Below are 576,716 nucleotides of genomic sequence, written 5' to 3'. Positions count from 1 at the left end.
GAGGCCGTGGTGAAGTTTTGCTGGGGACTGGAATGCCATGCAGGCCAGTCTTTTGGTCCCACTGGTGTCAATGGCAGGCTGAGCATCTCTGTCTTGGGGCCCTAGAGTGGTGTACACTGGTACTGGTATTAGCAGGTCCAGGCAGAAAATATCATAAATGGGAGCTAAACTATAAGGACGCAAAGGCGTAAGAATGATATAATCGACTTTGGGGATTCAGGGGGAAGAACAGTGAGGGGGATAAGGGATAAAAGACTATATATTGGGTACAGTGTACATGGCTCAGGTGACAGATGCACTAAAATCTCAGAAATCATGACTAAAGAACTTATCCATGTAACCAAAAACCACCTGTTCCCCCAAAACTGTTGAATTAAAAAAAAACATACAAACAAGGCCAGCTTCACAGACATGCAACCTATGCACATGGCTTCGCGCTCAGAACTTAGTCTCTGCTGTTGCCATTTTGAAATTCTAAATAATTTTTGAACACGGAGACTTGTACTTTCATTTTGCACTGGGCCCTGCAAATTATATTGCTGATCCCACACATGTGTATGCATGCACACACGTGCACACACACACACGCGTTTACAACTGTGAAATATTAAACCATATTCTTAAGCCTTACAATATTCCTAACATCCAACAATTCAGTGTTTCCAGGAATTAAAAGAAATCAAGGAGAAAAAAAAGAGAAAAGCACAGACTGATGCCTCCAGGGTTCCATGAGCGACCACAGGCCACTGCAGCTGCGGCTAAGGCATGACTGAGGCAGGGTTACTAAAGCAGGGACTGAAGCATGAACACTACCAGAGCTGAGTCACAAGTGGTGTGTATGTTCCCCACCCATCAGCCTGCCCTCCCTAATAAGAGGGCAGGATTGCAGCCACTGCCACCCTCGAGTTGAGCATTATTCAGATGGGCTGGGGATTACCCCACTTTTCCCTATTATGGCTGGCACCCACACACTTCATCAGAAGGCCTGAAGATAAGACCACCTGGCCTAGCTGTGCAAGTCCCCAACCCTCCACTGCCACCCCAAGCCAAAGCACACAGTTTGGATGCCAGGGATTTTCCCAACCTAGTCCACCATTATTGGTACCTTAACACTCCCCCACAGGGCCCTGAAGTTAGGACTATCCACTGGGTCACCACATCCTCAGCTGGCACCTACTTGCATGTGCCACCTGCTGGCTTGGAGACTGAACCATCTAGCCCACTGTAGCCACTGCCTACACAAGCACACACAACTTTCAGGACATAGAGGGTCATCTTGCCCCTGCCAGTGCCCATGTCACACCAGCTGCCCAGGGACCTGAGAACCCACCCACCTGCCCAGTCCACTGCCGCCACTGCTGGCATCTGAGTATGCCACCTGAAGGCCCAAGAATTAGCCTGCCTGGACCTGCTAATACCAGTACCAGTGTACACCACCCTAGGGCCCCAAAACAGGCATGCTCATCCTGCCACTACCACCACTGGAACCAAAAGACTGGCCTACATGGCATTCCAGTCCCCAGCAAAACTTCACCACAGCCTCCACTAATAACTGCACCCTGAGACACTGAAAAAAATCAGATACCACTGGTGCTGTTTACAGCCGAAGAAATGATGCAGAGATTACACTACTGCACACAGCAAGAATTACAGCCAAAGTGCCCTACCCCACCAGCACTATAGATGAATCATCTTCAGGAAAACATCTTCCCATATATAAACAAATTCACAAAGTAGAAAAGTAGAAGAAATGACTATTACACTAGATGCACAAATATCAATATAAGGACACAGGAAACATGAAAAAGCAAGGAAATATGATGCCTCCAAAGGAACACAATAATTCTCCAGCAACAGATCACAGTAAAAAAGAAAGTCATAAGATCCTGAAAAAAGAATTCAGATTATTGATTCAAAAGAAGCTCAGTGAGATACAGGAAAATTCTGAAAAAGAAATTAAAAAAAACAATTCAGAATATGAATGAGAAATTTACCAAAGAGACAGATATCATTAAAAAGACCCCAGAAATCCTGGAACTGAATAATTTATTGAATGAAATACAAGCTTCAACAATAGACTAAATCAAGAAGAAGAAAGAATCTGAGAACTTGAATCACATCATTTTAAATAACCCAGTAAGAAAAAAAGGAAAAAAAAATTAAAAGAATGAGTGAAGCCTTCCTGACATACAGAACACCATAAAGTGACCAAATATTCAAATTATCAGGGTACTAGAGGGTGAAGAGAGAATAAATGGTTTAGAAAACTTATTTGACAAAATAGTACATGAAAGCTTCCAAGTCCAGCAAGAGATTAGGACAGCCATATACAAGGAGCCTAGCAATCCCCAAATAGATACAATAAAAAAGCTCTTCTTCACAGCACATTTTAGTCAAGATATCTAAAGTCAACGGCAAAGAAAGAATTCTAAAAACAGCAAGAGAAAAGTGTGTAGTCACCTATAAAGGAATCTTCATTAAATGAACAACAGATTTCTCAGCAGAAACCTTACAGGCTAGGAGAGAATGGGATGATACATTTAAAGTGATGAAAGAAGAAAACTGCCAGTCAAAGATACTATATCCAGCATCATTATCCTTCATAAATGAAGGAGAAATAAAGTATTTCCCATACAAACAGAAGCTGAGAAAATTTATTACCACTGAACCAGCCCTACAAGAAATTCTCAAAGGAGTACTAAACCAGGAAGCAAAAGGATGATATTTACCATCATGAAAACACACAAAATTACAAAATACGCTAGTAAGGCAAGTACACAAATGAGGAAGAGAAAGGATTCAAATCATCACTACAGAAAACCACCAAACCATGATGACAAATGTAAGAGAAAAAGAAAGGATCAAAGAAGATAGGAAACAATCAGAAAATAATTAACAATTTGACGACAGGAACAAAACCTCACATATCAATAATAACTTTGAATGTAAATGAATTAAATTCTCCACTCAAAATATACAGACTGGCCGAATAGAGTTTTTTTAAAAAATGGCTGGTTGCAGTGGCTCATGCCTGTAGTCTCAACGTTTTGCGAGGCCAAGGTGAGAGGATTTCTTGAGCCCAGGAGTTTAAGACCAACATGGGCAACACAGTGAGTCCCTATCTCTACAAAAAAATTGAATATTAAATATTAGCCAGGCATGGTGGCATGTGCCTGTAGTCCCAACTGCTTGGGAGGCTGAGGTGGGAGGATTGTTTGAGCATAGAAAGTCAAGGCTGCAGTGAGCCATAATTTTGCCACGGCACTCCAGCCTGAGTGACAAAGTGAGGCCCTGTCAAAAATAAAAAATAAGAAAGATCCAACTGTATGTGACCTATAAGAAACACATTTTACCTATAGAAACACATATAGACTGAAACTGAAGAGATGGAAACAGATATTTCATGCAAATTAAAACCAAAAGCAAGCAGGAATAGCTATGCTGATATCATATAAAAGAGATTTTAAGTCAAAAACAGTTTTTAAAAAAGACAAAGAAGTTCATTACATAACAATAAAGGGATTGATCCAGGGAGAAGGATATACCAATTCTAAATATATATGCATCCAACATAGAGCAACCAGATTCATAAGGCAAATATTACTAGATATAAACAGAGAGATAGACTTTAATACAATAATAGCAGGGGATTTTTAACACCCACTGGACTTTAGACAAAATGGACCTAACACACATTTACAGAATATTTTATGCAACAACTGCAGAATACACATTCTTCTTATCAGCACATGAAACACTCTCCAGAAAAAAACATATGTTAGACAACAAAAAAACTCAACAAATTTTTAAAAATCAAAATCATATCAAGTATCTTCTCAGACCACAATGGAATAAAACTTGAAATAAATATGAAAGGAACTTTGGAAAGCATACAAATACCTAAAAATTAAATGACATGCTCCAGAACAACCATTAAGTCAATAAAGAAATCAAGATATAAATCAAACAATATCTTGAAACACATGAAAATGGATACACAACATACCAAAACCTGTGGGATACAGCAAAAGCAGTATTAAGAGGGAAGTTTATAGCAATAAACACCTAGATCAAAAAATAGGAAAGTCTCAAATAAGCAATCTAACAATGTGCCTCAAAGAACTAGAAAAGCAAGAATAAATCAAACCCAAAAGTAGCAGAAGAGAAATAATAAAGATTAAGGCAGAAGAAAATGAAATAGAGCTTAAAAATGAAAAGAATCAACAAAACAAAAAGTTGGTTCTTCAAAAATATAAACAAAATCAATAAACCACCAGCTAGACTAACCATGAAAAGAAGGAAACCCAAATAAACAAAATCAGAAATGAAGAAGGAGACATTACAACTGATACCACAGAAATACAAAAGATTATCAGAGACTATTATGAACAAATATATGATAACAAACTGGAAAACCTAGAGGAAATGAATAAATTCCAGAAAACATAAAACCTACCAACACTGAATCAGGAAGAAATTAAAAACTTGAATAGACTAATAATGAGTAGCAATATTAAATCAATAATAAAAAGTCTCCCAAAAAGGAAAAGCCCAAGACTGAATAGATTCACTGCCAAATTTTACCAAACATAAAAAGAACTAATATCTATGCTCCTCTATCTATTCCAAACAATTGAAGGGAGAGAATTCTCCCTAACTCATTGTATGGCACCAGCATTAATCTGATACCAAAACCAGACAAGAACACACACACACACACACACACACACACACACACACAAACTACAGGCCAATATCCCTGCTGAACATAAACACAAGAATCCTCAGCAAAATACTAGCAAACCGAGTTCAACAGCACATCAAAAAGATAATACACCATGATCAAGTGGAATTTATATCAGGGATGCAAGAATGTTTTAACATACAGAAATCAGTAAACATTATATATCACATCAACAGGATGAAGGACAAAAACCATATAATCATCCCAATAGATACAGAAAAAATATTTGATATAATTGGACATCCTTTCATGAGAAAAACTCTCAACAAACTAGGTATAGAGGGATTACATCTCAAAATAATAAAGGACATATATGACAAATTCACAGCTAAGATTATACTGAATGGGTTAAAATTGAGAGCCTTTCCTCTAAGAATTGAGACAAGACAAGGATACCCACTTTCACTACTCCTATTCAACATAGTACTGCATATTATTGCCAATGCAATCAAGCAAGAGAAAAAAATAAAAGGGATCCAAATTGGAAAAGAGGAATTCAAATTGTCCCTCTTTGTAGATGACATAATTTCTTTTTTCCAACTTTTATTTTAAGTTCTGGGGTACACATGCAGGATGTGCAAGTTTGTTACATTGGTAAATGTGTGCCATGGTGGTTTGGTCAACAGATCATCCCATCACCCAGGTATTAAACCCAGCATTTATTAGCTATGATGCTTTTTCTCCTCCCACCCCCAGCCCTCCGACAGGCCCTGGTGTGTGTTGTTTCCCATCGCCCATGTGTCCATGTGTTCTCATTATTCAGCTCCCACTTATGAGTGAGAACATGTGGTATTTGCTTTTCTGTTCCTGCGTTAGTTTACTAAGGATAATGGACTCCAGCTCAATCTATGTCCCTGCAAAGGACATGATCTTGTTCATTTAATGGCTGCATAGTATTCTGTGGTGTTTATGTAGCATGTTTTCTTTATCTAGTCTATCATTGATGTATTTGGAAAAACCAAAAGACTCCCTCCACCAAAAATCTCTTAGATCTGATAAGCAAATTCAGTAAAGTTGGAAGATGCAAAATCAATATACAAAAATCAGTAGTGTTTTGATATACCAATAATCAAATAGCCAGAAGAAATCAAGAAGGCAATCCATTTACAGCAGCTACAAAAAAAAAAAAAAATACCTAGGAATAAATTTAAGGAGGTGAAATATCTCTACAAGGAAGACTACAAAACACTGATGAAAGAAGTTAAAGAGGACAAAAACAAACGGAAAGTCATCCCATACTCCTGGATCAAAAGAATTAATATCATTTAAATGGCCATATAACCCAAAGCAATATATAGACTCAATGTGCTCACTATCAAACACCACTGCCATTTTTCACAGAAATAGAAAAAAAAATCCTAAAATTCATATGGAAACAAACAAACAAAAAAGCCAGAATAGCCAAAGCAATCCTGAGCAGAAAAAACAAAGCTGGAGGCTTCACACTTCCTAACTTCAAAATATATTATAAGAGTAAAGTAACCAAACCAGCATGCTATTGGTATAAAAGTAGACACATAGACCAATGGAACAGAATAGAGAATCCAGAAATGAATCTACATATTTACAGCCAACTAATTTTTGACAAGGTGGCAAGAACATACACTGGGGAAAGGACACCATCTTCAATAAATGGTGCTGGGAAAACTGGGTATCCATAGGCAGAAGAATGAAACTGGACCTCTACCTCTCACTGTATACAAAAATCAACTCAAGATGGACTAAAGACTTACATGTAAGACCTGAAACTATAAAATTATTAGTAGAAAACATAGTGAAAACATTTCCAGACATTTGTTTAAACAAATATTTTATGGCTAAGACCTCAAAAGCACAGACAACTAAAACAAAAATAGATAAATTGAACTATATGCAACTAAGAGCCTTCTGAACATCAAACGAAACAGTTGACAGAGTGAAGAGACAACATGTTAAATGGGAAAAAATATCTGCAAACTATTCATCTGAGAAGGGACTAACATCTAGAATATACAATAATATACAAACAACTCAATAATAACAAGGCAAAACAAATATTTCATTAAAATGTGGAAAAATGACATGAATAGACAATTCTCAAAAGAAGACCTAAAAATGAACAGCAGATATATGAAAAAATGCTCACTATCACTAATCATCAGGGAAATGCAAATCAAAACCACGATAAGGTATCATTTTACCCCAATTAGAATGTCTATTATTAAAAAGACAAAAAATAAAACAGCTTTCTCTGCCATGCCTGCACCTCTCTCAACCATGCTGCTCCTCTTCCTCCTTCTCCATACTCAAGCCCCACTCATGGAAGTGCTCAAAAGTTATCTGGAGTTGCCTCAGGCACATCTCCCTGCAGATAACCTCATGCAGCCTTTTCTCTCCTCTTTGGCCAGGCTGGGCTACAAGTTGAGTGGAGGGTAAGCCTACATGCACACAGCTGGGCCTGGCTGGGAGCTGAGAATGGTCGCATAGCCATGGGAATGTCTTAACATATTCTTACAGGACAGGAAAGACATTTCAAAAATATGTCATTGAGAGAAAGTTCTGAGGTTGATATGAGATAACCCAATATAAAGGATACTGAACAAAGTAAGGGATTAAGGTGAAACTTTGAAGAAGCTGAAGGAGATGGGCTCAGCCAAAGGATTTACACAGAAGAGCTAATGTTCTTGACCATGACATCTAATGAAAGATGCTGCCAGGAGGTCTTATTTAGAGTGGAGGAAACATGGTATATGCGACTATTTCCAGAAATGTTGAAACATAAGTAGACTTAAATGTTATCAGATCACCTACTGGTCTCAACAGCAGAAAGTGTCCTAGAATCCCAGATGTTTGGCTCATTTGCTATACATAATATAGAATTCTCATCTGCTCCTTGGTTTAGAGGTGTGACACCATTTTACCTGCCCAGTTTTTAGGTCTGAGTTTAGATAAGTGTTTTAGAATAATAGAAGGCAAACACCATGTATTAGTCCATTCTCACACTACCATGAAGAAATACCCAAGACTGGGTAAGTTATAAAGAAATGAGATTTAATTGACTCACATTCCTGCAGGGATGGGGAGGCCTCAGGAATCTTACAACCATTGCAGAAAGAGAATCAAACGTCCTTCTTCACATGGTGGCAGCAAAGAGAATGAGAACCAAGCAAAGGGGGAAGCCCCTTATAAAAACATCAAATCTTGTGAGAACTTACTATCATGAGAATAGCATGGGGGAACCACCCCCATGATTCAATTACTTCCCACTGGATCTTTTCCATGACACATGGAGATTACGGGAACTACAATTCAAGATGAGATTTGGACGGGGACACAGCCAAACCATATCACACCACTTCTTAAGTGATATGTTTTTGCCCATTTTCTAAAATAATTTTTCTGGCTCTAAAAGTAAATACTTTCATTGTAGAATATTTGAAGAATATACAAAACTCATAAAGAATAAAATGAACTCACCAATAATTCCATCAATCAGAGATAAGCATAATTAACATTTTGATTCTGTAGTTGCAGTCCTTTTCTCTACACAAACATGTAAATTTCTTATTACAAAAGTGTGGTGATACCTCACATACTATTTTCTAACACAGTCTTCCACCTCAATTTATTGTGAACATTTTCCAAAGTGTTAACAACTCCTCTAAAATAATCCTTAGTGGTTACTTCAGATTCAATTATGTTTATACACCATAATCCATTAATCCAGTTCCCTATGGTCTAACATTTAAGTTGTTTTCTATTTTTCGCTATTACCAAAAGCACAACTTTCTTTAAAAATAGTAAGGAATAAATTGCTATTGCCATTACCACTGAATTTTTTTTAGAACACTACACAAATACATTTAAGGGAGCGAAAAAGCCAGAAAGAAAAGATCACTTTGGTAGCAGTGTTGAGAATTTTTAGAGGCTGGTTTAAATAAAGGTTAAGATGACTTCAAGAAATAAGTTCTAATCACGAATGGGAGAGATAACTAGCATTTGAGCAAAGAGTATAAGAGAAAGCAGAACTACATACAGAAATGTTGAAAAGGAAGGTGAGGAAAATTCAAAGAACAAGGCAATGTAGAGTGCAAAGCTGAGATCTTAAAATTATTGTTTAAGAAGCAATTTTGTTGACTTTAATGGCAAACCAGTCAGGTGCTAAAAGTGTCGAAGGTTCATAAAACAGTCTGATGCAGAAAGCTTGTAGACAAGGACTATGTGGCCTCCTTGCTCACAGCTGTGTGCTGGGTTTTAGCATCAAGCCAGTCCAGTTAACATACTGACTGGTGGTAGTTACAGACATGAAATTGTACCTGCATATATAAAGACACGAAATTATACCTGCATATAATCTAAGTAAGATAAAAACAGTGCAAGTCTGCAAAATTCTATCCACATCCAAAGTGTCTCTGAGAAGTTGAGGCCCTGGTGATTTATTTGTCCTACACCACAAGTAACATCATTTTGAAATGATTTTTAAACCAAATTATTTTCTTCAACTTGAAATAGAAACATGTGAGGACATAAAGTAGAAAAAAAATTGAGTCAGAAAGTGTTTTTCTCCATATTCCCCAACATTCAGAATTACTTAGAGAGACCATGGATACTTTCAAAGAAAAAGTATGGTTATGATTCCCCAAGACTCTTCCCTTGTTCTAAGTACAACCCAAGCAATAGCCCATTAGGGAAAGCTCTGACTCTAACCTTCCATTTGTGTCATGAAAGATGGTGCCAAAATTTTTTCACCCTTTAGATCTTCTCAGAGAGGTATTCACAGTTGGGCAAATGAAAGGGTTTGTGACATTAAAAGGCAGCAGTGTGTCCTGGCCTACAGTTTGTATCACAAGTGACAGGTCTGAATTGCCTTCTACTCAGGCAAGCAAAAGAGAAAGTTAAAAAAGAAGTTCAAGGAGTAAGTTTCCATGTGTGTCTCCATTCCCAACAGATGGCCTCCACACGGACAAGCTTTACGCATTTGGTGATCTCCAGATGGGCAAATAAAATGCCATTTTGATCTTATTGTAAATATGGGAGGGAGGTTGTTACCATCTTTCAATCAAACAGAAAGGAAAATGAATTTTCTCCAGGCAGGGACCTTAAGATAAAAGAATAAACATTAAGGCAGTATAAGGATTCTACATGTAAATATATTAGTCTTTGCTGAAGCTTAAAGTTTAGTTTGTTGCAAGTTCAATCTGTTGTTTAATTTGTTGCAAGACTTAGAGAAATTGTTGAACCATTTTGATAGGTTATACATATGATAAATTCAAGAAAAAACTTGTATTCAATTTTTGGTAAGTCCTATGAAATTCAACAGGCATTGGGAAAAAAACCCTATTGTAATAGTTTCATTGAATACTTAATTTTATAATTATCTTCCTATTTAAAGCACACATCCTTAAAATTATGTTTTTTTAAATCTCTACTAAGCAGTCAATTTTCTTCTAAATATATCCTTTCTTTTTCATTTTCACAACTGAAACCACATCCATATCATCTGGCGCCCCTTTGATTTATGCAACACTGCACACAGTTGATGTCTTGCCTTTGATTTGGTGTTTCATTCTACTTCTCCATCTGAGCCAGTCTATTCAATATTCTCAATTATGTGACACCCCCTCCATCATATGTGCGTGCACACACACACACACATGCCCACACACACACAAACACACATCTAAAAATATATAATTTCAGTAGCTACCCCATGACTGAAGTTAGGACCCTGACTACAGCAAGGACATTTAATTATCAATTTGGAAAAATCCTTGTCTGTGTAAACTTAATTCTGAAAAGCAATTGCTCTGCTTTGAAAATAGGACAATGATAATACACACATGGGTACAATGTAGTTACTCTAGTGATGGATACACTAAAAGCCCTGACTTCACCACTATAGACATCAATGTAACAAAATTACACTTGTATCCAATGTATTAATACCAATGGAAAAATTTCATCTGAATACACACAATTTTGATTCTGTAATTATGTTTAAATATCACAGACTTTGCATTTCACACTAGAATACCAAACTTAGCCAACACACTCATATGGAAATGTTTGATTAATGCCTGCATCTTTAATTAAAGCAAACAACCTACCCCAGTACTAAGCATATGGTCAACTCTTAGTTAATAATGATGGAAAGATTTTTTTAAATCTATGAATGTCTGAATTTTTAAAAAATCCAATAGCCTTTGATAGCTACAGTTTAGTGTATAGAAGTGAGGCACAGATACAATACTCACAGAATAGTGTAGTGAGGAGCAGCACCGCCTATTGGTCATCACCATAGGCCCTGAAGTCCAAAAGACCTGGGCCCTAATTCTGGGTTAGCTTTTACCCTGGGAAGTTACCTGCCCTTTCCAAGCTTTAGTTTCCACATAAATCAAGTAGGGAAAATAATAGTAGATACAACACAACAGGTTGTATGGGGATTAAATCTGATGGTACATGTAAAGCTCTCTGTGCATTTTAGCTATGTCTCCTCCACACAGCTATGACTATGTTCTGTATCAGTACACATTTTCTTGATAGACTCCTAGAAGAGAGGGCTCTGGCTGTGCCATTTTGGACAATTTTGAGCAAAACATCTCTTAGGTACTTTATTATGCCTTTGGTTTATTGTGATGACAAAAATTCTGTTGCCACATTCCCCCCACCACCTTAATCCTCTATTTCAACTGCATTGAAAATCTTATCCTTCCAATAAATCCTGTTATTTTACACCTCCCTGATTTCACCCCATTCTCTCACCTATAACACCATTCTCTTTCCCAGAAGTTCGAGGAACTAGCGAGTCACCAAATGGTTTTCTAGTTAGCCGTGATGTATGTAAAGGTCAGCTGGCTTTGACACGTGTTCCCTTGCCCATCACCAGACTGATGTGGCTGCTTTTGATTGTCTGCATCTTTGTCTTCTTACTTTATCACCTGGCAGTACTCCTTTCCAGTAATCACACCTTCATCCAAAAAGGCCAACTGTTCCTGGAAGACAAGAATGGCCCTTCACTTAAGAGTGTAGAAGAGACTATGGCCATAAGACCCTTGAATACAACTAAGAAAATAGCCTGGGATTTCACCCAGATGGGTGCCTACCACCTCAGCCATATTGTGATCCATGTCCTTGACACATGATTGGATCTGTAAACCCTGAAAAACTTCTAATGATTGGAATTTCTGCTCCAACCCACTGAGAATCCACTGTTCTAACTGCACGTGAGATTTATATTACTCCCTGCCTTACTTCCCCCACAGGCCTTTGCTTATCTGAATCTTTTCCTTTGATCCTGCTTTATGATACACTGGCAGCTCCTTGTGTAGTATTTCAATAGAAGAGGTGTCTGCCTGATCACCTGCTAGAAAAGGAGCTTTTTATTTTTTACTTTTAAAATACCTAGGCCAGTCATGGTGGCTCATACCTGTAATCCCAGCATTTTGGGAGGCCAAGGCAGGAAGATCACTTGAGCCTGGAAGTTGAAGACCAGCCTGGGCAAAATAGTGAGAACTTGTCTCTACAAAAAGGAAACAAAAATTAGCCAGGCATGGTGGTGCATGCCTGTAGTCCCAGCTATTTGGGAGGTTAAGGTGGGAGGATCGCTTCAGCCTGGGAGGTTGAGGCTGCAGCAAGCTGAGATTGAGTCTTTGCACTCCAGCCTGGGTGACAGAACAAGACCTTGTCTCAAATAAAATAACATAAAATAAGGGGGAGGAGCCAAGATGGCCGAATAGGAACAGCTCCGGTCTACAGCTCCCAGCGTGAGCGACGCAGAAGACGGGTGATTTCTGCATTTCCATCTGAGGATCGCAGTTCCTCACCAGCAATGGAACAAAGCTGGACGGATAATGACTTTGACGAGTTGAGAGAAGAAGGCTTCAGAAGATCAAACTATGAGCTACAGGAAGAAATTCAAACCAAAGGCAAAGAAGTTAAAAACTTTGAAAAAAATTTAGATGAATGTATAACTAGAATAACCAATACAGAGAAGCGCTTAAAGGAGCTGATGGAGCTGAAAGCCAAAGCTCGAGAACTACGTGAAGAATGCAGAAGCCTCAGGAGCCAATGCAATCAACTGGAAGAAAGGGTATCAGCGATGGAAGATGAAATGAATGAAATAAAGTGAGAAGGGAAGTTTAGAGAAAAAAGAATAAAAAGAAATGAACAAAGCCCCCAAGAAATATGGGACTATGTGAAAAGTCCAACATTATGTCTGACTGGGGTACCTGAAAGTGATGGGGAGAATGGAACCAAGTTGGAAAACACTCTGCAGGATATTATCCAGGAGAACTTCCCCAATCTAGCGAGGCAGGCCAACATTCAGATTCAGGAAACACAGAGAATGCCACAAAGATACTTCTCGAGAAGAGCAACTCCAAGACACATAATTGTCAGATTCACCAAAGTTGAAATGAAGGAAAAAATGTTAAGGGCAGCCAGAGAGAAAGGTCGGGTTACCCTCAAAGAGAAGCCCATCAGACTAACAGCGGATCTCTCGGCAGAAACCCTACAAGCCAGAAGAGAGTGGGGGCCAATATTCAACATTCTTAAAGAAAAGAATTTTCAACCCAGAATTTCATATCCAGCCAAACTAAGCTTCATAAGTGAAGAAGAAATAAAATACTTTACAGACAAGCAAATGCTGAGAGATTTTGTCACCACCAGGCCTGCCCTAAAAGAGCTCCTGAAGGAAGCACTAAACATGGAAAGGAACAACCGGTACCAGCCGCAGCAAAATCATGCCAAAATGTAAAGACCATCGAGACTAGGAAGAAACTGCATCAACTAACGAGCAAAATAACCGGCTAACATCATAATGACAGGTTCGAATTCACACATTACAATATTAACTTTAAATGTAAATGGACTAAATGCTCCAATTAAAAGACACAGACTGGCAAATTGGATAAAGAATCAAGACCCATCAGTGTGTTGTATTCAGGAAACCCATCTCACATGCAGAGACACACATAGGCTCAAAATAAAAGGAGGGAGGAAGATCTACCAAGCAAATGGAAACAAAAAAAGGCAGGGGTTGCAATCCTAGTCTCTGATAAAACAGACTTTAAACCAACAAAGATCAAAAGAGACAAAGAAGGCCATTACATAATGGTAAAGGGATCAATTCAACAAGAAGAGCTAACTATCCTAAATATATATGCACCCAATACAGGAGCACCCAGATTCATAAAACAAGTCCTGAGTGACCTATAAAGAGACTTAGACTCCCACACATTAATAATGGGAGACTTTAACACCCCACTGTCAACATTAGACAGGTCAACAAGACAGAAAGTCAACAAGGATACCCAGGAATTGAGCTCAGCTCTGCACCAAGTGGACCTAATAGACATCTACAGAACTCTCCACCCCAAATCAACAGAATATACATTTTTTTCAGCACCACACCACACCTATTCCAAAATTGACCACATACTTGGAAGTAAAGCACTCCTCAGCAAATGTACAAGAACAGAAATTATAACAAACTATCTCTCAGACCACAGTGCAATCAAACTAGAACTCAGGATTAAGAAACTCACTCAAAACCACTCAACTACGTGGAAACTGAACAGCCTGCTCTTGAATGACTACTGGGTACGTAACGAAATGAAGGCAGAAATAAAGATATTCTTTGAAATCAACGAGAACAAAGACACAACATACCAGAATCTCTGGGACACATTCAAAGCAGTGTGTAGAGGGAAATTTATAGCACTAAATGCCCACAAGAGAAAGCAGGAAAGATCCAAAATTGACACCCTAACATCACAATTAAAAGAACTAGAAAAGCAAGAGCAAACACATTCAAAAGCTAGCAGAAGGCAAGAAATAACTAAAATCAGAGCAGAACTGAAGGAAATAGAGACACAAAAAACCCTTCAAAAAATTAATGAATCCAGGAGCTGGTTTTTTGAAAGGATCAACAAAATTGATAGACCGCTAGCAAGACTAATAAAGAAAAAAAGAGAGAAGAATCAAATAGACGCAATAAAAAATGATAAAGGAGATATCACCACCGATCCCACAGAAATACAAACTACCATCAGAGAATACTACAAACACCTCTACGCAAATAAACTAGAAAATCTAGAAGAAATGGATAAATTCCTCGACACATACACCCTCCCAAGACTAAACCAGGAAGAAGTTGAATCTCTGAATAGACCAATAACAGGAGCTGAAATTGTGGCAATAATCAATAGCTTACCAACCAAAAAGAGTCCAGGACCAGATGGATTCACAGCCGAATTCCACCAGAGGTACAAGGAGGAACTGGTACCATTCCTTCTGAAACTATTCCAATCAATAGAAAAAGAGGGAATCCTCCCTAACTCATTTTATGAGGCCAGCATCATCCTGACACCAAAGCCGGGCAGAGACACAATCAAAAAAGAGAATTTTAGACCAATATCCTTGATGAGCATTGATGCAAAAATCCTCAATAAAATACTGGCAAATCGAATCCAGCAGCACATCAAAAAGCTTATCCACCATGATCAAGTGGGCTTCATCCCTGGGATGCAAGGCTGGTTCAATATACACAAATCAATAAATGTAATCCAGCATATAAACAGAACCAAAGACAAAAACCACATGATTATCTCAATAGATGCAGAAAAGGCCTTTGACAGAATTCAACAACACTTCATGCTAAAAACTCTCAATAAATTAGGTATTGATGGGACATATCTCAAAATAATAAGAGCTATCTATGACAGACCTACAGCCAATATCATACTGAATGGGCAAAAACTGGAAGCATTCCCTTTGAAAACTGGCACAAGACAGGGATGCCCTCTCTCACCACTCCTATTCAACGTAGTGTTGGAAGTTCTGGCCAGGGCAATTAGGCAGGAGAAGGAAATAAAGGGTATTCAATTAGGAAAAGAGGAAGTCAAATTGTCCCTGTTTGCAGACGACATGATTGTATATCTAGAAAACCCCATTGTCTCAGCCCAAAATCTCCTTAAGCTGATAAGCAACTTCAGCAAAGTCTCAGGATACAAAACCAATGTGCAAAAATCACAAGCATTCTTATACACCAATAACAGACAAACAGAGAGCCAAATCATGAGTGAACTCCCATTCACAATTGCTTCAAAGAGAATAAAATACCTAGGAATCCACCTTACAAGGGATGTGAAGGACCTCTTCAAGGAGAACTACAAACCACTGCTCAGTGAAATAAAAGAGGATACAAACAAATGGAAGAACATTTCATGCTCATGGGTAGGAAAAATCAATATCGTGAAAATGGCCATACTGCCCAAGGTAATTTATAGATTCAATGCCATCCCCATCAAGCTACCAATGACTTTCTTCACAGAATTGGAAAGAACTACTTTAAAGTTCATATGGAACCAAAAAAGAGCCCGCATCACCAAGTCAATCCTAAGCCAAAAGAACAAAGCTGGAGACATCACGCTACCTGACTTCAAACTATACTACAGGGCTACAGTAACCAAAACAGAGATATAGATCAATGGAACAGAACAGAGCCCTCAGAAATAACGCTGCATATCTACAACTATCTGATATTTGACAAACCTGAGAAAAACAAGCAATGGGGAAAGGATTCCCTATTTAATAAATGGTGCTGGGAAAACTGGCTAGCCATATGTAGAAAGCTGAAACTGGATCCCTTCCTTACACCTTATACAAAAATCAATTCAAGATGGATTAAAGACTTTAACGTTAGACCTAAAGCCATAAAAAACCCTAGAAGAAAAGCTAGGCAGTACCATTCAGGACATAGGCACGGGCAAGGACTTCATGTCTAAAACACCAAAAGCAATGGCAACAAAAGCCAAAATTGACAAATGGGATCTAATTAAACTAAAGAGCTTCTGCACAGCAAAAGAAACTACCATCAGAGTGAACAGGCAACCCACAAAATGGGAGAAAATTTTCACAACCTACTCATCTGACAAAGGGCTAATATCCAGAATCTACAATGAACTCAAACAAATTTACAAGAAAAAAACAACCCCATCAAAGTGGATGAAGGACATGAACAGACACTTCTCAGAAGAAGACATTTATGCAGCCAAAAAACACATGAAAAAATGCTCACCATCACTGGCCATCAGAGAAATGCAAATCAAAACCACAATGAGATACCATCTCACACCAGTTAGAATGGCAATCATTAAAAAGTCAGGAAACAACAGGTGCTGGAGAGGATGTGGAGAAATAGGAACACTTTTACACTGTTGGTGGGACTGTAAACTAGTTCAACCATTGTGGAAGTCAGTGTGGCAATTCCTCAGGGATCTAGAACTAGAAATACCATTTGACCCAGCCATCCCATTACTGGGTATATACCCAAAGGACTATAAATCATGCTGCTATAAAGACACATTCACACGTATGTTTATTGCGGCATTATTCACAATAGCAAAGACTTGGAACCAACCCAAATGTCCAACAATGATAGACTGGATAAAGAAAATGTGGCACATATACACCATGGAATACTATGCAGCCATAAAAAATGATGAGTTCATGTCCTTTGTAGGGACATGGATGAAATTGGAAATCATCATTCTCAGTAAACTATCGCAAGAACAAAAAACCAAACACCGCATATTCTCACTCATAGGTGGGAATTGAACAATGAGAACACATGGACACAGGAAGGGGAACATCACACTCTGGGGACTGTTGTGGGGTGGGGGGAGGGGGGAGGGATAGCATTAGGAGATATACCTAATGCTAGATGACGAGTTAGTGGGTGCAGTGCACCAGCATGTCACATGTATACATATGTAACTAACCTGCACATTGTGCACATGTACCCTAAAACTTAAAGTATAATTTAAAAAAATAAGATAAAATAAAATAAAATAAAATAAGTCTACTTGGGCATAAAAAATTAAAATTCACAAAACACTTAAAAACATACCTTCATTCATTGTCCATTCAGCATTTCAAAGACAATGTCTTTAAAATATTTGAAAAGAAATATAGTAAAGGAGTTTATGGCAGAAAGTAGTGAAAGAAGCACAAACTTGGAGTCAAACTGAGCTCTTATAAGCTATGTGAGCTCTTCAATCTGTTTCTTTGTCTGTTAAAAAAAGGTAAGCATATCTGCCTACCTACAGTGTAGAATTGTGATGTGGATGGAGTGAGATAATTCAAGAATGTAATACCTGTTGCAATATGTGAGTCATTAGTAAGGACCCAATTCTTTATCCATACCCTCCTTTCTGCCTGCTCTACCTCTCTTCTCTGAGGTAGAGGATAGCAGGTGAGAAGGCAGTTATGTATGCCTAGCATCTCCCTGGAATAGGCATTCTTGACTCACAGTTCAAATTTACTTGCAGAATGCAGAGATGATGACATTGTCAGCACTCAGAGGAAGCGTAATAATGGGTTCATTCTAGCAAATTCTAGCTAAGCCAAAACAATATGCCATGACTGTCTGATAGAGAAAGTTGCGTTTTTCTCCTTTGCGGGTCCGACCAATGAAAAAAAATTGAGAATTTTTTAAAGGTGAATTGAAAAAGACCTGTGAGGAATTGCAAGGAATTTCAAGCAGAGCATTGCAGTGTCAGAAGACAGAATAACTAAAGAACACTGCATGCCAAGAATGGTAGATGCAGCTGCTTCCAGAAGGGTCTAGGCTTCTTTCTTCTTTTCTCTTTGTGTTTTATTCTTCTCCCTCCAAGTTGCCTCCACATGGCCCTCACTTACTGAAAGCGTATGACAGGTTTGAGTTCTAATTTTATGCACAGAGCCTGCCCCACACCTCGCTGGGTTTTTTTTTCTCCAGTCATCACCTAAAATGGTTTCTTCTTATTATTATTATTATTACTGTTCTTATACCCCTCAAATCAGTTGATTATCTTACAGTGAGCACTTTTTCCACAAAAGCTGAAGTCTCTAAATGCTGGATCTTAACAGTGTCAAAGCATCTTTCAACTCTGTACATGGTTTAGTTTAGTGGTCAGAAGAGGTGAGTTTATGAAAGGCAAAGAGGCTTTTTGTATGAAAACTTGCAATGTGTTTCTCTCTGTTGTTGTCTCATTTTTCCCCAGTTATAGGTGCCCGCGATGGCTGACAATGATGCAAAATAGTACTTTGAGCAAAATTTGCTCCTGATTCTGTAGAAATCTCAGATGGACAAATAATCAACTTCTCATATATTTATCTGAACATTTTACCCTGTCACCTAGAATTTCTGTGAATTCTAGAATATTTAAATAAAAGTGGTTTCTTGTCAATGAAAGAAGTTTGCATTTAAAGCTCAAAATATTGCTGTCTAGATGTGTCCTCTACTTCTCCCTGATAATAACAGGTAAGACTCAAATGAATTTCCCTGTAAGTTTACTTTATTATGTTTAACATACTAAAATTTATAATGCAGATGTTTAGTTTTTGGAAGGAGAAAAATGACGATTCTTGGCAATTGTTATTTGTCTTTTTCTACAAATACAAATGACTGTGGAATCTTCTCTGGGTTCTCTGGTCTTAAAGACATAACATGTTAAGTTTATAATTTCATGATTTCTCCATAGAATGTATGCACTATTCTAGAACCTAGATCTGAATGGATGCCTCTGTGAATTAAAATGCCAAACTCTTCATCAGTTTTCACAATCAAGAGAAAACAAATCAATTATTTTGACATTTTAGCAATATATTAAAAGTGAAAGATTGATCTCATAAACTCTGTGGCCCGGTCCTGGCTGATGCAATTATGCCAGGAGTCCCCTGTAAAAGTAATTAGGGAAGCTGAAAAAGTGAGCACTCCCCAGATGTGATCTTACCAGTGGCCTTAATATATGACATCAATGAGTTAAATGAGGAAACTACCAGAGGCCAAACATCTAGGTTTTAAGTTTCAGACAAGGTTTTTGCTTGTGTTCACCTCAGGAAATGAATATTGCATTCATAAATTGTTGTTCTTATCCAGGAGATGAACCATAGCAGTTTCATTTAGCCCTAGAGTATTAAATTTCTTTAACACTTTGCCACATTAGAATATGTTTTCCATCTGAATCTGATGATGCAATATTTGAAGGGAAAAATAGTTAGCCAAGTGACATTCCATAACAAGCCATAAAAGTTTATGATGCACATAGTAGGATAATTGGCACAACAGGAACTGAATACTTCCTTATGGATAATATTTGATAAGATATGGCATGTATAACAATCATAACATTTCAATCAACCAATGATGGCTACTTTAGAATGCATTTATTTTATTGTTTCCATAATGAATTTTACAGTGCCAATTGGTTCTACTCTACTAGAAAGATGAAAAAAAGAACTATATTCTTTTTCCTCCTACATGTATTTTCCATTGGAATATTTTGCTTGTGCATTTTATTCTTCCTCCCACCCCCTACTAGATTGTTTCACCACAAACTGTTGACAAATGATTTGCTGAAACCCAAAGCTAGTGGACAGAAATGTATTTTTCTGGTTGAGTCAGCATTCTTTTGGTAAAGTCCTTTTACAATATTAATTAAATCATTCATAGACAGTGTCCTTTCTCCCAGTTTCCAGATTTTCTAAACCTTACACCTGTTTTTCTTTGGGTTTTGTGCTATATCAGCTTATAAATCATCCTATATTTCCCAGTATAGTTTCTTATGAAATAACACTTTTTCCCCCCAACCAAACTTTCACCCAACTGTTTTCAATAGTGGCAGTCAGGCCTGAAGTTGTCAATCAAAGAACAGCTTATCAGTCTGAGCTTTTTCTTTTTAAGCTTTTACTCAGTGACTTTTGAGACCTGTCAACACCCAGTTGATTTTAACCCTAACAATAAAGTCACACTCTATCTCCCACATAGAAGCTTTAAGATTAAATTCTGATGTCATATACGTCATATTTACATAGTTAAAACTCATAACAAGCAACCCACAGGCAATAGGATGTAATAACCATGCAACAGAGCCATTTCCTGTCCCCCGTTTTCTCTCACACTATGTTTGGTGCAGCTTATTGGATGTGAATGTTATGAAAATGAAAATCGTCTGGGAGAAACCTGCTGGCCAGGTCTGAGGTTTAGAAGAATTCGACTGGAGGAGTATATAGAGTTGTAAATGCTTGGCCACCTCCTACATTATAAAACAGGAACACTTTCAGCATTCCTTTCATTTCCAGAAAAAGGAAAAATGAGAGGCCACAATTATATGCACTAACAGCTGATTTTTAATATCTTTAATTCTTCCAGTATTAAAGGAAAATGACTAACTTGGAGTCAGAAAACTTGAAACCCCAAAAGTTTTACAGGTTTTGTTTTTCAACACAAAGCACCTATTTCAAATGCATTGCAAGGTGAACTTTAACCACGGATGCGATTTGAGAGTCAAATCTACTGTGGCGCTTTAAACAGCCAATTTAGGGAGTTAAGTATTTTCTTTGCAATCACTTTAGAGCTGGAAATAATGTCATGTTAAAGGAAGAAAATGAAAACCACTGTCTGTGATTTAATTTGAAGTCTCCATCACATCAAAAGATTAGGCTTGAAGTAAAAATATTGACAAGAAAATAAGGCTCTAATGGAAGGATATTATACACCATGATGTGGACACTATTTTGTAGTTCCATTATTTAAAGGGAAGCAGAATGGAATCATTCTCTTCCATTTTTGGAAAACCTTCTGTATATTTAAAGGCTAAAATACCATTGCAAAATAAGTTTTTATTTCTTCTGGAACTGATCTTTCTTACTATTCAGGCTAAAAGATGTACACTTTATTTAACAACCAGATTTTATCCCAGTGTTAGAAAACATTTGCATTGCCTTTCTACAATATCTGAAAGGTACAGTCATATTCCTCATGTAAAATGACATTAAGAAAAAATCTATAGAATTAATATTTTTCATAGTTTTAGTTGTCTGAAAACAAAATAAAACAAATAGAAAGCCTATACTAGTTCTCTTCATGGAGTCTCAAATTCTGTAGCTTCCACACAAAAATAATGTTATTTCAATATTTTTTTATTATCCAAACTACGTAGGAAGCCAATTTTTGGACTCACTGATTTGTTCGAGCAAACAAAATCTGGCTCTCAGAAGTACATAAGCTTTCTTAAAATCCAAGCAATGAAAATCATTTTATTTGTTAGCAAAGGATGCGATTATACATCCTCTTTCTCTCTCTCTCTCTCGCTCTCACTCTGTCTCTCTCTCTCCGTGTGTGTGTGCATGTGTGTGTGTGCATGTGTGTGTTTGTGTGTGTGTGTTTGTGTGTGTGTGTGTGTGTGTGTTACATCACATACTTATGGAATTCAGAAAAGGACTTCTCCATCTGGACCTCCATGGTTTCTCCTCACTAGTCCACCACTAGGTCTTAGGGTCTACTAACAGAATTCATTCCTCCTTATTAGATATTTTATCTCTAATAGTTCACAGTTCAAAAGAAAACAATCCTAACAACAGTTTGTGAACTATCCCCACTTTCCCACTATCATCCTTACAAGCTAATGCCCTTAACTTATATTGGCTATGAACAATATATTGAGAAATAATTTAAGAAATAATTATTTGCACATCCATGAGTTTTGGGGGTCACTGTTTTAGGTGCTGGGGGGAACATCAGGAGCACTAAATCTCCTACCTACTAGGAAATGAAAGAGACCAGTAGATCTCATTAAAGGCAAGAAGAGAGAGAAAGGAGGGTTATAATAAAAGGAACTAAAGAGGAGTTGCCAAGATATAGAGAAGGGAATCAAAACAGAAAACCAGAAGATGGCAAAAGCGAAGTTCTTTGCAGTTTTTAGTAGTATAACCAATGACCCAAAACTTAGCAGCAATTTGTCATATCAACATTTCTCTAGCTTTCCTTTTTCAGAGGAAAGAGCTTTGTGGAATAAGCAAAATCAGTCATGCCAGTGAATAACTTTTAACTGCAAAAATATCTGGCATTATAACCCAACCATTTGTCTATATGAGGAAAGAACTATTATTAAATATTCTATAGAGTTGCAAACTTTTCCATAACATTTTATGAAACTTTAGTTATTAATAAAATTGCTATGAAAACATAAAACTGAGACATACCTCCATATTAAAAAAAAGTTACCATCTTGTCTCTGCCTAATTATTTTACTTCTTTGCTAAAGTAAACTAAGGTTGAAGAAAGTTAAAATAGTTTCTCAGAACTTTAAATCCTGTTGAGTCTAAGCCACTTAGAAAAGGGTAATTGGTCAAAAATTATTGATCTCCGCCAGCTGGTATCAAGTGTAAGACTAGATTCAACTCCTTGATTCTTTGATAGCAATTACAGATGAGATGCTTTGGAGTTTGTGTTTAATTCGAGCACTGTACGGTATATTAGACAGATCTCAATATGTTCATGAAATCACAAATGGAGTTGGAAATCTTAGGAAATAAGCCAAAGAGATCATCCTCTATGAGGTATAACTATAAAGTAATAGAATTAATTTTTAATCAACATTGAAGAATTTATACATGCAAATTGAATGTTGTCCCTTTAAAAACAATGATGTTGAAGACACTACACTCATCTAATTGTTGCTGTCAGAAACTGAAGCAAGGTCTTTCTTTGGAGATGGAAACACCTTTTCTTGGCCGGATGCAATGACTCACAGCTAGCTACTTGGGAGGTTGAGTTGGGAGGATCCCTTGAGACCTGGAATTCAGGCAGTGAGCTATCATTATGCCACTGCATTCCAGCCTGGGTGACAGAACTGTCTTTATAAGTGGGAGCCAAACATTGGGCACACATGGACATAAACGTAGGAACAATAGACACTGCAGACTAGTCAAACGGGGAAGGAGGGAGGGGAGCATGGTTTGAAAAACTACCTATTGGGTACTATGTTCACTACATAGGTGATGGGATCCATACCCCAAACCATGGTATTGTACAATATTCCCATGTTAACAAACCTGCACATGTACCCCTTATATCTAAAATAAAAGTTGAAATTTTTAAGTAAATAAATGTAAAAGAAAACCTCTTCTTTTGAGGATAAATCTGAAATTTTTAAATGAATGAAGTTGTACAGCCCCAATTCTGGTGACCAGATTAAGTAAATTGAAGGGTAGAATGTTGGGCAAAATTCAATGGAACCATAAACAAATGAACTTTGTTAATAAAATTTGCATTGTTATACATAATAAAAATAGCTAACACAAAATCCTACTAAGTGCCACTGTTCTGAGCATTTGACAACCACAATTTCATGCAATGCTAATACAACACGATGATGCAGGTTGCATCATCACTATTTTGAAGTTAAAAAAACTGAGGCAAAGAGGAGGGAAAATACAGCTAGTAAGTGGCAAAACCAAGGATTTAAGTCTGGGAAGTCAGTCTCCAAAGTCCTTGCTTTTAACCGTAATCCTATATTAACTCTAAGACTGATTTTAAAGAGAAGTCCTAGTCAAGTTTTGATGTAGTGCCATAGACTGTTAGATTTAACATTTTATTCACTATCAACTCTCAATCTTCACAATGTAATAATTTGCAATTATTCTAAGGCTTGGATTTTAATCTTTTTGGCTAGCTTGCAGAAGCCTATCACATAACCAGTGACTGAGCCTTACTCACCACCTAGCCAGCCCATTGCAGTACAGCTTTGAGGCAATTGTGGAGAAGTTTATACCACAATGCCCTCTGAATTTGAGGATTCGAACATTCTCAACATACAGTGTCTGCAAATGTCAGAGTCTCTTGCAGGTACACAAAATTCCATCATGGCAACTTTCCATGGCAGCATTTGTTGAGATATTACAAATTTAGGGTGTTTTGAAATACTCAAAAGAATGGGGGATCAGGGCAAGGGCAAGAGTACCTGTTATGTCCCTCAGGATTTGTGCCAGGCAAGTGCAGAACAGCACGATATGCCAGCAAAAGTACAGACTTCCTAATCAATCCAACCTAAAATCTTCCACTTATTAGACATGTGACTTTGGGTAACTTAGTTGATTTATCTGAGCCTTAGTTTCTTCATCTGTAAGACAAGGGTATCATCGTCACAGTGTGTATGAGAATTCAGTAAAATATAATCTAATTTTGCGTGGCAAAATCTGTAACAATACACCTTTCATTAATATGAGTTCTTTTCCTTTTTCAGCAATATCCTTGTATTCCCCAACTGAAAAATTATCCTCCAAATCATTGACTCAGCTTTCTAAGAGCAGTCAGGAGTGTAATTTTAATAGTGTAATTTAGAGGCACAGAGGAAGGTTATTTTTACTGGTCTTGTTCATGATTCACCCCTGCTATTTTATTTGCCTGAAGTTTAGTGCCTGCAGCGGGCACCAATTCGGCTCCAACTGATAGAGACAGCACGTGGGAGGAGGTGTGGGGTCCGACAAAGGGCTTGCAGCTGTTGAGAGAGCAACTGGATGAGGCAGCCAAGACCAGAAGCATCTGGTAAAACTGACATTTTTTCAACAAACTGACATTTCTGTCATAAATGATAATTTCCAGGTTTCTTTTAACTACATTTTGGGGGAAAAACTATTTTTAGTGGGAAAATGAGAAGATAGGGGTAGCTCCCAATCTGATTATCCCTTTCCATAGAGGAAGGGAGGGAGACCCTTTCTCTGGACACAATAAAGGCTAAGGAAGCTGAGCCTTTTTCAGCAGCACAGAGAAGGCATGAGAGGAGACATGAGAATTTTTTCTCTTCACGGGTCCAAGGAAGCTTGAAAAGTTCACCAGGGTGAATCTCAGGAAAAACGACAGAAATTTTATTGGTGAGAAGTGTGAATCAAGATTATTAATCAAATATCATTCATTGATCATCAGGTGTCATCAAACAGATGTCCTAAGATATCTCTGAGCTGGCAGTTTCAAACTTTGCCCAGTTGTCCTTTCCCTAAATGCAGACCAAGTATCATCTTGGCCTTGAGAGGTGATTCCAAATGGAGAGACATGGAAGGAAGTGGGATCTAGAACAACTCGGAGTCATTACCCTTCTAAATATATTTTAGGTGGCTGAGATGTTCACAGGAACAATGTGGTGATTTTGTTCACCCCAAATAATACTAAGATTTGACATCCAGGACAATCTGAAACCAAAACTTCCTGGCCCAGAATTTCTCTGACCTAATGATGATGCTCCCCTATCCAGACTGACCTACCACCACTCACAATCATTCTTTTAGTAAACATTTACTAAACAAACAGCTACTGTCTGCCAGGCATTGTTATTGCTGTTAGAAAGTTAAGAAGTAATTACAAAAACAAACAAATAACTCCGCCCAGCTGGAGCTTATATTCTGGTGATAGAATAAACAAGGTAAATTAATAAAATATATAGTATAGTATATGGTAATAAGTGCAGGAAAGGGGAATAGAGAGTGAAAGCAGAAGCTTCAACTTAAACCAGGAAGGTGAGAGAGAGAGCCTCACTGAGAAGAGTGGATTTGTTTCAGGCCAGGAAGGGAGTGAGGAAACCTGCAGGTAGCTGAGAGAAGCATATTCCAGGTAGAAGCATGTGCAGGTGCAGGGGCTGGGCCAAGGTGTCCAGGGAGGGTTTCAGGAACAGAAGTGAGGCCAAGGTGAAGCAAGCAACAGGGAAACTAATAGAAGAGGTCAGGGGTAATGAAAGTGGGGACACAGGTTATGAGGGCCTTTTGACTTTTACTCTGAGTGAGATGGAAACAGAACATCTACCATATTCCAGACATCAAATGAAGTGCTTTTTTACAAATATTCTAATGCTACCAAACAGATAAAATTAGCTCCTTTATTAGACAAGGCAACTGCAACCAGAGCTCAGAATTAAAAACTTGCCAAAGACCATAGAGCTATGAAATGAAACATCCAAGGATGCACACTAGTCCATGCTGGCCAGAGCTTTAACCCAAACATCCTGTGAGGCAGGTGAGAATCAGAAGCACTAGATAAAGTGTAACCTGCCCAGTTGTAGGTCTATTAGGCTGTTTTTGCACTGCTACAAAGAAATACCTGAGACTGGGTAATTTACAAAGAAAAGAGGTCTAATTGGCTCATGGCTCTGTAGGCTTTACAGGAAGCATGGTGTTGGCATTTGCTTGGCTTCTAGGGAGTCCTCAGGAAGCTTACAATCATAACAGAAGGTGAAGGGGGAGCAGGCACGTCAAATGGAGAAAGCAGGAGCAAGCAAGAAAGAGGGGGGCGGTGGTAAGGGAAGGTGTCACACACTTTTAGATGACTAGATCTTGTGTAAACTCAGATGGAGAGCTCAATTATCGCCAAGGTGATGACCCAAGCCATTCATGAGGGATCACTCCAATAATGTAAACACTTCCCACCAGGCCCCACTTTCAACACTGGGAATTATAATTCAACATGAGATTTGGGCAGAGACAAATAGTCAAACTATATCAGTGGGGCTGCTTAAAAGTAGTCTTTGTGTAAAACAGTTGCCATAAAGTGTTGCCAGAATTATGTCTCTCTTGGATCCCAAATCCCACCACTGTGGAGCACTCTAAATTCAAGTTTTGGAAACAGGTACGTATGTGAATCACTTGAATAACTTTTTAAAATATAAATTTCAGAGCCCTACCCCAAGCAACTGAATCAGGAAATTATGGCTCCCAAATTTTGTGATGATAAAACTGTTTTTTTACTGGACCCTCTCATAGAGATAAGTGTTAGGAAGAAGGCATTTTGGCAATGAAACCACCGCAGGTGTAAATCTCCAAAGAGTGGCCAGACTTTGATGCCAACGAAGGAAAGAACAAGATAAAAGCTTCCAGTGTGGTTTGCTTGGTTCAGTTAATTGATTTGTTTTATTATATTTATTTACTTTTACATTTTTGGATCATAGCTATTGAGTGCTCAATAAATGTGCTTGGCTGACAGTTTTTGAAATAACCTTTTTTTGTGGTCCACTTTACTGCTTTTAATAAATGCAACACTTTACCTGTTAAAAATAAAAATTCAAAGCCAAGGAAAACAATTGATTTAAGCCACTAGAAAGTTTGTCCTACCCTCTACCGTCCCTGTATTTTCACCATGTTCATAAACAAGAAGTAAATTCTGCTTTCTCAAGAAGTAACGGAATAATCTCCGAAGGAACACCATGGATAGCAATTATTTTAAAAATCCTCACCAATGTGCATCTATATTTTTATCTTTTCTCATGATCATGAGATGGTTTTGCTTTCTGAATTACTGAAATGCTGTTTACTTTGGCTGGAATTATTTGCTTATGCTACCACATAAGCCACAGGTAAATTGTCATTATTGTTCAAATAGGGGAAAGGTAGAAACCAGAGCTTCGACCACTTGCTCTTTCCAGTCTCACTATGGAAGAACCCTCAGAACATGCCTGCCCTGAAGCTATCATAACCCTCACCCTGCCTCACCACTCATTCTGCTGCTCAATGGCCTAAGAATAAATGAACAGTCTCTAATATAAACCAAGTCCCACCACAAACTATGGCAGAATGAAAGAGCAGTTCTTTTGTTTTTGTTGTTTTTTTTTTCTTTGTTATACAGATTTGTAACTGTAAGATCACATTCTACTGCTTGAAACAGGGCAGAGCAAACATTACATAATCCCCGCTGATTGAAGAGCAATGACTATTTAGTTTTCAAAATCACTTCCAGATAACAACTCCCACTTAAATCATCTTAAGTATTTTAATATGTCTTAATCAGAAATGGCTGAGATAAAAGTGACACTTTTCTATTAGGGGGGAGTTTTAGTTTGTAGAAATTATCTCAGTTAAATAGTCATAAAAGCTACAGTCTGAAAATAAACAGCCTACCAACAGTCTTAAGTATACATGGTGCAGATTTGTGACACAATACACAGTCCTCTTCCCCTTGCAGTTAGGCAGAGTATGTACTTAGGTCTGGTTGATGGGTTAGGAGTAAAAAAATTTACTTTTCCAGGAAAGTTCTTCAGCATTCTCTCCCCCTATGGCAGCAATCATAGCACAGATTTCGTGTTGAAGCCATAGAGCCCTGAGATGGAAATAGCTAGATTCCTGGGTGACCTCATGGAGGTCAGTTGTCCTGGAAGGCAATCAGACTTACAGTAGACTTTGCACAGATGAAAAATAAAATCTTGCTGTATCAAGCCACTGAAGTTTAGGCACTGTTTGTTATTGCACCACACCATAACCTAGCCTGACAAATACAGTATGTACTAGAGAAAAATGCTTAATAATGCCAACATGCCAACATCACAATAACCTCCTTATACAGGATTCACCAACAGACATTCTGTCCATTTGGGTCCTATCCGCTCTGTTTTTTGCATGACTTTTTCTGTTTTGTATCCATGTATTATGGCCAAGCATTTAAAATATGGTTTTTTATTCTCATTGTCATATCTAAACAAAGTTCAAGTTCATTTTACAGATATTAGAGTTACAAAAATGTTCAATCCTTTTGGTCTCTTACTCCTTGATCCCTATATCACTACTAATCTTTTTTTTTCTCTGTGCTCATATGACCATCTCTTTCCACAGCATATTCAACAGTTAAGGATACAGGTTTTAGAATCAAGCAGACCCAGGTTTAAGGCACTCACTATTAGCTGTTTCTATGCTTCAGTTTCCTCAGTGCAGAACAACAATGACTGGAGAACCAACCTCATGACTTGTTGTTTTGTTTTGAAGATTAACCAGACTATTACACGTAAGGCATTTAGCCTAACACAGCGTCTGAATAAATGTTTCTTCAAGTGAACTAAAGAGGAAGGGAACTAATATTTGCTGAGCAGAGCTTGACCCACTTAAAACTCACAGCAACCCTGCAAGGTAGGTTTCATCCCCATTTTATGAAATAACTCAGAGGGGTTAACAAATTTACTCAAGCTCACAAAAGCAGTTGGATGTAGAGCTGTGGGTGGAGCCATATCTGTTTGTTGCCAAGTCCGCTGCTCCTTTCTCTACACCAGGCTGTCTTCTCAGTGGCACATCAATTAAAAGGGAAATTTTCTGGGCACATGTGTTTAAAAAGTGCTAAAAAGCAAAAACTAAAAATTGTTATATCACTGACAGTGACTACACAGTAGTTTAAAACATGTATTTTGTATTAATATTTAAAATATATATTTTAATTATATTCAAAAATAAGTCAAGTTTACATAATCAAGTTGGGTTTATTGACATTTTTTTCTTTCTTTAATTTCTTAGCTCCCCAATCAAGTCTCCAATGACTTTTTGTTCATAAAAGTGGTTGGTTAGGTTAAAGTTGTGCAGAGAAATTTATTAAGTCAGTGGAACTGATATTTTTCTCTTTATGAATATCATTTTTAATACAATTAAATACAATTTAAAATTTTTCCAATGTCTTTTGCTGAAAACATGAAGAGAAATAAATATCTACATATCTATTAGTATTCTTTCTTTATTTCTCTCTCCCTCCCTCCCTCCCTCCCTCTCTCCCTTGCTCCCTCTCTCCCTTCCTCCCTTCCTTTCCACAGGTGTTATATTTTGCTTTTATAGATTTCTTTCGAGACCCTTCCCATCACCTAAAGAATTTCTTTAATAATGAATTATAAACTTCAAAGTCCTCACTCAGAAGATCACCAGAAACCAAAGTATGAGAAAAATTAGCCACGTATGGCAAGTACACTATTTATCTTCAAATTTTGAATGTGTTTGATTTTAAATGACCTCAACCTCTACTTGTGCACTTATTTTTCAGTGTAGTTGGTCATAGTGAATTATTTCTGAAATGGCAACACAAACAGCACCTCCATGTATGTATGAAAACTGCAAATAAAGAGCTGCTAATTGTGATTTGAGGTAATTTTTTTAAATGGCCAGTCCTGGTGATTTTTTATGACTCCCAAATGGATTTCAGTCTGACAGGGCTTGGAAATCAAGGTGATAAACAATACATCTAATTGCTGTGTTAATATTTTACACACTCTTAAATTTGGGGTTTCATATAATTAAAATTATATCTTTAAATAAATAAATACTTGACCCCAAGGCAACTGCCAATGCAATGCCATCCCCTATGGGAAGAAAGGCATGGTACCCAGGCAGCTAGAGGAGCACCTTTCTCCACTTCCTCCAGCAGCCTGCTCCATTCCTTGAACCAGAGAAATAAAGAATGTACCTTTTGCAACAAAGATTTACTTTGTTTCTTTCCATAAGTGGTACATATATTTTAGCTTTCAAAATAATCTCTCTTCTGGAACAAAAACAATCTTCCTTTTAAATTTATGACCTCTTTTAAAGGGCTTGATTGTCAAACTAAAAGTTAGTTAATGTCTTGGCTTCAGTAGAACTTGATTAAAGGTGAAAGATATAAGAGTTACAAAATCAGAAGAAATACAAAAATGATATTGGATTTTTAACCTAAATCGCAGCAAGTATCTGGAAAGTAGGGTTTTCCAGAAAGAATCAAATGGCAGTTATTCTTTATGCAATATATTTAAAGTGTTTTATAATCACCGTGCACCAGCAGAAAAATTATTTTGAAGTTAAAAAAGGGCAAGAGGATATAGTATATGTACATTGTTGGTAAAAAACCTCATGGGATCATGTTTTGTAAAAAATATTCATTAAATGGACCACTTTAAACTGACCCTTAAAAACATTATAAATGTCTATACTTTACAAGTAAATACCATATTATCTTAAAAGGTAAAAGCTAAAATTTAATTGAGAACTAATTGAAGAGCTGAGACATTTGGGATGGGAGGAGATTTAATGAAGCTCTTTAAAGTTTAGAAAAATGCATCAAATTAAAAACAACCCTCAATTTAGACTGCAACACAAAACACCCACAGACCTCAGGAAATCACCAGGCTCATTCACCTTGACCTTTGGCCTCTCACACATTCTAACATTCAGCTTTCTTCCTTCTGTCCATCTGCTTGAACCATTAGTAAAGTTCTTTTGCAACAGCTCACACAAGTAAGCCAGCTGTCATCAGAGCATATTTAAACTCTGCCTCTTAGTTTCCACTGAATCATGTGTTTGCCCATAGGTCTCATTAAATACAGGGAAGGGCAGCAGTGCAGTTTCAAAATGCTCTGGGGGAACAAACCATCTATATAAAAGGGTGGTCCAAAGGCCTTGGACTAATTTGTTTACTTACTTTTTTTATTTTCAATCTACAGAGGAGTTTTCTATAGAGAAACAAGACAAATGGAAAATGTATGCAAGCTAAATCTATACCAAAAAAGATAATAGGTACCTTAACAAAAGAAGAAAGGAAATATTTTCTTTAACAATCAGTTCCTTTAAAAATTAGTTTAAAGACAAAAACAAACACTTTTGTTCATGCTGTCATTGCTTGATTTGATTTAGGAAACAAATAAATTGTTCATGATAATTTCCTGATCTTACCACCAAGAGCCCAGTAGAAGCAGAAATTCAAGAAAATGTTAGATGCAAAGTCAGAATTGTCAAACCTACTGTTTAGAGGTTAATTGAACTGTCTTTAGTGAAGCCAAAAAAAGAAAATGAAAATGCATCCACTTCCATACTGTGGAAAGAATTAAAACAATAGACTTCTAAGTGAACAGGATATGAAATGTAAAGGTCCATTCTGAGAAGTAAGGCCAGGAAGCAATTAACACCAGGTAAACCAGGCAAATTAGAGTGGATATCAGGGCATTTAGGGTTCCATTTTTCATAGCCTCAATGTAGATATTTTGGCTGGTCTCCTAAATACCTTTCATTTTCACTGCCATGTGTCTGCTGAGACCAAGGTCAGACTGTAAAATCAATCACGATAAATATCAACCAGGGCACACTCTGCTAAAGCCAGCCCATCAACAGAATGATCAGAAACACAAATCAACTAGCAAGGCTAAGGAGTTTCACTTCTGTATCACTGGAACAGCCCTTATATTTGCATCTCAACCAAAGTAGTCTATTTCAAAGGCAAAATTAACAGGAGCACTTCCCAAATCTTTCTGAAGCATGCACAGCTCTGATGGAGCAAGTCAGATCTCTCAGGCTCTCTCTGGATTTTGGTCTCTCCTTCCCACTCTTTGTCAAGCACACCTGTGTACGTACTGCACCTTCCATCCAATCACCAGGTTGATACATGGGGATACAGGTTGATACATGGTGATACTGATTGATACAAAATAACATGTCATTAGTATGTTTATAGGGAAAGTTATTTTGCATAGAAATCTCTGTGCTATGGGCACACTTTAATTTGAATTCAGTTTATGGTTCTTCATTTTTGTATGCTATTTTTCGTGATTACTTAGGGGACAAGTCCTCAATGAGAATTTTTAATAATTTTCAAGTGATGGGCAAAGGAGGGCTACCTACGACCGTTTCCTGACATTTATGCTTCTGCCTTTAAAACCTGCACCTTCTCTGGGAGTATGAGATAGCAGTAGAGTAAGGGCATTTACCCCCTTCTTCCTGGCCTTCCCCTACTTCTGGGAGTCTGAATATACAAACCAGCAATGCCCAGTCTATATGTAAAAATAGAACTCTGATTCACAACTTGCAGCAACCTGTCCAGGAAACCAACCCCTTTCTCTATAATGACAAACCAAGAAACCAGTCAGACTTGAAGGAGTCAGACTGCTATCTCTAGGAACACTTCAGGAAGCCAAATAATAACCTCTGTAATAATTGGCCCAAAATGGCCATGATTTGATTAATAATTGACATATTCCCTCATTTTGTGCCTGATTCCAATTTTAAAACTTTAATGAAAGCTAAATATGCACCCCCACCCATCACAGAGGATGCCTTATTTCTAGCTGTCCATGCCTACAGCTTCCCCATACCAACAGCCTCCAAACAAGGCATACCTAAATATTCCCCTTTTCCCACTATAAGGCTTTCCCAGTCCTCTGCATGCCTTTGAATCTCTGCAAAAGTTGAAGTGGTGGTGGCTGACTCCCTTGCAATGGCAAACTCTTCTTATTTGGTTGGTGTTTGTTTATTTCCTCACTTCCAAGGAGAAGGGGCAGCTAATGTGAGTATCTAATTGATGTCTTGGCTAAAACAGTTTTCTAGTCTTTTTGGTAGTAACTGGAGTCACACAAAAACTGATAAGATCTGCACTCATTTCCTTTTTTCCTGTAATTTCTGTGTATATCCTCCATCTGTCAAAATCCTAGAAAGGATGAGAAGGTTAGTTGCACCCTCTATCTCAACCCATTGACTTGCCAGGGAGTTCGTTGGGTATAGGTGCAGGCACTAGCATTTTGGGGCCAGAATATCCAATAGAGAGATCAAAGCTCTTTCATTTAATATAAACACCTGTAGCAACACAGACAGTACCAAGCTTTATATAGTGGCTTCAACTGCTGGCTTTGACTCCTGTAGGCTGAAGGGGTTCGTATTGTCATCACAACTGATATTACAAGCTGCCACTAGATTAGGAAAATTTGAATGCTTGAAGGGGCTAGGGGATGCTTAATTCCACAAGAAGTTCAGGCCACCCATGTTTGAGATTTGGGAACTTTGAGTGGTCACTATCAAGTGTTTCATATAAAGGTGGAATTTGGTGACTCTTATCCCACAGCCTGTTATCCACAGGCTCCTGGGGTACTCAATGCCCCACTCCATTGTGTATTCTCGAACTGGGGTAAGGTTATTCATGACATAAAGACTAGTTTATATTTTAAAAGAAGCATTTGAGACAACCTTTTTAACTTCCTATTGCTCACCACAGATCTCATCAGAGCAAAGCTGGAGAAGCATATGAGAAAACCAGTGGCTGGAACCTAAAGAAAAGGAAGGTATCCTGATTCATAAACACCTTTTGCACTATATGTGGTAGTGAAGAAACAGAACTGTCTTAAGAAATGGTTTAAATTTTTTAAGCCTCTGCAGGGCCCACCTGAATGGAGGGAAATAGAACCCTGCAAAGCAAAGAAAGCAAGATGTTTCTGCTGACAATGAAAGAGAACAAGTTTCCCAACAACTTAAAAGAGGATGAAAAGCAAAATTTTGGAAAAAAACAACATGGCAAAGGGCATATTACCCCGCAATGGATACCTAAGGACACAGTGTTCAGAATTACTAATAGTGCTATCTCTAGGAACAATTCAGGAAGCCAAATTCAGGAAGTATGAGAATCTGATAGGCAAAAATTGTGAGAAGCCAATTCAGGAAGTGTGAGAATCTGATGTGCAAAAACTGAGGCACCCTATGGAACATTTCTTAGAGACTAGGATTCTTAGGGCAAAGGTATTCCAGAGCATAAGGCTGTGGAAGCAGCCAACTAAAGCACAGAGAAAAGAAGCGTAAGACCCTGCAGAGGATGAAGAACACAGCGGAAATATCAGTGTATGTGGAGAAGCCAGACCTTTCTTTGACAATGCCCAGAGACCTGGTACCTGGTATGCCATGGTCACAGGAATTGGTACTTGTGGTCACTAAACAGAAACTCTACTTGAGTCAACATTGATTTTTTTGGAACACTAAAGGAAAATAAAAATTGAGCGGCTTTAAATATGTAAATTAGTACTCAGAGGAAATAGAGTGCCTTGGGACTTGAATGTGGAGGATATCACCATTTTGTAGGAAGAGAGGTTGTCTCAAAGTCCTCTTTTTGATCAAAGATGCCAAAAGCACAAGGAAGCTTGTCTTCATGCATATGAAATGAATAGGGTCACACTTAACTTATTGGCGGGCACTTCTCCCAAATGAAGTTGAATTTTCAGGTCATCAACTCCCAGAAGACTAAAACCAACTGACTTATTGATCCCAATACGGCTGAAAGATTTTTTTTCTATTACTTTTTTCTTTTTGCTCTTGATTTTGTTTGGAAAATGCTCTTGCTGCAAGAATCACATTGGCTTTAAATTGTGTAGCTATGGATTTGCTGCTATATGTGTTCCATTACTACTTTGGAACTGTGAAAAATCAAAAGTGGACAATGACAGAGTAGAATTAGTTCACCTCTAGAGATGCTGAAGGAGTGGCATCTATTATTCTACTGCCACCTATTCTAATTCATACTGTAAATGCCAGAGGAACCAGGCATCTGAATGGGACTCCTCTTCATTCATTCACACATTCAGCAAGCATTTATTGAACACATTCAAGGTGCCAGGAATTGTTCTAAATTCTGGAGCATAATGATGAGCAGAAACACAGTGCTTGGGGAGACTGACAATAGCTGAATAATCACCCAATGAATGTATGCTTTTCAATAGAAACAGGAGTTCTAAAGGGAAGAAACATTTGTAATGTGAGAGCTTTTACCAAAAGAACCTGCATCGGGGAAGGCTCTCCTGTGAAAATGCTATGAACTGCAATCTACAGGAAGAGTAGAATTTTAGTAGGGTTAAAGAGAGGAAGAACTTTTGAGACAAAAACTGCCACAGAAAGGGCCTGATATGCTAAGAATATGAATTAAACCAGTGCAGGTGGAATGCAAAACGTAAGGTCGAGATGGTAAGAGATGAAGCTGGAGAGAGAGGCATGGATAAAGTCACGTAGGACCTCAGGGGCCATGTTATAGACTTTAGTTTTTATCTTAAGAGCATTATAAAGCCACTGGAAAATTTTAAGCAATGAGGTGATGGGAACAGATTTGCTTCTGAAAAGTTTGCTCCAAAAACACAACAGGCTGAAGGTGCAAGAAGTTAAGAAGCTGAAGCATAAATTTAAAGTAACTATTGGAATAGTACAGATGAGAGATGAAAGAATCTTGAATTAGGGCATTAAATGAAGATAAATTGATGAATTTTAGACATTTTATTATAAAGAAGTAATAGTGGACAGGACTTGATTATACACTAGATATTAGACTATGGAAAGTGTCCAAGATTGCTACTTGGTTTCTGACTTAAGTAATTAAATGGATGAGCGCCGGTGTAATTCACTGAGACAGGGAACACTGTAGGAAGCTTGGAGGGAGGATCATAAATTCAACCTGAGTTTGAGGAACTTTTGAGATGTCTAAGTAGATATGCCAAGCAATCACAATATATGAGCCAGCAGCTCAGATGAGAGGTTTCTGCTTGAGAAATAAATTTGCAACATTTGGTTGTATTATTCATAAGTCAGAAATCAAGCCATGGCTATGAATGATACTGAATAAGGAAAAATTATATAGTGAAAGAAGGGAGCATAGAACAGAGGCTCATGGAACTTGAACATTTAATGTCTAGATGGGTAAGGATGAATGTTCTTTCAAGGTGGCTGAGAAGGAGAAGCCAGAGAGGGAAGAGAAAAACCAAAGGAATATGGGTCCCAAACCTCTTAATGCTTGGTTTTGATGGTATGAGAGTGTTTCAAGTAAAGAGGATGTTTCTGATAAAAAGTTGACTCCAATTTCAAATGTTTCTGATGGATTGTGTGAGATGAGGATTGAAAACTGCCCTTTGGATTTAGTGATATGGAAGTCGATGGTGATTAGATAGAGAGGTTTTAATTTTAGAAGCCAGAAAGGAGTCAGTTGAGAGGTGAGAGGTGACATAATTAGACAATGAATTTAGACTACTTTTTCAAGAAATTTTAATACCAAGGGAAAGGGACAGATAATTTGGGAGCTGGAGAGGGTTTTGTGTGTGTATGCATGCATGTGTGCTAGTAGGAAGCTTCTCATAATTTCACCTGTCCCCATGAAAAGAAACTGTTGACTATACATAAGAGAGATAGGGTAATTAGCAGTTCAAGGCAAAAAGTGATTAACTCTAAGGCATGATCGGGGAAATAAAATGAATGGGTGAATGGATTAAGAGATGATGATAGATAGATAGATAGATAGATAGATAGATAGATAGATAGATAATACAAGAAATAAGAAAATGCTACAGATGTAGCCAAAGGTTTGGTATGTAAAGTTGGGAGAATCTCCCCACATGATGGCTTCCATTTTTCTGTAGATAAGGTAAACTTATCTGCAGAGAGGGAAGCATGGTCTGCTACTGGGCAAAATATAAAATTTTATATAAAATATACAATCAAAATATAAAATACAAAACTGAGAAGATGGGAATTTTTTTGGATGATGACTTACAGAAAAAGTGATTTCATTTTAAAAGATTTTGTTATTTGAGCTCATTGTGGGTATCTGAAGAGCTTTGATGGGTACCGTGACAGAACATAATTAGAAAGGGAGGTGCCACAGAGGATGAATTTGGGGCCCTGAGTACCGGAGGTTAACTAAGAATTCTTTCTCTGATCCATTTCGGAGGCTTTGAGACAACAGCTGAATTGCCCATCTCATTGTCTTAGAACATAGAAAGAGCAGAGCTTGTAGAAGTGAACAGTCTCATGTATATGGGCCAGGAGTTACCTCATAAACTGCTAAACTTCTTTTTAACAGGACATAGTTTATTTTGAGCTTGACTAGGGGAAAAAGGGATTTAGGCAGTGTATCAAACTGTTCTTGCATTGCTATAAAGAAATACCTGAAAGTGGGCAATTTATAAAAAGAGAGGTTTAGTTGGCTTACAGTACTGAAGGCTGTACAAGAAGCATAGCAGCATCTGCTTCTGGGGAGGCCTTAGGGGGCTTTTACTCACGGCAGAAGGCAAAGCAGGAGCAGACATTTCACATGGCAAAAGCAGGGGCAAGAAAAAGAGAGACAGTTGTGGGGAGGGGAGGTGCCACACACTTTTAAAAGACCAGATCTCACAAGAACTCACTATGGCAAAAAAGCAAAAAGGGGATGGTGCTAAACCATTTGATATGGTTTGGTTCTGTGTCCCCACCCAAATCTTGGGTCAAATTTTAATTCCTAATGCTGGGGGAGGGACCGAGTAGGAGGCGACTGGATCATGGGGGCAGATTTTCCACTTGCTGTTCTCATGATAGTGAGTGAGTTCTCATGATATCTGGCTGTTTAAAAGTGTGTAGCACTTCCCCTTTCACTCTCTCTCTCCTGCCACCATGAGAAAATGAGCTTGCTTCCCTTTTGCCTTCCCCCATGATTGTAACTTTCCTGAGACATCCCAGCCATGCTTCCTATACAGCCTGTGGAGTCAATTAAACCTCTTTTTTTTCATAAATCACCCAGTCTCAGGGAGTTCATTATAGCAGTGTGGGAACAGACTAATACACCATCATTCATGAGAGATCCACCCCCATGATCCAATCACCTTCCACCAGGCCCTATCTCTAATATTGGAAATTACAATTCAACGTGAGATTTGGGCAAGAACAAATATCCAAACTATATTAGGCAGAGTCAACAAACTGGGAAAATATTTATGATCGCCTTGTATTTCTGCCTCTGCTGATAGAGGAGAGGATTTCTATCTTCTCTTTCAAGGCAGGGAAGAGTTTGGGATGGGTTCTTTTTATTCTCTGCACACTCACCTATACTCACTGCTGCCCAAGAAGAATGCCTTATCTTAGAGCTCCATGTCCACTGGGCCCCCTTTCAGTAGGCAGACTCCCTGCATATAACAGAAAAATGCACATTGTTCTCTCTGTTTCTCTTTATCAGCTTCCCTACCTACAGCTGGGGAGTAAGTCAGGAGGAGCTTGAACCAAAGATTCTTTAGTTTTTGGTCCAGCAGCAAGGTTATAGAATCCTCATTAGGCTTCCTGGGGTCTATCATAATTTTGTGTTGGAGTATTAAGCAATTGCTCATATTTATATAATTAATCATTTTCTCCCCCATTTGATTAATTATCTTAGTGAATTCCACTAGTCAGTGCTCCAAAGTGGTGAACCTTTACAGTCTATACTAAGAAATTCAATGTTAATTTCTCAGAATAAAGATAAAAATACTGGAACTGGAAGGGATATTAGAAATCATCTAGTCCAAATTCCTCATTTCATGAGGAAATTGAGCCCGGGGAGATTACATGCTTTCCCAAGGCACAAAGTTAGTAAATGGCAAATATGAAATTAGTAGTGATTATATGAGGGATTTTACTTTTGGACATATCTGAGTTTGGAACATGTCTTCATGCCTTAGTAGCTGCAGAATCTTGGCAAGTTGCTTAGCCTCTCTGACACTACTTTTCCTTTTTCTATAAAACAGGAATTAAAAACTTACCTGCTATGGTCTGCATGTTTGTGTCCCCCAGAATTTCACATGTTGAAATCCCAACCCTCAAGGTGGTGGTATTAGGAGGTGGGGCCTTTGAGAGGTGATTAGATTGTAAGCATGAAACCTGCATGAGTGGGATTAGTGCCCTTATAAAAGAAACCAGATAGAGCTTCTTCACCCCTTCTGTCATGTGACCACACAGTGAGAAGGCATCCTCTGTGAACTTGAAAGTAGGCCCTCATCCCACAGTGAATCTGTTGGCATCTTGATCTTGAACTTTCCAGCTTTTAGGACAATGAAAAATTCCTGTTGTTTATAAGCTATCCAGTTTATGGTATTCTTTTATAGAACCCAAACAGACTAAAATACTACCTCACAATGTCACCACCATCTCCCAATTCTTACTGCTAATCCCATTCTACTGTACCATGTTGATTCACATGAGATTCACATGTCACTATAGTTTCAGAGGAAGGGGTCAGATGACACTGTCACCAAAGACGGCAAAATTATTTTCTTTTCAAATTAATTTCTTTGAATTTTGACTTTTTGTTCCCACCTCTAAGAAATAAAAGGGAACTTAGATATAATATTGCACTATTTTTCTTTGGAATAGATAAGGAGAATTAATTTGAGTGACTTGTTCAAAGCCATTAAGGATGATTAACTACAAAGCCAAAACTAAACTTCAAGTTCCCAAGCTAATACTTTTGCATTTTTTAACAATACATATTTTGTTTTAGAATAGTTTTAAATGTATAAAAATATTGTAATGACTGTGCAGAGAATTTCCATGTGTCACTTTCCCAGTTTCTCCTATTATTTCCATCTTATACTAGCATAGTAAATTTGTCATAATTAATGAGCCAATATTACTACATTATTATTAATTAAAGTGCATACTTTATTCATATTTCCTTACTCTTTATCTAATATCCTTTTTCTGTCCCAGGGTCCCATCTAAGATACCATGTTACATAGTCATCGTGTCTCCTTAGGCTCCTTTTCGCTGTGACAGTTTCTTAGACTTTCCTTGTTTTTGATAACCTTGATGGTTTTCAGGAGTCTGGTCAGGCATTTTGAGAAAATTCCTCAACTTAGATTTATTTGATATTTTTCTTACAATTTGACTAGGACTAGGTGTTTGAGAGAAAGGCCACAGCATTATTTTCATCACAGCATATCCAGGACACATACACACACACACACACACACTATTGATATTAGCATTGATCATTTGGCTGGGGTGGTGTTTACTTTGTTTTCCACTGACAAGTTACTCTTCCCTCTCACCTTTAATATTGTACTCTTTAGAAAGAAGTCACTGTGTGATTTAGAGGAAAATGACAGATTTTCCTGTAAAAGGAGCCAGGACTAACCTGCAGCTCCCACTCAGATGGACAGAGCAGTGTATGGAGATTCACATCATGGACTTTTGTTCCAAGAACTACCACAGGAACATACCAGGAAAGCAGAGAGAATCCATAGACCCTTTGAAGGAAGCAGATTGCTGCTCCAGTTTCCTGGAGACAGCCGAAAAACTGTGAGTGTCCAAAGTGTGAAAAGACGATCGTTGGCCCCTGAACACACATCCTCCCTGGGGAATCTGAGGGTCCAGATCAAGGGAAAAGGATTTGACCTTACCTGGAGCTGAGACTAACATAGCGAGCCAAGCAAAATACAGGAGTAGAGGAAGCAGCAGGAAGAAACCTGTGGGCTCTCTCCGTCCCTGGGGAGGCCATTTCTGACTTTGTCTCACAGGGGTCCTTGGGGAGGGCTGCCAGTGGAATTAGGGAAAGACTACAAGGAAAAGGAAACTTCCAGCTGAACTTTGTAACAATTTCGACAAAACGTGGTTTCTTGGACAGAGCCCAAGGAAGGAGGCAAACCTGGAGTGCAGACACGGTACAGAAGCTGCGGCAGGCAAGGAGGTGAGAAACCTGAAAGCCCTGCTTGCTTTCTCAGCTGGGAGGCTTGTATTGTAGCTTGGGGCAAGTTCTCAGCCCTGCCCATCGCTGCCTGGAAATAAACTTGGTACTGCTGGGTGTGCACAGTGGGAGTGAGACTGGCCTTTTGGGGTGCATGGGAGTTGGGTGAGGCCTGTAACTGCCGGCTCTCCCCAACTTCCCTGGTGACCTGCATGATGAAGCAGAGGCAGCCATAATTCCCTTGGGAACCTAAGTCCATTGGCCTGAGAATCCCACCCCCATCATCCACAGCAGCCACAGCAAGCCCTACCCAAAGACAGTGTCAGATCAGACACACCTAACCCCACCTGATGGGTTTTCTTTACCTACCCTCGTAGCTGAAGACAAAGGACAAAGTCTCTTGGGAGCGCTATGGCCCTGCCCACAGTCTGAAAAACTTATCCAGGCAACTCTACGGCAAGCTTGTATCCTCTCTACACTACCTCAGTGTATGCTCTCTTGAAAGCGCCACCTCCTGACTGGAGGCCAACCAACACAAAATTGGTGTAATAAAAATACAACCAAAGGCCCTCACGTCACTCCCCTGGTATCTCCACTGCAGCAGGTACTGATATCCATGGCTGGGAGACCTTAAGATGGATCACATCACAGGACTCTTTGCAGACACTCTCCAATATCAGCATGGAGCCCAGTAGCTCTGCTGGGCAGCAAGATCCAACAGAGAAATAACAATCACTGCAGTTTGGCTCTCAGGAAGCCACATCCTTGAGCACCCACATCCAGGGAGCACCCCGTGGGGCAGAAAACTCTGAACAGCAATCCTTGAGCCCCAGATCTTCCCTCTGACATAGTCTATCCAAATGAGAAGGAACTAGAAAAACAATTCTGGTAATATGACAAAACAAGGATCTTTAACACCCCCCAAAATCACACTAGGTCACCAGCAAGAGATACAAACCAAGAAGAAATCTCTGAATTTCCAGAAAAAGAATTCAAAAGGTTAATTATTAGGCTACTCAAGGAGGTACCAGAGAAAGGTGAATATCGACTTAAACAAATCAAATAAATGTTACAAGATATTGATGGAAAAATCTCCTGAGAAATAGATACCATAAATAAAAAACAATCACAATTTCTGGAAATGAAGGACACACTTAGAGAAATGCACAATGCACTGGAAAGTCTCAGCAATAGAAATGAATAAGTGGAAAATAGGACTTCAGAATGTGAAGACAAGGCTTTTGCATTAACCCAATCCAAAAAAGACAAAAAGAAAAGAATTTTTAAAAATGAACAAAGCTGCCAAGAAGTTTGGGATTATGTTAAATGACCAAACCTAGGAATAATTGATATCCCAAGGAAGAATAAAAATCTAAAAGTTTGGAAAGAATATTTGAGGGAAAAATCAAGGAAAACTTCCTCAGCCTTGTTAGAGATCTAGATATCCAAATACAAGGAGCTCAAAGAACACCTGGGAAATTCACCACAAAAGGATCATCACGTAGGCATATAGTCATCAGATCATCTAAAGTAAAGACTAAGGAAAGAATCTTAAGAGCTGTGAGGCAAAAGCATCAGGTAAACTATAAAGGAAAGCTTATCAAATTAACAGCAGATTTCTCAACAGAAACCCTACAAGCTAGAAGGTATTGGGGTCCTATCTTTAGCCTCCTTAAACAAAATGATTATCAGCCAAGAATTTTGTATCCAGAAAAACCAAGCATCATAAATGAAGAAAAGATAGTCTTTTTCAGATGAACAGATGCTGAGAGTATTTGCCACTACTAAACAAGCACTACAAGAACTAGAGCTCTAAATCTTGAAATAAATCCTCAAAATACACCAAAACAGAACCTCCTTAAGGCATAAATCTCACAGGACTGATAAAATAATAACACAATGAAAAAAAAGCACAAGGTATTCAGGCAACAAACAGTATGATGAATAGAACAGTACCTCACATCTCAGTACTAACCTTTAATGTAAATGGCCAAAATGCTCCGCTTAAAAGATACAGAATGGCAGAATGGGTAAGAATTCACCAACCAAGTATCTCTTCTTCAAGAGACTCGCCTAATACATAACGACTCACATAAACTTAAGGTAAAGATGTAGAAAAAGAAGCTTCACACAAACAGACACCAAACACAAGCAGGAGTAGCTGTTCTTACATCAGACAAAACAAAGTTAAAAGCAAGAGCAGTTAAAAAAGACAAGGAGGAACATTCTATAATAATAGAAGACCTTGTCCAACAGGAAAATATCACAATTCTAAATATAGATGCACCTAACACCAATGCTCTCAAATGTATAAAACAGTTACTACAAGACCTAAGGGATGAGATAGACAGCAACACAATAATAGTGGGGGACTTCAATATTCCACTGAAAACACTAGACAGGCCATCAAGACAGAAAGTTTACAAAGAAACAATGGACTTAAACTTTCCCCTAGAAGAAATAGATGTAACAAATAATTACAGAACATTCTACCTAACAACTGCAGAATATACATTCTACTTAGCACATGGAACATTCTCCAAGATAGTCCATATCATAGACTACAAAACAAGTCTGAATAAATTTAAGAAAATTGAAATTATATCAAGTACTCCTTCAGGCCACAGTGGAATAAAATTGGAAATCAACTCCAAAAGGAACCCTCAAAACCATACAAATACATGGAAATTCAATAACCTGCTTCTGAATGATCACTGGGTTAACAATGAAATCAAAGGGGAAATTTAAAAATTCTTTGAACTGAACAATAATAATGACATAACATATGAAAACCTCTGGGACACAGCAAAAGTGGTGTAAGAGGAAAGTTTGTAGCATTAAATGCCTACATCAAAAAGTCTAAAAGAGCACAAACAGACAATCTAAGGTCACACCTTAAGGAATTAGACAGACAAGAACAAAGCAAACCCAAACCCAAGGGAAGAAAAGAAACAACCAAGATCACAGCAGCACTAAATTAAATTGAAACAAACAAAAACAATACAAAAGATAAATGAAACAAAAGGCTGGTTCTTTGAAAAGATAAATAAAATAGATAGACCATTAGTGAGATTAACCAAAAAAAGAAGAGATAAGATCAATAAGCTCAATTAGAAATGAAACAGAAGATATTACAATTGATACCACAGAAACACAAAAGATCATTCAAGGCTACTATGAAAACCTTTACACACATAAAGTAGAAAACCTAAAGGAGATGGATAAATTCCTGAAAATATACAACCCTCCTAGATTAGACCAGGAATAAATAGAAACTCTGAACAGACCAATAACAAGCAGCAAGACTGAAACTGTAATTTAAAAATTGCCAACCAATAAAAAAAATCCAGGACCAGAAGGATTTACAGCTGAATTCTGTCAAACATTCCAAGAATTGGTACCAATCCTTCTGACAAATATTCCAGAAGATACAGAAAGAAGGAATCCCCACTAAATCATTCTATGAAGCTAGTATCACCCTACTACCAAAGACAGGAAAGGACATAACAAAAAAAGAAAACTACAGACCAATATCCCTGATGAACATAGATGCCAAAATCCTCAACAAAATACTAGCTAACCAAATCCAACAGCATATGAAAAAGGTAAACCACCATGATCAAGTGGGTTTCATATCAGGGATGCAGGACTGGTTTAATATACACAAGTCAATAAATGTGATACACCACATAACTAGAATTAAAAACAAAAACCATACAATAATCTTTAAAAATGTGGAGAAAACATCTGACAAAATTCAGCATCCCTTAATGATTAAAACCCTCAGCAAAATTGGCATAGAAGGGAAATACCTTAATGTAATAAAAGTCATCTATGACAAACCAACAACCAACATTATACTGAACGGGGAAAAGTTGAAAGCATTCCCCCTGAGAACTGGAATAAGACAAGGATGCCTACTTCTATTCAACCACTTCTATTTCTATTCACCACTTCTATTCCACATAGTACTAGAAGTCCTAGCCAGAGCAATCAGACAAGAGAAAGAAATCAAGGGCATCTAAATCAGTAAAGAGGAAGTCAAACTGTCACTGTTTGCTGATGATATGATCATGTACCTAGAAAACTCTTAAGACTTATCCAAAAAGCTCCTAGAACTGATCAATGAATTCAGAAAAGTTTCAGAAAACAAAATTAATGTACACAAATAAGTAGTACTGCTATACACCAACAATGATCAAGCTGAGAATCAAATAAAGAACTCAACCCCATTTACAATAACTGCAAAAAAAATAAAAAAATTTAAAAAATCAAAATAATTAGGAATATTCCTAACCAAGGAGGTGAAAGACCTCTACAAGGAAAACCACAAAACACTGCTAAAAGAAATCATAGACCAACAAACTAATGGAAATACATCCCATGCTCATGGAGGAGTAGAATCAATGTTGTGAAAATAACCATACTTCCAAAAGTGATCTATAAATTTAATGCAATTCCCATCAAAATAGCACTATCATTCTCCACAGAACTAGAAAAAAAATCCTAAAATTCATATTGAACCAAAAAAAGCCCACAGAGCCAAAGGAATACTAAGCAAAAAGAACAAATCTGGAGGCATCACATTACCCAACTTCAAACTATACTATAAAGCTATAGTCACCAAAACAGCATGGTACTCGTATAAAAATAGGCACATCGACCAATGGAACAGAATAGAGAACCCCAAAATAAAGCCAAATACTTACAGCCAACTTATCTTTGACAAAGCAAACAAAAACATAAAGTGGGGAAAGGACACCCTTTTTAACAAACAGTGCTGGGATAATTGGCAAGCCACAAGTAGAATTAGATACTGGATCCTCATCTCTCACCTTAAACAAAAATCAACTAAATATGGATCAAAGACTTAAATCTAAGACCTGAAAAACATAAAAATTCTAGAAGATAACATAGGAAAACCCCTCCTAGACATTGTCTTAGACAAAGATTTTATGACCAAGAACCCAAAAGCAAATGCAAGAAAAACAAAGATAAATAGATGGTACTTAATTAAGCTAAAAGCTTCTGCACAGCAAGAGAAACAATCAGCAGAGTAAACAGACCACCTACAGAGTAGGAAAAAAATCTTCACAATCTGTACATCTGACAAAGAACTAATATCCAGAATTTACAAGGAGCTCAAACAAATCAGCAAGAAAAAAAACAATCCCATCAAAAAGTGGGCTAAGGACATTAATAGACAATTCTCAAAAGAAGATACACAAATGGCCAACAAACGTGAAAAAAAATGTTCAACTTCACTAATGATCACTGAAATGCAAATCAAAACCATGATGCAATACCACCTTACACCTGCAAGAGTGGCCATAATAAAAAAATAATAGATGTCAGTGTGGATATGGTGAAAAGGGAATACTTTTACACTACTGGTGGGAATGTAAACTAGTACAACCACTATGGAAAACAGTGTGGAGATTCCTTAAAGAACTAAAAGTAGATCTACCATTTGATCCAGCAACCCCACTGATGGCTATCTACCCAGAGGAATAGAATTCATTATACAAAAAACGTACTTGCACATGCATGTTTACAGCAGCACAATTCACAATTGCAAAAATATGGAACCAGCCCAAATGCCCATCAATCAGTGAGTGGATAAAGAAAATGTTATATATATATAACATTTTATATATGTATATATACATATACACACACATATATATACACACGCACATGTATATGTATATGTGTGTGTATATGTATATACACACACACATACATACATACACACACACCATGGAATACTACTCAGCCATAAAAAGGAATGAAATAATGGCCTGCGCAGCAACCAGGATGGAATTGGAGACCATTATTTTAAGTGTATTAACTCAGGAATGGAAAACCAAACATCATATGTTCTCACTCATAAGTGGTAATGAAAATATGGAGATGCAAATGCATAAGAATGATACAATGAACTTTGGGGACTCAGGGGAAAGGGTGGTAGGGGGATGAGGAATAAAAGACTATTATATATTGGGTACAGTGTACACTGCTTGGGTGATGGGTGAACCAAAGTCTCAGAAATCACCACTAAAGAACTTATTTATGTAACCAAACACCACCTGTTCCCCAAAAACCTATTGAAATAAAAAATTTTAAAAAAGAAAAAAGTCACTATGTACAGGCCACACGTAAAGATTGGGGAGTTATGTTTTATTTCCTTGAGAGAGGAATAGCTACATAAATTATTTAGAATTGTTTATTCTCCCCTATTTATTTACTTATTCAATCATTTCTGTATGTCAGTATGGATGCATAGATATTTATTTTATACTTTGGGTATGATACTACTTTGTTTATTCTATTGCTCAAATTGCTTCAGCTTTAACCATTGGGAACTTTTTCAGTTGGTTCTTGTGTCCCTTTGACATAGCCCCATCGTTGCAGATTTTTTTTTTTAACACATCCTTACTTTCTGGCATTACAAGATGCTCAAGTTCATCTTGTATATTCCCATGCTAATTTTTTTCTCACGTTTCCACAACACTAACACTGTATTTTGATATAATGCTATATCCCAGCAGACTTCAAACAAGTTACCAAAATAATGCATTTGATCAAATTCCCAAGAACCGTTTAAGTTCACATCTGGTAACTAATAGAATAAATCAGAAACAACAAAATAACAGCAACAACAAAAACCATGATCATAGTCCAAAGACATGCCAAGAATTGCACAAATATCCAAAAAATATAAGACACTAGGGAGCATTCTTTCTGAAAAACAGATCTCGGAACTTCTGTTTCCAAATAGTCGATTAAAGATCCTGACAGACTTTTCTGCTAACAGTCATTTCTGCTAAAATGGAGGGTAATATTTAGAGTATCATTTTAAACATATCTATAACCTGTCAAAGAAGTAAGAAATTTTAAGATTCTAGTAACTAAGGGAAAGAGGGAATACAGAGCAATTAGCCAAACTAAGAGCAACTTACATTCTGAAGGCTGATTCTAGGTTAACTGGAACTTCAGTTTTCAAGGCCTAACAAGCTATAGAAGACAGGAGACAAAGACCAGGGCCCACCCACCATGTATATAGCTGGTGCCCTAAAGAGCTATATCATCTGTGTTATGGTGAGCTACAAATAAACACATCCTTCTCCTGTTCCCAAAGGGACAGCAAGGGAAATTATCTTCAATGTTGGTGCTGGGAAAAGGAGAAAAAAAAATCTTCCTTGAAAACTGGTAACAACAAGTTGGTCCTGCATAGGTTATAGTCCAAATTCACTCTACTTTGTAGATATAAAGAACCACAAATTTAAAATTTTCTTTAAAGTGATCCCAAGTTGGTAATGTCTCCAGTTGATCAACAGAAAAAATGTAAATCATCTCTGGAGAAATACACCTTTAAACCAATCCTCAAAAACTTTACTCAGATAAAATTCTAAGGAATTGGAAATCATGATTTAATAAAATTCCCAACAGAAACAAGGAAATAAGGCAACATGAACAACCGCCCCTGCCCCCAGAAAACCATCAGCTATTGGTATTATGAGAAAAATTATAAATCAATGTATGTTTTACATGTTTAACAAAATAAAGTGGGCAATTTTAAACATATGATTGAAAAAAAGAGACGTTTTAAATGACCAGATATTTATAAAACAGTAGAACTTCAAGAAAATAAAAATATAATTATTAGAATTTAAAACTCAATAGAAGAGTTTAATAGAACTTAAGTGGAGATGAAGAATATTAATGAACAAAGAAATCTAAAGAAATGTCTATAACACAGCAAAGAATGACAGAGTCAGAACTATAAGAGAGAAGTGAAAGCCATGAAAGACAGTATGAGAAGCTCAAAGTTCTAAAATGGAAAATGAGTCAGAAGTACCTTTGAAGAGAATGGCTGAGAATTTTCCATAAACAAACTTATTCAACCTTCTTATCCAGGAGGCCTAACAGTACAAAACAGAATGAATATAAATAATTCCACACCTAGACACATTATGATGAAAGTACACAACACCAGAGGCAAAAACAAGTAGCCAAATAGAAAAGACAGCCACCTAAAATGAAAAAACAATTAGACTATGAGATGACTTCCTCAAAGCAACAAGGCAAAAGACTGCGAAATTGTATGTTCAATGTGCAAAAAATTTAAAAAAAAAACACTCGCAGCTAGAGTTGTACACTCAGCAAAATACATATCAGGAGCAATATCTAAAGATCTTTGCAAACAAATATAAATTGAGACTTTGCTTCCAACTGACACTTAACAGGAAATTTCTGAGTGTTGTACCTCAGGTAGAAGGAAAGCAATCACAAATGGAAGATCTGAGATGCAAGGAAAAGGAGTAATGGGCAAAGAAAATGATAATGAGATGAGTAAATCATTGATTGTGTAATCATAGCTCTTGCAGAGACAGGGTGAAAAATAGACCTAAAAGACTAACCACTGACTGCTAATAGTCAGCAGGCAGGTGATTGGTGTTAGAGTGATTTAAGAACCTGATATTGTTTACAATGTTGATAAAGATATTAATTAAATGTAAACTTTGATAAGTTAGGTATACATGCTAAAATGATTAAGGTAACCAATCAGAATACCAATATAACAGACAACCTTCCAACAAGTAGAAAATATGGAATAAGAAAAATATTTCACCTATCTAAAGAAAGGAAGAAAAAATTACAAAAGAAACATAGAAAAGGTGGGAGAAAAGAAAGGACAAAATCAGGTGATAGTAATAATCCAGATTTATCAGTAATAACAAGTGCAAAAAGGCTAAAAGAATGCAAAACTAATGTCTCTACCATTTCAGCTACATTTTTAAAAAAGATAATGCATAATATCATCAAAATATGTTACCTAGTAATAAATCTAGCGAAATTTAGGTAAGAGCTTTACAAAGATATTTATAAATTTATCAAAATACATAAAGACTGTAAATGAAGATATACGCCTTGCCATGGAAATTAATTGAGTGTATGTATATATGTATACAGACTCATATGTAATATATATACACACACTCAGTATAGCTGTTGTTGCTTTAAACTGCTATATAATGTTCCATGCTTATTTTTCCCTATATAATTTTTTCTTGCTATTTAGAATGTCATATTTTTAATATTTTATAGTGGGTTGTTTTTACAATATAATAAATATTATTCATTTGTATTTATTTTATGTCTGATCATTTTACTTAATATCATTATTATTTCTAAGAGTTTTTCATTCATTTTTTGTTATTACAAAGCATATAATCTTATGGTCTGAAATAATCACCTTTCTGGTTATCACATCTCATTTTATTTTTTATATCTTATTTTATTGTGATGTTATGATATATGTATACAATGTGGAATGACAAGCTAATCTCATATCCATCACCTCAAATACTTATGATTTTTTGTGGGGAGAACATTTGAAATTTGCTCTAAGCAACTTAGAAATATACAACACATTATTACTAATTATAGTCACCTGATTGTGACTCAAAAGATAATAGATCTCAAAAACTGTATTCCTGTGTTTAGCTGAAACTGTATCATTTGATCATCGTCTCTCCATTTCCACTACTCTCAGCCTCTGGTAACCATCATTCTACTCTTTGCTTCTATGAGTATGACTATTTTATTTACACATGTAAGTGAGATCAATCATACAGTATTTGTCTTTCTATGTCTGGCTTATTAATACTTAACATAATGTCCTCCAGGTCCATCATCCATGTTATCAAGAATGACAGATGCCCTCCTCTTTAAGGCTATATAGCCTCAAAATTCTAATGTGTGTATATATATAGTGGCAAATCAGTTCCCCTAAATTTCCCTACCCTAAATATTTTTAGTGTCTGAATATTTAACAGCTCAGAGTGGTAAATTTATTGCTAAACTTTTATAACTTGTTGTTAACCTAAGTTTACAAACAGGTATTAGTAAACCAATCTGAACGAGCCTATGGTCTCTCAGACAATTAATACTGCTGTTTACACACGACATTCATTAACTTTATACAACCTAGAGATCAACCAAACCATCAGATCTCATAAATCAACATTTTGGATTGTTGAAAAGCAATAACTAGAAATGTTGATAGTGAAACATGCAGAGGGAATTTAGGTATAATTTTTAAAATAGTCAAAATTCTTCACCAAGCAAGCCAAGTATATAATGTATCATACTTGAAATTATCGTCCTGTCACAAATTTCTCTGCCAGAAGCCACAGGTGGGCCAGAGCTAACAACCAAAAACAGCTAACATTTAATAACTCCTTGCTGGGTGCCAGGCATCTCACTAAGCTCTATTTAACTGCAACACAATCTCTATGAGTAAGGTACTATTATTATAGGTGAAGAGATTAAGGCTTAAGTTAATTAACTTATCTAAGGTTCTAAGTGATAGAATTCAGATTTGAGCCCAAATTTATTTTTCGATAATAATCATTGAGACCTACTATATGCCAAGCCTTGTGCTAGATATGGGGGATCCAGAGGTGACTAAGACAAAGAAGGCTATTTTCATGTGGTTTTTGTTATAACACAGGGAAATTGATATTAAGCAAGTAACAGATAACTGTTTATACATATATGTGCAAACACACATATATAATTATTTCATAAGATGAGAAAGCTATTAATATTATCTTATTTCAGGATACTGAAATAGAACCAGACATACTCATCTAAAACACAGGGAATGAACAGGGATATATATCCTCAATTAAAATTAATTGATTTAAAAGAGTTCAAAGGAAAAGAGCCACTGAGAACAGAGATTTCATTGTTCAAAAAGAGAGATAACTAGAAATTCTTTAAAGTAGCAATATTGGTTTAAATCATCTCCTAGAAACTGTTAACACAGCTATTAAAGAAAACAAGAATAGTCTGTAGTCTGTTCTGCTCATCTGGGGCTACTTCCCCCTCCCCATCCCTGCTCCCTGTCTCTACACCCAATTCATCACTTCACAGTAGTCCATCCAAGAGACGATGAACACAAAGATGGTTCTGGCAGCCTTTCCTGGCAAGGTGAAGGTGGAAAAATAATATAGCCATTGATGTCAAAGGAATACAGGAGTTCAGAATGATTCTGGTAAGAAGTAAAGGAACTTAAAATTTCCATCTCAGCCTCATAATTTGGAAGTAAACTTCCTCACTCCACGGTGCAGTCCTATTTCTTTCCAGTTACTATTAAAGTTCTTTCCTCTGTCAATCAACCTCACTTCAGTTGAATGTAAGCCATGTGGATTTCATCAGGACCTCTATTATAAACAGAATATCAAGGAAACTATTCTGTTAGGTTTTAAAATATAAACATTGTATGCTCTGGGGAAGAGTGACCCTGCTATAGTGTGTAAGAAGGGAAATTTGTTTTATGCTCTCTAGCGCCTTTGTTGTTAAAAGCAAAATGGTACAATGGCAGTAATAAAGATTAGACTTGATGGTGAGATGATTCTGATGCGCCGTTTACATCACAATGCCAGAGGCCACTGTTGCCACTTCCCAGCAGGAAGAAGAGTGTGTTTGGTTTCCCTCCAGGTAGCTTAGTTTCTAGTAAGAAGTTACTGAGTTTTACCACATTTGGTTTTGAGATTCTGTTCTTGATGTATGGAATGCCAAAATGCCTTCAGTCATTTTTTTCAGCAGCACAAAATCCCACTGAATATCTCCTAACAGAGAGCACCAGTTAGGTCTTCTATGATTCTTTGCATAACCCTAAGGAGACTCCCCATTCCTAATTTAAAGGAATTAGTGTTCACCCTAGATAAATCAATACTGATCAACAAATGTTAGCATAAACATACACTTATTTATTTATCTGCCCCCTATTTTCAAAAGTAATTTAAGGCAGCTTAAAATAAAAAGAACATAAAACATTGGTATCCTTTCAGTGCACTTTTATTCAATCCTCAATAATAAATTTCACAGTATAAACAGTTATTATTGTTGTTGGTTTTTCTGGGTGATGTCTTTTTTTCTTCTTAAAATCAATTTACTTACCTAATTTATTAAATGTGTATTACCTTAGCATCTTTCAAAAATAAATTAAACAATAAGAGGTCATACAACTAAAAGTCTCTCTCCTGCTCCTGTTTCATATTCACCTAGTTTCCTCTTCCTATTCTCAATTCATCCTAACAGGAAATTTCTTATTTATCCTCTGTGAGTTTCCTTATGCATAATAAATATATATGTAAACTAAATACATGTATGAGTATATACGTGTGTACATATACACATGCATACATATACACACATTAATATATAAAAACATTTTTACACCATGCACTTCATTTGACACATGCTTTTTTTCACATATGTATTTTGGAGGTTTTCCTTCCAGATAAGGGAGTGATATTATTCCATTTTACAATTGAATAGTATTACATTACATAGATGTACCTTAATTTAGTTAACTAGTCCCTTTTAAAGAGACATTAGGTCACCAAGCAAATGTCCATAACTTTATATTTTCATGTATTTTATATAATTTATGCATGTAATTTTGGTAACTATTGCTGAATTGCTTTCCATAAATGTTTGCCAATTAACACACCAACAGGAGTAAACACACCTGTCTCCCCACATCCTCTCCCATAATGTAATATCAACCTTCTATTGGATTGTTGGTCTTTTTTTTTATTATTTCTAGGAACTCTTGATATATTAGGGACATTGGCTTTTTTTTTCAGTGATAGGAATTGTGAGTGGTTTTTTTTTCCTATTGTGTTGTTCATCTTTTTACTTTACCTAAAGAATTTTATTTTGTTTTCACTATGCAGAATATCTTTTTTCTCTTGTATATAATCTAATTAATTTATCAATCTTTGTTTATGGCTTCTAGATCTTAAGTCACACAAAGGTCTTCCCTACTCTAACATTAAAAATGAATTCTGCTACATTTTCTTTTATTACACTTATGGTTTCAGTTTCACATTTAAATTGCTGATCCATTTTGAAGTTTATATGGTGTATGGCATGAAGTATGAATTCAATTTTACTTTTTTCTAGATGGTTACACAGATGCTCCAACAATGTTTAATGAAAAATTATTTTTGTCATTAATTTGAGATGTAACTTAGACTTTTTCATCTATTTTATTGATCCACCTATGTCTTCTTATGCCCTAATCACAGTTTAATTATTGAAGTTCTATTAATATACTATATTAGCTGGGATGTATAATCTACCCTTATTGTGTTGTTCTTTTAAAATTTTCCTAGCTCTTTTGTGTGTTTGTTTTGTTTTCATTTGAACATTAGAATTACTTTTAAAGTTTAAAAATTTGTGGGCTGGGTGCAGTGGCTCCCGCCTGTAGTCCAGCACTTTGGGAGGCTGAGGCGGGTGGATCACCTGAGGTCAGAAGTTCAAGACCAGCCTGGCCAACATGGTGAAACCCCATCTCTACTAAAAATACAAAATTAGCCAGGCATATGGTGGATGCCTGTAATCCTAGCTACACGAGAGGCTGAGGCAGGAGAATCGCATGAACCCGGGAGGCGGAGGTTGCAGTGAGCTAAGATCACGCCATTGCACTCCAGCCTGGGCAAAAAGGACAAAACTCTGTCTCAAAAAAAAAAAAAAATTGTTGCTATAATTTCAAGAACATGTTAAATCTATACACTAATTCAGTGTGCATTGACATCTTGGTAACTATCAAGACTTCCTATCTAAAAACATAGTATACTTTTGTATACTATTTTTGTATTCATGTCTCTTTTGTGCCCTTCAGAAGTATGTTTAGGTTTTATTTATAAGCTGGGCTTGGTGGCTCACAACTGTAATCCCAGCACTTTGGGAGGCCAAGACAAGCTGACAGCTTGACCTCAGGAATTCAAGACCAACCTGGGCAACATGGAGAAACCACGCTACTACAGAAAAATTTTAAAAAACTAGCCAGGTGTGGTGACATGCACCTGTAGTCCCAGCAACTCTGGAGGCTGAGGTGGGAGGATTACTTGAGCCCATGAGGTGGAGGTTGCAGTGAGCTGAAATTGCACCACTGCACTCCAGCCTGAATGACAGAGTGAAACTGTGTCTTGAAAAAAAAAAGTGTTATTTATATATGTTTCCCATACTTGTTGGCATATTTACTCCCAGTTTTTTTTCTATTTGTTACTATAGAAAATGGAATCTTCTATTGTAGTGTCTGAATTTATTAATCACCTATTATATGTCAGGTACACTGGTGAACATTGAGTACATCACAGAACAAAATGGGAAAGATCTCTGCCCTCATGAAGCCTATAGTAGTGGTAGAACCATACAGTAAATAAATCATTATTTGATTATTGGATCAAATAATTACCAATAATCAAATAATTACAATTATTTAATTATTGGATCAAATAATTACCAATAATCAAATAATTACAAATAAAGCTTGTGAGAAGAAGTAGTGTGACTGCTATAAATGAAAACATAATCTAGACTGAAAGGTCAGATAAAATCTGAGGACATTATCCTTTAAAGTCAAAAGACATGGTCCAACCTGTATAATTAGGAAAGCTGAATAACTTATTGGGATCCATTTGTGCTCAGCATGACACAATTTACTATGTGCCTTTATATATTTGAACATAAGTTCTTGAAATATCAACATGTTCAGAGAAGAAAAATCCTGGTTGCATTGTCAGTACTCTTCAATATGCCTAGTTCCAGAAATGAGAGTCTTAAAGTGAAGTACCTCAATCCTTATTAGGGTTGCTAGATAAAGTACATACTTACACAAATAATTATATTTCATTTATATGAAGTTCAAATTTAACTAGGTATCCTGTATTTTTTATTTCCTAAATCTGAGACTCTTAAGCCTTATCAATAAGACAGTAAAAATAAGCAAAAGCATATTTTGTATAAAATAAAACTAAATATATGTCATGCAAAACAGTGAAAATGCATGAATTTTAAGATAAAAATAGGAAAACTTAAGTACGGAGTTGTGACTTTTTGCAAAATATCTCCTGACCCCTGAGTAGTAGTACCTGTTAATTGTTCTCTTAGGTTGCTAGAGATATTTATGAAGAAAATTTCAAGAATAGCTAACAACTTTGAAAAGGCATCCTTATGGTTTTATATTGTTGTGTGTGTGTGTGTGTGTGTGTGTGTGTGTGTGTGTTTAAGCAACAAGATTGGGGAGAAATATACCATAAGAAAAGTGAAGAGAAATTTTAAAATAAATAAATATAGGCCAAATTTATAAATTTGCTTAAAACCGGTTATTCTGCATAGACACCTCAGTAATTGTATCCAGGCATCCAGGCTCATTAACAAGACTGGGACACACCTGTTTGAGATCAACATTCAGGGAAAGGCATGAGGGTGAGATGTTTTAAACTATTTCTATTAAGGGTATGGTTACTCCTTGATGCATACAGGGAAGCACTGAGATAGGTGTTCTGGAAAATAGAGCCGAGGGTTCAGAGCTTAAAGGAAGATAATGTTGCATTTGTAAGGGAGGCCCATATAGAAGAGGTGAGACAGATAAACTGATCACAGTAGAGAATGAAGAGGTCAACAGAAGGGAACTAGATGCCAGCTGGTTGAGAAAGGAGGTCAGAAATCACGCCAGTCAACACAGAGATCCTGTGGGGTAGAGGATACTACACAAGTCTGCAGTATTTTCTACTGAGCTTTGAGTGGGTCCTTAGGGGAAGGGCTAGGAAAGACAAATTCAGACAACCTGGGCTAAACCGACCTCAACTGAACTAGGTAACATTTTAACTGAAATGCAATGTTTATGGTCTCAAGTACAATCAATAACATGAATTTCTCTAAATGCATAAAATAATCTGCTCTCTTACACAGCATAATCTTGTTTATATGACAAATTTACTTAAATTCTTCAAAAACTAGGCAGAAATTCACCACATTCCAGCCTTGTCTAAATGATTATAGTTTGTGAGTGTAATGCAGTTAACACTTTTTTTTACTCCACTGTCTGGCTCTCTTGCTCTCCCCCTTTCATTCTAAGAGGCAGCAATAGTCTATTTTGCTACTTCTAAGTCTACCATCCTCTTTTATAAATTCAAGTAGTTGTGTTTGGGCTGCCCCAGGATACAGTTATACTGTATCATTTTCATTTTCATACTGTTTCATTTTCACAAATGAAGGAAAGTGATGTTTTATTGAACAAGAAGCCATGTCAGTCTGTGATGGTCAGGATTTATTAGACTCTCATGCTGGTTATCTCTTCCTACATACTTGGAATTGAACTTGCATTTGGTTGTAAATGACTTCCCTTTATGTTATTCCTGCAGAATCCCTAAAGCCAGGTGCTCCTTTGATTCAGAAAGTTCAAGAAGTCAGTATTCTTGAACCACCTTTCAGGAGGGGTAATCCCTGTTTGCCTCCTTCCATCCAGAATATGTGAAGCCAGGCAATGCTACTCAGGCAGATTAGAGACATGGGAGCCAAGGGCTAGCAAGTAAGAGGACTTTGGTATCCAGTCTCTGATAGGTAGTAGCTGTCTGAAGCATGCCACTGAGAAAGATTCCAAAGCACACCCAAATTGCATGGGAAGGTGCACCACAATGGATGAATTATGTCTGCCATGGACACTAAGGGGAGGTGGCAGGATGTGGGTCATTATGCACATTACAGGCCACAATTGCCCCACAAATTACCTTCTGGAAAATTCTTAATGAGCACCCCAGACTCTGTTGGCTGGAAAAAAATATTGGGACTCCTGCATTCACACAGAAACAGAAAATAGTAAGGCGCTACATCCTATTGAGAGGCTATCCGCCCACCTTGGAAGAGGGCCCTGACTTTGAGGGGAGAAACATATGCCTTGGCACATATCTAGAAAGGAATGCTTAATTAAAGCAGAAAATTATTTGTGTATAGATTCCTGGTAAGCCGGGGAATAAAACTAAGAGAAGGAGGATATTTTTATTGCTAAAATTACGGAAGCTTGCAACAAGCCAAACCTTTTAAATCCTGTGGCAGTTTATGATAATTATGTGGAAAACTCCACAAGGAAGAAATAAAAGAATTCCCTAGTGTCATGTGGCACCTCCTTCTCTCCCTTGCCATCATTTGAAGAACATACATATGTTTGCTTATTGGATTTTCACCTTTGTGGTGTTTCAATTCCCTTTTAGTGCTGTTGTGTTTTAATGGAACTTATATTATTTAATTAAATAATGAATTAAAATATTGGGATTTTTAGAAACTGGCAAATTTTAACAAAGAATGGTACTTATCCATGAGGCACCAGGCTTTTAATTTAGTAATTGGGCCTCTACTTCTGAATGATTCTATTTATGTACTGCACCATTACCTCAACACAAAGTTGATGTATGGGTCCAGTTGGTACGGATTGAACTCCAACAACAACACCAAAGTCCCAGACACTTGGCCCAATGTTCCTACCATGTGGCATCAGTGGCAACAGGCAGTTCTCTTGGCCAATCAGGGTGACTAACACATCACCAAATCTTTCCATACATTTTGCCAAACAGCGCACTCAGAAATTGCATCCACTTCAACATACCGTGTTGCAAAAGGAACAAAAAAGTATATAGAGTGTATTTTTTCATTTTGAGTTCTCATTTGTTATTTTGCATTCTTTTAGAATTTCAACATATTTTGGAGTGTGCAGCAGGAGAGGGAAGGGAGAAAAAGACGCAGATACTTCCCGTAGATACTGGAGTCCATTATTCCTGAGTCAGCTGAATGATGCTGGAAGTCAGTCAAACTCATCCCCTTATGGTATGATCGAGCCAGGACTGAGTTTGAAGAACCTAGAAAGTGGTAACAGAAGACCCACTGCAGACCAGAAGGGCTTTTCTGAGATCCACAGAGTAGGCTTAAGAGAGAAAGATGGGAAACATTACAAGGTAAAAGAAAGGATAAACGCAAGATTGCGCACCAAATCCTGAAACACGTGCTTGTTTTACAGGAATGCTTCAAGTGTGTTGAGAGATTCCAGGAATTTAGGTTTGCTAATTATTTCTGAGGTTTTGCCTTTATCTTGCAATTTGAAAGCACAATAGAAAAAACCCGGGGTAAAATTTTTTAATATTTTTCTGAACCCTAGTGTCTTTAAGCTTCTAAATTAAATGTGGGCCCTGGAGTCTAATAGTATCAAATGCTGCTTCAAACCAAAAAAGTTGCAGGAGCTCTCCTAACATCTATCACACTTTCCGCAACCAAACCTCCCTGACATATGTTTGAGTCACCAACCACACCCCAGATCTACATGCGTAACCCCAAACCAGGTATATAATCCTGAGCTTGACCTCACAAAACATAAAACATTTTGACAGCTTTGAAGATTTACCAGGGATCTTATTCAGCCCCTACTTTCAGGTTTCGCTTGCAAATTTAGAGAGTGCAAGGCATAACTCCCTTCCAAATCAAACCAAGTAGCGTAAGATGCCTATCATAGTGTCTGGCCCATAAAGAGATGCTAAATATGCTGGTTAAGTAGTAATTACCACAATGCTGACTATTTTATGAAAATGCCCATGTAGCTTGGTAAGTTACCAGTACATTCAGCTTTTTAATTTTAGACTGGAGGGGTTTTTTGCTGATTTGTTTTGTTTTGTTTTGTTTCTTAGCAGTCTGTCTTCTCATAGACATGACTAAACAATGAATATCAGCCTGCATGGTAGGCTGACCAATCCATTGCTATTCAAATTCAGCAATCTAAATTCATGCCAGGTTATATGTGATTGCCTGATTCTAGTGAACCAGAGTCAGGATTTGAAAGTGACCATAGATAATATCAGAGATAAGTGACCATATCCACTCCACCTACTGTGCCTCCCTTTTCTAACTAATTGTAAACTCAGGAAGACCAAATGAGAGCGAATAGCAATGGCGGGGGTGAAGGGGTCAGTGTATCTGAGGATAGTCCCCTTACAGGGAAGGAAACTTCCACATGAGCTGCCCTACAGTGAAGCCAAAAGGAAAAGGACAGAGGTGTCCTGGGTGAACAGCCTGGATTAGGCTTTCTGAAGATGGGTGAATGTGTCCACTAAAAGAGTCGTTTCCATTCTAACTTAGTAACAACTTGTGGCTCAAGGAGACTTGCTTTGGAACTTCCAAATAAACACATAGACAGGAGCCTCTCCTATCTTAACATTCAGCAACCTTACAGAGGAGTAAGCAGAGTTTCTCACCCTGCAGTGGGGGATCCATTCAGCAAGGCCAAAGGCACCTCTGCCGGTAGATTTCAGGCTTAGCTCACATTGAGAGCAGCAGAGCCTCCTCTGGGCCATGGTCAATAATGTGGCAACAGACAGGGACAACCCAGACCAATTCTGGAGGCATTTAAGATACCTCTTGGGACTCTAGAAATGGTGTGGGGAAAGTTTGGAGAAGGCAAGTGTTCTCATTTAACAGGATCTTTTGGGTTGCAAGCAATAGAAACCCAAAAGGTTTAGGCAAAACAAATGTATCAGCCCATGAGAAATCAAATGGGATGGTGCTGGTGCTGACATGGAACATGGCTGGAGGCAGGGTTTCAATCAATATTATTGGGCTTGCTCTCTCTCTCTCTCTCTCTCTCTTTTTCCTCTCTGCTCTGCTGTTTATCAAGAAGTCTTTCTATGTCAGCAAAATATCCACAGGGCTCTCATATCATCTTTGTATCCAGTATTCCCAAGGAAAAGAGTGCAACCTCCTACTGTCCACATCAATTTTTAGACAGACTCAGATATGACTGGACTCTGCAATTTGCCCATCCCCAAATTGACCAATTTTTGTGGCCAAGAGTTTGAATTACTCTGATTTTCCAGCCTAATTCTTGGTGCCTACCCCACGGTTAGAGTAGGTTATGCCTATAGGTCGAGAGCGTCCAGGATGGGAAGGGCCATTTCCCAAAAGGAAGGAAAGTAAAAAAGAAAACCAAAAAGTTATAAATGGTCTCTACACCATATGGGTAGATCGGGGCTTGGGGCTAAACAATTCCAAGATTAATTACTAAAATAACATCAACAACAAATCTGAGTACAAATGAGATATATTGTACTGCTATTTTTGAGCCGTTTTTACTATTTCATTGCTGATTGTCATCCTAGATCAGTCTCCCAAGCAGTATCTGCTTGTGTTTCTTGCTGTTATCTCTAGATCCAAATATGTTTTTTCTAAAATTTATGGTTTTATCCAAGCACTCCTGGATTGAATATACACATCTACTTTCTTTTCCTTATTAGGAGTAGTAAGACATTAATCTGGTCTCCTTGCTGGTTCTTATCATGAAAAGCAGCTTCTGCCTGAGGGCCTTTGCATGGGCTGCTCCCTAAGCTGGAACTGCTCTTCCCCCCTGCTATCCTTGTTGCTAACTCCCTCATCTTCTTTAAGTCTTTGCTCATCTTGACCAACCAATTTAAAAGTCTAACTTGCCTCCTTCACCCTAGCCTAACCCTACACTTCTGCTCTACTTCCCCTATTTTTCTAAGGTATGAATCACTTTCTAAAACATTATGAAATGTACCTATTAATTATTTTTCTTGTGCATTGTTGATCCCTATTCAAATGCAAGCTCTAAAGGAGAGGGATCTCTGTTCGTTGTATCCCAGGTACCCAGAATGGTGCCTGGTACCCAGTAGATATCCAATAAATACCTGGTAAATTAATTCTTCCAAAGCACAAAAAGCACTAGCAGATGATATTTAATGTTTTTGAGATTTTAGCACAGTACAAATAACAATTTAAATTTAATATTAGATGTATGTTCTTACAAGTAATTGAGGAAAGAATGACTAAGCAATTCCTGGCCACAGGGAATTTCTCTTCTTAGACTCCCGTTTACTGATCTCTCTCTCTATATATATATACTTATAGTTCTGGGGTACATGGCAGAAAGTGCAGGTTTGTTACATAGGTATACACGTGCCATGGTGGTTTGCCGCACCCATCAACCCATCGTCTACATTAGGTATTTCTCCTAATGCTATCCCTCCCCCAGCTTCCCACCCCATGACAGGCCCCAGTGTGTAAGGACCCTGCCCCTGTGTCCATGTGTTCTCATTGTTCAACTCCCACTGACCTCTTAATCGGCTTCTTTTCACAAGTCTTCTCTTCTATCTGTCCCTTCTCTTTACCATTTCAAGTTAAGTTCTGGAAAACCATAGATTCTTCTCCTTATTAGGAAGAACAATAAAGTCATCTCTTTTCTCACGTACCTGACTATCATACACCCAGGAAACCTCATCTTTATCAACCAAAATGTCCATCAAGTATATTGCAGTGTTTCCCAATAAAAGAATCCCCTAGCTGTGAGATGACACCAAAATAGTAACTGCAATGTAGTAGACTTAATGGTGACTTGTGTTTTCTTCTTTTTGCTTATCTTATTTTCTATTTTTTTCTAAAATAAACATGTAGTACTTGTGAAATAAAGGGAAAATGTTTAAATTATTCTATTCTGTAATTGAGTTTTTATATCTAGCAGGTAAGCAACTAGACCTTGAAACATGTGAGTCATACTTAAAGTAAAGCACAAGTGTGCTAAACATAGATAGGAAATAATGGAAGGAGCAAATGAGGCAACTGCCACTCCTAGTCAAGACAAGGTAACATGAAGTAACATGGATCTCCCTCTTTAAAAAAACCAGACATAATTATGAATTAATTGTTTTTAGGTAGGCAGCACAGGACAGTTATCCTTTGGAATAGGAAAGCAAATGTGAAAATAGCAAAAGACTTGAAAATAGCTTATGAAAAGAGTTGCTAAGTCACACAGCAGAGAGGGAGTCTCAGACAGAGACCATAGGTTTCCCTGAGTTGAAGATATAGATTTGAAAATTCAGAGACCAAAGCAGCTAGAATTCAGTGGGTAGAGTACTAGAAAGGAGACCATTTCATAAAGGAGAGAACTTCATGGAGAGGAGAGGGCTTCATGGAAAGGTGAGAACTACAAAGAGAAAGAGCTAGAGATCTGCACAGAGTTCCCCTGAGTTTTTAGCTGAATAGTGGTCAGTGCATGTATGAGGAAACTGCCTGTTGCTGGGAAAAGGACCACAGGAAAGAAACAGGCAGAACAATACTCAGAGTTCACACAAAGCTTGGCAGAGCTTGTGTTCCCACCAGCCACAGAAAAAAGATTCATAACACACAAAGAATGAGGTAAAGTACTCAGAAAGGGGTTGCCTCAGTAGTAGGTAAAAATTAGCCCTAGACTAAAAAATACACTAAATACTATTCTTTTCCCACCTAGCAAAGCTTAAAAGCATGCCTTGAGAGAATCAAACTATTTCAAAGTAATGTAACTGCATCCTAGACCAAAGCTGAAGAATATTTTTTAAAATAGAAAAACATCCAGCACCCAACAAGGTAACATTCACGATATCTGGTATTCAATAAGGAATTGCCAGGCAGGCGATGAAGTAAAAAGAATGTAACTCATAACACCCCCCACCCCAAAAGTCAATCAATAGAAATAGATTCAGAAATTACATAGATGACAAAACCAGTAGGCAAGGACATTAAAATAATTAATATAAATATATTCCATATGTCAAAGAAGATAAAGGAAAATATAAGCATAATAAAAAGAGACATGGAATATTTAAAAAGTTTTAAAGACCAAAATTGAACTTCCAGAGTTGAAAACAATGATGACTAGATAAAATTAACAGTAGATTAGACACAGTAGAAGAAAAACTGTTAAACTTGAAGATAGAGAAATAAAAATTATCCAAAACAAAACACACAGAGAAGAGAGACCTAAAAAAAGATGAATAGCACATCAGTGAACTGTGGGACAGTGACTTTGATTAGCCAAACATACATGTAATTGGAGTTCTTAAAGAAGAGGAGAGATAGGAGGAAACTGAAACATTTGCAAAAATAATTACTAAATATTTTCAAATTTTGTGAAATCTATAACTACACAGATCAAAAAAGTACAGTGAACCCGAAGTATAAGAACAGAGAAGAAAACTATACAAAGGCAAATAATCTAATTGCTTAACAAGTAATAAAAAAACAACGTAAAAGCATCCAGAGAAAAAGACATGTTATATACAGAAGAACAAGAATAACAGACAACTTATCAGAATCAATGCAAGCCAGAAGACAGTGGAGCAACATAAGAAAAAGTTGTCAACATAGAATTCTATATACAGCAAATATATCTTTCAGAAATCAAGGTAAAACATAGACTTTTTCAGATATACAAAAGCTGATAGAATTCACCAGCAGACCTTAAACACTCTCCCCCTGCTCCACCCACACACACACATATTAAAGGAAGTCCTTTATACACCAGGAAATTGACAACAAATGGAAATATGAGTCCACACAAAGAAATGAAGAACATTGGCAGTGGTAAGCACTGGGGTGCTTTTCTTTTCCAATTTTTCTTAAAAGATAACTGACTCATGAAAAAAAAATAATGACAATGGATTGTGAGGCTTACAACATGTAGAAGTAAAATATATGATAATAGCACAAAAGCTGGTGGGGAAAATAAAAGTAAGTTGTTACAAGGTTTTCTTACTGTATATGAATGATGTAGCTTTATTTGAAGATAAGACACTGTTAACAAAAATAAAAATTCAAGTTGCACACTAGAAGAAAAATAACTGACAAAGGACTTATATTGAGAGTATTAAGAACTCTTATCACATAACATTAAGACAAGCAACTTCGTAAAAATGGGCTAAATATTTAAATGCACATTTCATCAAAGAAGAAACACCAAAAATAAAAAAGCATATGACTAGATGCTCAGCAGAGATTAGGGAAATGAAAATTAAAACCACATTGAGATATCACACACACACACGAAACATACAATTAAGAAAACTGGTTATAACAAGTGTTGGCAAGATATTTAGTAATGGTATTCTAACATGTGGCTGCTGGAGTACAGAATGGTACAGCACTTGAGAAAACATTTACCAGTTTCTTAAAACATTAAAATTGCCTACGATATGATCTGACCATTTCATTTCTAAATATTTTCCCAAAAGAAATAAAGGACTTGTTCTAAAAAGGCAGGAAGAAGTCATACACAAATGTTCATAGCAGCTTTATTTGTAAAAGTCAAAAACTAGAAATGACCCAAATGTCCATTAACAAGTGAACTAATAAGCAAATTTTGGTACATCAATACGGTGGAATACTACTCCGCAATAAACAGGAGTGACCAATTAACACTCACAACAACAAGGATGAATCTTAAAATAATTATTTTTATTTTCAGAGACAGGGTCTCACTATGCCACCCAGACAAGTCTCAAAGATCGGCCTCAGGAAATCCTCCTGCCTTGGCTTCCTAAAGTGATGGGATTACTGGTATTAGCCACCATGCCAGGCCAAAATAATTATGTTGATTTAAATAAGCCAGGCAAAAGAAGGAGTACTTTCTGTATATTTCCTTTTTTAACATTTATTTTAAGTTCAGGGGTACATGCGCAGGATGTACAGGTTTGTTCCATGGGTAAATTTGTGTCATAAGGATTTCTGGTACAGGTTATTTCATCACCCAGTATTAAGCCTAGTACCCATTAGTTATTTTTCCTGATCTTCTCCCTCCTCCCACCCTCCCTCCTTTGACAGGCCCCAGTGTCTATTGTTCTCCTCTGTGTATCATGTGTTCTTGTCTTTAGTTCCCACTTACAAGTGAGAACATGCAATATTTGGTTTTTTGTTTCTACGTTAGTTTCCTAAGGATAATGGCCTGCAGCTCCATCCATGTCCCTGCAAAGAACATAATCTCATTCTTCTTTATGGCTGCATAGTATTTTGTGGTATATATGTATCATTTATTTAAAAATTATGTAAAATACAAACTAGTCTGTAATTAGAGAAAGCAGATTCCTGGCTGTCTGAGAATAGTGGTTGGGGAGGAGAGAAAGATAGATTACAAAAGGATACAAGAATACTTTGGGGGATAATGGATATGTTCATTATCTTGACTGGGATTATGGTTACATATTTATATCCAAACTAATTAAATTGTACATGTTAAATATGTGCAGTTTGTGTCAATTATATCTCAATAAAATTGTTTTTAAAAACAAATTTTTAAGAATAAAAACACTTATGAGATATCAAATATTTTTGGCAGTTTAGCATTCTTCAGTCAGCCATTATTGACCTCATTCTGCCGGAAACAAGGAGATTAAAGCTTTAGCTACTCAGCATCACTTTCTGGCCTGTGTACTGTTTCTTGCATCTTTCCAACGGAGCAAGTGTATGTTGACCGCAGGCACCTTCTGTGTACTGAGCCCCTTGCACACCTGCAATTCTGGTCCTCATAACCACACAGTCAGCAGGGAAGGCTGATGCCTTCCAGTAGGAAGACAAGATGTATGAACATTGAAGACTCCAGCATTCAGGCAACAAACTCCTTCCACCCAACTGGATGCTATTCTAGGTGTGTCAAGTCCCACCAACCCCCCCACCCCCACCCCCACCCCCCCCACCACCACCCATCCCTTTCTCCTTGTTTCTCAATATGTTTTAAACTGATTCAATATATATTGTGCCATTTATGCATCTTAATTTGATTGTGAGTCATTCTGTGTCTGTTCTGTGAAGCTACTGTTAACATCAAGGAATTTCCCACTGCAACATGCTCAAAGGTTCATTTAGGGGGTGAGCATCATTGAAAGAGTAGGAGGTTTTCCCCTGTATCAATTCATTTTGCCCTCTGACCCACTGAGTATTAAAATCTAGCCAGGGTAGTCAACTTCTTTCCAAAGATAGTCTATCTCTTTTGTCAAATAAACTCCTCAATGGGAAGAATTTTTCTGTGTTTTACTGTTTCTTCATGACTATACCTGAATCATTGGCTTTGAAAACAGAGAATGCTAGGTTCAAATACTATCTATTCTCTTGCTCTGATTACTAAAGTTTTCTGAAACTCATTATTAGGAATCTATTAGAAATCTAGATTTCTCAGATGTAGCAATCTATGGAATGGAAATTAAAAACCCTCCTCTGTGGAGCTGTAATGATCAAATGCCTTAGCATTTTTTTTGTTACCTGGTATGGAGCATTACACATGGTAAGGAACCAACAAATGTTCACTCTATTTGTCTTTTTTCTTTTCCCCTTACCTTTGCAGCATTTTTGCTGAGTAGCTATTTCCTCCCTTTAATTTCAACTCCAGAAGTAGGCACAGCATCTCGGGCCTGCACACCATCTGCATCATCTTGTGTCCAGTTAGCTCATTCCTTCTCTCTGGGGCTCTGCCCTCCCACAGCCTCTGCCCAGGCAGGAAGCTGTCTTCACAGCCCACACACTTGTTCACTAAGAGCACTGAGAAAACACCAAGGCCCATGCTCTCTGCTTTTCCAGGCTTCATTCTCATCCTCTTCTCCCTCTTCTCCTGAAAAAGTTACATTTACACTTTGCCTAAGACAGGAATCAAAAGTCAGCATCACTTTCTGGCCAAACCAAAGGAACAACTGTATGATAAAAAGTGAAAGTTGAGGACTCTACAGTCAGTTATTTCAACATCACTGTGAGATGATTTTCTTATAGACTTTCTAAATTTCAGTGCTTTAGCCACTGCCATCCAACTTCTACGCAAAGAAATGTCTTGGCTGGCTTCTACTTAAGTGAAAGACTTATAGGATCTACTATAATCCTATCCAGAGAGGAGATGGCTTACAGGAGGTAAGAGCCACCTGGTGATTCAGTGAACTCAAATTCAAGAAGGTTTTCGCCATTTCCCTAATTGGGCTTCTTGCTTCTAGGATCTCTTTTGTCTTCTCTGTGTAACTAGCCCCATTCTTGCTCCCCCAGATAACTGCCTCCCATTTTTTAATTTTTTCTCCTACTTAGATGAGGGGAAAAGCTCATTTAAAACAATTTATTTTGGATCCTTTCATTTCTGTCATTGTATATACACACTTGCTATTTGTGTTTCATCTTTTCTAGGCAACTAGATTCATGATGTGTGACTGTCAAAAGTGGGAGATAAATTGAAGAAGGAGAAGGAAGAGGAAGAGAAGGGGATGGGGGATAAGAAGGAAGAGGAAGAAAGAGGAAGAGAAGGAGGGAAGGAGGAGAAGAGGAAGGAACAGCAGCAGCAACAAAACAGGAAATATATATGAGGTAAACAACTTCCTTTGGAATAAGAAATGTATACTGTTTATTTTTTGCCTAAATTAAAAAAAATTCCCCAGCTTTCTTTGGAATACTTATACCCTAAGGCACTACTTGCCATTTCTTTATTGTTTATTTTCACCCTTTGGCCCCGACCAGTCATCCGAGCTTCTGGAGTCAAAGCAAAAGGTACCAGATATCCCAAATTTTACCAATCCAGTTCAGATTGTATATTAGAATATCTCTCGAACACACACACACACACACACACACACACGTACACTTTTCTAAATGGGAAATAACAGCTTAGGTTTCCTCAAACTGTCCAGTTTAGGATTAAAATCTTGAGTAAAATTTGAAGTATAAAAATTGATATAACCTCACCTATCTAAATGCCTCCCTGCTTAATATTAATTTAAATAAAAGCCAGAAAATAAAACAAAAATTATAAAAGAAGTCTAGAAAACCTGAGCTTGATATTTTAACTTGTAGGGAGTAAAGTGGTCTTGTTTAACTCACCTCTTCTTCCAAATTAACTATGCAATATATTTGGCAATCAGTTCTCAGATTAGGAAACTTGTAAGCTGAATTTTTTACCTTTTTCTTCCTTCTTTCTTTTCAAATAAAACTGCATTCATGAGTCACACTTCAGGATGAACTAAGTTGCTTTTAAAGTGGGAGTTAGATGAGCTAGGAAACTCTTTAGACCTCATGAGATCTGCAGTAGATCTTCAATTTAGTATATTAATGAATACTCAGGTAAACAATGATCCTGGGCCCACTTAGAAAAAAAGTCACAGAGATTTTGCCCTTCTCTGTAATTCTTATATATCTATCCGTCTCTCTCCTTCCATCTTTTCAGGAACAGAGAAGAGGTAGGATTAAAGTATGAAAACAAAAAGGGGACAATGTGGGAGACTTCCCCCAATTGTCTTCACCCACACTAACAAAGACCCCAGAGTTTGAAAGCAAGACTACATATATTAGCTATAGAATGAATTGTTGTTTTGGCAAACTAAATGGTTTGAACTCCCACCACTGATTTCAGAGAGCCAAAGAATTCCAGGCCATTATGGTAATGATGACATTGTTATTAGTTTTGGCTTATTAGAACTGGTAGCTATATGTATTTTTTCAATAGGCAGAACCTGAAATTTTGCAAATTATTAACAATTAGTACTCATGACTTTTTTAAGTGAGGATACAGCATAATGAAAAGGTTAGGATATGAATGACAAATTAGTTTTGTGAGTGAATCCTTTGTTTGATAGTCATGCTAGAAGTCAATTGCTTTTCATTGTTTTTGATTTCTTTTTCCAAGGGAAAGTTTAGAGAAAGAACTGATTCATAAAGGTATTCTTGAGAATCACAAGAATTTTTTGCTTTTGTCTGTGTCATTAAAAGGAAAAAAAATTCCAGATTGAGAGAATAATAATTGTAACACAAAAACAAGATAGAGATTCTGTGTTACTTTCTACGTGGACTACATTTTCCCATTTTATATACTCAGAGCAGCTTTCTCTCAGCTTCCAACAATCAGAGGACAAATTGAGGGAGACAAGAATAGGTCTGGCAAATATGACAAAGGACATGGAAGTACTTAAAGGGAAAATTGTGAAATGACAAAAAACTATAACAAGCCTGCAAAAAAAAAAGGTAATCCTTCAAATAAGATAATTCAAAGATTGAAACTTGCATGGCTCAGAGATCTCATTTTTTTCTTTTAAAGGACCTTTATTTTTCTTCATTCCCTTGATATTTGAATAAAATTTTCAAAGCTAAGAAAGACTTATTGGCCAAACCAGGAAAACCACTTGAAGCAAAAGCATTTTGGTTACTCAGAGGTATTTAACGGAAAGATTAAAAACATAAGTCTTTTTTCAACCCATTGATTTTTTTTATTTAGTATGTTTTTACATTACTTCTCAGCACAAATAAAAGTACTATTCTTCTTTTTCTTTTATTTGAGAAAATTTACAGTGTTTAATACTTTAGGCTTGTATTTCAATGTATTTTAGAGTTTTAGAGGTTTTTACATTTTAAACCTTTTAAAGGTGTTCTTACAAACAATCTTTATGAGAAGAGTAATTTTCACAAAATGTAGTTAATTTCAGCCTTTCTTTCAGGCCTTGGAAGAAAAGCATATATTTGTCATAGGCCTGACAAAGTTTCACTATTTCCAGCCACTTTAGGGTTTTATATGGCTGGGAGGACTGGTAGCATCCATTCTTTCTAAATTATTCCATTTCATACTAAATGAATTTTGATTTGGAATCCAAGACACATTTCCTAAGTAAAGGTATAGTTTTGGCTGACTTTTCCTCACCACACTACAACTCTCATCCCATAGCTTTCATCTCGCACTTTCCTGAATGAATTTTTTTGTATTGGAAGCCATGTCATCAAAGTTCTGATTAGCCTAAGGATGTCTTAAATCTCCTTCTTTTAAAGAAAACCTAAGCTTCCTCAAATGTAAAGCAAAGCCAAATTCAAGGGTCCAAATTCTACTGTATTATTTCATTTTAAGAGATAAAACATGGTCTTCCTTTTCTTTTAATAAGTTATTGAAAAAGTAAGCATGTAAGTGAAATGCAAGACAATTATTGATATTTTTTTAAAACTACACAATTATACTCACCAGAAATGTCAGCTAAACTTATGTTTGTGGGTAGAACTTCATTTTTTAACTTTGTTTTCCAAATTGTTTTTAATATGTTTGTATTGCTTTTATAAGAAAAACACCCATAAACTATTCAAATAAATGTTGACATACTAACTGTTAAACTTCCTCCCGTTTTTACTGTAATCTCTTGTTCATAATTGAGATGCAGTAAAACATACCAATGTGTAGTAAGGAGAGTAAAATTCCCTGAAGACCTTTAAGGTGTTTTATTATCTAACTTTATTAATACTTTTTTTTTTTTTTTTTTTTTTTTTGAGATGGAGTCTCGCTCTGTCGCCCAGGCTGGAGTGCAGTGGCGCGATCTCGGCTCACTGCAAGCTCCGCCTCCCGGGTTCACCCCATTCTCCTGCCTCAGTCTCCCGAGTAACTGGCACTACAGGCACCTGCCACCACCCCCAGCTAATTAGTTTTTTGTATTTTTTAGTAGAGACGGGGTTTCACCGTGTTAGCCATGATGGTCTCTATCTCCTGACCTCGTGATCCCCGCCTCGGCCTCCCAAAACTTCGTGAAGACTTTTAAGGATAAAAAGCTTATTTTCCATAAACAGGAATACTAGCTTCTTGAAGTCCTTGAGGAAAGGAATAACTTTGCTAGGAAGAAAATATTCACCGGCATCTGGAGAGCGAGACTGGATGCCCCAAACACCCACAGCTTCTGCAGGACACACGTTCTCCCAAGAGCATAGGCTGGATGGGGGTTGCTACAGGTCATCCCAGCTGCCTCTCGACCTGCTTATCATTGCTGGAAACATCTGAAGCCATCTAGGCATTTTTCCAAGTTCCAAGTCTGCTCTTAGAGGAGGAACACAGTATCCATCAAGATACCAGCTCCATGACCTCAGTATCCTCAATGACCAGAACACAGCCTGCCATTAGTAGATATTCTATACGTATGTGTTAGATGAATGATATCGAAAAAATGTGCAGGATTTCATTCAGGGTTGTTTGTTTCTTATTTTGTTTTGTTTTCCTTTAGTCCATGTGTGCCCATTACAAAGTAAACTCTCTTAGGGGTAAAAATACAATCTTCTCAGTATCTAGTACTCTACTGGTTCATAAGTAATTTTAAGTAATATCCAAAATTCTTAAATTTCAGGACAGTACTATAGAAATAGGTAATATGTTTAATTGCTGAAAGTTGGGACATAAACTGCCTAGTTTCCAATCCCAGCTCCACCTCATAAGTTGTATGACCTTTGGACAGGTAACTTAACTTAAAACAGTGGTAGTAACTGTACTTCCCTCACATGATAGTTGCAAGAATTAAATAACTTAAAACATGAAAAATGCTTAGAGCAAACCAAGGAAATAGTGTTTGCTTTATTATTATTATTATTAATTTATCCTAGGTTTGAAGTCTTCTAAGAAACTAGCTTCTAAGTTTTTTGTTTGTTTACTCTCAGAAAAGCACAACTTCCTGTTTCTAAGAGGGGGAAGCTTTTTTAAAGTTATAAAAAGACTCAAAGCCTTCTTGGACATCAAATAGCTCTTACAAAACAACATTTTGATGAGTTAAGTGTAAAAGAATCAAAAACATACGGATTAAATTTCCTTTATAATACACATGGGTTTAAAGTGAAGAGAAAACTGCTTAGCAAAACATATTTTGGGTTTGCCAAACCCAAAACATTGAAAAACGGTTCAAGACATTCTGCAGACCCAGAAGAGAACCAGGTTCCCCCACATAGTTATGTAAAATCTCCACTTATCTAGACCTCTGAACTCCAAACTGCTTCACAGCTGGTCATCTTTTGATCAATATTCTCAAAGGATCAGCTTCCTTCAATTTATGAGGAAGTATGCTGCACCTCAGAAGTAGTATATAAGCAGTTTATAATTTAAAAGACAAAGAGGTTATCATCTGCCTATGATTTTTATTTTAATATTTTATTGAAGATCTGTACCTATGCATTTGAATGCAATAATAAATGTTGCAATTAAGATGTAGGCAAATATCTTATAATAAGTTGATATTATATTTTTCTGTTTGCAACACAACTGTGAGTAAGCAGCAACTTATACATTTAAAAGTATGATTCAGGGTAAAATTAATATTGTAAAAGTTGTTTTCTACATAAAAGTATTTTTCTAGTATAATTTTCTTTATGAGGGTATTGATACAGCTCTGTCTGCACATGTTATCAGGATTGGAAAATATTTAATTGCCTCATCCAGATTCTCTTCACTCATGTATTAAGTCAGTGAAATGTTCTGTAGCTCTATTTTAAGAAAACAAAAAAATTTCAAATTTTATATTTCTTCTGAAACAAAAGATTTCCTAAAATGAACACCTTTACAGGCGTTTACAGAGGAGCAGGGGGAAAAGCAGCCAGCAATACTAACTGATAGTCCAGAAAAACAGGCAGAAATCAAAAGTTCATGTTAGTGTTGATGACATGATCACATCGAGATAAGCAGTTTTTTTAATGACAGAGGCAGATATATGGATGGCATGACCTACTTTTTTTCCTGCTAAGCCCTGCTTGAGTATTTCCTATAGCAACCTAGATCCAATATCATGAAACTTACCGTATTGGTTAATAAGTCTGTCTGTAAATAAAATATTAGGATAAAATAGAAAGAATTTAATGTTTTGGAGTATATTTTAAATTGAAATTGGAGGGTGGCAAAACTAGCTCAAAACACATTTCTCTATCTTGAAATGCATTACTTTTGAAAAATTTTTTCTTAGCCACCTAACTAAAAAGATACTAACTTTAAAGATATTGTTCCCTTTGTAACAGCAGCCTAAGGAATGTGGGTGGTCCCTTTCTTCAAAAACTGTCAGATTCTCTTTGAGTAGAAAGTTTACTGCTAAAAGAACCCTTTTAAGAATGAAGTGTTGATTGTCTCATTTTTATGACTACTTAAAAAATTTGAGGCCAGAGTGACAAATTGAAAAAATGGGAGCTAATTAAACTGAAGAGCTTCTGCACAGCAAAAGAAACTGTCAACAGAGTAAACAGATACCTACAGAATGGTAGAAAATTTTTTCAAATTATGCATCTGACAAAGGTCTAATATCCAGCATCTATAAGGAACTTAAATACATTTACAAGAAAAAAACAACCCCATTAAAAAGTGGGCAAAAGACATGAACAGACAATTTTCTAAAGAAGACATACATGCAGCCAACAAGCAAATGAAAAAAGCTCAACATCACTGATGACTAGAGAAATGCAAATCAAAATCACAGTGAGACACCATCTCACACAGGTCAGAATGGCTATTATTAAAAAGTCAAAAAATAACAGATGCTGGCAAGGTTGTGGAGAAAAAGGAACACTTATACACCATTGATGGGAGTGTATAAATTAGTTCAACCATTGTGGAAAGCAGTGTGGCAATTCCTCAAAGAACTAAAAGCAGAACTACCATTTGACCCAGCAATCCCATTGCTGGGTATATATCCAAAAGAATGTAAATTGTCCTTTTATAAGGACACATGCACGTGTTTGTTCGTTGCAGCACTATTCACAATAGCAAAGACATGAAATCAACCTAAATGCCCATCAGTGGAAGACTGGGTAAAGAGAATGTAGTGCCTATAGACCATGGAATACTACGCAGTCATAAAAAAAACAGGATCATATCCTTTGCAGGGATGTAGATGGAGCTGGAGGCTCCTTAGCAAACTAATGCAGTAACAGAAAACCAAATACTGCATGTTTTCACTTATAAGTGGAAGCTAACTGATGAAAACACATGGACAAATAGAGGGGAACAACCGACACTTGGGCCCATTGGAGGGTGGAGGGTGGGAGGAGGGAGAAGATCAAGAAAAATAACTAATGGATACTAGGCTTAATACTTGGGTGATGAAATAATCTGTACAACAAGCCCCTGAGACATGAGTTTACCTATATAACAAATCTGCACGTGTACCCCTGAACTTAAAATAAAAGTTAAAAAGTAAAATAAAATAATTGATGAATATAGACACTGGTTTGCATTTTACTAGTTTTGTAGAAATGTCAATGAAGAACACAGTACAGAATCTATAATCTCCAGCAATCTCCATGGTAACCACTGTTCCTGTTTGCTCAAGAATTTTCTTTCTGATGATTTCAGGATCAGATCTTCTGCAGATATGTTATTTTGGCTCACAAGAGACTGGAGCCCCTTGATTAGTCCTGGAAAGTGTTTCGGTTATAAAAGAAAAATAACTATACTGAAAGTCAAAGTTTATGATGACCCATTCCACTTTATAGAAATTTTGATATTTTTATGACAAAAAAGATAACCTACCCTTGATGCAACTTTTTTTGTTTTTCTAGTATAAGGGAGCTTATTTTTGGTTTTCGTTTGTTTGTTTAACTTTTATTTTAAGTTCAGTAATACAAGTGCAGGTTTGTTACATAGGTAAACTTGTGTCATGGGGGTTTGTTGTGAAGATTATTTTATCACCCAGGTATTAAACCTAGTACCCATTAGTCATTTTTCCTGATCCTCTCCCTTCTCCCATCCTCTACCCTCTGAAAGTCTCCAGTGTATTTTGTTCTCCTCTAGTAAAATATGATAACATTTTCAAAACTTTCAGTTCATAAACAGAAGGACCAGTTGAAATTAGAGAAAAGACTACATGATAGATTATTTTCACGGAAACACATTTGAATTAATTTAAATTGTCTAAAGTGACTCAAACTAATCTAGTAAAGCAGCAGATATCTTTTGGGGACGATACATCGGTGACTGGCTTGTCTGTATCAGTATTCACATATAAGTGAGAATTTCTGGAATAATTATCAAGTTTGCAAAATGTTTTGTAATACTATAAATATTTCCCAGAAATCTTAATTATGACATTAATCACTTAATAAAGAGTTGTTTAGCAAGGCAAAAACTCAATCCAGCCACTGTCTAAACCATCAGAAGTATCAAATAAATGAAAATCAGATTAATGAAGTTTTATCACAATTAACATTCTTTTGTACATTATTCAAAGGAAATGGCCACTAGTGCTCACTACTTGACCTATTTCATATCTCATGAATTAGACTGACTTTTAAAATCAATATCTATTAGAACATCTGTGGTCTCTGACTATTCATTGTCACTCAGATATGCAAGCTTCATAGCTGTTTGATCTCATAGAGATATTTAAAGCATAAGATCCAAATTAACCTCCTTTCCCTAATAAGCTGATAAGAAGGACTCCAGGTTTACTCGTTTATCAGAGATGTACTGAAGATCCAGTAGGAGCTAGCCACTAAAGAATCAGAGAACATATCATAGTTTAGCCAAAGGCTAATAAAAAAATAACTAATGGGTACTAGGCTTAATACCTGGGTGATGAAATGATCTGTACAACAAACCCCCATGACACAAGTTTACCTATGTAACAAACCTGCACTTGTACTCCTAAACTTAAAATAAAAGTAAAACAAACAAACAAACAAAAAACAAAAATAAACCCCCTTATACAACAACTCTTTATTAAGTGATTTAAAATTAAGACTCAAAAACCTGAAAAATTACACAGTGAAAGGAGACCTCAGTGAACATCTAATGCAACTCTCGTTTTATAGGAGAAAAATCTAAGCCAAGAACCGTCAAAAAGATTTGTTAAATTAAGTTTAAGTGTCATTTGGTGTGTATACAAGTTAGAAATGAGTGATGCATGATCTATGCTCTTTTGACATATATGAAGAATCTGTTGCATCGTTAGTGTAGCTACCACCTATACTTTTATTGCTGCATAATTGTCTATGTAGTGCTTTGGCTCAAAATATGTGTGTGTGTCGTTTCCTTTAAGCAAACCTCAGTCTGAACATTCAGTTTGGAATTGTGTTAATTAAATCAAGGGCCTGTGCTGTTTCTTGTTTGGATCACTTAATCTGGTTTTGTGCCATGGTCTTCAATTTGGCAAGGCATCTCACAAATACATTTGAGGTGAACTAGGTAAGAGACCACAGCTAAATAGAAGATAATTATTAAATATAAATTATTCCCTTTGCTAGAAAAACTACTCAGCCTAAATATCCTATGGAAAAATGAAGCTGCAGGCAGAACATGGGCCTTGTTGACAGCTAGGCTAAATTACTCAATGACCATTCAAGGATAATTCAGTTTTATTTTGTCTCCAGCCATCTCCACATCAGCTTGCCTTGCAGTAGCAGCTAAGGTGACATCCATTCTCTGCTCATGTTCAGATGAGTGTAACCATTTTGAAAAAGAGATAAGTCATAGTAGTGACTAGAGGGCACTATTAGTAGGCCTTTACTTTTTTCCATAGAACCCCAATTTTATTCAGACATTTATCACTCAGAGAGGATGACCCTATAAACCGCTAAAAGATAAATATGCATTGGTTTAAACCAATCATGGTTTTCCCATTCTCTGGCCAATAATTAACTCGACCACAGCTGTGTCAGAGGAAGTCCATAGGCATCTATCTGGGAAAGGTTTCTGTAGCTGAAATGGTCAGCTAACCCCCAAAGCTTAATTTTTCCCTTCCATAGTCTATCGTAGCTTCTGGAAAGCAGCTGTCCAGACAGGTACTGTATTTCCCAATCCCCTTTTTCACACATAGGAACAATGAGTTCTGGCCAATGGAATGTGAGCAGAAAGCCACATATGCAGCATGCCTTCTCCATGCTGCTGCAGCCTTGGATATCATGAAGACACCCTCATCAAGAAATTATCCAGTTTGAGGGAAGTTGTCCAGAAATATCTGTATTAGACTTTACACAAGTGATAAATTTTACTGTGTGAAGCTACTTCTCTAAATCCTACTTTTTTTTTCTTTTTTTGTTTTAATTGACAACAATTTTACTGTATATATGGGGTACAATGTGATATTTCAGTGCATGTATACCTTGTGGAATGATCAAATCAGGATAATTAGCATATCCATCACCTCAAATGTTTATCATTTCTTTGTGGTTAGAACATTTAAAATTCATCCTTTTTAGCTATTTTGAAATATACAAGATATTAACTATAGTCACGTTACACCTTACTGTGCAAAAGAACATCAGAACACATTCCTCCTAGCTGACACTTTGTACCCCTGTACCAATGTCCCCCTTTTCCCTGACCACCCCTCCTCCCTCCAACTTCCCACCCTAGCCTCTGGTAGCCACCATTCTACTCTCTACTTGAACGACTTTGATTTTTTTAGATTTCACATATAAGTGAAATCATATTGTAAGTCTCTCTGTGCCTGGCTTATCTCACTTAATATAATGTCTCCTGGGTTCACCTATGTTGCCATAAAGACAGAATTTCCTGTGTTTTCTTAAGGTTGAATGGTATTCCATTGTATGTACATACCACATTTTTAAAATCCACTCATCTGTTGAGGGACAATAGTATATAGGTGTTTCCTCTCCTTCACATTCTTGCCAACACTTGCTTTCTTTCATCTTTTTGGTAATAGCCAATCTAACAGGAGTGAGATGATATCTCATCCTAGTTTTAATCTGCTTTTCTTTATGATTATACATGTTAAACTTTTTTTATATATCCTTTGGCCATTTGTATGTCTTCTTTTGAGAAATGTCTATTCAAGTCCTTTGCCCACTTTTTAATAAGATTATTTGTTTTCTTGTTACTGAGTAGTTTGAGTGCCTTGTATATTTTGATTAGCCCCTTATCCTATACATTATTTGCAAATATTTTCTCCCAATCCATGCATTATCTCTTCATTCTATTTACCTTTCTCATGCAGAAGTTTCTTAATTTGATGCAATTCCATTTGTCTATTTGTGCTTTCATTGCCTGTGCTTTTAAGGTCATGTCCAAGAAATCTCTGCCCACACCAATGTCATGGAGATTTTCCTCTATGTTTTCTTCTAGTAGTTTTATAGTTTCAAGTTTTACACTTATTTTTTTAATTGATTTTTAGCTGATTCTTATATAAAGGATAAGGGTCCATTTTCATTGTTTTGTATATGTATATTCAGTTTTCCCAATACCATTTATTGCAGCGACTTAAATAAATGGTGTTGGGAATGCTGAATATTTCCACATAGTGTCTTGTTGACACTTACATTGAAAACCAATTGACAATACATGTGTGGGTTTATTTCTGTCCTGTCTATCCTATTCCATTGGTCAATGTGTCTGTTTTTATGCCAGTATCATGCTCTTTTATTACTATAGTTTATTTATTACTATAGCTTTATTTATTACTATAGCTCTTTAATATATTTGAAATCTGGTAGTGTGATGCCTCTAGCTTGGTTCTTTTTGGTCAAATTGTTTTGGCCATTCAGGACTTTTTGTGGTTCCACAGAAATTTTATGATTGTTTTTTCTATTTCTGTTGAAAAAATGGCTTTGGAATATTGATAGTAATTGCACTGAATCTTTAGATCACTTGGGCACTATAGATATTTTAATAATATTAATTATTGCAATTCATGAATACAGGATATCTTCAATTTCTTTCATCAATGTTTCATAGTTTTTAGTATACAGTTCTTTCACTTCTTTGGTTAAATTTACTCCTAAGTATTTATTATGCTACTTTAAATGAGATTGTGTTCTTAATTTCCTTTTTGAGTAATTCGTTGTGAGTGGATAGAAACACACCTATTTTTAAATTTGATTTTGTATTCTGCAACTTTACTGAATTTGTTTATCAGATGGAGTCTTTGGGATTTTCTATGCAAAAGATTGGGTCATTCACAGAGACAATTTTGTTTCTTGCTTTCCAACTTGGATGTCTTTTATTTCTTTCTCTTGTCTAATTGCCCTGGCTAGGACTTTCAGTACTATATTGAAAACAAGTGGGGAGAGTAGGCACCATTTTCCTGTTCTTGATCTTAGAGGAGAAGCTGTTTTCAACCTTTCATGGTCAAATATGATGTTTACTGTGGGTTTGTCAAATATGGCCTTTCTTATGTTGAAGTATATTTCTTCTATACTTAATTAGTTGAGAGTCTTTATCATGAAAGATTGTTGTGTTTTGTCAGATGCTTTTTCTACATCTATTGAGATGATCACATGACTCTTATCCTTCATTCTGTCAATGTAGTATATCTGTTTACTTACTTTTGTGATCCTTCTGGTTTAGTCCTCATTTCTAAAATAATTTTTTCTTTTATTGTCAACATTTTCATCAATTCTATCAAGTCATTCCTTAACTTTTCTACTTCTGATTTATGTTCTCTAGTAAACACTTCAATTTCTGGTGAGTTTTTTTTATTGTTGTTGTTGAGACAGGGTCTCACTCTATCAACTCAGGACAGAGTACAATGGTGCAATCACAGCTCATTGCAACCTAGAACTCCTGGGCTCCAGCAATCCTCCCACCTCAAACTCATGAGTAGCTAGGACTGTAGACACACACCATCGTGCCCAGCTAATTATTATTATTATTTTTTTAGGGATTGGGTCTCACTATGTTGCCCAGGCTGGTCTCAAACTCCTAGCCTCAAATGATCCTCCTGCCTCAACCTCCCAAAGTGCTGGGATTACAGGCATGAACCACCATGCCCTAACACACACTTCTTACACCATCATTATCTTAATGTTTCTTAGCTAATTTTGAAATACTACAATTTCAACCTGTTTTTCAGCACGTTTCTGGAATGCTGTAATTATTTATAGAACTGTGATTCTACATCTTATTCTCTTTTTTCATACAATAACTTTGTATGGAATTTGATCTTAATAGTTTTCTGTTGTTTATTTTTAGGTGAATGTAGTTTTCCATAAATTTAGAAGGAGTCTTGGTCCAAATGTATTTTCTAACATTACAGAGCACACTATTCTGTTGTTTTCATGTGGTATTTTAAGATATGGTAATTACTTTGTGTGATTTTCTGGCACTTTTCCCCTCCTGCACTTTAATTGAATCTTTCCTCTCCTTTTTCTTAGTTGTGCCTATCCTGCTCAATTTTTATGCCACTACCAGCAGTTTCTGCTCATTGTGAAGCCCTGCCCTAAAATGAATCTAGGGATAGGTTGCACTCAACACTAATGGAGTGGGCAAAGTCCTGCCCAATTTCAGCTTCTCTTCTCAACTTGGCCTGAGAACGCCTTTTCCCCCTTTCTCAGTATATTTATATTAGCCCATTCTCACACTGCTAGAAAGCACTACCTGAGACTGGGTAATTTATGAAGAAAAGAGGTTTAATTGACTCACAGTTCCATAGGCTGTACAGGAGGCATGGCCGGGGAAGCCTCAGGAAATTGACCATCATGGCAGAAGGCAAAGAGGAAGCCAGCACGTCTTACATGGCAGGAGCAGGAGGGAGAGAGCGTGAAGGGGAAAGTGCTACACACTTTCAAGCAACCAGCTCTTGTGAGAACCCACTATCACGAGAACAGCAATGGAGAAATACATCCCCATGATCCAATCACCTCCCACTAGGTCCCTCCCACAACATGAGGGATTACAATTCAACGTGAGATTTGGATGGGTACACAGAGACACACCATATCACTTGGGTTTGTTGGATGCCTTGTTGCATCTCTCTGGTTTCTCCCACGAAGATACTGATAAGACTCATATTTTGTGAGTGCTGGTGGTTTGTCTCCAGCTGCACAGTTTGGTGTTTGCTAATATACCTTGCCTAGTGTGATGGTTAATACTGAGTATCAACTTGATTGGACTGAAGGATGTAACATATTGATCCTGGGTGTGTCTGTGAGGATGTTGCCAAAGGAGATTAACATTTGAGTCAGTGGGCTGGGGAAGGCAGACCCACCCTTAATCTGGGTGGGTACCATCTAATCAGCTTCCAGCGAATATAAAGCAGGCAGAAAAATGTGAAAGGTGAGGCTGGCCTAGACTCCCAGCCTGCATCTTTCTCCCATGCTGGATGCTTCCTGCCCTCAAGCATCAGACTCCAGTTCTTCAGTTATGAAACTCAGACTGGCTCTCCTTGCTCCTCACTTGCAGGCAGCCTATTGTGGGACCTTGTGATCGTGTAAGTTAATACTTAATAAACTCCCCTTTAATATATATCTATCCTATTAGTTCTGTCCCTCTAGGGAACCCTGACTAATACACCAATTTTTTTTGAAATGTTGTTTATGAGTTTTCTGCTTTTGCTATCTGATCTCTCTCTGGTTTTATCTGGGGGTTTTGGAAGACCCAAAATGATGACTGGAATCAATTTTTCAGCATACTCATATATTTATTTAATTAGTACTAAATTTTCAACTAAAATTAAATTTAAACTAATTTTTTTAATTTAACAGAATTTAATTTGAGAAAGAATGATTCATGAATTGGGCAGTCTCCCGAGCCAGAGTAGGCTCAGAGCCACATGGTGGAAGAAGATTTATGGATAGAAACAAGGAAAGGAAAGGAAAGAAAATGGAAGTGAGGTACAGAAACAAGTGACCAAAACTTAGGGCCTTAGTGCCACTCTCAGTTAATATCATTTGGGGTTTCCGGTCACAGCACATCATTTATAAATTATGGTGTCCTAATGGCCACACATTTCTTCGAGTTTTTATCATTCCAGCTGGAGACCATAGAACAATCTAGAAATGGTTGCATGCAAACGCTTAAAACTTTTGAGATAATACAGCACAACAGGGAGACTACTATTATGACTATCAGGAGGATAATACCAAGAGTTTAGAATATGCTCCTTAGCCAGGGTCCCCATAAACCAAAGCAATTAAAATCAAATAGATGAAAGAATGAGCTTGATAAAGAGTCTACTTGCTTTAACCAAGCAGTCCCTTTGCTAATCCTCTACAACTGAGCCTCTATAATATCCAGTGTATTCCTCCATGAACAGTTAGAAGTATGAGCAACTGCACAGACACTTCTCCATTTAGCCAGTTAGTAATCTAGAGCAATTCCTTCATTTAGCACAATTTTAGGAAGAATGTAACTGTAGCTTTTGCAGTAGAATCTGCTATACAGCCTAGTATGAGTAAACTTCCAATCACTGCCTCATTTACTCCAATCCATGGATAAAGAGACCTAACAAATAGTGCCCATTCAGAAGAGTGAAGGCCTACTGGCAATGTTCTCTTTAACCTATGACATAAGCTAAGAGAGTGGGCCGGGCGCAGTGGCTCACGCCTGTAATCCCAGCACTTTGGGAGGCCAAGGCGGGCAGATCACGAGGTCAGGAGATCGAGACCATCATGCCTAACAAGGTGAAACCCTGTCTCTACTAAAAATACAAAAAAATTTAGCCGGGCGTGGTGGCGGGCACCTGTAGGCCCAGCTACTCGGGAGGCTGAGGCAGGAGAATGGCGTGAACCCGGGAGGCGGAGCTTGCAGTGATCCAAGATAGCGCCACTGCAGTCCCGCCTGGGCAAAAGAGCGAGACTCCGTCTCAAAAAAAAAAAAAGAAAAAAGTTAAGAGGAGTGAACCAATATTTTGTTTCTGACTGCTTATGAAGCAACAAAGGTACCAGCAAAATTTCTTGCCCAGTTTGGCCCTTCGTCTGAAAAGAATGGAAATATATTCCAGTTAATAAGAATGGAGTTTGAAGGATAGAACATTAGACAGTGTCTTGCCCTGCAAGTAGTTGAACTGAAAGTGATTTCAGGAAGCAGGGAGCACAGGAACAGGGATCGTAAAATGAAAAGAAGAAAAACCAATACAAGAATGTGTTATGGAGATGGCTAGATTACAGGCAACTACCTGAGGCTGTGACTTTTCACAGAGCTTTATGAAAAGTCTCCCAGAACTGTCCACCTGAATTATGTAAGAACAACAAAGTATTTCTATAACTATTCCATCCCCCATTGACCAAGGCGACCCCATAATGTAAGTCTCCCACACTTCTGGGCTGTGCGTATGTAAATGCACAGTGGATTCCCCTGGGCATTACAAGCCAGGCATCAGATAAACCTCAAGACAGAAAGAAAGATACCCTCTTGCCAATGCTAGACACTGTTGATTACCCATGAAAAGCTGGACAAAATCTGTGTAGAACCAATTCGTACAGCACTGAATGACGTAAAATAAAATCATGAGGATTTTGATAGTGTCTCAAGGAGTGTTTATGAAGGTTGGGTAACAGTTTAGTAAAATATCTAAAAACAAACTCTTCTGGATTAATAAATAAAATAAGGAAATTTCAGAGGAAATATTTAAAGTACTTAGGAGTAGAATTCAGGTAATGAGACTTACGTAATATTTTATGTAATCAATCCTGCTAATCTAATCATATTTTGAAGTATTAATTGCAAATTATTCCCATATGAACATTAGCTTAAATTCCTAGAGGCTGTTTATGGAGTAATCTCATAGAAATTTAGGTTCAGATACTATCTCTTATGGTGAGCTACCATAGAATATATAGCTATGTATAATCATATGAGATGCATATCATTGACCATTTCTATTATCTGGATAATGTCTGAACAAAATTATATATATAAATAGATATTATATAAGATATATAATAGATATAACAGATATCTATTAGATATAATAGATATTTTACTCTATATACATATCACTAACCAAGTCATTTTATAAAAATGATTTTAAATGATTTAAAAATCAGGCATTTTTGTATTTGACTTCCTGTTCTAGGAAAAAAAATGTCCAGTATTATAAGTTTCTTGAATAATCATAATGACATACTTGGCATGTTCTACCTCATTAGCTTGTCTTATAAAATAAGATCACATTTATTTTTAGTTTCAATTATAATGACTTTTAAGCACCCATCTACCCAGACTACTTCAGCTTCTCCAGCAAACATAGGTCCTAGTACCCCATGATTATTTGCACAGGTCAATAAGAGACTCTTTGTCCCCACTGGCTTCATACAGGGAAAGTGAGCATAGCCTTCAAGGCCAGTACCACAACCTCCTACCTGAAGGAAGCCCTGCAATGAACCTACTTTGTCTTTAGTACTCCTTTTGAGTTTTCTTTAGTTATCCTTTTGAGTTTTGGATGACTGGTGTGGATGGTAAAATCAATATACTAAAAAGCCATTTCTAAGGCCATGTTTGGAGCTGTTCATCCTTCAATAGTTCCTCAGGGTTCATGCAAGAAGAGTGCTCTTTCTGACAGCATAATCTTAGGCATAGGTGTTACAATCCAAAGAGGGTTCAGGCTCCCAGTGTCATGGCTTCCAGTTAATAACATGTAGCCTTTTCTGCAAAACACATATCATCATTGTACCTAGAAGCAATCCTCCCCACAACTCTTAGTTTATGTGTAGATATCAGTTCTGGCTCCTCTTGCCAATATTGCAGCAAAGATAGCTGATATACTGATGTCCTAGCTAACACACTATGATGCCTGTAGAAATTTAGAAATAATTGGTCCTATCCCTGTCATTTTACTGATGAAGAAGTCAAAGCCTGGAGTTTAAAAAGCCAGAGTAAAACATCTAAGTATTTGGGTATCGATTTAAGAGTAGATACCTTTACTCTTCTTTTTGTGCTACATATTACTTCTGGCCCCTGAATAAAAGGAAGGATTTAGAATCAATAACAGGAGGAATCATTAAAAATTATCAAATATATGGAAATTAATAATATGTTCCTGAACAACTATTGGGTCAAAGAAGAAATTAAAGGAGAATTTTTAAAATATGTTGAGACAAGTGAAAAAGGAAACATAGCATACTACAACTTATGGGATGCAGCAAAAGTGGTTCTAAGAGGGAAGTTTATAGCAGTAAATGCCTAAATCAAAAAATAAGATCTCAAATAAACAACCTAATGTTATACCTCAAGTAATTTTTTTAAAAAAGAAGAACAAACTAAACTTAAAGTTAACTGAAAGAATAAAATAACAAAGATCAGGGCAGAAATAAATGAAATAAAGTCTAGAAAAACAATTTAAAAAATCAACAAAACTGAGTTGGTTTTCTGAAAAGATAAACAAAATTGACAAATCATTAGCTAGACCAATTTAGAATAAAAATAAGAAAATAATCAAATAAAATTTAAAAATGACACAGAAATACAAAGGATATTGAGACTATTATAAACAATCATATGCCAAAAAATCGGACAATTTAGAAGAATGAGATCTTAAGAGACTGGTATAAATAATCATGTCCAAAAAAACTGGACAACTTAGAAGAATGAGATAAATTTCTAGAAACATATAACTTAGTGAGACTGAACCAAAAATAAACTGGAAATCTAAACAGACCAATAAGGAACAAAGAGATTAAATTCATAATTAAAAGAAAATCCCATCAAAGAATAGCACAGAATCAGACGGATTTATAATTGCATTCTACCCAACATTTAAATAAGAACTAATACCAAGACTTCTTAAACTCCTAAACTCTCCTGAAAAAATTAAAAGGAGCAAATACTTCCAAATTTATTTTCCAAGTCCAGATACCAGAGCCAGACAAAGACACTCCAAGAAAATAAAACTGCAGGTCAATATCACTGCTGAACATAAATGTAAAAGTCCTCAAAAAATACTAGCAAACCATATTCAACAATACATTAAAAGGATCATTTATTATAATCAAGTGGGATTTATCACTGAGATGCAAAGTTGGCTCAACATATGCAAACCAATAAATGTGATTCACCATATTAATAGACTGAAGTGCAAAAACCATATGATCATCTCATTAGATGCAGAAAAATCATTGGACAAAATTGAACATCCATTGATGATAAAAACGCTCAACAAATTAGGTATAGAAGGATGTTCCTCAACAGAATAAAAGCCATATATGACAAGTTCACAGCTAACATCACACTCAACAGTAAAGAGGTGAGTTGAATCAATGGTGCAAATTTTAACCAAGGAAGTAAAAGATTTGTATACTGAGAACTCTATAATATTGATGAAAGAGATGAAGAAAAAGAAAATAAATGGGAAAATATGCTATGTTCACAGATTGGAAGAATTAATATTGGTAAATTGTTCATACTATGAAAAGCAATCTACAGATTCAATGCAATGCCTATCAAAATTCCAATGACATTTTGCATGGAAATAGAAAACGAATTTTAAATTAATATGGAGCCTCAAAGACTTCAAATAGCCAAAACAATCTTAAGCAAGCAGAACAAAGCTGGAGTCATTTCACTGACTCATTTCAAATATATATTACAAAGCTGTAGTAATTCAAGCAGTATGGTACTGGCATAAAAATAGACATATAGACAAATGGAACAAAATAGTCCAGAAATAAATCTACACATTTATGGCCAACTGATCTTTGACAAAGGTACCAAGAACAGACAATGGGGAAAGAATAGTTAGTTCAATAAATAATGTAAGGAAAACTGGCTATTCACATGCAGAAGAATGATATTGAACAGTTATCTCATATCATATGCAAAAATCAACTCAAAATGGACTGAAGACTTAGTCATAAGACCTAAAACTGTAAATTTATTGGAAGAAAACATAGAGGAAAAACTTCTTGACATTGGTCTGTGCAATAATTATTTTGGATATGACCTCAAAAACACAGGCAACAAAAGCAAAAATAGAAAAACTGGATTAAATCAAATCCAAAAGCTTCTGCACAGAGAAAGAAACAATCAACAGAGTAAGAGATGACCTATGGAAAGAGAGAAAATATTTGCAAACTATATATCTGATAAGGCATTAATATGCAAAATGTATAAGGAACTCAACTCAGTAGCAAGAAAACAAATAACCTGATTTCAAAAATGAGCGATGGACTTGAATAGACATTTCTCGAAGAAAGACATAAAAATGTACAACAGGTATATGAAAGAATGCTCAATGTTACCAATCATCAGGAAAATGCAAATCAAAACCACAATGGGATATGACCTTATACCTGTTAGGATGGCTATTATCAAAAAGATAAAAGTTTTGGTGAGGGTATGGAGAAAAAGGAACTGTTATTTATACACTGTTGGTGGGAATGTAAATTCATACAGCAATTATGAAAAGCAGTATGTAAGTTCCTTAAAAATTAAAAATAGAAATACCGTATGATCCAAAAATCCCACTTCTAGGTATATACCCAAAGGAAATGATATCAGTATCTCAAAGAGATATCTGCATTCCCATTTCATTGCAGCATTATTAACAATAGCCAAGACATGAAAACAACCTAGGCATCCACTGATGGATGCATGGATAAAGAAATATGTGGATGTGTGACAATGGAATATTATTCTTGCAACAACAAGGTCAAGCATGGAGAACATTATGCTAAGAGAAATAAGCCAGTCACAGAATGACAAATACTGTATGATCACACTTCTGTGGAATCTAAAAAAGTCAAATTCATAGAAGGAGAGAAGAGAATCATGGTTCTCAGGGGCTTGGGTGTAGGAAATGGGGAGATGTTGGTCAAAGGGTACACAGTTTCAGTTATGTAAGAAGTAAGTTCTGAAGATCAGCAAGTATAGCAAGGTGACTATAGTTAACAATAATGTATTGTATACCTGACATTTGCTAAAAGACAGTAAGTCTTAAGTATTCTCACCACAAATAAATCACCATCATTAAGTGAGATGATGAATTTTGTTAATTTCATTGATTGTGGTAATCATTTTACAGTGTATATGGATATCAAAACATTACATTGTACACCTTAAATATATATCATTTTTATTTGTCATTTATACATCAATAAATCTGGGAGTGGGAAGCAAATAAACACAACAAAAAATGCCTTAAGAAAAGTAAGCAGAAAACTTTCTAAAATTGAGAGTAAATGAAGGGCGTGAGGATTAAAGAGCTATTGTTTAATAGGTACAGAGTTTCAGTTTGGGATGATGAAAAGGTTCTGGAAAATGATAGTGTTCACAGTTGCACACACGAAATGTATTTAATGTAAATGTACTTAATGTCAATGAGTTGTTCAATTAAAAATGGTTACATGATATGCTATATGATATGTATATCTTACCTCAATAAAAAGTAAATAAAGAGATTAAAAGTGAAAAGGAAAAAAGAAAGTAACAAATGAAAATTTCTGAAAGAAAAAAGCAAAACAAGAAAATGAACAAATACAAACACTATAATTTAAGAAAACTTTCCTAAAATTAAAACAACATCTTAGAAGAACATATGTACCTGACACTGTTTACCCAGACAACTAATAACTACACATAATTTATTAAAGCTAATGAACTTTCTGTAAACAGTAAAAAATCCTTTTTTTAATCTATGCAAAAATAGCACATGATTTGTATGTAAACAAAGAGGCTATTATCAGGTGTTTAAATTTTTTAATTTTTTAATTGACAAAAATGTATATATTATGATTATGACATAATATTTTGATTTATGTATATATTGTCAAATGACTAAATCAAATTAATTAACATGTCCATTACCTGTTATCAACATACTTTTTTGTGATGTGAACATTTAAAATTTATGTTTTAACAATTTTCAAATATATAATACATTGTTACATTGTTACACTAGGATCATCATGTTGTACAATAGGTCTACTGAACTTACTTTTCCTATCTAACTAAAATCTGGTGTCCATTAACCAACATCTTCTCAATCTCTCCTCTAACTCCCACCCCCACCAGTCCCTGGAAACCACCATCCTATCCTCTGCTTCTGTGAATTTTGTTTCTTTAGACTCCACATATAAGTCAGATCATGCAGTATTTGCCTTTCTGTGCCTTACTTATTCCACTTAGCATAATGTCCTCCAGGTTCATTCATGCTGTTGCAAATGGCAGGATATCCTTCTTTTTTGATAGCTGCACATTATGCCAGAAAAAAACATGATTTAACATATTTAAGACACTGAAGCAAAGAAAATAAAAACTGTATAAAAGCCATAGATAAACTGTTATCAACATGCAGGAACTGAGGCAGTATCATTCCCATTGAATCTTCCTTTGGAATTTACTAGAGAAGGAGCTTCAGACAGCTAAAAGACTTGAGAGACATTGATACAGCAACTGGGGTCAACACTGTTATTCACAGAACTAAGATTTAAGGAGAAAAGCATCACAGATTATAATGACTTTATAATATGACGATATATATATTGTTCTTTTTTTAAGGATAAGGGAAGAATAAAGAGAACATATAAAAACAAATTTAATTGCTTTCAGTAACCATAATTGTGATCTTAGTTTTGTTATTCAGAGGCTGTCATATTGGTAACATAGAATAAAGAAAGTCAGACTGGGCATGATGGCTCATGCCTGTAATCCCAGCACTTTGGGAGGCCAAGGTGGGAGGATCACGAGATCAAGAGATTGAGCCCATCCTGGCCAAGATGGTGAAACCCCGTCTCTACTAAAAATACAAAAATTAGCCGGGCATGGTGGTGTGTGCCTGTAGTCCCAGCTACTCGGGAGGCTGAGGCAGGAGAATCACTTGAACCCAGGAGGTGGAGGTTGCAGTAAGCTGAGATTGTGCCACTGCACTCCAGCCTGGCAAGAGAGTGAGACTCCAAAAATACAATACAATACAATACAATACAATACAATACAATACAATACAATACAATACAATAAAAAAGTATTCTGGAACATTTTCATTCTATCTTTCCCTAAATTCTTGAGAAGGAAGAAGACTGATGGTTTGGCTATGTGTGCCCACCCAAATCTCATCTTGTAACTCCCATAATTCCCATGTGTTATGGGAGGGACCTGGTGGGAGATGATTGAATCATGTGAATGGGTCTTTCCCGTGCTGTTCTTATCATAGTAAATGGGTCTCACGAGATCTGATGGTTTTAAAAATAGGAATTTTCCTGCACAAGCTCTCTCTTTGTCTGCCACCATCCATGTAAGATGTGACTTGCTCCTCCTTGCCTTCTGCCATGATAGTGAGGCCTCCCCAGCCATGTGTAACTGTAAGTCTCATAAACTTCCTTTTTTTGTAAATTGCCCAGTCTTGGGTACATCTTTATCAGCAGTGTGAAAATGAACTAACACAGTAAATTGGTACCAGGAGTGGGGTGCTGCAGGAAAGATACCCAAAAATGTGGAAGCAACTTTGGAACTGGGTAACAGGCAGAGGTTAGAACAGTTTGGAAGGTTCAGAAAAAAGCAGTAAAATGTGGGAAAATTTGGAACTCCTAAAGATGTGTTGAATGGCTTTGACCAAAATGCTGATAATGATATGGACAATGAAATCCAGGCTGAGGTGGTCTCAGATGCAGATGAGGAACTTATTGGGAAATGGAGTGAAGGTGACTCTTGTTATGTTTTAGCAAAGAGACTGGCGGCATTTTGCCCCTGCCCTAGACATTTCTGGAACTTTGAACTAGAGAGAGATGATTTTGGGTATCTGGTGGAAGAAATTTCTAAGCAGCAAAGCATTCAAGAGGTGACTTGCTATTAAAGGCATTCAGTTTTGAAAGGAAAACAGAAAATAAAAACTTGGAAAATTTGCAGCCTGACAATGCAATAGAAAAGAAAATCTTGGCCAGGCGTGGTGGCTCATGCCTGTAATCCCAGCACTTTGGGAGACCGAGGTGGGCAGATCATGAGGTCAGGATATCGAGACCATCCTGGCTAACACAGTGAAACCCTGTCTCTACTAAAAATACAAAAAAATTAGCCAGGCACGGTGGCAGGTGCCTGTAGTCCCAGCTATTCAGGAGGCTGAAGCAGGAAAATGGCGTGGACCCAGGAGGCGGAGCTTGCAGTGAGCAGACATTGCACCACTGCATTCCAGCCTGGGCGACAGAGCCAGACTCCGTCTCAAAAAAAAAAAAAAAAAAGAAAAGAAAAGAAAAAGAAAATCCCATTTTCTGAGGAGAAATTCAAGCCAGCTGCATAAATTTGCAAAAGAAATGAGCAGCCAAATGCTAATCACCAAGACAATGGGGAAAATGTCTCCAGGGCATGTCAGAGACTTTTGCAGCGGCCCCTCCCATCACAGGCATGGAGGCCTAGGAAGAAAAAGTTGTTTTGTGGGCCAGGTCCAGGGTCTCTGTGATGTGCACAGCCTAAAGACTTGGTGCCTTGCATCTCAGCTGCTTCAGCCATGGTGAAAGGAGCCAATGTAGAGCTCAGGCCATGGTTTCAGAGGGTGCAAGCCTCAAGCCTTGGCAGCTTCCACGTGGTGTTGAGCCTGTGAGTGCATAGAAGTCATGAATTGAGGTTTGGGAACTTCTGCCTAGATTTCAGAAGATGTACGGAAACTCCTGGATGCCCAGGCAGAAGTTTGCTGTAGGGGCAGGGTCCTCATGGAGAACCTCTGCTAGAGCACTGTAGAAAGGAAATATGGGGAGGGAGCCCCCACACAGAGTCCCTACTGGAGCATCACCTAGTGGAGCTGGGAGAAGTGGGCCACCATCCTCCAGACCACTGAATGGTAGATAAACTGACAGCTTGCACCATGCACCTGGAAAAGCTGCAGACACTCAATGCCAGCCCATGAAAGGAACCAAGAGGACAGCTGTACCCTGAAAAGCCGCAGGGGCAGAGCTGCCCAAGACTATGGGAATGTACCTTTTGTATCAGTGTGACTTAAATGTGAGACATGGAGTCAAAGGAGCTCATTTTGGAGCTTTAAGATTTGACTGCCCTGCTGGATTTTGGACTTACCTGGGGCCTGTACCCCTTTTGTTTTGGCCAATTTCTCCCATTTAGAATGGCTGTATTTACCCAATGCCTGTACTGCCATTGGTATCTAGGAAGTAACTAACTTGCTTTTGATTTTACAGGCTCATAGGCGGAAGGGACTTGCCTTGTCTCAGATGAGACTTTGGTCTGTGGGGTTTTGAGTTAATGCTGAAATGAATTGAGACTTTGCGGGAACTGTTTGTTGCGAAGGCATGATTGGTTTTGAAATGTGAAGATATGAGATTTGGGAGGGGCCAGGGGCAGAATAATATGGTTTGGCTGTGTGTCCCCACCCAAATCTCATCTTGTAGCTCCCATAATTCTCATGTGTTGTGAGAGGGACCTGGTGGGAGATGATCAAATCATGGGGGTGGGTCTTTCCTGTGTTGTTCTCATGATAGTTAATGGATCTCATGAGATCTGATGGTTTCAAAAATGGGAGTTTTTCTGCACAAGCTCTCTCTGTGCCTGCTGCCATCCATGTAAGATGTGACTTGCTTCTCCTTGCCTTCCACCATGATTGTGAGGCCTCCCCAGCCATGTGGAAGTGTAAGTCCAATAAACCTCTTTCTTTCGTAAGTTGCCCAGTCTCAGGTATGTCTTTATCAACAGCTTGAAAATGGACTAATACAAAGATGTAATATAGAAAGGTAAAGTCAAAGTCCCGTAGTCATACATTTGAATTAAGAAAGTTGGAATAAATTTGCTGATAAAAACCTAGAAACAATGACAAACCCAAGTCCACTGAGTAATCCTGGAGCTAGATTATGTCTTCACATACCATTTGTATTAGAAGATGCAGGCTTCTTCAAGAAATGGCTGATTCCAGGTCTGGTGCAAGAAATGTACAAGATGATCTAAAATATCTTGCAATACCACAAAAGAAGGAAAGATCATTTTATAATGTCAAAAGAATTTACAGTCAAACTGAAAGAAGCTCTGATTGGCCAAAGATAACACAATGAAAGTATCAGGAAGGACAGATTTAACAATCAATTGAAACCTGAATATATTTAAAATTTTGTAATGATATTTAAAATAAAGTGAACTGGTCATCTTTTGAGGATGACAGAGAACCACTTTATTATCTTTAAAACTGAATTTAGAAAAATAATTGAGCATTTACACTGCCTCTCCTTTAGGAACTGTGCTACTGGATAATAATAGATGACAGGAAACATCACCTTATAAAGTTATACCAGCTAACAAATGAAAAATAAGCAACACAATTGTGTTACCTTGTTGGAAGCCTCAGTAAATTACGTATCTAAGTTGAGCTTTGAACATCAACTACTTTAAATAAATTACTGTATCTAAGTTTAGCTTTGAACATGAACTGCTCTAAACATTAACAAAGAATGAAAATCAGACATTGTGTGCCTTCTAATGAAAACTTATCATTTTGCCAAAGGGACTGAACTTGAATCCTAAGTACGGATTCAGCTACCAATCTGCAGGAAATACAGAGGACAGTGGAACATGTCAAACTGCACCATGAGTATACAGTCAACAAAATCCAAATTGTTGACTCTGGCAGGTCAAATGTTCTAGGTTCTTCATAGACATATTGTAAGAAAAAGAAACCAATGGTTGAGAAAACTGTAGATTAAAAGAGGCACAAATATATAGCAAGTTTCTTTAAATGGACAAGACTGAACTATATCATATCTAGGGATGCTCATTTGGGTAGTAAAATCACAAGGAAATGTAAGGAAGCATTTCCTATACATGTCCAGATTGTGCTTCAGGAAGTGGAGGGGAAGTGCTGTGATGGAGATGGGTCTATGGGGGTATTTCTGGAGAGGCTGCCAACATTCTACTTCTTAAAATGAATGGTGGTTACAAAGCTGTTCACCTTATAATAATTTGCTAAGCTATACATTTACTTTGTGTGGTTTTCTGGAGTTGCATTTTATTTTAAAATAAAAGGTAATAAAATAAGCAAAATATAAGCATATATCAAATATAATGTATATGTCTACATGAAAGATATATTTTGTAGGTAGAAATATTTTTTAAATGAATCAACCTGCTGCACAGAGTCCAAGGGTCTTAGTACAACAGATAAAATATTATTAATATTGAAAAACATAGTATATTAACATTTTTCATTATCCCATTTGCCTAACATAATGGTAAGAATATAATAATTACCATTTATCGAAAGTTCATCATATGGTGAACACTGTGCCAATTGCTTTACATGAATTATCTGATTTAATCCTCCCAACAATGTTCCAAATAGTGACTGTAATTATCTTAACGGAATATTTGACATAAGGAGACTGAAGCTTAGAAAGAGTAAGTCTCATGCCTGACGTCCCCCAACTCCAAGGGACACAGCTGGAATTTGAATCCTGGCAGTCTAACTCCAGAGAAAGTTCTACCTCCAAAGCAGATGTTCAACAATTGCTATCTAATAGAGATTTTAAAAGAGGAATACAGGCCAGGCACGAAGGCTCACACCTGTAATCCCAGCACTTTGGGAGGCTGAGGTGGGCAGATCACTCAAGGTCAGGAGTTTGAGACCAGCCTGTCCAGCATGGTGAAACCTCGTCTCTACTAAAAATACAACCATCAGTTGGGCATGGTGGCACATGCCTGTATTCCCAGCTACTCGAGAGGCTGAGACAGGAGAATCACTTGAACCCAGGAAACAGAGGTTGCAGTGAGCCAAGATCATGCCACTGCACTGTAGCCTGGATGACAGAGCAAGACTCTGTCTCAAAACAATAAAAAATAAATAAATAAATAATACATTTTGCCTTCCTATTTTCTGTTCATTGCGTTATTCTAGGCATACAATGTCAAACAATTATATTTGTGTTTGAGTTGAATACATTATATCAAAATAATATAAATAATACATATCACATTAGTCAAACACAATATATCGAACCAATATTTGGTAATTTTTTTTTCTTTTGAGATGGAATTTTGCTCTTCTTGCCCAGGCTGGAGTGCAATGGAGCAATCTTGGCTCACTGCAACCTCTGCCTCCTAGGTTCAAGTGATTTTCTTGCCTCAGCCTCCCGAGTAGCTGGGATTACAGGTACCCTCCACCACACCCAGCTAAGTTTTTGCATTTTTAGTAGAGATGGGGTTTCACTATGTTGGCCAGGCTGGTCTCAAACTCCTGACCTCAGGCGATCCACCCGCCTCAGCCTCCCAAAGTGCTGGGATTACAGGCATAAGCCATCACTCCCGGCCTTGGTAATTTTTAAGAGTCATCATAATCCCATGTTCAGTGAGTGTTTAAGAGAAAAGGAGAAAGAAAGAGGGAGAGAGAGAAAAAGGAAGGAAGGAAGGAAGGAAAGAAGGAAGGAAGAAAGGAGGGAGGGAGGGAGGGAGAGGAGGGGAAGGGAGGGAAGGAGAGGGGAGGGGAGGAAAGATAAGCCCATCCCCAGATTTACAAATCTTAGGGAAGTCACTTACTCTCCCAAAGCCTGTTTCCTCTTCAGCTTCCTTCAATTGCCCAGTGATTCTTTTATAAATCAACAAAATGAAATTAACTCAAAGGGCACATGGAAGAATCAATGGTCACGCTGATTATTTTTAAATTTTCTAAACTGCTTAAAACATTAAAAATAAAATATTGTTCTCTTTTGGCCATATTGTATACACTGTTTTAATGTCAATATGAATCTTCAACAGGCAATTTTCATAGTTTTAACTGATTATTGATGTATATACAGAAAGTCAATATTACAAAGAAAAAATAATGTAACTATTTTTATCCAATTAATAAACATGAAACTTTTGAATGGGAGCATCTTAAAAAGTTGTTCTATTCAAATAGCATTTATTTTATCCAATTTAACCTTAGGTGTTAGGTTTACATTGGAATTATGAGTTCACCTTACAATATCTGAATTTCAGTACAATATATGATTTTAATAAAATTGTGCATGGAACACTATATTCCAAAACCTCAATACTTTTAAGGACACAGTTGCATTATGCAATTAAACTTTAGAATTCACATAAATATCAAATAGTCTTTACTTCACAATGAAGTGGTTATGGTTACATTATATATTTGCTATTACAATTACTACTAACCTCATTAGAAACAAATCGGTTTTTGTCGTTATTTTTTGTACTGGGTTATGCCCAGTAATATTCTGTGTGAATTATGCTACAGACATTTCCAGAATTCTGGATAAGTTTAAAAATTAAGTTTCCCAGTTATATCAATGTACCACTCTGTGACACCTTCTTCTTTGTTCCTCCTTTCTTTTTTCCTCCCTTGGTTTTCCTTCTTTCATCCACTGAACAAATAATTATCGGCTGCCAACAACATACCAAAGCCTATGTTAAACAAACACAACACAATCCTGTTCTCATGTTACTTAACCTAGAGGCATATATAAACAGATACACAGGAGAATATTATAAAATGTAATCTTTGCAAAATAGAAATAAGCCCTGTATGGTTTGGGATCATAAGGAAGAAGCCCTGAGCTCAGACTGGTAGGAGAGGTGCAGAATGACACTTTTTTGAACATCAGCACCATCAACAATAAGGGAAATTGTTCCAAAGCTAGTAGATAGAACAAAATCCTTTCCCATAGGATTGTCTGCAACCAGACCCCTCTCCTTCCACAGTCTCTCCTATTTAAAGCACCACTTTTAAAATGTTGCCCTTAAAAGACAAAGATCAGGAAACTGACAGCTTGCAAAGCAGTCTGCTGGCACCAGCGCTCAAAGGAACAGGCCCTAAAATGCAGAGGCTCTACTCGTTAGCCCAAACACAACTTGTTATAATCCCTTCTGCCTTCTGTGCTTATATAATACAGACCTTCTTCGATTACAAGACACTTTGAAGATCTCACCTTCTCCCATTACTTGTCTTCTACATAAAATGACCACAGATGTGAGACTGTTAGAATGTGGGAGAACTGCACTTGATAATTTATAAACCAATACTTCCTATGGTTTGAAATTTGTTAGGATTCAGTGGAGTTGAAAGAGGGCATGTCGCTCCAGGAGCACCCCCTACTGACCACAAGGAGAGGTGTTGTAACACTAGGGGTGAAGCTGACAGGCCTGGAAATAATGATCAACACTTACTATTAAATACCAGTATATATTGAGTGATATTCTGTGGTACAAGAGGACTAACATTATACGTTCAAGTGGCCAAAGCAATTATCTTATATTTTTAAATTTTTAAAACCAATATATTTAATAATTTGACGCCTTCTAGAATAACATCACAAAAGGAACTTGTGGTTTGGCTTCATTTGAGCATCTTGGAGATGTTTTGATTTTGCTTCTGTTTGTTGTTGTTGTTGTTTCTCCCTAAATTGTATTCAAATCCTATTATGTACCAACTGAGCAAGAAGGGAATGATGCAAAGGAAGACCTAAAGATACCATGCTCTTGCATGGAGGGATTCAATTGATGAAATTTCCAGTTGTCCTAGATACCTCCTAAATTTGGTATAATCTTAATCAGAACATAAATGGGATGCCTTAATAAATGTAACATATTGATTCTAAAGCTCATCTCTAAAAGAATAGGCAAAATATTTTTGATTTGCTTTTCCAAATATCAGAACACAATACAAAACTGCAGTAATGAAAACATTGTGGTACTGGCAAAGTCAATGCACCAGAAACAGATTCAGGTGTTTATGGTAATCTCAAACTTGATAAAGGTACCTACTAAATTAATTAGAAGAGGATTACATGTAAAATATTGAGATGGTTAAACATAATGCCTATTTTAAGACATATACAAAAATAAATTATAGCTGATCAACAATCTAAACAAAAGAAATCATAAAAGCAATAGAAGAATAAGTAGGATGACATTTTTATCATACTAGAAGGTAGGTTTTCCCAAAACAGACGTAAAGTGAATGATAGTTTCAAGCTCCATAAAATATATATTATCTTACAATTTTATTTAACATATGCATAGTTTACATTTCTTCCTATCCAGTTCTGATCTCTTTATACTTACTCTTTTTGCTTAATTTTATTTATTTTAGGGAAAGAGTCTCACTATGTTGACCAGCCTGGCCTTGAACTCCTGGGCTCAAACGACCCTTCTGCCTTGGCCTCCCAAGTAGCTGGAACTACATAAGCATGCCACCACAACTTGCTTCTAAACTTACTCTTCACACATGTTTTGCTATTGTTATTTATTTAACACCTTTTTCTCTGTCTTTCTTCCTTCCTTCCTTTCTTTCTTTCCTTCTTTCTTTCTCTTTTTCTATTTCTTTCTTTCAGAGAGAAATGAGCCATAAGGAAATGAAGTTGCTTGGCTAACAAGTTTGGAACCATGAACATTATTTCAGGAGTTCAGAGTCGTTAACTCCTTTCAAATAATTAGACTTCCTCAAACTAATTCAAAACTCACAGATACTAGCTGGAGCATCTAGGTGTCTGGGGCTTGGTTTAAATACTCTTATTTTTCCCCCAAAATGAATGCCCCAGTACAGAAAACTAACAAAGACAACAAAAAATTACGAGAAGGAATGGGGACTAAATCCTTTTCAATTCTAGAGAGAGAACAGGTGAGAGGTAAAGAGCTTCAGCTGCAAGAAAGCTCACTTTAAAGCTAATGTGAATAGGCACATTAATGACCATACTAATCTGTGGAAGAAGACCACTTAAAACACCCCTGTCGGAACCGGGTAAGAAATCTGTTGAAGAAGCCACTACTCGCAATTTAATGTTCCAGTAATCGCTCCATAAATGGACCCTTGAGCCGCTGTGTGAAGGAAATGGTCTAGACAGCCACGCTCCAAGAATGTGCCATTGTGTGTGTGTAGCAGATTGAGTTTACCCTCTGCTCCTGATTCACAAAGAGGAGCGAGTGTGCCAGTGGGCCACCAGCCAGGATGTGGGTGGTTAAATAAGTGCTCTTGGAGGGAGTGGTGTTCTTCTGGCAACTGCATCAGCACGCCAGCTGATCAACAAATGCAGAAGTTTTGAATGAAGTTAGACAGAAGATAAATTGGACATGCGTTTTCCACTATGTGAAGGTTGGGCATCCACCAAATTTCAAACTATTCCCGGACCGTCAAATTTCCAGGCAATTCTAAGTAACTATCAATGTTTTTCTGCAAGATTCATATGAGGAAGACTTGTCTATACCAATTATATATAGGAATTTTGTGACTACACACACACTACTATATTTTCATAACTACCTACCTGATTTGATTGCCCTTGCATAACTGTCACTGCATTCCACTTAGACAGAAGAAGGGAAGAAAATGAGGAACAGAAAAAAGAATCTAGATTTTTCTAGTAGATTTGCAATGCATTAGAGAAAAAGAGGCTCTTGCCAAAACATTTCTTTCTTAATTCATTACAAAAGTACCTTAAATCCCACCTCTTTCATGAGGAATTTTATTGCTTCATGAAAGAACTGGTAATTTCTCTCACACCCCAAGTTGTTCAGATTTATTTCCCATGATTATCTGTTGACTTAAAGGAATGTATTATTTGCCTTGAGTAATATAAATGCTTTCTGTTTAAAGTGTTTAATCTCATAATATCCCTGATATTTTTCATATTGCAACCATATTGCAATTTCATATTGTATATCTAAATTGCATATTTATATTCTTTAAAGAAGAAAATGGTTAAAATGTTTATATGAAAATTTCCCTACAACTGACCTTTTTCCGCCTTCGACAGCAATAATTCTGCCATCACAGGCTTTACTAATGCAAAGTTATTTTCCCCATCAGGACAAACAAAGGATTAAATGAAAGATGGTGACTTTGCAGCTTGCCTGTTGCCGGGACTAAAAGAGGAGAGAACAAAGCAGAGCTCATCTTTTTTGACTATCCTTTTGTCTTCTAGCCATTGCCCCTCATTTTCTTCTTTTTTACATATTTCTCTCTTACCTTTCTTGTGGTAGACATTACTACAATTCATCACTATCAGATGCTCCTTTATATCCACCAACACAAAGGATAATACTTCTCACACTTCCTGCTTTCTCAAAATTAGGCACAACCATGGACTAGTTTCAGCCGATGCTATAAGAACCGAAGTAACAAGAGAGGAAAAGGGAGAGATAGTCACTACAGCTAAAATGATTCCAAACGCAGAACTTGTACGATGCTAGCTCTAACCCCATGATGACATTGGTGTATTTTCCTTACACCTACAGCTACCTAAGGTTGAATTGTATACTGTATAAGTCAGGGTTCAACCAGAAAGGTAAAACATCTAGGGATCGATAGGTAGATTATAGATAGATAGATAGATAGATAGATAGATAGATAGATAGTGACAGATAGATGCATAGGTAGATGGACATAGAGAGGGAATCAGACTTAAGCAACTCTGGGAGCCAACTAAGCAGTCTTTGAAAAGCTGTTGTCTCTGCATCTGATGCTGGATCTTGAGGTCCACAGGATAGGTAGTCAGGAAGGGGAGATGGATAAAAAGTGAAAAAGAACGGGAACAAACTGGAGCCCACAAACACTAGCTAGAACTCCACAAAGATGACTGAAATCCATGTCAGTTCTTGTTGCCTCTGACCTTGATAATAAGGATATTGTGGTAGGCAGAATAAGGGCCCCCTAAAGGTATTCACATCCTAATCCCTAGAACCAGTGAATATATTCTTTATGTAGCAGAGGGGAGTTAGGCTTTCAGATGAAATTGAGGTTGCTCATCAGCTGACTTAAGATAAGGAGCTTATCCTGGGTTATCTGGGTAGCCCCAATGTAATGACAAGGCTCCTTAAAAGAGGAAGAGGGAGGAAAAAAAAGAGTCAGTGTCAGAGCAATGAAATGCGAGAAAGACTTGACCAGCTGTTGCAGGTTTTGAAGATAGAGGAAGAGAACAATGAGCCAAAGAATGTGGGCAGCTTCTACAAGGTGGAAAAGGCAAAGAAATGGATTCATTTCTAGAAAGCCTCTAAAACTGAATGTAGTCCTGCAGACATCTTGATTTTGTCCCAGTGAGGTGTCCGTCAAACATCTAACCTGCAGGACTGTGAGATAATAAGTAGTTTTAAGCCACCATGTTTGTGGTAATTTGTTACAGCAGCAATAGAAAACTAATACAAGTTTCCTACAGAAACCAGAGCCCTTCATCACAAAGCTAAACATACACATCAGACCAATGAGTTGGAGAAGGATGGCTCACTCCTGAAATCCCAGCACTTTGGGAGGCCAAGACAGGAAGATTCCTTGAGACAGAGTTTGAGACTGCAGTGATCTATGATTGCACCACTGCACTCCAAACTGGGTGACAGAGCAAGACACTGACTCACAAAAAAAGAGAGACAGAGAAAAAGGAGTCTGAAAGGCCAAAGGAGGATCAAGGAGAAGACAAAGTCCTTGCAGGCCCAACTGCTGCTTCATGCCAAGAAGATGGGACGGCAGATGAGCAATCCTACATGTGAGTCGCTAAGCAGCTGCTGCTTCCATTCCACCTTCCACAACTCCCAAGAATCTGCCCTATGGCCCACACCATAGAAGAAAGGGGATTCTGGGAAATTTAGCTCAGCCTAGCCAAACTGATATATTACAAAGCCATTATATAGGTTTCCATGCCATCAACTTCACCTTTGATTGATTTTCTTCCCTTTCTTCTTGAGGAAATTAATATCAAATTGATTGACTTTGAAATTTAATTTAATATTAAAATGTTCACATATATTCAGGGTATTGTCTTTAGAACATATGTACAAAGTAAGCAAAAAATGTTTCTCATGACTCTAAAGCACCATGCATAAGTATTAATATATGTTAATATTTATGCATAGTACTTTGCAAATTTACTTGTTCAATTACTTAGAAAGGTAAGCTATGCCTAAACAAACAACAGGTTCCTAATTGGGATTCACGCAGTTTCATAATGAACATTTTATGAAAATACATGGTTTTCTACAAATTATCACTATCATTAAACAAAACTTACCCAAAGGTGCAATACACCTGTATTATAACATGGAAAAATGAATAAAGTTCTAACAGGCAGAAAGTACATTTAGATTCTAGCATCCTCTCCACTCTGTCTGACCTAGGTGGGATCGAAAAAAAAAATCACCTTATTTCTCTGAAATGTTATTGCCTCATCTATAAAACGAGAATGAGCTTTTCAGCTACTTTCAATTTCACGAGCTTATAACTGAATTACCTATGAATTTCAGAAGTCAAAAGGAATATAATAGAACAATTAGTATGAGGTGGTTGTTCTGAACAGGTTTCTTAACTGCTTGAGATAATCAACCTCTATCTATGAATAAAACAGCCACAAGAGTGACTGGACAGATAGTAGCCATTGAGACCTATTTTCTAAGAACTTAACTGAGAAGAAAGTAAAATTCCTGAACATGCTAAGGTCATAGAGCCTCTATTTGAGGCAACTATTAACCTTCGAAATACATGGAAAGGAAACTGACCTTACCTTACCCTGAAGAATGCCTCATACTAAAAATAACATAGTAATATTAAAAGAACCACAGGTATTTAGTACATCAAGAGAATAAATCCTTTGAATCTTCATTGTTTTTACAATAAGCTGTAGTGACCTCAATCAGGTATGTGTTTTGCTGGTCCATGTTCTGAAAAAGCAAATTTTGACTGTAAACTGTATTAAGAATGTAATGTATTTTCCATATGTGTTATCTGAACGAAAGAAAAAAACCTGCTGTGGAAACATTTTTCTAAAAAAGTTTAACCACATTAAAAGAGTAAGGCACAAAAGGACAAAAGGATAATGATTTTTTTTCTCTCTAAACTCCTGGCCTGAACATAAGTACTCCAAAAGTCCCCCTTCCCAGATGGCTAACCCAGCCAAGGGAAAACAGCCAACTTGATTTCAAATGTGAGAATGATTTTTTATTTAAATGAAAGATAGAAACTGTCTCAACTTCATTATATCTAAGAGGGGAGCTCAAGTGTTCAGCACGTGGGTCTGGTTTGAGTAAAAGTTTGTCTTTTTTGAATGGAAATCATATGTAATCCCAGGCAGTGGCCTGAACCATTTGCTAATACTAATTGTTGTCGGTTGAAAGTGGAGTAGGAGATTGTTAAAGTCTTCCCTGGCAGAAACCTGATCTGTGGAAATGTACTTCACAGGGACTGTGATGAGGTTTGCAGCTGGCAGGAGAGTATGAAAATGTGGCTGCATACATCTCCACCTTCCCTTTGGCAAGGAGATGGAGACTCACATGAAACTACTCTGGAAGTGAGTTGAAGGACTGAAATGCAGATTTGGCATTCTTTTCCTCCCCACCCCCATCGTGTCCATGATTTGACAACAAAAACTGAAGCGGGTGTATGTACCATTTCTAAGAATGTATATTTTTCAAAAATGATTATTTAATGATGTGGCTATTTTGAACTATGATTAATATAAGTACATTTAAGTTGTAACATTGGCAAGTTAGAAAACCACCAAGTAAGGCCAGATGTATAAACGGACTTGATGTTTTTTTTTTTTTTTTCATGAGCAGTAATAAATGTTTATTGTTTTAAGACACTGGGTTTTAGGATCTTTTTTTTTTTTTTTAATTTTTAATTTTTAATTTTTAATTTTTATTTTTATTTTTTTTTCTTTCTTTTTTTTTTTTAATTATACTTTAAGTTTTAGGGTACATGTGCACATTGTGCAGGTTAGTTACATATGTATACATGTGCCATGCTGGTGCGCTGCACTCACTAACTCGTCATCTAGCATTAGGTGTATCTCCCAATGCTATCCCTCCCCCCTCCCCCCTCCCCCCTCCCCACCACAGTCCACAGACACTTCTCAAAAGAAGACATTTATGCAACAAAAAAACACATGAAAAAATGCTCATCATCACTGGCCATCAGAGAAATGCAAATCAAAACCACTATGAGATATCATCTCACACCAGTTAGAATGGCAATCATTCAAAAGTCAGGAAACAACAGGTGCTGGAGAGGATGTGGAGAAATAGGAACACTTTTACACTGTTGGTGGGACTGTAAACTAGTTCAACCATTGTGGAAGTCAGTGTGGCGATTCCTCAGGGATCTAGAACTAGAAATACCATTTGACCCAGCCATCCCATTACTGGGTATATACCCAAATGACTATAAATCATGCTGCTATAAAGACATATGCACACGTATGTTTATTGCGGCATTATTCACAATAGCAAAGACTTGGAACCAACCCAAATGTCCAACAATGATAGACTGGATTAAGAAAATGTGGCACATATACACCATGGAATACTATGCAGCCATAAAAAATGATGAGTTCATATCCTTTGTAGGGACATGGATGAAATTGGAAACCATCATTCTCAGTAAACTATCGCAAGAACAAAAAACCAAACACCGCATATTCTCACTCATAGGTGGGAATTGAACAATGAGATCACATGGACACAGGAAGGGGAATATCATACTCTGGGGACTTGATGTTTTAATTTAAAACACCAGCATCACATTGAGAAGTGTGTTATAGTATGAACAAAATCACAGAGAATTTACACACAAATTAAGTTTACCTGGAATCCCCAGTACCTAGAAATATTTGCCTTTTTCAATTATTATGAACTAATCTATGCATGATCAAGATAAGTGGATTTTGTTGGTTAAAACATTAAATTATAAAAGTGAACTCTGGATCTTATGTTAGTCATGACAATATTTGAGAATCCTGTTATGTTCTACAAGTTTTAATATAAATTATTTTGTTTTAGTTGTTGTGGGACATATAAAATTGTTGTGAAATTCTTTTCTAATTTAGCTTTTGTTCACTTATACAAAGAAACCACTCCCAAGCCCCCATCAACACTGTAGAAACTATGTATGAATCTGTCATTTCCATTTTATTGGGCATTACCATGGCTTCTTCCAGATCATGGGAAAAGTACGTGAGAAAAGTTCATTTAGGAGAATCAGCACAAAACATTAAGTAGATAATCTATAGGTATTTTAGAGAATAAAGAATGACACATGTCCTCACTACTTGTACACTTATTAAGCATTTATTTAATAAGTATAAAAGCCCACATATGGTTCTTTCTCATTTGTTAGAAGTAACCCTCCCAGTACCCTAGCCTTTCAATCAAATATTTACTATCACCATTTCACAGACAAGGAAACTCATGCCAAGATACTGAGCAAAGCTGGGATTCAGCACTCATGCTCTTCTCAAGACATTTAACCATCAGATAAAGAGACAACATGGTCGGGCGCGGTGGCTCACACCTGTAATCCCAGGACTCTGGGAAGCTAAGACGGGCAGATCGCCTGAGGTCAGGAGTTCGAGACCAGCCTGTCCAACATGGTGAAACCCTGTCTCTACTAAAAATACCAAAAAAAATTAGCTGGGCATGGTGGCACACGCCTGTGAACTACTTAGGAGGCAGAGGCAGGAGAACTGCTTGAACCTGGGAGGCAGAGATTGCAGTGAACTGAGATCATGCCACTCCACTCCAGCCTGGGCAACAGAGCAAGACTGTCTCAACAACAACAACAAAAAAAAGAAATGAGAGACGTCACAATTACAGATCCTCATCTGGGAAAGGTCTAGAGTAGTCCAGTCCATGAAAGAAATGTAAAATAAAGAAATAATCAGTAATGGTTCATTAGGCATTTATCAGATATCAGTGAAAATATCTTAATATCTTTGTAATATTACAGATTATAACACCATGGAAATGTCACCACTGGCTTATAAAATAAAACTTTGTCCTACTGCCTGGCTAGAGCTCTTTAGCTCTAAACATTTCAAACTAAAGTATTCTGTTTTTCCAAGTTGGTATTCTTTTTTGTAACCACATAAACAAAATATATCATATAAGTTTTATCTAGAAGTATATATTGTTTTTAAGAAATTTTATGAAAAAGGCCCCTTGGTTTGCCTTGAAAAAAAAAAAAAGTCCTTGGTAGAGGCTGGAGTTGACAGACAAAAGTAATGGTCTACTATACATAAGCATGGAAACCAGTTCTCCTGGCTTCTAATCCCGCCAAACATCAGTGAGTCCTTCTAGATTTATGGCTCAATTTCACTAACTACAGAACATGACTTTTACCAAATATTTACCATGTTGTCCCTCCTCCTCCTTTAATTGACATACATTTGTACCAAGTTCCACACTCAGTCTACACGTCTTGTTGCAGGAAACTCGCCCAAACCATTGTTGCCCTCACCATCTCTCCCTTCTCAAACCCCACTAGGCTCACCCCTCTTTTAGAGTGATATACTTGAAGGCAGGACCTGTGTCTTAGCCCCCAGGACCAAGCACAGTGTCTGGCACGTGATTTAAATGAATTTAGCTGATTAATCAGAACTTGCTGTTTCCATGCACCAGGTAATCCTACCTAATAGACTAGTACTTCTCAAACTGGGTTTTGAATTCGAATCACTTGGGAAGCTTTAAAAAATGTTTATGCCTGGGTCCCATCTGTGGAGATTTCTGATTTAATTGGTCTGGCATATGGCCTGGGCATCCGAACACTTTAAAGTTTTCCAGGCAATTCTAATGAGCAGCCATGGTTGAAAACCACTCTAATGGCCAGAGCTTCACAAATTGAGAAATGTTCCAAATAATCCCACATTTAAAGAGTAACTGCAATGTCTTGGGTTATATGGTACAGATAGTTACTTACCCTTCCTCTATAGTCCCATTCCCTGCTTTCTTGGAATAAGTAAAGTGACTGATTTTTAAATGTTGTTCACTAAAAAAAAATATTTAAATCACTACAACATGGAATACCCCCAAACTTTCAATGATGCACTTAGATTTTACTTTAAGTTGATTTTGAGCAACTTTTTATCTAGGAAAATAAATAAATAATTTTACAAGCCTAAAGGACACAGAAAACATAATTTGCAACTCTCTTTTATTGCCTCTGATATATAGAGGACTTCCATGACACTAATCTGAAAAATGTTTGTACTCCCTAGAAAATATCACACATGCACATATGGGAATTCTAAATAAATTGTGCTAATATAATTCAATAGAGTAAGACCACACAGAGATGTTTTGGAAAGCCATTTATACAAATAAATTAGCATGATTCTTGAGTCAGTAGGTAATATCTCTCTGAGCTTCCTGGGCTTGTGCACCAGAATGAAATTAGCTCCTGTAGAAGTCATCTATATGATAACAGCCAAGCCCCTTAACATGGTTTAGAAGATCCTTTGTGTTGTGGCTCCTGCCTACCCCTGGTTCCTAACCAGCCTCCTCACTTGCCCCATCTACTCTCACCCTCCACTCTCAGTTCTCCCTAATCCAAGACACCAATGTGGCCAATGCTGCCCTCATCCCAACGTGCCATTACTTATTTATATTCCTGTCTCCATCACTAGACCTTAAGCTTCTTGGGGTATGATCCCATGTCATATATTTTCTTATCTCTATCGTCTGGAACATAGTAGAGCCTTAGAAGACCTTTGATCTGTTGAAGTGATTAGACTCCAAAATCCAGGCTCTTTCTATAAAATAGGACCTTTTCTGAGGTCAGTCAGGGAAGGTTGGAATGACGATAACTGTCTTAATCATCCTCTGCTAAGGGTGTGACTCAAATATCCAGACCCTGAGTAAATTTGTTAAATAAAGCAAAGAAAGAAAGGAACATCATAAAAAGTGACCAGTTATGTCTTCAGACAGCACTGGTATGTTAAAGTAGCTGAAGTTAATTTATATCATTAAATTTGGCATTTTTAAAACATTTTCTTGGTGGAGGAAATTTAAAGAATCATTATGCTTTAATCTACTTTGAAAACTGTTTAGTATTAGTCCGTTTCATCTCTTTCATTTCTTCCAGAGAAGAAGAACTAGGGTACATGTACAGGTTTACCCCAAAACACTCAGGCCCTATCTTATTTTGAATATTCTAGTATTCATTTAGCTTGATTTGTTTATCTTAAATCGTAGTCAGGATGGTTTTTTAACTTATAATTACTCACTTGCAAACAGCTTGTAACAACAAGCACCTACGTAGCACCTCTACTCCCATCCATGGCAAAGACTGCTAGCTGACCACCAAAACTATTTCTTCTTCCTCCTAGGAAAGCAACAAGACTATACTTTCTAATCCTTTGCAGTTTGATGCGCTCACATGACACTAGCCAATAATCTATGAGTAGAAGTGATATGAGCCCCTTCTAGGTTTGACCCATGAAAATCTCCCACACACAATCCTACAATGGTACTTTTTCTTTTCTCTTCCACCAGCTTGATGCCAAGCAGTGAAGCCAGCCAGAGCCACATGATGAAAAAAGTCTCCATCACCCAAACACCTTTAAAAGAAAACAAGAAAGCTCCTTTCTTCACATGAGTGTGAGCAAGCACTAAACCTCTACAGTGCCAAGCAACTGAGATTTAGGTACAATGCCAGTACCCAATCCCATTCTCGTTCTCTTTCTGATCGAGCTTCCCACAATGTTGATGCAGAAATGGATGGTGAAGTTGCCACTGTTATCCAGGAGAATCAGCACTACTGAGCCCTCACTACTCCGACTCCGGGAACTGGTTGCTCACCACGGAAGCATCCTCCACCTAGGCTCTCCCTGATTCCTGAACCCTTGCCCTGCCCATCAGCAAACTGATCACCGCAGGAACTCTGTCTACGCACTCCTCATTAGGGTTTGGTGGTGGGCAAGTGCAGAAGAGGATAAAGAGAACATTTTTGAGCATCCATTATGTGTGTAGTATGCCATATGCTCCTTATACATCCTCTCATCTTGAACATCACCAAACCCCATCAGGAAAATATCAGTATCCTCACTCTGCGTAAGTGGAAACTTAACACTCACATAGTTTACCAGCTGGTAAGTGGCAGAATCTAGATTCAAACTCACTCTACTGACTATAAACCCAGTGATGGTTCAACTCACCACAAAGTCCTCCTGCACTGACACACACCCATCCTACCTCCCTGCTGTCATCTTAGGATCTCCCTTGGAGTGAGGCTTCTGGAGAGGACAGTGTGGGAGCCTCTCTTTGGAAGCCAAGTCTTTTCACTGAGACCAGAGTGGGTGGAGGATGTGTAACTGGCCTCCACATTTAAAATTTGGAACACGTTTTTTCCATGGGAAAAATATGCAAAGATGTTCCATTTTTCAAAGTGTATGCAAAACCACTTTGTAAACCATCAAGAGGTACATAATATGCCTATAAGGAATTACTATTCTGCGGTACATTAGCACTATAATTCCAACACGTTGTGGATTAAATAACCTTTTGTGAAGTAGTTGGAGAATTTAACCACTGAGTGTTACATTGTCTCAAAGGAAAAATACATTCCAATAGCTAAACAACTGACTTACAACAGATTTTTGGAACCCAATCCGTTCATAAACTGGGAACTGCCTGGATTAGCATGAAGAGGACACATCATCACCATCTTCATCAAGTATTATTTATTAAGGGCAGAGCATGGGGTGAGGGCTTCAGGGTAAAAGAAAAAAAGAAGGGAAGTGTTAATCTAATTTTTTAAATGGCTACAATTCCACATCCCTGGTTGTGAATGAACTCAAGCTGTTCCAAAACAACCCTCTCATCTTTCTCCTTACTTCCTTCCCCATTTCACTTATCTTTTGCTCTCTTTTCTATTTCCCTCTTACCATTGTATATGTTTTTGTCCATATTCCACATTTATTCTCGTGTTAAATAAACTCATTTCACCACATCCTTGCCAGCATTTGTTTTTGCCTGTTTAATCAGTAATAACTGTACATTTTAAAATAACTTGAAGAGTATAATTGGATCGTTTGCAACTCAATGGATAAATGATTGAGGGGATGGATACCCCCATTCTTCTTGATGTGTTTATTTCACATTGCATGCCTGTACATAACATCTCATGTACCTACAAAAATTAAAAATTTTAAAAATTTAAAAATAAAATAAATTTAAAAATAAAAAACAAACTCTTTTCAAGGACTATGTTCTCAGGCTCTGCAATAGAGTCTAGAAATACCAAGATGAACAAAATATAGTCCTCAGTGAACTCTTAGACCAGTAGAAGAGGTGAGCCTGAAAACAAACAAAATTTCCTCAAGTGTGATAAGAACAAGCATCTATGTAGGGAGTTAAGAGAGTGTAGTATGGGCAGATACCAAAGGAGAAATTCCAGTTTCCTTTTTGCTCATCTCACACTTTCATGTCCTCTTCCTCCCTTTCCTCCTGCCACACCAGTTTAAATCTTCATTACTTCTCAACCACCCTAAAATCATTCCCTAGCTTTTGTCACTCCCTACTGTAATCCAGTGAATATACTGTCACCAGATCAATGTTTCTTTGGGACAATGTATCGTGCCCACTACATATCCCACTGACACTTTTTGGTCACAGAATTTTATAATTCCTCACATTGCATTTGGAGGCCCTACAAGGCCTCTATAGCCCATCCCTACACAAAACTCTCTTGCTTGTATCCTGTTAGTTAGTCAAATTGAACTGCATGTTATTCCCCCAAACAAGCTTCTTTCCTTAAGCCTTTGCTGTTCTGTCTTTCTCTACAGTGTCCTTCAAATGATTAGTGTGAAATTCTGTGCATCCTTCAATACTCCACTCAAAGGCCACTTATTTGCAAACATTCCCTTATACCCTCAGCTATGGGTCCTTTATTGCCTTTCTGGGGGAAGGAACCAATGTTTACTGAACACCTTTTATACATTAGTCACAGTGCTGGGCATTTTCTATGTGGTATCCTATTTAGTGTTCAAAACACCCCTGTGAAATGACTGCAAATTTTCCCACTTCTCAGATAATGAAATAAAAAGGTAAAGAATGTGTCTAAGTGAGGAAGTAGCAGAGTCAGAATTTGAGCCCATGTCTACCTGGACTGCAGAGCCCGTGTTTGTTTCTGTCCACCGAGCCCATTTATTATCTCCCTCACTTTTCCCTCAGAGCATCAAATTTGAAATGTGGTATATGTATTCATCAGTATCTCTATAATGTTATGGATACTTTCAGGTCAGAAACTTGGTCTCAAATATCTTTGCATCCCAGAGTACCTGCTGCCATATCTTGAATAGTAGAAACTTACATAATGTGATATTAATATGAAAGTGCTCCATCAGGCATGACTCACAAACTTCTATCTTGTTTCCAGATGCAACTTAACTCATCAGTAAACAGCCATGGAATCATGTATCCACACACACATTAATGTAAAGAACCAGATATAAAATTCTCACCAGTGTAATTCTCTAAAGAAATTCTGAGCAGAGCAGAAACTAAAGAAATTGGCCTTTGGTGTTTGCATCTGGCAACATTTGAGAAGGATAGGATACTGAGTGTCAGCAAATTCTGAAAATGCTTTGTTTATTTGTTTAGATATTCAAAGTGAGCCATTTGCCAAGTTTGCAGACCCAAGTACAAGACTAAGACAAAAACAAGTGTTTCTTCTCAGCCAATAACAGCATCTAATACCATCTGGAAACCTACACCAGTTAAGAAAGAAACAAATAGGCCTTTTTTCTTTCCTTCTAAGCCCTCAAAGCTTGTAAATCTGGGATCTGTTGGGTAGAGAAAAGAGAGTTCCAAAAATGGGGACCCTCCATAAAACTCAAGCCCCCTGGCAAACAAGATTTCAGATCATGGAGACAAACAGAGATCGTGTTTATTCTCATCTCAGTGGCTCAGGAATAAAATAAAGGTTGCTTCTATCTCTGTCCACATTGAAAGAACTCCATTGTGAGCCAATTTAGTGTCCAGTTCAACCCTGTAAATTACTGTGATATTTTTATTGATACCATGAAAAAATACCCTTGCTTCTCTATTGTCACAAAAGCATGTTGTTAAAACACTTAAAATGCCTTGGCACACTTTAAAAGTGCTTTATACAAAAGAGACATGAAATTAATGGCCCATTTCAGTCAACACGTCCCTCACAATGCTTTCTTTCCCCTTCCTCAAAGCCACAGAATAAACCAAAGTGGGTCCAAATAAGACCTCTGAACATTTCTCTGATGGTAATAACATCTGGGTAGTAAGGAATGGGAATCAGTGTTACAATCTGCCTTCATACTCTAATGTACACATGAACAGCATTAAGCTAGGTTTATCATGAGATTTCACTTTTCACTGAAGTTTTAATTGCCAACCCTTACTATGTCATTTCTGTGAGGGAGTTTGGTAGTTTACTCCACATTTTCTTGCTTCCCAAATCTTTCTCTTGGTGTGCTCCTACCTACTTCTTTCCCTGCCTCCTCTTTTCATGCCTCCATTCAGAAAGCTTCAGATCCAGGGTAACTGCTCACCATTCCATCAGCATCATTTTTTTAACCTATATTATCCTAACCACACAGCAGTTTCCAGCCATCAAGCATATAATCTTAGTTGCACATTAGCCTGGAAATGGACTTTCCCCCACTCTGGTTATCTTATCCACAACATGTGCAAATATTACCTCATTCATCCTTATGCTGGTTCCAGAGATTAGCCCCAAAACTGTCATGATAAATGTACAATTTTAAAAATAGTCAGTTTCCTCAAACTTCGTCAGTCATTTTAAATTTTATTCCCTATGATGACGTGGCCACTAGAGCTTGTCATTTTTCTACCGTTTCATTTCCAAACATCGAAGCCAAATATGATGTCATATGTTCTAGTAGCATAGCACTTATCTAAAGGAAAAAGCTTACCCAGGGCTTTTAAGAATGTTTTTATTTGTTATAATAACACACAGACTGCAAGTTGAAAAACATATTTTTAAGGAAACCAATGAGACAGGCTTTAACCTTTAACCATGAAAAAGACTCCTTAAATATTTCAAAAGAAAGATAAATTCTATTCATCAGACAGATTAAGCATTGATTGGCAGAGGTTTTTATCATCAGTATTCAATACTGACAAAATCATTTCATCTATTAGTCAAGCAGCAATTTTGTCACTTTGTTAGAAGCATCATGCTGGTATTATGAAAAGTGTTAAAAAGTAAAAAATTTTGTTCCTATCCAAATAAATTTAACATTTGTTCTTTTTTTAAAAAAGAATATAAATAACATTAAGTGTCTCCTATTTTCTAACACCAGTGATGTCATATTTAAATAGCATAAATGGAAGATGATATAATGGATTTGAAAATAGAAGACCAGAGCATGGACTTAGTGAAGTGACACAGGGCAAATCTCTAATTTTTCCTAATTTGTTAGAAGTAATCTGCTCTCCCTCAAAGTGCCTGGGGACCATCAAACAAAAAATTCATCTGAAAATGCATTGAAACCATAAAGTACTATACAAATGTATGTTATCATCTCTGCCAGTTTTTAGTCCCCACTCTTAATTTTCAAAATCATCAGGGTTAGTGCTCTGTACTCCATTTGCACACATTACATCCTTGTTTTCCAGCATTGACCACATTGCATTATAATTATATCTATATGACTATTCCTTCTATAATATACTTTGGATGTGTGTCCCCACCCAAAACTCATGTTGAAATGTAATCCCCATTGTTGGAAGTGGGGCTTGGTGGGAGCTAATTGGATCATGGGGGCAGAGTTCTCATGAATAATTTAGCACAATCCACAAGTTATTGTTCTCACCATAGTGAGTTCTTCCGAGATCTGGTTGTTTTAAAGTGTGTGGTGTCTTCCCCTTGGCTCTCTTGCTCCCGCTCTGACTATGTGATGTGCCTGTTGCCACTTCACCCTCCACCATGATTGTAAGTTTCCTGAGGCCTCCCCAGAAGCTGAGCAGATGCCAACATCATGCTTTCTGTACAGCCTGCAGAACTGTGAGCCAACTAAACCTATTTTCTTTATAAATTACCCAGTCTCAGGTATTTCTTTATAGTAATGTAAAAATGGCCTAATACATATTACTACCCTGCAAGCTTCTGCAATTCAATTGATCTGTATATCACCAGAGCCTAAGATGTCCTGGTATGCATGTCTCTTGAGTGATTTACTTGCTAAGTGAATATTGATATAAGGTCCCTATTTTTCATTAAATGATTTTCCATTTTCATTTCTGCCATTAAATACGAAAGTTTGTCTTTGTTTCATGACTATACTGTCTACAATGAATGATGTTAATTTTAGTACTGCTTCCCAAAATTTCCACTACTGTTACTTTACTGTGGAATTTCCAAAGAGAGACTAAGTTGGTCAGTAAAAAAGCCAACACAAGCAAGAAATTTCTTTGAAGTCTTAGGAATTAATCTTTAAAATTTATGTAAATTTTGAGTGAAAAATCTATAACATACCTGAATTTGTCTTAATAAAAGCAATATTTTCTTCTACATATTTGAGTAGAATTCATGCCCCAGGAAAATGGACCACATTTGTCCATATAAAGACCCAATAGTTCTCAATATTGGTTGCACAAAAGTCACATTTAAAAATCTATATTAAGAGTTTTAGTTCAAGACTAGCCTAGGCAACATAGTGAGACCCCGTTGTCTACCAAAAAAAGAGAAAAATTAGCCAGACATGGTGGCGCTTGCCGGTAGTTACTAGTTACTCAGAAGGCTGAGGCAAGAGGATTGGATTGCATGAGCCCAGGAGTTCAAGGTAGTAGTGAGCTATGATTGTGCCACTGCATTCCATCCTGGGTGACAGAGCAATACCCCATCTCTAAAAATAATAATAATAAAGAGTTTCATTAAAATTAAGGAGGAAATTTAACTTCACAAGTAAAGGTAACTTAACTGTATATTGTCAGCACACCATTACCACCAACTAAATTAATTAAAAAGTTTAGAGAATGTCCTAATTATGTATAGATATTAAGGGGCATAATATGTAGTAGAGTAAGCTTGTTCTTATTTTTAAATCACCTAAGGAGATTTTTTTTTTTAGTATAGAGTCCATTCCCACTCTTGCATTCTCACTTAATTGGTCTATTGTTAGGCCTCATAACAATATTTTTTTAACCTCCCAAGATGCTTCTACTGTGCAGCCAGGGTTGAGAATTTCTGAAGTACATTCACAATTGAGCAGCACAGCAGGTAGTGTAACTGAAGAACTTGAGAATGAGGAACAAATATTATGTTCTAGAAATTAAACTACAAAGGAGGAATTCAAAGATGGACCTAAGTTTGGTATCAGAATTCAGATACCTGACTTAGAGAGATAGAATTGCTTTCAGACGTTGCTGTAACCCAATTATGGATATTTGATATTGTCAAATACAGGGCATTTCTGTCAGAAGGAGAGTGCACATCACCAGTGGAAGTATGGGAAAGAGAATAAGACAGAAAGATCAATATTGACAGGATGATTATATCACTGTTCAAGAAAGAGGTACTCTGTCCTCCAAATACACCCTCTAGAGGAGGAGGCATCACCCTTGGGTAATAGAGTGTGAAGCACGTGAGTCTTAGATTCAAAATGACCTCTGGCTAAATCCTGGCTCTATCACCTATCAGCTGTGTGATTATACAGTCACTTAAACTCCTCGATCTTTATATCATCATCTGCAAATAGTTTTATCATATATAAATGTAAATCATATAATTTGCAAAATGGCTGGCATGTAGTAAGAGCTCAATACTATTGGCTATTATTATTATTAACTACTATAGGTTTATGACACAGTTATTGAAATCATTTAGCCCTCCTTCCTTTGTTTTCATGCTTACCAAGCAACTTTCTACTTATAATTTTGCTTCTATAAAGTCTTGTCTGTAGGGAAAGAATATAATGATCAGTGACCGGAAGTAGCTGGTCTACTAAATAGCAGTTTCTCATCACAAATTAATTCATTGGAATTATTGTTCTTATACATCAGACTTTTATGAATTTGATTATTTATTTCCTTGGAATAACAATACCTATACTTATTTTAACATAAAATGTTTGGTTCTAATGTTGAAAATCAATCCCTGGGATATAGAAACACTACCAAGGTCAATACCACTTGGCCTGTCCCAGGCAGTGACCCTTCTCCTTCTATTGCCTAAATCTCCAAATAGCAACACAAGGGCTTGAAGAAAAAGAAATGCGATTGTTCTTTCCTTTGTTTAAAGAAAAAAAAAAAAAGAACCTTGGGTTTCTCATTGAGAAGATGAGAATAACAAATAAATGTTTGGCAGAAAGTGAAATATCTCATGTCCTCACTTACAAGTGGGAGCTAAATAATGTGTACAAATGGACACAGATAGTGGAATAATAACACCAAAGACTTGTAAGGGTAAGAGGTTGGGAGCAGGGTGATGAATGAGAAATTACCTAATGGGCACAATGTACACTATTCCAGTGATGGTTACACTAAAAGTACAGATTTCACCACTACGCAGTATATCCATACAACAAAAATGCACTCGTACCCCCTAAATTCCTTTTCAAAAATTTAAAATAAATTTTTTAAAAAATAAGGATTTGGGATGGATTAATTAAAGCAGCAAATATGAAAATACTTTATAAACTACAAAGCATTGTTATGTGTTGTTTATTTATTCAATATATTTAGTAACTATTTTAGGTGCCTACTACATGCTCTGCATTGAGCAGTAAAGAAAAACAGAGTCCTTGCTCTCATTCTGATAGGAAGAGACAAATAATAAACAAATACATAGATTATTGTAATGTGATGATAAAAGTACTGTGAATAAATAGGAAGCAAGTTAAGGGAGATATAGAGTGATGATGTGGGAAGGCCAACTGATGAGATAATTTTATCAGAGGCCTGAAAAAGTGAGGCAGCCAAGCAGATAAACATAGAGGCTAAGAAAACAACACAAGCCATGTCACTGGGAGGGAGGGTTCAGCATGCTTGTTAACTAAGGGTCTTTTGTACACATGTACCCTAGAACTTAAAGTATAATAAATAATAATAATAATAAAAATAAATAAATATTAACAAAAGAAAAGATTGAAGCAAGATTTGCCTATATTCAAGAGAAAAACCATCTCATGTTGAGCATGTTATGACAGTGGGGCCCTTAAGAGAAAAGCAAGTAAAAGACTGAGATGGTAACAGGGGACTCAGAAGCTGGAATGTAACTGATGATACTTGGGAAGCAGCCACGGTTGGAGAAGCAATGGCACACATGGCAAGGCAACAAGGTTGTACTTACATCTTTTTCTCCCCTTCCTCATGTCAATGCCACCTCTGTCCCAGGGAACCACAGGACACTCATCCTGGGGGGGCAAAAAACGTGAAATGTCAAGAGAGTGGTGGTGCAAATGGTGCCAAGCAGCAGGGAAGGAAGACAGGAAGGGCACAAGAGGAAGGAAATGCCAACAGTCACAAGGAGAAAAGAGAATTCTTGGCTCATGGCTACAGCAAACGCCTCCTGAAAGGATGCTCATTTAAAAAACTTTGCATAGAAGTTGCAGCCTGTCTGAATTATTATTTTTGAGAGTTTTTCTGAAGATTTTGGTAGGGGAATGGTTCTTACAAATTAATCTTTAATTCTAATTTGTATTTTTATATCCATCCTAAAGAGCACAAACAGTATTTATTCTTCCAATGTGAAGAACCACTTAGAATGTGATTTAATTTTGCAAACTGCAGTAGCTATTTATGAATGATATGTGAGTCATTTGAATTTTTTCTAGAAATGTTACTGAATATGTCTCATTTCCAGTTAAGAAACAGCTGGAGAATTCTATCCATCCTACACACTTATTTTGTGTATTATTCTCAGAATTTTATTCTCAGAATTTGTGTATTATTCTCAGAATTTAACCTTTGCACAATAAAAGGAAGTGGACATCTCCATTTTAATACACAACACCGTTTGCATGCAAAAAGAATAACATACTCTATGAGGAAAATATTCTTTTTAAAAAGGGAGCTTTCCTTTTTTTTAATTGTTGTGTTTCTGTTTGCATCATCTTTAATTCTGTCTGAGAGAAAGAAGGTAACGCTAAAAGAACTATGCATCTCTCAGTCATCTTTTCTTGGGGAGTCATAGGTCCTTCGCAGACTCTGATGAATGCTGTGGTCTCTGCTACAGTTAACAGACATAAAATTTTGCATTCACTTTCAAGGGTTTATGGATCCAACAAATTCTATCTTTTTGCTGCAGACTTAAAGTTAAAAACTTCTGCTCCAAAAAACTTCAGAATTTGGCCATGGTGGGCTGATGACCCTCTATCACAATGGAGCCAGATTCACATGACTTATTTGTGTTTGCTGGATTCAATTTGTAAATGAAGTTACATTAATCTCTACTTTGTAAATCAAAGAAGGTTAGTCACTCAATAAATGAGATGATTTCTTCTAAGAAGGACAGCAGGGGCACAAATCTTATAGTGCCCATAAACTTGGAAAACAATGCAAACTAGAAGGGGCCATATTGGTAATGTGTACATTTGTATTCACAAATCAATAAGACTAGTGGCTCTAAATGTGTATTTTATTATGTTTGCTTATTATAAACCCCCCAAAGTGGTAGGAAGCCCCACAATACAAAAATATTATGGTTACATAAGTGATTGGTGAAATTTTATTTCTGTAAGACTAGAGCACTGAGAGGTTAGAATATGTTGCCTTTTCTCTTTAACCTACTGCTGTAGAAACAGTGGGATGTTTTCTGCACTGGTCTCTACTTGTTGCCTCTTACAAGTAGTTAGGTCCAAAGAGATATAGTTAGAACTAAAGAGAAGAATATTTCTGGGAGTATGGATTTTTACTCCCTGCCAAAAATTCTATTCTCATACACTCTTGTGACCTTATGGAAATGGGAATCATGAAAATATTTTCTGGGTTGGGGGTCAATCTGTAGTTCACTTTCTCCAATGTGCTCCACCAAAGACCAGATGGGATTCTAAAATGAACTAGGTTCTAACTACAAAGCACCCTTGTAGCCTGAGGCAGGAGAAGGCATTACAAATATGTGTGCTATGTGGAAATCCCAGCGGGATTTCCATAAAGAGCCTGTCTAAAGGCGCATGTCCACTCTGGGAAGCAAGCCGCTCTGAAATTCTCAATCCTCTCTAGGCATTGACCTTGCAGCATGGGTAAGACGGCCAATTTGAACCATGTGTACAGGCTACAGTTCAGGGCAGACTGCACCGCCCTTGCCACACTGCCTTATGCTTCTTGTCCCAGAGCCTTCCCAGCACCATGCTTATAGGACATGTTCTCTAAAGTCATTGACTTGGCCTTCTAGCAAAAGTAGACCTATTGTGATAGGGAAAACATGAGCTTCAGCATCACTCAGTCCTGGATTAAATTCTGGCTCTACCTAGCTGTATGACTTTGGGGAAGTTACTGAATTTCTGAGCTTCCAGTATTCTCATATATAAAAGGGAATAATTATGCTTATCTTGCAGGGTATTACAGATATTCAGTAAGATAATAGAATAGTATAGAGAAGCAATCTAGTCCAATGGTTAGGAGTTCTACATCCTGTCAGCTCCAGTTTCTTCATCTATAAAATGAAAATAACAAAATACCTAATAGGGTCCTGTGAGAATTCAGTGAGGTAATACGTGTGAACGGCTTCAGCCAGCGTTTGACACATAGCAAATGTTAATAAATGTTCATATTATCGGATAGTGCATATAAATTATTTAGCAGAATGCTATGATAATGTAGGACTTCCAAATAGCAATATTATCCTTTTATTTTCTCCCTAAACATAGTATGAACAGAAAATTGTGATGTTTATTTCTATTGTCCTATGGACAAATTAAGAACATGTAGTGCCCTCAAAACCATCTCTTCTTAAATGCCTTAAAACTTCTTACACCATGTCTGGATTATCTCTACCAAACTCAGTCTGTGTCAATTCTCCAAATTTTCTACGAATATGAAACATGGGCTAAATTAAATTGATTCAGTGAAAGCTAAAGAAAACACGCAAGGAGAGAATTTCAGTCTGGGATCAAAGATTTGCAGAAGAAAAATTTGGCAGTCTCTGGCAAAAATATCCTGGTACTTCTTGAAAATCTCAACAAGAAAAAGAAATGTTTTTCTAGTCACCACACCAAATGAAAGATTTGCATAGTATTTTACTCAAAAATAGCAATTTTCATCCTGCAGCCAGGATACTTTAAAAAGGAGAAAGCCCAATTGTACATACTACCAGGAAAATGATTCCAGGTGCAAGGAGCCCTCAAGATTTATATAAATCAGCTTTTAATTTATTTCCTTTAATCCATACGACTTTTCCTACCTTCTCAGTTGCCAGCCACATGTTTCTCGATAAAGATTGTGGTGGCACCAAACTTCCAAATTAGAGGCTGTGAGTGTGTTTCCTGAGTACCCAACATAAAAAGTAGTTGATGTTTCTAATAATTATTTTTCTGATGATATTTCTGTAGAGAAAAAAGTAAGTGTTTGACGCCAAACTTTGGAGTTCTGCATGAAAACTGCTCAATGTGCGCAGAGTTATTAGAAAGCTGGATTTTCAAACTCTGTTGTTAATTTTCCTTAACAGTGTTTCAGACCACAGCAAGGAGCAGACCTGGATTGATAGGCAGCTATCTCATAACTGTAATGCATGGAGCACAGTGAGAAGGCAGCTGATTAAAATAAAAATCTAGTGCAATCTCAACATAAAAGCATTATTTGAAAAAAAATTATAAGCATATTACCCAATGAGCAATATGCTTTTATTATCTGTGTAATGAAGGAAAACAATATGGGTCTGTATAGATAACCACATGAAAAAGTCTATAATTTAACAAGTTTTAGTGAGCAAAACCCAAACTCAGTTGTTAACAATCAATCTTTTGATAGATAGAAATAAGTTTTTTATCTATCAGAGTTCTATTTTTACACCTGCCTGCTTGTACTTCTTTACATGCAAAAATGATTTTGTGCAATCAATGAAGCAAAAAAGATGGCTATACAAACACATAGAAAAATCTCTATTACAATTGTTTTAACTGATACCTACAAAAAAATTAAGTATGTAAAAGTTCAACCAAACGAACACTATTAGCCTTCCCTCCAGGAGGTATGAGTAAGAATTCATTAGATTGGAAAGGTAATATGTGAGGTGTTTTTTTTTTGTAAAAAACAATGACATAAATTTTCCCTTTTAATATTAAGCACTAATTTAAAACATCCCCCCTTAAAATAGCAAATATATTATACACCATCAGTTCCCACTGAAAATTCCAGAAAAAAAAGCCACTTTTTGCCTTTTTCTTGATGTTTTAGAGCCTTTGGAAAATAAGCAGCAGTCATTTCTCATTGTGCAATCTGTGATGATAATTTATTTTTTGGGATAGAACATCCATCTGAGCAACGTTTCACATACAATGTATGTGGTGCTCATGTCAACATCACATGGAACAAACATGGCTCATGGGCGGAGGTTAAATGATAGATAAATCATTTCATGAGCAACATATGTAAAACGCTCTATTCTTCATGTGTATTAGTGCCTTAGTATTATCTTTATCTTTGCTACAGCTTAGAGGAGTTTTTTTCTTTCTTTTTAATATGATTCCCAGAATTTTCATGTCATATGTTTTGCCTTATTCAGCCATTTGGAGTACAGGTGTGCTATTGTGTTTTTGATGGAGTGTTGCTATTCCAGAAAGCTCCATTCAAAAACACAATGCCACACATGTAACCCAAACTCAAAGATGAGTCAACCATTGCATCTTTGCTCTGGTACTTAAGAGTACTGCTTACGTAACTCTACAGAATATAGAATTAGTAATCCACACAATAGTTAAAGAATAGTCTTGAACTTTAAAAGACTTCAAGCTTACCCTAGGAATATTCAAGGAAGAATTTTTTTAATTCTGTGTGCATCCTACTAGAGCTACAATTAATGTTGTCATATTGCAAAAGTCTTTCCTTGTAAATAAACCATCTTACTTGTGCCTTACTTTATATCACCTCTAAAGTGGCACCATTTCATAATACTGATTAAATAATTTTTTAGGTCAGAACAAGAAGCTTGAGAGAATTTCTTGCAATGGAAGTATTTCCTAAGTACTGGTCAAGATTCTATTGATCCTGACAAACATGATGAAATTCTTATTTCTTTGAACATGTTTCAGGTTTTTATCACATGAGGGAAATGACTGCTTTCAAAAAGCCTGCAACTACAAAGGGAATAGCCTGGTTTGTAATCTTAATCTGGGTATTATTTTCAAGACACATTTTAGAGAGTCTTTGAGGGCTCAGTCAGAGACGTGTTTATTTCTTAAATTGACAGAGTTAAGAAGTGATTAGCAAAAACGATGCTGAAAGAAAGGGAATAAATGGAATGACAGGTGTCATATCCTTTGTGCTCTCATTTAGAGCTTGCACAGCCAATTCCATGGTGGCAAATTTGGCACCATGTGGGTGGCTGCCTGACTTCAAATGCTCAGCTGCTCTGGCTCCCAGGGCACTGACAGACTGTCTCCTCCACTTCGGAATCCTCAGATGATGAGTCTCTGGCCCTTTAAACAAAAAGCCTGAGCACCAGATGGCAATTTAAAAAGTGCTATCTAAAGGCTATGAAGACTTTATGAAGAGCATTTGTACTTCTCTCTATTGCATGGGGTCAGTTTCTTTTATTGTTCTTGATGTTAGAAACCACCTTCCAGTCTGTATTCTTTAATAGAAGAATAGCCACAGAGTAATCAAAGTTTAAAGCTAGGAGGAGCTTATAAACCATCCAGCCCAAACTCTTCAGAGGATCAAAATGATAACATGTGTGAATATCCTTTGTAAACTCAAAATCTCCCTAAAAGTAGTGTGTTTTATTTTGAAGATGGGGAAACCAACGATTAGAAAGTTATCATTTTTCTTTTTTTTTCTTTTCCTTGAAAGTTATTATTTTTCTAATGTGCTTTGGGTTCATAGATAACTGCATAATCAATTTTAACACTTTCATGCAGTTTTATCTACAACGTTCATGTAATGTTTAGAGTTAGCTCATGCCCTCCATGATTTCTACTTTGAGTGTATATTTTGAATTAGGCACTCAAGACTTCTCAGTGAAAATAGTCTACTTTACAAGTAATACATGATACTTTAGACAGAGTTGCCAGCCACAGCCAGAACACTTCTGTGTAGAAGATCACAGAATCTGGCCTGATAGAAGTGGAAGTTAGCAGTGAATATTATATATTTCACAAGACAGACACATTTTGTCAATGTATTTTCTTTGGGTAACAGTGAGAGCATGATATAAAACATCATGTAATATTTTAATACTAGAACTTTCCCAATGCCTTTGTCTAAGAGTATCTGTGATCCAAAATTCAGAAAGGTATAGATGCCTAAAGAGGAGCTATCGGATTTCTGTGTCTGACTCCAGGAATCTCTAAACTGACAGAACCACAGTGGCACTGAGAAGCAAATACCGGGTCCCCTTCTCATATGCACCACACAGGGAGGCACAGGAAAGAGACAAAATCACCAAACCCAGTTGGTTTAGACTAGTTGCTCAATGCCATCATGTCAGGGACGCCAGGAAGTGTCTCTACCTCTACACTTTGGGCCCATCATTGGCTCTCTTTTGGGTTTGAAGGAGTGCACATGAAACAATTGTTCATTTACTGCTGGATGTCTCACAGCATTCACAACTGTCACAGAACTTGGAACTGCACATAAAAAACCCACTTACGCCACAGAGAACAGCTGAAAGAGGGCTGGCTGACAAGAGGGATCTGGGAGAGTCACGGGACCTGCTGGGGTGTTGGGTGAGCCCACCACACTGTCTCACTCCTCCTCTTCTTTGCCTGGAATGACTCCTAGCCCTCTGAACAATCTGTAGGATTCCCTGGCCCAAGCCCATTCCAGTTCCTACACTAAAACTCTCTCCAGCATCTGATACAGCACCTCTCAGCTGTTCGTGACATGTTAAAGAAGAATCATGGTGTTTGTAAGTGAAAAGAGAAGGTGAGAAACAGAAAAAAGAGGAAATTTAGCAGGGCTGACTTTACTTGTATCTAAAAAATAAATTAAATGCCTTATCGTAATTTGACTCTTTGTAGCTTTTCTGCAGTTTTAACCATGGACATTGGCACTATTAGGAGGAAATGGATAAGAGTTTGGAGTGATTTTTCAAGTTACCAAATGAATGTGAGATGTAAGGCAATTATCCCATTTTAAAAAGTGAAACTAAACTGCAGGGTATATCAGTGACTTCTAATGCACAGGAGATGTCAGATGTCCACTATCTTGTATTTCAGTGCCCAGCCCCCTGTTTTTTGTTTTCTTTTGCAGTGTGGTGATGCTGGGGATGCATAACGTCACTTATTCAAGCTCTGTGGAAAGCTATTGATGACAACTGTCAGCACATCAGCCACCGCCACTTTTCTGGTCAGACTCTGCCTGGCATTCACCAAGCTAAAATCTGGCAAACTGATTCCAGGAAACCAAGTGGCAGAAGTGGAACAGACTTTATTTCTTAACTCTACTTGGAGGCAGGACTTCTACCCACCCTCTTACTCCCATGATGCACTTCCATTTTAATAACTGAAGAAAAAGGCTGCATTAAATTATAACTTTGGTATCATATTTTGAAGTTTAAAACAAATATCCATTTTTATAACTTAAATGTTGTTCTCATTTACCTTCAAAGTTCATAAGAGGGATGAGAACTGGTTAATATTGAGCATAAACGTTACTAGAGAGTGACTATCTCTCTCAGTGTGGTGCTTAGGATAAACATACATTCACATACTGTTTATTATACTTCAAAAATTTTTTAAAAAGTTTAGTGTGGGGAAAATTTTTCTAGCTGTATTTAGAGAGTGACCTGAGATGTGGGAAAGTTGTCTATTGCTTATGTTATTTTTTTCACCCACTTTTGAATTCTTTGAGGCTCCATTTCCCCTGAGTTAAGCAGAGATTGCCACCCACCTTGGCTCTTCCTGCCTCTGCTCCAACAGAACCTCTTTGTTGTTTTATCTAATCAGATTCAGAGGCCCTGCTATGGTTGGCCCACTTGGATTTTTCAAGGAGGTTATATTTCTTATTTCCCAGGCTTCAGAGAACTAAAAATAACTGGGTGAAAATCTGAAAGGCAAAACTGCTCTATCTGCCAGCATTATAAGGAGATAGGATCAGGTTTAACCAAAAGACAGTCTATTTCTGTTCTTCCGTGACAATTAAAGCAAATCATAATGACACCAGTTCAGTAGCTAGAGCCTCTGGTTGGTTTCATGTCCACATTTAACACATTTATTTTTTTCTTATTTTTTCATTAAAAATATCCATATTAACACCTACGCTTCCATGACTATCCTAAAAATAAAACTGCTCTTGAGCCATGGTGGCTTTCACCTTTGTGTGTCTAATAATTTTTTAATAGTAAATGTTTAAATGGCACCGATAGAACATGGTCTATCTGAATGTCCAATATCACCATTTGTCTACTTATAGCCACTTTCTATATTTTAGTCCTATGCTAATTCTTTTACCACTCAATGTAGAATCTCATCCAGAAACTTGAATAATATGTGACCCTAAAACTCATTATGAAGGATTTGCTAATCAAGACAAACAGCCTTCTTTTCATGAAGCTTTGCTGGCAGAAACATCCACCTCCATGTTTCCTAAAGACAGATTATGCCCATGAAACATGGGTGAGGGAACATCTGTCAGACATGAAAGATAAAATATATCTGGCTTTGCTTTTTCACGTTTTATTTTTTAGAGCCATAAAAAATTAAGAGACTGAGTCAAGGGAAAAAGTTCAAAAAAGGAGTTTGTACATTAACTCTGCTGCTAGAGCATCAGAGGAGATATAGGATTTCAGCTCTGGACTTACAAATATGTGAAACTAGAGATTATGAAAATAAATATTTAGCCATATTCTTTAGTTGTCTTTTTGTAAAGGTTAACAGTTTCATACTGAATTAAAAGCAAACAAACAGTGGTGAATTAAGAACTTTGTTCAAACTGCTTTCTTTGTCGTGTTCACAGTGATAATCCCATTTTACAAAACTAAGCAATTGAAAAACAGGCAACTCTCCAGGATAATACTAAAAACACCACTGTTATTGGAAAGCATTTGCATGCAACACGGAAATTGTAATGATAAGTAAGTCAATTTAAGTATAAAATACAAATATAGATCGCTGAATTCAGTCATCAGGTTCACTAGACAAACTGCTTCATACACAATATCTAAGCTAAGTTGCAATCAATAAATCAGAATAATAAAATTGACTTCTTATGTGGAAGGTGGGAGAGCAATGAGTAACACTGTCAGCACACAGGAACAGGAAGAGTATTGTTTCCACTGTATTTCGAGCTTCCCACACTGGACCACAAACTCACTGGAATAGATTTTGTGTTCTCTATGAGGAAAAATTTGTCCAATTCTGACCATTTTTAACCTCCACCAGAGGAAGGACCATCTCTATCCATAGTTCTCCTCCAGGACCTGTCAGTTGCTGGCACATAATAGGTGCTCACGAAATATTTACTGAATAAATGAATGAAAGAATGAATGTATAAACAGCCTGAGTAGAGATGATCTCATTTCCAGTGATATTTTAAGTGAGAAATATCAGAAAAATGCAAAAAGTTTGTAAGCATTGATAACATTTTACTTTCCCTCTCACTCTGAAATACTTTTCCAATCTAAAACTTTGCAAACAATGAAATAGAAATTTTAAGCCGTTATGTGCAAAACTGAAACCGTCTGTTACTAAATAGTTATTCCAGGCAAAGCTTTGTTTAAGAGAAAGAAAGGATGAATGGATTAGCAAGGAGGAGGAAATCTCTTTGAGGAACATTCTGTGTCTGATATAAAGTGGGATAAAGAGAAGAGCATATGGTACAAATAGGCCACAAGCAACTGACAACATTTTTAAAAATGAAAATGATCAACATCTCCATTATTTTTGCCTTATTCAATAGCTCTAGTGCTTATTTTCATTCCAATAGCTTGTTTTGCTGAAAAATGCTTATAAAGCATAAAAGTTGGTTGCAGCCATGCTAGGTGTTTGGGAACAAAAGGCACAAATGCTTTTGCAAATATTCCCCTAGGTCTGCTCTTGCTGACAGATTGATAGTTGGGAATATTTTGAAAATATTTTATTCAGTTTAAGTCATTTTTAAGTGGGATCTTGCACACACAAAAAAGTTGTTAATGTTTTATCTCCATAATAAACAGAAGAGTTACTCAAACATATTAAATGATTTCACATATTCAAAATCTTTCTCTTCTGTGTATCTACACATACTTGTATTTCTGCTAAAATGCACATGTACACATTTACAGAAGGAGTAGATTTTGAATGTAAAAGACAAAGTCACTTCAGAAAGCATATGCTGAGTAGACCCATTTCAAATATTTAGGAAAATGATCAGATCCATTTTCTTAATTATTTGCCAAGAATACTTAGCAACAATTACTAGTGCCAAGTACATTAGGGACACCATCTTATATCTTATCAATCCTGATAGATAAGTATTATTGTTATTCCCATATTACTGATAAAGAAATTGATGCTTCAAGAGGTGAAGTAACTTAAAATCCAAGCCACTCCACTATAAATAACGTAAGATTTTGACCCTGTTCTGGTTACAAGACGTTGTTCTTTCCGCTACGGCCAGTGGTCTTTAAGCTGTATTCCATGTGTATCAGGGCACTTTTGGCTGGATACTGATAGTTTGGATATCCCCTGCATCCACTCCCTCCCTATATACACATAGACTCATGCATACACATACCCACATAGCACACTTTTACAAACATATAGGTTTGACTCCACTTATTTGCTTTTGTTTTATATCAGTGTGAGGGCCAGTAAAATAAAGTATAGAGGGAAGGGGTAGTATGATATCCTTTCCCATGTGGATCTGTAGACTGGATTTATTTAAAGGGCAATGACCATAGGCAGATGGAAATGTTCAAATGTATTTTGGGCTGTACAGAAAAGTATGTAAGAGCATGGGAGAGAAAGCCCTAATGCCCATCTGTGTTGGGCACTCAGATGTTCTGGTATCCCTTATTAGGGAACTTTTAAAGTACCGTGAGATAGCACCTTTGCTGTGGACAGTGGAGTTTTCATTTTGGACATTGACAGCTGTGTACCTCCTTCATATGGCTTTGCAGTCAGCTACCAGAGATAAACCAAAGCCAGGGCAGGGCAGCAGATGAGGAACAAGGCAGTCCCATTTGTGAGCACAGGTAAGGAACTGGGGGACACTTTGGAGGGAGGCTGTGTATATTCACTAGATAGATAGATAGATAGATAGATAGATAGATAGATAGATAGATAGACATGTATATTACACCTGGACACTTAGGATTCTCAGGAGGGTATTTTGATAACTGAGTGGGAGGCTTAGCAGTTATTCTCTGAACCTTCATGCCTGTTTCACTCAGATCCCCTCTAAATTCAAATGTTTTATAATTTGGGGATCCATGCAACATGTCATTTGAAGAAAATATTCTGTGGCCTGAAAAGTGAAACTTGGAAAACTAAACAATAGTACCTCTTTTTCCCCAATTCAAATTGAGTTTGAATACCCTTTAACAAGTTATACAAAAAAAAAAAAAAAAAAAAAACTAGTAATGGATGAAAGAAGTTTTAGAGTAGCTTTAAGAGTGGTTGCTGTTGATAAATCTGGAGGATTTTTTTTTTAGGAAGCCATTTATCTATCTACAATTCTCAAAGGTATCTCATCCACTCAGACCGCCTAAGAGGCACTCCATACCATTTCATCCCTCACTTCTCTGCTCAAATTCAGCTGTGTGTATGTACCTGCCTAGTGGACATATTCAACAGCACCTTAAATTCAGTAACTCAATGTATCCAAAACCTCTTTAGCTTACTTGGTCAACAGCTCCAACACCCATCCGTTTATTCATCCAAGCTAGAAACTTCAAAGCTATCATCAATTTCTCCCTCTACCCCAGCTCCTAGGTTACCCAGATCAATTCATTTTGCTTCTGGACAATCTCTCAAATCTTTTTCTCTCTCTCTTCCTCGTGGCCCGTTTCTTTTAAAGCCCTTGTTTTCTTTTGCCTGACCACCACAATAGTCTCCTACCTGAACTCCTTGTCATCTTTCTCTCCTCCTTACCAATCTCTACATAGATAACAGAATTTTTAATGCAATATGATTATATCATCTCTCTCTTTGGAATCCTTCAGTCAAAAAAATATTAGGCATGGCATATACAACTTTTCACATTCTACCTTAACCTTTCCAACTCAAACATGAACATTGACCTAGATATGACTGTCAGTAGCAAGAAGTGTGGCTGAAAAGGCAGAAATAAATTTATGATAGGGTATACTGAGTAGTTCACAGAAATCTTTCAAAGGTTGGAAAACTGAACTCAGAAAAGGCAGAAAGAAAGAAAAGCAGCCGGGTGCAGTGACTCACGCCTCTAATCCCAGCACTTTGGGAGGCCAAGGTGGGTGGATCACAAGGTCAGGAGTTCAAGACTTGCCTGGCCAAAATGGTGAAACCCTGTCTCCTCCAAAAATACAAAAATTAGCTGGGTGCGGTGCCAGGTGCCTATAATCCCAGCTACTCGGGAAGCTGAGGCAGAGAATTGCTTGAACCCGGGAGGTGGAGGTTGTGGTGAGCCGAGATCACACCACTGCACTCCAGCTTGGGTGACAGAGCAAGACTTCATCTCAAGAAAAAAAAAAAAAAGAAAGAAAGAAAGAAAAAAAAAAAGAAAAGCTAGGCAGAAGAACCACAGCCAATAGCCGACTACAGAACCAAGCTAGTTAAATCTACCATCACTGTCACTGTACAATAATGGTCCTATGCTTTAATACCACCACTGTTCTGTCTTGACACTGTCTCTGGATGCTAGAGATGACAGTGGTCCTACAGCTGTTACTCTCCCTGGAAATTGCAATCTCAGTGATGCAGTGAACACCGGAAGAATTCGCCACTCAATATTTTTTCTACTTCCCTTTCCCCATCAAACTGACCCAGCTGAAGTTAGAGGTCCACTCCCAGCCCAGAAATGGGGAGGTGATAGGGGTTGAAAAAACAAAAGGTGGACCTTTTAGCTTCATAAAGAGAGGCCGTAATAAAAAGTGAAAGTAGATGCTGGACACCATAAAGCAATAGGAGTGTGGTCTATGCTTCAGCTATTCAGGCTATGCAAGATGCTCCAAAGAGGAGCGTGCTGTGTTTGCCTCTTCAAACACATTGTTTTCTACATTTGAAAAGATCTTCATTATTTTCTAATAAGGGGGCATCTATCTTTCCCTGGTCTAATGCCACCTGGCTGGCACCTCTAGGCAGAACTGGTGCCTCTTTGGTTTGTTTGTTTGTTTTGTGTAGTCATAACAGTTTATTGTAGCATTTCTCACAGTGTGTTGCAGTTATTATTGTGTCATTTCACAATTCTGTTTCCCATCTCAACAGTAAGTTTCTCTTGGCAGGGACTATGTCTTTTATCTCTGTGCCTTCAGAGTCAAGCATTGTGCCAGGGACAAAATGTGTCTCCAATAAAGTTTGTTGAATAATTTTTGTGGCTCCCCTTGGAAGAATGTGTTAAAGTCTATGGGAGACTCCTAGAAGACACTGGCCTCAACTGTCATTAGCAGAAGCACCTTCCTTCTCTTGCCCAGTGACAGGAACAGATACTCCCAGAACTTCACAAGACAATTGCAAACTGGAAGACATTCCTGGCGTGAACATTGGCCATCAGGCTTATAGTCAGCACCTCCCAACTCCATTCTCAGTTCTAACCTGCATTATGATGCGACCTTTAGCATTCTGCTAAGGTTACGTCTATAACAAGGCTTATGTGCAGTTGTTTTACTGCCTGAACTAGTTATGAACTGGGTACTGTAGCAATCTTGTGAAAAGTTTTCCATTATTTCACAGGTGACGGTTAAAGCAATTTCAAGAGTATTTAAATTCTATAGAATAGTACTCATACACACAAAATCAACATTGTCCTCTTTGTGCTATGAAGACAGTAAAGAGCCCATTGTCTCTACATAGCTTTCACAGATTGCAAATGAGACAAAATTCTTGAAACTCTTTAAAATAATGTTGGACAATATGTCAGTATAACAATATAAAGATAGGATTATCTTCAGCATGTATTATAGATATTACAATCTAAAGATAATAAATTACATGTCAAGATTGAATTTTTTATCAATAATAGAAGATAACATACAATATACACTACTAACATTAACTAGAAGTCACAGCATTTGTGAATAATGTTCATTGGTTTTAGAGATTTTTAAAGCAATATGATTCTTCAACAAACACGATTATCATTGTCATCTAGATGCCCTTGGAGACACGTAGAGCTATTATTCCTTAGACATGAGAGATAGTGGGCACGGCAATTATTCTGCCAACATGAGCCAAACTTGCTAAAAGGAAATTAAACTGAAATAGGTAACTTTGGAAAGGTAAACGACACAATAGTTGAAACGGTAAAATTGTGTGAGGAATAATTATACATAAATTCAAGGGAAAATGTCATTGTTCTATTCATGTAAGAGTTGGTGATATATTGTTTTTACACACACTTAAACTCACTGTTTCATTCTCCAAGTTACAGTTTTCATCAGTGTTCCTGGGACTCTTTGGAACTCCAGGAGTTCTCAGAAATTTATTGTGATAAAATTTTTTAATTTGGACTTTTGAAAAACTTTAAATTCCATCTAGTCTTGTTTGGGTTCTGTCATAACATGTTCTGCTAGTTCATATGTGAACAGTATTTTTATGAAACTATTAAAATGTATTATTGGCTTGAGTACATTGATGATTAACTCCTTTCCCCACTTCTTTCTTTAAATTGCATTCTCATTCTCACTGTGGGTCCTTGCATTTGGTTCAGTACACCCAAAAATCTAATAATATATGTTTCCAGCTTTAGGAACAAGATTTGGATTCAGTAAATAAATAACGAAGAAAGGAAGAAATATGTTACAAGTCTCAATCTGCATCTCTGACATTCCTATTTTGATATTTATTTTATTGTTAGAGCATTATTATTTTAGACCTTTTTCACAACATAAAATCTTTATTACAAACATAAAATAACTTCCTTTGTTTTCATTTAAACTATAAATATTCTTGTCAGTTTACTTATTATTCCATATTCTGAATTTTTTAAATAGAAAACTCTCAAATAAGAACTATTCTTAGGGTAGACATAAACATGTAAAATGCAATTATGTTGACAATAACTTCTCAGAAAATTAAAGATTTTATTGCTTATTTCTGATTATAAATGAATTTTAAAACAGAAATAGAATATAAAACTTTTATCTTGAATAATTTATTTCTTCAAAAGTAAATCTCAAGAAAAAATAACAAATTGCAAGCAAGGATGGTGCAGACTTTGGTGTTTCATATATTAGTCTTTTTACTTTTTTTTTCAAACTTCAGAAAAGACTACATGTTCAATAGAAATAACTAGAAAATATAATAAAGTGTAATATAAAGAAAAGAAAATAAATCAAATTTGGTCCCCCCCAATCCATCTTTGATGTATATCCTATGCATTTTTCTATGTGCTTATATATAAATATTTTACAAAATTTGAATTACAATTTTAAATCTGATCTTTGAAATTCTATCATATCCAAAGATTTCATCTGAAAAGACCAGGGAACTTTTCAAAAAAAGAAAAGAAAATAGCCTTTTGTTCTTGAAAAGTTGCCAGAACTAAAAACGTAAAACAAACTCGAATTAGCAGTATATTCTGGTTGTGTTATCCAGACCTTAAAAGGCTGTTGATCTGACCCAAGAGTATACAGTTCTCTTCCAATGTTCAGATGCTACTGTTCTCAGTTGCCTGTTCCTAAATGGTTTCATTTCCTGTTAGTCCCTGCCAACACTGCCTCCCCACCCATGTGATTCGCCAGGCTGTGGCTGCACTGCAGGGAGGCCTGGGAGTTCTCAGACCTTCCAACTTAATACTCCATGATGGTAGACATCTCTGGTTGCCGGTCTACCACATTCCCAGCATCAGAACAAATCCACTAGATGTTTCGGTTCAAACAAGTTATATTCATGATAGTGACATTTCCAAGCTCTATAAAATAAGATTCACCTCCACAGTTAAACCGCAGCTGAGACTACCTCATGAGAGCCCTTCATCTTAAATCAGCCTATGACCTCTTCTTAGATTTACACAAAAAAACATGTTTTTAAAACCCCAAGTTAAAGTTAGTAATGTTAATACATGACTTTATTTCTTCTTTATTGCTTGCAGTATCCCTATTATATATTTTTAAACAAAAGATGCAATTTCAACTAAAATTAGGTGAAATTTATCTCCTTTAGAAGAGTATTAAGATTCAGAAACAACCTTAGGATATGGAGGTCAGATTCTCATGGGTTTTATTCTCCTTTTTAAAAAAAATAATACGTACAGACACAAAGATAGAACAATAGACACCAGGTCCTACTTGAGGGTAAGAGAGTGGAGGGTGGGAGGAAGGTAAGGGTCAAAAAACTACTTATTGAGTACCATGCTTATTACCTGGGTAACAAAATAGTCTGTACACCAAGCACCCACAATATGTGATTTACCTATACAACAAACCTGCACATGTACCCCCAAAACTAAAAGTGTTTAAAAAAAAAGAAAGAAAGAAGGAAAGAAAGAAAGAAAGAAAGAAAGAAAGAAAGAAAGAAAGAAAGAAAGAAAGAAATATCATTAACATCTCTCTTCCTTGGAGGAAGAAGAAGAGAGGAGCATAAACCTACATCTTTACCTATATATTGCAAATAGCTTTCAGAGTAGGCAAAAAGTCTAAATGTGTTTTTTGCATAAGAGGAAGGAAATGAAACTGCTAAAGAAAGTCATTTTCAAGGTTATATTAACTTATGAGAAAAATGTGGTAAAAATAGCACGGCTTCCTCCAGCTTCCCAAAGACAGAAGGACAGGTCCCTAACCCAAAGGTCATCACCAATGCTCATTCTCTCTCTGAGGAACCCTATTCTGCAGCAGTAGGCAATTAGTCAAGATGTTTTATTCATTCCAAGCCCTTCAGAATGGAGAGCCAAAATGAAAGAATGTTCCCATTAAGGCAATATTTATCCAAATTAAAAGAATTAACTTATTCATCAATTTACTAGACCCTGGGAGGCAAGAAAACATGCAGGTGAACTCTGAGTAACTGTTGAGCTGGTGGAGGAGATGCCACAGCTTCCCACATCTCTCACTGTACTACCTTAGACATTTGTCATCATTGCTATTATTGAAATTAGATAGAGCAATAGAAGATCACCTTATATCTATTGGAATTGGACTCCTGCCTGGAAATAATGTGCTTGCTCCTGCTCGGACCAAAGAACAATTTCTCTAACCTAATACATTCAGGTAGGTTAGAAGGTGGCAGTGGGGATTGAGAGGGAGAGAAGCATCACCCCATACACATGACATTCATTCAAGATGTGTTAAACATTCAAGATGTCTTAAGTTTTGACTTAAATCATTAGATAATAAATTGGACCAATAGGCAATAGAGCCAATAGTTTTGACAACCACACATTGGTATAATACAAAAATTAATAACACTACACCCAACCTCAAAGACTTTATGATTGGGTAAGAAAAAGAGAAAGAGCATACATTAAATAAATAAATAAATCAAATTTTAAAAGTAAATAAGATAACATTTTTTACTAGATATATAAACTAAGAAAAACTGTTTTTTCCAACCTAAAATATTAGAAGGTCACTGAAGACTTGGGTGTGAGCATAAAATAAACCTGAATTGGATGGTTCTTTTGCTCCTTCTGAAGTTTTTGTAAAGTTGAATAGGTTTCTTTAATAAGGCAGTAGTGTTACAGAACTAATGCTACTCTCAATATTCGTATTATTACATGTGGAATAATGCAGGTGGTGGATTATTCTGGATTGTCTTTCCTTTGGCTTTCACCCTTAGAAGCAGTCCCTTGCTCATTAAAACCTCCTGCAGAGGGCAAACAAGGGAGGGGATGGGGCTGAAATTCATTTTGGAACTTGTTGGAAGCATTGGTGAAAGGTTTGGTAGAATTGTAGAAACAGTCTCTTTATATTTTCTTTTTCTTTCAAAGAAACTTTGTTTTTCATCAATGAGATTTATATGGTGACTAGAAGATGTATGTGTGTTTTGACTTTCTGGATAAAGGAGTTCTTCAAAGAAAGACTTAATGAAAAAATTAAAATTTTCTCCCATTTCATATCAAATATTAATTTATATTTTTCCTGTTAAGATTGATACATAACTAAAAACAAAAAATTGAGTGAAATCATTTTCAACACACAGAACACATTTTTTTTTGCACAAGTAGCAAGTTTTGCATAGGTAGTGAATCTATTTTCATGTCTAAATGCTATGTTTTATGTTAAAATTGATGAACCCCAAATACACTAATGAATCAAGCAAGACTGAACAACAAAAGTCCAAAACTATTTTTAATACCTAAACAATTAATTTAGAATAGTTACTAGAATCCATAAAGGAGCATTAATTAAAATAACAAAGTCTCTGGTGAAAATTTCTCAAACTCCAGATCCTGATAGGTGCTCATCCAACTTCTTGCCAACCCCGCCTCTTTACCATGGTCCCTGCAGGTAAAGAGAATGCTATCAGATAGCAGCAGGCTGCACCTAGTAGCCTCATGGAGGCTTCTTAAACGTGAGAGCCACAGGAAGATTAGAGAGTAAACCAAGAAAGATAGAACTGATTCAAAAAAGAAGACAGAACTGAGGGGAGGGATAATTGCATGGACTTTTGTGAAGACTAAGGTTTGGCTGTTTAAACAAATAGTCCATAAAAATAGATTCCTCTACTTAGTCACGGAGTTATGTTTTTATTATTTTTAAGACTTTTTGATAGTTTTGATAACCCTTTCCTGGGGCACTACGAGACAAATGAAAAACATCTTTCTATACTTTATGCTGAAAGAAAAGTACACATAATAATGGCCATAATAATAATAGGTATCAAATCATTGTTTGCTACGTATGCCATAGGATGTGCTTCACAAAGAACAATATAAGAACAGCTAACGTGTATTAAGCATTATTATGTACAAGGCACCATTCAATATTTAGCTCTCACAACGCTATGGTATAATGTAAAAGCTATTGTTGTACCTATTGAATGAATGAGGAATTTGGGATGGATGGTGCCACATTTCAGTATAAACTCATTGTATAAATCAAATATAATTTCTCTAAACCAGGCCTCAGCACTGCAGGGGTTCTTTCTGCCCACTGGTGGCTCCTTTGGCTGGCCAGACCCAGTGTTGTCAAGAGGCAGCAGAGGCAGACCACAAATGCTGGTAACGTTGCACTCCAACTTTAGTGGAGAGGATTTTGATTGTTTAATGTCAACTCATGGGTCACAGTATTTTTTTATCCCTGTTTCTTTTAATTATGGCAAAATGCATATAGAATAACATAAAATTTACCATCTTAATCATTTAAGTATACAGTTACTAATGTTAAGTACATTCACATTGCTGTGCAACAAATCTCCAGAAATGTTGCAAAACTGAAACTCTACACTCATTAAATAATAACTCCCCATTCTCTCCTATCCCCAGCCCCTGGCAAACACTATTTTACTTTCTGTCTCTACAAATTTGACTACTCTTGGTACCTCATATAAGTGCAATCAGATAATATTAGTCTTTTTCTAACTCACTTATTTCATGTGCTACAGTATTTTTCAAAACATAGACTATGTTAACACAAAACATTAACTTTTGCTAATGCAAAACATCATTTTATAAGGAGGTTTTAAATATATACAGAAAGGAGCAATGGCAACTGATGACTTTGTGTTTCTAAAACCCAAATGTAAATTATTTTAACTTACTGGTTTTTTGCATGTCTAATAATTTATCTAGAGCAAAAGAAGTTTTAAATCAATACATGCTACCTATGACTTAGCCAAAATACATATTAATAGTAGATATTTTAAATGTAGTCTATTATTATTGATAAGATAACAGATACATTTTGCATCATCAGGCTCTCAGATGTAAATTTATGAAGTCCACGCTATGTCACTAACAAATATATTGCAAGGCACTTCTACATTTTCATTTAACTTAGTTTCTTTCCTTTTTTAAAAAATAGAATACTTTTATCAATTATAGACCCCACAAACCCAACTGAAATTAAATGTTATATTTATATTTGAAAGACAAGTAGTCAACAATACTTTGCACTTTAAAATTGCTCTTAAAATATAAATTGAGAGCACTAAAGTCAATAATTAGCCGGATGTCCTTGGAATCCACCAGATAATTTTATTCTTAAAAATTATTTTTCTTCATTTATAAATGGCATTAAGTAGATTGTGACTTCTTTTTTAAAAAGGCCTTGTAAGAATAAGTTTCAGTTTAAATTTCAAACTTAAATGTATTTTCAACAAAGCTCACATTTTCTGCTCTAAACTGTCCTTTCATGACCTCTGATGGTGAAAGTGTAAACTGACATTACAAATACTATCAGAAATAATGCCACAAATTCCATTTATCTTATTATTGAAGAACTTTCTCCTTTTCATATTTATTTACCTTGAGAGCATAATAGCATCAATTATTCAGCAACATGGAAGTAATGTTGGACAATTTCATACTACTCCAAAGTGTTTTTTTAAAAGCCCTCTTATTCACAGCTTGTAAGTCTCTGATAATGTGTGCAATTTACATAGCAGAATGAACATTTTAGTGATACAGCAGCTTACTATGACTACCTGCTCTCAAATGTAAGTTGAATAAATAATAGAGTTTAGATAAGTTGAAACAAATATTTTAATTTACAAAATCATTACTCTTCCTAAGTCTCGGTAGTTATCAGTAAGAAAGCAGACTTGCATATTAAAACCTCAATTTTTTATATTATTTTATTGTTTCAACTTAGTTAATAAGATTGTTCTCTAGGCCTGAGTTTCTTCCAAAAAGGCTTGCTCACAAGGAATTTATCTGGGAACATGGACCCGGAGAGCAGCTCTATGATTGGGGGAATAAAAACAGGGAAAATGAGAAAGCTGAAACAAGAATTCATTGTCAAATGACTACAGCTATGGCTAACCTGTGCTGGATTCAAAGATCTTTTGAGAAGCCCTAATTAAATGCATGAAGAAAAGAGTATCATTTCTCCATGGGCTTCCACTCTCCATGAGTGAAGGTGGCTCCTGGGACTTTGACTACCACATAACCACCTGCAACTTGTGTATGTGTGGCATTTCAATGAACATTTCACACTTCAATGTCAGAAAAGTTCCAAGGAAGGAAGTGAGAAGCTCACACCTTGGCTAAAAGTGAGGCAGTCTTCAGCTGCACCTGCAGGAAGCTGGTCAAAGTCTACAAGAATTGGTTGTTGAAACAAGGATTGCAGTAAGATATGGCACCAAGAAGATTTGAAGTGATGCTCACAGTGTTATCTGATGCAGTAGATCCTTTGCACTACTCAAATCTATCTTTTCACTTCCTTAAGTTCAATCTGTCTCAGAGTCCCCTTTAAGGAGCTGGCCAGCCACAATCTCTGCAGGAGGGTTTCTGGAACTAGCTACAACCCCTGCTACAGCTGGTCCCCAGACCTTATTGAAAGGTATCATCTCTGTCTTCCATTACCAATGCTAGATTTCTCTTGCCCTTGGCCATCATCTCATCTGATTTAAGGTTTCTTGCCTGGTAGAGTAACCCAGACCTTTTTCTCAAGGCTTGCTTTTCCTTTATCACGTCATAGCTGCCATAACCACCCACTCACCATTATCACCTGGCATGAAAACACCAGGAGATGCATCAGTCAAGTCACTGGATAGTCCTCTCTGCCTCCAGTTACAATGGCTCTTTACATATGTAAGGATAGACTAGACTTTCAACTATATTAATTTTCTTTCGCCTGCTGATCCAGGAATAAGGAGTCCAATCACTGGAATGAAGAGCCCAAAGAGATAGTCAGCAAGAGATAGTCCATTTCTGTGGCACTCTTACCTGGCAGAAGTGCTCTGCCTCCTGGGAACCAGGACCTCTAATCCAGCAAAGCCTAAGATTTCAAACCTTACAAATAAGTCACCTGGGAGTAATGGTGAAAGAGACAAATTGTACTTCCAACCCTTGGTTCTCGAATCCATGTATTCTAGCTTAAAGGACACAGCACCATATATCAGCCACTGATATAATACATACATGTATCTCATCCTATCCCAACCTGGAACTTCAGCTGAGTCTTCCACAGGCTATTTTACCATAGATCATCAGCTTCCAGGTGATGAGGTATTTAGTAATCCCAGTGGATTCTATCATCATGCACCCATTGCTGAACCACCTTTGCCATAAAATGAGCTACTTGGGCAGAAACATGCCATGTCAATAGGTAACACTTTCTGCAAGCCCTTAGTTGGTGGTGATGGTGGAGGCTTTACTGGCAGGGAATGCAAATCCATTACTATAGTAGGTTTTAATTCCAGCAAGGATGAATTGTTGCCATCTCCATGGTGGAAAGGATCTAATAAAATTAATCTGATATGAAATGACTGGCTTTGACTCTGACAATTTCATATTGAGGTTTCACCACCAGCCTCTACTACTGACAAGTTGGGCATTCAGCAGGGGGCAGTAGTTAGATCATCATTAGGGAGCTGTGCCCATTAATAGCCTCTTTTCCAGCTGTGGTGGCAAATTTGTTCACAAACCAAGTATCCAAGCAGTGAGATATGTAAAAGCGAAACAGAGTACAGCTCACACCCACAGAGAAACCTAACCTGTGTTATTTGTTGTCAAGTACCTCTTATTTAGAGTGCTCATTAGTGAGCATTAACATGAGGCACAGCAATGCTGTACTAGTCCATTTTCATGCTGCTGATAAAGACATACCCAAGACTGGGCAATTTTCAAAAGAAAAAGGTTTAATGGACTTACAGTTCCATGTGGCTGGGGAGGCCTCACAATCATGATGGAAAGTGAAAGGCGCATCTCACATGGTGGCAGGCAAGAGAAGAGAGCTTGTGTAAGGAAACTCCTCTTTTTATAACCATCGGATCTCACAAAACTCATCCACCATCACGAAACTAGCACGGGAAAGACCTGCCCCATGATTCAACACCTCCTACCAGGTGCCCCCCACAACATGGCAGTTCAAAATGAGATTTGGGTGGGGACACAGCCAAACTATATCAAATGTGCATGCTATGTACCTACTTCCATAAATCCATCCATATGCCTCTTTCCCCAGATACACTTGTCTTTGATCTTTTGATCTTGTTTTTATCAAGGCCCCTGAGCAAGAAGCAAAGCCATTTGTCACTACCCAGTAGTCTATGTATATGCTATAGATAATACCTCAGGCCATGTCTATCTCCATGTAAGTAACTGAAAATGTGCTCTACTTAGAGCTCTTTGCACTGGTAGAATTTCTCTGTACTACATTTCTTTAGGGATACCTGTGAGTGTAGCAGTAGACTGACAACAGTCTATTTGTGGTTGGCATCAATAAATCACCCTTATCCATGTATGAACCAGGCCAGGGTATTTTCTCCTTCATTCGTTGGTCATAGGATATACCCATGAGGTAACAGGAAGAGGAATTCCTGTGTGAAACAGGAAGCAGCATAGTGTGAAAGGGGTAGTTATGGGAGTCTTGTTCATCCATTCAGGTAAAGTACATTACTTCTATGTTCTGTACCTGCTCAGGCCTTGTACCATTTCCACAACAGAGTGGATTTCTGCTGTGCCTATTTGATGTTAGACTTGATAAAGTTAATAATTCTCAGTTCGATATAGCTCTAGTCACATAATCACTTTGCCATTTGATTTTTTCTTTTTTTTGGCTTTATATTTCTTTATTTCAGGAAAGTTTTCTTCTATTATACCCTTAAATGCTTTAAATATATATTTCTAAATTGTGATAAAAATACATAAAATTGCCATCTTATCCAGTTTTAAGTGTACAGTTTAGTGCCACTAAGTACTTTTCATATTACATCTTTTACCACCATCCATTTCCAGAACCTTTTCATCTTCCCAAACTGAAACTTCATACCCATTTACCAATAATTCTGCATTCCTCCCTCCCCCAAGTCCCTGGCCACCACCATTCTACTTTTTGTCTCTATTAATTTGATGACTCTATGTACCCTATATAAGTGGAATCATATAATATTTATCTTTTTATGACTGATTTATTTAATGTAGCATAATATTTTCAAGGTTCTTTCATGTTGTATGAATTTCCTTCCTTTTTTCCCACGTCTTTAAAATTATACTGTAAGTTCTGGGATACATGTGCAGAATGTGCACATTTGTTACATAGGTATACACGTGCCATGGTGGTTTGCTGCACCCATGAACCTGTCATCTACATTAGGTATTTCTCCTAATGCTATCCCTCCCCTAGCACCTAACCCCCAAAAGGAGCCAGTGTGGGATGTTCCCTTCCCTGTGTCCATGTGTTCTCATTATTCAACTCCCACTTATGAGTGAGAACATGTGGTGTTTGGTTTTCTGTTCCTGTGCTAGTTTGCTGAGAATGATGGTTTCCAGCTTCATCCATGTCCCTGCAAAGGACATGAACTCTTCCTTTTTTATGGCTGCCTAGTATTCCATGGTGTATATGTGCCACATTTTCTTTATCCAGTCTATCATTGATGGGCATTTGGGTTGGTTCCAAGTCTTTGCTATTGTGAATAGTGCCTCAATAAACTTATGTGTGCATGTGTCTTTATAGTAGAATGATTTATAATCCTTCGGGTATATACCCAGTAATGGGAATGCCAGGTCAATGATATTTCTGGTTCTAGATCCTTTAGGAATCACCACACTGTCTTCCACAGTGGTTGAACTAATTTACACTCCCACCAACAGTGTAAAAGCATTCCTATTTCTGAACATCCTCTCCAGCATCTGTTATTTCCTGACTTTTTACTGATCACCATTCTAACTGTTGTGAGATGGTATCTCATTGTGGTTTTGATTTATATGTCTCTAATGACCAGTGATGATGAGCTTTTTTCATATATTTGTTGGCCGCATAAATGTTTTCTTTTGAGAAGTGTCTGTTCATATCTTTTGTCCGCTTTTTGATGGGGTTGTTTTTTCTTGTAAATATAAGTTCTTTGTAGATTCTGGATATTAGCCCTTTGTCAGATAGATAGATTGCAAAAATTTTCTCCCATTCTGTAGGTTGCCTGTTCACTCTGATGATAGTTTCTTTTGCTGTGCAGAAGTTCTTTAATTAGATCCCATTTGTCAATTTTGGCTTTTGTTGCCATTGTTTTTGGTGTTTTAGTCATGAAGTCTTTGCCCATGCCTATGTCCTAAATGGTATTGCCTAGGTTTTCTTCTAGGGTTTTCATGGTTTTAGGTGTTACCTTTGAGTCTTTAAGCCATCTTGAGTTAATTTTTGTATAAGGTGTAAGGAAGGATCCAGTTTCAGTTTTCTGCATATGGCTAGGCAGTTTTCCCAGCACCATTTATTAAATAAGGAATCCTTTCCCCATCGCTTGATTTTGTCAGGTTTGTCAAAGATCAGATGGTTGTAGATGTGTAGCATTATTTCTGAGGCCTCTGTTCTGTTCCATTGGTCTATATATCTGTTTTGCTACCAGTACCGTGCTGTTTTGGTTACTGTAGCCTTGTAGTATAGTTTGAAGTCAGGTAGCGTGATGCCTCCAGCTTTGTTCTTTTTGCTTAGGATTGTCTTGGCTATACGGGCTCTTTTTTGGTTTCATATGGAATTTAAAGTAGTTTTTTTCTGGTTCTGTGAAGAAAGTCAATGGTAGTTTGATGGAGATAGCATTGAATCTATAAGTTACTTTGGGCAGTATGGCCATTTTCATGATATTGATTCTTCCTATCCATGAGCATGGAATGTTTTTCCATTTGTTTGTGTCCTCTCTTATTTCCTTGAGCAGTGGTTTGTAGATCTCCTTGAAGAGGTCCTTCACATCCCTTGTAAATTGGATTCCTAGGTATTTTATTCTCTTTGTAGCAATTGTAAATGGGAGTTCACTCATGATTTGGCTCTCTCTTTGTCTGTTATTGGTGTGTAGGAATGCTTGTGATTTTTGTATATTGATTTTGTATCCTGAGGCTTTGCTGAAGTTGCTTATCAGCTTAAGGAGTTTTTGGGCTGAGATGATGGAGTTTTCTAAATATACAATCATGTCATCTGCAAACAAGACAATTTGACTTCCTCTCTTCCTATTTGAATACCCTGTATTTCTTTCTCTTGCCTGGCAGAACTTCCAATACTATGTTGAATAGGACTGGTGAGAGAGGGCATCCTTGTCTTTTGCTGGTTTTCAAAGGGAATTCTTCCAGCTTTTGCCCATTCAGTATGATATTGGCTGTGGGTTTGTCATAAATAGTTTGTATTATTTTGAGATATATTCCATCAATACCTAGTTTATTGAGAGTTTTTAGCATGAAGTGGTGTTGAATTTTGTTGAAGGCCTTTTCTGCATCTATTGAGATAATCATGCGATTTTTGTCATCGGTTCTGTTTATGTGATGGATTACATTTATTGTTTTGCATATGTTGAACCAGCCTTGCATCCCAGGGATGACGCCAACTTGATCATGGTGGATAAGCTTTTTGATGTGCTGCTGGATTCGGTTTGCCAGTATTTTATTGAGGATTTTTGCACTGATGTTCATCAGGGATATTTGCCTGAAATTTTCTTTTTTTGTTGTGTCTCTGCCAGGTTTTCGTATCAGGGTGGTGCTGGCCTCACAAAATGAGTTAGGGAGGATTCCCTCTTTTTCTATTGTTTGGAATAGTCTCAGAAGGAATGGTACCAGCTCCTCTTTGTACCTTTGGTTGATTTTGGCTGTGAATCCGTCTGGTCCTGGACTTGTTTTGGTTGGTAGGCTATTAATTACTGCCTCAATTTCAGAACTTGTTATTTGTCTATTCAGGGATTTGACTTCTTCCTGGTTTAGTCTTGGGAGGGTGTAAGGGTCCAGGAGTTATCCATTTCTTCTAGATTTTCTAGTTTATTTGTGTAGGGGTGTTTATAGTATTCTCTGATGGTAGTTTGTATTTCTGTGGGATCAGTGGTGATATCCCCTTTATTATTTTTTATTGTGTCTATTTGATTCTTCCCTCTTTTCTTCTTTATTAGTCTGGCTAGTGGTCTATTTTGTAAATCTTTTCAAAAAACCACGTCCTGGTTTCATTGATTTTTTGAAGGGATTTTTGTGTCTCTATCTCCTTCAGTTCTGCTCTGATCTTAGTTATTTCTTGTCTTCTGCTAGCTTTTGAAATTGTTTGCTCTTGCTTCACTAGTTCTTATAAATTTCCCTCTAAACACTGCTTTAGCTGTGTCCCAGAGATTCTGGTACATTGTGTCTTTGTTCTCATGGGTTTCAAAGAACTTCTTTATTTCTGCCTTCATTTCATTATTTACCCAGTAGTCATCTAGGAGCAGGTTGTTCAGTTTCCATGAAGTTGTGAGGTTTTGAGTGAATTTCTTAATACCGAGTTCTAATTTTATTGCACTGTGGTTTTAAAACACTAATGGTCAAGCACTCAGCCTCTACCAGGACCATGTAACACACTAAAAACTTTTCAAATTGGCAAGTAGCTTTCAAGAGCAGAAAACATGATCTTCTTCACTATCTACTGATCTGTCTTCTGACTATGCAATTGAGGCTTAGGGAATGTTTAACACACCCCTATTTACCATGGATATTGCTAGCCACCATCAGATTTTCTGGGTCATGTGGACCAAGCTTCCAGCATGCTTACACTACTACCTGGACCTGTTACAGACCGTTCTATTGCTCTGGGTAACACTAAAGTCCAATAAATGGGTTAGTACAATACTCGCAAATGCAGTACATACTGCTTTTAAAATCTACAAGGGCCCATGAAGCACTATGTCTTTTTCTGGGTGGGAGGTTCCAATGTGTAACAATTTGTTTTTTATCTTTATCTTTTATAATCATCTAAAATTTCAAAAATATGGCAGTAGTCTAAAATTTTGTAGGGTTCATATCCCACCCTCTGGTGTTCATGTGCCTAATTAGGGCATCTAGAATAATTGCCACTTCTTCCTTATCTAGTGCAATTAACATGATGCCATTAATACAGTAGACTATCATGATGTTGTGAAATGACAAGCCAATTAAGTTTCCTACAGGCTACATTGTGATACAGAACAGCAGAGTTAATACAGCTATGGGGGGAAATAGTGAATGTAAACTATTATCCTAGCCAAGTGCATACCAACTGCTTTTGATGTTTTTTCCAAAGGTGATTTAAAAGACAATATTTTCCAGGTACATAGAGGTGCTAGTCTCTGCCATCCCTCCCATGAAGAGGTCTTGATTCTGATTTACTCACTTGGATGTTGGTGGCATGTTTTCAGAGACTTCCACTTAGTACTTCCTACCATAACGGCTCCACAGATCCTGGAATCAACATAAGGCTCCTTTCAGTTACATACTTGGAAATTTTATAAATTATTTATTTATGGACTGGGGAAAGAATCAAAGAGTGATCCACAGACCCATTGTAACCTCTGTGAGACATACTTGGGCTAGGACTCTTTTACCTTTCCTCATATGCCCTCATGCTAACTGGAAGGCCATGATAGCATTTCAGGTTCCCTGGCATCAGTATTAGCTCATACCTTTTATCCAACAATCCTTGAAAAGTCTAACTATTCTTATTTCCAGTTTTCATCTAGCCTCCAAACACTCCCACTCTAACTAGAGACCCATGGAAGCTTTTCTGGCTCTCTAAAGCAGTTAGCATTAGGGTCAGCTCATACTCCCTATTCAACAGTCTTCAAAAAGCTAACTATAATTATTTCCTCAGTGCAGTGTTACCCTAGTAAATGGTCATAGGTCCCTTTGTGGAAAGATAGGGAGAATGTTTATAATTATTCATGTGACAATGCAGGGTCTTTCCTTAAGGGCACTCGCCCTGCCTTTTAACCAATGAGATCTAGGTCTACAAAATTACATAAATCTAGAAGCTGGATGAAGGACCTAGATTTTCCATTGTGATAGCTGATGCTCATATTCTTCTTATATTCTGATGGAGCAGATCACATGAAGATATTTTGGTTCTTGTTGTTGCATACACACACACACACACACACACACACACACACACAAATTGCCCAGTCAGCTATCCATGTACCTCATCCCTCAAACTGCAATTTATTAGCCATTGCCACAGATTCCTGCAGGTCAAGACAGCCAGACTGCTACTATAGACTTCTGTCAATTTCAGTAATTGCAACCATCTTGCCTCTGACAGTTTAGTATCACCACATATACTTTTCACTGAGAAATCCCATACCTTCACTGATACTAGGGAGACTAGTTTCAAGCAGCATCTCCTGTTACTAACCCTGACATGGGGAAGATAGACATCACCAGGTTTTTCAGATTCTGATGTTCCCCTCACCAGCCAATTGTTTTCTGCCTTATTGAAGGGTATGTCCTCTGGATCCTCTCAGGGAACAAAGTCAGGTGATAGATGCTAGAGATCATATAAAGAATCCACATTAACATTCCTATCTTCATGAGCCTTCTCAAATCTTCCTTAATACCAGCCAAAGCAATTTCAGCATTTCTGTCTCATTTTCCTATTTGCCATCATCACATGCAGACTTCAAGGAAACTTCCCAGAAGAATATTAAGACCAGCTCCAGATGTCCTTACTAGGAAATTGAGCCCCAATTCAGGAGTGAGTGCTCTCATGTCAATAAAATCTTCCCTGTTCAGCCTTATTTTATTTCCCCCACCAGTCAACACTCTCAAAATTCACCCCTACATGTATTTCCCTGGTTTCTTTTAGTACATATAATCTAGGACCTGCAATTCCTATAAACCATTTCTTCCTGGAGAAAGAACTATATTTCCCAGCTCAGGTGTTTTGAGACCTGACCCAAGCTACTAGCAGGGGGACAATGAATGGTGACCAGACAGATCTTGAGGAGGACAAGCATCATCTTGTGAGTTTCCTCCCTCATATAAGGGTCTTTAGGTCTTTTCAAGGTCTCTAGGCAGGAAGAGGATGTTCTGCTCTAGTAAGGAGAATGGGAGTGCTTCTGCCATTATTGAGGGTTCAGGGAAATCTGAGAGTTCAAGACTCCCAGACTTATCCACCCAAATGTCCATATTCCAAGTTCAGTGTTCCACTATTTGCTACCAGAACCCTGACTCAGAAGACCCAGAAAGGTTGTGGCTTCAATTCCCTTTGCAACTGTGCCACTCTTACAATTTGATCTTGGGCATGACTTTCACCACATACTCTACTGCAGCTGCAGGAAAGGATGATTTCCTCAAATGCTGATATAAGCCCTTGACTTTTATAATGCACATTGATTGTGGCTGACCTGAGCCATTAATTGTCTTTATTTCAAGGCATCCAAAGCAATTAGTAAAATCCAGTCATTCTACAATATTAATAATTACCTTTGCCATCATACCATATGAATAACCCCTCACATTCCACCTGTACCTCTGCCTAACCAATCTCATGTGAGAATCTTAGCAATTGCATTCCACTGGTTATCACCACTCCATCTCTTTCAGCAATGGGGTCTTCATTGCCATCTTACTGATGAGTTCTTCAGTTCCCAAATCCTATCCTAATGGTCTGCTTTCTAGGGATAACTCTAATACTATGTGTCTTTCCGAGGGTTCCCCTGAAAGGATAACATTAAACAAACTTGAATGAAAGTAATGTATTTGGAAATGAGTTGTCAAGTAGTAGAAGTGATGAATAAGGACAGTGACGGGGGGGGGGAGAGAGAGAGAGAGAGAGAGAGAGAGAGAGAGAGAGAGAGAGAGCCAATACAAGAATGTATCATCAAACCATTGCTGTGAACAACTGGTTCCAAATCACAGCAGACATTCTGAAAAGTCTTATGAAATGTGTATCAATACTGTCTACCCTAGGGTGAAAAGCAGAAGGCATTTATTCATCAGTTCCTCCCCACACTGGTCAAGGGTTAGCCCACAGAAGTTAAGTCCCTTACACTTCGATGTGCAAGCTTTGAGTGCTGAATGGGTTCCCTCAAGTATCAGAGAAACCCCAGGGAGTGGAAAGCAAGAGGTTCACATGCAGGCTTAAGGCAGGCACACTTTTGACTTAATCTGTGAAGCCAGTCAAGCCTGAGTGAAACTGGTCCCAGCAGCAGTGACAAGAGTAAAAGATGAGGCCGTGAACATGTGAATGTGACATATAAGACAGTCCAATGGAGCACACAGAAAAATAGAGTATCAACCATCAAAATTGGAACTAATAAAGGACCATCGGTTAGAAAATGACTCTATATGGCCTATTTATGCTTAAGACTACAGATTGTGACTGGAAAAATACTTGTTTCTGGCTAAAAGATATTATAATCATTTTTCTTCATTAGGTTTCTTAATACAACAAAATAGTGATATTTGTAATCCAAAACATTTAGCTTAAGAAATAATAAGCACAACTTCAAATTTCTACCTTATCGACTTATTTTAATAAAGTAATTCTGTGTTCTAAGAGTTCCATTCAATAAATCAGTAATGTTCCATATAGCCCTATCAGTAAAACTATTTGGAGGCAAACACACTCACTTTATGAATATTTATTTATAAATTAATATATTTATAGCAATTAGTCCGCAATATTAGTCAAACTTTAATTTATTAAGTTTGAGATAAAAATAAATTGAAAATAAATTCTAATATTTTCTTCTTATATCCAATCACCTCCCCATCATCTAAGGTATGTGAATACAAAAAAACTTAATTTTAGACTAACATTATCACATAGACCCAGCCTAATAATTTGTTAATAATCAGATGAGCTTAATCCATATTTTAGATGTGCTAAAAATCACAATTTTGTATATATACGAAAAACACACATTTATACTTATTTCTCTAACTTGCTGGTGAATTCATGTATTATTACATTGATTATATATTAATAGACATGTAGAAATTATGTGATTATCTGGGTTACGGAATTATAATCTAAAATATCAGTTTTAGACAGCACTCTGGAGCTCAAGGGAGGTCCCTTCAAGACCAATAAAAAAGCATAGAAAGAGAGCTCAAAACCATCCTTCACCTGCCTGCCAACCATTGCAACTCTGCTTTATTTGTTTTATACATTGTGCTTCTCACAAGATTTTCCTAGAAGAAAGGATTCTGAAACATATATATATAACCTATGATCTTATTCTATCTAGTAACGGATTGACAGAAAGTTGGGGAAAATGGGACAGGGGTCATTTAGATTTCACCAATTTTATATGCACTCACTTGTATATGTGTGGTGTGTGTGTGCATTTGTATGCAATCTTATCAACATGTAGCTTGTTATAACTGCTACTGTATCAGGATACAGAACAATTCCATCACTACAAAGATTTCCTATGCTACCTCTTCATATCTACACTCACCCAGTTGATAGTTCATTGTGGTTCTAATTTGCATTTCCCTAATGATGTGGAATATCTTTGTGATGCTGAGCATCTTTTCATGTGCTTATTCACCATTTTCATATACCTTTCTCATGTCCCCTTTGGTGAAATGTCCACTCGTGTCTTTTGTCCATTTTCTAATTGTGTATTTTGCTTTTGCTATTTTGCTAGTGTTCTTTATATGTTCTAGATAGCAGCCCTTTGTCAGATATGTGGTTTGCAAATATTTCATCCTAGTCTTTAGTTTGTCTTTTCCTCCTCTTACAGGGTCTTCATAGGTCGAGTTTTTCCTTGATTCGTCAATTTTTGTGTTTTTACATTTCGATAATAATTATAAAACCATGTTGTTAACTGTATTATTTAGAAGCATAGCCAAATTACTGACATCCTCAGTGGCCATTTACTGGATTATTAAAGAATTATTTTAAAAACAATTTCATGACCTAAATCACCATCCATGAGTTCATGATATAATTGTAAATGGGCAGCTCTGCATACCCTAGGGAAAGAGCATCTGCCTGTATTTTAGAAACATTTAAATACTTGTAAATATGACTGTACAATTTCTCAATATTCTACTATGAATTATTATTCTTTTTCTTGGGAACAACTTATAACAATAGCTTAAACTTTGACTACTACATTTCATACACAAAACAATTAAGAAAAATTTTAAGTAGTCAAAAGCAGTCAGATGTGGACAAATGAGCAGAAGTCAACAATGACTTTGACAAACAAAATAACGATGGCAATAACAAAAAAACCATTAATTTTCTTATGACTAGAATGATACGATTCCTTCAGTGTCTTCCTCATTATCCACATAAGTGAAGAGAATACCCACTTCTGAAAATTAGAGGTAAAGAAGCAAGCAACTGGAACTATTATGTAACTGTATCTGATTCAGTTCTTCTCCTTAATCCACTCCCACAATGTGCTAAGTTTACACCCCATTACCGTTGCAGGTCTTGGCTACAACTATACTGTCAATGTTGACTGAGTTCTCACACTGTACTGTTTGCTACGAGAAAAGGCAATATAAGGCTTGAGGTACAGTCTCCCCCTCTAGAACCTCACTAGAGAGCTGGATAAACACCAAATATAAATCAAATTTCATATCATTCTAGGAAACACAAAAAGAAACACATAATGATTGAGAAACCTGTAACAATTATGGAGAATCTAAAAGTAGGAAACTTTGATGCTACCCAGAGTGATTTAACTACTAAAGTAGCCATTTCATTGACATTTTAGATACATATTTATGATGAGAGCTAGTATTAAATGGTGTTTTAAATTATGGGTCATGAGGTCAATTCATTTTATAAAAATGAATACAATAGTATACAGCACAGTGTAAACTCTCAAAAATTATTAATCATTCTTTTAATGACTATTATTTTGAAAAATGTATAACAATTCAATTCAGTACCAAAAATTTAGTGACATCCCTTCCACAATTCAGCATAACAAACTCTTGGATCCTATAAGCATAAGTTTTGTAGGTTTATGCATAGAGACAAAATGATTATTCACTCTTTAGACACAGTAACATTCATCTTCCACTCCTTATACCAAAGCTCCAATTCTAACCTCAATAGGACTGAACTCTGTACCAGAGCTGCAAATAATTCTGCATGCCTTGGTGAGTGGGGGTGAGAGGAGGCTGTAGAAGAGAGTAGTGCCGACCATACCATGCAAGTCCTTGTAGATATTTGGATTTTAGTACAAATACAGAGAGAAATCATTGTAGGATTTTCAGCAATGGAGTAACCTGATTTACATTTTCAAATTATCACATTTTCTATTGTGTAGACAATGGGTTAGACGAGGATAGGAGTAGAAATAGAGAAACTTGTTAGAAGGCTAATGAAGCAGTTCAGACAAGAGGAAAAGATGCCTCTGTCATTAGTAATTAGGATGTAAAATGAACAGAATAGAGACACATTTTGGAGGTAGCACCAACAAGTCTTGACGAATAGAATATGGGAGAGAGGGAACTCCCAGATTTCTGTCTTGAATGAGTAGGTGTATGGAAGTACCATGAAGTGTGACAGAATAAGAGTCCAGAAATAAGCCCTAAGAAATTCTAACATTGGCCAGGCGCGGTGGCTCACACCTGTAATCCCAACACTTTGGGAGGCCAAGGTGGGCAGATCAGGAGTTCAAGACTAGCCTGACTAACATGGTGAAACTCCATCTCTACTAAAAACACAAAATTAGCCAGGTGTGGTGGTGGGCACCTGTAATCCCAGTTACTCGGGAGGCTGAGGCAGGAGAATCAGTTGAACCCCGGAGGTGGAGGTTGCAGTGAGCCGAGATCGCACCATTGTACTCCAGCCTGGGTGACAGAGCAAGACTCCGTCTCAAAAAAATAGAAATAAAAAAAAAAGAAAGAAAGAAAAGAAAAAAAGAAAAAGAAGAAAAGAAAAGAAATTCTAACATTTAGAGGTCAGCTAGGATAGACAGAGACAGTGAAAACCCTTGAGGGGAGGCTATAAATGTGAAAGAAAAACCAAGAAAGAGAGAAGAGACAAGTGTATCAAATAGTATTGGGAGATCAAATAAAGTGCTGTCATATATGTACACTTACACACACAGAGACAGGATTAAAAGGTCTGACAAAAGGGAGGTAAAGTGGAAATAATTCCTCAGAAAAGATTGGCAAGTAAGGTGAGGAGAGAGATCATTTCAACCACTGGGAAATAATAGAATGAAGAGAATGTGTCAGAAGTGATGTTTTAGGTGGGGATCTCAAGGCATGTTCAAATGCTGTTAGGAAAAATCCCACAGCCAGCCAGAAGTCGAAGATACAGGATTAAAGGGAAATGACCAGTGGAACAAGATCAGTGAGAAGAAGAATGGGTAAAGGCTCTAGATCATATGTGGGAAGGTAAGTCTTTGATAGAAGGTGGCAGGAAGTCAACTTCTCAATAAATGGTGGCTTAAGATATTTCTTTTATTATTCATATTTGCATCATAGTCCACAGCTCCTGGTTTGTACATATTTGTATTGCAAAAAAAGACTTGATGAATAAACAGTTCTAGCTAAAGATGAGGTCCTGAACTAAGTCTACCATCAGCAAAACCTGCAGCTGTTGTAGATTTTACTTACACTATGCTAAATGTTGTCCTCTGAAACTCCAGCTAATGTTGCATGCTTTGAAAAAAGAAAAGAAATAGAAAACAAAATCCAAGTCAGTAATTGTGAAATGCCAGTAAAGAATGCAGTTTTGAAAAGTAGGGGTAGCGGGAGGAGCAATAACTTAATAAGAATCTTGCTGTTTGCGTATTTTCGATTTCTTGCCCACTAGGTGGTGGAACAGAGTCCCCATCTAAACGACAGTTTTTTTCCTCACAGGTTTGTGTTTCTCTCACAACGCCTACACAGGTCTTTGCAGGCCAAAGAAATCCAAGAAATTCAATCTTTTCAAAATTGCCCCTTGGAAAAACAGAGCGCTCGAATGACAAGTGTGGGGAAGGCGGGAGGCGAAGATGCAGAGTGCGGAAACACAAGGACCAGGGGAGCTAAACTACATTTCCCAGAAAGCCACGGGCTGGGCTACAACCACCGCGCCCTCCAAGCCCGCTGGAAGCCTCCGTCTCGCTTCTCCAGTAACCGGTTTGCCGCTGTCCCCTTTTCTAAGGAACGTAGGGAAAGCCAGGGAAGGAAAGGCATTTTACTGCAGCAGCGAAGGTTTAGCCACTAGAGTGTCTTTCTCAGCAGTGGTTATTCCGACCTTCGCTTGTAAAGGCATTGGGAAACCCACGGCCCACGTGACCAGCCCGGGTCATGTGACTCCAGAACCCGGCAGCTGAAGTCTGTTACCCTGACTACTGGTGGACCCGCAAAGACCTTCCGGGAAAGCGCGGAATTCAGAGGCAGAGGTAGGTGGTAAGGTGTGAACGCTGGTTTCCCACCCAAATCGCCCTGGTCGAGGTCGTGCTTCATACTCGAGCGAAGGGCTTTAGTTTTCCGGGTCATTCCCCTTCTCCGCCCGGAGCCCACGGCAAATGCGTCTTTGTCTTCCCTCCAATTCCCGAACCCGCGCTTCTGGGGACGGGGTCGCAGCCAGGCTTGAGAAGCTTTTAGTGGAGCTCACCCCTGACCAAGCTATTCAGGCCAAGACCTTAACCGCACTTACCCTGAACTGATCGAAAGCGCTAATGAGGGGAAGAGGTGTTATGCTGCACGATGGGGAGGGTATTGTCTGGTTCTGCAAGCCCTCTTCCCCTCCCCCATCTCTACAGAAGAAAGCTGGGATTTGAGCTGCTCTAGGGAGTTCAGGAGCTGGGGGTCGACCCAAGGTTGGGTTCATTAGGTGTCTAGGGGAACGCTTTCCGTTGCAAATCACTGGATTCTGCTTGTGTTCAGCGCATAATTTTTGTCGGTCTTCCCTCGCTTCAAAAGAAACATAGTACTGATTTATGTACTCCATTAACTTTAAGTATTCTTTAAGTATTTTGACTAAATTACTAATTCTTACTAAATTCTATTTGTGTATATTTTGAAACATCCCCGTATCTGGATACAGTCTGCTTTACGAAACTGCAGTCTGCTTTACGAAACTATTACTATGGATTGGTAAAATAACGAGCCGAGTGATAGGGCAGCACAAACTCTGTCGTGTGCTTTGCAAGAAAGAAACAGTCCTTTGGATTTGCTAACTTATAGTTTTTAAGATTCCCTGTGAGGACCTGGTTTGTGTTTGAGAGGTACTAATTAACACATACACACAAACATAGGTTTGGGAAATATTGTAGAGACCACTCTTTAACAATTGGATGTTAACAGATGAAAACATAATTCTGAACGTTGAGTACAAGACATCCTGTCAAAGCTGCTTTTCCAAATCAGTTTGCTTAATGAATTAGGAATCTCTTGACCAGCTCTTACTGGTTAAAAAAAAATTGTGCATATATACTGAATGATAAAAAATGTCCGAAGTTTAAGTCTGGTCGTGTGCATGATCTGATGGATTTCCTCAAAAGATGTTTATGTCTCTTGTCATTTAGTGTTTCCAATGTTTGAGGTACTTTAGAATGTCTACTTTGGGAGGTCAAAATTGTTGACTATGGCTAACTGTTCCCAAGAAGAGCTAGATGAAGAGTTTGAACAGTTTATGAAAGAGGTAAGTTTATATTTTTAAAAGCTATATTGTCAAATTTGTCTCAAAAGACTCATCCTTCAATTCTGTCATTTCGAAGATACAGTTAGTCCATCACCAAACTCTGAATTCCCATCATCCCTCTAGCTCTGTCCGTTTTCTGCCACTGCTAGTTCAGTGCCATCATCTCAACTGGGCTATTGCAGCAGTTCCCAACTCAGAGTCCAGCATTCCTTTCACCACACTGCAGTCAGACTCTGTTCCTCCCCAGTAAAAGACTCTATTGGTCTCCCATCACATGTAGAAAAAAAAAAAACAAAAAACAAAAAACTGCTTACCGTGGTTTTAAAGCCTTTCATGATTTCACTCTTACATATCTCACTACCTTCATATCCCTCTTTCATCCACTTTATTTATTCCACAGTGGCCTTTTTTCTTTCCCAGACATTGCAAGCTCATTTCACCTTAGGAGCTTTGCACTCACTGTTCCCTCTGCCAATAATGCTCCTCCCTTACTCTTTACCTGGCTGGTGAAAATCTTAACTTAAATATCACCACTTCAGAGAGGCTTCTTCTGTTTATCCAGTAAAAGGTAAACACAAAGTCACTTCTTAATCTAGTATGTATTTAATTCTTTTTATAGCACTTAGCACATTAATTATTTTTCTCGTATGGGTCTGTTTTCTGCTTCCCATTATAAGAATGTATGGTCTGTAATGTGATGACTCTATGTTCATTGCTATTATATATCAACATGTTCACTACTATATCTACAGTACCTAATAAATACTTAATAAATATTTGAATGAGCATATTAAATGGTTATACCACGTTCTGTGTACAGTCATGCACCTCATAAAGATGTTTTGGTCTGCAACAGACCACATATACAACAATGGTTCCGTAAGATTATAATGGGGCTGCCCTATAAAGGTGTATCTTTTTAATCTTTTGTACCATATGTTTACTTTTCTATGTTTAGATACACAAATGCTTGCCATTGTGTTACAGTTGCCTGCAGGATTCAGTACAGTACATGCTGAACAGCTTTGTAACCTAGGAGCAATAAGCTATACCATATAGCCTAGGTGTGGAGTAGGCTATACCATGGAGCCATCTAGGTTTGTGTAAATATACTCTATGATGCTCCTATGATGAAATCCCATTTCTCAGAACATATCCCCATAATTAAGCGATGCATAAAACTCTATTTATATAAATGGAGGGGACTTGTAGAGCATTCAAGAGAGTCACATTTTAAGCTATTATACGTTATACATTCTTGTTAAAAAAGGGAGTTTAATGTAGTACAAAAAAACTTCACTTTCATTATCCGTCTCATGGAAAAATAATGCCTTCTTTGTAGAATTGTTTTAAGGATTAAAAAAAGCATCTACCAATTGTCAAGATGTAATAGGCACTTGGAATAAGTTTCATTTATCATTTGAAAAGTTGATTTTTTAAAATTTCAAATACAGACACATTTTGAAAATTAAATTTATAGGAATTTTTTTTATTGTAAAAGATAGCAGAACAGGCCTTCTAGAAGATGTTTTTATTCTTCCCTCATTTACCACCCTTCCAGCACACACATTCTCCAACACTCTCCTTCCCCCACCCTTCTGTCTCTGCCTCTCTTCCTCTTATATCCATCCTCAGTTGCAATGTGTCATTTTTTTTTTACTGTGAAAGTCATGATTTTAGAGTCATGCTAACTTTTCTCACTTTGATAAATTATTGTTCAAACAATTTATTCAAAGACATAGTTTATATATCTTTATTTTTTAGGAATTCACATAACCATTTAATTCACCCATTTTAAATGTGCAGTTCTGTGGTTTCAGAGTTATGTAACCATCACCACAATCAATTATAGGAATTTTTATCACCCCAGAAAGAAATCCCATATCTGTTAGCAGTTACTCCATCTCCTTGTTCCCCCTTCCCTAGCCTTAGGCAACTACTGAGCTGATTTCTGTCTCTAAATGTTTGCCTGTTACAGACATTTCATAGAAATTGTATTATATATTATGGGGCCCTTTGGGTCTGGTTTCTTGTACTTAGCATGATGTTTTCAAGGTTCATCCATGTCGTAGTATGTATTAACACTTCATTTCTTTTTATGGCTAAGTAATATTTCATTGTGTAGATGTACCACATTTTGTTTTTCCACCTGTCAGTTGACGGACATCTGGGTTCTTTCCACTTTTTGGCAGTTACAAACAATGCTGCCATGAACAATCATGTACAAGTTTTTGTGTGGATGTGTTTTTGTTCCTCTTGTGTATATGCCAAAGAGTGAAATTGCTGTATCATATGGTAGCTGTGTGTTTGCCTATTTTCTAAAATGACTGTGTTATTTTACATTTCCACTAGTAGTGTATTAGTTTATCAGAGTTCCAATTTCTTTTTTTTTTTTTTCTTGAGACTGAGTCTTGCTCTGTTGCCCAGGCTGGAGTGCTGTGATGCAATCTTGGCTGACTGCAACTTCTGCCTTCTGGGCTTAAGCAATTCCTATGCCTCAGCCTCCTAAATTGCTGAGATTACAGGCGCCTGCCACCACGCCCAGATAATTTTTATGCTTTTAGTAGAAATGGGGTTTCACCATGTTGGCCAGTCTGGTCCGAAACACATGACCTCAAGTGATCCGCCCGCCTCGGCCTCTCAAAGTGCTGGGATTACAGGTGTGAGCCACCACACCCAGCCTAGAGTTCCAGTTTCTCCATATCCTTGCCAACAACTGTTGTATCTGAGAATCAGCTTTTTTGTTGTGTTTTATTTCTATTTATTTTATTTTTATTTTTATTTATTTATTTATTTATTTATTTTTGAGATAGAGCCTTGCTCTGTCACCCAGGCTGGAGTGCAGTGGCGCAATCTTGGCTCACTGCAACCTCTGCCTCCCGGGTTCAAGTGATTCTCCTGCGTCAGCCTCCTGAGTAGCTGGGATTACAGGCACGCGCCACCACGCCCAGCTAATTTTTGTATTTTTAGTACAGACGTGGTTTCACCATGTTGGTCAGGCTGGTCTCAAACTCCTGACCTCGTGATCCGCCCACCTCGGCCTCCCAAAGTGCTGGGATTACAGGTGTGAGCCACCACGCCCAGCCTGTTTTGTTTTATTTTTAATGAATCATATTCATTAAAAATAATTAATGAAAGTGCTGGGAAGCACTGTGGAAGGTTGTTTAAAGTAAGAACACTTATCATGTATTAGAAGTCTTCATTTCTTTTTTTCTTCTTTGTCATGGCCCTACAAGGTCAGTAGTACCATGCCTATGTTACAGATAAATTGAAAAAATGGGAGGAAACAGAAATGGAACACCTCAAGGTGATACTGAAGTTTAGAGAGTAAGTAAAAAGTGATGCAGCTAACTAATTTCACAAATTCAGATGGGATAAGGAATATTTTTTTCTTCCCTCCTCCTGTCTTCCTACCTGTTTGTTAGTGAAGACAGTTAAGTTCTTCTTGAACATTTTTAAATTGACATTCTTCAAGTCACTGAGGTAGAGTTTTTTGTTTGGCAAGTGGAAGAGTGTGTGTGTGTGTGTGTGTGCGCGCCCGCGCACGCTCTGTCATTTTAGAAGTTTAAAGGGTCACTCAGATAACAATATTCTAGTTGGGGAACTACATAGTATAGTGGAAAGTGGACAGGAGTTAGTCAGACATGGGTTTAAATGTCACTTTGTAACACTTACTAACAGTAGCAACTTAAGCAAGTTGCTTAGCCTCTTAGAGCTTCAGTTTCACCATGAGTAAATTTCTGCAGGGTTGTTTAAAGATTAAGTGAGTTAACCTGAGTGTAGATTCTGACATAGAGCAGGCATGTAGTAAATGTTGGTTTCTTTTCCAGAAAAAGTAATGTAGAATGAGATTGAAAAAGGATCAAGAGCAGAGTCCTGGAAAAGTCTGCTAAATAAATGGGCAAAAAGCCAAAGCTATTAAAATAGATGGAGGGGAGTAGCCACAGATCTGAAGAATAACCCAGAGGAAGTGATGCTACTAAAGTCAAGGTAGAGAGTTTCAAGAAGTAAGAGTTTAAGAGTTGATCACCAGTAGCAAATTCCATGATGTGATCAGGGAGGATAACTGACAGTGGTACTTTATTTGTGGCATTTCGGAGGCCTTTGGTGCCTGGAGGAGAGCTGTTTTGGTTGGGAACCAGATTATAAGGGGTTAAGTGAACTCAAGGAGTTGGTATATCAAGGAAATGTGATAGAGTAAAAGGGACGTAGGGATAAGGAATTTTTTTGTTTTGTTCTATTTTTTTTTTTTCAGAGTTGAGTAGAATGCTCATTTTTTCATTCTGCAATTGTGCCCGGTACTATGCTAGGCACTGGAGATGCAGTGCTGAGCAGGTGTATAATCAGAGGGAAGGGCGGGGAGTAGAGAGAGAAGGGAGTGAAGATACAGATATCAAATGGGATAACCAAGGAAGGAAGAACCTAGAGAAGTTCTGCTTGGAGTGGAGGAAAGAATTGTGTTGTCTGAGAGACGAAAGAAGTGCCTTCACAAGTAAGTTTAGTAGTGGAGTGAGGTGGGTGGTGTTTGAAGGTTTTTATTTCTCAGAGAAAAGGGTGACCAAGTTATTGGCTAAGGTGGTGGGGGGTGATACTGAGGTTAGAGCATGGGATTTAGGATTGTAGTAAAAATTGGATTGGAAGAGTAGAAAAAAGCAAATAAGTGTTTATCAATCACTGAAAAAAAATGCTGATTTTTTTCTTGGTCAATTTCATCCTCCTCTTTACACCCTGAAACTCAGTTCTTCCTTATATTGAAATTCTGTTTCTAGAGTGGTGCAATGCAATTTTGTTCAGCCATTATTTATTCTTAAACCCTAGAGAATGTCTAGAAGACAGGACTGTATCCTCCTGTTTTTTCTTTGCTGAAAAAAATTCTTGATCAAGTTTTCGTCTTTGTTGTTATTCTCCTGGTTTACTTAATTATGAAATTGATGCTCAGAGATGTATGTCTGATTTTTAAGTTATTTTGGCCAAATATGTTTGTAGCTGTGAAATTATACGTTATTGATGAGAATGTTATTTATCTATGTGATAGCTGAACTGTGAGCGAACTAATAGAAACATGCTTAATGATGAATCTGAGATTCTTGAATTTACACTGTATTTTCAAATTGAATGTCTTATATCTAATTCAGCTTTCAGATGATTCTTTTGAAAATTCAGACAAAACAGCTAGACAATCTAAAAAAGAGATGAAGAAGAAAGATACAGTGCCTTGGTGGATAACTGAAGATGATTTTAAAGATGATGGTAAATGTTGCTGATTTTTAGTTTCAAATTATTTGACCACAAGGGGTCAGTCAAGACTTCTGGATTTTGTTACTTCACTATAAATATATACAGAAAATACTAATAGTGTGGATTTTTGAAGTTTGAATTGATTTTCATATAACCAGTACTTTATTATGTATTTATTATGTAATTGAGAATCTGCGTTATAACATTATCAGCTTATTTTACATGGAGATAATTTATATTTACTCAAATTAAGGTGACAATTCAGGTATATTTATTATCATGTTTAATAATAAATTGATTTAAGGTGATTTAATAAGATATTCTGGCAGTATATTAATGTCATTGCATTGGGAAGAGTTTAACAAACCTATAGACCTTGGTATCACAGTTTGTTAATGACAGTAGTAAAAAAAAATTTACTGCCATATGTATATATGTCTCTCATATATATGTATATGATATGCCCAGGCTGAAGGGCAGTAACACAATCATAGCTCATTGTAACTTCAAACTCCTGGACTCAAGCAATCTTCCCACCTCGGCTTCCTGAGTAGCTGGGACTACAGGTACATGCCAACATGCCTGGCTAATTTTTTTTATTTCCTGTAGAGATAGGGTCTCTCATTGTGTTGCCAGGCTGATCTCGAACTTGCCTCAAGCAGTCCTCCCACCTTGGCCTCCCAAAATGCAGAGATTACAAGCCTAAGCCACCACTCCTGGCCTGATAGGTTTACTATACATGATACTGCCACATCTGTAAACAACCCCGACTCCTTCTATTTCAGTACCTACATTCACACCATTTGTGGATCAGTGTTAAGCACAATTTTGTAAAATGATAGAATTTCTGTATCTCTAGGGAAAAAATATACATATGGGCTTTTGGTTTCCCCCCCTCCCCATGAAAATTGAGCCTGAATTCATGTCATAATTAAGACTCTGCATGATCTGACTGGAACCCTCCCTTCTCGTGTACTCTAGCCATGGGTAATCATTCCTCATCTCCTGGAAACACCATAGGCCTCCCTGCCTCTGTGCATTATCTCATGCTTCCTTGCCATTAGAATGCCTTTCCTCTCATCCTTCTTGCCCAATAAAGCCTAGCATCACCACTTTTTGCAGTCCTTCACTCTATCTTCTAGCTCTCTTGTCACAATTAGTTTCTCCTTCATTTTGATGTCAGAACACCATAGTAACACTTACACATTGTGTTGATAGTTGTAACCTATAGGACAACTCCTGCGGTTGGGAGCTTTGCGAGGGTAGGAAACACTTCTTTGTCCTTGTATCCCCTGACCCTCAACATTAAATGATAAATTTGATTAATAAATGCATGTTAAAGTAGATTTGACAGTTACTTCTCTGTTCTTTTTAATACTGTAGTTTAAAGAAATTCCTTATTGAAAAATTCAGTGCATTTTTTATAAATTCTTATGCAACATGCTGAACTTTGTAGTGAAGAATTATGTTTTAGACTCTCTCCCTGCTTTTAATGCTTGAAAAGGATATTATAAGATGAAGTACTGTTGGAATTGTTGACAAAGATTTGGGACACAAAGCCTTTTGTCTAGAAGATAATGAATCAGAGCAGATATATACAACCTAATCCTACAGGAAAAGAATAGCTCCTAGACCAAAAATACTCACATGTAACCTGATTGATGGTATTAATAATTTTTTTAAATGTATCAGAAATAGATTTGATTAGTAAAAGAAGTAAAGAAGGATAGTCAAGAAGCAAACTTTGACAATGTCAGCTTAAACAGCAGGAGGTTTCCCTGCCCACGGGAATAACCTGGTCCCTGATTCAAGCAAACGGTTACTGAGTTTGTATTATGTTCTAAATACTAGGCATTAGTATAAAAAGGCAAGACGTGATTCCTGTATCAAGAGTGTAGAACCTTCTGAGGGAGAATTCAACACTCCTCTTGAGAAGAGGAATGCATTATTAATCTTAAGACAGGTACCATTAAACATTAACAGTGAGCAGCTTTTACATTATAATTTTGCTTGTTTCCCAGTTGCCATAGGAATAAAATGTTCGGCTTAGAAGGTGAAACTATCTCATCCTCTTGCTGATTGTATTCTTTATTGTAAATAACTAAACTGGATCTTCGTTTCTGTTATATTAATCTCTTGTGAACTTGGTTAGTGTGAGCTACAACCTCAAGTTGTGCTTTAGAGCCAGGGTGAGACCCTGGACATGTTGCCACCACAGCACACCAACCTTGGCATATACTTTTTCATTTGAAGCATCTATGAATCTCTCTCTTGATTTTTTACAACTTATGGAGGTTATTATTTGATCCAGTAAAACCATTATTCACAGAAAGGCATAAAATAAATTGATTCTTAGCCTTTTCCAAGAGGACACTAATTAGGAAATTGAAGTAAAAATTCGTGACTTCTTAATAAGGCTTCCTTCTACCAAAAGTGATATTTTTTCTAATCTTCATATTTATAGCACACATTTTCAGTCTTCTGGTTTTTGAAGAAAACAAAGAACAAAAGAATATTAAAAAGCAAAAAACAAAAATAAAACAATACTCATAATTATTTACCTTTTCCGTATATCAGTTTTTTACAACAGACATATACTATTAAAATAAGGAAATTTTGATACTGTATAGCTTTACCAGTTTTTTCTAGTGCTCTTGGAATACAGAGCAAGACCCTGTGCTGGCCTATGAGGACGAGCACGGTCCAACCATTGACTTCCTGCTCTGGGCTTATTTCCTCTTAGGCTTACGCTCACCATCTGGGTCCAGCCTCACTGGCCTTTTTGCATCTGCAAATGTGGCCTGCCCCTCCCATTGTCACGCTTCTGTACCTACTGTGTCCCCTGCCTGTTCTGGTCTCCCTGGCCTAGTTCACCTAATTATTTCCTGGTCTTTCTTCACATCTTAGCAGAAATGTTACTTCCTCATGGAAATATTCTTGGATTTTCCTGTCTCGGTATACCCCCCCAATTAATCTTATATAATTCCTTCAAAGCAGAGTTGTAATTCACATTTAACTTTGCTCTGTGAATACTGCTGCTTCTCTAGTAACCTCCAATGGTTACTGTTTTCTTTGCCACGTCTCTTGTTCCATTAGACTTGGAAAAGGAGTAGGTCATTGTTCATTGCTGTTTCTAGACCGTTCTTCCAATCTCCTTATGAACCTTGCTATCAGACCACCTATCTACTATGTCTCTTTGTTGCAGTTATCTACTGAACTCCGGGTTATTCCTCCTCATTCCTCAAAGATTTTAGCTGTTGTTTCACTGTGAGTCTCCGATTCTCTTGTCTAATTATTGGTGACTACATTAACTACATAGCTAATGCCTCTAATAACCTGACTTCCGAGTTCCTTAAACTTCTTTACACCCAAAAATCTTGCCTGCCACATCATAGCCACCTCTTCCCTCTAATAGCTTCTCATTTCACTTGTTATAAAAGCTAATGACCTTTAAGCTACCACCCATGCCAGTTCTGCACCCTGACGTTTTTGGCCTCCCAACTTAGACTACCTTTCTCTTGCTTATGCCCGTATCACTACACTGGCCTCCTTTCTCTTCACACATGCCTGGGCATTTTCCTGGCTTAGAGGCTGTACACTGCTTTCCTCCTCCTTAAACACTCTTCCCCCGTGTATTCATGTGGATTGGTCCCTCACCCCCACCAAGCCATAGCTCACGTGTTAACTTCTCAGCGAAAGCCTTCCTGACCATCCTATTTAAAGTTGTAGTACCCTCCATTCCTGCATTCTCTGTTCCTCTTTCTTGTTTTATTTTTCTTCTTGGCACTTAACTGTTTTCTAATGTACTATTTAATTGCAATGTGCTTATTTATTTTACTTATTGCCTGCCTCAAATCACATGAATAAGCAGGGATTTTTGTTTTTTTTTATTCACTGATAAAGCCCCAGCATTTAGAACAATGCCTGGTGTGCAGTAGGCACCCATAAATATTTGCTGTTGATTGTCTCCTCCTGTTAGATTTTAACCTTCGTGATGGTAAAGGACTTCATTGTATAGCTGGCACTAACAATGTTCTAGGTACATAGTTTGTCAAAAAATTTGAATAAAATAAGTAATACTCAGAACGTTTGCTACATAAACATAAGTTATACTTTTTTACCCAGGATTCATAGAACATTTTTGAAACTTTTTATTATAAAAAAATTCAAACATATACATAAGTACCACATACTCTCATGTACCCATTGCCTAGCTGCAACAGTTGTTATTAACTCATGGTCAATCATTTTTCATCAATATTCTCTCTTGTTCTCCACCTTCTGACACTCAGGATTATACTGAAACAAATCTCCAACAGCATATCAGTTCTCTCCACATATATTTCAAAGTATCTCTTAAAATAAGTACTCTCTTTTTAAAATATAACCATAATAATGTCTAAGAAATATCTATAATAATTTCTTAGTATCATCAAATATATAATCAGTCATAAAAAACTTTTAATATGCTTAATATATATTAGCCTTAGAGAAAATTTCAAATTCCTGAATGCTGTGAGAGACTATAATACCCTCCCGTCCCCAACAGTATGCACATAACCTGGCATGAGAACCTCTCCTGCAGTGAGCCACTGATTCCATTGTTTTAGAAATAATGACTTTGAAAGAGCTTTTACTATTTCCATCTATTTTTTGAAATGATATTTACACTAACGAAGGCTTCTGTCTAACCTAGTAGGTTTTTAATTGTACCTACTTTGCCCCCTTGTATTTTGTTATAGTAATTCATGCCACCCACAGTCTATTTCCAATAGTGTTAAGAGTTCAGCACCAAAAACTCTCTGAGAAATGTAAAGAACAGAGGGAATAAGGCAGAAGATACTCTTTAAAGTGTCATGGTATACTGTATTAAGTACTTGTAATTACTTCAAAGTAATTTAAAAAAATTTTGTCTCATGGTGCAACTCTTTGAAGTATTCTATTTAATATGATACAGTGCCACCAAATAGAATTATAATCTTTCTTTTCTGAGTGTTAGGTCTGATGGATTTTTATTTAATAGAGCAGATTTATTTTGTAGCTACTGTGCACAAAATTAGCATAACATTATTATTGTGTTGTCATAGTGGCCAAAACAGTTCTTTGAACATAAATCTTCATCTGTATTAAATTGTGTACCTAGGACTGCTTGGAACAAATGTGAGCTATTTGAAAACAAAGAAGACTTCTCAGCCTGTTATGGAAATAGAAGAGGAGTCTGCTGAAAAGATTCAATTTCTTAAGAGCAGTGGAACCTCTCTCTTAAGTACTGATAGCTTAGAAACAAATGGTAAGAAATGCAAGGGATATGAGTTGGTAAATTATTAATTGTTATGCTTATATTCAGAATTACAAAAATTAACTATCTTGAAGCCTCCTTTACTGAAGCATGTAGACAGATTTAATATCTTCCTAGAGGTTTAGAATTATTCTAGAGAAGCTTTAAACCTTACGTATTATTAATATGAATTCATATTTGGTGAGTGAGAGTAAATGTTTGTAAAATTTTTAAAATTTACTACATAATGTCAATAAATGCATCATTCAAATCAATGTTTTCAAAATTCTGTATATTACTAAAATATATTTGTGCTTTCCATTTAGAACTAGTAGTTTCTGAGCTCAACCATAGTAGTCTCGGAGTGGGATTGGACACATTAGAAGAACAAGAGGAGAAAGAACAATTTTTTGCCAGGCTTGAGAAAGGCTTGACATCTTCCATTGATTATTCGAGATTAAATAAGGAATTGGATTCTAATGACTCTACACATTTTAAAGCTTTACATAGGTAAAGTACAGTGTAAACTATTAATGATTTTTATGATTTCTGTGTTTTTGGAAGGCTGATATATGTGTGATTTTAAATAGGTAAACATTATAACAGGCAAAATTAAATCTTATTTTTTAAATCTATTATCTGTTCATTTTATAGTTAGGGTTTTTCTTATGTGTGAATAGAATATGTGTCTTTGTATTTGAGAGCCCATGCTGCCTCCAAAATCTGAAATTTCATGCTATTGAGACTAATAGTACATTGCCAAGATGTCCTTACTAGGAAAGTCATTTATTAAGTCATTTTCCACAGACAAATAGAGTCCAGGTTACCATTATAAACTCAGGAAAAAATAACAGAAAGGGAAGTGGGAACCAAGGAGCAAAGACAAGTTTGATCTGTGTCTTAACCTCTGTATGGTTGGCCCTGATGGTTATCGGGAAACCTCATTTATTCTAGAAATCCCACTAGTTCACTGAACTGGTCCTCTCTTTATTACACTAGACCATTGCCAGTCTCAAGACCTTTGAAACCTGAGGTCTTTAATGCCGTTATTTAGTTATCCATGTAATTCTTAAAATTATGAATGGAAAGCAGATCATAATTTTATTTAGGATTTTGAGATCACAAAGGTATAATTAAGGGTCAGGAGAATCATAATCTCTGATTATTAGAGTGCCTAGGCTCTGCAGGATGGTTAGTTTTTTATAGACAGTGGATAAAGAAATGCATTTACCTTCATGAACTTTGCGGGGTCTGAGATTTTTACCCTACTTGGCAAGCTAACAAGCTAGCCTTCTGGTTTTATGATGTTGACAATAGACAGAAGATTCCTGGATCAGAATTAAAGAACAAAGGCAGTACCTGAGTGTCGCATTTGTTCGCATTGGTTCCCCATGCCCTATGATTATGCTGAGGGCAAGGCAAAGGATCCATAATGGATGTATTCACACACAATGGGCTGTGTTACAGAAGAGGAACACTGAGCTTGGAAAATGTATTACTTTTTTTTGAGACAGAGTCTCGCTCTGTCGCCCAGGCTGGAGTGCAGTGGCACGATCTTGGCTCACTGCAAGCTCCACCTCCCGGGATCACACCATTCTCCTGCCTCAGCCTCGCGAGTAGCTGGGACTACAGGCGCCTGCCACCATGCCTGGCTAATTTTTTGTATTTTTTAGTAGAGAAGGGGTTTCACTGTGTTAGCCAGGATGGTCTTGATCTCCTGACCTTGTGATCCACCTGTCTCAGCCTCCCAAAGTGCTGGGATTACAGGCATGAGCCACCGCGCCCAGCGAAAATGTATTACTTTTATAGTAAGTGGAAACAAGCCTGCTCTTTGTTTGGTCGGAAATGTTACCCAAATGGCATGGTGAAAAATGATCAGCATCTTGTACTCTTGGCATATTCAGCAAGAATGTGCAGGGACACTCAGGGCCTATGGTCATTGCCTCTCCCAACGTTGTCAATACAGATTAAGCATGCGCGGGTTTGTGGGCCACAACTTTTTGCCACTTTGCTACATTTTTAAACTTTTTTCTTATTTCTTAACAGTATTCTTATCTATTGATATTTCTGCTGTAGAACAGGCTGGTCAAAGTACAGAATAGCATTGAACATGCAATATTAGGTATTTGTAGCTCTCATCATTATTATATATAGTCTTATAGTTTCTCTAACGATCTCACTAAATAGGGTTGATAGACTGAAAAGGTAGAACTGATTCTTGGTTTGAGAGAAAGCAGTATATGAACTAATACATCCAATATAATTAAATCATACTCAAGCTCCTTTGTCCCCTTGCTTAGGTTTTGTTTTAAGGCTCCTATTCAGCTTCTGTTTCAGGATTAAATTGCTTATTAGCATGTAAGTGCTGACCTTAGCATTTTTTTTCTGGCTTTCATATGGACTTCACTGGTTCTCATAGCTTGTGGTCAGTTTCTAATCTTTAGTGTAGAACGGATATCTAGGGTTGTAAGATAATATTTGTACATGTAAATGCACATAGTAATAAAATTGTGTATATTTAAGAAATAGGGCATCTTTTTCCTTTGTATTACTTTTAAACTGCAATTAATCAAATGCTTCGAAGATGCTTTATTTTCAAAACGTTTTCCTTAAAGTTCCCAAATTTTTAGCTTTTGATAGAACAAAAAGACTTGAGAGAGGACATGTATAATTTTAGGGATTTTTAAAAACGGTATACAGAAAGAGTTGCATGAGAATATGTTTTTAACATGTAATGCTAAATTAAATAAATATTTTTTCCAGTAATCAAGCCAACGCAGAACTAACTGATGACGAACATGAGAATGAATCGAAACATGAAGAACTGGCAGGTAATTTCATTGGTTCTTAAATTTATAATATTTGAAAAGATAATATAGCTTTTAATAAAGACATTAATAAGAAAAATAATTAAAAGGAAAATCATGTTGTCTCAGAGCTTTGAATAGAGTGGGTTTGCCTGTGTTATAAACTGAGCTGCTAAGAAATTGTTAAAAGTGAACTGCCTTAAAAAGGTTTTTTTCATAGACTGCATATAGCTGGTTTTAGCATTTTTGTTCAATCTGACAGTCTCCGCCTTTTAATTGATGTGTTTTTACCCTTTACAGCAGTGTATTTATTGATATAGTTGTTTACGGTTTTGCCATTTGTTTTCTTTTCATCTTCTTGTTTTTGTTGCTTTTGTCCTTCCTTCTATTGTATTACTTATAGCATTCCATTTTATTCTTATTTTGGCTTTTTAGCTATTCTTCTTTGTTGTGTTTTTTTCTTAGTTGCCCTATGAGTCACAATATATGTCTACCTTATCACAATCTACTTTCAAATAATGTTATATCACTGTATTTATATGAACTCTAACAACAATAAACTCACCTCAACCATTTTGCTATTTTTGTCAACGTTTTTCTTCTACATGTCTTAAAAACACCACAGTGCATTATTATTATTGTTGTTAAAGCAATCAATTATCATTTAAAAGTACTTTTAAGGAATATAATAGATATTTATGTAAAAATGTGTATTTATCCATATATTTACCATTCCCAGTGCTTTGTATTCCATTGTGTAGATTTGAATTTATCTCAAATTATTTTTCTTCACCACAAAGAGCCTCCTTTCACATTTCTTGTAGTGCAGGTTACTGCTAGGAACAAGTTCTCTCAGCTTTTGTTTGTCTGAAAATATACTCTGCCTTTGTTTTTGAGGAATACTTTTACTTGATACAGAATTTTATGTAGTGTTTTTTTTTCCTTCGGGCAGTTTAATGATTTTATTCTATTGTCTTTTGACCTTATTTCTCATGAGAAGTTTCCGGTAATTCCTATTATTGTGATTTTGTATATATCATGTATTTTTTTTCTCTATTTTCAAGGTTTTATCCTTTTTTTTTTTGGCAATTTGACTATGGTGTATCATGGTATGCTTTTCTTATATTTATTCTGTTCAGAGTTGGTTGAGCATCATTGATCTATGGATTTATAGTTTCCATCAAAATAAAAAATATTTTGGCCATAAATTCTTAAAATATTAATAATAATGCTGCTTTCCGCTTCCTGCCCTCTGACCCTAATTATGTTAGAATGCTAAGCTTTGTTTTATGGGTCACTAAGACTATTCCATTTTTTAAAAACTTTTTTTCTTTCTGTGCTTCACTGTTCACAATAGAACAGTTCCTATCACTGTTCTTTTGCTTCAAGTTACTGGTTTTTTTCCTTTCTTTAATCTGCTATTAATCTCTTTTTTTTTTTTTTTTTTTTGAGACAGAATCTTGCTCTGTTAGCCAGGCTGGAGTGCAATGATACCATCTCGGCTAACTGCAAGCTCCGCCTCCCGGGCTCATGCCATTCTCCTGCCTCAGCCTCCTGAGTAGCTGGGATACAGGCACCCGCCACCACACCTGGCTAATCTTTTGTATTTTTAGTAGAGACGGGGTTTCACTGTGTTAACCAGGATGGTCTTGATCTCCTGACCTCATGATCTGCCTGCCTTGACCTCCCAAAGTGCTGGGATTACAGGCATGAGCCACCATGCCTGGCCCAATCCCATCCTTTTTTTTTTTTTTTCTTTCACTCTAACAGTTCATTTTGGATCTTTGTTTTAAAATTCTTTAGCATTTTTCTTCATTATGTTCATTTTTTTCAAGTCCTTAATATTAAACATATTTTACAGATCTCAGTATTTGTTCATTTCTGTGTCTCTTTTCTGTTGGCTATTTAGTTTCGTGACACTTTTTCCTGCCTCTTAGAAGTCTAGTAATTTTTTATTGGATATTGGGTATTGTGAATTTTATGTTATTCAGTGTCTGGATTTTATTTTCTTCTTTTAAAGAGTATTATTGAGCCTTGTCTGGTAAGTAGTTGATCCTACCACTTGATTTTTTTCAAGGCTTTTCTTATGCTTTGTTAGCAGAAGTCTAGAGTAGCTCTAGTAACCTCTAACCCTACTGCTAAGGCACATCCCAATGCCCCTAGTGATCAATGAGGTCTCTCCACTTAAGCAGATTAGAGTTCAAAAGTCTCCCTGTCTTGTATGAACTGTGAGAATTATCTAACTTACAGCATCCCACTTGTTCTTGGCTCATTTTATGCATTAACAGCTTAGTATTCAGCAAAGACTCAAGGGCACCCTATGCAGATTTCTGGGGCTTTGTTTTCACTTAGGCACCTCCTCTCTTGATTACTGTCTTATATTTTATAAATTGCCTCAGCCTTTCTGAACTTATCTCGCTCTCCTCTACTCAGTGATACTGTCCCAATCTCCCCACCCCTGCTCACTACTTCAGAACATATGTGCCTTCAGGTAATTGTAGGCTAGCTCACTTGTTTTCTTAGGAATCACATTTTTTTGCTGCCAGTTGTCTAATATCTGAAAATAGTTGTTTTATATATTGTGTTGTTTACAAAGAAAGTACAATCCCTTTAACTCCAACATGGCAGAGGAGAAAGTCCTCTAGATTGGCAAAAAATTAAAAATTTGCAGCTAAGTTTGCCAACAAAAGATGAAAAATGTCTTCCAAAAGGTTTACATTGCATATGGTTTATCTGAGCTTTAAGAACATTTTTATTTCTGAAAATAACATTTTTGAAGTTACAAGGATAGAGAATCATAGAAACCCAGTAACTTGAATATGTAACATCTACCTGCGAAAAAGGTCAGAGTGGTACAAGTAAATATTCTGATTGTTTTCCGAACAATGTGGAAGAGTCTAGATATTATCTCTGATGTTTCTCATGTAAGAATCACCCTCTCAAATTTGTTTTACTCTTTCATTTTTATATAAACTTAATTTGCCTTGATGTTTGTTCCTGAAATCTCTGACATGTGCTGTTTTCCTTTTCTTTGTTTCTCGTCTCTCATTTGTCTCTGTGTCTACTAATGACACTTCCTTCTTACTTCAGACATACTTTATTCATGACAGGTTTCTGGGGAGGAAGTCAGTCATTCATGTGCTGGATGCTAGTATTTGCCTGTAGGCTGTTTAGTTACTAAATGAAAATAATAAAATGTAGTTTTGATGAATGCTTATTAGATTGGCACTTTTCCCAATCAGAAATAATACTTGGTTGTATTAACTTTTGATTTAGATTAAGTACAGCAGTAGCTATAATAGGCCGGGTGGCTTACACCTGTGATCCCAGCACTTTGTGAGGCCAAGGCGAGTGGATCACCTGACATCAGGAGTTTGAGATCAGCCTGGCCAACATGGTGAAATCTGTCTCTACTAAAAATACAAAAAATTAGCCGGGCGTGGTGGTGGGCACCTCTAATCCCAGCTACTCGGGAGGCTGAGGCAGGAGAATTGCTTGGACCCAGGAGGCATAGGTTGCAGTGAGCCGAGATCGTGCCATCGCACTCCAGCCTGGGCAACAAGAGCAAAACTCCGTCTCAAGAAAAAAAAAAAAAAGAAGTAGCTATAATAATATTAACAGCAATAATTACTATAAACATTATAGCTAACACTTATATACAGTGCATATTACATATCAACCACCGTTCTGAACACTTTAACTCTTAATCATCTCAGCAATCTTTTGAGAAAAGTACTATTATCCCCAATTTACAGATGGAAAAAGTGAAGCAAAGGGAGTTTGTGGCCTGCCAGTGGTTCTACAGCTGAAAGTAGTGGAACCAGGAATTGAATTTAGGCCTTCTGGCTCCAGGTCATGCTCTTAAGCACTATGCCATACTGCCTGAACTGTTTCTAACACTTTCTTTATGCAGTCACACACACTCCACAGCGCCTCCTATTAGTTCCCAAATCCTAAGTAGTTGTCCAAGTTCAGTGTCATATTCTCCCATATCTCCTCTTTCCTTGTTCATCATCTTTTCTTAAGCAAGTCTAATCTCGAGGGTCACTTAAAATTCGGTGGTTCCCACCTAGACTACTAAAGTCTTAATCAACTTGTATTGTTCACAGCACTTAGAAGTGTGCCTAATACAAAGTAATTACTTATAACTATCTTGTGATTTTAACTATATGTCTACTGATATTAGAAAATCCCAAGCAGTGTTCTTTCTCATGTGGAAGAGAAACAAAAGTGAACTTCTCAGCCTCAGAATACAAATATTGACATAGTTAACCAACTAACCTAGTTTATCTACCTAAGTTACAATACACATGCTGTTCCAAGCTCATATTTCTTATGAACTAAAATGTAGATGTTTCTGTAGCCAGATCTCACTGGAAGCATCCCTGTTTCACTCCCAAACCCTCTCAAATTCATTTCTTCACTTCCAGTATTAATTACACACAAGTTGTCGTCTTCGTCTTCATTCTAACAAAAGAGTAAAAAACAGCCATTCCAGAAGTAGACTCTAGTACCTTATGTAGTCTTTTTCCCATCAAGCCATCCTGTTTCTCAGTGTGATGCAGTTTTTTGAAATACAAATTTGATCATGTTTGTTTCCAAAATGATCAGTTCCACTCTGAAAAGGTGTTCCCCTTTTATAGCTACAGATCTAAATTAATACTGTGAGCAAGTTAAAAATTGAAGAAGAGATCCTGGCCAAATAATTCCTGTCCAACCTTTCCCATAAGTAGACTGAATGCCTCAGTTAACATGGAGACACTTTTTCCTTCTGCACAAAGTCATTGAGATATAATTTGGAGGCTTCAGATAAGAAGCACTCAGGATTGGGAAAACAGCAAAGGTTGTATAAGGCCAGTATTTACCTAAGGGAAGGGTCAGAGATCTTTCATAAGTACTAGTTAAGACTTACAATAGAGATACCTGTAGAGACAAAAAAAAAAAAATCAATCAACCTAAAAAACAAAATCCAACCTTTTTAAAAGTGGCAAGATTTCACAAAGGTCCTTCCTTTTATAAGTAAGCAATTGGTCATGTTTGTCTTTTAAAAATAAATATTAAAGTCTTATTTTAAAGGTAATTCAAGATCCTTTGGGCAGCTCTAGAAATTTTTATTTGGTTAATAATATAAAAGACTAAAAATATAAAACTCAGAGAACTATTTGAAAGTACCGTAATGACAGAAACCAAAGATAGTCTTATAAATTGAACTCTCATTAAATGTTTGCAAAAGAAAAAGTTCTTTTTTTTTTTTTATACTTTAAGTTCTAGGGTACATGTGCATAACGTGCAGGTTTGTTACATATGTATACATGTGCCATGTTGGTGTGCTGCACCCGTTAACTTGTCATTTACATTAGGTATATCTCCGAATACTATCCTTCCCCCCTCCCCCCGCCCCATGGCAGTCCTCAGTGTGTGATGTTCCCCACCCTGTGTCCAAGTGTTCTCATTGTTCAATTCCCACCTATAAGTGAGAACATGCGGTGTTTCGTTTTCTGTCCTTGCGACAGTTTGCTCAGAATGATGGTTTCTGGCTTCATCCATGTCCCTACAAAGGACATGAACTCATCCTTTTTTATGGCTGCATAGTATTCCATGGTGTATATTTGCCACATTTTCTTAATCCAGTCTATCATTGATGGACATTTGGGTTGACTCCAAGTCTTTGCTATTGTGAACAGTGCCACAATAAACATACATGTGCATATGTCTTTATAGTAGCATAATTTATAATCCTTTGGGTATATACCCAGTAATGGGATCGCTGGGTCAAATGGTATTTCTAGTTCTAGATCCTTGAGGAATTGCCACACTGTCTTCCACAATTGAACTAGTTTACACTTCTACCAACAGTGTAAAAGCGTTCCTGTTTCTCCACATCCTCTCCAGCACCTGTTGTTTCCTGACTTTTTAATGATCGCCATTCTAACTGTTGTGAGATGGTATCTCATTGTGGTTTTGATTTGCATTTCTCTGATGACCAGTGATGATGAGCATTTTTTCACATGTCTGTTGTCTGCATAAATGTCTTCTTTTGAGAAGTATCTATTCATATCCTTTGCCCACTTTTTGGTGGGGTTGTTTGATTTTTTCTTATAAATTTGTTTGAGTTCTTTGTAGATTCTGGATATTAGCCCTTTGTCAGATGAGTAGGTTGTGAAAATTTTCTCCCATTCTGTAGGTGGCCTGTTCACTCTGATGGTAGTTTCTTTTGCTGTGCAGAAGCTCTTTGGTTTAATTAGATCCCATTTGTCAATTTTGGCTTTTGTTGCCATTGCTTTTGGTGTTTTAGACATGAAGTCCTTGCCCATGCCTATGTCCTGAATGGTATTGCCTAGGTTTTCTTTTAGGGTTTTTATGGTTTTAGGTTTAACATTTAAGTCTTTAATCCATCTTGAATTAATTTTTGTGTAAGGTGTAAGGAAAGGATCCAGTTTCAGCTTTCTACATATCGCTAGGCAGTTTTCCCAGCACCATTTATTAAATAGGGAATCTTTTCCTCATTTCTTATTTTTGTCAGGTTTGTCAAAGATCAGATAGTTGTAGATGTGTGGTATTATTTCTGAGGGTTCTGTTCTGTTCCATTGGTCTATATCTCTGTTTTGGTACCAGTACCATGCTCTTCTGGTTACTGTAGCCTTGTAGTATAGTTTGAAGTCAGGTAGCATGATGCCTCCAGCTTTGTTCTTTTGGCTTAGGATTGTCTTGGCAATGCAGGCTCTTTTTTGGTTCCATATGAACTTTAAAGTAGTTTTTTCCAATTCTGTGAAGAAAGTCATTGGTAGCTTGATGGGGATGGCACTGAATCTATAAATTACCTTGGGCAGTATGGCCATTTTCACGATATTGATTCTTCCTATCCATGAGCATGGAATGTTCTTCCATTTGTTTGTGTCCTCTTTTATTTCGTTGAGCAGGGGTTTGTAGTTCTCCTTGAAGAGGTCCTTCACATCCCTTGTAAGTTGGATTCCTAGATATTTTATTCTCTTTGAAGCAATTGTGAATGGGAGTTCACTCATGTTTGGCTCTCTGTTTGTCTGTTATTGGTGTATAAGAATGTTTGTGATTTTTGCACATTGATTTTGTATCCTGAGAGTTTGCTGAAGTTGCTTATCAGCTTAAGGAGATTTTGGGCTGAGACAATGGGGTATTCTAAATATACAATCATGTCATCTGCAAACAGGGACAATTTGACTTCCTCTTTTCCTAATTGAATACCCTTTATTTCCTTCTCCTGCCTGATTGCCCTGGCCAGAACTTCCAACACTATATTAAATAGGAGTGGTGAGAGAGGACATCCCTGTCTTGTGCCAGTTTTCAAAGGGAATGCTTCCAGCTTTTGCCCATTCAGTATGATATTGGCTGTGTGTTTGTCATAAATAGCTCTTGTTATTTTGAGATACTTCCCATCAATACCTAGTTTATTAAGAGTTTTTAGCATGAAGGGCTGTTGAATTTTGTCAAAAGTCTTTTCTGAATCTATTGAGATAATCATGTGGTTTTTGTCTTTGGTTCTGTTTATATGCTGGATTATGTTTGTTAATTTGCATATGTTGAACCATCCTTGCATCCCAGGGATGAAGCCAACTTGATCGTGGTGGATAAGCTTTTTGATGTGCTGCTAGATTCGGTTTGCCAGTATTTTATTTTGCATCCATGTTCATCAGGGATATTGGTCTAAAATTCTCTTTTTTTGTTGTTGTGTCTCTGCCAGTCTTTGGTATCAGGATGATGCTGGCCTCATAAAATGAGTTAGGGAGGATTCCCTCTTTTTCTGTTGATTGGAATAGTTTCAGAAGAAATGGTACTAGCTCCTCTTTGTACCTCTGGTAGAATTTGGCTGTGAATCCGTCTGGTCCTGGACTTTTTTTGGTTGGTAGGCTATTAATTATTGCCTCAATTTCAGATCCTGTTATTGGTCTATTCAGGGATTCAGCTTCTTCCTGGTTTAGTCTTGGGAGGGTGTATGTGTTCAGGAATTTATCCGTTTCTTCTAGATTTTCTAGTTTATTTGCTTAGGGGTGTTTATAGTGTTCTCCGATGGTGGTTTGTATTTCTGTGGGATCGGTGGTGATATCCCCTTTACCATTTTTTATTGCATCTATTTGATTCTTCTCTCTTCTTTATTAGTCTTGCTAGCAGTCTATCAATTTTGTTGATCTTTTCAAAAAACCAGCTCCTGGATTCATTGATTTTTTGAAGCGTTTTTTGTGTTTGTATCTCCTTCAGTTCTGCTCTGATCTTAGTTATTTCTTGCCTTCTGCTAGCTTTTGAATGTGTTTGTTCATGCTTCTCTAGTTCTTTTAATTGTGATGTTAGGGTGTCGATTTTAGATCTTTCCTGCTTTTTCTTGTGGGCATTTAGTGCTATAAATTTCCCTCTACACACTGCTTTAAATGTGTCCCAGAGATTCTGGTATGTTGTGTCTTTGTTCTCATTGGTTTCAAAGAACATCTTTATTTCTGCCTTCATTTCATTATTTACCCAGTAGTCATTCAGGAGTAGGTTGTTCAGTTTCCATGTAGTTGTGCGGTTTTGAGTGAGTTTCTCAATCCTGAGTTCTAATTTGATTGCACTGTGGTCTGAGAGACAGTTTGTTATAATTTATATTCTTTTACATTTGCCGAGGAGTGCTTTACTTGCAACTATTTGGTCAATTTTGGAATAAGTGTGATGTGATGCTGAGAAGAATGTATATCCTGTTGATTTGGGCTGGAGAGTTCTGTAGATTCTCTAAAGACATCTTTATGTTACTATTTCAATAAACTATTCTTATACAGACTTCTTCCTTTCGAAATCAACAGCCTTTTCCTGGAATTTGACTTTTTTAACAATGTGGTCTTTGTACTTTTAAAAATTACTTTCTTCAGAAAATTACAGTGATGATTTTGAAGATGAGTATGTTGGTGCGCCGTTGACTACTAAAGATGAAGAGATGCCTTCCAAAGAGAATTCCAAATCAGAAAAAATAAGTGTGCCCAAACAGGTATATATCAATTATATATTTGACAGTTTTGCAACTTTTTTCATCAACCTGGCTGCCTATTGCTATATGAAGAGCTCAAAAAATGGAGTTCTTCATAATCTTGCTTATTGTTGTAAACTTACAGGTCTCCTAATACTCAGTTAAACATTTTCTTAACTCAAGATATTAAATTAATGTAAATCTTAATGAAAAAAATTACGACAATTAATGATTTTATGAGAGATTTTTGGCCAGGCACAGTGGTTCATGCCTGTAATTTCAGCACTTTGGGAGGCTGAGGCAGGAGGACTGTTCGAGCCCACGAGCTCAAGGACAACCTGGACAACATAGTGGGATCTCATCTCTCCAAAAATTAAATTTTTAAAAAATTAGCAAAGTATAGTGGCACATGCCCGTAGTCCCAGCTACTTAGGAGACTGAGGTGGGAGGATCACTTGAGCCAGGGAGGTCAAGGCTGCGGTGAGCTGTGATCATGTCACTGCACTCCAGCCTGGTTGATGAGTGAGACCCTGTCTCAAACAAACAAAAAAAGATTTATTTTGGCAAATAAGTTAAGCTTAAGTTAAGCTTTAGAAATTGAAAGCTTAATTAAAATTTCAAAACTAATTTTTAAACAAGTATGTTAACTTATACTTTTTCTTTGGTATGACTTGCCTTTATGAAGTATAGTAAATGTCCTTGCCTAATAATTATGCTAGTCACAACATTAACGTCTGAAACTTACTTGGCTAAGATAAGGAACTACATGATTCCATTCACATTCAGTGGTGCTTCATATTCTAATTCTCTCATTTCCCAGTTCTTACCAAGAATTGTTCAGGGCTACTACTTCATATTGCCTACCTTATAGAACTTATCTTTGAAGCTATCTAATAGTAGCTAGTAGAACAATTAATATTGTTGTTTTGTTATGTGTTATTACTATTTATTATTTTGGTCTCTATCTGGGCACAGTCTCTTTGGTACTGTGTGTTAGGACTAGATGTTTTAACATGAATGAAAACGTGGACTCAAAATAAAAGAAACACTTTTCAGGTGTCTATAAATCTTCTTATTTTCGAGTTTACTTAGTATTTGGTCCTGGGGTGTCTACATGTCACTCAGTTTTGAGGAAAAAATGAGATGACCTTAGAAATAACATAGAAATTAATGTGATTGATGAATATCCTTAGAAATTTAATGAGATTTATACTTGGAATATGGCAATTACAATATTTTATTGAAAAATGAATAGGTCACCAGCCTGGCCAACATGATGAAACCCCTTCTCTACTAAAAATACAAAAAATTAGCCGGGCATGGTTGGCACATGCCTGTAGTCCCAGCTGCTCGGGAGGCTGAGGCAGGAGAATTGCTCGAACCCCAGGGGCAGAGGTTGCAGTGAGCCAAGATTGAGCCACTGCACTCCAGCCTGGGCAACAGAGCGCAACCCTGTCTCAAAAAAAAAAAAAAGAAAGAAAGAAAGAAAGAAAAGAAAAGAAAAATGAATAGGTCAGTACAAGGCATAATAGTGTGGTATATTTAGAAAGTGTACCATATGCATAAAAAGTATCAGCCTAACTGTGGAAGCTTCAGAGCACTGTCTGGGTAAGAATCAAAATAGGAAGGGATTAAAGCTCTGTTATTGGAAGATCCCACAAACTGCCTACCCAAGTAGGAGGTATAGGTGATATTAATAGGAAAAGTTATTCTAAGGGAACCTCTAATATTGAAGAACTTCAGCTGTCTAGCTGTTTGGTGGCCTGTCTTTCTGAAAGTTGTATCTTTTGAAACATAGATGAAATAATGAGTACAAGATTTAGTCATTAATTTTGAACAGTAAGGGAAAATAGACTGGTAATGCTATAATTGCAGAACTCTTGTGTGAAATAGCTCTGTTATCTTGACATTCAAAAAAACCAGAGAATTCTTGAGCAAGGTAGATGAGCAAATGGAACTTAAATACTTTAAGCAAGAATTTTTAAGGTCTAAATTAATTTTGGTAATTGCCAAGTTTTAGAAGAGAATTTTAGACATTCTGTCAGAGCTAGTCTTGAAGAATTATTGATAAATGAGAGTCGTTGGTGAAAGAAGCCTAGAAAACACAGTTCCTGATCGTTTCAATGTGGAATAAAAAGCCCTGGATTTCAGATTTTGCTATTATTTGCATTGTGGTAATTTTACATAATTTTGGTTTCAAAACATATCATCATTTTCCTTTTTTAATTTAGGAAGAAGAAAAAACTGGCATGCTTGCTAATGGTAAATATTATTTATATTCATGTTTTAGTTGGCAAAAAATTAGTCTGTTCAGAATTTCATCTCAGTAATTCTGAATGAGTCACTATCTGTGTTTGTTTTTAAATATTTCTAAGGCATTAAAGTTCCTAGCTTTTCTCAATAATGTGTTTCTATCTTGAATCCATTCTGTTATATTTAAGATTTTTTTTGTTATTTTTCTTATGCCCTTTGCCTTCCATGTGTACATGTATACTAGGCTGTTCATAAGCATAGATATGTATGTTGATATTAGCCTACTGTCTTCTACATCGGAAGAAGATCATATTTATTATATACATACACACACACACACATAGATAAAACATGCTTGTAACATATATACATATATAAGTTTATAGATTCTTTGTATATAAGCATTTATCTTTGTTTTAATATGCATTGCATTTTGTTTGTTTGTTTGTTTGGTTTTTGTGAGACAGAGTCTCGCTCTGTTGCCCAGGCTGGAGTGCAATGGTGTAATCTTGGCTCACTGCAAGCTCCACCTCCCAGGTTCTCGCTATTCTCCTGCCTCAGCTTCCTGAGTAGCTGGAACTACAGGCGCCTGCCACCACGCCTGGCTAATTTTTTGTATTTTTAATAGAGACGGGGTTTCACCGTGTTAGCCAGGATGGTCTCGATCTCCTGACCTCGTGATCCGCCCGCCTTGGCCTCCCAAAGTGCTGGGATTACAGGCGTGAGCCACCGCGCCTGGCCTGCATTGCATATGTTTAAAATAATTTTATTAGATCAACAGAACCACTGAGTTTATCTACATTCCTTATATTTTTCTTTTATATTCTTCCAGTTGTGCTGCTTGATTCATTAGACTCTGTTGCAGAGGTCAATCTTGATGAACAAGATAAAATAACACCTAAGCCAAGGTGCCTACCAGAAATGACTGAGAATGAAATGACAGGAACAGGTAAAAATGTTTAGAAACCTGACTGTTCTCTAAATATGGAATGCTTTATGACTAATATGACTACATTTCTAAGGAAATATATATATAATAACTATATTGATAATGAAAACTGTAAATCTGACATTTTTCTACCATAATAATAATTTAAATAATTGGAACTTGCTAATGGTGACACAATGCTAGTAGGCCAAGTAAAGTGAGGTTTTAAATAAATATTTGTTAATAAATGAATAAATGCTGTTGATAATAGTGTAGCACTGTAGGTGAACGTTAACTAATTTTCTATGCCTCTCCAGAGTATTCAGTTAAATCTGCCATGTGTAGGAGAAATGGGACTTTGGTCTTATTGTGCTTTTCCATAGTTCTTTCTCTAGGAAAAAGCTACACCCCGTCCCCAAATTCTGAAATACCTGAGACCAACTAGACTTTCCTAAAGCTTATAAAGGTCTTTGAGATAATGCCTTTTCAAAATTTTTTAAAGCAGTGGAATGCACATCTTCAGTTGAAATCTATTTTTTTGTTTTGTTTTGTTTTGTTTTGAGATGGAGTCTTGCTCTGTCACCCTGGCTGGAGTGCAGTGGCGCTATCTTGGCTCACTGCCAGCTCCATCTCCCAGGTTCATGCCATTCTGCCTCAGCCTCCCGAGTAGCTGGGACTACAGGCGCTTGCCACCGCACCAGGCTAATTTTTTTGTATTTTTTTAGTAGAGACAAGGTTTCACCGTGTTAGCCAGGATGATCTCGATCTCCTGATCTTGTGATCCGCCCACCTCAGCCTCCCAAAGTGCTGGGATTGCAGGCGTGAGCCACCACACCCGGCCCAGTTGAAATCTTATGTAGAACTCTCTCATAGGTAAAAATGATACTTTATCAGGATAAATATTTAAACTTATGTTTGTTACATTTGTTCATAAAATAGATGAGGACAGTAATGGTCTTTTGGAATTTTTGAAATTAGAAACTATTGAGATTTGTTATGGTCTCATATCACCATCAGCCGTCCAATGTGTTTGTGTTTTTTGTTTTTGTTGAATAGTATAAAAATATTCTTATTTTATCACATAAATAGCTGCAAATTGGAACTTTTTAATCAGCTTGCTTTGCAATCTATGGATACTGGTTAACTAAACCAATTCAGACACTTGATAAAAAAGAGTAATAGAAATCGCTAACCAACTCAGAAATCACTAACCATCAGCAGCTTGCATTTCATTCTTTTTTTTTTTTTGCTTTTTACTTTTTAATTGATATATAGTATACCTATAGAAAAGTTTGTGGTATCACAATAGTGCAACTCAATGAATTTTGAAATACTGAGCACACCCATGTAATCAGCAACCAGATAAAAAACAAGAGGACCTAAACCACAATGTCCATCACATCTCTTATTTCTAGTCACTGTCTTTCCAAGAGTCACCACTATTTTGACTTGTTACATCCACTTTCATTTTAAAATATAAAGGTAAAAAAATTACAACTATAAGACATAATTTTCCCATCGAGACACATTACTCACTTGTTGCCCAACTGAGTATTCCACCATGATGTAAGCATGTGCTGAGTGCATGTCCCTCAGTTTTACTGCTGTTGATTTAAGGAACCATGTCACATACGTGCTTTGATAGTCTATCCCCTTGCACAGTTTTCAGTAGGCAGACATGAATTTTTTTAAAAGGCCATTGTACAGCTACAACTTTTCTGATTAACAGTATTTTATAGGAAGTTCATGTGTTCAGGATGACCAGAGAAACTTTATTCTGAGATGAGCATTAAAACCAGTAAAAAAGAGAGCAAAAATTATTTAAAATATTATAATTACATAATGTCTTCAGATTATTACAGTTACATAAATGATACATTTGTGTATTATGCAGATTAGGTTCTATTATAATGTTAAATTTTTAAAACTTAAAGCTTGCCACTTAACCAGCTTTGTGACATTGGATAATGAGTACCTCTAAGCATGTTTTCTCTTCTTTAAAATGAACCCTTTTGATGGTCAACTGAGATAATATATAGTACATAGCACATTTTTAAGATTCACTAAACAGTTACAACTTTGTTGTTGTTATTATCATCATTATTTATGTCAACCCTCTGTTAATAATACATGCTATAGTAGAGAACCTAGAGTTATACGGTATAAACACTTGTTGGCTTTGAGGTATTGAATTTCTGATATTTAAAATATATACTTTAAAGTCTTCAGCTAGGTGCAATGGCTCCCATCTGTAATCCCAGCACTTTAGGAGGCCGGAGCGGGCAGATCACCTGAGGTCAGGAGTTCGAGACCAGCCTGACCAACATGGTGAAACCTAGTCTCTACTAAAAAATACAGAAAATTAGCCAGGTGTGGTGGCACATGCCTGTAATTGTAGCTACGCAGAAGGCTGAGGCAGGAGAATCGCTTGAACCTGGGAGGCGGAGGTTGCAGTGAGCCAAGTTCATGCCACTGCACTCCAGCCTGGGTGACAGAGTAAGACTCCATCTCAAAAAATAAATAAATAAATAAAATAAAATAAAATATATACTTGAAAGTCTTCAAATGAGTATGTGAACTAGGTTTAAGAACTGAAAAGTTCAGTGGGGTTTTTGTTTTGTTTTACCATGCCGCTTCATGTATTAAGCAGTTAACTTAAACATTGGTTAATTTTCAAACATTGGCTAACTTTAAACATTGTCAAAGATTCTCTTTTGTTAAAAATATTATTTATGAAATTCTTTGTGCCTTGCTGTATCAAAGAGGTTAGTAAATATAAAACTTAAGGTTTCCTAACACCAAGCTAAATCTAACCTTTCACTTATTTTCATTTGTCTCACAGGCAAGTACCATTTTGTGCTATGTCTGCATTACTGGAGTCGTCACAGGATGACAGTGTTGCTCCATGAAACTAGACCCCTTTCCTCTGCAAAACAGTATTTAGCACTTCTCAACTTTCTCTTTTTTTTTTTTTTGTTTGAGGCAGAATCTTGCTCTGTCACCCAGGCTGGAATGCAGTGGCATGATCTCCGCTCACTGCAGTCTCCACCTCCTGGGTTCAAGTGATTCTCCTGTCTCAGCCTCCTGAGTAGCTGGGATTACAGGTGCACCCCACCACGCCTGGCTAATTTTTGTATTTTTTTTTAGTGGAGACGAGGTTTCACCATGTTGGCCAGGCTGGTCTTGAACTTTTGACCTCAGGTGATCCACCTGCTTCAGCCTCCCAAAGTGCTGGGATTACAGGCGTGTGAGCTACTGTGCCCAGCCTCAATTTTCTAAAGTTGAAAAATATGGGAGCTTTTGACTTGTAATAATAATACATAAAATAACTACAGAGTCTTCTGTTTTCAATGTAAAAGGCAGATAAGGAACCCCTTTTCATGATATGCATGGAAAAAAGTTACAACCCCTTTTCATGATATGCATGGAAAAAAGTTACATAACCATTAAATTAATTTTAATATGGCTTAGGTTAATAACTCAAGTTAGAAAAGTACCATTTTCCTGCCATTTTTGAGCAGCCTCTCCTACCTCTTTTTTTTTTTCCATTTCTCATTTCTAACTTTTAGGTCATTTGTTTTTCTGCATGTTTGCTCTGTTATTGCTTAAAAGCCTAGAATCTATTCTTTCTGACACCTCATACCTACTAAATTAGGTATGAGCATTTGATACTACTATGGTCTTTACCATTGAAGTCATTTCTTTTATATATGCTCAGCAGATACTTGCTCAACCTGATATTTCTATAGAGGAAAAAAAGACACCGTGTGCTTTTCCTTTTTTCTTGAAAATTAATGACCTCTTTCATTCATGCTGCAAGCAAGACCTTTTTCCTCATGTCCTCTTGAAAATCTCTGCCCTTCAACTGTTGACAGTTCTTCCTTAGCAGTATCCTCTTCTGTTTTTAGTTTATTTAAGCAAACTTGTTATTTGGATATACTTCATGTAGCCATGGGGACCTGAAGCACTAGCTAGAAAGACATGTCATTGTAAGGCATTCTTATACAATCTTATATGTAGCACTTGGCTATCTCTTCTGTTTAGAAGTTGTGTATATACACAACTTACATTGTATATACAGGAAGATGAGACTATATATACTATTTTATTTTTAATAACTGGTTAATTAACCATGGGTATGAAGAGAAGAGATTAGTCACCTGTTTTTCTTCTTTTTTTCCCTCTCTTCCATGATTCATTATTTTCCTCTAATTTTGAAAATTCCACTTGTTAGTAATGAAAATTACAAAATAAGCAAGAAAGTACTCAAAAATGTGCAATCATTATTTTCATTACATTATTTGAATTCTTTTTTCTAGAATTTGTCAGTTGGTGGAAAGAGAAGGTATATTAGTCCATTTTCATGCTGTTGATAAAGACATACCCAAGACTAAGTAATTTATACAGGAAAAAGGGTTTATTGTATTTACAGTTCCACATGGCTGGGGAATCCTCACAATCATGGCAGAAGGCAAGGAGGAGCAAGCCACATTTACATGGATAGCGGCAGGCAAAGAGAGCTTGTGCAGGGAAACTCTTGTTTTTAAAACCATCAGATCTCATGAGACTCGTTCACTATCATGAGAACAACACAGAAAAGACCCACCCCCATAATTCTATCACCTCCCACCAGGTCCCTCCCATGACACATGGGAATTGTGGGAGTTACAATTTAAGATGAGATTTGGGTGGGGACACAGCCAAACCATATCAGAAGGCTAATAGGGAAGGAAGAGTGAATGATGACATCAAGGTTTCTATTTTGACTGAGTAGTGATGTGATTAGGAAATACTGGTAGTAGAACAAGTTTTAGAAGGGAATATAATGAATTAAGTTGGGGAATATGTAGATGTGATATAGAGCAATCTAGATGTCTGTTAAGTTGATATTCAGAAAAGAGTTATAAGGACACAAGACATAGATTTGGGAGTCATAAGCATATGGGTAATAGTTGAAGCTAAAAGTCTTCATGAAGTTAGCCAGGCCAAAAAACTAGTAAGTGAGAGGCATTCAAAAGAAGAGGGCCGAAGATGGAGCCCTGAAATGAACTATAGACCGCAAGAGTTGGAAAATTGCCATCAAAATTATGGTAATAACAAAAAGAAGGCATGCAGAAGAAACAGTTACAGGAAAAAAAACAATGTGTGACTTCTCTGCCTTTTGGCTAAGATAAAGTGAAAAAGATAATGTCAGATGTCTCACATGGTTGAAGAGAACTAAATACAAATGGAGTTGGTCATTAGGAAATTGCTTTTGATCATAGCAGCTTTAGCAGGATGTTGGAATACATTGGATTGCAAAGTTGGAGGAGTGAATTCATTGTGGTTGAAAAAGTGCAAATGACAGGATGCTTGGTGGTACAGAGAAGCAGAGAGAATGGTAATGGTAAAGGAGAGGTAGAATCCTTCAAAGGAATTTTTTAGTTTGGGAAACTTAAGAATAGTTATGCAGAGGGGGTCGATTAAGAATAGTAGGAGAAAGAACAATGACGAGTGAAAGCAGATTTTATGCTTACCACATCAGGACACGCCTCAGTTTGCTAAAAGAGTTGTTGAGCCTGCTATGAATCCATGCTGGTAGGCCATAGCTGCAAATTACCTAGTTAGTACTTAACTCTACTTTTATATTCCTAACAGGTTAAGGAATGATATTAGTGTTTTATCGTTCTCATGTATTTGTGATGTAATTATTTCTGGTGATTACGTTTATTTCAACAGGTGTTTCTTATGGACAAAGCAGTAGTGACGTTGACGCCCTACATCAAGCTTATTGTCATATAGCCCATTCACTGGGAGATGAAGACAAACAAAAAATTGAGAGTAACACAGTGGAAGATATCAAGAGCTCAGTGAAAGGTCATCCTCAAGAAAATGAAGAGAATTCAAAAAACATCTCTACTATGGAATCTGGTAAAAACTTACAGATGAATTTTTCAATTATTTGATATCCTTTCTAAAGAGTTTTTAGTGTAATATAATTAAAATACAATTTGCTGTAGTGATTGTTTCTCAGTCTCTGAGCTTAATTAAAGAAATTTTTTCAGCCAGGCGAGTTGGCTGATGCCTGTAATCCCAGCACTTTGGGAGGCCGAGGTGGGTGGATCACGAGGTCAAGAGATTGAGACCATCCTGGGCAACATGGTGAAACCCAATCTCTACTAAAAATACAAAAATTAGCTGGGCATGGTGGCACACGCCTATAGTCCCAGCTACTCGGGAGCCTGAGGCAGGAGAATCACTTGAACACGGGAGGCGAAGGTTGCAGTGAGCCAATATTGCGCCACTGCTCCTCCAGCCTGGCAACAGAGTGAGACTCTGCCTTAAAAAAAAAAAAAAAAAGATTTTTTCAAATGAAATACAGGAACCATTGGCTTAACTATAAAATTAGAGCCAAACACAAAACGAAATTTCACTTTCTTTTCTTTTTTTTTTTTTTTTTTTGAGACAGAGTCTTGCTCTGTCGCCCAGGCTGGAGTGCAATGGCACGATCTCGGCTCACAGCAGCCTCTGCCACCCTGGTTCAAGCAATTCTCTTGCCTCAGCCTCCTGCATAGCTGGGATTACAGGTGCCTGCTGCCATGCCCAGCTAATTTTTGTCTTTTTAGTAGAGATGGGGTTTTGGCATGTTGGTCAGGCTGCTCTCGAACTCCTGACCTCAGGTGATCCACCTGCCTTGGCCTCCCAAAGTGCTGAGATTACAGGCATGAGCCACCGCGCCCGGCCCAGTTTCTTTTCTAATATGCCTTGATCAAATTAAGAAGTCATTTAAAGGGATATTTTTTACTCTTTTGTATGTACGTATATTAAAGTTGTATTTTGTTAGACAACAGTATTTCAGGATCAACCAAATATGTACTTAGCGTGTGTGTTTGTATAGATATTTTTTGATAAATATATTTGATATTGATATTTGAGATATTTATTTGATATTTCATAAGAAAGGAAGTTTTCCTGGTATAAGGAAACTTAAGACGGAAAACTAGGTTTATTGCATCTACCGTTTTATTAACTGTGTCAGAGAAAATATAATTTTGGTGTTATTACACATGTAAATTAAGCAACCTACATAACATTTTTCGTTTCTACTTTTTTTTCCACCTCTTAGATCTGCCCACAGTAGAGGAGCTGATGAAACCTATCAGAATAGATTCCTTTGGGATCAGTGGTTTTGATTTACAACCTGTCAGGTATGAATTTTTTATTTATTGTTTTGTCATTGGAAACTTTTATAGTCGTTTGTTCTATGTAATCATTCCTAGTGAATGATTAATGACTAATACTAGCTTGAGTCTACCTGTGAGTCATAACTCTCTTCTTTTTATATTTGTCCTTACTCAAGTCATCAAAATTCTAGGGCTAAATGAAAAAATAAATAGATGCTATAAAAAAACTGGGGCCACTAAATAGTCCTAAAGGTTTTCACTGAAAAATACAGTCTCCTCAGCTTTAAATAGTGCCGGAACAGTTCATTCATCATGAGGGAGAAAGTGAATTTTATTCTGTTTATGAGTCATAGATTTCCTTCTTTATAAACCAGTTAGTTTTGACTTAGTCACAGACTGGCCGTCATCTCACAGGGTGAGTTTGTAGCCACAAGAGAAATGGTCCTCATTAAAATGCTTCAGGTCCAATACAGTTTAGTGGAAGTATGTGTGACCCACTGTCATTCTTCAACACGGAGTAACACGTCACAGTAACCTTGTAATAGACAGTGTTGCTTTTATGTAGCACTGAAATGTCATGTCCAGTCTCCCACGTGATCCTCATAACAAGTAGAGAATGCATCTTTATGCCCATAATTCAAGAAATGAACCTGAGATTAACTCAATTTACTGGTAAATGATAACAGCTAACATTTTTCACATTTACTTTGGGCACATACTATACGTATATTATTTCATTTAACCTTACAGCATCTCCATGGGTTATACTCCATTATTATCCCTATTTCATAGACAAGAAGATTGAAGCCTAAGAGATTAAAATAAATAAAGCCATTGCCCAAGGTCATATAGTTGTAGACCAGGAACACAGGCCATCCATGTGCCTAACCACTTACATTGTCAGGTATTTGATCTCCATAAAATACTTCTGTGAAATAGTCTGTCATCCATTCATGTTGTCATTTGTTCATTTGTGTCTTCAACAGACATGTTTTCAGCCTCCTTCCTATACTGTATCCTCATGATGTAAATCCACATGTGGTGATCTCCTGGCCTTGTTTCTACATTTGTGTGAGTTGAGAAAAAAATGATGCAGTGAACCTTCCACTAAAATTCATTCACTTCAATGCTAAGTGTAGTAGTCTTCCATTGATCTGTAGTGCTAATTAGTATTTTTAAAGGAGAGATGGTACCACTCATCATTGCTGTTTGGGGGTATGTTAGCGGTAACTACAGAGATTTTCTTACACATCTTATATCTTTGTTGTTATAGGTAAAACCATTTCAGTAATAGGAATTCTAAAACAGATTTTTACATTTGTGTTTAAAAGCTTAAAACAGATATTTTGAAGGTATAACAGTAATCATATGTAATAGAAATGTCAGTAATATGATCTTTAGTACACATACCTAAAAATTTTTTAGTAAACTATGGAGTAAATGACCCTAGCTGCTATAACATAATCCTTGAAATCTTAGTAGCTTGTCATCAAAAATGTATTTCTTGCTTACATCACTATCCCTTGTGGGTCAGTGGGGTTGGATTGGGGCTCTGCTCCACACAGTCATTTAGGAACCCAGGCTGCTTCTGTCATCAACACATAGTTTTAAGGTTGTTATGACATCATCCAACCAGTCAGTAAGGAAAGAAAGAGAATGGTTTTGCGTCCTTTCTTTTAACTGCCTTAATACAGAAGTTTCATATCACTTCAGCTCACATTCCATTGGTAGGAACCAGCACATCTAGCTAACTAGGTCCAAGGAAGCTGTGAAATGTCGTTTGTTTCTGTGCCAAGAAAGAAAAATGAGTTTGGTCAGTATCTACTCAGTCTCTGCCAGGATATACCTTTCTAATAACAAAATATCAATTTCACTCTTCTTCATACACAGACCAACTTATCCCCTTCCCCAAGCAGGCAGCCCCAAGTCCCATTCAGGGCTATATGCATCTGAAAGGCCAGGATTTCCAGGTGAAGTGCAGTCCTCTCCATCAGGTTTGAGTATGCTTCTCGTTGTGTACCAATGGTTGAATTAAAAAGACAGGGTTATAATTAAAAAGACAGGGTTATATACTTCCTCACCCCCATCCCAATATATAATGGTGGAACTGCAGTAGATACGCCCTTTCAGCAAGGAAAAGTATGAGGAAAACACAGCAATCAATGTTAGAACTTTGAGAACCACTGGAAAGAACTTGTAAAGGCCCCCTACCTTGGGAATAGGGGTTTATTTTCCTTGATTAGGTTATTATTCTATTAAGAAGGGGCTACCTTAAATCAGTTATTCTATATAGCCCCTCATTCCATTCCTTGGAGGATTTGTCTTGTATGTTATCACCATTGGCTACAACTGAAGTGAATTTTAGGTTGAGGGGTATGCCCATCTTGGGGGATACACTCCCTTCTCAATCCACTTCCTGCCCACAGGTAGCTTTAAGGTTCCCAGTCACTGACTTTTGGGTTTCTTTTTTTTTTTTCTTTTGAACAGGGTTATGGTTTTTTACATTATATTCTTTCAGAAAGTTTCGTAACTTAGTAATCGCTTTGGTCCCAGTGAATTCCATGTGCCAATAATGAAACTTAGAGTTCTTTGCTACCCAGAATCTATAAGGAACTTAAGCAAATTTACAAGCAAAAAACAACCTCATTAAAAAGTAGGCTGGGCACGGTGGCTTACGCCTGTAATCCCAGCACTTTGGGAGGCTGAGGAAGGCGGATCATGAGGTCAAGAGATCGAGACCATCCTGGCCAACATAGTGAAACCTGGTCTCTACTAAAAATACCAGAATTAGCTGGGCGTGTGGCGCATGCCTGTAGTCCCAGTGTGTCCAGAATTGGTGGGTTCTTGGTCTCACTGACTTCTAGAATGAAGCCGCGGACACTCGCGGTGAGTGTTACAGCTCTTAAGGTGGCGCGTCTGGAGTCTGTCCCTTCTGATGTTCAGATGTGTTCGGAGTTTCTTCCTTCTGGTGGGTTTGTGGTCTCGCTGGCTCAGGAGTGAAGCTGCAGACCTTCGCAGTGAGTGTTACAGCTCTTAAGGCAGCGCGTCTGGAGTTGTTCGTTCCTCCCAGTGGGCTCGTGGTCTCGCTGGGCTCAGGAGTGAAGCTGCAGATCTTTGCAGTGAGTGTTACAGCTCATAAAAGCAGCGTGGACCCAAAGAGTGAGCAGTAGCAAGACTTATTGCAAAGAGCGAAAGAACAAAGCTTCCACAGTGTGGAAGGGGACCCGAGCGGGTTGCCAATGCTGGCTCGGGCAGCCTGCTTTTATTCTCTTATCTGGCCCCACCCACATCCTGCTGATTGGTAGAGCCAAGTGGCCTGTTTTGTCAGGGCACTGATTGGTGCGTTTACAATCCCTGAGCTAGAAAAAAGGTTCTCCACGTCCCCATCAGATTAGTTAGATACAGAGTTTCAACACACAGGTTCTCCAAGGCCCCACCAGAGCAGCTAGATACAGAGTGTCGATTGGTGCAGTCACAAACCTTGAGCTAAACACAGGGAGCTGACTGGTGTATTTACAATCCCTGAGCTAGATATAAAGACTCTCCACGTCCTCACCAGAGCAGCTAGATACAGAGTGTCGATTGGTGCACTCACAAACCTTGAGCTAAACACAGGGTGCTGATTGGTATATTTACAATCCCTGGGCTAGATATAAAGACTCTCCACGTCCTCACCAGAGCAGCTAGATAGAGTGTTGATTGGTGCACTCACAAACCTTGAGCTAAACACAGGGTGCTGATTGGTGTATTTACAATCCCTGAGCTAGATATAAAGACTCTCCACATTCCCCACCAGACTCAGGAGCCCAGCTGGCTTCACCTAGTGGATCTTGCACCGGGGCTGCAGGTGGAGCTGCCTGCCAGTCCTGCGCCGTGTGCTCGCATTCCTCAGCCCTTGGGTGGTCGATGGGACTGGTCGCCGTGGAGCAGGGGGTGGTGCTCGTTGGGGAGGCTTGGGCCACACAGGAGCCCATGGAGTGGGTGGGAGGCTCAGGCATGGCGGGCTGCAGGTCCCGAGCCCTGCCCTGTGGGAAGGCAGCTAAGGCCCGGCGAGAAATCGAGCGCAGCGCCGGTGGGCCAGCACTGCTGGGGGACTCAGTACACCCTCTGCAGCCACTGGCCGGGGTGCTAAGTCCCCCATTGCCCAGGGCCAGCAGGGCTGGCTGGCTGCTCCGAGTGCGGGGCCCACCAACCCCATGCCCACCCGGAACTCCAGCTGGCCCGCAAGCGCCGCACGCAGCCCCGGTTCCCACTCGTGCCTCTCCCTCCACACCTCCCTGCAAGCTGAGGGAGTGGGCTCTGGCCTTGGCCAGCCCAGAAAGGGGCTCCCACAGTGCAGTGGGGGGCTGAAGGGCTCCTCAAATACCACCAAAGTGGGAGCCCAGGCAGGGGAGGTGCCGAGAGCAAGCGAGGGCTCTGAGAACTGCCAGCATGCAGTCACCTCTCACCAGCTACTCGGGAGGCTGAGGCAGGAGAATCGCTTGAACCCAAGAGGCAGAGGTTTCAGTGAGCCGAGGTCACACCACTGCTCTCCAGCCTGGTGACAGAGCGAGACTCCATCTCAAAAAAAAAAAAGTGGGCAAGGACATGAACAGACATTTTTCAAAAGAAGACGTGCAGCCAACAAGCATTTGAAAAAATGCTCAACATCACTAATCATTAGAGAAATACAAATTAAAACCACAATGAGATGCCATCTCATGCCAGTCAGAATAGCTATTATTAAAAAGTAAAAAACAAAAAAAAATATGCTGGTTGCAGAGAAAAGGGAACATTTATACACTGCTGGTGGGAATGTAAATTAGTTCAGCCATTGTGGAAAGCAATTTGGCGACTTCTCAAAGAACTTAGAGCAGAATTACTATTCACCCGGCAATCTCATCATTGGATATATACCAAAAGGAATGTAAATTGTTCTACCATAAAGACATATGCATGCATATGTTCATTGCAGCACTGTTCACAAGATCAAAGACATGGAATCAACCTAAATATGCCCGTCAGTGGTAGACTGGATAAAGAAAGTGTGATACATGTACACCATGGAATACCATGCAGCCATAAAAACGAATGAGGTCACGTCCTTTGCACCAACATGGATGAAGCTAGAGGCCATTGTCCTAAGCAAACTAATGCAGGAACAGAAAACAAAATACTGTATGTTCTCACTTATCAGTGGGAGCTAAACATCAAGTACATATGGACAGAGAGATGAGAACAACAGACACTGGGGCCTACTTGAGAGGTTGGGAGGAGGGTGAAGATCGAAAAACTACCTATTGGGTACTATGCTTATTACCTGGGTGTGAAATAGTCTGAACACCAAATCCCCGTGAACAATACCCGTATCCCTGAACCTGGAATAAAAGTTTAAAAAAAAAAAGTTCTTTGCTAGACAAAGGTTTTAAATCTGCTTTAATCTTTGATTCCTTGTCCCTCTAATTTTTTTCTCTGCATTTATTTGCAGTTCTCTGGATATTTGGGGAAACAATACTTAAATGTGAAGATGACACTCTTTTTTTTTTTTTTTTTTTGAGACGGAGTGTCGCTCTGGATGACACTCTTAATATGATCTTTGCTAAGGGACTGGGTCACTCTTTTCAACCAAGAAGTCTCTTGAAATCTTGCTTTTTCATATCATTCTTCAAGGCTGAATCTTACAGACTGAGTCTACAGAGAGAGAACCCATTTTCAGAGTTTCTAGATTCCTTCTATTCTCTTTAAATTCTGCTTACAAACCAGCTCATTCTGTGTTGAGCTCATCAGTTTTTTGGTAATATCTTGTTAAAAGAAGCTAATAGTAGCCAGCACTTAACTCCTTGTTCTTTCCGGTCATTTCTCTTAGTTCTCCATGGTCGGCTGGCATGTGGTCTGCCTTATAAACTTTTGTAGATGACAGTTTAGCAATGTTTTGCCACCGTAAAACATAGGCTGCCGTCTCTCCAGACTCTAGTTATCAGTTTCCTGCCATCCTAAACTTGACAACTAAGCCAGTAACAAATAAGTTGGGTTCTTAGCATCATAGCACTCACATTCTAAAGGGAAAAACTAGTAAATGGTCCCATCTAGATGGAAGTTGGCAAGGAAATATGGTTTAGTTGGTACCCAGCAAGAATGAGAAACAATTTTGATTAGCATCTAGCCAGGTTCTGCTGCTATGAAGAAGGAAAGAACTATTATATTTCTGATGATTCCACCTACTAGCAGTTACCAAGAAGCCAATCTACATTATACGAAAATGGTAGCCTCTTAAACATTCTTTAATCTTATTTTATAAATTATAAAAATAAATGGCCTAATTGACACACGATTAAATATTTTAAGACTAACAGTTCCCATATTTTTGGAGACCCTGTAGTTTGCCAATATTTAACCGCATTTAAAACATTTCCTTACGTTGTATCTTCTAGGTATTTAATATCTAATTGAATTGTTACATTTAAGTGTTTTAAACCACAGAAATGATTTTCTTTTCAAAGCCTAGTGATTTTTCTGTTTTACATTAAAATTTTTCCTATACTGTGATTAAATGTATGCTTTTTTAGTATTTATACTCTATGCCTCCTTAATACAAATTTATGATTATTTCTTTAGTTTCTTCTAGAAATGTTTAAAATGTTTTTCTTATTTCAAATGCATGTCGACTTTATAAGAAATTGTAGATAAAAGATATATTACAAAAAGTTCACTTAGAAATTTGTATTTTACTTTTCTTCTACAAAAGCAGTCTCAGTCTTGTTTGGTTTGGTCTTTCTCTAAAATAGATCTCAGCATCACCTTTATAATCCTTTGCATTATACTGCATTAAAATTATTATCTGAAATTAAAAGCAATTACACTATGTGAGTGTGCTCTGTTAATCAAAATTATACTGTATTTAACATCAGTAACTTAATTTGAATAGTTAACAATTCATATATATATAGTGCGTCTGCGTGTACACACAGACGTGGTTATTACTGATATTTGAAGAGCTGTTACATAGGGTTCATTATCTGTGTCCTGTTTTGTTTTATAGCTCTGAGAAAGTGGCCGAAAGAAAAGAAACTGAATTTTTTAGCTCTTTACCCCTGAAGATGAACCCAAATATTTTGTCTCAAGACTCACAACATGTGAACCTTTTTTTTGACAAAAATGATGAGAATGTGATTTTACAAAAGACCACAAATGAGAGTATGGAAAACAGCTGTCCACAAGTAACTGCCACAGAAGAACATGTTGATAAAATGTACCTTAATATTTTGAGGAAAAAAATAACTGTTAATTCTTCATCATTATCTCAGGATGACAAAATTAATAAAGTAAGTATTTATCATCAAATTGATTTGAGATATTGAGAACCGAAGTTATGTAAAGTATATAAGTACTATTGGTAGGTGTGTGCTTTTTAAACTAGTGGGATTGATTATATACTAACCTCCACAGTAGATCTTGGATATTTGTGAGTGATGTTTGTTACAATGCTAGCCAATCCCCAAATTCAAAAATACCACCATAACATTAGCTTGCTTTTAGAAGCCATTCTTTATACATTTTTTCCTTTTTTTGAATAAAATATAGTCCAGAATTTAAATAGTATAAGAAAAAGTTTATTCATCATTGTAGTATGCACTGTTCAGTTTTTCCAGTCATTTGTATTTTTTAAGTTGGCGTTTTATAGGAAAGCAGTTAACACCTGTGAAGAAATTTACATTTTACTGATTATTTTTCCTGTATTCTTGATCTCTTCTGCTTTATAGTTCCCATGATTCAGACATTCTACTTGTATTTTATAATTTTGAATTATGTATTTAAGTCATCTCCAGTTCTTTGTGGAATAAGGCAAGGTATTAATAAAAATTTTTAAAGCATCTTGAGAAGTTCAGATAACAAATAAGATTTTATGTCATTTCAAAATATGTTCTTTCTGCTGCATTCATTCAAGTAATTATACATCTTGGTTTCTGGCAAGCTAATTTTGCTTTATTATTTTGCTTTACTTTGTTTCAATGCTAACTTTGAAGGTCTGCTTCAAAATACTAAAATTCTGATGCATTAGACTTCGAGAACTTAACTATGGTAGTTTGCCTTTTACAAACTACATTATTTGATAATCACTATTGTTTTGCCATCTATTAAATATTCATTTACAACAATAGTTAAAGTTTAGGTACTAAAGAGCTTTTGTTTGTTGTGTACAGACTTACAGATCTCAACTTAGTTCTGAAGAAGAACGGGCTGTAATGGGTAAACAGGTACCATACAAGAAGGCCAGAAGTGCACCTCCTTTACTTAAAAGGAAACCCCAGAGTGGATTATATGCGTCAGTTAGGAGCTCAGGCTATGGCAAACCCAGTTCACCACTCAAGATGTTTTCTACTCTTGAAAAGAAAACTTCAGAGGACATTATAAAAAGCAAAAACTTGAGATCGATTTCTACCTCCAATCAACCTAGGAAAAAAGGTAATCATATACTCTTTATTTAGTATATTGTTTTACTTTCTTTGCTTCCATGGAAGAGAATTAAGGTACCACATTCCATTTGTAAGATTCAATTTGCAGGAGGCAACAGGGCTTGACCCAGGGTGGTGGCAGTATAGGTGATGAAAAGTAGTTAGATAAGGACATATTAGAAGGTAGAACCAAAAATCTGAAGAATTGGTTTTGGGTTGCTAAGATTTTTGGCTTGAGCAACTGGAAGAATGGAGTTACACTCAGCTGGAATGGGGAAAGCTATGACTGAGTAGATTTGACAGTTGGGGGAAAACTGGGAGTTTAATTTTTGAAATGATAGTTTTGAGATGTCTATTCAATATGCAAGCAGAAGTGACAAGGAGGCAGTCAGATATAAAATTCTGGAGTTCAGGAGGGAAATATAGATTATAGATACCATTTGGGAGTTGTTGAAATCTGATTGAGAGTACCAAAAGAGTGAGCATAGATAGAAGGAAAGGAGCAAGCCAAGGCCTGAGGCCCCTGATAATGCTAACCTGAAGAGATCAGGCAGAAGAGGAGGAACCTGCAAAGGAAACAGAGTGAGGTTGGAAGAATCCTGAGAGCATGTGGAATCCTGTAAGTCAACAAAGTATATTAAGAAGGACTGCTCTGTCATTTACTGCTGAGAGATTAAGATAGATGAGGACTGAGAACTGCTCTTTGGGTTTAGCAAGGAGGAGGTGATCAATAAAGTGGACAAGCAGTTTCCATGGAGAGGTGGCTGTAAAAGGCAAATTAAATGGCAGTAAGCGGGAATAGGAGGAGTGGAATGGTGCTTCAAATTATAGACCACGCTGCAGATAGCTGCTGTAAAAGGCAGCAAAATAATGGGCCAGTAGCTGAGATGGAAGGTGAGACCAAGAACATTTTTGCTTTGCTTTGTTTTTATGAAATAAATGATTGTTTTGTTTGTATGACATTAAGAAAGATTTGATAGAAAGAAAAATAATTGACAATGTACGAGAATGAGGAAGAATTGCTTTAGCAATGTTTTTGAGTAGAGGAGCTGTAATGGGATCTGGTGCACAGTGGAAGAAGGGATCATGTGCACAGTAACATGGCTAGTTCCTGCATTCTAGGAACTGTGGAGGCAGATAGGAAGGGAGAGTATATGCTGGCAGGTGGTTAGATGTGGTGAGGAGAGAATGCTTTTTGTGATAGCTCCAGTTTTCTCTGAGAAATAGAAAGCAGTATCATTAGATGCGCATGAGGATTAGGCAAAGGTGTTTTGGAGGTTACAAGAGAAAAGAGAAGATACGAAGTAGCCATCTAGGAGAGTTAGACTGTCAGGAACCAAGGCAGTCTAATTAAAGTTAGTGATCATGAATTTAAACTTAAATAACAATTAAGTTGTTGTTTAACAAGTTAAATAACCAACTTGTTTAACCAACTGTTTTACCAAGTGTACTTGGTAAAACAGTTGGGTTTACCAAGAAATACATTTTTGCCAAGTGAAGCTGATGATGTGTGTAAAAGTGATTAAAATGGTTGACCATGGAATTTAAGTTGAGCAATGAAGGAAGAAAGGGCATCAAGGGAGTGTGACACAATGTGCAACAGGTACGATCCATTGACTGTGAGTCCTAGTGAGGTCAAAGGATTATTGGAATCTGGGTACCAGCGGGTGTGAGGTGGCAAAACAAAGATGATAGTCATAGTAGGTGATTAGATGAGGGAATGAGACTGGGGAGTGATTGCATTACTTATAAAGTCTAGGAAAGACCTAAACTATGCCAATGGGAATGAGTATCTGAGATGGAAAGGAGTTCAAGGAACCAAAAGCCAGGGAGTTGAAAGGATCACCTGTGAGTATGTTGAAATGACCAAGAATGAAGACAGAGGTAATGTCACAGTGAGTGAAAAAGAAATGAGAGGAATGATGAGGAGGTTGCTAGATGAAGACTAATATTTTTATGAGTAAAGTGAAATAATATTCTTAAACTCATTTTTCATATTTTAAAATTGTATAGCATTTGTGACATCCAAAATAAAAAAAAACACATTATTAAAATTTATAGTAAAGTATAATGATGGACCATAAATGTTTTTATACTGAACTACTTTTTCTCATTAGACTGAATATTAAGTATGATATTTTTAATCTCTGTTTTTTATTGAAGAATTGCCCAGAGAAGTTTTAGTTTTATTCAGAGGAACTATAATTCCTTTGGGATAGTGGTTACTTGTCAAAGGTTGAGTTCTCCAAGAAGCAGAGTTTGAGATGAGATTAGTGTTCAGAAAATATACAGAATGCAGTTAAAATTAAAATCAACATTGGTTAGGATGAAGAAAAAGCCCAGCTACCGGAACTTAACCAAATTAAAGGCATCTTTTCTTTTATGTAACAAAGAGTCCAGAGATAGGCAGTTCATGGCTGGAAAGCTGTGCAAGGAACCAGATCCCTTTGTCTTTCCTGATGCAAAATCCCTAGTATGTGACTTTTGTCTTAACTGTCACAATAGCTACTCTGCCTCCGGACCCTGTCCATGAGGTAGGGTGAAAGGTAAAAGGTAGATGCCAGCCAAATCATCAACCCAGGAAAGTTTTTGCATCCATCTTAATGACCTTTGATCTTGTGGCCGTAAGTTGAATGGAGTTCAGGGGGTTGAGTACGTTTATGTACGTTGCTGCTCAGGACAGAATTAGATATTTATTAATAGGAAGGAAGAGAAGGTTGGCAGTTAGCAGTACCAGCCATGTGGTTGTTTTCCTTTTTCGTTTTGATTAATTTTCTTTGGCTCTAACTTGTGTTTTTATTTTTAGACTAAGTATTTTTTTTTGTCATGAAAGGACAAAAATTCTTATTATTGTCTTTTCTTATTAAGAATTAAAAATTCTTAGTATATGCTTATTATTTAAAATTCAAAATTACAGAAAAGTAAAAGAAGAAAGCAATGATTTAGCCAGAAACAACTGTTGTTATGCTGGGTGAGCAGATTCCATGCATCTCACTATGTATATACTTATATAATAGAAGGAAATGTGAATGAATGGACGGAAGTAGAGAGGCAGATGTGGATAAATGGACAAAATATTTTATAAGAATGAGATTACACTTTACAGGTTCTTTTAAAATAGGATATTAGATCTAGGTTTACTTATATCTATAAGAAGAAAAAGAAATTTCTTCCTAAGAAATTGTATATCTGAAAATACAAGGAAAAGATTATGAAAAATCTTTAAGGAAAGAGATTATGAAAAACACTCAAAGATTGCCATAACTGTAGTGTTGTTTCTTAACTTTTTCAATTTCAGACATTACTAATCGATTCCTTCCCTTCTGTGAAATATAAAGCATATTATATCCCCAACTTACATGCCTCCTATTCATTTTTATTTTATTTTTTAAGATATATTTAATATATTCTCTCCTACAACCTTAATTTCTCTCAACTTTTGGATTTAATTCTTGGTTCTGATTATTAAAGAGACTGAATGCTCTTCACTTGTCTCTTAGCCATAGTTTCTCTATTCTAGAATTATTTTGATTGGTTTCTTTTTTGACTGAATTTTCTTATGCATTGCTATTTCAAGAAGGTTTCATGGGTTCCAAATACTGCAGTGGTTCATGTTTAAATTTCATATTCAAGCAAATTTTTTTCATGTGTAAAAGGATAAAGTACTGCTCATGTGCCATTATTTAAAGTAATTACTTGACAATTTTGGCTTTTGTTGCCATTGCTTTTGGTGTTTTAGACATGAAGTCCTTGCCCATGCCTATGTCCTGAATGGTATTGCCTAGGTTTTCTTCTAGGGTTTTTATGGTTTTACGTCTGACGTTTAAGTCTTTAATCCATCTTGAATTAATTTTTGTATAAGGTGTAAGGAAGGGATCCAGTTTCAGCTTTGTACATATGGCTAGCCAGTTTTCCCAGCACCATTTATTGAATAGGGAATCCTTTCCTCATTTCTTGTTTTTGTCAGGTTTGTCAAAGATCAGATGGTTGTAGATGTGTGGTATTATTTCTGAGGCTCTATTCTGTTCCATTGGTCTCTATCTCTGTTTTTTACCAGTACCATGCTGTTTTGGTTACTGTAGCCTTGTAGTATAGTTTGAAGTCAGGTAGCATGATGCCTCCAGGTTGGTTCTTTTTGCTTAGGATTGTCTTGGCAATGCAGGCTCTTTTTTGGTTCCATATGAACTTTTAAGTAGTTTCTTCCAATTCTGTGAAGAAAGTCATTGGTAGCTTGATGGGGATGGCACTGAATCTATAAATTACCTTGGGCAGTATGGCCATTTTCACGATATTGATTCTTCCTATCCATGAGCATGGAATGTTCTTCCATTTGTTTGTGTCCTCTTTTATTTCGTTGAGCAGTGTTTTGTAGTTCTCCTTGAAGAGGTCCTTCACATCCCTTGTAAGTTGGATTCCTAGGTATTTTATTCTCTTTGAAGCAATTGTGAATGGGAGTTCACTCATGATTTGGCTCTCTGTTTGTCTGTTACTGGTGTATAAGAATGTTTGTGATTTTTGCACATTGATTTTGTACCCTGAGAGTTTGCTGAAGTTGCTTATCAGCTTAAGGAGATTTTGGGCTGAGACAATGGGGTATTCTAAATATACAATCATGTCATCTGCAAACAGGGACAATTTGACTTCCTCTTTTCCTAATTGAATACCCTTTATTTCTTTCTCCTGCCTAATTGCCCTGGCCAGAACTTCCAACACTATTTTGAATAGGAGTGGTGAGAGAGGGCATCCCTGTCTTGTGCCAGTTTTCAAAGGGAATGCTTCCAGTTTTTGCCCATTCAGTATGATATTGGCTGTGTGTTTGTCATAAATAGCTCTTACTATTTTGAGATACGTCCCATCAATACCTAATTTATTGAGAGTTTTTAGCGTGAAGGGCTGTTGAATTTTGTCAAAGGCCTTTTCTACATCTATCGAGATAATCATGTGGTTTTTGTCTTTGGTTCTGTTTATATGCTGGATTGCGTTTATTGATTTGCGTACGTTGAACCATCCTTGCATCCCAGGGATGAAGCCCACCTGATCATGGTGGATAAGCTTTTTGATGTGCTGCTGGATTCGGTTTGCCAGTATTTTATTGAGGATTTTTCCATCAATGTTCATCAGGGGCATTGGTCTAAAATTCTCTTTTTTTGTTGTGTCTCTGCCAGGCTTTAGTATCAGGATGATGCTGACCTCATAAAATGAGTTAGGGAAGATTCCCTCTTTTTCTATTGATTGGAATAGTTTCAGAAGGAATGGTACCAGCTCCTCCTTGTACCTCTGGTAGAATTTGGCTGTGAATCCGTCTGGTCCTGTACTTTTTTTTGGTTGGTAGGCTATTAATTATTGCCTCAATTTCAGAGCCTGTTAGTGGTCTATTCAGGGATTCAAATTCTTCCTGGTTTAGTCTTGGGATGGTGTATGTGTCCAGGAATTTATCCATTTCTTCTAGATTTTCTAGTTTATTTGCAGAAAGGTGTTTATAATATTCTCTGATGGTAGTTTGTATTTCTGTGGGATATCTAATTAAACTAAAGAGCTTCTGCACAGCAAAAGAAACTACCATTAGAGTGAACAGGCAACCTACACAATGGGAGAAAATTTTTGCAATCTACTCATCTGACAAAGGGCTAATATCCAGAATCTACAAAGAACTCAAATTTACAAGAAAAAAACAACCCCATCAAAAAGTGGGTGAAGGATATGAAAAGGATATGAACAGACACTTCTCAAAAGAAGACATTTATGCAGCCAACAGACACATGAAAAAATGCTCATCATCACTGGCCATCAGAGAAATGCAAATCAAAACCACAGTGAGATACCATCTCACACCAGTTAGAATGGCGATCATTAAAAAGTCAGGAAACAACAGGTGCTGGAGAGGATGTGGAGAAATAGGAACACTTTTACACTGTTGGTAGGAGTGTAAACTAGTTCAACAATTGTGGAAGACAGTGTGGCGATTCCTCAAGGATCTAGAACTAGAAATACCTTTTGAACCAGCCATCCCATTACTGGATATATACACAAAGGATTATAAATCATTCTACTATAAAGACAGATGCGCATGTATGTTTATTGCGGCACTATTCACAATAGCAAAAACTTGGAACCAACCCAGATGTCCATCAATGATAGACTGGATTAAGAAAATGTGGCACATATACACCATGGAATACTATGCAGCCATAAAAAAGGATGAGTTCATGTCCTTTGTAGGGACATGGATGCAGCTGGAAACCATCATTCTCAGCAAACTATCGCAAGGACAAAAAACCAAACACTGCATGTTCTCACTCATAGGTGGGAATTGAACAATGAGAACACTTGGACACAGGAAGGGGAACAGCACATACCGGGGCCTGTCGTGGGGTTGGGGGGAGCGGGGAGGTATAGCATTAGGAGATATACCTAATTTAAATGATGAGTTAATGGGTGCAGCACACCAACATGGCACATGTATACATATGTAACAAACCTGCACGTTGTGCACATGTACCCTAGAACTTAAAGTAAAATAAAAAATTTAAAAAAGAAAAGGAGCTAAGGTTTGCAAAGTGGCTAGCTTGGCATCTTGCACATACAGGTATTAAGCAAAGGTTACCCCTTACTACATCCCCTAGGGATGTTCCTCAAAATTGTATTAATCAAAGCATACTTTAAAAGTTTGCAAAGATGCTCAATGGTTGAATAAATTTATTGAAAAAATTTAAATTATTACCAAAAAAGTAAACATATGCAAATTTAAATAAAATGGTTAATGAATCCCATTTATCCCTCACCCAGCTTCAAAATTATGAACTCCTATTCAATCTTGTTTCATCTTCATTTCCAGCTACTCTCTTTTTATTTTGAAGCTAACCCAGACATTAGATTATTTCAACTGCAAATATGTCCGTATGCATCTTTAAAGATAAGGACTTAAAAAAAAACACCATACCATTATCTTACCTTAAAAACGTAATAATTTAACATTATTAAATATCCAGTCAAGTTTAAATAGCCAAATATCTCATAAATGTCATAACTTTTTACAGTTTATTTGATTCAGGATCCAAATATATTTGAAAATGTAATAAAAAGTTTGGCAGTAGCCAAAATCTAGACTGCTACAAATTCTAAGTCTCACATACTGACTTTTCCTAGAGTGCAGAAATAATATTATATCATAATAATATAATGCTCCCTTATTTGGACAGCATTATTAAGTGCCTTTACTTTGTTAATTCAATACAATTATTTTCCTGATCTCAACTTGGCCACTAAATAACGGTGTGTCCTTGGGCTATTCACTCAACTTGTCCAAGTCACAGTTTTCATACTTTTAAAAAGAGAGTGTTGAACTAATATTGATTATTCAGGCCAGGCGCAGTGACTCACACCTGTAATCCCAGCAATCTGGGAGGCTAAGGTGGGCAGGTCACTTGAGGTAAAGAGTTCGAGACCAGCCTGGCCAACATGGTAAAACTCTGTCTGTACTAAAAATACGAAAAATTTGCTGGACGTGGTGGCAGACACTTGTAATCCCAGCTACTTGGGAGGCTGAGGCAGGAGAATTGCTTGAGTCTGGGAGGCGGAGGTTGCAGTGAGCCGAGATCGCACCATGGCAGTCCAGCCTAGGCAACAAAGCAAGATGCTGTCTCAAAATAAATAAATAAAGATTATTCAGCATGCTTTTATTGTGAACCTCTGGGTGGGAGGCAGGACAGCACAGTGTTGAGAGGAAACATCCAGCAGATCTGGCCTGGAGCCCTGCCACATACAGGCCACGTGAGCTGGGATTAGTTCCTTAATCTCTCTTTGTCTCAGTTTCCAAGTCTCTGAAATGCAAATGAAAGAAAACCAAACCCAGAAAGTTTTTCTTGTATGCATATAGTGGTGGGGTACAGGGAAGGGTGGATAAAATGAGAAAATATGAGTACAGTGATTGTCACTTAGGAATCCTTCAATAAATAGTCAATGTAGTTAGCATATCAACTAGGGAAGGGGATGAGGAGATGAGGCTGGAGGATGGGCGGAGGTGAGAACTGTCTTGTCCACTGTGGCAGCCACTGGCCACACATGGCCATTTAGCATTTGAAATGTAGCTAGTCTGAATTGAGATGTCTTGTAAATAAATTACCTTTTGTACTTCTAAGATGTAGTATGAACAAACAACATGAAATATCCCCATTTTTAATGATTCATTTATGTCAAAATCTTAATATGTTGGATATATTGTGTTAAATAAATATTATTAAAATTTTTAAAAAATACACTCCAGCCTGGGAAACAGAGCGAGACTCTGTCTCAAAAAAAAAAAAATTAAAATAAATATAATTACTTGATACTTTAGTCCACTGAGAAGTCAAAATTAAGAATTCAAGAAGGGAGAACTCTGGCATAAAAGGACTGGCAGACTACAACTATGAACAAGAACATGTGATAGGTTGAGTATTACGTATCCAAAAAGCCTGGGACCAGAAGTGTTTCAAATTTCAGATTTCGTTGGATTTTGGAGTATTTGCATTATATTTACCAGTTTAGCATCTCCAATCCAAAAATCCAAAATCCTAAACGTTCCTGTAAGCATTTTTCTATGAGCGTCATGTTGACCCTCAAAAAACTTCAGATTTTAGAGCAGTTTGGATTTTGGATTTTCTGATCTGGGACGTTCCACCTGTACTAGCTGCCTTGTCCTAAGGAGAATCATGTGCTAGCAGATCACACCCCATTCATTTAATGAGCCTCCAGTGATTTGGAAGTTTTGAAAGCCTGCTCTTACAATGACTTAAAACAGTCTGTTCATGAACACTTTTAGAAATTTCTCCAGAAAACTTACATCGGTCTAATTAAATATGATCATAACTCTATAAGGAAAACCTTCACATACCTGGAAAAATAATTGAAATGAAATCTTTTGGTGAGGGACTGTTGGTAATTTGTTTTTTCTTTTGACTGTTCTATATTTTCCAAATATTTAATAATCATGTATAACATTCATTTGTAATTAAAAAGTAAACTCTACATTTAAAAAGCATCTTGAATAAATTATTTTAAAAATTTAAATTTTGAAATTCTTAATTTATCTATAAAGCAATCAGATATTGTTTATTGAACTCAGGACCTGTAGTATTTGAATATGGACCTTAGGATCCTTTTTAGGTACTGTTCTTAAACATTGTTTATTACTAACTGAATACTATATTAGCCTTAGAATGATTTCTTGTTTAAGAATTTACAGGTTACCTTAAAAGCTGAAAATTGGAACAGAATATATATTAATCACTTTTTTTACAATTTAATATATATTGCCAAGTTTTTATAGCAGAGTTAATCTTTTAAAATCTGATTTAGATTAACAATTATAAAATCCTCCGTGCAATTTATATTATTCCATTGATACTATAATATCATGATATACATTGTTTATTAAAAAATGTGCTCTGAAAGCACACTTAATCTGCACCAAAATGTTTCATAATGTTATCAGCTGCTCCTTGATTTGTCATTTAGAAATTTTGATTGATTATTGCTATGAACATTTAACAGAAGAATTTATTTAAAACTAATAAACTCTGAAAGTTATTTCTATCCACATTCTCACATTTATTTAGCTCCATTTGTCAGTTGACATGAGTCTTGGGTTAATTGGCCATCTGTGTCAAATTTAGTAGAATGTTGATTATGGAGTGGCAATTTTTCTGAATGCAATCAGTTATAGTGAAACAGCTGTGTTATAGTGTAGTCCATCAGCCTATTTTGAGATCCTCATTTTTGTGTTTCCATTGTATTTTTAGTTATTGGACACAATTGATGAGTACACATTTAACTTTACATTTGTGGTGCATTTATACATTGTTTATAATATTTAGAAATCTTATCTGGAACAAAACTCATCAAGCCTGCAGCTTTGGATAAACCAGCTCACAAAACTGAAAGTTGCCTGTCTACTCGTAAGAAGTCTGAAAATCCCACAGAAACTGATTCCTGTATTCAGTTTCAGACTGTAGGTATTAAATTCAAAATTAATAATCATAATGTTTTATGTTCTAAAATTATATTAAAACTAAATTATATATAACAAAATATAATAAGGACTGAAATGTCTTTTCCTTTGAGTGATACTGTAATCACTCTTACTAAACAGTTAATTTTCTTATATAATAGAACATTATTAACCATGTCCTTTTTATTCTTTTTTTAATTAACCACCTGTGTTCAAATCTTATACATAAGTCTACTGTAATGAAGTAATGCTTTGTCTTGAAAGGATTCCTTAGGATACTGTGGTGAGAACAAGGAGAAGAAATTACTTATGTTTAAAAGAGTTCAGGAAGCAGAGGATAAATGGAGGGGTGCGCAAGCCCTAATTGAGCAAATTAAAGCCACATTCTCAGAAAAGGAGAAAGAACTAGAAAATAAGTTGGAAGAACTAAAGAAACAACAGGAAAAAGAACTCTTCAAATTGAATCAAGATAATTATATTCTTCAAGCCAAGGTACTAGATACATTGTTCTGGTATTTTTTTATATTTATTAAAAAAAAAAAAGCTGAATTCCCTGCTAAATACATTGTCATCCTTGGTTCCTAGAGATGTTTGACTTGATGTATTTGCTGTATAAAATATAGAATGGTTCCAAGAGTGATTCCGTACATGAGAGCCTAAATTTTGAACCCTTGGGGGAGAAAATTAAATTTAAATTGGCTCATTTTTATGGTTTTCTTCTGTTAGCAGTCCTTTTTAAAGAAAATCAGTTCATTCTGACCTTCAAAGAAATGAAAGTTTGAGCAAGAACTGCTATAGAAGGTATAGACCCAGAGGATGACATTGTGTAGCATTTGTGAGTTCCTTTACTCACCCAGCACCATCAGCACAAAACAGCACTTTGCTGATTTAACTAGTTATGTCACATTCTAATATGTTCAATATTATAAGACAGTTTTCGATCTAAATAGGAGTTTCCTGTTATTCTTTCTCACTTCTCACCTTATCATTTCCTTCCCCAAATAAAACAATTTCTGCAATTTCTCCAAGTTAAGCAGCTTTGAAGAAACAAACAAAAAACAAAGGTGGTTACATTTTGGAGAAGCGGCTGATCCTGTCACTGGAGAAAAGTTGAAGCAAATCCAAAAAGAAATACAAGAACAAGAGACACTTCTTCAAGGATATCAACAGGTATGGCAATTCTTCAGCATATGGCAAATTTACTCTTGATCTTTTAGTTATAAAAATAAGGCAGGCCAGGCACAGTGGCTTATGCCTGTAATCCCAGCACTTTGGGAGGATGAGGTGGGCAGATCACCTGAGGTCAGGAGTTTGAGACCAGCCTGGCCAACATGGTGAAACACCATCTCTACTAAAAATAAAAAAAATTGGCTGGGCATGGTGGCGCACACCTGTCATCCCAGCTACTTGGGAGGTTGAGGCAAGAGAATCGCTTGAACCTAGGAGGCAGAGATTGCAGTGAGCTGAGATCACATCACTGCACTCCAGCCTAGGCAACAGAGTGAGACTCTGTCTCAAAAAAAAAAAAAAGGTATATTAAAATACTTCTCTGCTTATTTAACAGATAATGGTAATCCTGGCAAACAGGAGATAATAATTTGACTAGTCTGTGTATTTCTCATGAAATGGTAAAAGCATGGGTTCTGGATTAGAAAAATGTGGTTTTGAGTCTTAGCTCTACCACCTGCTGTGTGCCTTGGGCATCACTTAATCTTTCTAATCCAGTTTCTTCATCTGTGAAGTGGGGATAATAATATATAGGATCCCTAACTTCCACTGGTTTGACTTAACAAAGTTTTAATTTATGATGGGCTTATCAGGATGTATCCTCATCATAAGTTTTACTTACTATTTTTTGACTTTACATTGGGTTTATCAGGGTATTAAGTGCATTTTCAACTTAGGACATTTTTTACTTACTTTTTGGCCTTATTGGGATATAGCTATTTGCGGGGCAAGCAAGTTGAGGAGCATCTGTACACTCTTAGTGTGACACACAGCAATCGATCAATGAAAGTTACCTGTTATTTTTAATAGCCAGTTTCTTAAAAACTGTCCTATCTTTTCTTAGTTTTCTGTAATGCTCTTCAGTAGACAGTATTGGCTGGTTTTGCTATTATATTCAGAAATATGAATCTGAAATTAATTGCTAATGCCCTGAGGGTGAAAATATTTTGAATTTAATGCAAGAAAATCTGTGGGTCCTATAGAGGCAGATGTTTGCAATGTGTAATGACATCTTGGTATCTTGGTGTTGCTAGCCTGACAGTCAACCAGGACAGGTTTAGTTATCTTCAATTCAGCATAAGACTTTATCTTTGTTCTGTGCCTCCCACACCCTTTTTTCTTACTTCTCTCCTTTCTTGTCTCTCATTACATTCTTCTCTTTTGACAACTGTAACTTGAACCTTGAGCCTTAGTAACATGCATTATCACCCAGGGACATCATCAAAAGCATTGCCCCATCAATGATTACAATGTTTGCTGTAACTGAATTGGAATGATTTTGCAGGACACACTGCCTTCAGTTACTGGGAACCATTCAAATTCTTCTGCCAGTTTGATCTTGCCATTAAAAAACAGGGGTTTTTAAGAAAATTTAACAGACCCATAAGTATGCCGACCAACCCCTCCAACAGAGACAACACAAAATTTATGTGTCTAAATAGTAGGGGGAAATGTTTGTTAATTCTTCATGTATTTAAGCACAGACTGTCGCCAGGCACTATTCCAGACATGGTAAAACAGTCTATAGTTTGCATTAGATACTCGAAGCCCTTGGTTTGCATCTGATTTTTAATTTTAAACAGGTTCATAAGCCAGGGAGGGCATCTAAGTGCAGATTGGCACCATCTCTTCTCCCTCTGATCTCAACTGGTTGAGTCACTCTTTAGCTCTTTAGCTCAAGCCTTGTGGTGAACTGGGTCTGTCCTCTGCTCAGCCTTGTCCTGACAACTTTCAGAAACACCGGTCTTTAACTCCCTGTTTACAGTCAGTAGCAGATACAAGTATGAGCACCCGTAGGTACATCTGATTACCTCACCACTGGCAGCCAGACTTCCAGAATCTTCCTCCAGCAGTGATTTTTTTTTTCCCCACTCTTGAGCCAGAAACAGAAAAGAATGTAAAGGGTCTCACTGGGTCTTTCCACCCGGGTCCACACAGTCAGGATGTGGTGATTCCTTCAGCCACTCTCCCACTTACCTCCTGTGAAATGCAGTGCATTAAACTGACCCTAGGCCCTTTGGCTTTGGGAATTTTGCAAATTATTTTTTCAATTAGCCGTTTTAAACGTTATGGAAAGAACTGTTTTTAGACACCAAATTTTCTTCAGATATAATATAAAAAGTTTAAAAAAGACTTTACATACGCAAAAGCTAAAGAAACTTAAAAGGCCGTTTAAAGGATTAATCTATTATGAGCACATATATTATGTTATATAAGTACTAATGACTTTTAACTAAAATGCAGTTTTCTGTTTTTAAAAAGGAAAATGAACGACTATATAATCAAGTAAAAGATCTCCAAGAACAAAACAAGAAAAATGAGGAGCGAATGTTTAAGGAAAACCAAAGTTTATTCAGTGAGGTAGCTTCCTTAAAGTAAGTCCTTTTGAACTTCTTAAAATCAAATATACTTAGACTATTTCAAGCATTTTCTTATTATGTTAATAATACATTTATTTTTACTTAGACATAGTAAAATTTTATTTTTATTTGTACACATTTCCAATTTATATGTTTAATACTCAGTGGATTTTTCTTTTGGTGTTAGATGGCTAGCACATACTTGATAGTATTTTCAGCATATTCATATTTGAATTCATATGAATTTATGTTCATAACTGATTCAAACATCAGTTTCAGGAAATTGAATATATAGTATTCCTCTTGATCAGTCATTAAGAATGAGATAATTAACCATTTCCCAAGGAACCATATGATTAATAATACTAAAAAAGAATGGTCATACAGTATCACTTATGATCTTCTTGGGTCAGATTCCGTAGAAGCAGAGCCTGAGATGGTGGAGGTCCTTGTGGAGATGATATACTGAAGGATAACTCTCAGGAGAAGGGAGCAAGGGAAGCAGGAACGGCGAGGTAGGGGGAGGGCAAATAGTGGTCTCAGCTGGAGACTGGCTTCATTCTCCTCCCAAGAAGCTCTGGAGAATAAATTGTACCAGAGTTGGTCCCTGCTTGAGGCAAGGGGGCAGCCTTAGTCACTGGCCGGAGTGTACCGTGGAAAGGAGTAGGGGCTGCCCTTTATGCCGGGTCAGGGGCTGCGGTTTAAAGGAGCACCTGTAAGTTGTTTTCAGCCAGCATTTATCATGGCAGGGTTATGGAGCACCAGCACCTACTTAGGAATCATATTTCAGACTATAAGGTCTTTTGGACATTACTGCTTCCAACTTTAACATATTAAGTGAAAAAGCTGGGCCCATGAACATGGACAAGCTAGCATACTATCTTCTTTTAGAAAATGACCACTATTTGTGTATCTTTTTATGTAAACACCTAATCACTCAGAAAGGACTGTTCTCAGAAGTTTCTGACCCATGAGTATCATGAATGTTTACTGAATTTATTTATATACTTCTCCCCCTTTTTGGTTATATAACCTAGGGCCTAAGAGGCAGGGCTGCTAATAATAGCTCATACTGATCTGTCAGGCAAAATAGAAAAAGACACACTTGGTAGCAGACTATATATATATATCCTCTTTCTCCTTGTAAGTTGGTAAGTGTAACCCCAGGCCATGTGTGATAATCTGCACAGTGGTAATGCGTGAATGCATTTACTTATGCTTTTTTTTTTTTTTTTTTTTTTTTTGAGACGGAGTCTCGCTCTGTCGCCCAGGCTGGAGTGCAATGGCGTAATCTCAGCTCACTGCAAGCTCTGCCTCCCAGGTTCATGCCATTCTCCTGCCTCAGCCTCCCGAGTATCTGGGACTACAGGCACCCGCCACCATGCCCGGCTAATTTTTTGTATTTTTTAGTAGAGACAGAGTTTCACCATGTTAGCCAGGATGGTCTCTATCTCCTGACCTCGTGATCCACCCGCCTCGGCCTCCCAACGTGCTGGGATTACAGGCGTGAGCCACCGTGCCTGGCCTACTTATGCTTTTTTTCCCAGATGTTTCAGTAAAGTTATTTTAAAATATCTTATCTTGTACTACTTGGCTTCTAAAAGAAGATCTATCCCAGGATCCAAAATTGAAGCTGTAAATTAACTTTCAGAATGAAATAAATGGTTTCTTTAGTACATTAGGGTTAGATGATCTTATGTGGAATCCAAAACTCCTTCTATAATATCTCTGGAATAACAGGAAAATTAAATCTAAAGTCTAGATATTAGGCTGTGTTTGGTTTTGTTTGTTAGTTTCCATGTATGAGACTGGTGACTCTCAGAAAAGATTCTAGAACAATATGACAAGGAGTGCATTAACAACCCCACAGAAAAATGCAGCGCATCTTTGTAGACGATTAATTTTTTTCCTCTGAGAATTGGGAATTAATATTTTTATATTATAAATAAACCAATAATCTTAGGTTTCAGTTCTTTTAGAATAAATATAAGCATTTCCCTTAAAGTATATTTCTCTTTTAGTATGGTAGTATTTTAATCTTTAGATTAAATGAAAATTTTACCTTCATTTATGCATACAGTTTCAATGTATGTTAGTTTTTAATTTTTAAGAATTGAATATTTTCTACTGAAAGGAGCACCTGGTAAGAAAGAAAAACAACTTTTTATTTTCAAAATAAATTAGAGAACAGATGCACAAAAGTCGTTTTCTGTCTCAAGTAGTTGAAGATTCAGAGCCCACAAGAAATCAGAATTTTACAGATCTGTTAGCAGAACTACGGATGGCACAGGTAAGTTGCATAACAATTTTGACTATTAGGGATAATAAAGGTTTTATAAAAATCCCCATTTTTATAAAAATTTTTATTAAAAAATTACATAGAAATGTATTAAAAAATCTATAAATTTCATACCATTTAAAACTTAGGGAGAAATATCTTAAATTAGCATATAGTATACACATGACCTTAGTATAGAGGAAACATTATATTACTGTTTTTAGATGTCATTGTCTTTATGATTCAGCCTCTCATCAGGCATTTGTCACATCTCATCAGGTGCATTTATCATAGAGCCATATCAGAGGCATGATTTTATTTAGGACATGTATACCTTATTTCAAACAAATTCCTTATTTGAAAGCGTGCAGCCTAAATAGTGTAATTTGGAGATAATTATTTACCTTTAAAAGTTGGTAGCTTTCTACCTGTCTTCCGAAGTAGACTGTGCACTTCTAGAGAGCAGAGACTGTATCTTACAAGTATTTATATTCCACATACCTAACATAAAGTTGAAATGCAATGCTGTTCCATAACTTTTTTATGTTTATTAAATTGTATTATAAAGAATATGGCCTAGAGTTTTCTAAAGCAGTATTTATCAATAGGAGTTTGGGAATTTAAGGCAGGGTAGTTCTATTTTAAGCAGAAGTAATTCATGCACTGCATGATTTTTATCATCCCTGTCCCTAAGAACTATGTGCTTATAGCACCCACCAGTCATTTTAACAATTAAAACCACTCTGCCACATTTCCAAACACGGCCTGTGGAGTACAGTTACTTCCTCCCACCCCTCCCTTTGAGAATCATAGTACTAAACTAAAAAGCCCTTCCAATCTATTTCAATTATTATGTAAATTAGAAAAATTCCATTTATTTTTTAATAGTAATTTACCACACAGAGTTAGGTTACAAAGAAATAGAAACATACCATAGTTAATAAAGGTAACAGGGTTTTGTAGTATATAAAATACAGCTTTACATATGAATCCATTATAGGAAACTTCCTTTGGTTGCATGTGTATGTAGGAAGGCAGATAGGTAGAAAGGTAAATGAATTATTGGACGACCCCTCCTTTTCAGTGGGCCTCAAAAATAGCAAGCTAAAGCAGAAATTAATATTACCATATTTTATGAAGGCTTGGGGGAACAAAGTAAGGTTTCAAGCATATAGCATTAGCATTAGTTCCAAAGGCTGTTGTTTTTACCTTTTAAAAGTCCTGTTTTGAACATATTTTAATGACAGAAAATTTGAAAACTCCCACTAACAACACCAAACGATACTGGGAAAAAAAATATAATAAATATCTTGTAAATGGATAACCATGCTCTCAAGAAAGTAAGGGAAATCTTTAGAAGCCAAAAGTAAGGATGGATAAAAAGATAGCAGTAAGTTTAGTAACCAAGAGGCCTGAGCTTTAACAGCAAAGTGTAGACGGGATACCCTTCAAAGACCACATCTTTCACTAAAATAGTGGATTAGGAAAAAAGAAGCTGAGGTGTCAAGGAAGCTTTTCTGTCTTAACTTGGTCTCTGGGTGGAGAGAGGTAAAAAGTCTCCTCTGCACATACTTTAATGGTTGTTCAATGTAAATGGTACCTCTTCTGCCTCATTTGTGTTTAGTATTTGAATTGACACTACCTTGCAATGCTCAAACTAAAAAAATAACATTAGTTCTGAGTCAGTGATAACCTCTGGTAGATTTAGAAGAAACAAATGCAAAACAGTTCTTAGAAGTATACACCCTTGAACCCAAGCAACACAGTATTCCCACAGATAAAATCCAGCTGATGATTTGCTCACAATGCAAAATTACAAAACCTAGAGAAACAGCCCACCATCAGCAGGCATGAGGTGCTTTACAGCAGAATTAGAACCCCAATAGAATTGCTATAAAATAAATAGACTTAAAGTGCTTAAATATACAAAATAAATGAGAAAGTATGCAAAAAGAACAAAACAGGCCAGGCAAATTCAAACGAACATTAAACAGAGCTGTGGGAATGAAATATGCTGGAAATTAAGAAAGTAGAATTAAGTAGATGATCATAAACAACTAAGGAAAGCATTAAACTGAAAGACCAATTTAAGGGAACTCAGAGTGAAACAGAAAAATAGAGAAATGTAAAGTATCACAAATATTAAGAAATATGAGATGCCCTAATTGCACATTTAAATGTTTTAATAGGTAATGGCTGAGGATTCTCTAGAAATGGTAAAAGGTGAATTCTCAAATTAGGAAGCACAGTAAGTCCCACTCAACATAAATGAGTAAAAGTCCACATTTAGTCCCATCATGTTGAAGCTAGCAAAGTCAGGGGAAGCCTAAAAGAAATCAGGGGAAAAAAAATAAAGGTGTTAGTTTAAAATAATCGTAAAAATTATTTGGGAATTTTTTTGTGCACATACTGCAAGATAGAATGTAAACATGCCTTTATTTTCATTTACTTTGGTATTCTTAAATAGTTTTAGAGCAAAAATTATTTATACTGGGATAAATCAACAAAATAATCATGTCAAGTATATTTATGATTTATGTATAGTCTACTTTTTACCTTAAAAATTAGTGCCAATTAGTATATTCTTAAAATGTTAGTTGGTTATAAAGTATGGGTGGAAATGTAATAAAAGGTAAGTTCCTGAGCCCTTTCCTTTTAGTATCCCAGGATTGGGAGGAGAATGGGGCTGACTACAACTCATTTAATCAGACAGCCTTTATTGAACACCTGCCATATACCAGGCACTCATCCAAGCATTGGAAATGTAGTAGGTAAATAAGACAGACCCAGATCTTGCTCACCAGGAACATATGTTCTAGTGAAGAAGACCAACACCAGATACACAAGTAAATAATTACAGGTAGAAGTGCTTTGAAGAAAATGAAAATAGAGAATAATGGGTGATGAGTTAGAGGTAAGGCAGCATTTAATAGTGTGGACAGGAAAGCTCTCTCTGAGAAAGAGATGTTTGAGTTGAGAGCTGAAGAGGAGGAACAGCCAGCCATGCAAAGATTCAGGCTTCAAGCCAGAGGGAAGAGCAAATGCAAAAGCCCAGAGTTTGTTACCTTCCAGAAGCTAGAGGCCTTTGAAGCATAAGTGGGTAAAGACAAGAGTAGCAGAGGCCTCTCTGAATGTCTGCACGGTAACTTATGAGAGAGGAAAAGTACTTGCCAGCCAAAAACCTCTGGCCAACAGGTTTAACATGAGGCATACTCACTTTCTTGAAGGTAGGCATTCTCTGTCCCTGGAAATATGCAAGCCTTCCATTGATTGATGGCATGATTAAACTTAAGATGTTTACAGTTCTTTGAATTCTAAAATACTGTAATTCCATGAAGTAGACACTAATAGAGAACTTTTCTAAATTGATTGAACTAATTAAGCAACAGGTTTTTGCAGAAAGAGCATTCGGCAACTTTTAGATCAATTTTAGTTTCAGGACTCTCCTGAAAGGACATCTACAGAAGATTAAACAATGAAATGATGCAGTTAAATCTGCGATGCAGCTAGAAACTAAGATTATATAATGCTTTACAAATGCTCTTATTTTCTTTCTAAGACTGAATTTTAAATTGTAAGATAGTATAAAACAGAGTTTATAAGAACTTGTCATTTTGAAACTTAAATACCGAGTTGACTGCTGTTGAGTCCAGTAGTTTCATAGGTTCAGTTTAGCGTACATTTATCTAATACATGCCATGCACTTAGTACCATAAAGTAAACAAGTAGTACTAAATCAGTGTTGGTCCCCGTAGAGCCTTCAGCCTAATAAAGAGAAGAGGTTACCTATACATGAATCAGTGTCATAGGAAACAGTAATAAATGCCATACTAGAGGTACAACTGAAGTTTGTGGGAGACAGAAGAGGGGGTTATCAGGAATAGCTTAGCTTAACTTGAAGTGAGCTTTGAAAGGTAAGTACGGTTTTTGTCAAGCAGAGGAATGGGGCACAACACTTTGACCTCTGAGAGTAGTATAGAATGTAGTCCATATTGAGAATTCCGTTTTTATTTTTTGATGTCCCAAGCATTTTTTATGCATTTATGATACAAAGTTTGGCAAAATAAAATCCTGCATTTTATATGTCAGGTGGTGATGAGTGCTGTGAGAAAAAAATGAAACTGTGTGCCTGGGGGCCAGGATGGGGCTTGCTATTTTAGATAAGGTGGTCAGGAAGGCCTTCTGGGGCTTCATGTGAGCAGAAATCCTGATGAAGTGAAGGAGGAAACTGCCTGGCTATCTGGGTCCCAAAGCACTGCAAGCAGAAGAGACAGTGCAGACCCCTTGAGGTAGGAGTGTTCAAAACACAGCAAGGAGGTCTCTGGCTAGAATGGAATAGGTGGGGATTTATAGAAGAGGTGATCAGTCATGGGTAAAGCTGGGTTATATGACACTAAAGGTCATGGTTAGGACTTTGGGTTAACCCTGCAAGGAGCCAGCAGAGAGTTTTCTTTTTTTGTTTGTTTGTTTTGTTTTGTTTATTTTACTTTAAGTTCTGGGATACATGTACTGAATGGGCAGGTTTGTTACATAGGTATACATGTGCCATGGTGGTTTGCTGCCCCTATCAACCTATCATCTAGGTTTTAAGCCCCACCTGCATTAGGTATTTGTCCTAATTCTCTCCTCCCCTTGCCCCTCACCCCCCGACAGGTACCCTTGTGTGACGTTCCCCTCCCTGTGTCCATGTGTTCTCATTCTTCAGCTCCCACTTATGAGTGAGAACATGCAGTGTTCGGTTTTCTGTTCCTGTGTTAGTTTGCTAAGAGTGATGGTTTCCGGCTTCATCCATGGCCCTGCAAAGGACATGAATTCATTCCTTTTTATGGCTGCATAGTATTCCATGGTGTACATGTGCCACATTTTCTTTATGCAGTCTATCATTGGGCATTTGGGTTGGTTCCAAGTCTTTGCTATTGTACATAGTGCTGCAATAAACATACGTGTGTGCATGTGTCTTTATAGTAGAATGATTTATAATCCTTTGGGTATATACCCAGTAATGGGATTGCTGAGTCAAATGGTATTTCTAGTTCTAGATCCTTGAGGAATCACCACACTGTCTTCCACAATGGTTGAACTAATTTACACTCCCACCAACAGTGTAAAAGCATTCCTGTTTCTCCGCATCCTTGCCAGCATCTGTTGTTTCCAGACTTTTTAATGATCATCATTCTAATGGCTTGAGATGGTATCTCATTGTGGTTTTGATTTGCATTTCTCTATGACCAGTGATGATGAGCTTTTTTTCATATGTTTGTTGGCCGCATAAATGTCGTCTTTTGAGAAGAGTCTGTCTATATCCTTCACGCACTTTTTGATGGTTTTTTTTTTTTGTAAATTTGTTTAAGTTCCTTGTAGATTCTGGATATTAGTCCTTTGTCAGATGGATAAATTGCAAAAATTTCCTCCCATTCTGTAGGTTGCCTGTTCACTCTGACGATAGTTTCTTTTTGCTAAGCAGAAGCTCTTTAGTTTAATTAGATCCCATTTGTCATGGTGGCGGGCACCACCTTGCCTGGCTAATTTTGTATTTTTAGTAGAGATGTGGTTTCACCTTGTTGGCCATACTGGTCTCGAATTCCTGACCTCAAGTGATTCGCCCACCTCGGCCTCCCAAAGTACTGGGATTACAGGCATGAGCCACCACGCCTGGCCAGCAGAGAGTTTTTGATGGAGAATGACATTAACTGACTGTACAACAATTCATGTGGCTGCTGTGAGAATAGACTGTAGGGGCCAGAGGTAGAAGAGGCATACTAGTTAAGAGCTTATTACAGTAATCCAAGCAAGAGAATTCATGGGTCATCAATATGGTTAGTATATGGAAGAAGTTAGAACAATAGATTGAGAGGTCTTTAATGCTGTGTTGAGATAATTAGAACTGATTTTAATAGGCTATTGCATGCCATTAAAAATTCTGGGGTGGGGCAGGTGGTAGTAATAACATCAGAGCTAAAATTTAGAGAAAATATTTTGCAGTAGTGTTCATGATGGATTGTTTGAAAGACTATACCACAATTTATTGTGGTTGTAAAAAACTTGCTTTTATATTTCTTTTGAATATCAAGAAAGAAAAAGACAGTTTATTGGAAGACATCAAAAGACTGAAACAAGACAAACAAGCTCTTGAAGTAGACTTCGAAAAAATGAAGAAAGAGAGGGACCAAGCCAAAGATCAGATTGCTTATGTCACAGGTAAAACACTGAGCTGAAACAGTGTACCTTTATAATCATAACTGTTCTAATGTTGAATTTAAGTAATAGAAATTGAATGGTATAATCAAAATGCTACTCCTTGAAGTATATTGTAATTTTAGAAACATTTTTTAAAATTAGTTATTAAAAGATGTGTGAATTTGATTGGGTTTAACAGGAATAACTGCAAGACAAGAGAAAATCAAGAATTATTTTGGATTCATGGCATTTATGTTTGGTCGTTCATAAATCTGTCATCCTAGCTAGACTGTGACCTTCCTGAGGGCAAGGCCTGTCTTCTTTTCCCTGGGTTTGAAACTTTGTAGGCTGTTGTGTATTTGCCAAGTGAATAAATAGTAGTGCACTGGGTTTTATAAAGAACACATAGATAAATGTGGCATGGTCCCTACTACGAAAACCAAGGGGAGTAAGGTAAGAATACTCATAACGTAAGAAAAAATTACAAACAAACATGAGAGGAATTGGGATACCAAATGAGGGTTTCGTGGCAGAGTGGCATTTGAGCTGGGCCTTGACAGGTAGTAAAATTTGAAAGTGAAGGGATGGAGAGAGGCTGCAGAAGTATGTTCTATAACTTAGAGTGGCAGAACACAGGGATAGAAAGTTAGATCAGAGGAGCCCTTGTTTGCAAAAGACAGGATCTTTCCTCTGCAGTATTATGAGCTTCAGTGTAAGATATGTGCAGAGAAGTCCATTCTGACCTGTTTGTAAGAAAATGACATTTGCTTCCCTTATCCGTAAAACATAGAGTAACAACAATAATAGTAGTATCCACTGTAAAAGTTTGTTGTAGTAAATAACATAATAAATGGTAATAAGCACTCCTGAATGTTTGTCGTTGTTACTTTTTAGTATAATTATGGGCGTTCTTCATTTTTATTAGTTCTTAAATCCAACATTTATTTTCCCATGGAAACAACTTTACTTTTATAATTTTAAAAAGGTTAGTGGAAAATAATTTATCAAAAATTTCTACATAGCCAACTTTGCTATAAGGTTGACAATTTGGATTATAAACACAATCTCTTATTTCCTTTGACTAATAGATTAAGCTAGACACTATGTTGTATACATCAGTTGTTTTATGCTTCTTATTTTTTCATAATGCTGTCATTAGATGGGCATTGGTTTTCATTTAAAATCTTTTAATTTAGTTTATTTCCATATTTTGGAGAACAACAAGCAGGTTATTGAGTTACTGTATCTTATAGGTGAGAAATTATATGAAATAAAAATTTTAGAAGAAACACATAAACAAGAAATCAGTCGTCTGCAAAAAAGATTACAGTGGTATGCTGAAAATCAGGAACTTCTGGATAAAGATGCACTTCGGCTTAGAGAAGCAAATGAGGAAATTGAGAAGCTCAAACTTGAGGTAATAGATATTTCAGAATGTATTTCTTCTCTAGATGAATCCTTTTGTCCGTAATATCTGTTGTACATAACCTTTTGTCATTACATCATTACTCTGAACTATTAATTAAGATCGGTGGTTTGCTTTTAGATATATAGTCTATTTTAAATTAGACTGAGAATAAATATAAGCTCCTTATCACAACCTGTCAGGCCCCCATGGGGTCTAAACCCTGCCTGCCTCTTCAGTGTCATCAGGTACCACACTCCCCTGAGTCACTCTTCTCCAGCCACATCAGAGCTCCTCTGATTCTTGAACATGCTGGACTCATTCCACTTGTTTTCTTGGCCTGGAATACTCTAGCTTTAGTTCTTTTTTGTCTCACTCGTACTCCTTGTTCCTCTTGGCTCAAATATCTACTCTCTAGAAAAGACGTTTCCTGACTCCCTTTCCTAATGTAGCTGCCAATCCCTCAACTTCTGGTTCTTTGATCCTACCCCTTCACTCTGTTTTATTTTCTTCTTAGCCCTTACCACTCTGAAGTTATTTCATTTTCCCTTTGATTTACTTTATTTATTAGCTTATCAACTCTCTCCCTCTACTAGAGCATAAGCATCTTGGGAGCAGGGACTTAGTTTGTCTTGTTTGCCCTCCATATCTCCTGCCAGATCTAGGAAGTGCCTGGAACTTGGGAGGAGCTCAAAGAATTTGAGGAATTAATTCCCCAAATTTTGCTGAGGAATTAATAAATGTATGAGTGAACTAATATTATGCTTTCCCCTTGGAGCTTTTCTGTTATGTTTACATATGCTTCTTAACATGTTATTTATTTATTGACAGATTGAGAAACTGAAAGCTGAATCTGGGAATCCATCTATTCGGCAGAAGATACGCTTAAAAGATAAAGCAGCAGATGCCAAAAAAATTCAGGATCTGGAGCGACAAGTATGTGTTCAGGGTAAATTTTCATGAGCATATTTTATATATAGTGCATTTTGGTTTTCTCTTTTGTTTCAGGAGTTCCCATGAGATGGAGTTGACCTGGAAATTTTTGTTTTAAAGTATTTACATTAGTAAAAGTAATAACATCATTTTATATACCTACAGCTTTATAATTACATAATTTTTAGACTAATGTGCCTCATTCGTAAGATGGTAGACCTGTTGATAAAAGGTTATTTGGTACCCTAGCTCTATTAGACATCTAGGAAGAAGGAAGTAGAATTTTGGAACTCTGGATATAGAGTTAGGATTTCTCTTCCTGACCGTAGACAGCTGAGAGAGGAGTACAGGAGGGAGATCCCTGAGTTGGGAACATGCTGGTAATGCTTGGGAAATGTTACAAAACACCCTATAAACAAAACATTCAGCTTCCCGAAGAGCTGGCCATTATCTTGAGCTCTTTCTTACCGTTCAGGCTTAGAAATACTCATTTTGTGGTCAGTGTGGGAGACCTTTAATCATAAAGTGAAGCTTATTAAAATAAAGATTTTTTTATTTAAGTATTTGTTTTAGGAAGCAAGATTATTATTTTTTTCCTTCTGTTTTTAAAACACTGTAATATAGCATTTATATTCATAACTAAATATTTTAAAACAAAATATGAATTGCCAGCCTTGTTCATAAGGGAACATGATTCTGTAGTCAAGTCATGGTACTTAGACATATGGGTATTATTCCATCATAAATCCGAAACTGTGAGGTCATTACTGGGCTGAATATTATCCCAGTTTTATGAGAAGAAGGAAAACTAAGCAAAGAATTAACTTTATTACTTTTACAAGACCTATTTTTATATTAAAAGGTATGACTGAGTAGATTGGGTCAGGGCCAAGAAAGGATCAGCCAAATGTGGTATGAAGAACTAGAAATATTTGGCCAGGCGCGGTGGCTCATGCCTGTAATCCCAGCACTTTGGGAGGCAGAGGCAGGAGAATCACATGAAGCTAGGAGTTCAAGACCAGGGTGGCCAACATGGTGAAACCCTCTCTCTACTAAAAAATAGAAAAATTAGCCAGGCATGGTTTTAGCTGGGCTTGGTGGTGCACACCTGTAATCCTAGCTACTTGGGAGGGTGAGGCAAGAGAATCACTTGAACCTGGGAGATAGAAGTTGCAATGAGCCAAGATCATGCCACTGTACCTCAGCCTGGGTGATGGAGCAAAACTCCATCTCAAAAAAAAAAAAAAAAAAATATATATATATATATATATATATATATATAATTAATTTTAAAAAAGAACTAGAAATATTCTAAAGTAAGTATAGTCCAGCATTGCTTGGATTTTCTTTAGTGCTAAAGATTTAGATTAGCTAATCTAAGAAGCCATCCAGAAGTGGGAGAGAAAAAAGACCAAAGGAGCTACTTCTTTATTAGATAACTTATTTTAAGAGAAATTATGTAGAATTGAATCCATATTGGCAAGAGATATACCACTTTATAAAAGTAACCTCCCTTTTGTATTAATACTTTTATTAAACATTAGTTCATCATCTTATATTTTTCTAAAATAGTTATCTATATAGTTGGATTGCTGCATATACATTTCAGATTGTATTTATTTAGTTTCCATGAGTATTTCTATCCTGATATTTTAAAACTTAATACATATTTTTTAATCAAGGTATATCACAATATATTCAGAATGATTATAATTATTCTTAAATAGACTAATTATAAATTATCTATTTTTAAATAGAATATAAGTAAAAATGGGGCTAATTAGATGCATATTGTAATGAAAATTTTAGATTGTGTTTGTGCTTTTTTTATTTAATGGAATATTTCATGGTTTGATTTGCAATGAGAGTTAAAAAAAATTTACTTTGTATACCAGACTGATATTTTTGACCAAAGAATAATATTAAAATGCAAAATTAAAGAAGATACAAATAAAATCTCATTTTTCCCAAAAAATACAGTATATATTTCAAGATATCAAAATCAGATTGAAAATATTTAATTTTTAAATGAATACATTAATTTAAAATGTTACATTTATAAAACCTAGTTCTCTTTTTACTATATGTAGTGTTGGTATGTATACATGTATTTTCATATACCTACAACTAACTCAGTTAACTAGTATCAGAGGAAACAAAGCTTTGAATTTTTCGGGTGAAAGAAATGACTAATATTTGTAGATGGATATATCCCAATTTATGATATATCAATAAATGTGCAAGCAGTTTTCACAAGTGTAAATATTTATATTAACTTTGTAAATCATATGCCCCTTAAATACCTAATATGAACAGGATTTTGAGCACCAGCAAACCATCTTGCCTTAGGAGATGAAATCATCATAAAAGCCAACACTTACCAAGCCTTCACTATATGCTGGGCACTCTAAGTGCTTAACAAGATGAAAGTCATTTGATCCTCAATTATATCAATCCTTTGAAATTGCTACTGTTACCATTCCCGTCTTACCCATGAGACAAGAGAGATTTAAATTGAGGGATCAGTTGACACAAGGTCCTAAAGCTGGTGGCACAGTCTAACCCAAATATGCTCTTAACTCACACTAGACTGCCTCTCAGGCACTATTTTGTTGCATGCTCATAGGCTAGAAAACAGTTCAACAAAGAATTTAGTGTTTGTATGTTTTTCAAAGATATCTTCACCATAATAGTTTTAAAAAGCAGGTATATAGACAGGCATATATAATAAGCTGTCATTTCTGTGGACCCTGGTGTGTTTCTTTCGTTATATAATATGTCATTGTTTTTTAGATTAAATGAAAAGTATCCAGTCCTTTATGAAGACTTCATTAAATGTTATCTAATCCTCCTTGCTTTCCAATTAAAAGAAATCATTTTAAAGTAGATTAAACTTTGTTTGGACCAGAGGATTGGAGTGGAGTAGAGCTTCAGGCAGAGTCAGGTGCTTAGGAAGCTGAATGTTTATTGCAAAAAGTTTACACACTTATGTGCATATAAGTAATTTTTCAGTCAGTAGAGTGTAGAAGCACTATCATGAGGGAGTCTGGAAAAAAGAGAAGGAGAGAGCTTTGTACTCAAGAGGACTGGTTATTACTAATTGAAAGTCTGAAGACATATTTCTTTTTTTTTTTGAGACGGTGTCTCACCCTGTCACTCAGGCTGGAGCGCGATCCTGGCTCACTGCAACCTCAGCCTCCTGGGTCCAAGCAGTTCTCCCACCTCAGCCTCCTGAGTAGCTGGGACCACAGGTGTGTACCACCACACCAGGCTAATTTTTGTATTTTTTTAGTAGAGACAGGGTGTCACCATGTTGGCCATGGCTGGTCTGGAACTCCTGACCTCAAGTGATCCACCCGCCTTGGCTTCCCAAAGTGCTGGGAAAGGCATGAGCCATCGCACCCAGCCCTGAAGATATATTTCTAATGAATTTAAGAGAATTTCTGTAAATAAACCCATAGGTAATTAGACAATATACTTTAAGATTTTTTCATCAGATAATCTAGGGATGTAAAATGTGAAATTAATTTGTGCTTCTGTGCATTCGATTCAATCTGGAGACATGCTATAAATATCTCTGAAATATTGACAAGTGTAGCATAATCTAAGTTTATGCATTAAATTGCTTTATTTTACATATATTTGTGACCATATATATGTTTCAAAAATTTTACTGTTTTATTTTTATAGATTTAGGGGGTACAATTGCAGATTTCTTGCAGGCATATATTGCATAGTGGTGAAGTCTGGCCTTTTAGTGTAGCCACTACCCAAATAATGAACACTGTACCTGGTAGGTAATTTTTTAGCCCTCACCCCCTCCCACCCTGCCACCTTTTGTAGTCTCCAGTGTCTGTTATTCCAGTCTGTATATACATGTGTGTACATTGTTTAGCTCCCACTTTCAAGTGAGAACATGTGGAGTTTTACTTTCTGAGTTATTTCACTTGGGATAATGGCCTCCAGTTCCATCCATGTTGCTTCAAAACATGCTTTTATTCTCTTCTATGGATGAATAGTGTGTTTGTGTGTGTGTGTGTGTGTCTTTTTGATACGATTTATTTTCCTTTCAATCCTAGTAGTGGAATTGCTGGATCAAGTGGTTCTCTTTTTAGGTCTTGAGAAATCTCCACACTGTTTTCCATAATGGTTTTACTAATTTATACTCCCACCAACAGTGTACACGTGTTCCCTTTTCTCCACATCCTCGCTAACGTCTGCTGTTTATTAACTTTCTAATAATAACCCTTATGACTGGAGTAAGATGGTACCTCATTGTGGTTTTAATTTGCATTTATTTGGTGATTAGTGATGTTGAGCATTTTTTCATATTTTTTGGCCACTTGTATGTCTTTTGAAAAATGTGTGTTCGTGTCCTTTGCCCACTTTTTAATGGGGTTATTTAATTAAGTCCCATTTGTTTATTTTTGGTTTTGTTGCATTTGCTTTTGGAGACTTGGTCATAAATCCTTTGCCTGGGCCAGTGTTCAAAAGCGTTTTTCTTAGAATTTTTTCTAGGATTTTTATAGTTTCAGGTCTTAGATCTTTAAAGCATCTTGAGTTTATTTTTGTATAAAGTGAGAGGTGTGAGTTCAGTTTCATTCTTTTGCACATGACAATCCATTTTTCCCAGCACCATTTATTGAATAGGGTGTCCTTTCCCTAGTGTATATTTTTGGTGACTTTGTCCAAGATCAGTTGATTGTAGGCATGTGGCTTAATTTTTGGGTTCTCTATTCTGTTCCATTGATCTATGTGTCTATTTTTATCAGTACTGTGCTGTTTTGGCTGCTATAGCCTCGTAGTACAATTTGAAGTCAGGTAGTGTGATACCTCCAGCTTTGTTCTTTTTGTTTAGGATTGCTTTGGCTATTCAGCCTCTTTTTTGGTTCCATATGAATTGTAGGATTGGTTTTTCTAATTCTGTGAAAAATGACTTTGGTAATTTGATAGGGATTGAATTGAATTTGTAGATTGCTTTAGGCAGTATGGTCATTTTAACTACACTAATCCTTCCAGTCTATGCACATGGGATGTTTTTCCATTTGTTTGTGTCACGGTTTTCTTTATCAGTGTTTGTAGTTCTCCTGGCAAACATCCTTCACCTTCTTGGTTAAATGTATTCCTAGGTAGTTCTTGATTTGGTCCTCAGCAAGATTGTTATTGGTATATAGAAATGCTACTGTATACAGAGATTTCTGTAGATTGTATCCTGAAACTTTACTGAATTCATTTATTAAATCTAAGAGTTCTTTGGTGGAAAATATGTTTTAATAGGTTAAGGAAATGGAAGGGATTCTGAAGAGAAGATATCCCAATTCTTTACCTGCTTTAATATTGGCTGCATCAGCAGCTGGTGATACAGTGGATAAAAATACAGTGGAATTTATGGAGAAAAGGATAAAAAAGCTAGAAGCTGATCTGGAGGGCAAAGATGAAGACGCAAAGAAAAGCCTTCGTACCATGGAACAACAGTTTCAGAAAATGAAGGTAAGTGCTAAGTAGCCTCAGAGATAAAGGTCAGAGATGGACAATGGGGGCAGGCACTTCTCAGGATCTCACTTTAACAAATAGCTATAAACATTCTTTCCCATGAAACCTTTACCACTGGTATCAATAGGTGCAAAAGAAACCAAGTGCATCCTATTTTGGTGTCGTCTTTCAGCAACTTTTCTATTTCTGACAGAGTAATCAAGCACAGGATAATCTTTACATCATCTCTCTCAATATGAGAATTAGTGGAAATTAAGTCATGAAAAAGCAGAATAAAACACACCTGATATGTATCCAGTACAAAAGGAAAAAAGAAATTACCATGTTTGAAAATATTTTCACTGAAATTTATCTAGAGAAGGGTAAGGGAATAAGACAGAAGTATACATTTTAGGAACAGTGGGTAGGGGAGCATCTTCCAGAAATGTCTTACTTTCTGAGTTTTCCATTATTTTGTGAAACAGGAATGAATCAGAAAATACAAGTGCTAGAACAGACCAAGTATGAAACAGGACATATTTAATTTACTTTAAAAAAAATTTTGTAGACAAATAACAGTTATAGATTATTTTTAAAAATTTGTTGAGCACATGTCTGTCAGGAATTCATGCTAGATACTTTCATAAATATCTCTGTTCATCTTGCATAATCCTTCCAAACACCTGTGAGGAGTAGATACTGTTAACACTATTTTGCAGATGAAGGAGCTGAGATGTTCTAGGAAGCTCATCTCATTTCCCACATATTTATATCCCGAGAAAAGCAACAAATGAAAGAACATTAGATTCCAGAAACAGTAGAAGGTTGATAACCTGGAAATACAGTGGCCTGTTAATTAAGGTCACATCAAGGAGGTTGGATTTCTTCTATTCCACCCTCTTTTACAGATAGATACATAGATAGATAGATAGATAGATAGATAGATAGATAGATAGATAGATAGATAGATAGAGATAGAGAGAGAGATTAGATAGATAGATAGATAGATAGATAGATAGATAGATATCCCTGATAACATGTCTGGAGTCTAGCAAACAATTAATGATTATAATTATTATTAGTGTTCCACCAACCAAATAAGACTGTCAGGTGTAAACTCCAACCCGCTACTCCACTTTTATGTATCTAAATCTAAACACCCTAACTTGTTTCTTTTCGCAGCCCCCTGCCCCATCCCACTCCTGCCTTTGCTTACTACTTGTCTCTTCCCCCTTTCATTTCTGATTCCCTGTATATACCAAACATTCAACCAGCTTTGCATATGCTCTTCCTACTTCCAAAACATCCCTGACTCCACCTAACCCCGAATTAACAGTCATCTCTCAAGACCGAACGTAAATGTGCTATCTCTGTGCAGTCTTCCCACCTTCTGTCAAGCCTCCAGACACTTAGGGCAGCGTCGCCTCCTCTGCACTCACTGCACTATGTTCACAGGCCCATTATTTTACTTGTGGGACATTGTAGCTGCTGCCATGTTGCTCTCCTCACCAAGCTGTGAGCTATTTGAAAATAAGAACTGAGTCTTTTTGTTGCTAGAACCTGCATGTTGCTTGGCATAAGGTCATAACTTGGTAAATATCCATTGAATGGATGAGCAAACACTGCTCGTGCCTCCCTCTGTAGGAGAAATTATTTATTTCATTTGCTGAATACTAAACAAAATATTAAAGCTCCAGTATACAAATTCCAGGCCATTTTACTCTCTATGAAAGTAATAAATTGATGTTAGAAGGTTGAAAATGTGCTGTTTCCCGAAGACTTCAGTGCCCCCAGTTGCTTTACTGTTTATCCTCGAAGAGTGTGTTGACAGTTTGCATGGAGAAGACTGCATAATAATAGGTTTTATTGTGAGATTTAAAATAAATTTTGGAGTGTGTAAGAACATATGTAAGTTAATAGTTATGAAGCAACATATCAATTATTAAATAACATAACATATATCAAGAATATATAATGTTATGCCCTGAAAGACTAGGACTTCAATACATTTGACTCACTCAAGAAACAGAACTGTAGACATCAGAATGTATAATGAGTACCTGAATAAAGGATTAGGTAGGACCCAGTAGTGTGCAGGGCTTCAGCAACTAATGAAACGTTTAACAGGTGTTTGGCATTACATGGATTCTTTCCTTCAGATTCAGTATGAACAAAGACTAGAGCAGCAGGAGCAGCTACTTGCCTGCAAATTGAATCAACATGACTCTCCCAGAATTAAAGCCCTAGAGAAGGAACTTGATGACATCAAGGAAGCCCATCAGATCACTGTAAGAAACCTTGAAGCCGAAATAGACGTTCTTAAACATCAGAATGCTGAATTAGACGTCAAGAAAAATGATAAAGATGATAAAGATTTTCAGTCTATAGAATTCCAGGTGGAACAGGCTCATGCTAAAGCTAAATTAGTAAGACTCAATGAAGAACTGGCTGCAAAAAAGAGAGAAATACAAGACCTCTCAAAAACTGTGGAGAGGCTTCAGAAAGACAGAAGAATGATGCTATCAAATCAGAACTCAAAGGGCAGAGAGGAAATGTCTGCCAAAAGGGCAAAGAAAGATGTTTTGCACTCAAGTAAAGGAAATGCTAACTCCTTCCCTGGAACCCTGGACAGCAAGCTGTACCAACCACATACTTTCACTGATTCCCATGTTTCAGAAGTTTTACAAGAAAACTACAGATTAAAAAATGAGCTAGAAGGATTAATTTCAGAGAAGAATGAACTGAAGATGAAATCTGAAGCAGCGATGAATCAATTTGAAAACTCCATGAGAAGGTAAAATGTTAAATTATTTATAAATATTTGTAAAAATAAAAAGATAAAAATAGAAAAATTATACGATATATTTCCTCCAGATAATTAGTTTGACCCCGAACTGAATTCATAAGTGAATATTAATAAATTATATTATATTGCTGAGCATGTGTCTGTTTCAGGATAGGGTCTTCTACCTGCTGGTGGCCCAAATTCTGATGTACCTGAACATCTGTGTCAACCCAAATTGTGTCCTTGGGCTCGCCAGTCTTGCCTTTTGGCATGTACCCAAATGGTATTAATAAGCTGACTCTTTGGGCTCTTCTAGCAAAGGAATGTCATAGTTTATTATTGCTATAGACAGATTGCTTTCAGAAAACAGTTATTGTTAAAGCTAGTTGGCAGTCTAAAAGGAAAAGATCCTCTTTTCAAAAATAACTCTTCAAATTGACCTTGTGATCACATCCATTCATGCCTTAAGGAACTTTATACTCATCCATTTCCTTCTCACTATCTCCATTTGCTATCCACTGTCTCTTTCCTCTGAGTCTTTTGACATCCTCAGATCGTTTTTTCACCTGATCAGGTTCCAATCCAATCCTGTCTTTTAGCACCCGTTTTTCACAAATAGTCTTTTCTTCTATTTCTATCTCACTTCCTCTTAAATATGGCTCTCATCATCACCCTTTTTAAACCTGGTCTCAATAATGACCTTTCCCAGTCCAGGGGCATTTTCTCCTTCCTCATTTTCTTCAACAATGTTGACCACACTACTTTTCCTGAAATGGCTTCTTCCCTTAACCTCCGTGGCTTGGCTGCTCTGACCAAAACTCCTTTTCTGTTTCTTTTACTGAATTCTGACCCTTCTTCCTTCTCCATCCCCAAAAATCTGGCTTTCTACCAGCATTCAGCTCTTAGTTTTCTGTTTATTCTCTGTTCTTTCTCTGTTGCTAAACTTACCCATTCTTACGGTTTCTGTGAACCATGACTTCTAGATTTACTTTTAAAGTCTTGTTCTCTTTGCTGAGTTCAGATGTGAAACCTAGAACTATTTTTTGGATTGCTTCTCTTGGAATCACTAATACCTCAAGTTTCCTTTTTTTACCTGTAAATTAGTTCCCCTTCCCAAGCTCCCCTTCCCTGTCTATATTTATTTTAATTACCAGCCCAGCTTTATCTCTGTTATTCCTTGGGTATAAATGTTTCCCATTTTCCAGTCTTCCTTACTTTTATAAACCAGTGCTGCCATTATACAATTTTCCCACTCCAATCTTCCTTTTTTTTAACCTTCCCCAGTCATCTTGCTTAAAAATCATTAATATTCTTTAAATACTCATATACCTGGGTCACTCTGCTCTCCGGTGACTCTCAACTTCCTTAAATATCAAGACTAAATTTCTCTGCCTAGCATCTCAAGTCTCATCACTATTCTAATACTACTCTACTTACCTAATCTGTCACATTTCCTCATGCCTTTTGCTCATTCGTGTTATAAGTACTACCTTCACAAAACATTTCGTGGAACTTCCCAGGAAATTGCCTTCTCCTACCCCCAACTCCTACATAACTTACTAATATGTACCAAGAAAGGATTAATCATACACAGCCTTGTAGTTCCTTGAGAACTGGTGTAAGATTATGCTGCTTTTGCATCCCCACAGCAATGTGCTGTAGGAGCAGAATGAGCATGGGAAACACCCAACAAATGCTTATTGACTGGCAGCCATGGCAGTGAGTGAGTCATGTTGTTACCATATGGCAGTCATATTGCTACCAAATGGAAAGCTTGTTTCTTAAGTCCTGAATATTATGACAGTAGCATGAAGCTCTTTAAGAAGAATCACATTTTTTCCAGGAAAGAATTTAAAATTCAGGTTTTCCAATTAATTTTCCTGTACATCATTTAAAATTTGTTAATATTGTCAATCTGTTTCTTAGATAAGTCTGGGCCTGAGAAGTGAAGAATAAACTTTTCTAGTCCCATATTTAGACTTTTTACTATCATTCAGTTATATGTGCTTTAATTTAGGTTTTTATGCTTTTTCTAGGACCCTACTCACACTGTTTCCATGGAGAAATATTCATATGGTGAAATAAGCAATGGATAAATTTGTCTATAGTTGGGAAGCACCATATTAATATGTAGCAACAGCAGTTTACTAAAATACATGCTTTAAGTTAAATGCTGTTATTTTCAAAGTCTTTCCAATAAGAGAGAAAATATTTATCTGTAGGAAATATACCAAATCTTTATTTATAATTTTAACCATTTACTGAACTGCTTCTGAATAAATTTTATCACAGAGACAAATGAATAGTCTTTCACACTTACAGTCCAAATTAATTAATTGCATATTACAAGCATAATATGTCCTGAGAATTACCATAAAGATTGTCTCATTCTCACAATATGCAACTAGCCCTGGAGTCTCATGCATGGGTTGAAAATTGGTTAATGCTGCCTACAAGGCATTGGAGATTCTAAAGGGAACAGCTGTGATTTTCCAAAGAAGCATCTGGGCAAGAAATCTGAGTTTATCTTAAAAGATCAAATGTCAAGTGCTTTGCTTTTGGAACCCTAGATTCCCTCAGAAAGTGTAGCCTCAGGTTGGGGATAAAGTAGAGATATATCACTATTTCCTCAAGTTTGCCCTTATAAAATTCAGTAAATAGTAGCTCATGGATTGGTCATAAGAACTCATAGGCAGTAGTAATGTATAAAGCACCTAACACAGTGCAGTTAATATTGGTGCCCATTTTCCCCTTGCTTAATTCCCAGGTTTCTTCTACTGTTTTTGTGCTAACTCTGAATTAGAGGTTGAAGAGCCACTTTTATGCGTGGTTTTCTTTCATTTGCTCTGTAGGGTCAAGGAAGATACTGCAGCACACATTGCATCCCTCAAAGCATCTCATCAGAGAGAAATAGAGAAACTCCTTTGCCAAAATGCAGTAGAAAATTCTTCTTCCAAAGTAGCTGAACTAAATCGTAAAATAGCAACTCAAGAGGTAGATGACAAATCTGTTTTATCTTTTGACTTGAATAAACTCGTTTTGACTTTAATGAGATTAAAGTTAACATTGTTTTATTTGGAAATGTTTTAACTTTTTCAGCTTGGTGATAGAAATGGGAAACTATTATTGGCTTGATTTCTTTTTTAAAGAAGATAATACTATATATTTAATTTTTCTACTTTAAAACTACGCCATATAAATAAATATTTTTACAGTTTGTCCCTATACTTCTCAAATAAGTCTTTCTCTAAATTTGTCACAGGTGGCGAGGTATATGTCTAACATGATTAGGACCCTAGTACTTGAACTTGGATGTTGAACCGAGTCCCCAAGTCCCAGCTGACAGTTATCCTTAGGCATTCTTCCTGCCCCATGACCTTTTATTAACAAATAATGATTCAGGTCAATAGACAATCAGGCACTGGAATAAAATAATGAAAAGAGAGATACACAGCTCTTGCTCTGATGGAGCATAGTCTTCTAAGAATTATTATAGGGAATGCTGCCAACTCATCAGCATTTCCTCAAATAAATGTGTCTTCCTTTTTGAAAAATAGGTATATCTACTTAGAATATCTATGAGCATTACCATGTGGCCTGTCTTCTGTACTGTTTGTCACTTATAAAAATAGCATTAAAATAGGACTTTTATCTACAATCTACTTTCAAATGGTATATCCAAGAAAAAGAAAAAGTTGGCAAATCAGCCACCTTTTGGGTTATCAAGTTGAAAAATATATGAATGTTTATTGTGTTCATCTTGTCTGTAGGCTTCAATTTTAAGAAAGAAGGTCAGGGAGAAAAACATCAAGAAAGAATTATCTCACCAAGTGTAATTATTTAATACCATCTTAATTAAAAATAAATTCCTCAATTCGGGAAGTTTGAATATGGACTGGCTATTAGATACTAAGAAATTACTATAAATTTTCTTAGGTATAAAATATTATGGTTTTGTGAGAAATGCCCTTATTCTAAAGAGATGTATGTTGAAGCATTTGAAGGTTTTGTTTGTTTGAGACAGTCTCCTTCTGTCACCCAGGCTGTCTCAGCTCACTGCAACCTCTGCCTCCCAGGTTCAAGCGATTCTTCTGTCTCAGCCTTCCAAGTAGCTGGGATTACAGGTGCACGCCACCATGCCTGACTAATTTTTATATTTTTGGTAGAGATGGGGTTTCACCATGTTGGCCAGGTTGGTCTCGAACTTCTGACCTCAAGTGATCCACCCACTTTGACCTCCCAAAGTGGCATTTGAAGTATTTAGGGGCAAAATGTAATGAAGTCTGTAACTTAACTTCAGATCGCTGAGAAAAAAAAGGACTATTTGACTACATTAATGAAAAATACTTAAAGTGCCTTTCGAAAGTAACAATCCATACAGCCTTACAGAGAACCTCTCTGGCCTTATCCTCCATAGGAATAGGGTGTCAGAGGGCAACTATAAGCATTCTATCAAGTGATTTTGTATTAAGGAATAGTCTGGAAGAGGTAGGAAAAGTAGTATCATGATGCCATAGTGCCATAAATGTTATTTTCCCAGCGTTATAAATGTAATATTGTAAAATTGAGTTAAAGAGAAATCAGCATAGTCTGATCATTAAAAATACAGCATTAGAGATAAGATAAATTTTTCCCAATTTCTCTTAGTTTCTTGATGGAAGTATCTGTTCATATATTTCAGTTTACCTAAAGATATGAGACTGACATTTATTTCACAGATATTATGAGGCTTATGTTATATTTAAGCCATAGTTCTTAAATAAAAACTATCATACTTAACCACAGAGTATAAAGATAATATTGTCTACCTTTTTCCAAATGTGTAGACTTTATAGAGCTTTATTTTAAAAGGACTTTTTCTAGTCATGAAAAATGTTCATATTTATTTTCCCCCCCTTTTATTGATATATAATGATTTAGATATTTATAGGATACATGTGAGTGTTTGCTACATGCAAAGAATGTGTAATAATCAAGTCAGGGTAATTGGGATTTCTGTCACCTTGAGTGTTCATCATTTTTATGTCTTGGTATCACTTCAAACTCTCTCTTCTAGTTACCTTGAAATACACATAATATTGTTGCCAAGTACAGTCACCCTGGTCTGCTATTAAACATTAGAACTTATTTCATCTATCTAACTGTATGTATGTTTGTACCCATAACCAACCTCTCTTCATCCTTCCCAACCCCCCACTCCCATCTCTGGTATCTATTCTATTCTCTATGTTCATGAGATCAAGTTTTTTAGCTCTCATACATGAGTGAGAACATGCAGTATTTTTCTGTGCCTAGCTTACTTCACTTAACATAATGACCTTCAGTTCCATCCATTTAACTGCGTATGACATTATTTCCCTCTTATTTGAGGCTGAATTGTATTCCATTGGGTATATATATCACATTTCTTTTCGTCTGTTGATGGGAACTTAGATTGATTCCATATCTTTGCTATTGTGAATAGTGCTTCAATAAACATGCAAGTGCCAGGTGTCTGTTTGATATACAAATTTCTTTTCCTTTGGATAGATACCCAGTAGTGGGATTGCTAGATAATAAGGTAATTCTATTTTTAGTTTTTTGAGAAATCTCTATAATTTTTTTCCATAGTAGTTGTGCTTACTTACATTCCCACCAACAGTATATAAGAGTTCCCTTTTGTGAGTTGGCTTTCTTATATTTTTCAGATAGTGTTCAAGGAGGAGCTTTATTAACTCAGCACTTCTAACAATTTCCTAGGTACTTATAAGACATTTCCAAAGTCAAGTTAATGAGCTGCAGAGTAAACAAGAGTCTCTCGTAGTTTCTGAAGTTCGAGAAGAAATTCTACAGAAAGAGGTAAGAAATGGCCAAAATATTGGGCTAAAATAAGTTTTTCTTAGGCATTTCAATCATATTCATATTTATAAATTTTTTACCTAAATGTACAAATAGACATAACCTGAAGGTATCACATGTCAAGAAAATATTAGCAGCGTGCTTATGTAAAATCTGCTTTCCCCAGGTGAAGTTCAGATATTAAGTCATTAAGTTGTCTATGTTTTATTTGCTGTTGAGATTTTGTGGGTAGTGGGGAAAATGGGACGGGAGATGTTTGGGTTTTCTGTTTGTTTTCTTCAGGAGACAAAATTGAATAGTGAAGTCCATTTCTGTGTTAAGTACTGTCAGGGAGGAAAAATAATTTTTTCCTCAACACTCATGAGTTTTTAGTTGAGACAGACCCCATAACAAAAGGCAGATTAATAAGAGAAAAACAAGTTTATTAATATGTGCAGCACACAATGCAGGAGAAACCACAACACAAAGTAACTCAAAATGGTGGCTTAGAACTCTCCAAGTTGGTAGCTTTGAAGAGATTTGGATTAGAGATTGTGAGATCAGAGATTGGCAAAGGAAGAGGAAAACATAGATTGGAACAAGTGCAACTGAACAAATTTAAGTACATTGCCCCATATCAAATCATTGTCTTAGTGCTGAGAATAGGTCAATTCAATTAAGCAGTTGTGTCGCATTTCAGGAGATATTGCAGGTGAGCTCTCATCAAAGTTAGGCCTCTATATGGTGATTTAATAAGAGGCATTTCTATGGAAACAAAAGAAAAACAAAAGTTAATGGTAGGAGTAGTCTGTATACTAATTTCTGAATCTAAGAGCAGCTAGTCAAGAGTTCTAGATGTTGGGCTCAAAGCATTTTTTACAGTTTGAGTATGTCTAGTTATAAGACACGCAGCAATAGGCATGAAAATTGCCCGTATATTAGCTGTTGTGGTGACTCTCTGCAGTTTATATCAAGTCATTCAGCTTCAGCTTATTAAGATTTCAGGAAAAGGGCAGTTAAATGTTTTAGTGATTCCAAGCCAGGAGGGTAGGAGAAAAATTTGAAATACTAGTTTGGAGAATTATAGACAGAGATCTAGACCAGATTACATGTAAATAACAAAACCCCAGAGATAAAAAACAAGGCTAGAATCTGATATCTACAAGGGTGTGTTACAGTTTTCTAATGAAGCACAGTATTTTTCTCTCTGCAGTCACCCTCATTTCTATCAGAGATAATCACAATAAGACCAATGGCAAAAATAAGTCTAGTCTCATTAAACTTGGCTTGGTTATTTGCATAAAAAGTGCAGCAAGAATAGTGATTAATCATATAGGCTCTTTTATAAGTCTGTTTTGCTGGAACTTTTAATAAGGATTCTCAGATTGGCCCTTTATTGGCATCTCCAGGCTAGAAACGCATGCCAAAGGCTTGCCATCAGATTTTGCCTGCAATACCAATAGATCCAGGTAAATTCCTTTCTCTTCTAGAGATCCCCCAAATATCGTGAGGCTCCTGGGCTTGCCAGGAAGTGACATTTCTTACTCATCTATAAGGAAACCTCGTATGTAAGGTACCAAGCCAGTTTTTTCCAAGGGACTTTATTGGCGTCAGAAAGTCAATGTATTTTTTTAAGTTGTCCGATTATATCTGATTCCATGCACATTCTGAAATATGACATTCCAATCAAAGCCTTGATAGTATAACTGATGTTTCCAGTTGTGTTACAAAGAGAACAGATTCTTACTGAACTTATGCAAGTATTTATGTCCCTGTGAAAATAAGAATACTCAACTAATGGTTTCTGGAGAGATAGAGGAAAAAAAGATAAATATTTCAATTCTGTTTACAAAAGTATAATTTACCAAATTGCTCTAAGCTATGGATAGCTTAAGAGAAAAAGTTCTCTACAGAATATTAAAGAATCAGCAGTGTTTTAAACAGACAGTCCCTAAAAAGAATTCTTCATCAGTTTACTTAGTCCCATGTAATTATTGTTCTGCTTGATGTTGGGTTAGCACGTCTGTGAACCAATCAATCTTTTCATTAGAATTCTGAAAAATTCTTACCTGGCCAAATGGTATGATCTTGAAGTTATCAGAAGCCTGTATTTGTCAGAGTCCTTTCCATGAATCTTTCTGAAGAAAAACACTTTGTATTTATAGTTGCTTACAAAAGCTCTTAGGAAAGTAACAGTAAAACAATTAACTATCTGTGGATGACAAGACTTTAAACTAGCCATGGTTAAACATCTGATGAGAGTTCATTATAATGCACTTGATATGGAAATTTGGTTATTTTTGTGACAATACAACATTAAGATATTAACTAGCATTATTACTGATAACATCATACCAAGACATACCAGATTTTTAGGAATTGTATACAACTTCTGGAACATTTGTTAATAACATATCCATACAAAAATAACTCAAAGAAGATTAAACATTGTCTTTATTTGACAATGATTCCCGTACAATTTATCACGTCAAATAAGCCTAATTACTTTGACATCTCTATTTGTAAAAGGAGAAAGAACATTCTTTTGAGATTTTCCAGGGCCCTCTGGAACATCCCAAAGCTAGTTTGAGGTCAAAATAATTTATAATTTGATTTGAGGAAGTTGTCAAAAATATCAAAAAGTTTAAAACATTTGATTAAATAGGATCACAGGTCATTATGAAACAATACTTAGTTATCCAAAGTGATTATTAAAAGATTCTAAAGGCAAATACAGAAAGTCGCATAGTGAGAAAACTCAGTTTTCCTAAGTAATCAAAGAACTGATAGAGACCATAGGAAACACAGGAAGTTATTTTACTAAAACACAAAATCTTTGCTTTCTACATAAATTAACTTAAAGGTAAAGAAAATCTTTTATAATCTCTTATCAAGAGCAGACCGATGCTCCAAGAAAGCTTTGTTGTTTTAAGAGAGAAAACCAGTTTCTAGTTTTGTCCACTGTACTTTTGACATTAAGGCTCATTTTTAAAACTCTTATAATAAACATATTTTGTTTTAGACAGCTTAGACACACAAGATATTCATGCATTCTCACTTTCTCTTTCTCTCTCCTTCTGCAAGCTTCTACGTTCATTCATTTTTTTTGTTCTTCGTTCTCCTTTTTCATTCTAAAACAGTCTGTCATTCTACTTTAGTACAGATTTAATTATTTTTTCCCTTAACGAAAACACATCTTCATTCCTCATAACTTTGCTTACCAAAACTACATCTTATTTTCCTTGTATATTTTGCATACAAAGTTGTTTCCCTTATCTATAGTAGTTTTAAATATATGTATATTAGAACTTTTAATCCTTAGTAACATTAATTTCTTATGAAAACTACAAAGCAGCCATGACCTGTCATATACCAACATTTTGTAGATTAACATCATTTCATGACTTCTAGAAGCATATTTTTATAGTTCTCTTAATGTGACAATAAGAACAGGTGATTTGTTTCTCTGTAAAATTTAAGAAGCCAAGGTAGATAAGGTTATGTTCAGCAACATGAGTCTGTGAAACATAAGTTAATGTTTCAGTATATCTGGAAATGATCTAGATATTCAATGACTGTTTATTATTTAACTTAGCAAAACCCCAAGGATGTAAGCTATACTAAAGAGATTTGGGTAACTAATTTTTTTTTACAAACATAAAACATAGTAATTATTGAAGACTTTATAAATTTTATCCCACTAATATTTACTTAATGTACTTGTTATTAACAATTATGTTTGGATTGCTTATGAAAATTCATGAGCCATTAAACATCTAGTCATCATCTTATTTTACTGTTAACTATTTTTACAACACATGCAGGTTAGGCAAGCAGCACAAGAACTCAAAAGTTAAATACATGTTTTTCTTTTCCTGCTGTGCTTAATATACATGGAATAATGGATACTGTACTTCGACTTGCACGTTTGATTTGGGGATGAACTCCTAGGTCTTTAATTTTAAATAGCTAGCAGAGATACTTGTTTGATTAGTAAACCCAGGTAGCATAAGGGTTGTATGTCTGCATTATACTTACTGTTGACAACTCTGAAGTCATGCCTATTTTTATTAAATCAATAATGCTAAACTAATCATATCCCAGATTTACCTGAGACACATGAACTTGAAAACCATTTGGGTTAGTTTCTATACTTCTGAGAGTTTTTGGAATTCTTAATTTATGTAAGTGCTTCTTTTTCTGTAAGCCAATTAAATAGTGCTCTTTTATGAATTACTTTTGAAAATACCGTCCAAAGGTAGAAAAAAAATGTATACGTATATACACACACACATACACATAGATGTACATAAACATAGACAGATGCAGAGATCATATAGCTTTCATTTTAAAGTTTTAGCCATGAGACAGGCACAATAATATAAAACTCGCTAATTTGTAAAAGAATAGTTGAATGCAAATTGTGTATTTGGCAGATAGAATAAATTAAGGTTACCTGTTTAGCTGGCCAAACTTTTTACTGGTATTTCTGAGGAAGACTTAAAATTTTTCATTTGCCCTTTGCAGGTAATCTTATGGAGGGTATGGGTGAAATTTGGGGTAAAGGAGTTTTTATAGCAGTGTGTTTAAAAAAACAAAAACAAACTCTTCTCCCTCTGGGCTGCCTTTTTTTCTTTAGTCTCAAATGTATGTGGGGGTTGTTTTAGTTAACTCCTTGAAGGTTTAAATTTCAAAGACATGGTGAGATTCACATCTCTGAGAGACTGAGAAAGGACGGAAGTTTTCTCCAAGAAGGCATTTTAGGGCATATTTGCCTATTATGAAAGATCCAGGGTATTTTTTTTTTTCTTTTCCTTGAGCACAGGACAGTCTTAAGGAATATTTTAGTAATGGAGACCCAAAATATAAGAAGGCCTGGAGCTGAAGGAGTTGATGATGGAGCTCTGGAAAGTAGGTGGAGTGTAGGTACAGCAAAGCCAGCCTGGCTGCCAGTTCCCTGAGACAGTGTTCTGTTTATTTCCTGGTTGGCAGTATTTACACAAGTAACCTATACACCCCGGCCCTGGATATCAGGCTGGAGTACTTTCTGTAAATCTTTCAGAGGAAGGCAAGTTAGTAGGCAGCTGGGCATTTAAAAGATTTCCTGGGGAAGTTGGAGGAGTTTTAGGATTAAAGGAATTTGTTCAGAGGTTGAGACTGGATTTTGAGGAAAGAAGTTTAAGTCAGGGACCCAGAGATCGGAAGATCTTCTGGTAGATCAATATCAGGCAGTTGGGAGTAAAGGAGACTATAGGTAGGTGAGGAGGAATTTATAGCAGATGTAGATGTTAACGTTGGTCTTAAGTCTAGTCTGACTTTTGTTTGTTTGTTTGTTTTTTTAGACTAGACTTGACACTCTTTTATGCCCTCTTTTAAATTTTATTTTACCATAAGTACCAGTAAGACATTTGTTTTGAATGAATGCTTCTTTAAAATTGAAAAAAAATCATTTTTTGATATAAAAACTCAAATCTTTAAAGGTATACCCATTTTAATGTGATTCTAGATCAGGGGTCCCCAACCCTGGGCCACAAACCAGTACCAGTTCATGGCCTGTTAGGAACCGGGCCTCTCAGCAGATGAGCAGGGGGCGAGTGAGCATTACTGCCTGATCTCCGCCTCCTGTCACATCAGTGGCGGCATTAGATTCTCATAGGAGCGTGAACCCAATTGTGAACTGCACATGCAAGTGATCTAGGTTGTGGGCTTATATAAGAGAATCTAATGATAAATGTGATGAGCTTGAATCATCCCAAAACCATCCTCCCTCTTTCCGTGGAAGAATTGTCTTCCACAAAACCAGTCCCTGGTACCAAAAAGTCTGGGAACTGCTGCTCTAGACCAGTAAGCTATTTTTATGGTTTAAAACAAGTCAGCCAGGCAAGGTGACTCACGCCTGTAAATCCTAGCATTTTGGGAGACTGAGGTGAGAGGATCTCCCAAGGCCAGGAGTTTGAAACCAGCCTGGGCAATATGGCGAGACATCATCTCTATAAAAAATACAAAAATTAGCTTGTGCAGTAACATGCGCCTGTAGTCCCAGCTACTCAAGAGGTTGAGGTGAGAGGATTGGTTAAGCCCAGGAGTTCAAGGCTTCAGTGAGCTGATTGTGCCACTGTACCCCAGCCTGGGTGACAGAGCAAGACCCTGTCTCTACGAAAAACAAACAAAAAACCAAGAAGCCTTTTGTAGCTTAACCATGGTTGCCGGAGGCTTCCTCAAAAAAGTCTGCAAAAGATCAAATCTCCCTCGATATCCAAAGTTTCTCCCAAAGATAGCCTAAAAAATCAAAGACCTTCATTGCTCTGCAGACAGAAGAGTTGTGTGAAAATGGTGTTTCAAGCCTCCCACAGAGACACCTCCAGTCATAGACCTGCTAATCTGTGACACCACACAGGCACTGCTGGGATAGGACTCTCCCAGTATCAACCAAACAACAAAGTTTGAAACGCCAAAGGCTCCTAATGGACTGCCGTCTCTTATTAAGACAGACTCCCCTGAGCTGCATCAAACAAAGAGAACACCACTTGTCACTTGTGTCTTGGGTTCCCACCCTGTTCACCTGGCTGCCTGACACAAGCCAACGCTTGTGCCCCTGCACCTGGCAGAGACCAGAGACCAGTGTTCTCAGTGGTCATGAAAGCCAAGCTCTCAGGACATAAAACAAGATAAAAGGTGAACCTCATCCTTTCTTTTTCTTATTGGGGACCCACAGCAAGGTTTGTCTAAACAGACACCAGTCTGGTGAGAACCGTGAACACACCAGTCTGGTGAGAACCGTGAACACACCAGCCTGAGAGGGTGGCTGGAACAACAGGCTGATATGACCTATGTCTGTGTTCTGTCCTGTGATTCTCCTTCTCACAACAAATGATGCAAAAGACAATGGAAAACAATGACCTTTTCAAGGAGGCTAAAAATAATAACCAATAGGTAGCCAAAACCAAACCCACAAGAGTCACAAATTCAAAGAATTTTACAAATTTTTTTCTCCTACCAATCTGAATATGGAAAAGAAGGACCAGGAAAAATTTCAGCTTCCTTTCTTGACTGACTGCTATAGACAGATATCTGGGAGAGCTGAGTTTGGTAAGAATTCTTACCTTTTACCAGCTTCTGCCAGTTTTGCTAGGATTTCATCTGCAGGTTCCAGAGTGGATGGGGTATCCCAGAAAGTCCCATCTGCATTGCCAAAAACTGTCAGGAAGGAAAAATTTTTTTTCTCAACCCATGTGAGTTCCTGTTGGGACAGGCCACTGTAACAAAAGACAGATTAACAAGAGAAAAACAAATTTATTAATGTGCGCAGCACACATCACAGGAGAAACCTCATGAAAAGTAACTCAAAACAGTGGCTTAGAACTCTGGTTTACAAACCATCTTCAACAAAGAACAATCAATTTGTAGATAAAGAAAGGACAGAGGAAAGTCGTTTTTAGGCTACAAAGGTGGGAAACTGTGGGAATGTAAATATATGGTAGGAAACTCATGGAGTACTGCAGATTCCTCTGGTGCCATCTCTGGGCTAATAAGCATCTAGAGCCCTCTTCACTAAAGGAAAATTTATTTCCTACTTTTAGGCAGAAAAAGAGGAGGATAGAGAGCTTTTCTTCCATTTGATTCTAAGATCCATTTCATTCTAAAAAGTGTGAAAGGCCAGGAAAGCTGCACATCCCGTTCTTTGATGCATATATACCATTTATTGTTATTGAAGGATTTAAGTCTCATAGGCAAAATATAGAGCCAATTGTATTATGAAAAGATCAATGTAAAAACACTCTACAATTACGCAAGTGTCCGTTTTTAAAATCTTGTTCTAGTAGTTGAAAGGCTAGTTCAGCATTGTACATTCTTTTCAGTGTTTAAGATGTACATAAAACTTTGTTAACATAAGCACTAAGTTTACAGAACCTCAGAACTGAAGTAAAGTTTTTAGTGAAAGCAATAAAAGAAAGAATATGTACCTGTTTGCAAGATAATGAAGTCAGTTTTAGTTAACTTAATTGTTGTTAATTTAGCAATACAATGGTAAGACAGTTCTTACTTTAAGAATATCTAAAATACTTGAAAACAGAAGACGCAGCACATGATTTTTAAGCCTCACTACTAGAAAGCTAAGCACTCAGTGTCCTGAGTAAAGGTAATGACACCCTGCCTTTTAATTGGAATACCTACCTTTTAATATGGAGTTTATTTATAATGGCTGTATTCTGTGTAATTTTCTATATAATAGCTGTTTTGACAAGACTAGTTTGAGGACTCTCCTGACGTCCTGTGTATTATGAGGCATTTCCTCTCAGGCTGGTGGAAATATGAACTATTCCCACCTCTGTGTGAGCTCCAGGAAATGCTCAGGCTATTTCCACTGGCTTCAAAACTGCCTCCAGGCAATAAACTGGACAACTCTAGAGCTCACCTTATTCCCTTCTCCCAGAAATCACAGTCTGTAGTGCTGTTATCCAGTGTCTGAAAACAGTTGTTTCAAATATTTTGTGCTGTTTTCTAGTTATTTAAAGGAGGAGTCTCCCCTTGACTCCACATGACCACAAGTGAAGGTACACTATACATCGCCACAGATGAAAGCACACTATACATTTTAAACCATTGGTGAACTTTTGATTGCTTATGTGTTTTTAACATTTTATAGGCCATGAGATAACTGAGCAATGATTTATAAGTTTTCAGCATAAAGCAAAGATGATTCCCACTTAGTATATTAATTATAGAAATCTGAAAGGATGTTTCTAAACTCTTCATTATGTTTCATGCCTTTGTTACCTAAAATATTTTCAAGCACATCTTTTAAAATTATGTCTGCTGCAGTGGGGTGAAAATCTTATTAAGGATCCAGCACCTCTTCCGTTGATGCTAACTCAGGCATGTATTTTTCAAATCCTTGGGTTTTTTTAAGACTCTAGAGTTTTAATATTCTGGAGTCTTAATATTCTAGAGTTTTAATATTCTTTTGTGTTTTAATATTCATCATAGATTTTTCAATCTATTGTTCCACTTCTAATTGACTGCAAAAATCTTCAGTTCATTTATTTCTTCACACCCTGCAGTTGTAGAGAAAAGACATGAATCTTTACTCATGATCCCTACGGATAACTAAGGATTGATGCTATTATTGCTTATTTTCATTTTTTTTCTATTATTAGGATATACATTTTACTGATTACAGATTTTTTCATTTGTGGGATTTTTTTTTAATCTGCATATTTTATAAAAGATATAGAAAATATTTAAGACTTACCTCTAATAAGACCCCAGGGACTATTGTGGCCCACTCATAAGAATTATCAAAATTCTTACTGTAATTTGTCACAAATATTCTACAGCTAGCTGCTGTTGTTTTATGAACAGATAGTGGAATGATCATAGGGTTTATAAGATCTGGGTTTAAATTCTTGACTTGCCGTTATAAGGCTCGCTAGCATGTTCAAGTAAACATTTAGAGTCACACAACAACCATAAGGCCACACTTGGCATGCTGGATACGGGCCAGGAAACAGCAGGCTAGCAAGGCAGCATGACGCATTTCTCTTCAGTGCAAGTCATTCTCACAGCAGTTCATACAGTTGTCCAGGAGCTGTCCAAGTGACAACAAAGGTGCAAGGGAATAAGACTCATACCACCTGCCAGGTATGAGTCTTATTCCCTTGCTAGTTTAGATGCCCCATGCTCCACAAGAACCGATATCTCTTATACTAATCCTTGCGCGGTGGCTCCCACAACAACATGCTCAGTTACAAGAGTCAGCATGGTCAGGAGAGCCCAAAACTGTCTTCCTATGAAGTATTTCAGTTCATACAAAGTCCCCCAAGCCTAGGTGCCTGGTGTGTGGCCGATGGCCATTCTTTATCAAGGGGAGAACAGACACAGAAAAGTGATTGAACCCAAGGTCAGTTTCTCATGCAGAAGAAAAAAGTTATCTGTACATAGCCACTTCTAGTGTCTTTAAACTCTCTCAGCCTCAGTTTTTACAGCTATCAAGTTAAATAAGACCTTCATAGCATTTTTTTTCATTGATTTAATAAATACTTAGTGAGCAGATGTCAGTCCCTGTTATTTGCTTCTTAAGATATAGCAGTGAAACATCTGGAGTCCTTGCTGTCAAGGAACATTCTAACCAGTGGGACAGAAAAATAATCAAACAGATACATATAGCCTATAATGTCTCCCACTAACTGCCTTTGCTTCAGAACTGTGTCACATGCTGCTGCGGTTTGAATATCCCTGCCAAAACTTATGTTTAAATTTAGTTGATGTTAAAGCAGGAATGGGTTAGTTATCACAGGAGTGGGCTCATGATAGAAGAATAAGTTCAGTGGTTCTCATTCCCCTGTCTCATCACCTGCCTGCCCTTCTGTCATGGGTTAATGCAGCAAAAGGCCCTTCCCAGACGCCAGTGCCATGCATTTGGACTGTCCAGATGCCGAACTGTAAGCCAAATAAATGTCTGTGGTATTTGGTTATACCAGCAGAAAACAGACTAAGACATGTGCCCACCTCTAAACCAATCAATCACTGCCAAGAAAAACTGGACAGCTATAACTGATCAGTTGTTTTTGTCCAGTAGTTATCCAGTAAACTGACAGTAAAACTGATCAGAATTTACCCCAGCATCACATGAACACCTGAACAATATCAAGGCCTTGTCAGCAAAGAAAGCAGGAATGGCTGCTTAAGACACAGTGCCCAGTATCTCCTTCAGTGCTAACCTAATTAGAATCTAAACCCTCTAGATTAAGTAAGTACTCACAATTCCTCTAGCAAAGTGACCAGGAAGACTTATGCCAATAGTTACAAAGCACAAAGGCACATGACATGATTGAAAAGTACACAGATACAGTGTACCAGGCTCATTTTTTTGTTGTTTTTTTGAGACAGTCTTACTGTTGTCGCCCAGGCTAGAGTGCAGTGGCACAATCTCGGCTCACAGCAACCTCTGCCTCCCTCATTCAAGTGATTCTTATGTCTCAGCTTCCTGAGTAGCTGGGATTACAGGATTGTGCCATCACACCCGGCTAATTTTTGTGTTTTTAGTAGAGATGGAGTTTCACCATGTCGGCCAGGCTGGTCTGGAACCCCTGACCTCAAGTGATTCACCCGTCTCAGCCTCCCAAAGAGCTGGGATTACAGGCGTGAGCCACCACGACCAGCCCAGGCTTGTTTAAAGTAATAAAAATAGGAATAATTTTGTGGTTCAGTTTAAATTGAGATGTGTAGTTTCTAAGATTATCTACTCACCAACAAGTAAGAGAACAAAGACAAATGTCTTCTCTGGGAAGCAGTCTGTCTCTGGGCTATGCACAGATTGTTTGAACTCCAGCACCTGAGCCACCTCCTGCCAGCAGTCAGTGATATCTGTCTTCTCCAGTAAGAAAGCATCTTCACTCACCTTTAAGTGACGTCATCTGGGTGAATCACTCTTTTTTACTTTAGTAAAGTAATAAAAAGATAACAGAGTTTTATTCATTAAAGAATATATGCTTTTATGCTTTTTATTGATGCTATTTCTGTCCTTAGTTGAGCATGGATTCACTATGCATGTGTTTTTATACTATTAATACATAATAATTAGTATTAGCAATTAGAAGGTATAAAATCACAATAATCCCACTACCTAGTTATATTTTGCTCTATATCCTTCCAGATTTTTTTCTATTCATAAATAAAGAACTACAAATATTGTGGATATGGTTCTCATGTGTGTACATATGCAAATACATGTTTGTTCATGTATGTATGCATGCATATGATTTTCAAAGCATTTTTAACCTAACACTATATATGTGTGTGTGTGTGTGTGTGTGTGTGTGTGTGTGTGTATATATATGATCTTTTCATGACAGTATATATCTTTATTGGGACTTCTATTATACCATTTCAAAATAGAGGCATTATAATATAATTATTTATCAAAAGTTTAATCTGTGGGGGGGAGGCTGGCAAGATGGTCAAATAGGAACAGCTGTATTCTACAGGTCTCAGTGAGATCAACACAGAAGGAAAGTGATTTCTACATTTCCAACTGAGGTACCTGGCTCATCTCATTGGAACTGGTTAGACAGTGGGTGCAACCCACAGAGGGTGAGCCAAGGCAGGGTGGGGCGTTGCCTCATCCGGGAAGTGCAAGGGGTCGGGGAACTCCCTCCCCTAGCCAAGGGAAGCCATAAGGGACTGTGCCATGAGGAACGGTGCACTCCAGCCCAGTTACTATGCTTTTCCCAAGGTCTTCGCAATGCACACACCAGAAGATTCACTTGGGTGCCTACGCCACCAGGGCCCTGGGTTTCAAGCACAAAACTGGGCGGCCGTTTGGGCAGACACTGAGCTAGCTGCAGGAGTTTTTTTTCATACCACAGTGGCGCCTGGAATGCCAGCAAGACACCCCTGGAAAGAGGGTTGAAGCCAGGGAGCCAAGTGGACTAGCTCAGCAGATTCCCACCCCCACAGAGCCCAGCAAGCTAAGATCCACTGGCTTGAAATTCTCACTGCCAGCATAGCTGTCTGAAGTGACCTGGGACGCTCAAGCTTGGTGGGGGGAGTGGCATCCACCATTACTGAGGCTTGAGTAAGCAGTTTTCCCCTCATAGCATAAACAAAGCCTACAGGAAGTTCGAACTGGGCAGAGCCCACTGCAGCTTGGCAAAGCCGCCATAGCCGGAATGCCTCTCTAGATTCCTCCTCTCTGGGCAGGGCATCTCTTAAAGGCAGCAGCCCCAGTCAGGGTCTTATAGAAAAAAACCCCATCTGAAATGCAAGATGGCCAAAGAGGAACAGCTCCAGTCTACAGCTCCTAGCATGAGCGACTCATAAGATGGGTGATTTCTGAACTTCCAACTGAGGTACCGGGTTCATCTCACTGGGGCTTCTTGGACAGTGGGTGCAGCCCAAGGAGTGTGAGCCGAAGCAGGGCAGGGCATCACCTCACCCAGGAAGCGCAAGGGGTCTGGGAATTCCCTTTCCTAGCCAAGGGAAGCTGTGATAGACGGTACCTGGAAAATCGGGACACTCCCACCCTAATACTGTGCTTTTCCAATGGTCTTAGCAAACAGCACACCAGGACATTATATCCCGCGCCTGGCTCAGAGGGTCCCATGCCCACAGAGCCTTGCTCACTGCTAGCACAGCAGTCCGAGATTGAACTGCAAGGCAGCAGCGAGGCTGGGGGAGGGGCATCCACCGTTGCTGAGGCTTGAGTAGGTAAACAAAGTGGCCGGGAAGCTCAAACTGGGTGGAGCCCACCGCAACTCAAGGAGGCCGGCCTGCCTGCCTCTATAGACTCCACCTCTGGGGGCAGGGCATAGCCAAACAAAAGGCAGCAGAAACTTCTGCAGACTTAAACGTCCCTATCTGACAGCTTTGAAGAGAGTAGTGGTTCTCCCAGCATGGAGTTTGAGATCTGAGAACAGACAGACTGCCTCCTCAAGTGGGTCCCTGACACTTGAGTAGCCTAACTGGGAGACACCTCCCAATAGGGGCCGACTGACACCTCATACAGCCGGGTGCCCCTCTGAGACAAAGCTCCCAGAGGAAGGATCAGGCAGCAACATTTGCTGTTCTGCAATATTTGCTGTTCTGCAGCCTCTGCTGGTGATACCCAGGCAAACAGTGTCTGGAGTGGACCTCAAGCAAACTCCCAACAGACCTGCAGCTGAGGGTCCTGATGGTTAGAAGGAAAACTAACAAACATAAAGGACATACACACCAAAACCCCATATCTAGGTCACCATCATCAAAGACCAAAGGTAGATAAAACCACAAAGATGGGGAGAAAACAGAGCAGAAAAGCTGAAAATTCCAAAAATCAGAGTGCCTCTTCTCCTCCAAAGGAACACAGCTCCTTGCCAGCAATGGAATAAAGCTGGACCAAGAATGACTTTGACGAGTTGACAGAAGTAGGCCTCAGAAGATCAGTAATAACAAACTTCTCCGAGGTAAAGGAGGATGTTTGAAACCATCGCAAAGGAGCTAAAAACCTTGAAAAAAGAGTAGACGAATGGCTAGCTAAAATAAACAGCATAGAGAAGACCTTAAATCACCTGATGGAGCTGAAAACCATGGCACGAGAACTATGTGACGTATGCACAAGCTTCAGTAGCCAATTCGATCAAGTGGAAGAAAGGGTATCAGTGATTGAAGATCAAATGAATGAAATGAAGTGAGAAGAGAAGTTTAGAGAAAAAAGAGTAAAAAGAAATGAACAAAGCCTCCAAGAAATATGGGACTATGTGAAAAGACCAAATCTATGTCTGATTGGTGTACCTGAAAGTGACGGGGAGAATGGAACCAAGTTGGAAAACACTCTTCAGGATACTATGCAGGAGAACTTCCCCAACCTAGCAAGGCAGAACAACATTCAAATTCAGGAAATACAGAGAACACCACAAAGATACTCCTCAAGAAGAGCAACTCCAAGACACATAATTGTCAGATTCTCCAAAGTTGAAATGAAGGAAAAAAATGTTAAAGGCAGCCAGAATGAAAGGTCAGCTTACCCACAAAGGGAAGCCCATCAGACTAACAGCAGATCTCTCAGCAGAAACTCTACAAGCCAGAAGAGAGTAGGGGCCAACATTCAACATTCTTAAAGAAAAGAATTTTCAACCCAGAATTTCATATCCAGCCAAACTAAGCTTCATAAGTGAAGGAGAAATAAAATCCTTTACAGACAAGCAAGTGCTGAGAGATTTTGTCACCACCAGGCCTGCCTTACAAGAGCTCCTGAAGGAAGCACTAAACGTGGAAAGGAAGGACTGGTACCAGCCACTGCTAAAACACGCCAAATTGTAAAGACCATCAGTGCTAGGAAGAAACTGCACCAACTAATGAGCAAAATAACCAGCTAACATCACAATGACAGGATCAAATTCACACATAACAATATTAACCTTAAATGTAAATAGGCTAAATGCTCCAATTAAAAGACACAGACTGGAAAACTGGATAAAGAGTCAAAACCCATCAGTGTGCTGTATTCAGGAGACCCATCTCATGTGGAGACACACATAGGCTCAAGATAAAGGGATGGAGGAAGATCTACCAAGCAAATGGAAAACAAAAAAAAAGCAGCGGTTGCAATCCTAGTCTCTGATAAAAAAGACTTTAAACCAACAAAGATCAAAAGAGACAAAGAAGACCATAATGGTAAAGGGATCAATTCAACAAGAAGAGCTAACTATCCTAAATATATATGCACCCAATGCAGGAGCACCCAGATTCATAAAGCAAGTCCTTAGAGACCTACAAAGAGACCCAGACTCCCACACAATAATAATGGGAGACTTTAACACCCCACTGTCAACATTAGACAGATCAACGAGACAGAAAGTTAACAAGGATATTCAGGACTTGAACTCAGCTCTGCACCAAGCAGACCTAATAAACATCTATAGAACTCTCCACCCCAAATCAACAGAATTCTTCTCAGCACCACATCACACTTACTTTAAAATTGACCACATAATTGGAAGTAAAACACTCCTCAGCAAATGCAAAAGAATGGAAATCATAACAAACAGTCTCTCAGACCACAGTGCAGTCAAATTGGAACTCAGGATTAAAAAACTCACTCAAAACTGCACAACTACATGGAAACTGAACCACTGCTCCTGAAGGACTACTGGATAAATAATGAAATGAAGGCAGAAATAAATAAGCTCTTTGAAACCAATGAGAACAAAGACATGACGTACCAGAATCTCTGGGACACATTTAAAGCAGTGTGTAGAGGGAAATTTATAGCACTAAATGCCCACAAGAGGAAGCAGGAAAGATCTAAAATCAACACCCTAACATCACAATTAATAGAACTAGAGAAGCAAGAGCAAACAAATTCAAAAGCTAGCAGAAGACAAGAAATAACTAAGATCAGAGCAGAGCTAAAGGAGATAGAGACACAAGAAACCTTTCAAAAAAAAATCAGTGAATTCAGGAGCTGGTTTTTTGAAAAGATCAACAAAATAGACCACTAGCCAAATTAATAAAGAAGAGAAGAGAGAAGAATCAAATAGACGCAATAAAAAATGATAAAGGGGATATCACCACCAATCCCACAGAAATACACACTACCATGAGAGAATACTATAAACACCTCTATGCAAATAAACTAGAAAATCTAGAAGAAATGGAAAAATTCCTGGACACATACACCCTCCCAAGTCTAAACGAGGAAGAAGTCGAATCCCTGAATAGACCAATAACAAGTTCTGAAATTGAGGGAGTAATTAATAGCCTACCAACCAAAAAAAAGTCCAGGACTGGATGGGTGCACAGCCGAATTCTACCAGAGGTACAGAGAGGAGCTGGTACCAATCCTTCTGAAACTATTCCACACAATAGAAAAAGAGGGACTCCTCCCTAACTCATTTTATGAGGCCAGCATCATCCTGATACCAAAACCTGGCAGAAACACAACAAAAAAAGAAAATTTCAGGCCAGTATCCCTGATGAACATCAATGCAAAAATCCTCAATAAAATACTGGCAATCCAAATCCAGCAGCACATCAAAAAGCTTATCCACCATGATCAAGTCAGCTTCATCCCTGAGATGCAAGTCTGGTTCACCATACGCAAATCAATAAACATAATCCATCACATAAACAAAACCAAGGACAAAAACCATATGATTATCTCTATAGATGCAGAAGAGGCCTTCGACAAAATTCAACAGCCGTTCATGCTAAAAACTCTCAACAAACTAGGTATTGATGGAACGTATCACAAAATAATAGCTATTTATGACAAACCCACAGCCAATATCATGCTGAATGGGCAAAAACTGGAAGCATTCCCTTTGAAGACCAGCACAGGACAAGGATGCCCTCTCTCACCACTCCTATTCAATTCAACTTAGTATTGGAAGTTCTGGCCAGAACAATCAGGCAAGAAAAAGAAATAAAGGGTAGTCACATAGGAAGAGAGGAAGTCAAAGTGTGTCTGTTTGCAGATGACATAATTGTATATTTAGAAAACCCCATCATCTCAGTCCAAAATCAATATGGGCAAAGTCTTCATGACTAAAACACCAAAAGCAGTGGCAACAAAAGCCAAAATTGACAAATGGGATCTAATTAAACTAAACAGCTTCTGCACAGCAAAAGAAACTAACCGGAGTGAACAGGCACCCTACAGAATGGCAGAAAATTTTTGCAATCTATCCATCTGACAAAGGGCTAATATCCAGAATCTATAAAGAACTTAAACAAATTTACAAGAAAAAAAAAACCCCATCAAAAAGTGGGCAAAGGATATGGACAGACAGTTTTCAAAAGAAGACATTTATGCAGTCAACAAACATATGAAAAAAAGCTCATCGCTGGTCATTAGAGAAATGCAAATCAAAACCACAATGAGATACCATCTCATGCCAGTTAGAATGGCGATCATTAAAAAGTCAGGAAACAGATGCTGGAGAGGATGCGGAGAAATAGGAATGCTTTTACACTGTTGGTGGGAGTGTAAATTAGTTCAACCATTGTGGGAGACAGCGTGGCGACTCCTCAAGGATCTAGAACTAGAAATACCATTTGACCCAGCCATCCCATTACTGGGTATATACCCAAAGGATTATAAATCATTCTACTATTAAGACACATGCACACATATGTTTATTGTGGCACTATTCACAATAGCAAAGACTTGGAACCAACCCAAATGCCCATCAATGATAGATTGGATAAAGACAATGTGGCACATATACACCATGGAATACTATGTAGTCATAAAAAAGAATGAGGTCATGTCCTTTGCAGGAACATGGATGAAGCTGGAAACCATTCTCAGCAAACTAAGGCAAGAACAGAAAACCAAACACCGCATGTTCTCACTCATAAGTGGAAGTTGAACAATGAGAACACAGTGACATAGGAGGGGAACATCACACACCGGGGCCTGTCGGGGGGTTGGGGGTTAGGGGAGGGATAGCATTAGGAGAAATACCTAATGTAGATGACGGGTTGATGGGTGCAGCAAACCATCATGGCACGTGTATACCTATGTAACAAACCTGCACGTTCTGCACATGTACCCCAGAACGAAGTATAACTTAAAAAAAAAAAGTTTAATGTTTACTAGGAACTGTGAAAAGTGTTTTATATACCTTATTTGATTCTCATCACAACCAAAAGAGTAGTTACTACTATTATTCCCATTTTAGATGAAGATATTGATGCTAAGGAAAGTGAAATAACTTCTATATGGTGGCTTACCGACCACCATATAGAAGTGCCACCGTTAGAACCTATTGCCTCTGACTCTAGGTCTCAGGCTCTTATTAATCATTACTAATTTATTTCACAAATCCCCTATTGTTGGCATGCAGGTTGTTTCCAGTTTTTTTAAATAATGTGTACATAGCAGGAAGTATTTTTTAAATACATGTTTGCTTATTAAGTATTCAGTTATCTCTAGAGGATAATTCATTAAAATGCAAGGATTTTTAAAATATATGTACATATTCAGTTTTGATTATATTCTTAAAGGTTCTTTTAGGTAGGTGCAATTAAAAGGAAATTTTCTCTATTTGTCTAAAACCAGATTTCTAAGTTTATGTGATTTACCAATGAATGTTTAATCATCGAAAGGTGAATGGACTAATTAATTCATGAATAATTGTTAAACACCTACCTCTCTGCCATGGGCAGCTCTGGGTGCTAGGAATAGTGAGGAGAACAAAGACAAAAATCTTTGCTCTTATGAAGCTTACATTTTATGTGAGGAGTCATACAGTAAACATATATAAGGCTTAATAAAAAAATGAGACAACATCTGTAAAGTGCTCAGCCTAATGCCTAGCACATCATAATGTAATGACTGACTACTACTTACCCTTTAAGACTCAATTCAAACACAGCCACCTTAGGAATTCTCTGTGGCCTGTCTTCTCTTCAAGTTAGGTGTTCTCACTTATCTCACTACTCATTGGCCATCCCTTTATCATAGCACACAATATTAGAATTCTCATTCACTTGACTGCTTCATTCAGAAAACCAGAGCTTCCTAACTGGTGTACCAGGAACAGGTGTATCACAAGATAGTAACAGCTGGAAATATTACTCAAAATCATTTTTCAACCATTAAAAAGGTTACAGGAATTGAAATAATAATTGACCATTCTGTGTATGACTATGCCTTTATCAGCTTTCTTAGTCATTAGTTTTTTAAAAAATAATTATAATCATTATTTTAACACATACAGTTTTTATGCCCAACCAACACTCATCACCACAGCATGTTCTGTGAGGCCTCTCCCTGAGCTCTCTGCAAACCATCCCAATTATAGTCTGCATAGTTCTTTGTTCGATGATGATATCATCAGGGATGCTCCACATTTAAAATAGATTGCCTCTGATTTAATTTGCTTGTATCTTTGCATGTTTTTCAACTAATGTAGGTAAGATACTGGGATTTTTTAGTATTATTATTAGTATTGTTATTAATAGGTGTTTTCATAGAAAACAAGAGTTATTGTTAATTCTATCCATTTTCATTTGGTTTTTGTTGCCTTTTCATGTAAACAATTAGCAAAATCTGATTCTTGTTGGAATTTCTTTTCATGAGTATATGGAATAAAGAAGATACAATTAATTGTTTTCCCAAGCTCAATATGAAGGCACTGCACTACACTCTGTGAGGATGGGGTCTGTGTCTTTAATCTCTGGATCCCCAGGTCCTAAGACAGCAGTCAACACAGAAAGGGCTCAGTACTTCATTATCTCTACTTTATATGTATACATTTATTTGTGGAATGAACTACTACAAATTATAAAGTGATAAGGGCCATAGAGAATTACAAATAGAATTATAGGGATGTTAACAGAAGAAAAATACATATTCATTGAACTCTTTCTGTGCATGGGGCACTGTACTATGTTGAGTGCTTTAAATGTACTTTTTTAAATTCTGAAAGTAACCATCTTACTAACAAATACCTTGTAGTGAAACTTAATGCATTAAAGAAAGTGCCAACTTCATTTTCAGCTCCTTTACCAGACTGCCATACTTGGGAGGTAGAAGATGGTCCATTCATCCGGAGCCTCTTAGAATGTGAGGTCAACTCAGAGTTAGGATGAACCTTTACTTTCTGGATATAGAGAATGAAAGCTATTAATTACTCTAACAATCCAAGGTGCCTCTTACTTATATAGAGAAATTTTATACAAATATTCTGATTTTCAAGATTACCTGTTAAATTCTTGTGATTATAGTTTTTCATTTGCTTCATATGTCAATTTTAGATTACAAAACTCTTAGAAGAATTGAGAGAAGCCAAAGAAAACCATACACCAGAGATGAAACATTTCGTGGGCTTAGAAAAGAAAATTAAGCAGATGGAAATGAGACATGCACAAAGAGAACAGGAACTTCAACAGGTAAAGTAAATCACATTTACATATTTATATAGGTCTTTACTTTTAAGTGCCTTTAATTTGCTATAGTTTTGTCATCCCTAGCAAAAATTACCACTTAAAGTGTTTCCAGTGTATTTTGATCTTGTTAAAAATTTAATAAATTTATAACTTTTACCAGAAAATGAGACTTTATATCTCAAGTGCTTGAAGATTGGTATCCTTATATCTGGAAAAAAAGCAAAAACTTGTATCATGTTCTTAATTATTGATGGATTCCTAAAAACTTACACATCTTACCCTGGGAACAAGGCATGGTGTTCCATATTAAGTCATTTCAGCAAATGTTTATAAGAAATAAATTGTTTTAATATGATTATTTAAAATATATAGCTAGCACTAGTAATATTACTATACTTAATTATAAACAGATAAATTAATAGAAGTTAAAAATAGCAGATGTAAGGGCATGATGTGTTTTTAGGCACTTGCCTTGGTGCTGAAATTTAACTTGGTTTGAACAGTGTATTAGTCTGCTTGGGCTGACATAACAAAATATCATAAATTGGGTGGCTAAACAGGAAAAATTTATCTTCTCACAGTTCTGTAGGCCAGAAGTCCCAGATTGAGGTTTTGGTCAGTTAGGTTTCTGGTGAGGGCTCTCTTTCCAGCTTGCAGATAGCCACCTTTTTTCTCATTCTAACATGATCTTTCCTCAGTACCATGTGTGCAGAGGAGAGGAAGAGGGGCGAGAGATCACTTTGGTGTCTCTTCTGGTGATGATCTCTTCGGTGTCTCTAGTGGTGAAAACACTAGTTCTTATCAAATCAAGTCCCCACCCTTATGATCTCATTTAACATTCATTATTTCCTTACTCCACATACAGTCACATTAAGGGTTAGGAAATTCAACATATGAATTTGAGGGGGACACAAACATTTAGTCCCTAACACAGTTGGGATGTATATACTCCTTGAAGACAGAAAATGTTGCATCCACGCAGAGCATTATGATTTACCTGAGTTCCCCAAAGAAACCCCAGGTTTGCCTACTTTAAGATTGTTAAATGTTCCTCACCCACCACTATGAACTATAACAGCAATGTGGAATTTTTGTATTTGCAGATAATACAGCAAACACACCAAGTAGTAGAAACTGAGCAAAACAAAGAAGTTGAAAAATGGAAAAGACTGGCACAGTTAAAGAATCGTGAGCTGGAGAAGTTCCGCACAGAACTAGACTCAATATTAGATGTTCTCCGAGAGCTGCACCGGCAAGGAGTGGTTGTGCCAGTTGCTTTTGCAGATGAAATGAATGCACCAGAGTATTAATAGAAATTCAGATTTCATAATGACCTTATTAAAAGGCCTGAAGATGGATGGGATTGTGCCACTGTCAGGACAGCTTATGAAAAACAAGTGTTCCAATATGTTTCCAGAAAGCAAACAACCAAAGCAACATTTCAAAATAAATTGCCTTTAACCAATAAGAAAAAAAACATATAATGGTGTATTTTACTAAAAATCATTAACCAGTCTCATTTTAAGTGATTTATGGACAGTTTCCTTTATAGCAGAGAAGGTCTCACTTGTATGCTAGAAATAGAAAGAAAAGAAAATTGAACATACTCCGCCACATTTTTATTGATAATGTGAGGTTTTTAAAATTTTTATTTTAGATCCAGGGGGTACATGTGCTTGTTGTAACATGGGTGTATTGAATAATGGTGGGAATTGGGCTTCTAGTGTACCCATCATCCAAATATTAAACACTGTACCCAACAGGTAATTTTTCAACGCTTACTGCCGCTCACACTCTTTCCCCTATTGGAGTCCCCAGTGTCTGTTATCTCCATCTTTATGTCTGTGTGTACCCATTGTTTAGCTCCTACTTTTAAGTGAGAATATATGCAATATTTTATTTTTTACATCTGATTTAGTTCACATAGGATAATGGCCTCCAGCTCTATCCATGTTGCTGCAAATGACATGATTTCATTCTTTTTTATAGTTGCATAATACTCCATTTATATATATCTCTATATATATATCTCACATTTTCTTTATCCAGTCAATTGTTGGTAGATACTTAGGTTGGTTCCATGAATTTGCTATTGTAAATATTGCTGCAATAAACATACATGTACAGATATCTTTTTTATATAATGATTTCTGTTCCTTTGGGTAGATTCCCAGTAATGAGATTGCTGGGTTGAATGGTAGTTCTATTTTTAGTTCTTTGAGAAATCTCTATCCTGCTTTCCATAGAGGCTGAATTAATTTACATTCCCACCAAGAGAGTATTCATGTTCCCTTTTCTACACATTGACACCATCATCTGTTGTTTGACAACTTTTTAATAATAACCATTGTGACTGGTATAAGATGGTATCTCAGTGTGGTTTTTGTACTTCTGTAATGATTAGTGACGTTGACCATTTTTTCACGTGTTTGTTGGTCAGTTGTATTTCTGTTGACAAATGTCTGTTCATGTTCTTCTCCCAGTTTGTAACGGGATTGTTTGGGGTTTTTCTTATTGTTTTAGTTCCTTGTACCTGATGAATATTAGTCCTATCTCAGAGAAATAACTTGCATATATTTTCCCCCATTATGTAGGTTATCTGTTTATTTAGTTGATTATTTTGCTGTGCAGAAGCCTTTAATTTTAATTCAGTTCCATTTATCTATTTTTGGTTTTGTTGCATTTGCTTTTAGGGTCTTCATTGTGAATTTTTTGCTGAGGCCAACATTCTGAAGAGTTTTTCCTAGGTTTTCTTCTAGCATTTTAATACTTTTAAGTCTTACGTTTAGGTCTTTAATCCATCTTGCATTAATTTTTGTATATGATGAGAGGTAAGGGTCTAGTTTATTTCTTCTGTATATGGCAAATCAGTTTTCCCAGCACCATTTATTGAGTAGGGTGTCCTTTCCCCAGTGTATATTTTTGTTGACTTTGTCAGAGATCAGTTAGTTGTAAGTATGTGGCTTTATTTCTGAGTTCTCTATTCTGTTCCATTGATCTGTGTGTATTTTTGTACCACTACCATGCTGTTTTAGTTACTATAGCCTTGAAGTCAAGCAATGTGATGCCTCTGTATTTGTTCTTTTTGCTTAGGAGTGCTTTGGCTATTTAGGCTTTTTATTTTTTTTTTTTGGAGTTGGGGGTTCAATATGAATTTTAGGATTGTTTTTCCCAGTTCTGTGAAAAAATGATGGTAATTAATAGGAATTACATCAAATCTGTAGATTGCTTTGGGCAATATGATCATTTAAAACAATCATATTGGTTATTCAGTTCATAAGCATGGGATGTATTTCCGTTTGCTTGTGTCATCTGCAGTTTCTTCTGTGTTTTGTAGTTCTTTTTTACCTCCTTGGTTAAATGTATTCCTAGGTGCTGTGTGTGTGCATGTGTGTGTGTGTAGCTATTGTAAATGGGATTGAGTTCTTAATTTTGTTCTCAGCTTGAATGTTATTGGTGTATAGAGATTCCACTGGGTTTTGTATATTGATTTTGTATCCTGAAACTTTACTGAACTCACTTATCAAGTCTACGAGCCTTCTGGAGGAGTCTGTAGGGTTTTCTAGGTATACAATCGTGTCATCAGCAAAACAGATTATTTGACTTTGTCTTTTCCAATTTGGATGTCTTTTACCTCTTTCTCTTGTCTGATTTCTCTGGCTAGGACTGCCAATACTGTATTGAATAGACGTGGTGAGAGTGCACATTCTCGTCTTTTTTCCAGTTCTTAGGGAAATGCTTTCAACTTTAACCCATGCAGTATGATGTTGGCTGTAGGTTTGTAATATATGGCTTTTATTATTGGAGGTATGTTCCTTCAAAGCCTAGTTTGTTGAGGGTGTTCATCATGAAGGGATATTAGATTTTATCTAGTGTTTGTCTCTGCATCTATTGAGATGATCATGTAGTTTTTGTTCTGTTGTTTATGTGGTGAATCACATTTATTGATTTCTGTATGTTGAACCATCCTTACATACCTAGAATAAAGCCCACTTGATCATGATGCTTTTTTTTTTTTTTTTGGATGTGCTGTTGGATTTGGTTTGCTAGTATTTTGCTGAGGATTTTCACATCTATGTTCATCAGGAAGACTGGCCTGCAGTTCTCTTTTTTTCTTGTATCCTTCACTGATTGTTGGTATCAGGGTGAAACTGTATTTATAGAATGAGTTTGGGAGGCATCCTTCCTCTTCAGTTTTTTTGGAATAGTTTCAATAAGATTGATACTAGCTCTTTGTATGTCTGGTAGAATTTCGCTGTGAATCCATCTGATCCTGGGCTTTTTGTTGTTTTGGAAGATGTTTTATTACCGATTTGATTTATTTACTCATTATTGGTTAATCTAGCTGTCAATTTGGTTTACTCTTTCAATGAACCAACTTTTTGTGTATTGATCCTCTATCATTTTTTGGTCTCATTTAGTTCTGCTTTGATCTTTGTAATTTCTTATCTTCTTCTAGATTTGAACTCAGTTTGTTCTTGTTTTTCTAGGACCTTGAGGTGCGATGTTAGGTTGTTAATTTGAGATCTGTCTTTTTGTGTAGGCATTTACTCTATAAACTTTCCTCTTAACATTACTTTTGCTGTATCCCAAAGGTTTTGGTATGTTATGTCTCTATTTTCATTTATTTCAAAGAATTTTCTTATTTCTGCCTTAATTTCATTGTTTCCCCAGGAGTCATTCAGGAGCAAGCTGTTTTGTTTTTATGTACTTGTGCAGTTTTTGTTTGTTTTTGAGACGGAGTCTTGCTCTGTCACCCAGGCCACAATGCTATGGTGTAATCTCGGCTCACTACAACCTCTGCCTCCTGGGTTCAGGTGATTCTCCTGTCTCAGCCTCCAAGTAGCTGAGATTACAGGCGCACGCCATCACACCCAGCTAATATTTTATATTTTTAGTAGAGATGGGGTTTCACCATGTTGGCCAGGCTGGTCTTGAACTCCTGACCTCAGGTGATCTGCCCACCTCGGCCTCCCAAAGTGCTTGGATTACAGGTGTGAGCCACCATGCCTGGCCACGCTTGTGCAGTTTTGAGAGTTCCTTTTGGTATTGATTTCTAATTTCATTCCACCATGGTATAGGAAGTTACCACACCATGGTATAGGAAAGCCCCCATCTCTTAAAAATATTTTTTAATTAGCCAGGTGTGGTGACATGTGCCTGTAGTCCCAGCTACTCAGGAGGCTGAGGTAGAAGGACCGCTTGAGTCCAGGAGTTCAAGGCTGCAGTGAGCTATGATTGCACCACTGCACTTCAGCCTGGAACAGAGTAAGACCCTGCCTGTAAAAAAAAAAAATTAAAAAATAAAAAGGTAAAAAGCAAGTGAAACGAATTTATATAATCTATCTAAATATTACCAGTATTGATAGAAAAATTGAGTTTTTGCATTTTGTCATACTAAATCTTCAAAATACATTTTACAGTTACAGCACATTGCAGTTTGGACTAGCCATATTTCAAGTGCTCAGTAACCACATGCCTAGAGGGTAGTAAAAGTATTACAGTTTGCTATTTTTTATGTAAAAGAAATTTTAAGTTATAAATAATTTATTTTTTTGAGCGTGTTTTGTGTATTTTTATCTGTAAGCCTATTAATGTATAGCTGCACCCATCCTTTCTTTTGTCCTTTTGACTATCTATCTATGGGCCATTCATTCCAAATGCAAGCAATGTCTGGTTCTGGAACACAGGGACATGCAAACATCATATAATTACTTTCAGGAAAGGTATATCCTATTTTGATGACGATTCTATATTCTATTTTGAAATAAGCTATATATATGGCAGGTCTTCAGTTCTATATATAAAGATCCATAAGTACTCTAAAAGCTATTTGTTACAACTAAAAACCCAGGAGCCACATCCTATTCCTTAATCATTGCACTTAGGGGCCAGGATGAGAACACAGAAGATGGATACATCTCACTGTTTTTATAAAGATTCAAGCTCCAGAAGTGATCTATCTTCTCCTAGTGTGATGGTTAATTTTAGATGTCACCTCCACTAGATTATGAGATACCCAGAGAGCTAGTAAAGCATTCTTTCTGGGTATGTCTGTGAATTGTTGATCAAGAGATTGGCATTTGAATCAGTAGACCAAGTAAGGAAGATCCATCCTCACACAATGTGGACAGGCACCATCCAAATGGTTGAGGGCCTATATAGAACAAAAAGGCAGAGGAAAGACAAATTTGCCCTCTCTGGAGCTAAGACACCCTTCTTCTGATTTTGGACATCAGAATTGTAAGTTATCTAGCCTTCAGACTCCAGGACTTAAACGAGTGTCCCCCAGGTTCTCAGGCTGTTGGACTTGGACAGCACTACACCTCTGGCTTTCATTTCTCCAGCTTGCACATTACATATCATGGGACTTATGCCCTTCCATCATGTGTCAACTAATTCCCGTGATAAACCTTTATCTACATCTCTAAAGAACCCTGACTAATACAGATTTGTGGCACCAGGAGTTATTCTAGAGGAACAGAACTTTTAGGATGAGTTTCTTTCATTGGTTTTGGGGTTTCTAGAATTTGCTTTCTAATCTGATTGGACTTCAAGTGCTAAGGAGTCTTATTTCCAACAGTACAGGGAACACTGATAGTCTATGGGATGAACTGCTTATTGTGATACACAAAATATCTGGATTGGGTACTCCTGATCAACCACTTGTAAGAGGCATGTAATTTAGTGATTCTGTGTATGACATTTTCAAAACTTGTGGAAAACTTAAGGAATATAATTATGTCAGTTGGTTATCCCTAATGTTGGTGGACAACATAATTTTTAAAAGGATGAGCTCAGGGATTTGAATTTCTGGCTCAGGCAATGCATAAATGATTTAAGAGCTTCTAGTGTGCCCTGAAAGAGAATCTGATCTCCTAGAGCCACAAGGCTGTAATTGCTGAAAATAAACACTAGACCTCATCATACAGTCAGCTGAGTTACAGCAAACTTCCAGCCTGACAGGGTGTCTACTGTTAAAAGTGGGAGTGTTGAATAATTGCACAACAACAACAAAAACTTAGGTGAAAGAAATTGAACAAAAACACAAATTGGAAGAAATCCCATATTCATAAATTGGAAAAATATTGAAGTATCCAGACTACCCAATGTAATCTGTAGATTCAATGAAATTCCTATTAAAATTACAATAACATTTTTCACAGAAATAGAAAAAAAAGTCCTAAAAGTTATATGGAACCACAAAAGACCTCAGTAGCTAAAACAATCATAAGCAAAAAGAGCAAAGCTCAAGGCATCATACTGCCTGACATCAAAATATACTACAAAACTACAGTAATCAAAACAGTAGTATATTATCACAAAAGCAGACACATTGACCAGTGAGACCACATATAGTGTCCAAAAGTAAACCCACACTTTTACAAATAATTGACTTTCAATAAAGGTACCAAGAACACACAATGGAGAAAAATAATCTCTTCAATAAGTGGCATCAAGAACACTAGATATCCACATGCAGAAGAATGAAATTGGATCCTTATCTCACACCATATATAAAAATTAACTTCTTAGGTTAAAGACTTAAATATATTTAAGACCTGAAACTAAAAATCCAGCCCTAGGAAGAGGGCTGAATCCAGGGTTCTGAGCAGCGTCAGTCTGCAGGCCCACTTCCACAGCTTCTCACAAGATAAGACACACTGGCTTGGAACTCCAGCCAGCCACTGGCAACGGGTTAGAGCCTGCCTGAGAAGGGATGGAGTCCCCAGGGGAAGGGGTGGGCTGCCACCTTAGCTGTTTGGTCAACTCAGCCCTTCCAGCCTGCAGGCTTTAGAAAGTCCAAACAGTCTGAGGAAGCGTTCCCCCAGTGCAGCACAACTGCATTGCCAGAATGTGGTCAGACTGCTTCTTTAAGGACTCATCTGTTCCTCTTCATGGGGCGGGACCTCCCAGCCAGGGCCTCCAGCCACCCTCACCTGCCAGTATTCTAGAAAGAGCTCTGATCTCTCCCTGGGATGGAGTGCCCTGGGGGAGGGGTGGGACACCACCTTTGGTGTTTGGACGACTGCGCTGTTCAGCCTGCAGGCTTTGGAGAGTCCCAGCAGACCAGGGCAGAGGTGGTTTCCCAGCACAGCATGGCTGTTTTGTGGAGGCATGGCCAGAATGCTGCTTTAAACAGGATCCAGATCCATTTTTTCTCACTGGACTGATCCTCCCAGCTGGGGCCTCCAGCCACCCCCACCCATGTTCTACAGCCTTCAGAGTTCTAATTTCTCCCTGGGATGAATGAAATGCCTGGGTGTGGGAGGCTGGCTGCCACCTTTGCTGTTTGGGTGTCTCAGCCAGTCCAGCCTGCAGGCATTGGAGAGCCCAAATCGATTGGGGAATGAAGGGATCCCCAACACAGCACAACTGTTCCACCAAAATGCAGCTAGACTGCATATTTAAGAAGGTCCCTGATCCCGTTCCTCCTAACTGGGTGAAGCCTTCCAATAGGGTTCTCCAGCCACCTCCTACAGGTGCATTCGGCCCAACAACAGGTCAGTATTCCCCTGAGAGGAAGCTTCCAGAGGAAGGGGCAGGCCGCCATCTTTGCTGTTTCACAGCCTTCACTGCTGATACCTCCAGGTACTGGAAAAACCAAGATGACTAGGATCTGGAGCAGACCCCCAGCAAACTGCAGCAGCCCTACTGGAGAGTGGCCAAACTGTTAAAAATGAACAACAACAACAACAACACACACACACACACACACACACACACACACACACACACCCCACATCCAAAGGTCAGCAACCTCAAAGATTGAAGACAGATAAGCCCCCAAACATGAGAACCAGAAAGAAATAGAATCCTTGAATAGAACAATAACACATTTTGAAATTGAGGTAGTAATAAATAGCTTACCAACCAAAAAAAAAGCCCAGGACCATATGAATTCTACCAGAGGTACAAAGAAGAGATGGTACCATTCTGACTGAAACTATTCAGAAAAAAATCAAAAAGGAGATACTCCTCCCTAACTCATTCTATGAAGCTGGCATCATCTTGATACCAAAACTCAGCAGAGATAAAATAAAAAAAGGAAACTTCAGGCTGGGCATGGTGGCTCACACCTGTAATCCCAGTACTTTGGGAGGCCAAGGTGGACGGATCACATGTGCTCAGGAGTTCAAGACCAGCCTGGCCAATATGGTGAAACTTTGTCTCTACTAAAAATACAAAAATTAGCTGGGTGTGGTGGTGCTCTCCTGTAATACCAGCTACTTGGGAAGCTGAGATAGGGGAATCACTTGAACCTTGGTATCAGAGGTTGTAGTGAGCTGAGATCACACCACTACACTCCAGGCTGGGCAACAGAGCAAGACTCTATCTCATGAAAAAAACAGAAAGAAAGAAGAAGAAAAAAGAGAAAGAAAAAAGGGAAGGGAAGAAGGGAAGAAAAGGGAAGAAGGGAAGGGAAGGAAACGGCAAGCCAATATCCTTGATGAACATCAATGCAAAAATTCTCAACAAAATACTGGCAAACCAAATTCAGCAGTACATCAAAAAGCTTATCCACCACGATCAAGTAGGCTACATCCCCAGGATGCAAGGCTGGTTCAACATACACAAGTCAATAAATGTGATTCATCACATAAGAAAACTGAACATAAAAATCACGTGATTATTTCAATAGATGCAGAAAATTCCTTCCATAAAATTTAACATTGCTTCATGTCAAAAACCCAAAAAACTAGGTATTGAAGGAATATACCTCAAAATAATAAGAGCCATAAATGACAAACCCAAAGTCAATATCATACTGAATGAGTAAAAGCTGAAAACATTCCCCTTGAAAATCGGCATAAGACAAGTGTATTAGTCTGTTCTCACACTGCTGATGAAGACATACCTGAGACTGGGTAATTTAAGAAGAAAAAGAAGTTTAATGGATTCACAATTCTATGTGGCTGGGGAGGCCTTACAATCATGGCAGAAGGTGAAAGGCATGTCTTACATGGCAGCAGGCAAGACACAATGAGAGTCCAGCGAAAGGGATTTCCCCTTATAAAACCATCAGCTCTCATGAGACTTACTCACTATCATGATAACAGCACTGGAAAGTATCGCCCTTATGATCCAATTACCTCCCACCAGGTCCCTCACACAACAAATGGGAATTGTAGGAGCTACAATTCAAGATGAGATTTGGGTGGGGACACACCCAAACCATATCAACAAGGATGCCCTCTCTCACCACTCCTATTCAACATAGTACTGGAAGTTCTGGCCAGGGCAGTCAGCAAGAGAAAGAAATAAAGTGTATTTAAATAGGAAGAGAGGAAGTCAAACTCTTTTTTGTTTGCAGATGACATGATCTTAAGTCTAGAAAACCCCATCAAGATGGCCAAATCGAAACAGCTCTGGTCTGCAGCTCCCAGCAAGATCGATGCAGAAGGCGGGTGATCTCTGCATTTCCAACTGAGGTACTTGGTTCATCTCACTGGGACTGGTTGGACAGTGGGTGCAGCTCATGGAGGGCAAGCTGAAGCAGGGTGGGGCTTCACCTCACCCAAGAAGCACAAAGGGTCAGGGAATTCTCTCCCCTACCCAAGGGAAGCCATGAAGGACTGTGACATGAGGAACAGTGAACTCCAGCCCAGATGTTGTACTTTTCCCATGGTCTTCACGACCTGCAGACCAGGAGATTCCCTGCGGTGCCTACACCATCAGGGCCCTGGGTTTCCAGCACAAAACTGGGCAGCCATTTGGGCAGACACTGAGCTAGCTGCAGGAGTGTTTTTTTTTCCATACCCCAGTGGTGCCCAGAACACCAGCGAGACAGATCCGTTCACTCCCCTAGAAAGGGGGCTGAAGCCAGAGAGCCAAGTGGTCTGGCTTGGCAAGTCCCACCCCCATGGAGCCCAGCAGGCTAAGTTCCACTGGCTTGAAATTCTCACTGCCAGCACAGCAGTCTGAGGTCAACCTGGGACGCTCAAACTTGGTGGGTGAAGGGGCGTCCACCATTGCTGAGACCTGAGTAGGAGGTTTCACTCTCACAGTGTAAACAAAGCTGCTGAGAAGTTCGAACTAGGTGAAGCTGACTGCAGCTCAGGAAGGCCACTGTGGCCAGACTGCCTCTCTAGATTCTTCCTGTCTGGGCAGGGCATCTCTGAAAAAAAGGCAGTAGCCCCAGTCAGGGGCTTATAGATAAAACACCCATCTGCCTGGAACAGAGTGCCTGGGGGAAGGGGCAGTTATGAGTGCAGCTTCAGCAGACTTAAATGTCCCTCCCTGACAGCTCTGAAGAGAGCTGTGGATCTCCCAGCACAGTGTTCAAGCTCTGCTAAGAGACAGACTGCATCCTTAAGGGGTCCCTGACCCCCATTTATCCTGACTGGGAGACACCTCCCAGCAGGGGTCAACAGACACCTCATACAGGAGAGCTCTGGCATCTGACGGGTGCCCCTCTGGGATGAAGCTTCCAGAGAAAGGAACAGGCAGCAATCTTTGCTGTTCTGCAGCTTCTGCTGGTGATACCCAGGAAAACAGGGTCTGCAGTGGATGTCCAACAAACTCCAGCAGACCTGCAGCAGTGGGCCTGACTGTTAGAAGGAAAACAAATAAACAGAAAGGAATGGGATCAACATCAACAGAAAGGACGTCCATGCAGAGACCCCATCCGAAGGTCACCAAAATCAAAGAGCAAAGGTAGATAAATCCACAAAGATGGGGAGAAATCAGCACAAAAAGGCTGAAAATTCTAAAAACCAGAATGCCTCTTCTCCAAAGGATCACAACTCCTCACCAGCAAGGGAACAAAACTGGACAGAGAATGAGTTTGACGAACTGACAGAAGTAGGCTTCAGAAGGTGGGTAATAACAAACTCCTCTGAGCTAAAGGAGCATGTTCTAACCCAATGCAAGGAAGCTAAGAACCTTGAAAAAAGGTTAGAGGAGTTCCTAACTAGAATGACCAGTTTAGAGAACATCAATGACCTGATGGAGCTGAAAAACACAACATGAGAACTTTGTGAAGCATACAGAAATATCAATAGCCAAATCGATCAAGTGGAAGAAAGGACATCAGAGATTGAAGATTAACTCAGTGAAATAAAGTTTGAAAACAAGATTAGAGAAAAAAGAATGAAAAGGAATGAACAAAGTCTCCAAGAAATATGGGACTATGTGAAAAGACCAAACGTATGTTTGATTGGTGTACCTTTTTTTTTTTTTTAATTTTTATTTTTATTTTTTATTATACTTTAAGTTTTTTGAGGGATAGCATTGGGAGATATACCTAATGCTAGATGACGAGTTAGTGGGTGCAGCGCACCAGCATGGCACATGTATACATATGTAACTAACCTGCACAATGTGCACATGTACCCTAAAACTTAAAGTATGATTGGTGTACCTTAAGTGAGGGGGAGAATGGAACCAAGTTGGAAAACACTCTTCAGGATATTATCCAGGAGAATTTCCCCAACCTAGCAAGACAGGGCAACATTCAAATTCAGGAAATACAGAGAACACCACAAAGATACTAATTGAGAAGAGCAACCCCAAGACACATAATTGTCAGATTCAACAAGGTTGAAATTAATAAAAAAATGTTAAAGGCAGCAAGAGAGAAAGGTCAGCTTACCCACAAAGGGAAACCCATCAGACTAACAGATCTCTTGGCAGAAACCCTACAAGCCAGAAGAGGCTGGGGGCCAATATTCAATGTTCTTAAATAATTTTCAAGCCAGAATTTCATATCTAGCGAAATTAAGCTTCAAAAGTGAAAGAGAAATGAAATCCTTTACAGACAAGCAAATGCTGAGAGATTTTGTCACCTCCAGGCCTGCCTTACTAGAGCTCCTGAAGGAAGCACTGAAGTTGGAAAGGAACAACCGGTACCAGCCACTGCAAAAACATAACAAATTGTAAAGACCATTGACACTATGAAGAAACTGCATCAACTAATGGGTAAAATAACCAGCTAGGATCATAATGACAGGATCAAATTCACACATAAAAATATTAACCTTAAATGTAAATGTCCTAAATGCCCCAATTAAAAGACACAGACTGGCAAATTGGATAAAGAGTCAAGACCCATCAGTGTGCTGTATTCAGGAGACCCATGTCACGTGCAGAGACACACATAGGCTCAAAATAAGGGGATGGAGGAAGATTTACCATGCAAATGGAAAGCAAAATAAGCAGGGGTTGCAATCCTAGTCTCTGATAAAACAGACTTTAAACAAAGATCAAATGAGACAAAGAAGGGTATTACATAATGGTAAAGGGATCAATGCAACAAGAAGAGCTAACTATCCTAAATATATATGCACCCAATAAAAGAGCACCCAGATTCATAAAGCAAGTTCTGAGAGACCTACAAAGAGACTTAGACTCCCACACAATAACGGGAGACTTTACCCTACTGTCAATATTAGACAGATCAATGAGACAGAAAATTAACAAGTATATTCAGGACTCGAACTCAGCTCTGGACCAAGAGGACCTAATAGACATCTACAGAACTCTCCACCCCAAATCAACAGAATATACATTCTTCTCAGCACCACATCACACTTATTCTAAAATTGACCACATAATTGGAAGTAAAACACTCCTCAGCAAATGCAAAAAACAGAAATCATAAACATTCTCTCAGACCACAGTGCAATCAAATTAGAACTCAGGATTAAAAAACTCACTCAAGCCCTGCCCGGCGCTGCCCGCCCAGTTCCTGTTCCCAGACTGAGGCCCAGCCCCCTTCGCCCGTTTCCATCACGAGTGCCGCCAGCATGTCTGACAAACTGCCCTACAAAGTCGCCGACATCGGCCTGGCTGCCTGGGGACGCAAGGCCCTGGACATTGCTGAGAACGAGATGCTGGGCTTGATGCGTATGCGGGAGCGGTACTCGGCCTCCAAGCCACTGAAGGGCGCCCGCATCGCTGGCTGCCTGCACATGACCGTGGAGACGGCCGTCCTCATTGAGACCCTCGTCACCCTGGGTGCTGAGGTGCAGTGGTCCAGCTGCAACATCTTCTCCACCCAGGACCATGCGGCGGCTGCCATTGCCAAGGCTGGCATTCCGGTGTATGCCTGGAAGGGCGAAACGGACGAGGAGTACCTGTGGTGCATTGAGCAGACCCTGTACTTCAAGGACGGGCCCCTCAACATGATTCTGGATGATGGGGGCGACCTCACCAACCTCATCCACACCAAGTACCCGCAGCTTCTGCCAGGCATCCGAGGCATCTCTGAGGAGACCACGACTGGGGTCCACAACCTCTACAAGATGATGGCCAATGGGATCCTCAAGGTGCCTGCCATCAATGTCAATGACTCCGTCACCAAGAGCAAGTTTGACAACCTCTATGGCTGCCGGGAGTCCCTCATAGATGGCATCAAGCGGGCCACAGATGTGATGATTGCCGGCAAGGTAGCGGTGGTAGCAGGCTATGGTGATGTGGGCAAGGGCTGTGCCCAGGCCCTGCGGGGTTTCGGAGCCCGCGTCATCATCACCGAGATTGACCCCATCAACGCACTGCAGGCTGCCATGGAGGGCTATGAGGTGACCACCATGGATGAGGCCTGTCAGGAGGGCAACATCTTTGTCACCACCACAGGCTGTATTGACATCATCCTTGGCCGGCACTTTGAGCAGATGAAGGATGATGCCATTGTGTGTAACATTGGACACTTTGACGTGGAGATCGATGTCAAGTGGCTCAACGAGAATGCTGTGGAGAAGGTGAACATCAAGCCGCAGGTGGACCGGTATCGGTTGAAGAATGGGCGCCGCATCATCCTGCTGGCCGAGGGTCGGCTGGTCAACCTGGGTTGTGCCATGGGCCACCCCAGCTTCGTGATGAGTAACTCCTTCACCAACCAGGTGATGGCGCAGATCGAGCTGTGGACCCATCCAGACAAGTACCCCGTTGGGGTTCATTTCCTGCCCAAGAAGCTGGATGAGGCAGTGGCTGAAGCCCACCTGGGCAAGCTGAATGTGAAGTTGACCAAGCTAACTGAGAAGCAAGCCCAGTACCTGGGCATGTCCTGTGATGGCCCCTTCAAGCCGGATCACTACCGCTACTGAGAGCCAGGTCTGCGTTTCACCCTCCAGCTGCTGTCCTTGCCCAGGCCCCACCTCTCCTCCCTAAGAGCTAATGGCACCAACTTTGTGATTGGTTTGTCAGTGTCCCCCATCGACTCTCTGGGGCTGATCACTTAGTTTTTGGCCTCTGCTGCAGCCGTCATACTGTTCCAAATGTGGCAGCGGGAACAGAGGCCCCTCCTCAAGCCCCAGTCATGATGGAGGTCCCAGCCACAGGGAACCATGAGCTCAGTGGTCTTGGAACAGCTCACTAAGTCAGTCCTTCCTTAGCCTGGAAGTCAGTAGTGGAGTCACAAAGCCCATGTGTTTTGCCATCTAGGCCTTCACCTGGTCTGTGGACTTATACCTGTGTGCTTGGTTTACAGGTCCAGTGGTTCTTCAGCCCATGACAGATGAGAAGGGGCTATATTGAAGGGCAAAGAGGAACTGTTGTTTGAATTTTCCTGAGAGCCTGGCTTAGTGCTGGGCCTTCTCTTAAACCTCATTACAATGAGGTTAGTACTTTTAGTCCCTGTTTTACAGGGGTTAGAATAGACTGTTAAGGGGCAACTGAGAAAGAACAGAGAAGTGACAGCTAGGGGTTGAGAGGGGCCAGAAAAACATGAATGCAGGCAGATTTCGTGAAATCTGCCACCACTTTATAACCAGATGGTTCCTTTCACAACCCTGGGTCAAAAAGAGAATAATTTGGCCTATAATGTTAAAAGAAAGCAGGAAGGTGGGTAAATAAAAATCTTGGTGCCTGGAAAAAAAAAAAAAAAAAAAAAAAACTCACTCAAAACTGCACAACTACATGGAAACTGAACAACTGCTCCTGAATGACTACTGGGTAAATAACAAAATTAAGGCAGAAATAAAGATGTTATTTGAAACCAATGAGAACAAAGACACAATGTACCAGAATCTCTGGGACACATTTAAAGCAGTGTGTAGAGGGAAATTTAGCACTAAATGCCCACAGGAGAAAGCAGGAAAGATCTAAAATCAACACCCTAACATCACAAAAGAACTAGAGAGGCAAGAGCAAATGTATTCAAAAGCTAGCAGAAGACAAGAAATAACTAAGATCAGATCAGAACTGAAGAAGACAGAGACATAAAAAAATCCCTCATAAAAATCAATGAATCCAGGAGCCAGTTTTTTGTAAAGATTAACAAAATAGATAGACTGCTAGCCAGACTAATAAAGAAGAAGAGAGAGAAGAATCAAATAGATGCAATAAAAAATGATAAAGGGGATATCACCACTGATCCCACAGAAATACAAACTACCATCAAAGAATACTATAAACACCCCTATGCAAATTAACTAGAAAATCAAGAAGAAATGGACAATTTCCTGGACACATACAGTCTCCCAAGTCTACACCAGGAAGAAGTCAAATCCCTGAATAGACCAATAACAAGTTCTGAAATTGAGGGAGTAATTAATAGCCTACCAACCAAAAGAAGCCCAGGACCAGACAGATTCACAGCCTAATTCTACCAGAGTTACAAACAGGAGCTGGTACCAATCCTTATGACACTATTCCAAACAATAGAAAAAGGGGGACTCCTCCCTAACTCATTTTATCAGGCCAGCATCATCCTGATACCAAACCCTGGCAGAAACACAGCAAAAAAAGAAAATTTCAGGCCAATATCCATGATAACATTGATGCGAAAATCCTCAAAAAAATATTCACAAACCGAATCCAGCAGCACATCAGAAAGCTTATCCACAATGATCAAGTTGGCTTCATCCCTGGGATGCAAGGCTGATTCAACATATGCAAATCAATAAATGTAATCCATCACATAAACAGAACCCATGACAAAAACCACATGATTATCTCAATAGATGCAGAAAAGGCCTTCGACAAAATTCAACAGCCCTTCATGCTAAAAACTCTCAATAAACTAGTTATTGATGGAACGTATCTCAAAACAATAAGAGTTATTTATGACAAACCCACAGCCAATATCATACTGAATGAGCAAAAACTGGAAGCATTCCCTTTGAAAACTGGCACAAGACAAGGATGCCCTCTCTCACCACTCCTATTCAACACAGTATTGGAAGTTTGGGCCAGGGCAATTAGGCAAGAGAAAGAAATAAACGGTATTCAAATAGAAAAAGAGGAAGTCAAATTGTCTCTTTTTGCAGATGACATGATTGTATATTTAGAAAACCCCATTGTCTCAGCTCAAATCTCCTTAAGCTGATAAGCAACTTCAGCAAAGTCTCAGTATACAAAATCAATGTGCAGAATCACAAGCATTCCTATACACAAATAATAGACAAAGAGAGAGCCAAATCATGAGTGAACTCCCATTCACAATTGCTACAAAGAGAATAAAATAACTAGGAATAAAACTTACAAGGGATCTGAAGGACTGCTTCAAGGAGAACTACAAACCACCACTCAAGAAAATAAGAGAGGACACAAACAAATGGAAAAACATTCCATGCTCATGGATGGGAAGAAATCAATGTCATTAAAATGATCATACTGCCCAAAGTAATTTATAGATTGAATGCTATTCCCATCAAGCTACCACTGACTTTCTTCACAGAATTGGAAAAAAAAAACTACTTTAAATTTCATAGGGAACCAAAAAACAGCTCGTTTAGCCAAGACAATCCTCAGCAAAAAGAACAAAACTGAAGGCATCATGCTCTCTGGCTTCAACCTATACTACAAGGCTACAGTAACCAAAACAGCATACTACTGGTACCAAAACAGATATATAGACCAATGGAACAAAACAGAGGCCTCAGAAATAACACCACACATCTACAACCATCTGATCTTTGATAAACCTGACAAAAACAAGCAATGGGGAAAGGATTCCCTGTTTAATAAATGGTGTTGGGAAAACAGGCTAGCCATATGCAGAAAACTGAAACTGAACCCCTTCCTTACACCTTATACAAAAATTAACTCAAGATGGATCACAGACTTAAACGTAAGACCTAAAACCATAAAAACACTAGGAGAAAACCTAGGCAATACCATTCAGGACATAGGCATGGGCAAAGCCTTCATGACTAAAACACCAAAAGCAATGGCAACAAAAGCCAAAACTGACAAATGGGATCTAATTAAAGAACTTCTGCACAGCAAAAGAAACTATCATCAGAGTGAACAGGCAACCTACAGAATGGTAGAAAATCTTTGCAATCTATGGTAGAAAATCTTTGCAATCTATCCATCTGGAAAAAGGGCTAATATCCAGAATCTACAAAGAACTTAAATTTACAAGAAAAAAAAACCCCATCAAAAAGTGGGTGAAGGATATGAACAGACAGTTCTCAAAAGAAAACATTTATGTAGCCAACAAATATATGAAAGAAAGTTCATCATCACTGGTCATTAGAGAAATGCAAATCAAAACCACAATGAGATACCATCTCATGGCAGTTACAATGGTGATCATTGAAAAGTCAGGAAGCAACAGATGCTGGAGAAGATGTGGAGAAATAGGAACACTTTTACATTGTTGGTGGGAGTGTAAATTAGTTCAACCATTTTGGAAGACAGTATGGCAATTCCTCAAGGATCTAGAACCAGACCCAGCAATCCCATTACTGGGTATATACCCAAAGGATTATAAATCATGCTACTATGAAGACACATGCACATGTATGTTTATTGCGGCACTGTTCACAATAGCAAAGACTTGGAACCAACCCAAATGCCCATCAATGTTAGACTGGATAAAGCAAATATGGCACATATACACCATGGAATACTATGCAGCCATAAAAAACGATGAGTTCATGTCCTTTGCAGGGACATGGATGAAGCTGGAAACCATCATTCTCAGCAAACTAAGGCAAGAAGAGAAAACCAAACACCGCATGTTCTCACTCATAAGTGGCAGTTGAAGAACGAGAACACATGGACACAGGGAGGGGAACATCACACATCAGGACCTGTCAGGGGGTGGGGGGCTAGGGGAGGGATAGCATTAAGAGAAATAGCTAATGTAGATAACGGGTTGATAGGTAGAGCAAACAATTATGGCACGTGTATACCTATGTAACAAAACTGCATGTTCTGCACATGTACCCCAGAACTTAAAGTACAATAATAATAATAAGGAAGTTGAGTGTTTTAAGAAAAGAAACCTCCCTCATCTCAGCTCAAAAGCTTCTTAAACTAATAAGCAACTTCGGTATACAAAATCAATGTGCAAAAATTGCTATCCTTCCTATATACCAACAACAGGCAAACTGAGAGAGCTAAACCTTGAATGAACTTTCATTCACAACTGCCACAAAAGGAATAAAATACCTAGGAATAGCTAACAAGGGAATGAAGGACCTCTTCAAGGAAAACTATAAACCACTGCTCAAAGAAATCAGAGAAAGACACAAACAAATAGAAACACATTCCATGCTCACGGATAGGAGGAATCAATAGCATGCATATAGTCATACTGCCCAAAGCAATGTATAGATTCAGTGTTATTCCCATTAAACTACCTTTGACATTCTTCACAGAATTAGGAAACACTATTTTAAATTGCCTATGGAATCAAAAAAGAGCCCAAAAAGCCAAGACAATCCTAAGCAAAAAGAACAAAGCTGGAGGCATCACACTACCCGCCTTCAAACTACACTATAAGGATACAGCAACCAAGAGAGCATGGTATTGGTACAAGAACAGACACATAGACCAATGGTACAGAATAAAGAGCCCAGAAATAGGACCACACATCTACAACCATCTGATCTTCAACAAACGACAAAAACAAGCCAGGGGGAAAGGATTCCTTATTTAATAAATTGTGCTGGGAGAACTGGCTAGCCATATGCAGAAAATTGAAACTGAACCCCTTCCTTACACCATATATAAAATGAACTCAAGATGAATTAAAGACTTAAATGTAAATCCTCAAACTATAAAAACCCTGTAAGAAAACCTAGGCAATACCATTTAGGACATAAACATGGTCAAAGATTTGATGACGAAGATGGCAATAGCACTTGAAACAGAAACAAAATTTGACAAATGGGATCTAATTAAAGAGCTTCTTCCTAGAAAAAGAAATTATCCACAGAGTAAACAGACAACCTATGGAATGGGAGAAGATTTTTGGCAATTGGTGCATCTGACAAAGGTCTAATATCCAGCATCTATAAGGAACTTAAACAAATTTAGAAAAAAATAAACAACCCCACTAAAAAGTAGGCAAAGGACATGAACAGACACTTCTTGAAAGAAGACATAAATGTGGCCAGCACACATATAAAAAAAAAACTCAACATCACTGATCATTAGAGAAATGCATATCAAAACCACAATGAGATACCATCTCACACCAGTTAGAATGGCTACTATTTTAAAGTCAAACAACAACAGATGCTGGCAAGGTTGTGGAGAAAAAGGAATACTTTTATACCGTTGATGGGAGTTTAAATGAGTTCAACCAATGTGGCAATTTCTCAAAGACCTAGAGGCAGAAATACCATTTGACCCAGCAGTCCCATTACTGGTTATATACCCAAAGGAATATAAATGGCTCTGTTATAAAGACACATGCACACATATATTAAATATATATTTAGCCAACCTGTCATCATATCCCCACAGGACCTCCAAGTACAACTGACAGTGGGGAAAGGGCATAATAATTAAGACTAAATGCTGTGCATACATCCCAGATAATTTGGGAAATGTCTTGATAGCCCTGCAAGACATGTACCAACAAATCAAAGCTATGTCTGACCCCACATTGTTGCTAGATCAATGGTTAATATCCTGGTTTGGTTTATTCTTGAGGAATGACAGCAGATTGCTATACTTTAACCAAGTAGTGACTCTAATTCAGCTACTGTACCACATGTGGTTTTATTGCTTGAGCAAATTAACACATCTCTTGGGAGCTGTATGCAGCTATTAATCTGGCAAATGCCTTTTTCTTCACACCTGTCCATAAAACCAACCATAAACAGTTTGCTTTCAGCTGGTAAGGCCAGCAATACACCTTCACTGTCCTACATCAGGATTATATCAACCCTCCAGCACTGTATCACAGTTTTCTTTCAGCTGGTAAGGCCAGCAGTACACCTTCACTGTCCTACATCAGGATTATATCAACCCTCCAGCACTGTATCACAATTTGGTTCACAAAGATCTTGATTGCCTTTCCCTTTCACAAGGTATCACATTGTTCCATTTCATTAATAATGTTATGCTGATTGGATCCAATGAAGAAGAAGTAGCAACTACTCTGGACTTATTAAGACATTTGCATGTGAGAGGGTGGGAAATAAAATCAACTAAAATTCTGGGTCCTTCTACCTCACTGAAATTTCTAGGGGTCCAGTGTTGTGGGGAATAGTAAGATATTACTTCTAAGGTAAAATATATATTCTTGCTTCTGGCCGCTCCTACAACCAAGAAGAAGGCACAATGCCTAGTGGACCTAGTTGGATTTTGGAGGCAACATATTACTCATTTGGGTGTGTTACTCGTCTCATGTACCAAGTGACCCAAAAAGCTACTAGTTTTGAGTAGGGTGCAGAATAGGAGAAGGCTCTCCAACAGGTCTAGGCTGTTGTACAGACTGCTCTGCCATTTGGGCTATATGATCCAGCAGATCCAATGGTGCTTGAGGTCTCAGTGGAACACAGGGATGCGGTTTGGAGCCTTTGGAAGGACCCTATATGTGAATTGAAGCTCAAGCCTTTAGGATTTTACAGCAAGGCCCTACCATCATCCATAGATGGCTCTCCTTTTGAGAAACAGCTCTTCACCTGCTACTGGGCCTTAGTAGAAACTGAACCCTTGACCATGAGCCACAAAGTTCCCATGCAAACTAAGCTGTCTATCATGAACTGCATGTTATCTGACCCACTGAACTGTAAAAATTGGGCATGCACAGCAGCACTCCATCATCAAATGGAAATGGTATATAAGTAATCAGCCTTGAGCAGGTCCCGAAGGCATAAGTATGTTACATGAAGAGGTGGCCCAAATGCCCATCGTTCCTACTCCTGTTATATTGTCTTCTTTCTCCCAGCCTGCATCCATGGCCTCACAGGGGAGTACCCTACAATCAGTTGACAAAGGAAGAGAAACTCAGGCATGGTTTACAGATAATTCTGTAATATGCAGTCAGGGATGGAGGATATGCATTGGCTCAACAACATGGACCTCCACTCACAAAAGCCTTCCTGGGTATGACCACTGCTAAGTGCCCAATATGCCAGCAGCAGAGACCAACCCTGAGTCCTCAATATGGCACCATCCTCAGGGGTTATCAGTCAGCTACCTGGTGGCAGGTTAATTACATTGGATCACTTCCATCATGGAAGGGGCAGCATTTTGTCCTTAGTGGAATAGACAGCGTGGATATGGATTTGCCTTTCCTGCATGTAATGCTTCTGCCAAAACCACCAACCACTGACATATAGAATGCCTTATCCACAGTCATGGTATTCCACAAAGCACTGCTACTGACCAAGAAAATCATTTCACAAGCCAAAGAAGTATGTCAGTGGCCTAATGTTCATGGAATTCACTGGTCTTACCATGTTCTTCAACATCCTGAAGCAGCTGGCTTGATAGAATGGTGGGATGGTCATTTGAAGATACAGTTACAGTGACAGCTAAGTGACAGTACCTTGCAGGGCTGGGGCAAGGTTCTCAAGAAGGTTATAGATGCTCTGAATCAGTGTCTAATATGTGATAGATTTTCTTATTGGCAAAATATATAGGTCTAGGAATCAAGGGGTGGAAATGGGAATGGCACCACTCCACATTACCCCTAGTGACCCACTAGCAAAATTTTTACTTTCTGTTCCTGTGACTTTATGCTCTGTTGACTTAGAGGCCTTAGTTCCAGAGGGAAGGATACTTCCACCAAGAGATAAAACAATGATTTCATTGACCTGAAAGTGAAGATTGCAATCCAGCTACTTTGGGCTCCTCATGCCTCTGAGTCAACAGACCAAGAAGGAAGTTATGATATTGCCTAGGGTGACTAATCCAGACTGCCAAGGGGAAATTGGACTGCTACTCCACAATGGAGGTAGAGAACAGTAACTCTGGAATACAGAAGATCCCTTAGGGTGTCTCTTAGTACTACCATGCTGATATGGTTTGGCTGTGACCCCACCCAAATCTCATCTTGAATTCCCACATGTTTCGGGAGGGACCCAGTGGGAGGTAAGTGAATCATGGGGGCAAGTTTTTCCCATGCTGTTCTCATGATAGTGAATAAGTCTCATGAGATCTGATGGTTTTGAAAAGAGGAATTCCGCTGCACAAGCTCTCTCTCTCTTTGCCTGCTGCCATCCATGTAAGACATGACTTGCTCCTCCTTGCCTTCTGCCATGATTGTGAGGCTTCCCCAGCCACGTGGAACTGTAAGTCCAATTAAACCTCTTTCTTTTGTAAATTGCCCAGTCTCAGGCGTGTCTTTATCAGCAGCATGAAAACAGAATACAATAAATTAGTACCTATAGAGTGGGGCATTGCTGAAAATATACCCAAAAATGTGGAAGCTACTTTAGAACTGGGTAACAAGCAGAGGTTGGAACAGTTTGGAGGACTCAGAAGAAGATAGGAAAATGTGGGAAAGCTTGGGACTCCCTAGAGACTTGTTGAATGGCTTTGATCAAAATTCTGATAATGATATGGACAATGAAATCCAGGCTGAGGTGGTCTCAGATGGAGATGAACTTGTTGGGAATTGGAGCAAAGGTGACTCTTATGTTTTAGCAAAGAGACTCGTGGCATTTTGCCTCTGCCCTAGAGATTGGTGGAACTTTGAGCTTGAGAGAGATGATTTAGGGTATCTGATGAAAGAAATTTCTTTTTTTTTTGAGACGGAGTCTTGCTCTGTAGCCCAGGCTGGAGGGCAGTGGTGTGATCTTGGCTCACTGCAAGCTCCGCCTCCTGGGTTCACGCCATTCTCCTGCCTCAGCCTCCCAAGTAGCTGGGACTACAGACGCCCACCACCATGCCTGGCTAATTTTTTGTATTTTTAGTAGAGACAGGGTTTCAGCATGTTGTCCAGGATGGTCTCGATCTCCTGACCTCGTGATCCACCCACCTTGGCCTCCCAAAGTGCTGGGATTACAGGTGTGAGCCACTGTGCCCAGCCGATGGAAGAAATTTCTAAGCAACAAAGCATTCAAGAGGTGACTTGGGTACTGTTAAAGGCATTCAATTTTAAAAGGGAAACACAGCATAAAAGTTGTAAAAATTTGCAGCCTAACTATGCAATAGAAAAGAAAATCCCATTTTCTGAGGAGAAATTCAAGCCACCTGCAGAGATTTGCATAATTAATGAGGAGCCGAATGTTTATCCCCAAGATAATGGGGAAAATATCTTCAGGGAACGTTGGAGGTCTTCATGACAGCCCCTTCCATCCCAGGCACAGAGGCCTAGGAGGAAAAGATGGTTTCGTGGGCCGGACCCAGAGTTCTCGTGCTGTGTGCAGCCTAGGGACTTGGTGCCCTGCATTCCAGCCACTCCAGCCATGGCTGAAAGTGGCCAATGTAGAGCTCGGGCTGTGGCTTCAGAGGTTGCAAGCCCCAAGCCTTGGCACAGCTACCCAAATAATACAAATTGAGGGAAACCCTTTTCTTTCCCACGTATACCTGCTTTATAAAATTGTTGGAAGAATTAAGTTTGTTGAAGTACAGTATTAATTTGAGGGGAAATCTATAGGAGAAGAGGCATCAGGTTTCTTTAGTAGAATAAAATGAGTTGTAAATTCAAGTAAAACAAAAATGGAGTAGACTATAGAGGAGCAGACCAAACAAATGGAGAGGGTAATTATACAAGTTATGCATTCTTGGAGCACAAAAATGAAGTCAAGAACACAGCAGGAGCCTGACCAAGGGTATTTAGTCCCAGTAAAGCGTACCCTGCACTTATGGTCATGGTACCAATGGTTCCTATCTAATGGTATTGGTATTACAATAACAAAACCCTTATGCAGATACAGAGGACAGATAATAGAAATAGAGCTACACAAGGTCTATGAAACTTCTTGGAGAAAAGTCTGGAATGGTTTTCTGAAAAGGATTTGTGAGGTACACACAAGTGAATTCATGAAGGAAAGAATTTGAGTTATTTATAAAGGGCAAAATTGATCCTGCTTACTGGAGCAAACTGGGTGCAATAAAGCATCTTGGTCTTTCACCAGCTCTGGGCTGTCAGGGTAAGGAATCATACCTTTGCAATCTCATGTCTTCTTACCTATTTTGCTCATTATCAGGAATGAGTGAATGAAGCTGTAGCAAAAAAAGGGCAGGTGCTCACCCCCTGATTTGGAATCAGAGCCTTCACAGCAGCCCAGCCTCACACACAAAGTAGGGGCTCAGGAAATTAATCACCTTTGTCATCCCTTGATCTCCTTCCACAAATAAAGCACTCCCTCCCCTCAAATCCCCAGAGATTTTATCTACCATCATGGCACAAATACCACTACTAGTGGGATAACAAGATAACATTGGATCTACGTTTCTACCCTTCCTCTTTCCTTGCTCATGAATGCCAACATCTGTTTCCAATTTCTGCCAGAATCTGTCCTCATTAAACTCAGCTGCCTACTCACTATGTTTCATCATCTCTATTCAGCCAGTTTTAAACTTTGAAGCATCCTTTACTTATCTTCTCCAACATGGAGTCATCAAACTTGTAGCCACTTTCTTCAAGATAATGTATATATTTGTCTGTCTACATTTTCATAGCTACCACCATTACTGAAGCTCTGTCATCATTTTACTTCTTGATTTTCTAGTAGGAGCTTAACTGATTCCTCTACTCCAATGCTCCCATCACTCCAAATAGTCTACAACAGCATTGACAGGTAGTTCTTCCTAAAAAATTGCTTGACACATTCCACCTGCCCACCTCACATTTTTTTTTAAGTTGTAAACATCAGAATCCTTGCCTTAATCACCGAGGTCCTCCTCACTCTGATCCCAGCCTTCCTATCCACACTCCGTAACAGACCTCTAATGTCTTACATAAATCCTCCCTATATTAGTTTTCTATTGCTGTTGTAACAAGTTATAGCAAACATAATGACTTAAAACAACACAAGCTTATCGTCTTACAGTTCTGTAGGTCAAATGTCCAGCACAGTTCTTGTTGGGCTAAAATCAAGGTATCGGCAAGACTGTGCTCTTTTCTGGATGCTCTAGAAAAGAATCTGTTTTCTTGCCTTTTCCAGCTTCTGGAAACCACTCACATTCCTTGGCTTGTGCCTCCCTTCCTCCATCTTCATAGCCAGCAACTTTGCATCTCTCTGAGCCTTCTTCCATGGTCACATCTCCCTCAAGCTCTAACTCAGCTTCTCTGATTTTATGCCCCACTCATGTGATTAGATTGGGCCCACCTGGATAATGCAGGCTCATTTTCCAGTCTCCTCATCTCAAGGTCCTTAATCTGCAAAGGCCCTTTTGCCAATAAATAACATATTCACAGGCGGACATAGGTGGGTGAGTGGTGGGTAGCATTATTTTGTCTACAACACTCCCCTTCCTTCAAACCGCTCTATGAATTTTTTAACCATGCCACTCTGCTACCACCTTTGCTATGACTTCTTTCCATTTGACCATCTCACTCCTACCGCTTTATTTTTTCACCACACCAAGTTTTCCTGATCACATCCTTCTCTCAATGGAATATATATCCAAGATCTAATGTCTTATTATTATTCTCATTGTATACATGCACACACACTGACTTACACATATCCCCTGTGTGTTCAACTCTTTAATTCCCTGGGATATTCCAGAGCAATTAATTCCATGATGATGAAGATAATGATGATAATGACACAGGACTTTGATGGAATTTGAGAAGCATTGCAAAGCTTCCATAGAAATAGGCTTAAAGGCAAATGACTGCTATAGTATTTAATGGAATCAACTAATAATCATTTTTTGTTTTAATATCTCTGTATTTAATTTTTTAATATAAATTTTCTTTAACCACTAATCAAGTTTCTACTTTAGGATGAAATCTGAAAGCATTTCTGTTTTCTAACAAATTGTCTACTAGCTTTTAAACACATGATGCTTTAGTAAAGATTAGTGCTATGCTGCAAATAAACAGGATTCATATAATCTCACCAGGTGTAATCAATGTGGAAAGACTAAGGAAGAAAAACACAAAGCCAAATTCATAACTGTCCTGGAGCCTTAAACTGCTCACAGGGGAAACCATTACCCAAGGTGAGTGTCACACTTGCATAATGCCTGAGTGGGATGGGAAAGCTGATTTCCCTACTCATATAGTTATGCTGCTAACTTGTCAGATGCTAAAACAATTTCTGTATTGTATTTGTCCCTAATAAGTATGAAACAATTTAGGCCCTACAAAAAGCAGGCTACACGTATTCCCATGCTGCCAGATCACTAAGCTGAATTTCTTCCCTAAGAAGGACATAATTAAACTCCATGAAAATAATCTTCCTGAGAATAATAAGATAAAGGGCCAGTGTATATTCAGTAGGTCTGAGTTGATGTACTATTGCACTGCTAGCCAAAGATATCAATATCTTTAATGATGTGACATTCCTCCAAGAGTTCAAGGATGAAGGAGGATGTGAACAATGAATACATTAAGATGCAGCTGCATGTTACCATCATAAGTCAATTAGAGTATGTTTGGATATTTGGAAAATAATAATCCCATTATTCTTTGAAAGTACATTAGTGTCAATAGAAATAATAAAAGACTGAGAGATCTTGGAGACATCAAACAATAGAATAAACAATTGTAAATCTACTGGATGCCTTGACAATATGCAGGAAATGAGCTACATGTCTTCTGCAGGTCTCTCTTAATACAGGGCTCACTCCTGCAAAGTATAAAACTAGTTTTTCAAGCAGACAGACGGAACACACCAAGATTCCTGATCTTGAAAGGTTTACTGTGTGGCAGAAAGGATCAGACATGTACATATAGCCAAATGTGAATATATGCAATAAAAATGTTATGAAGTGTGAAGAGAGCACAGAGAAAGTAGAAATTTCTTTCTCCAGGGATCTAGAGCACATTTTTTGAAAAATATAGCTTTCAAGTTGTATCTTAAGAAATGAGTGGAATTTAGGGAGAACAGGGTGTAAGACGGGGAATTTAAAAACTGATTCTGGCCAGGCATGTTGGCTCACACCTGTAATTTCAGCACTTCAGGAGGCTGAAGCAGGTGGATTGCTTGAGCCCAGGAGTTCAAGACCAGCCTGGACAAGATGGCGAAATGCTGTCTCTACAAAATACAAGAAAAAAATTAGGTAGGTGTGGTGGCAGGTGCCTGCAGTCTCAGCAACCCAGGAGGCTGAGGTGGGAAGATGGCTTGAGCCCAGGGAAGTTGAGGCTGCAGTGAGCCATGATTGTTCCACTGCATTCCAGCCTGGGTGACAGAGTGAGACCCTGTCTCAAAAACCAAATAAACAAATAAAAATAAAAATAAAAAACTGATTCTAAAATTCATATAGAAATGCAAAGGATGCCAAATAGTCAAAACAAAAATAAACAGGAAGAACAACATTAGAAGACTTGGCTGGGTATGGTGGCTCATGTCTGTATTCCTAGCACTTTGGGAGGCCAAGGCAAGTGGATCACTTGGGGCCAGGAGTTCGAGATCAGCCTGGCCAACATGGCAAAACCCCATCCCTACTAAAAATGTAAAAATTTGCTGGGCATGGGGACATGCGCCTGTAATCCCAGCTCTCAGAAGGCTGAGGCAGGAGAATCGCTTGAACCCAAGAGGTGGAGTTTGCAATGAGCCAAGATCCCACCACTATACTCCCCTGGGGAACAGAGCAAGAATCTGTCTCAAATAAAAAAAAAAGAGAGAGAGAGAGAGAGAAGAAGAAGATATACACTATCTGTATTAATCCATTTGCATTAGTACAAAGGAATACCTGAGAGTAGGTAATTTATAAAGAAAGGAGGTTTGTTTGGCTCACAGTTAAGTTATTCAGGCTGCACAAGTGTGGCACCAGCATCTGCTCAGCTTCTGGTGAGGCCTCAGGGAGCTTTCACTCATGGAGAAGGCACAGGGGGAGCAGGTGCATCACATGCTGAGAGAGGGAGCAAGAAGGAGAGGAGGAGGTGCCAGGCTCCTTTAAATATCCAGCTCTCATGTGAACTCTTAGAGAACTCACTCATTACTGTGAGGACAGCCATTCATGAGGAATCTGCCCTGATGACCCAAACACCTTCCACTAGGCCCACCTCCAACATCGGAGATTACATTTAAACATGAGATTTGGAGGGGGCAAATATCCAGACTATATTACTACTGATTTCAAGACTTCTAAAGCTATAATAAACAAGAAGTGTGGAATGAGTGTCAAACAGGTGAATAGAATGTCCAGAATTGTAAAAAAAATAAAAAAATAAAAAATAAATAAAGCCAACACATATATAGACAACTGATTTTCAGTAAAGTTGCAGAGGCAATACACTGGAGAAAGGATCTTTTCACCAAACCATGCTGGAACGATTAGATATCCATAAGCAAAAAAAAAAAAAAAAAGGATCTTTTTTGATCTCTCATTAAAAAGATCATGGTGATCTCACACCATGTTTAAGAAAAAAACTCAAAATGAATCACGAACCTTAATGAAAATCTGAAACTATAAAACTTCTAGAAAAAAAAAGCATAGGATTATACCTTTATGACCTTGGGTTTGGCAAAGATTTCTTTCATATGACACTAAAAGCATGATATCTATTTAAAAATTATGGATTAGAGTTCACCAAAATGAAGAATTTCTGTCCTTTGAAGACACTGTTAAGGATATGAAAAGACAACCCACAAACTGAGAGAAACTATTTGCAGATCCTATATCTGATAAATAACTTATATTTACAGAATATAAAGAACTCTCAAAACAATAATAAAACAAATTCCCTAATAAAACAATGGGACAAAGACTTGAAAGGCACTTCGCTAAAGATGTACTGATGAAAAATAAGCATATGAAAAAATGCTGAATACCATTAGAGAAATGCAATTGAAAAATGACATACTACTACACATGCATATTAGAATGAATACAATTTAAAAGACTGATGTTACAATATGTTGCAAAGGAAGTGGAGCAACCAGAATTCACATACACTATGAGAAAGTTAAAATCATACAACCATTTTGGAAAACTGTTTAGCAGTTTCTTAAAAAGACAAATGCCTACCTACCATATGACCCAGACATTCCTCTTCTAGGAACTTAAACAAATAGAAGCACATGTTCACATGAAGACTTATAAATGAATATTTACAGCAAATATTCATAGAAAATATTTATTTACAATAGCCAAAATTATAAGTAACCCAAATATCCATCAACAAATAAATAGATAAGCAAATTATGGTATGTATAGCCACACAATGAAACACTACTCAGCAATGAAAAGAATGAACTATTGATACACACAACAACATGGACGAATCTCAAAATAATTACGCTGAATGAAAGAAGCCAGGCAAAACAGAGTATGTACTGCATGATTTCACTTATATAAATACCATGAAAATATGGACTGATCTGTTGTAATGCAAAGCAGATCTGTAGTTTCAGAGAAAGGGATGGGAGGGAGGGATTATAAAAGGGCATCATAATTTTTATGGATGATGGACATGTTTATTATCTTGATTGTGGTGATGGTTTCTTGACTGTATACTGTGTCAAAATGTATTAAATTGTGCACTTCAAATATGTAAAAATTATTTTGTCAATTATATCTCAAAGTTATTTTAAAAATGCAATTCAGTCCTGACCCACTTCAATGCCTGATTCGACTGAGATAATCAGCCTCTAGCCCTATCTACTTAACAGAGGAAAGAGGAATACATCTCTCATGGAAGATAATTTCCCATGTTGTATCAATGGATTTTTCATATACAATGTCTGCCAAATAATAAAAAATGTCTAGACATGTGAAATGTCAAGACCATATGATTAATAATATAAGAATAAGAAACATTAAACAATAGATGCAAATCCACAGATTATTTAGGCATTAGAGTTAGTAGAGTCTTTTTATAAAAACTATAAACTAATTAATTGCAATATTTTAAGAGCTTAGAGGAAACGATGGTCAAAATAGATGAAAAGACAAAGATTTTCACCAGAGAAATATACTAAATACATTTTTAAGAAGGATCAAACAGGTATTCTAATACTGAATAAATAACATGTTTCCAGTTCTGGAAACACAGTGAACTGAGATAATTCGAATCCCTCTTAAATAAAACTTTTAGTAATGTTGGATAAAATACAACAACAAAAGTAATATAGAGCTAAGCATGAAGGAAAGTGAAGTTTCCAGGTGACAAAAATAAAGAGGAAACTTAAAGCCACAATCGTAAGCTTGTGAGCTGACAACACAGTGCCCTGAAAGGAGTGGGCTCGTATCTATTCAGGAAAAGGGCTCATCCCAGATGTAATGACTCTTGGCTTACTAAGACCACCCTGCCCTACCCCACCACACACACACATATAAAAGTTATTGGAAGGGCTCCTTCTGTGATGGGCAGGAGAGTAGGACATAGATCACGTAGAGCTTTCAGGTCATCATAAGGACTGTGGCTTTTTCACTGCATGAAATGGGAAGCCATTGAAGGATTTTGAACAGAGAAGTAACCCGACTTATGATATTTAAAGGATCACTTAGACCTCTCTGTTGAAAGTTCTCATAGTAGGCTTACAAAAATTAATTTAGGACAGGGGCAGCTTAGTGCCTAATAAATGTCACCTGTTATTATTTGTAATGCATGCTGCTAGTGCCCACACAGGGTCCTTTACTAGCCAATGCCTGTTCCCAGCTGCTAGGGATGTTAACCAGCACCTTCTTCTCTCAAGAATTACCCTTGATCAAAGCAGAAGCCATCTTACCCTGACTGGCTTGGGGCAACAAAAGATCATGCCCCTGCCTCAGGATGGGACTGATTCTGTAGTGCAATTTGTGCCCCAGAACTTCCTGTGAGATCAGAATGTGGCCAGTCTGCAGCTGAGATGACATTCTTGGTGGCTTTTCCCCTGCTCTAACTGCTTCCATCATTCCCCTTCTTATAGCTCACCTACAATAAATCTTTTCAGGCTTTTATGGAACACAACCTATGACACTGTTGTTATCATAATTATCTCTGAATTTATTATTTCTTTAATGCAAGTCATTCGCATACATTTCACTTGAAGTCAAAGGCTGGTGCTTTCAAACTCACACTGGTAGGTCATAGGGTCCATGGGTACTATGTGGGCCAACTTGTACTACACTGACACTTGACACTATTCTGCTATCTAATGAGGTGTTTTTGGAATGAAGTCGAACAACATTTGTGTTAAATTTTTAACATTTGTCTTTATTAATTTTATCATAAATGTATACCCAAGGTTATCTGGGCAGGTTCAGATTCTCATTATTCATTTTAAAAGCCATCCATAACCACATGGTCCCTCACGTCCCAATTCTACCCCTGAAGTAACATTACAAACTAGGTTAAAATCTCCTATACATACAACATCTGTATCCTAGACGAGGGATGGAGAAAAACAGAGTTTCTCTGTTTATATACAGGATAAAGAGGCAAAACATGAGGAAGAAAAAACTTTACTCCATAGAGAACAGGTGGAAAAGATCCTAGAAATGTAAATACCTCTCTCTCCAGTATGGATTTTATGAACTATTTTTCCTTAAAATGTACACACATTCTTCCCAAGGCAGGCGTATTTCTCTGGAGACCTCTCACTAGGTATACAGTTGTAGATGAACTTCCCAAGGATTGTTCTTAGCTGAGGATCCCAAGTTTTCTGCAAAATTTATTCAAAAGCTCCAACTCCATAGAAAGACAAGAATATTTTCTCTGTGCCACTCACACACATCTGCCTCAAGAATCAGCACAAGCTGCCAACTCAACACCTCTGATCACAGGCTGCCTGAAGTCGCCTCTCTCAATATGTCTAAAAGCCTGGCCTAGACATAAAGACTTTCTATTTCTACTACACATCTTTTCTGGGTGACAGGATGGATTATTGTTCTACCAATAATAGACAATTTTTCAGTAGGTAATAAAATAGCTCACATACACAATATATATTTTGGCAAAGTCTTGGCAGCTTTCAGAAGGGAAAAAATCCATTGAATTTAACCTGAGGTGGTTGTATATCTCTAAAAGAGAAATTCAGGCATTTAAAAAATCACCTGCATTCTTTTCACAACTTCTTCAAAGTTGCCTCTTTTTCAAAAATCCCCAGTGACTTATACAATATACTCTTTGATCATTTTAGGTTTGGGAGGCAGTTTCCAAGGGCCTCTCAGGTTTCTGCATGTATAGTGAGCAGGGGAAAACTGACAGCCTTTGTCTCAGCTGTCTATTCAACAATGTTTGCAAAGTGAACAGCCTTGGAAGATGGAGATAGTGTCTCCCTCTGGAGCACAGAGCAGGTTTATTTACTATCCAGCATAACAAAGATAATATCCCCTTCTGAGGTAAAGGCCAGGGAGGTTTGCTTGCAACCCATTGTCAAAACACAGGGTTCCCCTAAGCTCAGGGTTCCTCAGCCATGATGCCAACCCACTGTGTGCACAGCATCTCCTTGAGCCCTTGCTTCTCCACACTGTGAGACCTGGAGGCAAGAGGAATTATATTAATTTCTATTGCCGTTGTAAAAAAACAAAACACAACTAAAAATGTGGAGTTGGCAATGGGCAGTGGCTGGTAGAATATTGAAGAACATGATATAAACTGACTAGATTGCCTTGAGTAGCCTGTTAGTAGGAATATGGATGTGAACAACTCTAAGTGAGGACTCAGAGGGAAGTGCTGAGCATGATAGAAAAAAAAATATCTGGCCGGGTGCGGTGGTGCGCACCTGTAGTCCCAGCTACTTGGGAGGCTGAGGCAGGAGAATCGTTTGAACCCGGGAGGCGGGGGTTGCAGTGAGCCCAGATCACGCCACTGCACTCCAGCCTGGCAACAGAGTGAGACTCCATGTCAAAAAAAAAAAAAATTATCTTATGAACTATCTAAATCATCATGAACAGACTATTGGTAGAAATATGGACACTAAAGGTACTGCAGATGAAAATTAAAATGGAAATGAGGAACATGTTATTGGAAACTGGAGAAAAGGAGATCCTTGTTACATAGCAGCAGAAAGCTTAGGTGAATTGTGCCCTGCAATTATGTAGAAAGCAAAATCTGTAAATAATAAAGTTGAATATTTAGCTGAGAGGATTTCCAAGCAAAATGTTAAAGATGAGGCCTGGTTTCTTCTTGCTGCTGATAGTAAAATGCAAGAGGAAAGAAAAATGGAGGGAAGAACTTTAAGTGAAGAGGAATCGGGATTGATGATTTGGGAAATTCTCAGCCAATTACATTGCAAAAACACTAAAATTAGGAGATTCATCATCAGGAAAGCATGCTCTGGAGAGAAAGCCAAGGACTGTGACTAGGCAACCTTTGCTATTGTCTCAAAAGAAACAAAAAGAGTATTAAATCACACAGGGGGCTCTCTGAAAAAATTAGGAGTGTGACTCATGGATCATTTTATCCATTTAAGTACTAACTAGGAATAGAGATAGGGTTATTCAGGAGTGATCCACAGAAGAGCCTCTTGCCTAATGTAGTAAGTTTCTGTGATATATCCAGGAGACACCCTAGTTCTTGAAAATGTTATACCAGCAGAAACACTGCCAACTTTGAGACAGCCAGGCTGGTTCGTTTCCTGTTTTGGAGTGGTTTAGAGAAAAAGAACAAAAGCTCCTTACTCAAGTTGTAGCTTACCTAACTTCCAGCCAATCAGCAAAAGAAGATCCAAGAAGCTGTTAACCGCAAGTTCCTGCTTTAAGGGATTAGGGACTTCCCTGAGGCCCCATATGCATACTTAGACTTAAACTTCAACTCATAGCTACCCCTTCCTCATTTTAATGCTAAAAGTCACTAAGTCACTACCAGGGGTGGAGATTTAAAATGTATTGTGACATGTGATGTACAAAGAAACATGTGAAGCCACTGCCCAAGCGCTAGAGAAACTCCTCCTATACATGCCCTGATAAAACACTTATCTATGGAAAGGCCCTGTAAAACTGACTCACATACTACCCTCAGGGAGCAACCTGCCCTTTTCCTTGTGCAGTGCTGACTTCCTTGTGTACAAGCTAAAATAAAGCTTTCTCTTTCTCTTTGCTGTTATGTCTGGTGATCTGTATTTCCATCCTGGAAGATTACAAGAACCCAGGGTGCTGATTACATCTCATGGCACTCCAGATAGAACCCTCATTTTAGGGTCCTGTGGGAGCAAATGGCACAGCCCAGACGACAGAGATGGCTGACCAGGCACAAACCAAGGCAGCTGCACCATTGTTTCACCCTGCACCATTGTTTCAGCCCTGGTGCCTCGGTGAGTCAAGTTCCTACATAGGATAAGTCCCCATTCCCTTTTTCTTTCTCTCTGTCTCTATTTTTCTTCCCCTATTCTCTCTCTTTCTCTTTGCTCCTATGTTTGGTGATCTCTCTTGATGTCTATACTGGAAGATTACAAGAACCCAGGGCACTGATAACAACTTTAACTGAAATGGACAGAGTGAGGGCAAGATAAATGAAGGCTATCAGACTCCCAAAATTCTACATGCAGAAAAAAAGGCTGATAAAACTACTCAGCTACAAACACATTGTACCTTTCAAGAAAAAGAAAAGATGATTCCAAGAGTGGAGCTTCAGGCCCAGAGAATGTAGCCAGAAGTCACAAAAGACTATTTCCAGGCCTTGCAGCTTAACAGTTTTCCCAGTTTGAAGGATTTGTTATTTTGGGGACTGATGATTCATTTTTTCCTTCCATTTTCTCCTTTTTGGAATGGGAATACGGTTGATCCTTGAACAACATAGGGTTGAACTGCACGTGTCCACTTGTATGCAGATTTTTTTTCAACCAAATGGGGATTGAAAATACAGTATTCTTGGGATGCGAAACCCACCTATACGGAGAGCTAATTTTCATATACACGGGTTCTGCAGGACCTACTGTGGAACTTAAGTATGCTAGGATTTTGGTGTATACAGGGGGCCTGGAACCAATCCCCTGCATATACTGAAAGACAACTATATTAGTAACTAGTATCTTATGTCGGTCACATCATTGTATTTTGGGAGAAAATAACTTATTTTCTAGTTTTACAGGTCCACAGATGGAGAGTTTTTCCCCAGGATGAATCATACCCAGGATCTCACTAATACTGAAATTAGATGGTTAAGATAATAAGATTTGGGACGTTTAAGCTGATAAGATTTAGGTAATACATGTGACTTTGAATTGATTCTATAGTGAATCGAGACTGTGGAGTATATTGGGATGGGGTGTATGTATTGTGCATACAGAATGGATATAAACCTTTGGGGCCAAAGGGAAGACTAGCAGGCTAATGGTTCCCCAAACATGTCCACATCCTAATCCCTGAAACCTGTCAATATGTAGCCTTATGTGGCAAAAGGCACACACTTTACAGATGTGATTAAATGAAGGATCTCAAGATGGGGAGATCATTTTAGGTAACCCAATGTAATCACAAAGGTCCTTATAAGAGAGAAGCAGGATGGTTAAAGACAGAGATGTAAAGTGGAAGAAGAGGAGCCACAGAGTGGGAGCAACCCCTGGAAGATAGAAAAGGCAAGAAAACTGATTAATCCTGAGAGCCTCCAGATGGAATGCTGCTGTGCTAACACCTTGATTTTAGCCCACTGAAACTGATTTTAGACTTGTCTACTCTAGAACTGTAAGAGAATAAATTTGTGTTGCTCTAAGTCACTAAATTTGTGGTAATTCGTTACAACAGCAGTAGGAAACAAACTCAGGAACCAACAGGAGCATGAAGCATATGTGGCCTGCTGTGCTGTAATGAAGATTTTTGTCTCTGACCCAAGACTCTTGTGTCTTCTGGCAGCACCCATGAGACTATGGCAAGCTGATTTGCAGAAGGGGCAAAATCTTGGACCATTCACAGTTCTTAACATTTAGTTCATAAAAATGATGATATAGTCATGGGTATTTGTCTGACGTTTAAGTATCTTTCAATCTTCTGATCAATAAATCTACTTCTAAATAAGATACCACTTAAGTAGCTGTGAACTTTAATAATAGCCCATGATTTATATTTCATTAAATAAATTATGAATAATCATACTCATATTAGAAGTTAAACTCTGGCCAGGCATGGTGGCTCATACCTGCAATCCCAGCACTTTGGGAGGCCAAGGCAGGCAGATCACTTGCGGTCAGGAGTTCGAGACCAGCCTGGCCAACATATAGTGAAATCCCGTCTCTGCTAAAAAATACAAAAATTAGCTAGGCGTGGTGGCACGTGCCTGTAGTCCCAGCAACTTGGGAAGCTGAGGCAGGAGAATCACTTGAACCCAGGAGGGGAGGCTGCAGTGAGCCATCCAGCCTGGGCGACAGAGCAAGACTCCGTCTCTCAAAAAAAAAAAAAAAAAAAGTTAACAAACTCAGCATTCTTTAATACTCTTGCTCTCTTGCATAAAAAATTCATGAAAATAGCATCTATTTGTAAAAATATGTTAAAGTAGCTTTAATTACAAAAAAATTCCATGCTTTGTTTTACTATTTAGAGTCTTAAATAATGATATTTTCTTTAAAATACACAATAGAAAAGGGATTTCTTTTAGCGAAATAATCCCTAAATCTCATGCATGACTCAGATCACCAGAATCCCAGAGATGGTACAGTCAGCACTGCCTACTCCAAGAAGTTAGGAGACATTATAAACATGGTACAACTTTTTGGGAAATAAAAAATTGGATGTGTGAAAATAAAGAACCAGAGGAAATTTCTGTGCAGTCAAATGCATTTATTTTGTAGCTTAAGCAAGACAGGTGGTGAACAAATTCATAATGAAAATGCCACCCAGAGGTTAACAGCTTGCCATGCATGCAACTGTGTGCGCAAAATCAAGTTGTTTTAATATCAGTGTGCAGCTTTGATTCCTCCATGAAATTAAAGCTGTGTTGCTCACTTGTTTACATAACTCAGGCCACCCTGAATATCTGCTAGTGGGGAATTTACAACCCACTGACCATCTCAGCTCAAAGCCAGATGACTATCACCTACACATCTGCCAAGGTAATAGCATGGCAAATAGTATTCTTCTTGTTCTGTAGCCAGTGGCACAGATACACCAACACAGAGATACCCAGAAGGCACCTCCTCTCATTCAGCTGACAAGCTTCCTAACATTTCTTGGGGACAAGAGTACCATACATGTACTACGAATTGGTACTTATTCTGAGGCAGGGGATGGCTGTCTCCAGGTTAGAGCATGGGTGGTTGGAAGTTCTCAGAAGAGCTGTTTCAGCACAACCCACCAGAAACATTGGCCACCATGACTGTGTAAGATGAGTCTCCTGACATTCTGGTAGACAACCAGATCCCCTGACTAAAGCTTGGCTCAATTAGGGTTGAGTGGAAGGTACAGAGATTTGAGAGAGCCTACAAGAGATAACGAGGCAGTACCCTAGTTTATACTGTTTTATGTATAGCTCAGCCTCATCTGAAGGCAAAGTCACAAATTCACAAAATATTAGAGGTGGGATGGATCACTCTAGACCTGTCAACCTACAGTTAAAAATGGGGCAGCCCAGAGAGGTAAAGCAACTCACTAAAGGTAGAGCATAGTAGTGGCAGGGCCAGATTAGAACATGGTAGGCTAATCCTCACCCAAGAATGCTGACAATAGGTATTTGGCCAAATTTTTCAACAAGCAAGACGAGCTAGTATAAATCAGAGGTGTCCAATCTTTTAGCTTCCCTGTGCCACACTGGAAGAAGAATTGTCTTGGGCCACACATAAAGTACACTAACACTAACGATAGCTGATGAGCTTTAAAAACAATAGCAAAAAAAAAAACCAAAAACAAAAAAACTCATGTTTTAATAAAGTTTAAAATTTATATTGGGCCACATTCAAAGCTGTCCTGGGACACATGCCGCGGGTTGGACAAGCTTGGTGTAAATACTTTAATACTCCCAAAGCTCCAAATGTATTAAAAAGCAAAACAAAACAAAACAAAAAACCACTCAGCTTAATCAGCTCAGCTCTCTTCTAAAGGGGTCTCTTCTCTGCCTCTCTGTCTCTCTCTCTATGTCTCTCTCTCCCCCAAACACACACAATTTTGGTGGATGTAGATTTCTTGCTACATAAAGATAGAATGCACATCTTCAGGAAGACCCTTTACAGAGCATGTTTCTCAATCCAGGTCTTTATGTGAGGTCTGGGAAAGTGGCTTAGTTTCCAGAACAATAGGTGGTTCAGAAATCAGAAGATCATCCTCCCCAAAGGAGTTCTGGTCTGTGTTCACAAAGTTGGGGATGTCAAACTTCATGAGCCTGTTCAGCTCCTCCTCTGGCTGCCCACTGCTTCTGATGGCTTCCTGGAGTTGGACATCACTGTCAAGGGCTGTGGTCTGGTGACAAGCTTTGGCTCTGTCCAAGCGTTCCACCTCATTGATGTAGCAGTGAAAGAGAGACCTGGACTCCTCATTGCCTTGGCGAGAAAATACTTTATCTGGCTCCAGAGGTCTTCCAAAGTCTGACACAAAGCTGTTCATTCTGAATCTCTTCTCTGAGGACTCTGCATTGCTATTTAAAAAAAGAAAATAAAAGACTGCTTACACTCCAGCCCATTCACCTGCAGAATCATGGTTTTCTGCATGTAGGGCAGGCCAGCACATTTCCACTAAGCACCTATTGAGTGTAAGCCCCTTGCATGGCATGCAGACAAACATGAGAAATAAGAGAAATCCCTTCTGAGTATGTACAGATAAACCCAAGGCAAAGGCTTCAAGATGAGGGCCCCCAGATCATCCTGAAAACAGACACCTTGCTGAGGAATTCCCCAATATTCTGCAGACACACCAGTATTTTTCAGTGGAATTCTTGGACCATTTGCATCATAATTACTTGAAGTGCCTCTTAAAATGCAGATTCCTCGGTCACAGACCCTCAGAATCTGTGAATGTAGGCTCAGTAATAAGCATTTTCATATATTCTCTAAGGATCATTACTCATACTGAAGTTTAGAACCACCGGCCTAAAAACAATAATACTGTCTCATAGGGGTACATTAAATATTTGCCAAAATGCTACAATATCCATTTTTCTCACTTGATTCTCAAAAGTAACCAATACAGTCACTTAGGGCAAGAATTATGATGTGCATTTTACAAACGTATGAACTCAGGTAAGGAGCAGTCAAATTGCCCACTTAGTCACACAATCAGTTTGTGGTATGAGTGGGAATAAAACCCAGATTCCTAATTCCTTGTTTCCTTTAACGTGGAACAAATAAGCAGTTCAAGGGTAATAAATGAGTCAATGAGTGAATAAAATAACTCTCAATTAGTCCCACAAGTGCGTGAAAGAAAGAGCCCAGGTAAGCTGAGAACCTGATACTCCATCTACTTTAATCACCATCCTTTCCAGACTTAAAGAAGAATTGCCCATGCACAGGTAGTGACTCCTTAAAGGCACAAATCATGACTGAACGTGTTTTCAAGCCCAGAACAGAACCTGACAAAAATCAAGCCCTGGAGTTTGTGCTCAACAGATGTGTAATCCTCTCAGTGTTTCCAGTTCTTAAATCTCTTCCTTCCCATCCTATCACTCAGGAGAAAGCACTTATGACCAAATTCTGTAAGAATTTGGGCAGAGGTGAAAAACAAAAAAACAAAAACAAAAAAAACACAGGTCTGGAAAACCTGATTATATATCACTAAACTCCAAATTATCAAAATCACCTGGATTTCAGAGGTCAGCAACCCTAGAAGGTTTGTAATCCAGCTAGCTGAAGGAATTTTAATATCAGATCTGTCTCCTAGCATGGTTACCTGGGTGACATCAAGCAAGAAATCCTTTCAGAAACCTGTATTTTTCCTTTTAATAATAAGCCAGGTTAACAATTTTCACTGCCCACTAAACAAACATGTTGTGAACGTCAAGGGTTTATGCAAGAATCCAATATTCTACTATGTCAGGTATTCAGAATTCAGAGAAAATCATTTTAGAGAGACTGAAGATTTATGCTTTAGTGCAAATTTACATGGTCTTCTTTGTCTTTCTGTAAATGAGTTTCCCTCAATTGTCATTTCACTCAGGTTTAAAAGATATTTGAGAACAGGGATGAGTGTGCCAGCAACCTGTGACCTGATAAACTAAAATGTCACCTAGGAAAAAGAGTGGCTTAAAGCTGTGAAAGGAAAATATCTTGAACCCCCAAATCACTAAGCTAAAGGGAAAAGTCAAGCTGGGAGCTGCTTAGGGCAAACCTGCCTCCTATTCTATTCAAAGTCACCCCTCTGCTCACTGAAATAAATGCATATCTGATTGCCTCCTTTGGAGAGGTCAATCAGAAACTCAAAAGAATGCAACCATTGTCTCTTATGTACTTACGACCTGGAAGTCCCCTCCCTGCTTCGAGTAGTCCCGCCTTTCCAGACTGAACCAATGTTCATCTTACATATGTTGATCGATGTCTCATGTCTCCCTAAAATGGATAAAACCAAACTGTGCTCTAACCACCTTGGGCACATGTCTTCAGGACCTCCTGAGTCATGGGTGTGTGTCCTCAACCCTGGCAAAATAAACTTTCTAAATTAACTGAAACCTCTCTCAGATTCTGGGGGTTCACAAAGCATTTGGAGAAAGCATAATTAAGATTGCTGGGGCCCACACCATTCCTCAATTCCAAGGCTAAGAAGCTCTGAGAAATAGCTTTTCTGCCTACCTGTGGCACCAGCTGAGTGTGACAGCAGACCCAGAAGCCCAGCTGTGTGTGGCTGCTCTTCCATAACACAGCTATGTTTCCTGGAATTAAAGTCCATTAGTCACCCTTGCTGGAGAACTAAGGCACAAGAGACCAAGAGAATTTTGTCCCTCCCCAGGACAGTGCCAAGGCAGTGGACATTAAAGCCCCTCTGAGGTGCCTTTCCTGCCCCCTGAGGCTACCCTGTGCTCCCATGGCCACCCCCTCCCTTCTAGCTTCCTCCCGATGATCCCTTGGTATGGCAACAGTATGATGTGTCTGATTCTCCCTTCCTGAGAAGAGCAAAAAGTTCATCTTTGTACTCTTAGAGTCCAGTAAATATTAAACACTCAATATACTTGACTTTTATTTGTCTCTTCTTTCCTTGACTCATAAACAAAAGGACCTGTATGTTGTGAAAGTTGTCAGAATAAATATGGAGTCACTTAATGTTATTAAAAAATATCCTGATGAATAGAGCTGGGGAAGGCCATGAAGTGGGAATTCTCACTCACAAATGTCTGATAACAAGAACAATCATGAAAGATGGCAAAAACCATAACCTTGCACAAAAAAATACTTCTATAAGGACATCTGCCCAGCAACTGCCTGTCCAACCTGGAACTGGCACCACCCGTATTGTTCCTTGTAGCTAAGGATAACTCTTTCCAAACAATCATGTAATCCTCCTTACTTTTCCTTTAAAAACCTTTGTCTTCTTTTACTTCCCAGAATATGCATATAAGTTATATGGCATGAGTATTTTCATTGCAATGACCCATTACCATGTAAACATCATTTTCTTTTAGAGAACCTCTCAGTATTTGTTATTTAGGTTGACATAAATGGTCTCCAGAAGCGGAACCTGAAGCAAGATCACTTTTGGAAGGAATCAGTGATTCTTGGAACCTGCGGGCTGTGCTCACCTTGAGCCCTTTGAGCTCTCTGCCTCCATGGCTCACCTGTTCTTCCCTGGTGAGTCTTCACTCAGGCTAAGCCCCTTCTTCCTGATAGAGGCTTTTTGACTTTATCTGAGATTTGGTTTGGTTATCAGCCTACCTTAAATGAAGAACGCTGCATCTCTCTTGGAACTATAAAATTCTGTTTTTGGCAAGCTCTTCCTGAGAAGTGTCCTTGTGGAGAGTACTCCGGTTTCTACAAAATTTACAATCTGTCTTGGAGACATGTCTTTTCTGGTGAGTTCATTTTTGGTTCTTTCTGCATGCCTAGTTTAATATTTTGTTTGATCTGCATGCCTGGGTTAAAATTTCTGTGAACACTCCGATTTGGGTTTGGTTATGCATGTGTGTAAATGATTTGGCTCTTCCCCTTTGCTTGTTTCTGAAAATCTTTCAAGAGCAAAAATAAACATCCTAAGTGGTGGATGCAGGATGGCTAATTAAAAGCCACTATGTTGGTTGCCACTGTGTAAGACACCAGTCTAAACTCCTGACATTTTCCTGACAAGATTTAAAGAATTTTCTTTGCACACCAGTACAAACTCCTGACGGTCCCTTGACATGATTTATGGGATTTTCTTTGCTTTTAAGAAATTAATAAGAAATGAAGGGGCCGGGCGCGGTGTCTCACGCCTGTAATCCCAGCACTTTGGGAGGCCGAGAAGGGCGGATCACGAGGTCAGGAGATCGAGACCATCCTGGCCAACATGGTGAAACCCCTTCTCTACTAAAAATACAAAAAATTAGCCGGGCACAGTGGCGGGTGCCTGTAGTCCCAGCTACTTGGGAGGCTAAGGCAGGAGAATGGCGTGAACCCGGGAGGTGGAGCTTGCAGTGAGCCGAGATCGCGCCACTGCACTCCAGCCTGGGGACAGAGTGAGACTCTGTCTCAAAAAAATAAAAAAATGATGAGTTAATGGGTGCAGCACACCAACATGGCACATGTATACATATGTAACAAACCTGCATGTTGTGCACATGTACCCTAAAACTTAAAGTATAATAAAATAAAATAAAATAAAATAAAATAAAATAAAGAAATGAAATGAGATTCTCAAATACCAAGGCATGCCGGGTCTTCTGGGACTCCAGCTGGCCACATGGCTTTTCCTGGTGCACACAAACTCAACGGGCATCATGGAGATCATTCAAACTCCCCAAGCCTGTTTATCTTAGAGATGAAATAGAAACTGCAAATATAGAGTTAATACATAGAGCCTTCTAGGCTCTCTCTCCTCTATTTTATTTTTCTGCCTATTTTGAATCTGCAGACTTTTCTGCTGGTGTTAAGACAAACTCACTGCTTATGGCATTCCAGTCAAAATGCAACAAACTTAACAGCTTTACAGATTACAACAGGTTCATGAAAACCAACAATTTAGACACCTTTGGAAATGTAAATCTAGGTTTGTCTGACTAAAAAGTGCTTTGGATAATGGAACACTTAATTAAAGGATTGGTATTTTAAAAGCAAATAACTATATAAATGTTTATAAAAGCCTCTCAGATCAAACAAGTCAAAATCTTGAGCTCAGAGGAATACTATATCTTTGTCTGACATAAAAATTGCTTTATCTACTACGGAGGGACTAGAAAAAGCTGGAAAAAAAACCTGTTAAAATGCTTCCTCACCCACATTGACTAATCAAGCAAACCAGACCAGCAAACAAAAGATAGATTTGTTACTAAAAATTCAAGGCCATTTGAAGATTTTATTTTTCTTATACAATTTAGCCAGTCCTGGCTAAAATATAAATATTAAAAATATACCCTAAACTCATTTGAAACTGAAATAAAGGATAAGAGAGGTTTATTATTATTATTATCAAACTGCTATGAAAATTTCCTTATCCAAAATTTTAGTTCACAGCCTTAATAAGATTACCTACTGGGGCAAATAAACATTAGCCATGTGAACAGGTCCCATTTGTCAGAAATATAATTTGAGTTCAACTGTCCTTTTACAAACTGAGTTTGTATTACTATGTTACACTGTCTCATGACTAAAATATCCAGACGAAAGCGAGAGAATCTGCTTCTATGTATTTGTGTTGTCTGTATGTTTTAATATTGTGTGTGTATAATATTTTTCTACTAAAATATATTAAAGAGATCTGATTAATAAATTTAAAAGGGAAGAAAAGCACTTAAATTGAGTACTGTAACAAAAATATAGTAACTAACCCACGTGTTTTTAGTTCACATTACTTAAATAATTTTTTGATAAATAAGCTGGTTTTAAGTTTGTTGACAAAATAAAAATAGAGAGGTCTTCAAAATTGTCAGCATACATTTTTGCCTGGGTTTACTGTTCATCAAGATTGTACTAGATGTTTTAAGGTGATAAAATTATAAACTCACCCTAAAAACAGAATAAATTTGTTTCTGTAATTCTTTGATATGTAAGACTCATTTCATATTGTTGGCTTAATAAAAGCAGCTGTATCTTCTGAGTTATTGGCAAAATACCCATATATTTAACTTTAAGATTCTTACTTAGGTGAACACCTGATATTCACAGGCTATAAAAATGATCAACAGGGAAATAACTTAAAATGATGACTAGCTTTGTCTAATATCTCAGTTTCTATGAGTAATCCAGGTATAATTGTTAAAAGTAAACAGGCCAGGCACGGTGGCTGTTGGGAATAACGCTCAAAATCCTAAGGAGATGGAACACTCAAACAAGGGATTTTTAGCAAAAGCAATTTTACTTTTGTGTAGAGGGATTTTTGTTTGTTTTTTTGCCAGTCGCCATGAGAGCACACTTGAACAAAGGGGCATGAAAGCCTTTATTTCTGACACAAGTCCTGTCCCTGTACTCTTTTTCTATTGGCCGGGTTCGGGTCGCACAATCTGAATTAATCTCGGTTGGTTAGACATTTGAACTTTTTTTAGATAAGGTGGGCACGTAAGGGAGAGAGGGGAAAAGGGGAAGGGGTGTCTGTGATGAGCTAGAGGGCTAGTCTTTTTTTTAAATAAGGAAAGGAATGTGAGCTCGTACTGATAAGCCTGGTACTGTGGCATGTCCTGGCATGTAACAAAGGCAGAAAGGAAAAAAAGAGAAAAAGGAGAAAGGGGTGGGGGCGTGGGTACTATGAATTAAAGAATAAAGGATTGATCAAGCTATTTGAAGAGAAACCTCATCATATCTCACAGTGGCTCACGTCTGTGATCTCAGCACTGTGGAAGGCCGAGGCAGGAGGATTATTTGAGCTCTGAAGTTCGAGATCAGCCTGGGCAACATGGCAAAAGCCCTTCTCTACTGGTAAGCAGGAGAGAGAGACATGGAGGAAGTTATAAGTAAGAAGATGCACTTTCGGTAAGGAAGGTTGAAAAGAAAAGAGAATAATTTCGTATAAGAAAGAATCTGTGTAGTACATTTTTGTTCTAAAGTAAAATGACTGGTCATTTAAGAAAGAGGAAGAATGGGACAAAACTAAAGGCTTAAGCATGTTACTGAAGATTTGAGCAGGTCATGAAAGGTTCAAGAAGGTTATAATTAGATGGGAATTATCTATAAGCCTTTGCTAAAGATTGAGCTTTAATATTAAAAGTATACTAATACGAGAGAGAAAAAGTTATATTTCTAAAGAAAAACTACAACACTCTTGTTATTAGGTTTTTAGCCCTGTGCATTATTTTCAAGTTCTTGTTATCTGCCTATAGAATAGACTGGATCCTGAATTATTCTAGATTCTTTCAATCCAACTCTCTACCATAGAATTACTAAAAATGCAAACTGTTCTGTTTCTGAAGCCCTATAACCTTAAACTTGGTGAATTTTAAGGGACAAGTCTAATGTCTAATGTATGGGTCACACAGAGAGTTCACCAAAGCACCTGTATTAATCTGTTTTCACACTGCTATAAAGAACTACCTGAGTCTGGGTAATTTATAAAGAAAAGAGGTTCAATTGACACATAGTTCTGCATGGCTAGGGAGGTCTCAGGAAACCTAAAATTATAGTGGAAGGCAGAGGGAAAGCAAGGCACATCTTACATGGCAGCAAGACAGGGGGAACCCACCACATACTTTTATTTATTTATTCATTCATTCATTCATTTATTTTTAAGATGGAGTCTTGTTATGTCACCCAAGCTGGAGTGCAGTGGCTTGATCTTGGCTCACTGCAACCTCTGCCTCCCAGGTTTAAGTGATCCTCCTGCCGCAGCCTCCCAAGTAACTAGGATTACAAGCATGTGTCACCACCCTCGGCTAATTTTTGTATTTTTAGTAGAGACAGGATTTCACCATGTTGGCAATGCTGGCCTTGAACTCCTGACCTCAAATTATCCATCTGCTTTGGCCTCCCAAACTGCTGGGATTATAGGCGTGAGCCACTGTGCCCGGCCAAGGAATCACCACAGACTTTTAAGCCATCACATCTTGTGAGAACTCACTATCACAAGAATAGCACAGGGGAAACTGCCCCCATGATCCAATCACCTCCTACCAGGTTCCTCCCATGACAATGACACATGGGGATTACAACTTGAGATGAGATATGGGTAGGGACACAGAATCAAAACATATCAGCACCTTATGCCATAAACAGTCACATTCAAACTGCAAACCAGGATGAGAAGTTGACAGCTTCATGCAGTAGATAGTTTTTCCCAAGACATCAGAAAAAGACTCCATATCATAATGAAACTTTGACCCCTCTTAATGCCTACCTTTTTCATTTGACAGGATAATGGTGCACTTGAAATTTCACAATCAATACCTTTTGCTGGTAACTTTAAAAAACCTGACCTAAGAGATCCTTTAGTGTACCCAATGGGTGACTTTGTCAACATCCCTAATACAACTGTTGTTCTCTATCTGCTCTACTTTAATTCAACCCACCCATGGGATGCCAGTAATAAAATTGCTCTATATTATCTATTGTTTAAGTAAATAAATATATGTGCTATTGCTAATACTACATACTGTACCTAGATATATTCCTCTGGGAAAATGGAGACCCATATATACAAAATAAGAAAACAGGTCACATAGTTACAACAAGTCTCACCTAATCCCCTGTGTTCATTTGATTTATTCAATTGGTTGCCTTTAAGCCCAGGTTCATGCCTCAAAACTGTTAGGCAAACTGAGATTATCATATTACTATTAATTTTACTTTCTACTTTTGTTTGTAAACTTTGTACCTGTTACTTGTTAAAATTCTTCAGAAGTACAACTCCTAACAGAATAATGCTGGACCAGCACTTTGAAGTGATAGCCAACACCTACAAAACAGACAAAATTGAACTTAAATATGGACTTCAGGTAGACTTAGCCTGAGAGCCGCTCCCTCCAAACTACCTTTGTTGCTCAAATGTGGCTAAAAGGCTTTTGACACTGATTCCTAGTCACCAATAACTTCCCTCTAATGTAGGACTAGATTAAACCAAACCAGTACAGGTAAATCTCAGAACCAAGGGACAATCAAAATTTAACTATGGGATGATTCATCAGTGATGCCTTTTGAGAAAGAGCTTCATCAAAAGAGGGAAATGTGAAAGTTGTCAGAATCAAAATGAAGTCACTTATGTTAAAAACCCTGGCAATAGGGTGCGGTGACTCACACCTGTAATCCCAGCACTTTGGGAGGCTGAGGCGGGCGGATCACGAAGTCAGGAGATCCAGACCATCCTGGCTAAAATGGTGAAACCCCGTCTCTATTAAAAATACAAAAAATAATTAGCCGGGTGTGGTGGCAGGCACCTGTAGTCCCAGCTACTTGGGAGGCTGAGGCAGAAGAATGGCGTGAACCCGGGAGGCAGAGCTTGCGGTGAGCAAAGACCATGCCACTGCACTCCAGCCTGGGTGACCAAGCAAGATTCCGTCTCAAAAGAAAAATCAAACAACAAAAAAAAAACCCTGGCAATAGAGCTGGGGAAGGTTATGAAACGAGGGTCCTCATGCATGAGTGCCTGTTAATAAGAATCATCACAAAAGACTCTGCAAAAGCCATAATCTTGCACAAAGGCCATCTCAGTCTTACAACAAAAAAATACTTCTGCAAGGACATCTACCCAGCAACTATCTGTCCAACCTTGACTGATGCCACCTTTGTTATTAACCCTTGTAGCCAAGGATAATTATCTTGAAATAATTGTGTAATCCTCCTCACTTTTCCTTTCAATATCTTTATCTTCCTTTACCTCCTAGAATACACACATAGTTTACTATGATATGAGTATTCCCATTGCAGTGCCCTATTACCAAATAAATATCATTTTCTTTCAGAGAGCCTCTGTTTGTTAATTTGGGTTGACAATGTGAAAAACTCATCGTGGACACCACTTGCTTCAATTCAGTTACCATTCTTATCATCAGTGGGTAAAGTTTACATACCATATATGTCAATGTGAAATGCATAAACCTTAAGTACAAAATATGATGAATTTTAATTAATGAACACACCCATGTAACTACCACCCCAATCAACATAAAGGACATTTATTTCCTTCATTCCAGAAAGTTTTATTCCATTCAATTTCTACCCCCTTTAGGTAACACTGCTCTGATTTCTATTTCCACAGACTAGGTTAGCCTGTTCTTGAAATTTATATAAATGGAATTATATGATATATGGCCTTTTGTGCTTGGGTTCTTTTGCTCAATGTTTTTGAGATTTAGCTATATTGTTGCATATGACAATAGTTTGTCCTTTTTCTTACTAATGCCCATTGTATGAACATACTACAATCTATTTATTCATTCTCCTGCTGAAGGACATTTGGGTTGTTTCTAGCTTGGGACTATGTGAGTAAAGCTACTTTGAACGTTGTTGAAAAGTCTCTTTGTGGATATGTTTCTACTGCTCTTGAATAAATACCTAAGAATAGAATTGAGTCATGTAGTGGATCTATGCTTAACTTTATGAGAAACTGCAAAGAGTTTTCCAAAGTAGTTGTACCATTTTATACTCCACCACAATGTGTGAGAATTAGTTTTTCCACCTCTGTTGTAGTCTGTTTCATGTTGCTATAAAAGCATACCTGAGACTGAGTAGTTTACAAATAAAAGAAGTTTATGTAGCTGAGAAGTTCAAGGGTATGCCCCTGGCTTCTGGTTAGGGCTTTCATGCTGCATCACAACACTACAAAGAAGGTCAAAGGAGAAGCAGACCCATAAAAAGGAAGGAAAATCTGAGGAGTGTCCTGGCATTATAGCAGCCTACTCTTGAGGGAACTAATCCATTCCCAAGAGAGCTAATCCAGTCTTGAGAAAGCAAGAACTCACTACTGTGAGAATAGCACCAAGCCACTCACAAGGGATCCACCCCTATAACCCAAACACCTCCCATTAGGCCCCACCTCCCAAAACTGCCACACTGGGGATCAAATTTCAACATGAGCTTTGGTGGGGGCAAACAAGCTATCCAAGCCATAGCAACCTGCTTCCCCACATTTGGTGCTGTCAATCATGTTAATGTTAGACATTCCAATGGGAGTGCAATGACATTTCACTGTGACTTTAATGTGCATTTCTCTGATGTGTAATAACATCTAAGCATCTCTTACTGTGCTTATTGGCTATTGGTTTATCTTCTTTTGTGAAGCATCTGTAGAAGTCTATTTAAAAACTGAGTTATTTGGTTTTTGTTCTTGACTTGTGGAAGTTTTATAATATATGTGGAATATGAGTTCTTTGTCAGTTATGTGTATTGCATATATTTTCTCTTGATCTGTGACTTGGCATTTTCATTTTCTCAAAGGTGTCTTTTGATGAGCAGAAGTTTTAATCAGTTGTTTATCAATTTTTTTCCTTTATGTTTAGTGCTTTCTACATCTTCTCTAAGACTCAATTGCCTACCCTAACATCATGAAGATATTCTCCTATGCTTTCTTCTAACCATGTTGGCCAATATGATACATTACCCATATGTGGCTATTTAAATTTAAATTAAGTAACATTCAAAATTTGGTTTCTTAGTCATATTACCCATATTGCAAATGCTCAGTAACCACACATGGCCAGTGGCTACCTAACTGGACAGCACAGACACATTTCCATCATCACAGAAAGTTCTACCGGCCAGTGCAGTTCTAGGAGCTTTTACTTTGAAGACACGCTCCATATTGAGATGAGGTAATCTCATTCATTTTTTTTTTGTATGTTTATCCAGTTAGACCACCACTGCCATTTAAAAAGATTTTTCTTTCAATTGACCTTATACAAAAATCAGTGTATTACTACATGCTACTAATGAAAAGGTAACTCCATTCACAATAACATCAAAAAAATAGAATAGTTAACAATAAATTTAACCAAGAATGTTCAAGATCTGTACTCTGAAATTTTCAAAACATTACAAAGGGAAATTGAAGAAGACCTAAGTATATGGAGACATAGATCATGCTTGTGAACTGGAAGATTTCAGGTAGAAAATCATATAACCATAGACATAAGCTAGGCAGTTTCCTTCTTTCAAGGGCCAAAAGCCCTTCAGTTTCTATCTGCTTATGTTCATTCTCTAATGCCTTCCAATAATTTTTCAGGTTTTGTCAAGATTTTATCATTGTTAGAAGCTCTCCTGTGTCATCCTACAACTGTTTATTTTGATAGAATCCTGAAACCATTTTTTCACTTACTTGTTTTGAGAATTTGTAGTCATCATTTTCTGCTTATTATAAGAAAGGCTATTGGACTTAACCTATTGACTGCAACATCACAGAACTCTACCAGCCAAAATAAAGACTGTTCAGACTGTTCTGATCCTTAGCCTTTTCTTCTCACCACAAGTTAAGTCATATATTCTGTGTACCTGTAAAAGTCTTTCTACCCGCACAGAGTGCATCTAACACAAGGACCCACCCAGTCCTTTAATACCCAAAGTGTAACTGTCATGTCCTCCCCAGGACACCCACATGCTCACAAACTTTCATCAACTCCCCAACTCCTCTGTCTGACACTCTAGGCCCCTGCTCTCATATCATCTGGGCTTTCCAGTGTTCTCTCCCGCCAGTCCCCTTGCTAATCCTACAGTCTAGCCACGAAGGATGTGACAGGCCCCCAATGTACTCAAGACTGCCACTCTCTGTGCCTTCGTTTGTGCTGTTCTTTCTACCTGATAGGCCCTTCCACCAGTCTGTCTGTCAAAATAAAATACCTTCTTCACTGTCAACTCCAATGTCACTGACTCCATGGAGACACTCTGATCTCCCAATGGGAAGAAATCTGTCCCTCCTCTGTGCTCTTGCCATATTTTACTAACCTGCTCTTACAGGATGCATCCTTTTCTGCCTTGTGTCAGGGCTATTTTGAGTATGGTCTTTCTCTTCTATATACTGATGTGCTGTAATTGGATTCATCTTTGCATCCCTAAAAGAGCCTTGCACTAATTAGACCTCAGTGAGCACTTTATGAAATACCATGTACTGAACAGCTATATATGTGGGCTTGTCCAAAGCCCTGATTCCTATGAGAGGCACAGCTACTCTGGTGATAGTGAAGTGCTCCTACCTCTGTGACACTGAAGACAAATCAAGACAGAAGGATAGACTCCTTCCACTTCCATTTGCAGAGGGACAACACAAGTAATGCTCTGGATTATTCCACTAGCAATTTTCCAGATTTTTGATGAGATTTTACAAATAAAATACCTGCTGCTGTGCCAATGGTCTTAGCATGCTGACGACTGTCTTCAGTTTGCCCCACTCATGAAAAGTGGTGGGCAGATCAGCCTGTGGGCACCTGATATTTCCAGCAGTCACTTCCAGTAGGCTTTTAAAGATATATATGCCTGGCCAGGCACAGTGGCTCACGTTTGTAATCCCAGCACTTTGGGAGGCCGAGGCAGGTGGATCACTTGAGGCCAAGAGTTTGGGACCAGCCTGGGCAATGTGGTGAAACCCTGTCTCTACTAAAAATACAAAAATTAGGCTGGGTGCAGTGGCTCACACCTGTAATCCCAGCACTTTGGGAGGCAGAGGTAGGTGGATCATCTGAGGGTAGGAGTTCCAGACCAGCTTGGCCAACATGGAGAAACCCCATCTCTACTAAAAATACAAAACTCAGCTGGGCATGGTTGTGGGCACCTGTAATCCCAGCTACTCAGGAGGCTGAGGCAGGAGAATCACTTGAAACCAGGTGGTGGAGGTTGCAGTGAGCTAAGATCGTGCCACTGCACTTCAGCCGGGGTGACAGAGTGAGACTCTGTCTCAAAAAAAAAAAAAAAATTAGCTGGGTGTAGTGGCACACACCTGTAGTCCCAGTTACTCAGGAGGCTGAAGTGGGAGGATCACCTGAGCTTGGGCAGTTGAGGCTAGCAGTGAGCCAAGATCGCACCACTGCACTCCCACCTGGGTGACAGAGTGAGACCCCATCTCAAAAGTAAAAAAAAAAAATAACTCCTGAACAAAAGTTGTAGACTGAACCAGACACATAAAATAGATTTTCTACCCTTTCATAGCAGTAGATACCTCAGAATGACAGGGCTTCCTCAGGAATCACTCACTACATCTGCATTTTGCCATCTAGTTCCTGTGGCCATGGTCAATATCAAAACTTTTGAACAATGACATTTCCCTGCTGTTAGTCTTTACTTCCATGTACCCATTCTTTAATGAGTGCCATATTCAGGTAAATTGCTATTCAAGATAGAATATAATTCCCATTTTTACAAGGTCCTGAGCAATCCTGCACTGGCCCCTAAGTGAAGAACAGCCCCACCTGGATGAGATGTACTTAACAAAGGCTACAAAAGGAGGGTGTGTGAGGCACGTAATGTCTGGGGTTTGATAATTTTTCAAGAAGTCCGAAGTATTCTACATAAAAATGTGACCCAAGCTTTTCCCATTACTCTCTATCTGGCAGATTTATGATAATGGGGCCATAATGCTTTAACAAGACAGCATGCAGAGTAAATGGTTCCTTAGCTCAGAAAGCAGGAGGAAATGCTTCTTTTATCTTCACTGTCCTTAAAAAATCCGGAAAAGAGATCCCCTGCCTGCCCCACCATACAAAAGCAAATATTCCATGGAAAAAATAATCCCCATCAAAGCTGCCTCTTAGGCCTAAAAGCTTTTAAGAAGGGCGATGTCAGCTTTATAACAGTCTTTCTTCCTCTGCAGTCTACCTTCTCAGTGCTCACCAATACCTGCCTCTTTCCTTCTGGATACACAGAAGACTACCCTTCCCAGCCCTGGGCAGTCAGGTGGGTGTGGCTAGTTCTGACTAATGAGCTGTGGGAGGAAGGGATGTGTGCTGCTTCCGGCTGAAGAATGGAGGGGCAGCCTTGAGATCTCCAAGTGTTTTCTTACCGTGTCATAGCAACCTAGGAGGCCGCGTGGTGGGGAAAGGGCAGCTGCAAGTGGAGATGTTTCTGTCTGCCCCTTGCCAACCTTAGCAGACATGGAGTTTAAACAAGAAATAAACCTTTGTTGTGTCATACCAAGATTTGAGGATTAACTTCTTACTGTCTGACAGCCTAGCCTAGCACATATTTCCCCCGTTAACAGAAGCCACTAAGTAGTTAGTGATTCCAGAAATTCTCATTCTAGCATGATCCCAGGTCAAAAAATTCAGGGGAAAAAAATACCCATTTTATTGCAGTGTGATTGGCCCTGTGCAGTTAAATGGATCTCAACTCCTGTCATCCAGTACATTAAAGGAAAGTCCAGCCAGGGATGGCAGATAAACATTCTCTCTCAGGTAAACTGTGATTGGTTCCTGGTGGCTGCCTGGAGATCTGTTTTGAAAATGATTCTCAGGCAAAAGTCTTGGCTATGCAGGGAAGATGATGCAGTCCATTGCTGATGTCTGTTGTGGGCACGGGCACAGGGAGTCAGGGCACAGGTGGTGTTATCTGTCATCCTGTGATTACTACTATCAAAGGGAAGCTCACACACTTCCATGTGTCAGCAATGATGAGATCCTAGGGAGCCATTTGGCCCTGGCCTGAGATGTCTCCAGGGAGAAAAATATTAAATTCAGTGGTAGATCCAGCACCAGTCCATTCTGAGCTTGCAGACTTACTCAGGTATCTTAACCATGCTGTTGGAATCATGTTCCAAAAGGATGCTGTTGATGTTCTACTTTAGGAAGTAACTGTCTTAGTGACAAACCACCCAGAGAGCCAGATATGTAAAGCAATCAGAATTCAAAGGTGTTGGTCCTTCTGACCCATCACCAGGATTCTCTACGTAGCTGCCATTCTAGATTCATCTTACTGTTTCACTTTGAGACACAGCCAAGGTGAAGCTGGGATAGAATGAGGCAACATTTTGAAAGTGTAGATATAATGCTTAGGGTCTGGGTATCCCATGGGAGAATGGGTTCCTTTTTCTTCTCCCTCCTACTCTTTACCTAGACTCTTCAGCTCACACAGTGACTCATCTTTACTGAAGGATGCTCTGAGCCCAGCTTTTGCAAGAAGCTCCACAGTCTGCTCACTTCTGTGTTTACAACAGGGATGTCCAATCTTTTGGCTTCCCTGGATCACATTGGAAGAAGAATAATTGTCTTGGGCCACACATAAAATACACTAACACTAACGATAGCTGATGAGAAAAAAAAAAAACACACACACACACACACACACACACACAAACATCTCATAATGTTTTAAGCAAATTTACGAATTTGTGTTGGGCTGCATTCAAAGCTATTCTGGGCCGCAGGTTGGACAAGCTTGGTTTACAATAATCCCAGGAAGCGGACACTTCTTTATTTATATATAAGGAGCCTCAAGCACAGAGAAGTTAAGAATACAGGCCAAAGTCTCAATAAGTAAACCTGGAAATGTTTGAGTCCAGAGCCCGGTGCTTGGCACAGTATGTGATAAAAACAAATAAACAGAAGTAATCATCATGGTGGATGGGAGGCAGGACTAGATTGCAACTCCAACTTGGATGGACAGAGCAGTGTGCAGAGGCTCACACTGTGAATTTTAGCTCCAGATCGACTGCAAGAACAAACCAGCAATCCCAAGAGGACCCACAGACCCTCTGAAGGAAGCAGATTGCTCCTGCAGGACCCAGGAGATACCCCAAATACTGTGGGTGCCCCAACTGCAGAAGTGGGAAAGGGAGAGCCTCCTCTCCTGAACACACATCCCCACTAGAGAAACTGAAAGTCTCTTTGTGGGAGAAGTTTCTGACCATACCTGGAGCTGAGTCAATTTAGAGAGCCGAGTGAAATACAGGGGTAGAGGAAGAAGAAGAAAGGCCCTGGGCGCTCGCTGGGTCCACAAGCAGGCCATTCCTGCCTAGCACCATAGGAATATATCGGCAGGGCGGCCAGAGGAGCCAGGGGATCAGGGGGAGAAACACCACAGGGAGAAGGAAATCTCCAGCTGAACTTTGTAACAATTTGAATGGGGCAAGAATCCTCCTGGCCAGAATTCGGGGAAGGACACGAATCCAGTGTGCAGACTCCATAGGTGGGGAATGAACCAAGCCCTTTTCTTTCGCAGCTGCAGGGAGGGTAGCCTGGGGCAAGTTCTCAAGTCTGGCTGCCCATTGCCTGGAAACAGATTAGGGGCTGTTAGTGGGGACATGGTGGGAATGAGACTGGCCCTTCGATTTGTATGGGAGCTGGGTGAGTCCTGTGACTGCTGGCTTTTCTCCACTTCCCTGACAACCTGCATGACTCAGCAGAGGCAGCCATAATCCTCCTAGGTACACAACTCCATTGACCTGGGAGCCTCACCCCCATCTCCCATAGCAGCTGCAGCAAGACCCACCCAAGGAGAGACTGAGCTCAGACACGCCTAGCCTTGCCCCAACCCGATGGTCCTTCCCTATCCACCGTGGTAGCTAAAGACAAGGACATATACTCCTGGGAGTTCTAGGGCCCTGCCCACCACCTGTTCCTCCCCAAGCTACCACAGCTGATGCTCTCTGGAAAGCAACATGACCCGGCAGGAGGCCAACCAGCACAAAAACAGAGCATTAAACCACCAAAGCTAAAAACCCTCACGGAGTCCATTGCCCCTCCCTACCACCTCCACTGGAACAGGCACTGGTATCCACGGCTGAGAGACCCATAAACGATTCACGTCACAGGACTCTGTGCAGACAACCCCCAGTACCAGCCCACAGCCAGGTAGACTTGCTGGGTGGCTAGACCCAGAAGAGGGACAACAATCACTGCAGTTCAGCTTACAGGAAGCCACATCCATAGGAAAAGGGGGAGAGTACTACATCAAGGGAACACTCCATGGGACAAAAGTATATGAATAACAGCCTTCAGCCCTAGACTTTCCCTCTGACAGAGCCTACCCAAATAAGAAGAAACCAGAAAACTAATTCTGGTAATATGACAAAACAAGGCTCTTTAACACCCCCTAAAAATCATACTAGTTCACCAGCAATGGATGCAAACCAAGAAGAAATTCCTGATTTACCTGAAAAAGAATTTGGGAGGTTAGTTATTAAGCTAGTCAGGGAGGCACCAAAGAAAGGCAAAGCCCAACACTAGAAATCTAAAAAACTATACAAGAAGTAAAGAGAGAAATATTCAAGGAAATAGATAGTTTAAAGAAAAAACAAAACTTCAGGAAACATTGGACACACTTATAGAAATGGAAAATGCTCTGGAAAGTCTCAGCAATAGAATTGAACAAGTAGAAGAAAGAAATTCAGAGCTCGAAGACAAGGTCTTCGAATTAACCCAATCCAACACATTGAAAAAGAATAAGAAAATATGAAAGAAGCCTCCAAGAAGTCTGGAATTATGTTAAACAATGAAACCTAAGGATAATTGGTGTTCCTGAGGAAGAAGAGAATTCTAAAAGCTTGGAAAACACATTTGGGGAAATAATCAAGGAAAACTTCCCCAGCCTTCCTAGAGACCTAGACATCCAAATACACGAAGCACAAAGAACACCTAGGAAATTCATCTCAAAAAGATCATTGCCTAGACACACTGTCATCAGGTTATCCAAAGTTAAGACAAAGGAAAGAATCTTAAAAGCTGTGAGACAGAAGCATTAGGTAACCTATAAAGGAAAAACCTATCAGATTAACAGATTTCTCAGCAGAAAACTACTAGCTAGAAGGGATTGGGGCCCTATCTTCAGCCTCCTCAAACCAAACAATTACCAGCCAAGGATTATTTATCCAGTGAAACTAAGCATCATATATGAAGGAAAGATACAGTCTTTTTCAGACAAACAAATGCTGAGAGAATTCGCCACAACCAAGCCACCACTACAAGAACTGCTAAAAGGAGCTTTAAGTCTTGAAACAAATCCTGGAAACACATCAAAACAGAACCTCTTTAAAGCATAAATCACACAGGACCTATGAAACAAAAATACCAGTTAAAAAGCAAAAACAATAAAACCAAAGTACACAGGCAGCAAAGAGCACCATGAATGCAATGGTACCTCTTATCTCAATACTAACATTGAATGTAAATGGCCTAAATGCTCCACTTAAAAGAATACAGAACCACAGAATGGATAAGAACCCACCAACCAACTACCTGCTGTCTTCAGGAGACTCACCTAACATGTAAGGACTCACATAAACTTAAAGTAAAGGGGTGGAAAAAGGCATTTCATGCAAATGGACACCAAAACAAGCAGGGGTAGCTATTCTTGTATCAGACAAAACAAACTTTAAAGCAACAGCAGTTAAAAGAGACTAAGAGGGATATTATGTAATGGTAAAGGCCTTGTCCAACAGGAAAATATCACAATCCTAAACATATATGCACCTAACACTGGAGCTCCCAAATTTATAAAACAATTACTTATAGAACTAAGTGGGGGACTTCAATCCTCCATGGAGAGCACTAGGCAGGTCATCAGACAGAAAGCCAACAAAGAAACAATGGATTTAAACAATGGATTTAAACAAATGGACTTTACAGATATATTCAGAACATTTCATCCAACAACCACAGAATACACATTCTATTCAACAGTGGATGGAACTTTCTCCAACATAGACCTTATGATAGGCCATAAGACAAGCCTCAATAAATTTAAGAAAACTGAAATTATATCAGGCACTCTTTCAGATCACAGTAGAATAGAACTAGAAATTAACTCCAAAAGGAACCTTCAAAACCATGCAAATACATGGAAATTAAATCACCTGCTCTTGAATGAGCATTGGGTCAAAAATGAAATCAACATAGAAATTTAAAAATTATTCAAACTGAAACACAATAATGACACAACCTATCAAAACTTCTGGGATACAGCAAAGGCAGTGCTAAGAGGAAAGTTCATAACCCTAAACACCTACATCGAAAAGACTGAAAGAGCACAAACTGACAGTCTAAGGTCACATCTCAAGGAACTAGAGAAAAAAGAACAAACCAAACCCAAACCCAGCAGAAGAAAGGTAATAACCAAGATCATCAGAGCAGAACTAAATGAAATTGAAACAAAAAAAATACAAAAGATAAATGAAACATAAAGCTGGCTCTTTGAAAAGATAAATAAAATTGATAAACCATTAGCAAGATTAACCAAGAAAAGAAGAGAGAAAATCCAAATAACCTCATTAAAAAAATGAAACAGGAGTTATTACAAATGACACCACTGAAATACAAAAGATAATTCAAGGCTACTATGAACCTTTATGCATGTAAACTAGAAAACTTAGAAGAGATGGATAAATTCCTGGAAAAATACAACCCTCCTAGCTTAAATCAGGAAGAACTAGATATCCTGAACAGACCAATAACAAGCAGTGAGATTAAAATGGTAATTTAAAAATTACCAATAAAAAAAGTCCAGAACCAGACAGATTCACAGCAGAATTCTACCAGACATTCAAAGAAGAATTGGTACCAATCCTTTTGACACTATTCCACAAGATAGAGAAAGAAGGAACCCTCCTTAATTTATTCTATGAAGCCGGCATCACCCCAATACTAAAACCAGGAAAGGACATAAGCAAAAAAGAAAACCACAGACAGATATCGTTGATGAACACAGATTATAAAATCCTTAACAAAATACTAGCTAACTGAGTCCAACAACATATCAAAAAGGTAATCCACCATGATCAAGTGGGTTTCATACCAGGGATGCAGGGATGGTTTAACATATGCAAGTCAACAAATGTGATACACCACATTAACAGAATAAAAAACAAAAATACATGATCATCTCAATAGATGCAGAAAGTGCATTTGACAAAATCCAGCATCTCTTTATGATTAAAACTCAGAAAAATCAGAATACAAGGGACATACAGTGTAACAAAAGCCATCTATGACAAACCCACAGCCAACATAATACTGAGTGGGGAAAAGCTGAAAAGTTCCCTCCGAGAACTGGAACAAGACAAGGATGCCTACTCTCACCACTCCTCTTCAACATAGTACTGGAAGTCCTAGCCAGAGCAATCAGACAAGAGAAAGAAATAAAGGGCATCCAAATCGGTAAAGAGGAAGTCACACTGTCACTGTTTGCTGATGATATGATCATCAGCAAACCCTAAAGGCTCCTCCAGAAAGCTCCTAGAACTGATAAAAGAATTCAGCAGGCCAGGCACAGTGGCTCATGCCTATAATCCTAGCACTTTGGGAGGCTGAGGTGGGTGGATTGCCTGAGCTCAGGAGTTCGAGACCAGCCTGGGCAACACAGTGAAACCCCATCTCTACTAAAATACAAAAAATTAGCCAGGCATGGTAGTGTGCGCCTGTAGTCCCAGTTACTCAGGAGGCTGAGGCAGGAGAATTGCTAGAACCCAGGAGGCGGAGGTTGCAGTGAACTGAGATCACGCCACTGCACTCCAGCCTGGGTGACAGAGTGAGACTCCGTCTCAAAAAAAAAAAAAAAAAAAAAAAAGAATTCAGCAAACTTTCCAGACACTAGATTAATGTACACAAATCAGTAGCTCTTCTATACACCAACAGCGACCAAGCGGAGAATCAAATCAAGAACTTAATCCCCTTTTACAATATCTGCAAAAACACACACACAAAAAAACAAAAAACAAAAAAACAAACTTAGGAATAACCTAACAAAGGAGTCAAAAGACCTCTACAAGGAAAACTACAAAACACTGCTGAAAGAAATCATAGATAAAACAAACACATGAAAACACATCCCATGCTCATGGATGGATAAAATCAATATTGTAAAAATGACTATACTGCCAAATGCAATCTACAAATTCAATGCAATCTCCATCAAAATACCACCATCATTCTTCACAGAATTAGCAAAAATAATTCTAAAATTCATATGGAACAAAAAAAGAGCTTGCATAACCAAAGCAACACTAAGCAAAAAGAACAAATCTGGAGGGATCATACTATCTGGTTTCAAACTATACTGTAAGGCCATAGTCACCAAAACAGTGTGGTACTAGTATATAAATGGGCACATAGGCCAATGGAACAGAACAGAGAACCCAGAAATAAACCCACTTACAGTCAACTGATCTTCAAAAAAGCAAACAAAAACATAAAGTGGGGAAAGGACACTCTTTTGAACAAATGGCGCTGGGATAATTGGCTAGCCACAGGTAGAAGAATGAAACTGGATCCTTATCTCTCACCTTATACAAAAATCAACTCAAGATGGATTAAGGACTTAAATTTAAGACCTGAAACTGTAAAAATTCTAGAAGATAACATTGGAAAAACGCTTCTAGACGCTGGCTTAGGCAAGGATTTCATGAGCAAGAACCCAAAAGCAAATGCAATAAAGACAAAGATAAATAGTTGGAACTTAATTAAACTAAAAAGCTTTTGCATAGCACTAGGAACAGTCAACAGAATAAACAGACAACCAACACAGTGGGAGAAAATCTTCACAATCCATACATCTGACAAAGGACTAATATCCAGAATCTACAACGAACTCAAACAAATCAGTAAGAAAAAAAAAACCAAACAATTCCATCCAAAAGTGGGCTAAAAACATGAATAGACAATTCTCAAAAGAAGATATACAAATGGCCAACAGATATATGAAAAAATGCTTAACATCACTAGTGATCAGGGAAATGCAAATCAAAGCCACAATGCGATATCACCTTACTCCTGCAAGAATGGCCATAATCAAAAAATCAAAAAACAGTAGATGTTAGCATGGATGTGGTGATCAGGGAACACTTCTACACTGCTGGTGTAGAATGTAAACTAGTACAGCCACTATGGGAAACAGTGTGGAGATTTCTTAAAGAACTAAAAGTAGATCTACCATTTGATCCAGCAATCCCACTACTAGGTATCTACCCAGAAGAAAAGAAGTCATTATACAAAAAAAGATACTTGCAGACACATGCTTATAGCAGCACAATTCACAATTGCAAAATCGTGGAACCAACCCAAATGCCCATCAATCAACAAGTGGATAAAGAAACTGTGATATATATGGTGGGACACTACTCAGCCATAAAAAGGAATGAATTAACAGCATTTGCAGCAATCTGGATGGGATGGGAGACTGTTATTCTAAGTGAAGTAATTCAGAAATTGAAAAGCAAACATCATATGTTCTCACTGATATGTGGGAGCTAAGCTATGAGGATACAAAGGCAGAAGAATGAAACAATGGATTGTGGGGGCTTGGGGGTACAAGAAGGAGGGGGTGAGGGAGAAAAGACTACAAATATGGTGTAGTATATACTGCTCGGGTGATGGGTGCACCAATATTTCACAAATCACCACTAAGGAACTTCCTTATGTAACCAAATACCACCTGTACCCCAATAATTTATGGAAAAAATAACAAATCTGGTTGCTTGCTAACATCTCCGGTTCAATAGAAGGAAGAGATTAAAAATTGCCAATCTGAGATAGTTGAGTGTAGTGGTTAATGACAGGAACTTCAGCACCGAAGAGACTTTAGTTTGAGGTTTGACTCTACATTTTTTCTTTAACCTGTGAAGCCTTAGGCAAGTGTCTCAGCCTCATGTTTCTTATCTGTAATGTGGGAACACATGGAATTTACTTCATCTTCCTGTGAGGACTTGGTGAGATATAAAGTAATTAGTTGACCCTGGCATCAAAAAAATGGCTCTTATTATTTTCAATGTTGTATCGTCCTTCCCCTCACCCCCTAATTATCATAGGCAAACTTAAAATTAGCTGTTTTCTATTAACATTGGCTATATGGAAAAAACAATGTCCACCTAAGAAGGAAACTCCTGCCAAACAAATGTCAAGTTTGTTAAGACCTAAAAGCCTTTATAACAGATTTATTTCAATGTTTTTCCACATGTTCTGATTCTTTCAGTTTTCTATTATGATATACTGCAACCAAATGCCATATTTTATACTGTGTCAGACTGTGTTCAGAAGCATTTAAAATGTGGCCCTGAGGGAACATCCATTATTTTCTTAAATGTTATAAAAAGTTATTTTTCCTTAACCTTGTTAGAAGCATTCAGGGTTAAAATGACCCCTGTTCTGTGATTGAGCATTGTTCAGAATAACCATCAAAGACAGACTGTCTAGTGGCAAAAGGGAATTGCCAACTGTAAGGCTAAAAGGCAAGTCTCAACTACCCAGGGTTGCCATGACACCACACGGAAGTGAAGATTAGTCAGGGATCTCCAGAGAAAACAGAACAAACACAATGTGTGTGTGTGTGTGTGTGTGTGTTTATAAAGAGAGAGTTTTATTTTAAGGAATTGCCTCATGTAACTTTGGGGACCAGCAAGTCCCAAATATGTAGAGTAGGCTGGCAGGGTGGAGACAGTCCAAAGGCAGTGTCCTGGTAGAATCCCTTTTGGCTTGAGGAGGTCAGTCTTTGTTCTCTTAAGGCCTTCAACTGACTGGATGAGGCCCACTCACAGCATGGAGGGTAATCTGCTTAATCCAAAGAGTACTGATAAATGGTACTCTCAACTAAGAAATACCTTCACAGAAACATCTAGAATTGTTAACACATAAAATTAACCATCACAGGAAGTCACATTCTATTTCGTGCTAGTGTTCCTAGTCCTAAAATCTCCTGTCTTCTACATCACACACATCTATCTCAATAACCCACAAAACTCCATTGGTTCCTCTGAGGAAAAGGAAGATTAACAGGGTATTATTATTCCCTGACCACTCTATGAGTTGTGCCTTAATCTGAGTTTATTCTAGGCTTTTCTTAACCCTCTTGTAACCCACACCATATTTTCAAATTCGCTGGGCCAATACAATAGAAGTGAAGCATGTGCAAATATTTACAATGACATGAAGAGAGAAAAAGGAAAGCTTGTGTCTTTTTAGTGGCTGTTAAATAGATTCTCAGCCATATGTCTCCAAATGCTTCAATAAAAATGATATTTTCCTTTCATTTAAAATGTTTGTGTTTAAATTTTTTTTTTTTTTTGAGACAGGGTCTTACTCTGTCATTTAGGCTACAGTGCAGCAGCACAATCACAGCTCACTGCAGCCTTGACTTCCTGGGTTCAGGTGATCCTCCCACCTTAGCCTCCTGAGTAGCTGGGACTACAGGTGTGCACCACCATGCCCGGCTGATTTTTGTATTTTTTGTAGAGACAGGGTTTTGCCATGTTGCCCAGGCTGTTCTTGAACTCCTGAGCTCAAGCAATCCTCTCACTTCGACCTCCAGAACTGTTGGCATTACGGGCTTGAGCCACCGTGCCTGGCTGTGTTTACATTTTTTTCTTCCTAGCCCCTGATATCTAGAAATAGCTGAGTGATGGCAAGAACTGTTCCCTTTGCACAGGCATTTGTTATAGTTCAAGTGCAGGTTGAAGAGTGAACAACAGATGCCGGAGGCTGTGACGAGACACAACCATGAAAGAGAGCTGCTGCCAGGCTGTGAGGCAAAAATGAGATACTGAATATAAAAATGCCAGGATTCGGCCGGGCGCGGTGGCTCACGCCTGTAATCCCAGCACTTTGGGAGGCCGAGGCAGGCGGATCACGAAGTCAGCAGATCGAGACCATCCTGGCTAACATGGTGAAACCCTGTCTCTACTAAAAATACAAAAAAGTAGCTGGGCGTGGTGGTGGGCGCCTGTAGTCCCAGCTACTGGGGAGGCTGAGGCAGGAGAATGGCATGAACCCGGGAGGCGGAGCTTGCCGTGAGCCAAGATGGCGCCATTGCACTCTAGCCTGGGCGACAGAGCAAGACTCCGTCTCAAAAAACAAACAAACAAAAAAACAAAACAAAACCAAAATGCCAGGATTCCTGTGAAACTTATATTCACTCTCCCAGGTCTCTCCCACCCTCCCCTGTCCTGCTCTGTGCTTGGGAAACTAGCCTTTGATGCAGCCTCTGGCTGCTGGTTGTGTTCAGCCAGTGGGGAGCAATGGTGAGAAATGGGAAGGAGGGAGAAGACTGAGGTCTTGGTCTTAACTTTGAGGCTTCTTCCCTGAGAGGTCACACTGGATTAGCTGTGTCCCTCAGCCCAAAGTCACAACTCCTCTCAGCAGACTCCAGGGTTCCAGCTGTGGCCCCACCCCTTGCTTCCTGGGATCTAGGATGGCTGCTCCTCAGTGTTGCCAGCCCTGCTGTCCTGCATGAGCCTGCGTAGTTGCCCTCTTCCCTGTCCATAACTTCCGCACAGCCCCTTTATCAAAAACTTTTTTTCTTTTTTCTTTTTTTAGACAGAGTCTGGCTCTGTTGCCCAGGCTGGAGTGTGGTGGTGTGACCTTGGCTCACTGCAACCTCCACCTCCCAGGTTCAAGTGATTCTTGTGCCTCAGCCTCCCAGGTAGCTAGGATTATAGGTGCCCTCCACCACAACCAGCTAATTTTTTGTATTTTTAATAGAGACGGGGTTTCGCCATAGCGAGGCTGGTCTTGAACTCCTGGACTCAAGTGATCTGCCTGCCTCGGCCTCCCAAAGTGCTGGGATTACAGGCGTGAGCCACCATACCAGCCAAAAACTCTTTTAATTACTGTTGCCTGCTGGTGCTGACTAATGAGGTATTCAATATTCTCTGTTTTCCCTTTTATTAAAAATTTGGTATAAAATATAAAAATCCTTTAAGATATTTCTGAATTTTTTACAAGCCATTACTGAACAAATACTTTTTGATGTTTCTCAATGTTCTTTAAGCACTCATGTAATACTTTCCTCCATCAATCCAAAGTCCAGCATCATCACAAGTCCTACCATGTTATGAGAATTATGTAAACCACAGTGTTTGCCTTTGTATCCTAGTTTTAAGAAAACTCTGTTAAATTTATTAATCATTGTCAATAGTTAAATTGAGTTGAGTATCCAGGAACAACTATTACTCTGCTTCTTGAAATAATTTCTAAAACTGGTTTTCATCCTATTTTGCCATTGTCTTTTCCACTGTTTTTAATATGGTGAATCATCTAAATCCTTTTGGGAATATGAATAAAATACATTGTAATTAATAAACATTTCAATGTAAAAATAAGGCCCACATCATCATTAAGACTGTAGGAAAGGACCAAGAAACCCAATTTCATAAAAGTCCACTTGAAAATAAGCCCAAGACGCAAGAAACAAAAAGCCAGGAGAATAGCTGGATCCCATCCACGGGCATCTGGGTCCAGACAGCAAATCTATAACCACCCCCTTCTCTTCATCCACGGGAAGCACCTCCGGCCCTGGGTAGTAGTTTCTATTTCCTCAGTCTCCTGTGAGGCTTAAGAGACATTTAGGAACAGCCCAAACTTACTCTTGGTGTGGGGCTCCTGTCTTGGTCAGCAAGGTCAGCACAAAAAACATAAAAATCACGAAGACTGCAAGACCAACCCAAAATCCAATCACAATGGAATCTGAAAGACAGTTAATTCTGGGATTAGTATTTCACAGTAGTTTAAAACTTGAACATTCAAGAATCAGAGCTTTTTGGAGAGGCTTTGGTACATGAAACATGAAAGGAAGTCAACAGTCTGATCCGCAGTTGGCTGGAGACTGATAAGATGTAAAGGATGAGGAGGAGGGAAGAGTCTGCTCCGCCTCCAGGTTTCTGTCTCAGATAGCATGAAGGGATTTAGGCCTCATTGACTCATGCTTTCCATATCTCAAGGAAGGAACCTAGACCAGAGCATAGGTTATCTAGGACCTCAAGATTCCACTAATGTGTTTTGAGTTAGAAAATAAAATTTTTAGCAGACTATCAACTCAAGTTTTAAGTGCATTTGGATTCCTACTGTTAAAAGAAAAACTTTAGACAAATTAAATTTAACAGATATTAACTGTGCAAGGAAAACAAAATTCTTGAACCGGGAAGCTCCCAGAATCAGAATCGATTCAGAGAGACTCTGGGCTGCCTCATGGTTGGTTAAGATTTAGGGACAGAAAAAGGAAAATGATGTACAGAAAAAAGAAGCAAGGTACGGAAACAGCTGGATTTGAACACCATTTGAACAGCTGTCTGCCTGGGAGTGCCTGAAGTGTAGCTGCTGTGATTAGCTGAGACTGAGCTATTGTTACAGAAGCATTGGCTAGGTTTTCAGTTTGCTTACAGTAAGCTAGGTCACAGCTCATACCTAAGAATGCAAGTATGCAAATAATGGAGGCCTTCTTGGGCCAAATTTTAGTTTAACAACTCAATTGGTTAGCATCTCAATTAGGTAGCAACTTTGCATTCTCACTTACGTTCACCATGGATAATTCAGGCTCTCATTACTTCTTGCAGAGAACATACAGATGGCCTCTTGAGTGCTCTCTCTGCCTTCTGCCTTTCCCTGTGCTTTATTTCTGTACAAACCTGCTTTAATCACAGCCCTGATGATATTGCTCTTTCATGAAAAGCTCTCCAACAAAAATAGAACTGACCCACTTTTCCAGAGTAAAAGAGATTCCACACGTAAAGCACTTTATACAATGTCTGACATCTGAGAAAACAGTACACCACAGGTGCTGGCTACTGTCATTAGAATTGTCATTTTCTCCCAATTTACCTCACTTTAAAAGCCATGTGTTTCCAATCAAACTAGGGGACACTGTGTCCCTGTATTTACCTTAGCCACAGCTTCCTCACAGCCACACCTTACCAGGGCTCTTACCACTACCTGGCTGGAACAACTTTTCCCAACGTGGAGCTAATGAAAGTGTATCCATCCTTCCAAGTCCATCCGCTACAGTATCTACTAAGCCTCAACTAATTTCCATAATTGATGTGTTCTCTCCCTCCTTTGAACCCAATAACATTTTTGTCTGTAATTCCCTAAACAGGGCTCTCCTTGGTCCTATCTTGGATAACAATCACAATTCTTTATCTCTAGGACCAGGGTTAGATTTGATTGTCTACAGAACTTGGTACTTGCAAAATAAGGCCTCAAATCTAGGACACAACAGAGTTGAATCATTCTACATTTTTTGGCCTACACTAAGAAGCTTGTCTATGTGGAAATACAATGAGGATGCTTAGCAATTTTCTAAAAATAAGTGATTGGAGCTTAAATATTAAATGTGTTTAAATGCAAAGCTTTATTCTAATTAAATTATGTATATGTAGCACTTTTTCCAAAGTGAAGAAATCAGATTAACAACTTACTCTGCATAATTCATACTTTCATCCTACATATACTATTGCCTAGAGGTTAACAATGTGTATTCAGCACTCTGAAAAACTAATGTATCTAACCTTAAGTGCCAAAGAAATAGAAATTGTATACTTTGCCTTTTAATATAGTAGAAATGAGGCATAAAAAAAGACATAAGGGCCAGGCGCAGTGGCTCACGCCTGTAATCCCAGCACTTTGGGAGGCCGAGGCGGGCAGATCACGAGGTCAGGAGATCAAAACCATCCTGGCTAAGACAGTGAAACCCCGTCTCTACTAAAAATACAAAAAAAAAAAAAAAATAGCCGGGCGTGGTGGCAGGTGCCTGTAGTCCCAGCTACTCGGGAGGCTGAGGCAGGAGAATGGCGTGAACCCGGGAGGTGGAGCTTGCAGTGAGCCAAGATCGCGCCACAGCACTGCAGCCTGGGTGACAGAGCAAGACTCCGTCTCAAAAAAAAAAAAAAAAAAAAAAAAAGACGTAAGGACAAATACCAAACACCACATGTACTGAGGTACAACATGAAACAATTAAATCTCAACTATCTAGGCATGGACTGTGAAGAAACATTGTACAGATAAATAACAGTTCCCTACACTGTACTTTATCAACTGCCTGCATAGCAAAAACAAATTCTAAAATTATACATCAATGCTATATTTAAGTCTTCGGTTTAGAATTGAATCATGTTGATTGACATTTTTCAAATCTGTGTACTAGGAAGGTGTTCTCCTAAGGACAGCTTTCACACTGCAAATGGTGGACTGACTCCCAGAGGTGGAGGAAAGTGTGCCCTCAACCCAGCCCAGTCCCCCTTCCCTCTGCCCTTCTAAGTGCCCCCAGGGAGCTAATCAAAAAGCAGCAATAATGTGAAGCATGGGAGGGTTACAGCCTTCAGAGAAGGCAGGTGGCGGCAGAGTTGGGGAGAGGCAGGCTGTGGGTAGAATCTGAGAATCCTCATGATCCAACAGCATTTCCAAACATTTCCTTAATAATGCGGCATCTATGTTTTTCATGGCAATATGCTTTAAGTAGCTCTGCTTATTCACATTTCCCTTTGAACAAAATTTAGCTTCCTCAAGTTATTTCCACTAATTTCCCCCAACCTCATCTTCTGCCCTATGACCCATCCCCAGGGGATTTTCTCACCCTGAGCCTCTTACAAGAAACATCAGAGATCCCCATCTCATCCCAGAAATATCCAAACTCTTCTGAAGTTTTATTCACATGTAAGTTTCATGGGCATAGGCACTACAGTAAGATGGGAAAAGTGGAGCCCCTTGTCTTCCCAAAAGCATCCTTTTCTGGGAAGAAGTCAGAATAAAGCTTTATACAGAGCAAAGCTCCAATGAGGCTAGATGGTTAAGAAAATCAAAAGAAGCCTTCCAAACGAGTTTCCACCACAGCCAAGCTACCACACTCTGTCCTGTCTAGACACTGAGCTACTTAGAGACTACTATTGTAAAGGGGTAGAACAATTGCCCAGGGGAATTGCAAATGGAATGCGTCAGAATAAAGTAACCCCCCTTAACCTAACCTCTAATGAATGGAATGGAACAAGGGAGCTGAAAGTTGACATGATTTTTTTCCTTCCCAATCTAGGGTAGGACTAGGTTAACTACTCCATCCGACTCACCCTCCTCTCCACCTCCTGAGAATAAATGGTGAACTTTCCACTTCGTGGTTATATGAAAAACAAGGGTTAATACTTCACTTGAAAGAGACGTTCATGACACTTTCCTCACACCACTTTTTGTTCCTAAGGCAGTAGGGTCAATTCTGTGATATGAATTCCTGGCAAAGAGCCAACAGTGATGTTCCCACACTTGTCTCTACTATCTTACTCCAAGCCTTTGCAAACTCTAGCTCTGTTTCTCATCCTAATGACCTGGCTTCTTGCTGACCCATCCATGCATGGGTCTGGTATCTGCAAGGTGGCACATGAAAAAGCATGAATTTGGCCACCACTGATAGCTCAAATTAAGAGGCTATTCCTTTAGTCTTTTCTCAACACAGCGGCCAGAGTGGTCCTGCTAAAATGTGATTGTCCACTCATTGACTCATCAGCTTTTGCTTCTGATGCTTTAAGAACACCCTGTCTCACCCAGCCACACTCTTCATAAATGACCCATTCCTCTCCTTCCCTTTATAGTGAGACACTTGAGAGATTTGTCTGTACATGCTGTCCCCAATTCCTCTCCTCTCATTTTTTCTTGAACCAATTCCATCAACCTTTTACCCCCAGCATTCCACTAAAACTGCTTTTCAAATCATTGCCAGTAACTTCTACATTATAAATCCAATGGTCAAATCTCAGTCTTCAATTAACTTGACCTAATAGCAGCATTTGACACAGACTGTCTTTGCAACCCTTTTTTCAGTTGGCATCCAGAAAACCACAATTGTCCAGTTTTCTTCCTACTTTCTGTACATTCCTCTCAGGCACCTATGCTGCTATGCAACCCTCCAACTTCTAAACACAAGCGTGCCCAGGGCTCAGCGTTGGACTCTTCAGTTTTCTGTCTACACTCACTTATCCAGCCTCTTGGCTTTGAACGCATACCATTTACATGCTGATGACTCTCAAGTCTACGGCTTCCCCCGACACCTCTCCTCCCTTGTCCTCCTGGATATGTGATAGATGTCTCAATTTAACAGGTCCAAAACAGAGCTCCTGGGGTTCCTCTCTGAAACCTCCTTCTCCCATACTCTTCCCCCTCTCAGTTAAAGGCAATTCCATCCTGCCAGTTACTCAGGTCATAAATCTTCAAATCATTCTTGACTCTTCTTTCTCTTACACATACCGCCAATCCATTGACAAATCTTGCCAGATCCATCTTTTAAAAATATCCAGAATGTATGCATTTCTCACCACTTCACTCTCCCTACCTGGCTCCAAGCCACCATCATCAGCTGCCTGGACTATGGCAAAAGCCTCCTGAATGGTCTCTGCTTCTAATCTCATGCCTTTCACTCCGCAGTTGCAGAGTGATCTGTTGAAACCTAAGCCAGATGGCACTCCTCTGCTCCAGACCCTCCAGTGACTTCTCAGAGTAAAAGGCCAAACAAAGTCCTTAGCATGACCTCTAAGGCCCCCCCATGTCCTTGTCCCCACAGCCTCTTTGACTTCGTTTCTTGCTGTTCTGCCTCTTATCACTCCCCTGGTACCACGCTGGCCTCCTTGCATGATCCAGTTCACTCCCGCCAAGGATCCTTTTCTAGGATGTTCTTCCCCCAGATATATTATAGCTCAATCTCTCACTTCCTTCAGGTCTTTTATCAAATCTCTCCTTCTCAGTAAGGCTTTCGATGGCAATTCTATACTGTCACCTCCACACTCCACATCCCTTTACCCCCACTCTATTTATCCTTTTATATTGCCATCTGACATTATCTATTTAACTATTTATTGTCTGTCTCTCCCACTAGAATGCAAGCTCTATACAAGGAAATATTTCTGTCTTTTCAGTTCACTGTTGTCTCTCCAGTGCTTAAAATAGTACTGCACATAACAGGTGCTCAATAAATATATATTGAATGAATGAATAAATAAATACGTTTCCACTTTGTTGGTGTCAAATCTGTATCAGGTACATGTCCACTTCTGATACATGATAAGGTTTAATATTGGATTCAAAACTGATGGCAAAAGAATTCTCAAGCACCATCTGAGGTTGCTTCTCAGATGAAACACCCTTTGAAGGTAGGAATCTTAATTTCAGCAGAGGAACTTAGTCTAAAGATGGAGCTATTGCTGCCAAGTATGATCCATTACAGGTAAGGCAAATAAAGATAACTGTTATGGTCATTCCTGTCCGCAATGAGTGCTTCCCCTTGAAATGTCCTGCTTCTGTTCTTTTGAATCTGCATCTAATTAGCTTTGAATTTTGCCCAGCAAAACAAGGAGTCATACTTGAAGGTCAGAGTCACAGCATTTTTAAATGAAAGAGACTGTACCAGAGCACACATTTCAACAGTTGACTTGATCTTTTCACTTTCCTGTATATCTGGGGTTTTGTGTTTGTTTATTTTTTGTTCTCAATGTGTCGCATATATTTTCAGGTTCCTGAAGCTAAGGGCTGCTACTTATCAGCTCTCTTATATCAGAACAGTAAGTGCTCAGGCATTTTTGTTTTATCTTGACGTGAATATTAAAATTAACAAAAGCAATTGTTATTAATGGTATAGTAGGTAAAGTAAGGAAGGAAGGAATGAGTCACACCTCTGCCTATGTTTCTCAGGAAGTTTTCCAGCTATAATTATTTCTAGAATGTAATATCCTCAAAAAATATTTTATTCAATTGTCTCTGGAAATGTACCAACCAAAATTACAGCAGCAGGCCTGTCTTCTGTGCTTCTTAAACTAAGGAAAAGAGATAGGAGCAAGCTGACACAAAAGTAAAGTTGATGTCACCAAGCAGTAAAAGCCCACATTTCAAGAAAATATGTGGCAATTTTCCCAGTCATTTTGATATCCACTATAATTCAGAACAAGCAATTGTCCTTACATAAAGGTTATCCTAGAAAAACAACATATTAAAGAATTTAAGTAAATTAAAGAAGGTGATTTCACACCCAACAGCCTTCTCTCAGATAATCAATGACAGCATACCTTGATAAATGCCATGTGCTTTTTTTCCACAAAGAAATACTGAGCAGATGTCAATAAAGGAATGAATGAAAGTATTTAATTATTACTACTCACTTAAGGGGTAAAGGACATATGCTTTAATTAATGATTTTTGCTAAAGGAACAAAAATAGAAAGCCCTTCTTGCAAAAGAGCACCAAGTTGGTGCAAGAGATCATGAATGCCAAGACAGGTCAGGATAGAAGCAGCCAGGAAATAATTAAAGGAACAAAAACACTTTCTTTGCTACATTTGTTTCTCTGATTCTAAGCCCTCTTATATTTCCTAATGTGTCCCACTAACCTGGACCAGTTAAGAGCATAAATATTTTACAGTGCTGTGGATAATTCACTCTGACAAAAGTGAACATTTCAGGGATATTTACGGGGTTACCAAGACAGGATCTGAGACTGGGCAGCAGTTCCTGCCTACCATGTTAACTGTTAACTCTACCTAATGAAGCAAGGATGTTCCATGCTGGCCAGTCAGCATTCAGTTATGACTGGAGTTGAGTAGCAACGTCTCACAGAATTACATTTCCTTGCTCTGTGCTGGACCCTTAATTACTCCAATAGCATGAAACACAATTCTTGCCTAGAACACAGTGTTAGAAATGATCGCAGGCTATTCTGGTCCGTCATTATGAACACACATGGATACACTGCTCTCCACAGCTCCAGAAAACCAACTGGGATGAAAAGATGCTGCTGTGTTACAAAAGAAGGTTCTTCAAATAACAGTTCCAGATCCTATTTTTATACATATTTTTGATAGTTCAAACATTCACAGTTTGGAGGAGCTAAAAAAGCAAATGCTTTTTTAAAATTCTCAATCTCAGCTTGACATTGATTCATGTTCTCCTACTATGGGAATTTTTTAGTCTTTCATCAATTAGAATCACCAAGGCCCTCCTGTACCATTCCTGAGCAATCAGCCTATGTGTGGAGGTGAGATGTTTTGTAGGATTTGGGAGGTAGAGGACAGAGAGTTCTGTAAGAAGAAAGAATGCTCAGGAGAAGTAATCCTTGGGGATTTCACAGGTTAAGAGAAATACAATTATGCTTTCAATGAGGAATTGTATAAAACTTACATTTATGAGCCTTCAGGCCTTCAAAGGAAACTGGTCCAATCTCATAATATTCATATTCCCAGGTGTAATCAGAATTAGATGCCGATTGCTGGGAGGTTCTGTTAGAAATTAACCTCTGGGCAGACATCTCCGACCTGCACAAATGGAGAAAGTCAAGCGCAGAACCTGTTAATTCATCCAGAGCTGCACAGTTTCCTTAATTACTCTTGATCGCATTCAGGAGTTTGGCAGCAAACCCCTTGAGGAGGTCTTACCCCCTAGGCCAGGAGAGGTTCTTACCAGCTGCTTACACCTCATATCATGTGGCCACTACTTCCTTTTCTCTTGCCACTAGAGTGGAATAATGTATTTGAAATCAGACACTATATTTTTTTGAACTTAACCCAATGCCTGGCACATAACCAATGTTCAGTAACTGATGAAGGAAAGAAGGAAAGGAGGGAAAGAGTATGTCAAAATCTCTGAGCTTACAGCTTCAGCCTCAGCACCTATACCTGCAAGAGTATGTAAAGAGCCTGCTGAAACTAGTTCATTTCTGATACTAATTTGATGTATTACTCAATATCAGATTGACATTGATTTATGTTCCCCTATAAGGGAATTTTTTAGTCTTTCATCAGTTAGAATCACCAAGGGCCTCCTGTACCATTCCCGAGCAATCAGCCTATGTGTGGAGGCGAGATGTTTTGTGGGATTTGGGAGGTAGAGGACAGAGAGTTCTGTAAGAAGAAAGAATGTTCAGGAGAAGTAATCAAATTAGTATCAGAAATGAACTAGCTCAGTAGGTATCCATTGAACACCTACTATGCAACAATGGAGATAAGCAACCTAAGGTTTTGTTTGTTTGTTTGCTTTTCTTGCTTCCAGTGGGTTTGGAGGAAACTAAGTTTAATAAAATGGAGTGAATAAAGAAAAACAGGCAGCAAATTTGCATAGTGGATCTTGCAGAAGATCCTCAACAGAAGTCCACAACTTGTCCAACTGCTTGCTCCTGAAATTTATGATATTTTCAGGATTTCCCAAGTATCTTTGTTAACTGTGACTATTTTAGACCAAAAAATCCTGACTTCTTTGGGAGAAGATGGTTGCACTGCGCAGCATGGATGCCGAAGGTGATAAGTCAATGCAGCCTGTGTTCAATAATTGTGTTTGAGCAACTACTGTGTGCAAGACACTGCACACTGTGGGGTGGGCAGAGATGCCTGAGACAGATCAGTACTCCACAGACCTTCCCTTATAATGGAGAAAGGAAGACAAAGTGACAAATAGCAGTAACATAAGGGAAAATCTGAATAAATATCAGCGGAAACAAAGATTCACTGAGCAGTCACCAGTCATCTTGAGCTTCAAGATTCTTGAAGCAGCCCCGCTTCAAGAGCTTTCTGAGGTTTCTTTTGCCCGCATCCCTCCCCACTGCCTCCAGGGCACAATCCTCAGGGAAGCTGAGGCAAAATCACCACCACCCTTCCGCCCCACTTCTGCATCACTCTCCCCTTTCCCTTACCCCTTCTTTCCCATCCCAGACATGGACTCCACAAAAAAAGACTCCAACCCCACATCATCATACTGTTCAAAGGATGGGCCCAAAAAGCCTAAAATATTTACTTTCTGGTCTTTTATAGAAAAAGTTTGCCAATCGCTGCTCTAGAGCCCTGAAAAATCTGAGCTTCAGTTTTCCCACTAGTAACATGAAGATGATTATGGTACCCACTTCATGGAGTTGCTATAAAAATTAAATGTGATGTTGCATGAAAAATTAAGAAAAATATTAGCAGGCAGCACAACTATTATTAATTAGAAATGCTGATCTTGAATAGAAAAGCCTCGCTTTGTTCTTCAGACACACCCAACTCCCTGCTCAGCCAATTCTTATCAAATGCACCAAGTGTTAATTGATTGATTCAAGCAATCTACCTGCCTCAGCCTCCAGAGTGTTGGGATTACAACTGTGAGCCACGGTGCCTAGACAAATAAATAAAACTATGACAAAAAATTACTTAAAGGCGTTTAGATCATTTAAAAGTTAAAATGATCAACATTTACATCCTGGGATTCATGCTATTCTACCAACTCAAAAATAAAATGATAAACTTTCTCTCCTTTTTTTCTTTATTAAGGAAAATAAGATGAAGTCTGGTTTGATCATATCATTTTTAGTAGAAATCAACATTACAGCTACTATAATAGCAGAGCAGAGGGAGGGACTAAACTTCATCTGGAATAGAAAAATAGGGAAAAGTACTTAAAGGAATAAAGAAAATAAAGATGGAGGGTGTTGTCTATTCAGCACACCACAGAACCGAGAGCTGTTCTCCCACGGCCACGCAGTTCTCAATGTCAGCACACAGTGGGGACCCCCATTTGTGGCTACCAGGGTCCACAAGACCAGTCAGAAAGCAGCAGTAACACCACCCTCATGGGGCCGGTCAGTGTGTAAGAGTTAACTGTAAGGAATATCAACCACTCACCCTACAATAGAGACATGCCTTCTTTTACTCCCCCTTACACTATTCCCTTTCATCTAAATGAACTATTTAGGGATGGATTACTAAAGGGCATTACCAAAGGGTAATGAAAGCTACATGTGCAAAAGCCCTGAAGGTGGGAAGAGAGGAGCAAAGTTCTGACAACCACTGAGAGACAAGAATGAGTGAATACCAGAGCCAGCCTACAGGAGGTTCTCATTCTGCAGAATGAAATGTGACACCAGCTCTCCCCAGGCAGCCACCAGTTGCCTGGGTAGCCTTCAAACAAAAGGAGGGGCATTTGTCTCCACTGCCTCTTTCCTCTCACTTCTTGAATCCCAAAGATAGCTTTGGAGGACAGAACCTCTGACCTCTTCTTTAAAGCAGTCACCTAGTGCCCTTGAAAAAGTCCACAAGGCATTATTTTTTCATGCAAGCCTCAAATTAATCAGCTTAGGCCATCAGATGTACAAAGACCAACAACAAACATACGGCAGTGCTAGGGAAGTGTTCTGTGTTGTCCCCATTACCAAGCCCAGCAATGACTCTCCAAGCTTTGCTGAAACATAAGCTGGGAACTGTCAGCATGTCCAAGTAGCAGCCCCCAGAGTCTGCTATTCCCACCACAGTGTGCATGATCTCGGCCATCCACGCAGTGAGGGAGGCAGCCTGGGCCTGAGCCTCACTCCCTGGGGTGCTGACAGGCCGGCAGCTGCTCTCTCTTGAACACAACAGCAGGAAGCAGCAGCTCCACAGGCAGCTGCTCTCTGTATGGCTGCCACTCCTGAGAACCACCCTCTCCGCACCGAGATTTTCTTAATGTCAGATTTCTTTATAAAATTAGAGTCATGAAAAATAACTTCTTTGACAGGAAACATATCCTAAACAAGCTTCCAGGAGCATGAGGGAGAGACTAAACTGCTCTTTTGAACAGCTGAAAGCATCATTGCCAACAAAAGCAAAAATGAAGATTAGGACTGCATCCCAAAGCTAGCCCTGAAAGGAAGCTTACCTTTTCCAGGTGTGCACAGGGTAGTGTGGCCCAGGCCAGCCCATTGTTGGGGAAGAGGGGAGATCACAAACCCAAACAGAGAAAGCATGGTGAGCAGGCCCAGACATCTCTCATTAAACTATCACCCCTTCTCCAACCCACATTCCCATCACTTTCATCCCTTCTTTGGACTATCCAATCTTTCCTGTTCCAACCCAGGTTCCCACACCACTCCTGGGCACTCTCTTTTCCTCCCCGCTCCCCTTTTTTTGAGACAAGGTCTTACTCTATTGCCCAGGTAGGAATGCAATGGTATGATCACAGTTCACTGCAGCATTGACCTCCCTAGCTGAAACGATCCTCCTGCCCCAGCCTCCCAAAGTGCTGAGATTACATGCATGAGCCACCACACCTGGCCTCTTTTCCTTCTTTTATTTTGAGGCGAGTCTTGCTCTGTCACCCAGGCTGGAGTGCAGTGGTGCAATCTCTGCTCACTGCCACCTCTGCCTCCTGAGTTCAAGTGATTCTCCTGCCTCAGCCTCCCAAGAAACCGGGACTCCAGGCACATGCCACCAGATCCAGCTAATTTTTGTATTTTTGGTGTAGACAGGGTTTTGCCATGTTGGCCAGGCTGGTCTACAAACTCCTGACCTCAGGTGATCTGCCTGCCTGGGCCTCCTAAAGTGCTAGGATTATAGGTGTAGTCACCGTGCCCAGCCCTCTCTACCTTCTTAAAAATGGATCAAGCAATTCTCTCCACCTCCCTGAATTTGAGGAGATGTACTCAGACACAGAACTTCTCAAAGAGTGAATAAATGTCTTTGTGTCAATATCCCTGGTGGATTACGATGGTATGCATGTTAAGGGGGCTGCTTCTTTGGAGTTAGACACTTTTTTTCCATGTTAAGGGGTAAACATCAGCAGATGAGTTTTACAAGTGACCACCAACCCAGGCACAGGACTAGCACATTAAGAAGAAATCCAAAAGGTGCCAGAAACCCTGAAAAATGAGCATGCCCCCACACAAACATGCACACACCTGACAGCGCAGCTACTAAGGCATTCCAAGAAACTGCCAGCCAGTGCCACAAATCCAAAGACCTATGCTGACCAGTTTGTACAGGGGAAGACCTAATGGCCAGTCAGATGATCAAAGTTCCCAATTGCCATGACTCTCTCACCTTCCTCTTCAATCCTCAAACTCCAAAAGTAGGCATGCCACCCAGGACCACCAACCTCTGATCTGGCCCAGGCCAGAAAGGTCTTTTCAGTTACCTGTTCTTATCCTTCTTCCTCTTACTTCCAGGAATGACTGTCCCCCGCACAACACAGAGAAGTCACCCTTGTGACTCATAACGCTCTCTCTCCTCCAGCAAGGAGACTTGAGAAACCAAAGATAAAGCTCAGCCACGCTGCACTTTGGTGGCTGATGATCCCAAGGTGGGAACTTCAGAATCGCAACTTTAGAAGCTTAATTTCCTCCTTGCACAGAACAATGGTGCACCCAGCTTACCCGTGTCTAGGGTAGGGCCACACAGAAAATGAGAGACTTCAAGGTTATGAATCACACTCTGAGCCAGCTGGATCTTCTTAAAGCATCTCTATAAGGCAATGCCTCCCAGCAAGGGATCATGCTTGACCCTCTCAATCAAAGCTGCCACAGTGTCCTCCCAGGTCAGTACTTTAAAAAACAGTAACATGGTGTTATTGTCAAGTTTACTTCTGCTTTTTATAGAGTCTGCGTGAACCATCACCTTCTACTGGCACTTCCCACTTAATTCCCAGGTCTGCTGATTCTTTTTCTGTGAATCCATTTTAAGTCAGTGATGCCTTTCCTGGGGCGTGGATTTTTCTCTCCTCCAATTAAAGAAAAAAGGTCATGCTTCCAGGACTTTGTAGTCTTCTCCTCCTCACGACTATTTTGACTCGAGTATGACTCTTACTTTTGAAGTCTGATGCTCTGGCCACTCAATTCAGTCTAGAGACATTACACGCACGTATGCACACACACACACACACACACACGAATGCACGCACGCTGGGCTCTTCCTTTTCAAATGGACATACTTCCCACATTTCTCTACACTGCCAAGTTTTATGCCATTCTCTAGTGTATCCTAGAAAGTACTCAATTACCCAGCAGTCCTCAAAAAATGGCGACTGACAGCTAACAAGAGAATTCAGGATGTATCTATTTCCTGCCTATCCCTACTTCTCCTGTGCACATAAGCAACTTGTTTCCAGCAGCAAAACAGCGAACAAAAAGTGTTCCCAAGCCTGAAGATTTCTTCCATCTTAACATAAAAATCAATGCCAATAGAAGATCAACTTCCAAAAACAGAAAAGGGACTTAATATTTTACACTGATAGATATTCAGTCACCACCTGAAATAAAGAATTGCTTAATTAAGAAGTGGGCACCCTTCTTTCACCAGCTGGTGTCTCAAAGGGGACAAGCAGTTTGGATTCATAAATCTACATCTTCCTGTTATGCCCTGGGCACCTATATAGTAGTAAACAGGCTAGTAAGTTTTTTTTTTTTCTGAGATGGAGTCTCCCTCTGTCGCCCAGGCTGAAGTGCAGTGGTGTAATCTTGGCTCACTGCAACCTCCGCCTCCTGGGTTCAAGCGATTCTCCTGCCTCAGCCTCCCTAGTAGCTGGGATTACAGGTGTGCACCACCATGCCTGGCTAAGTTTTGTGCTTTTAGTAGAGAAGGGGTTTCACCATGTTGGCAAGGTTGGTCTCAAACTCCTGACCTCAGGCGATCCGACTGCCTCTGCCTCCCAAAGTGCTGGGATTACAGACATGAGCCACCGTACCCAGCCAGAAGTAATTTTTAAAGTGAGTGTTTCCTGGCTCTGTAGTACTCCACAGACTAGTCCCATTCTAATAGACTTCAGCTGGACATCAAGAATTTCATGTTACACACCAGGAAAGAAGCTGTGAAGTCTCCATCTGGAGAAAATTTCCAGAGAAGAGAAGAGGCATGGCCCTGAGATGCGACTGCACCTCCGCCCCTGGCTCTACAGATTCAGGGAGCTGAATTTTCAGTTTTCCAGAGATGAGAAAGCCCTTATGGACTCAGTCATGCTAATCAAGCATAGCAGAATTATTTATAATGAGCATATCCATTTGTTGAATTAGGAAAACAATGGCCAAGCTGACCACAGCACATGTTTTACGTGGTCTGGGAAACAAAATTTAAGATCAGAAGATTAGCTGGTGAATGTAGAATCAGGACAAGGGAGTTATAATAATACAACAAAACAGGACCCTAATGCTCCACCCCACTACATGTGTGTTAACGTGTTAGACTGCCATCCTTTATTCCAGTGTCAATGGTTGCCACCACAACATGCTATCATGGTTGAGTTGGGTTCCCCATCACAGGAAAGGCATAGGCTTAACTCTCGCCTTTTCTAGACCTTGCTTTTCTTGGTCTGTACTTCAAAAAATTCTAGGCAAGTTGAGGGCATCAGTAGAATACCAAGCCAGCCACTTTTATTACAGTTAGGTTTTCTGGGTTCCCATGACTATTTTATTTTTGCTCTATTTCTAAACTGTTAGGAAAAGCATGCTTTAAATTACTAGTGTCAAGTCAAAGAATCAACTATCAAAAAGAAATGCTTCATAATGAGATACCACTACACACCCTATTAAGATGGCAATTATCAAAAATCAGAAAATAAGTGTTGGTGAAGCTATAGAGAAACTGGAACGCTTGTGCACTGCTGGTAGGAAAGTAAAAAGGTACAGCCACTGTGGAAGACAGTATAGCAGTTTCTCAAAAATTTAAACATGGAATAACCATATGATATAGCAATTCTAATTCTGGATATATATACAAAAGAACCGAAAGCAGAGACTTGAACAGATATTTATACACACCTATGTTCATAACAGTATTATTTACAATAGCCAAAAGGTCAAAACAACCCAAGTGTCTAATCACAGATGAATGATAAACAAAATGTTGTATATACAATGCAATATTAAGCCTTAAAAAGCAATGAAGTTCTGAAACATGCCACAACATTGATGAACGTTGAAAACATTATGCTAAATGAAATAAGCCAGTTACAAAGGGACAAATATTGCATGATTCTACATATATGAGGGTACCTAGAATAGCCAGATTCCTAGAGACAGCAAGTATTGGGTTGGTGCAAACATAATTGTGGTTTTTGCAAATACTTTTAACGGCAAAAACCACGATTACTTTTGCACCAACCTAACAGAATGGTGGTTATCAGGAGCTAAGGGTAGGGAAATGGGAAATTGTTATTTACCAGTAAAAGAGTTTCAGTTTGAGATAATGAAAAAGTTCTGGAAATGGATAGTTGTAAATGGTTGTACAACAATGTAAATATATTTAATGCCACTGAACTGTACATTCAAAAATGGTACATTTTATGTTATGCATTTTTAACCAAAATACAAAAAACTTCTAATATTGTTTATAGTTTTTTTTTTTTTTTTTAGGCTAGGCTTGGTGGATCATGCCTGTAATCCCAGTACTTTGGGAAGCCAAGGCAGGTGGATTGCTTTGAGTCCAGGAGTTCGAGACCAGCCTGGTCAACCTGGCAAAACCCCGTCTCTACTAAAAATACAAAAATTAGCCGGGCATGGTGGTGCATGCCTGTAATCCTAGCTACTTGAGAGGCTGAGGCACAAGAATTGCTTGAACCTGGGAGGCAGAGACTGCAGTGAGCTGAGATCATGCCACTGTACTCCAGCTTGGGTGACAGAGCAAAATCCTGTCTCAAAAATAAATAAATTAATTAATTAAATAATACAAATAATTTTTTAAAAAATAATAAGAAGCAGTGCTTCCAAATCACAGCACTTGAGGGGAGGGTAATGAGAACTCTCTAAAGCAAAAGAAAACCCCAGAGGATGACAGAGGGTGCTGAGACATCTGAGCACCCCTCCCTGTGTGGATCCTTCCTCCCTGGTCCACCTTCAAGGATCCAGCTTTGCTCTTTTCAGCAGCCCTGTGGGGATTCCCTTTCATGTAAAAGGAACACTCCCTCTAAGCTGTGAGGAATCATCCCTTTCAACCCCTGACAGAGTCATAGACAGGTGGGAGAATATGTGTGCTTTGCCAGCTCATGGTCCTCTCACCCTGACCAGTCCTGGAAACACACTAGCCACTTCCCAAATTCTCCTTTTTTTTTTTTTTTTTGAGATGGAGTCTCGCTCTGTTGCCCAGGCTGGAGTGCAGTGGCGTGATCTCAGCTCACTGCAACCTCCACCTCCTGGGTTCAAGTGATTCTCCTGCCTCAGCCTCCTGAGTAGCTGAGAAAACAGGTGCGTGCCACCACGCCCAACTAATTTTTTCTACTTTTAGCAGAGATGGGGTTTCACCGTGTTAGCCAGGATGGTCCCCATCTCCTGACCTGGTGGTCTGCCTGCCTTGGCCTCCCAAAGTGCTGGGATTACAGACATGAGCCACCGCACCCAGCCAAATTCTCCTTTTTATAAGCTTTACCTTCTGTTGTACCTGTCATTAGCCCAATTCATTTCAGGAGAAGTCCACTACAAATTATCATTCCAAAGCTTTCGGGTCCTTCTCATGGATTACATTGAAAATTAGCAGCTTCCCAACGACAAAAAGGAAGCACCTTAATTTCATTAAACTGGTTCCATCCAGTCTCTGGGGAATGTTTTCTAGAGACCAGCCAGTTTTCATGGACCTGGAATACAGAGTTGCCAGCATTTTTATTTTGCAAAGTAAAGAAAATTTTAAAAAAACAACTATTATTAACAATTATCATTTTGTAGACAGTTATCTTAAACACCCTCTAAGTAGAGAAGATATAATTTCACAATAAAGGCAGTCCTCTGCAAGACAGGAGGGCTAGCAGTCTGACATCAATATTTTCACAGCAAGCAGACACTTCCACGGTGGTTCGCATGACACTGCCTCTGTCTACTGCATTCACATAAGAGCTACCTATTATGGCTGAAATACTCACCCCCTTTACAAACAAAGGAAAAGAACCAGAAGGGATGTAGTGAAAGTCCTTCCAGATCTATGATTCTGTAACTTAACGAAATACCAAGTTGCTTTTCACTTGTATTACAAACTCAGTGGTCTCTATCTATTTGTATTACGGGTGTGTATGTGTGTTCACATGCATGTGAAAGCACACACGTGAACATACACATTGTGTGTGTGTGTCTGTATATACTTTTTTTTTTTTTGAGACAGTCTTGCTCCTCACACAGGCTGGAGTGTGGTGGCGTGATCTCGGCTCAATGCAACCTCTGCCTCCTGGGTTCAAGCCATTCTCATGCTTCAGCCTCCTGAGTAGCTGGGATTACAGACGTGCACTACCACGCCCAGCTAATTTTTGTATTTTTAGGAGAGACGGGGTTTCACCATGTTGGACAGGCTGGTCTCAAACTCCTGGCCTCAAGCGATTCACCCACCCTGGCCTCCCAAAGTGCTAGAATCACAGGTGTAAGCCACTGTGCCCAGCCTGTGTGTATATATATATATTTTTTCAGGCTTCTTCATTTTCAATGAAGGGTGACGGCTTGGGGCAGGTCATTCGTGGAGGTGGCTCCAGAGCACAGAGGTCTTGGGGGCAGGCTTGCCTACTCCAGGGCCTTCATAAGGGTTTCAGTGCAGATTTGGATCTCTGCCCTCGCAGCCTCATCAGCTGTACCTGACAGCTCCACCAACACCTTATTCAAGTTCATCTTGGCTGCCCGATGTCCAGCATGTCCAGCGTCACTATCATCATTCATTGTGTATATATATAAAGTCATTCCTTAGCATCTGTGGGGGCTTGGTTCCAGGACCTCTCAGATACCAAAATCCAGAGATTCTCAAGTCCCTAGTATAAAATGGTGTAGTATTTGCATAGAACCTATGCACAGCCTCTGGTATACTTTAAATAATCTCTAGATTACTTATAATACCTAATACAATATAAATGCTATGTAAATAGTTGCTATCCTGTATTATTAAGGGAATAAATTACAAGGAAAAAAAGTCTGTGCATGTTCAGAATCCTTTTTCTGTTCAAATCTAGTCAACTATCCTTTTCTTGTTTAAATATTTTCCATCCACAATTGGCTAAATCCATGGATGTGGAACCCACGGGTGTGGAGCCCCGACTGTACTACAATGTGAATAAGGTGCTGTATGCACTGAATTGTGTCCCCACACCCAACATCCATATGTTGAAGCCCTAGCACCCAGTATCTCAGAATGTGACTATATTTGGACATAGGGCCTTTAAAGGGGTAATTAAGTTAAAATGAGGCCCTCATTCATTCTGAAGAATATCTTCGTAAGAAGAGGAGATTAGGACACACAGAGAAAGGCATCAGGGGAGCCCATGCACAGAGGGACAACTGTGTGAAGAGGCAACAAGAGGGCAGCGGCTACAAGCCAAGGAGGGAGGCCTGGAGCAGAGCTTCCCTTATGGCCATCAGAGGAAACCTACATGTGACCAGCACCTTGATCTTGGACTTCCAGTCCCCAGAACTGTGAGAAAATAAATTCCTTTGGGAGGCCAAAGCAGGTGGATCACCTGAGGTCGGGAGTTCAAGACCAGCCTGACCAACATGGAGAAACCCCGTCTCTACTAAAAATACAAAAATTAGCCAGGTGTGGTGGCGCATGCCTTTAATCCCAGCTACTTGGGAGGCTTAGGCAGGAGAATCACTTGAACCTGGGAGGCGGAGGTTGCGGTGAGCCGAGATCGTGCCATTGCACTCCAGCCTGGGCAACAAGAGCGAAACTCTGTCTCAAAAAAAGAAAACAGAAAATAAACTCCTGCAGGTTAAGCTACCCAGTCTGTGGTATTTTGTTATGGCAGCCCGAGGAAATTAATATAGGTGCTGAAACTAATTTGGAGAAAACAATGTTCTCTTTGGTGAACTAATTAAACTGTCCTAGGAAGTCCATTAAAAATGACTTACTTTGTACCAATCACTCTAACTATAACTAAAAAATAAATACATTTTTGAAAAGAAAACATTTACAAAACGTCATTAATCTATCCCACTACATGCCGTCTTCAGCAAACACATCTACTAAGTTCTCATAAATATGCCCTTCACAGAGAAAGAGCACTAGTTTTGAACACAGTAAAATTATTATGAGTCCATTCAGATCAACAAGGATATTTTAAACACTGTTACTTAACCATGAAAGATTTAGTAGAAGTCAAAAAGTCAAGGACTGTGGACTGTGGACTGTGCTCTTAAAGAATTCAGGCTTGTATTTCAAACTATCCTCTCCCACACAATGAACTTCATTCTTTCAAATACACCCACCCACCCACTCACCCCACACCCCTCACCCCCCCCATACACACACAGCTTAAGGGACAACACAAAAGCCTGAAGACATAGACAGTAGAAACAACAGGGTCATTAAAAAAGGGAGGGCTCATGATGGTACAGGAACCTGCAGCGGGGGAACCCTCAAAATGGTCCTCTGAGCTTTTGCCCATTCAGTTCCACCTGCAAGCTGGACTTCCTCTCCCTCCTTTCCAGATTCCTGTCTACCCTTGAGGGTAGGGACCAGATACTACCTCCTCCAAGGAGATCTCTCCAACTATTTCACTACATGAGGATCTCTCTCTTCTCTTAAATCCCATTATGTGGATTATCTGAATCTCTCATTTTAGTAGCAAGAACGTATACATCAGACTCCCCAAAGACTAGACTTGGCCTCTCACTGAGTCCTCATACTGTTTTATATAGCTGCTATTCTAAAACGGCCTGACCAAGTGAATTAAAACTTTAAAGATTTTAAACTTTCAAATTAGACCATTTTAAGAATACCAGGGAATCAACCACTCTTTAAGTTCTAATTAGTGGAGTTATTGAAAGAGTTGGCACAATAAGACTAAGAAGAGAGACTGGCCGTGTCTTAAATCACTGTGAGGATGACTTGCCAAACAAGACTACTTTGTATTTTTGGCTTGTGGTATCTGTCTCCAAACAGCACACACCATATCACACACTATTTATTATGGTCCTGAGCTGAACCATTCTTTTAGCAAACAAGTGAAAAGGAGAGGTACCAGGTATTTCCAGCTCTGTTCCACAGAAATGGAAATGTAAGCTAAAGCAGTGGTTTATTTAAGAGCTTGAGACAGAGCAGTAGAAAAGCTGAACTTTCTAATGACCATCTTATCTTCTGAGGCCTGGGCTCTTAAACTAGGATGTGTGGCTCTTGTGGTTTCTCCACCTACTGCACCCACTGCAACCTCAGGACAATCAATTACAAGCAAACCAGAGCTTGGGGTGAAAGGGCAGTGCAGGCTCAAGGCACCCCATAGCCTCCTCATCTTTCAGGGAGGCGCCTGGCCAGAAAAGAGGAGCTTTATAAAGTGAGGGCAAGAATATAGTGTCCCTCAGCTTGCCTAGGTCTAAGGGTCCCAAATAGTCCCCAGAGTCTCAGGGCATACCTGGTTCATCTTCCTGGAGCATCAATAATACAAGACCTGGAGGATTATGTTTTATATTAAATAAGTGCAGATATGTTACAGAGTAAACTGTAAGAACCAAATAAACGTTTGCTCCTGCCACCTTTGGCCTCTGCTTCAGAATCCTAGAAATAAGGATTAACTCTCCTCTCCCATTGGGATAATTCAGTGGAAGTTTTTAGTCCATTCTCATACTGCCAATAAAGACATACCTGAGACTGGGTAATTTATAAAGAAAAGAGGTTTAATTGATTCACAGTTCAATATGGCTAAGGAGGCCTCAGGAAACTTACAGTCATGGTGGAAAGGGAAGCAAACACATCCTTCTTCACATGGCAGCAGCAAGAAGTGTCAGCAAAAGGGGGAAAGCCCCTTATAAAACCATCAGCTCTCATGAGAACTCACTCACTATCAGGAGAACAGCATGGGGATAACTGCCCCCATGATTCAATTACCTCCCACCAGGTCCCTCCCACAACACATGGGGATTATGAGCACTACAGTTCAAGATGAGATGGGTGGGGACACAAAACCTAACCATATCCTTACACTCTTGACCCCTCCCAAATCTCATATCCTCACATTTCAAAACACAATCATGCCTTCTCAACAGTTCCCCAAAGTCTTAACTCATTCCAGCATTAACTCAAAAGTCCAAGTCCAAAGTCTCACCTGAGACAAGGCAAGTCCTGCCTATCAGTCTGTAAAATAAAAAACAAGTTAGTTACTTCCTAGATACAATGGGAGTACAGGCATTGGGTAAATACAACTGTTCCAAATGGGAGAAATTGGCCAAAACAAAGGGGCTACAGGCCCCATGCAAGTCTGAAATCCAATAAAGCAGTAATTAAATCTTAAAGCTCTGAAATAATCTCCTTTGACTCTATATCTCAGATTCAGGTCATGCTTATGCAAGAGGTGGGCTCCCATAGCCTTGGGCAGCTTCACCCCTGTGGCTTTGTAGGGTACAGCCCCCTCCTGGCTGCCTTCACAGCTGGCATTGAGTGTCTGTGGCTTTTCCAGGTGCATGGGGCAAGCTATCAGTGGATCCACCATTCTGGCGACTGGAGGACAGTGGCCCTCTTCTCAGAATTCCACTAGGCAGTGCCCCCGTGAAGACTCTGTGTGAGGGCTCTGACTCCACATTCCCCTTCTGCGTTGCCCTAACAGAGGTTCTCCATGAGGGCTCTGTCCCTGCAGCACACTTCTGGCTGGACATCCAGGCATTTCTATATATCCTCTGTAATCTAGGTGGAGGTTCCCAAACCTCAATTCTTGACCTCTGTTTACCCATAGGCTCAACACCGAATGGAAGCTGCCAAGGCTTAGGGCTTAAACCCTTTGAAACTACAGCCTGAGCTATACCTTGGCCCCTTTGTATACCTTGGCCCCTTTTAGCCATGGCTGCAATGACTAGGATGCAGGGCACGAAGTCTCTAGACTGCACGCAGCAGGGGGGGCCCAGCCCACAAAACCATTTTTTCTTCCTAGGCCTCCAGGCCATGGATGGGAGGAGCTGCTGCAAAGGTCTCTGACATGCCCTGGAGACATTTTCCCCATTGTCTTGGCAATCAACATTTGGCTCCTTGTTACTTATGCAAATTTCTGCAGCTGGCTTGAATTTCTCCCAGAAAATGAGTTTTTCTTTTCTACCACATTGTCAGGTTGCAATTTTTCCAAAACTTTTATGCTCTGTCACCTCTTGAACACTTTGCTGCTTAGGAATTTCTTCTACCAGGTACCCTAAATCATCTCTCTGATGATCCACAGATCTCTAGGGCAGGGTAAAATGTCACCAGTCTCTTTGCTAAACCATAGCAAGAGTCACCTTTGCTCCAGTTACCAACAAATTCCTCATCTCTATCTGAGACCACCTCAGCCTGGACTTCATTGTCCATATCACTATCAGTATTTGGTCAAAGCCATTCGGCAAGTCTCTAGGAAGTTCCAAACTTTCCCACATTTTCCTGTCTTCTTCTGAGCCCTCTACATCCCCAGGAAATTCCAAACTTGCCCACATTTTCCTGTCTTCTTCTGAGCCTTCCAAACTGTTCCAACCTCTGCCCATTACCCAGTTCCAAAGTCGCTTCCACATTTTCTGGTATCTTTAATAGTAACTCCCCACTACCTCAGTACCAATTTATGGTGTTAGTCCATTCTCATGCTGCCAATAAAGACATACCTGAGACTGGGTAATTTACAAAGGAAAGAGGTTTAATTGACTCACAGCTCCGCAGGGCTAGGGAGGCCTCAGGAAACTTACAATCATGGCAGAAGGGGAAGCAAACACATCCTTCTTTACATAGCGGCAGCAAGGAGAAGTCAGAGTGAAGAGAGGGAAAGCCTCTTATGAAACCATCAGGTCTCATGAAAACTCATGAAGGCAACCGACCCCCTGATTCAATTACCTCCCAGTGGGTCCCTCCCACGACACATGGGGATTATGGGAATTCAGTTCAAGATGAGATTTAGGCGGGGATACAGCCAAACCATATCACACTGGTAGGAATATGGTGTAGGTTTTATATTATATAGTTGATCTTAAATTTGTTTCTTTCTCTCCCTTGTTTCTTTTTTTCCCCACAGAAGATAGAATTATATTTCCTGAAATAATCTATACAAAGGTTTGTAGAAAGATAGAAACCGTTTACAACAACATTCTCTCACTCAGCTCCTAATTTTTCTCTCTTGTTAAACCAGGCAACTTCAAAACTAATCCTTAAGAAGCCCCTCCCTCAGCCTGCTCTGCCTTCTAGTGATTGTTGTTTTTGCTATTACCAAGGACATGCAAGAGGAAAACAAATGCACCTTGCAGGAGAATTATTTGAAGCTTACAAACTATTTTCACTTGAAGGGTTATGAAATTTTACTAACGTTCTCTAGTGAGGCAAAAATTACACAGGTCTTGATAACAGAAACATGAGCAACAATTAAACTCAGATTTTAACATATATAATTTTAGCATCTCATAAAGCTAGTCTCAACTTCTGCTTTTTTACCTCATATCTCAACAATACTATAAGGGACTGCAGAATCATGATTGCAAGGAAAATGCATAGTTTCCCCCTCTCCAATAGGACTAAGCACTTCTCATACTCCAGTCAAGCAAAAAAATCACTTTGTACCCTGACATGAAGCAAAAATAACATGATCGTCCTGCCTGAAAGTTGGTCTCCAAAATAAAACTTCAAACACATCTCATTCCCTTAAAGAAATCATTTTTTCCCTTGATTGTTTGCTATGCTGATGTCTGAAAACAAGTCACGACTTTTAGGAATAGATAATTGTGTAAGCAAGTTGTTTTTAGTCATGAACACCAGACTAATGTAAATGGAGAACTTTGGTAATTTGGTGGAATATTTTCTTTCAAGTATTTATTGTGATTTTATTTGATAAGCCAGTCTTATAAAGCCTGACTCCCTTGCACTCTGGGGAAGTAAACATTTTCTTTCCTTTTCTAACTGCTTCTGCCTCTAAGGCTTCCTTTGTCAAAAGTAAATGTAACAATAAACACAGATTGCTACTCTACTTAATTTTAACCCAAGCATATGTTACCTACTCTGAGCTAGCACAACTTGTGGGGCCTGCTCAAATGTCAACTGTATTTTGGTTTTCTATTGCGCCTCAAAATACACTCAAGGGATTCATCTTCCCTGTCCTCAAGCAAATACTTGAGTAGATCCCATGATGTTTCTGCTCATGCAACAATTTCAAAGTCCCAAAAGAGGCCAGTCACAGTGGCTCACAATTGTAATCCTAGCACTTCGGGATGTGGAGGCAGGAGGATCACTTGAGCCCAGGAATGCAAGACCCGCCTGGGCAACATAGCAAAACCACGTCTCTACAAAAAAATTTTTTTTAATTAGCTGGGCATGGTGTTCTGTGCCTGTAGTCCCAGCTACTTGAGAGACTGAGATGGGAGGATCACTTAAGCCCAAGAGGTTGAGGCTGCAGTGAGCTGTGATCATGCCACTGCACTCCAGCCTGGGCAACAGACAGAGTGAGACTTTGCCTCAAATGAATAAATAAATAAATAAGAAATATAAAAACCTAAAAGAATTAAAATGTCTAATCTTTGGAAACAAAAGAAACTCTGACCCATTATAACACAAATCTGCCCTATTTCTGCAATGTCCTGCTGCATGCTGGTCTCCTGCTGGGGTTGGGGGAAGGTAAGCTTCTTTTCTATTTCTCCACCATCCACTCAACTGCTAGCTAGTTTCACATCACTCCAAGATCAAAGCAGGAGGACAGGACTGAATTAACTATCTTCATACCTCACATGGGTGTGTTAGTAATACTCACCTTCCTTCAGCTGGCTGCTCATTCCTACTTCTGCTGCCAGGTGCCCTCGCCCTTAGGCCAGCCCCTTCCTCCCATGTGGCCCCATCTGGCTCCCAGATCATCTTCAGACATCCTTTGCCCAACAAACTCTGGGAAGGTGAGCGATCCAGCCACCCAGGCCCCTGTGTGAGCCCCAAATGCAAGAAGCACATGGACAGCTCAACTCACCCTCAAATGGCCCCATTGAGAGGTGACAACATGCTAGCAGCCCTCGCTCACTCTCAGCACCTCCTCAGCAGTGTCTGCTCTGGCCATGCTTGAGGAGCCCTTCAGCACACCGCTGCATTGTGGGAGCCCCTCTCTGGGCTGGCCGAGGCTGGAGCCGGCTCCCTCTGCTTGCGGGGAGGTGTGGAGGGAGAGACAGGGACAGGAACCCGGGCTGTGTGCGGCGCTCCTGGGCCAGCGTGAGTTCTAGGTGGGCGCAGACTCAGTGGGCCCCACCAGCCCTGGGCAGTGAGGGGCTTAGCACCCAGGCCAGCAGCTGCAGAAGGGGCGCCAGGTCCCCCAGCACTGCCAGCCTGCCTGCACCGCACTCAAATTCTCACTGGGCCTCAGCCACCTCCCCGTGGGGCAGAGCTCAGGACCTGCAGCCTGCCATGCCAGAGCCCAGCCCCCCACCCCCCACCCCGTGGTGGGCTCCCGCACTGCCCGAGCCTCCCCAACGGGTGCCGCCACCTGCTCCATGGTGCCCGGTCCCATCAACCGCCCAAGGGCTGAGGAGTGCAGGTTTGTGGCACGGGACTGGTGGGCAGCTCCGCCCATGGCCCTGGCACGGGATCCACTAGGCAAAGCCAGCTGGGCTCCTGAATCAGGTGGGGAGTTGGAGAACTTTTATGTCTAGTTGGAGGATTGTATATGCACCAATCAGCACTCTGTGTCTAGCTCGGGGTTCATGGATGCACCAATCAGCACTCTGTATCTAGCTAATCTGGTGGAGACTTGGAGAACTTTTATGTCTAGCTAAAGGATTGTAAACACACCAGTCAGCAATCTGTGTCTAGCTCAAGGTTTGTAATCACGCCAATCAACACTCTGTGTCTAGCTCAAGGTTTGTAAACGCAACAATCAGTGCTCTGTGTCTAGCTAATCTAGTGGGGACTTGGAGAACTTTTATGTCTAGCTGGAAGATTGTAAATACACCAATCAGCACTCTTTGTCTAGCTCGGGGTTCATGGATGCACCAATCAGCACTCTGTGTCTAGCTCAAGGTTTGTAAATGCACCAATCAGCACCCTTTGTCTAGCTCAAAGTTTGTAAACACACCAATCAGTGCTCTGTGTCTAGTTAATCTAGTGGGGACTTGGAGAACTTTTTTGTCTAGCTGGAGGATTGTAAATACACCAATCAGCACTCTGTGTCTAGCTCAGGGATTGTAAATGCACTAATCAGCACCCTGTCAAAACGGACCAATCAGCTCTCTGTGAAACAGACCAATCAGTTCTCTGTAAAATAGACCAATCAGCAGGATGTGGGTGGGGTCAGATAAGGGAATAAAAGCAGGCTACTGGAGCCAGCAGCGGCAAGGCGCTCAGGTCCCCTTCCACATTGTGGAAGCTTTGCTCTTTCGCTCTTTGCAATAAATCTTGCTGCTGCTCACTCTTTGGGTCTGCACTGCCTTTATGAGCTGTAACACTCACCATGAAGGTCTGCAGCTTCACTCCTGAAGCCAGCGAGACCACAAACCCACCAGAAGGAAGAAACTCCGAACACGTCCAAACGTCAGAAGGAGCAAACTCGGAACACACCATCTTTAAGAACTGTTAACACTCACCGCAAGGGTCCGTGGCTTCATTCTTGAAGTCAGTGAGACCAAGAACCCACCAATTTCGGATACACCATCACTAGCTTTGGGATGAAGGAAGTAAATCTATTCAACAAGGCCTCCTTGCTCAACCCTCATATTATTTTTCATTTTGTTTATTAAAACATTTCTTCATATTCCTTTGCATGATGAACCCTCATACTCTTGAAGTAACCAGTGGGTTCAAGAGTTATGGAGAGGTTCTCATATATCTACCTTGATATTTCATTTAGGAAAAAAAGCCAAAATAAGAAAAATTAAAAAAAAAAAAGACTAGACAGAAAATGGCACAATGAGGCATTATCTGGTAATCTTCCAAATATCATAGCTTGGTATAATAATAGTTCCTTAAATATATTACACAAACATCATAAGAATATTGTTCTTCCAATATTTTTTGTACTCCAAGTAATGAAAACATTTCCCTTGAAAGCTAAAAAGGACAGATGTGATATTCTCTTTATACAATTTGAACTAATTTAATATGTTTGATAAAAGTTATCTATGAACTGTGACTATCAAAAAAGGTCACAGATAAATAATTCAGAGATGAATTCTGATTGGCAAAATACCTCAGCATCTGGGGGCCAACAGAAATGGGGAGGAGGAAGCGAACACCTTTCCAGAATATGTTGATGACATAATCTACAAGGTAAAAGAAGATGACCCCCACTGTGACCAGAATGGGGCTAGCTCAGAAGGCTGAAAGGGGGCAGCTAGCGATGGGTATGAACACTCACGCAGAGGCAGCAGGATCAGCAACGCAGAACAGGACACATGCATCACCAGCGCGCGCTTCACAAAACAGTACTTAACCTTGCTCCTGCAATGCACTCTGATATCGTATCTTTCTTTCTCTTGGCTTTCATGTTTTAAAAACCGCTATTTGCAACTCACTAAACTGATCATTAGCCTAATGAGTCACAGCCCACATTTGAAGACAATGGATACAGCATACCCTGATCTATATCCCAGTAGATTGCTAGAAAAGGGAAGGGAGTTGGTTTGGCTAAGTATTTGTAAATGCTTCCCTAGGTAGTTTTGAGCTATCTTAAAGAATTTGTTCTAGAATGTTGCCAGGATTCAATGTTTCCCTCTTTTGAAAAGTCTCCTGGGTCCGTTCTCGTCTCTCATACCTGCACAAAGATGACTGTAACCGCTTTCACTATTCTAGGATGTCTGCCATTTGGGTTTTGAACAATCCAGTCCAGTTTCGGGCTTCCAGACCCTCTTTAGGGTTTAGGCTGGCCTCACTTTGAAAAGAAAGATACAGACTGGAAGCAACTCTTCCTTTTCCTATCACCTGTTAATATTATCTATTCTTCCATAAACACTGGATGATCTTCCTCATAAGAACGAAACTCCTTGTGAGTACCCCAGCTCACAGTGGCCTCTGGCTTTCCTGAACTTATCCTTGCAGGCCCACGTCACTCTCCTGCACCTGTTCTTGTCTGTGTACCCCATGCAATGTACCTAAAGGAAACTAGACTCACAGTCCTAGCTTCCAGACCCCTACTCCCCACTATTACTTAACTGGGGCAGTCACCTTGGAAAACGTATTTAATATCGCAATCTAATTTTCTCTACCTGCAAACTGAAAATACTACTGTTTACTTTTGGGGTTTTCGTAAGAATTAATTTATGCATAAGAGTTCCCTTCTCTCGTCTCCCTGGACACATTCCCTCAAGCTTCCTTTGCCTTCAAAACACCAGAGTGTTTCACTGTTGTCAAACTAAATGCAGAGTAGTGGCTGAGATTCTGTGCCATCTAGCATGCTGTGGAAACCACAACGCCTCCAAACAGGTTTCTGCAGAGACTACTCTTTGCCTTCCTCAATTAATTACACAGAAAGAATGGGAAAGGCACGGGGCACGGGGCGCGGGGCGGGCGGGGGGAGCGGGGGCGGGTTGCGGGGTGGGGCGGCGGGGAAAGTGTAAAACCCCTATTTCCCTCTAATCAGTAACATGACCTGCGAGCAGGCTCCCCAGTCCAAACAAAATGAATGAGCAACTGTCAAGCCAGGCATCATCTGAGAACCCTGCCCAGTGCATGGAGGCGCGCCCGGGGCCAGGAGCCAGCACATTTCCCCAGCCCAGGGGGGCTCTCTCAGTTGCAGGGCACCAAGGCGGCAGGAGGGCCGCAGCAAGGAAAGTTTTCTCACCAGCGGGAAAGGGTGTGCCTCGGCCGCTGGGGCCCAGCGGAGGGGAGGAAGCCCACCCAAGCCCCGAGCGCCGCAGCTTCCAGGCTTTTCGGACGCCCAGCGGCGTCCACACGCACATCAAAGGGCTGCCGGGAAGGTTTTAAACTTGGTGCTCTCCACGGGGTCCACACTCTTCCCGTGGGCGTCCTCACACCCCATTTCTCCTCCTCCCACCCCATTCTCTAGCCCCTCTAAACTAAAGACTGCCCCCAAACCCAAGCAAGCCCTGCCTTGACCAAAGCTGCACGCGCCCCGCACCCAGCGCCCGGGCTTTGCTCGGCCCTGGGCGCCCTGTCCCGCCCGCAGTTACCGGCTGGCTAGCCCCGGCCCGCGGGCTCGGCCCTGGTTCCGGCTCCTGGCTCCTCCGAGGTGCGCGAGCGCCGCCGCCGCCGCCGCCTCCCACCGCCCAGGGCCAGGCGAGTAGCTCCTAGATCCGAGGTGCGGCGGAGACGCGCGCTCCCGACCGGCAGCGGAGGCGACGCGGGGCGCTGGAGCCGGGGCTGCAGCGCGGAAGCCGCCTCCCCAGCGCGAGAGCCGCCTCCCCAGCGCGAGAGCCGCCTCCCCAGCGCGAGAGCCGCCTCCCCAGCGGGAGGCCGCCTTGGCCAAGAGGAGGTGAACTTTGCAGATCCCTTTCCTGCTCACTTTGCCCCTCCGAGTCCGGGTCAGAGCCTGAGTCAGAGAATTCTTTGCCATCCCGGGCTCTGCAGTGGGTCCCTCGGGTCAACTTTGGGTAACAGGAGGAGCTCATTAGCTGAGCCAGAAGGAGTGGGGTATCATGAATCAAGGTTTGTGAAAAATCGGCAGCATTGAGTTCAAGTTCAGTAAGGCCAGAGCCCCCCGTAATGTGCTGCTTAAATTACTACCTCGATTTTAGTTTCTCTTCCTGCCCACTGGTCCAGGTGTCAAAGGGCAGTCAAACGTTCAAATGGGGTCCCAAAGGGCTAGCACTGGGCCAGCGTGGTTTGCTGCATTTATCAACTTGTCATCTAGGTTTTAAGCCCCACTTGCATTAGGTATTTGTCCTAATGCTCTTCCTCTCCTTGCCCCCCACCCCCTGACAGGGGTGGGAGTAGCATACACCCCCTGACAGGCCCCGGTGTATGATGTTCCCCTCTCTGTGTCCATGTGTTCTCACTGTTCAACTCCCACTTATGAGTGAGAACATGCTCATTTGGTTTTCTGTTCCTGTGTTAGTTTGCTGAGAATGATGGTTTCCAGCTTCATCCATGTCCCTGCAAAGGACACAAACTCATCCTTTTTTATGGCTGCATAGTATTCTATGGTGTATATGTGCCACATTTTCTTTATCCATTCTATCATTGATGGGCATTTGGAGTGAACAGGCAACCTACAGAATGGGAGAAAATTTTTGCAATCTATCCATCTGACAAAGGTCTAATATCCAGAATGTACAAGCAACTTAAACAAATTTACAAGAAGAAAACAACCCCATCAAAAAGTGGGCGAAGGATATGAACAGATACTTCTCAAAAGAAGACATTTATGCAGCCAACAAACATATGGAAAAAAGCTCATCATCACTGGTCATTAGAGAAAACCATCTTTATAGCGTGTGTATGTATCTTCTGCCTCATCCACAAGCAGTTTGATTCTAAATAACATAATTTGACAATCTGTGATAAGATTTGTTAATCATTCCCCAAGTGTCCACACCAGTTCCAGTTGCTCATTCCTATTCACAGGGATGTGATTCCTCACCCCTGCAGCAGAGCCTCTGCCAAGTGTCTTCAGGGCATTGTGAAAAAGAGTGACAGAACTGCTGCTTCTGAGGGGCTACGGTGTGAACAGGCCAGTTTCTGCCTTAGCTGTCGGCATCAGGTGGCCTTGTTCTGGGCAGAGCGTCAATGGCTCCAGACAGAAAACCAGGGCACGTTGTACTTTGTGAAAAAGGCAGGTCACTAACCCTTGGTTTCAGAAGCTGAAACTGCAGCATCTGGTGAAACAATGACATCAATAGGATGGCCAAGCCCACATTTCTCTCCTAGGTATCTCCACCTCCTCATGGTTGCATTCATTCCTGTCTTCCTTCCTCCACTGTCAGCAAAAATCTTTTGACCTTTCCTTTGTAGGAAAGGTCATTTCAAACACCACTTCTCCCAAAAAGCCTTCCTCATTGTCTCAGCTACAAACGAACTCTTAATCTAAAATCTGATACCTCTCTTATGGCACCTGACATTTCCTACTTTATTTTAAAATTTAGCCTATACTGTATACCTTAACTCCTCCATAGGCCAAATATTAATTTATATTTAATTTCTCCACAGGTCCTAGCATAATGTCTTCTACCCAGTAGACATTCAATGAGTATATTTTTACTGTTGTTGTTAATAAATTAATCTGCAAGAATACAGCTTCATTGTCTTTTAATTTTGTCTTTTCATTCCAAGATAACTCACAGAAATTTAGTGACAGGACTGAGTTATATGTAGCTATAGCTGTTGTTCATCAATATAAGTTGACAATGGTTTGTCTTGAAGGTAAATTCCATTTGCCTTATTTTGAGATTAGAAAACAGAGGCTTTAGAGTAATTTCCCTTAGGTCACAATACTAGTCTTCAAGAGAGCCAGGATTTAAACCCAGCACTGTTTGGCTCCAAAATGAGCTCACCACAAGCTCATACTTCTCCTCTTTCAGTCGTTCATTCAGGAATGCATTCATTTGATCTTTCAACAGATATTTGCAAACATTGACTGTGCTCAGCTGTGTCCCAGACACCAGGAAAATAGCAATGATTAAAACACAGTCCTTGTCCTCAAAATGCTCACAATCCTGTAGAAAGGACAAAGGTAAGGAAATAATAAAAACTTAGTATTATAAACCTTTTAGACTCATGGATGTCCTAGAGGAGCACTTGGTTTAACTTAGGTTATAGGAAGTAGGAGATGACAGTACGGATTCTCTAAGAAGATAGAATGTAATTTTAATTTTGAAGTTTTTTACAATGCTAATGAAGGAAAGCATATGGTAGACAGAGGAAAGAGCGCTTGCAAAAACACGCGTGGAAGGATACAATGCATTCAGAGAATGGCTTTGCTGATTCAAGAGGGCTGCAGCATGGTGAAAGCAGAGTTGACATGAGGCTGGAAAGGTAAGCAGGGCCAAATCACAAGAGGTGCACAGAGTAGCTTTATGAAGTTCATCACCCGCTTAATATATATAAAAATCATGGCTGTCTATGTATGTCAACTTTCCAGGGTAGAGGTTATCTAACTTTAGTCAAATTCTCAAAAAGGCTGAATGACCCAGGGCTAGGAAGTGGGGGAAGTCACTTTCCTTTCCCACAGCCTTCCATAGGTCCATGGACTTCAGGAAATCCCAAGGAATTGCAACATCAACCAGGATATGCTGGATACCTGGATTGGGGTGGGTGCAAGGCTTGCCCCTGCCAAATCACCTCCAAACATGCAGTGGCACTGACATCCCTGGGCTAGGATGGCTGGACCCTGGTCCTCCCAGCACCTGTACCCATGTGCCTTCTAAGTGTGGAAGGAAGGGGTTGCTGGGTGGCCAGAAGGCCAAGAGGCAGGGAGGCACCTGAGAGTGTGTCCCAGGAAGGTGGCAGAAAGCAGGGCCACAGAGAGCCTAAGCGCATGCTTCATTGCCTCATCTGACTTCAATTGCTGCGATGGGCTGAATGGTGTCCCCCAAAATTCGTATGTCCTAAGCCTCGGTACCTCAGAATGTGACTGTATTTGGCGATCGGGCCTTGAAAAAGGTGATTAGGTTCAATGAGATCATATGGGTGGGCCCTACCCCAATCTGACTGTTGTTATAAGAAGAGTACACACAGAGAGACACCATGGGGCATATGGATACAGAAGGACTCCGATATGAAGAGGCAGCATGGGGGTGGCTATCTGCAAGGCAGGGAGAGAGGCCTGGAACAGAGCCTTTCCTGACAGCCCTCAGAGGAAGCCTACCCTGCTGGCACTTTGCTTTTGGCCTTCATTTCCAGAATTGCGAGAAAATACATTTCTATTGGTTAAGCCACCCAGTCTGTGGTACATGGTTATGGTGGCCTGAGCAGACTGATAGACTTACAGAATACCAATTCAAATTTCAAAGAAGTTTAAGAATTCCAAGATGGCGACCACAGAGCATTAAATCCCCAGGGAGGATTTAATGCTTAACCTTCTAAGCATGGTGTCGTGTGCCACTGCACCAGTCATATGCCCATGAAGCTAGGCCTTGGGAATTGGGAAATGGAGATCTGAAGACAACTTGGGGTACATCAGTGAGGTGGTGTGATTAAAGCTGGCAGATGGGTGAAATTGCTTCTTGGAAACATAAAGTGAGAAGAGAAGAGGGCTGATGTCAGAAAGAGCAACTAGGGACATAGAGGTGAACAAGAAAAGGTGAAACCCAGTGGAGAAATGGATAATAATGTCTAAGGCCCAAGGACATGTAATTAGGAACCAAACCCCATGGGCCCTAGCATGGAGGTCATGTGGTAGGCGTTGGGACCAGGTTGCTGCTGGTTAAAGAATAGGGAGTGCAATTACAGGCTAGTCTTCTAAGCAGGCTTGGGAGGAAAGAGGAGACTGGGGCTGCTGAGGGCCCTTGTGCAGATTTATGGGAGGCAGGAGGTCAGGAGGCCTAATATCCAGCCCACACCCAGTCACCAAAGCTAAATCAGCCTGCTGGAAGGGCCAGTGGAAGGCCTTCTAACCAAGACTCCAAATAGCCTAGGCCTGAATAACAAAGCTGTAGCTGGAGCTTTTCCTGTGGATATATATATATATTTTTTTTATCTGAATCCTCTCCCTAGCTCCATGAGAGAAGCAACTGTTCTGCCTCCATGCAGCCCCCAGAACAGTGGCACATAGTAGGCACAGGAAACAAATGTTGAATAAACCCATGGGAGACAGAGTCAAGGGAAAGGTTGTGCTTGTTTTGTTTTGTCTTTATTCATTTGTTTCAGACGAGAGACATAAACATGTTTCTAGATTGAGAACAAGGATCCCAAAGGAAGGGATAAGTTTAAGATAAGAGTTGAGAAAGGAAATAATTGATGAATAAGATAATAAAGAGTAAGAGAATAAATCAAGAGAACTTCTGGAGGGGAAAAAAAAAACCTGAATTATCCTTCAGGAAATTTAATCATTTAGTCATTCAATGATGAGTATCTTGCATTGTCCTGTGCCCTTCTGGGGTTGGGGAACTGAAGGGTTGGAGGGTCAGGGTGGATACAAAAGAAAACCTAAAATATATTCCCTTTCGTTTGTTCAAGGTGACACCATCTAGTTAAGAAGTATTTTATGGAAAAAAATACACAGCAATGAAACACAGCAAGAATGTTCCCAGAAGTCTGAGTAATAAAGAAAGATTTGAAAACAGAGTGAACTGAGAAAATGCCCGGAGGCATTACAGCAGAGGTGGAGAGCAGATAGGGAAAAGGAAGTAGAGAGAAAATAAGGGAACATGAGCTCTGGCATGGTTTCTTGGCAATGGGCTGGCTGGCAGCTGGCAGCATCAGGAAAACAGGGGCTCAGTGTTGACTCAAGACCTGGGAAGCTCCATTTATTTTCCAGTTGATTAGGACCAATGCCAGCAGTCAGGCTCAGCAGGAAGCAGTAAAATCAAGACTTGTCTCAGAGAAGGACACATCCCTGATAGTTAATGTGTCTGGGCATGGAAAACCTGGCTTTTTTATAATGAGTCCAACAACAAGGCAGGACCAACTGAAGAAAGTGATGAGAAAGAAAAATTGACATTGTTTTCAGAAGTTAAAGTACACACTATGACACAGTTACCTCTCTAACTTGTTTCCTTTAGAGACGAGGATAATCTATCATCCAGTTAAATCAAAGGCAAAACCTCACACACAAAGGAACCCAGGAATTCTACTAGCTAAAGCCAACCCAGGGAGCAGCAAGTACAACTCATATCAAGGATACAGTTTCCTCCTTTTCCTCAATTAAGTTTCAGAAAATAAATAGGAGGAGTGAGTGTTCAGAAGCCCCAAGGCTTGCAAGATGTGAGGAGTGCGTGCTGCAAATGGTCACGTTCTCATCGTGAATTGCTCCCATCTCATTAATGGCAACAATTCTCTGCCCATTTCCTTCTTAGGTGATTTGGGGGTTTATTGAGTATTATAAACTTTCTTACTCTTTGGCATAAATTGGATTTCATTTGCTTTGTCTTGGTTTTATACTGTTGCTCTTTTCAAATCAGCACAATTATTCCTGAACATATGTGCACTGCTTTCACTTGCCAATCATTCCTTTTTATTCCATGGAACACATGCCAGGGCACCGCACACCTCTGCAGGCTCATACATACAGGACCTCAGCCCCTACCTCCTGGTAATATTCATTTTTTCTTTCCCTTCCAATGTTTAATCATTTACTTGAAGCTTCCCTCTTGCTGCTAATCCTATTGTTTTGTTCCTCCAGTAGAACTGCACAGACTTCCACCCACATAACGTGGCACTAGGCAGACAAAACATCTGATATATTTTAGTTCATGCTTGGCATTCAGTCAAGAAGACGAAGCTGTGAGCCATGCTGAAATGCCAACTAAAATTCATTTGCACTACCAGAGAGAGAGATGGCGCACCGAGGAGAAACTGTAGCCTCATGGCGATCATGTGTAGCCCTAGGCTCTAACACTAGCAAATTTCTTTCCCTCAAAATTGAATTGGTGCATTTTGAAGTGAAATCCTGATGGCTTCTTGTTTACTATCACACAATAATGAGGAAGCTTCAGTTTATTGGCACGGAGCTCAGCCACTCTCAGACAGCAAATGGAAAAGAGAGACTAACTTGTCCTGGTGCTTTGCTCCTTGTTATTCCTTCAATTGTGTCACAGCCAATACAACGCATGATGGAATTATTCCGAAATAGAGAAACACGTTGAGCCTAGACATTGACTGTTACAGCGGTGTGGGTGGAGTCCACACATACTCATGCCCCCTCTCTTTCCCACATGCCTGCACACCTGTCTATGCAGTGAGGGGAAGATGAGGTCTTGCAGCCCTGGGTGGCTTCATCTGCCCATGAGGGTCACTTTTCTCTTCTTGGTTCTTTTACCTCAAAGATATTCTGGGATCACTATGTGCTGAAAGCATTCAGCATTCTTCTGCCTCTGCTCAAATTATCATTAGTACTATTCTTAACATTTCTGGTCCCGCCAAAATTCATGCCCATTTTGTAGAAACTGACCCAATGTGAGGACGATGAATAATAAAAAGAAGGAGGTGTGTGTGTGTGCACGTGTGTGGGTGTGTGCATGTGCGTGTGTGTGTGTATCTGGGTATGTGTGTCTGTGTATAAAATCTCAGAAAGAAATGTTGAAATAAATATGAAACATTTAAATTTTTTATTATTTTAAAGGTAATATCAGTACTTTTTGGAAAACAAAATAGAAGAAAAAGTCATCTATAACTTCACTACTGTAAAACCACCAATGATAGCATTTTGTACTTTTATTTTTAAATTTTTTTATTTTTAATTGTTATGGATACATAATAGTTGTAAATATTTATGGGGTACATGTGATATTTGGTACCAGTGTGTCAATATGTAATGATCAAACAGGGTAACTGGGATATCCATCACCTAAAGCATTTAACATTTCTTTGTGTTAGGAATATTCTAATTCTACTTTTTAGTTATTTTGAAATATACAATAAGCTATTGTAAACTATAGTTGCCCTATTGGGTTACTGAGCACTAGATCTTTTTTTTTTTTTTTAATCTAACTGTATTTTTGTGCCCATTAACCAACTCCTCTTTATCCTCTCTCCCTACTACCCTTCCCAGTGTCTGGTAACCATCATTCTGCTTTCTATCTCCATGAGTTCAATTTTTTTTTTTTAGCTCCTATATATGAGTGAGAGAATGAGATATTTGTCTTTCTATGTCAGGCTTATTTTACTTAACATATTGCATTTACTTTAAGACTGTTGTAAAACATGGCTGTTTACATAGCAACCATATGGTGTATTAGTCCATTCTTAAACTGCTGTAAAGACATACCTGAGACTGGGTAACGTGTAAAGAAAAGAGGTTTAATCAGCTCATGGTTCTGTGGTCTGTACAGGCTTCTGTTTCTGGGGAAGCCTCAGGAAACTTACAATCATGGTAGAAGGTGAAAAGGAAGTAAGCACATCTTCATATGGCCAGCAGGAGAGAGAGAGAGAAGGGGTGTGGTGCTACATACTTTCAAACAACCAGATCTTGTGAGAACTCTATCGCAAGAAAGTCAAGGGGGAAATTCACCCCCATGATTCAATCACTTCCCACCTCCCACTGGTAATTACAATTCAACATGAAATTTGGGTGGGGACACAGAGCCAAACCATATCATATGGTACCTTTAAATGAGTATATTGATTTTCCCACATAATTCCATTATATTGTAGGCATTTTCTATATTATTATATAACTTTATAAGCATCGACTCTTTTTTGAGAGAGTGTTCTTGCTACATTACCTAAGTTGACCTTAAATTCTTGGGTTTAAGTGATCCTCCCACCTCAGCCTCCTGAGTAGCCAGTACTACAGGCAGGCACCACTGCACCTGAATCCAAACATCAACTGTTAATGGCTGAGTAGACACCATAATTTATTTAACTATCTCATTATTAATAGACACTTAGGTGGACTCCAGATTTTTTCTACTATAACTATTGCTGCAATGATATTTATATTTATCATTATATTATATAAAGGCAGATATGATAAAATACACAGCTATATTACAGATATTACAAAATACAGTTATTCTCTCTGGACCTTAATATTTATTTCACATTTGCAGAAATTTTTCAGATGTCTACCAATAGGTGGGTCCAGCAATATCTAGCTTTGCAAACAAGGGCCCCCTGTGGGTAACAGCAGACATATACCAATGCAATTTTTTGTTTAAAAAACCCTAAATTTTTCCTTATTTTATTATCAAGAAATGTAATTATTAAATGCCTTACATTTATAAGTGAGAAATCATCCATTTAGCCTGGACTTGATAAATCTGAGGGCAGGGAGAGATAATAACTGTCTCCAAATGTCTGAAGACCCAGAAGCCCAGGGAGACTTGCTCTGTGGCCTCAGGTGGAGGCAGGTTTCAGCTGAGTGAGGGGAACTTCTGCCAGGTTGTCCAGAGAGTTCCCCCTTGGTGGCTATGATCTGGAACAGGGTGGATAAGCACCTGGCAAGGACAGGGTCAAGGTGTTCATCAACCTGCAAGGCTGGATCATGTACTCATTAAGCTCCCTTCCAGCCCTGAGAAACAGTGACTCTAGAAGTTATATAAAATGAGTGTTCTCTGGCCGGGAGCGGTGGTTCAGGCCTGTAATCCCAGCACTTTGGGAGGCTGAGGCAGGTGGATCACCTGAGTTCGGGAGTTCAAGACCAGCCTGACCAACATGGAGAAACCACATCTCTACCAAAATACAAAATTAGCCAGGCTTGGTGGTGCATGCCTGGCTATTTTTTTTTGTATTTTTAGTAGAGACGGGGTTTCACCGTGTTAGCCAGGATGTTCTCGATCTCCTGACCTCGTGATCCACCCGCCTCGGCCTCCCAAAGTGCTGGGATTACAGGTGTGAGCCACCGCACCCGGCCCTCTTACTCATTTTTGAAAACCCCATGTCTGGCACATAACACGTGCTTTATCAGTGTTTGTTAATGGATAACCACAACTCACAAAACACAAACACTATTCTTATATTGTGTTTTTAAAGTATGTTGTTCTTATGAAGTTACAGTACCTTAGAAATGGGAAGTTCTGGTGTTTCATACAATGTTCAAGAAACTGGAAGGGTAAAGTATGGATCTGTGTATTGATAACAGAAATATTTGGTAAAATGTGCAGGACTGGCAGGGCAGGGTGACTCATACCTACAATCCCAGAACTTTGGGAGGCTGAGGTGGGAGGATAGCTTGAGGCCAGGAGTTTGAGCCCAGCCTGGATAACACAGCAAGACCCTGTCTCTACCAAAAAAAAAAAAAAAAATTTTTTTTAATTAGCCGACCCTGGGGGCACAGACCTCTAGTCCCAGCTACTTAGGAGGCTGAGGTGGGAGGATTGTTTGAGCCCAGGAATTCAAGGCTGCAGTGAACCATGATTGTGCCACCACACTTCAGCCTGGGTGACAGAGTGACACCTCATCTTTAAAATAAAAATAATAAAAACATGTAGGACTGATGCCTTAGGGAAATGTTTAATCTTCATTTTAAAGCATTGCTTATTTTGAGAGTTGCATGATTATTTTAGTGCACTTCAGTATGTTTTGCTTAATTAAATTCTGGCCTTTAGTTTTCCAGTACTTTACCAAGTTCTCCATTATAATCACTGGATTGTATTTACCCAGAAGTGAAGTAATCGTGTGACATCACAGATGTCCTCTGCACTTGGAAATTGAGAAAGATAAACATAACTTTCCATGGAAGGTTTCTAGCGGATTGCCCTCTATTTAAAGGGAAAAGTTAATACTCACTCCTCATGTTCTCATTAATTGAGAACAAAGCCATGTTAAACCTAAAGTAGAAGGCGGGATGTATCTATACATATACATACATAACATATTGTTTTAGTCCATTTGCGGCTCTAACAAAATACGGTAAACTGGATGGCTTATAAACAATAAAAATCTGTTTCTCATGGTTCTATAGGCTGGGAAGTCCAAGATCAAGGCACTGGGAGAATCAGTGTCTGATGAGGGCCTGCTTCCTGGTTCGTAGGATGGCAGCTTCTCACTGTGTCCTCACATGGTGGAAGGGATGAATGAACTCCCTTGGGCTCATTAATTTCATTCATGAGGGCTCTACCTTTAGAACCTATTCACCCCCAAAAGGCTTCACCTCTTAACACCATCACTGAAGGCGTTAGGATTTCAACATATGAATTTTGGGAGGACATAAACATTCAGACCATAGCACATATATAACATAAATGTATTTACAAATATATATGATACATTAATGTATGTAATTCATGAAGGAAGGATATTCAGTGGAAGAGAAAGAGCATCAGGTGAAAATGATTTAAAACACACGTCTACCTAGGTAGATGGGAATATTTGGAAAAGCTAATTACTGAAGATAGGTCTAAACTCATGGGTGTCTGTGCTCTGGAAAAACAATTGCTCACCATTGTCCACTTCTGAAAAATAAATTTAAAAAACCAATTAATGGAATGAAGCTGTTTGGCAGGATCAATGTACTTACAGAGAGGCAGTACAAGAGGCAGTGAGAACACAGGATCAGAGTCAAAGAGGTCTTCATTGGAATCTCTGTTCTGCCACTAACTTGTTCTGTGCCTTGGTTTTTTTATCTGTAAAATAGGGATAAACATGGCCTCCAGGTTTTTTGCAGTGATGAAATGAAATCACATACGTGGAGAGCTTGGGATGGTGTCTGTCATGGAGTAAATACCACGGGGCAGCAGCTGTTATTCTTGGTTATGCATGATATGAACAACAATCGCATGGCCACAGTTTCCACCTTGTTGTGAAAAAATGTTCAAATCTGGACTTCTGAGTTTGAGTCCAAAAGTAAATAATTTTGGTACTCTGGGTAAGTCAATGAATCTGTTTATGCTCTTTTTTTGTGACAAAGCATCAGTTATCTAATCCTCACAAGTAATTTTGCTTCAATTCCAGGGTCACATAAAAAGTGGTATCCCATGGCACATGTTTTCCTATGTAAGAAACCTGCACATCCTGCACATGTACCCAGGAACATAATAAAATACAATAATAATTTTTTTTTTTTAAGACAGTTTCACTCTTGTTGCCCAGGCTGGAGTGCAATGGCACCATCTCGGCTCACTGCAACCACCACCTCCTAGGTTCAAGTGATTCTTCTGCCTCAGCCTCCCAAAGTAGCTGGGATTACAGGCGCCCGCCACCATGCCCAGCTAATTTTTTTTTTGTATTTTTAGTTGAGACGGGGTTTCACCATTTTGGCCAGACTGGTCTTAAACTCCTGACCTCAGGTGATCCACTCGCCTTGGCCTCCCAAAGTGCTGGGATTACAGGCGTGAGCCACCGCACCCAGCCATATATATACATATATTTTTAAGTGGTATCAAGAATGGCCCACCTCAAATGGACATCATCTCGGGATGTGAATGAGTTAGGCCTCAATTAGGCTTTCCATGAAACTAAAATATCTCCCAAGAGACGCTGCAGCTGCTGTCTGTGGTTCATGTTTTGCCAGGTTTGTTTTTCTCTGCGCCTGAGAGCATTTTCTGGAGCTGGGTTGCTTCCTTTTCACAAGAAACGGTGGCTGCTTGGGTAACTCGAGCTCCTTTTTAATTTTTTATTTATTTTTTATTTTTTTTTAAGAAATCCAAGCAAAACATAATGAGGACAATAAATCTCTGGGCAGAAGCATTCCCAACTTAGAAAAGAAGTTGTTCACTATCTGCGGTTTTAGTAGATCTTAAAACATGGCTCCGCTTTCTTTTGATGAGAATGGACTCTGCAATATTTGCTTTAAACATGGATTCATTCCCTAGAGCAGTGCTCCACCCCCCAACCCCACCGCCTCGCCCCCGAACCCACCGCCTCGCCCCGCCTCCCCACCGCCTCGCCCCGCCTCCCCACCGCCTCGCCCCGCCTCCCCACCGCCTCGCCCCGCCTCCCCACCGCCTCGCCCCGCCTCCCCACCGCCTCGCCCCCCTCCCCACCGCCTCGCCCCCTCCCCACCGCCTCGCCACCCTCCCCACCTCCTCGCCACCCTCCCCACCTCCTCGCCACCCTCCCCACCGCCTTGCCTTCCAAGGATTTCAGGTGAGCAACTGCTTTATCTCTGGGAAGGACACGATTAAGCAGCAGGTCTACAGCACACGCTCCCCTTTAAGAAGGCAGAGAATCCCCGTGCCCGCCTGAGGGAAAAAAAAAATCAGTGACCTTCTCTAATCTCCTTGTAATGATGGTTCTCCTGCAAAGTAAAGTGATGAAATTGATAGGGGAAGAATCCTGTAAGGAGAGATTTAGTCATGTGTACCAGATCACCTAGGATTGCTTCTGGAAAACAAATCTGGCGTCTGTAAATCTCTGGGGCATGGCTCCTTGTCACAGTTAAGTAAGCTATATAACTAGCTGAGTATAAAATGGAGAGGTTTCAAGACTGAAATGGACCTCCTTTGTATAAGTAATTTGACCTGCATACATCCCTTTGATACCTCATGTGTTCTCCTGAGCCAGAGTGGAACCAAAACTTCAAGAAAGGGCCTGGACACCTGCACTGAAAGTCCCACTCTGGTCCCTGCTCAGCCTATACTTCTTGATTCCTTGTCTCCTGGAAATTAGTAGTACAGCTTGTCACTAGGGAAGACTTCTGATTCATGTGAGTCAGATTTGACATTCTCACCTGGTGACCAGTCAGAAGTCTGGTGAAGGAAAAGGGAGAGGTGTGTTCAAGTCAAGCAGCAGGCACCATGCTGGGAGGCAAACTTCCTGCCTTCTTGAAGACAGGTGCCCCTTTTAAATCTCCTTTGAGATCTGCCTGCCATATGTAAGGACCTGGGACTTGGTCTTCAAAGAAAAATTAGTCTAGATTAGTATTAAGGGATACTTAATAAGGATAAAGGGATAGAATTCAGAACCTCAAATGATGACATCATTCTAATTGGACAGATTTCTCTCAAATTCAAAATAAAGCGGTTTCACTAAAAATTGATCTTTGAATTTCCTCTAAGAGTATAGCTAAGCCTATGTCTTTAGAGCAGGAATGGCTATACCACACATTGTCAAATCTTGCCAGATAGATGGAATGTAAAAGTAGTTAATCAGGCAAGGCAACCACACAAAGCAGGAATGCTGATTTTTTCCAGATAGGATGTGGATCAGTGGGCTTCTGGGCATACACACATTCTTCCATCCTATATCCAGCTCTGCCTCTTAACAATCTCACTGCTTGGTCTATAAAGTCTACCTTTGTCCTCAGACTTATCATTTTGATTTTCTACCTATTTCCTCTTATTTTATTTTAATTGCCTTTGGGCTCAACCTTGGTAAGATCCCTGCTTGATCAGAAAAAACAAAGTTCACAAGACACTTCCTCATGATGGAGGAAGAATCAGCTTTATTTTGTCCTCTTTTAGTATTCTGCTGTACAACTCAAATGAATCAGTAAACAGCATGTTGCCTGATTAAATTCAGAAGATGAAAGTGCATGTGGTTGCTGTAGTCCCCAGAAATAGTTATTTGTAGAGTGGGGATGAGAAACTGAATGCACTGTCAGTTCCCTCGCAGGACCAGGTGAAGTAATTTAACTCATCAATCAGACAAATCAAGCCATGTATGTCATTAGATGACAATTAAATTGTTTGAAAATCAGTTCTTCCTTCCAGTTTCTGAGGCAAACTCAACTCAGAGTGCTGATTAGAGAACAGAGTTTCTGCCAAACTCTAATGGATGTTCTATCAGATTTTGGAAGCAGAATAAAAACAAGTCATCAAAGAGCAATCAACTGTGGGCTACCTTTCAGTTGTCTCATCGGGCAGGAGATGTTTAATTCTATACCAGATGCAAGGTTTAAATCAATAACTCATGCTTCCTTAAATCTCAGGTAGAGATCGTGGATTTCTGCATACTCTAAAGACATAAAATACAGAATATTTGCTACAGGATAAGAGATACTAATACACACAGTAACATTCTTATCTTCCTTCCACAAAAGATAATTATTTGTTTATATTTAACATACATTTATATGACATTTATTATTTGCCATGCATGGTATGAGTATCTTGTAAAGATTAACTCATTTCATCCCCATAACAACCATGTGATTAGGTAGGTACTATTAATATCTTTATTTCCATTTTGCTGATGAGAAAACTGAGGCTTAGAGAGCTCAAATAACTTGCTCAAGGTCACCTAGCCTGCCTGATTAAAACCTAGAGTCTGCTCCAGAATCTAGGCTCTTATCCACTTTGTTATGCTGTCTTATTAAATATTTTAATCACAAAATTTTTAAGTATTTAATTCAAGATGGTGGACAAAGTAGGCACCTGCTGCTTTGATTCAACCATCTTGCTAAGACCTGGAAAGTTCCTTCCTGTCCCAGTTTTGCTGTCATCAATTGGGTCTGAATGGAGGGTTCCACCTGTTTCTCCATTCCCTGTTATATTCCCAGGCTCCCAAATTATTGTTGCCCATTGGTTGCCAAATAACCCTCTCAAGATCATTAATTCATTCACTCCATAGACTCCTTCCATGTGCCAAGTGTGTACTTGGCTTGGAGAATATCTTCTAGGTGACTGAAAATATAATAAAAATCAGACTAGAAAATATAATAAAAATCAGACATTAATGTTAATAAAGAATATCTCAGACAGATCAAAGAATAGTGAGTGATTCATCCCTGTTTTAGTGAGCACCAGTGCTAGACTAAGTGTCTTTATGGTTCTGGTTCTGTACTAAGTTCTGGGGACATATCAGTAAATAAGATAAACTCAGCCCCTGCTTCATAGAGCATACAAGCTTTGCAAAAGGCTACCAATAAAAAAGTAATTACAAGTGCAACTATAAGTTATTTAAAATTATAAATTATATTTCTAGATTTGACTTTGTGAAATGCTAAGATTCCCTGATGCAGCAGTTATATTCTCAGGAGCTCCTTATACAGTCTGCCAATTCTTCCTTTTAGAACTTTTGTAATACACATATATTGGCCACTAAGTAATTGAATTGTAATTCAATCAGCATTGCTATTGCTGGGTGGCAGAGAGATTCAGCAGTTACATAGGTGGCATGTCATGGTGGGGTGCACTGGGGGATTCTCACTGGGGAAGAATTCTTTCCTCCAAAGATCCTAAAGAGACAAAGTTGGCCACATCCATAGCACCCTGGAGGGGAACAAACCCTCCCTTGAAAATCAACTGACAAAAATTTAGTACATAAACTCTATAATTGGAGAAGATTTTTTTTAAAAAAGGACAATGTCTCAGTGATAAAAGCCTTGAGCAAAAGGCAGAGATTAATTCAGTACAGATTGTGAGGACAAGAGCCACAGAGACACATATGTGAATCCAGGCTGCTCTGTAACCAAGACAACTTCCTTTGTAAAGTTATCATTATCCATTTAGTGAAGACAAAGTGGCAATTGGTACCAGGACGCAGCTTGCAATCTTTGAAGTCTGTATTTCTAAAGGACCTATACATTCTTCTTAAGAAGAAGGGACTATCATTTCTTTCTGTCATCTTCATAAATTTCTAGGTACACATCTGGAGAAGGTGGGAACTTCCTGATCAGAATGAGCCAGCTAGGTAAGCAGACCCCTGAAGAGATGCTCACACCTTCTTTACCAGGGCTCTGCTCTCTGCACTTACCTTCATTCAGCAGCAAGGGGCAAGTGTTTTGGAGAGTGACCATTTCATCAAACATCTTTCTGTTGACTGTAAGCTCTGTTATTGCCTCTCAGAAGAACACCTGAGCTCCAACCCAAAGGGTCAATGCTACAGCCCTGAGTATTGCTTATGGTTATCATTTCCTTTTCATATTCTCCAAGCAGAGCCCCAATATTTTTTATAAGACTTAATCCATTTAATAATACTAACTGAAATATATCCAGTATGTACAATAAATGAAGAATGTGCCAACCAGTGTGCTAGGGCACTCTTATCCAAAGGGTCTATCCCCATGGAGGATCTTGGTGTCCCAAATAGTGTGAAAGGAAGTTCTTGGCACTGCTACAGATGGATGACTGCAAAGGCCGTTTAAGGAAAAAGTCTGTTTAAGGAAAAGCTATAGGGGCCTCTGTGTTCAGTGGCCCTGGCACACTTCACTTTCAGGATTCAATTAAACAAGTCCTAGGGCAGTGTCAGCCATTAGGTTTGCTACTCTGGGGTAATAGCAGGAGATTAGAAAGGGAGGTAGGAAGGGAGATCTGAACAGTGTTCTGGGGTCATCACAAAGCAGCAGCCCGAGTTATGTGCCAAGACAACATTCTGAGATGCTGCCTTCAGGAAAGCAAAGTAAGGCTGGTCAAACCCAGTAGTAAAGGGCAATGAAGTATGTGAAGAAAGCCCCAGGCTTCATGTTGATAGAGCTGGCCAATTTACTTTCTAAATAGGCCAAGTTTTTCTGCCCCTAGAAAAATCAGTTGTCCATAACAAAATCTGATTAAATTATCAGTGTTTTATGATCAGTATGGGGATTTAGAATTACACATAGGTAAAATGTGTTGGTAAATGGGATATGTTAAGAGACAAAAAGGCCTTGAAAGAAAAAGCATTTGTGGGCTCAGAAATTGTTTTATGTCAGCTGGGCATGGTGGCTCACGCCTGTAATCCCAGCACTTTAGGAGGCCTAGGTGGGTGGATCACCTGAGGTCAGGAGGTTGAGACCAGCCTGGCTAACAAGGTGAAACCTCATCTCTACTAAAAACATAAAAATTAGCCGGACATGGTGGCAGGAGCCTGTAATTCCAGCTACTCAGGAGGCTGAGGCAGGAGAATCGCTTGAACCCGGGAGGCGGAAGTTGCAGTGAGCTAAGATGGCACCACTGCACTCTAGCCTGCAGTTTCACTGCAACAAGAGTGAAACTCCTCTCAAAAACAAAAAAGAAAAGAAAAAGAAATTATTTTTTGTCATTCCCATTTAAGAAGTAAGATCTAAAGAATATTTCCAAAGGAAAAGGAAATAACAATAGAAGGGTTTTTTGTTCATTTTGTTGTTTATTCTTACTTTCATCCTTTTGCCAAGTCAAATTTTAAAGACTTTATCAGAAAAATCATAACAAATTGAAGCAAATTCTGACCACAGTTCTAAATATATATATTTAGGCCCAAGTGACCCACCTCAGCCACCTAAGTAGCTGGGACTACAGGCACATGCCACCACGCCCTGCTAATTTTTGTATTTTTTGTAGAGACAGGGTTTCATCATGTTGCTCAGGCTGGTCTCAAACTCCTGAGCTCAAGTGATCCACCCTCCTCAGCCTCCCAAAGTGCTGGGATTACAGGCATGAACTACCGCTCCCAGCCAGAGGAGGTATTTTTAAAATCCATTCTCATGGATGTATAAGGACTTTAATTCAACACTCAATAAATATTTCCTTTCCAACCCCAGTGGACACACAGATAAGGATTGGGAAGGAAAAATCTAAAATCGTGCAATTGATGACATAGGCTTTGACTAATTTAGGTCTTGGGATTTGGAAGACCAGATAGTTTACTTAGACTCCAACTAAAGAATGTCCACGGCTCTCCCAACATCACCCAGTGTGATAGTTCCATTAGATTACACTTTATCTGTAACATGATACTTTTATATCCTAGCAGAAAAGTGCATTTCTGAGCTCATATTTGTTTTTACTAACCTGCCTATTCCTAAGCAGCCAGTGCACTACCCCCAGAGCTCCATATGTCTCTTTAGATCTGAATGTGAGGCCCCTAGAACAAAAGAAAAAAAAAGAAAAAAATTTCAATAATGATTTTTGATGCTGTTATTCAAAGTACTAGTATGTCTTTCGAAAAGAGCTACAAGGATATTAGGGATTAGGGATTCACAAGGGAACACATTATAGAAATGATAAAAACTTGAAAAAACTTTTTTGTAAAGCTCTTCGTTGTGTAATTTTTGACTCCTATCATTGCTGAGGATAACCTGGCTTGTTCTAAGCCACACAACTTGCCATGCCCAGGTAATATAAATTATTTCCTTCTAAGGCAGTTGTATTTAATCTGATAAATAGCAAGTGACTCTGAAGTCTGGGAAAATTCAAAGTTCACTGCCTTATTTCCTGATGCCCAGAAATACAAGTTCCCAGCTCTGTGGCTCTCCAAATGAACAAAGGAAAAGGAAATAACAATATAAGTGTTTTTTTGTTTGTTTCATTTTGTTTTGTCTTTTATTCTTACCTTCAATCTTTTGCTGGGTCAAATTTTAAAGACTTTGCCACAAAAATCACAACAGATTGAAGGAAATTCTGCCCACGGTTATAAATGATTAAAAAACCAATCTCTTTTTTTGTTTCTGAAGAGAACATGATATCAAAGTTTTGTGTATTTGTGTTCTCTTTAAGCCTAAGACTTGGAAAATATGAGTTAATAATAATATATAATATTTTTTCAGCTCTGTCCTCCATCCGCCCCTTTCTTTAAAGAGGCATTAAAAAGGCATCCCAGTAATCCCAGCACTTTGGGAGGCCGAGGCGGGCGGATCAAGAGGTCAGGAGATCCAGACCATCCTGGCTAACACGGTGAAACCCCGTCTCTACTAAAAATACAAAAATTTAGCCGGCATGGTTACAGGCGCCTGTAGTCCCAGCTACTCGGGAGGCTGAGGCAGGAGAATGGCCTGAACTGGGAAGACGGAGGTTGCAGTGAGCCGAGATCGCGCCACTGCCACTCCACCCTGGGCAACAGAGCGAGGCTCTGTCTCAAAAAAAAAAAAAAAAAAAGGCATCCTTTTCTATAAATCATACCTGTGCCTATTTTTCTGTGAACTATTTATATCCTTTGCCCATTTTTCTATACTTTTTTTCACCCAGGCTGGAGTGCAATGGTGCAATCTCAGCTCACTGCAACCTCTGCCTCCTGGGTTCAAGCGATTCTCTTGCCTCAGCCTCCTGAGTAGCTGGGATTACAGGCGTCTGCCACTGTGCCCAGCTAATTTTTGTATTTTTAGTAGAGACGGGTTTCACCATGTTGGCCAGGCTGGTCTAGAATTCCTGACCTCGTGATCCACCCACCTTGGCATCCCAAAGTGCTGGGATTACACCGCGCCCAGCCTAACACTTTTTTGTTTTTGAAACCAGCATTCATCCCCGCTCCCTAATTAAGTCCTCTTTTACATCATGAAAGTTGGAAGCTGGAAATTACGATTTAATAGACTTCCTTTCTTCCCTCTGGATGCAATTTATATTGTATGAGTAAAAGGCATGCCTGCAAGATTTTGGAAGGTGTTGAATTTCCTTTGCCTAATTTCTTTATTATTTCTCCCGAATTCTTTTCAACTTTTAACATAAATAAATTTCTTTTCATTGTAATATTTCACTGTAATCTTTTGATTACAGTGTCTAGTCTGGTATCATTTATTTCTGTATCATAGTCATTTATGCTCCTTCCAATTATTCCTTCTTTCTTTCTTTCTTTCTTTTTTTTTTTGAGACAGAGTTTCGCTCTTGTTGCCCAGGCTGGAGTGCAATGGCGCAGTCTCGGCTCGCCGCAACCTCTGCCTCCCAGGTTCAAGCCATTCTCCTGCCTTAGCCCCCCGAGTAGCTGGGATTACAGGCATGCGCCACCACGCCTGGATAATTTTTTGTATTTTTAGTAGAGACGGGGTTTCTCCATGTTGGTCAGGCTGGTCTTGAACTTCCGACCTCAGGTAATCTGCCCGCCTCAGCCTCCCAAAGTACTGAGATTACAGGCGTGAGCCACCGTGCCCGGCCAATTATGCCTTATTTTTATGATTTTTTTTTCTTCTAATACTCTACTGGTTTCACCAGCTCACCAGTTTTTATCTCTTTCTGTTGCTTTGCCATCTTGTCCATGAGTTCTTGCATTTCTGCTTTCTGGCCTTCATTTTGAGTGGCAATTACTTACTAATTTTTTAAGTCCATGAATAGCTTCCTCTCCTTGTTATTTCTCTTCATTTAATCAATGAAATTTCATGTTTCACTTATATATTTTTCTGTCAGAACAGAGCTTTATTATGCAGGCAATCCCTGCAACACACAGTAGTACATGAAAATAGTTGGGACAAGAAGGCTTTTCTTTCTTTTTTTTTTCTTTTTTTCTTTTTTTTTTTTTTTTTTGAGATAGGATCTTGCTCCATTGCCCAGGTTTGGAGTGCAGTGGTGTGATCTCGGCTCACCACAGCCTCCCTCCTGGGCTCAAGCGATCTTCCCATCTCAGCCTCCTGAGTAGCTGGTACTATAGGCATGTGACACCACACTTAGCTAACTTTTAAAAAATTTTTGGTAGAGACAAAGTCTCTCTATGTTGCTCAGGCTGGTCTTGAACTCCTGAACTCAAGTTATCCTTTTGCCTTGGCCTCCCAAAGTGCTGGGATTATAGGCGTGAACAACTGTACCTGGCCAAGAAGTTTTCCTTGTTAATGGAAAGATAGGGTTTGACAAATATGAATAAAAAATAAGCTTATGCTTTATGGGATTTTTATTACTGAGAACTTGTATATGAAAGAGGATTGTAATATATGAAAGCAATGTGAAAGATGTCCTTGTAGGGATGTAAGGATTGTGGCCTTTGGAGAGAACTTACATCAGCACATTCAGTGTGGTTATAGGATAGCTGGGGATCTGTGAGGCCTGAATTCTGAGGTCATACCAACCCAAGTTCCTGCATATATGCCCAGGGAAAGATGCAGTGATATTTATGGATAAGATGGATCCATGAATTCTTGATATCCCTTTTTAAACAAATCTTAACATAAACTTTATAACCACACTTAGCTCATATTTTAGTTATTCACTGAAATGCTTGGGAAAGGAATATGTTACCTCGACACCTACCATGAAAGGAAGTAGACTCATGGATGTGCCAGGCATTCCTCTACAGATATCTCATAGTTTATGTGATCTACTCAACAGCTTAAAAAGCTGTGGACATCTCCAGTTAATGATACGCATGCTCAAGTATTTTGGGGGATGTGTACTGATGTCTGTAATTTACTTTTCTAACTGAAGTTGAAAGCATGATTGATGGCATGGTATGGCTCTAAGAGCATGAAGAAATGAGCGGTGCTGATACAGAGAAGAGAAAGAGATTATTTATGATCATTTTGACTTTTGAAGTCCTATCTATGAGGCTTCATAATTGTGATCAGTGCATTGGTTTCCCAGGGCTGCCATAACAAAGTCTGGCAAACTTGGTGGCTTAAAACAACAGAAATGTATTCTCTCACATTTCTGGAAGCTAGAAGTCCAAAATTAAATTGTCTCTCTGAGGGAGAGTCTGTTCCATGCCTGTCTCCAAACGTTCAGTGGTTGCCAGCAACCCTTGGCATCCCCTGGCTTGTAGATGCATCACTCTAGTATCTACCTCCCTTGTTACATGGTGTTCTTCGCTGTGTGTCTGTGTCTCTGTTCTTTATTCTTATAAGATGTTAGTCCTATTGGATAAGCAGTCTATGCTACTTCAGAGTAGATGAGCTCAAGATGATGTTACGCAAGAAGCCAAAATGGAGCAAGTGGCTAATAAAGAGACCCATCAGGACAGTGCCACTTGACCTTATTAAAACAATCCATTTGAGTTGCTACACTTGAACAGTCTCCAGAAATCTCCTATTTGAAGTTGACTTCTAGCATCCAGACTTACTATGTATGATAAGAGACCAAAATTTAGCGTGTTGGAGTTTATGCAACTCAAGTATCGGATGCCCAAGTAGGGGATCCAGTGCTGGATACCCACTTTGGAGGTTTTGTATATGACTCAAACTTGGACAACTCCCTGGGGAATTTCACAAGAAGATTGCTTGGAAGGTAGTTTTTTGGATTTCAAAATAGTAATAGGAGAATGGTCTTAACAGCATTTCCACTGAGAGTGGCTCTCTTTGATACTGTTCCCATTATCCTGAAAGGGGTCCTGGCCAGGAGCACTTTATATTGGACATTCAAGTTAGAATAACCCAACCTTTTAACTAAGCAAGTCAATCAGGCAGCTTTGAGAAAAAGACAGGGTAGAGAGAAATCATCCAGCTGTTGTGACTGACTCCTCCATTTTTACCTTCTGGAATTAAATATACTAAGCCCTTAATCTGGGACTATTGTAAATGCCATGAAATCAACAACTACATAGCAATTGCTTTCACTTCTACAATTTTCCTCAGTACTTTATAATGAAAAGCTTTAAGCATACAGCAAAGTTGGAAGAATTTTTGAGTGACTATCACCTAGGTTCTGCCATTAACATTTCAGTATACTTGCTTTCTCATATATCTATCCATTGATTCAACCCTCTATTCACCTATCAACCCATCTTATTTTTATGTACTTCAAAGTAAATTACAGATATCAGTACACATCCCCCAAAATACTTGAGCATGCGTATCATTAGCTGGAGATGTCCACAGCTTTTTAAGACTGTCTCTCCCCACCCCCCCAAAAAAATTGTTCAACATGAATGTAAAATATACAAAAAGCTCATAAGATGCCAAAAAGGTATAGAAAAGTGGGCAAAGGACATAAATAGTTCACAGAAAAATAGGCACAGTTATGATTTATAGAAAAGGATGCCTTTTTTTTTTTTTTTTTGAGCCAGAGTCTCGCTCTGTTGCCCAGGCTGGAGTGCAGTGGCGCGATCTCGGCTCATTGCAAGCTCCACCTCCCGGGTTCGGGCCATTCTCCTGCCTCAGCCTCTTGAGTAGCTGGGACTACAGGTGCCTGTAACCATACCCGGCTAATTTTTTGTATTTTTGGTACAGACGGGGTTTCACCGTGTTAGCCAGGATGGTCTCGATCTCCTGACCTCTTGATCTGCCTGCCTCAGCCTCCCAAAGTGCTGGGATTACAGGCGTGAGCCACCACTCCCGGCCCAGAAAAGAATGGCTTTTTAATGCCTCTTTAAAGAAAGGGGCAGATGGAGGACAGAGTTGAAAGAATATTATATATTATTATTATTGGTAGAAAGGATATTTTATGGTTGAATTATATAAATATATTGCCTAGTCAAAAATAAATAATTTTATCTAAGAAGACTAGAGGAGGAAGAGAACTTGACAGAAGTTTGGTGAAATCCTACAAAGGCAGATCAAAGGCTTGAGAATCAACCTTATGAGGAGTGAGGAGTCTGTGTTATTCGAGTCAGAAAAGGGAAAGTTGAGAGCTAACAAAATAGAACTTCGATATACAAGGTAAGTGCTAGCCATGTGCCATCTTCCCTGAAAACAGAAGGCAGAAGAGATAAAATAAGAATGATTGAGCTTGAATATTTATTTAATACTGTAAATGTGGAACTAAGTTAGCAAAAGAATATATAGGACTTGCCTTCTCTGAATCCAGCCACTTCTCCTTACTCTGTGGGGTGTTTGACAACACCTATTGCCATGAAATATAGAACTCCAAGTTCACTTGTTTTAATACCCTGCACTGACTTTTGTCGGAGTCCAGTTGCTTTAGAACAGAGTACAAAGCCCTTCAAAATCTGCACCTGCCTGTCTTTTAACCTAGGGGTATTGACAGGCTCTTTTCGCTTTCTTCTTTTCACACAATGCAGACTCACTTTGGGCTGGCATAACTTCCCGTTTTCAAAACCTACGGTGCATTTTCTTGTCTCTGTGCCTTCGCTGATGCTGGTCTCTCTCCCTAGAATATCCTTCTACTTATCTTCCTAGAGAGTCCTCCTCACTCTCGAGACCCAGCAAGGAACACCTCTGTGAAACATTTTTGGAAACCTTCCTAATTGCCACATAATTTGTTGTGCCCTCCTACGCCTTCCCATGCCATCTGCCCATATCTCTGTACTATTGGAATAGAGGCTTGGTACTCCATTAAATTTTCACAGATGTCAGGTGTTAATTATTTTCTTATCTTTAGAAATCAATATGGTGGCCCACAGCTAGCATAGTACCTGGCCTCAAGTTATGGCGACTGCATGAAGAATGAGGTGTAAGCAACATGGTTGGGAATGAGAAAATCCAGACTCTTATTCTGTGCTTATGTATTTCAAACACATTCAGAAAATAAAATGATTACTAGTCTGTTCTCCTATGTTTACATCTTCAGAGACAGGATCCAAGGCAATCTCTGGAGTGTACTGAATAGATCCTAAGTACATAAGAATATATTCAATTTCAAAAGATGCACAATGGCCCTGCTAGCAATTGTATAATAACTGCAGAGCGCAGAATATTAATGTGAAAAAGCATGCTTTGAAAATGAAGCACCATCAATTCTCCATCATACTTAAAGATGACAATTTGAGCATGTATTCCTGATTACACATGTATTTAAAACTTCCAAACTTAATTTGCTACTCATTTATTGTAGCATTTTGGTTTATTTCCTCAAGAAGAAAAAACCCACAAATGTTTCTACTTTGACCACATCAACAGTGACTTCCACATCTCCAATCATAAAATACATAGGAATAGGACCTCTTTACGAAGGCTTGGTTTTGGAACAGGATCTTCTTTTTTTTAGGAAAAAAATGCCAGAAAAATATTTTTTAATTTATGCTTCATCAAAAATTTTCTATTATCAAATTTAATCTCAGGTTTATATTTTATATCCAAAGACTTTTTCAAACATGTGAGTCCTTATGAAACCATTTCTTTTACTGTAATTGGGAATTATCAGGAAATTGAATCAACCAGAAATATCTATGCCTTCTTGCATTCCCATTTCATATCGAATCTATGTAAGTTGAATGAAACTCCTCTGAAGTTAGGCCAAGCTGGGATGAAGTTCCAGTCCAGTCATAACTGTTGGACCTGCAGCAAGTACTCATCCTTGCCAAACCTTTGTTTTCTCACCTATAAAAGAGGAGTAACAATGATGTGCCCTACAGAGTTCTGAATTACGAATAACATGGAAATTGGTAGCATACAGTACCTGGCACATAATAGGTTCTCAGTAAGTTTCATTTATTTATATCATGGTTCCATCTGCCAATTAACATTTTCTTTGTCCTATTGCTGTTTCTTTAGTCTGGATCACCCTTATACATTCCTACCCTTACCTGACCAGGCAAACTCATCTGGGAACTTTTACGCTAGTGTTAACTCCCCTAAGAAAACTTCCTGATTCCCTCCCACCTTTCCAGGCCAGGTAGTCACCCTTGCATGTTTCCCTTAACATTCTGGGGTTACTGCTGTCATTGCCCCTCTTACACTGCATCAAGATGGTTATTTACTTATCTGTCTCCCCTACTTTGGTGTAAGTTTCTTGTAAAGAGAGCTGGGGTCTTGATCTGTGTTATTTTTGTAGCTTTATTTCTAGCACCATATCTGCATTTAGAAGGGAAATAAATATAAGGGATCCTAAAATACTTTAGTCCAGACAATTAAAATTAAAAGACACTATAGGTGTTAAAGAGATACCTGCAGACCCATGTTCATTATAACATTATTCACAATAGCCAAGCCACATGCTATAGTTTCAATGTTTAAAATTTGTATGTTGAAATGTAATCGCCAATGTGATAGTCGCCTGTAGTCCCAGCTACTCAGGAGGCTAAGGCAGGAGAATAGTGTGAACCCGGGAGGTGGAGCTTACAGTGAGCCAAGACCACGCCACTGCACTCCAGCCTGGGCGACAGAGCGAGACTCCATCTCAAAAAAAAAAGAAAAAAAGAGGTGAGGCCTTTAAGAGGTGATTAAGAAGTCAAGAGGGCAGAGCTCTCACAAATGGGATTAATGACTTGATAAAAGAGGTGCTAGGGAGCAGTTTTCCTCTCCTTTGCCCTCATGTCCTTTTCATCATGTAAAGACACAGCATTCATTCCCTCTGGAGGATGCAGCAACAATGCACCATCTTGGAAGCAGAGAGCAGCCATCACCAATGTCTTGATCTTGGACTTGTGGCATTTTATTATAGCAGCAAAAATGGACTAAGAAAACATGGAAGTAACCTAAATGTCCATTGACAGATAAATGGGTAAAGAAAATGTGATATACATATACAATGAAATATTATTCAGGCTTAAAAAATAAGAAAATCCTATGATTTATGAAAACATGAATGAACCTGAAGGACATTATGTTAAGTGAAATAAGGCAGATACAGAAGGCCAAATACTACATCATATCACTAGCTGATGAATATAAAATAGTAAAACTCATAGAAGCAGAGCTCTTTATTCACTCATCTGTCAATGGACATTAGGTTGCTTTTGTGTTGTCTTAGTCCATTTATGCTCCTATAATAAAATATCATGGTCTGGGCAATTTGTAAACAATAGAAATTTATTTTTCACAGTTCAGGAGGATGGGAAGTCCAAGATCAAGGCACTGGATCCAAGAATAGTGGTTGTTAGTCACTGAGAGAGGAGGGGAAACAGGGAGGTATTGGTTAAAGGGTACAAAGTTTTGTTTATATAAGATGAAATCCTAGAGATCTACTATCCAGCACCGTGCCAATAGTTAATAATACTGTATTTTATACTTAAAAATTTGCTAAAAGACGAGATCTTATGTTAAGTGTTCATGTCACACACACAAATAATTATAAATAAAAATAATGGGAGGACACTTTTGGGGTTAAGGTATAGATTGATGGCATAGATTGTAGTCATGGGCATAGGCTTATCTCCAAATTCATCAAGTTGTATATATTAAATGTGTATAGCTTTTTGTATGTAATAGCTCAAAAAAACTGAGAGAGAAAATTTCTAACATTCCAAATATATTATATTTTTAGAATCTTGAGGTAGTCATAAACTTTCTCAAAAAAGAAAAGGGTCATGCTTTTTTGTTAATCCAAAGAACCTCAGATTCTGAGTGTATTGTTTTCATGTAAGTATAATAAAATGGTAACTCTTCCAGAAGCAAGTTCAAGTATAAAATGAACAATGCCCAAAACGTATATCCATGATGTCCAAAGTCTGTAACAATGTCTCAACAAATATACAGATGAATAAATAATGGATGAGAGATCTTTAGTTTTAGGTGAAAGTTTGGGAGAAAGTTTTGAAAAGTTCAGTGATGAGTGTTTCTAAGCTGATTCTGTGTAATTCTCTGATGAACTATGTTTGGGAGTGGAGTAGTACTGATTCCAGAAATGGGGCTGGGAATGTGCAAGAGTTCTCAATATCGCCCCTTTCAAATTTATCTTCACACACAAATGTTTCACCATTTAAGATTAATTAACAAAATCATCTTTCAAAATGGGAAATACCACTGGGGGATGAAGGGAGAAGTAAAACAATAATTTAAATCCTGTAATAATTAGTGTTACACTTAGCTAAGGTCAGAGTCAATCTTAATAGAGGAGAGAAAATCTGAGGCTGAAAGCTCAGACCTGTACACTTATTCTTTACACTTTTGGTGCAAAATGGTATATCCAGATTTTGTAATTGCCAGAATCTAGAGAGGTGCTTCACTTCAAAAGTCAGGAAAATCTGGCTTTCAAACCAAAGGCATGCAGAAGCCTAAAAGAACTTATATATATATATTTAACAGCAAGTACACAGAGAAAACACTTTTATTTATAATTACTCTGTATTATCTAAGGAAGGAAGATTCTGGTAAATGAAAGATTTGATTTGCCATGAACAAATGAAGTCACTAACTGGCTGTCTTTTATAGACGGTTTTAAGAAATGAATGTGGGGAGCCCCAGCTGGAGGAGTCTGTACCACATCCTATAGTTCTATCTAAAAATGGAGATATAGAAGGAGGAAAGGCTGGAGAAAGGAGATGGAAGTGAAGCAGAGACTCAGCCCCCTGCTGTAATGAAAGACAAGATAATATATTGTCTTCACATGGGGAGGAGGTAAAAGGCTCCGAGCTCTGTGAAATAAACCAACTCCTCCCACCAAGCCTCCATCTATTTCTCATCAATGCTTGATGGAGAGGCTTTTTGTGGGGGGGAATAAGGAGACCCTCTTAGTTCTGAATGAGATAAGACAAAAACTGTCCATAGCTCCCCGCATCGGTCTCACACAGTAATTTTAGTATTTTGGTTTGGTTTAAACCCCAAAGTGGACAAACCAATTTCACTATCAACAGAGAGAGAAAAAAAAAGACAAACTAACCCCAACCACCATGGGCTGTACATACTGCAAGGTTTTGCTTTTGGTAACTGGTCAAAAAGAGGGTTAATTTGGGCTAATAATGATTAAACTCTTTAGAAATCTTTGAAATAGAGTTTAACCTGCCATGCTGTCACAATCTAAACTGGAACAGCTATACTGACAGAGTTGTAAATATTTCCCTTTGAAATCACAACAGTCCAGTATAGACTGTCTCTAGTAAAATCCTCCCACCTGGCTGATTAAGTCAGTTGCTATGGTAACAGAGTTAGCCGCAGCAAGTACCAGAAAATCATTTTTCATCCCCAGCATGATGCCTCCCCCTTTCACAAAATAATGCCAACACTCAGACAGGCAAAATAACAGAAAAGAAAAGCCCTAACTGTGGACACTCTAGAAGTCACAGTCTTTCACTTGCTCCACTAATCCATCTCCCCCACATCACCCCATCACCTGATGCTTACCCAGAAAATTGTTTTAATTCATCCTGCCCTGCACCCTATTACAAATCTCCCTTCTCTTTGGACTGGTTTTTATAGTTATAGTGTCATTCTGTAGTCCCCTGCAGATGTTCATAGGCAGCCAGGAGTCAGATCAGTCTCAACATCCTTCCTAAGGTCCCATTCATCCACACTCCAATTACAAACACATTCTGCAGGATCCTTACCTGAGAAGGTAAATGCGCCATCATCCCCTCCAAAGTGACTCTCCTTCCTAAGTTTCCTATTCCATCCCATGATGGGGCTACTTTCCTAAATATCCCTGATTCATAATTCTGGTGTAACTTTACTTCCCCATCTCTTTGGTTCCACAGGTCCCACCAGCTGCTAAGTTATTCAGATACTTCTTTGTCATGTTGCTTGATTTCAATCCTTCCTCTGCCCTCCCTCACAACTTTTCAAATTCAGAAACTGCTTGACCTATACTTTGTGACCAGCCTCTCTGTTGGCATCATACTCTCTCATTTTCCCTCACTCTCTTATTTTAATGTGGAGATCCAAAAATATTTTTCTTTTCTCAATATTTAAAAAGAGAGCATTCCTTGTAGGACAAAACCTGCCCATATTGAGGAAATGAATGGTGAAATAAGCTGCTGTGGGGCAAAAGCTCGGTCTGAAGGGCCTGAAATTAGGTGGAACTGATGCTACAGTAGGGGAGGGGAAGAATTTGTCTGTTACAACAGCAAATGGGGAAGGAAGAGGGAGACAGAAAGATGGGAACTCCAAACCTTTAGTGAAGTGAGCAGAGTCACAAAATGTCTAGTTAAAGTGGGTTTTATTTTTTTTCTTTAGTGTATTTCATAGGTTTTGAGTGTGTGAATGTGTGGCAACTAGTAAAAGTACTGTGCTTATCACCCGGATTGATATGGGCAAGACTTGGGTAGCCAGTTTTCACTGTTAGGCAGACAAAGGAGTTAAGAAAAACACATGAAGAAGTCAGATATTCTCAAAATCTTAGAAGGGCTCTGGATTCTCATTTGCCACATGTTCAAGTATTTGATGTATGTTTACATAAATCCCCGAGGAATAGAAGACCCCTGCTGATGCCTAGCTTCCCTTTTACTGAATTTATGTAATTTTATAGGCTGCTTTTAATCCTTTCTGGAGTGAGATCATAAAAGTAAATAAATAAAGAATTTTAAAATAATGTGGAAAAGGGCGCTGCTTATAAGTTGTGATTATAACCTTATCAAAACTATTCATTGGGAAAAAATAACAGGAAATATGTCAAAATGATCAACTATGTTTGGTAGTGGGATTATGAGTAATTTTTTTTCAAACATTCTGTAATATGATTAAATTACTTTAGTTTTAAATTTTAAAAAGGTAACTATGAAGGCTATTTAACAACATGAGGAGTTGATCATGATAGAACGTTAAGATTAAAAATTATAACAAAAGTAGTACTTCAGTATGTCTGCAATAATGTAAAATAAAAATGCATGTAGACAGGAGGTGGAAGGGATCTTAAAAGTTGTCACAGTTTGATTTTTTTCTAGGAGGCAGATTCTAAGACAGAGTTGGATTCAGGATGTTTATCAGGAAATACCCTTAGGATCAAGACCTGTAGAAAGAAGAAAGAGGAATCAGGAATGGGCAGAGGGGGGAGTCTAGATGAACTGGCCCATTTAGAGTTGTCCCACATTGGGCCAGAATACCTGGTCTGTATACCCCCAGTCAGTGATTGGATGTTGGCCACCGAGGGAGAAGGCAAGCCTGGGAGAGTCAGTTCTCTCCCCCGAGGGGCTGCCAGCTGAAAGGTGTCTCATAACAACACTCTTAGGAGCTAAGGCAACAGGTCCTTCCCTGAAGGTAGATCTGAGTCACACATGTCCATATTCAGGACAAAATTAAAACATTTTGTATAGAATGGTAGGCTAAAATGTCAAATTTTTTTTGTAAAAATCATTTTTAATATTGCTACATCATCTTTTAATAGCTATAAAATGAGGATTTTCAGCTGAGGCAGGTGAATTGCTTGGATCTGGGAGGTGGAGGTTGCAGTGAACTGAGATCATGCTTCTGCACTCCAGCCTGGCAAGAGAGCAAGACTCCGTCTCAAAAAAAGAGAAGATTTTCATAGTATTACTCTCATAGCACTGTTGTGAAGATTAAAAAGATAATAATTGTAAAGCACAATGCTTGACACAAAGTGTACAATATTATTACTGTTCATTGTTTTAACATTTGCCAAGTTATACTACCCTGAGGAGTTAGTGCTCTTCTTATAACTAGTCAGTGCCAAATCACTTTTTTTTTTTGCACCTGCCCCTTGTATTTCTGCTTCCTGGCATTGAAAATGATGTAAGGAGGTGATGCGGGAATTGTGCTATCTTGTGAACATACAATGACAACCAAGGGGACAATAGGCCAACACTGAGAATAGTGAAGCAAAGGAATAAAGATCTATGATTGGCATCTTGGAGGTACCAAACAACCATGATGCCATCTATACCACTCTAGACTTCTCATTAAATAAATAATAAATATCCTTATGACTTAAGCTACTTTTAGTTGGGCTTTGTTACTTAAAGCTAAAAACATTCCTAACTAATATGTAGGGAAACAGAAATAGATGAAAGATTGGGAGGAAAAAATGCATAAAATTTATAAGCTGGCATGAGCTCTGTAAATTAGTAGAATTATGTGATATGGGAACATAATAAATGTCACTTAATGATAAGGTTACTTCTGACTGTGTCTGTTTCAAGTTTATCCATGATTTAATTTTCTGAATACCTCCCTTCCCATGATACAAAACAAATTAATCCCCACCTTGCCTCTAAGCCGTATAGAGAAGGTGTGTGGGAAAAAGAAAGGATGCTAATGAGATTTTCTGTTTATTGGTATACACCAGTGTGGCCATTAACAACAACGACAACAACAACAACAGCAACAAACCCTTCATTTAGTAAAATGCAGCTGCTAGAACTTTTGTAAAAAGACCTGCATCCTGACAATTCCCAATTGTACCTATAGTAAGTAGTTCCTAAATGTGAGCCATTTATCCTCTTTATTATTCAGCAGCTATGGTGCCTGTGGAGTTGGAAAGACACTTTAATTTCCATTTCTTAGGAAAGCTGTATGGACATAACACACCTGATGACTGGTATAGCTCACAGGGGGAAGACATTTAGGAACCACGGGCAAAAGCCACTTTCCAGAATATTCCCAATAAATGTGAAGTGGAGAAAAGAGTAGACTTTAGTGCATCCCAAATTTTTATTCTTCACCCTCACTGTCTAAGTGATGCTGCTTATCCAAGGTAAATTTCAAATTTTACTAACATCATCTCCATTTCCCAAATGTGCCTAGAGCCCTGAGGCTCTTGTTAAATAGAGTCCTGGGCCCCTCCTCTGGAGATGCAGTTTCAGTAGGTCTGAGTCAGAGCCCTGGAATCTGTATGTTCCATAAAAGCCCCAGGTGATTGTTATGATGGGCAAGTTTGGGTAATTCTGATACAAGATGATTGCTTAGAGCATATCTCAGTTATACTTCATAAAAATAAAGCTGACATTTATTGAGTCCTTACAACTAAACACTCTGTTGAATGTTTTATGGTGTTAGCTCACCTCAAACAATCTTATGAGGTAGGTAGTTTTATGACCCTTATTTTTTAGAATAGGAAGATAAAACTTTGCAAAAGTAACTCAAGGTCACATATCTGGTAAGTAGTGGAGACAGAATTTGAACTCAAGGCCTAGGAATCTAGGATTCCTGTTCATTCCCATGGGACTATCCTGTGTATCTTTATATATCAGACAACTGTCAGAACTGAGTCACTCTACCTTAGATTTTCTACTGTATTTATACCTGTTGATTTTCATTTTCTTGGTTTTGCAATTTTTTGAAACAAGGCTTAATACTCCAGGTCATAAAGCCTATTCCTCTCTGTTTTACTAAGTGTTTTTCTAATCAAAGCCTTATTTTTCGATTTTTATTAAAAATTTTTTTTCTGTGTACAATATAATACCAAATTCACTTCTTTGTGGGAACACTGGAAGTTTCTGTACTATTAGCTTCTCCTTCAGTGATCTCGTTGACTGCTTCTATGTCACAGCACAGAACTCAGGATTATGACTGCCAAGGGACTAAAATGGATGCCACAAAATCTCCCGCTTAGCAGCTGGAACAAAAAAGCTTTGATCTTAGGTGTTCCTGATGATTTTTTTAAACTATGTCTATTGTTTGCACATAAACCTGAGTCAGACTGATCTCCTGAGCCATGAACTAATTTTGAAATCTGTTGAAGTTTGTAAAAAAACAATTCTCAGAAATCAACTTTCTGTTGACGCCCCCCAAGCCACAAAACCAGCAAGTTTTTATTGTGATTTTCAAAAGGGGAGGGAGTGTACAAATAGGGTGTGGGTCACAGAGATCACATGCTTCACAAGGTAATAAAATATCACAAGACAAATGGAGGCAGGGTGAGATCACAGGACCACAGGACCAGGGCAAAATTAAAATTGCTAATGAAGTTTCGGGCATGCATTGTCATTGATAACATCTTATCAGGAGACAGGGTTTGAGAGCAGACAACTGGTCTGACCAAAATTTATTAGGTGGGAATTTCCTCATCCTAATAAGCCTGGGAGTGCTACAGGAGACCAGAGCTTATTTCATCCCTTATCGACGACCACAAAAGACAGGCGTCCCCAGAGCGACCATTTCAGAGGCCTCCCCTTAGGGATGCATTCTCTTTCTCAGGGATGTTCCTTCCTGAGAAAAAGAATTCAGTGATATTTCTCCTATTTGCTTTTGAAAGAAGAGAAATATGGCTCTGTTCTGCCTGGCCCACAGGCAGCCAGACTTTAAGGTTATCTCCCTTGTTCCCTGAACATTGCTGTTATCCTGTTCTTAAGGTGCCCAGACTTGATATTGTTCAAACACACATGCTCTACAAACAATTTGTGCAGTTAATGCAATCATCACAGGGTCCTGAGGTGACATACATCCTCCTCAGCTTACGAAGATGAAGGAATTAAGATATTAAAGACAGGCATAGGAAATCACAAGGGTATTGACTGGGGAAGTGATAAGTGTCCATGAAATCTTCACAATTTATGTTCAGAGATTGCAGTAAAGACAGGCGTAAGAAATTATAAAAGTATTAATTTGGGGAACTAATAAATGTCCATGAAATCTTCACAATTTATGTTCTTCTGCCATGGCTTCAGCCGGTCCCTCCATTCAGGGTCCCTGACTTCCCACAACATCTTTGCATTTTCCTAATGACTAATGATGTTGAGCATCTTTTCATGTGTTTATTTGTCATCCACATGCCTCCTTTGGTGAAATATTTGTTCAAACTCTTAGCCCAGCTTTTTAGTTGTGTATTTATTCTCTTACTTTTGAGTTTTGAGAGGTCTCTTTTTACATTCTGGATACAGGTTCTTCACCAAGTAGTTTCTCCCAGACTATGGCTTTTATTTTTATCCTCAGAGTTCTTTATGAAGCCTATTAATTAGGGAAAGCAGATCTTCCAGGAGCCTGGGTGTTGCCTGCCCACTGCTGCAGATGCCCAGACCCATGTGAGAAGAGCTAGAGGAAGCTGCAGTGTGGTATCAAGGTCAAGGAGTAGGGTGGGACAGAAGAGGCTATCGGAGGAGAGATAGGAAGGGCATCTGTTAGAAATAGGCACTGGCTGAGAGGCCTTCTCCTGTTATCTTATTTCATTCTTGCACTCATTCCTAAGTATTAGCTATTGTTACCCTGATTCTACAGCAACTTCCCTAAGTTACAGAGCCTGAAAGTAGCAAGATTTAAAATCAAACTATGTAATGGGTGAATCTCACAACCAGTAATGAAGGAAAGTCAGAGTCAAAAGAGTACATAGAAAATGGTTCCATTTACTTAAATACAAAAGCAGACAAAACTAACCTATGCTGTTAGAAATCAGAGAAGGGAGTAATGACTGAAAGAAGGGACAGTCTCTTGGGCTGCACACTAGATTGCTGATGGTTTCTAGGTTGTAACTGTGTACCAGTGAATGTGGTACAGTGTTTGCAGGTTGATGAACTGCTACTTACGTTATCCATTGACAAATGCAGCAATCCTAGGATCTTCTCAAATGTTACATTTTTAAACACGAGTTTAGTTACTGGCATTTTCCTATTTACATAAAACATGGTGGTTAAGGTGTGTGAAACTTAACTATTTTAAGATACTTCTTTTATAGTGATTAGGCCCTATCTCTAGGCCCTAACAGTTCCATGAGATTTCTTAGGCCTCCAGGTGCTTATTTAAGACAACTTTTCCTTTATTCCAACTCTGAAGAAGAACATCATCCTCATTAACAGCTCATAGGAAATGAAACATATCTAAACTGCAGGGATTATGGTTTAAACAGGAAAAAGAAAGGTTTGTAACTGATCCAGTTAGAAATTATTTGACATCTCAGCCAACATGACATGATGGGACTAACTCAAATGTACAATAATTACATATGTCTATTGAACAAGCTGCAGACAAAGGTTATGGGCTTTCAGGGGACAAGCTCTCTCAGATAACCCTTGCAGTGTCTGAACAGAATGTATACTAACCAGAAAGGAAGACTGATTAATCCTTTTAGGCAGGTGACTATTCCCAACTATACATGATTTGTAACATAATCCAGAAATGTTTATTCCCAGTCTGAATTTATTTTTCCTACCTTCCTCTGTTTTGCTCTTATGAGTAATTTCTGCTCTTATGAGTAATTTCTGCTCTTAGAGAATGCTCTTCTCATCCTTTTTCTGATAATCTTTGATATTTCTATGTAGGTGGAAGGATACCTCATGAAAGTTATATTTTAATGGCAGTTGTTTTACTTGTCCTAGATGTGGAAATTTGTGTTCCCCAGGTAGGATGGTCTGTCTCAAGATACAGCCAGATGTGACCCAGTGTGGAGAATGAAGCCCATCTGTGAAGAGCCAGAACTTGGGTCCAAAGAGCTGTACAATGCGGTAGGCAGGTCTGGGGAAAGGGGCTTCCCACACCCTCACTCAACCTGAAGTCTAACAGGCTTCTAAAGGCCAGCCATGTCATGCTGTCCTTATATACTTTTACATTTATTTAATAAACATCTATAAAGAGCTTACTGTGTGCAAGGCACCATTCTAATCACTTTACAAAGACTCACCCATGGAATTCTCATGATAAACCCTTGAGGGTAATGCTCTTATGATCTCTACCATACAGAGGACGGGAACAAAGGCATTTGCTCAAAGTCAGCCAGCCAGGAAGTAGTAGAGCCAGGCTAGGAGGTAGGTTCCTGAGTCCACTCTCTTCTTTATCCTCATCCTGTGCTGTTTCCAAGAAAAGCCTAACATGAGATAATGGGCTATGTCATGTCAGTGAAGAGTCAGACAGGAGCAAGTGGCACTCAGAAGTCCAGGCTAAACGGGGCATAAAGAAAGTCTAAGGAAAGGTGGCCAGGCGTGGTGGCTCATGTCTGTAATCCCAGTACGTTGGCAGGCCGAGGCAGGCAGATCACCTGAGGTCAGGAGTTTGAGACCAGCCGGGCCAACATGGTGAAACCCTGTGTCTACCAAAAATACAAAAATTAGCTGGGTGTGGTGGCAGGCGCCTGTAATCCCAGCTACTCGGGGGGACTGAGGCAGGAGAATTGCTTGAACCCAGTACGCGGAGGTTGCAGTGAGCCGAGGTTACGCTACTGTACTCCAGCCTGGGCAAGAAGAATGAAACAAGGAAAGGAAAGGAAAGGGAAAGGAGAAGGAAGAAAGGAAGAAAGAAAGAAAGTCCAAGTAAAGGTAGGAACAGCACTTAGGCTATCAGGGTCAGAATAGCCTGGGGTCGGGAAGGAGGCTCTGAACCAGAGGTGGCTGCCTGGTGGGGCATACATATTCAAAGGATCATTCTTGTTTCTAATTTGTCATAAAATATGCATATGGCTAAACATACTTTTTTGATTAAAAAATCCAGTCATTCACTCATTTACTCATTTATTCACTCATGTGCTCATCATTTATCCGTCAGTCATCCAACAAACATTTACTGAGTATGTCTTATGCGTCAAGAACTTTGCTGAATGCCAGGGGAGAAAATAATAAACCATAGACCATACACTACAAATTTAAGATTTAATAATATCCCTAACTGAAAGTACAAATTCCTTCTGAGAAGCCCAGTGAATAATTTACATTCAAATTTGTTTAAAAATGAACGAATGCTAAATTGTAAGTTAGAAAGGAATAAGTTTGTCCATGATCTAGTAGTAATGCACATTCAGTGTGGATCTTAACCATTTTAATCAAATAAGTCAATGTTTCCCTATTGCCAAACTGATATTAAAAATAAAAAATAACAGGAGATGAAAATATAAATTTTGACTTCAAATTCCTTAAAAAGAAAAAAAAAAACTATAGGTACTATTTGAACCATACATTTAAACTCCAAATCAACATTATTGCTTAAGCAATTGTTCTTTTATGAAAAAGGATACATTGATTTTTATTTCATTAGTAGGGTATAGCTTTTTAATAGACAAGGTAAATAAATAGGCAATTTAAATCAAGGTATCCATTAAATAAATTGGGTAAATTAGGATTTACTTTAGATTTGTGGTTCTCAAATATTTTGGTCACAACACCATTTTACAACTCTTAAAAATCATTGAGGACTCTAAAGAGCTTTCATTTCTGTGGATTATATTTATCAGCAGTTATGATATCAGAAATAAAACTGAATTTTAAAAATATTTGATTGATTCAAAATAACAATAAGCCAATTGCATGTTGACATAATTAACATATTTATGACAAATGTGTTTTCTAAAACAAAAACATTTAGTGATAAGCGTGGCATTGTTTTACATCTTTGCACGTCTCTACTGTCAGCTGGATTCTCATGTTTGTTTTTGCTTTCAATCTGTTGCAATATGCTATTTGGGTTGAAAAAATTCAAACTTCATAGAGACATATACTTGAAAAGGACAGAAGCATTTAAGTAGCCTTTTATAACTGTGGATAGCCTTCTTTGACATAACATCAAATTGCAACAGGCAGTAGTTTCTGAAAGGTAAGCTTCATTGTGGGATGTGAAATGATTAGCAATGAACTTTTGGTACTCTGTAACATTAAAATCCACTGGTCTATCTTGCACTTTGAATAGATCTTTACCCATGTATATTTTTTACAAGATTACATATTGGTAAATATAAATTTGAATATTGATATCAAAAAGTAAATGATACTTAAAAAAATCACATTTTTGGCTGGGCACAGTGGCTCACACCTGTAATCCCAGAACTTTGGGAGGCTGAGGCAGGCAGATCATTTGAGTTCGAGACAGCCAGGCCAACACGGTGAAAACCTGTCTCTACTAAAAATATAAAATTAGCCGGGTGTGGTGGTGGGCGCCTGTAATCCCAGCTACTGGGGAGGCTGAGGCAGGAGAATTGCTTGAACCTGGGAGGTGGAGGTTGCAGTGAGCTGAGATCACTCCACTGCACTCCAGCCTGGGTAACAAAGCAAGACTCCGTCTCAAAAAATAAATAAATAAATAAATCACATTTATGAATACCTATAAATCTCATAAAAATGTCTTCAAGCATTGTGAAGTGGACAAATTCACAGTGGAAGATAAAAGTTTTCCAAAATTAGAATCTCTTAAAAGTTGAAACTTTATCATTAGCACAAAACACAAAATCAGCAACATTAACAAAAAATGTTAGTCCTGGCAGTGACAGGCTACTTTGTTAATTTTCCAGAAAATATCTGCCAAAATACGCAACTGAATAACCATAGTTTGTATTTTCCTTGTTCATTCAAGTAAAAATGGTGTTCTGTAAATAAAGCAGCTAGCTCAGCTTGCAACTCAAATTGATTTTCCTGAGACAACCATCTTCCTTCAGGATGCAGCAGAAGTGAAATTCACTGAGTTGCTGTAATATTGGAAAGTGTTCCTGCTGTAACGTCTTTTATTTACTTTTCATCCAGCAGGCATTCAGCAATATTTGATTTTAAAATTGTAAAAGGTCTCTAAGTTATTGGTTATGCTCTTACGGTTAATGCAGTATGACTATTTACCCTAGAAGATGCTTCAGGGAGTTTTCATTTCTAGTTCAAAAATTTGTAACAAATCATTTTTGGCATTTAAAGAGCTCATCAAGTCTACAATTAAAATATTCAATTTTCCTTCTTTAAACTATGAGTCATTGCCCTCAAAATTGACAACAACTTAATTGACATGCTATATCATCTGAAATTTTTGTTTTTCATAAGACCCACTATGGCAAATTATTAACATCTAAAAAGTGAGGGAAACTCACAAATGATGATAGTTTTCATCATTTGTTTGTTTCATGTAAAGTTTTGCATGATTTCTTTAGAAAGTCAGAATTCTCTGTTACGTCAGTTTTCACATTTTTCAGTATCTTTAGACATAGATGGTACAACTATGGGTTGAGAAAGCAAGTCTTCTAATCTCCCCTTTGTAGACCAATAATCTTTCCTTAAATACAAGAAAAATATACTATAATTTAAAAATTCTGTATTAAAATATTACTGGACTGTAAAGTAAGTTTTAGATATAATTTAAAACATAAAAGTTTTCATAAGATTTAAAAATTATTATAAAATTGCATATATAATATGATCCCATTTATACAAAATTATGTGTGTGTATATATAAACATAGAAAATTTATGTTAGAATGTTCACTGACAAGTTTATGGTGATAATCTCTGAGTGGTGGGAATTTAGCCATTTTTGCTTTTTTCCTTTATACCTTGAGTATTGCCTAGGTTTTCACATGTATTATTTAGAGCATTTTAAAAGACATTTTCCTTGTTTGTTGCAGAGAGGGAAGCCTGTTCCCTGCGGTGAGCAGTCATTGTGCAAATACCTTGGGGGATGTTATAACTGCCTTAATGCATGCCACCTTGTGATGTGATATGGTCAGGATGAGTGCGACTAGTCAGTTGATTTGATAAGTTTGTGTGGAAGTGATTTGGGAGAGAAAATTGTCCATGCTAATCAGAGTCTGCAAACGTGGATGTGAATATGCCAAAACATGAATACTCTAATTTAACTTATTAAGAGAACTATAACTGTCATAGCCCACTGGATTATCAACTCATTGTCTTCCAAATCACAGAACTGATCAGAGAAAACAAACTTTAGAGTTATAGAATGCCAGAATTGGAAAAGAACTTAGAGATCGTCTGGCTTACTCCCATCATATTACAGATGAGAAAACTGGGCCCCAGGAAGAAGAAGTATGTCTTCCAGGTTGCATGGAAATTTAAAACTCTCTCTCCCCGTGTGTGTGTGTGTGTGTGTGTGTGTGTGTGTGTGTGTCTACGTATGTGTGTGTGTGTGTGTGGTGAGGAGCAGCATCATTTGGGAGGCCTGACACCAAGTCCACATTGGAGCCATGATTTATCAGCCTTGGAGAAACAGTGACCCACCCCTTACTCTCCATGTCTCCCTTATCGACATCTCCAAAATTTTCTGTAAGCTTCTTGCCACAGTTTCCAAGATAGCTGCTTATCCTGGTTTAATTACATTTTACTATATAAGTTTCCTGTTTCCTTCAGAGGGGCCACTTCATTCTCACATATGCTATCTAAACCTTAAGGCAGATGGAACAGCAGTGTAGGCTGTGTTCATGTTTATTAGTATCAACTGCAGACTAAATCTTATGTGCAGACTCCAGGGATCAGTCTCTGTTAAATGCATTGTCTATTCTTTTAGTGTAGTTACTGTAAGGATCATTAGACAGAGCAGCAGTAGCCTGGGGACTGTAAGCAATGGACTGGGAGAAAATAAAGGTTGACACTCAAAAGTCTATTGAAGGTACATTCATTGCCCCCAAAATTGCTTAAACCTACAAAATGTAAAGCCAGGTTCAACTGAATGTGGCTGCTTAGCAATCTCAAAATCATTTTGGAAACAGTTGGGGTACACATTAGGATTCTTCAGAGAAACAGAACTACTAGAGGGGTGGAGAGAAGAGGAGAGAGAGAGAGAGACTGCACGTCTGGCTTTTTCACATTCTTGTATTTGCTCCCCAGTCTGTCCTCAGCCCTGACCATCAAAATTCTACTTCCTGACAAAGCAGCTCAAATACCAAATCCATCCAAAATCTTTACAAATGTTCAAATCTAAAATAACATGTTATTCGTCTGTGTTTCCCACAAGAATAGGTTTCTTAATGATTCTACAAAACAAAAATGAAAAACATTCTCCCTTATACCTAGACCTTTTAAAATGCATTCTTCTGGATGTGAGCATCTTGAGGACAGGGAGCATCCCTACATCTTCACAGCACAGGCACTCACATATTCAATTCATTGCAGAGCTAGAGAAACAGGGAAGTAGAACAATTTCTCAAGGTCACCCCACAGGACAAGAATACTTAGAGATAAGGCAAAGTCTTGTTGTAATTATCCACCCCCCACCTACTCCTGCACTCTGCCATCTGGGGTCACCTCATCCCCACCTGTACATCCAGGCTGCATGATTCTGGCCTTAGCTGAATGAATATAAGGGGTGCAAAATCAATTTATTAGCTCAGCCTGAGTTCAGCTAACTTTGCTCTTGCCTTGGACTCATAAGTCCAGACCTTGAAGGGCTAGATTTTCTGTCCTTCAGCACACGCCCTCATAGCTGAGGTGAAACAATTATGAGCTTATAAGAGTTTCACAAGACCACGGCTTTGGGTAGAGACTGAAGCTGTGGGCTCAGGAGTCAAGAGATCTGGATATGAGTTCTAAATGTTACTCCCACCAGCTAAAGAACTTGGTTAATTATGCAACTTCCCCTAGCATCTATTTCCCCATCTGCAAAGTAAGAATTATTAATAAATGCAGTTTGTAAGTTTTAGTGAGGAAGACATGAGATGCAGTTTGTGAAAGCGCTTTACAACATTGCTACAGATCTCAGTTATTCTTGAGAACAGGTCCCCCATGGACTTCTCACTCCAGCCCTTCTGTTCCAGAAACACTTTATATGAGGGGCCTGGTCTCAATACACCAACCTTCAACTAGGGCCAGATTAAGATCTTTATATAAACTAATGTAAGTGTAAGGAATTATAACACAACATTCTTATATTTCCTAGGACAATAGCTTTGAGGATATTTTTGAAACAGAACATTCTTTCAATAGGATACTCAAGGCCCCTGTTTTGCTGCCCCAAGGACATTGTGGGATCAGCCTAGTGGTGAGCCAGCATGGCCTTCTTCTGGCTTTAATGACCTGAGGCCTGGCTTTCTCCTGACTGGATCAGCTGAAGCCCCCATCCCTGATTACCCTGGTCTGACTCACTTGTTCTAGAAATGATGAGGTAGGGGAAAAGATCAGCAAATGGCATGGTCTAGATGGAAAGACAGTTCTTACCTTGACATCAGTCATTTGAGACAGGGCGAGCCAGCCAGGTGAGATGAGGGCAGATGGCTCATACTTAGAGTAACTCTGGTTGAGTGAGGCAGAACTGTTTTCTCTAGGTGAGATCTGAGAGTTGGGTATGCATCTTCTGTGCCAGAAGGCACGATCAGCTATTCCAATTCAGAAAAGTTATGCTTTGCTACTTACCCTTCCTCTCCTCTCTTGCCTCATTTCTCATGACTGGAGCATTTTAGCAGATGGGAACACTGGATCCTCCATGTACCTGGCCTTACTGCCTTTACAGAGCTCCACCAATCCCTTCACTCCTACGGCCTTAACTCCTCTTACCCATTGATATAGTTTGGATCTGCGTCTCCACCCAAATTTCACCTTGAATTGTAATAATCGCCACTGTCAAAGCCAGGACCACGTGGAGATAATTAAATCATGGTGGAAGTTCTTCCTGTGCTATTCTTGTGATAGTGAGTCCTCATGAGATACAATAGTTTTATAAGGGGCCTCCCCCTTCGCTCGACACTCATTCTCTCTCCTGCCACCCTGTGAGGAGGTGCCTTCTGCCATGGTTGTAAGTTTCCTGAGGCCTCCTCAGCCACGTGGAACTTTATAAATTACCCAGTCTCAGGTATGCCCTTATAGCAGTGTGAGAACAGATTAATATATCCATTTATACCCAGTCTGAAAGAGCTTTCAGATAACCTTGCCTCAAGGTAAAGCTAACCTTTATAACTTAAGCTTCAGTTCCTCTTCCAGGAATCCTGTTATGATTCCTTAATATGGAGTGAGGGATTCTGTCTCTACCTCTCATATCACTTTTGCATATTTCTAATGTAGCATTTATTATGATGCACCATAATTGCTGGTCTATTTATTTGCATGCCTAATTACACTAAGAACTTTTTCATTAAAATAAAAAATTCCATTAAACTGAGGGATGGAACTATTACCCCAGAGTAGGCTCAGAGGACATCAGGAATTCTAAGTCACCAAAGAGATCAAATTGATGGGTGACAATACAGACATATATAAACAAGCTCTTCCAAATACTTCACATTACTTAGGTGCTTGCCAATGCTGGAGAAAGGGAAATCCATATTATCTGTGGGTCTTGACTTCATGTGGATAGGGGGTTCATCAGCTTGGCAAAGTGCCAAATGCTAAAAGAAATCAGCCTATGGACTATGATTTAGAAATAAATTATGTAGATAGTCATTGCTTTCTTATTTTCTTTTCACTTGCCTGCCATGCTGTGATTTAGCATTTATGAGCTCTGCAGTGAATCAGTGTTTTAAGAAAATAGAAGATCCTTTTTCTCTTGACTCTAAGGTTACATAGAAATTTGTTATGCAATAAAAACAACATTAACATTCTCTGAAAATATTCCCTTGGAACATACCTTCTAGGGCTCTCCAAAAGCTCCAAAGAACGGTTTCAAAATTTTTCCTTTAAAGAACAACTTGAGTCTAGCACCTCTCAGAGGAAATGCCAGCCTCAATTTTTCTTGGCTTAATTTCATTTCAAAAATAGTACACTTTCTTCTTCCTCCTCTCAAGCTCTGCTCCCTAGTCCTAGGAATAAAAGGAGTCACAGCAAAGCAGCTGCATTTCATAGATAACAAAGGTAAGAGCAAAAGTAATGATATTGAAGACAAAAGTACATTAGAGAGAAATGACAAAACCAGAGACTAATTCTTTAAAAAATGCTAATAACTAAAACTTTGAAAGTATTGATGAATGAGAGGAGAGAGAGAGAGAGAGCAGGTAAATAGTAGAAATAAAAAAATGGCTTTAACTGCATATATAGAAAGAATACCAAAAATAAAACAATGTGAACACATTTTTTGCCAATAAATTAGAAAAAGATTAAATTAACCATTTTCTAGGTAACATGTTAGCAAAAATGATTCAAAGAAAAAATCACAGAACCAAATAGACTTAAAAATATTAAAGATAATCTATAAAGGAATTTTAAAAACTGCTCTTGGGTTCGGAGAAGAGGGCTGAAACAGTTTTACAAGTGAGATCTACCAACTGTTAATGGAGCAGATTCCTGTCATGTAGGAATTATACCTTAGATTCTTATGCTGGAATGTCATAGATATGTGTTTCTCACCTTCATTGGGCCTCATCTTCCATCTATCAAGGTATAAGTTTATCCATGTATAAGGCTGGCTTATACATTCTGTCCTAGAAATGTGTTCTAGATCTTCTCTAGGACAAGGAGGGACCTTCTACTCTATGGTGGAACACACAGATCCTAGAAGAGACCAGGTTTGGGGTTTTTTCCCCTGTTAACAAACAAACAAACAAACAAACAAACAGGAGAAACAGGAGAAAAAAACCCAAAACCTGGTCTCTTCTAGGATCTGTGTGTTTCCTTAAAGTCTTAGTTTGATTATGTCACAGGTAGTATGAGTGACTCCATTTTGGTTTGGTCTGCTCTGTTGGGGCCTTGTGCATGAGTTCAGTCAAAAACAATGGCCTCCCATAATTTTGTTAAAAAACTCCCCTTTTTGTCAGGTTCTCACTTAGGTGAGAGTGTGACCAAAACTTAGGGCTTTTGTGTCACTCTTAGTTACTACCATTTTGGGTTTCTGGTCTCAGCATGTCATTTATAGGTTACAGTGCCCTCAGGGTCACACATTTCTTTCAGCTCTTGTCATTCCAGTTGGAGAGACCATTTGACTTTCTAGAGATGGCTGCATGCAAAAATTTAAATCTTTTAAGAGAATACAGTATACCAGGGAGACTACTATCATGAATATCGGAGCATAACACGAAGAGTTACCCAAGATCCCCATACCCAAACCACCTAAAATTAAATAGATCAAAGAATAAGCTAGATAAAGGGTCTGCCTACTTAACTAAGCAGTCTCTTCATTAATCCCCTACAGCTGAATCTCTGTAATACCTGATGTGATGTATTTCTCCACAGGCCACAAGTGCCAGCAGCTGCACAGATACTTCTCTGTTTAGCCAGTAAGTAATCTACAGCAATTCCATTATTCAGCATAACTTTCACAAGAGAATTTAAAGTCTGTTTTGCAACCATAGCCTTTACAATAGAATCTGCTATAGAGCTTATTATGAGGGATAAATTTCTAGTCACTGTCTCTTTTACCCCCAACCATGGCGGAAAAGGACCTAATAAATAATGCCCTTCTAGAAGAGTGAAGGCCTCCTGGCATTGTTCTCTTTAACCCATGATGTGGGTTAAGAAGAATGAACCAATGTGTTATTTCTGACTGACTATGAGGCCACATATGTACCTTTAAAATTTCTTACCTTCATTGCGCCTCATCTTCCATCTATCAAGGTATAAGCTTATCCATGTATAAGGCTGGCTTCAAAATCCTTCACAAATCAAAGTATACACAATTAGTACACACAACAGACCCCCTTTTCACTTCTATTGTTCATAGAGGCATAAGCAAGGGAAAAATATTCAAAGTAAGAGTCTCATGATAGTAGAGAAGTCTTGATGCATGATCTTGGGAAAAAGCTGTTCATATCAAGGATGCAATCTTCTTCTGGGTAGAAACTTCCTTGGTTAGCTTTACCTTAAGGGTTCTAATGGGTATAGTTCCAAGGGTGTAGATGAAGCCGTCTCAGTTGTGAAATTATTAGCCCAAGGTTCAAGGTCCTGAAGTTTTGCTGCAGTGTGGATGCCAAGGGCAGTCTTTCTCTGAGGTTCTCAGAAGATCCGATCTTCAGGTTCTAAATTATGAAGTGGTTGATTGTCCTCAATAAGTGAACCATGAAATGCTTTCTTTACCTGGTGAAAATACATGGTGGTATAATAATCTACTGTTATAATGCCAACCCTCTTGCATGGGAAAGCTTTTATACAACCAGAAAACATGCATTGAAAATGACAACTGAATGAAATCCCTCTATAAATGTCTGAATGGCCCATAAAGTTGCCAAACGTACCTAAAGCTTTGTCTTCCAAGGAATATGGGTTTCACAAACCAAACATTGGTCATAAACTATTTTAGCAATTTAGAAATCACCACACCAATATATATTTAATTTGGATCATTTTATGTTTTCCATGATGAGTCACAGAATGCAGAACCTTTAATAACAAAAGTTTTGAGAACTCAGAAAGGACAAGGCAGCCCTCCTGGTTCTCCGTGAGCCCATGCTTAATGTTGGACTTATGTTCTCTTGAATACCAGTTGTTTATCCAATTTAGGTGCATAGCACTGACAACTAATGGGTTGTCATAGGTAATTTGACTTAGACCATGGAGTTCATTTAAATTGTGTATCTAAACAATTTCAGTATTGGTTGATTTAGCATGAAAATCTGGCAAAGTATTTTCTTGGTATTCAATTAATTTTGTTCTACCTGGGTTAGTGGTTTTATAAACCAGTCAGCCTTTTCATTAAAGTTATAGGAATTCTTACCTGTATTCAAGAGTGCTTTTCAGGGTCCATTCCATCCTTTCATAAACCTCCTAAAATATATCATATTCTAGGATTTTCAGTGCTTGTGAAGTTTTCAAAAACTGCATCAGAATTAAGCAATTAACTGTAGAAATGACTTTAAACAGTCATAAAAACACAATTGACATGGAAATTTGGTTATTTCTGTGATCTACAATAACTAACATAATACCTGATATGGTTTGGCTCTGTGTCCCCACCCTAATCTCATCTTGAATTGTACTCCAATAATTCCCATGTGTTGTGGGAGGGTCTCAGTGGGAGATAATTGAATCATGGGGGTGGTTTCCCCCATACTATTGTCATGGTAGTGAATAAGTCTCACAAGATCTGATGGTTTTATCTGGGGTTTCCACTTTTGCATTTTCCTCATTCTCTGTTTGCCTGCTGCCATCCATGTAAGAAGGACTTGCTCCTTCTTGCCTTCCACCATGATTGTGAGGCTTCCCCAGCCATGTGGAGCTGTAAGTCCAATGAAACCTCTTTCTTTTGTAAATTGCCCAGTCTCAGGTATGTCTTTATCAGCAGCATGAAAATGGACTAATATAGTAACCATAATTATGATTGATAGTATATATTTAGTCATATTAGAATTTTAGAAATCCCATACAATTTTGGAACATATATTAACATTCACTAAAATATAACCTGAAGAAAAGTAAACATTATTTTTTATTTTGACAATACTTCCCATGTAACTTAACATGTCAAATAATCCTGTTTACCTATCTTTTGGATGCTTCAGGGGCCCTCTGTAGTATCCCAAAGTTAGAGGTTGGAAAAGACAATTTTGAAGCTGAAATTTGATTTTGGGAAGCCTGTCAAATATGTTAAAGATTTCAAACATTTGATATTATGAAATAGAATTCCAGGTCACCGTAAGTTATTTATTTTGCCAAAATAATGACTCAAAAACTTCAAAAAGGCAAAAACTTTTACTTATTGATAGAGGGAACATTTAGCTTTCCAATCCATCTCTTGTCTTTCCCTTCTTTTTCCTGTAGTTTATTTAAAAGGCAAGCAAAAATATTTCGTTATCCTTTAACATTAGATGAAAATCTTGTTCGAGAGAGAAAGCCAAATTTCACCCTAGCATTAGTGTACTCTTAATGTCAACCCCAATCTTTAATAAAACTTTACAGACAAATCTCTCGAACCTTAATCAGTTTTTCTTACAATAGCTGCAAAGAAAATTAAATACCTAGGAACTAATTTAACCAAAGAAGTGAAATATTTCCACAATAAAAATTATAAAACACTGGTGAAAGAAATTGAGGAGGTGACACAAAAAAATGGAGAGATATTCCTTGTTCATAGATTGGAAGAACCAATTATATTTAAATGTCCATACTACCCAAACCAATCTAGAGATTCAATGCAATCCTTATCAAAATACCAATGACATTCCTCACAAAATAAAAGAAACAATCTGAAAAATTTTAAGGAACCACCAAAGATCCAGGATAGCCAAAACTATTCTGAGCAAAAAGAACAAAACTGTAGGAATCACTTTGCCAATTCAAATTATACTACAAAGCTATAGTAACCAAAACGGCATGGTACTGGCATAGAAACAGACACATAAACCAATGAAGCAGAATAGAGAACCCTGAAACAAATCTATACATCTTCAGTGAACTCATTTTTGACAAAGGCTCCAAAAACATACATTGAGGAAACGACGGTCTCAATAAATGGTGCTGGGGAAACTAGATATCCATATGTGGAAGAATGAAAGTAAACACTTATCTCTTGCCATATACAAAAATAAAATGATTAAAGATTTAAATATAAAACCTTATACAAAGAAACTCCTACAAGAAAACACTGGAGAAAATCTCCAGGACATTGATCTGGGGAAAAATTTTCTTAAGTAATGCCCACAAGCACAGACAACCAAAGCAAAAATGGATAAATGGAATCACATCAAGTTAAAAAGGTTCTGCAGAGTGAAGGAAACAATAAAATGAAGAGACAACCCATACAATGGGAGAAAATATTTGCAAATTGCCCATTTGACAAGGGAGTAATAACCAGAATATATAACAAGCACAAACAACTCAATAGAAAAATAATCTAATAATCTGATTTAAAGATGGGCAAAATATTTGAATAGACATTTTTCAAAAGACGACATGCTAATAGCAAACAGTTATATGAAATGGTGCTCAACATCACTGATCATCAGAGAAGTGCAAATCAAAACTGCAATGAGACATCATCTCACCCCAGTTAAAATGGCTTTTATCCAAAAGACAGACAATAACAAATGCTGTTGAAGATATGGAGAAAAGGGAACCCTTGTACACTGTTGGTGGGAATGTAAATTACTAAAACTACTAGAAAATAGTTTAGAGGTTCCTTACACAACTAAAAATAGAGCTACCATATGATCCAACAATCCCACTACTAGTAATACCCCCCCAAAAATGAAATCAGGATATTAAAGAGATATCTGCACTCCCATGTTTATTAAAGCACTATTTGCAGTAGCCAAGATTTGGAACCAACTTAAGTGTCCATCAGCAGACAAATAGACAAAGAAAATGTGGTATATGTACATGATGGAGTACTATTCAGCCATAAAAAAGAAGACCCTATCATTTGCAACAAAATAGATGGAACTGGAGGTCATTATGTTAAGTGAAATAAGCCAGACACAGAAAGACAAACTTTGCACGTTCTCACTTATTTGTGAGAGCTAAAAATTAAAACAATTGAACTCCTGGAGATAGAGAGAAGAAGGATGGTTACCATAGGTTGGGAAGGGTAGTGGGAAGATTGGAAGGAAGTGAGGATGGTTAATGGGTACAAAAAATAGAAAAAAATGAATAAGACCTAGTGTTTTATAGCACAACAGGGTTACTACAGTCAACAATAATTGTACATTTAAAAATAACTAAGAGTGTAATTAAATTGTTTGTAACACAAAGGATAAATGCTGGAGGTGACAGATATTCCATTTACCCTGAGGGGATGATTACATATTGCATGCCTGTATCAAAATATCTTATATATCCCATAAATATATACACCTACTATGTACCCATAAAAATTAAAAATTCAGAAAAGAAAAGCACTATATAAATATTGGCCATTACTATTTAAGTTTTAATGGTCAAGAGAACAAAAAATAGAATATTTAGGTGTGGACACACCTCCAAGAATTTTGCTCTACATCTAACAAAACACCTCGTGCACAAATGTAAGGCCTTCCTCTGCAGCCCAAGCTGGGGCCTGAGGGAACTGGTAGTTATCTCAGAGAATCATTCTGGCATAATAGTACAGAGCTCCAGGGTTTTATTACTGAGTGCACAGGTGGCACTTTCTCATAGTACTTTTGAATCTGTACTCTTCCTGAAACTACGTTGAGTGCAGGAAACCCTGTCCTTGGTTTCCTTTGCCACTTCCTAACTAGGTGAGGGAGAGCGTACTTTCTTCTAATGGTTTATTGTGCAGAATTTCCACCTCACAGTTTAGAATAATAAATTCAATATTTTAAAATATGACAAGTATGTATATTAAAAAACACCACAAAATATATGAAATGTAACAAAACCTAGATGTTGTGTAATGATTTTCTGTGATTTTTTTCCTCAAGTAGGTGGCTATTCTGACAATTGCCTGTGACAATTCTTGTATAAATAAAATAACTTGCTCAGAATGTGGAACCCCTCAGCCTAACAAACACTTGGATGTATTTTACTAAAAATTTCAGGCTTTTCCTTTACACATGTTTAAAGAGCAATTGCAGAGCACAAATAACTGCTTTTCTCAGCATGTTTTAAATGAGGAAATAGAATTGTAATGCAGCATTGTCTCTCTCTCTCTCTCTCTCTCTCTCTCTCTCCAATTTCATCTCCGTCTACTCTTTTTGCTTATTTTAAGGACATCTACACAGGCTGACTGTGTAGATGTAGACACTCCAATAAAAACAGTCCCCTTGCTGTTCCAATTACCATGGCCTAAGAGGGCTAATTAGAAAATCCTGTGTCAGAACATAAACTGAATTTGAAAAAGAAAGTTGCCAACACATTTTTAGCTTTACTTCCAAGTTCCCAGTTGATATAAAGCTGTGAAAGAAAAATAAGAACTTGGGACCCCAATTCATTATGCCAAAAGGAACAAATGAAGCTGAAAGCTGAGTCATGCAAGAAGCTGCCTTTCCTTTTGTTCCTAAGCAGATAGCTAGAGATAAAAAGTTAAATGATTCCAGAGGTAGCTTATCTTATGTAAAGTGCCAATTTATTGAGCATGAGATGAATACATAATTGACTATTCCCGTACCCGCTCCTTTTCTCTTACAACATGGGGATTACTATACCCTACCCCTCTCCCCTCCAGCCTACATTTTCCCTTTAAATATTGAAGCCTTGAAATTTATCTTTGGAGAAAGACTCAGACCACAGACTGTTCCTGTGGGTCCATGTTATTTTCTTCCAGGCATGTCTTTAACCTTGGCAAAATAAACTTCTGAATTGATTGAGACCTGTCTCAGATACTCTTTGGTTTATAAACTGGTGGCCAATGGAAGAGACGAGGTGGCCTGATCTTTGACAAATCCATCCATGCTTGGTACCAGCTTGGCCTATCTTTATTGCTCAAACCAATAATACAATTTGCTGAGGTCTGGGAGGTCCCTTCAGAGAATCATTGCTCTCCCCAAATTTGGTTCAGGTCTAAGGTTCATTTTGCTTTATAACTCCTTTCCTGGAGTTTTACTCACTTCCAACAAGGAAGATTAGTTTTCCTGTTTCCATGATGATGGAGGGCCAGCAAGTCCTTTCTGGAGTTTCTGCTCCCTTCCAACAGAGAAAGTGAGTTTGAGTTTTTTCCTGCTTCATAGATGGTAGACAGCAGTGTTCAGCATGAGCCTCATTCCTAGGTAAGTAGCTCAATTAGAGTTTTGTCTTGAAAATTCCCCTTAGTGACTAAAAGTTAAGATTGACAAGTAACTGGTCTTAACTTCTCCTTACCATTAAAAGTCCTCAGTAATCATATTTGTTTTGTTATTTTGGTTTTCTTCCATCAGATTTGATTAACTCTACCTGAGTTGGTCAAATTTGAAGGAGAACTCCAAATTACAGGGAACAAGGCCTCTGGATTCACTAAAATTCCATGCAGCTGCAAAAAAAAAAAAAAAAAAAAAAAAAAAAAAAAAAAAAAAAAAAAAAAAAAGGGCACGCATTTGGTTTCTCTGTTCACTTCCTTTCTTTAAAAATTGTCCTCTCATTTACTTTTCTTCTACTCTATTTGTCTGTTATAAAGTTTTGGTGCCACAAAAGAAATAGCACTTGAATATAATATTTTCTTTTTAATTCTCAGCGAGGCAAGGTACTTCTATAGAAGAGTGGCGCAATGGTGAGCGCACACTTGGACAAGGGAGGGGAAGGGGTTCTTATTTATCCCTGACGCACGTGGCCCTTGCTGCTGTGTCATTCCCCTATTGGCTAGGGTTAGACTGCACAGGATAAACTAATTCCAACTGGCTAATTTAAAGAGAGTGAGGGGGTGAGTGGTTTGGCGGGAAAAATGGTTATGCAGGGTGGATAATGAGTCAGGGTGGAGCAGGTAGCAGGTAATCGGAATGAGTCAGGGTGGAGGAGGTAAACGGAGTGAGTCGGGGTGGAACAGGTGATTGAAATGAGTCAGGGTTGAGCAGGTAATCGACAAAGATTGCTTTATGAGGAAGTTAAGTTTAAAAGTAGAAGGCAAAGAATTGAACATACTGACATATTGATTCTTTGAAAAGAAATTTAGAACTCATATCTAACATCTCCTTCTCCTTTTGCCATCTTCAGTACTAAGTGAAAAGAAAATAGAGAAGGCTTCTAATGACTCAGACCCCTTAAAGAACTCAGAATTAAGGTGCCACTCACCCCTTTTTGAGCTGTTCTGATTTGCTGTGGAGTTTCAACAGTCATGTGCTGATTCTTCTTAGGTCTAAAGCTCTGCTTTCTTGTACTGCATTACCTGATTTCTTTGGCTTTTGGGAGTACCAGAGATCACCTTGTACTGTGAGAGTATTTGCCTTTGGCGTGTGTAATGCTGCATGAGAGCTACAATGTTAGGGGTGGTTGAGGGCAGTTTACGGGAAATGGTCATTACTATAGGGGACGACTACTCTTTGTTTTTAATGTTTAGATAAGAAAATCCTGCATACTTTCTTCGCCCCATTCCTTAAAGGCCTCCACCCTAAAGCCAGTAATCTAATTAAGCAGCTAAGTTGAAAATACCACCTTTAAAGGAAATTTCCATTTTGTAAGGGCATATCTGTCTCTGCACCTAAGCCATTAGGAACTTTAACTAGGGGTAAGACAATAGCTTAAAGTTTACATAACAAAACTTGTCTTTGTTTAGATCTAATCCTGTGCCTTTGAGTTGTACATTTTCTACCTTGTTTCACGTGATTCATATCTTTGGAGATGCAAATTTAGAATTACCTAGTTAACAATGATTTAGGACATGGAACAGATAATGAAGAGGTTCATAGTCTAAAGTAGGGAAGAGAGAATTTTTGAATACTAGCAAATGAAAAATTTTAAATCTATAAGATCTGCCTCTGAGTCTATTATGTCTGTATGTTCATATGTGTCATGTGAAAATATTTCAGTACCAATTATATGAAAGACATCTAATTAGTTGGCTTAAAGAAAAGTAAACATTTGTCAGACTAATAGAAGCTAGCTCAGAGGCTTTTCAGTTCACAAGACTTTAGTCATCTTTGGTAAGATTAATTTGGTTAATTTAGTCTCAAAATTTTCTCCAGCAATTTAAAATCTTAAGGTCATGTTATGTTAAATTAAGTAATCCTATGTTTTCTCTGGGAATTAGGGTTACTGAGAGTTAGAATAGTAGGAGAATAAGATGCAGTTTTGGTGAAGTTTGCAAAAAAAACAATGAGGATGTGATTTTTGCTTAAGAAAATGTACTTTTTTTTTTTCCAATTTAAAGGACCTTTCTACTGGTGTTGAGAAAAAAAACACTATTTGCATCCAACCATTTGTGGTAAACTGGTAAGTTTGTATTAATATCTCATGAGTAGAGTTCTGAAGTAAAAGCTATAGGATCTTTATTTGTACGAGTATGTGTATGTGCTTAGATGTGTTTATCTGTACATATGTGTATGCATGCTTAGGTGAGTTAAGGTGTACATACATGTGTTTTGTTACGTGTTGTGGCCACAAGGTACCAAATTGGATTAGAAATAAAGGACTACTCAGGAATTAAGTAAATGAGCCAAAATGCTTTGCAAGTTCACGTGACATAAGTAAATTGCAAATAAACAAGCTGGCTTTAAAGTTATTGGTAAAATAAAATTAGAAATGTCTTCAGAATTGTCAGCCTACATTATTGTTTAGATTTATTAGCTAGGAAGTTTTCTATTTATCTCTGCTAAATATTATGAGGTATCAAGATTTAGCATGAGTTATAAAGCTGTAAATGTAGCCCCAAAGAGAATTTTATCTTATATAATTTTTTGATAAATAAGAAATTTAATATTATTGTGAGAGAGAAGAGAGAAAGAAATCAACTAGGCAGATAGTTAGGGCTAGAGTCCTCAGTAGAATTCCCTTCCAACAAAAAGCAGCTTCTCTTCTAACAAAAAGCAGCCCAACAAGTCATTTCTCTTTTAGCAAAGAGCAGCCTGAAAGATCAGGCTGCAAACACAGATAAGGAAGGCAAGTTCTAACACAGAATGGGACCTCGTATGTAATCAACAAGTTTTGCTGATATATATTGAGCCCAAGTAGAGCACATTCCTCTCCCTTCTTGGAAATGCTCAGACAAGGAGGCTTGCACAGGGGAAGTGCCTGCAGCAGCACTGATAAGAAGAGCGACCCTGGACCAGGCACATCCACCACAGAGGGTTCTGACCCTCTCCTCTTTTTTTTTTTCCCACACATACGCAGTAGGAAGAGATAAGCAAGATGGAGTAACTCAGACTAAGGAGCCCACATGTGCACTAGAAAGGTTGGGGTGAAGACTGTCAGAAATTTGTGCCATATGCAAATGAAACACCTACTCCTGATTTTTTTTGTGCAGTATATAAATGAAACACACCTCCCCACCAGTTTGTCTATAAAAACCTTTGCATTTCACTGTAAAATGGCAACCCATTTTTCTAGGACCCCTCTTGGTGCCAGAGAGCTTTCTTCCTTTTGCTTATTAAAATTCTGCTCTAACTTCACCTTTGGAGTGTCCAGGTCCTTGATTTCCTCAGCCATGAGACCAAGAACTTTCGGTGACACCCCAGACAACAAGGCTGGTTTCAAATGGTTTAACTAAAACAACTAAATCTTGAATTACTGGCAACTCCCCCACCACCTATTTATTTAACCTTAAGGTTCTTACTTAGATAAACACCTGAAATCCATAGGCTATAAAAATGGATAATAGGGAAATAACTTTAAATGATTATCATAGTTTTCATAACGAATCTAGGTAAAATATTAAGAAATTAATTAGGTAAGTATAATGGAATAAATGCTTATAAAAAACTTGTCATATAATTTAGAATCTAAAGTTAAATTAATAATAAATATTAATTAAATGGGTCATTTCCAATATTTTAAAAAAATTACAGGAAAACATTTTTCTAAAAAATAATGGGTCCTTATTAAAAAAAAATTTTGTCTACTTCAAAGGTTATTTAAAGGTTATTTATAAAACAAGGTAAAGGAACCATTAAGTAAGAGAGATGACAAGAAAGTTGTAAATATAAAGAGGTATTAAAAGGAATATAATTTTATATGAGAAACAATTTTGTATTATACATTTTTTGCCCTAAAATAAAATGCCTGGTTATTTAAGAAAAAAGAATGTTTAGGATAAAACAGGAAGTCCAAACATGTCATAAATGGTTTGTGTAAATTGTAATAGGGTTTGTAAAAAGTGAATTTATGAAAAAAACCTATGTGATCAAGTTGGCTATAATTAAAAGGAAATTGATTTACTCTTAATAAAAGATATTAAAAGGTACTGATTATTTTTAATAAAATTACAAGAGATTTTAAAATTTTAAACCCAAAAGTTCTTTTATTGCATCTCACTGTGTTTAGCTTTGTTTACCCTTTGAGAAGGCCTGAGATAATAACTTTCTTCTTCAACTCTTTCATCAGCTCCTGTAACCTTTTTTCCTTAGGTTCTAACTGATGTTGTGGCCTGCTGCTAAAAACGTTTAATCTTAAAGTTCTAAAAGGAAATGTTTTCTTCTAACATAACATTCTGGGCTCTTGACTTTATGAAATCAAAACTTTCACTTATGACCCAGGATACACTCTTCCTCTGTCTAACTAATTCAAGTACTATCTTCATTCATTTTGACTTGCAGATTATCCAAACAGACTCCCCATAATGAAAAGCAATCACACTGCAGTAGTTCTTTTTTTTTTTTCCTTTTGGTAACCAGCCTAACAGATTTTATGTTTTATTGAAATAATTCTTATGTCATTGTTAGTAAACTTTTTATTTGCCTAGAAAATTGAGATTAAAAAATAAGTTTATTACATCCATATAACTTTCTGTATTGCTTTTAAAGTCCTCATGCTGTTAAGTTATAGGGCTTTGACTCCTAGATCTAAAAAGGACACCAAGTCCTGCTAAATCTTAAACAGTGACAGCAGTTAAATTATCATCTTCAGATTTGGGAGAAGATGACAATCAAATAAAGTACATTCATGAGACATAGTGCCATAAATGAAAACTATTCAACTCCCCTAGGCCCAGGGACTATCACAGAAGTGGTGGGTGTGTGAGATTGTAAGGGCCAATTTTGAGAGAGAACATTAGTTCAGAGTTTCTCTATGAATTAAACATTAATATCAAAGGCACACTGATGAAAGATCAGCATATGGGCACCTGTGTCAGATTAACAGGGTTTTCTTAGAGCATTAACTTTTTAATAAAAAACAGGTTATAAAAATGTTTATAGAAATTATATATTATGGTCAAGATGACTAACGTTTAATAGTTTTTTTATAAGATTTGAGAGACAGATTTAATTGGCCTCATGCTGTCTTTCTTAGGGCTTATAATTTGGGAAAGTAAGTCTCCCCTCTCTAAAAGTTTTTGCTTTCTTTTCCCCAAATCTTTGAATTATTACTTTGGCTAAATGAATGACTTATTTTACAATGACCTGTGATCCTATTTTGTGATATCAAGTGTTTTAAACTTTTGTTTTTTGAAAAACTTTCCAAAATCAAATTCTAACTTCAATCTTTTTGACCTCATTACTGTTTTGATATTAGGCCCCCTGAAGTCCAAAGGAGATATATTTGGCTTATTTGGTATAATAAAATCATACAGGAATTATTGCCAAATATGAAATGGTGTTTAATCTTCTTTAGATTATATTTACATAAACATGCTTTTAGTAGGTGTTCCAAAATTATGAGATTCCTGTGATTCTGATATGTCTTAGTATATATTATCAGTAGTAATTATGATTGTTATGTAAAATTGACACAGAAATAACAAAATTTCCTTGTCAGTTGTATCTTTAACCATGGCTAAGACTTTTGTCATTCACAATTGTTGTCTTACTTTGATCCTTTTATAGGGTGGTTTATAATCAGCTATAACTCTGAGGAGTATTACTAAATATAGGTTTCTGATAAATTTAGAAATTATGCCATTGGGCCAGGAATGGTGGGTCACACCTGTAATTCCAGCACTTTGGGAGGCCGAGGCGGGTGGATCACCTGAGGTTAGGAGTTCGAGACCAGCCTGGCCAACATGGTGAAACCTCATCTCTACTAAAAATACAAAAAATTAGCCATGCGTGGTGGTGGGCGGCTGTAATCCCAGTTACTCATGAGGCTGAGGCAGGAGAATCACTTGAACCCAGGAGGCGGAGGTTGCAGTGAGCCGAGATCAAGCCATTGCACTCCCATCTGGGCAACAAAAGCGAAATTCCATCTTAAAAAAAAAAAAAAGATACAGAAATTGTGCCATTGGAATAGAGTGAAAAATTTCCAGAACTTTTATGGAGAGCCGAATGTATTCATGAAGTTTACTGATCCAATATCAAGCAGAACAGGACTGAATACTGAAATACTATTTTATGACTTGAGGATCACCTGAGGTCAGGAGTTTGAGACCAGCCTGGCCAACATGGTAAAATCCTGTCCCTACTAAAATACAAAATTAGCTGGGCATCATAGCGCGTGCCTGTAATCCCAGCTACTCAGGAGACTGAGGTAGAAGAATCACTTGAACCCAGGAGACAGAGGTTGCAGTGAGCTGAGATTGTGCCATTGCACTCCAGCCTGGGCAAAAAGAGTGAAACTCTGTCTAAGAAAAAAAAAAATAGGAAAGATCTTGTGTGGTCTGACTACACCATGAGGGAGGTAGTATTGTGAACCTTTGATTCCATCTCACAGCCCAGTTCTCTAGGAGTTTAACTTAGTGAAAATTCTTCTCAAAGTTTAATAATAGTTTGATCAGCAGAGCTAATTTTAATCCACTTCACCCCAGAAATATTTAAATGGAAAATACAGAGAGACTGGAGACCAGATGACATTTTTTATTATGCGTTTGCATTATTTCACATCTTCAGAATAACAATACTAATACAACCACTGCCAAAACTACTGAAATAGTTTAGCATATATCTATACTCTTTCTTTTTTAACCCTCATTTTGTTTTAGTTCTACAAGTTTAATGTAGATAATGTAAATAAACATTTGCTGATACTTTTTGTCAGAGTCAAGAAAACTTTCTCTTCTTTTAAGCTATTTATAGCTTTTAAAAATTGAGCAAAGTATACTCTAATGAGCAAGATTTAAAACATAATTTCTTTCTACCTAATTTCTCCAAAATTTGGAAACTGTTTGTCAGTATTCTTAACTTATGGCAATATAGTTATTTGCATAAGTTCAATAAGAATTTATTTCATAACCAGACACAACTGGAGACATGGTTATTTTATGAAGCTTTTGACTGGAATGACATAGTTTCAGATGGCCTTGAGAAAATAAGGCTGACTTATGGAATTGATAAGAGCCCCTTGGAATAGCTGGCCTCATATCTTGTCCTTTACAGGGTTCTAACTTCTGGTAAGTAAGGAATGTCACTTTCTGACAGGTCCAGGAACCCCAAGTTTTCTTGGGACCTCAAAAAGAGAGCAATCAACCCAATTCATTCAGTTATCTGTGGGCACAGATAAATCTTTGGCTGAGCTTGAGACTTTTAAAAAGATTCCTTATGGAAAAGTTTCCAGCAAAGCCATTTTTTTTAAAGAGAGCCTATATGGCAAATGATGACTCTTGCTGCACTTTATGCAAATAATCAAGCCAAGTATAGTAAGACTAAAACTTATTTTACAAATAATTGGTACTACTCTCATTTTGTCTTTAATAAAATTGGGGAATTGGAGAGAGAAAAAATTACATTTAAAAATAAACTATAGTACACCTGTTATTATTAATACATTCTAGCCTTGTCCAGTGTTTTTCCATTTTTATTATTTTCTGCAATTTGGACTGAATCCTAAATTTTTTGTAGCTACAAAGCTCCAAAATAGTGTTTTCAATTTCTTTTCCTTTTTCCCATTTTCCCAGATTTGAAATCACTAAAAAAAATTAAGCCGCACTTTTCTTAAAGCCCTGTGAACCGAAGCTAGACAACTTAAACTTCAATGGAAAATAACAGCAACATATTTATATACATAAACCATTTTCATACCTGCCTACTGATATATGGACTTCAGGGTAATATGGCCTGTATCAGTTTTCTAGGATTGTTCTCCCTTTTTTGTTTCTCATTTCCTCCTTTTTTCTCTGTTCTCTTTCTCCCTTACTCCCCCTAATTCTACTTCATGGGATGTGGGACTTCACAACCTACTAAAAATGAGCTTGCCTAACAACATGGGACCTATCCATCTAGGAATAAACTGTCATAGTCATAAGAGATCAGGCAAAAGCCAAGACCAGAGACTCAGTTCTTTTAAAATGCCTTCTCTGAAAGATTTTAAAATGAAAGGGGGGATAAGTGTGAAAGGAAAAGAAAAACTTGGACCCCAATTCACCATGCCAAAAGGAAAAAATTAAGCTGAAAGCTGTGTCATGCAAGATGCTACCTTTCCTTTTGTTCCTAAGCAAATAGCTACATATAAAAGGATAAATATCTCCAAATAGCTACTCTATGTTCACCTTATCTTATGTAAAGTGCTGATTTACTGCGCATGCGATGAATACATAATTAACTATTCCCCTACCTGTTCCTTTTCTCTTGCGACATGAGGATTACTATCCCTTCCCTTTTTCCCCTGCAGCCCACTTTCCCCCTTTAAATATTGAAGCTTTTAAATTCATCTTTGGAGAAAGGCACAGACCACAGACTGTTTCTGTGACTTTGTGTTTTTTTCTTCTGGGCATGTCCTTAACCTTGGCAAAATAAACTTACAAATTGATTGAGACCTGTCTCAGATACTTTTTGGTTTATAAAGCAATGAACAAAATGTACTACAACATGTAAGTGGTTTGTTTCTTCTAACCTAGCCAAGCTTATGCAATGTCTGTATGTTCTTTGCCTTCATGGCTAGAATTATGGCTTTCATGATTTAATGTGTATATTACTGGACCAAACTTGAAGGTGTCTCTTCATGGCCCTGTTTGTCATTAATTGCTTGCCTTTTAGGTCTATCTGCTCCAAAAGTTCTCCCCACTCTGCCACTGGAGTTCTTCCTTGTTTCAGTTATTCACACATCAACTTCACAGTTGCTGCATGTACTATTACTTATTTTACATTTTTATTTTGGTCAAACAAATTGACATATTTCTCTAAGCTTATTCTTGAACTAAGCACTAACAACTGCAAAAATGCACATAAGATTTATCACAAATTCGAAGAAAATGTTCACAAAACATATCTGACCAAGGTCTTGTATCCAGAATACATAAAGCTTACAACTCAATATGAAAACAACCCAATTAAAAATGGGCAAAAGATTAAATAGATGCCCTACAGAAGACAATACACCAATAGCCAATGAGCATGTGTTAACATGTTCAACTTGGTTAGACATCAGACAAGTGCAAAGTAAAACCAATGAAAATAGCTTTGCTCTTCCTCTAGGATCCTTGGAATGATATTCCTCCTTTCCTTATATTTTTGTATTATGCTAGAATAAATCCTATTGTGGATTTTTAAAATTTTCTCAGTTTTGAATGAGGAGTAACCTTGCCTTGATCTTCTCAACAGATAGGTATATAAACTGTCTTTGGCCCTATTCTTTGCCTATTTGGGTGCTGTTTTAATTCCTTTTCAGATGTATACCTAGATGGCTCATGCGCATAACTCCTAACTCAATTCCCAGTGTTTACTTGTTTTTTTCCTAGCATGGATTATCTAAGATATTATTTTCTCAAGCCTGGTTTTCTCACATTCTGAAAAAAACTGAAAGCATAAATGTTGTAAACCCTTAGCATAAACTACTAATAACCCTCTTGTTCCTGTTCCCCCTCAGAGAACTTTACTTATGGAAACTACACCTTCCAGGACTCATGTTGCTTCTGATAGTCTTCCACCTGGTTCATATAAAATTATTTTGGGGAGTTAACAATCTTTAGTTGTAGAGTGAAGTATTAGTGGATAAGACAGAAACTGTGATTGCCTTAAAAATCAGTCTCACAAAGAAGAGTGAAATTGCCATTTTCTCCTTTGGAAAGATCTTGTGGCCTGGCGTGGTGGCTCATGCCCATAATCTCAACACTTTGGGAGGCTGAGGCGGGCTGATCACCTGAGGTCAGGAGTTTGAGACCAGCCTGGCCAACATGGTGAAATCCTGTCCCTACTAAAATACAAAATTAGCTGGGCATCATAGCGCGTGCCTGTAATCCCAGCTACTCAGGAGACTGAGGTAGAAGAATCACTTGAACCCAGGAGACAGAGGTTGCAGTGAGCCGAGATTGTGCCATTGCACTCCAGCCTGGGCAAAAAAGAGTGAAACTCTGTCTAAGAAAAAAAAAAATAGGAAAGATCTTGTGTGGTCTGACTACACCATGAGGGAGGTAGTATTGTGAACCTTTGATTCCATCTCACAGCCCAGTTCTCTAGGAGTTTAACTTAGTGAAAATTCTTCTCAAAGTTTAATAATAGTTTGATCAGCAGAGCTAATTTTAATCCACTTCACCCCAGAAATATTTAAATGGAAAATACAGAGAGACTGGAGACCAGATGACATTTTTTATTATGCGTTTGCATTATTTCACATCTTCAGAATAACAATACTAATACAACCACTGCCAAAACTACTGAAATAGTTTAGCATATATCTATACTCTTTCTTTTTTAACCCTCATTTTTAGTTCTACAAGTTTAATATTCTCCAATCCTTTTATTGATGACTCTCTAGTCTTTCTAGTTGTTTAAAGCTTGTTCTTTTGTAGATTACTTAGGAAAGGCTTTGGAAAACAATATTTCCCAAGTTTTTGCATTCTATATTGGTTTATGCCTTTATATTCACCATTAAGTTTTGTTGGGTGTAAAATCCTTGGCTCACATTTTTTTCCATCAGGATATCAAATGTGGTACAACACTTTCTTAAAGCATAAGGCAATGCTGTTGAAAAGTCTGGTGATGATCTAATTTTCTTTCCCTTTTAAGTAATTAGTTTTTGTTTAGATAACTAAAGGCATTTACTTTTTATGGTTCAGTAATTTTACTAAAATTTATATTAATGTTGGTCTTTTTGGATGTATACTCTCTGGTGCTCTTTCAACATTAATTTCAATTTTTCTTGTTAATTTCAGGATGATTTTTCATTAAGTAGAGTTTTTAGTATTCTTTTCCTTTGATTTTTGTCTTCAAGGACTACTATTATTCATATGTTGGATATTCTTTGCCTATCTTCACTATTTACCACTTCCTCTAGAATCCTTTTTATTTGTTTTATTTTTTGAGATGGAGTTTCACTCTTGTTGCCCAGGCTGGAGTGCAAAGGTGCAATCTCGGCTCACCGCAACCTCCGCCTCCCGGGTTCAGGCAATTATCCTGCCTCAGCCTCCCAAGTAGCAGGGATTACAGGCCTATGCTACCACACCTGGCTAATTTTGTATTTTTAGTAGAGACAGGGTTTCTCCATGTTGGTCAGGCTGGTCTCAAACTCCTGACCTCAGGTGATCCACCCGCCTCGGCCTCCCAAAGTGCTGGGATTACAGGCATGAGCCACCGCACACAGGCCTCCTTTTTATTTTTATTTTTTTAAAGATTTATTTTCTTTTTACTCTTTTCTTCTTATATAATATGTATTTCCTCTTATGTTCTTTCTAGTTTAGTCTTAGTATCCAAAAACATTTTTATATCTTTACTGAGATATGGTTCAAATTAGATACAATTCATCTACTTAAAATGTACAATTCAACATTTTTAGGTATATTCATAAGTATGTGCAACCATAACCACAGTAAACTTCAGAATATTTTAGCATTTCAAAAACGCCCTCCCAACCCTTTAGTTATTATTCCCTATTCCTGTAACCCCTGAGCAGCCACTTATTTTATGTCTCATAGATTTGCCTGTTCTAGACATTTCATAGGAATAGAATCACTGCTGATAAAGACATACCCAAGAAATTAAACCAAGAAAAAGAGGTTTAATTGGACTTATTGTTCCACATGGCTGGGGAGGCCTCAGAATCATGGCAGTAGGTTAAAAATACTTCTTACAGGGTGGCAGCAAGAGAAATGAGTAAGATGCAAAAGCGGAACCCCCTGATAAAACCATCAGATCTCATGAGACTTATTCTCTACCATGAGAACAGTATGGGGGAAACCACCCCCATGATTCAAATTATCTCCCACCAGGTCCCACGTATAACACATGGGAATTATGGGAGTATAATTCAAGATGAAATTTGGGTGGGGACACAGAGCCAAACCATATCATCCCACCCCTGGCTCCTCCAAATCTTATGTCCTCACATTTCAAAACCAATCATGCATTCCCAACAGTACCCCAAAGTCTTAAATCATTTCAGCATTAACCCAAAAGTCCACAGTTCAAAAGTCTCATCTGAGACAAGGCAAGTCCCTTCCACTTATGAGCCTGTAAAATCAAAAGCAAGCTAGTTACTTCCTAGATACAATGAGGGTACAGGTATTGGGTAAATACAGCCATTCCAAATGGGAGAAATTGGCCAAAACAAAGGGGTTACAGGGCCCATGGAAGTCCAAAATCCAGCGGGGCAGTCAAATTTGAAAGCTCCAAAATGATCTCCTTTTACTCCAGGTCTCACATCCAGGTCACGCTGATGCAAGAGGTGGCTTCCCATGGACTTGGGCAGCTCTGGCCCTGTGGCTTTCAGGGTACAGCCTCCATCCTGGCTGCTTTCATGGGCTGGTGTTGAGTGTCTGCAGCTTTTCCAGGCACCTGGTACAAGCTGTAAGTCGATCTACCATTCTGGGGTCTGGAGGACAGTGGTCCTCTTCTCACAGCTCCACTAGGTGGTGTCCCAGTAGGGACTCTGTGAGGGGGCTCCAACCCCACATTTCCCTTCTGCACTGCCCTAGAAGAGGTTCTCCATGAGAGCCCTGCCCCTGCAGCAAACTTCTGCCTGGGCATCCAGGCATTTCCATACATCTTCTGAAATCTAGACAGAGGTTCACAAACCCCATTTCTCGACTTCTGTGCACCCACATGCTCAACATCACATGGAAGTTGCCAAGGCTTAAGGCTTTCACCCTCTGAAGCCATGGCCTGAGCTTCATGTTGGCCCCTTTCAGCCATGGCCGGAGTGGCTAGGAAACAGGGCACCAAGTCCTTAGACTGCACACAGCACAAGGACCCTAGGCTTTGCCCACAAAACCATTTTTACCATTTTTTCTTCCTAGACCCCAGGTCTGTGATAGAAGAGGCTGCCACAAATGTCTCTGACATGCCCTGGAGACATTTTCCCCATTGTCTTGGAAATTAACATTCAGTTCCTTGTTACTTATGCAAATATCTACAGCCAGCTTGAATTTCTCCTCAGAAAACAGGATTTTCTTTTCTATCGCATTGTCAAGCTGCTAATTTTCTGAACTTTAATGCTCTGCTTCCCTTTTAAAACTGAATGCCTTTAACAACACTTGAGTCACCTCTTGAATGCTTTGCTGCTTAGAAATTTCTTCCACCAGATACCTTTAATCATCTCTCTCAAGTTCAGAGTTCCACAAATCTCCAGGGCAGGGGCAAAATGCCGCCAGTCTCTTTGCTAAATCATAACAAGAGTCACCTTTGCTCCAGTTCTCAACAGGTTCCTCATCTCCACCTGAGACCACCTCAGTCTAGATTTCATTGTCCATATCATTATCAGTATTTTGTCAAAGCCATTCAACAAGTCTCGAGGAAGTTCCAAACTTTCCCATTTTCCTGTCTTCTTCTGAGTCCTCCAAACTGTTCCAATCTCTGCCTGTTACCAAGTTCCAAAGTTGTTTCCACATTTCCCGGTATCTTTGCAGCAACACCCTACTCTACTGGTACCAATTTACTGTATTAGTCCATTTTCACGCTGCTGATAAAAGACTTACCTGAGACTGGGGGAAAAAAGGGGTTTAATTGGACTTACAGTTCCACATGGCTGGGGAGGCCTCAGAATCATGGCAGGAGGTGAAAGGCACTTCTTACATGGCGGCCGCAAGAGAAAATGAGTAAGATGCAAAAGCGGAAACCCCTGATAAAACCACCAGGTCTTGTGAGAGTTATTCACTACCATGAGAACAGTATGAGGGAAACTGCCCCCATGGTTCAAATTATGTCCCACTGGGTTCCTCCCACAACACATGGGAATTATGAGAGTACAATTCAAGATGAGATTTGGGTGGTGACACAGAGCCAAACCATATCAGGATGTTTGGGTTGTTTCCACATTTTAACTCTATGTGTAATGCTGCACCCAAGATAATTCTTCCATTCCATGAATGGGGGATATGCATCAAAAGAGAACTTTAACAAAGAAAGTAAACTCATTTTTGAATTTTAAGATCACTCTGGCATTCTGTTTTGAGGTCTGCTAAACTTGCAATGCTGGGTGAAAATGACTTCAAAATAAAACCAATGTTGAAAGACACCAAGAGACTGTAACTAGTTGAGATTCCATTTTTCCTTTATAATTTATTTGCCACAATTTTAAATACTGTAGATCATACAGAATCTGTTTTTTCTGCCCCAAAATGGGGGTCTGTTATCAACAGACTCAGCCCCAACCTGGTTCAGGACAAACTTGTGTGGTTCAGAAGGTAGATCACAGAGCAGGTTGTACCTATGCCTTTGCCAGCATAATGAAGTTGACTCTTTTGGGGTGGGTGTCAAAGCTCCTCTCATGTTCTGTTACATTAAGGTAAAAACTGAGGGCCCATAGCAAGGGCCCCTATCTAGACAAAACCTAATCATCTTATCTTGGACAAATTTCTCTGTTCTTTCTATAGCCTGTGGTAGACAAAATGTGCCCATCAAAGATGTCAACACCCAAATGCCTGCAACCTTTGAATATATTATATAGGAAAAAGGACTTTACAGCTATAATTAAAATTATAGATTTTTAAAATAGGAAGATTACGCTGGATATCTGGATAGGTCCAATCTAAACACATGAGATCTTAAAAGCAGTGAACTCTTGCTAGGGCAAGAAAGATATGGCAGAAAGGGAATTCAGAGAGATTGAAAGCATAAGATTCATCTACCAATGCTGAAGAAGCCCACAAGGGAATTCAGAGAGACTGAAAGCATGAGATTCATCCACTAATGCTGAAGAGGGCCACACAGAAAGTATGAGAAGGAATGTGGGCAAATTCTAGAAACAAAGACTAGCCCACAGCTAACAGCTAGCAAGGAAATGGGGAACTCAGTCCTACAACTGCAAGGAACTGAAATCTACCTAATGAGGCTGAAAGAACTCTTATCTAGGGACTTCCCCTTACAGCCTCTAGCTAAGAGCCCAGCTCAGCTGACAATCTGATTTCGGCCTTGTGAGGCTTTAAGCAGAGGACCCAGTTGAGCCATATTGTGCCTAGATTTCTGTGCCATGGAACTGTGAGATAATAAATGGGTGTTGTTTTAAGCTACTAAGTTTGTAGTAATTTGATCTAGCAGCAATAGAAAATTAATATATAAACTTTTTTTTTTAAAAAGCAGAATTTGCAAGCAAATGTGACTTTGAGCGTAATTCTTCTTCATTGCAAATATGTGATGTAGGAGTCTTTGAGTTATTTGCTTGAGAATAACAGTGATAAACTATACTCCTATCTGTGCTCCTCAGTATTTGGTTGCATTCATTGGAAGACTGAGGCTCTACTTAGGGGATTTTTTCCTCCAAGTCCTTCTAGAATACCCTGGAATGGAGAATGAATTTTAGGAGATCAGGACTGCAGCATGAAGATGAATTATCAAGCTACTGTACTAATCCAGCTGAGGGATGATAGGACAGGGTTAGCTGGTATGGAAGAGTCAGACTGGAGAAGGGGACATTGATGTTGATTCCTAATAGTTCTAGAATGGCTTACTAGGTGGATGGTGGGGTGGTATGCAGGAAGTAAATGGATATTGAAAACTGAAGCTCAGCTGATTCTCAAATTAGTCACTCCCATTTGGGAATTAACATGTAAGTTGATAAAATCATGTCAGTGGAGATTACCCAGGAGATACTTATGGATTTGTTTTAAAATATAAACAAAATATAAATATAATAAAATATAACAAAATATAACAAAATATAAACAAAATATAAATAAAATATAAACAAAAATATAAAACATAAAAGGAGAAATGAGGCAGCATTACATATAGCGACTAATAGAGAGGAGATTTTGTTGCTTGGGAAAGGAGAGAGAAAAAAGAAGAGGCTTAGAAAAGATGAGAAAGATGTTGGCTAAGTTAGATTTGATACATCGCAAATGAACTAAAAAAAAGTGGTAAATGGTCTCTTTTTATATTAGTCTATTTTCACACTGCTATAAAGAACTACCTGAGACTGGGTAATTTATGAAGAAAAGAGGTTTAATTGACTCACAGTTCTGCATGGCTGGGGAGGCCTCAGGAAACGTACAATTATGGTAGAAAGCAAAGAAGAAGCAAGGACCTTCTTCATAATACAGCAGGAGGTGGGGAGGAAGTGCCACACTTTTAAACCATCAGATCTCATGAGAACTCACTTACCATCATGAGAACAGCATGGGGGCAATCACTCCCATGATCCAATCACCTCCCACCAAGACCCTCCCTCGACATGTGGGAATTACAATTTGAGAGGAGATTTGGGTGAGGACACAGAGCCAAATCACCTCACCCTTAGATGGAAAAAAATAAGTAGGGGGAAGGCATGAAGCTAGAAAAAGTTCTTGTTACCTACCAGGGAACAGTACCAGTCCAGGACAGCTAGATTCCTGTCTTTGTGAATAATGATGATGGTGGAAATGGCTACAGAAGACAGAGGCACAGGAAAAAGTGATAGTGTTCAACCAGCCATTTGCACATAGGAAGCTTCACAAGCTGGGCGTCTGTAATTTGGGGAATATTAATATTGTGTTCCTCTTGAGTATATTATTCATTCAGCAAAGATTTAGCTGTTTACAAAATCATTTACAGAGAAATTGGAGACTCTTTCAATCCCCTATTTCTGTGAAAACATTGCAGCTGTACTAAGACTGAAAAATCCTAGTTAGCTTATACAGTAGCTACCTATGCATTCAACAGTTTCCTCACGAAAAGCTCACAATGACTATCCTTGATACCCTTTGCTGATCTGAATCTGTGAAAGTATTTGACAGTTGCACAAAGCAGCAGGAAGAGAAAATAAGTTGCCCACATGCAAGAACCTAAGAGGGCTTCCTGCTGAACCACCAGTTGTGGAGAAAGCAGCCAACCAGGGGAAGAACCATTCAAGGCAGAATGTTCCTCATTTTTCCAGCTGATTTAGACGGACTAAAGAATTAAAATTCAACCCATTCCAAAGCACCAAATAATAACTTTATGCTGTGGAACTAGACACTGTACTTTCATTCTCTTTCCTAATGTCTTTGTTTTTGGCTAAGAGTAAAAATAGCTGTCAAGGTTCCCTCTCTCAAGCTCTGTTAACACACCTAGTCCAAAGGTGCATGTGTGTCATGTCTCTAATATATTTTATTGCTGCCTTTTAAAATTCCCCTTGAGACGCTGGCCCAATATTGTTGCATTCAACCACATTTCTACCACAAGGATTAAAAAGAACTTAAGTATAATTTTATTCTATTCTGCATCAATGCCATACACACACACAAAAATGTTTGGATCACTTAATAAGTTATAACATTCTATGTTTTAACATTAATAACAAGGACATAAATGATCATTTCCTGAGTTAACAGTGCAAGGTAAAATTTAATCTGTATTGCTAATAAGACATTTTACAGCATAGAAACATGATCGAAGTGATCATTTACTTTATCATGTCATAAAACACAAGTGCTTATTGTAGAACAGTGATATAATTTAAATGGCAAGGAAATTTGTGATTCATAACAAAGAATCCTGTATGTATTTGTTGCCATGATTAACTTTCAAGGTCAAATATCAGTAGTAAAATAAGTTGTGGTACAAAAGAAAGCCAAGCAGTTACCTGAACTGAAGGAACATTTGATTTCATTTAAGAAACTGAAGGCTGGATTCTAGTTAACCTTTTGTTATGTACAAAAATGTTCTCTTAAAAAACCCTAAGCAATCACAAATTTAGATAAACTACTTGAATAAAGGACAATGACAGCTCTTCATTATGCTGTAAAACTATGGATCTCATTTTTGGAAAAGTTGAGATCATGCAGCAACCTGAAAAACAAATAAAAAGCACATGTTTCTTAGGGAAAATGCTTTAAAATGAAGAAATAAGAGCAGTTTACCACCATAATCATGATACTTTTTCATTTTCCCCATTCACTATGTAGTTTTTTTTTAATAAAAAAAACTATCACTTCTTAAAAAATTAGTGATTAGTAACTCCTAAATATCACGAAATATCTAAGCAGTGCTCAAATTTTCAACTAGCTCATAAATGTCATAATTTTAAAAAATAGTTTCAATCAATATCCAATTAAAATTTACTCATTATGATTGGCTGATAAGTCTTTTAGGCATCCTTTGATCTGTAAGATCCCCCAGACCCCCACTCCATCCTGCAATTTATTTGTTGACAAAAATCAGATTTTTATTTGTTGAGTCTCCTAAAACCTTCATTTTTCTACATCCCTGTGGTATTCCTTAATAATATGTCTTTATGTCCTCATATTTTCCATAACTTAATATATGGATCTAGAGGCTTGATCAGACACAGGTTCAAATCTTTTTGACAAGACTATTTCACAGGTAATGTTCCTCTATCTGGAGGCATGTAATAAATGGTTGCCTCTCTTTTTGAGTGCTAGCTACCATTATGATCTATGTATAGATCCATTAGTTCATTAAGCACTGCAATTGGTGATATTCTACTTCTATCATTCTTTATTCATTAATCAGCTGAGGAATCCTATAAAGAAAAATGTCTGCTCATTTATTATGTGATTATTCAGTAGTATGGCTCATATAACAAAGGGAGAATAAATGTTTGATTTTTTTTCCCCTTTATTCACCAGTTTTCAAAGAAAGGAGTTGATTCCCCTACGATTCTATCTTCATTCTCCCCCTACTGAACAGGAAAAGCAGAAATACTGCGTATTGTTCAACTAGGAAAATAGTATAATAACTACTTTTTTACCACTTACTCTATTATAAATGTCACTTTGCTACGCACTTCACATGCATAGGTATTATTATTTATTCATTTTTATAGATAAGTGCACTAAAGCTTAGAAGGGTTAAGAACTGCCCTAGGACACCCAGCAAATGATTGTAAGATGCTTGTAAGTGGTAGACCTGGGATTTAAACCCCAGCTGGCAGCTCCCAGAGGGCATACACATACTCACACAAAGGGCCAGTAGGGCACAGGAATTGAAGCCAACACAGTGCAGCAGTAAAGCCTCTCAGTATCTGGGCCCACGCTACCATTCCATCCTGTTCTCCCAGGCAAGCAGCTTCACTCTAGCCAAACCAGTCTAGTCTTTTGTATAAATCGGCACCCATAATGCATCTGCCAGTTCTCCCTGCCTGTACTATCCCCTTCTCCATCTCTCTTGACTGGTAGGTTTTAGTCCACATGCTGTGCACATGACTTTTTTGACCATGCAGCTCCTGTCTCTCCAACACACACATCGCTAGGTAAAAGTAACCCATCTCTCCCGGAATTCCGGTAACATCTTGATTTTATCTCTAGTAAGATATTTGTGGTGTTCTGAGTCATACTTTGGTTATCAGCACGTGCATGTGTTTCTACCACTAGATAGTGTGGTCCTGGAAAGCAGAGACTGTTTTACTAACCTCTGTAATAAAGTATATATTTAATGGATAAAGAACCATTATTCGCCAAGTAATGATAAGCTGCTTATCTATATTTTTTAAAAAATAGGTTTCTGAGTCTTTCTCTGTTACCATACCATACAGACTGACAAATGTTCACCAAATATGGAGAATATGTCTGGGATGGCTATATTTTTAATATAATCTATGTAGCAGACATGAGATTAACTTTGCAGCACTCTAGGAGTAGACATCACAATCACAAGAAAGACTCATTTTTCAGAACAGCAAAAACTATAATAAGAAACCCATATAATTGCTAATCAAGAAAAATACACCACATCCATTAAGATGATGAGGATAAGGAAACCAAAGAAATGAGTCCTAACTGAGAGTCACAAGGGCAGCTACTATGAATTTTAAGTACTGATTTGAATCAAGTTACATCTCAGAATGCAACTCTATGCAGCATGTTCAGGAGTGAGTAATAGCAGGAATCCACATGTAATGATTAATAAATACTCCTGAGCAACTCTGGGTAAGCCAGTTAGCACAGCATTGAAAGATTGGCTCTGAGGTAAAACTGAGAAAAGAAAGCCATATAGGTTCAGGTCAATTTTTTTTTTTTTTTTTTTTTTTTGAGACAGAGTTTCGCTCTTGTTGCCCAGGCTGGAGTGCAATGGCACGATCCTGGCTCACTGCCAACCTCCGCCTCCTAGATTCAAGCGATCCTCCTGCCTCAGCCTCCCAAGTAGCTGGGATCACAGGTGCCCACCACCATGCTTGGCTAATTTTTGTATTTTTAGTAGAGATGGGGTTTCACCATGTTGGCCAGGCTGGTCTTGAACTCCTGACCTCAGGTGATCCACCTGCCTTGGCCTCCCTAAGTTTATGGTCAATTTTAAAAATGCAAAAATGATTCTAATTATTTAAAAGTATTATTATATTGCAATCTGTAAAGTACTCATTGAGATACTTCTAAAATAGCAGAAGCAATACAGTAGAAGACAGTACAGCTCTTAGCCTTTTTTCATAAAAAATTTTTTATATTCAAACTATGTTAGTCTTCATTGTAATTTTAATAGTTTTGCTTGAGCTTTAAAAGAGCAAAAGTTTACACAGAAACTTGAAAAATCTTTTTAAGTTGAGAGAGTTTAACTAAAACAACATTTTTCTTAAAGCATTAAAATAGAAATATATTTAATTAAAAATAAAATACATTTTAAATATGACAAGAAAAAAGTTTTTAATGTTTTTATTGATTGGGGGGTCAATCTTTTCTACAATTAAAATTTTAAATAAAAAAGCAAGATATAAGATTATCTATGAGGACTAAACTCTGATTTTTTTTTTTTTTTTATCTTGCCCAAATTCCTATCTAAGGGGTCTGGGAAGTCATGCCCTACAAACCATAAATTCTCATCAGATGGGTTTTATTTAACCCCATATATCGTGACTTACTTTCCAACCTGACTCTGGCATAACATTACGAGACAAGGAAGAAAATAAAAATGTTTTACCCCAAAACATGTTTCTTTGCCATGTCTTGAAATGGCCCTGCAAATCTGTCCTTTGTGGGGGAAAATTTGCATCTGTAAAGAATCCTATTAACATAGCTAGATCTTCTTCTTCCAGGCCAGTCCAATCCTGAAGAGGTTAACTAAGAGTCTAGTACCTTTTAAAGGTCTGAACAGGGAACATTGTCATCTATTATCTCTAAGGGCAGCCACAGTAAGACTTCAAAAGAACCTTGGTCTCCACAATCTTTTATCTTAACCTGAACGTTCCCTTTCTGTGGATCTCAGGTCTTTAGACAAACTCAACCAATTGTCAACCAGAAAATGTTTAAATGTTTAAACTTACCTAGAGCCTGGAAACCCGTGCCCCCACCCAATCCAGCTTTGAGTTGTCCTGCCTTTCTGGACCAAACCAATGTATTTCTTAAATGTATTTGATTGATGTCTCATGCCTCCCTAAAATGTATGAAACCAAGCTATGCCCTGACCACCTTGGGCACATGTTCTCAGGACCTCCTGAGGGCTGTGTCACAGGCCACGGTCACTATATTTGGCTCAGAATAAATCTCTTCAAAGATTTTACAGAGTTTGACTCTTTTCATCAACATCTAGAAATGTTAAGTTAGTCACCTACTAAATAAGAATAGGGCACTTAGAACAGCCATATTTTAAAATTATCTAGAAATCCAATAGGGGCTATATTTAACCAAATATTTTAAAGTGCCATTTTAAAGCTAAATCACATCAAGATGAATTTCAAACAGGATCGCCACTACCACTGATTTTTCATGATCCATGCTTCAACTATTAGTCTTGCCTTATTTGTGTTCTAGTCTTCCCTTTTTGTCTTGCTGCTTGGCTTTTGATCACATATATTATTTACTTTCACTCAGTTACAGAGAATGAAGATCAAAAGCTACAATGAGATGAACATTCCTTATTAATTACTATATATTATGAAGCTTTGATGGAAGAAGAGGTTGGGCCTAATGTCCCAAATAAGAATTGTGGCACCAATCTTGTGGGTGTAACAATATTGGCAGCCATCACGAGCAGAGAACACTGACTGCTGGCTGTAACTTACTTTTGTGTTTTATCTAACAATATGCATAATCCTGGCCTCCAACTCAAACTATACGAAGATTTAAAGACTTTGTTATTTTCTAAAACTGTAAGATTATTAAAGTGCAGTTTCATATAAACAGGAAGAACTGAGAGATGCTTGTTATGAAAGATCTTCACTTCAGTGTTGGGCAGTCTGTTTCCTACTACACTGTTACTCACCTTACTCCTTGTTCTGTAAATGGCACTGGTCCACAAATGCAGACGAGAACTTTGGATTTGTCCAAATTTCTTTTCAAAAATTCAGAAAGAAGAGCTGGTGAAATATGTCCCTGTTTGCCATTCCATTCAGAAATAGGTGCTGAGAGAACAAATTCAACATCCAGTCTAGGGAAAAGAAAAACAGCTTTTTAAAGTTTATTATTTTAAACATATTATTAACATGTTTCAAGTTCAAGAATATATTTCTCCCCTAAAAGAACAATTTAATATATAAAGATACACTTACTTGCTAGAAAAACACTGAAAAAAATTGTAAGATTTAACAAAAACATACAGGTAAATCTATATTTACTAAGGATTAGCTTTTCCTATAGATAAGGAATGTAATTTGGCATTTTTTTTTTAAATTGAACTAATTATCCAAGCATGGTAGCTCACACCTGTAACCCTAGCATCTTGGGAGGCCAAGGTGGGAGGATTGTTTGAGAACAGGAGTTTGAGACCAGCCTGGGCAACACAGTGAGACCTAGTTTCTACAAAAAAAAAACCAAAAACAACAACAACAAAAAAAACTGTTTAAACTTAGCCAGGTGTGGTGGCATGTGCCTGTGGTCCTAGCTATTTGGGAAGCTGAGGCAGGAGGATCGTTTGATCCAATGAGCTATGATTGCACCAGCCTAGGCAACAGAGCAAGAACCTGTCTCTTAAAAAAGAAATTAATTAAAAATAAATATATAAATGAAATAAAGATCCCAAGGGATCTCAGAGAACGCTACATTTCTATTAATAATCTACTAGTATTGAAAAAAAAGAACAAATATTGCATGTTCTCACTTATGAGTGGAGCTAAACCCTGTGTACATAAGAACATAAAGATGAGAACAATAGACACTGGGGGCTCCAAAAGGAGGGAGGTGTAGGGAAAGGGGCAAGGGCTGAAAACCCTCCTAGTGTGTACTATGTTCATTGTCTAGGTGACAAGATCAATAGAAATCCAAATTTCAGCATCACGCAATATACCCTTCAAGCAAACCTGCACATGTACCCCCTGAACCCAAAATAAACAATAATAATATGCTGGTATAAATCACAGTAAATAGCAATTACCAGTGACACCTGCATTTTAATCTCTGGCTGCAATTTAAGGATATTCTAAAGAGGCTGTTATCCTGCTTATCTCCTTTTCATACGCTGAGAAAAGAGCTTAAACTGGAACAGGAGCATTCCCAAGTTAAGACTCAATAATTCTTTAATGAAAGATTTTTTATATCAAAATATAGACAATTCCTGTGGAATACTCTCTCCTGGGTTTTCTGAATGAAGGTTAACTTACTGTCTAAAAAATTACAGCTTTGAGATGCTGGAGACATGTGGGGGCACACAGTAAACATCCTGAAATTCTTTTATAATTTCAAAAGTGCCAGAAGGGGTTGGGACCCTTGAAAAGGTTACCTGAAAATAAATTCAGATAACCCATAAAATACAAAGTAATATGAAAGAGGAAGAGAACAGACCTGCTTCTGATGAGTGCCTATGTGATCTCAAACGTCAATCTAAGTAAGTTTGTCAAAAATTTTATTTTAAAGTAGGCTGATAGTGATCTGAGATGACAAGTCTTGAAATACAAATGTATTCATTTAGTCTAAATCATTAGCAGTCATCCAACGACTTATTCCCTCCTCCTCTAGCCAATCAGCTTCAGCAACTTGCCTCCTTCATTTTCTCACATAAAGTCCCTTACCTTCCCATTTTTACTGTCATAACTCCAGATCAGGTTCTTATATCTCGTCTAAAATATTACATTAACAGCCTTAGCCCTTAATCTATTTGATATACCATTGCCATATTAGTTCCCCTAAAAACTCTGATACAACTTTACAGCTTTTTTGCTTAAAAGCTTCAGTGATTCCTCACTGCCCACAGATTGGTATTTCAGAGTACTTGGGGCCCCAGCTTTTCCTGCTTTTGTTTTTTTTGTTTTTTGTTTTTTTTCTAGCTAAAGAAAATGCCTGCAACTGTAATAAAAATTGCTATGTGCTCACAGGAAAAAAATCTCACAAAACTAGGAATCAAAATTAGATAAAACATATATAATTATATATGTTTCCATAATTATATGGAAACATTTCTTAAAATGAATCTAATGAAACACTAGTATGCCTCCAGATGTTAGTAGTTATTCCATGAAAGCAGGCTAACTATCAAATAAGTCTGTGACATACTGGGTTAAAAAAAGTTAAATATATTTCCTTAGAATTTCAGAAAGCCTTAAATATGCTAAGTTCAGAGTAAATCTTCAGGAAGGCATATACTGTTTCCCAAATGTATTCAATCACAGAGTCCATTCCGGGGAACACATTAACATTTCAAAGAACACATTCCAAGCAACACAACATCTGAGGAACATCTCCTGGAAGAAACCGAAAGTGCTATAAGGCTCCAGATTAGTGGGCTGCATATCTGTCGGCATAAGAGGCTGGGGAAAAAGAAACAGTTTCAGGTATACTGTTCAATTTACTTCTGCTTCTGGCATCATCAGCTTTTGCTAACTTAAATGGAACTGCCACATTGCCAGTCCCAATACTGACATCAGAAGACAAAAACATATAGTCCACAGAGCCTGTCAGCACTACAGGGAGATGAGCCACAGAGTGTCACTGTGCCTTCTTCCTATGTCTATCTGATATATAATATTTACTTCACATATTAATTACATTCAAGGTCTTTCAGCACCTGATTTTAGCCTATCTTGTTTCCTCAATTGTAAACAAAAAGATCAGAAATGATAACTATTAAGATTCCTTCTAAAACTGATATAAGGTTTAATGGGTTTATTTTTAGTTATTCTGCATCATTCTCCTTCATGCACAATATTTATTTCAACAAAACAACTCTACTCTGTCATTAAAACACTAGAATATCCTGGCCCTCATGTCTTATGCAATCCTACTACCCAGATTTATTTTCCCGTTCCAAGAAATGCTAATCATTTCCCAAAGCCTAGCTCAAAAGCCCCTTCTTCCATGAAGCTCTGATATTCCCACCCTCACAAAAATGGAATAAAATTCTTTTCACTAGATATCTATTGTATGTTTTTTGTTTCTCTCAAGGCACAGACTTTACAGTCACTTATGTACTTTAGAACTTCACCACCACTAGGGTAGTCTTACTGATTTCTTATCTTTTTGTAATGTCAAGCACATTTTGCAGGGAGTGAGCACACAAATGTTTAAAGTGATGTAAATTGTCTTCTACCTTCTGTTGGTGCATGTAAGTGGGTAAATAGTCCCGTTTCCTTTGTGACCCATTTCCATGCTGCTTAGAATCCTTTTATTTCCCCTCTCTCTTTTGCCCCAACTAACCACCCAATCCACTCTAGTGTAAAAATAATGACACTAACAACATCACTGTTAATGACACTGTCAGTGTTAATGTCATCAACAATGACAATGTAGGCTGGGTATAGTATTCTCTGCTAAGTGTTTTCATTGTCAGAGGCATTTGTCAAAATGTAACAGATGCTGGAGAGGACGTGGAGAAATAGGAACACTTTTACACTGTTGGCAGGAGTGCAAATTAGTTCAACCATCGTAGAAAACAGTGTGGCGATTCCTCAAGGATCTAGAACCAGAAAGACCATTTGACCCAGCAATCCCATTACTGGGTATATACTCAAAGGATTATAAGTCATTCTACTATAAAGACACATGCACATGTATGTTTATTGCAGCACTATTCACAATAGCAAAGACTTGGAACCAACCTAAATGCCCATCAATGTTAGACTGGATAAAGAAAATGTGGCACATTACACCAGGGAATACTATGCAGCCATAAAAAAGGATGAGTTCATGTCCTTTGCAGGGACATGGATGAAGCTGGAAACCATCATTCTCAGCAAACTAACACAGAAACAGAAAACCAAACACTGCATGTTCTCACATTCATAAGTGGGAGTTGAACAATAAGAACACATGGACACAGGGAGGGGAACGTTCCACACTGAGGCCTGTTGGGCAGTGGAGGGGCAGGGGAGGAATGAATTAGGAGAAATACCTAATGTAGATAATGGGTTGATGGGTGCTGCAAACCACCATGGTACACGTATACCTATGTAACAAACCTGCATGTTCTGCACATGTATCCCAGAACTTAAAGTATAATAGGTATCAAGAGCCTTAAAACAGTTTGACCTAATAATTCTTCTTTATCCTGAATAGTTAGAGAGGTATTGAAGAATTTCTAGTCACTATGTCAAATAATAGAGAATTGGTTAACTAAATTATGGTATGCTCACATGACTGAACACAATGCAGTTATTAAAAATCATGGTATACTGCAGGATTTACTAACTGGCACAACTGGCATTTTGGGCTGGATAATTCTTTGTTGTAGGGGGGCTCTCCTGTGAATTGTAAGATATTTTGTAGCAATCCTGGCCTCTACTGACTAGGTGTAACACGTCTTTCCCTGGTTGTGACAATAAATGTTTCTGGGGTGGCAGAGTTGCTTAAGGTTGAAAACCACCTGTTGAAAATATTCTTTATGTAAAAAACACACAATACAATAAGTAGAAATGTAGTTATAAAAATTATAGTTAGTATGACATTATTTTAAATATACAAAACAAAAAGGTAGGTATGCATATGAATAGAAAGATACAGACCATAATGTTAATAATTGTTCTTTGGGTGGTAGGATTATGGGTGATTTTTTTCTTACACCTTTTCTATATAAACATGTATTAATTTTATAAAAAGAAGGGAAAATCAACAAATGCTGTTTATAAAAAAAATGTACCACTACCTTTACTAAAATAAGATTAATGGTCTCCAAGAACGACTCATTTGAAACAAAAGGAAAATACCTGTTATATTTATATACCACAAAATGTTTTCTAGAAGTCAACCTCATTGTCAAACTGTACCACCTGTCCCACCCCACAAAACTCATTCTACAAAAGCAGAGACATCACAGAGCTAGGGCATTCTGCTGATGGGAGCAGGTGGGCCAATGTGTACTGAATGAACTGAGCCTCATACACTGATCACATATTTGGGAGAAGGATAAGTGGAATTTAGTTTGGATTTCAGTTTACATAATTAGTTAAATCCACTACTGCACATATTTGCCTTCTGTTTTGTCTCATTTTTCATAAGAAAAAAAGGATAAGATTTTGCTAGACTTGGAATGTGGTGAATTGAATCCCAATTGCTAGAACAGTCAAGTTTAATAACACATTTGGATAAAATTTGGGTACACATTTTTTTTTCTGTTCAGATTTCATACTTAATGACATGAAAATCAGACTGAAATAGAAAGAGTAGTATTCTAAAAATTATTTATGAAGTATCTATATTTTTGCAATTCTCCTGAGGGCAGTAATTAGGGAAAATGAAGAGATTCATTCCTTGGGCTGCATGAGAAAATAAGTAAACACAATATCGTGTCACTGTTGGATCCATGTGTACAGGTACATAATAGATGTTACACATATTTCACGAATGAATGAATGAATGTCTGCTACAAACATACTAATTCTGGGCTAGGAACCTACATATGCTAACTCATTGATTCCCATGTCCAAATGATTCTGTGGTGTAGGTATTAATGTTTGTTTTATAGATGGAAAAACTGAAGCTCAGCCAGATAAAGTAATTTGCCCAAGGCCAAGAGATTAATAACTTTCCATTATACAATTTTATTTTGAAGAATTCCATTTGCTAATGATATTCTCTAGATAAACTCTGAGGACAAGCATAGCACACTTGCTGAAAATATTCGATCATATGTCAGCCTCAGAATCCATAATTCCTATCCCTCTCCTTGTTCCACAAAGGATGGAGTAGAAGACTGGGACCTAATTATATAGACAGTAGGGTATTTCTCTTAACTACAAAATTTGTTTTTTAATATTTACAATTCAATAATAATTTAACCACAGAAATGTGTTCCAGTAACATATTTTGGCATCAGGAACTTTACTACTAAAACTGTAAGTGATATAGAGAGGGTCAAGATATGGTAAAGAGTGATGATTTACTATATTAGAAAATGAAGATCCTTAAATGCTAACTAAAATACAACTGTGACTAATTAAAATCATCTCAACTTAAATCTTAACTTTTACTTTCCTTTTTTGTATGGGACACAATAATTATGTTTTGGCTGAATAGTACTAGCAAATGCAATCAATAAGCCTTTAAGGCCAGGGTTCTCCTATGTTTTACATCAAGCCTCAGAATATGGTAAAATTCCTGCTAAATCTTCCAAAGCCACATACACAGGCATGGTCATTTTGTTTTCTAGCTGGGGCTTGACCCGACCTCACTAAAAAAAAAAAAAAAAAAAAAATGCCCAAAACGCCAGGAGTCTATGGGGATCATAAATTACACAATACTAGGAGTCAGTGCCTCAAGCAAGGACAGCAAAGTCTCCAGAAAGAGGTTAGGGAGGAGAGAGAAAGAGCACATCCAAGCCAGCAAGGGAGAGCAAGAAGAGAAAGAGAAGGAACAGCAGAGGGAGGATAAAGGCAGGCCAGAGGTTGGAACACTATCACTTCCGTCAGCAAGCTGGAGAGTACCACTCACCTGATGAGTGCTGTTAGAGCCAGGCATCCAGACATGGAAAAAAAAGGGGCCTTTCCTCATCCTCAAAACTCCAGCCTATGCAACCTCACCAACCCAAATTATGTAGATCAAAACGAAAGAAAAAACACAGTTGACTCTATTAAAAGATACCTTATGTTCAGAGACTGTCAACACTTTCCTTAACAATTAATTTATAAATCAAGTTGAAGTCAAAAGTACAATGTCTATTCCTAAAAAAATAAAATTTTACAAAATTGCTTTTATAAGGTAACTATCTAAAAGAATACCTTAGCCAAAAAACCATCAGAAATACTTTTCTAAAAAACAATCTTAAGCCTACCTATGTCTGTTTACTTTTTAAAAAAATTATTATACTTTAAGTTCTGGGATACATGTGTAGAACGTGCAGGTTACATAGGTATACATGTGCATGGTGGTTTGCTGCACCCATCAACCTGTCATCTACATTAGGTATTTCTCCTAATTCTATCCCTCCCTTTGGCCCCCACCCTGTGACCGGCCCTGTTGTGTGATGTTCCTCTTCCTGTGCCCATATGTTCTCATTGTTCAACTCCCACTTATGAGTAAGAACATGCGGTATTTGGTTTTGTTTCTGTGTTAGTTTGCTGAGAATGATGGTTTCCAGCTTCATCCATGTCCCTGCAAAGGACATGAACTCATCCTTTTTTATGGCTGCATAGTATTCCCTGGTGTAATGTGCCACATTTTCTTTATCCAGTCTATCATTGATGGACATTTAGGTTGGTTTCAAGTCTTTGCTATTGTGAATAGTGCTGCAATAAACATACATGTGCATGTACCTTTACAGTAGAATGATTTATCATGCTTTGGGTATATACCCAGTAATGGGATTGCTGGGTCAAATGGTATTTCTGGTTCTAAATCCTTAAGAAATCACCATACTGTCTTCCACAAGGGTTGAACTAATTTGCACTCCTGCCAACAGTGTAAAAGTGTTCCTATTTCTCCACACCCTCTCCAGCATGTTTCCTGACTTTTTAAATGATCGCCATTCTAATGATGTGAGATGATATCTCATTGTGGTTTTGACTTGCATTTCTCTAATGACCAGTATGTTTGTTGGCTGCATAAATGTCTTCTATTGGAAAGTGTCTGTTGATATCCTTCGCCCACACCTTCTGATGGGATTTTTTTTTCTTGTAAATTTGTTTAAGCTCCTTGTAGATTCTGGATATTAGCCCTTTGTCAGATGGATAGATTGCAAACATTTTCTCCCATTCTGTAGGTTGCCTGTTCACTCTGACGATAATTTATTTTGCTATACAGAAGCTCTTAATTAGAGCCCATTTGTCAATTTTAGCTTTTGTTGCAATTGCTTTTGGAGTTTTAGTCATGAAGTCTTTGCCCATGCCTGTGTCCTGAATGGTACTGCCTAAGTTTTCTTCTAGGGTTTTTATGGTTTTAGATTTTATGTTTAAATCTTTAGTCCATCTTAATTTTTGTATAAGGTGTAAGGAAGGGTCCAGTTTTAGTTTTGTGCATATGGCTAGTGACTTTTCCCAACACCATTTATTAAATAGGGAATCCTTTCCCTATTGCTTGTTTTTGTCAGGTTTGTGGAAGATCAGATGGTTGTAAATGTGTGGCATTATTTCTGAGACCCGTATTCTGTTCCACTAGTCTATATATCTGTTTTGGTACCAGTGCCATGCCGTTTTGGTTACTGTGGCCTTGCAGTATAGTTTGAAGTCAGGTAGCGTGATGCCTCCAGCTTTGTTCTTTTTGCTTAGGATTGTCTTGGCTATACGAGCTCTTTTTTGGTTCCATATGAAATTTAAAATAGTTTTTTTCTAATTCTGTGAAGAAAGTCAATGGTAGCTTGATGGGGATGGCATTAAATCTATAAATTACTTTGGGCAGTATGGCCATTTTCATATTGATTCTTCCTATCCATCAGCATGGAATGTTTTTCCATTTGTTTGTGTCCTATTTCCTGGAGTAGTGGTTTGCAGTTCTCCTTGAAGACGTCCTTCACATCTCTTGTAAGTTGGATTCCTAGGTATTTTATTCTCTTTGTAGCATTTGTGAATGGGAGTTCACTCATGATTTCGCTCTCTATTATTGGTGTATAGGAATGCTTGTGACTTTTGCACATTGATTTTGTATCCTGAGACTTTGCTGAAGTTGCTTATCAGCTTAAAGAGTTTTTGGGCTGAGATGATGGGGCTTTCTAAATATACAGTCATGTCATCTGGAAACAGAGATAATTTGACGTCCTCTTTTCCTATCTGAATACCCTTTCTTTCTTTCTCTTACCTGACTGCCCTGGCCAGAACTTGCAATACTATGTTGAATAGGAGTGGTGAGAGGGGATATCCTTGTCTTGTGCCAGTTTTCAAAGGGAATGCTTCCAGCTTTTGCCCATTCAGCATGATATCAGATGTGGGTTTGTCATAAACTGCTCTTATTATTTTGAGATATGTTCCATCAATACCTAGTTTGAGTGTTTTTAGCATGAAGGGGTGTTGAATTTTATTGAAGGCCTTTTCTGCATCTATTGAGATCATCACGTGGTTTTTGTTATCAGTTCTGTTTATGTGATGCAATACATTTATTGATTTGTGTATGTTGAATCAGCCTTGCATCCCAGGGATAAAGCCCACTTGATCGTGGTGGAAAAGCTTTTTAATGTGCTGCTGGATTCAGTTTGCAAGTATTTTATTGAGGATTTTTGCATCGATGTTCATCAGGGATATTGGCCTGAAATTTTCTTTTTTTGTTGCATCTCTGCCAGGTTTTGGTATCAGAATGATGCTGGCCTCATAAAATGAGTTAGGGAGGATTCCCTCTTTTTCTACTGTTTGGAATAGTTTCAGAAGGAATGGTACCAGCTCCTCTTTGTATCTCTGGTAGAATTCAGCTGTAAATCCATCTGGTCCTGAGCTTTTTTTGTTTGGTAGGCTATTAATTACTACCTCAGTTTCAGAACTTGTTACTGGGTCTATTCAAGGATTCAGCTTCTTCCTGGTTTAGTCTTGGGAGGGTGTATGTGTCCAGGAATTTATCCACTTCTTCTAGATCTTCTACTTTATTTGTGTGGAGTTGTTTATAGTATTATCTGATGGTAGTCTGTATTTCTGTGGGATCAGTGGTGATCTCCCCTTTATCATTTTTTATTGTATCTATTTGATTCTTCTCTCTTTTCTTCTTTATTAGTCTGACTAGCGGTCTATCCATTCTGTTATTCTTTTCAAAATACCAGCTCCTGGAGTCATTGATTTTTTGAAGGGTTTTTCATGTCTCTATCTCCTTACATTTTTCTCTGATCTTAGTTATTTCTTGTCTTCTGCTAGATTTTGAATTTGTTTGCTGTTGCTTCTCTAGTTCTTCTCATTGTGATGTTAGGGTGTCGATTTTAGATCTTTCCCGCTTTCTCCTGTAGGCATTTTGTGATATAAATTTCCCTCTATACACTGCTTTAGCTGTGTCCCAGAGATTCTGGTACGTTGTGTCTTTGTTCTCATTGGTTTCAAAGAACTTATTTATTTCTGCCTTAATTTCGTTATTTCTGCAGTAGTCATTCAAGAGCAGGTTGTTCAGTTTCCACGTAGTTGTGCGGTTGTGAGTGAGTTTCTTAATCCTGAGTTCTAATTTGATTGCACTGTGGTCTGGGAGACCATTATGATTTCTGTTCCTTTGCATTTGCTGAGGAGTGTTTTACTTCCAATTATGTGGTCAATTTTAGAATAAGTGCTATGTGGTGCTGTGAAGAATGTATATCCTGTTGATTTGGGGTGAAGAGTTCCATAGATGTCTATTAGGTCTGCTTGGTGCAGAGCTGAGTTCAAGTCCTGAATATCCTTATTAATTTTCTGTCTCATTGATCTGTCTAATATTGACAGTAGGGTGTTAAAGTCTCCCACTATTATTGTGTGAAAGTGTCTCTACGTAGGTCTCTAAGAACTTGCTTTATGAATCTGGGTGCTCCTGTATTGGGTGCATATATATTTAGGACAGTTAGCTCTTCTTGTTAATCCCTTTAGCATTATGTAATGCCCTTGTCTTTTTTGATCTTTGTTGGTTTAAAGTCCGTTTTATTGGAAACTAGGATTGCAACTCCTGCTTTTTTTTTGCTTTCCATTGGCTTGGTAAATCTTCCTCCATCTCTTTATTTTGAGCCCATGTGTGTCTTTGTACATGAGATGGGTCTCCTGAACACGGCACACTGATGGGTCTTGACTCTTTATCCAATTTGCCAGACTGTACCTTTTCACTGGGGCATTTAGCCCGTGTACATTTAAGGTTAATATAGTTATGCGTGAATTTGATCCTGTCATTATGATGCTAGCTGGTTATTTTGCCCATTAGTTGATGCATTTTCTTCATAGTTTCAATGGTCTTTACATTCTGCTATGTTTCTGCAGTGGCTGGTACCAGTTTTTCTTTTTCATATTTAGTACTTCCTTCAGGAACTCTTGTAAGGCAGGCCTGGTGGTGACGAAATCCCTCAGCATTTGCTTGTCTTTAAAGGATTTTATTTCTCCTTTGCTTATGAAGCTTAATTTGGCTGGATATGAAATTCTGGGTTAAAAACTCTTTTCTTTAAGAATGTAGAATATTGGCCCCCACTCTCTTCTGGTTTGTAGGGTTTCTGCAGAGAGATCCCCTGTTAGTCTGATGGGCTTCCCTTTGTGGGTAACCTGCCCTTCCTCTCTGGCTGCCCTTAACATTTTTTTCCTTCATTTCAACCTTGGTGAATCTGACGATTATGTCTTGGGGTTGCTCTTCTCAAGAAGTATCTTTGTGGTGTTCTCTGTATTTCCTGAAGTTGAATGTTGGCCTGTGTTGCTAGGTTGGGGAAGTTCTCTTGGATAGTATCCGGAAGTGTATTTTCCAACTTGGTTCCATTCTCTCTGTCACTTTCAGGTACACCAAATGTAGTCCCCTATTTCTTGGAGGCTTTGTTCATTCCTTTTCATTCTTTTTTCTCTAATCTTGTCTTCTCACTTTATTTCATTGAGTTGGTCTTCAATCTCTGATATCCTTTCTTCCGCTTGATCGATTTGGCTATGGATACTTGTGTATGCTTCATGATGTTCTCGTGCTGCTTTTCAGTTTCATCAGGTCTTTTATGTTCTTCTCCAAACTGGTTATTCTAGTTAGATACTCCTCTAACCTTCTGTCAAGGTTCTTAGCTTCCTTGCATTGGGTTAGAACATGCTCCTTCAGGAATTTGTTATTACCCACCTTCTGAAGCCTACTTCTGTCAATTTGTCAAATTCATTATCCATCCAGTTATGTTCCCTTGCTAGTGAGGAGTTGTGATCCTTTGGAGGAGAAGAGGCATTCTGGTTGTTGGCATTTTCAGCCTTTTTGCATAGGTTTTTCCTCAACTTCGTGGATTTATCTACCTTTGGTCTTTGCTGTTGGTGACCTTTGGATGGAGTGTTTGCTTGGTCATCCTTTTTTTTTTTTTGATGTTGATGCTATTGCTTTCTGTTTGTTAGTTTACCTTGTAACAGTCAGGCCCCTCTGCTGCAAGTCTGCTGGAGTTTGCCGGGGGTCCACTCTAGACCCTGTTTTCCTGGGTATCACCAGCAGAGGCTGCAGAACAGCAAAGATTGCTGCCTGTTCCTTCCTCTGGAAGCTTCATCCCAGAGGGCACCCACCAAATGCCAGCCAGAGCTCTCCTGTATGAGGTGTCTGTTGACCCCTGCTGGGGGGGTGTCTCCCCGTCAGGAGGCTGAGGTGTCAGGGACCCACTTGAGGAGGCAGTCGGTCACTTAGCAGAGCTCGAGCACTGTGCTGGGAGATCCACTGCTCTCTTCAGAGCCAGCAGGCAGGAATATTTAAGTCTGCTGAAGCTGTGCCCATAGCTGCCCCTTCCCCCAGGCACTCTGTCCCAGGGAGATAGGAATTTTATCTATAAGCCTCTGATTGGGGCTGCTGCCTTTCTTTCAGAGGTGCCCTGCAGAGAGGAGGAATCTAGAGAGGCAGTCTGGCTATCATGGCTTTTCGGTGCTGTGGTGGGCTCTGCTTAGTCCGAACTTCCCAGTGGCTTTTTTTACACTGTGAGTGGAAAACCACCTACTCAAGCCTCAGTAATGGTGGACGCCCCTCCCCCCACCAGGCTCAAGTGTCCCCCATCAACTTCAAACTGCTGTGCTTGCAGCGAGAATTTCAAGCCAGTGGATTTTAGCTTGCTGGGCTCCGTTGGGGTGGGATCCGCTGAGCAAGACCACCTGGCTCCCTGGCTTCAGCCCCCTTTCCAGGGGAGTGAATGATTCTGTCTCTCTGGTGTTCCAGGCGCCACTGGGGTACAAAAAAAAAACTCCTGCAGCTAGCTTGGTGTCTGCCCAAATGGCCACCTAAGTTTGTGCTTGAAACCCAGGGCCCTGGTGGTGTAGGCACCCAAGGGAATCTCCTGGTCTGCAGGTTGCAAAGACTGTGGAAAAAGCGTAGTATCTGGGCTGGATAGCACAGTCACTCATGGCACAGTCCCTCATGGCTTCCCTTGGCTAGTGCCAACCACTTGAGCTTCCCGGGTGAGACAACACCCCACCATGCTTCTGCTCGCCCTCCATGGACTGCACCCACTGTATAATCAGTCCCAATGAGATGAACCAGGTATCTCAGTTGGAAATGCAGAAATCACCGGCCTTCCGTGTTGGTCTCGCTGGGAGCTGCAGACCGGAGCTGTTCCTATTTGGCTATCTTGCCCAGGAATCGACCAGTTTAAATTCTTTTAAACATTTACTTACAAAAACAGAAGCTCTAACAGTGAAGACAGAAAACAAACATGTACATAGGGGTCCTCTATAACCACAATTCAAATGTCTGAGGGAGGGCTTCACAGGTTCCAAAGCATTTATGTTATCTTCTCCAAAGCTCACAATACTTTATGAAGTAGAAAAGACAGCATTATTTTCTTTTGAAGATAAAGAGGCCCCCAGAGGTAAGTAATTTGTGAATAAAGTTTCATGCTGGTGAGGAGCAGAATGGCAACTGGAATTTCGGTCTTTAGGCTTCTTGATAAACGCTTCCAATTTTCCACTTTGAAAATGTGTTAAAAAATACTTGAAAAACTAAGAACTTGAACTTCTTTAAATAATTCTCTAAAATGCCACACAACTACTTATAATAAATGTTCTTAGGTTTATGTTTTTAGTATGTAAAGAATAGTAAATACTTCAAGGATAAATAAATTCAGGTGTCATCCTTAATTTTGAAAGTCATTTATTAAAAGACAAAGTGGAGGATGATGGGAGATAGCAGGGAGGGAAAAATGGGAAAAGACCACAGCATTTTCTTATTATGGACATTCAGAAAATATTCAGAAGAACCTCGAGCCCCTGGACAGCTAACAAAGTTCTAAGGGCTTTACTCTTTTAAAAGGCCTAGAATTTTATGTATACCATCCTTTCATATACATACATATTTACTTCAGATCTTTTGTGTAATTTATAAAGCCCTAAAATTCTTAGAAATAGCTTTTAATGATTATAGAAATGCTTTAGAAAGTATGATAGCTTATTGAATTCACTTTTTGTGAAAAGACTGTTCTGAACTTCCTACTGCTTTCAAATCTTTTAGGGGAAATGGAGCATATATTCAGTTAAATTATCTTCTTATTTTAGTTTACTGGGCTGAACTCTTTAATCAATAAAATAAGTTTTCACTTTTGTTATCCTTTCTGTCCCATTCCACTACTGAGTTCAGCTTGACTAGAACTTTTTTCTATTATCTGTACCAGCACTTCCCAAAGTGTGTACCAAGGATCACTAGTGATAGAGCGAAGAAGTGTTAATGCAAACAAACAAACATAAAAGGAATTTTGCTAAGCAATGCATAAAAAATTCCTCTCTTGGAAAGTCACAAAGGATATTAACATATTAAAGGCTTTAGAAATCCCATATCATGTTTAATTTTGCTTAATTCATTCTCACCAAATTCTTATTTTATCAGCCCCAGTATAACAGGAAAAATCTTGCATTACCAAACTGGCTACATTGGAACATTTTCAGTGAAACCCAACTCAGTATAAATCACATAACACGATCATAAAGCCCAATATGCATCTTAGTGACACATATATAAGGTTGCCTAGATCTTGCCAGACAGTGTTTCTTTGAGGGAAGGGGAACATTTAACATGATTTCTAGTTAGAGAATTATTGGTTTATTTTTTTTCTTTGAAGGAGCTTCCTGGACAATCAAAGCTTCAACCAGAGAAGATAAGGCATAGACTTACTACACAGGTATAAATAACTAAACGCAGAGCTAATATCAGTTTAGTACCTTTTATCTTTAAATGCTAATTTCTCCAATTGGCTTCTCCAAATTATATCATCTTCTGTTTTATTGAAGAACATCAGCTTCACTTTCCTTAAGAGAAAAAAAAAAAACTCAGAAATAACTAATTAATTACATTTAAAATATGCACAAATGGAAAGTCTAAAGTGAACCAGTGTGAATGTTTTAGTGCCCAGTAGGTAACTAAAAATCATCAAAAACTGAAATGAGATAAAAGAACCTAGTTAATAAAATAGCTAGGATTAGAGGAGGCAAAGTAAGAAATGATGAATGAGGAAATGGTAACATGTCTATTAAGGTCCAGTGAGTAATCAATTTAGAATACCTTATACTAATATAACAGCCTCAAAAAGGATCATAATTAGAGACAAAATTACATACCTGAGACTGGGTATATCAGTCAAAGCATAATTCAGTATTTTAACCATTGGTGTGAAGCCTGTTCCAGCTGCCAACAAAAAGAGATCTTCTAATTCTTGGAACTTGGATATTTTAAAATTGCCCTCAGGACTGCTTACAGAAACAAAATCTCCTAAACAATGAAACATAAGCTAAATCAGAAAAAACAAAAACAAAAAACAAAACAAAAAACCCAGCGGGGAAACTAAGAAGCCAAAACTAGCTGAATTTAAAACACTGAGGAGTAACAGTATAAATACTTAACTTGCAGACTATTTATCAGTCTTTAAGATATGTAAGTAGTCTTAAGGATACTCATTAGGCCCCTAAGTATGTCTGAATTATATCATTACAGTCAAATTAATAATGAGGTTTTATGATATAATTTCCCACCACTACTTTGCCAAACCATCTGAAGTCTGAAATTTACAAACTACTGCAAAGTACTTATCCACAAATGATCAATAAAGGATTGATTGCTAAACTAAATTCTAAGTACTTCAAAAGCAGAGTCCATATATATCTGTCTTACCTGGTACAGAGTAAAGAACAGATATTCACTATTTACACATTGATTATTAACCACAGTAACAGGATTAGTAGGAGAGAAAATTGAAATAGAAATGCATTCTAAAATCTTATGTCGATTAACACACCAACTTCTCTTCTACCAAATTTTTGAAAAGACCTATTAAGAAGGGCTATTCTGAGTTTAATTCCCATAAAAACAAAGCAAGATCAGAAATGCAGTCAACTATACTTGGAGCATGCCACTTACCAATCTAGAATCAACACAATTGAGAAATCAGTGCCCATTTTCTACAGCCCAGTTGATATAATCACCATGTACCATTCATATGAGAAAATTACCTTTAGGACTAGATTCAGAAACTTGAAATGTAATCTTAAAAAGGAAAAATAAAGCTGCTATAATTTTTAAATGATTTAAAATACTCTATTTTAAAATGCTTGGATGCTCATAATTTTTCCTGTTTTCCATTGCAGGATAGTAAGAATCTTGCAGTAGTTGATGAAATAAGTATTTGAAAATAGGGCTGGGCGTGGTGGCTCACACCTGTAATCCCAGCACTTCGGGAGGCCAAGGCAGGTGGATCACCTGAGGTCGGGAGTTCAAGACCAGCCTGACGAACATGGAGAAACCCCGTCTCTACTAAAAATACAAAAAATTAGCCAGGCATGGTGGCACATGCCTGTAATCCCATCTACTTGGGAGGCTGAGGCAGGAGAATCGCTTGAACCCGAGAGGCGGAGGTTGCAGTGAGCCGAGATCGCGATGCCACTGCACTCTAGCCTGGGCAACAAGAGCAAAACTCCATCTCAAAAAAATAATAATAATAATAATAGAAGCTCCTCATTATAGTTTGAAAAAGACCGTAAGATTAGAGTGTCTTTAGGAAAGCCAGATAGTTGTTTACTAAAGAAGCCTCAGAGGAGAGTATTAACTTGGTAACTTTTACCCACAGCCCAGTCTTTCCAATGTTAACAAAATTGATTAGACTCACATAGGATAACTGATGCTAATCAAATTCAGAAGAGATTAAAGCACACATGCCAGAATGGCAACTGACTTACAGCTGGGGTTACATGTATCTAGTGACCTGAACATTACATGTCCCATTGAGGATATCTTGTTTCCAGTATCAGAACACATGGAAAGCCAAATTAATCATGTAAAATCATGTTGCTTAGTGAACACGGGATTGAAACAAAGAGATGAATAATTGTATGGGTTCATTCATTTAGTGTACAACTCTCTAAGTGACACAAATATTTGTGCCATGTCAAGCCTCCCTAAATGAAGTTGAAATAATACTTCATCTTGTTCTTTGAGCTTTCCCTTTCCATGCTCTAGGACAACTCTCCACCCTGCTATGTTCGCAAAAATCTCCGTAAATAGGCTATAATACCATTCCTTAAGTTTCCACTTACTGTATTACAATCATGCGTCAGTCCTTCTTTCACAAGGTGATAATCACCTTCACTAGATTTGTAGGTACTCCAAAATACTTCAGGTTCAAATTCATATACAATATTTTGGTTTACGTAACCAAGGATGACTAATCATATCTATTATGTGAAGTAGACATAATTAGCAGAATCATATCTACTACATTTCAGAAAGTAATGTAATTTTGTTTATTTCCAAATTTTAGTAATCCACTTCACTGGTATCCCAATGTATTGCTAATGCTGCCTTGGAAAGAGGAACACTTGCTATTAGGTAAAAAGTGAAAAGAAAATATAGAAAAAGGAGTTGACACCAAAAGGGAGCAGAAGCAAGAGAAGTTTTTAAATCTTAATAGATCTCATTATAGTTCTTTATTCATTCCTTCAAAGTACCTTTACTGGCTGGGCACAGTGGCTCACACCTGTGATCCCAACACTTTGGGAGGCCAAGGCGGGCCAATCATCTAAGGTTAGGAGCTCGAGACCAGCTTGGCCAACATAGTGAAACCTCATCCCTATTAAAAATACAAATATTAGCCAGCATGGTGGTGTGTGCCTGTAATCCCAGCTACTTGGGAGGCTGAGGCAGAAGAATCACTTGAACCCAGGAGGCAGAGGTTGCAGTGAGCTGAGATCAAGCCACTGCACTCCAGCCTGGGCAGCAGACCATCTCAAAAACAAAACAAACAAACAAACAAACAAAGCACATTTACTGACAGCCTATTATGTACCAACTGCCATGCCAGGTGGTGGAAATACAAAGATAAGTAAGACAATTTCTGCTCTTAAACTCAAAGTCTTGTAATGAAGACATATATTTATTCTTATAAAAGAGCTATGAACAAATGTTAGTTATTGAGGGTTTCAGGGGAAGAGGAGGGCTCCATAAAGTGATATTCTGTTTGGGTCTTTTTATTTATTTTTATTTATTATTATTATTTTTTTGAGACAGAGTCTCGGTCTGTTGCCCAGGCTAGAGTACAGTGGCACGATCTCGGCTCACTGCAACCTCCGCCTCCCGGGTTTAAGCGATTCTCCTGCCTCAGCCTCCCAAGTAGCTGGGATTACAGGCGCCCGCCATCATACCCGGCTAATTTTTGTATTTTTAGTAGAAACAGAGTTTCCCCATGTTGGCCAGGCTGGTCTCGAACTTCCGACCTCAAGTGACCTGCCCACCTCAGCCTCCCAAAGTGCTGGGATTACAGGCGTGAGCCACCACACCCAGCCCATGTTTGGGTCTTTTTAAAAAAGTACTTGACAGGTAAAGAAAAGGTTGATGGGCATCTTGGGTGTGGCAACTGCATGTACCTGTGAATGAGGATGACAAATCTGTGGAACTCTGAGTAGCACAAGTATTTTTGTATAGCAAGATATGAAGCTGGAGAGATTATCAAAGTCTTTGTAGGTCATGCAGTACAGATAATGGGGACCCATCAGAGGTTTCAAAGCTGCGAAGCAGTAGGGTCAATTGTGAGGAAACAGAAGCCAATGAAGATATGATGAAGGCTTACTATAAGACAGTGGCAGAAGAGGTAGCTGAAAAAGTCACTGAGATGTAGACTCAACAGAACTTAGCGGCTGACTGGACTGGGAAAGAGAAAGTGGGAAGAATCAAGGCCGACTCGAGTTTCCAGATTGGATCAAGGATGAACAGTGATGCTGCAAATAATAAAAATAAGGAATATGGAGCATGGCCACGCTGTGTAGGACAAGGAGAAGATAACTTTGGTTGTAGACAAGTTGAGTTAAAGATATCTGATAGACTCCTACATGGAGATAACTAGAGGACAATGTGATCCAATCTAGAGCACAAATGAGGTTAAAAAGATGTAAAAATACTAACCAATCTGAAGACGATCAAGCTCTGGTGTGAAGAGTCCAGTGGGATAGATTTTTATCAAAAAGTAGATGTATTTATTGTTGGGAAGAACTGGTTCCTTGAACTCTGAGAGTAAGGAACCAGATACAGGTGTATATGGCTTTACTATTTCTGTACCTAGAAAAAAAAATCACAGCAAAATAATTAAATTCTAAAAATCCAAAAATCTCAATGAAAATGAAACATCCAAATTTTGACACTATCAGTATATATTTAAAACTATATACCTAATGGGCATATAATTCTAATTATTTTTCTATATGTATATAGTATATATACCCCAAGCCTATGTGTGCTGAAACAATTTTCACAAATCAATACTGTACCCATAATATAAACAATCTGTTTTTATGATGTATAGTCTAATTTAATAGAAATATATGGTAATAATTTTAGACAACCATCTATTCCATCAGCAAATAAACTTTGTAATGGGCTACAACAAAAACGGCATCAAAAGTTACCATGGAGATGTAAAAAAAAACTATTTACCTAATAATTTTAATTATACACCAAATTTTTAAAAATGTTACTGATGACCAATGGGATCATTTGGGGGAGAAAAAGGAAGAAATTTCACTTTTTACTTTATGTACTTTAAATTGTTTTAATATTTTAACATATTACATATTACTTTGGTAACTGAATAAAAAGAATGTTAATCCAGCTACTTCTAAGAATATATTATTTTCTTAAAGAGTAAAATAAATAAGAACTCATTTTATTTTAGGTAGCCAAATTCCAAAGAGAAGAATCATTGCATGTTTGAAAGACCAAAAATTTTACGCATGGCTCCTCAATGTATACAAAATACATATATAAATTAAAATGCATTGGCAATAACTGGAGAAGATACCAGCTCTTGAATTAGGTAACCAGGCATTAGTGATGAAAAAGAGAAAACCAGCCATTAGTGATGGAAAACCGAAAACCTTAACAGTGCCTCATCATAATATATCATATCTTCTGAGACCTAGGTGGTAACATTTTAGACGACTGCCAGAAACACTACAGCTGACAGGAGAATTTTACCATTTGTAGCTTCAAAAGGCCAAGAAAATGTTGGATGTCAATAAGAAGGGTATTCAAAACAAGTGAGGTAAATTTAGGATGAAAATGAAAGAAAAAAGAATTCATATTTATACATTTATAGAGCTTCTTATACTGGTAGCACATATAATAAAATCATTTCCAATCATTCACTTATTTTAAATTTTATAGATTCAACTTCATAAATGATACAACCCTAAGTAGCTGCTAAGAGACACCAGTATGAGCTTCTAGTAGTTGTCTTCATGGAGGACTATTTGTGCAGTCTCTCATCTCTTTCCTTTAGGGTTTTGTTAGTAATAAATTACAATGCTGGTGGAATCATCTGTCTAAACTACTGGCAATATCTCTGTTCCATATGATAATGTGGTACAGCTATAGTTCCAACATGTAGGACACGTTGCAGTCACAAACCTACATTCTGACTATCACTAAATCTAGCTGCCTGGAAACATTTATTAATAACTTAAATGGTTGTTTTCTAGAGAGAATAGTACTGATTTTGAACTGCTTATAAAAGAATAAATTGTGTCCCAAAGCCTCTATTCACCTTACCTGTAATAGGTAGCTTGAGGTAAACATGTTGCCCAATGGGCACTTGAAGATGAGTGCTTGGTGGCAGCATCAAACAGAAAAGCCTCGTATCATGAGTAACATCTTCCTTGGAAATTAACTGGCACTTTCTGTAGTACAAACCTAAAAAGTGATTCATTTTCTCTTATTGATACATAAAGTAATAAGAAGTAATACTAAACCACTAAGAGAAAGCATATACTCAGCTTCTGTTTTCTAGAAAGCTTCAATTTCACTAAAATGCCTATACATTTTAAAAATTAATCAATATTTTAAGGTTAATTTTTCCATTTTATTTCCTGAGATATGTGTTGACCAAGACCTGTAAATACTTCTATAACTTGAAAAATGAACTTAATGAGTGTTATTTCCTCATATCTGTTATTATAGCATGTTAAACCATTAAGTTATAAAAAATAACCTAATTTTATTTGATAATGAAGAAACTTACATTCTAAAGTCTTTTTTTTTTTTAATTTTTTTTTAAAGAGATGGGGTTTCACTATGTTGCCCAGGCTGATGTCGAACTCCTGGACTCAAGCAATCCATCCATCTTGGCTTCCCAAAGTGTTGAGATTATAGGCATGAGCCACGGTACATTCTAAAATCTTTTCTTACACCATGGAAAAGTCCTGAAACTCAAGCCTTTAAGGCTTAAAAACAGTAGCACTATTAAGCAATTTTAGAATATCTCTTTGACAAAGGCAAGAAAGATAGACATTCTTGTGTCTCTATGTTTGTGTGTATGTATTTTATATACATGATTAGAGAACATTTTAACTGTCAAAAATGATTAAAACAAAAACATTTATGCTTAAAGGTGTAGGTTTTGGTATCTGAAAATTAATTCAAGTGAAAAGCTGAAGATGGTAGGAATAGGATTATGGTACTAACATACAAATAGATAAAAGGAATCAAATATTTTTATAAATACTAGAGAAATTTGAAATATCCCAAGCTCAGAAAATATTGTTTGTATACAGAGCAAATAATACCATTTGGATTAGAAGAATTTATTATAGAAGTTCTGAAAGAATTAAGATTTTCACTTGTAAATTATCTTTGAACATAAACAGCATATCAGAATAACGTGAAGATATTAACTTTTTATTTCCTCTCTCATAAAATAGTATTTACAGAGATGTAAATGAATAAACCTAGATAATATATTTCTTACTCTATTCTCTTTTTTTTAAGCTAAAAATATTCAAGTAGGTGCAGAAATATTTTCTCCAGATCTTAGAAAGTGAAGGGCCAACAGCTAATAATCAATGCTTAGTAGAAAACTGAAATTCACCTATAATCCTAAGAAATCATTTTAGTCACAAATGAATCCAACTTCCCTTCTCCCTTTTGCTCCCAACAGATCAGTCACTCAATTTTCCACCTATCATGGTAGCAGTAAGTATATAAGCTTAGACTATATCGCTTTATGCAAAGACCTTGGAGTATCACTAGAGGTCACCTCACTCTAGTGCCAGGGCACAGGCTTGGACCAGATTACAGCTAAGAGCCCACCCTAAAGTTATCCCGGAAGGCCTAACAAGCACTGGACTAACCAAAGGGTCAAAGGACATAGGCCCATGCACAAGGAGAAATGAAGGTGCAAATAATCTCTTTATTTCTTTCTCCAGACCCTTTCTGGAACCTACAGTAAGAATACAACTAGAGACCCACATACTATATATGTATAAATATTTAACGTTATAAATCAGGCAAATAACTGTCAAAGTATGTTCTATGCTATATCTTGGAATATATACCTTTACAAGGTCCTAGAAGGCTAGGTTCAAATTCGGGATTCTTAAACTCCTCAGTGTATCAGTGAGATGGCAGAGGAATGAGACCTGCACTCTTACTGCCTGTCCCCCTTGTCTTCTCATCCTTGGCTCTGTCTGACAATGAGTCGGGTCTTAAATGGGTGTGGATACATTAACGCAAAGGCTCAAGCTCATGCACTAGCTTTTCACATAAACAGCCCTGGCCACTCCTTGGATAGAAGTAGATTTGGGGTCATTTGGGCAGGGAATCATGGTTCTAGATACATAGAGGGTGAAGTTGAAAGAAAGAGGATGAGCTCCAGGTGGATACTTCGTGGCCTTGCAATACTCCTCACCTTGTGGGAGGGGTGTGGCTGGAGACAGTCACGTGGGGCTCTCCAAGTGTGGAACCCAGGGCAGGTGCCCCTCTTGCGCAGGTCTAAGGACCACAGTGTTGTTTTCTTCTAATAAAATCTAGTGCATATCATCTTGATAACTTTACAGCTGTATGAAAATGCTCACCTTCTGGATTGACAATTTCTACTCTAGCATTTGCTAGAAAAGTTTGCTATAGTAACTATGCAACTCTCCAGTGATATTTAAAACACAAGGAAATCCTGGGTTACAGTGATTTACTGACTTTCCTTGTTAGAGAGTTGACACAGCATTCTTGTTATTTAACACTACTGAGATAATTTCAATGTTCTACCCATAGAAGCCTGACTATAATTTCAAAAGAACAGCCTAACTATAGGTTCCAAGGATTTTAAGAAAGATTTAAGAAAGTTTTCATCTTTCAATTGCATCAAGGAGAAAGCACAGACAGATGGGAACTGCAGTATATAAGATAAGAAAAAAGAAGTATACCATCATTCTCAGCAAACTATCACAAGGACAAAAAACTAAACACCGCATGTTCTCACTCATAGGTGGGAACTGAACAATGAGAACACCTGGACACAGGAAGGGGAACATCACACACTAGGGCCTGTTGTGGGGTGAGGGGAGGGGGGAGGGATAGCATTAGGAGATATACCTAATGTAAATGACAAGTTAATGGGTGCAGCACACCAACATGGCACAAGTATACATATGTAACAAACCTGCACATTGTACACATGTACCCTAGAACTTAAAGTATAATAAAAAAATATATATATATATATAAACAAAAAAGAAGTATAAAGCAGATGGCACTGACTACTTCAGCCTGCACAATGCCATTATCTAACTGTCCACTTTTTGGCTTTCTAAGCACAGGTAATTATGCTAAAAAATGAGAAACTGAAAATAAAGACAGTAAAACAAAAACATAAGACAGAAACATTACTGCCCCAAATACCTAACTTATTTGAATTAAATACATACAATTAATATTGAAATACTCAGGGTAAGGGTGAAATACTGAGGATAATAAGACTATTGGGGCATACTTTTTTCTTAATGTTAAAAAGAAACTGTATTTTCCCTTTTAAAAAATAGAATTTCACAAGGCCAAAACAGAAAACACAGGTAAAGTCTTCAATGGGAGATAGAAGAGAAAGAGAAGACCGCACTAGGAGTCCACACTGCCTTCAACTGGCTTCTCCTTCTTGCACTTTTGAAGCACTTAGTTACTCTTATTTTCCCTGCTGGAAACAGAAGCTTATAGAAGTTAAAAAGCTTGTCCAACATCTCAGGGCAGCTGGAAAAGATGTGGGATGGAGTAAGACGCTATTAGCGTTTCTTGTCCCAACTCAGTAGGCCTTGTTTTAAAAGTTTGAGAACATGATTAGTAATTATTAGTAGCCAATCACTATAGCCAAGTTGTGGATGCAATGGAAAAGCTCTTGAAGGAAATTAAAAGTCCTACTTCAGTGAGCATATGAATGATCTGATAAGAAAGCGAAATAGACTTATTGCTGATATGCAGAAAGTCTGAGTGGTCTGGATAGATGAAACCAGCCAGAATACTCTCTCAAGCCAAAAACCTGATCCAGAGCAAGGTCCTACCTCTTCTCAATTCTAGGAGGGCTGAGAGAGGTGAGGAAGCTACAGAAGAAAAGTTGGAAGCTAGAAGTTGGTTTAAGAGGTTTAAGGAAAGAAGCCATCTTCATGACAGATATCTCCACCAGAGTTTTTGGGTGACTGTCAATGAATGATAACAATTTGAAAGGAATCTTTTTTTTTTTTTTTTCCACATAGTAAGTCTCAACAGCGGGCTTCAAATATAGAAGTTTCACCATTCTAGATGCCATTAAGAACATTTGAGATTTATGGGAGGCAGTCAAAATAGCAACATTAATAGGAATTTGGAAGGTGATTCCAGTTCTCACAGATGGCTTTGAAGGGTTCAAGACTTCAGTGGAGGAAGTAACTGCAGATGTGGTGGAAATACAGCAAGAGAACTAGAATTAGAAGTGGAGCCTGAAGATTTGACTGAATTGCTGCAATCTCATGATAAAACTTGGAACAGATGAGCAGTTGTTTCTTAGGGATGAGCAAAAAATGTAGGTTCTTGAGATGGAATCTACTCCTGGCAAAGATGCTGTGAAATGTTGCTGAAATGACAACAGAGAATTTAGAATGATACATAAACTTAATTGATAAAACAGCAACAGAGTTTGAGAGGACTGACTCCAATTTTGAAAGCAGTTCTACTGTGAATAAAATGCTATCAGAAAAATCTTTTGTGAAAGAAAGGGTCAATCGATGTGGGCAAACTTCATTTTTTCTTAAGAAATTGCCACAGCTACCCCAAGCTTTAGCAACCACCACCCTAATCAGTCACCAATCATCAGCATCGAGGCAAGACTCTCCACCAGCAAAAAGATTATGATTCACTGAAGACTCAGATGATTGTTAGCATTTTTTAGTAATATATTGTTTTTTAAATTAAAATGTATAAGTTGTTTTTAAGACATAATGCTATTGCATACTTAACAGACTAAAGTATAATGTAAATATAACTTTTACATGCACTGGGAAACCAAAAAAATTGTGTGACTTGCTTTATTGTGATACTCTATTGTGGTGGTCTGGAACCCAACCCACAACATCTCCAACATGTGCCTGTAAGTGGCTGTTCACATATCAAAATTGTGAGACAATTTTTTTTTAAATCTTGTTTCCTAAGACTAATTGACTGGGTTATTTGTTGGCATATCTTTAAAATTACCTTTGTTTGGTGATCCAAGACTCCATATTAAAGACAGTATCAATTAAGATAAAATGCTAATGTTACCTTGGGTATAGAAATAGCAATTCAATTATCTATTGATTTCTGAACCCTAATAGAGAAGTTCCTCAGCCATCTCTTTCTCTATAGCTTTCTCTCCCCTGCTCTTTCTCCCACACATCCCCCAGAGCTACTCACTCATAATCTTCATTTCCGGGAAGAAAAAAATTAATTGGAAGCATCACACTTATAAATCATATTGGTTCAATTCATACAATTTAAAATATTGACCTATTACATTTGGATGGAAGGTAAAAAATGAAAGTTTCTCTTCTCTGATTGATGTTCTTTCTGATATATGAATCCTTCAGGTAAGTATATTCTAGATTTGACATGTGAAAACATTATATTAAAAGTTTTTCAACTTATACACTTGTTTTCAAACAAGTTCTTTTAGCTAAGAAACTAGTAAGATGGAGCCAGCATACTATTATCATAAAGTCAATAATTACAGCAATACATATTGAAAATCTAGGAACCACATAATTGGCTGTAAATCTTTAAGGCTACTCAAAGCAAGTTAATTATAATACTTTGCTGATGTAAGCATTCGGCTTTGCTAGTGAATAAAATAACCTAGTTTTTGTCATGAGTTAAGGAGGAGAAAAGAGAAAGATGAAATTATCTTTGCTAATGCAGTGAAATAAACAAAAATATCTCCTAAACTCCAAGTCATTTTCCAAAGTGGAAAACCTTCACTGAAAAACACATTATAGCTCCCATTTCAACCAAGAAAGCTAAACCTTTCTTTTTTTATGGTGTTTCAGGATTCAAGGAAAAATTTACAGCAGAAATAAAAGAATTCATGGAAAGCCTCAAGAAATTACAGAGAATATCTGAATGATGTCGTTCTAACTAGTATTTCCAAATGGAGGTCAGCCCAGGTTCTCAGTATCATTTATTTCTTGGACTTGGCTTTTACCTAGTTTGCTATGATTTTTCAGTCACTAGATAAGTCAGATAATTTCAGGTAAAGAGACTTCACTCTAAAAATACCTTTTCATTTCCATTGTCCCTTTTCTATTGTTTTCTGATCTGCTATATCACACTATCATTTCTCTATGTCCTCTCTCCTTACCTAATACCAAAAAATTCAGACTTCTTGCTCTGGTAAAATTAACCCATTTGAACTTTCCTATATATGCCACTTACATTTTTCTCTCTCTACACCCAGCAAAATGCTTGGCACAATATGCAACCAGTAATGATCTGTAGCTCCACCTGGAAAGTCCCATATAGTTTTTGTTTTGTTTTTTTTTTCTGAAAGCCATGGACCTCACTTTGAAAATACTGCTTCAAATTCACTTCCTTGAGGCAGTCATTCAAGACCAAATTCATCTGTGTCTATTCACTTGGGGCTACCACAAAACATGTTTAGTTTGTACTGTATAACTTGTCCTTGTCGGCCTGTTTCCTTATAAAAGTATTCTTCAATTTCATGTTTGCTTATTTTCTATCTTCCACCTGGGAAACTAAATTTCCCATACTCTGTTTCATTCCAGTGCCTGAAACAGTCTCCTACACACAAGGTGTACTCAAAATAAGGCTGCCTCATACTTTTCTGAAAATTATCTACAAATATATTTTCGTAATTGTGAATTAAAAAGAAATACTTACTGGTCTGTGTCCCTGGTTCCTGACACAGAACTCCTAAAATCCTTGTAAAAAGACACTAAAAGAATCTTCTATTCTAATATTTGGTCTTTAACCCTGGTTCCTGACATTGAGCTCCTAAAACTTTCTGTAATCTCCTAAGTACTACAAGTGTCTTAAACAGAATTCCTAAATCCCTGAAATTTCCTGGGTGATAGGAGCATCTTTTGTTCTAAGGGGGAGAATCCTGGTGGGCTCCTGGATAGCCTCAAGATGGGACCTGTCTGCCTGGGAAACCAACCATGTGATTAAAGGATTGGAACCAGCAGGCCCCTTCCTAGACCTCTGAGGACAGGACAGGCTGAAAGTTGAGCTGCTCACTAATGGTCAATGACATAATCAATCACACCTACATAATAAAGCCCCCATAAAAACCCAAAACGACATGGTTTGAAGAGCTTGTGGAAAGCTGAACACATGAAAATGTTTGGAGGGTGATGCAATCACTGAGGTCATGGAAGCTCTGTGCCCCTTTTCACATATTTTCCCTATGTATTCCTTCCATCCAGCTATTTATCTGTATCCTTTGTAATATCCTTTATAGTAAAATGATAAACTTAAATGTTTCCCTGAGTTTTGTGAGCCATCCTAGCAAATTTTTGAACCCAAGAAGGAGGCTGTGATAACACTGATTTATAGGTAGCTGGTCAGAAGCATAGATCACAACCTGGAATTTGCAACTGGCATGTGAAGTAGGGGGTAGTCTTGTGGGACTGAGCCCTTAACCTGTGGGGTCTGCCCTAAACTCCAGGATGTATCAGACTTGAGTTAAATTGTAGGACAGACAGTTTGCTGTAGAATTGGTTGTTGGTGAGAAGAAATCTCACATTTTAGTGTTCTGAGTGGAGCGGTAAGACTAGGAAAAAGTTTGTTTTTTCCTATCTCATGCAATAAATTATATATGATAATTTTACATATTTAAAGAAGATAAACTGAATACATGCAGTTAGTTCCTTCTGAATCCCCTAAAATAACAACAAAGAGGGTTTTTGTATGTGTGTTTGATTTTTAAGGCATAAGCCCACACAGACAGGAAGAAAGGAAATCAGAGACAAAAGCAACAAAACTTTAGGAGCTGACAAGGCAGAGAGAAGACTGGTAAATGACTCAACAGACCCAAGACAGATGAATGCTAAGCCAGAAGTGTAGAAAGCCAAGAACCAACATGCTTATAATACAAAATTCCTTTAAGGCCCAGAAACTGGCAGGACCAAGTACCTCTGGCATCAGAGTCAAAGTAGAATTAAAATTACTTTCTCAATACAAGTTCATTTAAGAAGCTTGGATAGGTCTTCCCATCCCCTTGAAGTCCTCCCCTACTTAGCACAGCCACATGACTGACACTTCCCCACATGAGCAAAATATAAGAAGTTTGCACTCTAGAGGGTAAACAAGGGGTCTTTGGATTGGGTCTATGCTATAGACTGAATTGTGTCCCCTCACCAAATACATATGTTGAAGTCATAACCCCCAACACCTCAGAATGTGACGACATTTGGAAATGGGGTCTTCATTTAAAAGGTAATTAAGTTGGCTCTAATTCATTGTGACTGGTATTTTTATAAAGAGGACATTAGGACACAGACACACAGAAGGAAGACCATCTAAAGAAACAGGAAAAAAGGAGGCCATCTACAAGCTAAGGGAAGAAGTCTCAGAAGAGACCAACTCTGCCAAAGACACTCAGTCTGTAGTAGTTTGTTACTGCAGTCCTAGCAAACTAATATAACATTCTAAGAAAAAAAAAAAAAAGAAAGAAAAAATTAAGTGACGCTTACAGATATACCAGAAGCTAGGCCCAGCCTTCTTCCCCACATGGCTTCTGAAATGCTGGGTACAAGGTAGGAGATTGTTCACTCTAGAGACTCTTGGCATTGGACTTTTCCCAAAGAAATGTTCCAGCCATATAGTGAATATAACCGTTGACAAGCCACACCCACATGCACAGTTTCCAATTAGCTTTACAGTCCCACCCTGAAATATGAGCAGATAGTAAAAGATTAGGAAACATTCAAAGAAAGCATTTAATATTAAAGACACCATAACAAACGAAAAACAACAAACCTGAGGGACACAGAAGTTATACAGTGAGAAGAAAACATTACCAGTCATTCTTTAAAAGATAAGCTAATAAGAATAGGATGCTAAAACAAAGGAAAAGAAATCAAAGGAGTTATAGAAGTTAAAAATATGAGTAGAAATGAGTAACTCAATAGAAGAGCTGGAAGACACAGCTGAAGACATCTTGCAGAAAGTAGAACAAAAGGACAAAACTGAAAATAAGAGAGAAAAGATAAGATAATTAGAAGAACAGTTAAGGAAGTTCAATATGTAGAAAGTAAAACAGACCATGGGGAGAAGAAAAACCAATAATAGTTTCCAAGAACTGAAGATCATTAAGTTTCCATATTGAAAAGATTAGCACAAAAAATGTATACCCAGCATGAAGGATGAAAAATCATCCATGTTCTGGCACATCATTGTGAAATTCCAAAACACTTAGAACAAGGAGCAAATACTACCAATTTCCAAAGAGAAAATACAGGATATGTTCATTTTGCAAAATATCATCAAGTAGAGCACTCCTAATATGCACCCTTTTCTATATATATGTTAAACTTAGATAAAAAGCTTTTTAAAAATGAAAAGAAATGAATGGTATCATCTTTTAGAAAAGATATGGTTTGGATCTGTGTCCCCATCCAAATCTTAGGTTGAATTGTAATCCCCGGTGTTGGAGGTAGGGCCTAGTTGGAGTTGACTGGAGCATGGGGGCGGATCCTTCATGAATGGTTTAGGACCATCCTCTTGGTGGTGCTCTCGTGACAGAGTTCACACAAGATCTGGTTGTTTAAAAGTGTGTAGCACCTCCCCCATCTCTCTCCTCCTCCTTCTCCAACCATGTAAGATGTGCCTGTTTTCCATTCACCTTCTGCTATGATTGTAAGTTTCCTGAGTCCTCCCCAGAAACCAAGCAAATGCCAGGACCATGCTTCCTATACAGCCTGTGGAACTGTGAGCCAATTAACCTTTTTTCTTTATAAATTATCCAGTCTCAGGCATTTCTTTATAGCCATGTGAGAAGAGACTAATACAAGAAGTAAACTGAGAAACCAGTTTAATTAAGAAGAAAAGTGGTAAACATGTCTTCCTCATTAGGAAAAATATCAAGCAGACATACAAAGCATAAACTTAAACTTGTTTTTGTATCTTTCACAAAAGGGGACCTGAAAGAGAAAATGGTTGATCAACAGTCTAAGCACAAGTGGGCTTCTTCATTCAGGTATCATTACGTAATGACTTTGCTATGCCTAAACATTAGATAGTAGAGTCTGAAATTTAACTTCTATGGGAAAAAAAAGCAGGACAACACACATTGTCCCTTTCAAACTTCCTAGCAGTAGATACAAGGACCCTTCAGCTCATTTCAAAGCAGCCTTCCAAACTCTGGTACAACTGTACAACTAACAACAATTTCATGAATGTGAAATTAACGTAACAAAAGAACACAGCATACCTGTATCTTTCCTTGGAATAAGTGAATTATGATTCTTCAGGGGATGGCCAAGAAAGTCCCAAGAAGTATTCTCTTTTTTTTGTAGAACAATCTCTATTTTTCCCACACTCTCAACAACCCGCACTGAAAAGAAGATAAATTCCATTTGTGTTCATCGATACTAAATACAAGATTTTATTTTAAAACCAGTATTTCTCAAATAGTACAAGTGTCCTGATCTAATATGAATGGTACTGATTATTAGTGGGATAAATAAGATTTTGCTTACATATTCAATCACAATCATAATTGTTTATCCTTATATGCTTTATTTTATTAATAGATTCAGATTAAGTTCTTTCAAACTAATTTATTAAGGGCCAAACTACTATGTGTTGCTGGTTTTCATACAAGCTCAAATATAGCCATGGCAACTAATTGACATAAAGCTAACAAAAAAAAAAAAAAAAAAAAGGTTGAGATGTACAAATTAGCATCAAATGCCCCCACAAAAGCAAATTTAATTCTTTTTTTTTGAGACGGAGTCTTGCTCTGTCACCCAGGCTGGAGGGCAGTGGCGTGATCTTGGCTCACTGCAAGCTCCGCCTCCCAGGTTCACGCCATTCTCCTGCCTCAGCCTCCTGAGTAGCTGGGACTACAGGCGCCCACCACCACGCCCGGCTAATTTTTTTTTATTTTATTTTTAGTAGAGATGGGGTTTCACTGTGTTAGCCAGGATGGTCTCGATCTCCTGACCTCGAGATCCGCCCATGTCAGCCTCTAATTTGTTTCGTTAACATTCCTTAGAATCTGAAGGATTCTGATGACTAAATTCAGTAGACTAATACTGAGCCTACTAAACACAAGAAGAGCCTCATGAGAATGAGTTCCTAGTCAATACAGTAAACTGATAAAGTGCATGTGAATCTTTGATAAAAATATTTTAGATTACCTTTTTATTTATTGAATAATTAAAATGTTTACAATATATGGGTAAAATAATAAAATATATGCTTTCATATGCTGATGTAAATTTTATGAATTGAACATGCTTTTAAAGATTTAAAGCATATTTAATTTTTCTTCAGAAACAATGTTCTGCTCTCCCCTATAGTGAACACAACACCCAGTAACAATTTAACTTTTAAAGATAGATGAGTCAAATGAATTCAATTCAATGAGCACTGATTTGAAGCTTAACCAAAATAAAACCATGGTCTTTGTCTTTAAAGAGCCTGATTTATACAATTTACAGAGCCTATAATGATATATGGAAAAGAGGAAACATTGGACCAGTGTAAGGTACCATGACAGTACTTGAAAACAAGAATATACCATTCTATGATGAGTCTTCTATTATTAAATAGCTGTGTAAAACCTACGCTGCATGTTTATATGCAGCAACATTCATAATTTAGTATGCTCTCTCAACATTAAACATTTAAATATATAGATGAAAGAAAAATTTGTCTAACATAGTATATTTCTATAAGCTGCATGTCAGGAGTAGGGCAGATACGAGGAATGAAGAATAAAAAGGAGACAGATTTTTTTTTTTAATGAGAAAAAAAAGAAAGGTTAAAGAGAGAAAAAAAATAAGGGGGGCCAGTCGGGGCCACATGTGAAACCCCGTCTCTACAAAAATTAGCCAGGTGTGGTGGTGTGTGTACTGTGATCTCAACTACTCAGGAGGCTGAGACGGGAGGATCACTTCAGCCTGAGAGGCAGAGGTTGCAGTGAACCAAGATCACACTGCTGCAGTCCAACCTGGGTGACAGAGTGAGACCCCGTCTCACACACAAAAAAGGAATAAGGGGAAGAAAAAAATAGGAAAAAACCCAAAACCAGAGGGAGGGGTATATTTAAAAATTAATGTATTTGTTTGTATCTGTACAACAAACCCCCATGACACACATTTACCTATGTAACAAACGTGCACATCTTGCACATGTATCCCAGAACTTAAAAGTTTAAAAAAAAAAAAAAATCACATCTTTGTTTTGCAACGTGAAAATATAGACATGAAAAATAAAACAAATGCTAATTTTTCAATTTTTTCGTATCTCTCTCTCTGTAGGTATGTGTATATGTACGTACATACATAATTTTTGATTTTTGGTAGCTTACCAGAAAAATCTTCCTGAACCTCATGGCTTAGCCCTAGGACAGACAAATTTATTTAGTTAAAATAGAACTTCAATTCATACAGTTTTTGAACACCCTATGTCATTTAAATGGCTCTTTTATGTACTATTTCAAATCCCTCAAGACAAAACGTGTTCTGAAAGACCAAAACAATTTTACACAATCAAAATAAAGAATCAAATCATTTAAATACATATATTTTCAATTGTTTCATTTTTCTCCCTTTTAACTAAAGAGCAAATACTCAATTGCCCATAAATGGGTAACCCACGCTAGTCCAAGACTGGGAATCCTACAAACCAAGAGAGGAGCAGGCTACGGAGAGGCAGCACCTGAAGCACGCAAGCCCCAGTGTGTGAGTGTGCGCGTATGTATGTGAACAGAGGCCAGGTCTGGGTCTAGCTTACCTTTTCTTATTGTTCTCCAAAGTTGACTATCCATTCAGTTATTGAAAAAAAATTTTATTGAGCATCTACGTGTGACAGGTATTTTCTAGGTATTATGGACACAACAGTTAATAAGACAGAAACATTTCTGCCCCTATGGAACTTATATTCCAGAAGTGGGGGATGCAAGAAATACGCTTACAAATGTCTGCTGTAAATTTCACTATGTTCATATGGTTATCTGGAATTTACAATTTTGTATGATTTCAGTCATTCCAATGCAATATTGGCAACCAAGAGTTTCATATTTTTAACTGTGGAATTTTTAGTTTTTTAAAATATGTATGCTAGTGTAGGGTTCCCTGGTTTCTACCACTTTTTTCTCTGTCCTGATAAAAAAATACAAAGTTGGTCTTTAGCCACGAAGGGACTGACAGCTGGAGGATACAATACAAATTTGTAGTCCAGGCTGCTTTGCTGCAGCCACTGACTTCCTATGGCAGAACTGGCAAGGAACAGACCAGTGGAATGGGCCACCTAGCGAAGGACAGTCAGTAGGACATGTGACCAATGGGCCTTGGAAGACTTCTCGTAGGTGTCAGGCACGAGAGATTTTACACAACTGGGCCAAAAAGTATTTTATATTATTGATTTTGATTGCATCTAATTGCTTAAACTTGGAAAGGTGAGGTCACACCGGCACTTGCTAGTACTTTTATTAGTGTAAAGAAATTACAGGAAAAAATCTGATCAAAAATGACAAACCAAAATGGTAACAGCAGATAAAATATTACAGTTACCTAGACTGTAGACCAAGTTATTGCCATATTTAAAGAAAACCAGAGCTCTTTCCATTAATAATAATAAAGTACTCACCAATATGTATAAGATATAAACAATCCTTAATAATTGTTTCTGCTCTAAAGGAATCATTCTGATGATCAACTATTATTGAGTCTAAATTGATATCCTTAAAGAGAAAGCAAAAATAGAAAGATTAGAAAGTAAAATTTTCCCCCAAACTTCTACAACTATACTTTTAAGGTGATCTGTGGTACTTCATACGGTGCTTCCTTATTGAACCTCCAAGCTAAACAAATGTGACTTCTGTTTTTCTCTTACAACCCAGTTCTTCTCCTTCAATTGACACACCAAATTTTAATTACTACATATTTGTCTCTGTTTAATATCTACCTTATCCACTAATCTCTAAGCTCTAAGGTTAAGGGACTATCTTTAGAACACTGTTTGGCACCTAGTAGGTGTTCAATAAATATTTTTTGAATAAGCAATATGGAACCCTCCCCCCACCCCCCAGAAAATTACAATCAGCAGAAACCAAGATATTTGTTGTTCATCTTTATCTTTCCTGTAATGTATGATCCTGGGCAAATTACATAACCTCTTGACCTTAGCTTATAAAAAAAATCAATTCACTAACATATTTTTAGATGTCTCTAACTTCTACATAGCCTTGGTGTAAGATATATATTATTTATATTATTCAATGAATACATTATTCCACATGGAAACCTTTCCTTTTCCCTTAGCCATCCATCCTCTGTGTTCCATTGATATTACCAGTGCAAGTGGACCTCCCTAGAGCCTGTGCTCTGGGTTTTGAACTGTGTGATGAAGAGACAATATCAAGAGGGAGTGGAAAACAGGATAAGTAGTGCCTCTGGCCATCTTGGCTCTTTCCAAGCAGAGGCTGGTCACTCCTGCAGAATGACCAAGTCATGCTGCAAGAGTGAGAAGAACCCACTGGCTCAGACATGGTTCTGCTACTATAGAAGTAGCATGAATTCTCAAAAATTCCTAGCTGCCAGAGCTTGTCTTTAAATCTACATATCCCTCAAAGTGTGGGAACCTCAACAGTTGCTGGAGGATGTGCTTGGAGATATTTTAAATTGTCTGCATATTTATCTGATTTTCCAGCTGGACTGTAAGCCTTTTGAAAGTCAGGTCTCTACGTATCTGACCTATCATTAGATCCCTGATCTCTAAGGCTGTGTTCTACATGAAGCAGGTTATAAATACTTAGTGAATGAACTACCTCCCTAACTTTAGTTTTGATGGTTACTGAATTACCTCCCTAACTTCAGTTTCAAATGGGCATCTGAACACCATTAGTGGTTTAAACATACTAAGCCACAGCCACAGCGAAATACCTTCTCCAATCCTAGTTTATGTCTAGGAAATTTGTTCTTATGGTGACGTTAACTGAGATTCATTTTTTGTTATCCATGCTTTACACACACACACACACACACACACACAGAAAAACACATAAAATACTTCCTACTCTGATTTTTAAGAGGCTATAGGAATGGCTGTTAAGAGCAGATGTTCTGGAACCAGACTGCCTGAGTTCCAAATGCCAGATCTGCCACTCAGTGTGTAACTTTGGGTGAATTACTTAATCTTTTCTTTGTTTCCTCTTCTGTACAAAAGGGATAACAATACTATCTACCTCAAAGAATTGTAGTGAGAAGTAAATAATATAAAAAAGTGTTTAGAAAAAGACCTGGTACATAAATTAACATTTATTATTTACTTCTTTTCTGATTTTAAAGACATATTTACCTTCTGTTTAGTATATATGGCAATGGTGACTAAAGAGTCTGTTTGGAACCAATCATAGCTGTAAAATATAAATAAAAGGATGAATAATTATATTGACAATCATGTGCATTCACATATATTAATCATTAAATGTTTAAAATTTATAGTGAGACATATCTGTATTTCTCTAGGTTAAGCTTTTTTTCTAAATAAACTGGTCTTACCATGTTACATTCTTCATTATACAGCTGACAACTATTTCTAAATTTAAAATATCTATACTTCCATGTATTCCCACTTGAATAAAACAAAATATCCTCAACAAGACCCTTTTTATAGAGCCTATACATCTCTTTACTAAAATCTTCTTTTATCAGAGCAAAACCAAAACAACATATTTTGTTAAAGAGCATGAAAAAATGTACGTTTATTATCTTCATTCCTCCCTGTCACAAATATATTAGTAGTGAAGAAATGAACTCATCAAGGTTGTTTAATGGGTCCATAGTGAAACTTAAAGTGAAACTAAGTCTTCTGTTTTGTTACAGCTATTGATCAAATTGATACTCTTTTTGCACTTATCACCTATATAGTCTAATCTACAGAGGGCATCCTTAGTCCCTAACTTAAAATTGTATATGAAATAATTTAACAAATATAGCAGGATGCTGATATTAGAATAATATAGACTGGTGGTAGAGAGAAAAGGGGTAAAAGAAAAAACTACAGAGAACACACCAGAAGGCATTTTAAGTGTCATTAACGAAATATATATGTATTGCTTAAGTTACTGTTAACTGTTAAAGACAACTATTGGGCAATATATTTTGAAGAATTCTCATTAAAAATTGATAAAAATGAACTAGATATAAAAATAGAATATTTAAATACATTATGGCATGGTCATATGATGGAATGCAGAGAAAAATGCTTTTGCAGAATATTTAACAGCATAGAAAAATGCTCATATACTGTCATACCAATATTATAAAAATAGAATAATATGGAAGTAGGTATTACATTAATCTACCTGGAAAATATAAATAATAGTATACATCTAAGAATGGTGAGATTACAACTGATTTTATCACTTTCTTTTGTATTTCTCTATTTTCTAAGTTTTCTACCATTAATGTATTTTTTTATAATCAGAAAAATATTTTAAAATAGTTTTTTAAAGTATTGGTGTTTAAAATGGATCAAACTTCAGTTATATTTACAATTCACATTTATGGAACAGCTCATTCTCCAACAACATCTAATAAATGAGGCATTACAGTTCTTGTGTCAAAGATGCATGACTAACAGTAAGCAATAAATCAAACCCAGAGCTACTTTATTTTTTAAATGTGTACATTTTTGTACATAATTGATTTAACTTTAAAAATTTTAAATAAGAATGCATACCTTGGATAACTAGGACCTTCTTTGGCAAGTGTATCTGTCACTTGGCTCTTGGGAAGCATGCCTTTACAAAGAAAGATAGCTATAGTTCATCTACAAAGTATTTTTAACTTTTTGTCTTTTAAGTTAACTTCTTAGTGAAATATCACATATATTCATAAAAGGATACAAATCACAAATGTACTACTCAATATATTTTCACTTGATCTTAGCCAAAAGGCCGTGATAAAGTGAAACATACCCTTGCAGTCAGCACTCTCTTCATGCCCCCTTTTCAATCACCACCCCTGCCTCAAGAGTAACATGTATTCTGACTACTAACACCATGGTTAGTATTTGCCTGTGTTTGAACTTTATATAAGTAGAATGATAACACATGTTCTCTTTTAGTCTGGCTTTTTGTCCAATATTCTAGACATTACAGTTCTTATGTGAAATAAGCATGATAAATAATAAGCAATAAATCAAATCTAGGCTTTCTGAAATTTTATCCATGCTACTGAATTCATCAGCTTGGTCCTTTTTGTAACTGAGCAGTATTACATTATATGTATAGTTCACAATTTATTCATTCTCCTGTTGATGAACATTCAGGTTGTTTCCAGTTTGGAGTTATTATACACAGTGTTGATATAAATATTCTTTTACAGGTACATGCATATTCTTAAAGAACACATATCTACATTTTTGGTTAGTATGAAGGGTGTTTGTATGTTTAGCTTTAGAAGATACTACTGAATGGCTTTTCAAAGTGGTTGTACCAATTTACACTTTTTACCACAGTAAAAAGTGTTTGAAAGTTCCAGCTGCTCCACAACCTCACCAACATGTGGTCTTCTGTCTTTTCCCATTTTACTCACTCTTGTGGGTATGCATTCTTGTGGGTATGTACACCCACAAAATGCATCTTGGGTGTATGATGCATTTTAAAAGCCCACTAATGCTATGGTTTTTAAATGACTTCAGAAAACTCTGAGGCATGGAAGAACTCAAGATATTGCAAACATTAAGTGTTTCCCCCCTACAATAGAAGTGCATTGTTTGTATATGGTAAGATTTAGTTTGGAAAAAAGAAGTACTGCTGCTACATGACTTTTGAAAATCATTGCATCAATTATATTACTATTTTTCAAACTATACAGGAACAAAAATTAATGGTTAGTATCTGCTGAGTCTTGGGTGCCCAAATTAGAAATCAAAGTATTTGATATAAATTTAAGAGTTGCAAGACACCTTTGGGACAAGACAGTTTAGAGGTTTTCAAGATTCTTTTTAGACACAAACGTTTTGTTTCAAGACAAGCTCAAGTGCAAGTAAGATGTAAAACAGTCATATTTTTCTGAATGGGCTGATGGTGAGCCCTGAGTCCAGGCCTTACTCATTCAGCTTCCATTTCTTCCCACATAACTCTGCAGAACACTATTTTCAAATAAACAAAGGAAGCCTCAGAGATGTGACAACAAGGTCAGAATTGTGAACTAATAATTAGCAGTGGGCACTAAAAGAAGAGTGCTCTACTACAAAACTACAGGTAAAACAAGAGAGGACTACAAGAATTAAATGTATTTTTTCTAATATGGTAAAAGCAAGACAAAATAATCTTATTAAATTAAGAAGCACTGAAAGACTTCAGAGATTAATGTTGTTTCTCTTTTGGAAGTCTCTTAAGTATATAAATAAAAATCAAATGCATCAAAATCTAAGAATTTCTGTAAGAAAACGCTATAAACAGAATTGATAAATTGTAAGTCAACATTGATCTTGTATGACCTAATTAGGACCAGAAAATCTATACTTAAGCTCAACGCCAGTACTGTGATTTTATGCAAGCCACTGTTTCCTCTTCCTCAAATTGGAACTATTAATAGCAATGAAATGGTCCCTGCAATCTCATGGGTGAGCAAATGAGACAATAATCAAACATTCTAAAAAACTATTTAGTATAATTAAGATATATCTTATTAAAACAGAATAATAAGCCATGGAATATATCTTAATTTAAAACTAACTAAAAACAAAAAAAACCCTCAAACTTTACATAATATTATTTTGAGTAAGTTGAAAGAATAGGGGGTGAATGTGTAGTGAAAAAAAATAATTAAGTAATGCAAGGTGGACTGAATGCATGTTCTCCCTTCCACAAGTATTGGTTGATTGAATGTCGTCAATTTGAAGGGATCGGGTCTCTAGTGGAATAGGAAAGTAGTCCAACCCATTCAGTATTTTAAGCAGCTATTGGAATAGTAACATAGAATGCAGGCAGATCACATTTGCAAATACAGAGACATACCACATAGACTTAAATGAGCCAAAAGGGAAAAGCAGCTAATAAATATATAGATAGATAGATATGTTCCAATCTTACAGGGTCCAGGTCACAAGAGGTAACAGTGCTAACCAAATCACTTGTGGAGTGCTATATTCCATACTTAATGCCACCTTTTACTGAGAAATTAGTCAAATGCAGTGCATCCAAAGAAGGCAACAGAAAAGTACAGGTTCTGGAAGCCACATGTGGTGGAAAGAAAATGCCTAGTCTATCGGTAATCAATCATTAAGCAATGGTTGCTTTTGTAGTGCCACAGAAGAGTCAATCATCAGACGAAACCAAAGATCAGTCCCTCATTTAATACAGTGTTATATTATCCGATGAACAACTACAGGTACTATAAATTGCATAAATTAGTCCACAATATAGACTATTTCAGTTAACAAAGAAAAAGTTAACTCATCTGGCAATCTAGCTTGTTAATTGCATTTCTATAACTTGCTTTTGCAAATGAAAGAAAAAAATGTTTCTAAATGTACATCAATATAGTTCAGTCAGAGTTAGCACCATGCATTTTATGTCAGTAGTGACCACCATGCCAAACTTTTTTGCAGGGGAGAGGAAGTGTCAGTCATTATTTGCAAGTCATCCAGAATGGCTGGATGCACCACTCAGCTTAGAAAATTGAAGATTAATAAACTATTTGGCATGTGTATGCAAACAATGGAGGTGAGCTCACATCTAAGAAAACTGACTTATTTTGTCTTGTTTCTGAGGAAGAAACTCCTAACTGCTACAAGTATTCAAGCTGAGGGAAGATAACATGTATTCAGGGATGTCACAGAAGGCACGACGATAAGAGTAATGGCTGGAATAAGGAGCCTATAAAACCCTACAAAAGACTCTTAAGTTTGGGCCAGTAAAGCTATCTTTCATATTAAAAAAAAAAAAAAAAATCTAGGCCGGGCACAGTGGCTCACGCCCGTAATCCCGGCACTCCGGGAGGCCAAGGTGGGCAGATCACGAGGTCAGGAGTTCAAGACCAGCCTGACCAACATGGTGAAACCCCATCTCTACTAAAAATACAAAAATTAGCCAGGTGTGTGGTGTGCACCTGTAATACCAGCTACTCAGGAAACTGAGGCAGGAGAATTGCTTGAACCCGGGAGGCGGAGGTTACAGTGAGCTGAGATGGTGCCACTGTACTCCAGCCTGGGTGACAAAGCAATACTCCATCTCAAAAAAAAAAAAAAGAAAAAATTTTAAATGCCCCAGACAATTCTGTGTATCAATACTATTCATAAGCATGTGAATATGATTAATTTATTATAAATTTATAGACTTACCATTTAAGACTTTCTTTTCCTCCTCACGATAGTCTGTATAGTGATTTAGAAAAAAAAGTCAAATAAGAATACTTTAATGTCAATGAGAATGTCAGTCCACATTACTGATTTCAAGATAACATCCCTTCTTTTTTGAAGGGCTTTCTTCTAAGGCCTGAGGAGAGAAACAGGCCAATATACAAACGGCCTTTGTTTTAAACAAGTTAAGTTTCATCTCTGAAGACTGCCAGACCATATTTCTCCAGATGTTTGTCTCTCATTTCATTTGGATTTTTTCTAATTCTTTGGTCACTTTTTTCTAATATCTTGGTTAATTTCTATATGAGCATATGTAAACGTCAAGTTTCATCCAGGTTATCATATTTTAAATTAGTCCAAGTTAACCAGAATTTATTAGATTATACTTCATAAATGAAACACACACATTAACAACTCAAAGAAAGATGCCTTATCTTTCCCTTTTACTGAGTTCAATGCATAAAATGATCGTTATTACAAGTTTAAAATATGTTCAGATTTTTGCATGTATACCCAATGCAATTATTAGTGTTACAAACCCAGAAAAAAAATTAACAGGTACTTTCTTTCAGGATGGCGGCCAACTCACAAAGCTATATTATATTCTAATATCCACAAGTGTTATACCATTATAGTCAAACTAAACACCTCAGCAAGTTGTCAAAATTTTTAAAAAAATGGGATAAGCTAACAAAAATATTCAAGTAGTCAAATGGAAAGACATCATTTCTTAAGCTGACATCACCTTGTTTTATACAAAAAGAAACTAACGTATTTAAAATCAAAGCTTTCAAATTTTTTGTGTTCCAATATTTCACCAGAAATTCCATAATTAATTCCACTTCACTCATCCATCCCAAAATAATAATAATTAAGGAAGCCAAATGACCATCCTTTTCCTTTTCCTCATTTTACCAAAATAATTTTACAGCTGAAAGGAATTTACAACATACAGCAAATTATCACCTGATCTCCTAAAAAAGGCTGAAAATCAGAGGTCAAAGGACTTGAATGAAATCTACCACTCCAGTAAAAAAGCCAAAATTAGATTTGTCTCTCCTGAAACACAGTCCCATTTTTCTTGGCAATCCAGGAGTTAATATTTCCTAAAAGGATAGTAGGCCTAAAAACCATTTAAACTATACTTCAAAATGAGCTTTGTTTATCAACTGCCACATACAAATCTGGCCATTACAGTTTGCAAAGGATCACTGATGTCCCTGCTTGGCCATGTACTTTCATCCAGTCAGTTTTATCTGTCTTTGCTGTTGCAGTTGTGATTATTTGTTTTATCTTAGAAATTCACAGAACATGTATCTATTTTCAGTGTACAATAAGGTCAACAGTTTAATAAATCTCATTTATCATGTAAAACAATTAGTTTTTACCTAAGAGGTTCACAGATTTTGAAAAATTGTCCCAGGTAATTTATTTCTAAGAAGAAAATATTATCTCTTATGATTATTTCTTGCCTGATATGAATAGATTTGAATCTGTCAGAACTTTCTGGATTCTGCAAAATTAGTAGTTCCCCCCCCGCCACCAAGTCTTTTATAAATACAAGAAGTACTAGTAGAAAGAGAACTTCCACTTAAAGAATCTGGGTTACCTTTAAAAATTCTCCTAGTCTGTTTTTACAACTCTTTTCAAAAACTGAGTTACAGAAATGGAGGAGACTGTTTTTCACTTTCAAGCATATTTACATCTGAATCATTTTAGTCACAGGAGATACTTTCTTCTCTGAAAAGAAATCTGATGTTTTCTCTTGGTAACTAATTCCATCATTTAGTTGGCTCCATGGCCAATCAAATTTGTATCTTCTCATAATGCTGGTTAAACTGCTTTACTCTGATGAGAATCTTTATTTCCGGAGAGGTCAGAGTCATTTAGAAGGCTGGTGCTGTGATCTAATAGCACTCAGCTCTTCCTTGGTAAGGATCTTTAATTATGACCCAAATCTAGTTTACCTCTGCTGAGCAGAGGCACAGGAGGATACCCTGGAATAAAGAAAGATCCAGTAGGAAGTTCTTTTACCAATATGCTCATTCTTTAATAAACATCTATTGATCATCTTAACAGCGATATTGACATAATACGGACATTGACATACCATTTGGATAAAAAGTTAGAAAAATAAGAAAATATATTCAGTCTGCTTATCATACATAAAGATAATTTGGAAAGAGTCACAACAACAACAACATCAACAGAAACATGTCCTTGGTGTGTGCATGGGAGAGGAAAACAGTAGATGGGAGGCAGAACTATGATAAGGGTGCTTCTTCTTGAATCACATGAGTGCAATACTTATTCAAAAAATACCATAAACGGAATTAAAAATAAAGTCAATAGGCTTTTTTTTTTTTTTTTTTTTTTTTTTTGTGACAAGGCCTCTCTCTGTCACCCAGGCTGGAATGCAGAGGTGATATCTCGGCTCACTGCAACCTCTGCCTGGTGGGCTCAAGCAATCCTCTTGCCTCAGCCTTCCGAGTAGCTGGGACCACAGGCATGCACCACTAGGCCTGGTTAATATTTTTGTATTTTTTTTTTCTTTTTTGTAAAGACAGGGTTTCGCTATGTAGCCCAGGCTGGTCTTGAACTCCTGAACTCAAGTGATTCACCTGCCTTGGCGTCCCAAAGTGCTGGGATTACAGGTGTCAGCCACCGTACCCAGATGATACGCTCTTTTTAAGATTGCATGTGGCTGTAAAAGAGGTATACAGGAGGTGTTATTGAAGCACAGAAGAAGAACGTTTCTACTGGAAGAAATTTGAAAGGACTCTATAGAAGAAGTAGTATTTTAGCTAAGTTTTGAAAATGTGTAGGCATTTGTCAGGAGTCCCTGAAGAAAAGCATTCTAGGAAAAAAAAAATGCTGAGCATTAATTGAATGTTTTACAATTATCTTGTAGCTACATTCCTCATCTCCCTTTCTTATTCCAAAAGGTTGGTATTATGTCACCATCAGATAAGAGCTCAGTCTTGTTGCCAGGGATCTTACTCACAAAGTCCTAAATTTACCATTCTGTATTCCCTTACCTGCTTAGCCTTGCCAGAAGACTTCTTGGTTCTGTATAATGTGTTTAATAACCATTTTTTCCTCTAGAAATTCCTCCATATCTCTAAACAGAACTCTTCATAACACAACTTAGACCTGATTCTTTTTTTTAATTAAATATATATATTTTTTTAATTTTTGTAGAGACAGAGTTTCACTATATTGCCCAAGCTAGTCTCAAAATCCTGGGCTCAAGCAGTCCTCCTGCCTTGGCTTCCCAAAGTGCTGAGATTACAGGCATGAGCCACCGCACCTAGCCAGGCCTAATTCTTGTTTTTGATTTAAAAGTCATACTTATTTCTCAAATCTTACAAAACTTAATTTTTGCAGTTTTAAACTATCTTTACCTTACTTTCTTCTATTCATCTTTGTAATCATCTTCTGAATCATCTTTCAATTTTATACATCTCTCAAACTTCTAGTTCACTAGCAGAATTAAAATGAAGACTTAATAGTTCAAATCCACATATTCTGAAAAATCCGAGGATTAAAAAGCTTTAAAAATACCAGAGTATTAATTTATCCTAGGATCAGTTTTTCCTCCATTATTCATTTAATCACAGCATATGCTGTATTTTTAGAAGTTCATATTTTCTCCCCAAGTTGGCTTCACTTGTCATTTTTTTAATCAACTCTGCAATTTGTCAGTTATTTTCCATTCCTGTCCTATCATCAGAGGGATTGCGATTCCTTTCTTATCTGGAATCACCTGTACATGAATATACACATGTTCAAAATTCCTCTTTCTATGAAAACAAAACAAATGCTAACACAAACAAAACATCAGTCAGTCATACCACTACAGCAAGACACACTTCCTGTTTAGGTCTGCATCTGCCCCCTAACCAGGGACTTCTTACTTCTACCTCCCATTTTTAATTACCTTTCCCTTAAATCTTTCTGGCAAGAATTACCCAGACAACGGGCCCTATAGCAGAAGGAGCAAATTAAGGAAGCCAGGCTGAGATAGCAAACTTGTCTGTCCAGTAAAGCCCACTTCAGAATGACTCCCAGCCTCCCTCTCTCCACCAGTAACCGTCTTACTTCTCCCCTATCAGTTAGTCTCTGAGCTTGTGCTTTGTCTACCTAAATTGTCTCCATTTTACCAATGAGGAAACTGAGGCTTCTAGAAGAAATAACTTTGACTGACTTTACAAAAGTTGAACTTCCAACTGGCAGGCAGCCCATTCAATAGATGTCTTGTCCTTGCTCACAGTGCTGTGACAGTAAAAGAAATCTTTGAAAGTAATGTCTCAGCCCACTAGAGGTCCTGGTGTCTATCTCCATCCTCAGCTCTACAGGTGCCAGAGTTTGCCTAGGATGAACCAAAGAGCTGTCCAATGCATGTGTACCAGCTTAACATGCATGTGCCACTAATACCATCATTTTTAATGATAAAAAACTAATGCATATAAGATGGTTCTCTACTTCAACACTATTAACATTTTAGGCCAGAAAATCCTTTGTTGTGGGGGTCTGTCCTGTGCAACGCAGGATATTTAGCAGCATCTCTGACCACTATCAATTAGAATGCTAGTAGCATTTACTTTCGTTCTAACAACGAAAATGTCTTCAGACATTGCCAAATGTCCCCCTGAAGAGCAAAATCAACCCCAGTGAAAAACAACTGGCATATACTAAAAGAAAATACATTACAAAAAAGCAGGTAACATTTAATGAGGCAACTCTCTGCCTTACAAAAGGTTTGTTTACCCATGGTTTCTTCAAGTGGGCTTTTTCAATTAAATAACTCTGTAATTTTTAGTAAGATACAATACCTACAAGCCTTAGTATCTTCACTTTTAAACTGCTCTAAATCCCTCTTCCATCTCAGAGCTAGGGGGAAGAAACTGGTTATACTTTAGAAGAAGTTTAAAGTAAGAATAGGGGTTATCTATAGTGAAGGGGCAGAGTCGGAAGGTTCATGGCAAATGGGAGAAAAAGCTGGGAGGGAAAATTTCACTGTATAACTTTTTGTATTTTTAAATGTTTGAATCATGTGACTATATTATTCAAAAAATTAAATTCTAAAAAACTAATCTAAAAATCAACCCTAAGTGTTGTACTCCTCACACTGAACTTTCTCTAAACAACAGTCGAACTTTTAAGGGAAAGTAACAATATGATTCTAGAGAAGAAATGACGGAAAACCTCTGGAGTGGCTAGACCAGGAGGCCAATGAAAATTACAAAACCACAGTGATTTGTATAGACCTAGTTGTTTAAATCCAAGTTAAAAAAAAATACATGTGCACCACACATCCATGCTGGTTTAGCACCAGCACCACTTACCTTTCAGAACAGCAGGTTTAATGGCCATTCTGCCAACCAGGCATTCTTTCAGCATGGATTCATAATTGACCCAACGATGAACCTGGTATGTAAAACAAATGATGGAAAAGCAACATGACTAACTCCACAGGATGCTCTCATTTTAGTACGAGCAAAACTAAACTTTCTGAAACCACTCTCAACACACACCTAAAAACTAAGAAGCATATTCAATTAGTCTACCAGGGTGTGATAGAAAGGCTGCACAGATAGAGATTGTTTAGAATAGTATTCTCAAAGTGTTGGGACCTTTGGAAGTTCCTGACACCCTTTCAGGTCTCCATGAGGTCTCAATTTGTTTCATGATAATACTAACAAAAAGTTACTCGCTTTTTTTTCAGTTTTGACATTTGCTCTGATGCTATAAAAGCAATGGTGGGTAAAACTGCTAGTATCTTGCATTAATCAAGGCAGTGGGTCCAAACAGTACTAGTAATTATTATCTTCTTCACCACCATGGACAGGGGAGGGAGCATGAGGAAGATATTTAAGAATACTTAAGAATATCCTTCATGAAGTAGAAAAATTATTAATTAAATTTTGACCCTTGGGTACATATTTTTATTATATTTTGTGTGACAAAGTGGGAAATTCTCAAAAAGATTAGTGCTACAAAGTATGATGGTTTCCCGGTGAAGAGACACTTAGATGATTGTTTGATTTGCAAATGCAACTAGGCTTTTTTCATGAAAGGCCATTTGGCACATTTTACCTACATAACAAACCTGCACATCCTGCACATCCTGCACATATACCTCAGAACTTAAAATAAATTAAAAAAAGAAGAAGACATACATGCAGTCATCCGGCAGTGAAAAAAGCTCAATATTACCGATCATTCGAGAAATGCAAATCAAAACCACAATGAGATACCATCTCATGGCAGTTAGAATGGCATTAATAAAAAGTAAAAAAATAACAGATGTTGGCGAGGTTGCGGAGAAAAGAGGATGTTTATACACTGTTGGTGAGACTGTAAATTAGTTCAACCATTGTGGAAAGTGATATGGTGATTCCTCAAAGAACTAAAAACAGAACTACCATTTGACCCAGCAATCCCATTTCTGAGTATATATGCAGAGGAATATAAATCATTCTACCATAAAGACTCATGTACACAACTGTTCACTACAGCACTATTCACAATAGCAAAGACATGGAATCAACCTAAATGCCCATAAATGACAGACTGAATAAAGAAAATGTGGTAGATATACACCATGGAATACTAGGCAGCCATAAAAAAGAACAAGATTATATCTTTTGCAGGAATATGGATGGAGCTGGAGGCCATTATCCTTAGTAAACTAACACAGAAACAGAAAACCAAATACTACATGTTCTCACTTACAAGTGGGAGCTAAATGATGAGAACTCCTGAAAACAAAGAAATGAACAACAGACACTACTTGAGGGTGGAGGTTGGGAAGAGGGAGAGGAGCAGAAAAAATAACTATTGGGTACCAGGCTTAGTACCTGGATGATGAAATAATCTGTACAATGAATCCTCATGACATGAGTTTACCTATATAACAAACCTGCACACGTACCCCTGAACCTAAAATAAAAGTTAAAAAAAAAAGAACAAAAAAAATGAAGGGCCATTTATAAGAACTGCTAGTAAACAAACTGATTATTCAGACTCAGATATTTAACAGGTATTTTCTTGAAAAGAAACAAAGTGATTCTACTGCTTCAAGGAAAACAACTGACAGTATTTGTTGTCAGATGCCACTGGTGGAAATTATATTTAAACAACCTTTCTGCAAGGCACCTTCTCAATATGCCTTAAAAGTCTTAAAATAGGCCAGGAATAATTTTAAGGTGGGGTGGCTCATGCCTGTAATCCCAGCACTTTGGGAGGCTGAGGTGAGAGGATCGCTTGAGCCCAGGAGTTTGAGGTTGCAGTAAGCTGATCATGCCACTACATTCCAGCCTGGGCAAAAGAGCAAGACCCTGTTTGAAAAAAAAGGACTTAAAAATCTGCAGCTCTTTCACTCACATATTTAGGAATTTACCTGAGAAAATATTTGCATGTATTTAAAGATGTAGGTACCAGGATACTCATCACAGCACTACTTAAATTAGCAAAATACTGGAAACAATCTAAATGCCCAATTGTAAAAGACCGGCAAAGGAAAATCAATATATAATGCCATTCAATACAATACTATATAATCATTAAAATAATCAGCCAAAAAAATGTTGATACTGGAATCTTTACGGTATATTCCAGAGTAAATAAATATGCACTAAAATAGTAAGTATGTAAAGTATAGAAAGAAGATAGTTGACTAGAGGTATTTCATACTTGCCTCCTCCACTAAGAACCAAGATAGTGAATGGATAATTACATTCTGAATAGATCATCCAGAGAGAACACTGAAATTCAACAGTAAAGTGACAGGAGATACCTAAAGCAAGAAATGAAAAGGAAGTGAGGCAGCCTACAGGGCTGGGATCAGCTGGGAGCTGAGAAAGACTCAGGTTGGAGAACTTTAGCAGTCTACATTCCCACCATGGACTCATGCAATCCCAGCCACAGAAGAACCCTTTGACCTTTGCAGGCCCTGACATTAAAATAGAGAGCTGCTGGGAGATTGTGTGATGGCACTGCTCCAGGGAGGGTGCTTGGACTGGGTCTCACAAGCCCCCTGAGACCTAAGCAGCTACAGTAAATGGTCATTTCAGAGCCCTAGCCCCAACAAACTGCACACTGTACTAGAACCCAGCAGAACCCAGACTGAAGTGCAAGAGAAGCACAGCTGCTGCCCCAGGAGTTTAGGTTCAAGGAACTGCCAGCTACCGCACCATGGGCTGAGGCAAGAGCAAGTCACCAGGGCTGAAGAACAGCTGGTACGTTCATTCCCCATCCACTGGCCTAGGCTGCCTACCACTGAAGGCAGCACCACTCTGCCCAGAGGCAGGGTATCACCACAACTGCTGTCTCCCTCCACCTGAGCATTCCACTGATAGCCTGGGGATTGCCCCTGCCTACCATGCCTACCATGGCTGGCCTCACCCCCCTCTGCCTATTCCACAGCACAGTTTGAGGGCCAGGAGATTGCCCAGTCCAGTCCAACACACTGGCACCTGAACACTCCTCCCAGGGGCCTGAGGTTGGACATACCAACCTGGCTGCTATCACCACAGCTAGCACCTCCTTGCACATGCCATCTGCAGGGTTAGAGACTGGCCTGCGCAGCCCTTAACAGCCTCCCCCAACATAAGCGTGTACCACCTGGGACCCAGAGGTCATCCTGCCACTGCCACTGTCACCACCCATGCCACACCACCTGCCCAGGGGCCCAAGAACTCACCCACTGTTGCCACTATTGGGATCCAACTAGGCCACCAAGAGGCCCAAGAATCAGCTTGCCTTGATGAACTAACCCTGGTGCCAGCATATGCCATCCTGGGGCCCAAGGACAGACACGCTTAGCCCATTGCTCCCACCACTGGGGCCCAAAGACTAACCTACCTGGGGTCCTAGTAACCAGCAAAACTTCATCGCAGCCTCCACCAATAATTGTACCCTAAGACACCGAGGAAGTCACAGTCATCACTGATGCTGTTTACACCTGCAGAAATCATATAGAGACTACACTACTGCACACACCCAGGATCAAAGCCGAAGTGTCCTACCCTACCAACATCACAGATACATCTACAGGAAAAATTTCTCCCATATGAAAGCAAATTTAAAAAAAACTGAAAAAGGGCCGGGCGCAGTGGCTCTGCACTTTGGGAGGCCGAGGCGGGAGGATCACCTGAGGTCAAGAGTTGGAGACCAGTCTGGCCAACATGGTGAAACCCCATCTCTACTAAAAATACAAAAAAATTAGCCAGGTGTGGAGGCGCATGCCTGTAGTCCCAGCTACTTGGGCGGCTGAGGCAGGAGAATCTCTTGAACCTGGGACGCAGAGGTTGCAGTGAGCTGAGGCTGCACCGCTGCACTCCAGCCTGGGTAACGGGGTGAGATTCTATCTCAAAACAAAACAAAAAACAAACAAACATACAAAAAAAAAAGGAAAGAAGTGACTGTTACACCAGATGTGCAATATCAACATAAGGACACAGGAAACATGAAAAAGCAAGGAAATATGACACTTCCAAAGGAACACAATAATTCTCTGGCAACAGATCACAATCAAAAAGAAATTTATGAAATCCTAGAAAAAGAATTCAAATTATTGATTCTAAAGAAGTTCAGTGAGGTACAACAGAATTATAAAAAACAATACAAAAAACAATTCAGAATATGAATGAGAAATTTACAAAAGTGATAGACATCATGAAAAAGAACCAAACAGAAATTCTGGAACTGAAGAACTCATTGAATGATATACAAAACACATTCAAAAGCAAAGTATTATTTGATCTAAAGAGAGAGAGAAACTCCAATACAATAATAGTGGGGGAGTTCAAAATCCCATTCTCAGCATTAGACGGATCATCTAGGGAGAAAAATCAACAAACATTGGATTTAAACTGGACTTCAGACCAATGGACCTAGCAGACATTTATAAAACATTTATCCAATGATTGCAGAATACACATTTTTTTTCATCAGCACATATAACGTTGTCCATGACAGACATATGTTAGGCTACAAAACAAGTCTCAACATATTTTTAAGCACTGAAATCCTCTTGAGTATATTTTCAGGCCCCAGTAAAATAAATCAATACTAACAGGAACTTTCAAAACCATACAAATACATGGAAATTAAACAACATGCTCCTGAATCACCATTCAGTCAAAGAAGAAATTAAAATGGAAATAAAAAAAATTCTTGAAACAAATGAAAATAGAAATGCAGCATACCAAAACCTGTGGAATAGCAAAAGCAGTATCTAAGGGGGAAGTTTATAGCAATAAATGCCTACTCCAAAAAAGCTGACAGATTTCAAATAAACAATCTAACAATGTACCTCAAGGAACTAGAAAAGCAAGAACAAACCAAAGGCAATATTAGGAGAAAAAAAGAAATAATAACTGTCAGAGCAGAACTATATGAAATAGATTTTTAAAAAAGATACAAAGGATCAATAAAACAAAAAGTTGATTTTTGAAAAGATAAAACAAAATTGATAAGCCACTAGCTAGAATAACCAAAAAAAGGGAAGACCTAAGTAAACAAAATCAGAAATGAAAAGGAGACAACACAACTGATACCAAAGAAATACAAAGGATCATCAGAGACTGTTATGAGCAACTATACATTAACAAACTGGAAAACCTAGAGAAAATGGATAAATTCCTGGAAACATACAACCTATCAAGATTGAATCAGGAAGAAATAGAAAACATGAACAGACCAATAACCAGTAGCAAGATTGAATCAGTAATAAAAAAACTCCCAAGAACAACAACAGCAACAGCAACAGCAACAACAAAGGACTAGATGGATTCACTGTAAAATTTTACCAAACGTAGAAAGAAGAGTAAATCAAAATCCTCCTCAAATTATTCCAAAAAATTGAAGAGAAGGGAATTCGCCCTAATTTATTCTACAAGGCCAGCATTACCCTGATACCAAAACCAAGTAAGTGTACAAAAACAACAACCAAAAAACCCCCACAAAACTACAATATCACTGATAAACATAAATGGAAAAATGTCAAGAAAACACTAGCCAAATGAATTTGACAGCACATCAAAAATATAATAAAACATGATGAAGTGGAATTTATCCCAAGGAGTCAGGGATGGTTTAACATACACACAAATTAGTAAATGTGATACATCACATAAACAGAATGAAAAACAGAAACTGTACAATCATCTCAGTCACACAAAAAGTATTTCATAAAGTTCAACATTCCTACATAATAAAAACTCTCAACAAACTAGACATAGAAGGAATATACCTCAAAATAATAAAAGGCCATATATGACAAACCCACAGCTAACAACATATTGCACTGGGAAAAGTTAAAAGCCTTTTCACTAAGAACTGGAACAAGACAGGACGCCCACTTTCACTACCCCTATTTAATACAGTACTGGAAGTTCTAGACAGAGCAATGCAAGAGAAAGAAATAAAAAGCATCCAAATTAGAAAAGAGAAAGTCAAACTGTCCCTTTTAACAAATACTATTTTGTATTTAGAAAAACCAAAAGACTCCACCAAATACCTTAGAGCTGATAAACAAATTCAGTAAAGTTATAAGACACAAAATCAACATACAAAACTCAGCAGTGTTTCTATACGCCAATAATAAAATAGCTGAAAAAGAAATCAAGAAGACAATCCCATTAACCATAGCTACAAAGAAAGAAAGAAAGCTACAGATAAATTTAACCAAAGAGATGAAAGATCTCTACAAGTAAAACTACAGAACATTGATGAAAGAACACAACTGGTGAAAGGACACAAACAAATGGAAAGATATACTATGCTCATGGATCAGAAGAATTAGTAACAATCAGAAGGAACATACAGCCCAAAGCAATATGCAGAATCAATGCAATCCTTATCAAAATATCACTGTTATTTTTCACAGAAATAGAAAAAACAATCCTAAAATTCATATGGAACCAAAAACCCACTAGAATAGCCAAAGCAATCCTGAGCAAAAAGAACAAAGATGGTGACATCATACTACCTGATTTCAAAATATATTCCAAGGCTATAGTAACCAAAACAGCACAGTATTGGTATGAAACTAGACATATAAACCAACAGAACAGAGCAGAGAACCCAGAAATAAATCCACATATTTATAGCCAACTGATTTTCAACAATGATGTCAAGAATATACACTGAGGAAAGGACACCTTCTTCAATAAATGGTGCTGGGAAAATTGGATATCCATATGCAGAAGAATGAAAATGAACTCCAATCTTTCACCATATTAAAAAATCAACTCAAAATGGATTAAAGACTTAAAATATAGACCCGAAACTATAAAATCACTAGAAGAAAACACTGGAAAAACACTTCATGACATTGGTCTAAGCAAAGATTTTATGGTTAAGACCTCAAAAGCACAGACAACACAAAAATAGACAAATGTAACTATATTAAACTTAAAAGTTTCTACACAGCAAAGGAAACAATCAAGAGAGTGAAGACACAACATGTTGAATGGGAGAAAATATCTGCACTCTATTTATCTAACAAAGACTGATATCCAGAATATATAAGGAACCCAACCATAAAAAAAAAAGTAATCCCATTAAGAAGTGGGCAAAGAACATGAATAGACAATTCTCAAAAGATGACAAATAGTTGATGAGTACATGAAAAAATGCTCAGTATCACTGCTCATCAGGGACATGCAAATCAAAACCATAATTAGATATCATCCTATCCCAGATAGAATGGCTATTACAAAAAAAAAAAACAAGAAATAATAGATGCTGGTGAGGATGTAAAGAAAAGGGAACTCAGAAATGAACAAAGCCTCCAAGAAATATGGGACTATGTGAAAAGACCAAATCTACGTCTGATTGGTGTACCTGAAAGTGACGGGGAGAATGGAAACAAGTTGGAAAACACTCTGCAGGATATTATCCAGGAGAACTTCCCCAATCAAGCAAGGCAGGCTAACATTAAAATTCAGGAAATACACAGAAGTCCACTAAGATACTCCTTGAGAAGAGCAACTCCAACACACATAATTGTCAGATTCACCAAAGTTGAAATGAAAAAATGTTAAGGGCAGTCAGAGAGAAAGGTCGGGTAACCCACAAAGGGAAGCCCATCAGACTAACAGCTGATCTCTCGGCAGAAACTCTACAAGCCAGAAGAGAGTGGGGGCCAATATTCAACATTCTTAAAGAAAAGAATTTTCAACCCAGAATTTCATATCCAGCCAAACTAAGCTTCATAAGTGAAGGAGAAATAAAATACTATACAGAGAAGCAAATGCTGAGAGATTTTGTCACCACCAGGCCTGCCCTAAAAGAGCTCCTGAAGGGAGCACCAAACACAGAAAGGAACAACCGGCACCAGCCACTGCAAAAACATGCCAAATAGTAAAGACCATCGAGGCTAGGAAGAAACTGCATCAGCTAACGAGCAAAGTAACTAGCTAACATTTGACAGGATCAAATTCACACATAACAATATTAACATTAAACGTAAATGGGCTAAATGCTCCAATTAAAAGACACAAAACAGCGAACTGGATAAAGAGTCAAGACCCATCAGTATGTTGTATTCAGGAAACCCATCTCACGTGCAGAGACACACATAGACTCAAAATTAAGGGATGGAGGAAGATCTACCAAGCAAGTGGAAAACAAAAAAAGGCAGGGGTTGCAATCCTAGTCTCTGATGAAACAGACTTTAAACCAACAAAGATAAAAAGAGACAAAGAAGACCATTACATAATGGTAAAGGGATCAATTCAACAAGAAGAGCTAACCATACTAAATATATATGCACCCAATACAGGAGCACCCAGATTCATAAAACAAGTCCTTAGAGACCTAGAAAGAGACTTAGACTCCCACACAGTAATAACGGGAGACTTTAACACCCTACTGTCAACATTAGACAGATCAATGAGACAGAAAGTTAACAAAGAAATCCAGGAATTGAACTCAGCTCTGCACCAAGCGGACCTAATAGACAGCTACAGAACTCTCCACCCCAAATCAACAGAATATACATTCTTCTCAGCACCACACCGCACTCATTCCAAAATTTACCACTTAGTTGGAAGTAAAGCACTCCTCAGCAAAAGTAAAAGAACAGAAATTATAACAAACTGTCTCTCAGACCACAGTGCAATCAAACTAGAACTCAGGATTAAGAAACTCACTCAAAACCACTCAACTACATGGAAACTGAACAACCTGCTCCTGAATGACTACTGGGTACAGAACGAAAAGAAGGCAGAAATAAAGATGTTCTTTGAAACCAACGAGAACAAACACACAACATACCAGAATTTCTGGGACACATTCAAAGCAGTGTGTAGAGGGAAACTTAAAGCACTAAATGCCCATAAGAGAAAGCAGGAAAGATCTAAAATGGACACCCTAACATCACAATTAAAAGAACTAGAGAAGCAAGATCAAACACATTCAAAAGCTAGCAGATGGCAAGAAATAACTAAGATCAGAGCAGAACTGAAGGAGATAGAGACATAAAAAACCCTTCAAAAAAATCAATGAATCCAGGAGCTGGTTTTTTGAAAAGATCAACAAAATTGATAGACCCCTAGCAAGACTACTAAAGAAGAAAAGAGAGAAGAATCAAACAGACGCAATAAAAAATGATAAAGGGGATATCACCACTGATCCCACAGAAATACAAGCTACCATCAGAGAATACTATAAACACCTCTATGCAAATAAACTAGAAAATCTAGAAGAAATGCATAAATTCCTCGACACATACACCCTCCCAAGACTAAGCCAAGAAGAAGTTGAATCCCTGAAGAGTCCAATAACAGGCTCTGAAATTGAGGCAATAATTAATAGCTTACCAACCAAAAAAAGTCCAGGACCAGATGGATTCACAGCTGAATTCTACCAGAGGTACAAGGAGGAGCTGGTACTATTCCTTCTGAAACTATTCCAATCAATAGAAAAAGTGGGAATCCTCCCTAACTCATTTTATGAGGCCAGCATCATCCTCATATCAAAGCCTGGCAGAGACACAACAGAAAAAGAGAATTTTAGACCAATATCCTTGATGAACATTGATGCAAAAATCCTCAATAAAATGCTGGCAAACCAAATCCAGCAGCACAGCAAAAAGCTTATCCACCATGATCAAGTCGGCTTCATCCCTGGGATGGAAGGCTGGTTCAACATACACAAATCAATAAACGTAATCCAGCATATAAACAGAACCAAAGACAAAAACCACATGATTATCTCAATAGATGCAGAAAAGGCCTTTGACAAAATTCAACAACGCTTCATGCTAAAAACTCTCAATAAATTAGGTATTGATGTCACATATCTCAAAATAGTAAGAGCTATCTATGACAAACCCACAGCCAATATCATACTGAATGCGCAAAAACTGGAAGCATTCCCTTTGAAAACTGGCACAACACAGGGACGCCCTCTCTCACCACTCCTATTCAACATAGTGTTGGAAGTTCTGGCCAGGGCAATTAGGCAGGAGAAGGAAATAAAGGGTATTCAATTAGGAAAAGAGGAAGTCAAATTGTCCCTGTTTGCAGATGACATGATTGTATATTTAGAATACCCCATCATCTCAGCCCAAAATCTCCTTAAGCTGATAAGCAACTTCAGCAAAGTCTCAGGATACAAAATCAATGTGCAAAAATCACAAGCATTCTTATACACCAATAACAGACAAACAGAGAGCCAAATCATGAGTGAACTCCCATTCACAATTGCTTCAAAGAGAATAAAATACCTAGGAATCCAACTTACAAGGGATGTGAAGGACCTCTTCAAGGAGAACTACAAACCACTGCTCAACGAAATAAAAGAGGATACAAACAAATGGAAGAACATTCCATGCTCGTGGGTAGGAAGAATCAATATCGTGAAAATGGCCATACTGCCCAAGGTAATTTATAGATTCAATGCCATCCCCATCAAGCTACCAATGACTTTCTTCACAGAACTGGAAAAAACTACTTTAAAGTTCACATGGAACCAAAAAAGAGCCCACATTGCCAAGTCAATCATAAGCCAAAAGAACAAAGCTGGAGGCATCACGCTACCTGACTTCAAACTATACTACAAGGCTACAGTAACCAAAACAGCATGGTACTGGTACCAAAACAGAGATATAGACCAACGGAACAGAACAGAGCCCTCAGAACTAATGCCACATATCTACAACTATCTGATCTTTGACAAACCTGACAAAAACAAGAAATGGGGAAAGGATTCCCTATTTAATAAATGGTGCTGGGAAAACTGGCTAGCCATATGTAGAAAGCTGAAACTGGACCCCTTCCTTACACCTTACACAAAAATTAATTCAAGATGGATTAAAGACTTAAATGTTTTTAAGTCTTTAAATGTTTAAAACTATAAAAACGCTACCATAAAAACATAAAAATGTTTTTAAGTCTTTAAATGTTTAAAACCATAAAAACCCTACAAGAAAACCTAGGCAATACCATTCAGGACATAGGCATGGGCAAGGACTTCATGTCTAAAACATCAAAAGCAATGGCAACAAAAGCCAAAATTGACAAATGGGATCTAATTAAACGAAAGAGCTTCTGTACAGCAAAAGAAACTACCATCAGAGTGAACAGGCAACCTACAGAATGGGAGAAAATTTCTGCAATCTTCTCATCTGACAAAGGGCTAATATCCAGAATCTACAAAGAACTCAAACAAATTTACAAGAAAAAAACAACCCCATCCAAAAGTGGGCAAAGGATATGAACAGACACTTCTCAAAAGAAGATATTTATGCAGCCAACAGACACATGAAAAAATGCTCATCATCACTGGCCATCAGAGAAATGCAACTCAAAACCACAATGAGATACCATCTCACACCAGTTAGAATGGCGATCATTAAAAAGTCAGGAAACAACAGGTGCTGGAGAGGATGTGGAGAAATAGGAACACTTTTACTGTTAGTGAGACTGTAAACTGGTTCAACCATTGTGGAAGTCAGTGTGGCAATTCCTCAGAGATCTAGAACTAGAATTACCATTTGACCCAGCCATCCCATTACTGGGTATATACCCAAAGGATTATAAATCATGCTGCTATAAAGACATATGCACATGTATGTTTATTGTGGCACTATTCACAATAGCAAAGACTTGGAACCAACAATGATAGACTGGATTAAGAAAATGTGGCACCTATACACCATGGAATACTATGCAGCCATAAAAAAGGATGAGCTCATGTCCTTTGTAGGGACATGGATGAAGCTGGAAACCATCATTCTCAGCAAACTATCGCAAGGACAAAAAACCAAACGCCGCATGTTCTCACTCATAGGTGGGAATTGAACAATGAGAACACATGGACACAGGAAGGGGAACATCACACACCGGGGCCTGTTGTGAGGTAGGGGGAGGGGGGAGGGATAGCATTAGGAGATATACCTAATGATAAATTATGAGTTAATGGGTGCAGCACACCAAAATGGCACATGTATACATATGTAACAAACCTGCACATTGTGCACATGTACCCTAAAACTTAAAGTATAATAAAAAATAAAAAAGAAAATGGAACTCACACACTGTTGTTGGGAATGTAAATTAGTACAACCATTATGGAAAACAGTATGGAGATTTCTCAAAAAACTAAAATATTAATAGAACTACCATAGCAATCCCACTATTGGGTATCTATCCAAAGTAAAATAAGTCATTACATCAAAGAGATACCTGCATTTGCATGTTTACTGCAGCATCATTCACAATAGCAAAAATATGGAATCCACCTAAGTGTCCACAAACAAGGAATGGATAAATAAAGAAAATGTGTTATAATATATGCATACAATGGAATACTATTTGGCCATAAAAAAGAATGAAATTATGTCACTAGCAGCAACATGGAAGGAACTGGAGATCATTACATCAAGTGAAATACACAGACACAGAAAGACAAATACTGCATGTTTTCACTCATAGGAGCTACAAAATTTGATCTCATTGACATAGAGAATAGAATGATAGACATCAGAGGCAGGGAAGGGTGCAAAGCAAGATGCATGTTGGGAATATTTACCCTGATATATTCTTTTAGGACCTCACATGCCAGGCTAATGAGTGTAAATGTACTTCCCTGTCAGGGGTGAGCCACTGAGAGTTGCAGAGCAAGGTACTAAGATGATTGTCTTTAAGAAATCTAATCTAGCTGTCATGTTACCTAAATTGGTAATGAAGGTAAAGATATCAAGACAGTATTAAAATAATATGGCTACAGTGGGTGAACTAAGGTAGTGGGAAGGGAGAAAAAGACAGAGCATAGGATTTGGCCAGTGATTGGATACTGGGGCACAAGGAGAGATGAAAAAGATTACTCCGGGAATTCAAGCCCCTATTACAAGAAACAGGAAACAGAAGGAAAAAGAGGAAAGAAAATTACTTGATATTATTTGAGGGCATAATGAGTTGAAGTATAGGGCATTAAATTGCCTATCAGGTATTTGGAAATGCAAGATAAGAGGTCAGCAGTGGGATAAAAACAGAAATAGGACAATAAGGAAATTACTATTATTTGTGCAGCTAAAATACTGGGCACAAGTAAATTCTCATATTGAAAAATGCAAGCGTCACTGTAGTTTCTAGTTTACTTCTGTGGTGAGCAAGTCATAAATAATTAAACATCACTGGTCTTATTAAAGCCAAAAAGAATGCAATCTAATTGTTCTGAATCTAGCAATCTAGTAAATATTGTTTTAAATACTAGAAAACTTAACAATATAGCACTTCTTGTGAATTCTCCAAAACAAGCTTTCCTTAAATAAGGTCTATATGACCTCATAACACTCAAGAACAGAAATAAGACTAGACTTTATTGGAGATTCTTCTTGTGGCACAGTACATTCAACATTAGGAGGTTACAAGGCAGATTCAAGAGAAAAGTATAGCAGGTAAGTTTTTAGGCAAATGTTCCTAAACCTTTCTATTTAGCTTGCATTGCTAGATAACAAATACCAGGCCAGGCGCAATGGCTCACACCTATAATCCCAGCATTTAGGGCAGCTGAGGCAGGCAGAGTACTTAAGGCCAAGAGTTCAAGACCAGCCTGGTCAACGTGGCGAAACCCCATCTCTACTAAAAATACAAAAATTAGCCAGGCGAGATGGCACACTCCTGTAATCTCAGCTACTCGGGAGGCTAAGGCACAAGAACTGCTTGAACCTGGGAGGCGCAGGTTGCAGTGATCCAAGATCACACCACTGCACTCCAGCCTGGGGGACAGAGTGAGACTCTGTCTCATAGATACACAGACAGACAGCAGGCAGGCAGACAGACAGAAAGCAAATACCAAATAACAATGGGAACTTGCCTTAAAACAGCAATAAAAACCTTCCAAAGAGAATGCTGTTATGACCAAGAGTAAACATGACTCTTCTCCAACCCAGGAAGAACATTAACAGCAAATGAGATCCTGCCATTTAAGCAAATGCACCTAAGTGCTCTCAAACACAATGGACCCTTGAACAACACAGGTTTGAACTGCAACCGAGTCCATTTACATATGGGTTTACTTCTACCTTTGACACTTCAAGACAGAAAGACAAACCCTCCCTATTTCTCCTCCTCCTCCTCAGCCTACTCAAGATGAAGATGAGGATGAAGACCTTCATGATGATCCACTTCCACTTAAGGAATAGTAAATATATTTTCTCTTCCTTATGATTTTCTTAATAGCATTTTCTTTTCTTTAGCTTACTTTATTGTAAGAATATAGTATATAATGCATATAACATACATATATATGTTAATTGACTGTTTATGTTATAAGTAAGGCTTCTGGTCAACAGTAGGCTGTTAGTAGTTAAGTTTTTGGGAAGTTAAAAGTTATACATGAATTTTCTACTGCATGGGAGAGTGAGGGTGTTGGCACCCCTAATCCCTGTATTGTTCAAAGGTCAACTATATAAAACAAATTCTATTTCTGGCAACATGGTCAAAAAACAAGTCCTAAAATGGATGAGAAAATAGGAAGAACAGAAATCAAATTATATTTGATCAAAAAAACAGCTATAATATAACCCAACCTGATTCAGGTATCTCGAATGATAAAAATCCAATATTACAACATGGTTAATCATCATTAAAATACAAAATAAAGCATATATGAGACAAAGGCAAATTTCTATCTTTCTAAAGACTGTTGTCTCAGAATAACAGTTCGGCAAACTGAGAGTAATCAACATTCTGCATAACTTTAAAATAGTTTAAGAGCTAATGCTAGTTTTTAGTAAATATAAGGGGGAAAGTGACTAATTTAAATATCTTTTGAGATAACCTATACAGAATCTCTGCCATCATGCTAGGAAAAATAAGTTTCTATTCATTAATCACCGTCGGCTAACTTTCTACATGACATGCAAATTCAGTATATAGCAGTAGGCTGAATATATAGCAATCCCTAGGTGACAAAGGACTAACAGAAAAGAAGCTAAGTTACTTGTTTAAAGTGATTCAGCAAGTTAGCAGCGGATCCCAATGTTCCTTCTTTCAATTGTCACTACCTCCCATAAGCCGATCATTATCAAAACTAATCAAGACTGAATAAACACTTACCAACACAAGAGGCAGCGAACACTTAAGAGAAGACCCCTAGACACAGATTTGAAACATCTCTAAAATTTTAATAACTCAAAGGGCAAATTAAATGAACAGCTGCTACTTGTGAGCATCTTCCCACACTTCAAAATTCAAGCCAATGCATCTGGGATTTATGCAACTATTTTCTTTCTTTCTACAAATGTCACACTGATAAATCTAAGAGTACTCTTCCACTGGAATACTTTGGTTACTTTCAGCACATCTTACCTGATCAAAAAGTTCAGTACCATCTGATCCTGCTGCTCTCATTAGTTCATCTTCTCCACCAGGATGATACTCCATATAAGGGCTGACATTATAAACGAAACCTGTATCAAAGCAAGCAGAAATAATATCCTAAATGAACTTCTCAAAAATTGTAAAACTTGTAAGTTTCAATAAATCTTTCCAAATACATTCCATTTAATTAATCACTGTTATTTCAAAGTATCAAGAACTAACTGTAAAGGATCTGAGATTTCATCACACTTGCAAGCAAACAACTTAACCTGCCACTTTCATGGGTCCTGGCAGATAACAAGAGACTCCTAGGTCAGAGACAAAGAAGAGTTTAGCACTCACATCAATAGCAGTAGTCAGAATATAAACATTTGTGTCAGTTCACTGAACCCTAATTCACAAGAGTGCTATGTGAAGAGGGCCAGGTAACACCTGTACACTTAATGCGCTGCATTACAGAAGAGGAACTCTGAGCTCAGGAAACTGGAATCTTTTATAAGCATGCCTGCCCTTGTTCCTGAGGGAGATATTTATTATACAGAAGAGTAAGCAAAGCTGTCCTTTCTTCTAGAGGGAGACACTAACATTCAAGGTTGTTCACAATGCAAATATCCTTTAAAAGATTGTACAAAAAGACAGTGCCTCTACTCTCAAGACATGCAAAAATGCAAAAGAAAATTGTCTCCCAACACAAAGAAATGAAATACTGTGTATATAATTTTTGAAAGTACACACATGCACACAGAGAGAGAGAGAGAGAGAGGAAGAGAGAGAGAGAAAGTGACTACTACACAGACATAACATTTCCATATTGCCCTGGTAGAAGAATCTGATGAAAAAAGAATCAAGCTCTAATCCACGTTTCTGATCATTTCAGCAAAGGTTAAGCAATGGTGACCAGTTAGGCACACTCTGTGAAAAGGAAGCCCAACTCTTCTCCAAGTTGTTATTCAGAATTTAATCATTTTGTCTTCTCCAAATATTTCTTTCATCTATTCAACTGTTATTTATTTTTATCTTTTAAGAAAGAGGAATAGGGAACAACAAAGACAAAATATCTCAATGCACAGCTCTCCCAAGGAAGTAAGTTGCTTTTTCATTCTTGAAAACTAGACAGATACCAGACAAATCTAGCCCTAAAGACGTCATGAAAGTGCAATAACAACGACTGGTTTTTTTTAAATATCCAGGACTATTTCCTCTTTATATGATGACTTCCATGAATTTAAATAACCTCAGATAACTTAAAATGTTCATCCTATATAATAATCTTGGAAGAAAACAAGAGGTTGGATTTCAGACCCAAGAAAAGTACTGCAGTTTTTTGACCAGCTATATTTTAGAAAATAACCAAACAGTCCAGATTTCTTTATAAAGTCTCTTAAAGGTAAGCACAAAAGGAAGTAAATTCACAGAATTTCTTTCAGCAGCATTCCAAATAAGTCTGAACAAAACTAGTTAAGTTCCCTCTTTTTCCTTCCCCATATGCCTAGAGTCCCACAAGATTTAGAAGAATTTTTTCCCATTGTTTAATGCTCCAAAATCCAGAGACCAAAAACGTGAGTGGTAATGATTAGGATCAGAATTATTCCCAATAGGCTTTTTAAGACAGAGGATGCCTCCCAAACAAGAGTTCCAAACTTTCTCTACAATCAAGTCCTGACTGGAGTTGTACAGTTTCTCAAGAACAAGAAATCTACAACCCATGATCATTTGTGATGGAATTCCATGAGTTTCAGCAACCATCTTTTCTGGTAGCTTAAACAGCTATCCATGATGAGCACATAAAGCCTAAAACATTCCATACATGTTCTCTGCTAACCTGCTAGCCCTTTACATTGACCCTTATACTGTCACAATCTTATCTTTCTTTCTGATAGGGGCTAGGATCACTCCGTGGACGTGAGTAGTATCCCATGCTTTCCAGACGAAAAAAACTAGGAATGTCTATCCCTTACCACAAGGAATTCACACTGTTAAATAGTGTCTCAGTCCAAGATGCTTTAGATCAAAAAGCACTTGGCTGTGTTAGTAATTTGCTAATTATGAAACTTAAACCTAGCCCCAAAACAGAACAGGTGCATTTCTTCTGATTCAGAGGCTCTTCTTTGCTCTTTCTCTCCTTCCTTATCTCCCTTTTTCTCCTTCTCAAAAGTATTTGTGAACAACTAAAAACTTGGACCCCTGGATGTGGCAGAGAAATACAAACATAAAAAAACAAACTTTATGCTTTTTCTTCGTGCTTTATTATACAGGTGTACCTCAGAGATATTGCAGGTTTGGTTCCAGACCACTGCAGTAAAGCAAATAAAGCAAGTCACACTAATGTTTTGGTTTCCCAGTGCATATGAAAGTTATGTTTGGCCAGGTATGGTAGCTTATGCCTGTAATCCCAGTAGTTTGGGAGGCCGAGGCAGGAGGATTGCTTCATGCTAGGAGTTCAAGACCAGTCTGGGCAACATAGTGAGATCCTGTCTCTACAAAAAAACCCTAAAAATTAGCCAGGCATGGTGGAGTGTGCCTGTAGTCCCCCTGCTACTTGGGAGGCTGAGGTGGGCGGATCGCTTGAACACAGAAGTTTGAGGCTGCAGTGAGCCATGATCATGCCACTGCACTCCAGCCAGAAAAAACAGTGAGGCCCTGTCTCTAAAATAAATAACAGTTATGTTTATGCTATATTGTTGTCTATTAAGTGTGCAATAACATTATGTCTAAGACAATAATGTACATACCTTTATTAAATATACTTTGATAAAAATGCTAATATCACCTGAGTCTTAACTGAGTTAAACGTTTTGCTGGTGAAGTGTCTTACCTTGATGTTGATGGTTGCTGACCGATCAGCATGTTGGGTGCTTAAGGCTGAGGTGGCAGTGGCAATTTCTTAAAATAAGTTGACAGTAAAGTTTGCCATTCAACTGACTTGACCTTTCATGAGAGATTTATCTGTAGCATGCCATGTTGTCTAATAGCATTTTACTCACAGTAGAAGTGCTCCCAAAATTGATGTCAATCCTCTCAAACCCTGCTGTTGTTTTACGAACTAAGTGTATGTAATATTCTAAATCCTTTGTTGTCATTTCAACAATGTTCACAGTATCTTCCACCAAGAGTAGATTCCATCTCAAGAACCACTCTCTTTGCTCATCCCTAAGAAGCTACTCTTCATCCATTCAAGTTTTATCACGCAGCAATTTCAGTCACATCTTTGGGTTCCACTTCTAATTCTAGTTTTCTAGCTGTTGTCACATCTACAGTGACTTCCTCCACTCGAGTCTTGAACCCTTCAAAGTTACCCATGAGGGCTGGAATCACCTTCTTCCAAACTCCTGTTAATGTTGATACTTTGTTCTCTCCTCATAAATCACAAATGTTCTTAATGGCATCTAGAATGGTGAATCTTTTGCAGAAGATTTTCAATCTACTTTTCCCAGATCCATCAGAGGAATCACTATCTACGGCAGTCATAGCCTTATAAAATGTATTTCTTAAATAATAAAACTTGAAAATCAAGATGGCTCCTGGATTGATGGGCTGCAGGATGGATGCCGTGTTAGAAGGTGATATAGTTTGTATATCTGTCCCAGCCCAAATCTCATGTTGAATTGTAATCCTCAATGCTGGAGGTGGGGCCTGGTGGAAGTTGTCTGGATCATGGGGGCAGATCTCTCATGGCTTGGTGCTGTCTTCATGAGAGTTCTGAAGAATCTGGTCATTTAAAAGTGTGTGGCACCTCCACCCCTCCTCTTTCTTTTTCTTGCTTCTGCTTTTGCTATGTGATGTGCCTGCTCCTGCTTTGCCTTCTGTCATGAGTTAAAGCTCTCTAAGACTTCTCCAAGAAGCCGATGCCAGCACTGTTTCCTGTATAGCTTGCAGAACCATGAGCCAATTAAACCTCTTTTCTTTATATATTACCTAGTCTCAGTCGCAGGTATTTATTTACAGCAATGCAAGAACAGCTTAATAGAGAAGGCATGACGTACACTGCTATCAGACCTCTTGGGTGACCAGTTGCATTGTCAATGAGTAGTAATTTGAAAAGAAACTTTTTTAAAGAGCAGTAGGTCTCAACATTGAGCTTAAAATATTCAGTAAACCATGCTATAAACACTGAGGTACTGTCATCCAAGCTTTGTTGTCCCATTTATAGAGCACAGGCAGGGTAGACTTAGCATAATTCTCTAGGGCCCTAGGATTCTTGGAATGGTAAATGGACACTGACTTCAAGTCACCAGCTGCATTAGGCCTTAACAAGAGAGTCAGACTGTCAGACTGTCCTTTGAAGCTTTGAAGCCAGGCATCCCCTCTCTAGCTGTGAAATTCCTATGTGGCATCTTCAGCCAATAGAAGACTATTTAATCTACATGGAAAATGTGTTGTTTCGTGTATTCAACTACCTCACTGATCTTAGCTAGATCTTCTAGATAACTTGCTGCAGCTTCTGCATCAGCATTTGATGCTTCACATTGCACTTTTAAGTTATGAAGGTGGCTTATTTCCTTAAACCTCATGAACCAACCTTTGCTAGTTTCTAACTCTTCTTCCACAGCTTCCTCACCTCTCTCAGCCTTCCTAGAATTGCAGACAGTTAGCATTCTGCTCTAAATCAGTTTTGGCTTAAGAGAATGTTGTGGCTGGTTTAATCTGTCCACACCACTAAAGCTTTCTCCATATCACCAATAAGGTTGTTTTGCTTTCTTATATCATTCGTATGCTTACTGGGATAGCACTTTTAATTTCCTCCAATAACTTTTCCTTTGCATTCACAGCTTAGCTAACTGTGTGGCACTAGTGGCATAGCTTTCAGCCTTTTTCAGCTTTCAACATGCCTTCCTCACTAAGCTTAATCGTTTCTAGTTTTTTATTTGAAGTGACAGATATACAACATTTCCTTCACTTGGAACACTCAGAGGCCAATGTAGGGATATTAATTGTCCTAATTTCAATATTGTTGGGTCTCAGGGAATGGAGTGGCCCAAGAAGAAGGTGAGACAGGAATTGTCAGTCAGGGGAGTAGTGAGAACATATACATTTGTCCATTCAGTTTACCATCTCATATGGGCTCGATTTGTGGCACTCCAAAACTATTACAATGGTAACATCAAGATCACAGATCATCATAAGAGATACAATAATAATGAAAAAGTTTGCAAGAACTATCAAAGTGTGACACAGAGACATGAAGTGAGCACATGCTCTTGGGAAAATGGTGCCAAAAAGTTGTTAGACACAGAGTTGCCACGAATCTTCAATTTGTAAAAAATCCATTACCTGCAAGGTACAATAAAGTGAAGCACAATAAAACAAGGTATGCCTGTACTCTATTTGTACTATATATGGCTTCTAGAAATAAAATCTCTCATGTGTAAGGTTCTAGCCTTCTATGAGTTCCACCTGGTTTTTAGAAACTAATTTTGAAACCATCTAAATTTTCCAGTGATGCAATTTTATTAAGTTATTCCCACATCTCTAATTGCTCTGGTCTGGCAGATCTGAGCATCCAATTACTCACTAAATATAAATAAATAATAATTATGGGCCAGCAGATATAATCTCAAATTGATACTAGGCTATTAGTGAGTTCTGCAAAACCTAAATCCTAATAATAACGTTAAGAGCAAAAATGGGCTTAAACAGATTCATGAAACACCAATCCTCCATGGTGCAAAACTGGACTGTAAATAAGGACTCCTGGTCACAATCCAACTGGTATTTTTAGATCACTGACATGGGTGCTCTTCAGTGGCAAAGGGGGGATTTAGGGAGAATATCTATCTATCCATCCATCTACCCATCCATCCATCCATCTATCCATTCACCCACCCACCCATCCCCTCCTTTATGCTGATACTTTATTTTTGTGTGTGTTTTGTTTTTTAAACTCTAACTAGGAACAGACCCAAAAAAGGACTGACTGAGAACTGTTCAGAAGAGCCACTTATTAAAACTAAAATACAACGGTTGTATTAGGAAGGTATACTCCAATGTTTAAATAAATCATTTTTAAATGCCCTAGCAATATTAGGGGTACACCGTATAGCTAATTCATCATAGCAGAGAGGCAGCACAATTTAAAACACATATTCAGAACAATAACTACACTGAGTTTCTCTAGGCAATGTACTGGTAGTACCTGTTCTTAATATCTTTTCATACTAAATTACCTGTTTTGTGTTATATCTGGAATTCTGAGCTCTCAAACAAGTTCTCTGAATAAAAATTACCCATTTTAAAATTACCATTTAGTACTTTGTGTTGTCAGAAATGTAAACTTCAAAATCACAGAATGATAGTCTTAAAGACTAGGAGAACTTTAAGGCAATTTTTAGCCTCATCCAGCACAGGCTTTATCTCTATATCTTACAGACAAAGCATCATCCAGCAACTGCTTGAACAGATCCAGTGCCTAGTAGCTCACCACTTTTTTAAAAAGCTCAGTTCAAGGATATCATTTTTATACCTAAAAACGAATATTGCCTTTTTATACGGAAAGAATTCTTTCAATCTTGAAAGACACTGCCTATAGTTTTTCATTTGTGCATTTTATATTTATTTGTTTTCAATTTAACCCCAATTGCCTCTGATAAAGACTGTGGGCATCCTACAATAAAATATTTAAATTCAAGTTTGTGAAAGTCTGTGTGTAAAAACTTAAAAACCCACAACAAAATGTGTATTAGAAAAGAAAGTATACCAATTGTCTAACCTCACTAACAGCGTTACTGTGAGCATTTAATATAGTCCTGAACTTCCTAGCAGCCAAAGCCAACAGAGGCACTAGTAACAGTGGTCTCATTATCTAATTTTAAAAATTATTAAAAATAAAACAAAGAAGACTTGCTAGCTCATTAGTTCTTTAAAAGGGAGTAACTCTTGATATTGTGAAGAATTATGAGTCCTCATAAAGGGAACACTAACCACATAACAGATATTACAATTTAACAGTACACAGAAACATCCTTACATGGCATTACTCCCATCCACCCTACCCCTAGGTAACCACTAGTCTACCTTCTGTCTCTATAGATTTGCATATTCTGGACATTTCATACAAATGGGATCATACAATATGTGGTCTTTGTGACTAACTTCTTTCAGGTAGTATAGTGCCTTCAAGATGCATCCATAATGTTGCATGTATCAGTATTTTTTCTTTTTAGGGATGGATAATATTTCTTCTATGGATATACCACATTTTATTTATTTATCAGTGGATGAGCATTTGAGCTGGTTCCACTTTGCTATTGTTTAAATATTTGTCCCCTCTAAAGTTCATGTGGAAATATAATCCCCAATGTGGCAGTACTGAATGGTAGGGCCTTTAAGCGATTGGGTCATCAGGGCAGATTCATGAATTAATGGATTAGTGGGTTCATGGGAGTAGGACTGGTGGCTTTACGAAAAGAGGAAGAGAGAACTGAGCTTGCATGCTCAGCCCCCTTACCATGGGATGCCCTATACTGCATCGGGACTCTGCAGGGAGTCCCCACCAGCAAGAAGGCTCTCACAAGATGTGGCCTGTTGACCTTGGACTTCTCAGCCTCTATAACTGTAAGAAATAAATTCCTTGTCTTTATGAATTTCCCAGTTTCAGGTATTCCGTTATAAGCAGCAGAAAATGAACTAAGGCACAGTTTTTGGCTATCATGAAGAATGTTGCTATTAACATTCATGTACACGTTTTTGTGTGGACTTATATTTTCGTTTCTCTTGAGTATATACAACTAAAAGTAAATTTGGTGGGTCACAGAGTAATCTATATTTAACCTTTTGAGGCACTGCCAGACTGTTTTCCATTCTTACCAGCAATAGTTAGAGGTTCCAATTTCAGAGAGCTCTTTTTTAGTCACTATTCCAACTCTCCACAGAGAAGAAAAGCCATCTATAAAATCTGAATCACATCACAAATAGCTCAGAAGACCGAATTCAGAACTGGATTACAGCATGCTCCAACTTAATCTCACACCCAGCTCTATATGATAGGGTTTGGTTAAAGGTAGTACAATGTAAGATTAAAGCAACATTTTATACCTACTAATCTATCTTCCAGATGAAGTTCCCACAAATTTTCAGGTTAGGTAACCATACTTGTGAACCATAACGGCTCACCAATAAGGAGTGAACTGTATCATCATGGTTCAGGCCACACATCCACTAATTAATAATTTTTCATTTCTTCTTTGTTTACTTCTGAAAGTCAGAGAGTCTCAAAATATGGTCTAGGGACTCCTGAGGGAGCTTAAGACCTTTTTGATGGCTCAAGGTCAAAAATTCTTCATAGTAATACCAAGATGTTATTTGTCTTTTTCTATTCTCATTCTTTCACAAGTGTAACATTTTCAAGATACTACATGACAAATAAGATAGAATATCGAAGATGCCATGAGAATACAGTCGTCATCTATTAAGCCACACATTAAAGATATTTGCCAAAATGTAAAACAATGCTACTTTTCTATTTTTCATAAACATAGGTACTATTTATAACATAGTGGGCTCATTATTTGTAAAATTATTTTTAAAATATTCTTTACATTTCTTAATTTTTGAAAGATAAATATCAATAGATATGTCCTAAACAATAGTCCTTGGAGTCTTCAACAATTTTTAAAAGAGTAAAGATATTTTAAGACCAAAAAGTTTGAGAACCACTGCTTTAAGTAAAAGCGGTATTTCCGTAATAAGATTAAAAAATAATTTTGGGTTTTGAAATTCAAACAAATATTTAATTCCAAAAGCCCCACATTATATTCATTCAACAAAAATTCATTTAATGCCTATCACGTATATACCAAATATTATGCCAGTATACTGTAGCATTCTTGCAATTATTCACCACTGTTCATTTCCTGTCTATAAAATAAACGAGGAGAAAGGATGTGTTCACACGATAAAATTATGGCATATTTCACTGTATTGAAATGCACAGGTCGATTGTCACAATTACTGTGACTACTTTGCCATCTTGTGTTCAGTAATGAAATTGCACATTATTGTAATTACTTCCTGTCGACTGCTGAGGAAAGGTGTTAAAATATGCAACTGTAGTTAAGGATTTTAATTCTACCCCTCAATTCTATCAATGTTAGCTTCATGCCTTTTGAATCTTTTCTATCACAGGCATAAACAGTTTTCCTAATGAAATGACCCTTTTTATCATTATAAAATGTCTATACCTCTGGTAAGATTCTTTGCCTCATAATCCTTTTGATCAGATACTAATATAGTCCAACCAATAATAAAATTTACTAGCTGGATAGCATACTTTTTCCCAAACATTTACGTTTAGCCTATTTGTGTTTTTAAAGTATATCTCTTATAGACATCATGTAGTCAGGTCTTGATAATACATACATCTACACATGGGTGCACACAAAGAGATAATCTCTATATTATCTATAATCAAGATAATTATCAATAGATAATTATTATGATTACATGATAGATAATTATTATAAACTATCATTTATAATAGTTTTAATTAGAGTGCTCAATTCATTTACACTTAATTATTAATATGGGAGATTTTACTAATCTCCCTCCCAGCCCCAAGTTTTCTGTTATATGGCTCTGTTTCTCTTTCCCTGCCTTCTTTTGGGTTAACCAAACTTTTTTTAGAATTTCATTTAATCGACTGGCTTTTTGGCCTTCCTCTTTAAATTATTTTTTAAGTGATTGTTCTAGGAACTGTAGTATATATCCTCAACTTTTACCTGCTTACTTAAGAGTTAATATTGTATGCCTTCCCACGTAATATAAGAACCATTTACTGCTCTCTAACTCCTATCCTTTAACTCCACAATACAATGTTATAACTTTTAAAGTCATGTATTTTTTACACGTATTTTTATAAAATGAAGAGGACAAAAAGTAGAATTTTCTCTTACATATTTACCACCTCCTAAATATCTGAACTTCTATCTGGTATCACTAACTTTCAACCTGATGAATGCCTTTTAGCATCTATCTTATATTGCAGATCTACAGGTAATAAATTTCCAGTTTTGGTTTATCTGAAAAAGTCTTTATTTCATCTTTATCCTTCAAGAATTCTGTCTCCCTACGGGTATAGAATTCAGGGTTGATGGTGTTACTTTTTCTTCAGCAGTCGTTTTTATTATTTCCTAGTGTGTCTTCTCTGGCAGCTTTCCAGATTTTCTCCTTGTTAGCTTTTAGCAGTTTAGGATGTGCCTAGATGTTATTTTCTTTGTATTAATTATGTTTAGATTTGCTAAGCCTCTGAATTTACAATTTATGTCTCTCACTAAATTTGTAAAATATATGGCCACTATTTCTTCAAATATTTTTCTGCCCCATTCTTTCATTCCTTTCCTTCTAGAATTCCAATGACACATTTATTAAACATTTTTATTTTGTCTGACAGGCCCCTGAGTCCCTGTTCATTTTATTTCTGATAATTTTCCTCTCTGTTCTTCAGATTTGACATTTCTATTCATCTATCTGCAAGTTCATTAAGTCTTGTCTATGTTGCCACCAATCTGCTATTAAGCTCATTCAACAAATTTGTTATTTCATGTATTTTTCAATTCTAAATTTCTATTTTTTAGTTTCTATTCTTCTGAGAGTTTCTGTTTTTTATTCATTATATCCATACTTTCCTTTGTTTGTTTGCTTTTTTGAGATGGAGTCTCACTCTGTCACCCAGGCTGGAGTGTGGTGGTGCAATCTTGGCTCACTGCAACCTCTGCTTCCAGGGCTCAGGTGATTCTCCTACCTCAGCCTCCTGAGTAGCTCGGACTACAGGCATGGTCTAATTTTTTGTATTTTTAGTAGAGACAGGGTTTCACCATGTTAGCCAGGATGGTCTTGATCTCCTGACCTCGTGATCCACCCACCTCAGGCTCCCATACTGCTGGGATTATAGGCGTGAGCCACCACGCCAGGCCTGTATCACATATTCTTTTACTTACTTACTTAGCACAGTTATAAATAGTGCTTTAAAATACTTGTGAACTAAGTTCAACATCTGGATCATCTCAGGGTCAGACTCCAATAACTGCCTTTTCTCTTGAGTATATCTAGTAACTTTGGATTATATTCTGACCTTATAAATATGTTGTAGAAACTTTGGATTCTGTAATATTCCTGCAAAGATTATTGACTGTTTTAGTAGGCAATTAACTCGACTGGACACAACTCCAAACTGGTTCCCCTTTGCTGGGGTGAAAAATGAAGCCTCTGTTCAACGTTTTCAGCCTTCAGGTAGCATAGAGTCTGTCCCGTATACAAGATTTAGACAGTTTATACCCTTCTCTGAATCTTTTTCTGGATCTTCTCCCCCACTTTCCAGTTACCGCAGATGCCCCAACTTCTGACATCTAGTTATTCAAGCCAGTAAGACTTTGAGTCTCCACCTGAGTTTTCACCTTCACAGCACCAACACACACACATAACCTCAAGTTCAATGCCATAAGAAATGGGAAACTCACACAGTGACATCCCTTCTTCTACATATAGATGACAGTTCACCAGTCATCTTCACCAGTTTTGATTGTTCACCAGTATCTTTAGATAGCATTTTAAAATATGTTGTCTGAGTTTATAGTTGGCATTTGTTGGAGTCTTGATCTAATAGGAGATAATCAGCTATAATCACTGAAACTCTGCATATTATTTTAGAGCACTCGGCAATAAAACTTGCCAACTTCAATGAAGACAAATGGAAAATAAATTAATGAAAGACAAATTGATTTTATAATAATTTAAAGTAAATGTGGTATCGGTATATTCAAGAATGTTAACTAAAAAGGCTTAAAAGCTGTTAGGACAACAGAGAACTTAGGACTTCTGAATTAAAAGCATTCATTTGCCTCCCACATGCTGAAAACTTTCTAAAATGGCTGTAAAGGATAAATAAGACATAAAATCACAGAGCTACAGAAATCAGAAGAGATGACAGCAACTAAGTTCTGGAAGCCTGAAAACCAAACAGATGAGTAATAACATACTTAGAAGAATGAAGAAAGGTGAAACTAAAGCTTATGTATAAGGTGGAGAGGAACTTCTATAAAAAACAATTTGTTCAACGGAACCCCCAAAAGGTACAGGAATTAGATTCCAGGCAGTTCCGAAAGTCATAGTGTAAGAAGTTATCGAATTCAATACAAGAAGCAGTATGAGGCTGGGTGTTGTGGCTCATGCCTGGTAATCCCAGCACTCTGGGAGACCAAGGAGTGGTGGGCTGCTTGGGGACAAAAGTTTGAGACCAGCCTGGGCAACAAAGCAAGAAGCTATCTGTATAAAAAATTTAAAAATTAGCCAGGTATGGTGGCATGCACCTGTAGTCCCAGCTACTCAGGAGGCTGAGGCAGGAAGATCACTTGAGCTCAGGAGTCTGAGGCTGCAGTGAGCTGGTACTGCACCACTGCACTCCAGCCTGGGTAACAGAGCAAGACCCTGTCTCTAAAGAAAAAAAAAAGAAAGAAAAAGAAAAAAAGGCAGTATAATCCCCAAATCCTCTGTGGCATATCTCACATAACCAAGGAACAACCCTCCTACCCAACCCTATGAGAAGTGTAGGTGTGCTCTCTGGAGAAGATAAACCAGAGAGACATTACACTCAGGGAAACAGACATACTTGAAGTGAGGAAAGAGAATGAACTAAAAACAAGCAGCAAAGAGTCTGCATGTCAAAACATTATGATCTACCTCCTACCACCACCACCCATTCCTAAACAGCTCCCAGGACACTTATTTGCAGATGACTGTAGGATTCTTCTTAGTGAGAGTAGACCGGCCCAATATTGATGCCAATGCAGGAGGAAAAATATTTTTAAATAGCTACCTCCTTAATAAACAGAATGTGATAAAGGCCTCTAAGCACTTCAGAAGATTAACTAGGCATAATTATCAAAGATCATCTTATGTGACGTTATTACTACTCGGAAAAACAGCCCTGACATTTAACTAAATGGAAATTGACCAGTAAAAGCATAAAAAATTAATCAGCAATCTAAGCAATCAGTTACATTCTAAATGTTTTGAAAAAAAATTATAAACTTCTCCTAGGGAGACTAGAAGTCATTAGCAATAGCCACATTTACAATAATTAAATCGGATTTACAACTTACATCAATATTACACAAGTATTCTCTTAAAAAAAAAAATCAGTTTCCCTGCCTTCCTCCATGTCTTTTCAACTTCATGGGTTCATTTTCCTGACTGTCTATGCCTTAGGTTTAACAGTGACAGTTAGCAGCACTTAACTACCTTTGCTGTTAGTCACCTGGATGGAAAAAAAAATTAAAGCCAATGAGTCCTTCCGCTCTTGGCTATTTCCTATTTTCCAAAACAAGTCAGCTGCAAAGATTCATTAAGATAAAATAAACTTAAGAAGCAGACTGTACGTTCCCATCACAAAGAAATGATAAATATTTCAGGTGATCAATAGCTAATTACCCTGATTTGATCATTACACAATGTATACATGTACTAAAACGACACATGGTAGCCCATAAATATGTACAATTACGTGTCAATAAAAAACAAAAATTAAAAAAGTGGGAAAAAAGTAGAAGGCCACAAGAAAACACTGCTCTCACCCTTAACAACAAGGCAGACAATCCATTAAAAAATCATAAAATTTTGAGCCCATCAGAGAGGTGAGGTCATAAGGCAACCAGATGATCTAAATTCCAAAGGATGACACGCCCCTCTGAGGAGATGAACCACATGAACCCCTTCAGCTTCGGCAGAGTACAGAAAAATGAGACGTCACCACAAAACAACTGAAATTTTAACAAACTTTAAGGGCCAAGTGCGCACTAGAGCCAATTTGGAATCCCTGAGAACCTCAGACACAAGGGGATTCTGTCCCCACTTGCCAACTCTTTTTTCATAATCTTTCACCTCTTGAGATGCTCATGAGAAATATTATAGGCAAAGCAGATACGAGAAAGGCCCACTGGTAGCACAGCTGTGTAATATCTGCAGCAAGATTGGAGGGTAGTGCAAGAGTACAAAGAAAAGTCCATCCATATTTTAAGGCCTACAGGAGTACAAGGTGTTAATGAGCTACTGCCAGGGTAAAGGGAAATTTTCACCCATACCACAGATCCTATCTGGAGGCAAAAGCCATCTATTGATGGAAAGGGGCAGTAAAGCCTCCCACCACCGGTCCCTGTACTGACAGGAGGCAAATACTAACTGCTGCTGGAAAGAGTGTAAAACACACACTCTCCCTTATCCTGCACTGACACTAGGCAAATGCTAGCTAAATACTGGGAAAGAACAGAAAATGTACTCAGACCCAGATTCGGTGTGAATACAAAACACTGATATTCTCACACTGGAAAAGAGACAGGGAAACTGCTCACATCCTAGACCCTTTGCCCTGCCCTCCCCACCTGATACAAGGCAAAGTCCAGCTGCCACAAAGGGAAGAGGCTCATGAAACCTGCCTGCATTCTAGATGCTGCATTGGGTACGATGCAGGAGTTATCTGCCCTTGGGGAAGTACAAAAGCAATGAGAAAGCTCAGCCCCTGGGGCTCAGGTGCATAAAACCTGTCTAAGACTGAGGCTGAAACAGGAAAACTGCAAAACCCCTTCTGCCCCCACTACAAGTCTTACACCAAGTAATAAGTAACAGCACTGCCTTTTGGAGAGGGGGAAGAGCAATGGAGAAAGATCCTGCAAAGATATATAGGGTAAGGTGTCAGCTAAGAGTAGAACAAGAACAATGGGGGAAAAAAACCCTCTAGCATTGCAGGCCCTGAATTAAAACCAAGGTAGCAGTGGCCCACCACTGGAGGAATTTGAAGTCTGTGGTACACTGATGGTAACAATAGCAAAATACACTCCAAATCTAGCTCAACTACTTACTAGATTGATTCAACCTAACTACCCGCCAGAAAAAAAAAAATGTACTACATGTCTGAGTGTAAATACCACAGTTTCTATTATTCCTCTATATGTAATGTGTGACATTCATTCAAAAATTACAAAACACGGCTGGGCGCGGTGGCTCACGCCTGTAATCCTAGCACTTTGGGAGGCCGAGGCGGCGGATCACAAGGTCAGGAGATCGAGACCATCCTGGCTAACACTGTGAAACCCCGTCTCTACTAAAAATACAAAAATTGGCCGGGCGTGGTGGCGTGCGCCTGTAGTCCCAGCTGCTGGGGAGGCTGAGGCAGAAGAATGGCGTGAACCCGGGAGGCGGAGCTTGCAGTGAGCCGAGACTGCACCACTGCACTCCAGCCTGGGTGACAGAGCAGGACTCTGTCTCAAAAAAAAAAAAAATTTACAAAACACATCTTTTTTAAAAGATACAACAACTCATTGTCAAAAGAGAAAACAGCAACACAACCAGAATGTATTGCAACTATTAGACATGTCAAAATACCTATGATTGATTTTTTTTTAATCTAGTGGAAAATGTGGATGACATCTAACAGATGAGAAATTTCCAGCAGAGAGATGGGAACCATAAAACAAAGTCTAAAGGAAATAGCAAATTGAAAGACATGATATTAGAATGAAGAATTTCTTTAATGGGCTTATTGGCAGACTGGAAATAGAGGAAAGACTCTGCAAACTTAAAGAAAGAGCAATAAAAATTATTCAAACATAAACAAAAGAGGAAAGAGTGAGATAATACAATGCTGCATCTAAGAAGAGCCCTGGGACAATATACGCTAACATGTTTGTAACTGGAATCCCAGAGGAAGATGCAAAAGAAATATTTGAAGAGATAATGGCTGAAAATTTCCCAAAATTAATTTGGAGAACCCCAAGCAGGAAAAATACAGGGAAAACCATATCATAGTCAAACTGCTAAAAACCTAAAAGAAAGTCTTAAAGGCAGTCAGAGAAAAAAGAAATCCTACTTGCTGCTATGATTTAGGCATTTGTCCCCTCCAAACTTCACGTTGAAATTTGATCCCCAGTGTTGGAGGTGAGGCCTCATGGGAGGTGTCTGGTTCATGGGGGTAGATCTCTCTTGAACACATTAATGCCCTCTTTTGTGGGTGAGTTCTTACTCTATTAGTTTCTGTGAAAGCCAATTGTCAAAAGGAGCCTGGCACATCCTCCCCCACCCACCCACTCCTGCCCTTCCCCCTCTCTCACCATGTAATCTTTGTACACGCTAGCTCCCTTTCATCTTCCTCCTTGAGACCCTCACCAGATGCAGATGCCCAATTTTAAACTTTCAAGCCATCAAGAATCATGAGTCAAATAAACCTTTTGTCTTTATAAATTACCCAGCCTCAGGCATTCCTTTATAGCAACATAAAATGAACTAAGACACATACTATGGGAAAAAAAGAATGATGGTAGAGTTCTCATCTATGCAAAATAGACGATAGGGTGACATATTTAAACTAACGGAAAAAAGAACACTGTCAATCTAGAAATGTATGCTCAATGACAATATATCTTTAAAATGAAGGCAAAATAGAGACATTTCAGAAAAAAAGTGAGGGAATTCATAGCCAACAGACCTGCACTATAAAAAAATGTTAAAAGGGCTGGGTGCGGTGGCTCATGCCTGTAATCCCAGCACTTTGGGAGGCCGAGGCGGACGGATCACAAAGTCAGGAGATCGAAACCATCCTGGCTAATGTGGTGAAACCCGTCTCTACTAAAAATACAAAAAATTAGCCAGGTGTGGTAGCACACGCCTGTACTCCCAGACTGGGGAGGCTGAGGCAGGAGAATCCCTTGAGCCCGGGAGGCGAAGGTTGTAGTGAGCCAAGATCGTGCCACTGCACTCCAGCCTGGTGACAGAGCAAGACTCTGTCTGAAAAAAAAAAGTTAAAGGAAGTTCTTCAGCAGAAATCTGGATCAACAAAAAGGAATAACAATCACAGAAAATGGTAAAATGTGGGTAAACATAAAATATAATTTTTTAATTATCTTTATCTCTTTGAAAGATAAGTAACTGTATAAAGCAAAAATAGTAACATATTGTGGGGTTTTCAACTTATATAGAAGTAAAATGAATAACAACAACAGCATAAGGCACAGAAAAGGAAAATGGAAGTATATTATTAAAAGGTTATTATACTATATGTGAAATAGTATATTATTTGAAAGTAGACTGATACATTAGAAATGTATATCATAAACCCTTAGAGCAGCTGCTAAAAAAAAAAAAGCAAAGAAGTATAAAAAATAATAGTGGAGAAAAAATGGTTTCATTAAAATATAATGATAACTATGTCAACAATGGATGAATCCAGGCAGTTGAAGAATTTATGGAATTCACTGCATCACACTTGCAACTTTTTTGTAAGTCTGAAACTTTTTTCAAAATAAAATACTTCATTAAAAAGTATTTAATGACAAAAATGACCCTTAAGAAATCTTCAATATTTACCCAATCCCCACAGTGTGCAAAGTCTACAAAAGAAAATACAAAACTATACAAAGGAGAGAAACCATATGAAACCTATCAGGCTGTTGCTCACATTTGAATTAATAGACCATGAATCTATATTAGAGAACTGTCCAGAAATAACAAAGTTTCTTATTAAGGAACTAGTATATTTCCCAACTCCAGGAGCCAACAACATGGAAACACGAAACATGGAAGTCCTTCAGCTGGGTTCTATCTTGTGATATCATTAGAATATCCCTACTGTCAGAGGCATTCGAACCAGAGCGACTCCATTTTGAGAGAGGGCTAGGAAAAAGAGGCTGGGACCTGCCAGGCTAAATTCCGAGAAAGTCAGACATACCTAGCCTCTAGATGTTTGTGGTTAAGGGAACAAATTAATAGTATCCACTGAACAGACCCAGACTTGGGAGTATCCAGATATCCTGATATCTGGAGAACAAAGGCATTCCTAATTTTTCTTCAAAGATAATAATATTGATTCTTGCAAAATGTAGTAATTAAAAAAACTAATCCTTTATCACAAACCCTTGTAGCAGAGCACATCTCCACATGTATACAAGCATTGTACCTAGGGTGGATGCGTTCCTCCTCTTACTCTCAGGAACACCCTACTCTGTCCTATGGAGTAGCTGTACTTTCACTACTTTACTTTCTTAATAAACTTGCTTTTACTTTGCACTGTGGACTTGTCCTGAATTCTTTCTTGCACAAGACCCAAGGACCCTCTCTTGGGGTCTGGATCGGGAACACTTTCCTGTAACCACAGAAGGGACCACAGTGCAGAAATCCTGACCCAATGGCTACCTTTGGGTAAGTGGTGGTGGTCCTGTAACACTACCATAATGTGGTTTAAAAGTCCTGCACATCCTGTAGTCCCAGCTACTCAGGAGGCTGATATAGGAGGACTGCTTAAGCCCAGGAGTTTGGGTCCAGCCTAGGCAGCATAGTGAGACTCAGTATCTAAAAAAACATTAAAATTTTCTTTTAATTAAAAAATAAAAAGTCTTGCACATATCAAAATCTACACATGCCTCAAAGAACATTTACTGAATACTAACCATAAGCTATGCCCTCTGCCAGATGCAAGGGATATAGGGAGAAAAGTGGTACATTAATATCCTGAAACTTAAGAATAAAGACGGCCGGGCACAGTGGCTCACGCCTATAATCCCAGCACTTTGGGAGGCTGAGGCAGGCAGATCACAAGATCAAGAGTTTGAGACCAGCCTGGCCAACATGGTGAAACCCCATCTCTACTAAAAATACAAAAATTAGCCAGGCATGGTGGTGCACGCCTGTTATCCCAGCTACTCAGGAGGCTGAGGCAGGAGAATTGTTTGAACCTGGGAGGCGGAGGTTGCAGTGAGCCAAGATCGCGCCACTGCACTCCAGCCTGGCGACAGAGTGAGACTCTATCTAAAAAAAAATAAATAAATAAAAAAATAAAGAATAAAGACAAAAATATAAAAAGTGGCCAAGAAAACGAAACAGATGTTCTAACAGAAGTCCTACATACCAGGTACAGAGGAAGAAAGCCTTGGGGAAGAAGCGATCAGGGAGGGTCAGAGTCAGGTTTTCAAAGATGAAGAGACTGAAGGAAAGAAGCTGCTGGAAGAATGAAAGGCAAGAATTGAAGATGTCAGACAATAAAGGACGACCAATGGCCCAACATCATAAAAAAGGCTGGAAAGGACTGATAAGAACACATAAAGGGATTAGCCTTAGGGGGAAAAAAAAAAAAAGGTCTGAGAAAGAATGAGGTCTTTGAGGCCTGGCACAGTGGCTCATTCCCAGCACTTTGGGAGGCCAAGGAAGGAGGATTGCTTGAGGCCAGGAGGTCAAGACCAGTCTGGGCCACACAGTGAGGCCCGGCTCTACAAAAAAAAAAATTTTTTTTTTAAAAAGTAGCCAGGTATGTTGGTGCACACCTGTAGTTCCAGCTACTTTGGAGGCTGAGGTGGGAAGATTACTTGAGCCTAGGAGGTTGAGGCCACAGTGAGCTATGATCATGCCACTGCACTTTAGTCTGGGTGACAGAATGAGACACTGTTTCAAAAAAAATAAGAGGGAAGGGAAGGGAGGGGAGGGGAGGGGAAGGGAGGGGAGGGGAGGGGAAGGGAAGGGAGGGGAGGGGAGGGGAGGGGAGGCAGGCAAGCAGGCAGGAAGGAAGTCTTTGAAAGAAGTGTCTTTCTGATAAAAAGGAGAAGATAGAATATGGCTACCACTTCAAGTTCCTTATATTCACTGTAAACACCTGCCCGTGTACATAATTTCTTTTATCACAAAGAAATCACACATAAACACACCACCCATCCTTTGCATGCTTTTTCCTGAAGCCTGGAATAATGTTCCCATTCCTCTCCTTGCTTAGTTAACTCCCATGTATCCTTCAGATCTCAGCTCAGTCTTCTGCGATCTTCACTCAGCACAGCACACCTCTCCTTAACAACACCTAACAGACTGGATTAACACTTTCTGTTCCCCGAGCAGATTGTCAATTCTATGAGAGCACAAGCCATCTCTATTTTAAATTTGTATTACCCTCCAGAACCTGGTGTAATGCACACGCATAGCAGACCCTTGAGAAATATTCATTAAATGAATGAACCAACAAAGGAAACTTAAAACCTGTCTTCTCTATATTTTATGAGCGACAACTACACACAGTCATACGAAAAAGCAAAAACTATGTTTCATCAAATTACTAAAGATAAAAACTGTCTCAGAAGGTGGCTCATGCCTGTAATCCCAGCACTTTGGGAGGCTGAGGCAGGTGGATCACTTGAGGTCAAGAGTTCAAGACCAGCCTGGCCAAGATGGTGAAACCCCATCTCTACTAAAAATACAAAAAATTAGCCGAGTGTGGTGATCGGTGCCTGTAATCCCAGCTACTTGGGAGGCTGAGGCACGAGAATCACTTGAACCCAGGAGGTGGAGATTGCAGTGAGCCAAGATCATGCTACTGCACTCCAGCCTGGGTGACAGAGTGAGACCCTGTCAAAAAAAAAAAAAAAAAAAGGATACCCTAATGATTCTTAACTAGCAATGTTAACTAACACGAGAAGAGTTATAAGTAACAGACACCCTATGATAATTTCTTAATTATGTTATGTCACTCAAAGTGAGAAACACACACAAATGCTAAAGCATGATTAACTTTAGAGCTGAATATAGTAAAACAGGAGGCAGCACAGTCTATAGTTTAAGTGTAAAGGCTTAGAATAAGGCTGCCTAAGTTGAAACAGTGGCTCCATTCTCATCAGCTATGCCTTTGGCAAGTTACCAGACTCTCTGTGGTAGACATTAATGTTTTCCCCTAGCATCCAATCCCTTCTAGCAACAGTATCACTTTTTGTTCAGGGAACTACTCCCTGTCATATATGCTTCAGTTTGGTCCCACACTAGGCTACAGGATGCAGTTTGTGACCTAGGTTTAAGTGAGTAAGTATACCATTTTCCCTGAAATAGAATTACTGTACCAGCAATGGGAACTCGATCAAAACTGTTACAATCAAAGTCAAATCTAAGACCTTTATCTCAGCTATTAGAGAAACAGAACAGAACTAGAAAATAACTAGGGTTGAAGTTTCTGTGATCATCTTCAGGCTATGAACTTAGCGTTAATCCTAAAACACAGTGATCTCAGAAGGGAAACCAAAAGATAATGTGAAAGCAGGTCCTGGGGACTTGGTCTGAGCCCCTGCATCAATCCTCACCTCTAACTTTTTAGTAACTTTTTGCTTCTGCTTAAGCCAAAATAGTTTTCTATCACTTACATCTATGACTCCCCACTAATAGATTTTATCAGCTTCAGTTTTCTTATTTGGTAAATGCGGATTCTCTAAGCTTCAGTACCCTCAATCTGTGAAATGGAGGACCTACCTCATTGGTCTGTTGTGAAAATTAACACTTAGCACATAGCATATAACTGACACATCAATAACCCTGCTAGGGTACTTAAAAAAAGGAAGCACTTTCTAAAAAGAATATTTAACTATATATGAGGTTTTAATTTAAACCTGAGAATTATGTGACTGGGTAATACATCTGAATGTGCAAAAAGATAATGGCAACAGCCAAACCATAAATAGGAGTAAAAATTGCCACTATCAAGTAATTCAGGCAATAACCAGGAATATAATGAGAGTTACTGCAGACTATCTCTAGAAATATAAGGATGCAAATGCTGAAGAAAAAAAATCTTAAACTAGCTACATCACTAATAAAAGTAACAAAATAGAAAACAACAAGTAATGAAACAACAAACAATGTAACAGAAAAGAAGCAACAGAGAAAATACAAACCAAAATTAGTTTATTCAAAATGTTAATAAAATTGATAAACTTCTAGTAAGACTGATCAAGAAAAAAAAGAGAGAAAAAATTAGCAACACCAGGAATGAAAAAGGATATATAGGGTATATCATAGAACTTAAAGACATTAAAGAAATAAAAAGGGAATATTACAAATAACTATATGCCAATATATTAAATAAGATAAAATTAATGAATTCATTGAAAAACACAACTAAAACTGACACAAAAGTAAAGAGAAAATTTAAATAGCCCTATATCCTTTTTTAAAATTAAATTTGTAATAAAAAAGAAAAACTTTCCCACAAAGAAAATTTCAGAATGTTGGCTGCAATTTCTAAACCACTGTGTCAACCAAACAGAACACCTGAGGGTTAGATGAGGCCCTCAGATCAGCAGTTTTTCCTCTCCACTAGATTTTTAATGAATGGGAGAGAAGTACAGAGAGAGAAAAAGTGAAAAAAAGGAGGAGAAGGAAAAGAGTGAATGACAATTTAGGAGATAAAGACAGGGTAAAAGTAAGAGAAAGCAAATAATCTTAGATGTCAGTAAGACAGAGGAATTAATACAATCGACAAAGACTAGATTATTTGCATAATGATGTGAAATAAGGCAACTTGAAAAATCTATGGGTTAGGTTAGAATTCAATGAACAGGCCGGGCGTGGTGGCTCACACCTGTAATCCCAGCAGTCTGGGAGGCCAAGGCTGTGGATCACCTGCAGTCAGGAGTTCCAGACCAGCCTGGCCAACATGGTGAAACCCCCATCTCTACTAAAAATACAAAAAAATTAGCCGGGCATGGTTGCAGGCGCCTATAATCCCAGCTACTCAAGAGGCTGAGGCAGGAGACTCGCTTGAACCCGGGAGACGGAGGTTGCAGTGAGCCGAGATCGTGCCATTGCACTCCAGCCTGGGTGACAAGAGTGAAACTCCATCGCAAAAAAAAAAAAAAAAAAAAAACGCAAACAATGAAAGAAGGGAAATGTACCACTAAAATAATGTTGATTTTCTTCCAGGCAGAACATTGTTGATTTGTATTCAAGGCAGAACACTGCCTTCTTTGACCTCAGCTAGGAACCTGCATGTTGGGCAACAAAGATTTTTTCACTGCTCTCTGCGTGTCTTTGAATGTCTAAAAGCACTGTGAGTACTGAGTTTGAGGTTACAAATACAGTGGGTTTTAATCTAACCTAAACAAGAAAATGGAAGAAGAGAGTTGTTCAAAAATCTGCCAAGAAAGTAATGATGATAGTACACAAAGTAAACTATAGAATGGTTGAACTAACTGTAATAATAATATATTATTATTTAGATAGTATATTACTGGGTTAATATGTTCTATTACAAATTAAAACATTAGTCCCAAATTTGAAAAAATGCTCCTAAAAGAGCAGGTAGAAAAATTTCCCTGCTATGGACAAGTAACACTGCAGTTTCTGAAAACAGAATTGAACCAAGGAGCCAAGGAAACCTAGGAGAAAAAAAAAAACGGTTAGATAAATCAGCTCTATTTTTGGTGGGTCTGAATTTAACCTAAAAAGTACAAAGCTTTCGTTATCATTACTGAAGTATAAATAAAAGATAATCTAAAGAAATATAGTTGGTTATCCTTGTTCATAGCAATCATTTCCATAAAATTGCTGCAAACACTGAATTAGTAAATACTGACCCATTGCTCCTTGGAAAAAATACAAAGTCGGGTTCCTGTATGCTGCAAACAATGAATTAGCGAATATTGACCCATTGCTACTAGTAAAAAATACAAAGTTGGGTTCCTATGAGCCTATAATGACAAGATGTTTGTCAACCAATCAATACATAAACTTGTTTAATGTGTGTTGCTGTTTAAAGACACCTTCTTTAATATATATTGTTGATTCATGAACATTGAACTCACAGCCAACAGCTGTAACTCACTATAACTCATGTCTGAATGAAACCTATCTGACATATATTTTCTCCATAAGGCATACTACAGCTTTCTTGCCACAGCACTTCAGCACTATTCTTGGGGGCCATTTTAAACAGTAAAAACACCAACCAAAAACACAAAAATGTAAAAATTATGGCACTAAACAGACCTCAAAAAAAGACACTTTTTTTTTTTTTTTTGAGACGAAGTTATGCCCTTGTCACCCAGGCTGGAGTGCAATGGTGTGATCTCGGCTGACTGGAACCTCTGACTCCCGGGTTCAAGCAATTCTCCTGCTTCAGCCTCCAGAGTAGCTGGGATATGTGCCACTATGCCCAGCTAATTTTTTGTATTTTTAGTAGAGCTGGAGTTTTGCCATGTTGGGCAGGTTGTTCTCGAACTCATGACCTCAGGTGATCCGCCTGCCTTGGCCTCCCAAAGTGCTGGGATCACAGGCGTGAGCCACCGCGCCTGGTCAAAAAGACACTTTTTTACAGTATAAGAACTAAAACAAGAAGTCAGAACATAGCCTTGTCTAACCTCAGCTAGGAATGTGCACGTTGGGCAACAAAGATATTTTTCACTGCTCTGTGTGTGTCTTTGAATGAATAACAGACACCGTGAGTACTGAGTTTGAGGTTATGAATACAGTTTAGCAAGTAGGTAAACTTGCAAATATAAAGTCCATGAATAATGAGGATCAACTATATTCACAAAAATTTACACTACCTTCCTATGAGTAAATTTTAAAAGGTTTGTTGTAAATGAACCTAGAAATCTAAATAACTGCAATGGAAATATAACAGGACTAAATACTACTTCTTAGGATCCACTTCACAAGTTTTAAAAAATAGTTATGAAATTAAAAATACAGACCCATTATAAGCCACTTTTGCAGTGGCATCAAGCAAGCCTCTTCAATTTACTAGTATATGACAATCAGCATAAGGAGAAATCAAAATGTGTTCATTTCTAAATAAGTGAAATCCATTAAAATACCATTTGGAGAACCTAATCTGCTAAACTTTTAGCAACAGGGACACTAGTCCTTTGGCTGTAGTCAACTTTTTTTGAAATACCATTTATTCAAATGGACTGTTATTGAGTATCAAGCCACACTTCCCTTACCCTCGCTAAGATAAAAGGGTGAACCATGCTGCCCAAATGATGATTTCACTACTTAATGCATCATTACTAACACTGACTGTACTACAATAAAACATATCATATTACAGTAAAAACAGTCTGATCTAGGCTTGACAGAAGAACTCTCAGACGAGTGATTTAGCTACTTGCTCAACACTTTACATGTTTGTAAATCTTTAGTTCTTGAGAAAGAGAGGGAGAAACAACAAGAGAGAAAAATATAAAAGCATGAATTAATGGTAAATTCAAGTTTTTAAAAAAACAGTAATCCCCCTAAAAACTCATTTCTTCAGCATTCCAATTAACTACTACTGCATTACAATAATTACATACTTTACAGAAAATGGTGAAAATTAAATGAAAAAATTAGGAACTTGATACACATGTCTTAGAGATCACTCCAAACTGATGCTCATTTTTTATATCCCACTGTCAGCCAAGTGCTGTTTTTATACCATCATTTTAAGGTATGTGACTAGGCTCAGCACACCTGAACATGAAGCAGAAATGCCGCTACTTATTCAAAAAAAGAAAACAGTCCCCAAAATATTAGTCATAAAAACCCATACCAAATTGTATATTTTCTAAGATTTCCTGAAGAAACTGATTGTGTCTCCCACATTGTGATCAGTTGAATTCAGACCTAATCTAAAAATGGGGCAATTGTCACAAAATGAAGGAATTAGTACTTTAAAAAAGGAAAAAAAAAATGGCACTATGATACCATGCTTCCCTGTGGCACAGTTTTGATGAAAACTTGGGTCCAAACACTATCTCTAACCTTCAAGACTAAAGTTGGCACACACATTCCCCCATTAAGAAGCTATCAGTAATATTTTAAATTAGAACAGCTGTGAAGAAAAAGGTAATTTTGTTTAGTCATGTTGTCAGGTTCTAACTGAGGTCTGAGGGGAGTGGGTGGGCAAGTGGAGGGTAGCTGGAAAAACACTTAAGGAATCGCAGACAGTTTCAACATGGCTTTACTCTCTCACTGGGTGTGAGCAAGCTGTATGTACAGCGTAAGCAGGGCAATTATACTTTTTACAGACAATAGTGACTCAGAGCCAAGCACGAGCTCACATGACATGGTTACATAATGTGTGAGGTTATGTGCCTGCGCTCCAAACCCGCTGAGTCATGCTGTGCAGAAAGGCCACCTCGGCCTACTCCTGACTAAAGCACAGCCATTTCCCTTACACATGTATTTTTAGTTTCATTGGGATCATGCTAGAAGTTACCAGTAATCTGTTTGTCTCACATTCATCCTATTATTCCATGACCTTTGTCAACATCCTGGTTCACCTCCTGTTATCATCCGAACTTCTGTAAGAAGATAAATGCTTTCCTTACCCTATTTCAATTCACCACACCTACCACCAGATTAATCTTTCCAAGGCATACTCTTATAACACTGTCCCCACATTCAAATCCCTTCAAGAGTATACACTGCCATCTATATGAGGAATACATTTCCCAGTCTGGCTTTCAAGGTTGTCCACAATCTGACCTAACATACCTTTCCAGCCTTCCTTCTTATAATTCTCCAACAATTAACCTAAGCTCCAGAACACCTCAAACTTTCCTGTGTTTGTACCTTTGTTCAGGCCTTTCCTTCCACCTGAGTGCACTTCCTCATTTCCTATTGAAATCCTGTCTACTGCTTCAAGGCTTATCTCTACCACAAAAGCATCCCTGGTTTTCCTAACTCATGTGTCTCCCTTCCAACAGTCTGATATCACTTACACTTTGTAGCCCTCTTAAGGTGCTTCACTCTGCCTGCTAACAATCATTTATCCTTCCTCCATCAGCAGGGTCTAAACTGAGTATTTCTTGATAAAATAAAAGACCAAACTCTGTCAAAAAGATTTTTAAAAAGACACATCTTATTTCTACAAAGAGGGGAAAACATCTTACTATAGATAGAGTAGAACATGTTCCCCAGCAGAAACCTCTAAAAACTTCATGGCCAGGTATGGTGGCTCATGCCTGTAATCCCAGCACTTTGGGAGGCTGAGGCAGGAGGACTGCTTGAGACCTGGAATTCAAGACCAGCCTGGGCAACAGAGCAAGACCCTATCTCTAGAAAAATATAAAAAATAAATAGCTGGGCATGGTGGTGCACACTTGTCATCCTAGCTACTTAGGAGGGTGAGGCAGGAGGATTACTTGAGCTCAGGAGGTCAAGGATGCTGTGAGCCAAGATCAAGCCACTGCACTCCAGCCTAGGGGACAAAGCGAGATCCTGTCTCCTTTATAAAAAAAAAAAAACAAAACATGATTAATTCAAGCACCTTACCAGATGAGGTGCTATACATTCAAATCATTACAGAGGATATGGAACCGGGAGCAGTGTAGAGGTTAAGTATCCCAAATTCATAAATCTGAAATGCTCCAAAATCTGAAACTTTTTGAGCTCCAATATATTTAACAGAAACACTCAATGGAGCATTTTAAATTTCCGGTCTTTGGATTTGGGATGCTCAACCAGTAAGTATATAATGCAAACATTCCAAAATTTGAAAAAATCCCAAATTCAAAATACTTCTGATCCCAAGCATTTTGGATAAGGGATACTCAACCTGTATCACTTTTCAAACACAGCAATCCAGTCCCTTGTCCCCATCAATACATCATATGAATAATAAAGTCTAACTGTATTCTAATAATGCCTCAATTATCTAGTATCACTAGGATATGAAGGGTTCACATAATCAAGTTTTCCAAAGTGGTTTCCTAGTGCAGAAACAGAACTCAGGCATGCCTGCGGCCTGGGCCAGCTGGAAGGTGTTCTTGGGAAATTAATCTTGACTTCACCCTATCTAGCAGAAAACACTCAGGCACAATGGGGAAGTCATTTTGTACCAGTTACTTGCAGCAGGTAAACAGATAGGGAGCATGAAGGAAGGATAAAGAGGGTGGCAAAAACCCTATAAAATGTCAAAAGGATCTTTTTGCACCTGCCAGAATCCTCATTCCAGATTGCTGGTACCATTCACATTTGTAGGTCTCTGAGGAACTTTGGGGAGCTGAACACCTGTTATGTCTCAATACAAACTACGTCATCACCTGCTGGAAGTTTCCATACCCTTTGCCACTGAAAATTTCACACTCTAATTGTGTCTGTTATGGGTTGAACTGTGTCCCCCGCCAAATTCATAGGTTGAAGTCCCAACCATCAGTAGCTCAGAATATGACCTTATTTGGATACAGGGTTGTTACAGATGCAAAATTAAATGAGGTCATACTGGAGTAGGGGAGGTCCCTAATCGAGTAAGATTAGGGTCCATATAAAAACAGAAAATCTGACCACAGACAAGCACATAGGGAATATGCCACGTGAAGATGACGTCAGATATTAGGGTAATGTTCTATAAGCCAAGGAACTCCAAAGATTGCCAGCAAACCACCAGAAGCTAGGTGAGAGGCATGGAACAAATTGTTACTCAGTCCTCAGAAGGAACGAACCCTGCTGACACCCTAATCACAGACTTCTAGCCATCAAAACTATGAGACAAATTTCTGTTGTTTAAGCCATCTAGTTTGTGGTCCTTTGTTACGGCATCCATAGGAAATTAATACAGCATTTATTGGTGTTGATATCACCAATCCACTGTGAAAACCACCAGACACCTCTTTAAGTGACCATACTTCTTAAAAGTAAGTGTTACACTCATTGAACAAATACAAGTCAATGGCCTCTATGTGCCAGCCACTCAGGACAGAGCAGTAAGACCAACAATGTCCCTGCCCTCATATAGGTTATAGTGTAGTCAGGATAACTGACAACAAACCAAAATTACACAATGATAAAATTACAATTACATTAAGAACAAAAATGATATATTTCCCTTCCTCTCTAAACAGATGGTAAACACAGTTAACCATGTATGGAGCCTCATGGTATAGTTGGATGCCTTTCATTTTTATTTTTGTTCCCCTACTAGATATCAGGTTGTTGGCTACCACAAAGTCAGCTTTTATCAGCTACCTTCTTGTCTGTCTGCTCACCTCCTCCAATACATTTATATCTAATTTGGAGTTTCTAATGCACTCTGAGCTAAACAAAATCAAGTAACTAATATTGCTAAGAAACATATACCATGTAATGAAAATTGCTGCAAGTGAAAACTGAAGATTTGGCTTTAATGCAGGACTTTCAGGTTTACTTTAGATTCTCAGAGATTTTTTTTTCCAACAGAATTCTGTTACAAGGCTCTGAGACAGAAAGTTATTGCTATATAAACTGGATTTTACCAAATAATTTTGTACTATATTGCCTGGCAAATGCTTGTTTCCTTTCAAAGGAAATGCAGTACAAGGAAGCAAGAAAAACTTTTTCGTATCAGAAGTTCACTGTTGGCCGGGCGCGGTGGCTCACGCCTGTAATCCCAGCACTTTGGGAGGCCGAGGCGGGCGGATCACGAGGTCAGGAGATCGAGACCATCCTGGCTAACACGGTGAAACCCCGTCTCTACTAAAAACACAAAAAATTAGCCGGGCGTGGTAGCGGGCGCCTGTAGTCCCAGCTACTCGGGAGGCTGAGGCAGGAGAATGGCGTGAACCCGGGAGGCGGAGCTTGCAGTGAGCCGAGATCGCGCCACTGCACTCCAGCCTGGGCGACAGAGCGAGACTCCGTCTCAAAAAAAAAAAAAAAAAAAAGAAGTTCACTGTTTTCTGCATCAGAATATAATGGTTACTTAAGGAAGAAATACTATCCAAAGTCAGAATTATATAAGTTATTGTCAAGCACAAGGCATATTTTTGTTAAATTGTCAATTGTTTAAAATAACATGACTGTGAGGTTATGTAACATCATAATTGGAAAGTTCAGGCAGCATTTTTTGAAGGACTTAATAAATACCACCTACCTCTTATGCATATCCAACAATCATCTTTTTTGTTGTGTTTCTTAAGTTCTTCTTCAGTTACTTCAATTAACCTGCCTTTTAATCCCGTTAGATCCTTTCCACTTTTGGTCAGTCGAATCCAATCCATAAGGCTTCTGCCCTGTTTTAAAGGTACCTAAAAATGGAAAAAGGAAGAATTAAATCTAGCTTCTTCATTACTTTTAATTCCATTTTAAAAGATAATAAAACTCAAATCTAACACTTCTATAAATCCTTTTACAGTTTTAAGAGGCTGTCAACATTGTTTATGCTGTATTTGAATTATAAAAGGTAGGGCTTTGAAATTCTACCACACAAATTTTCACCATATTGATGTCACAGTACAGTAGTCCATCAGTATTCCTGGGGGACTGGTCCTAGGACTTCCCCCTACCCTATACCAAAATCCAGGATGCTCAAGTGTCTCATATAAAATGGCAAAGTACTGACATATAACCTATGAACATCCTCGCATATACTTTAAATAATCTCTAGATTACTAATAATACCTAAAGCAATGTAAATGCTATGTAAATGGTTGTTGTATTGCATTGTTTTACAATTCTTATTTTTTATTGTTGTATTGTTATTTTTAATTTTTTCCCCCAAATATTTTTGATCCAAAGTTGGTTGAATCCTTGGACGTGGAACCCAGGGCTACACAGGGCTGACCATATAACAGGAATGGTATTGAACCAGAAACTAGAAAAGAGGTTCTGGTCCCAGCTCTGACATTAATATGTTACAGTTAACCAGTTTGGACCAAAATTTCTTCACCTTAAAAATCAAAGAGATTTGACAGAAGAAAAGGTAAAGAGACAATTAACTATAGTTGATTTTCTGGACTGTCAAGATAAACAGACTATTAGAAATCATTAGATAGCAATCTTATCTAAGAATCCATTGAGTAACAAAGTTTATCAAATAATGGAAAATAAAACTTGTAACACTGTAGGGAAGGGGTGGCAAACTATGGCCTGTACCTGTTTCTATACAGCCCTTGAGCAAAGAATCATCTTCACATGTGGTGGTAAAGAGCCTGAAACCTTATGAGGCTCTCAAAGCCGAAAACACCACCTGGCCCTTTGCAGAAAAAAAACTGCCAACCCTTGCCTAGGGAACTTAGTAACAGGATGGTTTGGGTTTTTATTTTGTTTTGTTTTATAAAACACATTTTCAAAGTTTTCAGATGAGAAGTATTATTAGTACTTTGACCAGAACATTTTCAAGATATCTCTATGGAACTAAGCTTGTCTGACTAATTTGTAACGTAGTAACAGAAGAATGTTTAATGTAAAAGCAGACACATTCAAGGATGTTTACATATCTCACTTTCCTGAATCATATCTATTTTAGACATCCATTTACTCCCAAAGTAACCAAGTTAATAGGTCTGTGGTGCCTTTCACATTCCATCCTATCAATCTACATCATTCCATTCTGGCTATCACTGAAACTCTAGGTCTCTTGATCCCAATAAATGAAGTGTGAGAAAATGACCTTTCCCATCCCAAACTAAAATCACTCACCTCTCTCCATTCCATAATCCACAGGATAGTTAAAGCAATCTTTCAGAAATGCAAATCTAATCACAGGCTCTCCCTCCTTCAGTGGCTCCTCAGGTCACCTTACAACAACGTCTCTAAATTCCCTAGGGATTTACCAGGTCTTCACAATCTGGTCACAGTTGACCGTACTAGCTCCATGTTCTAACTTTTGCTCCTTTCCATTATATACTTTAGCCAAATGGGAACTGATTATTTGATTCCTTTATTGCTGTCAAGTACTTGCTTATAGTAGTGTTGCTTTCCCTGCATGGATCAACCTCACTCCAACTCCCATTAATTCCTCTGGAAGGCTTCTCTGATCCTCAACTCCTTAGCGGTCATAACACCCTGTTGTAGTACTTATGACATTATAACTGAATGTTCACTATTTCATGCAACCTATGAGACTAAACACCCTGAAATCAGAGACCACAAACTCCAGCATATGATAGGTTCTCAATAAGTATTTGTTTACTAGTATTAATAGAAATAATAACTATCATATGTTGAGTGCATATTCTGTGTCACACTCAAGTCTGTGAGATCTGAATAAAAGCCTCAGGACAAGTAGCATTTACTGGGTGCTTACCAAGGCTGTGCTAAGAGAAACATTATCTCATTGAATCCTATGAACAATCCTATAAAATGGGTACTGCTATTCTCATTTACATCTGAGGAAACAGACTCAAAGAGATTAACTGGCAGATATGGTGAAAGAATCTAGGTCTTTCTCACTTCAAAATCTGTGCCTTTAAAAAATTACAATAAGCCTTCACTTAAGCTGGTCACTAGGTGCTTGGAAACTAAACTATGTACAACGAAACTAATTTTACCGTGGGTTAATTGACATAAACAAAAGTTCCTGCAGCATATTTCTGGTCACAAAAACATCACCAGACTTCTAAATAAAGACCAAAATACTTCTAATATTAAACACTGAAAGAAATGTTAGCTATATATACATTTAAGAAAGATTAATTAAAAAACAAGTAAGATAATTATTTACCCAACTATTCCAGTTCAATGTCACAGGTAGTCAGAGCCTATCCCAGTAGCTCAGGGCACAAGGCAGGAACCGACCCTGGACAGGATGCCATCCTATGGTAAGGCACACTCATACACACCCAATATTCACACAGACTGGGACCATTTAGACACACCAATTAACCTAACTTGCATATCTTTGGGCTGTAGCAGGAAACCAGAGTACCCAGAGAAAACCCACGCAGACACAGAGCATGCAAACTCCAAAGACAGTGGCCCCGGCCGAAACGAATTTTTTTTCTCATCAATATTATAACTAAATGCTGTTGAATGAAACAACACTATTTGAGAACCTTTTGTATAATACACAACCTTCCCAACTAGGTTCTATTTTCTCAACCTCTACCCATTTCATCCAAACCTGACTCAGTTTTTACATTCTCAGCATCATCTTGTTTCACAAAGAAAAGAGGAAAAAGAGTGGAGTCTGAGTTTTCCTTAGAATTGCACAATAATCTTATTTTGTTCTCTTTTTGGACCAAAGACTCACCTTTGCCATCGCCCCCTGTGTGACTTTTTGTCTTTGCTTCTAAGTTTTCTCCTTTAAATGGATGCTAAGAACACAGTTGGTATTTTTAACGAAGAAGGACAGTAACTCATATTCCAATTCAGAGATTCTTTCTGGAAACACTGTTATTCAGTCAAGTATTTAGCTTCAAGAAATAGGTCAAAAGCCAGTGAGAAAAATATACATGATTGGATGGCTAGATGATTGATATATGAATCAGTAAATGAAATTTCACAGCAGAACCACAACACAAGCCTACGCAATTTAGGGCAACATTTCTTAGCCAGTTTCCTTTTCTGTGAAATAGAGACAATAAAAGCTTTCACTTCAAAGGATAATTGTGAAAATTAAAGTTAATACATGCAAAGCACTGAGAATATACACGGCCACCCGTAAGTACTTAAGAAATCTCTGGAAAGCTAATGAAAACTACACATCCCTGAACCTATATTCATTCTGAACTAGAATCAGAACGCCAGGTCTAAGTGGAGAAAAATAACAAAATCGATAAGGGTTCCAAATGATGCTAAGACTCAAGAGTTAACCGAGTGGCCCAAGTTAAGTGGAAGTGTCACAAACGAAAGATAAAGATATGGTTACAGAATGAGGAACTAACAAATAGGAACAAACAACATTCGCAAAAGAACAAAGAACACAATTTTTATTGAATTCTGCAAATATAAAATATATCTGTACAGTATTCCACCTGTTGCTAACAGCAACTGTGCTCAACAAGAACTCAAGAGTATTATATTTGCTTCGAAGTTAGCAAGTGATACTAGTAGAAAAGGCAATGACAAAACAATCAGGTACCAGAGGAAGAAAGAAAGGCAGTATGTCTTGGATAGTGTCTGTAAACCTGACCTAGCTCCCCAGCTCCAGAAGTCCCCATCCTTGCACGGACGGTCACTGTCGCCACTGCCAAGCCTTTCTCTCCTGCGAGGGAACCCACATCGAGTGATGTGGTACAACTCCTTCAGGCAGTGAAGAACAAAAGACCAGGGAGAAGATGAGGTTGAGGGAAGGAGGCTAATACCGAGCGCCTATAATACTGCAAGCTCAGTGCCTGGCTCTGTCACATAAATTTAAATCGCGGGAAAGGACTTGGAGGAAGGGAACGGATAGAGCGGGATAAAGGACCAGAAAGAAGAGGGACTGCTAGGGGAAAGGGAGGAGGTAAGGGGAATTTAGGGACTGTAGACAGAGTGGGATCAGAAAGAGGTTGCAGGCAAGGACAGCAGGGAACGACAGCTTAGAGAGGGGTGCAGGAGCTGGGAGTTGGGGCGGAAGAAGAGAACACACTGCCAGAGCTCGAAACGCAGCGAGGGGAGAGACTCACGGAGCCACCCGCTTACCTTGCTACGCCCCCCGGAGGCGACACGCTGCTGCGACCTGGGGGCCGGGAAAGACTGGGAAGGGACGTTCAGCATCTTCAAACCCCGGCCCCGGGCCCTGCCCGGGGATCGCCGCCGGACGGGACAGCACCTCCAGCTCCGGCTCTGTGGCCGGGCAGAGGCCAAGCCCCCGACCCACTTCCGGGGTCGTCAGGGGTGAGGCGCATTCTGACGCAGCACGTCCGCGGAGGGCGGAGCCAACGGGACGGAGGGAGGGCCGGCAGGGAGGAAGTACGCATGCTCAGCTAGTTCCGCATCCCGAACTTCAGCACCGGAGCAAGGTGACAGCTATTTCGTGGAAAGATTAGAGAGTGAAGCTGTTCCTTAGCCTTGGTGCTGACCGAATGTGGGAACAAATTCTTAGTCCTGTTAACCCGGAACAGCAATGTCTGTTCATTGTTAAGCAGTACCATCACACTACTTGAAATATGGACTAAAACACACTACTTGAAATATGGACTAAAACGAATTTTAGTTTCTCTGAAATTCTTTCCTGTAAGGCACTAGGCTGTAATGCAAAGAGCATCTCACACCTTTAAGAGCAAAAATATCAAATGTCAACAGCCACTACTGTGGGGTAAGAAGAAAACCTAACCTTTAATCATCCTTAAACCTCACCTTTAAGCATGCTGAGGGCTAACGAATGCGCGAAAGACGTTAGTAAAGTCACCTTCTGCTCTATTCACCCACTCACAAATTCTCCCTCCTTATGTAACTTCCTGTCTTCACTGGGAATTGTGTACTGATGCAGCTCACCTCCAGCTGTGGTGATGAAGTAACGTTTAAAAGTCAGATTTGGTTTGCATGCCATCCCTGCACTTAATGACTGAGCTGTCTTATGCAAGTTACTTTAGTATCTCAAAGTCTCATTTTCCCCATCTGCATAATGGGTTTATTAAAGATTAAAGGATCATATGTAAACTACATACTGCAGTGCCTGATTAATATTAGGTACTGAATAAGTGGCAGTGGCTGTTTGTGCTATTCCAACATATTAATGGGAAAAGGACCAACACTGTGCAGGTAAACACCAGGCTCTAATGCTCAAAATCTGATGGTTTTTGTTTGTTTGATTGATTGTTTTGTGTGTCCCTTGGGGAACACATAGATCTTGAGAGTAGAATCCAATAAGGGAGAAAGTTTTCAGGAGAAGAAACATAGTTCTAAATAATCCTCCCCATCCTCCTTTAATTACTAATTTTTCCTAACTCTGAACATATTGTCATGCTTTAAACTTTCTCTGTTTAACTACTTAGTTCTTAAAGTGCCTAAAAAATCAAGGTTATGTTTGCAGAATCAGAAGAAAAAGTGTGTGACTATATGTGGCCATTCAAATAAGAGCATTCAAATAAGGTAGCCACCTATGACATTCACCTCTATCCATTTTTGTTTGCAATTGAAATGCTTATTATGAGAAGACTGAATTTGAGCTAAAAGAACCTCATGACTATAATTAACTGTATTACTTTGACTTTGCAAATTGCTTCTGTGTTCTCTCTCATTAAATGATGACATATTCTTCTAGAGTCTACACAAGAAAAACTAATCACTGAGATTTATTTCAGTTCTCGTGAGAAAACTTTTACATAAGAATATCAAAAGCAGAGAACCAGAACAAGGAAAAGTTAATATTGTTGAAGAATGTTCCATACTTTCCAAATTTCTTAGCTCCCCTTTGTACAGAAATGGAAGATACTATCAACTTTTGGCCTTTAGACTCCACTTTTTTAGACTCCATATCAATCACTCAAATTTAAACGTTTTGTTTTAATTCTAGGGATCCCTCAATGTAGTACATTAAGTATTAAACATCCATACTATTTTACTACTGGATTTAAGGACTGAAGAGGAGTATTAAAATACGAGTTACTTTGCTCATCATTTATTTAAAATATCTATAATTTAAAAGCCCTAAGATTGATTCCCTTTTTCAATTACAGGTAATGATTTAATGTGTTTTTCTCCATCTGCTAAGAAATCTTTACTAATAAATGAGTGATTTCTAACATAAGGCTATTTTCTTCATTATCTAATAAGATAACATTGATATGTAACTACAACATCCAACTGGCATCAGTAGGAAATAGATGTTAAAAGATTCAGTCTTGAGAATTAAATACTGTCATTCTTTGCAAAATTATAACTAAATATAAATTTGCAATTTAACGAAAAGAAAAATGTATTCTTTGTAAGCCCCAAATATTTATAATACAATCAAGACATTTGTAGATGGCACCTGTTTTAGATTCCAACATTCAATTCTAGTGTAGGGATAAAGAAAAGGCCAAATACCAGAATAATTACAAAATATTTCATTTTATTAATAATTTATATACAAATAAATTAGTTTAAAATAATTATGATACATTTGTACACTAAATTTAAACCCTACAAGCTTTGGATATAATCAAAAGTAGCTAATCAGATTAATTTTCACAGGTCAGCTCCTCAATTTCATCTTCACTATCAGAATCTTCATAAAATGAAATTGTGGCTTGAATTGGAAAATTTTTCAGAAGAGCTTCTGCTTCTTGATATAAGTAATCATAACATTTTGATTTTGGCCAAAATAGTCTGAAAGAAGCAGACAACATGTTTTATTTTTTCACATTCAGAATCTTTAAACTCATGAAATGGTCAAATTTCAAGAGCTCCATATATTTAACAACTGACTTATACATTTGGATATAGCCTTAAGATACAGAGTTAAAATATGCTACTATCACAGCTTTCATGGAATCTACTTGCCCAAGTATCAATAATTGTTTGATTATTGTAAATCTTTATTCAAGCTGTAAATTGGATCAAACAAATTTACACTAAACCCTGGATATGCATAAGATCAATGTTTACCTTACTTTGTACATTATGGATATATTTATTCTTATAATATATAGAAGATTTGTCTTCCAGTTTCTAAATTCCTTTGGAAAAAATGAATTGAGTTCTACCACTACATTAAAAACTTTAATGATAGCCAGCTTTATAAAGATGACAAAATATTATGCACCTTACAAAAAGGTGGAAATAACCTATTATCTTATTTAAAACTCACAGATTTAACTCTTATAGAAGTAGACAACGTAAGTTTAAAAATGTATAAAAACCAGTATTTTAAAATTTTTGTCTATGCACTCACAACTTGAGGCATAGAAAGACTACTTCTGACCTCAACTTTGATTCTATGTGCCTGTCTTCTCCCCATTCAACTAAATTTGTGAATATCATATGAAATGTTGAGAAATTATATATGTTTTATACAAATAACTGGCATGTAAGTATGATTACCTCAGAATTTCAAAAATCTGACAAATACTAATCTTGCCTTCTGGTCTTCATCAAGGAAAAGAAAGAGGAGAGATAAGGCTGAATCACCAAGTACAGTGCAGTCATTTTAGTGCAGGGTAAACAGCCCATATACCCATACAATGGAGTCATCCCAACAAATGGAAGATTACATTATGTTCAGTATGCTCCACTTTAAAAGGCAGAAAAACAAACAATGCAGTTTATAAATGTTTCCAGCAAAAATCATAAAAAAAGTTTATATTTTTGATGCTTAAACAAGTAACTATCAATTATTCAGTCGTTCAATAAATATTTTAGTGATCCCTTGTGCCAACATAATTCACAATTTAAAGATGAATAAATCATGGTCCCTACCCTCAAAAAGTTGACAGCTGAATAAAAAGAATAAAACACACCATATTAGTCAAGATATAAATGAATAAAAATAAAATATAAGAAAAGAACAATTAAATTGTAACCGTACTTCAGAAAAGAAAGGAATTTCTTATATAAGAAACAATTTATTTCCTAATGCGTAACTGGAACTGGCAAACCCAAAGAATGCTAGTCATTATGATACTCTGTCCAGAATTTCTCACTGTGGGCCATTTTTCTCCCAGGGCCCGCATACTTTTCTGAGTTTCTTCCTGTTCTGATTCTTCTCAGTCTCCTTTGTGGACCTCTCTTTCTCTGTGTACTGGTTAGATGCTGGCCTTCCCTCAGGTTTTCATTGAGAACATCAGCCCTCCCTCTAAACAAACTAGGATGACCTGGCCCACTGTCATGATTTCCCCACCCTACATTTACCATGGACTCCCAAGTCTGTATTTCCACTTAAGATCTTGACTCTGGGCCCCTAACTTACGTACGCAGTTCTCTACAGGATATCACTCTTTGGATGCCCCATAGGCACATTAAATATGATAAGTGGAAAACTTGACTCATGGTCTCACCTCCCAAATCTGTTTTCGGCCCTAATTTACATTCTTTTAGTACAGCATTCACTTGCTCACCAGCCACAAACTTAGGAGCCGTTCTGGCCTTTCACCTCTTCTTCACCTAACATATCCAATACGTTATAAAGCCTAATCTATTTTGTCATTCAAGTATTTCCTAGATTCACCCAGTCTCACCCTCACTTCCACTGTCTTACAATGGTTCATCATTATTTCTTACCTGAAATATTGCAGAACTTCCAGTTTTACTTTTGATGTCCTGACTAAGCCTATTTAACATATAACCCCCAAGACTACCTTCGGAATAAAGTCCATGGGTTCCCAACACTACATACAGGATCAGGACAGAACTCTGTACAAGAGTGTGCAAGATTTGGCCTCTGATTACTCTGCTAAAATGACCACAACTTCACACACCGAAACTCCTTGGAGTTCCCGCAAGGAGCCACACCGTTTCATGATCCTGCTTCTCTTTTCCAATGCTATTTCTTTTGCTCCCACTTCCCATTCATCTAACTTTTCCAAGACTCAGCCAGGTAACCACAACTTATAATATACACTTCCCTGACCCTTCCCCCTACCACTGACAGATTTAGGCACTTCGTGCCCTGCCCATACTTGTAAAACTAACCAAACTAAATTCCATTACAACACTTGCCATGTGCTGTGACTACTTTTTCCTGTGTCCTTCACCAGTGCTAGTACACGGTAGGAAATTAGATGTAATGACTTCTATGTGTTATTTATGACCACGGGCACTTTACAAACATCATCCAGCTCTTCATTTAACAGCTCTCGGAGGCAGGAAAACTGCAGAATTATTAACATTTCACCTGAATAAAAGTGACACAGAATCTTAGATAAAGGCTGACTTCCTGTGACTAGGAACAGTAAACTAGCTCCGCAAGTTAAATAAACTTTTGACCCTTTCTATAACCATTCTCAATAATCTTTAGGATTTTCATTATATTTCTATTTTTTCCTACTCGGCAAACTTGATTTGCTGTAAGACTGTAACTGTTAATCCCATTCTTCCTTCCAGATTGCAAGACAAAAGCAGCACACACACTCTGCCTGATGCGAAGTCAATTTCATTCGAACCCTTTAGGATTTAAAAATAAAAACTGTTTTGCCAGCACAAGATGTCACCGCTCTCTTACCATATCATCCCCTTTCCCTCTTCGTAATATATTCATCAAGTTCACTGAGTATGTATTCATCAATAGTCCCTTTACGTGGGACCGTGAGCCCCTACCTTTTTCAATTTGATGAGTGAGAAGATAAGTAACCTTGAAGCCAGATTTTCAGAGAGAGAGAGAGAGAGAGACTGCAGGACCAGCTGCGGAGCTGGGCTGCGCGATGCCCCTGGCTCCTCCCCGGGGCTGGAGGAGCGGGAGACCTTCGGCGAGGCCTGTCACTCACCTGACTGGGTGCCTGAATTGGTAAAGCTTTCCTGAGGCTGCGGTCATTCCAGGGCCATCGGGCATCTGGAGAGGAAAGGAAGTGAATCCAGTTATCACCCACCTCCTTCTAGAAAGTGGAAACGTGCACGACCCAGTGTTCCTCGTGCCCGCTGGGAATGTAACCCCAGGGCTCTCAGCAGCCTCGCTCCCGGCTGGGTGCCTGTGGCCCATCGCTCCAGAGGACACATCCGCCGCGTCGGCACCTTTATGGCCACCGGCAGGCGGGATGTTAAGCGAGAGGCAGGACCGGTGTCTCGCATGTCTCTCTCAGGCCCTGCGTCCCGAGAGCCCTGGTCGATCTTCTGCACCCGTGGGAGGCGCGGCCTGAGACGCGTGGCTCACTCACCGCCTCCGCGGCGTGGTTCGGCGTCTCTTCTTCTTTCTTGCCTCCGGCGTCCACCCAGGGTCTCCAGAAGCCTGCGTATCTGCGGGATGGGGGAACACAAGGCGCGCAGAGGAGACGTGAGCCCAGACCCGGGAGAATCCACCGAAGCCGAGCGCTGGCACCGGGCAGTGGGGGATGGAGAGTTGGAGGGGAGGAACTGGGGAGGCGCAGGCGGGAGAGACGGGGGAAGCTGGGAGGCGCAGAGCAGCGCGGAGAAGCCTACCCGGAGTCCGCGCCCGCGCGCCGCGTAGGGCCGTCGGTGGCCGTGCACGCCGCAGCTCCACTCTCTGTACCCTCTGCGCCTCCTGCGTTCTCCATGACGCCGCAGAGCTGGGCGGAAGGCCGCTGCCAGCTCGCGGGCAATCTTGGCCAGTTCCAGTAGGTCCGAGACCCGAGCTTTATATAGCCCTCGCGGCCTGCTGCACATTGAGAGGTTCGCTGCCTCTCCGCCCCTCTCCCTGCTAGCCGCATAAACAAAAAGGCTGCGCGTGAAGGCGCACCGGGCTGAGCCCCGGGTGTGAACGCGTGCAACTCCCAAATGGCCCGGGACAGGGTTTTGTCGAGCGAATGTTAATCGCCCTTCGACACATGGCTGCGGAGAAAAACAACATTCGCCCGAGCAGCCAATTTCCGTGTGAAGAGGCCAGGAGGAGATGGAATTAAGCGAGTCTACACGTTTTGTGGATTTCTGCAAAAAGGCCAAGTGACTGGTTAATTTCTTGATTCGCTGGAGACTCAGGACTTGGCCTGTGGCAAATCAACTGGTTCTGCATCCCGTGTTCTAAAAGCTGGGATGCAGACTAGAATTCAAAGGAATAAACTTAATTCCTCTTCATGGAACAATTTTTTTAAAAATGGGGTGAATGGATGGACTCCTTAAGAGAGGAATGTCGGTTTTTTAAAAAAGTATTGATAAACTGGGTTCATACTCCAGCCTATTATTATTTGAAGATAATAGAAAATTATTGGCAACAAGAGGTAAATTGTAAAAGATTCGCTGTTCTGGTGATTTGGGCATAGAGCTCTAAATTATCTTCTCGTGTCTTTTGTGATTTTCCCCAACATTTTATCAGTATCCTCCTACAATAACTTTTGAGTTCGTCTATACACCTCTGTCACTACTTGGTATTTTGTCACTCAATGGTAATTACAAAACTCTTTTTTGAGGGCAGTGTTGTGGAATGATAATGAAATCTTGAAAAGTTATGATATGAGACAAGTTAATCAAACGTCTGCACCCCTGTTTCTCTGATTTGAGTTACCCCTCACTTATCTACCACTAAACTTTGTAAAAAGTGTTATGCATCGAGGAAAAGATGATATATAAATGTTATAAATTTTTTTCAAAATGTTTTAAATAATAAAACTAGACTTTCTCTTAAAAGTTTAGACAAAAATCTTGATTGTAAACTATAGTTGTCTCTGCTATTCATTCAGCTACTGCATAGGAAAATAATTTAATTATTAATAGTAGCTAAGAGCCTATAATGATCTACCTGCCAGGAAGGTGAGATTTGGGTTGCTTCTGATAAGAAAATCGGTAAGGATAGATACCTAATGCATGTCTGCATCCCCTACAGTTATTGTTAGGCTAAATAAAATAAAGCTTATAAAATGTGTTTTGCAGTGCCTGGCATATAGTAAGCCTTCAACAGATTTTAGCTACGTAAAAAAATATAAGGCCTTAACAGATGTTAACCTTTCTGATAAAATGGCTTATTATTTCAGTTCCATAATGTAAACTAGTTAAATCATTGTGGAAGATGGTGTGGTGATTCCTCAAAGACCTAGAACCAGAAGTACCATTTGACCTAGCAATCCCATTACTAGGGATATATGCAAAGGAATATCAATCGTTATTTTACAAAGATGGCATGCATAATGTTTGTATGCGTATGTTCATTGCAGCACTATTTGCGATAGCAAAGATATGGATTCAACTCAAATGCCCATCAGTAATAGACTGGATAAAGAAAATGTGGTACATACACAACACGAAATACTATGCAGCCATAAAAAGGAACAAGATCATGTCCTTTCCAAGGACGTGGATGGAGCTGGAAGCCGTTATCCTCAGCAAACTAACGCAGGAACATAAAACCAAACACTGCATGTTCTCACTTATAAGTGGGAGCTGAATAATGAGAACATCTGGACACAGGGAGGGGAAAAACACACACTGGGCATGTCAGTGGGTGGGGTGGGAGGAGAGAGAGGATTAGGAAAAATAGCTAATGCATGCTAGGCTTAATACCTAGGTGATGGGTTGATAGGTGCAGCAAACCACCATGGCACATGTTTACCTATGTAACAAACCTGCACATCCTGCACATGTACCACAGAACTTAAAATGAAAATAAAAAATAAAAAAAAATCTTTTTGAGGTGGCTGTAATGTGCTAACTACTGTGCTTTCCAGATAAGGACAGTAAGGTATTCCTCCTATCCTTGAGAAGATTACAATTATTCCAAACTCTGACCACTACAATAAACACATAAGCAAAAAAAAAAAAAAAATTAAAGTGATACATTCAATAGTAAAAGCGCATTTTAGGCAGATAGGTGGGAGGAACTTAAGAAGTCTGTTTGGGATAACCAGGAAAGCCTTCTTAGAGTAAATCAAATCTAAGTTGATATTTTTGGAAGGATTAATCAAAGAATGGTATTGTCTGGCTTCTTCAGGAGTGAGAGGAAAAGGGACTGGATATCTCTGGAGCAGAGATGCTGTAGAGATAGAAGGGGTTTGGACTATCAAGAGCCTAAAATGCTATGCTAAGTCATTTTCACTTTATTCTGTAAGCACTGATGAAAGATTTTAAGCAGGAAAGTGGAATGGCATTTTATAAAAATCACTCAGGCAGCCATATGGAAAATGGATTTAGGAAAGGCTAGAGACAGGGAGTCCATTTAAAAGGCCACTGTAATAGTCTAGGCAAGAGATAGTAAGATGTGCACTAAGAATGGAGATGAAGGGATAGATTTGAGGGATACTTAGGAAATAGAACCTGAAGAACTACTTGAGTCATAAAATGTAGGAGGACTTGAAAGTGGAGTCTGGATATATTCCCAGGTTTCTAGCCCGATTAAGTGAGTAAATGGTGATGGCTCAAACACAGACATAGAAAACAGGGAGCATAGGATAAAGAGCAGGTGAGATCCTCTTATGTTGTTTTATTCTGTTAATGATGTGCAGGAAAAAAATAATGAGTTTGGTTTTGAATCTTAAATCAGTCAGGATGGGCTGGGCTATTTGGTGGTAACAAATAACTCAAAAATCTCACAGGCTTGAAATAGCAAGGGCTTATTTTTCACTCATGCCCTACATCCATTTTTGGTTGGTGTGAGGTCGGCTCTACATCATCTTCACTTAAGGATGTAAGCTGATGGAGCCTCTTCCCGCTGGAATGTACAAGGAGAAAAGAATAAAATTATTTGCCTACCAGGTTTCAGAGGCTTCTGCCTAGAAGGGACACACATTTCACTGGCTAAAACAAGTCACATGACACACCAATTTCAAAAAGCAAGGAAGTGCAATTCTACCATGTGTTCAGAAAGTGGAGAAACAGAAATAAACAACATATAAGAGTGCCATAATCTGCCCTTCTGGCTACTAAATATTCAGTTCGTCTTCCTTCCTACATGTAACATACATTCACCCCAAGGAAAAGAACTCAGAATAGATCTGAGACTTTGGAAGGCTCAGTAACATGTAGGTGGAGAAGATATTCAGGGGACAACCAGAGACATGAGGTCTGGAGTTTAGTAGATAATTTAAGGCTAAAGATTTAAATGTGAGAGTCATCAGCAAAAAAAAAAATGGCGATTAAAACAATAGGAATTGATTCGTTTTCCCAGGGAAATTTTGTAGCTTGAGTCCAGGACCAAGGACAGTAGCCTAGAGATCAACATTTGATTGTAAGGTGAGAGGATATGCAAAATAAAACAAACAAAAAAACCCATCTCACTGAAAAGGAGTGGTGAAGCTGGTAGAAAGTGCATCAGTAGGCCAGGCACAGTGGAGCACTCCTGTAATCCTCGCACTTTAGGACACCAAGGTGGGAGGATCACTTGAGCTCAGGAGTTCAAGACCAACCTGGGCAACATAATGAGAGCTCATCTCCACAAAACAAAATTAAAAAAATTAGCCAGGCATGGTGGTTCATGCCTGTAGTCCAAGCTACTCAGGGAGCTGAGGCCAGAGGATCACTTGAGCCTGGGAAGTTGGGGCTGCAGTGGGGTGACAAAACAAGACTGGAAGGAAAGAAAGAGAAAGAGAGAGAGAGAAGGAAGGAGGGAAGGAAGGAGGAGAGAAAGGAGAAAGAGGAGAAAGAAAGAAAAGAGGAAAGGAGGAGGAGAAGAAGAGGAAGAAGAAGAGGAAGAGGAAGAAGAGGAAGAAGAAAAGAAGAGGAAGAAGAAGAGGAATAAGAAGAAGAGAAAGAGAAAGTGTTTCAGTAAAGCAAGGTGCGAAAGTGCTTTAGTAAAGCAGGTGTGGTGGAAACATGGGATGAAAGAACTCCAATAAGGCAGAAGAGGTCCAACGCAGTCAGGGCTACCAAGAGGTCACATAAGATAAGGACAAGTGTTAATTGGATTTGGCAATATAACCCCTTTATGGGGTTATAAGTGAATTTAGAACAATATCGTTTGACTGTATAGGGACAGAACCTTTTTTTTTTTTTTTTTACAGCAAGTTGAGTTGTAGATTAGAGGTGAAGAAGAAATCAAAACAGTGAGTTGAGCTACTCTTTTGAGAGGAAAAATAGAGGGAGAATGCTGGGTCCATAAAGGGATCTTGGTTTTAGGGTGCAGACAAAAGTATGTTTAGAAAATGAGGAGAGGAGGCAGGAGAGGAGATGCTTCTGAAGAGACAGGGGCTGGATGATGGTTCATGGTCCCCAAAGAGGAAGGAAAAAATGAGATCAATAGCCCTGAAGAGAATCCTCATAAGAATGGAGTGTGTGAATCAGTGACGACAATAATCCAGGTCTGGGAACTCCCAGGAAACAAGTTTAATTAAGGTGACTAGTTCTGGCATGGAGAAGGAGGGATCTACTGTAGTGATGAGACATGAATCTGAGAAAATATCGGTTGTCTTAAAATTGTGAAAAGAAATGCATTACTAGAAAAAAAGGAGAACCAATTAATAAAAATATGGCAAGATTTTTACTTGACCAAATTTAAGTAAACTGAGAAACAGAAATGTGAATTATTAGAAAGATCCTAAACCTACCATTTATACATTAATTTAATGTATGCTACCTATTTATACAGATCTTGAAGATGATTTTCATGAGGCCAAGATCAATATGCTATTTTTCTTTTAGTTTTTTTTTTGCATGTTTATCATTTCCATCAAAGATGGAATTTCTTAGCTAAATCATTAAGGCGGATATTAACTATAAGCTGTGCCTAAAGAAGAGAAAACCAGTACAATTTTCAGGGACATTATATTTATTTTAGAACATAGATATGTACTTCTTATCCAAGCTGTATGCAATATGAGGATGTAAAGCTCTATAAAATAAATATAAAGAGATACAGAATCATAAAATAACATAATCTGAGGTATAACTTAACTCATTTTACAGTTTAAATTTACTTTAGAATTGTATACTGAGTTCCACTAGTACATTTTTAAAATGTATATTATGTTAACATATCAACACACTTTTCATAACACACCAATGAGGTGGATCAAACTTAATAGTCCATTAGGACAAGCATTTTTTAAAACTTCATTTATTTAACAAGTACTATTGAATACCTACTATGTGCCAGGCATGATTTTAGGATCTTGGGATATGTTAAATGCACAAAACTGACAAAATTCTTATATTTTTATGTAGCTGCCTTCTAACAGACATCTGTGCCACCAAACTTTGTATTTTACTAAGAGAAAATATTATAAATTTACCTTATACCTGGGGCTTGCGGGCCTAACAGTCTTTTTTTATTTTTATTTTTTAATTTATTATTTATTTATTTATTTATTTTTTAATCTTTGGCTCCTTGCATTACTATAAGATGTGAGAAAGGAAGTATACTCTGGCGAAAGGGTGCTAAATGATGGTCCCTGAGGAGGAAAAAGAGAAGTCAAGATCACATTTAAAACATTCATATGAGCTTCTGTATAGCCAGAGAACAGTAACCAATTAAAAGAAAAATTGGAGCTTGAACTGGGCTCCCACTTTGAATGTAACCTGGTGTTGCCCCACCCTTTTTGATGACCTCAGCCCAAATATGACTGATTCTCCACTTAGAAAGTAAGGTGAAAAACAGAAGTGTGAAGGAATGAGAGGAATATAATGACTCACAGCTGCTGTTGCCACCATGTGCCTCCTAAGTACTGTCAGATTTGCTTATAACAAGAGCAGAGCTAGTCTCAGTTCATACACATCTCCTCTTATTCATGATCTTATGAATATTATTTAAGGAAAACTAGTATCTGCTTAATTAGCTGGACTCCTTTTTAAAAAGTTGTACATACAAAATTTGCTATTTTCCAGGCAAATTATTTAGTTGTGTCTGAATGCCAGCTGTCAAATTTATTAACATTTTTGGTATTCTATTTCAATTACGGCATTATGTTTTCACACAGAAAAGCTGTGGAAAAATTAAATAGAAAACCCTAAACATAATGCGTATGGGGGATCTTTTTGGGGTGATGGAAATCTTCTAAAATTGGATTGTGTTGATGGATGCACAATTCTGTAAATTTACTAAATGTCATTCCTTGTACAGTTAAACTGGGTAATCTTTATGATATGCAAAGTGCAGTTCAATATAAAAACCTTAGATATGACAATGAAGGATTGATTCTTAACTGCACTCAGTCTGGGCTTGTAGAACTAAACACCACAGTCAAAATCAAGCCTACTCTAAATTTTCCTGATTTGCAGGTTTTTAAAACACATATTTTTGGTAGAGAAAGTGATTGTCATAATATCTCTTATAACTTTAGAATTTGTTTTAAAACTTACATTGTGTTTACAGTTCTCTGGGCAGTTCTAGGTAGTTTTGCTACAGTGCAGTATTCTGAAAATTCCACTTGAATGCTATGATTCTTGGTGATCAGAACAAGTTCTTTAGAAAAAATTGCACCAGGTCTGCAGTAAGGACCTAGGCTGTCAAGCTATGGAGTGGGTTATTTACCGCCAAGTCTTTTCCAGAAAAGTCTCCACTATTGCTGATTCATCAAAACCCAGGACCTCACACTGGGGCCACTATAAAAAGAGGTTTGTGTCACTGTAACTTGAAGTTGAGCTAAAGAGAAGCAAGGGAGCTCAAGTGACTAGGAATTTCATTTAGGATTGTTAGAACAATAAACACATGAATATGTCCTAAACTAACTAGTAAGCTGAATATTCTCTATTTTTTTTCCTTACAAGTGGATTAGAACTTTTTTGGTCAACACTTCATGACAATAAAATCTCATTTGAGATAGTTGATTTAATATAATTCTTTTTTCAGTTTAAGTAAGGTTCAGATCCTTGGTGAAAGGTGGCATTTCCAAGCTTCAGGCATTTGAGAATCTTCCCAGGTTTAAGATAAAGATAACAGTTGTGGTAAAAACTGACTTAGAACTGAGCAGAGCTAGCGTGTGTTGTTTTAAACCAGGAAGGTGCTCACAGATGGCTCAGAGAGAGATTTAGCAAGTCTGTGCTAATCACACTCATACATGGGAATATCTCCACTGAAAACAGCCAGATTTCACTGTGCTTCTCATGTAACTTTCCTATGTAGTTAATAACAGAAATAAAGTAGTTAATGTATTTACTTAGTAAAATACTTAATGCCTTAAAATAGTTCATGTTTCTTATTATTAGTTACAACTGAATATTTAATAAAACCACAATGAGAGTTCATGAGAGGTGGTTTCAATTCAAAGTATATTGAAGACACAAAATATTTGCAAAGTTCAGCTTTGGCCAAATAAACCATCGTGGGTTCTTGATGGCTTCACTTCTAGACATTTTAAAATTTCTGTGTTAACCCCAAATAGATTAATTTATCATACCTAATAAATTATGTAAAATAAAAATACAGTGTATAAACAGGTACCATCAGACATAAAAAGAGATTTATCTGTTCCATTATAAACTATTTTTTACAATGTTTTACCACATTTGACACTTTATGTTAAATGTTCATTAACTACACAAATTTAATATCTTGTATTATTAAATATCATTGGCCAAAATATGACAAACATCAAGATTTATTTTAAAATTTCTTTCAGAATAGAACATAAAATGTTTCAATGAGAGGTGACTCAGGAAAGAAAACTAAATTCAATTAACAAATATTTATTGATCAGTCATTATGAGCCAGGCACGAGATTAAGCTTTTAGCATATAGTATAGAATAAGACTAACATGTTTTCCAGCTCTCACAGTGTTTACATTCTAGTTGGGAAATAGAAAATAAACAAATACATTAAGGAGGTAATTGCAGGTTTGCAAGACTTCTATAGACAGAATTAGAAGAGTGATTTAATAGAAAATAATTGCAGGAGGCATCTTTTAAACAAGGTGGTCAGAGAAGGCCCCAGAAGGGATGACATTTAAACTGAGACCTGAAGGAAAAATGACAGAGGATCATTTTCTAAATTAGCTGTAAATCAACAAAATCATAGCAGAAAATATCTCCCAGCCCTAGTTGGCTCATACTATTAGTAGTAGAGCAGACAGCTGGTATGTGGGTTGTTCCAGAGAAAGAAGGCCATATTGGATAATATATTTCTGTATTTGTTTCTAACTTTTATTAATTACTTAGATTAGATAATTACTTGGCTTATAGAATGAAATTTTTATTTTTAAAATCTATAAATGACCCCAGTTTAATGAGAGAGACAAATTTTAACTGGAAGTATTAAGTTTAAATGGTAGGATACTATAATGTCAGCAATGACAAGTGTATGATAATTTAAGTAAGGAAACAAAAATGGAGTAGTATGAGATTGAATAGAACTGACTTTTTGTTATTACTGAATGAAATATGTATGAGAACTTACAGACAACTACAAACTAAAATTAGCTACCAATGAAGATTTTAAAAAATGAAACTACAAATTTTTAATGCTGTTAGGCATTTATTATATTAATTGACCAAAGGAAAATGGGCAAATATGATCTTCATAAAACTTCTCCGAATTTTTATTATCCCATGATAGTCTTAGTTATTGCAATGAGACATTCCAGTTTTTGTAATTGTCAAAGACTTTACTGATTACTCATCCCATAGCTACTCCCCACCCCACCCTTATTCTTACTAAAAGAACAGCAATTTTGTGCAGATATCAAGAAGTGGAGTGCTTTTGGAAAAGCTGGGTCCTTCCTCAGCCACAAAGAGAGAATCATGATTTGTCTAAGCCAATCACGATAACCTCATTTCCCTTACCAGTGATTAATTTGAGCAGTCATGTGATACAATACTGACCAAGGATACTTGAAAAGGAGCCAGTGTTAAGGTGCACCATGCTTCTGGGAAAAGTCTTTCTTACAGCCTAAGAGAAAGACTCCACTCGAGAAGTAGAACTACCCCATGTTGCATTTACTTTTGATGTCAGGATTTGGAGCTCATGGAAGGAGCCAGTTTACATGAGCCAAGTTGCTGAAACTAGCAGATTGGAAGGATGTAAAGATCCTGGGAGTATTTTGATGCTGTCACACCTACGGAATAGCCATCTGTGGAAATATCCAACATCTGGACTTCTTGTTATATGAGAATATAAATTTGCTTATTTTAATTTTAGCCTCTTTTAGGTAAGTTTTAGTCATATGCAGGTGCATGGATCCTTATTCAGTGACTAGCTCCTGGTCTCAGATATTATTCAATGGATTAACTGGACATACTCTCTTGCAATCCAAATATGCAGTAGATTTCGTGTTTGAGCGTAGATAGGCCAAACTACCTTTCCCAGCAATTAGATGGGTTTTTCACAATGCCATCTTCTTTGTGTAAATAACTACAAGTTATTATAATTATATCTTTGGTCCTTAAAATATTCCAGAGAAAATGTTATTTAGTAGTTATCTCCTTTGAAAGGCTAAGTTGAAATTTACCAAGCAAGGTGTTATCTAAGATAGTGGTCCTCAAACTTTTGGTCTTGGGAACCCTTTAAATTCTTACAAGTTACTGAAGATAATTAGTTCAAAACAAAAAGCTAAAACAAAAATTATTAAGGACCCCACAAACCTCAGGTTTATGTGGATTATATCTATCAATATTTACTGTATTAAAATTAAAACAAAAATTTGTATATATATATTCCTTTAAAATAGCAAACATCTCTTGCATATTAACATAAAATATGTATTTTTTAAATTCCTGTATTTTCCCAAAACTAATTTCTTTGAAAATCTCTATAAATTTTTGCCTAATATGAGGTGAGTGGATTCTCATGTCTGCTCTACATTGTTTGTTACCGTATGTTGTCTTGGTTGAAGTACATGGAGAAAACACAGTGTCAAACAGACGAGTTTGGAAAAGGAAGGATTTTGTGGACCTCTTAACTGCATTTTCTGGAGATTCCCCTAGAATTCTGCATACTTCTTAAATCACTGATCTAAGGTAACATAGTCAGACGACAATGATAAGACTTTGAAAAGTCATGTTGATTTGTTTTTTATCATCAGCTAGTTACAAGATAATACTGACAGATTAGGAGAGTTAGATCTAATTCTCCAGCTTCTCAGGAAAATTTCACTTTCCATAATCAAAGTGAATATAGCTGGCTCATTCTATTAGCCAACCAAATATTTCTTACCTCTAAAACTTTATTAAAGCAAATTTTAAAGACTGAAGTGAGATGATATGAGCTCAGAATTACTTGTGGGATGCTGTATCTGGTAGGTAGTGCTATCCAGTAATTCTGGGATATTCATGCTGAGTACATGGTAGGATTTCACTGTCTGCCCCTTGAAGTTAGATATGAGCATGTGACTTTAGTCAATGAAATATGAGTGGAAGTGATGTGTCTGATTTCTCAGTGGAAACCTTAAGAACCAGTGGGCAAGTTGTCATGTTCTCTTCCTTCTTGAAGGAAAAGATTCCACTGGCCTGAACATGGAAGATATGGAACAGAGCTTCCTGCTCACCTGAAGTAAACCTTTGTTGTTTTAAACAGGCCATGTGACATCAATCAATGAAATATGAATGGAAGTGATGTGTCTCATTTCTGAATGGAAATCTTAAGACCCAATGGGCAATTTGTCATGTTCTCTTCTTCCTTGAGGGAAGAGATTCCATTGGCCTGAAAATGGAAGATAGGGAACAGAGGTTCCTGCTCACTCGAAGTAAACCTTTCTTGTTTTAAACAGTGAGATTTTGGAGTTGTTATTGTGGTATAACTCAGCCTGTACTTTATGATTCACCTTACTTTATGATCTATTAATGAAGAGTTCTATAGAAGCAATGATATAATAAAAAATTGTCTTTATACTTTCAACCAGTTAGAAGATCAGATAGTGATTATATTGTTTTTGACCAAAGATTTATAGGGAAAGAAATATATTGAATTTGCTCTTTGTAGCAATTTATAATTCTCAAAACAGTACCAAACAGAGATGAATTTCTAATATTGTTGCAGGTAACATTTTGAAATTGTTTTTCCAAAAAGAAACTTTGTTCATTCTAAAAATGTTCATCAACTGAAACTATGTGAAGACTGCTAGGTTCTAGGAAGATACATTGATGGCCTCCACCCTCATGGAGTGAACCAACTCCCAAAAATGTCATTGGGGTTAGGAGTCTAAGTGAGACCTTAGTCCTCCCCTTTTTTTTCTTGAAAAACCATCTGTTTTGTTATATATAATAGAAACTCAAATTCATGGTGACTTATACAAAATAAAAGTTAATTTTTCTCTCATATAAAATAGTCTACCAGGTAGACATTCCAGGGTTGGTATAATAGCTCTTTTTTAATCAAGTTCTTCTGTCTCTCTGCTTCACCATCCCTAGGGTATGGACCTTGCCTGTGTTACCCAAGATAACTGCTAGAGATCCAGACATCACATTTATACTCCAGGTGATAATGTAGTAGCAGAAAAAAAGAAAGGTAAAAGGGCCTGTGCCTAATGTCTTTTAAGGAGGTGTCTTGGAAGTTGCCATGTTACTTTTCTGTTTGGTCTCCTTTGTCAGAATTTAGCAATTTAGCCACACCTAGCTGCAAGGGAAGCTGTCAAATATAGCCTTCATTGTGAGCAAACTTATGTCTACCTAAAAATCAGGGTGGTCATTACCAAGGAAAAGTTAAAGAATGAATATTGGAGTGGCAAATAGCAGATTCTGCCACATTGTTGTATAGAAGATATTACTTAAAACTACTTGCAAGAAGTTTTATTGGAAGAATAATTTTAAAAAAAATTGGTTCCCTACCTTCATACTTACAGACTTAGTGGAATCTGGGAGTCTAGAGCTATTTGCCTTTGTTCATAGCACTGAGCATAGTTTGAGCAAGTTTTCTCAAGCACTGAGCAAGCTTTCTTTAAGTTTGGAAATATGAGATAACAGGATAAATTGATCCACTGTGGTCACCTGAATCATCTAATGCCACCTGGAGAAGATTATATTTGAGAGGCAATCTTTTGGCCATGGCATTTTTTTAACTTTTAATACTGTGTAATTTCAAACTTATGAAAAGATTACAAAGACTCCTATATGTCATTTGCCCAGGTTCACCAATTATTAAACATTTTGCCCTGCTTGATTTCTTGTCCTATCTCTATATATACACATACATATTTTTCTCAAATATTTCAGAGTAAGTTGCAGACATCATGCCCCTTTATCCCTAAATATTTCAGTATGTTTATGCCAAAATCAACAACAATCTCTCATAACCACAACACAATTGATAAAATCAGGAAATTCTACATTGATACAATAACTATTATCTAATCCCCCTAGTCAGTATTCAAATATCTTCAATTGCTCCAATAATGTCTTTTATACCTCTTTTCTTTTCCTAGCCCAGGATTCAATCCAGGATCATGCACTGAATTTAATTTGCATGTTTCTTTAGTTTCCCTTTGTCTGTGACAGCTTCTCAGCCTTTCTTTGTCTTATATAACCTCAGCATTTTAAAGAGTACTGCCCAATTATTTTGTAGAATATTCTACAATTTGAGTAAATCTGATGTTTTTTTCATGATTAATTCAAGTTATGCAAATTTGGGAGGAATAAGTCAGCTGTGACATTGTATCTTTTTCAATGCATCCCAACAGGTGGCACATACTGTGGCTTTGTCCTACTATTGTGATATGAACTTTATTCACTTGCTTAAGTTAGTGTCTGTCGAGTTTCTCCATTGTGAAGTTATTTTCCCTTTTTAATTAATAAGTAGTTATAGGAAGATATTTTGAAACTTTATAGCTACCTGTTTCTCATTAAACTTTTACCACTAGTTTTAGCATCCATTGATGATTCTTGCCTAAATTTATTACTATGATGATTGTTTCAAAATTATGACTTTCTAGCTCCATCATTCATCCTGAATGCATTAGTTGGCATTCTAGACCTTAGTATTTTGATTTGTAAAAATACAGCAATCCTATCATTCAGAATTCTGTTTGATATTTAAATCTATGGGTGTGGAAAAGAATAAAGCAATCTGTAGTATTTGTAAGTGAAACTCTTGAAATTCTGTCTTTGACAGCAATATAATTTTGAGTGGTTTTCTTTTTTATATAGAAAACTGAGGTATGTCCTAGGCATATTACAATAAGGATTTGGAAGAGGCCGGGCACCGTGGCTCATGCCTGTAATCCCAGCACTTTGGAAGGCCGAGGTGGGTGAATCAACTGAGGTCAGCAGTTTGAGACCAGTCTGGCTTACATGGCAAAACCCCGTCTCTACTAAAAATATAAAAATTAGCCAGATGTGTTGGCATACACCTGTAGTCCCAGCTACTCAGAAGGCTGAGTCATAAGAATTCCTTGAACCTGGGAGGCGGAAGTTGCAGTGAGCCGAGATCGCGCCACTGCATTGCAGCCTGGGCGACAGAGCCAGACGCCGTCTCAAAAAAAAAAAAAAAAAAAAAGTTATTTTAGATAAAGAAACTGAGGCACTGAGGGAAGTTAAATAACTTGTCCAAGATCCCTTAAGGGATAGGTAAACACAGAGCTTAAGTCTGGACTCAAGCCATTCAATTCCAGGGACTGCTCTGTAACTACTGTGTTATAAATAATCAGTGGCTAGAGTGGAGCACTAGAAGTACACACTAGACCACACAGCATCTAGGTGGCTGGTCTATGAAAAACAGGGCTCCTTTTCTGGGCTTATGAGTTTATGGTTATGTTTTCATCCAGTTCCCAGGGCAGATTATCAGGAGCAAGGCTGTTCTCACTTCTGTGAGACCCTGAAGTTGTATTTGTAAGTGATAGCTAAGAAAAGTTGTATTAAAATAGATACCTAGATATTAAAAATTCTGGAATTTATATACCCATTGATTATTTGCAGTCTATCTAAAATTTTTGGAGTATAAGATACTTCCTTGTAATATATATTTAACACTCCCTTCATTTCAATACAGTGCCTGACCCACACCTCAGCTGTGCCTGTTCTTCACAAATCCGGAATTTGTCAGGGTTGACCTTTCCAATCTTCAGCTGTGATCGGGAAAGAGCATTTACCTGGTGTATATCCTGGGGAGGAAGAGTCTAATTGCTGCAAATACAGATTTTCAGCTAATTCTGTTTTCAGCATCTTCACACTTTCTCATCTTCAACAGTACTGGGTGCCTCCAATCCCTAAGCCGTCCCAGGGGTCTGCAGCATGAATCAGCTTGTTTCTGCCTGTTTCCTTCTCCCACTGCTGGTTTAGGTATCGGCTTTCTTCAGACTGATGAGTCGGTAGCTGGTCCTCCATCCACTCCTCTTCTCTTTGTCCTTGAACATGTATGCATTTTTGTTGTTGTTGTTCCTTTACCATCATCTGAGCAGGATTCATGAGAGACCTGAGACAAATGCGTGGGTTCAATCCACATTTCCATATCTCTTTAATCATATGACTGAAGTTAAGTTGGACTGAAGCAAAACCAAAAAATCTCTAGGTCAGTATAAAATCAGAAATGTGTACTCTTATTCTGATAGACTATTACTGATAAACTGCTGAGGCAGAAGCTAGAGGGATTTTTTTTTCTTAATCAATGTTAATTCTAGCAAGATGGTGTCAGAGCTGGTTTCTATTGACAATTGTACTGAAATATGTGCCATAATAAACATAATACATATATGTACACATAATACCCACTGGTTTGTTGACACAAATTAGTAGTGAATCACATGATGAGTTCAAACGTGATTGTTTTGGGAGGGTGATGAAATTACTTCTCAACCTTTGCCCTGTGAATAGCCCTGTCTTCTCTTATTTAATAATTGTTCTATCAGAGTCTGGCTTAAGGAAAAGAGAATTTATTGGGATAATATCAGGGGCTCATAGACTCAATGCGAGACTAGAATTCAAGCTATGGAATGACAAGAACACAGAAACTCAAAACGGCTGGTGCTGGAAACAGGAAACAAAGACTGTCGCCCAAAAGGGACAGCCTGGTCAGAATGCTGCTGCCGAGGCCACCACTGTATAAGATTGACCACCAAATTGCTCCCGTCCTTTGCTGTATACTCTTGAGAGACACTCAAGGTCAGGGGATGCTCTCTCCCTGTCCTAAGCTACTATAAGGGGATGTTATTAAGTTGTGCACTACTGTGAGAAACTGGACTTGATCCTGCCAGGACCTTCTGATGTGTGTGTAGCCTGCCTGTCAGACTTATTCACTCACCAATAAGGTGAGCTTAGGTCAGGCTGAGGACGGATCTCTACCCTTGGGTTTCAGCTTCTGAGCAATGAGACATCAGAGCCAGGAATTCCTAGCCCCACAAAAATCCCCATAAAGAGATCAGGGTGCTTTTGGGAAGGGGAATGTGCATCAGACACCTGCTTCACATCCTGCCAGCCTCAGCACTGTTTGCAGCCTTGGCTTTGGCAAACAGTACTGTGTAAGATTCAGATAGTTTCACACTGACAGCACCTTGCCTCCAGCATGCTCTGAGCATCTTTTGCTCTCTGCCTGGGGAAAACTGTTTTAACACCATGGAAGACATCTCAGCATGCTCCAAGCACAGCCCTGAAGTCAGGGGAGTCAGTGCCTTCTGGGGCCACCTCAACCAATGGGTTATGGATAAATAATTCTCCCTGTTGAATTGTCTATCCTTCAGTAGACAATTCTAAAACAGCCTCTGCATGCTTCAGCAGATCCTGGTGGGATCAAGCCCCAGCTGCCCACTGTGGAGAATAACTTGGTATAAGACCCTTATGGTAGTTTTTCTCCTTCCTTTATAATTTTTTTAATTATAATTTTTTAATTTATAATTTTTATAATTCTGGTCCCTTCCTCTTGCTTCCTATGATCACATGCTAGATAAGCCTCCTGTACACAAGTCCTTGTTTTAGGCTCTGTTCGGAGAAAACCCAGGCTAAGACAGACTAAATGTTTAGGAGACCACACAAAGTCTGATCAGGGATCATGTCCATGAAATCAATGAGCAACACTTACGTGGGTCCTGTTTATTCTAATCTTAAATTTTACAAACATAATACAATGTAGCCAAGGTATCAGTAACTGGTGTCCCATCTCAAAGGAGTGAGGACAGTTCAGTCTTCCCAAGTACAGATGTTGGACCTTTCTACCATCTCACTACCTTGCTAGGTATCCAAGATGTGACTTCCCTTGGACTCACAGGCATCTTAAGTGCAGTGAGGTATAACCAGTGGATAATCAGAAGTAATCTCATAACAGTATTTCTTACAAATATGTCCCTCCTACTGTGTACTCACTGGGTATGATGCTGGGGCCCCTAGGGTGAAGTTCTCTTGGGAATTAAAACTAAAATCCACTGGGTTTTAGTCATGACAGGCTAAGCCATGCTGCAGTAACAAATAAGCCCTAACATTCACTGACTTTACACAATAAAAGTTTATTTCTCACTTAGGCAAAATCCAGTGCAAATATTCCTCATCAGGCAGATTTCCAGGGCAGGTGTCTTCCAAGTGAAAGGGAAAGCAGGATCAAGCATAGATAATTTCTTATGTTCCAGGCCAGGAAGTAGCCTTCTTTATTTCCACTCACATCTAATGACCCAGAACAAGTCATACTACCCCACCCAGACCCTTGTGACTAGAGACCTTGTGTGAGCCCAGGGGGGTATCTTTGGTAGAATGCTTTTATTCAGTGAGGGCTGGACCATCATAGAAGAGGACTCCTGTCTCTCCTCTGGCCCACTCTCTTAGGACTGGGCATTTTTCCTTATTGGGCCAATTCCCCCAGGTCAATTCCCCAGGCTTCTGGGGTCCCATCTAGTATCACTTATCTTTTGCTCCTTTGCTCTTCAGTCTTCCCCATCCCCACAATCTCTTTATCCTTCTCCATGCCCTGTGTTCTCTCACAACAGACTTCGATGGCTCATTAAATCTAGAGCCTAGATTAAAAGCTGCAGAAATAGCCAACTCCCTTTCTTCAAGGGCATGAAGAACTCAGTCTTTGAACTCCCCCAGGGAGTAAAAGGAAATTATTATATTCCATTCTTCTAATTCAGCAAAGAAATGAGAAAGAATAAAACACACTTTCATTCTTAAAAGGACTGAATATTTGTATTCTACTATGATTGTTTAATGTTCCCCTTTTCCCATTCCTCACCGTCTCTCACTTGGTCTTGTCCTGAGTCTTGGCCTCTACCCTACAGATATTGTTGTCTTCTAAAATGAAAATCTGACCAAGGCATTCCACAGTTTAGGAACCTATAGTAGTTTCCAATAATCCTAAAGATATATTATCTTTATTATATCTCAAAACACTCAACAGGATACCTGTGGTAGACAGAATAATGCCTCCTCACGCCTGTGCCTTCCACCCAGCCAGAGCAGGATATCCACATCCTAATCTCCAGAACCTGTAAATATGTTATCAGACATGGTAAAATGGGCTTTGCAGATGTGACTAAGAACCCTGAAATGGGAGATGATTCTGGATTATTTGGATGAACCAATGAAATCACAAGAGTTCTTATAAGAGGGAGCAAGAGGATAAAAGTCAGTAGTAGGAGATGTGGTAACAGAAGCAAGAGCTTGGAGTGATGTGAGGAAAGGGCCATGAGCCAAGAAATGCAGGCAGCCCCTAGAACCTGAAGGAGGTAAGGAATGGATTCTCCCCTGCAGCCCCCAAAGGGACCAGCCCTGCTGACATCTTAATGTTACTCCATAAGACTTATTTTAGACTTCTGACTTCTAGAATTGTAAGAGAATAAAGTTGTGTTATTTTGAGCCAGTAAATTTATGGTACTTTGTTACAGCAGCCATAGGAAGGTCCCATAGTACCCAAGCTCTTTCCACCCTGGTTTCAGGCTACTTTTCCAACATCATCTCCAATCTCTCTCCCCTCTATATCTTCCAACCACTGTAGGAGAATCACTGTTTATCAAATATCTTGAAACTCTGCCTTTGCTACTCCCCTACTCCCACTGTTATGCACCTAATTACCCCCTGGTTAAACCTCTAATCAGGCTCCAAGGCTCAGTTCAAAACTCCCTTTGCTCAGGACAGCCCTGGCCTATTTTTTTTTTCTCTCGCTGTTTCCATGCCACTGTGAATATACCTAATCATTTATTTAGGTCGTTCTCCTTGCCAGAGCCTGAACTTCTCTCCAGAAAAGATCATTTAGGTACTTCCAGTTTTGAAATCAGTGCCTAAACTACAAGAGGTATTAATAAATGTTTGTTGAGGGGAATTCAGTTTTATACACTTGTCCATATGAAATGTTTTAGATTAAAAAAACCCATTTCAATGTGATAAGGAGAGAATTTTCCAGAGATATGGACTTCAAGTTCTGTCCAATGTTAGACAATCTTCTCACCAATACTACCTTCCCTCATTTTTTAATTATCATAGAATCAATAATAATAATGTGTATTAGTCCATTTTCATGCTACTGATAAAGACATACCCAAGACTGGGCAATTTACAAAAGAAAGAGGTTTATTGGACTTATAGTTCCACATGGCTTGGAGGCCTCATAATCATGGCAGAAGGCAAGGAGGAGCAAGTCACATCTTACATGGATGGCAACAGGCAAAAAAAGAGAGCTTGTGCAGAGAAACTCCCATTTTTAAAACCATCATATCTCGTGAGACCCATTCACTATCATGAGAACAGCATGGGAAAGACCTGATCCCATAATTCAATCATCTTCCACCAGGTTCCTCCCACAACACATAGGAATTATGGGAGCTACAAGATGAGATTTGGGTGGGGACATGGAGCTAAACCTTATCATTCTGCCCCTGGCCCCTCCCAAATCTTATATCTTTGCATTTCAAAACCAATCATGCCTTCCCAACAGTCCACCAAAGTCTCATCTCATTTCATCATTAACTCAAAAGTCCACAGTCCAAAGTTTCATGCAAGACAAGGCAAGTCCCTTCTGCCTATGAGCCTATAAAATCAAAAGCAAGTTAGTTACTCCCTACGTACACTGGGAGTACAGGCATTGGGTAAATACAGTCATTCCAAATGGGAGAAATTGGCCAAAACAAAGGGGCTACAGGTCTCGTGCAACTCAGAAACCCAGCAGGGCAGTCAAATCTTAAAGCTCCAAAATGATCTCCTTTGACTCTAGGTCTCATATCCAGATCACACTGATGCAAGAGGTAGGTTTCCATAGTCTTGGGCAGCACCACCCCTGTAGCTTTTCAGGGTACAGTGTCCCTCCTGGGTGCCTTCACAGGCTGGTGTTGAGTGTTGTGGCTTTTCCAGGTGCACAGTGCAAGCCGTCAGTGGATCCACCATTCTGGGGTCTGGAGGACAGTGGCCTTCTTCTCATAGCTCCACTAGGCTGTGCCCCAGTAGGGACTCTGCATGGGGGCCCCCACCCCACATTTCCCTTCTGCACTGCCCTAGAAGAGGTACTCCCTGAGGACCCTGCCCCTACAGCAAACTCTGCCTGGGCATCCAGGCATTTCCATAGATCTTCTGAAATCTAGGCAGAGGTTCCCAAACCTCAATTCTTGACTTCTGTGCACTCACAAGCTCAACACCAAGTGACAACTACCAAGGCTTGAGGCTTACACCCTCTGAAGCCACAGCCCGAGCTCCATGTTGACCCCTTTTCAGCCACAGCTGGAGTGGTTGGAATGCAGGGCACCAAGTCCCTAGGCTGTACACAGCACAGGTACTCTGGGCCCAACCCAGGAAACCACTTTTTTCTTCTAGGCCTCCAGGCCTGTGATGGGAGGGTCTGCCGCAAAGGTCTCTGACATGCCCTGGAGACATTTTCCCCATTGTCTTGGTGATTAACATTTGGCTCCTCATTACTTATGCAAATTTATGCAACTGGCTTGAATTTCTCCTCTGAAAATGGGATTTTCTTTTCTATTGCATTGTCAGGCTGCAAATTTTCCAAACTTTTATGCCTTGTTTCCCTTTTGAAACTGAATGCCTTTAACAGCACCCAAGTCACCTCTTGAATGCTTTTCTGCTTGGAAATTTCTTCTGCCAGATGCCCTAAATCATCTCTCTCAAGTTCAAAGTTCTACAAATCTCTAGGGCAGGGGCAAAATGCTGCCAGTCTCTTTGCTAAAACATAACAAGAGTCACCTTTGCTCCAGTTCCCAACAAGTTCCTCATCTCCATCCAAACTGTTCCAGCCTCTGCCTGTTACCCAGTTCCAAAGTTTCTTCCATATTTTTGGGTATCTTTTCAGCGGTGCCCCACTCTACTGGTACCAATTTACTGTATTAGTCCATTTTTATGCTGCTGATAAAGACCTACCTGAGACTGGGCAATTTACAACAACAGAAAGAGGCTTATTGGACTTACAGTTCCACATGGCTGGAGAGGCCCCACAATAATGGCGGAAGGCAAGGAGGAGCAACTCACATCTTACATGGATGGCAGCAGGCAAAAAAAGAGGGCTTGTGCAGAAAAACTCCCATTTTTAAGACCATCATATCTCATGAGACCCGTTCACTATCAACAAGAACAGCACAGGAAAGACCCACACCCATAATTCAATCATCTTCCACCAGGTCCTTCCCACAACAGGTGGGAATTATGGGGGCTACGAGATGAGATGTGGGTGGGACACAGAGCCAAACCATATCATAATGTATTGGATAAAATCATTTAATTAATCTGGATTAAATTTAGACATCTCCTTTAAGGTAATAGATAATTTTTACATACAGTTTTTATGACATCTATGACATCACATTTAAATGTGAAAGTATGCAAGATCTTCAGGGCAATAATCATAACAAAGTTTCATGTAATGAAGTTAACTAATTTCTTTGAGTGAACATTTTAAGCACTTAAAGCCCTCCCGAAATTTAAACATGTCAACTCTAATTGAAAGATAAGTTTTTGTATAGGCATTATGCAAAGATATAGGCTTGTAACATCAAACCATGAGGTTATATTATCTAGACACAGCTGCTAAGGAACTGATCTTGGGCAAAAATTTCCAAACCTCTAACTTAATAAAGGAACCCTAAAATGTTATGCAATACAACTCAGAAGAATATTTGGAGCTTCGATAGTGTTATCCCTTCCTTTGATTGAACAAGAAAGGCAAATTTGGAAACAAGCTCCCGTAGCAATCTGATGCTTTAAACATTTACAGGAATAGCAAGAAACGTTTTACAATCTCAAATTTATCCACAGAGTCTTAGAGGTATATTTTAATGATAATTTTAGTGTCTACTTATTTTGATGAAAAACTCATAGCTCTATTAATGATGAAGATTGGATAATGTTAGGATTGAGTAGGACACAGAGAAAAATGGAAATGGTTACCTATTTTTAAATACCTACTTGGAAAATGAATTATGAATATTTATCTATTAATTTTTGATTTTTCCCATTCTTACAGAAACATATATGCCTAATATCAGTTTTGGGGAATTTTTAGGCACATGGATGTGGATTCTGGTTAAAGTCTATGACAATGCAATCATAATCCTAGCTTTATGTTACAGGTTACTAAAATTTTCTATGTTTAGTAATATGTTTGTTTAGAGATGGTTCTTTGAAAAGCTCAAAACATTTCTGCATACACTATATGATATAGATGTTTGTTACCTATGGCACAAGTATAAAGAGAATGAATTTTAATGTTAAATTGACCAGTTTCCACTATCACACTCACCTCCTTGGTTACTTGAGAATTTTGACCATTTCTGTATCAAAACCCAGTGGCATGCTGCAGCAGCCTCTCCCCTCCCTCCCTCTCTCCTTCCCTTTCTCTCTCTCTCTCTGTCTGTCTCTTTCTCTCTTTCTCTCCCTCTCAGTCTCCACCTCAAGAACTGATTGTTAACATTTGACTAGCCTGCTGTTAAACCGCTGGTAGCTTGAAATCCAACACAGCAGGACTATCTACACCATGTAAATTGGCAAATTCTACAAAGCGGGGTCTTTTTTTCTTCCTCTTCTTATTTTTCGAAGGCAGGGTCCAAAGACCTTGTCCACCAGCACACCAACAAAAATCTCCTAACTCCAGTTTCAGACCTTCACATCTGCAAACCAATAGGAGAAGACCAAGAATCTTGGTATAATAGTTTTTAGCTAACATTTTCCCCTAATGATCTATAAGTAATAAAAACTGATACTCCTAATATTTGGATAGAGAAATGCAACAGAGAAAGGAAAATGTCGTATCATCATTGTTGAATGCAATAATGCAGCCTAAATCTTGAGACTCTTGTTCAAGTGATTACTAGATAGAGATCTTAGAATATACTAAATTAATGGGGATTTTATAGAAAGCCTACATGTTTATTCACAGATATGTATTAATGCCATGCATACGTGTGTGTATTGTCTTGGGACTGAATATACAGTCAATTTAAGCTAAATTTATATTTTAAGCATGACCCAGAATAAGGATTTTTGTGTCATTTTATAAATCTGTGTCATTTGTATTCAATGTAGTAGAGCACATAGCTCAGAGCCAGAATGCAATAGTTTAGATTTTTAAAAAATTTACTATGAGACCTAGCAATAAAAACATGAAGATAGAAAAATATCATAATAGAGAAAAATCTAAAAGACAATATGGCATGTTGGGCTTATTGCCTGCCTAATAACAATAAAAGCAGGATCCATCACTGTAGAAAATACAACATATTCCTATGGAAATTTCTTGCAAAGTCTTTTGTTATAGCAAGCACCTTTTAAGTAGTTTCCAAAAATAGTGGATTTAGAGTATATTGAATTAGCTGGGATAAATGTTTTGCAATGAATTGAATGTGCTCCTTAGAATGTTTCTTGACAATACTCCACAACCAAAATGGATCTGTCTGCTTTGATTTTAAGCCAAGGTAAATATGATAGTGGAGATAGACTGGGTTGGAGAGAGTCATAACCTGCCTGACAAAAAATATTTCTCCACTTTCATTTATTTCCTTCAGACATTTCATGGTAAAATATATCAATCAATGAAAACCTAAGATATAACCAGTTTATAACTTGCAATATTCAAATATAATGTGGAAACCAAATATTAATTGGGGATCAAGAATAACCCAAAATATATATTATGTCATGTGTTTGAATTAAGAGAGTCATTCTGGGAAAGGAGGATGAGATCAGTGCACCTGCATTAGAGAACAAACTGTCCTCAGGAGAAACCAGTCTAGCCAGGGGAACAACTGTGCATCTAGTGGGAACGCTGAGGTAAAGATGAAACCAGGACAATGGATAGCAAAGTCCTTGGCCCAGAGAATAGAAGGCTAAAGATAATGGGTTTGGATGAGATTCAAGGGACAAATTCAGGGTAGCTTTGTGCTGTGACGACCCTTTACTGGGACATCTTCTTTAAGCTGGAGGGAATGGGCAGAGCAAAGTATGGGCAAATATTGGTTGATATTAGTTGTCCTTTTAGAACACAGAAAAGGTGGGCCATCCAGAAAACACCTGTCTAGATCAGATCAGCTACTATTACAGGACCAGGAGCTGCCTCCATGCTGCCAGGAGTCTGGGATTTCCCAGCCCAAGTGTTTCAGCATTAACATTAATTCACATAGGTCTTTCAGCTGAGTAAACTAGATATCATTATCCCTATTTGCAGAGGTGGAAACTGAGGCCTAAGTACATTAAACAATTTGTCTAAGGTCATATAGCTAGTATATACCCAAAAATGAATTCCAGGTTCATGTAATTCTAAATTTTCTGCTTTTAAACTCCATGTTATATAGGTTTACAATTACATTCTATATGACTGTATTTTTATAAATGTGGGTCCACTAAGGAGGCTGCGAAGCCAGTATCTTGAAGAAACCCACATGCTTGTCACTAAAAGGATAATCTGCAAACCAGCAGCATCAAACTTATCTGGAAATTTGTTAAACTTGCAGAATTTCAGATCTGCTCAGATTTGCATTTTAACAAGATTCCCCTAGGAGATTCACAGATACATGAATGTTTGAGAAAAATTGCTCTGAGAGACTTCATGGCCTGAAAGGTATAGGCTTTGGGCCTTGACTACCACCACATAGCCTGGCAGGTGCCCTTATAATCTTTGAAAGTATAAAACTAGCATCCTCCAAAAGCTCTGATAGGAAGCTTCAAGCATCAACCTGCTCATCAGAATCAACATTTGCTGAAGGCTTTTTATGTATGAGGCCCTGATCTAAGGCCTAGAAGACATGGCATACTCTTCAAAACCCTTGAATAAGATTTTATTATTATCTCCACTTCACGGATAAGGAAATTGGAACAAGGAGGCTGAACAACTTAACTCTAGATCCCACAGCTGGTCAATGGCAATGCTGGAATTTGAGCTCAGGCAATCAAGTCAACTCCTATCGTCTCAACTATGAGGCAGCACAGTAATAGGCCTGTCTGTCACTGCCTCCGGACAGGGTCACCGTTTTCTAGGTGACCTCCCCAGGAGGGTGACTTCTAAACACCCCAGTGGTCACATTGAATAGGTAGGGATTGAAATGGGCTAAAGAACATGGCAGGTGTGAATACTCTTGTCTCTATTGTTGGCCAAAGCTGTTTGGGGCTTCAGAGGTCACACTGGAAGATCCAGGGGCTCAGGACCCTTATGAATGTCTCTGTGCCCCCAATGCTGACTGCTGCAATTGGAGGTTCCTGTCCACAGACACATGAGTGGTGTGTGGGAGAGTTCTTTCTGTGACAAAGATAATGGACTCCAGATTCCACTCTCTAAAGCATGTCTGCTCTGTGATATTAGATTTAATTATTTGAAGTTAGTTAATAGATAGAAGTTTAATTTTTAAAATAAAGTGGATTTTATTAATGAGGGTCTAACATATTTAAATTTTTAATAACCATATTTTCCTCATAAAATTAAACAGAAAAGTACTATTTTTAAGAAACTCCTCACCTTGATGGTGTTCTTGCCCTAAATAACATTTCTGGGCTCTCATTACTGTAAGCCTTGACAGTGGAACCAAGGCCTTTTGGATCCACAGGAGGGTGTGGACAGCAAAGGCCAAATGAAACTCCATCATAGGTTCAAATTCATGTCCTCTCTGAGGGTTGAATCTTTGACCTGGAGACATTGTATTCCTAGGCTTGGACTTGTTGTCTCTAGTTTAAGAAGCTTTCCATGGGCGAGACACTTATCCATAACCTTGGGCTCTGGGGTGGCCATGCTTAGCTAGTGGATATTTGCTCTGGCAACCGTTAGTACCTGGCTCTGAGGTCAGACATAGCTTAAGGGATGCACTGGAAGTAAGTGTTTGGAAAGACCAACAGACTAGGGTTCAGCAGCACCTCCTCCATGACCCCTTTCCTAGTCTCCTCACCCCTCAAGTAGAAATATTATAACTCACTTCCTCTCTCGTGCCTCCCCTATTCTATACGCACTCTTGACCTAGCACCAATCATGTGATATTATAATCATTTGTTCACATCTATCACTTTATAATAGACAACAAGCTTCTCAAAAGCAAATACCATGTTTTTACCTTATTCTGTCCCTGCTGCCCAACAAGATGTCTGAAACTAAAATTATGGAGCTACTTAATAAATGTGTGATTGATGAATGAATGGATGAATGAATGGATTTTGTAGGAGATCCCCTTCACACCCCAGCCAGGATTTTCAGGAGTAAGAATTTGTGAATGATGGATCTGCATGATAGGGCATCCATCCATCATGCTCACCTGAGGCAGGCTGGGCAGGTGGTTGAAGCAATTCTACTGGAAGTCCAGTCTGAGAATGCTCAGAGGCAAGAGGTAAAATGAGACTGAACCTGGCAGCTTCTCCTTCCTATGTACTCTAGAGGCTTTTTGGCCTTGAAACTACCTCCTGGAGGCAGAAACCAAGAGCCTACTTTGTGCAGGCTGTTTGAGCTTTTTACACTAGAAATAGGGTCAGATTGGCCAGTGGCAACCTGCTCAATAGCTAAGGCATTAAGCCACCAGTTCAGCAGCGATGTGCAGCAGGAGAGTGACTCAGTCCCCTCCTCCCCACTAGCGCTGTGACTAGCTATGCTCATGTTCTCTGATTTCAGAATGACAGTGGGGTGGGAGAAGGCTCAGAGAGACATCTTCTGCAGCTTTTCCAGGAATCCTGTTCTGTCATTTCTGAGTATGGAGAGTGGAACTTACCAGAGCTTGTTATTTTGCCCTTGATTTTACCTACTAGTTTGTAAGAACTGTGTTCTCAGCCTGCAAAAGAGAAACCTCTTCCCTCAGAAAAGGACTAAGTGTAAAGTGAGATCCATGCTTTACATTCAGTTAGAGAGAAGATGCATATAAATAGGCCAGAGCCTTATTCACAATGAGCATAAAAATGTACATACAAGGATGTACACAAACAAATAAGTGGTGAAATAAACTATGCAACATCCAAATTTCAGAATGCTACTATAGACTTTTTAAATGAGTGAGAAATTTTGATGACTGAAAAGTAAATAAGTCCATAATATACTTTTAAGTAAAAAAGCAAGTGATCTAATTTATGTTTAAAGAATATCTTATAGATGTGCATGTATGTCTGTGTATTTTGTAAAAGTAAGTGTAATTGCATAAAAATATGCATACAATACTGTTGGGGTAGAGTTGAAGGGTAATTTTAATATTTTTATTGTACATAATTATAATTCATGAGTTTTATAATGAGCATTTATTTTTAGTTTAAAAACCAAAAATGAAGAAAAATATCAAATTAACAACAAAAAATAGGCAAGGGAAATAAACAATTTTTGAAAGAAAACATACAAACTGATACTCCTCCAATTACTGTCATTATTATTTTTAGAGACAGGGTCTCACTCTGTCACCCAGGCTAGAGCTGGAGTGCAATGGCGTAATCATAGCTCATGGCAGCCTCAAAACCCCAGGCTCAAGTGATCCTCCCACCTCAACCTCCCAAGTAGCTGGGAGTACAGGTGCATGACACCATGCCTGGCTAATTCTTTTTTTTTTTTTATGTTTTGTAGAGATGGAGGCCTCGCCATGTTGCCCAGGCTGGTGTTAAACTCCTGGCCTCAAGTGATCCTTCCACTCTGGCCTCCTCAAATGCTGGGATTACAGGCGTGAGCCACCATGCCTGGCTAGTGGTACTGTTTTTGGCATATCAAACTGGAAAGTATTTTTAAAATGTTAATCATTAAATCTGGATGAAAATGTGCTGAGGTAGATAGGCCCATTCTTTTCCACCAGTGGTGGGAGTTAATGCAATTTACACTGGAATATTTATTCAAAATAGTAAGGGAAAAACATATCATGAACTTTTAAAAGGTTTATATTTTACTCATCAATTCCAATTCCAGAATCTATCAAAGAAAATAATCAGAGATAGGATCCAAAATTTATGTATCAAAATTCTTATCACTGTTATCACTTACAAGAACAAAAAATTAAAAACAACCTACATGCTCAATACTGTTGAATTTGTTAAAGAATATTATGTAGTCATTTAAAATCTTATGCTCAAAAAGTGTTTAGTGACATGTTAATATCTCATTTTATAATGTTCAGTGAAACTGGAGACAAAAAGTATTTAAGGTGTAAATTCAACTTTTCAAGTAAATATCTAGATATTACACATATGCATTCATACAAATATAGACAAGAAACTAGAAAAATAGACCAAACCATTAAAATTTGTTACAATTGGGGTTGCAATTTCTGCAATGTATTTTTTACACTTTTTATTTTTTTCAACAATGTTTGTATATTCTATCTATAACCAGAAAAATACGATAAAGTTAGACTAAAATGATATAAAAGTAAAGAAAAAACATAGCTCTTTTTGGCTAGCATCAAAGAGATAAACCCCTGGTCATGTTTATATTATGTGCTACCCTTAGTGAAATATGTTTTAGGGGTGAGAAGATTTTTAAAAGCCAGTAATGTTTACTTCTTCCAATTTTTAATAAACTTCAATGTAGACTATCTTATTTTATTTTTTGAATTTGGAATTGCATAGTTCAAACACACAAGTAAAACTGCTTTTGACAGTTCATTCATTTTTATAACCTCCAGGGAGTTCAAGTCAATTCAGCTGGATTATACCCTCCATGCCACAGCCAGTCACATATGTAAAGATCTTGTTGGGAATGATCTGTGTGTTCACTGTTTGGTCCCGTCTTTGATTAAGCCCTGCACTAAGACAGGGTTTTGAGTCATGTGTATTTTGGATCAAGTGGACAAAAGAGCTCACTTTATCTCATCACACTCTGCAGGAAACAAATGCTGCAGATATAGGCCTGGCACCAGCAAATGCTTCCCAGTTGTTTCCAGTAATGCCTCTTTTTAACATAAATGTTACTTTTGCTGAGTTTTTTTTTTTTAAATGAGGAGAGAAGATTCTTGAAGAAAATGTTTTTAAAAAATCACTTGCTTTAAAAATTATTTATTAAAAACATAATGCTGTATACTTAACACAAGTGATGTTACACAGTCACCATTCTTGATAGGAAAATTCCTGCCAATTTCCTCACCTTTCCCCTGGGAGGCAGAGATCATAGGAGAAAAGGGATCTGAGTGAATCTTGCTATTTTCTGTCCCATTGCTCTACTCATATCAAAACACATTTAAGAAAACAGAAATCACAGCCAAACTCGTTTGGAGACCAGGCAGTCTAGTCCAGATTTGGTAAACATTTATACTTTGCACTTCTTTTAAAGTAAACAGAAAGCTTTAGTGTTGCTGGAGATTTGCCTCTGCGTGCTAATGAAAACACCCCACATGGCTCAGGGTATGTGACAGTGTTACTCACACAAGTACCTGGGAAAATACAGTGCTCCCACAGAGCACAGGCAGCAAGCTTTGTCCAGGTAATGTGATTCATGAATGCACTTTAAAGTTACCCAACATTTAAACCTTTGGTTTCTCTAACTAGTCCTGAAGTATATTTGATTCTCTCTGCCTCTAGTTTACAATGTCCTACCATACATCACTTTAATACTGCCTCATAGAGAGTGAAAGGTTATTCAGTATTTGGAGTAAAATAGACTGGAACTTAAAATCCTACATTTGGCTCAATCTCCATGTGACATTAGGCATCTTTTTACCATGATGCCTAGAAACCACTATATCGATGGCACTTTGTAGGAACTTTCTTTACTATTTGTGCATTATTTAATTTCCAAATTACATAATCAATGGCAGAGTAATCCCAAGACATGTGTAAAGTCTTAGCAGTTGCTAATAATATGTGATGTGCCAATGGCATGCCTTTGTATGTAGCATCCACATAGGTGATATGTGTGGCACATCTCGGTACACAGACTCCCTTCTTATGGGCTGTCAGGTCAGTCTGTGCATTAGGAAAGTGCTGGTCCCAGGTCATATGTTCTTTATTCACCAGTCCTATATCAAAGCTCTTTGAATATCCTAAGGGAACAGAAACTCTTTGAAACACGGGATTTTGTTCCTAGTGGGTTATGTAAGTCTAACTTCTTCATCTTCTACATTCTGACCACAGTGACCTAGTTAGTGAAATAAAATGGCATTTTATGGAAGATATTAGATCTTAGTGTAATTATGATAGGTGGTGTCAGTTGCTGCTGCCGCTGCTGTTAAATAAAAATAAGTTTTCAATGGCCTATAGAAGCTCCCAAAGCCCCTTTTGTGAAAGCTGAATGCCTCGGGTTAACACATGGAGCAACTGGTGCAGAGACCCAGCTGTGTGTTTCCTCTCCTCTGGATGCCTTGCTTCCCAGGTCAGATGCTTCCCACATGCCTTTATTGAAATGACACTGTCCTTGGAGGTCTTTCTTAACCCGAGGACCAGATACTCTTTATAATGCAAGCCCATCACTTTTCGGGCTTGTTTCCCCCATTTCCAGAGTGTTAAATATATGGGTTTGAACTGGATTCTGCCTGACTTTCAACAATTTATCTCACCTTATCTATAAACCCTTGGTTTACTTATCTATAAAATACCTGTCAAGTCTATGGTAATAATTACATGAGGTAAGGAATTTAAAATTATATTACAAAGCTATACAACTGGCCACCAAATGTATGAAAAGATGTTCAACATCATTAGTCATTAAGGAAATGCAAATCAGAACCAAAATGAGGTATCACTTTGCACCACCTAGAATGGCTAGGATTTTTTGGAAAATGAAAAATAACAAGTTTGGCGAGGGTGTGGAGAAATTAGAAACCTCATACATTGCTGGAGGTAATGTAAAGTGGAAACTGAAAAACAGCTTGGTGTTTCCTCAATCAGTTAAATATCGAATTACATATGACCTAGCAATTCCACTCCTGAGTATATACCACAAATGATTGAAAACAGGTGCCCAAATGAAAATTTGTGCACAAGTGTTCAGAGGAGTGCTATTCACAATAGCCAAAAGATACAAGCAACCCAAGTGTCCACCAACTGACGGATGATAAACAAAATGTGGTATATCTATAAAATGGGATATTATTCAGCCATGAAAAGGCATGAAGTACTGATACATACTACAACATGGATGAACCTTGAAAATACCATGCTAAGTAAAAGAAGCAAGACCTAGAAAGCCACATATTGTATGATTCAATTTATATGGAATATCCAGAATAAGCAAATCCATTGAGACAAAAAGCAGATTAGTATTTGCCAGGGGATAGGGGAGAAAGGGAAGTGTAACAGGCATGAGGTTTCCTTTTGGATGGATGAAAATGTTCTGTAACTAGTTAGTGGTGATGGTTATACAACACTGTGAATATACCAAATAACACTAACTGTAAATTTTATGTTAACGTGTGTTTTATCGCAATAAAATATGCTTTTACAGAGTGAGCATTCAATACGCATCAGTTATTGTTACTAAAAAAACCTTTGACTTTTTATATGCTCTCAGAACAATATTATCATCCATTGGGTTTTATTTCATCATTGTCTAATTGATACATTTCTTATCTTTCCAACTATACTCTATGCTGCTTCAGTTCTCAACAGGACCTCATTACTTCTTGCCAAGCCATCCCTGTATGTAGACAGAACTGCCTGTGTGATTTGATTTGTGAAATGTGGAACATCTTACCTTCCCCAGAGTCTTTGTCCCATAGGCCCACTCTGAGCTCTGAAATTCCAGCATGAGAAGGACTCCATTGTGTAAGGCATGGTGTCACTACAGTGCTCCTCTTGAAATGCAAGCTTAATACCTGGAAGAGTTAAGAACATGTACACACTGACCAGAAAATTTAACACCTTAGCATTAATCAAGCCAGTCACCAAAAAACCACCTGAGGAAATGGGAGCTTGCCCAGGAGACTTTTGGTGGGGATGACTAAGGTGACAGTTTGTCTGTTAAGGTAAACTCCAGTGAGTGATTCTGAACCACCAGGGCAGTGGGGATAACAGTACTCTAGACCACGGGTCCCTAATTCCCGGGCAGTGGAAATCTACTCGTCCCTGTGAGTTGCAGGCCAGTGAGTATTACCGCCTGAGCTCTGCCCCCTGTCAGATCAGCGGGCATTAGATTATCAGAGGAGGGCAAACCCTATTGTGAATTGCTGCATGTGAGGAATCTAGGTTCCGTGCTCCTTATGAGACTCCAATGATAAATGGAATGTGCTTGAATCATCCCCAAACCATGGGGACTGCTGCTCTAGAGGAGGGCAGCTGAAAGAGCGAGAAGCTTTTAGATGCAAATATCCCTATTTGAGAATCTCACCAAGATCTTGTGTTGTTCCCAAAGCTGTTATGTCTACCTCAATACAGTAGGCATGCAATATGACAATCTGTATACTTCCTTTGAATGAAGAAATAAATGGATGATTGATGTCTGGAATAGGCTTTAAAACACTCCCTTGTGTACCCCTCTCTCCTATTACCACTATAACTAGAATAATATTAACGTTGACATTTGTAAAGTTTACCATGAGCTAAGCACTTTCCCCATTATCCACAGTTTTGCTTTCTGTGGTTTCAATGGTTTTCATGGTCAACTGCAGTCTGATGATATTAAATGGGAAATTCCAGAAATAAACAGTTCATAAGTTTTAAATTGCATGCAATTCTGAGTAACAAATGAAATCTCACACCATTCTGCTTTATCCCTTCTCTACCACAAGAAAAAGGGTGAGAGCAGTACAATAAGATACTTTGAGGCCAGGTGCGGTGGCTCATGCATGTAATCACAGCACTTTGGGAGGCCAAGGCGGGTGGATCACCTGAAGTCAGGCATTCAAGACTAACCTGGTCAACATGGTGAAACCCTGTCTCTACTAATAATACAAAAAGAAAATTAGCTGGGTGTGGTGGTGGGCGCCTGTAGTCCCAGCTACTTGGGAGGCTGAGGCAGGAGAATCGCTTGATCCCCGGAAGTGGAGGTTGCAGTGAGCCAAGATCGCACCACTGCACTCCAGCCTGGGCAACAAGAGTGAAACTCCATCTCAAAAAAAAAAAACAAAACAAAAGATATTTTGAGACTGAGAGACCACATCTACCTAACTTTTATTACACTAGATTGTATAATTGTTCTGTTTCATTATTGGTTATTGTTAGTAACCTCTTACTGTGCCTAATTTATAAATTAAACTTTATTGTAGGTATATATGTATAGGAAACAGCAGAATGTGTACAGGGTGCCATGCTATCCATGGTTTCAGACATCCATGGGGGTCTTGGAACATATTCCCCGTGGATAAGGGGGACTCCAACATATACGATTTTATTTTTACTTTTTATTTATTTTTTGAGACACAGTCTCACTTCATTGCCTAAACTGAAGTGCAGTGGTGCGATCACTGCTTACTGTAGCCTCAACCTGCTGAGCTCAAGCAATCCTCCCATCTCAGCCTCCTGAGTAGCTGGGACTACAGGCATGTGCCACCATGACTGGCTAATTTTAAATATTTTTGTAGAGACGGCATCTCCCTATGTTGCCCAAGCTGGCCTAGAACTCTTGAAATCAAGGAATCCCCTTGTGTTGGTCCCCCAAAGTGCTGGGATTAAAGGCATGAGCCACCATGCCCGGCCTATCTATGATTATTTTATTCAGTCTGCCCACAATCTTATAAAATAATTACTGTTATTATGTTAATTTACACAAAAGGAAACTGAGACTTAGAAAAGTTAAGCAACTTACCCAAGCTGCCAACCCCAGACAATTTGCCAGCCCTAGTGGAGCAGAATTTCAGCCCATTCAGAACCTCCATTCCAACACTATACTGACTGCCCTAATGCCCTCTGTCACCCTCAGTGGTAAACATCAGCATGGGTTAAATGGTCTAAGAAAATGAATAATAACCAACAGTAGCAAATAGCAAAGTGAATATTTTTGATCATCCTCCTCTCTGCACCTGCATCACCCCACACTCCCTACCCAGCTTGGCAGCTAAAATTGTTAATTTAAGTGTAGCCCCTATGAGGAGAGCATATTAAGTGCTCATTCCAATTTGGGTTTTCATTTTTTCTTCATGGAAAACAAAACTAAAAGAAAAGGTATATTGAAATAGTTGATAAAAAGTAAAACTTATAGTTGGTACAACTCTCATTCGTTGTTGAGTGATATTCATTGCAAGTGCTACGTTTGGCTTGTGTGAAGTATCTATATCCTATTTTATTTCATTTATTTTATTTCAACATACATATGGAATGGCTTTTCATGAGTTGCAGTATGTCTGCTATGCAATCTATATTTCCTCAGTGACTTCTTAGGACAGTCTTATCAACAGCAACTTCAGACAATCCAAAAACTCTGGGTTAAATATTTTCTATCTTTGGCATTTATTACAGTATAAATTGGACCAGTCCTCCTTTTATCCATGAAGATTTGTTTATCACATATATGTAATTTCAAAGCAGTTGAAAGAAAAGTAAAAAGGTGGATGCAAAACATCTGGGTGCAATGTCATATAACCAAATAATGTGGATGATTTTTGGAATTTTTCACTTTCCATTCCAATGTTTGGGGAGTATGTACAAACTAATCTGCATATACATAATTTGGGAATACATACATAGACTGAGACTATTTTGCATACTTTTTTTCTATATTTTTCTCCCCACTGGTTCAAAAACTCTGTGTAACTTTCATCTAGAGTTGTCATGATTTCTGTGAACTGTAGAATTTTACTTTCAGAGCTGAGGAATTGCTAGGCTATAGCTTTTCACCCAGTTAATTGTAAAACATGTATATCATCTCTGCTTGATGCTCTCTGGAGACACCAAAATAGGGATGTATTAGAATTTAAACCCAAGAGTGTTGTGACCAGGAGCAATTGTCTTTTTCTTACTTGAGCACAGTGGTGGAGTGATAGGGTGCACGTTGCAAACCTGACCATGCACATGTGGTAACGTGTTACTCCAAACACCCAACAATCCTCTGCTGCCCCACACACCCCTCACTACACACACAAACCCACATGCTGGCAAATGGCAAAATCAATCCAACCAGATGGATGAGTGACCTGAGAGTAGCTCAGACCATATGATGCAATTAGAGATTTTATTTGATGGAGGTATTAATTACTTTGTATTCAGACAAATACTATAATGTATGGATAGAGGAACTATTATTTGGGGTTGACTCCTGCTGTAAAGAAGCATGAGCTGTCAGGAAGCTGCTCTGGGTGGTAGCTTTAGGATCTACACCCTCAGCAAGGCTTCCTGAAAAAGATAATTAAAGGACTCTCAGTTTAGCTGAGTACATAATGTTTACATCTGGCAGATATAATAAAAACAATCTCAGTCTCAAAGTTTGTATTTTGGCTTCTGAGTTCTGTAGGAATCTACACAAAGTGTGTTAAACTTATGTGTCTTTTGGCTCAGTGTGCTGCTGAACTTTTTAAAATATTTATTTATTTATTTATTTTTTGAGACAAGAGTCTTGCTCTCTCGCCCAGGCTGGAGTGCAGTGGCATGATCTTGGCTCACTTCAACCTCTGCTGCCCAGGCTGGAGTGCAGTGGCATGACCTTGGCTCACTGCAACCTCTGCTTCCCAGGCTCAAGCGATCCTCCCATCTCAGCCTCCCAAGTAGCTGGGACCACAGGCACAAGCTACTATGCCTGGATCATTTTTTGTATTTTTTGTAGAGACATGGTCTTGCCATGTTGCCCAGGCTGGTCTCAACCTCCTGAGCTCAAAGTGATCTACTCACCTTGGCCTCTCAAAGTGCTTGGATTACAGGTGTGAGCTACCACGCCTGGCCTGAACTTTTCTTATTTACAAAATAGGTAGCTGTTTGTGACTCTGAAATGTACCTAAAATAAAGACATAATGTGAAGGCACAGGAAATGTCCCAAACACCAGTTAAGGATTCAACCATCAAACACATAATTACTGAGTGACTGCTATGTTTTCAAGACCACTGTGCACTCTGGGGAATAAAGATGTTATTTCTTCCTTCAAGGAAACTACAGTCGAGAGTAAAAATGCAAGAGTGGGGCAGACATTCCCTAAGCCTATAAAAGAGCCATGTCTCTCTTTCCCAACAAGATTCCAATTTTGTTTGGATAGCAATATACTCTGCCCCAAGTGATGAATTGTCTAAGCCAATCATGAAATCCCTCTTCTCCTTTCCCAGGCATTCCTTTTTCTGGCCTCTCTAGCTAGGGATGACACAGTTGCCATGGATACATTTTTACACCTTGGGACAATTATATCAAGATATAATGCCTGGAGCTACAGCCGCTATCTTGTGATGGTAAGTAAAAGTACCTTACCTGCTCTTTCACTTAGGTAAATGGATGAAAGTCCAACAGACTGAGAATGGTGAAACCAAAGGGAAGAAAGACATTTTTGAGCTGTTGATAAAAACTTGGAAGAATACAGTAAATATCCCTAGGGTTTAATCTTCCATAAATGTGGTGTTCTATGATATGTGATAACTGAAGGCTTTCTAAACTGATATATATTCATAAACTAATTATCAATCATGCAATAGACAGTTTTAAAATGTGATTCTGAATATCAGAGAAAGAATGACAAAGACTGAAATATTTATAAAACACTTATCTCGAGCCAGGCATTATGCTTGATATTACTGAATATACATATTGCAAAAGCATTAACCCTATGAGCATATTTAAATTTAAATTAATTTAAATTAACTAAAATTTAAAATACAGTTTATCCATTGTACTAGCTAAATTCCAAGTGGCACATGTAGCTAGTGACCACTGTAGTGGATGGAATAGATTATAAAACATTTTCATAATTACAGATAGTTCTGTTGGACAATATTAGTCTTTAGGTTCAGGGGATTATATTTTTACAGGGTAAGAACATGCTACATTTTCTGTCTACAGATCTCAATGTCTCTGTGTAATGCCAGAATACTCTGATAATTTGTTCTTTTGCTTGTGTCATTAATTTAGATTTCTACCTAATTGAATTATTATTAGATGTAGTTAGGGCAATTTTCCACTATTTTAAGATGTCTCTGGCAAGTATGAATGTCTATCAAGTTGCTATTACGTTGTCATAATATTTTATTCATATTCAAGGGTCCAGATTCCCTATGTATTCCTTGAATATCAAGCCTCAGTTTATGATATGACATAAAAGGAGAATATGAGTGTTCACCAGGAAACCAAAATTTGGTTTTCATGCTTTGATCTGACTTGAATATCTAAGCACACTATAAAGGTAGCATGCCTGCGTATAAAGAGAACACATTCTCTGTCTTAAGCACATGCCTAAGAGTCAGTGTCTACTAGACTGTAGACAAAGAGACATGTGGTGCAGATCAAATTAACAAGATCATTGAATAAATAATTGAAACATCTTCGACTAAATAACCAAGCAAAGTAAATCAATAAACCCTAAATTGGCAGGATATTCTTGGCAATCCTAAGTCCAATCAATGTTTGCTGATTACCAGTATTCTTGATGCAATTAAAACACTGTTGTATGCATATGTTGTACTCTAATTTTTATAGGAATGCATGTTTTTCTAGCAAAGGATGATTTAATATAATGCTTGGATTATGCAAAATTGCAATATGCAACCCTGATACCTTTGCTGTATGTTGCTCTTCTATTGTAATCATCTATATGTTTATATACTTTCCATCTTTATGATGTTTCTCTTCAAAGATATAAAAGAGAAATACATAAGAAGCCTAGTTATAAATATTCATGTTTCATTTTCTGAGTTCTGACTATACCTTTCCCCTTTACATACACACACTCACATACATGCACATATTCACACATGTACATACATCCTGGAGTTACAGCTGGGAAGAAAACCTCCCAACAAATGCACTTACAATGTAACAGCATCCTTTCACACTTCCCCGTGTACAGACCAGAGAAAACTATCAGCATTTCTGTTCTCTTCAGAACTTAATGAGTATTATTGAGTGGTGACTGTGGGAAGGCATTTTCCGTCCTCTTTCTCTTATCTCCCTATCTTTCAGGATGCTCAGAAAAAGAATGTTATGCTTATTTTTCCGTTTAAAAATCATCCAGTATTTCCTGTGAGTCATCAGCTGGAGGTGTAATGTTATTCCAACTTATGGCTGAGTAAACACAGAGATCTGATTTCAGGCTAGGGACAAATTTCAAAGCACAAATATAAATCACATAGTTAATCTTTTTTTTTTCATCTTCTTTGCAATCCTGCCAGGCATCCAACAAGAGGGTGAAAAATCACACTTCTTAGTTAGGCATGTGATTTCCTGATTTTCATCACCTTTTTCATTGTTGTTGTTGTTGTTAAAAGCCTGACATTTATTTCTTGAATTTTTTTCAACTTGGGGAATCTTTATGATTAATTTTTCAAAATTAACTAATTTTAATTAGTTGTGTTTGGATAATGAGTGAGGATGTTTCAGAACAAAGCATCAAGGTACAGCCTGAGAAAAAGTTTAATATGAATAAAAAAGAGGCAAACTACAAGATATACAAACAAATCTATTTTTCTAACTATGTGAGTGTATGACTGAGAGAAAGATGAATAAAAATAGGGTACAAGGGCAGGTAGGGATGGTTGAAATGTCCTTTATGTCTTCTAATCACATGAGGATTTATCTCGTTACTACATATCTTTCACTCCTGAAGAAGTACATGCAAATTCTAACCTACAGCTACAAGGAAGCAAGAACACTAAAGAAGAAAAACATCTATTTGGTCATTTGGCCATTTGGCCAATTTGGAAACTTTTATGTGAAAGAAAGAAAAGAATGAGACAGATTTGAAGGCAAGTGGGAATGGCAATGTGTGTATCTTAGAGGACAGTGAGTGAGCTGGAGCAGGTTTCTTACTCCAAATCTTCCCATCTCCTTGACCAGATATGGAGTCAGCTCTGGCTCAAGTTAAATCATCAACTCAATTTAAGACCAATGATAAGCCACTTGGTCTCTCTCAGGACTGCAAATCCCCTTGCCTCATAAATAGGGGATTTGAAGGCCCACAGAAATTTAGGGTTCATGAATAGATAAAGTAAGAAGGATAAATGGCTTCCTCCGAGGACCATGAGACCCAAAACAGTAACAATCATTTTACCTAAGGACTGGAAGAGGAAGAGACTTTCCAGACTGCATCCTGATATATACATATATATTTTGATGCAGAGTCTCGCTCTATTGCCCAGGCTAGAGTGTAGTGGTGTGATCTCAGCTCACTGCAGCCTCCGCCTCCCGGGTTCAAGTGATTCTCCTTCCTCGGCCTCCCAAGTAGCTGGAACCACAGGCGCATGCCACCACATCAGACTAATTTTTGTATTTTTAGTAGAGACGGGGTTTCACCATTTTGGCCCAGCTGGTCTTAAACTCCTGGCCTCAAGAGATCTGCCCACCTCAGCCTCCCAAAGTGCTGGGATTACAGGCATGAGCCACTGCACCCAGCCCTGATATCTTCAATAAGGGATACACTCAGTGTATTTTGCTTCTTGCACACGTCTTCCTGCTAACTCCTCCTCTACTGTTCTGTGCAAGACATCATGTGTTTAATCATCCAGAGCAGCTTGAAACAGGGAGTCTGAGCATTGCTTCTGTGAAGGCCTCACACAAACTAACATGATAAAAAAGTCTCATTGTTGGATAATTTGATCTCTTGTTTTCTTATTTCCAAGAGTAGATGATGTTTTGAACGTAAAGATTTATAGAAAAAATAGTCCCTTTTACAGTGGAAAGTAGCACAGAGGAGAAGCGTAGCATATGCTGCTGGATGTCCCATCGCCAGCACCTGCACCAAGGGCTTTCTCTTGCTATTGGAGTGCACTCTGCCCTCCGGTATGGCAGGCCTGACAAATGGCAGAGTTGTTGCCCCTCACCAGAGCAGCCCTCATGCAATGCCTGAAGGAATGGGCTGATGGGAGTTAGTGTGTAAATGTCCTAGCTCCCTCACTCTTCTGAGGAACATGGTGTACACTGGCTTTCAGGATTTGCCCAGTGGGATTAGGCCCCACTCACAGGTGATAGCAGACTTCATACCACATCCTTTGTTGCTGCCCTCCCTCCTTGTCTCATTTCCTCACTCTCTTCTGATCATGTCCTCCTCTGCCCAAACTGGTTGCACTTGAATCCTCATCTCAGGGTCTGTGTCTGCAAGAGGCCAAACTAAGATAGGAGATTAACAGCAATTTGGCTTATTATATATTAGTTTTAGTTTTATTAAAAGGAAACTTTTTTTTTTTTTTTTTGAGACAGGGCCTCCCTCTGTTGTCCGGGGTGTGCAGTGATGCAATCATGGCTCACTGCAAACTCGACCTCCCAGACTCAGGTTCTCCTACCTCAGCCCCTTGAGTAGTTGGGACTACGGGTGCCTGCCACCATGCCTGGCTAATTTATGTATTTTTTGTAGAGAAGGGGTTTTGCCATATTGCCCAGGCTGGTCTCAAACTCCTAGGCTCAAGCAATCCACCAGCCTCCGCCTTCTAAAGTGTTTGGGAGGATTACAGGGGTGAGCTACTGTGCCCAGCCTACAAGGAAACCTTTTAAAGATAGTTTGTGCTAGGTGCTCCTAGTCACTTTACAATCTCATAAATCCTTTCAAAACCTTCTAAGTTTAGGTACTAAATAAAATTTGTCTATTTAGATTTTCTGTAACAGTAGAAAATAAATACTTTCTATTTTTTTAATTTTCAACAATGAGCTAAATTTCAAAATAGACAAAACCATAGCTTATTAAAGTTTTTAACTTATTTGTAAAATGGTATACAAACTGAGATTGCTTAGGAGACAAAAATGGTAAATTCCTAAGTATGTCAGTATTTTACATTGTTTTCAGTTATAGTTCCTTTATGCTTGTTTCCTTTATTAAAGCTGAAGTGATTGTAATAGTTATACCTACTTTTATGAACTTTAAGGACTTTATTGATATTTTAATAATACAGCTAATTCATCTTATTCTGTCTATATAATAATAAAATCACCTAAAATACATTAAAATGCACCATAGTATATCAGCATAGAATAAGAATGAAAGTTTCTTCATTAAGATGTGAAGTCTGAAGTGAGATTGCCTGGGTTCATATCCTGGTTCTGAAACTTTCATACTGTGTAACCTTGGGCAAATTGCTTAACCTCTCTGTGCCTTACTTTCCTCATCTGTCATATTAGGATAATAATCATTCCTACTTCATAGACTTTCTGTGTGGATCAATGAAATAGTAACTGTATATAGCACTTAAAGGTGTCTGGCACATATTAAGAACTCAACAGAGGGTAGCTATTACTTTCATTGTTTTTACTGTCCAGTTTGGGTTATGCAGTCTCAATCTCCAGTTCTTTTCAGAAGCATTTTTCTTTTTCAGGGCTGGGTTATTTCCCGAGAAATTATGAACAACCATGGATCAGATGCTTCTGTCTGGGTGTAACTACGTTTCTGTGAGTAAGTTAGGGCTTCCCAACTCTTTCATTTTGCCCCCCACCATTGATGGAAGATTTAACTAAGAAATGAAACACAATCATATTATTGAAGCACAAGAACTCTTCCTGAAATTGAACACTTTCTTGACTCTCAGCAACAGTGGGTTGCTAATGATGAGGGCAGAGAATAATTTAGTCATTCTCTCCCTCCCATCTTCTTGTCTTGTAGCTTGGCAGTGACATGGCGACTGGGTAATCACCATTGGTCCTCCGCCCCCTTCTCCTCCTCTTCTCCTCTTTCCTCTCTGCCCTGCCATTGTTTTACACTCTATTACTCATTACATAATGTGTTGCCTTTCAAACCTGTATCCCTGTTGTGAGTCATCAATTGACTTAATTTGAGTGTGTTTTTAAATTTTGTAATTCTTTGGATGGCAGATGGTAGTGTTTCACAGATTTTCTCATCTTAATGAAGGACCAAACAGAGCATTGTGCATGTGTCATCTTCATAAATCTTAGTGATTTTCTCCTTATTTCCTCATGTTTTAAGATTTCCTGAAAGTTTAAAAGGTTTTAAGCTTGTAAAGTCAGTTTTTTTTTAAAAAAGGATGAAAATGATCTATTTCTTTACAAGAAATAGATGTATAGAATTTTTCTCAACATTCTAGAGAATATTATTTAATCTTCACATGTTTACTGAATATCAATTGTATAGCCAGCACTGTCTAGGAGTCGAAGGAAGAAGAGGAGGAGGAGAGGGAGAAGGAGAAGAGGGGCAGGAAGGGAGAGGAGGATACATTTCTAAGCCTTCATAAACTTATATAGTATTTTAGGAGATGACATAATTAGAGGCCAGTGAATAATTAGGTAGTACAAATGGCATAGTACACATGGGGTAAGTTGGGATGAATGAGGATGAAGTAGGTTTTGAACATCTGGTTTTTAAGGTGGTGATGAGACATTGAACAGGCTTGTTATTCAAATGGATGGGAAAATGAAATTGGAGCATACTAAAAGGTTAAGATGAGAATTAGAGATTTAGAAATCATCCAGGTAGAGGTCACAGCTGGAGCCATGAGAGCTGAGAGTTCTCTCTGGAGTTCACAGGATGATGAGTATAGAAGGCAGAGAAGAGAACTGTAGGGATCCATATAAGGTGGGAGGTGAAAGAGAAAGACAAGCCAGGAAAGGGCAAAGAAGGAAGGCTGCAAGGCTACAAGGCAAATAGGGAACTAAGGAGTCACCAGAAAACAAAAGGAAGGAGGAGTTTCAAGGAGCATGTGATCAATGGCCTAGTATGTGATAAGATCAAGTTGGACCAGAATTGAGGAAAAGCAGTTGAATGTCAATGCATTCAAGAGAGCAATTTCAATATCGTGATGGAGCTAATAGTCAGAATGTAGGGAGTGGAAGCAGAGAAGTGACCGGAGTTTGAGTGGGAAAGGAAGACAAACAATGAAAAGAAATGAGAAGCAAGAATTTTAGATGAAGCTAATGAAGCTTATGCTTCAGGGCCCCTTACACAGACTCCTTTCAAGGCCCTGGGAAGGACCCTGACCATATATTCATGCAGTCATAAGTTTCGTACACTTTGCAATAGCAAGGTATTTTAACTGCAGTTGGCAATAAGACCATTTTCTCTTTACTGTAACTTTCCGTTTTTAGTATGAGGTGCAATTAAGGGACAGTTGAATTGAAGATATATTTTCTTTGTATTTAATGGGAATCATGGTGTGCAAAGTCACATCTGGGTATAAATTGCTGGCTGACCAGGTGTAAGAACAGTTTCTAGAAATACTACTGCTTATTCTGTCCAACATCAGGACATGACAATATCAATAAAAAGTTGGTCCATTGTTGCCAATTTAAAAGTTATTTAAAATTTTTCGCTAGAGAAAACTTGGAATTCTTCCAAATCTTGAAATGTATAATTAAATAAATTTGATAAATAATCCTCTAAAATTGGCAACAATTCTAAAATTTAACCTGCCATTATCAATAACCAGTTATGATCCTGAAAAATAATGTGCAGACTAGACATATTAAAAACCAAAGTTCAATCAACCATGCTGGGAAAAAAGTCTAATTTTTTTCAATATAGAAAAATGCTATTACAAAATTGCTGACAGATGAAGTGATCAAAAAGTATGATGCTTCATTTTTTAATCAGCTTTTTAAAAATTTGTAATTTGTTATGATTTATTTTCTCCTCTAAGTGTATATTTTTAAAACTAATTTTGTATTCTTAAGCTTTACGCCACCAAAAACCAGAATATACTCACGATGTACCCAGGTTTTATTGTTTTGTTGTTTTGAGGGTAGAAGGGAGATTTGAAAAGAAGAAACAGCTACCGTACCCCTACCTACTAAGTGTGACAAACATTATTTTCTGATTTCATCCTCAGAACACCATTTAAATTAAATTTATTATACTTGTGTAAATGATGGAACTGAGGCTCAGTTTCCAAGATCACGCTGCAAGCAAGTAATGGAGCTGGATTTGAAGGCAGACCTGTCAAATTTCAGAGCCCGTGCCCTCTCTATCACACTACATGGTAAGGTGGAAAGAGGCTGATAATTAGAACAAGATGAGGAATGTTAAGGACATGAAATATAGTGTTTCAAGGTAATAATTGTTTGCAGGAAAATTTATATTAATTTTACTCTTCTTTTTTTTTTTTTTTACAAACTTTTCTAATAGACCATTCCCACGCAAATGCTCAGATTTCTCGCTGCATCTTAAAAACAATAATGCTATGCCTATAATATTGAAATATTCAGTATTTCTGGCCACATATTGCAGTTCATTTATTGGCGTATAATAAAATACAACACTGCACCTATGAAAGCGAGAATATGGATTGCTATTTAAAAACCTTTAAGAAGTGGATAATAAAATGTGTTTATAAAGTCATAAGGCCTATGTCAAAACTAGAAAACGAGTTGAATATCTTTCATTAAAACAAATGTTTTGTCCATAGTCAAAATGAAGTTTGCTAATTTGGACTTCCTGGCTTTTTCCCACTTTTACTCTGCAAGCATCTGTCGATCCTCTGTGGCAAGATGTCCATTGGCTGACTCCCATGCTCTTATATAACAGGAAGAAAACAACTCAAGCAAATTCATGCTCTTCTAGAATGAGACTCTTTAATGTGTATAAATATATTCCTTCTAAGGTCTTTCATTGTATTATATGCTTCTACCTCTAGAAAGGGGCTTTTAGCATTTTATGCATCTGATGCTAGAATATTTCATGAAAGTGGATGTGATTATTCTTTTTGAGTTCTTCGGCATTTTCAGAAGAGAACATATTTTAAAATCTGATTATATTTCATTGTTTTAGCCAGATCAAACGTCGCCAGAATGCCATAGTGTGATATTTCTATGTTTTTATTTTTTTGAAATAGGTCTCTTTCTGTTGCCCAGGCTTAACTGCAGTGGTACAATCATAGCTCACTGCAGCCTTGAATTCCTGGGCTCAAGGGATCCTCCCACCTCAGCCTCTTGAGTAGCTGGGACTATAGGTGCGCAACACAACACCTGGCTAATTTCTTTTTTACTTTCGTAGCGATGGGGTCTTGCTGTGTTGCCTGGGCTGGTCTTGAACTCCTGGGCTCAAGAGATCCTCCCATCTTGGCCTTCCAAAGTGCTGGGATTGCAGGTGTGGGCCATGGTGCCCAGCCTTAGTGTTACATTTCTAACCACCGTGGATTTATTTATAGAGTCTGAACATACCAAGATGATGGGAAATAACCTATGACAGATAAATTTATAGGAGGTAATTGTTACTGGATTGGAATCAGCATTTTTCCCCTGAGATGGACTATATGTGAATTTCTGGGGAAGTGAATCCTCTTATAGTATTTATATATTTCCTGCACTAATCTATATAGTATCCATTTTTAGAATGAATTCATCAAGTTAGGATATTTTAACAGCTTTTAAAATGACTTGTTTCCAACAATCTTTTTACAAGATAGAGGTAATGACTGAATTACTGCTCTGAGACATGAGCTAAATATAGTGTCCTTTTGTAGCTCATTAAATGCAGAAACTTGATCTGGGTCTCTATATGGCAAATTCTTCAACTGCTCTTGGCTTGTGCCTTAATGTAGAACTGTAACGTAAATGATTAAAGCTTTTGTAGTAAGCTTACATTTCATATCATGACTTCAGTACATTTCATTAGCATCAGGGACAAATACCTTACCAATCTTGAGTGAATAATATTTCAACATTTTGGTGATTTTTTAAAATTTGCTTTATGTATATATGAGAAACTAGCAAGAATTGTATTATACTATAACAAAATACTTGGTTTGGTGTGAATCCAAATATAGTTTTATTAGTGTTGTTTTCTTTTTTCTTAACTGACTTTGCTGTTGAATAGAATTTTGTTTAAATCTTGACTACATGTTGTCCCTATATTGACTGAATCAACTGTTTCGTTTGGTAGTTTATTAAGTAGTTTACCACAGAGTTCATGTTGTGGAATTAGGGACATTAATAAAATCAGAAAGAGGACAAATTTAGGTCTTAAAATAATTACTTGACTCTAACCCTGGTGTTTACATACTGCCCAGTACCTACTAAGCACTAAGAGCTATTATTTTTTAAATGGCAGAAGGTGAAGATATTATTTAACTTAGACATCTACTTGATAATCATGGTGAGATAAAAGCAAAACAGAGAACCAATGGAATATGTGAATGAAATGGGGATTAATTTGTAGCATAAATTATGTACCCTATGATATTTAATTTTTCATTCTTTAAATGCTGACATAGTTACCACCATATACTGAAGAGGAGGCAGGAATCTGAAGAGGCAGACACAGGAACGTGGGCATTACTCAGGAGGACTGAGGAACCTACCAGAATGGGGAATTTAAAAATAGATCAGTGTCTCTTTCTCTTCAGATAATGTAGCACATAGATTTAGAGGTGGGCAAAGCGATGGACTTAATCATTTCTCAAGGAAGCTCTCATGCCATTGATTCTTGCCTCAACTTTGTTTCATTTAGCAGAATATATTTCTGTATAAATTTTAAGTAACAACCAGAAATTATTATTCAGAATCCACACATTTTATTATGGCCTAATATAAAACCTTAGGCATATAGAGATATTTAAAGTCATCTCTAAAAATCTTTATTATATTATATATTAATATAGGTTTAATAATAATTATGAGAAGAACATGTGAATAATGTTTTCCCATGCATGCCAAACTGAAGGATATATATGGACTTTGACGGAGTCTATCTGTATCCATATTTTCTTATCAAAAAGAAAAAGTTCCTATTATGCAATTAAGCATTCCTTTCTGTTATGAGTACTATAAACCTTTCATAACTACCGAGTTCTAGTGATCCAAGAGAATGCAAACATTACCAACAAATGAGAATGTTCAAAGAACATTCTTCTATGATTCTTATTTGTCTGAATTATGTTACAAACGACTAGTATTAACTAGTTAATACGACTTTCTCCTTTGGACAGGACTTTAATATGAACGTTAAAGTACCCTAAATTTCTCACAGATTTTCAGGGACTGTGAAAAATAGTGTTTCTACTTGTGAACAATGCAATGTCATAGTTAGGATCAACTAATGAACCAACGAATGAAGAAATATTTGGCTAACCTCCTAGTCTTACAGATGAAAAAGTGGAAGACCAGTCTGTTCACTGGCTTGCCCAGTCTCTAAGCTGGCTGGTGAAAGCACACCAACTAGAATCCAGATCTCTTAATTCTCAGTCCTCTCTGCTTTCAACATTGCACAGCTTCATATCTACATTGTCTATTGGATTTTCTTTTTTAAAAAATCACACAGAAATGAAAATGTGCTATATTAAAAGAAAATGGACTAGAAATTTTCCATGAAGAATATCTCTGCTCTCCAACATTATTGGCAGAACATGGCTATTTTCCACAGTGTTATGGTATCACCCTGCTATGGTTTGGCTGTGTTCCCACCCAAATCTCTCTTTGAATTGTAATAATCCCCACGTGTCAAGGGCAAGGCCAGGTGGAGATAATTGAATCATGGGGGTGGTTTCCCCCATAGTGTTCCCATATTAGTGAATAAGTCTCCTGAGATCTGATGGTTTGATAAATGGGAGTTCCCCTGCACAAGCTGTCTTGCCTGCCACCATGTAAGATGTGACTTTGCTCCTCATTTGCCTTCTGCCATGATTGTGAGGCCTTCCTCACAATCATAAGGTGAGTCCATTAAACCTCTTTCCTTTGTAAATTATGCAGTCTCAGATATGTCTTTATTAGCAGGGTGAGACAGACTAATATACACCTCATCCTATGAGTTCTATTTTAGGGGCCCAGCCCAGTGGCTCATACCTGTAACCCCAGTTCTTTGGGAAGCTGAGGCAGGAGGATTGCTTGAGGCCTGGGAAACAAAGTGAGGACTCATCTCTACAAAAAATTTAAAAATTAGTCCAGGGAAAGCAGAGTGGTGGCACACACCTATAGTCCCAGCTACTTGGAAGGCTGAGGCAGGAGGACAGGAGTTTGAGCTTACAATGAGCTATGATCACACCACTGCACTCCAGCCTCGGTGACAGAGTGAGATTCTGTCTCAAAAAAAAGAATTCTATTTTGATTTTCCAATTAAATGTAAAGATACACTTGAATGTACTGGCTTGTCAGTAGTTATAATGTATGTAGTAGCCCAGGAAAAAATAATCATAGCATCTTGTACACTTTTAAGTACAAAACTCATGCTCTGTAAATATTTGATGATAATGATGTTTAACATCTATTTGAAACCTTTTCAAAGTAAACACAAAATAGTTATGTTGCATGATTTACTTCTCTCCTTCAGACATATGCTTAGGGTAGAAATCTATCTTCTGGATTGACTTAGGTGAAGTGCTCATTAGAAGCAATAGAAAGAACTGGATACTTCCACCTCCTTTCTGGATCTATGTTTCTTTTATTCAGAAGAGTTCACCAGTTTTTAAATGATATATGTTATGCCACAGTATATTTTTAGTTAATTTCTGCCTCTCTGATAATTCCCCAATCTTCAAAAATGATGGAAGGAGCTGGGAACAGGACAGTTTGTAATTCAAATAGACCCCACTAGAGTGCACCATATGAACCAAAAAGTTAATTTAACAAATTTTTTAGGTCTAAGGATGGTATCATTCATCACAACCCTAATCATCAAGTAACAACTTCTAAACATATAAGCAAATATGTGTATAGAAAAATATTGACTTGAAAACATAAGAAAAAAACACAGGATTTATGTTTACTGAATTTATACCTATTCTACTCCATGTGACCTGGCTTCAGGGAACACTAATGTTACCTTTTGCAAAGATAAAAATCATTTAACATGTTTGTGGCATGATAAACAAGCATAGATGTACTTACATGAATGTGACATACTACAGACTCTTATACTAAGGGTTTGATAGACATCAATTTTATGTCCTGATAGAATGCTGGGGAGAGGAACGTTGAATGTTTCAGAACAAAGAGAAAACAAAATCAAACACCAGAAAACCCTAGCATTGAAACAGAAATCATGGAAGACTAAAGTCAGCTGAAGGAACTAAGCACTAAAGCTTAGTTTCTAGTTATAAATGGTCTTAAATGAAAAGATAAATGCTTCCAGAGCCCTTGAGGAAAAAGGTAAGGAAAATAAGAGATCCATCTGGGAGGACTCTACAGGGATCATGATCTCAGGAGGAGCAGAGGCCATGGTGGCCCTGGAACACGATGGCATGCTATGTACTCTTAGCAACCTGCTGTGGCTCTAAATGTTAATTTTTAAAAAAGAGTTGATGTGGGAGAACATATCAGAGTAGGAAAAGGAAAAGAGATGGTTTAACTTTTAAAGGAAGAAAATTGCTGCTACACAGCTTAAACAAAGAAGTCTTTATACTCTTCATTCCTCTACCAAATCACTGAAATCCTTCTCAGGGGGCAAATCATACTCCTGAAAATCACTCCTCAGGAAAAGTAGAGTATGCTCAAGGCTCAGAAGGAAATAAAGGTGAATTGGGAGAAATGTCTCCCTGGCTACAAAACTCTGAGAAGTATTAGTGAAAACTGCTGATGATTCCATTAAAACTGCTTCTCCAGTTATATGGATTCAACAACTGAATAGATCACAAATGGAAAGAAAAATAAGGATTTACAAAGAGAAGCAAAGAACATCAAAAGCACAGGCCATTCAAGCAGAAATTATATGAATGCAGCAGCCATATGCTCACCTGCAAGTTTAAATTAATTCTGATTTTAAAAATTATCTTTACCTGGCTGAACCACAGAATTCACATGCTTAGAAGCAATGAGAAGTTATCAAATCTTTGTGTTTAATTTTAAACCAGATACATCATTTTACTGCAAGGGACCCAGAACCAGCCACGTATATAAGAAATGAATAGAGTTACAGCTTAGGAGGAGGAACCAAGATGGCTGAATAGGAACAGCTCCGGTCTACATCTCCCAGTGTGAGCGACGCAGAAGACGGGTGATTTCTGCATTTCCATCTGAGGTACCGGTTTCATCTCACTAGGGAGTACCAGACAGTGGGCGCAGGTCAGTGGGTGGGCGCACCGTGCGCGAGCCGAAGCAGGGCGAGGCATTGCCTCACTTGGGAAGTGCAAGGGGTCAGGGAGTTCCCTTTCTGAGTCAAAGAAAGGGGTGACGGACGGCACCGGGAAAATCGGGTCACTCCCACCCGAATACTGCGCTTTTCCGACGGGCTTAAAAAACGGTGCACCACGAGATTATATCCTGCACCTGGCTTGGAGGGTCCTACGCCCACGGAGTCTCGCTGATTGCTAGCACAGCAGTCTGAGATCAAACTGCAAGGAGGCAGCGAGGCTGGGGGAGGGGCGCCCGCCATTGCCTAGGCTTGATTAGGTAAACAAAGCAGCCTGGAAGCTCGAACTGGGTGGAGCCCACCACAGCTCAAGGAGGCCTGCCTGCCTGCCTCTGTAGGCTCCACCTCTGGGGGCAGGGCACAGACAAACAAAAAGACAGCAGTAACCTCTGCAGACTTAAATGTCCCTGTCTGACAGCTTTGAAGAGAGCAGTGGTTCTCCCAGCACGCAGCTGGAGATCTGAGAACGGGCAGACTGCCTCCTCAAGTGGGTCCCTGACCCCTGACCCCCGGGCAGCCTAACTGGGAGGCACCCCCCAGCAGGGGCACACTGACACATCACACGGCAGGGTACTCCAACAGACCTGCAGCTGAGGGTCCCGTCTGTTAGAAGGAAAACTAACAAACAGAAAGGACATCCACACCAAAAACCCATCTGTACATTACCATCATCAAAGACCAAAAGTAGATAAAACCACAAAGATGGGGGAAAAACAGAACAGAAAAACTGGAAACTCTAAAAAGCAGAGCACCTCTCCTCCTCCAAAGGAACGCAGTTCCTCACCAGCAACGGAACAAAGCTGGATGGAGAATGACTTTGACGAGCTGAGA

The 576,716-nt window shown here is 38.2% G+C and overlaps 5 protein-coding genes across 47 annotated transcripts; 2 read left to right on the top strand and 3 right to left on the bottom strand.

Annotated features, from left to right (window-relative positions):
- The first annotated feature begins 153,013 nt into the window (after positions 1–153,013).
- On the top strand, positions 153,014–256,856 carry CEP162 (centrosomal protein 162). Of its 4 annotated transcripts, XM_003816394.5 has the most exons (27): positions 153,014–153,599; positions 154,728–154,843; positions 159,979–160,093; positions 165,225–165,371; positions 165,686–165,869; positions 168,123–168,190; positions 177,040–177,155; positions 179,366–179,396; positions 180,220–180,336; positions 186,034–186,225; positions 187,421–187,502; positions 194,497–194,779; positions 195,659–195,920; positions 205,765–205,898; positions 206,163–206,390; positions 206,928–207,068; positions 209,388–209,500; positions 211,670–211,775; positions 217,835–217,961; positions 219,194–219,357; positions 220,177–220,281; positions 225,556–225,768; positions 227,910–228,544; positions 231,388–231,529; positions 234,275–234,373; positions 254,597–254,731; positions 255,832–256,856. In XM_003816394.5, exons 2-27 carry the CDS (start codon positions 154,787–154,789, stop codon positions 256,036–256,038), a joined length of 4,203 nt encoding a protein of 1,400 aa, XP_003816442.1. In that variant the 5' UTR covers positions 153,014–153,599; positions 154,728–154,786; the 3' UTR covers positions 256,039–256,856. The 4 variants fall into 4 exon arrangements, 3 of the variants coding, with proteins under 3 accessions (XP_003816442.1, XP_063461472.1, XP_063461471.1); XM_063605402.1 differs by lacking the exons at positions 254,597–254,731; positions 255,832–256,856 and adding an exon at positions 254,340–254,473; XR_004672045.3 differs by lacking the exons at positions 231,388–231,529; positions 255,832–256,856 and having other exon boundaries at positions 254,597–254,646.
- MRAP2 (melanocortin 2 receptor accessory protein 2) lies at positions 234,775–368,253 on the bottom strand. Of its 7 annotated transcripts, XM_034962481.3 has the most exons (7): positions 368,181–368,253; positions 364,336–364,449; positions 362,625–362,735; positions 361,073–361,178; positions 328,622–328,755; positions 321,071–321,170; positions 292,610–294,410 (listed from the first exon to the last, which is right to left on the bottom strand). In XM_034962481.3, exons 5-7 carry the CDS (start codon positions 328,746–328,748, stop codon positions 294,020–294,022), a joined length of 618 nt encoding a protein of 205 aa, XP_034818372.3. In that variant the 5' UTR covers positions 328,749–328,755; positions 361,073–361,178; positions 362,625–362,735; positions 364,336–364,449; positions 368,181–368,253; the 3' UTR covers positions 292,610–294,019. The 7 variants fall into 7 exon arrangements, with proteins under 7 accessions (XP_014200899.1, XP_034818372.3, XP_054969907.2 ...); XM_014345413.4 differs by lacking the exons at positions 292,610–294,410; positions 361,073–361,178; positions 362,625–362,735; positions 364,336–364,449; positions 368,181–368,253 and adding exons at positions 234,775–235,117; positions 236,422–236,490; positions 241,456–241,608; positions 350,190–350,418; XM_055113932.2 differs by lacking the exons at positions 361,073–361,178; positions 362,625–362,735; positions 364,336–364,449; positions 368,181–368,253 and adding exons at positions 296,220–296,313; positions 296,554–296,633; positions 350,190–350,421.
- LOC134730609 (adenosylhomocysteinase-like) lies at positions 268,391–270,564 on the top strand. The gene is made up of 2 exons (XM_063605400.1): positions 268,391–269,782; positions 270,159–270,564. The coding sequence occupies exon 1, from the start codon at positions 268,477–268,479 to the stop codon at positions 269,773–269,775; it is 1,299 nt and encodes a 432-aa protein (XP_063461470.1). The 5' UTR covers positions 268,391–268,476; the 3' UTR covers positions 269,776–269,782; positions 270,159–270,564.
- On the bottom strand, positions 352,247–525,969 carry LOC100977566 (cytochrome b5 reductase 4). 34 transcript variants are annotated; one of them, XR_008625693.2, is made up of 27 exons: positions 519,885–520,084; positions 515,413–515,566; positions 485,796–485,896; positions 470,313–470,394; positions 464,947–464,979; positions 461,335–461,395; positions 459,949–460,006; positions 458,239–458,332; positions 456,959–456,991; positions 454,853–454,975; positions 444,688–444,828; positions 443,047–443,199; positions 439,218–439,368; positions 438,822–438,908; positions 423,953–424,117; positions 419,385–419,590; positions 395,920–396,134; positions 395,645–395,713; positions 393,757–393,928; positions 391,211–391,315; positions 386,133–386,315; positions 385,042–385,123; positions 368,181–368,253; positions 364,336–364,449; positions 362,625–362,735; positions 361,073–361,178; positions 352,247–352,670 (listed from the first exon to the last, which is right to left on the bottom strand). XR_008625693.2 is itself a non-coding variant. In XM_055113928.2 (16 exons), the coding sequence occupies exons 2-16, from the start codon at positions 515,537–515,539 to the stop codon at positions 419,536–419,538; spliced, it is 1,464 nt and encodes a 487-aa protein (XP_054969903.2). In that variant the 5' UTR covers positions 515,540–515,566; positions 525,692–525,969; the 3' UTR covers positions 418,987–419,535. The 34 variants fall into 34 exon arrangements, 3 of the variants coding, with proteins under 3 accessions (XP_054969903.2, XP_003816438.3, XP_034818367.3); XR_008625691.2 differs by lacking the exon at positions 385,042–385,123 and adding an exon at positions 396,772–396,872 and having other exon boundaries at positions 352,251–352,670; positions 386,133–386,293; positions 391,217–391,315; positions 393,757–393,958; XR_008625689.2 differs by lacking the exons at positions 385,042–385,123; positions 386,133–386,315 and adding an exon at positions 396,772–396,872 and having other exon boundaries at positions 352,248–352,670; positions 393,757–393,958.
- Positions 522,224–528,689, bottom strand: RIPPLY2 (ripply transcriptional repressor 2). Its single transcript, XM_008969458.5, has 4 exons — positions 526,239–528,689; positions 525,977–526,055; positions 525,590–525,654; positions 522,224–522,497 (listed from the first exon to the last, which is right to left on the bottom strand). The coding sequence occupies exons 1-4, from the start codon at positions 526,484–526,486 to the stop codon at positions 522,350–522,352; spliced, it is 540 nt and encodes a 179-aa protein (XP_008967706.1). The 5' UTR covers positions 526,487–528,689; the 3' UTR covers positions 522,224–522,349.
- Positions 528,690–576,716: the final 48,027 nt, after the last annotated feature.

The sequence above is a fragment of the Pan paniscus genome, chromosome 5 (assembly GCF_029289425.2).
Source record: "Pan paniscus chromosome 5, NHGRI_mPanPan1-v2.0_pri, whole genome shotgun sequence".
Classification (NCBI taxonomy): domain Eukaryota; kingdom Metazoa; phylum Chordata; class Mammalia; order Primates; family Hominidae; genus Pan; species Pan paniscus.
The sequence above is the reverse complement of the archived record's forward strand: the minus strand, read 5'-3'. Positions and strand labels throughout refer to the sequence as shown.

What these genes read in the sequence shown, in the direction of transcription:
- CEP162 (XM_003816394.5), top strand. Translation starts at nt 154,787, where the DNA reads ATGGCTAACTGTTCCCAAGAAGAGCTAGATGAAGAGTTTGAACAGTTT. An exon ending in AGATGATTTTAAAGATGATG is followed by an intron (nt 160,094 to 165,224) that starts GTAAATGTTGCT and finishes TTGTGTACCTAG; the next exon opens with GACTGCTTGGAACAAATGTG. An exon ending in AACTGGCATGCTTGCTAATG is followed by an intron (nt 179,397 to 180,219) that starts GTAAATATTATT and finishes ATATTCTTCCAG; the next exon opens with TTGTGCTGCTTGATTCATTA.
- LOC134730609 (XM_063605400.1), top strand. Translation starts at nt 268,477, where the DNA reads ATGTCTGACAAACTGCCCTACAAAGTCGCCGACATCGGCCTGGCTGCC.
- MRAP2 (XM_055113932.2), bottom strand. Translation starts at nt 328,748, where the DNA reads ATGTCTGCCCAGAGGTTAATTTCTAACAGAACCTCCCAGCAATCGGCA. An exon ending in AGGCCTGAAGGCTCATAAAT is followed by an intron (nt 321,171 to 328,621) that starts GTAAGTTTTATA and finishes ACTGTCTTTCAG; the next exon opens with ATTCCATTGTGATTGGATTT. An exon ending in AGGGAGGGGACTTCCAGGTC is followed by an intron (nt 294,411 to 296,219) that starts GTAAGTACATAA and finishes TTTTTTAAATAG; the next exon opens with CAATGCAGAGTCCTCAGAGA.
- LOC100977566 (XM_003816390.5), bottom strand. Translation starts at nt 519,959, where the DNA reads ATGCTGAACGTCCCTTCCCAGTCTTTCCCGGCCCCCAGGTCGCAGCAG. An exon ending in TAAACCTGCTGTTCTGAAAG is followed by an intron (nt 464,980 to 470,312) that starts GTAAGTGGTGCT and finishes ATCACTATACAG; the next exon opens with ACTATCGTGAGGAGGAAAAG. An exon ending in GGTTCAGGAAGATTTTTCTG is followed by an intron (nt 454,976 to 456,958) that starts GTAAGCTACCAA and finishes TCTTCTTTTCAG; the next exon opens with TGCGGGTTGTTGAGAGTGTG.
- RIPPLY2 (XM_008969458.5), bottom strand. Translation starts at nt 526,486, where the DNA reads ATGCGGCTAGCAGGGAGAGGGGCGGAGAGGCAGCGAACCTCTCAATGT. An exon ending in CGAACCACGCCGCGGAGGCG is followed by an intron (nt 525,655 to 525,976) that starts GTGAGTGAGCCA and finishes TTTCCTCTCCAG; the next exon opens with ATGCCCGATGGCCCTGGAAT. An exon ending in CAATTCAGGCACCCAGTCAG is followed by an intron (nt 522,498 to 525,589) that starts GTGAGTGACAGG and finishes TGCTTCTTTCAG; the next exon opens with ACTATTTTGGCCAAAATCAA.